Source organism: Leucopleurus acutus (genome assembly GCF_964270905.1).
Source record: "Leucopleurus acutus genome assembly, chromosome: 8".
In the NCBI taxonomy this organism is placed as follows: Eukaryota; Metazoa; Chordata; class Mammalia; order Artiodactyla; family Delphinidae; genus Leucopleurus; species Leucopleurus acutus.
The window spans coordinates 45,797,052-46,373,767 of NC_139151.1; the positions used below are offsets into that span (position 1 = coordinate 45,797,052).

The following is a 576,716-nucleotide window of genomic DNA, read 5'->3' on the forward strand; positions in this document are numbered from 1 at the left end:
TTGAAATGGTAACCTTTCAGAGCTCATTCCAGAAACCACCTCTTCCATGAAGCCTGCCCAGATTTACCTCGTGTTGGTCTTTACCTATCAAAACATCCTCACTCTGGTGTCCTAAAGCATGACTTTCGGGGTAATTTAACCCAGCTCATGACCTCTGTGAAATGAATAGATCTTTGTGATTCACCTCCCTGAGCTAAGAGCTCTGGACTTGAAGCCTGAGAAACCTGTGTGAGAACCCTAGGTCTGCTGAATACTTGTGTAAGTTACAGCGTCTCTCTGGGCCTTCGTTTGTGCACCTGTAAAATGGAAACAATACAGGTGGTAGAGAGGATTCAATGGTCTAACATATGTGAAAGTTCATCACCTCATGACTGGCATGGGGTTCAAACCACTGTTCAAACCACTCCTTACAGCCGTGATGTGTGGGATTAAAACAGCTGTCTGATCATCACATGGAGAGGACATCTGATAATCACATTTGATTCTCCTTCGACCAGATTCCTCACCCAGTGGTTCTCAACCAGGCTCTGCATGCAAATCAATGAGCAAACGGTTTTGCAGAATACAAACTGTGGGCGCTGCTGAATCAGAATCTCAAGGTCTGAGCTGTCAAACGCAGACAAATATTAATGGCTCATTTGTTCCATTGATACTGATAAGAAGCCAGTATTGAGAACTTGCAAACAACCCAAAACAGAAGCACCTCTTCCTCTGGACAGATGACCAGACAGGAGGAGGCTTCATAACCACAAGTTCCCAGCCCACAGTCATGGAGAAGTGAGCAATTAGGGAAGTAATTGGTTCAAGAGGAGGAAACTCCCCAAACGGCAGGCAGCTGGTGAATCAGCTCATCCAGGTGCGGTGGAAAAAAAGAAGGAACGCTCTTGCCTTTCTGACCGAAAGCAATTACTTCAGCTGGGGCATGATCAAAAAGACAGGTGTGTTTGGTGCACACACCCAAGAGCGGGCTCTAGTCCAAGCTCACAGCATCTGGTTGGAAAGGGGGCATCTGAGGTATGGCAGTAAGGCTGGCAGGTCCTTGCTTGCTTCCAGTGTAGAGTCCTAATACTTGCCAATTCTCTTAAACTACCATCTCTCTGAATCTTCTCAACAGCCCTGTCACATAAGCATTGTTGGCCCCATTTTACAGAGGAGGAAACTGAGGCACAGAAAGGTTATGTGACTTTGCTAGTATGCAGCAAGGCTGGACTCCAAACTCTGTCCTTAAGAGTTTGGGGATTGTAAGTCGTTATTTCAATTCTATGAGCCTCCCTTTCTTCACCTCAGATAATGGAAATTTTACTATTGTGAAGAGTGAGGTAAGGGATTAAGAAGGACACACGGCTATCAGGAAGTGGCAGCCAGTGTTGCTGTTCAGTGTTGCTAAAGGATCCCTCTGAGATCTACCACATGAGGGAATGTGGCCTGAGGAGTAGGTGCTAGACATTTGCAAAGGAGATTTGGAAGCCAGATTTAACTCTGTAAGATGATGGCCTGGTTAAGATTGGTTACTTACTGACAACACACTTTATTGTACTCTTCTTTGTCTTTTTTAGTTACTCTTGGAAAGTGATTTAAAATGTGTTCCTAAGTGGAAAAGACCCCCAAATTAGAGAGGAATCAGTATTTAAGGTTGAAAAGGCAGATACTGTTGTGATGTGATGATACACACATTAAAAGCAAAAACAAAAAACACAGTCTCCCAACTGAAACGCAATTCCAGGCATCTGCTCATACTGCAGCCCGCGCACCTTCCAGGGTCCTCAATCATGGAGTGCCCTGGAGAACAGAAGGCACCCTTGCCCAGGGTGCCTTCTGCTAAATGCCTGGGCAGCTACCCTGGGCCTCCCTGCTTCCCTTCTCCTTTTGTTCTTCTTGCTTTGCCCAGCTAGTCCTTCAAGAAGGCAAACAGTCCATTTGGTTTACTTCACGTCACACGATTTTCCAGTATCCCCAACTTTGGTTTTGCTGTTTAACCGTTTCAAGCCCACTTCTGTGTCTAAAACAGCAAGCAACACCCTGAAGTGAGTTAGCGCTCTAAGTCCTGTGTGTGTGTTTGTAAACTGTGAACAGCTGAACAAATGTTGGTCACGTCATGCATGGGTACCCTGTGTCTTGTGCTTCTCTGCATCACCAATGAATGCACGACAGCAACCGCCTGGTAGGTTTTAAATAAATGCTTATTCAATGAATAAATCAGAAACAATAGAATCTATTGAGGTAAATAAAGGCCTAGGAGAATAAAGGCTCAAATGCAGTCCCTAAGAATTGCCGAAAGCTCTCGTTTACTGAGGACTTCACTGTTCGCTAGCAACTGTGCTAAGGATATTATGCAGGTCACGGAGGCCCCTTGGTGTGAGTGTCATTATTATCAACTTCATTCTCCAGATGAGGAAATGAAAACAAATAGAGGTTAAGAGATTACCCCAGGCAGAGTTGAGATTGGAATCAAGATGCTCCAGCTCTGGAGCCCACCGCCTTCATCACCATGCCTTGCCGTTCTCTGACGAAAGAGCTCAGCAAACAAATTTCAGATTTGGAAGAAAATGTTAACATTTATAGAATCGAACACACATATTTTACTGATGGTGAATATGAAACATAAGGCAATTCCAAACTACATCTACAACCCTGAGTGGTGGAACAAGCTTGGGCTTTTATCGTCAGACCATAATGGGTTGGAATTCCAACTGTCACCTGAGAGCTGTGTGGCTTTGAGCTTATCACTGGGCCTCTCTGAGCAACAATTTGTTGTCTCAGTGGATGTTCCCTTTGGAATCCTGGGAAAGGGGTCCATCACTGTAAGTCTGTTGCCAGACTTAGAGATGTTGTACGTAAGCACCCACAAGAGCATCACAAAATATGTGCTCAAAAATGGTAAATTCGTTATTTTTAATATTTTGTTTCATACTTCTGTCTCTATATACTTTTTCCTATTACTTCATGTGCCTGACACATTCCTACTCATCTAAGACACCAGCTCTAGCCCAAGCCCTCTGGGAACTCTTTCCTGGCCCTCTCTCCAGCTCTCTTTCCTTAGAGGTTCTCATTCCTTCCTTGAAGCCATGAAGGTATCTGGAAGTAGCAGCAAGGCTCAATCAGAGACAGGGGCCATGGCTCTGGGGCCAGGCCAGGAGATTGTAGAACAAATTCAATAGTTATTGAGTTTCTGCCATGTGCCAGGCATGGTTCCAGGTGCTGAGAAAAGAGTGTTGAATTCTGTATGGTCTCTGTCTTGGTGCAATTAAATGCTAACATGGAGGAAAAAGACAAAGGAACTCACCCATTAACGTTCAGGCTGATAAGGGTGAAATCACTGTGTGGATCAGAGAAGTCCGAGGCAGAACTCTCGGACTGCACTTTGGAAGACCGGCAAGAGTTTGCCCTGAAAAGGAAGGCAGGAGGGGCAGCTGAAATTGCAGATCAATCGGAGTGGCTCCCACAAAGTGTGGGTATGGAAAACCAAGCCCCTTTATCCTAAAAGATGTGAGTGTCCCCGAAGGAATAGAAGCAGAAGGGTAACGGGTGAAATTTACTTTCTAGATAAGTGCCAAATCCCTCCTTCCATCGGGGATCATTCTATATCTTCCTACACGTTCCTTAAGACAACATTCCTCTCAACATCCGCTTTGAGGTTTCTGTTACTTTCAGCCTCTCAGATGTCGATGAGGACTCAGCCTTGCCTTACAGAGCAGAGATTAATGTAGTCCAACCCCCGTCTTCCATTACATGAAGAAATGTGATAAAGTGGTGACAAAAGCTGTGAACTTTTTTCGGGGGGAGGGACGAAGAGAAATACCAAGACCCTGGGCAGAACGCATTTTATCATCCTGTGTTATAATCAGAGAGAGACAGCCTGGCTCCCTGCCCTCTAGGCCTTTTCTACCACTGTCTCAGTGAGTAGTTTGCAATCAATCAAGGAGATGGTGCTTGAATTCTAGATGGCATGTCTCCGTCTGTCTCCTCGCAACACGAGTAAGAAAGACTCTTTGCATGACAGGGCCATTTATTAAGAGGAAGGTTTCAGTACTCCTTTCTGTGATAAAGCAGCCCGAGTCAGCTTTGGGCCTCTTCTGGGATCAAGATATCCTACCTCTTCAAAGCTCAGCCCAATGGCTTATATGAACAAAGCTATTGATCTAAGAGAAGAGGAATTCTCCCAAAAGTCCCTCATCTGGATATCATTTTTTAACACCTGCTTTCTTCTTTACCTCCTCGACTTGGTATTTGTCTTCCTAGTTCACAGACGTTGTTATTTCTGCAGCTAACACTGAATTCATTTGCTGGAATTGAGTAGTATTTCAATCATAATGTCTTATCATTACATACCTCCTTACTATTTACAAAACCCTTTTCACTTGCATTACCTGGTACCCAAACCAAATGGCCTCTCAGTTATTATATTTCTTGATTTTATTTTTTTACTATATTTGACCATCCTAGTAACCTTGAAAATCTCTCCTTTCTTGAAATGTTTTCTAATTCCTGATCTTGGGTCCCAAGTCTATGTCCGACCCACCTATTGGCCAGCCTAGTGTATCAGTCAGGTTTCACAAGGTAATACTGTGGTAACAATCCTTCTATCTCAGTGACTGATAATAAAAGTTAATTTGTCAGTCACATGTCAGCTGCAGGTTGGCTGTAGCTCTACTCCATATGTCCTCTTCTTTCTTGGACCTAGCCTGAAGGAGAAAACCTATTTTGGACATGCCGTTTTTGTGCAGTGGGGAAAGGAGCAGTGACAGTGATGTTTCTTAATGCATCTGCTCATTACAAGTGACTTCTACTCACATTTTATTGGCCAAAGTAACTCACAAAGCTCAGCCTAATATCCATGGGACACGGAAGTATAATCTTCTTATAGGAAAGGCAGCAAGTAAGCGTAAACAGTATTATAACCTACTATACTTGGAATGCCTTGCTGATATTCACTGCTGAGGAGTCCATGGTGCTCTCCAGAGACAATGTCCCATTTTCCTTCCTATATGAGTTCTCAACACTCCAAACTGTGTCCTTCTCCATAGGTGCCCCAACTCGGAAGCCCACCCAGTGCTGTGTCTTGGTCTCTTCCTTCCACTGTAGAATCTGGGAGTGATGATCTAAAAATGGAATTAATGATCACCAGCACCTGCAAAGCTAATCATGGCAGAAAGTACCTTACTTATTTTATGAAGAGTTATTGGGTTGGAAGAGCAGGATACATTTTTTTTTAATTTTATAAATTGAGGGATTTTTTTTTTTTTTTTTTTTGCGGTACGCGGGCCTCTCACTGTTGTGGCCTCTCCCGTTGTGGAGCACAGGCTCCGGACGCGCAGGCTCAGCGGCCACGGCTCACGGGCCCAGCCGCTCTGCGGCATGTGGGATCTTCCCGAACCGGGGCACGAACCCGTGTCCCCTGCATCGGCAGGCGGACTCCCAACCACTGCGCCACCAGGGAAGCCCACAGATTTCGTTTTTAATCAAGGCTCTTTCCACCACCCAAAGACATGTAACCTGCTTCAGACAAACTTCAGCAAGGGCTTTGCTTTCCTCTTTCATAATACACTGTGAGGAAGATTAAAAACATGATTCAGAAGTCTGTACATTCAAGTGAAATTGTACTATGTTGAAAGAGAGTACTCAAAGAGTTCTGATGAATGCATCCATACCATCTTAAAGGAGATCTCTAGGAGTATACTATAGGGATATTCTCTAGGTCTTATCCTAGCCAACATTTTTATTAATTACTGTGTCAAGAACATAGAGATCACGCTGTGATAGTCATTGGCACTGTTCATTAACTATCTCTAAGCACTTGATAGAATTGCAATTTCTGACCTCCATGCGGTTGATGAGGTCATGAAACTAATTCCAGCTAATGAGAAAAAGTAATGAGTATTACTTCCAGGCTGGGGCATCTAATTTCTGATGTGAAATCTTCAGTCTTTTTCCTTCGCCACGTTAACCAGCAGCATTTGAGGTGGAGGTTTCTCTCAGCCTCGCTTCTGGATTGAGAAGACATGGAGCAGAGTCTCAGCCAATTCATCATGGACTATAACATAAGCAAAATACAAGATTTGGGATTTTATTGGCTACTGGGGATTTAGGACTTGTTTATCCTTCAATATAACTGAGCATATTCTGATTGACTCTCATATTAGCAAAGTCTATTAATATAAAACAAATCTGAGAGAGATAGCCAATATAACAATTGGCTAATTCAGGGTGGAAAAGCATTGCAGTAGGTTGGGATTAAGGGCTAAATGTATCTAACAAGATAAATTTTAAGAGTACTAATGTAATTTCCTGCACTTAAGTTTTAGAAATCAATAGAGCTTCATAAAAGGAAAGGTTTGTAACCTATAAGCTCATTAGGAACCAATATTATACTTGGCTGCCGAACTCATTGGTTGTTTCTATTTATAAAAAATATAGTGTCAAGAGATCAAGGAAATTAATAGTCCTATATGCCAAAGAGAACACATCAAATGCACCAGGCTTCGATGAATAAAAAGTGTAGCCAATGGAGAATGACTAAGATGCTGAAGGGACTTGAAACTATGCCAGATAAGGAGTTGTTAAAGGATCTGAGACGTGTAACCCAGAGGAGTCTTATTAGGAGACACATGATCTCTTTCTTTGAAAATCTGGAGAGCTGTATGGAGTGAGAAAGTCGTATTCTGTTTTGTATCAAGGCCCGAAACAGGGAATAACAGGGGAAAGCTGTTAAGAAAGAAGAAGGAGCTGCAGGGATGTCTCCTCTGACCTTCACAGAAAAGTCTGTCAGCAACTCCCTTAGACCCATAGATAAGCTTGACCTTTGTTGAGACAATGATCACACTGAATTTGTCTATATAAAGATGTCTGAAAATTGTGAGATTCTTCAGGGAAAAGAGAGTACATTAGCTATCTATATTCTAATGTTCAGGCCCCATTCCATATTTATAGGATGGAATTTAATCAGAAGGAATGTTCTAACAAGCAGAATCTCCCAGCAGGGAACAAATGCCCACTTTTGGGGAAATTCATCCAGTAACGTAAGGGCTAGAAGAGAAGACCCTTTAATATTTGTTCCAACTCTGCTTCCACCCTTCTGCAATTCAGTTAAGTCTTCCCTGGGGTCTGGCATAGATTCGTACTTAAAGCCCACCACCAGCTCCCGTGTTTATGGATAATCTGTGCTGCCTTGTTAAGAAAGAAAAAGAGAAGCCTGGTGTTCACAATGGTAGACCATATTGGATGCTTAGTCCCTTTGACTATATTCCAACGTCTAAATTTCATTAGATGAATTTGTAAGTAAATTAGTGCTATCCTTCCTCTCAGACACACATTTGACTTTCAAAGCAGCTTGTGTGTGTGTGTGTGTGTGTGCGTGTGCGTGTGTGCGTGTGTGTGTGTGTGTGTGTGTTTAACTTAAATATAAGATCTTGAGGAATTATGCAGCATGTCTGGTATAGAGACCAATATGAAATCTAAATGAGAAAATAAAAGTGCATTCACTTAGTCAAGAAACAGGTATTAAGTATCTACTGGGTACCTCACACTGTACCAGGCTCTGATCATATAACGATTAGATAGGTCAAGCCCCACTTAAAAGGAACATACAGTGTAGGAGGAATATAGGCAATGATAGCACAATATATGAGAAAATGTGCACAAAACTCTGTGTGGAATGAGGTTGATTGTAGTGCATTTGATTGCAATAAAAAATAAGAGAAAAAGCATAAATATCCAGCAATTGTGGACTGTTTTAATATTACATATATTCAAAAGAATGCTACATTTTTTATAATTGACTTCTCTGGTAAATAGGTAAAAAGAAGGATTTTTTTAAGTTAATAGACTTTATTTCTTAGAACAAACAAGTTCACAGCAAAATCAAAAAGAAAGTACAGAGTTCCCAGATACACCCTCCCTATATACATGGATGGCCTCTCCCACTATCAACATTCTGAACCAGTGTTACATTTGTTACAATAGATGAACCCACACTGACATGCTACTATCACCCAAAGTCCATAGTTTACAGTAGGATTCACACTTAGTGTTGTACATTCTATGGGTTTTGACAAATGAATAATGACATGTATCCATCATTATAGTTTCGTACAGAATAGTTTCTCTGCCTTAAAAATCCTCTGTGCTCTGCCTAGTAATCCCTCCCTTCCCCCAACTCCTGGCAACCACTGATTCTTTTTTTATTGTCTCCATAGTTTTGACTTTCCCAGAATGTCATATAGTTGGAATATATGTAACCTTTTTCAGATTGGCTTCTTTCACTTTGTAATATGAATATAAGATCTATGTCTTTTCATGGCCTGATAGGTCATTTCTTTTCTTCACTGAAAATACGCCATTGTTTGGACATATCACAGTGTATTTATCCATTCACCTACTGAAGGACATCTTGGTTGCTTCCATGTTTTGGCAATTATGAGTAAAGCTGCTATAAACATCTATGTGCAGCGATTTTTGTATGGACGTGAGTTTTCAACTCATCTGGAAGTACCAAGGAGTATGATTTCTGGGTTGTATGGTAGAACTATGTTTAGTTTTGTTAGAAACTGGCAAACTATCTTCCAAAGTAACTATACCGTTTTTCATTTCCACCACCAATGAATAAGAAGAAGTCCCATTGTTCCACATCCTTGCTAGCATTGGTGGTGTCAGTGTTTTGGATTTTAGCCTTTCTAAAAGGTGTGTAATAGTATCTCGTTGTTGTTTTAATTTGCAATTCCCCTATCATATGATGTTGAACATCTTTTAATACTCTTATTTGCCATCTGTATATTTTCTTTGGTCAGGTGTCTGTCTATTCAGATATCCTGCCGATTTTTTAATTAGGTTGTTTGTTTCCTTATTGTTGAGTGTTAAAAAGTTGGTTGTATATTTTGGATACAAGTCCATTATCAGTTATGTGTTTTGCAAGTATTTTTCCCAGTATATGGCTTATATTTCATTATGTTAAAGTCATTTGCAAAGCAGAATTTTTTAAATTTTAATAAAGTCCAACTTGTCAATTTTTTCTTTAATGATTGTGCTTTGGTGTTCTATCTTAAACCTCATTATCAAACCCAAGGCCACCTAGATTTTCTCCTTTACTACCTTTTAGGAGTTCTATAGTTTCATTGTTTTCTGTCTATCATCCATTATGAGTAAATTTCTTTAAAGTTGTATGGGCTGTGTCTAGACTCATTGTTTTCCTGTTTGTTTGCTTTTTCTTTTTATGAGGATGGGCATGACTTCCAAGTTCTTTCACATGTCAGAACTGAAGCCAGAAGTCATATTTTTTAAGGAATAAATGCTTCAAAGTCATACAAAAAATTTGGTCTAAAAGAATAATGACGTTTCATATAATGTCAAATTTAAAAAAAGCAATATTACAAAAGAGTATGTCCAGAAAGAGATGAATTTTGTTTTCTTTTTAAAAAAAACTCTATTTATAGACATACATGAGAAAAAATTGGTTATCTCAGAGTCGTACGTTAAGTGTTTTTGGGTTTTGCGTGTGATTTTTTTGCATTTTTTTCAAATATGTTACAATGAATGTCTATGAATTTTATAATTCGAGTAGAGCAATGAATGCTGTTTGAGGAAAGTAAAAGGTAATTTTCAAAGGTGGAAAGTGTCAAATACTGCAATAAAAGATGTGCCAGATGCTCTGGCGTCACAAGGAGCCACTGCTCTGTGCCGAGGGATGAGTGGTCTCAGGACCACTCTAGTTCAGCCCCAAGATACATCCATCTCATATGCTGCCTCAGGTAATGGCACCAAGCACGGAGGACACAGCCTCTTCGAACTTCATCTCCGTGGTTTGGGAAGCACACTAACATCCCAGTTTCCCTTGGGAACGGAGCATGCGTAAGGGTCCCTAAACCAGGCATCTTTTTTCAGTTAAAAGCCTGAAGGTAAACTACTGCCTGGGTCACTGCCTGTTGCATAGAGTAGTCGTTTCTTTTATTTTTCCTTATATTGCCTCTTTTATGATGCGAGGGCTGTCTCTTCATTTTCTTTCCAAACTCATATTTGGTGTGCAGTCACTTACTGTAATGGGACTTCCTAAGTCATCTGTGATGGGCCACAGGATTAAAACAAACAGCAGGAGCAAAGGAGGCAACAGTATGCAGGCCAATGCGGAGCTGGCCCATCTCAAAAGATGTTTGCGGGTCAAAGAAGATTTCAATTCACAGTGGACTGGAGTAGCAACAGACTCCTAGAATCAAAAAAATATGCTTGGATCAGCCAGATTTTAGCACCTCGAATTGAACCAGCTGGAACTCTATTTCCAATTCAAGATTTGCCTTTTAATGGGAAATCTGCAGAGAGAGAGAGAGAAATATCGAGGAAATAGTTCTATTTTAGCATCATGATTTTAGATTGTAGTGAAGTGACACATCGTAGAAAATAACTCAGGCATGACAGAATAAAATCACTTTAATAAAAAGTCCATCTGGGTTTCTGGTTTAAAATGATGGATTGAAGCCATATGTTGATCATTGTTCTCTCCCTCTGTACCCTTCTAAAATGATATTATGGGAATTGAAAAAGTATAAACTACAAGGGCAATGAATGGGAGAGAGACAGGTGTCAACAAATTTTTGGAAAATGGAAAGGGGAAGAAGGCATTAGTGGACCTGAGAAAGCTGAATGCCCGGTACTGTAGGAAAGGACGTTGGTAAGACATGGCCCATTCATGCTGCACAGCTCCAGAGAGGCTGGGTGCGTGGGGGTGCCAGCTCCCACCATAGGGGAGTGTAAAGAAAGGGGGTTAGGGAAAGTCTCCTTAACCAGCAGAATCCCAGGTCCCCACCCTCATTTTTTGAAGCCAGAAAACTCTCTCTCCCACTCAGGCAGGAAACTGGGGGATTATTATGTGAGAAACTGACATGAAGCAATTCCTAATTTGGGGTTAGCAGGCATAGCAGAAGAGGGCTATACTGAAAACAGGGGAATGAAGTGGGAGTCTACATGTTGAAATATGGGATTTCCCATTCTGCTAGTACAACCTGACTCCTGGAGTGATGTTAGTCATGTGTGTTCTTCCCAGGCAAGAGACTAGTTTCCCAGAAAAATCAAATGGCTCACTGGAAAGGTCTGTAGACCTATAGGTGTTTGGGAATCTCCCAACAGAAAGACCTGGTCCCCACCAAATCAGCCCACAGTGAAATTGATACGCCAGCTGTCAAACCCCTCCAGAGATAGTTAGGATTTCAGATCACCTGTTACAGTGTCACTTTTAACTGTGAATGAACTAAGGGTCCCAGGTATTTGTGTAAAGTCTTTGATATGAAAGACGGAAACCACAATAAACACTTTTAAAGTAACTCGACTCAGTGGAAACAGAGAAAAATACAGGGAAGAAATTTACAAGAAATTGTAACAGAAACGTTATAGAAAATGAAACTTGCAAATTAAAAGCATAATAGGAGAAATACAAATTCAATAGAATGACTGAAAGAGAAAATAGAGGATAGCTCTGGGAAAGTAGACCAAGTGGTGGATTATATGGAAAAAAGTATTAAAATAAAATAAAATGGAGACCAGGTTTGATGATCCTCTGATCAGACAAACCCACTTAAGCCACACATGCAAACATAATCTAGTTTATTTCATTTATGTAAGTGAAACTTATTTCTTGTAAATACTTCTAATAATCATAATCAAAACATATCCTCCTAAAATGATGTAAGATAATCATTTTTTACCCATCCCCTCTGTCCCCACTGTAATAACCAATCAACGTAAAGGTCAAACAGCGTCCTCATTCTGGCTTTAGAAGTCATCCTATAATGTTATGCCACTGAGCTTCATACCAGTCCCATGTTTGAAGTCTCCCAGTTCACACTTTGTTTCTCGATCTACAAAATTTTCACATCAAGTGAAGCTTTCTAAATTTTCTTTTGGCAAAAGGTAAGGCAATTAGAGGATCAGTGTAGGAGGTCCAACATGTAGTATTTCAGAATCAGGAAAGAAGAAAGGGATAGAAGGAGATTATATAAGAAACAATACTAGGAATTTTTCCCAAACAGAAGGATATGAGTTTCTGAATTGAGTGTTCCCACTCACTGCTTGGAAAAGTTTGATAGAAAAAGGCATATATTGTTGTCAAATTTCAGAACTTGGGAGACAAAGACCCTAAGACCTACAGAGAAAAAAAAAAAAACAAACAGAAGTGATCTTCTAAAGACTAGGAATTGGTATTTTATTATTTACAGCAACACTGGAAGCCACAAATCAATGCAGCAAAGCCTTCCCAATTCTGAGGTTTCTAACCCAGTGTCATAACCAGAAATACTCTCATTAAAGTGTGAGTATGGAAAAAAGATGCATTTTCCTATATACAACTTTTCAAAAAAAAGAAACTTTCCTTAATCTCTTTTCTGGGAGCTACTAGTTGATGGTCTCCATCAGAGTGAGGAAATAAATCAAAAACTTAAAAAAAAAGAAAGAAAGAAAGAAAAAGATCCAGGACACAGGATCCACATAATTTATAAATTAGCAAACTGAAGCTCTGAAATGTTGAGACTTGCCCAGATTCAAGAGAAGATCAAAACCAAATCTTAAAAATTTAAAAAGCTCTCTCCACATTTCTTCCCCGCCCCATCACATTTTCAAAGGATCTTTTTGTTTAAAGGAATGTGTTCTTTTCCTTGTTTAGATAGAGGAGAAAAATATTTGGGGTGGAAATAAATCTCATGTAAGGAATATATTCATCCATGAGCTAGTCAGTGATGAATTTGTGGGTCCCAGGGAATCACTCCAGTCTGGCCATGGGAAGATACCAATCCTGCACTTGGCAGGAAAAAAAGGATGATGATGGCAGATAAAGGCCCAAGAGCCTTTATGACAAAATGAAGATTTTGTCATTGCCTTCTGTGAAACAATATCTGCAAAGATTAATGGAAACTTTTTGTACAGTGATACTTAATCTCTGAGTTTGGGGAGTTAAATTTAAACATTCAAACTGTGGACAAAATTTCTCATCAAAAATGAGATCTCAGGTCACAGATCCTGGTTCACAGAGAATGTGCCGATGGGAGAAATTTGGACAGCACAACAAGGTATTTGGACAACCACACCTCAGCTTACCCAACCACTGATTCTGGAAGGGCTTTCTCTCAGGAAGGATGGGCCAGTTTAAACGCCCTGTGCAATATTCTCACCCTGGAAGATGATGCAACCATGGACTGAATGGCTCCAATCTGGGGTTTTGAGTTAGGTGGGAACAATGTTTTCTTCTGCTGGGAAAGGGATACTTTCAGGTGTCATCACAACTTTGCTCATTTTCGTACAAAAGAAATGTAACACTGCTTGGGAACTGTAAGTCTATCAGAAAGTATGGGAGACTCAAAACTCCCATCAAGTTAGAAACAAAGAGCCTTTAAGCATTGGGGGCCCTGCCTCTTTCAAAGTGTCAGCAAACTTACGTTAGAGATGCTGTGCACCCTCTACCTTCACAGTAGAAGTTCACCAAGACTTGCAGGCTGGTCCCTGAGACCTTCCTCAGCTCTTCCCTCCTCCAAACTCAGCATCGATCAAACAGTATATTGCATCAGTATATTGGTTCCCTTCTCTTCATTCTCAAGGCTATAGCCCAGGTTTTTACTTCAGGCTTTTTTGGTGGGGGGAGGGTTACCAACCTCCTGAATAGTTTTCCTCCTTTTAGGTTTTTCTCTTTCTGTTTCTCCTCCCTCTTACCTGAGTCATCCTTCTTTTTGTTTGTCTGTTCGTTGTTTGTTTTGAGGGGTTTTTCCTAATTTATTTTTTTACTGAAGTATAGTTGCTGTACTGAGTCATCCTTCTAAAGCAGAGGCGACCAAGTTGCTTCTCTGCCTCAAATCCATCAAAAGCCTGGAGCCTGAAGCTGAATCTGGCCTTTGTACCCCAACACTGAATTAAATCTCAGACACAGAGTTTTGGGTGAGGTAGAAAAGAATAGCTGTATAATGCTTTGCGAGGCAAAGGGGGCCACAGTGGGGTAATGCCCTCAAAAATGTATGTCCTGACCTGGAGCGGGTAGTAAGGAGTTTTATAGAAATGGTTCAAAGAAGTCATGACATTCTTCTGGTTGCTTGGTGGTGGGGTAAGTGGGCGTCAGCATCATCAACCTTCTGGTTCCAACCCGTCTGGGGTCTATGTGCCTGTGGGCAGCATACAGTTAACTTCTCCCACCTGGTGGGGTTTCAGTATCCTCAAAACAGCTCAAAGATATTATTGTGTGTGTGTCCCTTGACGGGGAACCAGGACCCTGCCCCAAGGCTGCACTATTTTTTCCTGACTGCTCCTCGCTTGCCTTGCATCCCCTCCCTTCCCTGATTAGCAACTGTTTGGATCTTCCCGTTGGAACTCAGGGAAGGTCATGGAGGCTGAATGAAGACTATTGCCTGTAATCAAGAGATGAGGGCCACAGAAAGGCTTGTGTACCCAGGAGCCCCACAGGATCCAGCTAGGTTTCAAGCCCTCTGTTATGAAGAGAGAGAGAGAGAGAGAATCCCAAATTGCTTGCCTGCCTTTCACATCCTTCATAATCTGAGCCCAGCCTGCCTGGGTAACCTTCCCCTCCCCCTGCCCTCCTGCACCCTCTCCTCCAAACACGCCCAGGGCCCCCCAGGCCCTGTTGTCCATTCACCATCCCTCCTGTCCACATCACCCTTGTCCACGCCCCAGATCTTTATTCCTGATGCTCTTTTTGCCAGTTCTACCTTTTCATTCTCTCCACTCCAGCCCCACGTATCAAAGTCCTCTTCATTTTGATGCTGAAATCTCAGCCTCTGTCTACTGGTGCTGAATCGAATTTCAGAGACAGAGTTTTGGGTGAAGAAGAAAAGAATAGCTTTATTGCTTTGCCAGGCAAACAGGGGCACAGTGGGCTCCTGCCACAAAATGTTATGTGTCCCAACCCAGGGGAGTCTGGTGAGGAGTTTTATGGCAACGGTTCAAGGTTGAGGTTGCTGATAAGATTAGGGTGTTTGTAGGGCCTGCCCTCCTTTAATCTCGTCTCAGATAATCTTCTTGATGAGCTTCTCTCTGGTGGAAAGAGATAAGAAGGACCTTCCTGACAGAACAAAACATAAAGACCCAGACTATGAGAGAGGGTGGTGCATGATGGAACCTGCAACTACCGTAGAAGCTCTTTTACAGACCTTTGTTTAACCAAATAGTTGGTTTAGCTGGTGCTCTCCATTTCCTGTAAAATATGACTGATGCCCATAGTATGCAGAAGCCTACAGCTAGTAGGCTGCTCTCAGTATATCTGCTCACTCTTCATCCTTCAGTTGAGTTGTGTAATACCAAGAATCAGTTTGTCCACACCTACATCTGTTCATCCCGGTTGTATTTATTATTGTAATTAAATCACTTCATTAAATCCTGTTTAAAATTATGAACTTCCAGTATGAAAAGGAAGAGCGTTGTTGTTTCTATGGAAACTAAGTTAAACACTTAGGGAAAACTTGAAAAAGGTGTGGGAGAGACAGCTGTAAAAGATGCAGCAAGAAATCATAAAAATCCAGAAGGATGATAAGCGTTGATTGATTTTCAAGTGTCCTTAGGCTCTTACTCTACTTTAAAGGAATCAGTACGGGAAATTGTAGACAATGCTGTATAGCTGTGGCTTCTGCCAGAAAGATAACATGTAACTTCAGTCTTGTAGGGCAGAGTTCATCATCCCCACTTTGCAGGTGAGGAAACTGAAGCTCAGACCAGATGATTTTGACACATCTTTCCAGCTGTAATTGTTCTCTGTAAATGAGCAGTGTGTTCAAGGTGCATCGCTCATCCTTAAAGAACTTTCAAAACTGTCAGCCTATTACAACGCTAGGCACAAAATGGGATTAATAAATAATCATTATTATTATAAAAATTGCTAACATTTCTTGAGCGCTTGTTGGGTGCCAAAGTGAGTGCTAACATCTGCATTACTTTACTGAATCTCACAATAATCTTCTGAGGAATGTGTTATAACCCCCAATTTATAGATCAGAAAGCTGAGGCTTAGAGAGGTTAATAACCCAGGTGGATCTGTGTCCAAACCCAGGCTCCCCAGCCTCAGGTAATACTGCTCCTTCCCTGACTCCTCCCAATGTCTGCCCGAGGATGCCTCTCTTAATTTACGTGGTGATCATTCTCTGTTCTTTGTTTCTTGCGTCTCCAAAACTCACTCCATACTGGAGTGTCCTGGTGGGTTATAATTAGGCCCTGCAGCTTGCCAACTGGGCCAAAAGTGACTTTCATCCTCCCCCACTGACCTCCAGCATCAAGGGCTTCACCGTCTGCCACACTGCCAGGGAGCCTGAGATCACTCTTGCTTGAGGCGTGAGCCTACAGGAGCCCGCCACAAAGAAACAATGCTCAGAGAAGATTCAGGCCACATCATTGGCCTCAACAACCCCCGGTCCCTTGGCATCTACCTGCCAGCCTCTGGAAGCTTCATTTACCTCCAAGAAGACAATGAAACATGATCTTCAAGACTCCAGCTCACCAAGTGAGGGCAAAGCATCCAGTGTTGAGGGTGTGGAGAGCCCAGTATCCATCCAGGCTGAGAGTCACCAAAAAACTCCTGGCAGAGATGCTTCCTCAGCCAGGATGATCGTGCCAGGGAGATGCAGAGCAGCAAAATCATGACCTCCATTATGTTCTCCCCGGGACCCAAACCTGTTACTGGGATGACAGAGTTTAAGACCAGAGGTGGAAATCATGAAATAAAGTCAGAGGCTACGGGATATGGGAGGGAACTTGATCATTATCAAGTCCAAGCCCATTGTCTGCAGATGGGCTAGCTCTCACTTCCTGTTACCTGCTGGACCCATATCCAATGTCTAGATCTCAGATTAGATGTTGTCAACTTCCTTCAAGAAGCCTTCCCTGACTCTGCACATTAGCATAGGCTCTCCTGATTTGCATGCCCATAGTCCCTACACTCTCCCTAACACTGTTTTTTATCTTTTTGTCTACATGCTGACCTCTCCTTAGACTTGAAATTAGACCTGCTCACGAGCTGCAGCCTAGCATCTAGGACAGTGCCAATAAATACTTGTCAAATAATCAGGAAGCAACCTGCTCAGTTCGCCCAGGGGACCTGGGACTTGGGACTCGGTTGGTGAAATTGAGTCACAGCTTCCATCTTCCATCCAACCTCAAGGCTTCTGACTCTTCTCCCAGCACAGCCAAAGTCCTTTCAGGACCCTCTGTCTTCCCAGAGACCCAAGGTGTCCTACACTGGCAGACCTTTCCTGGGGTGACAGTCACTTCCCCAGGTCCCTCTCCCTACCCACGTCCTCCCAGAATGCCCTCAGTCCATATCTCACATCATCATGGAGAGTAGTCCAAAAGAGGAATCCTCAGAGGGTTCAAATAACTGATGACAAGAAAAATGCTGCCCTCCAGGAGTGTTTCCAATGGAAACGGAAAAGTTGTGGAAATATATGATGCTTTCATGAATCTCTATGCTCCGTTCTCCAGTCTACTGTCTTTCATGACCTTGACAGTTTGAAAGTTATTTTGCAGAATGTCCTTCATTTCAGGTTTGCCTCTTGTTTCCTCATGACTGTGTTTAGAACGTACCTTTATTGCCAGAAATACCACAGAAGTGATGTTTCTCCTTCTCAGCGGATCATTGCAAGAGACATGCAATGTTGGCAATTTTGTAACTTTTTGTACTTATCTTGGTGGACGTGTTTTCACCAGGGTAGGATAGGTGTCACCTGGTGGGGCAGCTCCAGCACAGCGTGGTGACTGCTCAGAGCAGATCAATGAGAAGGACTGTGGGCTTTGTCGGTACTGGGTGGGGAAAGAGGTCATGATGGCCAGTACTGTCCAGCTTGAGTGCAACTCACTAGAAAGATGTACCAGCATCATGAATACACTTTCCCTGCTTGAGTTCAGTTGGTCTTTTTTTATTATTATTTTTATTTTATATGGGAGTACAGTTGATAATAATTTTGTCTTAGTTTCAGGTATACAGCAAAGTGATTCAGTTATACATACACACATATCTATTCTTTTTCAAATTCTTTTCCCATTTAGCTTATTACAGAATACTGAGCAGAGTTCCCTGTGCTATGCAGTAGGCCTTTGTTGGTTATCTATTATAAATATAGCAGTGTGTACATGTCAATCCCAAACTCCCAATCTATCCTTCCCCCTCCCCATTCCCCCTGGTAACCATAAGTTCATTCTCTAAGTCTGTGAGTCTGTTTCTGTTTTGTAAATAAGTTCACTTGTATAATTTTTTTAAATATTTATTTATTCATTTATTTATCTTTGGCTGCATAGGGTCTTCGTTGCTATGCACAGGCTTTCTCTAGTTGTGGTGAGCAAGGGCTACTCTTCGTGGCAGTGCGCGGGCTTTTCATTGCAGTGACTTGTTGCGGAGCACGGGCTCTAGGCACGCAGACTTCAGTAGTTGTGGCACACAGGCTCAGTAGCTGTGGCTTGCAGGCTGTAGAGCACAGGCTCAGTAGTTGTGGCACACAGGCTTAGTTGCTCCACAACATGTGGGATCTTCCCAGACCAGGCCTCGAACCCGTGTCGCCTGCATTGGCAGGCGGATTCTTAACCACTGCACCACCAGGGAAGCCCCTATCATTTTTTTTTTTTAGATTCTGCATATAAGCCATATCATATTTGTCTTATTCTGACTTACTTCATTTAATATGATAATCTCCAGGTCCACCCATGTTGCTGCAAATGGCATTATGTCATTCTTTTTAAAACCGAGGTGTAGGCAGGTCAGGAATCTGTATCTACTCTTCACACACTTTACCTGAGGAAGCAAAAGGCAGAGACCCATACTGGGTTGACTGTAGGTGAGCAGAAAGCAGTGACAGATTTATGCCCTTAACAAAGAGGGTACCCTTGTGTGGGGGAATGTTTTTGAACTTCACATTCACCAAAGCCTTTTTTCAAGAGGTGAATTTCATCAACGAGGATAAATAACCTTCCATATCGCTGCTTTGAAAAGGCTTTTAAGGAAATGCATGATTTCAATTAAAATGAGAAAATTTGGGTGAGTTGCTAAGAAACAAGACCCTATCTGTGGCCATAGGAGATTGTGCCAATAACTTCTGGTTATAGATGGGTTTCCTTGGAAGCAATTCCTAGAAATTCTTAAGTATTAACACTGATCAAAAATAAAGTCATCATAATAGATGAAGATGAGGGCAGTAAAAAAGAACTGCTAGTTGAGCAAATTGGCCACCTGTAAAGGTAATATGTGCCTGTGAAACATGATACGCAAATACAATAACCTTAATATGTTCTCTGTTCTGTTTTATTCTGTTGTTGTGTTTTTCCTCAGATAAAAGTAATACACGTTCACGGAAAAATAATTCTAACGATAAGGAAGAAAATGATGTGAAAAGTAGAGCTGTCCTCCCCCCCCCCCCACTCTGAGGCTTTTTCCCCTTTTGCCCTGGGGCTCTTCCTCAGGATTAGCCACTAGCTTCTAAGGTGTCCTTTGAGATATTTTCTATGTAGGCACCGGCATGGATATCTATGTCTTTATTTCATACAAATGAAAATTGTATATCTCATTCACAGACTTGTGATTTTTTTTCTCTCATAAGATGTCTCAGAGATCTTTTCATGTCAGGACACAGAGATCTGCTTCCATCTCCTTGACACCTGCGCTCCAGTCTGGACAACACTGAAAGAAAATGTACTTAACCCATTCTTTAATATTGAGTTACAGTGTTTTATTGTTTGGCTGTCACAAACAATGTTGCAATAAACATATCTGCAGACTCAGGAACATTTAGCTTTAGGGTAAATTCCTAAAATAAAATAGTTAAGTCAAATTTCATATGCATATTTTTAATACTATTGCCAAAATTACCCTCCAAATATATGACACTAATTTATTCTCCCACCGACAGCACAAAAGGATTCTTGTTTCTGGCCCCACTCCTGTCGGTAAGCAGCACTGGGTATTATGCAACCTGAAGATCAATGTCAGTCCAACAGGAGAAAATGATATCTCACTTTTTATATTTGGCATTTCCTTTATTTTGAATGATATTATTCATCTTTTCAAATGTTTATTGTCCATTGACATTTCCCTGTATATAGATTGTCTGTTTGTGGCCTTTTCCTCACTTTTCTATTTAATTATCTTTTTCTTATTGATACCTAAGACCCTTTGCTTTCTGAGAAAATTAACCCTTTGTGCTTCCAAATACTTATTTGCCTTCTTTTCTTTGAACAAAAATATCAGTTCTTCCAGCCTCAGGGAGTTGTTCTAAGCCTCAGTTAAGATGATATATATGAAAGTGTTTTCCACAATGCAAGGTCTTAACTAAAGTATATTGGTTTTCTTGATTTTGTTCGTATTATCAAAGCAGGAGAGTCTAATAGAAAAGGCACACACTCTGAAGAATCCAGCTCAAACCCTAGCTTTGCTGAGGTAGACTGAGTGATCAATGGCCCTAATAGCCTTATGACCTTCAGTCCCCTCCCACTCTGACTCTGGCCTTGGCAGCGTGACTTGCACTGTCAATGCAGCAGTAGCAAATGAAGCAAAGACTTGAAAAAGTGCCCGCACATTTTTTGCTTCCTCTATGGCTTCTCTGCTATTGCTGTGAGATCATGCTCAGTTTAAGAAGAAAGACATGTGGAATAGAGCTGAGTTATTCTCACCCAAGTCTTCAGACGTGTGAGAGAGCCCAGCCAAGATCAGCAGAGTCATTCAGCTACCCATAAACTCATGAGCAGTAGTAAGCCACTGATGGGGCGGCGGGTGGAATTTTGTTATGCAGCAAGAGCTAACTGATATACTGTGTAATTAAACTTTGAATCTCAGTCTTCAAATTTATAAATTGGGGATCCTTATCAACTTCATAGGGATATTGTGGGAAAAAAATCTCTTTTATTCTAATAATAATGACAGCCCAGTTCTTACTAGTGGGGAAGAAACTCAACCACAGGTAGTGTTTGGGGAAGAGCTGCAAGGGCCCTTTCAGCAGTTGTTTGTGCAGCCCTATGTTATAAAGCAATTGTTACTTATACATTTACCTTTAAGATCTGCTAAAATTTCCATGTCTACCAAAGTTGCTTAAAAATACATCCTTGGGCTTCCCTGGTGGCGCAGTGGTTGAGAGTCCACCTGCCGATGCAGGGGACACGGGTTCGTGCCCCGGTCTGGGAAGATCCCACATGCCGCGGAGCAGCTAGGCCCGTGAGCCATGGCCACTGAGCCTGCGAGTCTGGAGCTGGTGCTCCACAACAGGAGAGGCCACAACAGTGAGAGGCCCGCGTGCTGCAAAAAAAAAAAAAAAAAAAAAAATCCTTAAGCAGGTGGCTTAACCTGTCTGGGTTTCCCACAGTCTCCTCCAGCTCCCCACAGCTTTCCTACCTGGCACACTCTCTCAGCTCTTGGCCATATTATGGGTTTGAAAAGGTTTGTCTTTATCTCTTTGTTCAGAGACCTGAGTTCTCCCTGCTCCCCCAACCCACCTTCTCCTTTTATCCCTCAAACTTATATCAGAGTAATAATTCTAAACTGCAGGCCTACTTTTGCAGTTGACCACTTAGCCCTCAGAGGCTTGCCCTAGCCTTAAGGAAGACATCCACTCTGCAGTGTGAGGAATCCAAGTCCCACTTATCCTGTCTGGCCTCTTCCCTCACTGCCTGTGCCAGCTTGCATGTTGTCACACAGCTCCCAAGACATGCCTCTCTGGACTTCAGACACACTGTTTCCTGTGCTCTGCATTACCCCGTCCATCACCAACTCCCCCGCTTGGGTGCCTTATCAATTTCAACCTCTTGAAGCTTTCCCTGACCCAGAATTTCTGAAGCTCAGCACTGTTGACACTTAGGGCCAGATAAGTCTTTGCTATGGGGTGCTTTTCTGCATTTCAGGATGTTTAGGAGCATTCTTCTCTGGCACCCATCCACTAAATTCCAGCATCACCCCCTCCCAACTTCTGACAACAAAAATGTCTCCAGACATTACCAAATATCTCTTGGGGACAAAATCACCCCTAGATGAAAACCAGTCTTCTAACCCCACTCTTACCCCCACCCCCCAAAGAAGATTTAATGCTCTCAGCCTTCCTGGACCTAATTCTACTCAAGCAATTATATCACTATGTGGTAAATGTTTGTTACCAGTCTGTCTTTCCCATTAAACTGTGGAATACCTGAGAACAAAAACTGCATCTTTGATCCCTTTATCCCTAAGTCTTTGATCAGTTTCTGGAACAGGGAAAGTGCTCAGTGAACATCTGTTAAAGATATAAGATAGAGGGCTTCCCTGGTAGCGCAGTGGTTAAGAATCTGCCTGCCAATGCAGGGGACAGGGGTTCGAGCCCTGGTCCGGGAAGATCCCACATGCCATGGAGCAACTAAGCCCGTGCACCACAACTACTGAGCCTGCGCTCTAGAGCCCACAAGCCACGACTACTGAGCTGGCGTGCCACATTTATTGAAGCCTGCGTGCCTGGAGCCCGTGCTCCGCAACAAGAGAAGCCACCACAATGAGGAGCCTGCGCACCACAACGAAGAGTAGCCCCTGCTCGACCGCAACTAGAGAAAGCCCATGCGCAGCAACGAAGACCCAACACAGCCAAAAGTAAAAATAAATAAAATAAATAAATTTATTTTTTTTAAAAAAGATATAAGATAGAATAGCAATGTAGAAATGAAGAATTGAGTTTCTCAAGCCTGGTTGCACATTACAGTCACCTGAGGATATTTTAAAAATACAAATTCCTAGATATAAGCCCAGACTCCTGAATCAGTATCTCAGGGAATAAAAACCCAGGAATATTTACTGTTTAAACTCTAAGGTGATTCTAATGCAGGTGGTCTACAGGAAGAGATGATCTAGAAGACAAATGGCAGTGACCAAACTTTAATATCTCTCCAGACCACCTGACAATGCTCACCTCCATCACTGAAAAAAGGTAGAGTATTCCTCTGTAGAAATCCTTCTTCCTGAAATGGTAAATGGTTGTTTTATGAGTAAAGAAGTTTTCAAAGAAGAACAGAGCTGGAGGTATAATGCTCCCTGATTTCAAACTATACTACAAACCTACAGTCATCAAAACAGTATGGTACTGGCACAAAAACAGACACATAGATCCATGGAACAGAGTAGAGAGCCCAGAAACGAACCCACACTTATATGGGCAATTAATCTACAACAAAGGAGGCAAGATTATACAATGGGGAAAAGACAGCCTCTTCAATAATTGGCATTGGGAAAACTGGACAGCTACATGCAAAAAAATCAAACTGGACTAGTCTCTCACACCATGCACAAAAATAAATTCAAAATTAATTAAAGACTTAAACATAAGACCTGAAACCATAAAACTTCTAGAAGAAAACATAGGCAGTATGCTCTTTGACAATGGCCTTAGTAATATTTTGGGGGAGATATATCTCCTCAGGCAAGGGAAGCAAAAGCAAAAATAAACAAATGGGGCTACATCAAACTAAAAAGCTTTTGCACAGTGAAGGAATCAAAAAAACCAAAAAGCTACCTACTGAATGGGAGAAGATATTTGCAAATATCACGTGATAAGGGGTTAATATGTAAAATATACAAAGAACTCATACAACTCAACATCAAAAAAACAACCTGGTTTAAAAAATGGGCAGAAGATCTGAATAGACATTTTTCCAAGGATGACATAGAGATAGCCAACAGGTACAGGAGAAGATGCTCAAAATCATTAATCATCAAGGAAATGCAAATGAAAACCACAATAAGATATCCACCTCACACCTGTCAGAATGGCTATTATCAAAAAGACAACAAATAACAAGTGTTGGCAAGAATGTGGAGAAAGGGGAACTTTTGTGCACTGTTGGTAGGAATGTAAATTGGTCCAGCCACTACGGAAAACAGTATGGAGATTCCTCGAAAAATTAAAAATAGAACTACCATACGATCCTGCAATTCCACTCCTGGATATTTATCCAAAGTAAACAAAACACCAATTAGAAAGGATTTATTCACCCTATGTTCACTGCAGCATTCTTTACAATAGCCAAGATATGGAAGTAACCTAAGTGTCCATCAATAGATGAATGGATAAAGAAGACGTGAGCTATATATATGGAATATTACTCAGCCATAAAAAAAAGAATGAAATCGTCGTTTTTGGCAACAAGATGGACTTAGAGGGTATTGTGCTAAGTGAAATAAGTCAGACAGAGAAAGAAAAATACTGTATGAATTCACTTACATGTGGAATCTAAAAAAAAGAACAAACATAACAAAACAGAAGCAGAATTATAGATACAGAGAACAAACAGCTGGTTGCCAGAGGAGAGGGATGTGGGGGCGGGAGGAAAGAAATAGGTGAGATTAAGAGGTACAAACTTCCAGTTGCAAAATAAATGAATCATGGGTATGAAATATACAGTGTGGGGAATATAGTCAATAACTATGTAATATCTTTGCATGTTGACATATTGTTCCTAGACTTACTGGGTGGTGATCATTTTGAAATGTATAAAAATATCTAATCACTATGTTGTATAACAGGAACTACCATAGTGTTGTTGTAAGTCAATCATACTTCAAAAACAAACAAACTCACAGAAAAAGAGATCAGACTTGTGGTTCCCAGAGGTGTGGGTGGGGAGAGGGGGAGTTGGATGAAGGTGGTCAAAACGTACAAACTTCCAGTTATAAGATAAATAAGTACTAGGGAAGTAATGTACAACATGATAAAGATAATAACTGCTGTATGTTATACATGAAAAATGTTAGGAAAGTAAATCCTAAGAGATCTCATCACAAGAAAAAGAATTTTTAAAAATTCTTTAATTTATATCTATATGAGATGAGGGATGTTCACTAAATTTGTGGTAATCATTTCATGATGTATATAAGTCAAATCATAATGTTGTACACCTTAAACTTATACAGTGCTGGATGTCAATTATATCTTGATAAAACTGGAAGAAAAAAATTTTTTTTTGTTTCCAGGAAGCTTCCAGAAAAGGCTTGGAAGGACTCTACATGTAGTCAGGGGGACCCTTCAGCCAGAATGGCATGTAGAATTTATAAAAATATTCCCTTCCGAGGCAGAACATTTAGTCAGCCTTGGTTTCCTATTCCCACGGCCCACCTGTGACCAGTGGAGCCCTGCCCCTCAAACCCCATGGACCACAGGTGGCTCCTTCTCAGTAGCCTTTCCTTCCAGCAGAGCTCAGAAGCATTTTGTGGTGGAGGATAGAGCATCAGCTCCCTCCTGCAGAAGTAGATGAGGGCTGGGGGTTAAAATGGTGCCGTTTGTTTAGAAAGGTATGCACCATACAAAGCAATGCTTAAAATACATTTAAGACGAAGAGAGTTGTGGCTGATGAAAAATCTCTTTGTAAGAGGGCGATGGAGGTCGGGCCTGAAAGAATGACTGATGGCCAGAAATTCATCAGGAGGCAGGGCAGTGGGGGTGGAACTAGATTAGGAGGTTGACAGGCTTGAAGAGAACATCGTCGTTCACTCTGCCCTGACAGGCCATGAGCAAATGTTAACGGAGTGGGGCGCTGTCAGCAACCTGAGCAGGCATGAGGTCCCCCCCTCTCTGCCACAGTGGGAACCAGCCATCTCTGGCACCTTTAATGGTGTTGTTACATTCTGAAAGCTAGGGCTCCGTCAGAACGCTTTTTAGTCCAGGATGTCTGTATTAGTTAGCTGGGGCTGCCGTTACAAAGTACCACAGACTGTATGTTTTCAACAACAGAAATGCGTTGTCTCACAGTTCTGGAGGCTGGAAGTCTGAGATCAACGTGTCCGCAGGGTTTGTTCCTTCTGACGGCTGTTTTCTTCTTGGTTGTAGATGGGCCACCTTCTCCCTACGGCTCTTTACATCGTTTTCCTCTGTATGGGTCTGTCTCCAAATTTCTCCTTTTTTATAAGTGAGGCATCCTAATGACCTTATTTTAATTTGATTACCTCTGAAAAGACCCTATATCAAAATAAAGTCACACTGTGAGGCACTGGGAATTAGAATTGCAACATAAGAATTTCAGGAAGGGGGACGTATAGTCAACCCATAACAATTATGTCTCCCTCTATCGACTTATCCTCACTTCTCACCTCCTGAGTGTTCCTGATTGCCCTTCTTTTTCTCCCCTCCAGACCCCTCAACTCTATCTGTGTGGTGCCTTGAGGAAGCTGGGGAATCCGCCTCATTTCAGCAGAATAACTTATTGTGGTAAATTTAGGAAGATCATGTGCTCTTGGAGAAAACAGACCTGGGTTTAAATCTTGGTTCTAAGCTGTAAGAGCTGTATGCCTAGGACAAGTTACTTAACCTCTCTGAGCCCCAGTTTCCTCATTTTATGGTAAAGAGGTACCTGGTGAGCCACATCTTTACACCATTGCCAGTTATTTCTGCATCTGGACGTGAAAACCAGGAGTCACTATGGAGCACATTTTGTTCTTGAGGAAACAATCATTAAAACAGCCTTCGTGGGTTTGCAAATGAAAAGTAGTTAACATCTACTTCCCTGGGAAGAGTGTATGGGACCTTTTGTGGCCAAAATCAGGTCCTTCACCTTACCTCAGGGTGTGGTCTCTGAGAAAAAGTGAGCATATTTTCATAGCTCCAGGAAGGATCCTCGGCATAAAAGACTAGAAACTCCATCCCTCCTTTTCAAGTATAAAGCAGGACTTCTCAAACTACCAGCAGTAAACGACTTTTTCTTTTTAGTTTCCAATCCACCACAGGTGTGTGGTTTTGCAAAACACAATCAAAATGTCTTGTTAAAATATTAAATAAAAAAGACAAAATGCAAGCCACCATTTTTTAGTATTAGATTCGACAGACATAAAACTAACTCTGTAAAGTTGCTGTACAATGTTTCTAGATGCTTACTGTCAATTTCTAAACCTATGTTTTTCAGCCAGTAACAAAAAGTCATGGACAGGTCCCTAGCAAAAGACCATACTTTGACTAATACCAGTTTAAGGTATTAAAGGGGAGTCTTCAGCCTTCATGATGGACAACCCAAGGCAACCATCCATGGGGGGCGGGGGGTGATTAGGGTTATAATATTACGAATGCAATACATAGCTTCAGACATTCAAAATAAGTGGGCTTCCCTGGTGGCGCAGTGGTTGGGGGTCCGCCTGCCGACGCGGGGGGCGCGGGTTCGGGCCCCGGTCCGGGAGGATCCCGCGTGCCGCGGAGCGGCTGGGCCCGTGAGCCATGGCCGCTGAGCCTGCGCGTCCGGAGCCTGTGCTCCGCAGCGGGAGGGGCCGCAGCAGTGAGAGGCCCGCGTACCGCAAAAAAAAAAAAAACTTTCTCATCCAGAGCAAGAAAATAGACTTGAAAGTCAAACTTCGTCAAGCGAAGAATAGAGTAGCTTAAAATTGTCTCTTTCCACCTTTAAAATATCAAGATACAGGCATGGAATATGAGATCCGTTTTGCTTTATGCCCGGTGTAAGGAGAAGGTAGTCCACCTCTCAGGTAGGTATGGACATTATTATTAATATTTAAAATCGGAGTAATAACTCATTAAAAAGTTAATAACACCTTTCATATGTTTAATGATTAACAACTCATAAAGGACTTTCACATCTGATGCACATTTATGTCTCACTTTCCCTAAAGTCATATTTTTATTCTTATTTTACAGATAAGGAAACTGAGGCAAGAACAGAATCATCTTTCCCAGACATGGAGGGAAGGTGAGGTATATTCCAAAGAGTCACAACAGGAGGACTCTTGTCCAGTTTACACCTGGGGACAGAGTAAAGGAGTAAATGGTGTAAGGGAGACCTCCCATCTTAGTCAGAAGTCATTGTTGGTTGTCACCACCTTCACCATCATCATTAATCATCATTGGCCCTATTATGTACCAGACAAATGGGACAGCAGGAAATAATGCAAGGTTCCTGCCCTCAAGAACCTTACAACCTGTATGTGATTTTAGGCAAGTAGCTGAGACTCTTTTCTTGACTACAAATTGGGATAATAAAATTGCCTACCTCTGAGTATTTCTGCAGATTTAATGATAAAATGCACATTAAGTATTTAGCACAGTGCAAGGCACATAGTAAGTGTCCCTTAACTATTTTGTACTTAGTCTTATATGAATTAGCCAAATATACACCTGTTTGCTAATTAGAATGACTAACAAGTCATTGTCTATACACATGTCTTCATGTCTTTGAAATGCTTATATTTTCATGCATATTAGAAAACATCACTAAATAAAGTAAGAATTCTATCTACTGAAAGAAAGAATAACCAGACATCGACCCAAAAGGAGGACTCTAGAGAAACAGCAAGAACATATCCCTGGAACATCTTAATAGTATGTCTTTCCACCACTTTCAGCAAGTTTAGCGCAAGCTCTGTTTTCCACTCTGTGTTTGCAGTGACAAGTTTTGCTGGAAGGAAGAGATAGCTGCTCCCTACTTGTTCCCACCGTGGATCCTGGGACAGGCTGTGGGGGAGGAATTGCTAGGGGATGATGAGAGAATTTGTGTTTCAGGGAGGAGCCAATGCAAAAGCCAAGCAGACAGACACCTCGGCTGAGATGGAAATACGCATGTGTAGCAGAAAAGCAGAAATTGTGGGAAGTTGAAGTTAGAGGAGCCACACGGACTTTCCAGGAGCCTGGACACCATGCCAGGAAGCCAGGAGGCCACTGAAGACAGCGCTGCTGGGACAGCTCCACTGGCAGCAGAGCAGAACAGGCTCTCCTGGCCAGAGCCCTTGGTCAGGAGTCCCTGTGTGAATTTTCTCCCAGCCCCTAGCCCAGGCTCCTCTCACGTTACACAGGTCCCCTTCCTTCCATTGTAGCAATCTTCGCAGCCAGGGGCATGACAACTTCCTGTAAGTAGCTAAGCCCCTCAGGTGATTCTAATGCTTTCCAGGCTTCCCACCGCTGCCCTTACAAAGAATCATTTGTAACATCTCCTTGGTATGAACTGTCAAATTGTCCTTCACGGAGGGGACAGACAACGGATCTTGGCTCTGAGCAGTCAGGGGGAAGGATGCAGCTGCTGGGTGTGTACAGAGGAGAAGAGTCTTCTCCAGTGGGCTTGATCCCATCCCTACTTCCATTCTTAAGGCAGAGAAAGTGTGACTCCCCTTGGACACATCCTCAAGTATCCCCCCTTGTTGTTTTGTTCTCCAAGGTTGCCTTGGTTTCATGGTAACATAATCCCACCTATTGAAGTCGGTTTGTCCTGCCATCAGGAGATGAAGAATTATGGAGAGCAAAGACTTCTTTCTGAGCATCAGAAAACCTGGATTCAAGGTCTGGCTCTGGGGCTAATTTGCTGTGTGTCTTTCAGCTGGTCCTATTCACTCTCTGGGCTCAAGGAGGGTTGAATAGGGGGATTCTATGGTCATCTAGTCTGGCCCTGCCACAGAATTAGACTTGGGGTGTGTGTGTGTGTGTGTGTGTGTGTGTGTGTGTGTGTGTGTGCGCGCACGCTATTGTAGTAAGAACATTTAACAAATGTTTAAGTGTACAATACTATAGGCACAATATTTGTGGTTTTGACAGTCAGCCCATCCATTCTACCTTAGAGACCAGTGGTCCTGTCAGAGCAGGGGCTAACACACATGCTGCTGCAGGTGCCCACTGGTGCCCGGCTGGAGTCCTCACAGAATCCCAACCCGCCTGGAAACAGGTCAGTGATGAGCTGCACGTGGAGCCTGAATCCGGGTGGTCCTTCTTGCACCACTAGGTGTCACTGTCCTGCCTTAAACACCCCTCCTTAAAGTCTCAGCCTGATTTATTGGAAACTCTCCCACCGTTTTTTGGTTCTTGGCATTTGGATCCAGTTTGCATCTATCTTTCTGGACACTTCCCCCCAAAGACTCAACACAACTATTTACAGGTATCTGCACACCTTACCTCCCTGCCTGCCAGATTTTTGGACTTGACCAGTGAGTGACATGGAATATGAGGGGCACATCTGCCCAAGCTAATGGGTCCAGCCCCTTTATTCATTCAATCATGAATTTAATGAGCACATGCTATGTGCCAGGTCCTGTGATGGGAGCTGAAGACTCAGAGAAGAAAGGCACCTCCTCCTCCAGAGCTCACAGTAGACATGGCAGTGTTACTATAACCTGATGAGACAATGTTGACATGAAGGACCCCATGCCATGAGCACAGGGCAGAAGGAGCCCTCAGGCCCGCCTTGCTTAGGTAGGGAAGCTTCATAAGGTTTGTCACAGCATTTAGGCTGACACTTGAAATCGGCACAGGTCTTGTGCAAACCGTTGGGATAGACTATGCCAGGCTGATGGAATGGCATCGGCAAACAGGCCAGTTCCATTAAGATGAAAGAAAGCTTTTCCTATAAGGACTAAACCATATTGAAATCAATTTGGACCCAATTACCTTGCATGGGAGGAAGACCAGGCTCCTGCCCCATTCTTTGTTTACGTACAGTCCCAACAGTCTGAATTACCCTTGAGAGCAGGGATGTGGCCTTTCATTTTTCTGACCACAGTGGAGGTGAACAGTAAATCTTAATGGATGAATGAATGAACGATTCGCTTTACCAGCTAAGTTAAGCTACTACAAAGGCCGTTAGATTTTGAAGAGTCCTTTTTCCTGCATTAGCTCATCCTCTTTCTCTGGGTGAGCGATTCTGCAGGCTGACCAGGCTCAGACCACTGGCTGTACTTTTTTACATCAAGAGTCTCTCTACTCCTTCAGGAACATTCCCTGGGGCAGGTGGCCTAAGGAACTAATAATACAATGAAAGCTTGGAAGCATGTGTGCTCACCCAAGTTGGGTCAAAAAGCAGAGAGTGACGTGTATCTGTTAATCCCATACGAACTAACACATAAACACCACTATCTATAAAATAGACAAACAACAAGGACCTCCATAGATTACAGGGAACTATATTCAATATCTTGTAATAACCTATAATGGAAAAAAATCTGAAACGAACACAATATTGTAAATCAGCTATAGTTAAATTTTTTTCGAAAAAGAGAGTGAGGTCCTCTCTGTGCTAATCTCACAATCTAGACCCCTTGGCCTTTAGCAAAAGAAGTGAAACAGCTCAACAACCCACTCTCTGTGGTGGTTTTTCACTCCCAGAACTCCCAAGTGTTTGTTTCTGCCAAAACTCATTAGGAGCTTTGACACCTGGAAGAGTTCACACTAGATGGAAGGTGGGGAATGGAATGAACAAGATATGGAAGGAGAAAGGGGCACAGGAACGATCCTGGCTCTGACCGGGCCGCTGTGAAGGTAGGCGGTGCAGAGCATGGTTGAGGGTTTGGGAGGGAAGAGGGCCAAAGTAAGCAGAAATAAACTCTGAGTCTGTTTCTGCCAAAATCCTTCCACAGAGAGCCCTATTTCCACACTCCTTGGCCCAGTATTCATGGCCACCACGGCCTGGCCCTGACCTCCATTTCCAAACTTTGCTCCTTTCCATTCCTCACCCACACACCAGCAGAATGGGCCACCCACCCTCACCAGAAGGGCCCACTGGTAGCCAGCTGTCCCTCAAGCTCAGCTCCTGGGGTCTCCCCATAGATACACTTCATCCCACATCTACCCCTCTGGATAGACCATGCTCTCTCTTACCATATTATTTTCCCCCTTTGGCAAGTTTTTGTTTAACCTAGTTAACCTTCAACGTCACTCCTCTTGGAAAGTCTTCCCTGATCACCCCCTGGTTGAACTTTGGGACCCTCGTCTTGCACACCTGGTACCTGCTGTTATCATAGCTCTTTTTACCCTGCTAAGAAATTATTAGTCTGTGTGTCTCTGAATTCTTGAGCATCTTAATGACAGGTGTCATGTCTCTCATTGCTACAGCACCAGCTCCAGCATAAAGCTTAACACATAACAGGTATTTAATTAACATCTAACCATAAAGTACTCAAAGGCAGAGACTAGATGCTATTCACCCTTGTATCTCTAATCTCTAGACCATTGCTGGGCATGGAGAAAGACTCCAACACGTGTTTGTTGAACTAATGCAGCTGCAAGCTGGGACGGTTGGACATCCACATTAAAAGAGTTATTATGGTTGGGTGACCAACTCATCCCAAGGCAAATACTGAAAGTCCCAAATCCCAGGAAATTCTTCAGTCCTGGGCGAAGACCAAGATAGCTGGTTACCCTACACTATAGCCACAACCCACTGCCAGGAGGGACCAGTAGAAGCTCAGTACATAAATTCATGATATTTAATCATATTCATTTATTTGTCCAATCAACCAATATTTCCTGTATATATACATAGATAACTAGATCCTGAAAAAGTAGTAATTTGCAAACATTTGGATACATGTTCTTGCTTTGCTCAGTTCATTACTTGGAGAGGCAAAGCTAACAAAAGCCAGAGTCTGTGCTTCAGAGGGTCACCAGTGGAAGTGAGAGACCCACGGGAAGGTCAGCCTTAGCTGAATGAATAAAACTATCCCTCTAACTTGGCAGAAGATGATAAAGGATTTCATTGAAAGGACCAATCATGGTTTGTGTTGGAGGCCAGGGACCTGGTCCTAGTCCAAACAGTGGTGCCCTGAGCCGTTGGTGTATCTATAAAAGAGGGGCTCATAATGGTACTGGTGCCTCTCTGTAGAGTTTTTGTGGAAAGCAAAAGAAACCAAGGCTTTGCAAGTTGAAAAGTAAGCAGCACATATTAGCATCGTCAGCTTCACCAGCCTGTCAGTTAACCATAAAGTTGGTAACTTTATTACAAATTCCTGACAGTGGGTAAGTTCTGCTGCCAGTTGGATTACAGGAAGTCAACGTTTTCCAAAATCCTACTTCCCAAATATTTGTGGGGAATTCCAAGAAATGATACTCTAATCTCAGAACCAGTGAGTTTGGTCACTCCCTGCAGCAGCCAGCACTGCCCCAGGTCCTAACAGTGCCACAGAGGATCTGTGCCAGCTCTGAATCTGTGTCCCAAATGCCACTGCTGATATGGGACAAGCCACTGCCCCCTGAAGCCAGGAGGAAATAGCTCTTTTTGTGTTTTGTGCAGATGGCAGGGAGGGTTCCCACAGCAAGAATGCTTGAGACCAAAACGTTATAATCACTAGGGACCCCATGCTTGCCTTTGGGGATTTATACAAGTCAACAGAGTGGATGGAATAAGTGCTGACATTAGCTACCTCCATGCATTCTTCTTTCTGGCATTTCTTGGGATCTGTTCACTACGTCATTTCTTCTCTTACGGTAGTTGTTCTCAAATGGGGGCAATTTTACACCCCCTCCCCAGGGTACAGGCCATGTCTAGAGATATTTTTGGTTCTCAAACTAGGAATGAGGGCTGCTAATGGAGTTAAGTGGGTAGAGGCAAGGGGTGCTGCAAAGCGTCCTATGATGCATAGACAAAGCCCTCCACATCAAAGAATTATCCACCCAAAATGTCAGTAGTACTGATGTTGAGAAACTCTGTCTTTGGGTGATTTTTTTCTCAGGAATCCTGTTACTCTCCCTTCTGATGTGGCCTCCATGGAATCTATTGTTTCTCAGGCATGTTTCTTTATGTCTAAAGTCTAAGGTGGATAGGACTTAAATCTTAGTCCGGGTCCCTGGTACTCCTGTAAATTAGCAGTGAAACATAATTGCGTATCTAGGCTTTCTCAGAACTATTCAGCTCGTGGCATATAAGCTCTAACCCCTGCCCACTTATATTATTATATTGAAAGTAAGTTGAAGATCCTTCCATTCAATAAATATTTGATGAGCACCTACTATGTACTAGGCATGGTATCAGACACTAGATAGGCAACCATTAATCAACCAGACATCGCCCCTGCCTTCATGGAGAATACGGCATGGCTGAATTACAAATTTTAACACATACCACGAGGAAAAGCGGAGGGTACTATAAGGGCATAGGATGGGAAGGACAGCTTTTAGGTCGGCGAGGGGGAGAACATCTCCCTAAAGAAGTAATGTTTGGATCGAGACCTGAGGGAGGCAAAGAAGTGAGTCCAGTGAACAGCGGGGGCGGGGTGGTGGTGGAAAGAATAAGCACAGAGGGCTCTAGAGTGGGGGAGAGATGAAGCCCTCAAGGAACAGAACAAAGACTGTGTGGCCGAGTGTGCTGTGATCTAATCTGTACCTTTTCAAGGTTGCTCCAGCTGCCATGTGGGTGATGGGTTGAGGGTCACCAGTGGAAGTGAGAGACCCACGGGAAGGCAAATGCCGTGGTCTGGGAGGTGGATGGGGGTGGCCTGAGCCACAGGATGACAGTGAGGACAGAGCCAGACGTCTGAGGCCGTGGGAGTCTATATCCAGGGATGGGCAGTGTCTGGGCACACGGGAGACCCGCTATCACTGCGTGAACAGCTTCAGAGAGTGGCGACTCATCGGAAATCAGCCCTCCCCTGTCCTGCTCAGCATTTCTACTGGGAACGAGCCACACACATCAGGGGCTGGTATCTTTTCCTACATTGCACTTGGCTTTTTGCTGTTTCTTCAATTGGTTGAAATATTGAGTGGTTTTTATTTATTTATTTGTGGCTGTGGGGATGGAGGGAGGGTGATAATAAATGGCTTGTCATAAAACCTAATTTCCTACGCTTTCAAGAGCCATTCGTCCTCCTCTCGGCTTGATGCCATTTCTCTCTGGAGTCAGGCTGACCAAGAGCAGCCCATAGCCAGGGGCTTGGGAACTTCTCCCGGGAAAACCTTACTGTTGGCCTGGGCAAGGCGTCCTGAGAGTTAGACTTCCTTAACCTCAAGTCAAACCCCAGCGTGACAACTAGTTGGGCAACAGACGAGATCACTCCTTCCAGGGAGATCCTGGCAGGCGGGCCCACTCTAAGAGGGTAGCTGGCACCAAAGTGCCCGAACTCAGCTCCTCTGCCTTCGTTGCCATGGGCAGTGACCATCATCTCTGCAGAGGACTCTGTCCAACGTGTCAGGACCACTGCCATCCAGACCAGAAGGTGTCAGCAGGCCTGGGCCTTGATTTGGGAGACTGGAGAGATTGTGCCTACAGCAGGGATGACCTGCTTGGGAATAGCTGAGCCCCTAGGGCAGAGTGCAGAGGACACCAACAACACAGCTGTTTTCAGGTAAGTGCCAGGAGCCCACTCTAGGGGAAGTCCAGGTGGGAGGTTTTACTGAGAACCTACCGGTAGTAAGGCCTGAAACATGATAAAAACCATAGTTCCTGCCCTCAGGGAGCTAGCACTTGGTTCAGGAAGCACACAAATAGGTTAATAATACTAACAGGATGAGTCTTACGATGGAAGTGAACACATAGCATTATGGGGGTGGGAGGAGAGAAAGGAAGAAGCTCCTAACTCTGCCAGGGGAATCAAGGGAGACTTTCAGGAGGAGGTGATAATTCTCTGGTGGTTCCAGACAGCCCACTGGAACCACCAGGGTTTAATTAACTGAACTCAGAAAAACAAACAGAAACACCACCACACATTTTTAAGGGTATACCTCATCCATTATTCATTTAAAAAGAACCACCAAGTGAAATTAATTTCCCTCATGGATTATTTTTCCCCTATAAAATTACTCTGAAGGGTGAGTTTTCAAATAGAAAAATTCTCCTTTAAAAGTAGATTGCTTTTACACTTGGCATTTAAATCCAAGCGCCAGAAGTATCTATGCTGTACAGGAAACCCATTGTCCTTCAGGTGTACTTGACAAGACTTCCAGGAACTGGACCTTTGCTGGGGGGAGATAACAGATAAAATGTGGGGTGAGCCACACGTGCCCAGCCCTGGTCTTCTACCGGGGATACACTTCCAGGATGAATGAATGGGGGTGGGGGTGGGTGATGGGGAGGCACTAGAAACCTCCATTTGATGCTTATGGCCCAGGCTGCAGAAACAGGATAAACTTCTGAAGCCCTGATCAAAGACTCCTTTTTAGAAAGAAGAAAATTCTGAGATTATTTTTTCTAAAAGCTAACTTTCAAGGAACATTTGTATCACACTTCATCCTGTTTGTCCTAGAGAGAAACCATGATGCAAGTTGACAGTGACAAATAAGAATTAATACTCCACTTCCATCCTCTTCCCTCCTCCCAGTTTTTAGAAAGGGAACCACCAAGTCAGCTTATAGGTCTTCACTGGGCACTCACTGTGTGAGGCCCTGAAACTCCACAAGGCCAGGGGGTGTGAGGGCCAAGTGGTGGCGGGAGTTGGGGAAGAGGAGAGAAATATATTAATGTATAAGAACATAACATTTTGCCATTCACAAAGCCTCTTCACTTATATCACCTGATGTAAATCTCTCCAATAACTCGCTGAGGTTGTAGGATCAGAGCAGATCACCGATTTACTAAAGAACTGAGAGGAGATTCAAATAAATTCATATCTGAGCTATGAAATCAACAAATTGTTGTGACATTGAAATGCTCTTGTAATAAAAAAGAAAATTCAGATAAAAAACAAATGTAGTTAATCTTGAAAGAGAAGAGATAAATTCCAAATAGAAGCAATAAATAGGTTCTTGCATTATTTGATAATCCAGTTAATGAAGAGGAGGGAATCATATAAATGCATTGAAACATTTTTGCTGGTTGACACATTGACAAGGACAAACTGATTAAAGAACAGTCTCATTTCACAGAGTTTAATATAAGTACTATACAAGAACACTTAAATACAACTTACATACAATATCTTTTTAAACTTGATAGGATTTCTCCCAAATTGACAACTCTAAAAATTTATACAATATAGGTGGAACTAAAGAAAACTCTTAGTACTCTTAGCAATGAAATAAAAATTTTGATCAACATGCCAAAGGAAAGAATACAGTATCTTTCTATCCTCTCTATAGACAAAGATATTAGAAAATCATTGTTCTATAGAAAGGTATTCAGACAGTAATTAGCCAACAAGGTAAGCAAAAAGAGTATTATTGAAGTATGCCATGTAGTTAAATAGTAATAAGTATTAGTTTTCTAAATTATATAATGTTTACGGTATTTTTTACTTTTTTTAAAAATAAATTTATTTATTTTAATTAATTTATTTTTGGCTGTGTTGGGTCTTCATTGCTGAGCACAGGCTTTAGAGCGGGGCTACGCTTCACTGCGGTGCGCGGGCTTCTCATTGTGGTGGCTTCTCTTGTTGCGGAGCACGGGCTCTAGGCACACGGGCTTCAGTAGTTGTGGCATGCGGGCTCAGTAGTTGTGGCTTGCAAGCTCTAGAGAGCAGGCTCAGTGGTTGTGGTGCACAGGCTTAGCTGCTCCACAGAAGCCCTTTACTTTTTATGGTTTATGGTGATTTCTTTCCTCATAGTGGATATAAGTTTTATAACTAATTTTGTATTCACAGTTTTGTGTTCTTTTTCTTAAACATGGCCCCCAAACTGTATAAGTTTTAGCCTCCACAAAACCTGGACCTTCCCCTGATTTATGCCCATTTTGCAGGTGAGAAAACAAACTCAGGCAAAGTCTTACCCTTACCCAGGGTCACGCTGTTAGAAAGTGACAGAGCCAGACATAAAGCCAGCTCTTTTCCTTCACGATGTTGTCTCTGCCCTCAAAGAGCCTGAATGCATTATATAAATCCCCACACATTTCCTTTGCAGAGGCAGAAAGAAAGTAAGGTAGAACATTTAAGAAACCCAGACGACTCACTCAAGTTTCTAAAGAGAGGTTCAGTGTGGCCTATAGTGCACATCGCATCTCCCTTCAGGACCGGAGTCTGGACAGAAGAATTCAATTTACAGTCAGCACCAGCATCACTATTCTAGGCTCAAAGCAAGCCCAGAATCAAGTATGCCCATGGGAAGCAAAGACAGGTCACATCAAATGCATTCAGGGACTTCAGGCTAACTAATTCTTCCTGAGCCCCTACTGTTTGCCAGGCACTCACACCTGCATTTGTCTTAATCTACATGAACAATTTTTTTAAGGATGAGAGAATAGAAACTCAGAGTAACATGCCCAATATCACAGATCTAGTAAAAAACCAGACACAAGCTGCAAAGCCAGATCTGTCCCAAAGCCCATCTCCAGTTCTCCAGGGGGTTGTGGAATTCAGAAAAATAATCACCTACTTATGCCTGAAGGCCAAACCAGAGAATCATTAGTGTAAAGCAGAGAGATGGGTAAGTAGTAAACATCCTTCCCATTCTCTCTGGTTCTCATTTAAAGTCTGGGGCAAACCTGACAGCAGCCATGGCATTCAAAGGGTTCCAGGAGCCAAACAGACTATGAGAGGTCTTAACCAGGAACCATCCCATGCCCAGAACCCAGTGGGATAATCTGAGTTGTAGCTAAGGTTAAGACAAGCATCAGTATTTGAAAGGGAGTACTAAGGATTAAATCCACACACAGAGCAAGAGAGCTTGTGCTAACATGAGAAATAGGTTGAAAGCAGGTTGGAAAGAAATATCAAAAGTTTCAGAAAACAGATTGTGAAACAGTCACAGCCAATAGATTTCTGTTGATTTTTTTTGTAATCAACATATTAAATATCATGCTTCCGTAAATAATGGGAAGGGAAAAAAATGCTTTGCTTTACAATAAATATTGGCTATCCATCGTCCTCAGGCTGATCACGTGGGGCATCAGTGAGAGTGTTCTACGTGGGCTTTAGCTGAGTAGGATCCAGTAAACATATACACAGGGAGGGTCAACTGCAGACAAGGTCATGGAATCCCTTATCTCTAGAGAATGCCAAGGCAAGAATCATGGAATTTTATGCTCAGTTCATAATAAAAATTGACTGAAAGTTCATGGTTGTTTTTATTTTGTTTTGTCTAGTTCTTAGCCACGTTTCTGTGGTCTTATGAATAATGAAAATCCCAATGGACCTTGTGGTCATAACAACCATGGCCTGGATTGAACCTAACGCAAGAGTTAGAGGTGGTAGGGAGACAACTGACTGTGACTTCCAAGTGCTTTCATTGACATGTGGCCCCTGGAATTCAGACAAGCAGGCCTACAGGGAGGCTTTGTTCTGTAGGGGAACTGGAGAGAGGCCTGGAGCCTTTGCAAGCCTGGAGGAACTTGGCTGGATCCAGAGGAGCATGAAAGGCCCAGCCCCAAGGCAGCCTGGGGACCTTGGAAGCCAAGGCCAGGAAAGGAACGGCTTGTCCCCCTGACAAAGATAAGTAGGGCCTGGGGGGCTGTTTCATTTACATGGTGTTTTCCAACCTTTACGCACAAATTCAGAGTGAACTCTGCTTCTCACCATCAGCAGCCTTGTTGGGCAAAAGTCCTGATCCTTGGCCTGATAGCCCCAAACCCTCCTGGAGGAAAGAAAAAACTACCAGGTATCCTGGAGGTATCTGAGGTTGAAAAGAAAGAGCACTGCCTATAGAATCCAAACTCCTGGCTATGTACAATAACACAATAATTTAACCCACTGCACACTCAAATCTTATGCCTTTGCCTTTTGCATATTCCTCGCTTTACGTCAAGAAAACAATACAAATTTTCGGTACCTGTTTTTTCCAATTCATGATAAGTATTACTGATAGAATTACCACAAAACAGCAAAGAAACTGACAACCATGAAAACTCTACAGGCTACAATCTGTTATAGGCAAAAACTAACTGAAGAATCATGTACTATTGGGCATGCTATAAAATGCAAGAAGAAAACAAATGACCTGAGGGGGGAAAAAATCCGTTCTGAAGAAATAATCAACAACAACAAAAAATAAAACTGTCAAAAGGTAAAACTGCACTCAGTAAAACTAGCAAAAGGATCCAATCTTCTTGCTAATTTCACATCTAAAAAATTTTATCTGGGAAAATTGAATTTAATAACTATAAGGGCCAAAGAGGGAAAAAAGTGGAAGCAACAATAATGAATAAATTTTTTCAAGAGCAAAACAAATGACAATAACAAAAACTAACAGCTACTTCAAAGTTTATTATAAAATATACACAGGAAGAATTAATCCAGATCAACATCAATAAAATAAAAGTAAAACTGGGGGATTCCCTGGTGGCGCAGTGGTTGAGAGTCCGCCTGCCGATGCAGGGGACACGTGTTCGTGCCCCGGTCCGGGAAGATCCCACATGCCGCGGAGAGGCTGGGCCCGTGAGCCGTGGCCGCTGAGCCTGCGCGTCCGGAGCCTGTGCTCCGCAACGGGAGAAGCCACAACAGTGAGAGGCCATATACTGCAAAAAAAAAAAAAAAAAAAACCTTCTCAAGTACTGCATCTTTGGCTTCTTGCCTGGTGTCAGCCCAGGGAGACTTCTTTTTTTTTTTTTTTTTTACTTTTATTTAGTTAGTTATTTTGGCTGCACCGGGTCTTAGTTGTGGCACGAGGGATCCTCGTTGCAGCATGTAGACTCTTGGTTGCGGCATACATGCAGGATCTAGTTCCCCGACCAGAGATGGAACCCAGGCCCCCTGCATTGGGAGTGCAGAGTCTTATCCACTGGACCACCAGGGAAGTCGCCCAGGGAGACTTTTTAAGGCCAACCTACCTGATGCATACTCTATCTCCAGACTCAGCCCTGAATAATTCCATGAGTAGCTCTTGACATCACTAACTTTATTGCTCATTTTCCTACACAATGCACACCTGCTCATTGCCTCCTTCAGTTTGACACAATCAGCTACTCTTGCCAGCTTGACCTTGCCTCCTCTCAAGGCCAAGTTCATTTCTCTACCTAGGTTGAGCTCCTCAAGACAGCCCTTCCAATACCTAAGGCATAGGTAGCCCTGCCACCAGTTTCATCATGTCATCCAACAACAAAGCTCATATACTTTCAAAATGCCTTCTTCCTGTCTGTCTTTTACCCCTGGCCATCTACTATCCAGCCTAGCTAGTATCAGGACTTTTAAGTCATCCCTCTGGTGTCTCACCCCCTTTCAGCTGACAGTTTGCTTCCATTTTGCAATATATTTGCCTAGACTTTACAAAAATCAATGAGTTCAGGATAACAAGTACAATAGCCTCAGGTGGCCTCCCAAAGATTGATACCATGTTTTTGTTGACCTAGTTATTGTATTTCACTGTTACCAGAAATCAACTGATTAGGCAATTTTGAAAGTATTTTGCATCTATTTATTTCATTTTCACTAAGTAGAATGACCCTGTGTCAAATAAATAAATAAACTAAACAAATAAAACTCAATTGTTTATTTCCAAAAGTAGGCTTAATGCCTGGCAATCTTAATACTTACATAATTTGCAAGAATGCTGGATCCACATTCTCTTTGAAGTCAATAATGCAAGCCTCCAGTTTTCCACCACTACCATTCCAATTGGGCCAAAAGATTTAGAATAATTTAGCATCCAAACAGGATATATATTCAGCATGGAAAGAACAAAGAGATTATCATTAAGTCTTTGATTAAATCACATCTTCTATTCTAGGCCTCAGTTCAGTTTCATCACCAGTAAGAAGAGCATTTCTTTTAACTTTTATCTATCCTCTAAAAGTCCGAGAGTCCTTTGGGTTAGGGATTGTATTTCATTTTTCTCTGCATCCCCAATGCAAAACACAGTTCTGTCAAATAAAAACATTAGATTAATCTTGAAAGAATGAATATCCGTGATCTATGAAATTGTAACTTCCACGGAAATATCCAAAACCCCTGGCATCATTAACAGTTCTGTAGGGCAGTAACAGTCAACCATTTACGATGAAAAAGAGCCCCAGGCACATTAAAAGCCTGTCCCAAGTTATGATATTCAGTTCTAGGCCAGGATCCTAGAGGGACAAAATGGAAAGTATGTCAGACTCTGCTTTAATTCAATGCAGCACTTGAATCTGTGCCCTCTTGGGCAAACCACTGGACATGAAGAAACCACAAATCTGAAGATCAGAGAGACCTGAATGTGAATTGGATTCCATCAGTCCCTTTAAAAGGTTTTGGTTTTAAGAAACAGAACTTCCCTGAACAACGCTAAGCAAAAGGTGAGTTTTTTGGAGGAAGAGATATATCAACATGAATTCACAGGCAGGAAGTGCTGACAGGTCCCGGGAAGACTTGGTTCCAGGAACTGGACCCACAGCCTCCAAACCAGGCCACAGACCCACCCATCATTGAGACCCCTCTCTTTGGGGCCATTCCCTCTTCCCTCTGCACATCTCCCTACAGAGCAATTTTCCTCTTCCACTCAAAAACAGGCTAAACGTGGCTGCCCAGATTCTGTTTTCTGCTGTGTGCCCATCACCACACACTTCTTCTCTGAGTGAGGATAAAGGAAGATGGATTACCTTTTTTTTTTTTTGAATCAACATACAGTTTATTATTTTTTTATGGTAACAGATTTTTTTTCAAATTGAGCTTTTAAAAAGTACATTTAACTACAAAAGTAAGATTAAATAGGTACTAATAAAATATATTTGCCCTGAAATGGTTAAGAAGATACAATGTTGATGCCCACATCAACAGTACATTATACATTACACGCATTACTTAAAGGTCATTTTCTTTTCAGTAATAATGTCGATAAAACCACAATATTTATTGCTTATATCAAGTGCAGGTTAAAATCCAGATAGCCTCCCAAAACAAATCCTTGTGATAAAGGACTTCTCAGTCTGGTCAGGTGAAATTTTACACTTAACATGTATGAATACAGCTGAAAATGTACCAGATCTTAAGAAGTTTTCAAATCTTGATTTTAGGGAGTGGGTACAGTGTGAGCAGCGCCCTGGGGTGCTGGGGGTACTGGACACCCCACTTCTCTGTGGGTGTGTAGTCAACCACACCTTCTGGGGTCTGAGGAATTTGCTAAAAAGCCCGTGATTCACCCAACACTGTCAGCTACCAGTGCCAAAACTTGCAGGGCAAAATTAGTTATTTACAGGGTGTTTTGCTGAGAAAACAGTGTCCAGCCAACAAAAGCACCAACCAAAATGACTGACACAAACCCCATCTTAGTGAGAATAGGTTGCCAATAAAACCGTCTTTTCCTTTTTTCATTCGGTCTCGTTCAGCCTCTGCTTCATCTGCTACACCTTCTGAGCTGTGCTCTTTCCTGTCCCCCAGAAGGCGCTTGCGCAGGGCTCTCTCACTGTTTTCCTCCGGAGTATCTTGCATTTTTAGGACAGTCCTGTATATCTGTCACCTGTCAGTTTTTCTTCTAGGCCTATCCTGTTGCCATTGTATTTTTCACTCATTATTTTGGATGGTGACTGATCAAAAACAGGACATAACGTCTTCGTTAGAAAGTCCTTTCCACCATTTCTGTACACTTGAATCTCCCTTTAGAAACTTTGCTCCTTCATTAGAGTCATGTATGAAAATCTGAGTTGATCTGGTGTCTGAGTCAGCCCCAGTCAGCATTTTCTCATACTCAGTAACAGTTGTTTAATGTTAATATTGTCTCCTTTTTCCATCAGAACAAGACAAGTGTCCACCAGAGAAAAGGTGCCTGACCGCCCGATGCTGGCACTACGGCAGATCACCGCAGGCCCGTGTTCAGGATTCAAGGAGCCAGATTCTCGCACTTTAAATAAGAAATTGAGAAAAGAAACTGGTGATTCAGGCACTCCGAAATCTGGCCAGGTAGTATAATGAAAGTGAGATACTGTTCTGTAATTTATTATTATTTTTTTAATCTTTTTTTTATACAGCAAGTTCTTATTAGTCATCAATTTTATACACATCAGTGTATACATGTCAATCCCAATTGCCCAATTCATCACACCACCACCACCACTGCGCCGCCACTTTTCCCCCTTGGTGTCCATATGTTTGTTCTCTACATCTGTGTCTCAATTTCTGTCCTGCAAACCGGTTCATCTGTACCATTTTTCTAGGGTCCACATATATGCGCTAATATACGATATTTGTTTTTCTCTTTCTGACTTACCTCACTCTGTATGACTGTCTCTAGATCCATCCATGTCTCAACAAATGACCCAATTTCATTCCTTTTTATGGCTGAGTAATATTCCATTGTATATATGTACCACATCTTCTTTATCCATTCGTCTATCGATGGACATTTAGGTTGCTTCCATGACATGGCTATTGTAAATAGTGCTGCAATGAACATTGGGGTGCATGTGTCTTTTTGAATTATGGTTTTCTCTGGGTATATGCCCAGTAGAGGGATTACTGTGTCATATGTTAATTCTTAGTTTTTAAGTTTAGTTTTTAAATTTTAGTTTTTTAAGGAACCTCCATACTGTTCTCCATAGTGGCTATATCAATTTACATTTCCACGAACAGTGTAAGAGGGTTCCCTTTTCTCCACGCCCTCTTCAGCATTTGTTGCTTGTAGATTTTCTGATGATGCCCATTCGAACTGGGGTGAGGTGATATCTCATTGTAGTTTTGATTTGCATTTCTCTAATAATTAATGATGCTGAGCAGCTTTTCATGTGCTTCTTGGCCATCTGTATGTTTTCTTTGGAGATATGTCTATTCAGGTCTTCTGCCCATTTTTGGATTGCGTTGTTTGTTTTTTTAATATTGAAATGAATGAGCTGTTTATATATTTTGGAGGTTAATCCTTTGTCCATTGATTTGTTTGCAAATATTTACTCCCATTCTGAGGGTTGTCTTTTTGTCTTGTTTATGGTTTCCTTTGCTGCGCAAAAACTTTGAAGTTTCACTAGGTCCCATTTGTTTATTTTTGTTTTTATTTCCATTACTCTAGAAGGTGGATCAAAAAAGATCTTGCTGTGGTTTATGTCAAAGGGTGTTCTTCCTATGTTTTCCTCTAAGAGTTTTACAGTGTCCGGTCTTACATTTAGGTCTCTAATCCATTTTGAGCTTATTTTTGTGTATGGTGTTAGGGAGTGTTCTAATTTCATTCTTCTACATGTAGCTGTCCAGTTTTCCCAGCACCACTTATTGAAGAGATTGTCTTTTCTCCATTGTATATCCTTGCCTCCTTTGTCATAGATTAGTTGACCATAGATGCATGGGTTTATCTCTGGGCTTTCTATGTTGTTCCATTGATCTATATTTCTGTTTTTGTGCAAGTACCATATTGTCCTGATTACTGTAGCTTTGCAGTATACTCTGAAGTCACAGAGTCTGATTCCTCCAGCTCCGTTTTTTTCCCTCAAGACTGCTTTCGCTATTTGGGGTCTTTTGTGTCTCCATACAAATTTTAAGATGTTTTGCTCTAGTTCCTTAAAAAATGCCATTGGTAATTTGATAAGGATTACATTGAATCTGTAGATTGCATTGGGTAGTATAGTCATTTTCACAATATTGATTCTTTAAATCCAAGAACATGGTATATCTCTCCATCTGTTGGTATCATCTTTAATTTCTTTCATCAGTGTCTTATAGTTTTCTGCATAAAGGTCTTTTGTCTCCCTAGGTAGGTTTATTCCTAGGTATTTTATTCTTTTTGTTGCAATGCTAAATGACAGTGTTTCCTTAATTTCTCTTTCAGAGTTTTCATCATTAGTGTATAGGAATTCAAGAGATTTCTGTGCACTAATTTTGTATCCTGCACTTTTACGAAATTCATTGATTAGCTCTAGTAGTTTTCTGGTGGCATCTTTAGGATTCTCTATGTATAGTCTCATGTCATCTGCAAACAGTGACAGTTTTACTTCTTCTTTTCCAATTTGTATTCCTTTTATTTCTTTTTCTTCTCTGATTATTGTGGCTAAGACTTCCAAAACTATGTTGAATAATAGTGGTGAGAGTGGACATCCGTGTCTTGCTCCTGATCTCAGAGGAAATGTTTTCAGTCTTTCACCATTGAGAATGATGTTTGCTGTGGGTTGTCGTATATGGCCTTTATTATGTTGACATAGGTTCCCTCTATACCCACTTTCTGGAGAGTTTTTATCATAAATCGGTTTTGAATTTTGTCATAAGTTTTTCTGCATCTATTGAGATGATCGTATGGTTTTTATTCTTCAGTTTGTTAATATGGTGTATCACATTGATTGATGTGCATATATTGAAGAATCCTTGCATCCCTGGTATAAATCCCACTTGATCGTGGTGTATGATCCTTTTAATATGTTGTTGAATTCTGTTTGCTAGTATTTTGTTGAGGATTTTTGCATCTATATTCATCAGTGATATTGGTCTGTAACTTTCTTTGCTTGTAGTATCTTTGTCTGGTTTTGGTATCAGGGTGATGGTGGCCTCATAGAATGAGTTTGGGAGTGTTTCTTCCTTTGCAATTTTTTGGAAGAGTTTGAGAAGGATGGTGTTAGCTCTTCTCTAAATGTTTGATAGAATTCACCTGTGAAGCCATCTGGTCCTGGACTTTTGTTTGTTGGAAGATTTTTAATCACAGTTTCCATTTCATTACTTGTGATCAGTCTATTCATATTTTCTATTTCTTCCTGGTTCAGTCTTGGAAGGTTTTACCTTTCTAAGAATTTGTCCATTTCTTCCAGGTTGTCCATTTTATTGGCATAGAGTTGCTTGTAGTAGTCTCTTAGGATGCTTTGTATTTCTGTGGTGTCTGTTGTAACTTCTCCTTTTTCATTTCTAATTTTATTGATTTGAGTCATCTCCCTCTTTTTCTTGATGAGTCTGGCTAACGGTTTATCAATTTTGTTTATCTTCTCAAAGAACCAGCTTTTAGTTTTATTGATCTTTGCTATTGTTTTCTTTGTTTCTATTTCATTTATTTCTGCTCTGATCTTTATGATTTCTTTCCTTATGCTAATTTTGGGATTTGTTTGTTCTTCTTTCTCTAGTACCTTTAGGTGTAAGGTTAGATTGTTTGAGATTTTTCTTGTTTCCTGAGGTAGGCTTGTATAGCTATAAACTTCCCTCTTAGAACTGCTTTTGCTGCATCCCATAGGTTTTGGATCGTCGTGTTTTCATTGTCAGTTGTCTCTAGGTATTTTTTTATTTCCTCTTTGATTTCTTCAGTGATCTCTTGGTTATTTAGTAATGTATTTTTTAGCCTCCATGTGTTTGTGTTTTTCACAGTTTTTCCCCTGTAATTCAATTCTAATCTTATAGAGTTGTGGTCAGAAAAGATGCTTGATATGATTTCAATTTTCTTAAATTTACTGAGGCTTGATTTGTGACCCAAGATGTGATCTATCCTGGAGAATGTTCCGTGCGCACTTGAGAAGAAAGTGTAATCTGCTGTTTTGGGATGGAATGTCTTATAAATATTAATTAAACCTTTCTGGTCTATTGTGTCATTTAAAGCTTCTGTTTCCTTATTTATTTTCATTTTGGATGATCTGTCCATTGGTGTAAGTGAGGTGTTAAAGTCCCCCACTATTTTTGTGTTACTGTCGATTTCCTCTTTTAGAGCTGTTAACAGTTGCCTTATGTATTGAGGTGCTGCTATGTTGGGTTCATATATATTTATAATTGTTATATCTTCCTCTTGGATTGATCCCTTGATCATTATGTAGTGTCCTTCCTTGTCTCTTGTAATATTCTTTATTTTAAAGTCTATTTTGGGGAGGGGGAAGTGTAAGCTGTGACAAAGCGAGAGAGAGGCATGGACATATATACACTACCAAACGTAAGGTAGATAGCTAGTTGGAAGCAGCTGCATAGCACAGGGAGATCAGCTTGGTGCTTTGTGACCGCCTGGAGGGGTGGGATAGGGAGGGTGGGAGGGAGGGAGATGCAAGAGGGAAGAGATATGGGAACATATATATATATATGTATAACTGATTCAGTTTGTTATAAAGCAGAAACTAACACACCATTGTAAAGCAATTATACTCCAATAAAGATGTTAAAAAAAAAAAAGAAAAGTCTATTTTATCTGATATGAGTATTGCTACTCCAGCTTTCTTTTGATTTCCATTTGCATGGAATATCTTTTTCCATCCCCTCACTTTCAGTTTGAATGTGTCCCTAGGTCTGAAGTGGGTCTCTTGTAGACAGCATATATATGGGTCTTGTTTTTGTATCCATTCAGCAAGCCTGTGTCTTTTGTTTGGAGCATTTAATCCATTTACATTTAAGGTAATTATCGATATGTATGTTCCTATGACCATTTTCTTAATTGTTTTGGGTTTGTTTCTGTGGGTCCTTTTCTTCTCTTGTGTTTCCCACTTAGAGAAGTTCCTTTAGCATTTGTTGTAGAGCTGGTTTGGTTTTGCTGAATTCTCTTAGTTTTTCCTTGTCTGTAAAGCTTTTGATTTCTCCATTGAATCTGAATGAGATCCTTGCCGGGTAGAGTAATCTTGGCTGTAGGTCCTTCCCTTTCATCACTTTAAGTATATCATGTCACTCCTTTCTGGCTTGTAGTGTTTCTGCTGAGAAATCAGCTGTTAACCTTAGGGAGTTCCCTTGTATGTTATTTGTAATTTTTCCCTTGCTTCTTTCAATAATTTTTCTTTGTCTTTAATTTTTGCCAATTTGATTACTATGTGTCTCGTTGTTTTTCTCCTTGGGTTTATCTTCTATGGGGCTCTCTGCACTTCCTGGACTTGGGTGGCTTTCCCATGTTAGGGAAATTTTCAACTATAATCTCTTTCCCTTTCCCATGTTAGGGAAATTTTCAACTATAATCTCTTCAAATATCTCCTCAGGTCCTTTTTCTCTCTCTTCTCCTTCTGAGACCCCTATGATGCGAATGTTGTTGCATTTAATGTTGTCCCAGAGGTCTCTTAGGCTGTCTTCATTTATTTTCATTCTTTTCTCTTTACTCTGTTCCACAGCAGTGAATTCCACCATCTGTCTTCCAGGTCACTTATCCGTTCTTCTGCCTCAGTTATTCTGCTATTGATTCCTTCTAGTGTAGTTTTCATTTCAGTTATTGTATTGTTCATCTCTGTTTGTTTGTTCTCTAATTCTTCTAGGTCTTTGTTAATCATTTCTTGCATCTTCTCGATCTTTTCCTCCATTCTTTTTCCTAGGTCCTGGATCATCTTCACTATCATTATTCTGAATTCTTTTTCTGGAAGGTTGCCTATCTCCACTTCATTTAGCTGTTTTTCTGGGGTTTTAACTTGTTCCTTCATCTGCTACATAGCCGTCTGCCTTTTCATTTTGTCTGTCTTTTTGTGAATATGGTTTTTGTTCCACAGCCTGCAGGATTGCAGTTCTTCTTGCTTCTGAGATACTGTTCTGGCTTCATCACTATTGGTAGTTCCTAACTACAACAGATGGACTGTGTAATAGGACTTCACGTCTTCTGACAGGAACTTCACACTGAATCCCGTTTCCTTAAGTAGCATCTCTCCTTCGCGTTTTGTTGGCCAGTACTGTGCACACTTAACCTATTATTTCTCCACAATTCGGTTTAGTGTGACAACTGCTTTGGTCTTTTGCTGCCAAACCATGAGCCAGAAATGACAACCTGAATTAGGAAGTGGACACTCTCTTAAGATGTAACTCCTCTGCTCCTCTTCTATGTCAACTAAGCTGGCATTAATAAATCATTTTCAGCATTTTGCAGTTTAACATGACTGTCATCATATGGGCTTACGTCTCTGTATATGTGTTGATTTCTGTTTTCTGGAAACTTGGCCACTCTGAGGCTAGTCATGTGACTCACTGTGAATTTCCGAGCTCCTTCCAAGAAGCTCTGAGGGGATGCTCAGGATGCCATGCTCTGGCCACCCCGCCACGGCCCAGCCACCCTCCCCAGAAGCTGGATCCCTATTTCAGCCTTTGCATCAACAGGGGAACACCATGGCCTTGGAATTAAAGGAGCCATTGGCTTTACATAATTGTGCAGGGGAAAGAGGATAGACTTGTCTTAAGTAAATTAAAACATGTTCAGAGAGGAACTGAGCCTACATGAGCTGCAAATAAATAAGGAAGAAAATAAAATGGCATTCCTTAAAATTCACAGTGGGGTGAAGAAAAAACTTTGACTCATAAGCTTTAGATTTACAGCTTTAGGATTGGATGATGTGCCCAAGCACACTTCTTATTTTGTCTCAAGCCAGACTGCGATGAGGTAGAGAGAATGAGAGGTGAAGAAGTAGAGAAAGTGAGACAACCTGCTCTCTCAAGAACTTGAAACTAGGTATAAGGACTATGAGATGGAAGCTTAAAGCAGAGTGGGGTGAAGTTGGTGTGTGTGTGTGTTTGTGTGTGTTTGTAAGAAAGATAAGAATTGCACCTCTCTGTGAGCTGAAAGATAAGATACCAAAGAAAGGGAGAACTCAGAAGCAAGATGCTGGAGAAGGGAGTGGTGCCAGGAGCACAGATGAGGGAAGACACTTCTCCCCCCCAGATGATGGAGCTCCTACCAGCTTTTCCAGCTCCTCTCCCAACACGGCTCCAACATGTCCTGTTTTCTAGGCCCTCTCTCACTCTGTCTATGATCATGTCACACTATCTCATGCCTTCATGGTCTTGTACACATTGTTCCCTCCACCTGGAGTGCTGGTCACCCAATTGTCTCCTATTGAACTCTGACTCGCCCTCTCAGACATGACTCACAGATCACTTTCTCTGGGGAACTTTCCTGATTCTTCCATACAAGCAAAGTAAATGCTTCCCCTTTGGTGTTCAAAGACTTGTAAGAGACACATTTATTGGTGTTTTTATTCCTTCTAACCCCCCACCAGAGTGGAAGTACCTCGAGGGGGAACGCCTATGCCCAATTCATATCGATTGAACATTCAAGAGATTTTGAATGAATGAATGAATGAATGAGGAAAGGAAAATCACTGTGTGCTTTAAGAGCTTTGAGATGGAGAAGAAAAGTACAGCCTCTTGCTCGGCTGAGAAGGATGGGACAAGGTGAAGCTTGAGGAGAAAACAGAACTGTTGGGACAGTCTCTGATGGGAATTCGCTGGAAAGTCAGAGATGATGGAAGGATTTGGAAGCAGAGTGATAGCCTAGCCAAATTTGCATGCCAGTGGCATCAACTAATAAATCCACAAAATTGAAGTTGGTGACCTTCCTGTAAAGGAAAAAGCAACTCTCCCACACCCAATAGCTTTATCTGAGAAATAAGAGTGATCAAATCAGATTTGTGAGACCACAGGGACAGAGAGGCTCAGACAGCTGGGGCTTTCTAAAAGGCATAAAAATACCAACATTCTGTCAAGGCCCATGATCAAAGCCTTGTCAGACTCAACTCATGAAGAAGAAAATCCACCTAATAGTATTAAGAAAATCTTTGATTTCTAATCTGTTGCTGTGCAAAAATTTGAATTTTGCTCACCAAGTAGAATTAAGTGTCAATTAGAATGTTTTTTTAAAATCTGTATGGTAAACATGATTTAGCAGTAGTAACTGAGTTGTGTGGCTAGTAAGAAATCATCAGATATAAATCTAATAGAAACTTGAGTGCACTTGCCTCATCCCTTTCCCGTTACTGGAACTCTGCAATACCAGAACATCATGGAATGTTAGACCTCGGAGGAACCTTGAAGAACATCTAAGCCAATAACCTCATTTTCTCAGAGGCCAGGGAGGAAAAGTGACTCTTCAGGCCTCTCATCTCATTAGTGGTGGAACTCAGCTGGAAACACAACTTTTCTCATCTTTCCATCAAATGGTCTTCCCTCTGCACCATGTCATGAAAATAAAGTTAAATTATGTTCAATTAAAGAATTATTCAGTATGGTTTGCTGTCCAAAAGAATTAGCTTAAATAATGTTTTCATGCCAAAAATGGTAACCCCTCAGATAGCCAGAAAATACTATTGTTTTCTGGAACCCTTCGTTTGCTTGGAGCTTCAGAAAGTCTTGGTTTTACTGGACGAACACTACATGCTCTAAGAGTTTGGAAAAGGAAAGATTGTGACTGATGCAGGCAATGGTAGGTAGAGGATGGGAAAGAGAAGACTTGACCAGAAAGGCTGGAAGAATGAACTGAATCCACGGAGTCATGAGAAAGAATCGCATCCCTGACCAAGATAAAAGAAAATATCACAATGAAAGATTCAAGGGAAACTGATTGCCAAGTTTGGATTGGAATTAATTTGTTTAGAACAGTGTTTCTCAGAGCGAATTCTACAGAACACTCGTTCCATAATATGCTCTATAAAAACATAGTAATAGGGGCTTCCCTGGTGGCTCAGTGGTTGAGAGTCCGCCTGCCGATGCAGGGGACACAGGTTCGTGCCCCGGTCCGGGAGGATCCCACATGCCGCGGAGCCTGGCTGGGCCCGTGAGCCATGGCCGCTGAGCCTGCGCGTCCAGAGCCTGTGCTCCGCAGCGAGAGAGGCCACAACAGTGAGAGGCCCGCGTACCGCAAAAACAAACAAACAAACAAAAAAAAACCATAGTAATCATAGAGGAGAAATTCCGTGTTCTCATGATTGAGAGATGCTATTCACCCTCTTGAAGAGCCCTGGTACACATTAGGTTATTAAAGGTGCCAAGTGTTCCTACAGTCAAGTTTATTTTTTTTTGTACCATACTTTAAAAATTCAAAAGCCATTCTTAGCTCAAGGGCCGTACAGAAAGATGCCACCACTCGATTTTTAGCTCTTTGCAGATGCCTGCCATTGAGGCCTCTTTCGTGCTTTTTTTTACATAATGCTTGTTAATATCTTATGACCCCTAGTTCTGTTGGAGACATTTGAGAAAATACAGTTTAGAGAAATGACTCTCGAATATTGAACATAATGATCCACTGGGGAGCATGTTTCGTGCAGCTCCCTGGGCCTGGAATCTGCATTTTCATCAAGCCCTCTAGGTTGATTCGGCTACGGGTGGTCCAAGAATCACACATTGAAGGGAACGCTGACAGTAAAGGAAAAACTAGGGTGATGATGACCTTGGGGTTGAAGGTCAAGAGGTGGCCACAGACAATGAGGGAAAACTGAGCTAGAGCTCAGTTATCCCAGAGAACATTTCAAAGCTTCTTTAGGGGAAAAATGCCATCTCCCTGAAATAAGCAATGGAAGATTTTCCTGAGAGGAGGAAGAGCTATAGCCCTACTACCCAAGGTTCCCTGTGCCCTTGGGGATGTCTCACTAAGCATCTTCTGCCGCCACCACTGGAGACTGGTGGAGTGGGTGAGAGGGGCTTCCCCCCTTTCCTAAATTTTTTGTGGTACAGCTGAGCAAGGAGAGGCGTTCATTCAGGCCTTCAGTAAATCTTCTGGAAAACAAAAGAAGAAAGAGAGCAATATGTATGTGAATAAACTAGCTCTCAAGCCTTCACTCAGCTCAGTACTAGGCTTTCTTCTCCGGAGCTTGTAGGCTTCACCCTGTAGAAGCTTCTAGCTTGTTTCGATCGTGTGGGTGACTTCAGAGGTGTGCCTTAGTCGGCTCAGCTGTGCGTATCTCTTCCCACCTCCCTGTTCAGTGAGCGCCTTCGTGTTGGTAGCTTGAAATCAGCCATGGTGGGAGTATTTACACCACAGAAATCAGCAAAAAGCAGGGCATTGTTTATTTATCTATTTTTCAGAGCTAGTTGTTAAACAGTTATCAACACATCACTGCTTCAAACTCACCATCCAGAATACATCATAGCTCCATGGGTAAAAGTGTAAGCTGTATGTTCACACAGACCTTGTATTGAATCCCAAGACCATCTCCTTTACTAGTAATAAAACTCTTACTCTCTCAGAGTCTCAGTCTCCCTTTCTGTAAAACTGGAGGTAATCACTCCTTCCATTGTAGGGCTGGGATTCCTATATAAAGAAATTTAGCCCAATACCTGACACAGGGTAAGTTACCACAGGTGAGTCTAGACATCTTAAGGCCTTAAAAGTAGAACCAAAGGAGGCCCTGAGAAAACCAGGAGTTCTCCATCCTTCCCACCTAATGCTTTCCAAGGTTCACTTTCCTGTCTGAGAACCCTGCCTCTTCCACTGGTGATCGACCGTGAGAATATTTTCAGAGAGGTCTCACTTGACATGCAGGATTTTTTTTCTATAGATTAAATTGACTACTTTTATCAGGATACAACCCAATAAAGCCCCGCTACCACAAGAGATGCACCTATACAGTAGCAGGTGGCATATGTTTTATTACAGCACCTCCAAACCAATAATTATGCCTTGTCTAGAGCACTGGCTACTTTCTTCCCCACACGCAGACCTCAAGGACAGACACTGTGTCTGGGTCCCCTTTTATATAAACTGAACACAGATTTCTTGAATGACTGAGACAGCAATTCGCAAGAGGAAATGTAAAATTTTTATGAATCTTAATGTAGATTTTACTTTCCTGCCTGAGTAAGTAAGAGCAGTCTGAAAGCAGTCAAGCCATCCCCAGGTGTCTGAGATGCTATGAGGCCTCCAGACCCTCATTACCAACATCAATTCTCCCCACCTGGTACTATAGCTGGAGAAGAAAGCTGCCCTAAAGCCATATTAGCCACGGGGCAGCTCAGAGATGCTGATTGCTTAGACTAAATCCCTAAGATCCTGTTGTTTTCTTGTTATTTGCCTCTCCTGAGGACTGAGACGATTCACAGTGAGGTACATTTCCACAATCCAGGTTGATTAAGGTCTCAAAACCCAGATCTCACTCGTCTGGTGAAAGCAAAGCTACGGGACCTGAAAGTTCCCTCCCTTCTGCCCCTTCCAATCTCTCTTCAAGAGCCCAGCTGTCTTCCGCAATTCTCCAAACATTTCTCTTACTTCTGTTCTAAAGGACAGTCCTTTTTTTCCAAAGGACTTTAATTGATTTAGACCAGAAATTAGTATGCAACACACAGACCCAGATACGTGAGCAGGGAGAAAGATCAACGTGTCACATATTTCATTCGCTGTAATTTAATTACAAGCAGAAATTCGTTGCAGTTGTGTGTTCCCCGTAGCCGTTGATGTTCGGAGTGTAAGGACAACTTCATTTGAAAGAGGTTTCCAAGAAGAGCGTCTGCAAAAGTCGGGCTGTCTGCAGGAAATAGCTTCCAAGGTAAGAACAACTCACTCCTTAACATCCTTTATTCAGGAAATATCTGTCACAGGTCTACTACGTACATATTGCACGGCATCAGGTACTGGAGTCCGGGACAGGAAGACCCTGCCCCACGAGGGAGCTTATATACCAGTGAGGGATCAACACTGAAATGCTGCCTACATTAAATAAAGAATTGATGATACGTGATGATAAATATCACAAAAGGGAAGAACTACGAGAGGAGATGGTAGAGCTCTGCAGGTGTTAGGGGTGGTTCTCTGAGGAACAGACACTAAAGACAAGATTTAAAAGATAAGAGGTGGTCCTGGCATAGCATAGAGAATATTTTAAACTAAAAGACTACGAAGAGCAAAACATCCCAAGGTGGAAAAGAGCAAACCAAGAAACCGAAACATCAAGGTGGCTGAACTGTAGTGAGGGAGACAGGCCCTCCCGTGGGATGGTCAAGGCAAGGATTTTGGCTATTTTCTTAAGAGCAATGGGAAACCATGAAAGCATTTCCAGGGAGTGAGTGGCATCCTCAGCTCTGTATTTTTTTTTTTATAAATTTATTTATTTTATTTATTTATTTTTGGCTGCGTTGGGTCTTCGTTGCTGCGCACGGGCTTTCTCTAGTTGCGTCGAATGGGGGCTACTCTTCGTTGCGGTGAGGAGGGCTTCTCATTGCAGTGGCTTCTCTTGTTGTGGAGCACAGGCTCTAGGCGGGCGGGCTTCAGTAGTTGCAGCACACGGGCTCAGTAGTTGTGACTCGCGGGCTCTAGAGCGCAGGCTCAGTAGTTGTGGCGCACGGGCTTAGTTGCTCCGCGGCATGTGGGATCTTCCTGGACCAGGGCTCGAACCCATGTCCCCTGCATTGGCAGGCGGATTCTTAACCACTGCACCAATAGGAAGCCCTGTATTTTTTTTTTAATGATTATTCTGGCTATTGCGCACTGAGTGGACTGGAGGGAGGCGAGAGAGGTTCTGGGAGCCTGGTTAGGAGTCACTGCTGGGATCCAGGAGAGTAACCTAAATGGTCTTCCTCCCAAACACCAGGATGTTGGAGATACAGCCACAGAGGAAACGTCTGTTCCACTAGAGCTCCTAGAGCTACTCAGGGAGAAGGAGTGTCCTGTCCCTCAGAGCAGAACCACAGGGCTTATCCACAGAGATTTACAGCTTGCAAGATTCCGAGTCCACAGAGCCCCCCTGGCAGGGCCTGGTGACCAGCTGCATGCTGTCCCACATCATTCAAATATTCATTAAGCTGCACTGCCCAGCCACCTGAACGCAGCTATTGCCTTTGCCTGAGTGAAGACACCAGGCAGAGGAAGAAGAGGCACAGACAGAGACCTAGTCCTGAGTCAGACACGATGAGGGCAAGCCGGTTAGTAGCCCTGTGACCTTGCACAGCTGCTTTGCTTTCCCTCTGTGCCACAGTTTCAATATCTTACTGCAAAATGGGGCCAATCCAGCTGTCTCCTGGGGTTTCCTGAGGGTTCCTAGGAAGTAAATGGGTTCATCCTTGTAAAGATTCTTTAGCACAGAAGCTGCCCCTGAGAAGCCCTCGATTTACACCCAAGTTTGAATCGCACCTCGGCCACGTAGCCTCTGTGACTCGGGCAGGTTAACAAAGTTCTCTGGGTCTCAGCTTCCTCAGCTGTGAAAATGGGGATGTAAAACCTACCTGGAAAGGTGGTGGTGGAGATTAAACGAGCGAGGGCTACTCAGTTTTATTTCTGCCTCTGTGTCCGCACAGGGAGGGGCACCAAGAGTGGGCCCCTCTCAGAGCTGGGAAGGCGGGAGGTGGAGGGAATAGAAATGAGACAACTTTGAGCGCAGACCCAGGACTTCAGACGCAGCCAGGTAACGCCCACATTCCATACCCACCTCTCTGCCTAAAGAGCATGAAAATTAGAGTGAAGTGGAATCTGCCAGATAGCCCTGGGGAGAGACTCTAACTCGCATTTAAAGGGATGCTGGAAACGGATATGCTGGTGAGGTAAAACCCTTCACCTTGGACCTGCTCAGCCCTAAAAACGTGCATCCTCTGCTCCAACAAGGGAAACAGAGGAAACCTCCCCAAGTTGCTTTCCTGCTTTGCAGTTGAGGAGGGTGGTTTGCGTTTATTCTGCCAGCTCCAGGTCGTCAGCGTAAAGTCAGCTTGCTCGGAGCAGTGCGCTATTTTTTTAATAAATTTACTTATTTATTTGTATTTATTTTTGGCTGCACTGGGTCTTCAATGCTGCGCGCAGGGTTTCTCTAGTTGGGGTGAGCGGGGGCTACTCTTTGTTGCGGTGTGCGGGCTTCTCATTGCGGTGGCTTCTCTTGTTGCAGAACACAGGCTCTAGGCATGCAAGCTTCGGTAGTTGCAGCACACAGGCTCAGTAGTCGTGGCTCGCGGGCTTAGTTGCTCCACGGCATGTGGGATCTTCCCAGACTAGGGCTCGAACCCGTGTCCCCTGCATTGGCAGGTGGATTCTTAACCACTGTGCCACCAGGGAAGCCCCAGGGGTGGTGCGCTTTTATTCCCTTATTCCACACAGTCACGAACAGCCACTTGGTGCCAGGCACCTTGCCACAGAGCAGTGAGCCTTGATGTGTGCCACGAGGACCTCACAGTCCGTGCGGGCAAGGGCAGTAGCATCAAACGCCACGATAAGGGCTACCATGGGGGCCAGGACACGGAGCTGCGGCGGCCCAGTTAGAGAGACTTCATCAAGGAAGGGGGTATCTGAGCTGTGTTTTGTACTGAGTAGAATAAACGAAAACAAAGCGGGCACCCTGAGCTGGGCACTGCTCAAGCATCATCTCTGAGTTGGGAAGAAAGGCAATACAGGTGGAGGAAAGAAACCGTGTGGGCAAAGGCAGGGAGGTGGGGGAGGGGATCTCAACCCCTGAACTGAGCCACCAAATACCCCCAAGAAAAGGCCTGACCAATAAGAATGGAAGGAGAGTTGCCAGAGAATTCTTCATACCAAGGCAGTTCAGAGATGGATAAATCTAAAGAGCAGCAGAGCTAGTGAAGTCCATAGACTAACTGGTCATGCTCTCAAATGAGAGGAAACTGGGGGATCAGAGAGGTGAGGACACAAGCCCAGTGTCACACAGCAGTGAACTCACAGCCAGGACTGGAAGCCAGGTTTCCTCTTTGCCACCCAGGCGTGGATTCCTTTCTCTGCACTAAAGCAAGGGTCCCTGGGGGCCAGCGATGTTCATTCTGGACAACAAACTGGGAGTTCTACTAACACAGTGTACTAAGAGCCCTGGGCCAAGAACTCCTTCCCGGCTTCTTGGTCATATATTAAGGGCTGGGAGAGGGAGGAAGGAGAGGATGCAAACCCAGACTCACCAGGACCCAACCTACCAATCAAAGGAAAACTAAGGCTTACACAATGCCTGGTATTGGAAACGATCTAAACTTCTGACATTAGGAGAGTGATTAAACAATAATGAATTTACTCAATTGACTGTTCCTCAGCTATTAAAATTTTACAAATATAGTAATATTAAAATACCTTAATACTAAGAAAAAAGATATAAAGTAATAATATAGTAATACTATCTAAAAGAAAAAAGCAGAAAACAATAACTGAGAAGGCAAACTAAAAATGTTGGCAAATGATTATTTTGGTAAGTAAGGATTTTGCTAAATTAAAATGAGCTCAAAGTAATTTAAAAAGTTTTAATTATGTAGTTTTTTCAAATTGTCTTTAATCAGCATGTTATGCCTTTAAAATACTAAGGTATACATAACATATATCTGTAAATATCTATCTATCTATATAGACATATGTAAAAGACATTTCTCACTTCTGTTGGAAATTCCAGGCTAGCCATGTTTTTTTTTTTTTAACATCTTTATTGGAGTATAATTGCTTTACAATGGTGTGTTAGTTTCTGCTTTATAACAAAATGAATCAGTTATATATATATACATATGTTCTCATATCTCTTCCCTCTTGCGTCTCCCTCCCTCCCACCCTCCCTATCCCACCCCTCCAGGCAGTCACAAAGCACCAAGCTGATTTCCCTGTGCTATGCGGCTGCTTCCCACTAGCTATCTACCTTACGTTTGGTAGTGTATATATGTCCATGCCTCTCTCTCGCTTTGTCACAGCTTACCCTTCTCCCTCCCCATATCCTCAAGTTCATTCTCTAGTAGGTCTGTGTCTTTATTCCTGTTTTACCCCTAGGTTCTTCATGACATTTTTTTTCCTTAAATTCCATATATATGTGTTAGCGTACGGTATTTGTCTCTCTCTTTCTGACTTACTTCACTCTGTATGACAGACTCTAGGTCTATCCACCTCATTACAAATAGCTCAATTTCGTTTCTTTTTATGGCTGAGTAATATTCCATTGTATATATGTGCCACATCTTCTTCATCCATTCATCCGATGATGGACACTTAGGTTGTTTCCATCTCTGAGCTATTGTAAATAGAGCTGCAATGAACATTTTGGTACATGACTCTTTTTGAATTATGGTTTTCTCAGGGTATATGCCCAGTAGTGGGATTGCTGGGTCATATGGTAGTTCTATTTGTAGTTTTTTAAGGAACCTCCATACTGTTCTCCACAGTGGCTGTATCAATTTACATTCCCACCAACAGTGCAAGAGTGTTCCCTTTTCTCCACACCCTCTCCAGCATTTACTGTTTCTAGATTTTTTGATGATGGCCATTCTGACTGGTGTGAGATGATATCTCATTGTAGTTTTGATTTGCATTTCTCTAATGATTAATGATGTTGAGCATTCTTTCATGTGTTTGTTGGCAATCTGTATATCTTCTTTAGAGAAATGTCTGTTTAGGTCTTCTGCCCACTTTTGGATTGGGTTGTTTGTTTTTTTTGTTATTAAGCTGGATGAGCTGCTTATAAATTTTGGAGATTAATCCTTTGTCAGTTGCTTCATTTGCAAATATTTTCTCCCATTCTGAGGGTTGTCTTTTGGTCTTGTTTATGGTTTCCTTTGCTGTGCAAAAGCTTTGAAGATTCATTAGGTCCCATTTGTTTATTTTTGTTTTTATTTCCATTTCTCTAGGAGGTGGGTCAAAAAAGGATCTTGCTGGGATTTATGTCATAGAGTATCCTGCCTATGTTTTCCTCTAAGAGTTTGATAGTTTCTGGCCTTACATTTAGGTCTTTAATCCATTTTGAGCTTATTTTTGTGTATGGTGTTAGGGAGTGATCTAATCTCATACTTTTACATGTACCTGTCCAGTTTTCCCAGCACCACTTATTGAAGAGGCTGTCCTTTCTCCACTGTACATTCCTGCCTCCTTTATCAAAGATAAGGTGACCATATGTGCGTGGGTTTATCTCTGGGCTTTCTATCCTGTTCCATTGATCTATCTTTCTGTTTTTGTGCCAGTACCGTACTGTCTTGATTACTGTAGCTTTGTAGGATAGTCTGAAGTCAGGGAGCCTGATTCCTCCAGCTCCGTTTTTCGTTCTCAAGATTGCTTTGGCTATTCGGGGTCTTTTGTGTTTCCATGCAAATTGTGAAATTTTTTGTTCTAGTTCTGTGAAAAATGCCAGTGGTAGTTTGACAGGGATTGCATTGAATCTGTAGATTGCTTTGGGTAGTAGAGTCATTTTCACAATGTTGATTCTTCCAATCCAAGAACATGGTATATCTCTCCACCTACTTGTAGCATGTTTAATTTCTTTCATCAGTGTCTTATAATTTTCCGCCTACAGGTCTTTTGTCTCCTTAGGTAGGTTTATTCCTAGATATTTTATTCTTTTTGTTGCAATGGTAAATGGGAGTGTTTTCTTGATTTCACTTTCAGATTTTTCATCATCAGTGTATAGGAATGTGAGAGATTTCTGTGCGTTCATTTTGTATCCTGCTACTTTACCAAATTCATTGATTAGCTCTAGTAGTTTTCTGGTAGCATCTTTAGGATTCTCTATGTATAGTATCATGTCATCTGCAAATAGTGACAGCTTTACTTCTTCTTTTCCGATTTGGATTCCTTTTATTTCCTTTTCTTCTCTGATTGCTGTGGCTAAAACTTCCAAAACTATGTTGAATAAGAGTGGTGAGAGTGGGCATCCTTGTCTTGTTCCTGATCTTAGAGGAAATGCTTTCAGTTTTTCACCACTGAGGACTATGCTGGCTGTGGGTTTGTCATATATGGCCTTTATTATGTTGAGGAAAGTTTCCCTCTATGCCTACTTTCTGCAGGGTTTTTAACATAAACCGATGTTTAATTTTGTCAAAAGCTTTCTCTGTATCTATTGAGATGATCATATGGTTTTTCTCCTTCAATTTGTTAATATGGTGTATCACATTGATAGATTTGCGTATATTGAAGAATCCTTGCATTCCTGGAATAAACCCCACTTGCTCATGGTGTATGATCCATTTAATGTGCTGTTGGATTCTGTTTGCTATTATCTTGTTGAGGATTTTTGCATCTATGTTCATCAGTGATATTGGCCTGTAGTTTTCTTTCTTTGTGACATCCTTGTCTGGTTTTGGTATCAGGGTGATGGTGGCCTTACAGAATGAGTTTGGGAGTGTTCCTCCCTCTGCTATATTTTGGAAGAGTTTGAGAAGGATAGGTGTTAGCTCTTCTCTAAATGTTTGATAGAATTCGTCTGTGAAGCCATCTGGTCCTGGGCTTTTGTTTGTTGGAAGATTTTTAATCACAGTTTCAATTTCAGTGCTTGTGATTGGTCTATTCATATTTTCTATTTCTTCCTGATTCAGTCTTGGCAGGTTGTGCCTTTCTAAGAATTTGTCCATTTCTTCCAGGTTGTCCATTTTATTGGCATAGAGTTGCTTGTAGTAATCTCTCATGATCTTTTGTATTTCTGCAGTGTCAGTTGTTACCTCTCCTTTTTCATTTCTAATTCTATTGATTTGAGTCTTCTCCCTTTTTTTCTTGATGAGTCTGGCTAATGGTTTATCAATTTTGTTTATCTTCTCAAAAAACCAGCTTTTAGTTTTATTGATCTTTGCTATCGTTTCCTTCATTCTTTTTCATTTATTTCTGATCTGATTTTTATGATTTCTATCCTTCTGCTAACTTTGGGGGTTTTTTGTTCTTCTTTCTCTAATTGCTTTAGGTGCAAGGTTAGATTGTTTATTCAGGATGTTTCCTGTTTCTTAAGGTAGGATTGTATATCTATAAACTTCCCTCTTAGAACTGCTTTTGCTGCATCCCATAGATTTTGGGTCATCGTGGCTCCACTGTCATTTGTTTCTAGGTATTTTTTAATTTCCTCTTTGATTTCTTCAGTGATCACTTTGTTATTAAGTACCGTATTGTTTAGCCTCATGTGTGTGTATTTTTTACAGATCTTTTCCTGTAATTGATATCTAGTCTCATAGCATTGTGGTCGGAAAAGATACTTTATACAATTTCAATTTTCTTAAATTTACCAAGGCTTGATTTGTGACCCAAGATATCCTGGAGAATATTCCATGAGCACTTGAGAAAAATGTGTATTCTGTTGTTTTTGGATGGAATGTCCTATAAATAACAATTAAGTCCATCTTGTTTAATGTATCATTTAAAGCTTGTGTTTCCTTATTTATTTTCATTTTGGATGATCTGTCCATTGGTGAATGTGGGGTGTTAAAGTCCCCTACTATGAATGTGTTACTGTCACTTTCCCCTTTTATGGCTGTTAGTATTTGCCTTATGTATTGAGGTGCTCCTATGTTGGGTGCATAAATATTTACAATTGTTATATCTTCTTCTTGGATTGATCCCTTGATCATTATGTAGTGTCCTTCTTTTTCTCTTCTAATAGTCTTTATTTTAAAGTGTATTTTGTCTGATATGAGAATTGCTACTCCAGCTTTCTTTTGATTTCCATTTGCATGAAATATCTTTTTCCATCCCCTTACTTTCAGTCTGTATGTGTCTCTAGGTCTGAAGCAGGTCTCTTGTAGACAGCAAATATATGGGTCTTGTTTTTGTATCCATTCAGCCAATCTGTGTCTTTTGGTGGGAGCATTTAGTCCATTTACATTTAAGGTAATTATCAATATGTATGTTCCCATTCCCATTTTCTTAATTGTTTTGGGTTCATTATTGTAGGTCTTTTCCTTCTCTTGTGTTTCTTGCCTAGAGAAGTTCCTTTAGCAGTTGTTGTAAAGCTGGTTTGGTGGTGCTGAACTCTCTCAGCTTTTGCTTGTCTGTAAAGGTTTTCATTTCTCCATCAAGTCTGAATGAGATCCTTGCTGGGTAGAGTAATCTTGGTTGCAGGTTTTTCTCCTTCATCACTTTAAATATGTCCTGCCAGTCCCTTCTGGCTTGCAGAGTTTCTTCTGAAGGATCAGCTGTTAACTCCTGGGGATTCCCTTGTGTGTTATTTGTTGTTTTTCCCTTGCTGCTTTTAATATGTTTTCTTTGTATTTAATTTTTGACAGTTTGATTAATATGTGTAATGGCCTATTTTTCCTTGGATTTATCCTGTATGGGACTCTCTGTGCTTCCTGGACTTGACTAACTATTTCCTTTCCCATATTAGGGAAGTTTTCAACTATAATCTCTTCAAATATTTTCTCAGTCCCTTTCTTTCTCTCTTTTTGTTCTGGAACCCCTATAATTCGAATGTTGTTGCGTTTGATGTTGTCGCAGAGGTCTCTGAGACTGTCCTCAGTTCTTTTCACTCTTTTTTCTTTATTCTGCTCTGCAGTAGTTATTTCCATTATTTTATCTTCCAGGTTACTTATCTGTTCTTCTTCCTCAGTTATTCTGCTATTGATCCCTTCTAGAGTATTTTTAATTTCATTTATTGTGTTGTTCATCATTGTTTGTTTCATCTTTAGTTCTTCTAGGTCCTTGTTAAATGTTTCTTGCATTTTGTCTATTCTATTTCCAAGATCTTGCATCATCTTTACTATCATTATTCTGAATTCTTTTTCAGGTAGACTGCCTATTTCCTCTTCATTTGTTAGGTCTGGTGGGTTTTTATCTTGTTCCTTCATCTGCTGTGTGTTTTTCTGTCCTCTCATTTTGCTTATCTTACTGTGTTTGGGGTCTCCTTTTTGCAGGCTGCAGGTTCGTAGTTCCTGTTGTTTTTGGTGTCTGTTCTCAGTGGCTAAGGTTGGTTCAGTGGCTTCTGTAGGCTTCCTGGTGGAGGGGACTAGTGCCTGTGTTGTGGTGGATGAGGCTGGATCTTGTCTTTCTAGTGGGCAGGTCCACGTCTGGTGGTGTGTTTTGGGGTGTCTGTGGACTTATTATGATTTTGGTAAGCCTCTCCAGTGTGGGTGGGGTTGTGTTCCTGTCTTGCTAGTTGTTTGGCATAGGATGTCCAGCACTGTAGCTTGCTGGTCATTGAGTGAAGCTGGGTGCTGGTGTTGAGATGGAGATCTCTGGGAGATTTTCGCCATTTGATATTATGTGGAGCTGGGAGGTCTCTTGTGGACCAGTGTCCTGAGGTTGGCTCTCCCACCTCAGAGGCACAGCACTGACTCCTGGGTGGAGCACCAAGAGCCTTTCATCCACACGGCTCCTTAATTTGGGATGATTCCTTGTCTATTCATGTATTCCAAAGATGCAGGTACATCAAGTTGATTGTGGAGCTTTAATCCGCTGCTTCTGAGGCTGCTGGGAGAGATTTCCCTTTCTCTTGTTTTTTCTCACAGCTCCCGGGGCTCAGCTTGGATTTGGCCCCGCCTCTGCTTGTAGGTCACCGGAGGGCGTCTGTTCTTCGCTCAGACAGGACGGGGTTAAAGGAGCCGCTGATTCGGGGGCTCTGGCTCACTCAGGCCGTGGGGAGGGAGGGGCAGGGAGTGCGGGGCGAGACTGCGGCAGCAGAAGCCAGCGTGACGTTGCACCAGCCTGAGGCGCACAGTGCATTTCCCGGGGGAGTTGTTCCTGGATCACGGGACCCTGGCAGTGACGGGCTGCACAGGCTCCCGGGAGGGGAGGTGTGGATAGTGACCTGTGCTTGCACACAGGTTCCTTGGTGGCGGCAGCAGCAGCCTTAGCGTCTCATGCCCGTCTCTGGGGTCCGCGCTTTTAGCCGCGGCTCGCGCCCGTCTCTGGAGCTCCTTTAAGCAGCGCTCTTAATCCCCTCTCCTCGCGCACCAGGAAACAAAGAGGGAAGACAAAGTCTCTTGCCTCTTCGGCAGGTGCAGACTTTTCCCCGGACTCCCTCCCGGCCAGCCGTGGCGCACTAACCCCCTGCAGGCTGTGTTCACGCCGCCAACCCCAGTCCTCTCCCGGCGCTCAGACCGAAGCCCAAGCCTCAACTCCCAGCCCCGCCCGCCCCGGTGGGTGAGCAGACAAGCCTCTCGGACGGGTGAGTGCCGGTCGGCCCTGATCCTCTGTGCGGGAACCTCCCCGCTTTGCTCTCTGCACCCCTGTTGCTGTGCTCTCTGCCGCGGCTCCGAAGCTTTCCCCGTCCGCCACCCGCAGTCTCTGCCCGCGAAGGGGCTTCTAGTGTGTGGAAACGTTTCTTCCTTCACAGCTCCCTCCCACAGGTGCAGGTCACGTCCCTATCCTTTTGTCTCTGTTTATTCTTTTTTCTTTTGCCCTACCCAGGTACGTGGGGAGTTTCTTGCCTTTGGGGAGGTCTGAGGTCTTCTGCCAGCGTTCAGTAGGTGTTCTGTAGGAGTTGTTCCACGTGTAGATGTATTTCTGGTGTATCTGTGGGGAGGAAGGTGATCTCCGCGTCTTACTCTTCCGCCATCTTCCCGGAAGTCCAGGCTAGCCATGTTTAAGGTCAGTTAACAGGCAATTCATGTACATCTGCTTATGTGCCCAGAATTGTGCTACATTGTGGAAGATAGAAAAAAATTAGAAGATACAGACTTGTGCTCTAAGTCTTAGAGGAATTTGACTAGTACAAGTGCAGACTCTGGTGTATAGCAGGTCCTCATTAACTATTCATTGAATGAATGAGTGAGTGAGTATAAGTCCATGAGGACTATATGTAGAGAGAGAGAGAGAGTCTGTGATCAGCTCAGCTGCATCCTCACCCCATCCACTCAGGGGAAAATCCTGGAACTGCTTTTCCCAGAGTCCCTTTCAGTTGTTGGCTCTGGGTCCGTTCGGCCAAAGAGAGGCTCTTGAGGGGCTTTGGAAGAGTGAGGACGGGAAGTCATTATGTCCCGGGGGCAGCTGTTTGCAGGCACGTGGGTATTTGGCAGATGTTTGCGGGTATCACCCTGAGAACCACCCTTTTTGGTACAACAAGCTATTGAATCACCAACCACAGCTCCCAGCCCTTCTGGGCAGTGCCCTGGGAATTCCTCCCCTTGGGGTAGCAGCTGAGACCTCTGCACTTCAGGATTTCCTGAAAATGGAAATCTCCACATTCCAATGGCCGTGGAAATCTCTAATTCCCTGTATTCAACCTCTTTCTACTTGAAATACCTAGAGTGACTTCTGTTCCGCCCAAACCATGACGAATATGGGCGATGTAATGAAATAGTGCAGGACTGAGTGGGTCCCGGTGTTTTACGAGTTACACGAATACTGGCAAAGCTGAGTCATGGGATCCAGGCTAAGCTAGAAGAAACGACCAGACGTGTGAATTACATGTGTGTGGATGAATGACTCTCCTTCCTTCTTCATTCTGGCATCCCTTCAATCCTTCCCTCACTCATTCAGTTTCTTTCTCTAAAGCTTCTTTTACCATCAGGAGAGATGAGAAAAGCATGTCATCAGCTTTTTGCTAACAGCTGCTAATAAATATTGAGTTTTTTCCCAGGAGGATCTCATTTGGGTAATTAACAGTTTGGTTTCGTGGCAGTGGTGGCCAACCCCCACAAATAAGCCAAAGGTAGTCTTCAGGAAGTCACTGAGACATCGCAAGCCCAGGCCACTCATTTTCTGGGACTGCTTCTGGGTGAATTCAGGCCCTACCTCCTCAGGGGCCATGGAAGAGTGACGCAAAGCTCACTCCAGTCTGGCAGATGCACTCAATACCAAGGACAGGTTTGGCCATCTCATTCATGTTCATTATCCATCCACTCAGTACACATGTGCAGACACTGGTGGTGGATGATGGAGACACAATGGCAGCAAGACATGGTCCCCATCCTTGAGGAACTCAGATAATCCAGGACAGCAACCAATGCTAAAATTGCAATCATAGAAGGGTGCATCATTTAGAATCAAATAGTGTTTTCAAACTAAGTGCTGTCACTAAAATAAAAATGAAAACCAAGAGACTAAAGGTTGAGCGCTGAGTGGAAGTAATTTTATTCCCAGTCAGGGAACATCCATCCGGCAGACAGTTCAGGTTCTGGAGGATGAGGTTTGGAGAGGAGGAAATAGAGTTTGTCTTTTAAGTCCAAAAAGTGGCAACTCTCTCTTTTTCATTCAGGGAAATAAAGCCTCTGGATGCCAGACTGGCTGGTGACATCTAGGCTTAGCCCTTAGGTGCACATAAAGGCCACGATGGCTACAGAGGTCTCTGCTGTGGACAGGATGCGCCTGCCCTGGGAGTATGGCTTCCAGTTGCCTCTGCCCCTTACCTTGGATTGTCTAATTTGGGATTTTGGCTCCCAGCTGTCATTTTAGCAGAAGTCAGGTCTGCACCGCCGGCAGCAGATTGGATGGTGTGTCAGGGCTCATTAATAAGATGAGCATATGATTTATCATCTTAACAGGACGCTGTTTGGAGTGAAAGAGTGACTGCTTACAATTACAACAGGACAATACAACAGCCGTAACTGGGATGGCCCCAAGGAGGGTGGTCAGTACCTAAAGCAGAAGTACAGGGGAAAGACGGTGTATTGAGCCTGTGTGACACTCTACCAGCTGTTCATAAGCGCTCTCTTTCATTCATTTCAATCCTCACAATGACTTATGAAGTAGATGTTACTAATCCTCATTTTATAAATAAAGACCCAAGGCTCGTGGGCTTCCCTGGTGGCACAGTGGTTGAGAGTCCGCCTGCCGATGCAGGGGACACGGGTTCGTGCCCCGGTCTGGGAGGATCCCACATGCCGCGGAGCGGCTGGGCCCGTGAGCCATGGCCGCTGAGCGTGTGCGTCCGGAGCCTGTGCTCCGCAACGGGAGAGGCCACAACAGTGAGAGGCCCACGTAGCGCAAGGAAAAAAAAAAAAAAGACCCAAGGCTCAGATAATTAAGGAACTTGCCTAAGTTGAAGGGTTAGTAAGAGGTGGAGGCATAATCTGAACCCAGGTCTGTCTGACTCTAATATCCATTCTCATCACAGCCATTATACAAGCTTCAAAAATGGTGGCATTTGCCCTAGAAGGCCCTCAGTGTTTGGGCCAATGATACAGGTTTTCATTAACAATTGTGATGTGGGTCCCTTACTGCTGTGTGCCATTACTTTGTACACAAATTCAACCACTGATTCAATCCAGTTCGGTTGAACACAAATTTGAGCTGGACTTGGCACTGTGGATACACAGCTGAAGAGGTTATTCTGGCCCTGAAGGATCTCACAGAACCTGGGGAAGACAGACAAGAAAACCAGTAAGTACTGAACTGTCTAAGTGCCGCCAGGATGGAATATGTATAAGTGCCGGGATAACTGTATGACAGAGTTTCAAGGTCTCATAGAATCACCACAAGCATCTCATCTATCTCATCCAACAGAGACATACCAGAAGGCTTCCCAGAGGAGGTGTCAACCGAGAGTATAAAGGATGGGTAAGAATTGGCTAGAAAAAGAATCAGGACTAAAGCCTAGGGAATATCACATGCACAGGAACAGGGATGCGAAAGAGCCTTTAAGGACACAGAGAAACAACAAATGATTCTGTTTGGCTGGAGGGAAGAGGGCCTCGTCCTGCCCAGAGGATGCCACCCGGCACTCACCTGTGCCAGCCTTTGTATCCCAACCAAAGGAAATGGTCAGTAGCAGGCACGTGACCCAAGGAGGACCAACAGTAATCTCCTGGAGACTTTTCTTCCACATCTATTTTTTAATTTATTTTTATGTCATTTATTTATTTATTTTTGGCCCTGCTGCCCAGCTTGTGGGATTTTAGTTGCCAACCAGGGATTGAACCTGGGCCACAGCAGTGAAAGTGCAGATCCTAACCACTGGACTGCAAGGAAATTCCCCCACATCTATTTTTTTTTTTAATCTTCATTCATCTCAGGTTTGTGAGGGTGGAGGCTGCCAGGGCCATCTCGCCACTACGTGGAGAAGACTTTTCCGGGGCGAGAGCCAAGATGCAGCAGAGAGAGACAAAGAGAACCAGAGACAGAGGGGAGCACACAGAGGACCCAGTCTGAAACTGGCTCCAGCCACGCCCGAATGCAGGATTTTTATATCTTGTCCTTTTCAGTTATACGAAGCAATAATTTTGTTTTCTTGCTTAGATTCTATGGTTTTTTTTCTTTCTGTTTTCTTGGTTCTAATACAGTGGATCTGAGATACTTCTGGGCCATCCAGGTGGGGATGTCCAAAATGTGTCTACAGCTCAGGAGACAAGTCAGGAAGCATCAGTGAATTTGGAAATATCACCATGGGAGTTGAAACCTCGGGAGGGAACGTCATTGTCGATGGGGGTACACGAGTGAAAAGGCAGCTGACTTATGTCCGAGTCCTGGAGAGAACAGAGAGAGGAACCCAGCCAATAAGACTGAGAAGGAACCATCGGAGAGGGAGAGGGAAGTTGACACCAGAAGCTGAAGGAGGACAGCATAAAGGAGAGGGACTGCTCATAGGGCCAAATGTCACAGAAAAGCGAGAAGGATACCCCCTCATAGGAAAACTGGAAACACACACCCTGCCCCAGGCTGTGAGGGAGAGTAAGGTAATTGCCATAAGAGGGGTCAAAGTGTAATTGAAGGTCAAAGGGCAGATTCTACAACCATTTCCATTTTCATCTTATCTCACACATTGCCAGTCCCTCCCCTCTTCTCTTGGTTTCCGAGCTGACTTCTCTCGTTCCTCTCCCCTGGCTTCTTGTCCTACCTTCTCCGAGTTCCGAGTTCCGTGGTGATTCTTCATTCTCTAGGCAGCCTCTTAAATCTTAGTGTTTCTCAAGGATCTGGCACTCGCTTCTCTTCCTGCTACACTCTCTTCTCAGGCACACCATTCATTTACCAGCCCTGTGACAGCCCGTGACTATTAACCCCCTGGTACAATCCCAGCATCCCCAAACCCACATCTACAGCCCGGGAGCTGCTAAAGCTGTGCTGTCCAGGGGGACTTCATCCCTGAAGAGACCTCAGATATGTCCATGAAGGATTATGACTAGAGATCTCCCCTGAGAGGGGAGCCAGGCACCACCAGGGCCACCACCTGCAGATAAGCATGTTGAGCAGTGCACAGAGATGCCCAGTTGAAACCCAGCTGGGCTGAAATCCAGCCTGTGCTCCACTCTCCAAGCCACTGTCTCTGGGGCAGAGCTGTGTCTCCTGGCAGAAGGGCTGTCATTTCCTCATTAGCACAATGGTACTGTCTACTTGCCAAAGCCACACCCCAGCAAAGCTCCTACCGCCCAGACAGGTGCCTTTTCTAGTTAATACAAAGATGGATTTTAGACCAACTGAGGCTCAGGGGACCCAGGAAACAATGAGTAAGGGGGATCTTTCCAGATAGCAGAACAGGAGGCTGGCAGACGAGATAACCAAGGAATTTACTCCTTTGAGATGGTAGGGAGTCTTCAGAAGTCCTGTCCGGAGGACTGGTCATTGTGTCAGGCCAGGGACTGTGCCATGTTTCCATTCTCTCCTTTTCCAACAGTGTGTATAGTGGTTCTCCTGCCCCTACTCTGCCACTGCATACTGAGCATGTCAGGAGGGGCAGAGATGACTTGGCCCTGGAGCGTTTAGACCACTGGACAGTAAGGACATCCAAATGTGAAGGCACGCACTGCCCATCATTTAGAGAGCCCAGCTTTCAAGTTGGTCAAGACTTTGGGGTTGTCTCCCTCGAGAAGGGGGTGTATTCTTTGTAAAAGGGCAAGGGTATTTATGGTTGTCAAATGGTGTGCTGAGGCCAGGTGCAAGTTGCTAGCTAAAAGGTTACATTTCTCAGCCTCCCGTACTTACATGAGGGCATTTGATTAAATTTTAGCCAATAATGTGTAAATAGAAGTTGCTGGGTATGACGAGCTTAAAAAGAAGATAGACAGTTGCTGGTGTAGGCACTGTTTTTTTTTTTTTTTTAACCTTCCATTCTTTCTCCTTCTTCCTGCCTGGAATGCAAAGATGATGGCTGGTGCTCTAGCAGCCATATCTGACTATGAGGCAATTCCAAGATGGAAACTATACACTAAAATGGTGAAGCAGAAAGACAGAAGGGTTCCTTGGCCCCTAAAAGATACCATGGAACCAACACACCAGTTCTTAATGTTAAGTACAATCAACTATTATCTTGTTTAAGCCGCTGTTTTTTTTCTGGTTTTTGATTCTAGTAACTAAATGTAATTCCTAACAAATACTCTATAAATATGCAGAAATTCCCAAAGTTATTTCTCTATAGTTGAGATCTCTCCCATTAACTCCAAAGCTGGCCTCTAGCCGGATGTACCAGCTGTCTTGAACTCATCATTTTCAAAATCAGGGACTTCCCTGGTGGTCCAGTGGGTAAGGCTCCGCGTTCCCAATGCAGAGGGCCCGTGTTCGAATTCATTGTCACTATGTCTAAGCCCATCCCCTTTGAGTCCATTCTCCAACTTGGGGTGTGTGGGGATGAGTAACTGAAGAGCTGACAAGCAATGAGCACTGGGCCTCAGGAAGAGGGCCAGGTGCCAGGACCGCTGCCTGAGAGTTCAGAGAGGATGGCTCGCAGCCACACACCGGGACCCTTCCTGGGCTAAAACCCCACTGGGGAGTCACGGCAGGTCAACTTGCTCCAGACCAAGGATCTAAGGGAAGTAAATACCCGTTGTGGGCAGAGGAGACAGGAACGGCCTCTCAGGAGGCCCCAGGTGATTTTTATGAGAGTGGATAAAGTACAGGCCAGGTATTACTGTTGGAAATGTCTAGCAATATTTTATCAGGAATTGACTCTGGAGGAAACATTGGAAGAACCTCTTAATCATGTCACATAGGTGGCAGCCAGGAAACGGCATGTTCTCAGGTTTGTTGGGCCTGAGTGAGAGTGAGGGCATGTGTGTAGCGTGTGTGTGAATGTATGGTATGCTCTCTGTGCTCTGGATGTGTGAGGTTTGTGCAGTGTGCTCAGTGTAAACGTGTACACGCAGGTACCCGCTATGTGTGAAGGGTTAGGGTTTGGAGGGTGGTGGTGAGCAGAAGAGTGAGGGAGGCTGGTGTGCCTTCCCCTTAAGGGAACATCTAGGACTGTGAGAGTCTACCAGTTATCTCGCACCCTCCTGTCTACACACCCCTGTGGGCCCTACAGAAGCTTATTAGGTAAGGGTTAACATCGCTCCTGTTTTTCAAGTGAGGAGACTTAGGCGCAGAGAGGCAGAATACCCCCAAAAAGAATTTCTTTCTCGAAGCTGTCAATAAGCCAGGCTTTCCACCTGAGACCTGTGTGGACGCAGAAGCTCAGAGGGAGAGGAGACGATACCTGTTATTAAAGTGTTAGCGTCCACTTGTCCATCAGAGGCTCTTGCATCCCAGTTACGCACTTCTCCATTCATTTATTCGTTTGTTCTCTGTTTGCTCAGTCTCAAACTCAAATTCAGGCCCTCCTGCACATCAGGCCCACTCACCTGGCCGCGTGTGGGAGAGACAAGGTGAGAGGCCTGGGAGCCCAGAAGTGGCATGAAAAGGACAAAATGGCACTAGTGGGAAGTGAGTGGAGGAAAGGGGATTGAGGAAGAGAGAGTGGGCAGAACAGAATTAAATTCTGAATACCTTTTAAGCTTTCTTTTCTTTACATTCAGACTCTACCTGATTGAATTCCAGGACCCTGGAGTTTATGTTCAAAATGTCTTCTAAAATTAGCACGCACAGCCCTGCCCCTATGCAGCATCCTCTGAAGTTACCAAGGGCCCCACCCCTGCCCTTCTCAGCTGCCTGCTTCCTGAGGTTCTCCCAGCCGGGAGGAAGCGGGAGTTACCAAGCCGGGTTCTGACCTCAGCTCTGTTGAGAGAGAGCTGGGTGGCTCTGGACAAGTGACTCGCTCTCTGGGTCTCCATTTATCCCAAGTGAAGCTAGCAGGAAAGTGAAGCTGGGCTTTGGTGGGAAAGCGCGAGTACTCATGTGACAGAGTGTCAAGTTCCGTACAGAGGACATTGTTGGTGCCAGGGCAGGGCCTGTGAGCTTCTGACCCCATAACCACTGTTCCTTGTCCTTTTGACTTTTCAAGTGCTTTGTCGTCTAGTTTGTTAGATCCTTAGGTCTTCTCTTCAAGACCATCCTGTTCTGAGCAAAGTGAAGTTTTGGAGAGGTTTTTAGGTTTGCCAGAGGCCTCAGAATAAGTCAGTCTAGAAACTAGAAATCAGACCCCGGATCCCCAGCCAGGGATCCAATCATTTCTTCCTTCCTTCTTTCCATACGTATTGTGTACCTTCTGGGTACCAGGTGCACAGCAATAAACTGGAGCCGGTGCCTGCCGGCAGGGAGGTGCAGTGCAGTGGGGAAGAGAGGCAGGTCCACGCAGTGTCAGTGACAGTGATAAGGTGGGCCAACCAGCCAGCTGCAGGGATGCAGAAGAGGGTCCCTCCACCTCGGCCTGCCGGGACGCTGGGAGTCACTCTGTGCTTGCCCGAGTGTGCATCGCAGTGGGAGGAGCGAGGCTTGGCACTCAGCCCTGCCAAGATGCTGGCCCCAGGGGGTCCATCCCATCCATCCCAGCCGGCCTCACTCTGGCCTCCCCAGCTCCAGCTTCCCCATTGCCCCCAGACGTCCAGGGAAGCCCCAACCTCCATTCCCTCCAGGAACCTTTGCTTGCAGGCCCAGCGGGCCTCGCCACACCCCTAGGCCCTGCGGGGATCAGGGTCAGGTGTTAGGTTGAGAAGGTGCACACTTGCTTCCCTTTTAGTCTCAGCTACTGGAAAGGGCCACTTGGATTTCTGGGAGAATTTTATCCCCTTCCCTCCATGTCATTCATGAGTTTTCTTTATCATTTCATTTTAACAAAATTTGTAGGTTACTCAAATCTGCTCCCAACGTCAAAGCTCTCAAAACATTCTTTGGATTCTGTTGTGGTGAAAACGTCCTCTCGACAGCTGGCCCCAGAGTTCCTCTTTGAGAGGGAACTACTTTTGTTTTGAGAAAATACTTTAAGCACCTCGGGGTAGAGGGTGAGACTGAAAGGAGCTCAGCCACAAAGCCACTGGGTGAAGTGGCCTCTGAGAAAAAGAGGCCTGCTCTGGAGAGGGAGGCGGATGACACAGAGGGAAAGAGACCGGAAGGAGGGAAGCAGGGGAGAGAATTCAGAGTAAAGCCCAGGGTGGACATGGAAGCAGTCAGCAGAGGTTGATAAAAAAAACTTTCAGTTATAAGATGAATAAGGTGTGAGTATTTAATGTATAACATGGTGACTAAAACTGGTAACACTATTGTATAAGTGAAATTTGCTAGGAAAGTAGAACCTAAAGGAGGTGAATATGTGAGGTGATGTATGTGTTAATTAACTCGACGGGGGAGAAATCCTTTCACAGTGTAGACATGTAGTAAATCATCCTGTTGTACTCTTGAAATATCTTACAATTTTATTTGTCAACTATACCTCAATAAAGCTGAAAAAAATTTTAATTAAAAAAAATTTTAAAAAGAGTGAACCCAGGTGTATAGACCATAAAGTTCCCCCAGAACAGGGTAGAGTCCAGACCCTGACCCCAGAGATCGTTTCCTGCCAGGAAATTGTTAAGAACAGGGATGCCCAATGCAGAACTTGAAAGCATTCATTGCTGTGCTGTAAACCCATCCGTCTCCTCCCAAAACTTCAGCAAATTCTATCACATTCATGAACACTTTTTTTTTTTTAACATCTTTATTGGGGTATAATTGCTTTACAATGGTGTGTTAGTTTCTGCTTTATAACAAAATGAATCAGTTATACATATACACATGTTCCCATATCTCTTCCCTCTTGCGTCTCCCTCCCTCCCACCCTCCCTATCCCACCCCTCCAGGTGGTCACAAAGCACCGAGCTGATATCCCTGTGCTATGCGGCTGCTTCCCACTAGCTATCTACCTTACGTTTGGTAGTGTATATATGTCCATGCCTCTCTCTCACCCTGTCACAGCTCACCCTTCCCCCTCCCCATATCCTCAAGTCTGTTCTCCAGTAGGTCTGTGTCTTTATTCCTGTCTTACCCCTAGGTTCTTCATGACATTTTTTTTTCTTAAATTCCATATATATGTGTTAGCATACGGTATTTGTCTTTCTCTTTCTGACTTACTTCACTCTGTATGACAGACTCTAGGTCTATCTACCTCATTACAAATAGCTCAATTTCGTTTCTTTTCATGGCTGAGTAATATTCCATTGTATATATGTGCCACATCTTCTCTATCCATTCATCCGATGATGGGCACTTAGGTTGTTTCCATCTCCGGGCTATTGTAAATAGAGCTGCAATGAACATTTTGGTACATGACTCTTTTTGAATTTTGGTTTTCTCAGGGTATATGCCCAGTAGTGGGATTGCTGGGTCATATGGTAGTTCTATTTGTAGTTTGTTAAGGACCCTCCATACTGTTCTTCATAGTGGCTGAACCAATTTACATTCCCATCAACAGTGCAAGAGGGTTCCCTTTTCTCCACACCCTCTCCAGCATTTATTGTTTCTAGATTTTTTGATGATGGCCATTCTGACTGGTGTGGGATGATATCTCATTGTAGTTTTGATTTGCATTTCTCTAATGATTAATGATGTTGAGCATTCTTTCATGTGTTTGTTGGCAGTCTGTATATCTTCTTTAGAGAAATGTCTGTTTAGATCTTCTGCCCACTTTTGGATTGGGTTGTTTGTTTTTTTGTTATTGAGCTGCATGAGCTGCTTGTAAATTTTGGAGATTAATCCTTTGTCAGTTGCTTCATTTGCAAATATTTTCTCCCATTCTGAGGGTTGTCTTTTGGTCTTGTTTATGGTTTCCTTTGCTGTGCAAAAGCTTTGAAGATTCATTAGGTCCCATTTGTTTATTTTTGTTTTTATTTCCATTTTTCTAGGAGGTGGGTCAAAAAGGATCTTACTGTGATTTATGTCATAGAGTGTTCTTCCTATGTTTTCCTCTAAGAGTTTGATAGTTTCTGGCCTTACAGTTAGGTCTTTAATCCATTTTGAGCTTATTTTTGTGTATGGTGTTAGGGGGTGATCTAATCTCATACTTTTACGTGTACCTGTCCAGTTTTCCCAGCACCACTTATTGAAGAGGCTATCCTTTCTCCACTGTACATTCCTGCCTCTTTTATCAAAGATAAGGTGACCATATGTGCGTGGGTTTATCTCTGGGCTTTCTATCCTGTTCCATTGATCTATCTTTCTGTTTTTGTGCCAGTACCATACTGTCTTCATTACTGTAGCTTTGTAGTATAGTCTGAAGTCAGGGAGCCTGATTCCTCCAGCTCCTTTTTTTGTTCTCAAGATTGCTTTGGCTATTCGGGGTCTTTTGTGTTTCCATACAAATTGTATCACATTCATGAACACTTTAAATGAGAGTTTTAAAACTTGAAATATACTGGACATACAATATTATGTTAGTGTCAGGTGTACTACATAGTGATTTGACATTTGCATACATTATGAAATGATCACCATGATAAGTCTGGTAACCATCTGTCTCCATACAGAGTTATTACAATATTATTGACCAAAGTCCTTATGCTGTATTTTACATCCCTGTGAATTATTTTATAACTGGAGGTTTTTACCTCTTAGTCCACTTCTCCTATTTCACCCCCCAAACCCCCTCCCCTCTGGCAACCACTCGTTTGTTCTCTGTATCTGTGAGTCTGTTTTCACTTTGTTTTGTTTTTTAGATTCCACTTATAAGTGGAATCATATGGTATTTGTCTTTCTCTGTCTGACTTATTTCACTTAGCGTAATACCCTTCTACCATCCAGGTCCATCCATGTTGTTGCAAATGGCAAGATTTCATTCTTTTTTATGGCTGAGTAATATTCCATTTTGTGTGTGTGTGTGTGTGTGTGTGTGTGTGTGTGTGTGTGTGTGTGTGTGTATGTGTGTGTGTATGTTCATATCTTTTTTATCCATTCATCTATAGATGGACACTTAGGTTATTTCAATGTCTAGGCTGTTATAAATAATGCTGCTATGAAAATAGGGGTGCATATGTCTTTTTGAATTTGTGGGGGTTTTTCTTAAGGTGAATACCCAGAGGTGGGATTGCTGGATCACATGGTAATTCTAATTTTTTGAGGAACCTCCATACTGTTTTCCATAGTGGCGGCACCAATTTACAATCCTACCAGTGGTGCACAAGGGTTCCGTTTCTCCACATGGATTTTAAGAGCCTGAAGAAGGGGCGGAGTTGCTTTTCCGGATCAGTGTCATGGAGACAGAAGTATTCGTGAGAAGGTGAGCTGCCCTCACGCCCTGGGAACTTGCAACATTCTTCGGGACAACTTTGGACTTCTGCAAAAGAATTGTAGTTTGAAGAGGCCCAAGTTGACGTGTGAATTCAAATAAACACTAAGCAATTAATTCAACAAACGACTGAGGGTGTTGGACCAAGAATCTAACTTGATATAACCACGCGTGTGAGAAGCAGCAATTCTCTGTGCTTCCCAAGGTGCCTTTTGTCAAGCTTGTCTCACTCCTCTCACAACACCTCTGGAAGGCACTTTAGGCAGAGAGGCTGGTGCTCCTTTTATGGGTGCAGAAGAGATGCCCCCTTGCCAGGCCCTTTCAGCCTGCAGCCCTCAGCCTGGCAGGAGACAATGACCCTCCCGCAAGGCTCACCGGGATTAGGAACCAGACAGCTTGCTGGGCTCTGGAACTTAAGAAACCTGGAACATGAGCATTATGAGAGGGCATGGGGGAGGGACGATTTGTTTGAAGTTCTAAAAACTGCTTTGCTCTGCTTGGAGTTTGGAAAGAAACCACGTGTCTGGCACTTTTGCGGTTTCCCAGCATGCATTTTGGCGGAGAGTTCACGGGCTCAAACATCTCCAATGAACAGTGGGCGCTGATGTCGCCTCCCAGCTCTCCCCTGGGCTGCTGAGAGCCCCCACGCTCCTGGCGCAAGACAAAACTCGGGGGCTCCGCCTCTTCCCACGTCTCAGGAGGCCCCAGGTTCTGCTCCGGCTCTCCTCTCGCCAGGCTTCCCTGCCCGCCTTGTTCAAGGGCCAGAACCTGTGAGCTGACGCGGCTATTTTCATGCTCTAAGCCTTGGGGTCCTCTCTCAGATTTTCTCTGACCTGTGAGTTCTCTTTAGTGGGGAAGAAGGTATCTTAAGCTCTTGGGGGAGGAGTAACTTCCTAGCTGTGATCCAGGCACCAAACGGCTCCCTATACCCCACTTCTCTCCAGGGCCTTGCTACCTCCACACCCGAAACCAAGGGCAGAAGCCTTCCTGGCTCGGCTCCCTCTGTGAGACACATCCCCCCAGAGCTGGAGGAGCGGGGAGGGAGGGCTGAAGCGCCTACGTCCTGTGTCTTACCGGCCACATAAACACCTCAAAAGCATCCTCTCTTCTAGAAACTTGCACAGATGAGGTTGATATAATACGTCTAATAAATACACGGATGTGAGGCTTCTAACCGTCGCCTCTTTGTGCTTCAAGATCAAACAGGCAAACTGAACCCCGCTATCTCCATGAGCTCATGTGCGCTTAGGGTAAGAAATGAGAGCTAATAGCACCCAGCAGCCTCTGACTGGGAGTGCACAGTCCAGACAGTGTGTGCCTGGAGCGTGGTCCCCGCTGACAGTTGAGGGGCAAGACCTGGGTGCCCACAGAGCCCAGGATGGGTGGAGCCCCTGCGGGGAGATGACCCTGAGAGACGCTGCAGAAGCCAGAGGACACTCGTGGCCTTGCTGGCCCCAGAGGCCCCCAGGTCACCTGCCTGAGCACATCAGGGAGTCCTCTGTGCAAGGGGCTTCCCCCAACTCTCCCCCCAACGTACTGTGACACCCATTTCTTGCAAGTCATCTGTTACTCGGGGGAAAATCCAGTCAGTGGCTGGTCACAGATACCGGAGCCAGGCAGATGTGCGGCGTTTCTGAGGGTGGGGTTGGGGGTAGGGGGGCACGACAGTGGGAGGCTGCTGGACGACGCATTTTCCCAAGCCTGGGCCTCTCCGTCTTTACCGCCGAAGGGCCGACTCCATGGCAGGGAGAGGACAGTTCATCGTGTCCACCAGGCTGAGACTCGACCTCGCCTAGCGCTTCCTGCCAGCCCTCCTGACAGCCAGACAGGCTGCTGGGAGAGGGACCTCACCCGAAGTAAACACAAAGAAAGGCTTTTGTGGAGGGGAGTGTGGAGCCCAACTCGGTGGAGACTCGCGGAGGCCCCGTGGGAACGGATGTCGACTTGTGGCTCGGAGACCCGGGGTCTGGGTTTGTGCCCCATGGATTCCGCCCGCGGGCTTCCCGAGGCCGGCCGCGGGTCACCGAGGGGAGCCGGAGCCCTTGCTCAGCACTGAGACCATCACTCGTGGAGCGCGGGTGCCACCTGGTGGCCAGATCTGGCGTGACCGGTGTGGCCAGCGACCAGAGAACCCGGGAACCACTCTGAGACAGGAATCACCAAGGTCACCACTACAGTGACTGTAATAATGGCAACACCTTATCCACACCCCACATCTTTTCTGCCATCCTGTGCTCCGTCCCCTCTGGGTTTTGGGGAGATCGGTCCTTCCGTCGTCACAACTGTATTAATTACAAAAGGGGTAACCTCTACATCAAAGTAACAAGAATCTCCACCATAGACGCACACTTTCTGCCATGCACTGAGCTAGACACAAGGGGTTAAAAATTACCAAGCTGTGGTCCTTTCCTTCAAGGGACTTAGATGCTCAGCTATTTACAATTAACCAAAATACAAGACAAAGGGTGACAAAAATATTCAGCTGTGGGAGCGGAGATGAGGTGACAACTTGCTGAACATCAAAATTGAGCTTAAAATGGAGGCATTATTGAGGCTGTGAAATATGGATAAGAATTCAGCAGGTGACAAAGGGAAGGACATTCCAAGCAGAGGGACTGGCCAGGCAAAGGCAAAGACCAGTGAAAACACACAGTAGGTCCAGGAAACAGCAACTGTAGAATTTTGTGAGAGGGGGCAATGCAGGAAAAGATAAAACTTAAAAGACAACATGGGGATGAGTCAAGGTGTGCCTTGTAAGCTGGGTGCTGGGTTTGAACTTTTCTCCTGGGGGCTAAAACAAACCACTGAAGGGTCTGAAGCAAGGAAATAACTAGGTTGATTTTTTAAAGATCTATTTAAGAGACAAGTATGCAGGGAGGCTGATTAGGGAAAATGGTTGCAGCACCAGTGACAAGACAATTCATTCAACAGCCAATAGACATTGACAGGCCTGGATGTGCCAGGCGCTGTTCATACAAAAAAGCCCTTCCATCTTGGAGCTTAGGTTCTGGAGCACAATGAGGGAGGGGTAGGAGGGATGCAGAGAAGGAGACAGACGCAAGGTATTGCAGAATTTGAATCTCCAGGACTTGATGATCAGTGGGTTAGGAAGAGGGAGAACTTAGAGATTGAGCCTAGGTGACAGGGGGAAGGGTGAGGCCCCTCAAGGCTGCGACAGAGGAGTCAAGGGCAGGTCTGAGGGGGAAGGAAATGAGTCTGCTTTTGGATGTGATCAGTAAACAGAACAAGTAGCTATGAAGCAAAAACTCCACAGAATCAACATTACTTTACATTACATTACATTACATTGCAATGACCCACCTCCCCAGTCCCATGAGAAGTCAGACTAGGTTTCCTAGGAAATTCTCCTGCCATCAGAGGTTAAAATTGTATTGAATATTGGGACTTCCCTGGCAGTCCAGTGGTTAAAACTCTGTGCTTCCGATGCAGGGGGCACTTGTTCCATCCCTGGTCGGACAGATCCCACATGCCGTGTAGCACGGCCAAAAGAAAAAAAAGAAAAAGAAGTAAAATAAATAAACAAAATAAAATTGTATTCAATATTGATTGTCAAGATACAAATCTCCACAGATTCATTAAATGTTTGCTGAACCAGCCTATGGAAAGTACTTGCTAATGCTTTTTAAGTGTTTCATGGGAAAGAAGCATCATTCCCAGTGCTTTTCCTCCAGTTACCTTCTTTAACCCTCGCAACTCTCTGTGGGCTCTGCACTGGGCTCAGGTCACACAGTTAGCAAGGGCAGGGCCAGCCAGTATCTGCAGGAAGGTCACAAAGCCCTTGAGGGGAGTCCTCTACCTTCTCCCCAGGTGAGGGCTGCACGCAATGGACACAAGCTGGCCTGGAGTCACATCTGGCCACTTTCCCATGTGGTCCGTCTGTTTGAAGCTTAATGAGAAGAGGCTTCAGGCCCTTCCTGTTTGGTGCCAGTTTAGGGAGGTAAGATACCAAAAATCTAGGAAAAGCAGATGTAGGAGAAATAAAGAGACAGCCCTCCGGTAGCATTCCAGGGAAAAGAGGGGTACTATTGTTCTTCCTCTTTGGGGATGATGAAAAAAATGTGGATTTCAGTGGTGGTGTGAAGGCATGAAGCTCTGACTTCTAGAGGATCAGGCTCTCACGTGTGCCCGCCAGCGGCACTGGCAGCACCGGGTCGTGGGGAATTACCTGCACAGTTCTCCAACTAGAAGGCAGCCAGTAGAGTAAAGAAGCCCGTGCATGCAAGGTTCTGGTTCTGGGCTTGTACCATTGTCCAGGATCAATGATTCCGCAATCCTATTTTAGACACGGGGGAATTCAATTTCTTGTTTTTGGCAGTTCTAACTTCCCACTATTCTTATTCCTGCTGTCATGTTGAAAAGATTGTTTAATCACTATAAAAGCATTCAAAACAATACTGAAAAAAAAATCTGAGTGAAACCTTTATGATAATAGTAATACTAATATATCCCTAAAATAGTCCCCAGAAAATTTAAAACCATTTGCAATTGATAGGGATTACTTCACCAGTATGGGGAATAAATATGGTCATATTACCTATGTTGTTTCTTTTTCTTTAATTTTTATTTTATTTTTTGAATGGGTAAAGAAGATGTGGTACAGATATACAATGGAATATTATTACTCAGCCATAAAAAAGAATGAAATAATGCCATCTGCGGCAACATGGTTGGACCTAGAAATTGTCATACTGAGTGAAGTCAGTCAGAAGGAGAAAGACAAATATCATATGCTATCATTTACATGTGGAATCTTAAAAAATAGTACAAATGAACTTACTTACAAAACAGAAATAGAGTCACAGATGTAGAAAACAATCTTATGGTTATCACAGGGGTAAGGGGAGGAGGAATAAATCGGCAGATTAGTACTGCCTATGTTTTTTCAATTGATTTCTCTCCTGCTATGTTTCAGAAACTCTTACGCACTAGAGATACATCAGTGGATGAAACAAAGATTTCCATCCTGTGGGGCTTACTCTCTGACAGGGGAAGATAGCGAAGCAATAGATTTACTAAATAAGTAAGTAATTTAACATGTTGAATGATGTTAGTGTTAAGGATATTTTTTTTTAAAGTAGAGGTGGGGAGTTCCGGGAAGATGGCGGAAGAGTAAGACGCGGAGATCACCTTCCTCTCCACAGATACACCAGAAATACATCTACGCGTGGAACAACTCCTACGGAGCACCTACTGAACGCTGGCAGAAGACCTCAGACCTCCCAAAAGGCAAGGAACCCCCCACGTACCTGGTTAGGGCAAAAGAAAAAACTAAACAGAGACAAAAGAATAGGGACGGGTCCTGCACCAGCGGGAGAGAGCTGTGAAGGAGGAAAAGTGTCCACACACTAGGAGCCCCTTCGCGGGTGGAGACTTCGGGAGGCGGAGTGGGGGAGCTTGGGAGCCGCGGAGGAGAGCACAGCAACAGGGGTGCGGAGGGCAAAGCGGACAGATTCCAGCGCAGAGGATCGGGCCGACGGGCACTCACCAGCCGAGAGGCTTGTCTGCTCGCCTGCCAGGGCGGGCGGGACTGGGAGCTGAGGCTCCGGCTTTTGTCGGAGCGCCGGGAGAGGACTGAGGTTGGCGGCGTGAACACAGCCTGCAGGGCGTTGGTGCGCCGCGGCTGGCCGGGAGAGAGTCTGGGGAGGGGTCTGGACCTGCCGAAGAGGCAAGAGACTTTTACGTCCCTCTTTGTTTCCTGGTGCACGAGGAGGGGGGATTGGGAACGCTGCTTGGGAGAGCTCCGGAGACAGGCGCGAGCCGCGGCTAAGAGTGCGGAGCCCAGAGACGGACATGGGACGCTAAGGCCGCTGCTGCCGCCGCCAGGAGGCCTGTGTGCGAGCGCAGGTCACTAGCCACACGCCCTTCCGGGGAGCCTGTGCAGCCCGCCGCTGCCGGGGTCCCGGGATCCGGGGGACGACTCCCCCGGGAGAGCGCACGGCGCGCCTCAGGCTGCAGCGTCACGCCGGCCTCTGCCGCTGCAGGCCCGCCCTGCACTCCGTGACCCTCCCTACCCCCCGGCCTGGGTGAGCCAGAGCCTCCGAATCAGCGGCTCCTTTAACCCCGTCCTGTCTGAGCAAAGAACAGACGCCCTCCGGCGACCTACACGCACAGGCGGGGCCAAATCCAAAGCTGAGCCCCTGGGAACTGTGAGAACAAAGAAGAGAAAGGGAAATCTCTTCCAGCAGCCTCAGAAGCAGCGGGTTAAAGCTCCACAATCAACTTGATATACCCTGCATCTGTGGAATACCTGAATAGACAACGAATCATCCCAAATTAAGGAGCCCTGTGGATGAAAGGCTCTTGGTGCTGCAGCCAGGACTCAGTGCTGTGCCTCTGAGGTGGGAGAGCCAACTTCAGGACACTGGTCCACAAGAGGCCTCCCAGCTGCACATAATATCAAACAGCAAAAATCTCCGAGAGATCTCCATCTCAATGCCAGCACCCAGCTTCACTCAACGACCAGCAAGCTACAGTGCTGGACATCCTATGCCAAACAACTAGCAAGACAGGAACACAACCCCACCCATTAGCAGAGAGGCTGCCCAAAATCATAATAAGTCTACAGACACCCCAAAACACACCACCAGACGTGGACCTGCCCACCAGAAAGACAAGATCCAGCCTCATACACCAGAACACAGGCACTAGTACCCTCCACCAGGAAGCCTACACAACCCACTGAACCAACCTTAGCCACTGGGGACAGACACAAAAAACAACAGGAACTACGAACCTTCAGCCTGCAAAAAAAAAAAAAGGAGACCCCAAACACAGTAAGATAAGCAAAATGAAAAGACAGAAAAACACACAGCAGATGAAGGAACAAGATAAAAACCCACCAGACCTAACAAATGAAGAGGAAATAGGCAGTCTACCTGAAAAAGAATTCAGAATAATGATAGTAAGGTTGATCCGAAATCTTGGAGATAGAATGGACAATAGAATGGACAAATTGCAAGAGTCAGTTAACAAGGACCTAGAAGAACTAAAGATGAAACAAGCAACGATGAACAACACAATAAATGAAATTAAAAGTACTCTAGATGGGATCAATAGCAGAATAACTGAGGCAGAAGAACGGATAAGTGACCTGGAAGATAAAATAGTGGAAATAACTACTGCAGAGCAGAATAAAGAAAAAAGAATGAAAAGAACTGAGGACAGTCTCAGAGACCTCTGGGACAACATTAAACGCACCAACATTCGAATTATAGGGGTTCCAGAAGAAGAAGAGAAAAAGAAAGGGACTGAGAAAATATTTGAAGAGATTATAGTTGAAAACTTCCCTAATATGGGAAAGGAAATAGTTAATCAAGTCCAGGAAGCACAGAGAGTCCCATACAGGATAAATCCAAGGAGAAATACGCCAAGACACATATTAATCAAACTGTCAAAAAATAAATACAAAGAAAACATATTAAAAGCAGCAAGGGAAAAACAACAAATAACACACAAGGGAATCCCCATAAGGTTAACAGCTGATCTTTCAGCAGAAACTCTGCAAGCCAGAAGGGAGTGGCAGGACATATTGAAAGTGTTGAAGGAGAAAAACCTGCAACCAAGATTACTCTACCCAGCAAGGATCTCATTCAGATTTGATGGAGAAATTAAAACCTTTACAGACAAGCAAAAGCTGAGAGAGTTCAGCACCACCAAACCAGCTCTACAACAACTGCTAAAGGAACTTCTCTAGGCAAGAAACACAAAAGAAGGAAAGGACCTACAATAACAAACCCAAAACAATGAAGAAAATGGGAATAGGAACACACATATCGATAATTACCTTAAATGTAAATGGACTAAATGCTCCCACCAAAAGACACAGATTGGCTGAATGGATACAAAAACAAGACCCATATATTTGCTGTCTACAAGAGACCCACTTCAGACCTAGAGACATATACAGACTGAAAGTAAGGGGATGGAAAAAGGTATTTCATGCAAGTGGAAACCAAAAGAAAGCTGGAGTAGCAATTCTCATATCAGACAAAATAGACTTTAAAACAAAGACTATTAGAAGAGACAAAAAAGGACACTACATAATGATCAAGGGATCAATCCAAGAGGAAGATATAACAATTGTAAATATTTATGCACCCAACATAGGTGCACCTCAATACATAAGGCAAATACTGACAACCATAAAAGGGGAAATCGACAGTAACACATTCATAGTAGGGGACTTTAACACCCCACTTTCACCAATGGACAGATCATCCAAAATGAAAATAAATAAGGAAACACAAGCTTTAAATGATACATTAAACGAGATGGAGTTAATTGATATTTATAGGACATTCCATCCAAAAACAACAGAATACACATTTTTCTCAAGTGCTCATGGAACATTCTCCAGGATAGATCATATCTTGGGTCACAAATCAAGCCTTGGTAAATTTAAGAAAATTGAAATTGTATCAAGTATCTTTTCTGACCACAACGCCATGAGACTAGATATCAATTACAGGAAAAGATCTGTAAAAAATACAAACACATGGAGGCTAAACAATACACTACTTAATAATGAAGTGATCACTGAAGAAATCAAAGAGGAAATCAAAAAATACCTAGAAACAAATGACAATGGAGACACAACGACCCAAAACCTGTGGGATGCAGCAAAAGCAGTTCTAAGGGGGAAGTTTATAGCAATACAAGCCCACCTTAAGAAGCAGGAAGCATCTCGAATAAACAACCTAACCTTGCACCTCAAGCAATTAGAGAAAGAAGAACAAAAAAACCCCAAAGCTAGCAGAAGGAAAGAAATCATAAAAATCAGATCAGAAATAAATGAAAAAGAAATGAAGGAAACAATAGCAAAGATCAATAAAACTAAAAGCTGGTTCTTTGAGAAGATAAACAAAATAGATAAACCACTAGCCAGACTCATCAAGAAAAAAAGGGAGAAGACCCAAATCAATAGAATTAGAAATGAAAAAGGAGAGGTAACAACTGACACTGCAGAAATAAAAGAGATCATGAGAGATTACTACAAGCAACTCTATGCCAATAAAATGGACAATCTGGAAGAAATGGACAAATTCTTAGAAAGGCACAACCTGCCAAGACTGAATCAGGAAGAAATAGAAAATATGAACAGACCAATCACAAGCACTGAAATTGAAACTGTGATTAAAAATCTTCCAACAAAGAAAAGCCCAGGACCAGATGGCTTCACAGGCGAATTCTATCAAACATTTAGAGAAGAGCTAACACCTATCCTTCTCAAACTCTTCCAAAATATAGCAGAGGGAGGAACACTCCCAAACTCCTTCTACGAGGCCACCATCACCTTGATACCAAAACCAGACAAGGATGTCACAAAGAAAGAAAACTACAGGCCAATATCACTGATGAACATAGATGCAAAAATCCTCAACAAAATACTAGCAAACAGAATCCAACAGCACATTAAAAAGATCATACACCATGATCAAGTGGGGTTTATTCCAGGAATGCAAGGATTCTTCAATATACGCAAATCTATCAATGTGATAAACCATATTAACAAACTGAAGGAGAAAAACCATATGATCATCTCAATAGATGCAGAGAAAGCTTTTGACAAAATTCAACACCCATTTATGATAAAAACCCTGCAGAAAGTAGGCATAGAGGGAACTTTCCTCAACATAATAAAGGCCATATATGACAAGCCCACAGCAAACATCATCCTCAATGGTGAAAAACTGAAAGCATTTCCACTAAGATCAGGAACAAGACAAGGTTGCCCACTCTCACCACTCTTATTCAACATAGTTTTGGAAGTTTTAGCCACAGCAATCAGAGAAGAAAAGGAAATAAAAGGAATCCAAATTGGAAAAGAAGAAGTAAAGCTGTCACTGTTTGCAGATGACATGATCCTATACATAGAGAACCCTAAAGATGCTACCAGAAAACTACTAGAGCTAATCAATGAATTTGGTAAAGTGGCAGGATACAAAATTAATGCACAGAAATCTCTGGCATTCCTATATACTAATGATGAAAAATCTGAAAGTGAAATCAAGAAAACACTCCCATTTACCATTGCAACAAAAAGAATAAAATATCTAGGAATAAACCTACCTAAGGAGACAAAAGATCTGTATGCAGAAAATTATAAGACACTGATGAAAGAAATTAAAGATGATACAAATAGATGGAGAGATATACCATGTTCTTGGATTGGAAGAATCAACATTGTGAAAATGACTCTACTACCCAAAGCAATCTATAGATTCAATGCAATCCCTATCAAACTACCACTGGCATTTTTCACAGAACTAGAACAAAAAATTTTGCAATTTATATGGAAACACAAAAGACCCCGAATAGCCAAAGCAATCTTGAGAACGAAAGAAGGAACTGGAGGAATCAGGCTCCCAGACTTCAGACTATACTACAAAGCTACAGTTATCAAGACGGTATGGTACTGGCACAAAAACAGAAAGATAGATCAATGGAACAGGATAGAAAGCCCAGAGATAAACCCACGCACATATGGTCACCTTATCTTTGACAAAGGAGGCAGAAATGTACAGTGGAGAAAGGACAGCCTATTCAATAAGTGGTGCTGGGAAAACTGGACAGCTACATGTAAAAGTATGAAATTAGATCACTCCCTAACACCGTACACAAAAATAAGCTCAAAATGGATTAAAGACCTAAATGTAAGGCCAGAAACTATCAAACTCTTAGAGGAAAACATAGGCAGAACACTCTATGACATAAATCACAGCAAGGTCCTTTTTGACCCACCTCCTAGAGAAATGGAAATAAAAACAAGAGTAAACAAATGGGACCTAATGAAACTTAAAAGCTTTTGCGCAGCAAAGGAAACCATAAAGAAGACCAAAAGACAACCCTCAGAATGGGAGAAAATATTTGCAAATGAAGCAACTGACAAAGGATTGATCTCCAAAATTTATAAGCAGCTCATACAGCTTAATAACAAAAAAACAAACAACCCAATCCAAAAATGGGCAGAAGACCTAAATAGACATTTCTCCAAAGAAGATATACAGAGTGCCAACAAACACATGAAAGAATGCTCAACATCACTAATCATGAGAGAAATGCAAATCAAAACTACAATGAGATATCATCTCACACCAGTCAGAATGGCCATCATCAAAAAATCTAGAAACAATAAATGCTGGAGAGGGTGTGGAGAAAAGGGAACCCTCTTACACTGTTGGTGGGAATGTGAATTGATACAGCCACTGTGGAGAACAGTATGGAGGTTCCTTAAAAAGCTACAAATAGAACTACCATATGACCCAGCAATCCCACTACTGGGCATATACCCTGAGAAAACCATAATTCAAAAAGAGTCATGTACCAAAATGTTCATTGCAGCTCTATTTACAATAGCCCAGAGATGGAAACAACCTAAGTGTCCATCATCGGATGAATGGATAAAGAAGATGTGGCACATATATACAATGGAATATTACTCAGCCATAAAAAGAGACGAAATTGAGCTATTTGTAATGAGGTGGATAGACCTAGAGTCTGTCATACAGAGTGAAGTAAGTCAGAAAGAGAGAGACAAATACCGTATGCTAACACATATATATGGAATTTAAAAAAAAAAAAAGGTCATGAAAAACCTAGGGGTGAAACAGGAATAAAGACACAGACTTACTAGAGAATGGACTTGAGGCTATGGGGAGGGGGAAGGGTAAGCTGTGACAAAGCGATAAAGAGGCATGGACATATATACACTACCAAACGTAAGGTAGATAGCTAGTGGGAAGCAGCCGCATAGCACAGGGAGATCAGCTTGGTGCTTTGTGACCGCCTGGAGGGGTGGGATAGGGAGGGTGGGAGGGAGGGAGACACAAGCGGGAAGAGATATGGGAATATATGTATATATATAACTGATTCATTTTGTTGTGAAGCTGAAACTAACATACCATTGTAAAGCAATTATACTCCAATAAAGATGTTAAAAAAAAAAAAGGTAAAAAAAATAAAAAATAAAAAAAAATAAAGTAGAGGTGGGTCTTCCCTGGTGGTGCAGTGGTTGAGAGTCCACCTGCCGATGTAGGAGACACGGGTTCGTGCCCCGGTCCGGGAAGATCCCACATGCCGCCAAACAGCTGGGCCCGTGAGCCATGGCTGCTGAGCCTGCGCGTCCAGAGCCTGTGCTCCGTAACGGGAGAGGCTGCAACAGTGAGAGGCCCGTGTACCAAAAAAAAAAAAGTAGAGGTGGTTATATGGGTCTGAGATGCTAAGGTGGGGTAGGCCTCATGGAGAACATGACATTTAAGCAAAGCCTTGAAGAAGGTGACTCTGGCCTTCACAAAGCCACAGAAGTCCTAGAACATCTTCCAGGACAACAGGTGTCCAATACCTTACATTTACACCACTTAGATGGTCTTCTCCAGTGGTGCTTCTTAGAACAAATTTTTACTCCAAAATGACCTGCTGAGTACTTACACCAAAAAGGAGCAGTATAAATGTTACTATAAATGTTAAATTCAGCTCCCAGAACTTCTACAGCTAGGGTTATAGTCCGAGTAACAGCTTCATAGAATACCAAGGCTGGTGGTACATCTGTGGGTCTCAGATCACTTGGAGACGTGACCTTAGTGTTTATAAGATTTATCTATGTGAAGTTCCCAGGAGGACACATGGCACCCAGAAAAGGCTTAGCAAGTTTTAACAAACGTTACTCCTTATTTTCCTGTATCTTACACAACCACTCCTTTGGGTTCAGGCACATGGCTTTAAGAAATCTCATATGGCCCCAAGAAAAGCCTACATTTAGGACCACTGAGATGACCATAGGCCTGCAGTCCCCAGTAACTATAAAAATTACTCTTTCAAGATTGAGAAAAATCCCTTAGCACCCAGTATTGTGTATAGACAGTAGGCACACAATAAATGTTTCCATAAATAATACATGTTCTGCTTCCAGTAATGGTGGAATAGATAATTCTTTCTTCCTGTTCTTTGGCTTGCATAATCTCTATTGATCTATCTTGAAGTTCAGTAATTCTTTCTTCTGCCTATTGTTTTCTCCAGTGACTTTTTAATATATAGGTTATTGTTCTTTTCAACTCTACAATTCCCATTTGGTTCTTTTTAAAAAGTCTATCTCTTTATGATATTCTCTATTTGATGCAACATTGTCATCATACCTTCCTTTTTAAAAAATTTTTTTGGCTGCGTTGGGTCTTCGCTGCTGCGCGCAGGCTTCTCATTGCGGTGGCTTCTCTTGTTGTGGCTCAAGGGCTCTAGGCGCACAGGCTCAGTAGTTGTGGTGTACAGGCTTAGCTGCTCCACGGCATGTGGGATCTTTCCAGACCAGGGATCGAACCCGTGTCCCCTGCATTGGCCAAATAAAACCACTGTGCCACCAGGGAAGTCCCCTTTATTTCTTTTAAGCAAGCTTTCCTTTACTGTGAAAATATTTATAATGGCTACTTTGAAGTATTTTCCTCCTAAATCTGACATCTGATCACTATCACAGTTTCTGTTGCCTGTTTTTGCTTTTGTCCTTCCAGTATATGGGTCATACTTAACCGTGGGGTTTTTTTGTTTTTGTTTTTGTTTTTCGCCTAATTAATTTTGATTCCAAACTGGACATTTTAGATAATATACCATAGCCATTCTGGGTCACTGACCCCTCCCCTTCTCCAGGGCTTGTTGTTCTTATTTGCTTAGCGACTGGCTGAATTATTTTAGTGAAATCTATTCCTCCCCCACAGTATTAAGCCTCTGATGTCGTTTCTCAGGGAGGTGTAGCTTTGAGTACGCCCCCTGACCCTGGGATGACAGTGGTACTGATAGATCTCCCTTCCATCTTTCCCTGACTCTGGCGCTGGAGTGGGGGCAATGGCAAGCTTCTTTTGGAACACCACTTTCACTCTAGGAGGTAAGTGCTCAGTGGGGGTGGGGAGTAGCAGTAACCTGAGGTCCTCTTGGCTTGCCTTTCATAGCATGGGGAAAAGGCAGTCAGGGCCCCAGTGTTCTCAGCATGCTGCGCCCAAGGTAGACCCTCCTTCCATGAGTGGGGGCTGGATAAAAGGGAACTCCCACCTCTAAACTGCATTTGCCTGGGATTTCGCCTTGGCAACAGGTAGCAGGGGCAGGATGAGAACTGATGAAGTCCTGATACTCCTGGAAGAAAGCCTTCTGGCTGGGAGCTGGGGAGAAAGAGAGCTCTGTGTTCCTGGCTTCAGCGATCCAGAGTGGAGTCTCCAAACTTGCTGGGCTGGGAGGGGAGAGGGTAGGAGCAGTCTTGGTTCAAATACCGTAGACTTCCTTACTGAAAGATTCACCTTCTTTACTCCAAGTAAAACTCACCTTTTTGGTTGACATTTCATAGCTTTTCTTTAAGAAATATTTCTTAATTTGCTGTTTTTCCTTAGGGCGATTTCCAGGGATTTTAAATGCTTGAGCTTTTAAAAATCATTTTCATATTTCATGGGAAAGCAGGTCAGCAAAGGTGCTAATACTCTCATGCCAGAAATCAATCTCCCTAGTTTCAAGAGTTCTTTATATATTGTAGATAAAGCCCTTTATCGGATATGTAGTTTGCAAATATTTTTCTACCAGTATGTGGGTTACCTTTTCATTCTCTTAAACGTGTCTTTTGAAAGGCCAAAGTTTCATATTTTTAAAAATATTTATTTTATTTGGCTGCTTTGGGTCTTAGTTCAGGCATGCACAGGATCTTTCATTGCGGCTTATGGGCTCTTCGTTGCAGTGTGCGGGCTTCAGCGTGCGCAGGCTCTGTTGCCCTGCGGCATGTGGGATCTTAATTCCCCGACCAGGGATCAAACCCGTGTCCCCTGCATTGGAAGGCAGATCCTTAACCACTGGATCACCAGAGAAGTCCCAGTTTCATATTTTGATGAACTCCAATTTATCAAATTTGTTTTTTAAATTTATTTATTTAGGCTGTATTGGGTCTTCATTTCTGTGTGAGGGCTTTCTCTAGTTGCGGCGAGTGGGGGCCACTCTTCATCGCGGTGCGTGGGCCTCTCATTGTCGCGGCCTCTCGTGTTGCGGAACACAAGCTCCAGACGCGCAGGCTCAGTAGCTGTGGCTCACGGGCGCAGTTGCTCCACGGCATGTGGGATCTTCCCAGACCAGGGCTAGAACCCGTGTCCCCTGCATTGGCAGGCAGATTCTCAACCACTGCGCCACCAGGGAAGCCCCAAATTTGTTTTTTATGGACTGTACCTTCGGTGTCTTGTCTAAGAAATATTTGCCTAACCTAAGGTCACAAAGATTTTCTACTTTTCCTTCTAGAAGTTTTATAGCTTTAGGTTTCATATTTAGGTCTAGGATACATTTTGACTTAAAATTTTATATAGTTGACCCCTGAACAACACTGGTTTGAACTGCACAGGTCCACTTATACGTGGATTTTTTCAGTAAATACATTCTATAGTACTACATGATCGGTGGCTGGTTGACTCTGTAAATGCAGAACCATGACTCTGGAGGGCTGACTATAAAATTACACACAGATTTTCAACAGCATAGAGGGTCAGCACACCTAACCCCTGCATTGTTCAAGGGTCAACTGTGTATGGTCTGACTTAATTTTTGTAATAAGGGTCAAAGATAGTTTTGGGGTTTTATGGGGTTTTTTGTTTGTTTTTTGCATATGACTACTCAATTGTTCCAGCACATTTGTTGAAAAGATTATCCTTTCTCTACTGAATTCCCATGGCACCTTCGCCAAAAATCAGTTAACCAAATATGTCTAGACTAATTTCTGAACTCTGTATTATGTTTGATTGATCTAATGGCCTATCTTCATAACAATACTAGAATATCTTGCTTATGGTAGCTTTATAATGTTTTAAAATTAGATAGTGTAAGCCCCCTAATTTTGTTGATTCAAAATAGTTTTGGCCATTTTGTATCTTTTGCATTTTAATATACATTTTAGAATTGGCTCGCAAAATTCTAATGCTTTATTTTATTTTTTTTTTTGAGACTTCATTGGATTTTCTAGGCAGATAAGGATGCTATCTGCCATAAAAGGCAGCATTACTTATTGTTTTCCAATTTAGGTGGTTTTCTTTCTTTTTCATGTCTTGTTGCAATGGCTAGAAGCTCCTGTACAATGCTGAATAGAAGTGGTAAGAGCAGACATTCATGCCTTGTTAATATTAGAGGGGAAATGTTGAGTCATTCACAATTAAGTATGATGCTAGCTGTGTTATAGATGTTCTTTATTAGAAAATTCCCTTCTACTCCTAGTTTGGAGAAATTCCCTCCTATTCCCAGTTTGCTGAGAGTAATGAAAAATGGATGGTTAGCTATTGTCAAATGCTTTTCCTGGTTCAATTGAGGTGACCATATCTTTTTTCTTTTTTAGTGAGTTAATATGATGAATTACATTGATTGATTTTCCATTGTTAAACCAACCTTGAATTCCTGGGATAAACCCCACTTGGTCATGATGTATCATCCTTTTTTATGTATTATGTTCACTTTGCTAATATTTTGTTTAAAATTTTTTGTCTCTATGTTCAGGAGGCATGTTGGACTTTAGTTTTCTTTTCTTGTAATTTCTTTGCCTGATTCCGGTATCAGGAAAATACTGACCTGATACAATTAGATGAGAAGTTTCCCCTCCTCTTTAACTTTCTGAAAGTGTGTACAGAATTGGTGTTATGTCTTCTTTAGATGTTTGGTGGATCTCACCAGTGAACCCAGCTGGTCCTAGAGTTTTGTTTGTGGGAAGGCTTTTAACTAAAAATTCCATTTCTTTAATAAATACAGTGCTACTCAGATTATCTAGTCCTTCTTGCACGAGCTTTGTTAATTTGTATCTTTTGAAGAATTTGTCCATTTCATCTAAATTGTCAAAGTTTTTGGAATAAAGTTGTTTATAATAGTCAGTGATTACACTTTTCATTTCTGAAGTATCTATGGCGATGATCTCTCTCTTATTCCTGATAGTCCTGTGTTGCTTTTTTTTTTTTTCCATTCTGTTTGGCTAGAGGTTTATCAATTTTATTGATTTTTCTCAAAGAACCAGCTTTTGGTTTTATTTTCTCTTGTTTTAAATTTTTATTTCATTGATTTCTGACATTATCCTTATTACTTCCTCTTTTCCTGCTTACTTTGGGTTTAATTTGCTTTTTTCTGGTTTCTTAAGGTGGAAGGTAAAATCATTGATTTGAGAATTTTCTTCTATTTTAATATAGGCAACTATTGTTATAAATTTTCCTCTAGGATTGTCTAATCTGTATCTAATAAATTTTAATGTATTGTGTTTTCATTTTCATTCAGGCCAATATATTTCTAATTTATTATTACTTTTTTTAATTAGAAGAATGTTGTTTAGTTTCCAGATACTTGGGGATTTTCCAGATATGTTATTGATTTCTAATTTTCTTCTTCTTTTGCCAGAGAACATACTTTTGTATGGTTTGAACCCTTTATTTATTATGACTTGCTTTACATCCCAGAATATGGTCTCCATTGGAAATGCTCTGAATGCACATGAAAACAATGTGTGTAGTGCTGTTATTGGGTGGAGTGCTCTATCAAGGTCAATTAAGTCAAGATGGTTGATAGTGTTTTTCAAGTCTTCTAAATACTTACTGATTTTCTGTCTACATGTTTTAACAATTATTGAAGGTGTTGAAAATCCAACTGTATTTGTGAGTTGGTTATTTCCCACTGTAGTTCTATCAGCCTTTTCTTCACATATTTAGAAGTTGTTATGCATATATTTAGGATTGTAATTTCCTCTTGTTGAACTGACCTCTTTATCATTATAGACAACCATCTTAATCCTTAATCTTGGTAATATTCTCAAGCTCTCAAGCAAAATCTGCTTTATTTACTACTACTATAGTACACCTGCTCTCTTTAACTTATTGTTATTGTATCTTTCTCTATACTTTAAGCCTAGTGTCTTTATACCTAAAGTGGGTTTTGAGAAAATAGCATACAGTTGGGCCTTGCCTTCTTTTATTCAATGTGACAATCTCTGCCTTTTTATTGGGTGTTTAGACCATTTACAATCAATGTGATTATTGATATGGTTGAGCTTACATCTATTATCTTGCTATTTGTCTTCTTCTTTGTTCCCTTGTCCTTCCTTTTTCTTCCTCCTTTTGGATAAACTGAATACTTACTGATGATTCCACTGTATTTTGTTGTTGCATTATTAGCTAGAACACTTTTGGGGGGTGAGGAGAATTACCTTAGGGCTTATACACCTTTAACTTATCACAGTTTTCCTTCAAGTGATAATATACCACTTCATGTATAGCATGAAAATATTACCATACTATACTTCCATTTTCCCCTTCCTAAACTTTGTGTAATTGTTGTATGTTTTATTTTTAAATGTGTTATAAACTCCACAATAAATGGGTACTATTACTGTCTTCAGCAATTATCTTTTCAATAGATTTAATAACAAAAAGAGAGCTTTAGTATTTAGCCACATATTTACCATATTTTCACACAGTATTATTTTATATGTTTGAAAGACTTTTAAAAACATTTCTTGTAATGCAGGTCTACTGGTAATGTATTTATTCAGCTTTTGGATGTTTGAAAAAGTCTTTATTTTGCCTTTGCTGTTTGAAAAGCTAATTTCACTGCATATAGAATTCTAGGTTGACAGGTTTTAGTCTATCTTGTTCCTTTTACTATATTAAAGATGTTGCTCCACTGTCTTCTGGTTCCCATGGTTTTCAATGAGAAGTTTCCTGTCATTTTTATTTGAGCTCCTTTGTATGTGACATGTCCTTTTCCCCTATCTGGATGTGCTAAGATATTTTTTTTTAAATCACTGGCTTAAAGCAATTTGATTTAAGATGTGCCTTGGTGTGATCCTTTTCATGTTTCTTGTCCTTGGAGTTCATTGAACTTCTTGGACCTGTGGGTTTGTAATTTTCATCAAATTTGAAGAACTGTTGGCCCCTGTCTCCAAATGACCTGAAGAAATATGAAAATACAAAATATTTTTTTCTTTTCCCCTTCCACCCTCACACCCATCTCTTCTCCCTTGAGGACTCCAACTGTACATACATCAGACTGCTTGAAGTTTATTCATAGCTCACTAAAGCTCTGTCCACTTTTTTCCCAGTCATATTTCACTCTAAATAATTTGAGATAGTTTCTCCTGCTATGTTTTCAAGTTTTAAAATCTTTTCTTTTGCTGTCTAATCTACTGTTAATCTCACCCAGTGTGGGGTTTTGTTTTTTAAAATCTCAGACATTGCATATTTTCCTCTCTTATATTTTCTGGTCCTTTTTATATCTTCTATAGCTCTAATTAACGTGCTCAATCTTGCCTCTACTTCCGGACCACTACCTTCTTGATACATGGCATATCGTTACAATGTCCTTTTGTACAAATAATATTTCTATAATTTGTGTCATTTCTGGATCTCTTTTTTCTCCTTCACTTATGGGTTTTGTAAGTTCTGGCTTTTTGCATGCCTGCCAATTCTTTTTTATTGGATGCCAAACATTTTGAGTCTTTACCTTGTTGCATATGCAAAATATTTGTATCCCTATATTCTTGTACTTTGTTCTAGGAGACAGTTACACAGAAACTGTTTTAGAAACCAGAAACTTTGGAGCTTTTAGTCCAGGGTTAATGTTGCTCTCCTACTGAAGTAATACTTTTCTGACTTTCCTATCTAGTGCCCTTTGAGAATTACAAAGTTTTCCACTCTGGCAAGCAAGAACACAAACTATTAACCGCTTTGTGTGAACGTCAGTGATTATTCCCTCTGCTCCTTTCAGGTGGTTCTTCCTCCAGCCTCAGTAGCTTCGTCCCACGCAAACAGAAGTACTCAGCTGAAGTCTCAAGGGGACCCTCTCTATATCTTTATGCCTTCTTTCTGTGCAGCTCGCTCCTCTCTCGTACTCTACCCTAGGAGCTTCAACCACTTTGGCCTCTTTGGGCTCCCAGGTCTGTTTCCTCAGCTCAGGGAGACCTCTGGGCTCTGCTGTGGTGCTCCCTTCCTGAGCTGCAATCTGGAATCTCTCTCCAAGCATCAGCTAGGGCCATCACAGGACTCAATTCATTTGTTTTCCTTCTCTCGGGGATCACTGCCCTGCACTGCTTGATGGCCAGTGTCTGAAAACTGCTGTTTTATATACATTATCAGGTCTTTTAGTTTTTTTGAGTGAGATAATATTTCCAGTTTCTGTTCTGAAAGTAAATGTCAAAACCATTTTTGGAGGCAAGATCTTTATTACGATGTTATATGATTACTTTTAACAGAGGGGAGTGAAGATACCACCTCTTGGGAGGTACGGTTATGTTCTAAGAAAAACAAAACAAAACTTAAACTTTCAACTCTGGAAGATCTGAGCTCAAATTCCAGAACTGCCACTTTGGGCAAATTACCAGTTCTTTCACTGGTAAAACAGAACTAATAATATCTATTATTAGGTGGTGAGGTTTGCATGAGATGTAAACAATCTGCTATATATCAGAGGCACCTCATACATTTTAGTTGCCTTATTTTCCCCCTAAAAACATGAGTATCAGAGAAGCTATCTGTTAGGGCCCTGCTTGTACTGATAAGAGTGATTTCAAGCTTTTCCCTCTCAAATATCCTCTCTGTGATAGGGAAAAAGTAATCGTAATAGGCTATTGAAAAGCCAGACGCAAAGTGTAATTCTAGGAAACTGCCTGTGAATTTTTACCCTGTAAAATTAGTGGGAAGGAAGAGCCTTGAGTCCTGCCCTGTCTAACTCTGGTTCGGATTTGGCGTTTTCAAGTGTGGAACAATCCAGAATTCCAGCTCTGTCAGGAAAAAGCAGACAAATGAAACAGATGACAAATCATTTCTCTAAGACCTGAAGCCAAACTGGCTCCAATAGCTGCTGGAATGGTAATAGAAGACAATTTCCTGGAGTATTTACAAAATCATTCGTAAGGGTAATATTTTCCAGACTTTTACAGGAGGACTAAGGGTAGCTTTTTAGTCTGCAGACTCCACAGAGGTAGCATATATTCAACAGGCAGCTGCTGGGACCGCCACCTCCCACTCTAACTCCTCCCTATAACCCCCATATAGAGGCCTGATTTAGGCACCGAGATGGGGATAAGCCGTGGGTTCTGCCCTTCAAATATACGCCAGAATATAAAGGAGCGACAGGTGAGTACACAGCTAATCGAAAATGGAATGTGCTCTATGTGCAGTGTTAGCAAAGTGCTTCAGAGAGACGGGGATAAAAGATCAGCCCAACTTTCAAAGACGAGGAGACTGAATATTTCAGAACACAGGCAGAAGTGGAGTAGGGGAGGAAAAGGGAACATTCTAAGTCAAGGGAGGGAGGCATACCCTGGGAAATGAATCTGAGGCCTGATCTATATAGGATTGGAATGTGTCAATTAGAAGTGTTTTCAACTGCAAAGTAACAGAATCCTTGCCTAGTACAGCCTTAAGAGATGGAGGTCTGTTTGCTCAAAATGCTCAGAGGTATGTGGTTACTGGCATCGATTCGGTGGCTCGAATGGCATCTGGGAGGCAGGTTCTTTCCATTTTTCAGCGGTGACACCTTTAACGTGGTGGGTTTTCATCTTTTTACTTTTTACCTCATGTTTGCAAGACCGCTGCCACAGATCCAGATGCCATTAACTAGTGTTACGTATGAGAAAACAAAAGGAGTTGAAAAGCGCTTTCCTTTAATCAGGCAAGAAAAAAATTTCCTGAGAGTTTCCCAGATTTTCCACTACATCTTATTGGCCCAAACTGGGTCATATGACCATCTTCAGAGGAAAGGTGGGAAAAGTATCTGGATAAGAAGGAGTAACATGAAAGGCCTAGAAAAATCATGATCCATCCCCTGGGGCTGGGCATATTGCCGCCTTAAACAAAGTAAGTGTTCTCGGCAAGGAAGAAGGGTTAAACTCGGCAAGGAAGAAGGATTAAACTCGGCAAGGAAGAAGGATTAAACAGTCATTAGATGAGCAATTAACAATAACTGCAATCCCATTTCTGAACTTGAATCCAAGTTCTAGTGAAACAAGAGTTCTAATGGAGGAAAAAAAAAAAGCCCGGATGATTCAAGTATACCTCTAGTTTTATAGATTTATTCTGCCCTCTTTGGTCTTAGGAGAACCTTACTGCTTTTCCCGAGAATGACAGCCTTCCCCAAACTGCAGACTCAGATTTAGATGCAACTGAATTCCTTCCTGTGGTTTTGCAGGTTCGACTATATTACAAATTAAATTTCAAAAGGAGGAAGTTACGATTTTTATTCATATAAAACCTCCCTTAATACTTTTAACACATTTCCCACTTAACTGCTGCCTTTCTTAAGCATCACAAGGCCATTCATTCATTCACGCCACAAACACCGAATACTTTGATGCAGCAAAGTACCTCGCTAGTTAACAGCTAGTTGGACCACTGGCCTCCAGCCAGGTTTATATTCATAATAACGCTGCAGACCTGGCACCTACTTTAATAATTCTGAGAAAAAAACTCTTTCCTCCCCCTTCACACACTGCCTCCTCACCACGCCAAGTCTTGTAGGGTACAACGGTCACACAGGTCACTGGGACACGGCTCTAAACACTCCCACTTTGAATGAATCCCTCTGGCTCCCTTCTGAGGGGAGAGGAGTGGAGAAGCTACCTCGTTTCCTTACAGACTCCACAACGTTCCTTTAGACTCTTACCAGTCTCAACTTTCCCTAAAACAAACAGGAAAATAAGGACTTCATTTTTTCCCTGGAGAACTCGAACTGAAGAAATAAATGGCAAAGATGTGGTAGGAAAGCCCAGGCTTTCCTGGTGGTAAAGAAACAAATAGGAGGGAAGAGGTAAGACGTGAAATGTGTACTTACACTCTTCTCACGCACCCCTTGCGGCACCCCATCCTATAATGACCAACAACAGGATTACTTCGTGCTTTAAACCTTTTTAGACCTTGGGTACCAATCTCTCTCCACAGCCACAGGGTCCTCTTGTGGGACCAAAATCACCCAAAAAAGAAAATTCATTTAAGGGGTTACTTGGTAACTACAATAGTTTAGTAGATACTGAGGAAACAGCCCTCAGAAATTGCCTGGTCCAAATTAAACGACAGAGGAAAGTAACATTCCTGGGGGACTGCAGTCAATATAGGTCCCCAGGTCCACCTGTAGAAGCCTGAAGGGATGCTGAGACCGCTATGCCGTGTGCTAGGACCAGGGAACATCCTATTACCTGCAGTCTGGGGTTTTCTGACAGGGTCAGAATGCTTTGGCAGGGGTGGAGGCAGAGGATGGGCGGGGGCGGTGGGAGTACCTCAAACTGAACACAAGACCGAACAGGCAAGCTGCAGCGGCTTGTGATCTGGAGAAGAAGTACAAATTACGCCTCGCCTGAGACGTCTGCTGTGGACCAGATGGTGCGTGCGTGTGTGCGTGTGCGTGTGTGTGTGATTACTGGGATGTTCAGGCCTGCAGAGGCTAAGGTTAAAGCCCAATGTATTACTTCACTTAGGGCACATTTGGATGAGGTAAAGGTGGAAAGAAAACAGAGAAAGCAACAGGAAATGAGTTCTTCCTCCTGTGTAGCCACAGCAAAAGTCAGGTGATGTTATGCTGTTGTTGAGAAAAGACTGACTGTCCTGGATTTAAAGGTCCCACATTACAGAGGTCCATCTCCTCCCGCATCTCTGCAGTTAACCTTCATTCCTTCCTGCCTAACAAGTGCAGAGCCATATCACAAGTCACCATCCTCAGAAAGTTCTACTCCATTTTCACGATCCTTCTAGGGGCCCCACCTGACCAGCTGTCACCCGAGGGAGCGATGGAGCACGCACATTCAAGGAGCATAGTTGGAACATAACACCAACCAGCAGAAGAAAGCCAAGAGGCACAGGGACGAGGAGTGCAGAGAGGTAACATGAGGCCAGACATGAAGATTCCAAGGCTGGGAAAGAGGAGAAAGGTGACAGCTGGGACTGAAGCATGAAAAGGGAGGGAGAGGCCACATCAAAGAGCAAGAAATCAGTTACCAGATATTAATTCTTTCCTCCAATTAAAAGTCACTCACTTTTCTCTCAATATAAAACAGCACATATTCTTATTCACCACAGCTGTAAGCTTCAGGCTATGCACGGTCCTGCTGCAGTCCTAGGACACGTGCTACATCACGGTCAAGCTCCTGACCCAGAAATCACACATCAATGTCAGTCTCATTTCTTTGTAGTTACCCTCTCCCTAACTATGGAAGTTTTACAAAGTCACCTGAGGCTACAGCTTGAAACAGAAAACACAGCCTTAATCTTGAAGTTAAGGGAAGAGGGAAGTCCCTGGCTAGAGGGAAGTCCACACAGCCCCCCGGGCCCCGGGGCACAGCTGACCTCACAGACACCTCGGTGCCTACACGCGTTTCCTTGCCAACTCCACAGGAAGGAATTGCAGAGCCAGCTAACGCACCAGCAGGAAAGGGCTATGAAGAGGAGGCACAGAGTTACGGCGACTGTAACAGTCTCCTGAGCTAGCCTTAGCCCAGCCCCACAGAAAACAGTTATTTCTGATTGTTTTTCTTAGGTCTTCTTCTTGGTCACTCGTTTTCAGCTACCTAAATCGTCTATCTGAAAATGAATACTGAAGAGATAAGCGGCGACAGGTCAAGGTGTTAGGGGAGATAAAGTGTATCAGATATGTTAGCAAGATCACAGTTCAGACATGAACACTTTTCTCTTTGTGGAGCCAAAAGCATCCGTGCAAGAAGATTCTGTCGCTCTGACAAATTACTTTCTACTTATACTAGTAAAAATAAATCACAGGGAGAACTCAAGGGCTCTAAGGGCTTGGTGACTTCTGATTCAAAGGCAGCAAAAACACCAGGCCACTGCTCCCAGTGGGCACGCCCCTCTGGCCCTGCTGTGAGGCCACTTGACCCCCACTGCTAGGAGGATGTGCCAGAGCAAGTGGACGAAGCTCCTTGAAGGTAAAGAAAACTGATTCTCCTTAACTAGACATTATCAGAGGACTTAGAAACGCAGGAATGTGATAACGTACAAGCAGAAACAATTTTGTCAGCATTAACAACTAAATCAATTGTTAGCCTAGACAAAATCTACAAGAAGATGAATACGCAAGCTCAACAAGAACACACTGTGTGACAACTGACCGATTTGGGTTTCGTTATGAACGACATGTTTGTTTGAGACGAAAGTAAATTCTAAAATCTAATAAGAGCAACGAGTAAGAAGATAAAATTCTAAGCTAAATAACCACTGACTAAAGAAGAAATGAAAGCAAAAATATAGTAGGCATCAACTGAGAAACTACAATGTTTACAGATCAAGAAAAGTTACAGAAGAAATCATAGAATTTATTAAAAAAAAAAAAAAGACAACCGAATCAAAAGGTTTTATTTCAGAAACGGGTAATAAAATGGACTAAACTATCTGATGAAAAATGGGTAAGAATCTAACAGAATTGAGACAATTTGTTATCATGCAACTTGTTTCTTCACTTGGTTGGTACTAACTGTAGGATTTTACTAATACAGGAAATAGTTAATCAATACAGGAAACAACCATAATCCTATTAAGCACCTCAATGCACTGTTTTTCAGTCTATATAAAGATGTAGGAAATACTAAGAGGGCATAATTAAGTGTTTAATATAATCAGGTCTAGTGGAAGGAAACTTAACATAGACAGGATTTCTTCGGAGTATAAATGGACTAAAAAACATGTTTTGGAATGGACACATCTATTTGACTTTATTTATGATGCCAAGTTGCCAATCCATACCTGGTTAGTTAGAGGTAGAAACACATTCATTTTGATTGAATTCAGGAATACAAACACAGTTTCTTTGTGTTTGCTCGATACTTTGCAATCTGTCCCAATGAAATCAAATTGTCCTTTTCTATTCACCACTGCAAACTAGTTAACTGTTCGTTCCAGCTATACATTCATTGTATGACTCTGCTTCATGATGGTTATTTCATTTCATACTTTCTATAAAATAAAAGATGGCTATACCTTGTGTTAAAAAAAATAAATCATAGGAATGCACCTTTTGACCAGTAAAATTTCACTAAACAATCTCATCGTACCTCAGTAGAATTTGTCTTTCAATTTCATAGTCTTTTAATCTGAATGAAAACAATAACTTATGGATTAAAAAGTTTTCTGTTTAACTGACGGAAAAATATTATAAACATGATTTCTGAATAGAGAAAATGAGATGCAAGCAGCAGTGCTTTCTTCACTGCTATAATACTTCATTTTTAAAAGTAAACACAGTACTAATCATCATTTTGATTCCAGTGAATAAAAACTTAAAACTGAATTTATTAATCAATTTGGAAGTCTGAAGCCAAAAGGATCCTTTAACAGTATCGCCTAATAGACAAGTCGACCCTAAAAAGCTAATCACACTGCAAAATTTTGGCCTAATTAAACTGGCTCTCGCTGATACTCTTTTTTTGTTTGGTTTCAATCTGCCATAACAACCAAGGTTAGAATTCCATGTAAACAGAAGTATACAAGGCTTGATGAAATTGAATATGGAGGATTAAGCATTTAAAAAGTCTGGGTTATAATTCTTATTGCTACACAGGTTCTACTGCATAATTAATTTACAGCAGCCTAAAACTTTTCAGCAACAAAATTATATTAAAAAAATATACCATTATCCCTATATGTTACATTAATTGTAATGTAACATGTCACAACCACTTAAGCCTTGCATTAACTTAGAAAAGAATAACTTGTCCCTGAAAAACTCTAAAGAGTGATCATATTTCAATCAAAGCTGTCCTGAACTAACTCATAATCAGCAGTGACTACATTTTGTCACTTCTTTGCTCTAACATGAGTAAAAGTGACGATAATGATTTTTTGGAAAGAGGCTAGAGAACCTGCATCCAATTATGAAGTGGACTTTTAAACCTCCACTGGATTTTTAGAATGTTTTTAGTTGTCAAACATCCGTATAGGTGAACCAGCTGAGGGAACAAACTGCCAAACTTGCCCAAACGACTTTTGTTCCATAGAATTTGATCCCTTCTAAATGGACAACAGCGTACAAACTTAGCTATGAAGAATTCAGCCCTTATAAATGAAGACAAACATAATAAACCTACAGGAGGTTTAAAAGTAACTTCATTTGTTTTTGAATATTCAAGTGTAATGCTTCTGTAAAAGATTAAAACATACGTTTCAACTTTATCACATACGTCAATTTCCATTTGCTCCTAACCTGTCACTAATACATAGGTTCACTGGCTGCCGAAGAACCCAACTAATCATGGAGAGAGATGAAGGTATCAGTGGAAAAAGAGCACGGATACCACGGCATTTATCCCAACAGTATGATACCCGTCTTTGCATCCCTGAAGTTAAGAATGGCCACTTTCTCCAATTAATTTGCTCTCTACTAAATAAAGCAGCACTGTCTGTGAAGAGTTACTCCATACCCATAACATTTCACTACTATAGTTACCAATTCAGAAGTTAAAAAAAAAAAAAAAATACAGACCAAATCCATGTACCCGTGATCCTTTGTATCCTAAAATGTAGAAATATTCTTAGTTTTAACCAAGAATTAGATCGGAATGAAGTAAAACATCTTTTAAAGTAATTTTAAGTATACTCTTATTTGTTACTACATTTCTACATAATTATTTAATATTGCTTGTGGATATAATTTAATCGATAATAATATATCATAATGTCAACCATTACAGTGATCCAGAATGAGATTCTGGCTATAGAGGGAGCTTAATTATTAAGCAACACTTTCCTGAAAAGCTTCTGTATTTCTGATTGGTAAGAAAAACAAAAAAAAAGAGCGTCTCTCATTGAAATAACACTGACGTTCAAGCTCAGGCCCCCTTCTTTGTGTTCAACATAATTAACTCTCTAGGACAAAATAATGAAACATTAAGTCACATTAATAAGTTACGGTCATCTTCAAGAAAACTCGACGGGCAACTCTGGTGTTACAACTGTGTATCTTGGATCCAACTTAGGGATGAAATCCTGAAAGTGTTTAGATGCACCAGTACCAAAAACATCAAGGACTTTTCGGTTCATAACGGCAAATCTGTAAAACAGAGGACACAGGGAACAAGTACTTAATGAAGTTTATAAAAGAAGATGATTCACTCCATGTGACTTATCTTTCATGGGATGGGAAGACCGAAAAGGCTGACATGGCAAAAGACTCAATGGCAGATTCAAAAGTCACTTTGATGCTCTTCCTCGAGATTCACTGTCTCGTATATTCTTTAAAAAGATGATAATCCCCCAAACTGAAACCCCAGAGATTACCATCATTATTTCAAACCCTTCCAGAATCCTTTCCACTAGATTGTGTCAAATAGAAAAATAGGTTCATTGTGATTTTTCTGATGAATAAAATCACAAGAAGCTAAATGTATAATGAATGTGCTAACATTTACTGACAAGCAAAGGTGTTAAACGTGATTCCTCTCATAATTGAAATTTTAACGTCTCACAGTCAACAGAAAATACATCCAAATGTGACTGAAGGGCAAACAGCATATAGGTTTTCAAATTTCTAACAGACACAACATAGTAAAAACACAGCCCTCATTTTATCCATCACCTAACCTAAGAGATATAAAATTTTTAAAAGACATATATTTTAGCTAATGTGCAGGATGGACCTTCTGTGTCTCTGTGCCTGGTCATAAGCCTTTCTTTTCTGGGGAAGATACCCAGGTGAAATTAGTTTTGAGTTATTGGCCAGTATCATTATTCCAAGAGCCAATAAATGTGATTTTCAGATCCTTCCCAAAGTATGTTCCCTTCCGAAATAATCAACTGGTTAAACTCATTGATGTGCAAAGAAACCTGAATGACAAAGAAAGAAATGATTAAATACTAATAATATAGAGGATACACAGTGTCATGGCTAAGAGGAAGAACTCTGCAGTCGGACCGCCTGGCTCATATCCTAGCTCCGTCCTTTCCTAGCTCTGTGATTCTGGCAGGCGCTTAACCTCTGCGTGCACCTCAGTTTCCTCACATTGCGAAAGCAAGATATTAATAGTACCTATCTCACAGAGCTACTTTAAGGATTAAACACATATGTATGTATATGTATGTTGTATGTGTGTATGTGTGTATCTTAAAACCAGTTCTCGGACACAGTAAGCACGATACAACTGTTCGCTATTACTAATATTAATGAGAGCTGCTATTTACTGAATGCCTACTAGGTGCCTAAAGGCTGCCACAAACATCTCGATTTTCCCACAATGTATTATTGTTTCATTGAAGAGAGAAAGAAACTTGAGGCTCATGATGGTAAAGAATGTTCCCAACCGGTGACACAGCTAAGGGTATCAGAACTGCAGTCAAACCTAGGTCTGTTCAATTCCCAAGCTCATGGTCTTTCTATCAGGTCAGCCTGCCTCCCAAAGAATTAGATTATAATCAGGAAATGCTAACGACAACAACAACAATAAAGAATATGATCGTAAAGGCAAAGAAAAGTGTGCTTACAAAGTCAGGCAAAAGAATATGATTATTTTTCCAAAGTGAAAATCAGTCAATTGTTCAGGCATGATTTCTAATGAATCTGTGTAATGTTTTTAATCAAAAAGAAGAGATTAAAGATTTTAAAAGTGAGACTTAAGAATGTTATATAGTAACCTATCAGCAGTTTGCAAGTCAACATATTAATCTACAACACTTAAAATATCTAAAATAATATAGGGAAAAAAATAGTCAAAATAATGTTCACTAAAAGAATGCCCCATGTTATTCTTATTAAATTTTAGGTCATATTTGATTTATAGCTAGATACCTACTTTACCACTGAAAGAATATTCCCTCAAGTAAACGAAAAGATTCAAAATCTTTTTTATGGAAATTGCTTTTTTTCTATGACCAGTTAAAACATCTCAGTCACTTACCTGCCCTTGGTGAGCCTTAAAAGGAACTTCCAGTAAGATGGTCGTAAGGTCTGAACTTCCATGACAGCCTAAGATTAGAATATTCAATTTGAGACTTCTTTTAGTAAACAGCAAATATTATCAGCAGTCTTAGGCAACAGAACATATTGGTCTCTATTTTTATTGCTCACTCTATTTAACGACAGTGATGACAGTAGTAACAAAAACATGTATTAATGTTTAAGTTGATAACTCTCAAGAATCTTTGTAAATATGCCTTCAAATAGGAATATTGCTCATGGAATAATAATTGAGTTAATAGTTATTATCATTGGGAAGCGTTTACTAGGTGCCCATTAGATAGCCGGCGCTTTGCTAGTTATAGTAAGTTTACCAACTTGGCAGCATGACTGTGAGAAACTGCAAGTAAAAGCTGTCCCCCAAACTTTGCAAAAGCCCTAAGACCATTAACATCAATAACGGTGATTGCAGAATTTAAAGAGATTGAACGATGCTTCTATTAAGCTAGATTCTACCCCTATCCTCACTGCCTGAGTAACACTGGGGAAAAGCAATTATTCATATTTATGCCCATGGTATCTTTTCTTTGAAGTAAAATTAAGTTAGGGTATTCTAGCCAAGGTACTAGAGTGATAATTCTCCTACAAAAATTGCACTCTACTTAAACCTAAAAATTGTTGTGTTCATAAAACACGACCTAGCCCACTAAGGTAACATGTTTAATGATTTGAAACTTGCAAGCTATCTTGCTAACAAAACAAAAAAAAAGCATAAAATGTAAAAACTGGAAATGTTCCCAGGCCTTTATTTTTCCCCCATTTGGTTTAATATATACACTAGAAACAGAAATAATTCTACTTCTCATTTGAAAAAGTTATACTTACTGCCTGGAAGCAAATTGCTGTAGAGATGGAATAGATGATAGTGTCTGCATGGGGAAAATAGGGAACCTTTCCTGCTTCAATACCTTTGAAATACATTGTCTGCAAAACAAGCACATAGCGCAAGATTTATAAAGAAAACAACTTTAAATAGCATTACCAATAAGGTGGAGTGATACGTTCCCTATCTACAACTATTTTTTCTACCTTTCAAAATCCTAACAATCCTTTCAGAGCTCAAATCATAGGTACTTCCCTGACATGTTAAGTGTCAGCCCTTCCCTTTCCCTCATTCACTCACCCCAAACCCCAGATGCCAGTAATAATACTTTTCTGTGAAATTCAACAGCACTTTATTTCTACCTCTTTCATGCTATTTATTCTTCACTGCTGTTTGTACAATGCCCAAGTCTTCCCTTCTCTGTTAGATCTATTCATTCATTCATTAAACATGTACTGGTGTAAACCCAATTAGCGCATAAGAAATAACTAACACACTCTAATAAGGTTACAAGATATCTATATTGATTAGATGTGTAGATCATCACATGTGTATGTATGTATATCTATGTTTATCTCACATATATATATATATATATATATATATAGGCTCCCCAGAGGAGGGAGCAACTACTCTGTCTATGACAAAGGACCAAGGAGAATTTCAGAAATGACTACATTGAGTAGTGGGCATCTCAAACCATCTGCAGTGAAGAACCACTTTTTAAAAAACAAAATTTCCAACTATCATGGCCTGATGCTTTTATAATACAATAAAAATGAATTACTAGAATTGAACCAAATTTTCACTATTACATTCAAAAAACAAATTACTCCATCGAGTTGCTATAAGGTTTCCAAATGCTTCCTCTCAGTTTCTATCCTTTCCTTGTCATGAACTGGTACGGTAATGAACAGTTCATAGACCAGCGCTAGTCTGCTGACCCCACTTTTAATACTGCTGCTTTCTAAGAGGCCTAACGTCAACAACTAGATAAGAGAGGAAAAGCAGGGGTAACAAACAGGGTGAAAATACATGACATGTATGGGGAATTTCCAGCAAATTTATATGGATGGAACAAAGGATAATTCATGGAAATGGGTTTTCTGGAACGTAGGGATGCTAAAGTGAAACAAGTAAGAAAAGTGGAAAGCTGACCAAGACAGAATGGTGTTTCAATAGGTTGGAGGGAGCTTTAAGAAGACATGAGTAGACCATGAAATAAAGAACATAAAATAATTTTTTTCCAAGAAAAAAGTTGTTTATACAGCTGATTTTTAATTAATATTATGTATTAATATAGCATTTTAATATAAAATTAACTTCAATCCGTAAGATATGTACAAAGAGATTTATAATCTACTTCAGTAACAAGATAAACATGGGCCATTATTTTGAAAGTTATATGATAATATATTACAAGGTACAGATATACTGTAGTGTATTCCTGTTAACAAAAATGAAATTCAGATGTGGTAGAATGGCATCATAGAAATGTTATGTGAAACAGGTATCTCTTGATATATGGGATCATTATGTTCCTAATTATTTCCTACAATAAAACTTATCTGTTGACCTAGAGTCTAAGTTAATGAAGAGTTGGGACTGTATCCTATACTTCTATATGCTTACCAGCACCACCACAGTAATGGGAACATAATCGATACTCAATAAATATGTCTTGGAAATAATTTTTTCCAAGAAAAAAGTTGCCTATACAGGTGATGTTTACTTAAGACGCATTATATAGTAATATATCATTTTAATATAAAATTAACTTCAATCATAGGAAAATGATTGCCTATTATACCATAGTCATTAATTCCACAAAGGACATAGTAAGCTTATACTTCTAATTTCCTGCATTTAAAAAAAAGTTCTCATCAGCACACTTATCAGATACGATCTGTTGATATAAGAAACAGCGATACCACTGCTTGGCTTTAAAACCTCTAGCCATTTAGAGAAACATTTTACAAACTAGATCTCAATGTTGGATGGCCCCTATGTCAAAGAATATATTTTTTGCCAGCTAGGGCAAAAAAATATATTCTCTCACTCCCCTTTTCCTCTCTATTAGCAAGTCCTGCCAACTCTATCTCCTAACCATACACCAAATCTGTGTACTTTTCTCCATCTCTACTGCTACCATCCTGACACAAGCCACCATTTTCTGCCTGAGACTAACGGTTTTCTCCCAGATTCCAGTCTTGCCTCTAATCCATTCTCTATATAATAGCCAGAATATTCTTCTTAAAATGTGAATTAAATCACGTCATTTCCATGCTTAAAGCTCTCCAATGGCTTCCAAAGGCACTGAGAAAAAATAAATGCCTCCTCCCCTGCCTCCTTCTCTCTCTCTCTCTGTCTCTCATTTGGATAAAACAAATATGTAATTCTCTTAATGTCATTAGGGACACAGATTTTTAGTGAGATAAAACTTTTTAAAATTCAAACAAGTTAAATAAAATCTATAACCTGAACTTTGAATTGAAAACATCAGTGTGCTCCTAATTATTTTCTCTTTCTCTGAAAAGAAAGGGAAAAAAAATAGGATGCTCTAACTCTGTTCACTGGAAAGGCCAAGAAACAATGACTAGCCTAGGAGCAAAAAACCTTTAGCACCCAAACTAAAGTTTTCTAAATACCATTTCTCACCAGAAGAAACTAGGTGCCATTGGAGAAGGCTGATTCTATGTCTGGAGCAGGAAACCACCCAGGTGAGCCTGGAATATCTTGTTTTATCACAAAGCAAGAAAACTATCAAAGATACCGGCATTACGTGAAAAAAGAAACAGGAGTCAAATTGAAGAGGCTCTCATGGCCAAAGATGGGGCAATTTGAGCATAATGACTGCAATAGGTTGAAACAAATCAAATACCTTAAACTCCATAAAGACACCTGACAACAAAGACTTACAGGTCAACTTTGCAGGATGCTAGGGACTAACTCATTCCAAACATTAGCAAATAAAGGGAAGTAATCAAGCACTTTATTATGACTTTGTGAACAGACGATCTCACAGTAACCAAACAGCTGAAAGGGAAAGTTCTTTATGAAGAATTCCCACTAATAAATGCAGAAGAAACAATAATATTAGATTATGATGATTTTGCAACCCTCAGTGAAATAATAAACCCTGGTCATTAATGGCTGCTAGAAAAGTAGGGTAAAAGATGGGGAACCTTATGTTGGCTCTATCAACACTGAGCCCACTGATCCATCTTAGCATCCCTGGTGGCGCAGTGGTTGAGAGAGAGACAGGGGCTTTCCTGGTGGCGCAGTGGTTGAGAGTCTGCCTGCCGATGCAGGGGACACGGGTTCTTGCCTCGGTCCGGGAAGATCCCACATGCCGTGGAGTGGCTGGGCCCGTGAGCCATGGCCACTGACCCTGCGTGTCCGGAGCCTGTGCTCCGCAACGGGAGAGGCCACAACAGTGAGAGGCCCGTGTACCACAAAAAAAAAAAAAAAAAGAGAGAGACAACCCGACATTTTTGTGTTTCCTAATGTGATGTAATAGGAATTCACACACACAGTAAATGTGAAGTTTTTCTGCCACTACCATCCGCCTAAAAGAAACTGAACCTGAACTTGCTTAAGGCTCTAGATCTAATTTACAGTTTACAGACAATACATGAGTTAAAGGAACATGTTATAACACCACCAGTGAGGATGCAATCAGCAAAATCCAGAATGTGGGAAATTCCAAAGAATTAATAACCTAGATTATCAACAAATAAATGGCAAGGAAAAAAAGAAAGGGGGAAGAAAAGAAGAAAGGGTGAGGGATAACTATTATAAACTAAAAAGAGACTTTGGATCTCAACTAAAACAAAGGGATTGCAAAAGACATTTGTGAGGTAATATTGAAAATGCAAGCTCTAATTGGATAACGATAATAATAAAGAATTACCAGGTTTTTAAAATTAATGACATGTATTTTGATTATACCCTGATGGCATTCATGATTTGTTTGTTTTTAAGGAGTCCTTATTCTTTAGTTTTATTTTTTAAGGACTCTTTCTCCTCAGTTGTTTACGGATGAAGTGATTTGATCTCTGGGATTTGTTTTAAAATAACTTGGTACTTGGGGGTTTGGAGCAGTATAGGTGAAAGGAGATTGGCCAAATGCTGTTAACTGTTGAAGCTGTATGATGGGGTACATGAGGGTTATCACATTATTCCTCCTATGCTTGTGTATATTTGAAAATAACACAAAGAAAAAAGAAGAAATAGGAGAACTGACTTTGTAAGTACTTTTATAGGATTAGAATTTGCTTTTGAAACTTCTACTACTAAAGCAGCTAAAAAGCTCTGTATCCTTTGGTTGTATGTGCTTAAAAATGTTTGCTTACCTCTACCAATTTGGAAGCTAAATACATGGAAATTGTTGTGCTTTTATAAAACATCATTGATATTCCCGCCAAAAATCCTGAAACAACAAATAAGGCAAAACTGATCAGAACTCAAAGTATTTCTTTGTTATTAAGTCACTCAGAAATGCTGATTCACTTAAATAGGAAAGAACTGATTTGTAGCACTGCCTTTTGTCACAACAAAATCAAGGACAGTAATATAAGTGATGACATTAAAATGGGGTGAATTCTTATTTATTATCACATATTTTTAAACTTAAACATTGACCTTTAGAGTTAGGAACGACAGTTCTGATACACATATCACAAGAAACTACATTCCAAATTTAACTTTTAAAAACAGCAGTGGTCTTGCCAAATACAATGATCTTTTAAAATAATTTTTTAAAGGTTACTGGTACCATTTCTGATTTTAAGTGGAAATAGTCATTATCTATTCTCCTAACAGCTCAAATTATGTTTAGTGCTGTCATCACACTTCCCTCCATTGCTTTCATTCTATAAATGGAAAACCAAGGTGGTAGGAGGCCTGGAATACTAATAGTAGGGCTATTACTAGTACATATCTGAAAAATTGTCTATTTAACTTAAGTAATACATATACTGAACTCACAGAAAATGTTTAGTTTTTATTTTTATAAAATTACTTGAGTTCCTAAAACAATTATTATTAAAAAATACATCACTTGCCAGTGGTAAAATCAGAATATTTTAAGAAATCTAACTTCACTTCCACTAGTCACTTATATAATATTTTAAGTCTTTATGTTCTTTTGTGACACATTTTCCCTAGAATTTCTGGCCTGTAGCAGGACAGATACCCGAGTCATTATACTGCCAACCCAAAACATCAGATGGCAAGAGAGCCTTGATATGTTAAACTTCACAAATACAAAATGTTTGTACTAGTGCCTTAATGGGGATTCTATTACAGAGAAAGGAAGATACAAAGAAATCAGATGAATTTGAAAACCATGTCTGCTTCATTCCTACTACTGATTGATGCAACAGTAATATATGTATTTTATCATTGCTTTACCAGCTATAATGGCATGCAGTTCATCATCCAGATTTCTGACCCAGCGCAGGAAGCAACTAGTACCCTGTATCAAGAAGAAAATACAATGACTTCAGTTGTTTCAGTTCTAGGAAAAAAATGCATGTAACATCTGTAATGGGTGAGTCATTAGCTGACCTTGGAGGCAAATTGGTGATATTATTTAAATCAAACTGAATATATGATTGGGAAAATTATGAACAGTAACCTGTTATAACGTTACTGTTTGGATAGACCCTATTAAGAAATTATACATAAAATTTTCATTGTAATGATTTTTCAAAATGAATTCAAAAATTCTACTTTTGCTTAGATGTAGAATGCCGGGAAAAGTATCACTCCCATTCTAACAAGGAGAAAAAGCTGGATAAGCTACAACTCTGTCAAGTCAGAATCCTATAGTTAGAGAAAACATTTTTCAATATGAAGGTGAAATAAAGATTCTCTCAGAAATTTCGCACCAAGCTGGCGGGTAATCCCCATATCGGTGTGACGTGCTAGCTCGGAAGTGTTTTCTGCTGCTGTCATGGTTCGTCCGCTAAACTGCATCGTTGCTGGGTCCCAGAACATAGAACATCGGCAAGATCGGGGACGAGCCATCGTCAAGAACGGGGACCTGCCCTGGCCCCTGCTCAGGAATGAATACAGGTATTTCCAAAGAATGACCACAACTTCTTCAGTAGAAGGTAAACAGAATTTGGTGATTATGGGTAGGAAGACCTGTTTCTCCATTCCAGAGACGAATCGACCTTTAAAGGACAGAATTAATATAGTTTTCAGTAGAGAACTCAAGGAACCTCCACAGGGAGCTCATTTTCTTGCCAAAAGTCTGGATGATGCCTTAAAACTTATTGAGCAACCAGAATTAACAAATAAAGTGGACATGGTTTGGATAGTGGGACACAGTTCAGTTTACAAGGAAGCCATGAACAGGCCAGGCCATCTTCAACTATTTGTGACAAGGATCACGCAGGAATTTGAAAGTGACACATTTTTTCCAGAAACTGATTTGGAAAAATATAAACTTCTCCCAGAATATCCAGGTGTTCCTTCTGATGTCCAGGAAGAGAAAGGCATATTTGAAGAATATGAAAAGAACAGTTAATATGAAAGTGTTTTCTGATCTATTTCTGATCTATTTCAAGACTCCTCCTCCCCGCCCCCCCCAAAAAAAATTATGTAGTTTTTGTTGTAAAGACTTTTGTTGACTTTAGATCTATGGATAATTATTTCTAAGCAAAGTACCTTTATTACCCATTAATCTTAACTAGACTGTATCAGATACCATTCGTGAAACATTTCTTGCGGTAACTGCCTGAATGACCATCAAGGGTCAAGAATAGGTTACCAGCACTGGCCTAGGGTAGAATATCTACCAAGACAGCCCAAAGTGGGAGAGTCCCCTGGTAGCATAAGTTGAAACCAGAGCCTATAGAGCTAGGAGTTAGGCAGATGGGTCCAAAGGTCAGAAATAGATTATAAATAGAAGAGCTAGCACTCAGTTATTAAAATTAGATCAAAAGAGGGACTGTGAATTACTCTATATCACACTTGTGAAAAATATTCTGTTCACTCAGACCAGGAGTCAATAAGTTGAGAACGCCAGGATATTCCACACGGATGGTAAAGAGGCAGGTATGACACTACCTTTTCGGTGGTTAAAAGGGAAGGTCTGAGACCTTAAAAGACTTTGTTTCTGATCTTCAGTGAGATTCCATGAGATGTTACAATGATAAAACAAGAAGTGGCTGCTCTTTACAAAAAAGAATAATCTAATATCAAGCATAATGGCTAAAATTAAAAATTCAAGGAGGTAATAAATTGAGAATGAATATTGCTAGAAACCAAAATTAGTAAGTTAGAAACTAAACTTCACAGAATTAAAAAATGAAAATTAAAACATGTTTTACCCATCAAAGATTTAGATTAAGTATCCAAAAAAAAAAAAGAGCATTTTCTGCCTTATAAATTGGGACAACCTTTTTAGAGTGTAAGTTAGCAATATCAATTAATATTCAAAATATTCTGAGTTTGGACCCAGAACTTGCACTTCTAGAAATTAATCCTGAACAAAGAAATGGAGCCAAGAGTATTTGTTGCAACATTTTTTTTCAAAGTTGGAAAGAGCCCAAATGTTGATAAATAAGAAATAACTAACCAATATGTCTATAAAATGTAACATCTGCAGCAGTTAAAAAGGACAAAGTACTGACAGAAAAACGCCAAAAATTGCTAAGCAAAAGAAGCAAATTGTGTATAATACTCAAAATGTTTAATAAATGTTAATGTGTGGGGGGGAAAAAACAAAAAAAAAGACTCTCTCAGACAGAGAGAAGCTGAGAAAATGCACCACCTGCAGACCTGCATTACCAGAAATGTTAAAGGTCATTCTGCAGGCAGAAGGAACAAGATACCAGATAAGAATTTAGGTATAAAAAAAGAGATGAAGAGCTCTGGAAATGGTAAAATGAAGGTAAATTTAGAAGACATGTTTTTCTTACCTTTAGTTGTTATAAAAATGAATCAGCTGTCTAAAGCAGTGGTCAGAAAACTATGGCCCACTAGGCAAATCTAGCCTGCCACCTGTTTTTACATGGCTCATAAGCTAGAATATTTTTACACCTCTCAATGGATAAAAATAAAAAACAATAATATTTTGTGACATGTGAAAATTATATGAAATTCTAATACAGTGTGCTAAATTTTTATTGGAATACAGCCATGCTCATTCATTTATATATTGTCTATGGCTGCTTTCACACTATAACATCAGAGCTGAATAGTTATGAGTGAGACCATATGTTCCACAAAGCTTAAAATATCTACTCTTTGGCCCTTTACAGAAAAAGTTTTCTGACTCCTGGTCCAAAACAAAAATAGCAACAGCATATTGTGGGGTTTATAACATATGAAAAGATAAATGAATTGCACAAAGGATGGGAAGGAGGAATTACAAGTATGATGTGGTAAGATCCTTACACTATACTGAAGTGGTATAATATTATTTGAAAATATTGACCAATAAATTAAAAATGTTTATTATAAATGTTAAGACAGTCACTAAATTTTAAAAAGACATATAAATAATAAGTCAATAGTGATGACAGAATATAAAAAATACAAAAAAATTAATATAAATTTAAAATACATTAAAAAATACCCCCAAAATCAAGGAGACAAAAAAAAAGAGGAGCAAAGAAAAAATGGAACAAATATGAAACAACTAATAAGAAAGTAGATACAAACAGATATAAACTCAACCATATCAATAACTATATTAAATGTAAAGAGTCTAAATACACCAATTAAAAGACAGTGATTACCAAACTGGATACAAAAGTAAGAACCAACTGTATGTGGTCTAAAAGAAACCAACCTTTAAACTGAGGTCACAGAAAGATTAAAGAAGGAAAATATACCATCAAATATAATCAAAAGTAGCTATATTAATAGTAGACATAGTAGACTTCAGAACAAGGAATATTACCAGGATAAAGAGGAACATTACAAAATGGAAAAAGGGTCAGTTCACCAAGAAGACACAGAAGAAATAAGGTTTGTTTGCCTGACCTTCTCTTAATTACATTCTTAGGAAGATGCAAAAAATTGATAAATTTTTCAGAAATCACATATGGCTTTGGAACATGCTGTATGAATATTTCTTATAATAGATTTTCTGACCCAGTTGCATTTTCCTTAGTTTAATTACCATTAGTTTATATTACCTAAGCAAATAAGTAGCAAAAATGTAAACAAACAAAAAAGCCTAGGCTCTCAGATATGCTGGATGGTGGCGAATAACCAACCTGGGCTAAAAATGTTGGAGATAATCCACATATAAATATTTAAGGGTTTATCTTAAGAGTAAATACAAACTCTATGACACAAGAAATGAAAAAGAATGTGAATATAAACATATTATCACCAATATTCTGCCCTATTAACTCTTGTATATATTCAAAGATATAAGTAATGCTTCCTAGTCAAACCATATTGAAAATGTTTTCAGTGTTAGTAATATTTCATAACAAGTGATTAACTATAGTTTATAGTTTGCCACTCTTTCCTTTCCATTTCAAAATACTTTCTCCACATCTACCTTTTATAGGTAAACTTTATCATAAAATGAAACAGAACCATCTTATCCAAGATAATTCCAGAATTCAGTTTTTCCCAGCATTTTCTTTTAACAACTGTGTGTGTGCACATGCACACATGCACGCACATGCATACAGGTCGACCTTAGTTAACACATTTTACCTTTAAATTTTGAATATCAATTTTAGATGTTTAATAAAATATGTCAGTAATATGATTTACATATTAGTGATTCCCATTAAACAAAAGGCCATTACTTCAAATCGCAGAGTGTTATGTCACAGATGATCCCTATATATGTGTTTAGGTAGGTGCTTATTATATATGTGTGGGTACATTTATAGGAACATGCAGAAAGAGGTGGAAGAATGTTAACTTTGTTTATTTGAGAGAGTACAGTAGAAAGAGTGAGTGAGTGGGAGATGGAAAATAAGTCATTGCTTATATCAGTTACAAGAGAAAATCCTTACTCTTTCTAGCAAAGGTTGATATCAGCTAGGAGGGTCTGAAAATGTTTAAATTAATAATCAGGTAGTAAAATTATTCAGAAAAAACAAATAGATACATCACTTTTGATGTTAGAAATATCAGGAAGTTCATATTTTCTCTGTGACTACATTGTTGAAGAAAAGAAAATGAGTTTTTGAAAATCTTTAATATTATGTATAAATGCAAATATATCTACACTTTCAAGCTTTAAGTGAAGAAATATCTCCAGCCTCTATTCCCAACATAATGTGCATATTTGGTGATGAGATATTTACGAATACTACAGAAAGAAGTATTAAAAAAAATGACAGGGCTTCCCTGGTGGCGCAGTGGTTGAGAGTCCGCCTGCCGATGCAGGGGACACGGGTTCGTGCCCCGGTCTGGGAAAGTTCCCACATGCCGCGGCGCGGCTGGGCCCGTGAGCCATGACCGCTGAGCCTGCGCGTCTGAAGCCTGTGCTCCGCAACGGGAGAGGCCGCAACAGTGAGAGGCCCGCGTACGGCAAAAAAAAAAAACAAAAAACAGATGAGCTAAGGCCGTATCTCATTTTAACAATAGCCATGTTATTTATTTCCCACTTTTCTTTCCTCTTCTGAAAGCCTTACCTTGTATATACTAACAAAAGAGCCCAGAAAAGCTCCGAGCTGGAAGTTTTCTTTATTGTAGAAGAGAGAAAATAGCCGGGATGGCTGTGTAAACAGATGCCTAAATGCAGAGGGAATCCGGAGGCAGCACTGGATCAAGTATCCCACGCTAAACATTCTGATAAAACCCTAGAGAAAATTGGGAGGAAATTCTGATTTACAACCAAATTTTGAAGACAGATAGATATAAATTTTATTGTTGCAGAATCAAAACGGAACTAAAAATATTAAGACAAGTTTATATCGCAGCCATTTTCAAAATTAAGTCCTAAACCTCAAACAATTTTAAAACAATTGCCTTAAAAATAAGCGTGAAATCTTGCAGCAAACATACTTTCTATGATTTACAAAGTCTTAAAAAGTCTCCCGAGCACTGGCCAAGTCTATCTATGTACCAAACTTCTACTTCTTGACATTTTGTTGACATAACTGGGATTTATAATCCCTAAACCACAAATAGTTTTAGAAACAAAAGCACTGCAATTCCAAAAAAAAAATAGTTAACAAAACCAAATGCTTTGGGAAATTTTAACAGAAAATGTCTCTTAATCATTAGTTTGAACAGAGATTCTTTTGACAGAAAATAATTGTATTATCTGTTTAGACCTTTGGTGTCAACTATTTAAACAATCAAGTTTAAAGAATTTTCCAGGAAAAGAAATAATTCTATCTAGGCTTTTACTTCTGTGCTCAATGTGTCAAGCTGAAACATCTCTAGGGAATGGCAGCTTTAAGGTAAACTAAAGAAAACCCGAGAAAGCAAATTTGCCACAAATCCACATTTGCTGTCAACATTTCTCCATATTACCTGCAACTATCTACAGTGTAAAAGGGAGGAAAGGATGACTAATGTTGGTCAATTTCATTTCACTCTTTAGTAAAATGAAGTTTGATGTCACTTAATGGTGAGAGACTGAAAAATTCCAGTCATCTCGAAACAAAATGTTATCAAAAAGAATAGTATTTTATACATGATTCAGCCAATACACTGTAATACTGATCTCCCATCGTCCCCCTCTTTCACCCCCACTGGAATGGAAAAACGTCTACATTCTTAGCAGTGTTTGCTGCTAAGTTTCAAAGGTCAGGTTTGTATCTTCGGTATGGCTGCCTTCTGTTTTTTTTTAAAAAAATTGAGTTACTATGAAGAAACATTCATTAATTTACCTGAAACTACCTAATACCTGGTTAAAACATGAAAATTAAATTGTCCAAACAATTAGCATGAATTATCATGCATTTGCTTAACTGAAACTGCCTAGTGTTTGTTTAATGCATGAGGTGGTCACACCTGTATCTTGTCACTGATAATATCATAATATTAACCTAAGGGTTCAAAGATCACACACATGTTCAATCATTTCACACTATTTTCAAGAGATCTATTCATCCTTCCATCAATTCACCCTTTCATGTATTCAGGAAAGATTCAGTGAATGCCTCTCATGTGCTGATCATCACACTAGATGCTGGGGACAGAGTACTGAGGACACAAAGCTCTTGCCTTCATGGAGCTTCCATGCTCATCAGAGGAAGAGAAAATCAGTAAACAAATAAACATAAAGTAATTACAGATTACAATAAGTGTTGAGAAGGAAGTAATCAGGGCACTGGGAAAGAAATTAACAGGGCATCCTATACTAGACTGAGTGGTAAGGGAAGGCTACTGAGGATGTGACGTTTAAATAGACACAAAAGAGAAGGAGCTGGCGTGAGAAAAACATTTCGGGTAGCTTGGACAAAAAGCACAAAGCCAAAAAAGAGATTGGCAGGTATCAACAAAAAGTTCATGTGAATGGAGTATAGTGAGTTGGGGGGAATGTTAATTCACCTGAATATTCACTCAGGGGTATGATTTAACATGAGGTGTAACTGAGTCCATGGAATAATGAGGTGCACTGTCAAAATATTTTGCTATACTTGTGATATAAATTCCTCACCCACAAATCTCCAAATAATTCTACATTCATGGACATAATATTACAATGTATACATAAATTAGCAAGTTTATAGTACTGGTACACGCTTGAAAGAATGACTACATTTTTTCATAGCTCAGTAATTCTCACTAACTTTCTCATATACTTTTTTTAAAATATCACCTCTCCTCTCCCCAAATTTCTCAAATACCTCTAATTTAGTCAAAATGCTTTTCTTAGTTCCCCTCCTGCAGTCTCCCCCTGAACTAGAATTATGTCCAGTTGGAGGGAATAATAACCCTCTCTGGGAGCTTGTAGACTTTGAGGCAGCCAGCAACATTCTTTTTTTTTTTTTTCTTTTTTGCCACTTTAAAAATGGGGCAGGAAATCAGATTTGGAAAGAATGTGTCAGAAACTACTTCACAACTGAAAAAGTACTCTACTGCTTTTACCCCTGGTTCTGTCTTTGAGTACTTTAAAGGTAAGTGTTGGCCTGGGTGCGCCACCAACAACACTCGGCCACAGGCATTCACATTCATAGGCACTAATGTGATACAGTCCCTCCCTTTCTAGAGGGACGGTCAGGAGGCTGTCTTTTGGGGTGCTGTACAACTCTGTTCTTCTCATCATCAATAAAGTGGGGATCAGATGTTGTAAGAAAGAACATAAATTTCTAAAGCATCAGGATTGTTAGAGCACCATCCAAAACTAAAGAACTTGTAGCAGATGGTGCCACCTGTGACAGACTAACTGCAATGAAAATTAACTTCCTTCTCAGAGTTGGTGGGATGGGGGATGGGGGGCAGTGGCAGGCATGGGATGGGGGATGGGGAGAGAGCACGGCCCTGGTACACTAATATATTAGGGAGTGGGGAATTTATGTCAGTGGGCATAACTAACTTTCTTAATGTAGAACAACTGTGGACATGCTCCAGTTACCGTCATGCCTTAAAAAATGTAACAGCTTTACAAGTCCAAAACCAAATGCCACTGTCCCAGATTGTGCAGTGTATGTGAGTGACTGCTGATCCCCCAGCACACAGCACAGTCCAGGGGCCTTGTTCTAAGATGTATTCTAATGAGGATACATTGCAAAGTACAAATTTTAATTTTAATGTGACTTTTTCTCTTTTTTGTTGTTGTTGCTTCACCTTCTACTTTGCAAGTTTTACATTTATTAAGTAAGCTAATGTAAAAATTATTTAACAAAGGATCTGGTAAGTGAATACTAAAAGCTAAATTGTTATCTATTTCTCACAAGTGTCTTATTCTTCAAGTCAAATGCGAAGAATGATAGCAATGATTGTCAACTTACTTTGAAATTATGTTTTAATAAATAAGTTTTTTCTATACATATTCCCTGTGGTTATTAAAGTAGATTTTATATACTTACTTTAACGCAATAAGAGATGCAATTATCCTCATAGTGTTTGCAACATCTATGCCTTGGTCCATGCTTACATCTGAAATTAAACCAAAAAAACTAATATAATTAAAATGTGTGTGTATGCGTGCGTGTGCGTGTGTGTGTGTGTGTGTGTGTGTGTGTTAATCTGCTTAAAACTCTCTAACCAAAAAAGGAGAAAACATTATCAACTCATTTCTAAATGTGTGCATCTTTTGATTTCTTAGGACATACAGAAGCAAAGCTAACAGATTTTTTTTCCCTTTGCTGCTCACCATTTGACACACTGTATAAAATACGTGACTGCAGTCAAAATACTTGAATGTGGAACAGAAAAGCCATATTGGTAAATATTTGTGACTAAATATGAAAAATATGTATATGTTATCTCTATACTCTGCCAAATCTTTTGGAAGCTTTAAATTGTTTATTGTAGCGTATAATGGTCATAAATCATCCATGACGTCAGTACTTGAGCAAAAATCATAATGAGAATGTGCTCAGGTTACAGGAATTTATACTTAATTATATTTGAGAGAAAACATCTGGGAAAGAAACATGATATGGTATTAGAATTTAAAATTCAGTTTTTAAAATAAATATAGAAATAGAACATGCAGGAATTCAAAAGTAGGTTGTGATTTAACCGTAAACAACTTAGTCTTCCAGTGTTTAATAAACATTTCTGCTGGGAGGACTACTATTCAAGACACACTTATTTTAGTTATTTGGTATGTCTACTCCAGGACTGTTTATTCACTCCAGGCGTAAAAAAGTAAGTAGAATATCTAATATGGGTTTAACTCTCCCCCTTTCTCTTTGAAGAGTTCAGTTCCAAAATAAGCAGTCTTTATAACTCTTTCAGAATACAATTAATTAATTATCTTCATGGTTGGAACACATTAACTCTTTCTTGTTTATGATAATAACTTGCAGAGTGATATCCTAGCTCTCTAATTCCATTTGCAAATTGATTATAAAGACCTCCGAAATTCGATGCTGCACTGCAGCTGGAGTATACGGGCAGCCTTTCCTAGTCAAGGGTGACAGCAATAGTTCATTCCTTATGTCGTTAGAATGATATGACATATCTGGTCATGCGAAGTTGTTGAGTGATTAAAGCTAGGGGCCTGAAAAGGGGTGAATCAGAGAAGGACTGCCTTATGTAAACCATCACTCTTCATACTTCTAAGTGTCCTCTTCAAAGACATCTCTCAGCCATGGCTACCAGAACTAACACAGAAATTATTAAACTCTCTTTGCCAGTGAAGTTAAATTCTGTTATCAACTACACTGTCATTTAATCTTTCCTAGTCTTTCATTAAAATGGCTTCCCAAGTGCTGGACTGCCAGTCTCCTATGTCATCTGCTCTGCTTCTATATTATCCTGCACCTGCTTTCACACCAATGGACCCACTGAGGCTACTCTGACAAGTTCTGCCATGGCCAGATCAGCTCTGATACCCAAGGCTTCATTCACCCCCGTCACACATTCTCTGCATTCCCCTATGATTCTTGTTGACATGATTCCCATTAACGGGATCCCCTACATCACACATTCTCTGCATTCCCCTATGATTCTTGTTGACATGATTCCCATTAACGGGATCCCCTACCACAATTATTACCGCCGTCTACCACCCCTTTCTTTCCTTTTACCTTCTTCTGTGGTGTACAGAAGAAGAGACAAAGTCTTTAAATTCAGTAAAAGTTTTGAGTACCTACTCTGTGCTCGTGTAAGTGAAGCAAACTCCTATGTTATTTCATTTAATGCACGCAACACTCCTTAATAAAGTTAACTGATGAGGACTTTGGGATGTACAGTGGTTAAATCACTTGTTCAAAGTCCCAAAGCCAGGAGGGGCAAAATGAGTCAAACACAGGTCTTCAGATTTCTTAAAGGGCGTCAGCTTCCTGTAGTTGATCCCCTAACTTTCTATACTGCCTCCTCATTCTACACTCTCTAAAATAGCACAACAAGATTATTTTTATTGGCTGGTATTCTAATTTTAAAACTTTAAATTTATTTTCTTAAATATCTTAAATATTTGAAATGCAAATGAAGACTTATCTGTATGAAATAGACTTCTTTGTATAACATACAAATAAAGATTTCTTATTTTATTTCCAAAGCCCTAAAAATTTCCACTCTTGCAAAATATCCTTCACTTAAACTTTGCTCCTTATTGTATCTATATCTTCTTAAATCTCTCTTGGAATTTTTCTTTCTCCTTTCCACACTTGAAACATTCGATTAGCACATAGTAATCTGTTTCCTGAAGTTCCCTATTCTAGCCCCCTGCAACTCTGCTTAGTTTGAAACAGAAAAGTATTTCGATTTCATGTAAAACTATTTTAAAGGCAGATAATGGTCTATAGTCCTGCTAGAAATAATAAACAACATTCACTTGCCATCGTGTGCCTTTTTATAAAACGCTATGCAGTTTCTGGTAAAAAAAAAAAAAAAAAATTATTACCTGAAAAGAAAACAAAAATACCTTGGCATGGTACAAATGCTATATAAAATGGTGACAAAATGTGCTAAAGTATCAAGATAAAGAACTCACACTGAATCCACAAGCTTCCTGGCGAGAGCAATTATATTCGTTCCTCCCGGTTCTTCCTCCTGTTTCTCAGTCTTTTGTTCCACTTTTGCATATGCCGCCTCTGGTGAATAAGAATGTGTGGGAATTTCTTCCTTCCCAACAATGAACCTAAAGAAAAGAGCACAATGAGAGGCATTTTTCCCCTTAAAAAAAGAAAATCAGTGAGAAAATAAACTGATTTTGTTTATATACAAATACACTGTGGACAGTACCTTATCATTTGAAATAATATTTTCCACAATTTATATAAAACTAGTCATCCTTTAAAAAATAGGCTTTTGAAATCTGAATACTCGGAAAATGTTAATAGCTGTTTATTTAACAGTGCAGGTATCTTAAAATCAAATACAGCATAGCTCTTTGATGAAACACCCTTTTAACTTAGGTCACCGCTTTTTTAAGGTATTACACAAAAGTTTTTTCAAACAAAAAGGCAGATGAACTATTAACTTGGATCTACTAGTTAATGACAAAATTGCTATTATTTTCTCTAAAATGTACTAACAGTTACAATTGAATGCATTTCTCATTTTTTTACTCTAAATTTATATCTAACGTCACTTTGAGTCATAAAACAGCTGCAGTACAGTAGGTGGTCATCTATATGCACATGAGAAATAGAGGGAACTAAAGAATGAGAATCAGAAAGTGGTTAAGAGTCTGTGTGTCTTCCCCACATTATTAGAAGATCTTAAATTTGATGTTATTCTAATCTACTTACTTCTCTTTGGAAAAATCTAATATCCAGGAGAAGACACCATTCCTCTATCGTCAAAACTGGACTATATTTTTCCAAAGACAATACAAAGAAAACATTACCAACCATTAGATATCACTCAATCAGTATCCGTTATCAGAGTTTTCATTTTTGCTGTTTTCACCTTCACTATAAGAGTCACTGCTCTTATAAAGAATAACTAAGCTTTCCTTAGCCAATTCTGCCTGCTGAACCTTCAGAAAATATCACAAAACGTAGATAAAACAGGAGACCAATAACACTACACTAAAATTCTAGAACATGGGAACTCTGGCAAATTTAAATACTCGTAAAAGAGAGAAAAATTGTTACTATCAACAAGTGCAACCCATCTCATTAGGACAAACTTGATAAAACATCTAGTTTACCAAATTGTAAGGGGCGTGCAATGAGATTGTTTGTCACCAGATGGCAGCTGTGCCTCCTTGGTAACTGCTGGTCCAAAAGAATTTGGTTCCTAATCGTGGGTGTGAATGGTGCTCTTTATAAACAAGGTAAAACTATGCTAGAACAGATACAATATCTCTCATACCTTTCCTAACACTGAAAGGAAAGTGTTGCTATTTTGGCCAGGACCTACCATTCGGATTAGAGCTCACTTCCTTGGAGAAGCTGCCCCTGCCCCAAGCTGGAGTGAGTGAGCCATCCTTCCTTTGTGCTCTCACAGCCCAGTAATCCCCCAGTACTGGAAGCACCTTTTTAGTAGTTTCCCTGCCCCACTAAACTGTGGGATCTGTGAGACTATAGATACCTTCTTTGTTATTATATCCCAGTGCCTGGCACATAATAAATATTTAGTTATTTATTATGCCGGGCACATAATAAATATTTAATTAATACCTAGCAAAGGAATATCGTAATAGTGAGCATTTTCTGAGCATTTACTACATGACAGGCACAGCACTGAGCCTTGGACAAAGATTAAATCATTTAACCCTCATAGCAAAACACTATGAAGTAGGTACCATACTTTCCATGACAGTTAACATGAAAAGGCATCTTGTCCACAGTCAAAAATATCAGCAATTATTTGAACCCAGAACTGTTTAACTCTAAGGCCTGGGGTCTTAGTCACCAAACTTTGTACATTATTAACTATGTTTTAAACTACGATGAATCAGCCTTAGTCTACCTTCAGATTCCTGCACTGGCTCTTCTCCCGTGGTTCTCTCCTTGACTCTTTCTATTCCCCTAACTTCCACTATTATCTTACAGAACTAGCAAGAGTGAATAACTATTTTTCCAGAATATTTTCCTGTAACACAGAGAAAATGTTAAGTGCAAAGAGTCCAAGTCAGCTCTTCATTATAAGTGGATTTGAAGAAAACATATGCAAATATCTGACACATTCTGAGTTTTGGCAAGGATTCTGGGAGTCTAAGGAAAGATGCAGGAACAATGGCAGAGTTTTTCTCTTTAGGAAAACCAACTTTTGATTTTGTCACCAACTTTCAGTTTAAGTTGAAACTTAATTTCAGTGAAACTTAATTCACTTAATTTAATTAATTAAACTTTAATTAATTTAATTAAGTTTAATTAATTAAACTTGATTTAAGTGAAACTTAATTCACTTAATCTGTGAATGCAACAACAACAAAAAGCTATTTTCTAATAAGTTTCATGATCTTTTAATGAAAAATATGACATGAAGAAATTACTGCTGTGTGTTATGATTTAGTTATCGTTACCAAAGAATTTCCACAACCAAAAATACTCTATTCAATAATAGAGAAAGTTTAATTTCCTAATGTATGTGAAAATGTTTGGTGAAATATAAAATTCAACACTAATGCTAACCAACATCTCTACAGTATCGACCACGTGCCAATTACTGTGATAAGAGATGGGCTACGAGGTGAAAAGAAGACTCCAGTGACTCTAGCGAAGCCTGTAATACAAAATGTGTTTGATAATGCACGAGTCCTGCCCTAACAAAGCCCGTAATCTGGTACCACACAATTAAGGGCTTCATTTTCCAGTAATTGTTCATGTGTAGCTTTGTCTTTCCAAGCTCCATAAACAGAGAGTTCTTGTAATCTTCTTTAATACCCCATACTGTAAGGCACATCACAGGCCCCCCAAATAGTGGCTGACTGACTGATTTTTAGGGGGGAAATTAACAAATTACTCTGTTAATGAAAAGTCCACAAAGCCACTTTTGTGACTTTTAAAATTGCTTGCAACTTAAATAGTGGAGTCAATGAATATTTATTACAATTATGTACGATGATATTACTTTTTAAAAAAAACTTGTAAATTCTCTTAACATAAAGATAAATAAAATATGCAACTTACCTAAGTGCAGAGAATGTAAATCCTTTCAAACCATCTTTGCACCTAAAACAATAGAAATTTACAATGATAAAATAACTTGTTTTGAGATACAAAGTAGTAGTATTAAATAGCTGTTAAATTTTTTCCTGAAAATGATTTTCTTTTAAAGGTGAAACTCTTTTAGGACGATGATCTGAGCAGTACAAATGGTCAAACAAACAACAAACAATGAACAAGCCATCTTACACAAAATGATTAAAATGATAATGCCTTCCCATGTCGTATTAACATAATTTAAGGCTCAATTCTCAGATTTGCAGGTTGAAGAGAGATTTAAAGTAAATCTTCTAAGGGATCCATGTGGACTTAAAATGAAGGCTGGGAGCGGAGTATTCTTCATTCTAGCCAATCCCTGGGGGAGCAATTTGTTGCGAAGAAAAAGACCACATACACCTGCTGGGTATTATGTACAGGTCAATTCAAGGTCCTGACTTCTCCCTATTTATTAATTCAGTGGATGCAGAGCAATGTAGAGTTGGCAGGCACAAAAAGGCTTCAAGTTTAGTTAACAATTTTAACTTCTGAGTAAACCCAATCAGAACAGATAATGTAGCAAGAGGAATAGGGGGTGGAGGAGGAGAGCACAGAGAGAAGATTCCAAATATTATTGAGTGCTTACTATTGCTGGGCATTGTTTTGGGCCCTTTATATGTGTCGTCTCATTCAATTATACCACAACTCTTATGAATAGGTGTTTCTCTACTCCACAGCTGTGCAGAGGCCCCCCAGATGTGGTAACTTCCCTGAGGTCACAAAATAAATAGTAGTCAGAATTCAGGAAAAACAAAAAAATGACTTCATCTGACTTAAAAGTTATGGTTTTCTCTTATACCTCCTCCTAAAACAGTGTATTCCTTTTAACTGGGGAAGACTCAAACTACATGGCAACTGGGGTAGGGGGGGATTCTCACATCTGCAAAAAGTATTTAAACAAGATTTTAAAATGGGGGCGTTACTATCCTGGTCTTAATGGTCTGCTCTATAGGTATGATCAAGTTACTAGAGAACCTTTGGGTATCCAGTGTCAAAATTCCTTGGAGAAATTATAAAGATTGGTGATATAATGATGCTCTAACATATGTTAATATTAGACACTGGATATTCTCGGACAAAAAGTATAGCCTTAAATCTAACTGGACAATTCTTTCTGTATGCCTTTTATATGAAAGGTCACAAAGGAAATGAACAAAAATATAAGAAATCTATCTAAAAATTTTTAAATATATATTTTTATTGGAGGACATATAGAATCTCAGGGAAAAACTTAATCCATGTGCACTGAGATGTTTTAAAGCACTTAAGAATTCAATTAAGCAACATAATCTACTTTGTGGTCATGTTAACAGTGAGAATGTAACCAGAGAATTTAGCTAACATACTATATAATTATCTACTCTGTATAGAATGAGGACAAAGGCAAAATAATTCATATGTTAAACTTAAAGCGTGCATGGGAAAATTATAGCATTAAAATTCTTAAAGTTATCTGTTTCCAGCTGAAGAAAGTGTTTCTCAGTAATTTAAAACCCATAACTGAGTAATTTCTAGATAGGTGGGGTGGTGAGGGGTTAGGCTGGGAGTCTATTGACTAGAAAACAGAAAGCAGATTGATTAAAAGATTATGTACAACTGGGAACAAATTTTGGCTCTGGTATGTTATTGTTAAAAGATAGCCATTTGTCTTTGTGCAATGCTGAATAGATAAAGGATTCTGACAACTTGGTCTGGTCATGATTGCATATTTGTGACCTTAAACAATAAACCTAACTGCAGACCAAACATCAAAAAGTAGCTTTCAAATATAAAAGGGCATCTACAAATGAATCTGCAATTTCATTATGATGGAAGTTTGGTTCTTTCAGCAGAACCCTGTGGGAAGCACTTCATATTGATAAAGTCTTAGCATGGATTCAAAAGGGGCTATTCTTCTTTCCATTCATGTGTATAAGGTCTGTTAATGTAATTGAGGGTCAGATGTCTATGTCAAAAGGACAAAAAAGTAATTATTCCCAGAAAAAGAAACTTTAAAATAGTAATACTGCCCTGCATTTTGACACCGAAAGTATTGTCTGAGCCCTAATCTAACTATGAAACACTATTGTAATCTGTGTTAAACGTAAAAAGTATGATATAAACATAAAGATTTATACAAAACAGAGCCCATTAAAAGGTGCCTCACTATTTGATGGATTCCGTTATTATAATGTAAATCAAATCACATTCTCCATTCATGTATTAAGGCTCGCTGATTTATTCAACAAATATTGACGGAGTGCCTACTATGTGCAAGCACTGGTTTAGGTTCTAAGGATGTAACAGTGGACAATATAGAATCTCTGCTTGATACCACTGACATTCTAGAAGGGGGAGAGATAGGATTAAAAAAAAAGTAAGTATGTCATGTGGTGATAACTGCTATGGAAAAAAGCAAAGCAGGACGAGGGGAGAAACAGTGATCAGGTTGGGCCTTTTGTTTGTTTGTTTTTAACATAGTGTAGTCAGGAAGGGCCTCTCTGAGAAGGTGGAATTTGGTAATTTGAACAGAAACCTTACTGAATTGAGGGAAGGGCATTTCAGTCTGAAGGAAGAGCAAGCACAAAGCCCTTGATAAGGAATCTGCATGGCATGTAAGGAGAACAGCAAGTGCATTACTGCAGCTGGAGGGAAGCAGTGGTAGGAAATGAGGTCACAGTAATAGCTGTGGAGGGAGCCAGTGGTCTACAATTCCTGTAGGCCCTGTAGGCATGATAAGGACTTGGGAAGGTTCTCAGCAGAGAAGTGACAAGATCTGTCTTAAATTTTAAGATAATCACTTTGCTGGTTTGAAAACAGACTACAGGAGGGCAAGGTTAGAAGCAAAGAGGCTTATTAGGAGGAGAAATGACTGTGCCTGGACTAGATCACAGTGGCAGAGGTGGAGGGGAGTGGTAAGACTCTGAACGTATTTCAAAAGCAGAACTGGTGGAATTTCTTGATAGTTTGAATGTGGGGTACAAGAGAGAATTTACAGATTATTAAAATATTTTGGGTTTGAGCAAATGGAGGGATACAATATCCATTTATTGAAGTGAGAAAGACTACAAAAGAAACAGGTTTGAGGAGAAAAATCAAAGTTTTGTTTTAGATGTGTTAAGCTTGAGATGCATGTGAGCTATAAATGGAAATATTAAGGAAGGAAGCAGCTGGCTATATAGATGTGGGTTCAAGGGAGAGGTCTGATTCGTTTATAAGTAGTACTTAAATCCACGGGACTAGATACAATCATCTAGGAATTAAGTGTTAATAAAGAAAATAGTCAAGGACTGAGTATTTTTTATTCCATCATAACCTGTAATACAGAAAATCTTTTCTATAAAAGAAAAATATAATTTCTCCTAATAAATCCATTCTCTAATATAAAGTCTCATTTTAATTTTTGAGTGTACATAAAAATAATGCATTTAACTCATGTAGACATAAACTTTCCTATTAAAGTCAGTCTATGCAAATGACATAAATAACTAGTATGATTCAATCCACAGTTACTGAATCTCTACATTTGCAATGTTCTGTGCTATGTATGATATAAAACAAAGCCAGGAGAGACAAAGAGGAAAAACAATTTGCAGCATTATATCAAACAACTTAGCTGATAAGCAACTAATCATAGAGTCAGGTTGGAATTACATATTATATACAAGAAAGTATAAAGAAGTTTAACATTATTATTAGAATAATACTCTTGGTCAGTGCCAGTGGGAGAGAACCCAATAAGATAATTTTTTTTCAATTAGAAATATAAATGATAGTAAAATGAACAATTTTGCCCCAAAAGATTCTTTATCTCATTCTTAATTTCCATGAGATACTTCCACCTTTATCACAACATTGTACCAGCAGATGTCACTAGTAAGCCATTTTTGGAAAAATTTCTGGCTCTTTGATGTGGTTTCTATATCAAACATTTTGTTGCACATTTTCGTTTAAAAACAAATTCATAGGCATTCAAAATATGAATTTTGAATAAATTTTAGTTAAACTGCATTAAATTCCCCGAAGTAAATATCATAAATATGAGACTTTTAACGATAGGTGACATTCCTGTTCCTATTATTGCATATAGTTATAAAATCTCTAAGAACACCCTACCATTTGGCACCAACATAGAATCTGATGATGTAAATGTGCTGCTTTCTAGTAACCTGAAAACTCTGAGAACTATTTTGACTCCTAAAATGTTTTTGTTTAGTCAGTTTTCATTTATTTGGTAAATATAATAGATATAAAAAATGTACTTTTATAAATCTCCTTTTACATATTTCTAAGGCAGTCCATGATGCTATGGAAAGACTCTTGATATGAACAATGAAACAGATACTAGTCATAACTTCCCTATCAACCTAGAGCAAATCACTTAATTTAAGGGCTTAATCTCACAGCCTCCTAAAAAAGAGCCTGGAAGTAAATGACCTCCATAATTGGCTCATTAAATGATTTCTAATTCTGAAATTTCATCACTTACTATAATTGTATTTAATGATACTATTATTATTTGAAATAATAATGGAAAATAAATGAATTATTCTAAAATCACTCATAGATAATGATCTCACTGATGTCAAGAATTTTTTTAAAAAATAGTAACATACAAACAAAACCCCGAATTTGTTTTGAGATTACTGGCTGCTACTAATATTATTTCATTTGCTTATTGCTTTATAAAACTTAGACATGGAACTTATTCCTGGCAAAGGTTCAAAGACAACCTTTTTCTTTTTTTTTTTTTTTGAAATTAAAGCCTTTCCACTTTTATTGGCATTGATAAATAATATCAATCAATTCACTGACAATACAAGTCTTTGAAATACCTTTTGCTGGGCAGGGGGATAGGACTTATTCATCTAATTAGGCACGTATCTCCATTTTAGAAATAAAATATTTTGCATATATTTTTCTTTGTAATTAAATCTAAAAAAACTGTAGAATTGGGGAAAATAGCCTTTATAACCCTTTAGAAAAAAATAACCTTTTCTTTTTTAACTTTAAGATTACAAAACGAACTACTGAGATGATATATACACTACAGAAATGCTGTTAAGTATTGATACAACAAGCAATTCTATAGATATAATCTCAATAATGATAAAAGATTACATTATTGCTATACGAAGCATCAATGCTAAAATATTATTATTAATGATAAAATATAAAATGCTGTTTATTATATAGTATAGAAAGATAGAGAAAGTGGTCAAAAGGATATACCCCAAACAGTTTTAGCAGGCTACCTATTGAAGTAGGATGGGTTAAAAGACATGAAGGAAGAATAGAACTTTTTACTCTCTATATTCATATATCATTTAAAATTTTTTACAAGTATACATTTAAATATTATTTGTGTAGTTTGTTTAATTAAAAACATCAATATCTGAACATTTAGGAACAGATTAAACAGTGTAAAAGTTATTCATCTCTATTTCACCAATACTATGTCAGAGAACATAAGACTCGGTCAACTTTACTAAAAATACTACTGTAAAAGTTTTGCTAGAAGGCATAAAGTTACTAACTGAAACAAATGATATAGATAGAATTTTCTGAAACTATGATCCCAATGAACATGGATAACTATGTGACTACAATGACAAAAAAAGAAACACTCGTTAAGTATCAATGTCAGAGTTCTTTTGTCCTTTTTTTACTCATTGAATTGGTTAGAAGGAAACTCACATATTGGTTAAATATTACAGCATCTATCTTTATTCACTCTACAATCATTTATCAGGCACCTAACATACAGAAGACACTGTGCTGCAGATCATTTAAGTAATGCAAAGATAAATTATATACCATCTCTGATCATTAAAAAAGATATCTGCATAGTTATATATATGTTTGTCAAATAAATGAAAATAATCTTGGCTAAAAGTTCTGGCACACAATTTCCTGTATCAGTAGTGCTTTCTAAGAGCTTAATTACTTTATTTGTACTTTATGGGTTCAGCTTCAAGTTTCTTTAGTCCTGCATTTTACATCATCTATCTCCTTAAAGTATTTGATTTGAGAAAAGTAGTATGGATCTTCTTCCACTTATGATGGAGATTATGTCCTAATAAATCCATCCCAAGTTGAAAATATCATTAAGTCGAAAATGCAGGGCTTCCCTGGTGGCTCAGTGGTTAAGAATCCGCCTGCCAATGCAGGGGACACGGGTTCGAGCCCTGGTCCAGGAAGATCCCACATGCCCTGAGCAACTAAGCCCATGCGCCACAACTACTGAGCCTGAGCTCTAGAGCCCGCAAGCCACAACGACTAAGCCGCATGCTGCAGCTACTGAAGCCCGTATGCCTAGAGCCCATGCTCCAAAACAAAGAGAATCCACTGCAGTGAGAAGCCCACACACCACAATGAAGAGTAGCCCCCGCTCGCCGCAACTAAAGAAAGCCCGCGTGAAGCAATGAAGACCCAATGCAGCCATAAATAGATAGATAGATAGATAGATAGATAGATAGATAGATAGATAGATAGATAGATAGGTAAATAAATTTAAAAAAAAGAAAATGTATTTAATACACTTAACAAACCAAACATCATAGCTGAGCTTAGCCTAGCCTACCTTAAACGTACTCAGAACACTTATATAGCCTACAGTTGGGGAAAATCATCTAACACAAAGCCCATTTTATAATAAAGTTTTGAATATCTCACACAATTTATTGAATATCATATGGAAAGTGAAATCCAAATGGTTGTATGGGTACAGAATGGTAGTAAGTGTTGGTCATTTACCCTTTTGATTTGTGTGGCTGACTGGGAGCTGCTGTCCAACATCACTAGGGAGGATCATAACGAACACTGCTAGCTTAGGAAAAGATCAAAATTCAAAGTATGGTTTCTACCAAATACGCAATGCTTTGACACCATCGTAAAGTTGAAATATCCTAAGTTGAACTGTTGTAACTCAGTGACCACCTGCATATGCAAAAGCACAACTGAAGATGCTAAAAAAAAACTGGCAAAATCAAAGACAAATTGGATTTAAAACAGTCGTGCACACTGATGATTCTTAAAATATTCTATTCTATTGATTATATCACAATCACCTAAGTCATTCAGTATCAAAAATAAAAGTTACATTATTATAATACGTGAACAAAATTATTTAAAACAGAAAATGCTTAGGGACTTCCCTGGTGGTGCAGTGGTTAAGACTCTGCACTCCCAATGCAGGGGGCCCAGGTTCGATCCCTGGTCAGGAACTAGATCCCACATGCATGCTGCAACTAAGAGTTCACATGTCACAACTAAGGAGGCTGCCTGACACAACTAAGGAGCCTATGTGCCACAACTAAGGAGCCTGTGAGCCGCATCTAAGGAGCCCACATGCTGCAACTAAGACCCAGCACAACGAAATAAATAAATTTTTTTAAAAAAGAAAATGCTTAAACTTCAAGCATATTGAAGGTATGAAAAGAATGATATAAGAACTTAATTATAAATAACAGTTACAGACAATAGCTGGATCTTCAATATTTTGATTTGTCTAATTATGTAATTATCATTGGTACTAAAAACAAATACATTTGGAGTGCATACAACAGAAAAGTTTAATTTAAAAAAAAAAGAATGCCTATCTAAATGCCTTGAATTTGTGTTTCACAGTTGTCTTCATTATAAAGAAAACACATACCATTTTATATAGTTTTTTTGTTTTTTTGGTTTTTTTGTGGTACGCGGGCCTCTCACTGTTGTGGCCTCTCCCGTTGCAGAGCACAGGCTCAGTGGCCATGGCTCACGGGCCCAGCCGCTCTGCGGCATGTGGGATCTTCCCGGACCGGGGCATGAACCCATGTCCCCTGCATCAGCAGGCGGACTCTCAACCACTGCGCCACCAGGGAAGACCCTATATAGTTTTTTTAAGTAAAATTTTTCTTATTTTGTTTTTAAAATCCCACATGAAAGAATAAACCACTTTTTCTAATCAATTTACCTAACCTGTTTTCAGGTGTAGAAGCTTACCTTAGTACTCAGCTATAATTTAGTAACTGAAACTTGATCAACAACTATAGATTTTTTTTTTTGGAATTTTCTGTTTATTTCTTAGATTATAAACATTTATAGTATGGTGATCTCTTTTTTTTTTTTAACATCTTTATTGGGGTATAATTGCTTTACAATGGTGTGTTAGTTTCTGCTTTATAACAAAGTGAATCAGTTAACAACTATAGATTTTGATTGACACCTATTTATCATAAGAATATCAGAAAAATTGACATGGAATTAATTTAAAGATTTTATTTTAGCTTTTTTTATTTAAATCTTCAGTGTCCTAATCACATATGTACACTCCAACAAGTTAAATCAATCATTTCAATTTACTACTCAGAAGCTGTGATGTGCAATTAAAATACACTACATTGCTTACATACACACAACAGGTTTTTCCTCTTAAGTCTACTATTGTTTGAAGAATAAAACAGACTCAGAGAATTCAGTTTCAACCCACATATGGCACTTAATATGAGAAAACAAAATAACTAATATTATGTTCCTACTTTAAGAAAGCTCATCTCATATACAAAAATCTGAAATTGGAACAGCAACAGATGAAGAAATTTGTGGAAGATTATTTTGTTTGCTTCGTGAACACATCATATATCTTCCAAATAATTTTCAACTGGATTCCTTTAAATAGTGAATTTTCCCAGTATGTTAAAAATATTATTTTTGATTCTGGTAAATATTTTACAGCACATTTATTTCATGCAGAATGGAACACTGGTGCTTTGTTCTCAATAACCTAAGGAAAGCTGCTGAAGCAAGGCAGCAGTTACGGGTAATCAAGTGTGATTGTAAGTCCCCAGATGATTATTGTGTACTTTTTTCCAGTGTGTTCTAAATACAAATTGGAAACATTTGGATTCAAACTTACAGTAACAACTCCAATAGAATCAGATTTCTCCTTAAACTTGGAGAGGCTGGAACTGCTTTTGCTTTAAAATCCAAACTAAGGAAGGTCATGCTCCAAGCTGTCTTCAATTGCTAAGAAACCAAGAATCACCTTCAGACTGTTTCTAAAAGAAATGTTAATTCGGATGAATTTCCCTCTCAGAATGAACTGGTAATAGCAATGCTAGTCCAACTTTAAAATACTTGTAAAAAGAGCAGATTTTATCTCCACTGGATCTAAACTCTTTGTAGTTCCAAAGGAACTGGCACATGTTTACACTTGACAAATTAACAATAGGCAAAAACCAAATTTAAGATCAAAATGGTGTTTTATATAAATTCAAGGAAAAACTTAGCAATTTTCTTAAAATCATGGCATTGCTATGGACAAAAATTATTTACATTAAACAAAATTATAACCACAATACTGAACCAATCTATTTTTTAAAGACCTCAAGATTGGCAAGTATTTTCATTTTTTCCCCTCCTATAATGGTTGGGAAAAGGATGAAAACAAATGTTTTCAATTATATAGAATCTTTGAATCAACATTAATTTATTTTCAAATGCACACTGGTATCTGTCATTAAAATAATATGGCAATTGGTTTTCATATTGAACAAAATGAGCAGCTATTTAGGCTATACTTTTTCATAAAGTTATGCTTATTTAATATCAAAGTTCAGATCTAAAATAAATAAAACATGCATCTCCGGATAATGGAGCAAAAACAGTACTTTGGATGCTTTTGGAAAGCTATAATTTTTTGATTAACTGAGGACTATAGAGTATCCTAACTTTAAAATAAAAACCTTCGGCCTTCCCTGGTGGCGCAGTGGTTGAGAGTCCACCTGCCGATGCAGAGGACACGGGTTCGTGCCCTGGTCCGGGAAGATCCCACATGCCACGGAGCAGCTAGGCCCATGAGCCATGGCCGCTGAGCCTGCGCGTCCGGAGCCTGTGCTCCGCAACGGGAGAGGCTGCAACATTGAGAGGCCCGCGTACCGCAAAAATAAATAAATAAATAAAAATTTTCATTTAAAAACTACAGTTTACTTCATTCATCTCAAAGATTATGAACTTAATTTGTGTTACGTATGACTGAAATTGGGCAACTTAACATATTGGAATCTTCCTGCACTATCAATGGTACTAGAGAAATGAAATATTGGAGCTAAAGTAACCTGAGAGAATTATATTTTACAGATTAAGAAACCAAGGCCCAGGGAGATTAAGTGATTTGCCCCCAAACAGAGTTTGGTCCAAGACATCCTCACACAACAATAAAATCATTTTACACCCCAATCAACTAAGTCTCTGTGCCTGCTGGGGTCTCACTGTGGAGAAGAAATACTACAGGGAAGAAGAGGGGTCTTGGGGTGTAGGAGAGAAATCACAAATCACCTGAATGAAGGGAGAGAGCAAAATCCTTCCAACTGACATTATGCAAAGACTTTACAAAGGACGGAAGAGCATGGATAGTTTTAAAGGAACCAATTTCCTGTTCCTCTTTTCCGCATGTCCTCCCGTCGAAACATGTGGCCTGACTTTGGTCAGGACTCCATGCTGGCTTCTCTCACGCACCTCCCTCTTCACAACAGTTATTTTTTACATCAGTCTCTCCAAAATTTCCTGGACAATCATAAGGCCAACGCTTGGTATTAATGTGCCACTTTTAGCAATTTAAATTCCAAAAGCACCTCAATCCCAGACATGAGTACAAAAAACAGGACTGAAACGAAGCTTTATTGTGTTTTCTATTATACACTACATAAGAAATTGGACTTCTGAAAGAAATTCATGAGGTCACTTCTTCCTTATCTGTCTCTCAGTAGCAAACTGTATTAGTAGTTACTTTCAGACACATTTCACACTTTCTCATCTCCCTCATTTTGGTCACCCTGGTCCTTCCATATGCAATCCCCTCCTTAACCACCCTCTCTTTTCAAAGAATTCCTACCAAGTCCATCAGGGATGGCAATTTCTCCCACAATTAGAGGGGTCTGTTTCTTTCTCAAACTTCCTTTGCTCTTTGTATATTTTTGGCAGTTTTTAATTGGCTCTGGCTAATGTGATAGTAATATCCATAGTTATCTAATCCACTCTTCCAAATATAGGGTTTCTTATGGCATTTTGTGTGTCCGTGTCCCAGAAATCAAAGGCAGTTTTATAGAGTTTACTTCTTCTAACAACGAGGCTGGGAAATATTCTGCATCTTGTTATCAGAGCATTGACTGTGTAATTAAGGTATCTAGAAATATAAACTAACAGACCGGATTAGTCAGGAAAGGATAGGTCAGTGTTTCTCAAAGTGTGGACCACTTGGAACACCATCAGCATCAGATGATAATAACTTGTTAGAAATAAAAATATTGGTTGCCATCCCAGGTCTACTGAATTCAGAAACTCCAAGAGTGCGGCCCAACCTGTACAATCTGCGTTTTAACAAAATCTCCATGTGATTCCAACAAAATTTCAATGGTTTCAACAATAAAAGTTTATTTCTTGCTCATGCTGACTGTCAAACAAGGGTTCGCTATGGCTCAACTACATGTCTTCTTTATTTCGGACCTTAGCGTGATGGAGAAGTGTCTATTCAGATCTGCTGATTGTCAAAGCAGGGAAAAAAAGAGAATACAGGACACTGTGTTCTGGCTCCAAAGCTTCTGCTCAAAAGTAAGCATAAGCCATTTCCACTCATATTTCATTAGCCAAAGCAAATTGAAGGCCAGGCATGATGTTAATAGGGCAGGGAATATAACGCTTCCCCAGGGAGAGGCAGCAAAGGCTTTTGAACAATAACATAGCCTACTATAACACGCCAAGCATATTTTTGTTGAAGATCAATTGTATGTGTTTATAATATTTAAGGAAATTCAAGGCATAATTCCCCTTTTCCTCCCAAATCCTACAATCATTTAGTCTTTTACACAATAACTTCAATATCTGACTTTAAGTATGATAATTCTTAAAATCTGTAACTGATTTTAGAAATAAGCTTGTCTACAACATATTAATTAGTATTTTATATACATGCATAAACGTGTGTGTGTGTACTCTGAGCTCCATTTTTTTTTCTCATTACTAAAGCATTCAGGAATTTCACATTGTTCAGCTATGTATTCCAAGTGCCTATATCAGTGCATAGCATATAGGTCACTCACTAAATATGTTGAAAGAAAGAAATTTTTATCTGTGTAGTAACTGAAAACACTGTATTTTTGAGTAATTATATTTCCAGTTGGGTACCATGTTTCTTGGATTCATTTTTTTTAACAGCAATTCTAATAAGCTTTTTAAAAATATTTAGTTTGTAAAAAATGTGTTTATTTTAAACTCAGCTACCCATTACTTATTAACTCCCAGTGCTCATCCTTAATATAAACTTGTATTAGTTTTTTCCCTGATAATTTGGTATGAATTTACACTCAGACATAAATGTGCATAAATAGGAATCTAAAAAGGAGTCTAATCTTTCTGAATGAGGAGCTATTTTTTAACACCCCAAATGAAATATAACAGTGACTGTAATATAAAACTATCAAGTCCAAAAGGCAGGAATGGGAATGCAGCTATAGGCATGTTTACACTGAACTAGGAGTTGTAACTGAATAAAAGAGGTGAGACCATAAAGTTTGTAGGTTGGGGCATTATTCACATCCATTCACGCAGTTAAATATTTCACAAATATATACTATGAGTCTACTATGTACCAGACAGTTTGCCAAGGACTGGGGATAGCCAGCGTCCGTGTTCTCCAAGAGTTCACAATCCAGCGGCGTATACGTGTAAGTGAAAAGTGCATCTACATTACAGGAAATACCTTAATATAAAGCACACAGTGCTAAAGGAGCACAAAGGAGAGGTGTCTAACCCTGGCTTGGTCATGGAAGGCTACCCAGGAAAAAAAAGAGATATTTAAGGTGGTACATAAAGGAAGAAGTGGAGGAAGAACGCAGAGAAGGACAATATATATAAAACTTAAAAAAGAGAGCACATTGGGTATTCTGGGAACTGAAGAGGTTTAATGTGAGTGGCACATGGAAAGGAGGAAACAGTGTAGAGAAAGACTGGCATAGGCCAAACCATGTCAAAAATGAGTTTAAACTTTCGCTATAAGGCAAAAGGCCCCACGCCCCAGAAGAATGACATGACCAGATCTGTGTTAAACAAAGATATTCCAAGTGTAGCTTTCATGACCTAGTACTGAATTCCACCTCATTGTTTATTTTTAAACTATCATCTCACTTAGCAGTATTTGTTTAAACCTTTTAAACATCAACTTACAAACTGAATTCTGTTGAAAGCAACCAATATTAAAGCCATCTAAAAACTTACATCGCTCTTTATTTTGTTTTAATAAATTAAACTATACATCAACTTTAAGACATTTTAGTATATTCTGATAGATCAAAAAATTGGTTTAAAAATAATTTTTCAAAACTATGACTAAATGAAGACATAAAGTATTTAACTTTAAGACGCTATAAAATTCAGGTAATTAATACTAGCTGTTGTAATTAAAAAAGCCCCCCAAAATCCCTCTATTTCTCACTTTGCAATCAGGAATTCATCTAGACTATCTCTGCCACAGAGAATAACCTCATTTTCAGCAACCATAATGTAGTTCTAGATATTGCTCTGTGTGTGTACAATTAATAAAGTCACATAATTTATTTACTGTGGGAACAGAGAAGGATGGTAGAAACCAAGACTGCCAACAAGGCACTTTGGATGGAATAGTTATATACCTTTGTGTAATTAACACCATATCCAATTCTCTCGTTATTGTGCTAATTCCTTCCCATCCCATTGCTGACGTTGAACCAATGGAAAGCTGCAGACAGTCTGAGTTTTTCTGCCATCATCTGTAGTCTCTTCAAACTTCTCTCCCAGGTTCCAGGAAAACTGTGTTGTTTTCAAAGTGCTCTCAGTTTTTATGGCGAGGTCCCTTCATAGAGGTCCCTTCTATGAGGATCTCATGGGAAATCTTAAGTTTGATGACCCTTATCAACCTTGTCACTCCACTTTTGAGGATCTTTTTTTGGAAGAGTTGGGCAGGGGAGGGAAGATTAGGGGACTGGTTACAGGAATAACCTGATATTTTTTGAGAAACTTTAGAAAGGTATTCTACTTTCCCTCAAGCTTTATTAGAAGTGAAATTCTACCAGGGTAGAAAATGAGAATAAAAAGGTTTTAATTCATCAAACTATTTGGAAAAATGAAGTCTTTTGAACATACACATAAAATGTGACAACGGATTTACATGCAAACAGTCATGCTTATCTTAAAGACAAAAACAAAATCCTATCTGACCAGCCTACATGAGGAATAGGGAGGAATGAAAGGTCATCCAAAACTATAAGGTCCATATTCTTTCAAGGACATCCATTGCAAAATAGAATCAGTAAACAAAAAAACAAAGCCATCTGGAAGGTATTTCTTCGATATCGATCATGTGGCATTGATAATTTCAAAATGCAAGAGAAAGAAAACACAGCTCCTCCTACTTGAGCAATGTTTCATTTACTGTATCAGAGCCAACAATGTTAATGACTTAGAACAGTCTTAAGGTTATCATGAATTTCAACAGAGATGATCTATCATCCACAAATAGGTCATATATATAGATATATAGATATATATGGCCTGATATACTGAGAGGTTAATTCTTTTCCTTCTAGTTAGTGTTCTCCCATTTTAGACTCCACAATTGATCACGGTAAGACAGTCTGAGAATCTAATTTTTAATTCTGGCTCTTTCACTAAATAGTTACAAGACCTTAAAAAGAAACTTACGTTTCTGATCCTTAGTTTCTTCAAATATAAAGTGAAAAGATGGAACTGAATGATCCTTAGGATTCCTCACAACTTAAAAATTCTGATACAAAATAATCTATAAATTTTTATGATTTACTCAAACTTGAGACAGTCACAATCTGCTTCTAGGTGTCAAATTTAAATAAATTGAATCAATACTAAATTTATATGAGATGGATTGAAACTTTGAATTCTAGGGATCACTGAAGATATAGCTTTGTATGTTCTGAGTAGAAAAATAATTATATAATTAACGTTCTACCCAAAGTAAAATAACTTCTAATACAAGTGAACAAACTAAATACTCAAATGTTCAAAATTATATTTTTACCTCCAGGTGGTTTATCTACTTCTAAATTTGCCTGTAACATCTATATGTGAAAATCATCTGAGTTCTGTTGAATTAAGTACAGCAAATAACAGTTCTGTTGAATTAAGAATATATTGTTTATATACATCTATATTTGTTACAAGCTGACTTTCTGCAACATGCTCTTGCTTTACCTGTTTTGAAAGGTGGAACATACTCGTGTAATACTTCATAGGAAAATATCTTAGAATATTTAATGTATATATGACCTAATATTTAACAAGAAAATATCTTAGAACATTTAATGAGCCTACATTAGAAATGTTTAAAAATATATTAAGGATAGTAGCAAGGGCTTCCCTGGTGGCGCAGTGGTTGAGAGTCCGTCTGCCGATGCAGGGGACACGGGTTCGTGCCCTGGTCTGGGAAGATCCCACATGCCGCAGAGCGGCTGGGCCCGTGAGCCATAGCCGCTGAGCCTGCGCGTCCGGAGCCTGTGCTCCGCAACGGGAGAGGCCACAACAGTGAGAGGCCTACGTACCACAAAAAAAAAAAAAAGATAGTAGCAAGATCACATACACACATATTTAGGATTGTATATGTTATTTTTCAAAGATGAACAAAACTGGTATACGGTCACATCTAAGTAGTTCTAATTACACATCAATTCTCTCCTTAAATACCAGCCTGGCTAATGTCCATCTCTTGTAATTTTATATTTTCCTTTGCATATGTAAACTGAAATGCTGCTGAGTCAAAAGCAATAATATTATTTAAAAATGAAGAAAATAATCTTCATTTCAGTGCTACATAATTAGGGGCCCTGTGGAGGCTGGCAGTAGAGAAAAGTGGGAGGAAAACTTTAAAATCCAAACTATCTTGGTTTTTCTCACTGAGACTCTAACTTGATGAAAAATGTATTCTGTCTTCCAACAAGTTTGTACGTGTGGGTTATATTTTAGGTTTTCAGTATCCTGCCAGACAAACTCTTAATATACAGAGTGATTGTTCTGGCAGCAATGTATCAAAACTCAACATTCTTAGAGTTAGTCCAGTGCCCTTTCCTAGAACATATGGTCACCTAACAGCCAAGTGGTTGATAGGCACCACTCACTATAAGCATCAGGTTGACAGCCTATAACGGTTGCTAGCACTTAAATACAGGAATTTACTTTTGACTTCAAGCCATGCCTTGTTCTGCATCTCATTTTTTCAGAAAAAAGGAAGGGGATTCAAGCTTCAGAGGCAAAATTCCAAAAGGCTAAAGAGGAGGGAGAGTCAAGTGAAAACACAAAAGACAATCATACAGCAGGACAGAAGAAAATAACAGTCTTGTATTTAGTTTGAAATAAAATTACCCAATGTAATAGTAACACTTCACATACTTTTTTTATAGCAGAAAAATTGTAGGGGCCTGAACATGGAGACAAGGCCTTCTCAAATATCCATTCATTTAAATAAAACAAAAAATGAAGGAGAGGTTAAAGATGATTTTCTCTAGAAATACAACAGATGCTTCTTAGAATTCCTTAAGGGAAAAAAAGATTTCTTTAGAAACCAGTGCACTTACAAATCATATTTTATGGAAGTCTTGTCTAGCCTTCTCTAATATGAGGACATAGAGTTGAAAATATGGTATTTCTTTCTCAAGAGTTCATTCACTCCTGCTACTAATTCTACGCTTGAGTCAGTACAGAATATCTGCCGCAAGACAAGATACTTGGGCCTTTCTGAAAAAGTAAGTCAGAATGTCAGAAGGTAGGAAGGTACTGGTGGAACCTGAGAAAGACATGTACGGGGTAGAGCATTAGGGAGCTAATAAGTGGAGAAGTGTAGACAGGGAGGAAAGCTTTGAGGGAAGTGAGCAGAGATTGTTAAAAGTCACATTTGTGAAGAAATTTCAAATAAGGCTGGATTTAGCGCTGAAGGCTGCAGCATTGACTCACAAATTCACAATTACCATTTTCGCTTTGCCTACCAGGAAAGGGAGTAGCTGGCAGAATAGTGGGAGTTGAGCCCTGAGGGAATGTGGGAAAGAAACAGACATTGAGAAGGGTTTCATTTTTAGTGTTCAGCAGCTTTCAGACTTGCAAGTTCTGTTGACATTTCTAGCTTGGGAGGGGAAGGCTTCCTGAATTACTGCCACACCCATTCCACCCACTCTAAAGACTGGTCTAGAGACCTATATTCCCCCAAACAGTACAAAATACATTTCATAAATCTCATATCTGGTATCCTTGTTTAAAAATACTCAAGTTTCATTTACTTTGGCTAGTACACTTGAGACCAACTCTATCTACATCATTAGCACAGAACTTGAATGCCCAAAGTAAAACAACACTTACCAAACAAAGTCTGGGGGGAAAACACAGATAAACAATAAGGAGGGACCTGAATAAACTAAAAGCAAGTTAGCTAATATGCCTGATCCTCAGTTTCTTCCTCTGTAAGACAGGGGGGAAAATAATTAAAATGAGGCAACATACAATCATCTATCAAGAGCAATGCCTGGAACAAACAGGTATTCAGTACATGCTAAGTTCCTTTCTCCCCTTCCCTTGGGTCTTGTTTTCTACAGTTTATGGTTTTCTCCTTCCTTCCCCCTTGGTGTTGGAACTTTTTTCTGAATCTACAGTCTCAGCCTTTAAAAATCTATGTGCAGATTCCAAGTGATGATTTCCACTTTGGGAACAATATCATATATTTGTTCTATTTTTCTTTATAACCATAGTCCGTTAGAAGAACTGAAGACTGGTAGAACCACAAATATCAATGGACGAGCAAATGAGAAGATCTAAAATGACAATAAAAATAAACAGCAAGGAATAAAGGGTACTAGGAGAGGATGGTAGCCCTGAAGTCAACTACTGTCAAAAAGATTAAAAAGACCTCTAAGAACGTGGGTAGGTAATAACAACATTTGTATGGTGTTTTATTTGGTCCCCACAACATCCATTTTACAGATAAAAAGACTGAGGTTTAGGAAGAAAAGTGTCTTGTCCAGGATTGTTCAGCTAATAAATTATTAGAGAAGGAACCAGAATTAGAATCTAAGACTTCTGACTCTAAATCCTATATTCTTTCTACTATAGACTTAGTGAAGAAGAACTCAGACTGTAAGAAGCCAAAAGCTTTGGATGGAATAAATGGAATCATGGAGATAAAATTAATAAATTTGAGGTTTTTAATAATAAAAGGATGAAGAAAAGCAGGGTAATAGCCGTACCAACTAGAAAGGTCCAACTTCAGAAATGAGACGATCTAGGGCTAATGAAAAGTTTAAGGGCTTAAATTCTTTGAAAGCAAAGGTAGTTTTTGGTTCATGCCCTGAGAAATAAAAAGGACTTTCCAAGAGTTCTACATTCCAAAATAGCACACTGTAAAATCCTAAAAAGAGACCTCAACATCATAACAATCGGAAATAAAATGATGGTTCCAGAACCAATCAGACCAGTCAGAATCATCACAGTGCTCGGACCAGATCTACAGAGATCATCTCCAGTCTTGTATTTGGTACAGCAACACTGTCCAACAGAAATATAATCCAAGCTGTGTATATAAAATGTTAAATTTGCTAGTAGCCATATTTTAAAAGGTAAAAACATGTGATTAATTTTAATAATATATTTCACTTAACCCAATATATCCAAGGTATTATCATGTCAACAAATAATCAACATAAAAGAATTATTAATAAGATATTTACATCTTTTCCCATACTAAGTCTTCAAAATCTGGGTGTGCTTTATACTTACAGCACCTTAAATTGGGAGTAGCCACATTTCATGTGCTCAATAGCTGTGTTTGGCTGAGGGCTAATATACTGAACAACGCAGTTCAACATAATCACGAAAGCAACTGCAGCCTGCATATAAGTGACTTTCTAAAGATTAAAATTAATAGGGTGGTAATAGATGTGTGGTACAACTTTCTTCTCTTCATTGATATTAGAACCATGAAAACCTGACAAAAATCCACAGTAAGTTAATGTGACCATACTGGAGCTCTAGGGAGTTGATATTGATTAACTGAACCCAATAAGACTGTGATTACAGACATATTTTTTTTAGTGCTGATGTATAATTTTCAAGGGGGCTTTTCTTCTAAGGATTATAGTCAAGAAGGAAGCAATCATAAATGACCTTTCTAAAAGTAAACTGATAGGTAACCTGATACAAGAAAAGCATTTTATAACTGAGAATTCACATAAGAGAAAGCGTATTGAGATTTTTACAGATGTTCCTTCTGGTACATATGACTTGAATCTGAAAAAAACTTAATTTCTCTTAAAAACAAAACAAAACAAAACCAGTGAGAACATCTACAGAAATCTGTAGTCTAAGAGTAATGATGGCTGATACTTTCCCAGAAAATGCTATTTCACAGAACATTTTAAATTTGTGGCATTGTGAAGAAGGCTATGAAACTTAATTTTAATAATAAACAGAAGAGTTTGACAAGTCATGTAAGCCAGAACTAGATGTGAAACTGCTTACGTTTTGGTGAATAAAATAAAAATGCAAAAATTAATGGAAAGATTTAGGATACGACAAATCGTATGGTGAGTATGAACAGGAGTCTGTCTCTTCACATTCAGAGGCTGTAACTTCTGAATTAGAAGCACTAAAGGGAAAGTTCTTTTGTTATATGCTGTAGGACTTTACTTAGAGACAGCTTACTGAAATCTACTGATTTGGCTAGTCAAAATGAGAAAAGTATGAGTAATTTTTTAAACAATATAATTCTTCCTTAAAACTAGCCATTTTTAAAAGCAAATTATGGAAACTATAATCCTATCAATATAAAAATTTAAGCATAAATAGTGATTTTTAACATAAAAATCTAAGTAAAATTCTTAGAAACTTAGAAAAACAAAGAATTTAAACTGCTTAAGAAAGACTAGGATAGGCATCTTAACCAGAACTGTCTTTTCAATCTAGATGCTATCTGAAATCTAGACATCCAAGAGAAAAACCTCAAGCAGCTGGAATCCAGCTTAGATACACAAAATAAATCACTTCTGACTGCAATCCACTCTGAAAAGCTCTAATCAGGTTTCCACAAGCAACAAATCAAACAAAACAAAAACATTAACACTAGTAAACTGGGTTTACTAATTGTTCAGCAAGAGAAAAAATACAAAAGCAACGATGAGATAGACTAGAACACTGTTAAATCCATGACCATCCATTCAATATCTTTGACCGTTAAGGTCAGAATTTTGTTCCTAATATACTTGTGAAATAAAGATATAGAAGGTTTTCTTGTTCTAGTTCAAATTCTTAAATCATTTATTGGAAACTTAAGTTATTTAAAAAGGTTATAGTTGATAGTGTGTAATGAACATGTAAATATTCATATTCAGACCATCTTTAAAAAAGAGTAGTTACTCTCCCCTGAAAGTAAACAAGACTTTACTTAGCTATCCTGTATTCCAGAGCACACTCACAGGAAAATAAGAGTATTGGTCCTGACACTTAGTTTCATGCATTATTCTTTGAAATGTATAATGTATAATGAAATGTATAATGAAATGTATACATGCACAAAATTTTCTACTTTCATGAAAAGTTTTTATGTATCACCACCAAAAACAATCATGAAGGCACTTCCCTGGTGGCACAGTGGTTAAGAATCCACCTGCCAGTGCAGAGGACACGGGTTTGAACCCTGGTCCGTGAAGATCCCACATGCCACAGAGCAACTAAGCCCGTACGCCATAACTACAGAGCCTGCACTCTAGAGCCTGCGAGCCACAACTACTGAGCCCACGGGCCACAACTACTGAAGTCCGTGCCCCTAGAGCCTGTGCTCCGCAACAAGAGAAGCCACTGCAATGAGAAGCCCCCACTTGCCGCAACTAGAAGAAAGCCCGCGTGCAGCAACGAGGACCCAACACAGCCAAAAAATAAATAAATCGTTTTTTTAAAAAAATCATGAAATCTAAGCTATGAATAAAGTAAGAAATAAGCTTAGGTAACCGTTTGCAGCTTACTATTATCTTCAGTGGGAAGAAATACCTTTCCAATGAAAGATTTTTCCTCTAAAATACTATTTTTTCTTTTCTTTTTCTGTTTTTTTTTTGATATAATAAAACTCCCATAACCATGTGAAATAAAATATAGCATGTCTACCATTCTTTAAAAGAGGATGATGGACAAGAGTACATATCTCCTGTGAGTGAGGGAGAATTAGGAAGGAATTTCTTCCTGATCATTTAGGACTTTCTCAGTTCAATAATCATCTTTTCTCACATACCTAAATAAATGAAACAAACAGGTGAGAATTTTTTCATCCACCCCCTCCCCATAAAGGAACTGGAAATCCAATTTAAAAACGCTGCTTTTCATTAACCTGTTAATAATATAACATATATTTTAGGTGAATGTATAATTAGACTTCACTTATCATTTTATGGAAGAATTTCCCTGTAGTAATTGAAAACTACAGCAATTATGACTTATGCCCTCTCCAATTTGTTTTTTGCACTAACCTCACTATATGCCATGAGTGTCCCCAAATCCCATTCTACTGCTTCTTAATCCTTGTCTTCACCGGTCTGTGTCAGTTATTTAAACTTCAGTTCAAAATGTACTTATAAAATCAGTATTAAAAAATCAGTCTGGGGCTTCCCTGATGGCGCAGTGGTTGAGAGTCCGCCTGCCGATGCAGGGGACGCGGGTTCGTGCCCCGGTCCGGGAAGATCCCACATGCCGCAGAGCGGCTGGGCCCGTGAGCCATGTCCGCTGAGCCTGCGCATCCGGAGCCTGTGCTCCGCAACGGGAGAGGCCACAACAGTGAGAGGCCCGCGTACCGCAAAAAAAAAAAATCAGTCTGAAAAGATGTGGATCCAAGGATGGTGACTGCTAGATACTTACCTAATACCATTCCCCCTTTCTACTTTAGTAACAGAATCCCATTATCTAGTTAGGCATGCTACTCTCCAGAATAAAAGACCACAATTCCCAGCTTGTATGGCCATGCAACTGAATTCTGAGCAATGAGAGGAGAGCAGAAGTGTTGTGTGGAGCCGGCTTTGTCTGAAGAAAGTTGATTTCAATAGGAGCGTCTCTTTTTCTTTTTTTGCCATTCATCTTCCTCCTAGCCTATAAGACAGATACAAAGGCTGGAGTCCTCGCAGCCATCTTAGTATAGGAAGTGATCTTAAAAATGAAGTTTATTCAGAAGCGTGGTGCAACAGTGAGTTAGGACACAATGACTCTGGAGTTACCGTATCAGCTCTGGACCCCCCGCCTGGGGTCCTCTTTTATGTAAGAAGTAAATTTACCTCATGTTTAAGCCACTGTATTTTAGGTTTTTCCGTCTTAAGCACTGAACCCAATTCTAAGTAGTCCATACGACTGAGAAAATAAGAAACAGAATGCAGGAAAGAAAAAGTTTTACTTTTTACAGGTCATATTCTTCCTGGCATCACATTAAACCAGTTTAGCATAATGGTTAAAAGCATCTGGGTCCAGATCCTGGCTCTGCCACTTATAATAGCAACTTAATTAACCCTCTCTATAAGTTTGCCCACTTATAAAGATACGGTGATAATAATGGCACCTATCCTCAGAGGGTTGTTTTGAGAATTAATTAACATTTGTAAAGTACTTAAGCAGTGCCTGGCACAATATAAGTGTTATAGATATGCTAGCTCTCATGATTACTACTGATCTAATAAATAGCCTTCATTATATATTTATATTTCAATACTAAGTGGACTTGAGGAAATTGCTCAACACAAGATTTTCTCAAATATATACAGGGTCCAACACTGGAATATGGGCACAGCTAAATATATCTGTTTAATAAAGGTAATTTACCGTACTAGGAAATTCTGGAAAAATATTTCCAAGAAAGTATAATGACATCATTCAATAAGAAAATAATTTTTATTTAGTTTTACCACTTAACAGGTTAAATAAATCATTAAAGAGAAAGCAATTTTCATATTATCTTAGTAATTTATTAATGTGATCATATGATCATTAACTCAATATAAAGCTTTGAGACATTTTCTTTAAGCAGCGTCAGACATTTAGGGAAACTTAATTTCAACATGTACATAATCAATCTACCACATTTACAAGTAGAATTCTATAGTCCTTAGACAGTAAATGTCTCATTTGACTTATATATTTTGCACTGATTTCACTCATAGTTCTGATTGTTTCTCTTACCCATCCTGGTACTCCTGACCTCATCCCATTGATGCTGAGATTATTAAATTCCATCTGTAATATGTATACTCTGTTCTAAATACCAATACACATACAAACCAAAAGGGATGTGGACATAATATTAATATGTTTCAATCTTAATGTTTCAATCTTAATGCTTCAATCAATTAATGTTTCAATTGTTCAATAAATAAATCACCTTTACTGAGTACTGAGTACACCTTTACCTGTTTTACCTTGTCGTATAATCTTAACCCCACCTGGAAAAAAATTTTTTTTTCTCTTTTGCCTCTTTGCCTCCAGTAAAAACAAGGTGTCTTACAGACACATATGCCCTGCAGCCATCTTAAAAGAAGGCTGCTTCTTTACTTACCACTTTCTTCCCTGCTCACTATTTCTAGCTTTTATCCCCAATTTCTAGCATTATCCCCAATTCATTAGCATAGATCTTGATCATTTAAGACTCATTCCTTTCAGTCATACCAGCCCTTGTGCCCCATCACTGTTGTATCTGCCAACCTCTCTGTCATTCTCTCTTATTTATCAAAGGCCTTAGAACTTAACCCGAAGTCTTTCTCTCAACTTCAAATCCTTCCATCATTCTGCGTGACTTCAACAATCACATGTGTGATCCATGCAGTACTCTGGCCTTCTCAATTCCAGTTGAGTAACTCCACCTCACTTCAGCTATCTACTTCCATAGTTACCAGCGTCATCTTGTCATCCTAACTGCTCTGGAATCATTTACTCAAGCAGTTCACCTTGTAACCACCTTCTCCTTTACTTCTAATTCTCTTGAGGAACCACTCCCACCATGACAGGTCTTTGGCCTCTTAAGAGAATTCCAATTCAATAGCTTCATATTTCTTTCCACCTATCAAAACTTTCTTTCTTCACCATCTTCCTTATCCAGCTGAAATTCCATGACATCAGGAAACACTCTACTACCCTAAACTCCTTTGCCATTCAGTCCTTGCATCACCCCCACTGGCAAAACTGCAATCACACATAAAACTACCTCCTTTCTCCATAACTATAAAGAAGCAAGTGTGCACTGCTAGAGAAAGCTACACTACAAAATATGATCAGCATGCCCAGATGGATCCTGAACACAGCCCAGCAATCCTACCCTTTTACTCTGATCTACACAAAACAAATATTGCAAAGATTCTGAATTTTATCCAGGCCTTTGGCTCTTTATCCTTAGTTTCACCAAAGATCCTACCCTCTACTTTACTGAGAAACGTAATAGCTAACAGACATGATTTTCCAATAGGAGATTCATGTCTGACAGCTTCTGCTTTGCACCATTTTCTTCTTCTTCCCTCCTATTACATTAGATGGTAGTTAAAGCTATGAACATGGGGTAAGTTGTTTACAATGAGAATACAGAGACAAGAAGAGAGCTTAAAACCAATCTTTGAAGAATTCTAAAATCTGATGGCTGAGTAGAGGAGAATGAAGCTTCAAATCAAACCACAAATTCTGCACTAAAAACAAGTCAGCTACGTTTTGTGTCTGTGTATATATATTCACACATTTCACACATTTAAGCTATATTTTGTGTGCATATATACATTCACAAATATACACACACATATATACATATATTTACACAAGAAATTGGTTTTGAGGGCAAATATAACTCTAGGGTTTTCCAACAATATTAAACGTTAGTCCTTTGATAGATGAAGTTCAGCAATGTTATTATTACTGAGGTCCAAAGAAATCCTCTCCCCTGTGGAAATGAAGTAATCTACTTAACGGAATTTAACTATCCAAGAGTGGGGGAGAAACATGAAATTATTACCTTTTGTAGACATAAAACTTTCTACTTGGAACAAAGATAGCTCTTGCTCATCAAGAACATATGTAGATTTAAGATCTTTAACTATAAACAGTAGGCTTCAGGCCTGGGTGGTCTGTGTTATGTCCAATAATATATAAATTGGCCTATCCTCAAAATAAATATTTCCTTTTTCATTACTCTGAGTCATGTAAAAGATTCAATCTTTGTGCAAAAACAGAAAGGTTTTCAATAAAAATTTTTGAGCTTTAAGTCTATATATTCAATAGATAGTTCAGGATACTACTCCTCATTAAATGCATATAAAAAGATCTTAAATGATTTTCTCTGTATCTCAAGGAACACTCTGAGTAAACTGGGAAGATGCTTAATGAGAAATAAATCCTCTTTATGCATACAGTGATTACTGATACTTTTCGTATGGTGTTTCATAAAGAGCTATGACCCAGGGGATGAAATGAACTATGTATTACCCTATGCTCCTGTTTTATCTCAGAGATAATGTATTAGTGACTATTTGGCATACTGTACAAGCCACCTAAAAACTGGTTTAAAGCTCAACATGTCTTACATTTTCTTTATATATTATATCAAAATGCTAGCTGATTAGGTGAAATGTGTCTCAAAGAATACATGAATATTTTATAAATGACACATACCAATAATTTTCAAGAAGTCCCCAGATCCTTATCAAAATTTGGTATAAGTATGAGAAAAAGTAGCATTCAAATGAAAGGAAGCATTTTCTTTTTTTGGAAGAAGAGGAGGAGAAGAGAAAATACTGAAGGGTAATATACTCCGTTTATGTATAATATGGCAAAATGGCTCCATGAAACCATCCAAAGAATTGTTTTTCTCTTTTAGGATGAAAAGGGTACAGTATTCTTCATGCATGATAGGAACTTGGTCTGACTCTCGATTTGTTTCCATACCTGCTTAATGAGTTGGTCAGAAAATATTCACAAGTCATAACAAAGACATATCATCAGAGTATCAAGATTCCAATATCACCATGACCAGATGTGTAAAAGTAAAAACCTTGGCTTCTGGCTGGGTTTCTCACTATCGGTCTATAAAATGAGCATTAAATATTATTTGTTCTAGCTCTAAATGTCCTCCTTCTAAAAGAGCTGATCTAAGTGTGAAACACTTTCTCTATGGAAAGTTAATGAACACTATGAAGAAACGTTTTAGCTGCAACTGGCTGTTCTCCAGATAGTACATATGGACTCAGATGTCCAGTCACCTCCCATATAACTGGATTCTCAAGAACTGCAGTTGTTGAATACCAAAATACTTCTTTCCCTATACAATTAATATGCTACTTTTTTATAGTATTATCTAAGTGATAGAAAATTTTACGTTAGTAATACTTAAGTAACACTATAGTTTTTCTAATAACTGAGAATTTGTGACAAACACCATAGCCATCTTGTAACTGCAAAAATCTTTACTGTTTTGGGATAAAATGGAGAAAAAAGCTACACATCATTAATATTAGGGAAGGTAAGATTCAGCTTGAGTTTGAATCCAAACATTATGCTACTATTACTGAATACATTAAATTAAGTTTAAATAAATAGAAATCTAATACGTTAGAGGGAAAAAAATACACATTTAAAAAAAAACTATATACTTTAAAAATGAGAGAATAATGGAAAATAAAGAACACATGCTATCTTTAAATTATTCTAGTTAAAAATATAAAAACAGAGCATTTTCTTTTCTCCCCTTATTGTAAGACATTAACAGAAAAGCCATGAGCGTGTGATACAAGAAATCTTTCATGTCCTTGCAGTAAACTTTAAAGTTATTGTTTAAATGTTAGTGACTGCTTCATAAAACAAGTATCTATCTCATCAACCCTTAGATTTGTCCATTTGGGAAGAACATACGTTTTCCATTACAAATGTCTTAAAAAATGGCATCTTCAATACTTATGTTACTCATACTCCTTACTCTGCTATTATACAAAATCCTAGGTTTATCATGTCATTAAAGCAATGACTTGATAATTAGTATTTGATTATAATGTTATTTCAAATGGATCAAAATTCTGGATAATGTACTCTTATTTTATATGCTAATCAGGATAGCATTAATTACTTAAGAACTCAATGCTCTGATTATGACACAGTCTCACTCATTCACAGTATGAAATCCAATTCTTATATGGCATGCAATTCATGAAAAATATTATAAGGCTATTCCAACATAAAGACTATTTCTAAGACTAAACCAGAGTTTGTTTTTAACACTTTTTTACATTGATATTTGTCACCAAAGATATTTCAACTATGTATTACTAAATCTATAAATTTTGTCCCTTCTACAAAATCAATAATGTATATACAAAGTCTCCTTACACAGATTAGGATAAATATGCAATTGTGGGATTTTTTCACCTCTGCTCCAATTTCAGCTGAATATTCTCTCACGTGGCAAAAATATTCAGGGAGCCCTAAACAAGGAACCAAGAATTTTTCAAATCTAAGACAATGAACAAAATAGGATTTGATAAATTTGCTTCCTCAACAACTTTCTATTATCAGATGAGCATGAGACAAACAGCATTTTTACAATTTAATTTATTAGAAGATTTCTAGTCTAATACCTATTCATACAGGTAAGTCACTATGTGCAAGAAATATAATATTAAAGATGCAGAGTTTATATATAAAATATGAACATGATAATTATACTACTGGATAATTAAAGAAGAAATTCAATCTAATCTAATCTACTATATATTGAGGGCCTACACTATAGAAGGAAATGAGGACCCATTTTGATAGGGTACTTCGGTAGGTCTTTGGAATAAAGAGCTCATGCCGTTCAAGAAACTCATAGTGTAAGTGAGTTTTATGTGATATTAAGGAAAATAAAGGGATTTTATAAAAGGATACTATTCACAAGAAAAGGAATAGTTATTACTTTCTAAAATTATTTAGAAAAAGGAAGGTCTTGGTAATGCATGAGCATCACCTTTCTCAACAAATGCAACATACACAGCCTACTATATATAAAATAGATAACCAACAAGGACATATTTATTGTATAGCACAGGGAACTCTAGTCAGTATTTTGTAATAACCTATAAGGGAAAAGAATCTGAAAAAAAAAGATATATATGTATGTATAACTGAATCACTTTGCTGTACACCTGAAACTAACACAACATTGTAAGTCAACTATATATCAATTTTTAAAAATGCAGTTAGCAAGACGGGATAGGAAGTCCAATATTTTTTGCACCTTCTAGGTTGTAGTCATCGAGCAAAGCATTTAATATATTATTCTACATACATTATCTCATATCCTTACATCATCAGTAGGTATTATCCTGCCCACTTTATGGGTAAGAAAACAAAACCAAAAGGATTAAAGAACTCGCTCAAGAATAAGCAGCTAGCAGCAAGCAGTGCATACTTTCACAACTGTAGGCAAACTGTGCCCATCAGCTGATCTGCTTTCTCTCCCAACCCCCATGGCATGCAAAGGAAATGCTCAGACAAGCAACCATAAGCCATAGTAGCAATGTAAGTGGCAACAACTAGACACGTATTATGAGATACCATTAATCTACGGTTTCTAACCTTCTTTTACCTTTCTCTCAGGATCTGTGGGTGCTCATGGTGTTAAACAGCTTTTATAGCTATTACCAGGCCTGGGGTGCTCTACACTCAATGAAACCCAGAAGCTTTACTGCCTAACAATGCCTCTCCCCCTCCCCGACGTTACTCCATAAGCACACTCATTAAGAATTTAATTACTAGATTCCAACATGCCTTTTTAGTACCATGTTCTTATAAAATATATCCTATTTTCAAAGGCCAAGTGCTCAAGATTAATTTTGAGTTAAAAAAAACTATTATAAGTAATTTGTGTTTTCTAAAGGTCAAATCTTCACTTACAATAGGTAAAGATTTGGCTTTATTCACATAAAAATTGCAAACAATTTTTGAGTAGTTCTGTGTCATTCAGAATACGGTTTTGCAACAGTTAAGGAACAGTCCCCAAATCTCAGTGGCACGATGCAATAAAAATTTATTTGTACTCCACACTGCAAGATCAGCAAGAAGACTACGCTCATTCTAGCCACTCAGGAAACCAGGCTGGCAGATGCTCCATCTTGACATATTTCCTCAATCAGTGAGACAGAAATAAGGGCTATGGCAACTGACACACGGCCTCTTAAAGCTTCTGTCTGGAAGTCACATATACCACACTCATTCACATTCCTTTGACCAAAGATAGTTAAAGGTAGCTTCGAGGGTCAGTGAAGCATACCCCTAGCATGTGACCCAAGGTGGGGGGCAGGGGGAGGGTGGGTTTGATAGCAATCTGAAAATATTTGGCAATTAGCACAATGACTACCAAAATCTAACAGATAATTTTTTGCAACCGAGATAAAATATCTTCCTTAACAGAATTGGCACAATCTCCACAATTTACTTCGTATTTACCATGTGTCAGGCACACACAGGGGCCTTACCAGCATTGTCTCCAATCCTCAACGCAATCAGCAGAAGAGAAACTATTGGTATTGAATGAAGTAATGGGCTCCAAGAGATTAAATAAATTACTCAAGGTTGCACAAGTAGTAAGTGGTGAAAGTGTAATGTGAATCCAGATTAATGTAATTCTAAAGTTTGAGCTCATTCCACTACAAAATTGCTAACTTTATGGTGCAATTAAAAAAAAAAAAAGAAAGAAAAGACTTTAAGGTTACATTTTTCCCCACTTGTAATTCAAACTAAAGTGGCAGCATGGAGGTTCAGAAATTGCTGATGCAGATATAAATAATGGAAAAGAGACTTCTTCATTTACAAGCTATTACTGGAGGTAAGGGGGTGGGGTGGGGCACATGGGGAAGCAGTCCCCTGAATACAACTACATTAACTAATACAAATTAATATTTCCAAGAAAAATCAAAGTAAAAGGCTTCCTTTTATCTGGTATTAGTGAAAAGCAGTGAGTCATATTCCCTTTATAAGAGTTCAATTAACTTGTGAATTGTATTGTCTACATCTTGACAGTTTCAAACATAGTTTATATCCTCTTTATCAAAGAAATAAGAAGGACAAAAGATTATACATTCCAAAAACTGAAAATTTTTCATAGTTTTGGCCTGCTAGAGCAAGTTATTTTAAAAAAAAAGCATCAAGGTTACCTTTTAAAAAATTTTTAAAAGAAAGAACAAAAAGTAAACCGCGCAATAGGTATGCATGATACAAAATTAAATTTGAGATGAATGGCAATTAATTGGTAGATAATCTTTTCCAATGAAGTGAAAGAAAAAAGGTATTATCACATAGGTGGTAAACAAAGCCAATCTGTCCTCACAAGAGAATCTAGCCTGTTTGATGTTCGAAAATATAGTATTTGATGTAACACCATTTCAAGTCTGTCACAAATAAAATAAAAACCCAATATGAACATCCTAAATCCTCAAACAAAAGTTCTATTCCAAATACTCTACTGTCAATGAAATGTACTAAGCCTACAGAGTCAGATTAAATCAAGCCTGAACAGAACTTATAAATTGTCAATAGGATACTAGTTCTTTTACTACATTTGCAATATTACAAAGAGCCAACAAAGAGGTAGACATAATTAACACAAGCTCCTATAAACATAATTCAGAATGTCTCACTTAAAAAGTCTGCGGTAATACAACTGTAAAAATTTTTTTTTGCAATTGAACATTGCCTATTATATATTCCCCGAATTGTTCATGTTACAAAAGGCTGATGCTTGGTATTATTTTTCTTTCTGTACACTGATATTATAATTTACTTGCAGAATACACTTTCTGCATGAGAAAATCTGGATAAATATACCATATTTTATATACATTTAAAATAACACTAAATTGTTTTTAAATACCATTAGACAGAAAAACAGACTCTGTGTGTGTGTGTGTGTGTGTGTGTGTGTGTGTGTGTGTGTATTACCTCAGAAGACTTGTGACAAATACAGAAAAACATTTTAAAGCATGAATAATTGGAGAACTTCTTTGTCATCTATCTGGATTTGAATTTTAGCTCTACATTTGATAGGGCTGTCTAATCTTTTAAGCCTCAGTTTCCTCATCGGTAAGATAGGGCTACAAATAATATCTCTTAAAGCTCTTTTGAGGAAAATAATGCACGTAAAGTGCTTAACACAGTGCTGGGCACATAGTAAGGTCTCAATAAATATTAGCTGCTGCAGCTGCTACTACCTTGATTATCCTTTTAAAGGACAGATCAAATTTTCATAAAATATCTTTTTCCTTTTTTGAATTACTATGGTGTTCAATCGTCTACTCTCTCATTTGGTACCAAGCGTATATAAACCATTTAGTTTTTGCTAGTATGTGTCTATAAGGAACACTGATTACCACATGCTCCCCACATATGCTGAAGTCACAGAAATTCTTGTGCTCTAACCAGAGAATGATGATAAGTGATGTCATAAGATTGAATTTTAAAAAATAATATATTTGGGTAAGGTAACAATTACAATAATAAGAGTTAACATTTATTCTCTAATTACTGTCTACCAAGTCGTTCAAACCTAGCAATAATCCTAGGTCTTATTATCAATCCATTTTAACACAAGCAAAGAACAGAGGCAAAGGGAAGATACTTGTCCAAGATCACACAGTTAGTAAGTGGTATTCAAATCTAAGAAATAGACTCCAATTCCTTCATTCCTAGTCCCCTAAATGGACCTTTATAAAGATCTTATAAATTATCTGAAAGAGTTCAGAACTCTACTCTGAGGGCAAGACATTCATTGAATGGCTTTGAACTGGAAGCATAGGATTGGGATGCTCTCTGGTTATAGTTGGGAAACAAACTGTACAGGAGAGACAGTAGATGTGTGGAGACCTATGAGAAGGCAGTTGTGGTTACCAGGGCAACAGAGGCCTCGATTATGGAGCACAGCACCAGTAGTGGGCACCGAGAGAGTCTCAGGGATTCAAGATATATTAAGGAGGTAAAACAGATAATTCTCTGTGATTGAATACTCAAGGAGAAGTTTGAAATGCTGGCCAAATTTCCACCTAGAGGCAAATGAGTACGTGGCATTTCCGTTCACACTTGAAGAAAAATAGAGTTCGGTGGAGAAGGGGTTTGGGAAAAGGGTTGAAGCAGAGGCAGTAAGTTCAATTTTGAAAAATTTATTTTGAGGGACAGTGAAACAATTAAGGAAGCAGTTTAATATTTGGACCTGAAGTTCAGGAGGAATCTGAGATATAGATCTAGATTAGGGGGTCATCCGTATACAAATGCTCATTGAAGCCATACAAATACGTAAGATTACTCACAGAGAATATAAAAAGTAAGAAAAGCTGAAGTCCTAGAGAAGAATATTGAATATATAAATACTTAAGGGAATATACAGTTTTAAAAGAGAAGAGTGAAAAGGAGACGAAGGAGTGACTAGACAGTAGAAAAAGTATCAAGGGAACATGACTTCATGGAAACTAAGGAAAAGAGCATTTTAAGAGATAGAAAGTGGGCAACAATTTCATAAGTAGGTGAGAGATCTTGTAAGATAAGAATATAAAGTGTCCATTAGGTTTAGTTACAGGGTGTCTTTGATGATCTCAGGGAAATCAATTTCAGAGGAAAATAAGATTACAGTGGCACATAACAAGGCCAAACAGCAAATGTGGATAATTTATTTGAGAAATTTGCCTGGAAAGAGGAACAAAGAAATAAGGTATCAAAGGGAAGGGTTCTTTTTCCCTCTCCTTCCCTTTCTCCCCCTCTCCCTTCCTTTCTTTCTAACATGAAAAACTAGTTATAAGCGTTCCAACTTCTAAGATTTTGCTGATGCTATCAACTATATTTGCATTATTGTCCTCATCACCAACCTCCTCTTGTGTTTAAATTTTATTAATCTTTCAACGCTTTGATAAGATGTTACTTGTTAGAGAAACATTCGCTACACTTCCTAGTTAAAACTAATCACAGGGGCTTCCCTGGTGGCGCAGTGGTTGAGAGTCCGCCTGCCGATGCAGGGGACACGGGTTCGTGCCCCGGTCCGGGAAGATCCCACATGCCATGGAGCGGCTGGGCCCTTGAGCCATGGCCGCTGAGCCTGCGCGTCTGGACAGCGGGAGAGGCCACAGCAGTGAGAGGCCCGCGTACCGCAAAAAACAAACAAAAAAAACTAATCACAGTACCCTTCCTGTTTGTTGCACTTTGTTCATGCCATTATGTTATGACACTTCACATGCCATATTAAAGTAATTTATGTATAATGTCTTAGTCCGTTCAAGGTACTTTAACAAAATGTCATAGATTAGGTAACTTATAAACAACAGAAATTTATTTCTCAAAAGTTCTGAAGGCTGAAAAGTCCAAGATCAAGGCGTCAGCAGATTGGGCGTCTGGTGAGGGCTTGCTTCCTGTTCATAGATGGTGCCCTCTTGCTGGGTCTTCACAAGGCAGAAGGAACAAAGGATTGCTCTTGGGCCTCTTTTATAAGGACACTAATCCCATTCATGAGGGCTCTGCCCTTATAACCTAATCAGTTCCCAAAGCCCCCAGTGCCTAATACCATCACCTAGGAGGTTAGGATTCTAACATATGAATTTGGTTGGCAGGGGGCGGGGGATACAAACGTCCAGACTATAGCAAGAAATATTTCCTCTGGCAGACTGTGAATCTTTTTAATTACCAAACACACAGCACCGCACACAGTAAATACTCAATAATAAATATTTCCTGAGTGAAAAAAATCCAACCATCAACTATGTTATTATTACAGCAGATAGAAAAATAAAAGAGAAAGAGGAACTTCACAGAACTGTTCAAACACACCACCAATGCAAGCTCCCACTACCGGGCCTGTGATGACAGGGAGCTGGAGGCACTGTGATCTCGGGGAAAAGGTCACTTACCTCTCACCCTCGCTTCCCAGTGAGGCGCCAGAGTGCAGAACAGAGCTTCCCAGGAGGTGTACCTGCAGCAAACGGCTGAACGACATGACTAAGTCCTAATCCCCTCCTTACTTTGACTTTACATCATGGGGGTGCAGGGGAGACCTCTGGGGCGCCCAGGACCTGGGGCTGTAGGCAGCCTCAGCCGTTTTCCCCATTATGCTGTAAAGACACACACTAACATTTTCTATGTATGGCATGACGTCAAAAAGATTGGGAACTACTGGACAAGTCAGGTGGACTGAGAAACGAAGAGAATAGACTCTGAGGTTAGAAAGACCCCAATTCAAATCCAAGCTGTTTACTTCTAGTTATACAATCATTGTCAAGTTACTTAACCTCTCAAAGTCTCAGTTTCCTCACATGTAAAAGGGAGAAAATATCAGTACCTACCCTAGTGGGTAGTGGGTAGTGGTGAGGATTAACCCAAAACTGTTTATAAAGCAGTTAGTGCAGTGCCTGGTACACAGTTAGCACTCGGTAAATATTAGCTAGCCATAATTATTTAATTTTTCATCAAAGCCCCACCATCCACAGATCTTTTCAACTACAAGATAGGGGCAAACTGGCTCTGAAGCTATGAGAGACACAGACTAGTATGGTGCAATTTTTTTTTGGGGGGGGGGGGGGCACGTCATGGGGCTTGCAGGATCTTAGTTCCCCAACCAGGGATGGAACCTGGGTCCCTGACAGTGAGAGTCCTAACCACTGGACTCTCAGCTAATTCCCCAGTGTGGTGGATTTTTTAAGTCATACGAGCTTATGCGACTTACATGTAAAATTCTTAATAAATGACTCCTTCAAAGCTGATAAAATCTAGATAAATATCTCTTCCTCAGATTCATCATATTCCTTTCTCTCACTACTGTGTTGTTAGCTCTTCCCATAAGAATTTTAAACTTTTCCTAATTATGCTACGTACCCAGAAATCTGACTTTCCGCACTATATTTCCTACAGAAAAGTATTACAAATATGTGAGAATATAGACAGGTTCAACTTGGGGTACATTAGCATTTTTTCATTACTTTATGCTCCAAATAAAATTGGGTGCTGAAAGCAAGTGTGATGTGCCCAAAATGTGGTCTGTCTAATCACTCTCACTTTGTAGCTGACCCCTTACAGAGAAGACATACCTGACAGGTGAACAAAGTGGGAAGAAGATGCTGGAAAGAAGAGATACGCTGAATCTAAACAAAAGGTTCAACAGCCAAGAATAGGGAACACACCTTTATAGGGTTAGAAATAGGGCAAGAGGTCAAGATCTGGAGCAGATCTGGATATTATTAACCAGTAAAAACAGTTAAGTCCAAAGGAATTATGATTTGGAAAGAACACTTTTAGACAAAACAGAACCTATACAAGGTACATATGATCACCCTAATATCTATCTAATTCATGTATGGAACAAGAAGAAATAATATTTGACTGCTGGAATGAGATTAAGCAGAGCAGAATTAGAACTCATATTCAGCAAGCTAAAAAAGGAGACTTGTGGGAAGATAATGTTTTAGACACACAGTAAAATTCTAGTCGATCTCTTTTATGACAACAGCTGTTCGTAACATTCCAATTTCTGCTTTATGTCACAGTTTCATATTTCAATTGTAGCTTCTTATTACTGTGGCCAATTTGATTTGAAAAATAAGAATGTCAAACCTATATTCTATAACATAGTTTCAGACTCATGAAATTTCAAGTACTTCACAGCTTTAAAAAATAACAACCCCCTTTTATAAATCTCTTTGGAAACCTAGCCTATTTTTTCCCAAAAAATGAACTTCAATACTAGAAATAAAACAACATTCCCAAGCACAGAATAAAATTTAAGATGTTTCTGATTTCCTATATGAAATTAATATACCTTAAATTTAGAAGATTGAATTTAAATGACAGTTGACTATATCCAGTGAGCTTAAGCCTGGAAATACACTACAGAAATTAAAATAACTGAAATCCTTAAAATGTACAAACAGCTGTTCAAATAAAGCTTTAATACATATCTGTTTACGTTTCATAAAGGAAGCAGTGTTCAATTCACGATAAAAGATCAGAGATGATTATAAATATATGCTAATGTAGAGTTTCTTCCTCTTAAGAAATTATTAATAATGTATTAGGAAGTAGTAACATAAGTTTAATTCTGTTCTAAAATACTAGTCATACACACATTTGTCACACTTAATATGATGAATACTTAACGTTAAGTGCCTTAGTGCAACGCTAGTTATTTCCTTGACATTCTGTATTAAAACAAAAAAAGCAGAAAACAAAACAAAACCAAAAAGATAAGAAAAGAAACAGGGTGGAGAAGAGGGAGGGAGGAGAGGAAGAGAGGGAGAGAGAAAGAGATTGAAACACAGAGACAGAGAGCATAGCCATGTGACTACAAAGTAGCTTTTATCCTCCTTTCTGGTTTAAAATCTAGTCACAAGAAGGGAATTCCAAAGATCCCTAATAACAGCAATCAGAAATATTTATAATTTTAAATAGAAAGATGAATAATCCCATGAGATGGTATTTCTCATATAGTTAAAACTATTTCATACATAAAACCCAAAATATCCATTAACAAAATTTTGAACAAACTTCTATCTTCCTCAATTTCTAGGTCTTTCTGTTTTATTTAATTTCTCTCTCAAAAAGGCTTTCCATCACACTGTAGTATTTAAGAGTACAAAGCAAACAAACAAACAAAAGAAAAACCTGAATCTTTGTATTTCAGAGTACAAAAATAACTGAATCTTTTGCTATGCTCTTCACATAAATTTCAAAATATTCGACTGTTTTGAAATAATTTACGGTATTTAAAGTAAATTATTCAAAATTCTACTTCTACCTCAGTTTCTAACCACTGAATAAGCTAAGACAAACCACAAAAATCCTCAGAGATTTCATTTCTTCACCAGAAAAGTGACAATGTTGTTATACATAATCTCTAATTTGCTCCCCACTCTAAAAATCTATGAACTTCTGAAACATTAAGTCTTGGTATTATTCACTTGAAAGGAAAATACTTTTATGAAACTTTGCAACATATCAAACTCACTGAAAATAACACTGAATCAGCATATACGCCATGAATTCTTGAGCCTCAGTTATTTTTAGGCTAGAATAAATAAGCATCAAGATGCATGTAAAATATATAAACTGGTTCCTATCATAAAAGTATGACTCTGAAGTTTGGCTCTACTAGGATAAATAAAATGCAAAAAACCCCAATTTTTTTAAAAGTAGAAACCAAATTTTGAGGACTTTAAGGCATTGAAAAAAAATCCTCAAAGAATGGAAAAGAGGACAGTTGATGATGGTACTGCAGAGACAAAAGATGTTAGTAAATATATACATATATTTTTTTTTGCGGTACGCGGGCCTCTCACTGTTGTGGCCTCTCCCGTTGCGGAGCACAGGCTCTGTACGTGCAGGCTCAGCGGCCACGGCTCACGGGCCCAGCCACTCCGTGGCATGTGGGATCCTCCCAGACCGGGGCACGAACCCGTGTCCCCTGCATCGGCAGGTGGACTCTCAACCACTGTGCCACCAGGGAAGACCAGTAAATATTTTTTAAATGTGCTCTTTACAGTAAAAATTCTCTTATGCAATCGTCATTTAAGAGATTACATTTAATAAGATAAATTATCTTAGATTCTCTATTTTCTCTGTAAAATGTTCTAACATTCACATTGACTGCTGGAAGATAAAACACCACTACTAAATATGACCACATACGTCAGTTCACACTAGTTGAGTTACATGCTTGCCAAGAATCAGCTGTGCTTATCCCCAAACGTGTTTATGTCATTTGTATTTGTTAATGTAATTATGTAAATGACCTACATATTACATAAACCAAAAAGGAAAAAAAGTTTTTTTCCATGGAAACTGAGTTTACTGTTTTGGAAAGACAATACCTTATAAGTATGATTTATACAACAAAAACAACTCAGAACCCTAGCTGGGGAACTCCAACTCAAACAAAATGCCTTGGTAAATGAGCAGATATTTGTCTGTGCTAGGGTGAAATGAAGTACTTAAAGTATACATGTATGAGTATCTTGGAGATGCTGTTAGTAAAAAACAAATCTCATGCCATTGCCATGAGGACAGCTTACCCTAAATAGCTTTTGTTTCCTCAGCGTGGACATCAGTATGAATACACGCAAAGCAGAACTGCCCTAACTGACTCACAGACCTGCAATGGGGCACAGAGCTGACCCAGCCAACTTGTTATATGCCACTACAATTTTACGGTTGTTGCTTACATAACTGCTGACTGATACAACACTAAACAGGAAAAAATAAATATTAATAGCATATAAATTGATAGGAGCATATAGCTCCTATAAATCAGTGCAAAAAGTTAAAAAATAAATAATGGGTAGAGGGCATGAAATCAAAAAACGACTAATAAACCAATGAAAAGACATTCCACATCACTAGTCATCAGGGAAATGCAAAGTAAGGCAAAAATGAGGCATTACCTTCTAGATTATTTGATTGACAAGGTAAAAATCACTGACAAGAACTAAGATTGGGAGTCAACAAGCACTCTCGGAAGGAAAGTAGATTGGTAGTGCCTTTTATGGAGGACTATCTGGCAGTATTTATCAAAATTAAATATGTCCAGTATATTTGACCCAGAGAATCCATTTGTAGGTAACTATCCAGCCTACGGAAACAATGGAACATGCACACAAAGATATTTTTAAAAGAATGTTCACAGTTGTACAGTTTGTAATAGTGAAAAACTGCAAACAGTATAAACGTTAATAGGGCTTCAAGTATTACTTATAGATTTATAATTTTTTGCAGCACCTAAAAACAATGAGGTAGATTCATATATAGTGACATATAGACAGAACCCTAAGATACATTATTAAATAGAGAAGTACTACAGAAAATACATAATACGTGATCCTATTGTAAAAAATAAATATAGACATAGGTACATAGATATGTATAGAAAGAATTCTGGAGGGATATATGCCAAAATGTCAAGATAGTTTTGAATGAAAAAAGAAGCAGGAAGAGGGATTTGGATAAAGGGGGAAAGAACTTTCATTTTTTACTATATACACTGATGTTATTTGAATTTTTTGAAAGAACTTAGCAGTGTATTACTTGTACAATTAACAAATTATTTAAAAAAAGAGGAGACTTGCTAACTTTTAGATCAGAAAAGTCTCTCATCCATTCACCTATTGAATAACAGACTCATCATTTTTACCCTACATAGATAACGCGCAGTTAAAACTGGGGTAAAAAAAGTAAACTACATCTTAAAATTCTGAAAGAAGTTGATGCTGAGAAGAAAGTTAAGAGGGAGAAAAGGAGACCTAATAATCTTTAAGCATCTAAAGTGATTATATGAATAGCTGTTTTCTATTTCAACTGAGAAAAGGCCCTTAGGGTGAGCCCATTCCCTTTTATTAGAGATTTGGGATAGTCGGGAAATATGTCCTGACTCTTCATGCTGTGAACTACCAGAACTGGTTAGCAAGAGAGGCAGAGGGATTAAATTCTCTGGATTTTTAGTTTTTTTAGTTGCAGGTTTTAAGGAAAATTTTATCATTTATTTCTTGATGTGACTCACAGCTTTGCTACTCAGAGTGTGACCCCAGGTCCAGCAGCCCTGGCATCACCGGGGAACCGAGAAATGCAGAAGCTAACACCCTGCCCAGACCTACTGAACCATAATCTGCATTTTTAATAAGATTCTCCAAATGATCTGCATGCACACTAAAGTTTGAGAACTCCTTTAGAGCCCTTACATCGGACATTTACATTTGTAACAGTCCATATGTCTTGAACATTAACAAGTGCATACTTCGGAATCGGTAAAAAGAAATATTTCATTTGATAACAAAACCTTTCTTTTTCATCCTTATAGATACTATTTCTGCTTTTCCAAATAATGAAAAAAGTAATACAATTTCTTAAGGCCTATATTCTTTCAAGGTGAAAGCCACATCAGTCCACATCACCTTCATTCACACAGTTCTTCTAATCATTAAAATAGAATAAAAGACTATGAGAGATGTAAGCTAAAATCCAAAAGAAATAGATAATAACTTCAATAAAGTGATCAAAAACTTTAATGATCTTTAAATTCTCAGAACTCAAGTAATTTCAATTCAGTTGGCCTGCAGTAATAAATCTCCCTACATGTTTCCTACCAGTAGAAGTTGCTGCTGATTTTACAAGATGAGGTGAGGAGAGTCTCATCTTTCATTAAGAATCCCTGAAAATATCCTATAATGACACCCTGCGAGGAAGGTTTGTCCAAAATATCAGGATTGGGAATTATCCAATTCCAAAAGCATTTTTTAACACTCAAGCAAGAAAAAGAAGTCAGGATAGCAACTGTGCTAATATTAGAGCTTGATGTTTTTGGGATAGAAGAAATCAACGTGATGAGCTCAACTGCTCTCCATCATCTAATTCTGAATATCATTATTCTTCTGAACATGCCCAACGAGCTCAAAACCGTAAGAATTACATACTCCATTTCAGTGAACAAATCTCTTCAGAAGCATTCCAGGGCAGCTTGGATTCAGAGGTCCTGGGCTGCCGCAAGCATCTTATTCTCTAAGGCCTGAGAACCCAAAGCTATGTTCTTCTTTTATTTTAGGATGACAGGAACATGACAAACAGCCAGCACTCAGTCACCATCAAGGCCCCACCAGTACAAAGAGGCTTTGTGACTGACAAGAGAATATAAAAAAGGGAAGAGACACTTTTTCCTTCCTCTAGGGAAGACTCCAGCTGAAATTATAGAACTTAAAAGCGTCTCCCATTTAGACTAGTTCACCTTGCAGGTAAACACTTCCTGGTTCAGTGACTCAGTCACACACGAGAAACAGAATCTGCGCTGAAAATTGATAATGGTGGAAAAATATTGTTTTACTGTGAATTTCAGCTCAGGGCAGCTGTGATATACTTCCTCTTCTAGTAAGCTGTCACTGAACCAGTACAGCATGAAAAGTAGGCTTCATACATGGATATTTTATTTGACGTTTTAAGGATACAGACTGGAATCAATCCAAATATTTCCCATTTTTGCTATCTGTGATTTCTTGAAAAAAAATCTAGATTCGATCATGAAAAAGGAAAAATATGATGTATTAATTGGATATTAATATTTCCTTCTATGTCCTTCGATTCATTTCAATAAATTTCCATGAGAAGGACAGTGATTTTGAAACACCTCCCCCAAAATAAACAGAAAATACAGCAAAATTCTTCTTCAAAATATAATCAATATCACTATATAATCAAATACAATCTACGAAATACGTACTCAAAATATAGTAATCAGGTTGTGAACTGATAATGTATATTTCCAAAGACTGTCAATTTAATTTCCATTCAAACCCAATTGGAATGTATTAGCAGTGGACTTCATAGGTATTTAAAGGGCATTCTGATGATCAGCAGTAATGCATTAGACTGAGACGTGAGAATATATTCACTAAAAGCCTAAACATTTCAGATAAATAAATGTATCTCCATTTTTCAATCTTGTCTTTCTCCACCTAATAAGGACATTTGATATTATACCATGTCTGCAGATATTTCTGAAATTAGTCTTCGTTGGCAGTCCTATAAAACTTTTTTTTTTTAACATCTTCATTGGGCTATAACTGCTTTACAATGGTGTGTTAGTTTCTGCTTTATAACAAACTGAATCAGTTATACATATACATATGTTCCCATATCTCTTCCCTCTTGCGTCTCCCTCCCTGCCACCCTCCCTATCCCACCCCTCCAGGTGGTCACAAAGCACCGAGCTGATCTCCCTGTGCTATGCGGCTGCTTCCCACTAGCTATCTACCTTACGTTTGGTAGTGTATATATGTCCATGCCTCTCTCTTGCTTTGTCACAGCTCACCCTTCCCCCTCCCCATATCCTCAAGTCCGTTCTCCAGTAGGTCTGTGTCTTTATTCCTGTCTTACCTCTAGGTTCTTCATGACATTTTTTTTCCTTAAATTCCATATATATATGTTAGCATACGGTATTTGTCTTTCTCTTTCTGACTTACTTCACTCTGTATGACAGACTCTAGGTCTATCCACCTCATTACAAATAGCTCAATTTCGTTTCTTTTTATGGCTGAGTAATATTCCATTGTATATATGTGCCACATCTTCTTTATCCATTCATCCGATGATGGGCACTTAGGTTGTTTCCATCTCCGGGCTATAAACTTTTTTTAAACTGTACTTTTCAAATATTATTACCAAGTAAAAAACACCCTAACTCATAAGTATCAAAGACAAATTTCCATCTTATTAGGACAATGTTGTAATAACAATCTCATATAAACTTGTGGCATCTACTGTAAGCTTCCTCATTACTTCCCTTCTAATTCTAAAGTGTAGTGTCTCAGAACTAAGAGTATGCATATTTTAAACTGCAGTTCTGACAATTCTGGAAAGAAGGCTGGCAAGCTTTGTGGTGCACTTGTCCGTCATTCTCCATGGGAACACTCCTCCTTCAAATACACTTGAGAAGAAGTTAAGTTTCCTGGGGTTCTCTCTCAAGAAATGCCTATGTACCCACAAAAACACAGTAGCATCCCTGAGATGTGGCAACCAGAGGAATGTTAAATGGTGATAACACAGAAACACCACGCCGCTGTGCAATAAAGATCTATTTCCAGATCAGAGTTTTATAACAGCTTAATAGATATAATTCACATATAACTCACTATTTAAAGTGTATCATTCAATGACTTTTTATATATTCACAGGCCTGTGTAGCCATCGTCATAATTACTTTTTGAACATTTTCATCACCGTTTATAAAAAAATACCAATTAGTAGTCATTCCCCATTCCCCAAAAGTCTCCTAGCCACAGGCGACACAAATCTACTTTCTATCTCTGCGGATTTGCCTATTCTGGACATTTCATATAAATGGAATCAAACAATATGTGACCCTTACAGCTCAGAGTTAAATAATAAAAACAACTAATTTTATTGAGAGTTTACAATGTGGCAGTCATTTAATACTCACAGTAATCCCATGAGGTGAGTACTGTTATTATCCCCACTTTAAGATGAGAAACCTGAGGCACAGAGAGGCTGAGCACCTGACCCAATATCACAAAGAAGTTAGATGGAGAGGGTTTGAACCGACACAGTCTGGCTCAAGAGTGCATGCTTTTAACCAACTCTGCTACCTTAGACTGCCCCTTGATTAGCTCTAGGAAAACTCCAACAGTAGAAAATAATGGAAACAAAGAGTCAGGTGTGAAGAAAACAGTGAATTATAGCATTCCTCATAACTGGTAAAACAAGGAAGTAAACTTAACTGCTTTCAATCTGAGCGTTTTTATTAGCAAAAGTCCAGTCTAAGAGCTTTCTATGATCAGTAATAAATGTCATTGTTATTCATGAAAATAAAACTGCAACAAGTTTTTGAAAGGCAGCTGACCACTTCTGACATGATTGTGTCCCATTAAGTTCTTACTTTAGTAGTTGCATTTTAAGTGCATACCATTTCTCCATACAATATTTCCCTTTGCCTTCTACTAAAAGCAATAAACATTTATATATGTTAAAAATTTCAGAGCCATTTCTTTATCATAGCCCAAGTACCTCAAAGGCTAGCAGGCAAAAAGTGAAAACAGACTTGCCACAACTTTCATCCATAGATGGAGAACATTCACCCAACGGGCAGAATAATGTTCTCCCCTCAAAAAGAAACTCACATTACAGTCATGTGACCTGGTAATAAGCCTTGCATTCTTGGAGGAAGTGATTCACAACATTTATGAACCTATGTTATCTCACCTTTTCCATTTGCTTTGAAGAAAGCAACAGTCCTAACATTCTCTTAATTTCTCTTTTCATAGGACAGATTTTGCATTTTTTAGTAAGCTGACTGGTTTTGGGTGCCAACTACATTAGTACCTTGTTCCACCTGCATATATTTTCTGAGGAATATTGCTTTCACAAGCCCATGTCGACTCATTAAAAACTCACCTTTTAAGAATGACAATGAACTTAGGAAGCCAAAAGGCATTAGATTTTTCTACTTCCTACCTTTTCTATATATCAGTCCTCTTTCACTTAAACTGTGTGTCCAAGGCTTTCAAACAAAGCTTCAATTTCCTCTTAATCATTTATCATGATCTCTTCCAGATAAGTAGGTTTAACAATCTAGCCATGCATGTAGACATTTTGGACTGAATCTTAGACCATTTCTCTTTTCTTTCCCATTCCCCAATTTGTCAGTCTCTCTTGCTTGTGCAACCTTCTCTTAACCACTTAGTCTCTCTTGTCTAAATAAGTAAATAGACAAAGAAAAGAAGGAATACAAAAGGAAAACCCTTAATCCTATTACAACTTGCCCTATCTTTCTCCTCTCAAACTTTTTGAGTTTATTATACTCATTCTACTTCCACATCTCACATTTTTTTACATTTTCTTTTATTTATTTAAAAAAATTTTCCCAAGTTTATTAAGAAATAATTGACAAATATAATTGTATTTTAAAGTATACAACATGTCACATTTATTTCTCAATCTACTATCCCAACTCAACTACAGAAGTTTCTCTAGCAGGTTACCACTGATCACCAGGTTGCTAGAGCAAAGAAACAGCTCTTAACCCTTACCTTACTGCATATGTCTACATCATTAACACTAAATATAATTTCATTCCTCAAGTTCTCTATTTTAATTAACTTTCTTTCCTAGTTTAAAAGCAACAATCACTACTCACAGCTCTATTTTTTTTGCTAAGATAACAATCACTGTGCTAGGTGCTCACATGTATTAGTCCAGTAGTTTTTCACATGGCTGGTTGTTACCCATTAGTGGATTTTTTAATTTTAATACAATTTTTTTTTTTTAATTTGGCTGCGGTGGGTCTTCGCTGCTGTGCGCGGGCTTTCTCTAGTTGCGGCGAGCGGGGGCTACTCTTCGTTGAGGTGTGCAGGCTTCTCATTGCGGTGGCTTCTCCTGTTGTGGAGCACGGGCTCTAGGCGGGCGGACTTCAGTAGTTATGGCATATGGGCTCAGTAGTGGTGGCTCGCGGGTTCTAGAGCACGGGCTCAGCAGTTGTGGCGCACAGGCTTAGTTGCTCCGTGGCATGTGGGATCTTCCCGGACCAGGGCTCAAACCCGTGTCCCCTGCACTGGCAGGCGGACTCTTAACCACTGCACCACCAGGGAAGCCCGAAACAGCTTTTTAAATAAATGAAATAAATTAGAATAGAAAATATCCAAATGTATTACACGTAGCAAGGTTACATACTATTCTGGGAAATTTATGGGTCTGTATGAATAGTCACAATATAAAAGGTAGTTCTGGGACTTCCCTGGCGGTCCAGTGGTTAAGACTCCACACTTCCAGTGCAGGTGGCGCGGGTTTGATCCCTGGTCAGAGAACTAAGAGCCTGCACGCCGCACGGCGTGGTCACAAAAAATAAAGGTAGTTCTTATTTTGGGTGACATCCAAAAAAGTTGGAAAGATGTTGCTTCTTATGTTATTCTCACAATCCTACCTATGAGGTCCATATAGCAATTTACACTTTTTAATAATGAAGAAGCTGAGGTATAGAGAAGTTGTATAATTTGTCCAACATCAAACTGCTAGTGTGACAATCAAGAATAGCCTCTATTGGGCTTCCCTGGTGGCACAGTGGTTGAGAGTCCGCCTGCCGATGCAGGGGACACGGGTTCGTGCCCCGGTCCGGGAAGATCCCTCATGCCGCGGAGCAGCTGGGCCCGTAAGCCATGGCCCCTGAGCCTGCGCTCCGCAAGGGGAGAGGCCACAATAGTGAGAGGCCCGCATACCGCAAAAAAAAAAAAAAAAAAAAAAAAAGAATAGCCTCTATTTATCTCCTGAACTCCAAATATACAAATGATATCTGTATTTCTCTATGTGAACGTCCTAAAAGCAACTCAATCTCAGTCTTTGCTAAACCTGTATGTAATTTCCACACATTTTCTAATTTGCTCACCTTCTAGTGTTTTGCTCTTCCTCATCCAAGCAGCAATCCTCCTGTCTTAGAAAAATCAACTCTTCATCATGTCATTACCATAACCCTCAGTCATAACCCTCACCATTTCTCTCCTGAACAACTGCAGCAGTGTCCTCCCATTACCTGTTATTATGCCCCCTCCAAACGCCTAATTCATTCTCTGCATTGAGGGAAGTAATCTCCTTGAACTAAAAATCTAATTATTTAGGGCACACTCTCCCAAACCTGAAGAAAACTTTTAAACTCTAAATGCCATATATAATTTTCTAGACTGGACTTTTGTGTAGTTTTAGGCAATACTTTAAAAAATAGACCTAACTGATATTTATAAAGGATTTTTTAAAAATGAGTAAATGGTTGAAAGACCCAGATCAAAAGTTCTTTATTTTTTGTTAGTTCAAAGATACAGTTCATAAAAAAAAAAAAAAAAAAAAGATACAGTTCATGTAAACAGATTCAAGGACAATCATAAATGTCTTTCACTCAAGAACTATAGGTTGTCCAGCCAATAAATAGTGTCGTTTTCGTAAATTAAAAAACAACAACAACAATACTACATCCATATGTTGAGACTAATGAAATAGTTTATTATTTTTGTCTTCACAGAATAGCACAAATTCATGGAATAGCAGTCATCAATACTGTTTCTAAATATGTATTAAAAAATATATATGTATAAAACACAACTACAATAAACTAATTTGCACTGGTTTCTAACTAAAAATCCAATGCTTTCCAATGTTTATGGCAGATTAAGGTAGGTCTATTGTGAATCAGTCATATATAGTCTGTAGATTATCTACTATGACAAGTCTGAGCCTTTCAATCTACATGTTTAAACAAACTGCTTGCTGCCTTTGCACAGGCAGGTGGAAAGAATTTCTAGCTAGGCACTCACTAAGATGGGATCAAAGTTGTCGTAATACACTTTATGATACTATTTTAAATTAAAGAAAAATGAAGCTCAATTATTTCATTTTTCTAAAATATTAGTGTTCTTCATACAGAGATCACTAATGCTGAAAACAAAACCAATAAAATAATGTTTAAAAGGGTTGCATGTTTCATTGTTTTTTTGTGAGCAGGATTAAGTGTAACAGTTTTGTTGTAGTGTCTGTGTTATTGCTGATTCTCTCCTTTGCTTCTCAATTAAAACAAAAAAGAGCTGGTGGTTCAAAAGAAACTCATTTCTTTTCTCCACACGACTGTTGGGAAGATCCTAAGCAAGCCTGAAGCAATAATTATGATGAAGCCTTTTACTTAAAAAAAAAAAAATTAGGTTGCTTTACCCATAAATACACACTTGGAAATAAAGAAATGTTTTAAAGAGATGCATTAGGCAAACTATTCTATCAACTTTTCAACTATGACTCCTGCTTGGCCTGAACTGATAGTGACAGACATGCCCTGAGGCAAAGCTGTGACAATAACATAAAAAATAATAAAATGCTTAAACAAAGGAGGCAGAACTATTATGAAGAGTGCCCCCTGGGGTTGAACGGAGAGCCTTTTTCGTTCAAAACACTCTTCAAAATACTGTACCCCAATTTATATCAATAGACAGCTGGATGGCTGGGTGGCCAGATGGCCAGCTGGCTAAGAACTGGAACAAAAAACTGAAAAACACTTTCTCTTCACATATTACCTTTCCTCCACCCAAGCCTCTGAAGTGTTCCCAGGATTCCATTTGAATATAAGTTATATTTTTGGCATACAGATTAAAAATCAAGATCACCATGTATGAGATAATGTATGTGAAAAGAACTATACCTATAAAATAACTATTAAGAGCTATGCAAAAGTAAGACATTTTCATTACACATTTTAATAACCATGGTTTCAATACTCTGAACATTGTGTTGCTTTTTAACTAAATTCATACTATAACCATCACATCCTATGTCACTTTTAGAAAATACTTATGGAACTACTTCCTCAAGTTCTTTCTTTAAAAAAAATAAAATTGGCACATTTTTCTCTCTATTGAAAGGGGGTTCTCATTTCCCTTTTTCCCATTTATGGGTTAGGATAAAAACACAAGTTGGGGTTTCCCTGGTGGCACAGTGGTTGAGAGTCCGCCTGCCGATGCAGGGGACACGGGTTCGTGTCCCGGTCCGGGAAGATCCCACATGCCGCGGAGTGGCTAGGCCCGTGAGCCATGGCCACTGAGCCTGCGCGTCTGGAGCCTGTGCTCCGCAACGGGAGAGGCCACAACAGTGAGAGGCCCGCGTACCGCAAAAAAAAAACCCCAAAAAAACACAAGTTGACATTTCTAACATAAAATGTTTCCCTTATCCTCTTCTTAAAAAAGTTTACTACAAATGGAGTCATAGGGACAATATCATTTGATATTTACTGATCTAATTTCATGCAACTAGAATTAAAATAATTGTTAATAAATGGAATAAATGTGTCCTCAAATATCTACAATATATTTAAAATAAAGTTTGAATTTTAAAAATAAAATATTCTAATGAATTAGACTTGCTAACTGCTATTGTTCATTCTAAACACTTGCTAGAGTTCAGACAAACATATAACATTGTTTTCTTCGGTTGCAGTACTTTATAAATGGTTTTATTTTACCATTTACCAAACCTCTTTTGTTGAGTTATTCAAACTAACTTCTGCCAAGAACACTAGGAATTTGGTGATAGTGCTTCTTTTTGGAGAAAAACAACCCCTTTCCTCAGAAAATTGAAAATGTTTATCTTGGCACTAAAACCTTGTATTGAGTCTTCTGGAAAGTATTTTAAATTGTTGTTTTTAACCTAGACTCTGTGACTGAAACAGGAAAAGGTTCCGTAGCTCTGCACCAAAATACATATTTATAGGGTTGATTTTCTTTCTACACCAAAAATACTAGTTTGATGGCAGCAGTTTTCAAAGTATAATATCCTAGGACCATGCCTAACATTGGGCATTATCACTATATTCAAGACAATTTGTTTTTTAAACCTCAAAAACTTCTGATTTCTAAGAAATGCTAAATGTTGTTCAAATATGCTATAAGTGCTATATTGGGAAGGACTGTTTCACTTAACTACCTGGTCTGTTAGGAATTTTCACACACAAAATAAATTTTATTTGATACTATAATTTCCTCCTGTGCATGCCAACAAAAGATATGTTTCTAAGTCTTTATCTTTTTTTTTACATTTCTCCCACTAGGTATGCTTTAGCTTCAGATTAGACAGCATAAAGATAAATCCTTGAACTTTTTGCATTACTGTCCTAATAATGTGTCTGAATACAATTAAGAAATCTTTGGCAATTGATGAAATGAAAGAGTCATTGTTCTTAACTCCCCTACCAAACCCCTAAATTGCTAGAATATACGAAAGAGACTACAGGAGTTGTAAGGTGTATATGAAAGTATATTAAAAATGGTAGGTCATACAATTTCACAAAGACCCCCAGATAGCTGCAACGATTTTTCAGTCACTAATAACTGACATAGAATACTATGCACTCCATCATGAATACGTCCTTCCCACCTTAAAAACTTCATCCATTTTTTACCTTCTAACAGCTTGTCTGTCCTTTACAAGAAAAATTACAGCACCATCATCATTTTATATTTGCATATAACATTTTTTTACAGTTAAAGGAAGTTCAAATTATATCATTGTGCTTATCAAGCATTTATTAGAATGTTCTGACAGGAAATTAGTTGTTTAAACATTCTGCTATGGTTGAATTGCCTTATTTAGGTTAAACAAAAAAAGATAAAGATATCTACTAAATATATCTTACTAAAATCCATAACTGTTTTTGTCAATCAAGTGCAATTTTTTTTTTTTTTTCCGGTACGCGGGCCTCTCACTGTTGTGGCTTCTCCCGTTGCGGAGGCACAGGCTCCGGACGCGCAGGCTCAGCGGCCATGGCTCACGGGCCCAGCCGCTCCGTGGCATGTGGGATCTTCCCGGACCGGGACACGAACCCACGTCCCCTGCATCGGCAGGCGGACTCTCAACTACTGCGCCACCAGGGAAGCCCTCAAGTGCAAATTTTAATTTTAAAAGCCTAGAACTTCCTGCTGTGATTGAATTCTGCCTATATCCAGAAAAATCAAGAAAGAGTCTATTCAAATGAGTTTAATAAGAGTGAAACAAATAGGAATTACTGGTATTACAGAAAATGACGATAATGAAGGAGTGGGCTCTTCCTAATCAAAAATCCAACTCCCATACTGTTGTGTTTTTATGACAATGACAGGTACCATTTTTACTGGCATTAAAATTCTGAGCCATCCTAACACTCCCCCACATTCCTCAGAGTCTCAGTATCAATGAAAAATGCAACTCTGACATAATGGACTAACTTGATATTTTACAGACAGTGATTAGTATGCTAGGTTACGTTCGTAAAAGACTTAGATTAAGCCCTACCATCACTTTTTTCTCATTTAAATTTAAAATGTTGATTGTTTTATAAGGTGAGCGAAGAATATCTAAAATCAGGTCCATAATAAACAGAAATTCACCTTTCAAGATCTGAGGACTATTAATTCACATATTCAGTTTTCCAAGATGAACTTATAAGCATAATGTGAAAAATCACATCTTCCTTCCCTCTCTTTCTCTATTCACTAAGGAGCAGTGACTTATCTCTAACCACTCTAGAAAATAAAACAAAGCAAACAAAAATTCATGTCATTTGTGGGGCATAATAATTTAGAAAACACTTTAGTTACACGGTTGATTTAAAAATTACAAAGGAAGAGTATTTTTTCTATTAAAATAAATAGGTATAACAGAACATACCTGAAAAAGAACATGTACATGGCAGCTGTGATGCAGAATAAAAGGACCTATAACAAGGAGAAAATACGTTACTTACAAAAGAACACTGACATCATCATTTGTGTGTCTTAGAAAGCAAAATACCCACTATTAAATCTTGTACCTGAAACAATTAAAAGATGTACGAAGCTAGTCATACACATATCACATTCTCTACCTTTCAAATAAGTCATATCAAGGCAATAATAAGTCTGTATATTTACACACACATATAAATAAATAAAATTATAAACATTATACAATATGTATATGTGTATATATATAACACTATATGTGTGTGTGTGTATGTGTGTGTGTGTGTGTGTGTATAGGCTGGGTAGAGGGTAACAGGGTTCAAAAAGGAATAGCCGGGCTTCCCTGGTGGCGCAGTGGTTGAGAGTCCGCCTGCCGATGCAGGGGACACGGGTTCGTGCCCCAGTCCGGGAAGATCCCACATGCCGCGGAGCGGCTGGGCCCGTGAGCCATGGCCGCTGAGCCTGTGCGTCCGGAGCCTGTGCTCCGCAACAGGAGAGGCCACAACAGCGAGAGGCCCGCGTACAGCAAAAAAAAAAAGGAATAGCCTATTTAAAAAATTATATCTAAGAATTCCTCAAGAAGCAAGTAACCTAAGAACAGAGACAATGGCTTTTAAATAGTGAAGTCAGTAGAAATATCATAAAGCTTATTAACTATTATACCAAGATGACCAGACTTTTAAAATATAAAACACAGTCCAGTTGTCAACCAATTGTAATCAATAAGAAAAGCTCCTAAAAATATAATCATCCTGTATGGGATATAGACTCCCTATAAAAAAATAAATTCCTCTAAAAGCAAGCATCAGAACACACAATAAATCTGGATTAAAGAAGCTTCCCTAGAACACGTCATATGAAACACAAAGTATATTACTAAGATGTATATGGAAAGAATCCAAACCCAAGTCCTTACCAAAAGCTTAGTTATGCCAACAAAGTGGATCTCCATAAAATTGTTTTAAATCAGTAAAACGGAAGTTGTAAATTGTGTTCTTATGTTAACAATAAGAGTGTAAATTAAACACAAGGATTGTCAATGGCCTCACATCATAGACAAATGAACAATCTTCAACTATTAAAAACTGACCACAAGGAACCATGAAAACAAAAATGGTACAAAATAATGTTTAGCTATTTCCAACACAATTTCTAGTTGACTTAAGGAAAGTATAATAGTTTTGCTATTATAAATTGAGCTTGATAGGTTTGCCACCTTGGCTTAAGATAAGCATTATAAATACAATCTGAATGACTTAGAAATATATAAACCTACCAACCCAAAAGAGGATGGGCATCACACTCCCTGGCTTCAAACTGCATTTCAAAGCTGTAGTAATCAAAACAGTATGGTATTGGCATATAAACAGAATAGAGAATGATACAGAATAAAAGAGCCCAGAAATAAACCCATGCATACACGGTCAATTGATTTATGATAAAGGAGCCATGAATATACAATGGGGATAGAACAGTCTCTTCAAAAAATGGTACTGGGAAAATAGGATGGCCACATGCAGAAGAATGAAATTGGACTACTATCTTACAGCACACACAAAAATTAACTCAAAATGGATTAAAGACTTGAATGTAAGGCCTGAAACCATAAAACTCCTAGAAGAAAACACAGTTGGTAAGCATAGGTCGCGGTGATTTTTTAAAATCTTACACCAAAAGCAAAAGGAACAAAAGCAAAAATAATGTGCGATATCAAATTAAAAAACTCTACACAGCAAAGGAAACCATCAACAAGATGAAAAGGCAACCTACTGAATGGGAGAAAATAATTACAAATGACATATTGGATAAGGGGCTAATAAACAAAATATATAAAGAACTCAACAGCAAAAGAACAAACATTCTGATTTAAAAATGGGCAAAAGATCTAAATTCTTCTGAAGAAGACATATGATGGCCAACAGGTTCATGAAAAGATGCTCAGAATCAGGGAAATGCAAATTAAAACCGCAATGAAATATCACCTCACACTTGTTAGAATGGCTATTACCAAAGAGACTAGAAATAACAAGTGTTGGTGAGGATATGGAGAAAAGGGAACCCTTGTGCACTGTTGGTGGGAATGTAACTTGGTGCAGCCACTATGGAAAACAGTATGGAGGCTCCTCAAAAAAGTAAAAATAGAACTACCATATGATCCAGCAATTCCACTTCTGAGTATTTATCCAAAGAATTCAATGAAAACACTAACTCAAAAAGATACGTGAAGCATTATTTACAGTAGCCAAGATATGGACACAACCTAAGTGTCCATCAATGGATGAATGAATAAATAAATTGTGGTGCACACACACACACACGGGGTGGGGGGGGAATATTATTCAGCCATAAAAAGGAGTGAAATCTTGCCATTTGCAACAACATGGATGAACCTCGAGGGTACTAAACTGACTTATTTTATTCAGTCAGAGAAAGACAAATACCATACAATATCTCTGATATGTGGAAGGTGAAGAAGGAGGAAGAAGAGAGAAGGGATAAGGAAGAAAGAAGGAAGGAGAAAAAGAAACCAAACTCACAGATACAGAGAACAGAGTAGTGGTTGCAGGCAGCAGGGGAGTGATGGATAGGAGAAATGGGGGAGCTGCATGTTTTTTTAGTTTAAATAAACTGAATTTTTAAAAAAAGGATGGGTATCAATTACTATAAAAGAAATATTACTTTTATTAATTTCTTATATAAAATATATAAAATCTTTCTTAATATACAAAGTATATAAAATCTAATAGGGACTTCCCTCATGGAGCAGTGGTTAAGAATCCACCAGCCAATGCAGGGGACATGGGTTCAATCCCTGGTCCAGGAAGACCCCAAGTGCTGAAGAGCAGCTAAGCCCATGAGCCACAACTACTGAGCCTGTGCTCTAGAGCCCGTGAGCCACAACTACGGAAACCCGAGTGCCACAACTACTGAAGCCCACATGCCTAGAGCCCATGCTCCCAACAAGAGAAGCCACCGCAATGAGAAGCCCACGCACTGCAATGAAGAGTAGCCCCTGCTCGCCACAACCAGAGAAAGCCCGCGTGCAGCAACAAAGACCCAACGCAACCATAAATAAATAAATAAATTTATTTTTTAAAATCTAATAAACATGCACACACTCTCCTCCTCTCCTCTCTCCTTCTTTTCCTCTCCCATTCTCTCGCGCCTTCAAAAATACCCTATCCATGATGCATAAGGTTCATATCACTATTTTGAAAATGTAACTTAAAGCATGAGGAATAATTTTCATTTATTGACTAATCAATTATAAAGTCCAAGTGAGTTTGTTTACTGGCTATAATTTGCCAGCCAATGCTCCAGATCACAAAACTCAATTTTTATTTTCCTCTCCTTGTATCCCCTTTGGGCAATGCCAACCTTCCCAATTTTTCAATGTTTCATTCTTTCTCTGCACTAGTCATTATTCCCCTCGCAGACTCCACTCACAAACCTCTCTAGAAGTGTCCCAAAAATCTTTCCCACACTCTCTACTTTCTCCAAAGAAAACTCCAAAGTCCCTTTCCCTCAAAATGTTGCTATGCTCTATCCTCATATGCTAAACCTATCTGTGCTCATATTAAACTAATGATTATCTTTACAAATAATACCTTTGAAACTGGGAAAGAGCATAATGTTTAAAAACTCAAGCTCTAGAATAAGGCAAATACAGGTTTGAATCTAATTTTATGTGACTTCTGATGCTTTATATAATTTCCCTAAGCCTTAGATCCCTTATCACTAAAGTGAGTATATTACCTCACTTTGAATTGTTGGGAAGATTAAATGAGACGATGCTGCAAAGTGTCAGGCATTCGGCAGATTGTTTTTATTTTGTTTTGTTATTCATGGAAGTGATCTAGATATAAAAACCTCATCCAGAGATAGAAGCTTGGAAAAAAGTTTGTTTTTAAACAGGTAGACCTTTTGAAATCTCTCAAATTACCAATATTTGGAGCTCACCTCTTTCATAGAGCGGAGATTTAAGATATGAAAATCTGTGCAAGCAGGGGGAAAGATGTAAGGAATATTAAAGTACAATTGATCAACTCATTCAAGAAATATTTACTGAACACATACTATGTGCCAGACACTATTCTAAAACTTACAACAGTATACAGAATGGACAAAGTCCTTGCCCTCCTGGAACTTATCTTCTAGTGAGGTAAGAGAAGATATTGAAATAGTATGTCAGACAGTGATGAGTTTTGGAGCAAAACAAAGCAGGATAAGGAAATAAAATGCAGGCGAGTAGGCGTGGTTGTTTTATACAAAGTGATCAAGGAAGCACAGACTTGTTAGTAGAGACACTGAGGAGATAAGGGATAAACGAGAGGACCATATCAACAGAACCAATGGAAAATTTTTGAATTTTATTCAGAAAGATGGTCAGTATTATGTCAAAGATGCTAAAGAAAGGATTTCATTTTTAGTAACATACAGTTTTCAAAGTTTTTTAAATTAATTATGCTAATTTCTTAAACATTGTAACTTCAACAGAGTGTTTTTCTAAATAAATGTAAATCTGCAATTAAATAATGAAGAAGATTTTCTCTGTGTTTCAAATTATAGAATTTTAGAGCTAAAAGGACCTTCAGGTAATATATTTTTTCATATTAGGAAACTTAGATCCTTAGAAGGTAAGTGATATATCCATGTTCTACCCTGTTAGTTGTATCTTGCATTTCCTCTATTAAACAAATATTGGTCAAATGTTTACTCTGTACCTGCTCCATAAAGAAGATATTTAAATACAATTCTAACCCTTAAGGAACTTACAGAATACTGCTCCACGGTCTAATTCTGTAGCTACTCTTTATATGTGTGGCTACTTAAAATTTTTTATAGCTTTATTGAGGTATAATTAACATATTTAATGTATACAATTTTGTTAGTTTTGACATAGGTATAGATCTTTAAAATCATCAACATAATCAAGATAATGAACATATCATTATCAATAACATATAGCATTTCCGTATTATTATTTTAATACTTGTAGAATCTGTAGTGATGTCACCTCTCTCATTCCCACTACTGGCCGTTTGTATCCTATTTTCTTGATTAGTCTGAGTATAGACTTATTAACTGTATTGATTTTATCAAAGAATGAGCTTTTGTTTAATTGATTTTCTCTATTTTTCTGTTTTCTACCTCATTGATTTCAATTTAATCTTTACTAATTCCTTTTTTCTGTTTGCTTTGGGTTTTTTTCCCTAGTTTCTTAAAGGTAGGAATTTAGGCCATTGGTTTAAGATTTTTTTCTTTTTCGATATAGATGTACAATGTTATAAATTTCCCCCTAGATCTGCTGTGTGTCCTAATTTTAATAAGTTGGGAATTCATTTTTGTTCCATTCAAAATACTTTCTAATTTCTGATTTTGCTCCCTTCTATGATCCATGACTTAATTAGAAGTGTGTTATTTGGCTTCCAAATACTTGGGGATTTTCAGCTATCTTTCTGTTGTTACTGACTTATTTATTCTATTATGGTCAGAAAATACTTTATATGTATGACTTGATTATTTCCAGATTTATCAAAACTTACTTTATGTCCCAGAATATGTTCCATATGTTTGCTAAATAGCCCATGTACATTTTTTTTTTAAATGTGAATTCAACTGTTGCTGGGCAGAGGGTCAAGCTGCTTGACAATGTTGTTCCAATCTTCTAAATCTTTATTGATTTGTCTACTTGTTCAATCAATTATTGAGAGAAGCTATCAAAATATCCTGCTGTATTTATGGAGGTATCTCCACAATCTCTCCTCACAGTTCTATCAGTTTCTCCTTGGCGTATTTTGAAGCTCTGCTACTAGGGGCATAAACATTTAGAATTACATCTTCCTTACCATGATGAAATTACCTTCTTTATCTCTGATGATAGTCTTTAATCTGAAATCTATTTCATCTGACAGTAACTTCTGATTACTGTTAGTTTTCCATTCTTTTACTTTTAACTGATTTGGTATTTATATTTGAAGTTCACTGCCTCTAGGCATCATATTGCTGTTTCTTGCTTTTGTATCATATCTGAAAATCTCCACCTCTTCATTTGGCATATTTAGATTGTTTACATTTAATGTGATTATTGGTAAGTTCAGAATTAAATCTATCATCTTGCTATTTATTTTTCTATAGTTTCTTGGTTTTTTTTTTCTTCCTTTCTGCCTTTTTTGAATCAACTCAGTTTTTTTAATGATTCCATCTTCTCTCCATTGTTGGCTTCTTTGTTTAAAGGGTTTATAGTAAACATCTTTAAATTGATACAGTCTCCACTCAAGTGATATTATACCACTAAACATACAATATGGACTGTTACAATAGTATACTTCCATTTCTCCCCCACCCCAACTTCTGTGCTATTGTTGTCACCTAGTATACTTTTATCTATATTATGAAACCACTATATTTTAAACATTTTTTCTTAAAAATGTATGTCTAAAATAGTTTTGACCTTTGTTTTGAAAGCTATTTTTGCTGGGTATCAATTTCTAGGTTGATGGATCATTTTATTTCAGTATTTGGCTCAATGAGTACCACTTCAAATGTCTTCTTACAATTTGATTATGAGGTGCCTTGGAGTACTCTTCTTCATGTTTCTTTTAAAAGGGTTTCATTAAGTTTCTTGGATCTGTGGGTTTATAATTTCCATCAAATTTGAAATTTTTTCAACCATAATTACATCAAATATATTTTCTTCTCTTTCCCCTTCCCCTTTGGGAACTCCAATTAATATATAGTAGGTCACCTGAAGTTGTCCCACAACTCACTAACACTCTCTTTATTTTGTAAAAAAAATATTCTCTTTATTCTGTGCTTCATTTTGGATCATTTCTATTATTAGGTCTTCAAGTTCACTAATATTTTCTTCTGTAATATATATGTCATTAATGCCACCCAGTACATTTTCCATCGTACACACTCTAATTATCATCATTAGAAGTTTGATTTGGATTTTTTCCCCGTTTTCCATGTCTCTAACTCTTCTGAAACTATGGAATTCACTTGTAACAACGCTTTTTTAATGTCTTTGCCTGCTAATTCTAACAGCTTTGTCAGTTTTGATTTGGTTTTAACTGACTGATTATCTCCTCATTATGGGCCAAATTTTCTTATTTCTTATTGCATGCCTGGTAATTTTTATTGGATATCAGACATTCTGAATTTTACCTTGGTGGATGCTGGATATTTTTGTATGCCCATAAATCTTGAGTTTTGTTCTGGGTCACAGTTCTTTAGAAACAGTCTGATCCTTTAAGGACTTGCTTTTAAGATATTTTAGGAGGGAGTGAAGTAGTGCTCAACTTAGGGCTAATTATTCCCCACTGCTGAGATAAGACCCTTATGTGTACTCTCCCCAATGCCACATGAATCTTGAGATTTTCCAGTCTGGCTGAGAGGAACAGACACTATTCCTGCTGCTGCTTGAGTGCCAGCACTCAATTAAGCACCTCTAATCCTTTCAGGTCATTCTTTCTTTGACCTGGGGTATCTTCCTCATGTGCATGCCCTAATCAGTAAACAGCTGAATGCTTTCCTCTCTAGTCTTCGGTGGACTCCATCCAGCATGGCTCCCCTCTCACTCTCCACTCTTGTTTCTTCAACTCAGAAAGTCCTCTAGACTTCGCATGAATGTCTCCTCTTTGATCCAAGCCTGGAAATTTTCTCAAGGCAGTAAGCTAGCATAATCATAGACTCATTTCATTTGTTTCCCATTCTCAGGGATCTCTGCCCTTCAGTGCCTAATTCCAGGACTGTAAAACCATTGTTTTATAAGTTTTGCCCACATTTTGGCTGTTTCAGTTGGAAAGGTAAGGATTACCTTTATGATGTCATAGCCAGAAGCAGAATGTGATTATTTAAATTTAAATTAATTTTAAAAACTAATATTAAATTCAGTTCCTCATCCACACTAGCCATATTTCATGTAATCAACAGCCATATGTGGTAGTGGATACAATAATGGACAAGCAGATATAGAACATCTCCATAATTGCAAAAGGTTCTATTAGACCTGTCTGGCCAGTAAATGACATTTTCACTGTGCATTGTGGTAATGTTATTACACTTATATTCTAACTTTAGCTGTAAATTATACATCTGAACACATCTATTTTTATACTTTACATTTTTATGTCTAAAGCAACACATAAAATAATCATACCACAGTTTACTCATTTGTGGAAACAATACAATGTTATCTATTACATATATTGAAAGCATTAAATGAGATAACATACATAAAGTCTAATAGAGTGACTAGTACATCACAGATGCTCAAGAAATGGTAACTACTGACAAAAAATAATTTCTCTGTAATTCCCTCCCATTTCACAACCATTGCGCAATACACTTAAACAGGATAAGTAATTTTGAAATTGCTATTTTCACTTTGATTTTTATTTTTAATTCAAAAAGTAATGAAGGGCATGCTACAACATGAATGAACTTCAGAAGCACTAAGTGAAGGAAGCTAGTTACAAAAGACCACATGTTGTATGATACCATTTATCTGAAATTCTAGAATAGACAAATCTCCTTACAGAAAGTAGAATGGTGGATGTCTAGAGCTAGAGGAGTGAGGGGTAATAGGGAGTTTGCTCATGGTATAAGGTTTCTTCAGGGGACAATGAAAATGTTCCAAAATTAGACTGCATGGATATGTGCACAATTCTGTAAATATACTAAAAACCCATGGAACTGACATTTTGAACTGGTAAATTTTAGAGCATGTAAATTACTTCTCAAAAACACTTAAAACTGGCTTTTTACAAATTAATACATGTACATGATAGAAACAAAAATTCAAAGAAACAAAAATTCAAAGGAAAGTTCCCTTCTATCCAGATCTCTGGTATTCTGTATAAAATTCTGTACGTGTGTGCATACATTTGTACAAAGATACATGTCAAATAAAGACATTGTTTTATACTTTTCTTTTAAATTTTACACACACACACACACGTTTATTTCAAACAGTCTATGAATAGAGTGGATGCTACATATATTGAATACCAAAGTATACTTTGTAAACTTGCATACCTATATCTCTGGAGGTAAATTCTTAAAACTGAATTCTCTGTATCAAGGGATAGGTACATTTTTAATTTTGATACACTCCCATCAATAGTATATCAAAGTAGCCATATCCTTACATGAGCTGTTTCCCTATGCCCACAAAAACTGTGTTTTATCAAACTGTTTTATCCTTGCCAATGTGGTGGATGAAAGAAATGATATATTATAGCTGCATTCTTCTTATGAGTGAAATTGAGCCCCACAGGTTTATAAACCTTTTTGTTTGTTTTTTGGTCAGTTGGTTTAACCACTTTTTCATATCCTTTGTCTATTTTTGGTTTGTGAATCTTTTAGAAACCATTTTTATTTTTTGAAACTGAGTATACTTATGTGAAAACATAGAATTAATTTCATTATTATCTATTTGCACCAAGAATATGGGTGGTTAAATAAAAGTAATCATGTAATGGAAATCTCATAATGTACTAAACCAAAAGAACATTTTAAGCCAAGTGTACAGAAAGTATAACAAATAATGAGAAAGTAAAGTTCATTCAGCTGAAAAATACTGTTTTCTCTGGAATAACTTTTCAGGAAGTGATAGATTTACAATACATGGATTCCTGTTAGAGAGCTTACAAAACTTTCAGGGAAAAACTGTACTATGGTTGTCAGCACTATGTCATGCAGAATTATATGAAAACTATCCCTGTCAACGCTCTAACAAAGAAACAATATCACCATATATGAATACTTTAAAAACCTAAAAATAACCAGAAATATAAAAAATGTGACTACCACCTGGTAAAGAAGGCTGTTTTTACCATCTAAGCCTCAAAATGGTTAAAACACATATCCTGAAGTCATTTTAAAGTCTACTAGAGACCTAAACAGATGGTGCATTTAACTACTTCCTACAACCGAAATCTTCTGCTTTTCTTTAACATACTCAATTAAATGTTCTTTAACCCTGCCCAGTGCCTTTGACCACTCCTGCTTGAATGTGTCCAAAGACAATGATGCTCTTTGCTGCCTGGCCTTCATTACTCATCAAGTCTGTTTCCTCCTCATATTCACTGAGCCCCCTTCCTTCCATTATGCAAATAAATACTGAAATCTTGTCTCTGTTTTCTGGAAAAGAAGCAATAGATTTCTCCTTGCTCCATGTGTACTTCATTCATATTTTAGCCATCTATCCGTCCACCCGTTCATAAAAAGTTATCTGGTATCTATGTGTTACTAACACTTTGTGCCTGAGCAAAGTCAAAAGGAAAAAGATACAGAGGTAAATAAGCTCCAGACTATCAAGAGACCACGTGATCTTCAAGCAAAACAGAACAAACAAGGAACCACAAGTTCTTACCTTTGTTTATAAATTTATTTCAGTACTTGTTATATTGCCAGTGTGCTAGGGTAACAAAACTAGATAATATTGATTCTTGTTGCCCTTATGAGGTCTAGCAGAAATGCAGGCATATTAACAAATCATCCCAATACAACATGCTAGGACAGAATATTTACACCTCACCCTACAAGAGGTAGTCACCGAAACATCTAATTATATTATTATTTTAATTACTCAGTATATATTTAGACAAAGCTTTTTTGGTTGTCTGTATACCTTTATGTCTCCACCAGAAGTTACTTAGAACACAAAGTTCCCAAAAGCAATCTCTATTTCATCTAATTCCATATGTGGAGAGATTCTTGATATACTATATAAGGTTTTTGATAATAATGTTAATTTCTATTTATAGCAACCATCTTTCAAAAAACTAAGTTGTACTCCCATTCGTATACTTTGTAAAGGCTGAACTTTAGACTCTATAAGCATTTTCAACTTTTCTGAAAACACAGACCATTACGTAGCCTCTTGGGGAAGTCACTCTCACTGGACCAATAAGTGTTACACAATTTGCAATGTATATATTTTGCTTTGAACACAAAACAGATCATTATCATAATATTAATTTGTTTTTAAAAATGCATCGTTTTTGAGCAGTGGGATTCTTAAGTTAAATAACTATGCATTGTTTTATAATTTTTAAAAATCCTTATACAATTCTAATCTCACATAATATACAGTACATCTTTATAATCTGTCCCTTTGTTTTGGATTAGCAGTTTTGCTTACTGAGTTTTTTTTTTTTAAGTTTCCCTTCCTTGACAAAACAAATACGGGAAAAGTACAAAACACCTTATGGGGAATTTAGGGCCACAAACACCAGGCTATTAGTAAGGAAGAAGTCTGAGGTCTCCAGATTAAGACTATAAACTTGATCAAGTCACTTCCATTCTTTGAGCCTTAAGCTTTTTATCTTTAAGAGAAGTTAGATCAATCTCTAGGATCCTTCAGAACTCTAAAATTCTGCAATTCCATGAGTCAAACTTTTTCAGTATACAACAAAATTATTTCAAAGCAAACTGTCACTAATATATAATGAGACAAATCTCAAGAGTATATGTATATACTCTCATATGTATAAGCAAATGAGAGCATTTTCTCTGACTGAATTGAATGTGGGGAATTATATTAAATACATCAACAACTTGGTCCTAGTCTCTTCCTTGCACTGCTCATTGTTCTTGATTTATACCTTCAAGGTCAGCAAACAAAGTCTGGCAATATATTAACCTTGAAATTTTCCAGTTGTAGAAACAGCTATGTTAGATAGTGGCTGGGAAGTACAGTTTATATGATGTCCTGTCCTTTTATGGTTCGTAGGTAAGCTGTATTTTGTCTTCCATAAAAGTGAAAGGATTTAAAGTATATAACTATAGAAAATTACAGTATGTAGTAATATAACCTGTAAATTACATTCCTTATTACAACACAATTCTAATTCCGCTGGCAAATTAAAAAAAAAAAATCACAGCTTTAAATTACAACTCACTATTTAAAGGATTACAGATAAGGGTTTACACATGAAAAGAAATCAGTCTTTATTAAAAATTTAAAAGAAAATTTAATGGTCAAGTGAAAATCACCATGTGAATTCATTCATGGAACAAAATACTCACTGAAGTATGTTCTCTGAACTGGAACTATAAAAACCAACTAGACATTATCACCAAACACACACAGCACTTTATTTACATCTCTCTTATTATCATGTAAAGGAAATGCAGTTATTGGAAGTAAAGGTTGTCCAATGACTTATATTTAAAAGTTATCGAGATATTCAGCTGCTTCTTTTCTTTCCCATAGCCATCTCTCTATTTTATGGTCAATTAGTTGGTCATTAACAGTCATTAAAAACGCAAATCAAAACAAACAAGAAAGGAAATAAACATGTAAAGGAAGAGCAAGGAGCCAAAAAGAAACCATAGGAGAGTTTAAAGTCAAAGGTAAATCAAAAAAATAAAAAGGGCCAGAGAACATAGAGAAAGAGGAAAGTAGAGGATTAAACTAGATAATGAACTACTATTGACTAACACTGCCAGGCACTGTATATTTTTAAAAATATTACCACTAATTGTATAATAGCTCTTCAATGTAGGTTTTTAATCACTTCCATTTTAAAGATGAGGCAATTGGACTCAGAAGGTAAGTTACTCGCTTAAAATCACAAAATATTTAAGTGGCTGAACTAAGACTCAGAGCTAGGACTACCTGATTTCAAATTCAAGGCTTTCAATTATATCCCTCTGCCTCTAGAAAATTTTTACTGATGTTGATTTAGTAGCTACTGTGTTTCCAAGGTAGGGATAATCCCCATAATGCTTCCTATACATATATATGTATATTTTTAGTAAGTGTCATTTTAAAAAAAGAAAGGAGTGAGGCAAAATCTTTCAGAGTTCAGTATAATAATTAAAATAATAGTGTAACAGTAATATCAACTGCTGCTGTTACTGAATGCTCACTATATGTCACATGCTGTATTCAGTGCTTGACATACATCACTTTACATGATCCTCAAAATAGTCTTGTAATGTAGGGGTTATTATCCCCACTTCAGAGAAGAGGTTTAGAGAGACACAGACAATAATGGGATTGAGCCAGGTTTGGCAACCAGCTGTGATTCCAAAGCCCATGAGCTGTCATGGATTTCTCTCAAAGATTTCTTTAAAAACTCCCATTAAGGAATTACAGCTTTAACAAATTTCATTCAACTTAATCATGATAAAATAGTAGATAAAATAGTGGGTTAAGATACAGTCTCTGAAATGCAAATCAAAACTACAATGAGGTATCACCTCACATTGGTCAGAATGTCCCTCATTTAAAAGTCTACAAATAATAAATGCTGGAGAAGGTGTGGAGAAAAAGGAACCCTCCTACACTGTTAGCGGGAATGTAAATTGGTACGGCCACTATGGAAAACAGTATGGGGGTTCCTTAAAGAACTAAAAATAGAGTTGCCATATGATCCAGCAATCCCACTCCTGGGCATATATCCAGAGAACACTATAATTTGAAAAGATACATGCACCCCGATGTTCACTGCAGCACTATTTACAATAGCCAAGACATGGAAGCAACCTAAATGTCCATTGACAGATGAATGGATAAAAAAGATGTGAGATACACACACACACACACACACACACACACACACACACACACAAAGGAATACTACTCAGCCATAAAAAAGAATGAAATAATGCCACTGCAGCAACATGGATGGACCTAGAGATTATCATACTAAGTGAAGTAAGTCAGAAGGAGAAAGACAAATATCATATGATATCACCTATATGTGGAATCTAAAATATGATACAAATGAAGTTATTTACAAAACAAAAAGAGACTCACAGACATAGAAAACAAAACTTACGGTTACCAAAGGGGAAAGGAGGTAGGGGAGGGATAAATTAGAAGTTTGGGATTAGTAGATTAAAACTACTATATATAAAATAGATAAACAACAAAGTCTTACTGTATAGGACAGGGAACTATATTCAATATCCTGTAATAAATCATAATGGAAAAGAATATTATATATATATAAACATGTATATGTATAACTGAATCACTTTGCTGTATGCCAGAAACTAACACAATATTGTAAATCAGCTATACATCAATAAAAAATTAAAAAATAAAAAAAGATATAGTCTCTGTGTTAAAGAGCTCACTATGTACATAATGAATCAGATTTAAGAAAAGCAGAGATGAAAAAATTCCATAATCCTCAAAACTTCTATAAAATATTTATTCTAATAAAGAAAAACAGATCTAAGAAACACATTTTTTAAATTTTGAAAATAAGCCACCTACATATTGCAATCAAAAACTTAAAAAACCTTACATGTTTACATATTAAGTGAGGAGAGAAAAAAGTTACACGAGCCAGTTTTCTAATATGTTTACATTAACTATGTAAGGGACCATTCTTTACCCTAATGCTGCCAAACATCTTACTTTCGCAATTCAGAAAACAAAACAAAAATACCTCCCATGTCATTCAGCACACGGAGGACAGAGAAAGGTTTTATATGGACTCAGAGCAAAGTTAAAGCTGAAAAAACATTGTGCTTTCAGCAGGGCAAAGTAGACGGGTCGCCTAAGTGAAACCTCATTATTATAAGTAGACAACTTGTAGTACGTTAGTTATTTTCATACAAAGGGTGGTATTCCCATTAACCTCAAATAAGAACCAGGCTTAGGGTGACATTATGTTTTTCCCTCAGAGACACTACAAAAATAAATAAGAGCTTCCAGATTACTTCAGAGAGGTCACAGCAGGGCCACATACAAACAGCACATGGCAGCGCTGCGATTCAGATTTTTGTCATTTGATGAAGGTAAGAAAGACCGTTAGCGTGAGGGTTATTGTAATTCTAACTAAGGTGGCCAGTAAGAGAGCACTCACTGCTTCACCAAACCACACTGTGCCGTAGGCAAAAGGCAAACAGCTGCCCTCCAGCTGAGTTCCACATGTTCGAGGTGTCCACTGAGAACTAACTCAATCCCAATACATAATCCACAACAAAACAGTCATTGACAGTAAGTAGTCGGATATATATATTCTCTTTACGGTTGTTTTAAACACAGCATATGTATCGATATCTATTCACTCATGTACTGTAAAACGGAATGGTAGTTTTCCCAAATGGTGTGCCGTGTGCCCACACTCAAGTCATCTGCCGGTTCTTTGGGCACATGCTCATTCTGGAATTCATTTGAGAAAATACCTCCGTGATTAGGCATGGCTTTGCTCATATCTGCCTTGGTTCTCACTATTTCTATCCAGCTGCAGATTCCTCTCTGCATACTCAGTTCCCACTGACTACCATTTCTTCAGGCAGGAAAGGTTCAGAACTAAACTTTTTTTCTAACGAGCATTTTAAAAAGGCTTAAAGCACAATGAAAGTGGGCATTACAAAAAAAAAAAAAAAAGGAGGGCGGGAGGAGTGCATGAATTCTAAATCAGATGAACTGTGGAAGACTTTTCAATCACCTGCTCCAAACTTATTCCACACAAAAGATTTTTTCCTTTTGCGCTTCCCCAGCTTATTACATCAAAGCAACACAACAGATCAAGGTCTCTCAGCTGTGCTGGGTAACCTTAAGAAATCTTCTGTGCTTTTTTTTCCTCCCCAGTCAGCAAGATAGATTCAGTATCCAGTGTATCATTAACAAACATAATGATATTGAGATACACAGTTTTTCAAAATACCTTCAGAAGTTATTTTAACAGTATATAGATAAGAGAATGATAAAAGAATTAAAAATCACTACTGATTTTTTTAAAATCCAAAGTCATCTTTGTTCAACAGCTAATGGGTCTAGGGCAATGAGAAGAAACTTAAGCGCTTATCAAATCTTGTTCCAACAATAAAAATGAATTAAAAATAAACACAGATAAAAAACCTAGGGGACTTCCCTGGTGGCACAGTGCTTAAGAATCCACCTGCCAATGCAGGGGACATGGGTTTGATCACTGGTCCGGCAAGATCCCACATGCTGCGAAACAACTAAGCCCATGCGCCACAACTACTGAGCCTGCACTCTAGAGCCCGTGAGCCACAACTACTAAGCCCGTGTGCCACAACTGCTGAAGCCTGCGTGCCTAGAGCCCATGCTCTGCAACAAGAGAAGCCACCGCAATGAGAAGCCTGTGCACCGCAACAAAGAGTAGCCCCCACTTGCCGCAACTAGAGAAAGCCCACACGCAGCAACGAAGACCCAACGCAGCCAAAAAAAATAAAAATAAAATAAAAAAATCTACTGCAACTGTAAAATCAAGTTTATATCAAGTATTAGCTATTAGTTACAGATTCCAAAATGATTAAAGAGAAGAGATTTATAGACTGGAGGTTATATCTATCATGGAAAACTCTCTTCTGCTTTCTAGTTGCATGTGGTCAAGAGCTTGTAGGAAATCTGTGTACAGCCAGTTTTAAGGATGCATCCGGACCATATGACTTAAAATGCAGGCAGGCAGGCAGTCTATCTAAAAGTCAAAACCAGAATTTTAGGCACTGATATCTAGAAATGTTTGTACAAACTCTTCATCGCTTAAAAGCACATTATTCTTACATTGCTAATGTGAAAAGTTTGTTTGGATGGATGGATGGATGGAGAGAGAGATTTTGGTTTATACGTACAACTCCTCTTCAGAATCCTCCTACCAAAGGATAGTATTCCATGAACCTCCTAAATAAACTCAAAATAATGTACCTGCAAATCTGAGTACAGTTTGTACTTGTAGAAACCTCCACCTTGTTTTTTATTTCTCTCCAACTTATTCACTTTTTCGTAACGCCTGCATCTAAGAGAACTAGGAAGCTTCAGAATGAAGAATGTGATCCTCACATGTACTTTAGTTTCTCAATTATGTTCACAAGCTGATAATCATCTACTCTTATAGAAATTGTCATGAAAGAAAATATAAGTTTTGTTTTTTCTTCTCAATTTTTTTTTCTCCAAAAGATGTCATTAAAAGGCATGGGAAGAAATGAACAAAGGTTTTCTTAAGCTTTCTCATACTAGCATTCTTAATGTTCCCACAGTCTTTGCTAGTAGCAATCAGCCCAGCTGCAGAGTTTTAGCTTACTTCTCCAGTATTACTTTATGAATATATCATATATATTCATTTTTATTTACGAATACCAACAACATAAATGTATACTTACTCTAGGTTATATTCCAAAGCGGTATCTTGAAAATGCAGGTTATTGGACATACAGACATATGGGACATAGATCTCAAGGTTAAGAAAAAAAGAAACATTCATTTTATTCATTCATTTAAATCATAGCCTTAAGTTTTTCTTTCATCTGACTCTCAGGTTTTTCAAGTGGCTTTTTTTTGTTGTTGTTTTTTTTGCGGTACGCGGGCCTCTCACCATTGTGGCCTCTCCCGTTGCAGAGCACAGGCTCCGGACGCGCAGGCCCAGCGGCCATGGCTCACGGGCCCAGACGCTCCGCGGCATGTGGGATCTTCCCGAACCGGAGCACGAACCCGCGTCTCCTGCATCAGCAGGCGGACCCTCAACCACTGCGTCAAGTGGCTATTTTTAAAGGTATCCTACAGTTTAGAAAGTTAGAGACTTCTCCGAACAAAATTCTATCAATCACAGCATATACAAAACTCTCCCTGGCATATTTCTAAAACACCATGTCTAAATAGCATTGTTGTCTCCGCCCACAAAGTTAGAATGAGATGAATAAACAGTGTATCAGCAGAGTAAAGCAACTCAATATTGTCATGCTGGGAAGATGATTAGGAGGGAAACAGAGTAGTATCCTCAAAAATAAGTCCTCACAACACCCAAAGCACTTTGAAACTGATATGACTTGGCCATCTCAGTCTTCAAAATTTAATTAGTGACAATAAACCGCACCAGTTGGGAGTAGAAGCTGAAAAGCTATGAAGAGCATTTCCAAACGTAATTTTCTTAGTGTATTAAATACAGGGCATGGCAAAAATGAGGCATGTGTGTATGTTAGCCAAATTTCCCACATGGAAATCCTGTCTATAACAACAAACAGTCTGATTAATACTTTAATAGGAAAGCCCCCTAAGGAAAGCAGGTGGCTCCTGGAATACACAGTCTCAGTGTCTGAATTATTCTAAGTACACATTCCTTCATCTTAATCAAGCGAGGAGCCAAAGTACAGACTGGCATTTGTGGAAGTATGATTTCATCTTTGTAAAGGAAAGAGGGTAAAATGACCAGTTTTTAGTGAAAAGTAAATATTAAAATATTGGTAATTACTCTGCTTCAAAAATTTCATTAGAACTAGACTTTTACATACAGTGAGACTCACCTGAACAATAAATTTTGCAATTAAATATACTTTATAGTATATTATATAATACATAATATTATATAATAGTACTTTATAGTATAGTATGAATGACTAGAAGAAAACTTTTCCCCTTTATCTATAATAATAGGGTGACATGTGAATTTATTTTGGATTGTTATGCCACCAAACTAGAAATCAGAGCAGTTTATTTTTTTTCAACTAAATTTAATACAAAACTATTGCCTATTTCATTTCTGCATACATAAGCAAATAAAACGGATGGTTAATCTTCAAAAGTTAAGTGATCTCTACCCAAGTAACTGTTGACCATTCTTAGTTATTAATAATTTCCAGTACTCAAGCTGGTGCCATTGACATTTTAATCTACCTCCAAGTTGTAGCTCTAATGAGACTCGTATCAATGCATTTAAATATTTCTAATGTCTTATTTGAACTGTTATTTAAATAATTTTGAATATATATTAGACAAGAATCCCACACATACAAGTGTTTCAGAGTCTGATCTACATAGTAATGTGTTTTCCTTAAAGAAAACTCCTTCACTTGATAATCTATAGCATAGTCTACAAAGAAATGACTTCCCAATACAGGTCTTCTGAGAATAAGACTTTAGCATACCTACCACCAATCCTACTATAAGTACACAGAAGTTTGAGAAAAGGTTGGTTTTCACTGGCAAGGTACCTGGAGAAGATCACCCGGTAGCCCCACATGTCCCTAGCAGGACTGCATTACATTGAGGATTCACCACAGTCTAGGACAGAGGGTCTCTACCTTTTAGTGCTCTCAGAGCACTTTGGAAATTAAGACTCAGAACAACACTAAAGTCAGCAAGGGTTACAATTCCTACTACAACAGAGCGACGTCTCACAGCTCCCGTAAAAGGATTCATTCTTAGTCTCACTTTAGGTACTTAAAACTATTTTCCTACATCCCATCACTATGGAATGTTATGGGAAGGAAAGACTGAAGTCATAGTTCACTTATGCAGACTTTCTGCTGCAACTGAACAGCTATAAGATCTTTTTCAGTCGTCATTTAGAATAAGACAATAGATGTGTTATCAGCCAAAGTATGTATATTTGTTAGGTCATTAAAGACTGTGTTCTACCAAAAATACAGAGAAAGAAGAGGGTGGGAAAAAAACTTTTGGAGGTGATAACTTTATGGCATCGATTGTAGTGATGGTTTCACAGGTGTATACTTATCTCCAAACTCATCAAACTGTATGCCTTAAATATGCACAGCTAGTTTTATGTCAATCACACCCCAATAAAGTGTTTTTTTAAATGAAGTGTGTTTTATGTTTTATATGTCCACAACTGACCTCCTATTCAACACTGATTGCATATTCATCCTCCTCACTCATTCTACGAAAACTTACCGAACGTGTCTCAATAACTACCATGCTGGGGTGTAGTACAGAACAACAGATACAGTACGTACAAGTTTGGAAGCTTGAAATTTGCTCTTTTGTAGTCTCTGAGAATAACTGGATACTCGTCTAACTGTATACTGTCATTTAGTCTCAAGGCAAGTTTCTCAAATGGTCCAGAAATCTTTCTTTGGTGCTGGCTTCTCACTACATCCTTAGGTATCCCAGGTTATGTCACTTTGCGTGACTCATTCAGCTCAATGTTCTGCCATCTGCTGCCGTAGCAGAATTGTATAGTTGTAGCAACAAAATTCTGTATTTATTAAAATTTGATAGCAAACCTTCCATGGGAGACTATCAGAGAAGAACCAGCTTGGCCCTTGGCAGGCAAAGAAATCTGACCTCTTAGCATGGAAAGAGACCCATTTTACAAAGAGTTACTGACATCAATAAAGCTATCAGAGACAGCTCTAGCCAAAATGTAATTTACAAAATTTAACTGCCAAAGGGACTATACACTCTGAGACTCTTATCAATGAATACTCTCCCTGAATGTAAGCTCCATAAGAAGTCAGATTATAATCAGAAGATTCATTGGTGAACATAGGATCAGAGCAAGATTAGTTAATTAAGGTTTGTATGTATACTGATGTCAAGCTAAAAAACAAAACAAAACAAAACAGAACTCACTATTTCTATTAAATTAGTAGCTATACACCTATTGCAGACAGGACGTTTATATTCTTGGGCCATGGCACTCTCTGGACTGTACTGGCCCTGCTAACCTTAAATTTACCACTCCTGGTTCTCCCTTTCTTGAATGACCAACACCCTCTGTAATATACAAAGTTCTCCTTTGGAATTATTGATATATTCAACTGTATTTCAGTCAAATTTTGTTCTTATCTAGGAACAATTCTGAACCTTTAGAGTAATTACATAGCTCTGCTTTAATCCATTCTATGACTCTCACAATTGGGGCAAGAGGTATTCATAGTTACCACCATTTATTGGCAAGAAAAACATGTAGAAGAGTTCATCTGGGTAGTGTTAAAGTAATTAAACAAGCAAGCCTTTAGACTGAGGTGGCTCTAATGCCTTGGCGGCCTACATAAGCAAACCAAAACCTAAGTCAGTAAAATTCCTGTAAATGTCTCAAGGTTCACAAATCCAAACCAACCTAAGAACAGTCAATCACAAGTCAACTAGGCTTTCCCAAATAAGGCAATAACTTAAGCTACAGCCAATCAAATAATTTCTGCAGAGGAAAGTTTGGCACTGCCCAATTAGAATGGATGTCTGCTCATGTGAACCCTTGTAAAATTTAATATGTTTCAGTTTATCTTTTAACAGTTCAAAACCAAAAAAAGTCTACAATTTTATTCAAAATCAATGGTTTTTATGCAGGTTAATTGAACTAGTGATTAATATTCACCACCAGCTATTGGATGTTGGCTCTGTATCAAGCCTATACATGGAGAGACAGATGTACAATATCTGATTTCATCCCCTTAATAATCACATGAGTAGCTATCACTATGCCCATTTTACCTTAATAAACATGCCCAAGATCTCACAGCTATGAAGTCAAAGAGCCCTTTCTTTACCACGACTATCCTGCTCTACTATCTCAAGAGAATTTCAATGCTTTATACCTCGCAATCTTTACAAACAAGGGTTCAATAGGAAAGAGTGGTTAAAAACCATATCTTTTTAATTGTTCCCTCTCTTCTCAACCTTCATCTCCCAATCAACTAGCTGATCTTTAAAAGGAATAGACAAAAAGGAAGGCAAGGCACAGCAACTCCAGAAAGTGAATGGGTCAAAGTTACCAAATTCTATAATGGTTCTTGTGGCCTCCTCAGTGCTACAGGATCTCCTTACTTTCTATGTTCTTTTCCTAATTCTCTTCATTATACTTTTCACTCTGTGGATCTCACTAAGTCCATGACAATAGGATGCCTAGAAATATAAGATCAAGGATACAGAACTTAGCAACAGCTATAACAGCTCTGCTTTGAAAACAGTCAATGAACTATGCATATATGAAAAGTACGTAGTTACATAATGGTAATAAACAATATGTTTATATGAAATACCAAAATTCAACTTCATTAAAAATTTCGTATTCTAAGAGGCAGTGTTTTATTCTGGGAAGGACTAATGCTTTGAAGTCCTTACTGTGTGTGACCTTGGGCAAATGAGAAAGCCTCTCTGAGCCTCAGTTTTATATTTATAAAATGGGGCTAAGAAAGCATATCTTTAGAGCTGTTTTGAGGACTTAATGAAACAATAAATATATGTAAAGCATTTAGCACATTCCTTGGCACCATGATGAGGTTCAATAAACGGTGGTGGTTGTTACTACTATATAGCTTGGGAAATTTATGCTCTCAAATACACTAGGTTACCTGATGACAAACCATTAAACCAGAAACATGTGGTCCTTGAATCCCAAAGAGAGATCTAAGGGACACCTGAAAAGTCTACTAAAACTATTTTAGGTACAGCAAAGATCACAGGGATCAGAGAACAAGAGCCATAAGGTAAGAGGATCACAACAGAACTTCTAAGGACAATACAAAAGCAGAATTATTCATTTCACCAACCCTAGGTAAAAGGCTATAAGCAAAGTTTACCCTTGGTGCTGCTTTCAGAGTCCATCCCAGGAACCCAATGTCCCAAAGCAAATAACCCAAGGCTCCAAACTAAAATATATCTGAGCTAGAAGTTCTAAAATGTTTCCTACCTCCCTTCTCTCATCCTTCGTTCCATGACCCTAGCACTCTGTTCCAAACTAATCATCGATAAATTTAATTAGAAAAATCACTGCTAAGGGTGGGAGCTAGCTACTAGTTTGGTAAGTATTCTGTCTCCCCACGCGTTGCCTAGATAAAAGGCATGTCTTCATGATTTTTTCGGCATCACAGCAAGCTAGGGAGAATTTTTATTTACCTTACCCTTGGAGGTGGGCTATTCTGACCAACACAGTTTCTACCATACACACTAAAATAAAAATACATATTAAAAGAAAGAATCCAGGCATGAGATAATTTTAAGTTTAAACAGTAATCTATTGCAATTACAATGTATACCCTAGACTTTTAGTAAAAATGAAAATAAAGTGTCCCAAATAATTGTTCCTGCTATAATAGTTTTTAAACTATTGGTATCCTGCCAAAATACCTTTAAATATTAAACTTGAGTAGACTAAATTTTCTATTCTGGTGAACTATACTAAATGTATCTCAAACATTAAAGGTGAATATTCCTAACAGATGTTTCTGATTAGCTTCTGAGCAACACTACCACAGGTTGTATTATGGAAACTTCAGAGAAATTTGCCTTCACTGTGAGATGTGTTTTTACACTGTTTCATTTAATAAATCTTCATCTCTGAATAATTACAGAAGTAATCTGTACCAAGAAATGGGAATAAAAGAGCATAACATTTAAAAATTCCTGAATGAGTTAAACGTACGATCATTTGCCTTTCTATAATCTTTGAGTAATTTGAAATTAATTATAACACATTTTCACAATTCTCAATTTTTATCCACTATATACAGACATGTATTACTAACATTACGGAACACTAAATCAGAGCGTTTCACAAATTACTACATATTACTCTCAGATGCAATTTCTGAAGTTTTGCCAACAATCTGGAACAGAACATGGTCTTTTCAAACCAGATGCACATTATTTCCTCACTTTATGAAATGTTACTACAAAGTTGTGTTTCAATAAATGTATTACAAAATGAATCACATTTTCAATGACTAGAACAATAGTTCACAACCACCTGTGCAAACATAAGTGACCAGCTAGACCTAGTGATAAAAAGAAAATGAAGATTTATTACAATCAGTAAGAAAGAGAATCCCATGTCCAACCCACCAAGCCTATCTGCCAAAGAGGTTATCTCTGTGACCTTGGGGAGGACAAAGAATCACGAAAGCACTCAATTTCTCCTAACTGCCCAATTCCCTATACTTTGACCAGCAGCATGCAGTGTGGGACAGAGAATATGATATGGACTCAGGACAAGGAAAAGGATACAGAGCAAGAACACAATCTAACTGAATTTACTATGTTTAGCCAACTTTTATCTTAAGTTTGAAAAATAGGAGATTGTCTTATTCATCTGTATATCTCTACAGCCTATGATACTAGCATCACAGATGTTAAGTAATTGATATATTTTAAAAATCTGGCTATAACATAGCTTGCTGTATCAAACTTTGAAAGAATCTCAAAGTTTTACATAAACTGTGGTGTTTAATTATGTCTCTCTATAGAAACAGCAATGCCCCTCATCCTATTCCAGCCTCAGATCCCTCCCAAATATTAGTTTTGACACTAGAGTATCTATGCTATCCACAATATATCCATCAATAATAACTAATCGTCAACAATAAACATCTCCTAGCTGGTGTCTTAGTATTTAATCCTCCTAATCCATAGTAAGGTGACAGACATGACTTCCTAATGCATCACTTTCATCATACCACTCTTACTTAAATATCTACAGTAGGTCCTTATTGCCTATTGAAAATCCACAGCTGCAACTCCATCAAACAATTCTATATTTATTCCATCTCATCCCACATTACTGCTTAAAACAACCCTATGTTTCCACCACGTTCCCCTAGCTTTGCACAACTATCTCCACACCTCCATTTTTTTCCATCCATGTAACTTCTCATTTCTTCTTCTGAAGTTCACAGCCACCAGCAGCAGTAGATATTCAAAGATGGCATAGTCTCTGACTTTTGCCAGAGACGAAACTAGCAAAAATGACTTTAATTCAAGAATAATTAGCATTAAACAATAAATACTGATGAAAAACACAGTAAGAGCTCACAGAATGCACATTCAGCATTGTCCGAGAGGGTTTCATGGAAAAAGTAGACCAGAAAAGGTAGAATTCAGAAAAGAGCTACAAAGGGCATTTCAGAAAGAAGAAACAATATGAAAAAAGAATAGCTATAGAAACAAGTATTATATTGTATTCTGTACAGAAGCAGTAAGAAGAAAAGTTGAACAGACAAGAAAGGAACAAATTATAGATGGCCTTAAATAGTGGGCCAAAGAACCTGGATTTGACAGATAATTTGTATGAATATTCAATCCATTCATTCATTGGAGAAAGGTTGGGCAAGTAAACCTATTATAGGTTCATAAAGAATTTTCAAAAAGAGGCATTTTAACCAAAAACAAGATGAAAGAGAGAGAGAGAACAAAAAGAGCAAGGGAAAAGACCTCCCAGATTATCTGTAGTAACTGAGTCACAAAAAAACAAGAGTCCAGAAATGGGTAATGGCAGTGAAGCTGCAAAGAAAGGGATAATTCTAAAACTTATCTGAATGACTGAGAAGAACCTAGAGAAGACTACATACAGCAGAAAAGGAAAAGAAAGAAAGAATAAGGGCAAAAATACTTTACTTGGGGAGCCAGTATAACAAAGAGTACTTAAGATAGTCACTCTGGATTCATTCTACCAACATATGATTAGGGGGAAAAATTCTGCAGAGGTCTTTCATATTTCTACATATTTTATAAGAGAAGCACTCACCCTGTGTTCTAGACTATCTTTCAAGTATGTCTGTATACAATGAACAACTTTGGAAGATACAGTTTTTTGCTCGAGCAAAAAGGCATGCTTACTGCCCATTATAAAAGATTTTGGTTCCCCAGGCTCAGAGTTCTTCTCCTATCATGCAATATACTATGTTTGCACGTGTCACCTGGCCCTCTTCATTTCACCCTAGGAGAAATGGGGCTCAAGGAACTATCACAAAACAATGATGACATTCTGTCTACTGCTGTCGCTGTTGAGTAATAGGCTTTTGTCTCTGACCAGAAATCTCATGTCTTCTGCCAGCATCCATGACACCATGGGTAGTTTCATAAACAAGTTGGTCTGCAAGTAGACACTCAGTTTATAATTCTTGACAATATTCCATTTATCAGGAGTATGCTCATGTGGCATTTAATTAATTTCAAGCCACAGTTTACTATAAAATGAAAATAACAATAGCATCTACTTCATAGGTTATCATGTTATATACTTCACAGGTTATCATGTTATGTAAGAAAATCCATATAAATAAATTTGCATAATGCTTGACAACAAATATCAATCATTATCATATTCATGCAATGTTATAAACACACATCTGCATAATATAAAAGTATAGCTTATATACATACACATATGGTTTGCCACTTGCTCAACAGCTATACAGATTAATAAAAAATGCAAACTACTAAAGTGGCAATGGTAGAAATACTTTTACAGAATTTTCTTTAAAATAAAAACTAGAAGTGTGTGTGCATGCATATGTGTAACTGTGTTTTAAAATCTCCTATGTCTAAGAAAATGTAATCATATGACAGATTCCATTGCAGTACTATGCACGTGTAATACCTCTTTAATGGTCATTAAAATAAAGTTCCTGGATGGCTTAATATATAAATCTAGTATTAACATATATTATTAAACTAAGTTAAAATTTTCAGTGTACTAATAGTATATGTAATTTTTTCAAGTATTAATTTTCTGAAAATATGAAAGAAAAAGGGGACATTAAACATGAATCTAAATCACTTCTTACATTTCCCAAAGTAAGAGCCTTCATAAGATACAGCTAACGCATCCAAGTAGCAGACGTCTTAACAATGATATTAATTACCATGTTATATTCATTGACTGCATTAGGAAAGACATAATTCACAAGACTACAGAAGGATAAAGCCAAGGAATACTTTGTGATGCATGAAATCTTAAAGTTGGTGAAATATAAACTGCACCTACTAAGACTAGTTAAAACCTCAGCAAAATGGCAATATACACTATACAGACTCATTACGTTTTCTTTTCAAAAAGCAGTTTATCTTCCATACAAAAAATGTCAATGGAACATGAAAGATGTAAAAAGACAGTATTTTTAATAAAAATTAAGTTACACTTAAAATGACAACATGTAAGATTTTACATATATTACATATTCCTTCTCCAAGATAAGAAGTTGTAGCAGGAACAAGGTCTTCCAGGATGCAATTCTCAGATTTGAATTATTCCTTTCAACTAAAGAATTTCTCTGTACTTTAGTTTTCTCATGTGCAAATATGAATAATTGTACTCTACCTAACAAGAATAAAAATGGAAAGGAAAAAAATTTTTAAATAACAGGACTAACATGTAAGTTTCTTTCCCTTCCTAAAAGCTAAAAGAATACAGTGGAATATTATTCAGCACTAAAAAGAAATGAGCTATCAAGCTAGACACAGTAAGATAGGGTGGAACCTTAAATGCATATTACTAAGTGAAAGAAACCAATCTGAAAAGGCTACACACTGTATAATTCCAACTATATGACATTCTAGAAATGCAAAGAGACTGTAAAAACATCAGTGGTTGCCAAAGATTTGTGGGGAGGAAGGGACAGATAGGTAGAACACAGGGGATTTTTAGGGCAATGAAACTACTTTGTATGATACTATGATGATGGACACATATCATTATAGATTTGTCAAAAGCCATAGAAAGAACAACACCAACAGTAAACCCTAAGTAAACTATGGACTTTGGCTGACAATGATGTGTGAATGTAGGTTCTTCAATTGTAACAAATTCACCACTCCAGTGGAGGATGTTGGTAATGGGGAAGACTTGGCGGGGCAGTGGGGGGAAGGAGTAGGGAGGGTAATACTGGACCTCTCCACACCTTCTGGTCAACTTTGCTGTGAACCTAAAACTGGTCTAAAAGCTAAAGTCTATTAATGTAAACAACAAACAAACAAAAAACACTAAAATAAATAATAATTTATACACTGTAAAGATACATATTATATAACTTTGGAAATCCTGAATTCCTAAGATTAACAAAAAAATAACAAGATAATTCAAATGTACAATTAGTTTACTTTCCAAATAATAAGGTTTTTGTATATATGTAGACAAAGCCTAAAGCCCTGTAAACGCCCATATATATTATAAATGTTTAGGTGGATAAGCTATTTCCTATTGAAAATAAAAACAAACTGTTATCTCATAATTTAAAAACATCATTTCACTCCTGTAAGATAATTATTAAGTCAAGAATTATTACTAATTACATATTTTAATGAGGGATTTTTAACAACTATTAAGAAGACTTGGGGAAGGAAACAAGTTATAGTATGGATTAAAGTGAAATTCCATTATAAATAAACAAACTCAAGAAAAAGATGCAAAGATTAATAATGGCAAGTTTTCGTCATGGCGTCACAAAACCCAGTTCTTTTTCCCCTCTTCTCATTTACTCAGGCCTACTCTAGTTCCTCAAATGTCTCAACTAGAAATCTGTAAGGGTCCATCTTGTACCCTACAAGCTCAGTGATTATTAAATACTACTACTACTGTATGCTCAATTGAGTAAATTATTGTTCATTCAAGTTCATAGTCAGTAGTTCCAAAGTGAATGCTTGTACATAAAACAGAGTCCTGAGTAGAGGTCACAGCTTTCTATGTTTATAGCTTCTCCACACAATTAATCTTGCAGCTGCACTTGATTAGTTTTTGACATGAATGCACTGTCTCAGAAAGGTCAATACAAGGAGGTTTCCATCCTCTTGACATTCCCTCTAAAATCCGCTATTCAGAAACATTAAACCACTTGTAATAGCATTGCCCAAGGAGTTCCCAGTGTCTGGGCTCTAAGAAAGTTCTCTATTGGGAGTGTTGCATGCTTTAGACTGCAAAAGGTATCTGAACGTGTCCCTTTCTTCATGAATAGCTTTTTGAAAAAACAAAAGTTCACTATCAAGCAACAGCCCAAATATCCAATGATGATGTCATACCATTTCAGCAAAAACAGAACTAAGATTTGAGGTTAAATTCTTCTCCCCAAAATATAAATTAGTAATTTGTCTTCATTAAAACAGAAATCATGATAAAGGATCAAGCATACCAACAATTATGTTAATATACCAAAGACATGGATGAATGTAAGAAATGTGATACATGAATATGAAGTCATTCAAAGTACTGAATTATGATTTAATTTTCCTGAAAGGTGGCTCCTATAGTATTTCACTTTTTTCCAAATATAGGAAAAAAGAAAACATACAGTTCAAGCAATGTGCATGTATGTGTGTGTATATATATGTGTGTGTGTGTGTGTGTGTGTGTGTATATAAAATACACTGTAGCTTGTATAACTTGATGTTCTTATCAAGACAAAAATGGTGGCAGAAAAGTGTCACACTACAGGGTAACAGTTAAAATGGGGGGAAATGTTTTTTTAAATTATATATATATATATGTGTGTGTGTGTGTGTGTGTGTGTATACACACACACAAATACACATACAGAGGCAATTATAGAGGGAAAACATACACCTTGCAAGTATATTCCTCTCAAAAAATTAGCCTGTTTGTAAAGAGGTATAACTGCACACTGGTATGTAAGATATACCTAATTGTAGAGAAAAGCTTATTTCTATGATTAAGGATTGATAGCTTGAAAATACTTCTATGGTTAAAAAATAAGTTAATAAAAAATTATAACTTCATTTTTACAAAGTAAATAAAAACAATTTCATGCCCAAGTCACCATCTTTGTTGTCAAATATGGCATAACTTTATGTGATCCTCATCAATTTATAATGTCCTTGCTTAGTGCCGTTAGTTCAGTATCTATAAAAATTGCCATATGCCTTCCATTTCATTGGTGTTAGCTTTTAGTGGAAACTTAACCAACTAGGAGAGGAACACTACCATAGACTTGACAAATTATAACAACTGATAATTAACACTCTTGGACTAACAAGATGATGTAGTTATAAGGACTTCTAACACTGTTATTAACTTGTAATTGACTTTTGGGACATGGGGCTGTAGGTAAGAATAATTACTCCCGTAAAAGAATTTATTCAGAAGATACATACAGGTACTATTCAAAATCCAGCCAATAAAATAAAATGCTTTGAAAATGCCAAAACAATTACTGGGAATCTCAAGAAAAACATTTACTTGAAAACTTCTTGGACAATTTTAGTTTGCAATCAATAAGAAGAATCTAATTTAAGCTCACAAGAGACATACTGATCTAAAGTCATATAGAAAACATCAAGTTTAACTCAGGTTGAATTCTAGTGCCTTTCATGACTATTTTAATTCTATAGTTACTATAGCATCAAGCAAAACATTCATATAAGTTAAAACTAGAAATTATAATTCACTAGGCCATCCTAAGAGTTAATTATTTTTCTTCTATCCTGTATATGAAGCCACTTCTAATTTATTACAAAATGACCAAAAAGCTTAGCTTATCAAAACCTTTCTTCTAACATATTATGTCTCCACTTAAATCTTTTATATTTCCTATCCTCAAGTACTGTAAATTCCATTTATAAAGATGGCTTAAGACAGATTATATACACTTAATAAAAGATGGAATTTCTGAAAAAGAACACAACTTCACTATCTCCCCCAAAATGGAAGTTAAAATTCTTCATTTGAATTTCCTTCCCAAATTGTGAATCTTTGATTAAGGAAAATGGGAATAACAGCTAAAGAAAGATAAAAGTTGGGAAAGTAAAATATCTCAAAGATGTCACTCTGTGGTTAAATAATCATCGTGACTTAAATTGAATGCAAATCTTAGTGCTTATCTAGGATTTATTTCTATTTCCCTTCCCAATAATTTATCTTTAGTTGAAGAGCTTCCCTGTTTTCTCAGTATTGGCTATTCACTTGATTCTCTTACAATTGATCCTAGAGGGAACTGTGTTTAAAAATGAGTAGTAGCAAAGATTTTAATGCTGATGTTAACTTCCTTTACATTCAACACCTGTATCTACCCAAGGTCTTTGAAATGACAATGCTTGGACATGGCAATGAAAAGCAGAATCTCCAGATGTGTATTTGTAAATCTACAAGAAATTACTAATAAATATTTAAGCTTGTATATTCTAGGGCAATTTGAGACCTTTCCAAATTCTAATCTCAACCTTTAAAAGTTTGTTTTTAAGTTGATTTGGGGGGAAATATCAATACCACTATATGTCATAATCAAATATAAACTTTTGAGAACAAGCCTTAGAATCTAAAGACCTTAAAAATATTTTTTATAGGATAAAAGTATTGTGGCAAGAAGATGATGAACTGAGGGCCACACATAAAATAACAAAGGGACCGGGTAAGAAATGAATGTGAGAGCAGCTCCTAGAAAGCTTATGCTCTGAGCACAGCTATAAGCCATCCTTTGATATATACCAAAAATGAACATGCACTTCATGCATTTTCTGAATGAAACACATCTTTCCCTATCCCTAGCCCACAACTGTGGTGACTACTTACTCCCCAGAATATTTATAGAAGAAAACTCAGTAACAGTAGAGAATGTTTTTCCCACTGCCAACCATCCGTAACTCTAAAGATTCTGGGATAGCATTAACGCTGGTTCTGGAAAAAATGTAGGCTTGAAATTCATAAATTCTGATTTTAACTAAATAAATGTTAATAACATATGAAGTGTCTGAGCTAGGCTTCTAAATCAGAGCATAAAAAATCTTTTTCGAAGGCTTAGATGCTCCCTTCTCTTTACCCATGGTACTTTGTATGTACCCCCATTATAGTACCAAATATATTTAAATTATGAACCTCTTGTAAAGAAAGAATATCTCCAGTGCCTAGCAAAGTAAAAAGAAACATTCAAATTTTTTAGAATGAATTTATAAAACATCAGTCAGATGTTCTTAATTTTTTTTTTTTTTTTTTTTTTTTTTTTTTTTTTGCGGTACGCGGGCCTCTCACTGTTGTGGCCTCTCCCGCTGCAGAGCACAGGCTCCGGACGCGCAGGCTCAGCGGCCATGGCTCACGGGCCCAGCCACTCCGCGGCATGTGGGATCTTCCCAGACCGGGGCATGAACCCGTGTCCCCTGCATCGGCAGGCGGCAGGCGGACTCTCAACCACTGCGCCACCAGGGAAGCCCAGATGTTCTTAATTTTTAAGCATCTGTTTAAAGTTGTTTCCATTACTTTTACTTGTCCCCATCACGTGGTAAAGTGCCTGAACATGGTAGGTGTTCAATCATCATTTACTCATTCACTGAAGAACAAAAAGAAAGGAAGAGAAAGAGAGGGGGAGGGCAGAAAAACTAGAAAAAAGGAAGAAAGGAAGGAAGGGAGGGAGGGAGGCAGGGAGGGATGGAGCAAAGAAGGAAAAGAAGGAATGAAGGAAGGGAGAGAATAAAAGGAAAGAGCAAACTAACCAAACCCAGGCGTTAGCTGTTTTAAACTAGGAAAGTAACTTGCTTTGTTGTTTTTGTTTTGTTCTGTTCTGTTTTTCTCTAGAACACTCTAATGCATTTCAAGGGTTTCCAGGGTTTCTGCTGTAGTATGCCTTCTTCTAAATAAATTTAGATTGAAAAGATGTATCCTAATAAACATGTATTAGGACAAAATAAAAATGGATTCTGAGATGGAATCAATTTATGCTTTGTCAACTTTCTTCTAACATACAAATTTTAAGAACCACTTTTTAAAAGAATAACTTTTTCATTCTAATAAGCATTGTATTCATATGACACCCTTGATAAAAGGATTTGCAAGAAATGCTTCAAATAACTAAATATGAAAATAAAATTTAAGCTTAGACTCATGCCAGCCTAAGTGACAGTTTTTTTACTAAGCCACACATAAAACCACACTGGCCACAAATAAACCATGAAAATAATGAAAAACTACTAATTTGAACAGAACTGTTAAGTACCATGATAAAGGAATATTTCTCATCAATAGCAGAAATTTAGCAAATTTCACTTGCTAATTCAGAAAAAGATCTGTATCTAATGTCAAATTACAGGTTACCATCTCCTTTCGTGATTCTGATATAAGAATAAAGTGTTTATTATTTTATGTGACAACACAAAGGAATTTAGTGTATTTTTCCTTTTATACTACTTAACAACTCTGTATAAGAGTTGGGTATGTTTTATCGTTTATGCTGAATTGGAATTTCTTGCATTAAATTAAAAGAATACATAACCATGCAGCTATTGCACTTTCTTTTTATATCAGGAATTTCTAAAAAGAGGAAAACGATCTAATTTTGCTTGCCTGAAGATAAAAAGAGCCTAAACCTGAAAAATACTTTATTTCCTTTTTTTTGGCTGCCATATATAAGGCTCATGTTTTTAACTTAGAGAAATATAACCATGCTCTATCAATATCTCCTCAATGCTCCAAATCTTTAATTTATGAACACCAATATTTAATATTAGATAATATGTGTTCCAAATATATATATCTATTCACAAAGTAGTTTTAATTCCTTTTTGGGAAGCAATTTTTTAAAACTTCTGAGTGTTTTATAAAGCCCACTAAAAGTATATACTATATTATCCCACTTGTGGGATTATGCATTAAAGTCTAAAAGTTCAGGTTTCACTGAAAATTTCACTCAATCTGGGCTTTGTCTTATCAGAAAGTCAGGAAATACTGAGTAAGTGGCCAGATTGTGCACAATTATATTTGGAATCTACTTCCTGACAACTCTGAAAAGATCTTCCTGTAAAACTAAGCCTCAATTTCAGGTTCCCCAACCAAACTCCATAAAAATAATGGTCCCAACTATGCACAAAAGAAAAAGAAAACATTCTAATAGCCAGGCATTTAAATCTGATATAGTCAAATTACAACAACTTTTTGGATAGAAAGACTAGCATATCCTAAAATAATCAAACGTATAGTGGATTTTAGTGACTTTATCATTCTTATAAATTTTATTTCCTCAGCATTTATGCCTAATTAACCAAGTTAACTATAGTGAAAAAAAGTCTATTAAATGACAGCTAATACAACCTTCATTTTTAAGTATACCAAAAGTTAGAATATGAATGTATTTATCTGTAATATTTTATCAAATATTTAACTTAATTTTTTAATATTTCACCATTGCAAAGGTTGATAAAAGTTATATATCACTTTTGAGTGCAAAATCCCAAAGTATTTCCCAACAAAACTCACAAATATTATTTTTACATGATTTTTATTTTCCCAACTAAAATTATGAAGGAAGACTTTAAAAACTGGTTTGTTCTCTTTAATATGTTAGCCAACAGAGTGGTATCATTCCATACATTATAACAGCTGTAAAACAGTCTTCCCCGGATACTTAAAATTGTTTTAAAATGCTACCATAATAAAATCAAGCAAATGCATGTTTTTTAAATGTCCCAAATTTTACTCATTGTTATTAACATGGAACATCAACAATAGGAGGCAGAGCCCAAGAAGCTGCAGGCTGAAAATAACAGCCACACAAAATCATTTTCACGGGTATGCAGTGAGGAAATGACCTTTTCAATCAAACTGATTGAAACTGATTGATATTTACCATTCTTTGCAGCATCATATTCCACAAAACAAGAGAAGGAAGACAGGGGAGAAGGAGAGAAAGAAAGACATTTCACAGTAAATAAATTGCCTAAATGTGGCTAGTGGGATTTGCATTTGATATCTTGCAAAGAAAACTCATGTTTCTGAGGTAAAACATTCTAAGTTAAAAAAAAATACAGACTTTAATACACTGCCTTCAAATAACACACAACTAAGACTTAATTAAAAGGCATACTTTGTTTCTAAAAAATAAAATGTATACTGCTTATATGGTTTTAAAAGGTAGAAAAATAGAATCCAACATTCGTTAAATGGCATATGCATGCACCACTTTAGTAAGATGATGTAATTCATCTATTTATGTTATACAAAAGCTAAAAGTATCACAGAGCATCAGGAAATAAGCAAGATCACGTGTGACTTGTTATATATTGTAGATCCTTCAAGGCTGAAAGAGGGATACATTTGTTCACAGTTAACTGTCATCGACTTCAAGGAGAGCTCTATGTACAGCAGGTTAGGTTTTCCTTTCTTTACTTCCATACTTACAGCAACCAGTGACTTCAAAGAGAATTCTGGAAGACTGACAGAGGATGTGAAGGACAACAGGAACCTTGCTGAATGTAGTAGATTACAAATACAAGGCAATCATTTTCAGTAGAGTTTTATGGTTGCTTTAATTTGTATATTTTATGATAATCAAATTTTCTATTATATATAAATATACTGATATTATTATTGGTATTGGTATTACTATTTATTATTGGTATTGGTATTACTATTCTTTCAGAAAGTAGAACTACGAGATATTGACAATAATAACATAATGGAAAAGAATCTGAAAAAAGAAAAAAAAAAGTATCTGAAAAATAACTGAATCCCTTTGTTGTACACCAGAAACTAACACAAAACGGTAAGCCAACTATACTTCAATTAAAAAAAAAAGAACTATAAAATGTAAAGGAAACTAAAGTAGAAAGTAAATAGTTCCAAAGACGACTTGGTATACTGTAATAGGAGAAAAATTTTAAAGTCTTTGTCTACTAAAAGATTTGAGAGATTCTTTTTTTAAATTTGCAGAATGATAGGTAGCTGGACTACAGTATTGCAGACTTCAGCATAGTAGATAGTGCTTTATAAGTCCAACCACAGCTGCTAGTTGTCCTATGGCAGTATTTTGTTGATTTTAAGAATATGTGCAAGAAACAGTAGCTTTCCCAACATGTCACTCAATGAAGAGCTACATCTTTTTTTTTTAACTTGAGCAGAGAAAATGTTGCCTTTTGTGTGAAGCCAAAAAAGCTTCCTTTTTCATTAAATCCAATGGAAGTAAAAATCATTAAAAGGCTTAAAATTTGCAATTCTTTTAAATGAGTTTAGATGATTCAAAACAGACATTTTATAAAGATTTTAGAGAATAAGCATGAATATCATAATTTGAACATTACTGCATTAACCTTCCCTGCCCATAAGTGAAAAAAGCAAAATTAACAAGACTACGTCTTACCACAAAAATATTTTATTTTCCACAGCAATGCTTCAATACATGTAAACTGAACAGAAATTTATTGGGTATCTACTATACCCTAGGATGATCCTAGGCCCAGTAAAAATTCGAAACACATGTAATATATAATCTCCTCACCAGTGAACACTAAGACATGTATGTGAACCAGCTAAAGAAAAATGAGAAAACTGAGTTCTTAATTCTTTTTTTGATTATACATGAAAAGAAAATTCACTCTTAATGTTATAACCACAAAATTAAAAGCTTAACATTTATTCCCTGGGTACTTAGTGTGACAATTAACTAACAGTTATTTCCACACCTTCCCCCCAAAAAGGGTTCACTTCCAATTCTTAGTACCAAACTAAAATAATTTTGGTATCTGGAATCTCATTAACATTTAGCTCTATGGAAAAATAAATGGGAAAATAAAATGAAAATAACTTAAAAAAATAGATAAATTACAAGGCAAATGGATAAAAATTAATAGAGTCTAACCTATTGATATTTAATGATACATAGCTTAATCTCAGAAAAACTACAGGCAAAGTGATCTTATAAATTTCTCTTACAATTTTCAGATACCTAAATGCTTCTCAAATCAGATCTCACTACTACTGTCCTGGTTTAGGATCACCTAGACATAAGCTCCTCAGGAGCAGGTACCATGTTATTATCTCCATGGTTATATATCACCCAATCCTAACTTAATAATAGACTATGATATTTGGTGCCTCTTTCATTCCTTTGTATCAGTAAACAAAGTATGAAAACCTGACAACCAAGATAATTATTAAAAGCAATATCACATGGCTTACTCACACCTATAATTACATTCTTACCAATATGTCAACTGATCTTTATAAAGCAATAAACTGAAACAAGACAGTTTAAATGAGAATAGATCATAAAATAAATTCACATCACTGTATCAAATTACATGGGATAAAACTTATCTCTGTCATTAGTAATATGATGACTAATGCCTTAAAATAGCACACACACTACAAAAAAAAAAAAAAATACATGGTTTCTTGAAAACTCTTATATTCACTCATATTTACCTAATTAGCAATGCCTTCATCTACAGGTTAAAAAACTAATATGTGTAAGAAAGGTATACTTTTCTTTAAAGAAATGATATATTTCTGATGTTTGCCTATATACAAAATATGTAAGTATATAATTTCAGTTATATTCCCATTGGCTTATAGTACAAAGACAAAAGATATGGTCTTCTGAGTATAAATTTGCTTTCAAAATTTATCTTAAAAGATACTGGAACTGGTACCAGAGATGGCTTTAATAGAGACGGAAAGTATACATAAATCAAATATTATGAAAGGAATAGAAAAAAGTGGTTATGCAGCACCCAAGAAAAAGCTCCAGGCCCAGATGGTTTCTCAGGAGAATTCTAGGGTGCTTTTTTTTTTTAATAGATCTTTATTAGAGTATAATTGTTTCACAATACCATGTTAGTTTCTGTTGCACAACAAAGCGAATCAGCCATATGCATACACGTGTCTCCATATCCTCTCCCTCTTGAGACTCCCTCCCATCCTCCCTATCCCACCCCTCTAGATCATCGCAAAGCACCAAGCTGATCTCCCTATGCTATGCTGCTGCTTTCTACCAGCCAACTATTTTACATTCAGTAGTATATATATATGTCGATGCTACTCTCACTTCGCCCCAGCTTCGCCCTCCCACCCCATGTCATCAAGTCCATTCTCTACGTCTACCTCTTTATTCCCACAACTAGGTTCATCAGTACCATCTTTTTTTTTTAGATTCCATATATATATGCATTAGCCTACAGTATTTGTTTTCCTCTTTCTGACTAACTTCACTCTGTATGACAGACTCTAGAGTAACAGAAATAAAAACAAAAATAAACAAATGGGACTTAATTAAACTTAAAAGCTTTTGCACAGCAAAGAAAACCATAAACAAGACAAAAAGACAACCCTCAGAATGGGAGAAAATATTTGCAAATGAAACAACAGACAAAGGATTAATCTAGTGTACTTTAAAAACTGTAAACACCCAATGATACTTGAAACTACTCCAAAAACATAAGGAAAATTTCCAAGTTATTTCTGTAAAGTGAGTATAACACTGATTGGAAGACCTAAAAACAACTTCAAAAACAAATTACAGACCATCTCATTTATTAACGTTGCTGCAAAAATCACAAATAATAGACTCTCACAGCAATTTTAAAAATCATATATCATGACTGTAGTGGATTTTAAATAGATTACACAAAGTCTGTGCACTCCTCCCTTCCGAAGGTAGAGCCTAATTCCCCTCCCAAGTGTTGGCAGTACCTAGTGACCCACTTCTAACAAGTAGAATATGGCAGCAGTAATGCTATGTGGCTTATAAAATTAGGACATAAAAGACACTGTGGCTTCCTCCTTGCTTTCTCTCAGAACATTCAAGGGTTAAGGTACCCTTTTTTGTAAATCTTTGAAATTCCAAAAGATTTCTAAGTATTGGGATGTGATGGTCTAAGTGTCAGTTTCAAGTTTTCCAATTACTAAAATACCATCAAAAAAGAAAAAAAACTAAGAAAAAATTTGCTTGATTCTTGTTCAAAAAACACATTTCCCCAACCCCACCCCACTCTCTCTCTCACCTAATACCACCACTGCCACTAGTTCTCTTTTAACCAGATGTTTTTCTATTTTCCATGGCATTATCTATAACAATCCTCAAAGACAGCAGTCAAAGATAAACCGGAATTAGGCAGTGACAGTACTTCTCAAAGACGGTGATTATGTTTATCAGAAGCTGGAAGAGCTTTGAAGTTTAGAGAATATCTGTAAACAAACAAGAAAGAATTTGAGGGGTAAATCAATTTGGACCCTATCTGACAAGTTTACAAAATAAAGTAAATGAGATTTTTGTAACACAGCTCTCTTAGGAATCAGTAGATTCAAAAGTATTAAAATAGCAGTTCCTTGTTCGACATGATTGAATTAAAAAGAAAATCTGGATCTGCTGCTCTGTCTTTGGCCTTTCAAAATGACTTTTTAAATCTTATTTTAATAGCAGTTTCAGAATGCATACTTCCCAGTCCTATAAATATTTTTATCAAACAAACTTTATCAGAGGGATGCTGCCCACTGAGATATTCTATCTACCATCCCCATCACTACCCAAACTCTGAATGTGTTTATAATGATTACTATGTGGCTGGGAATGCTTGGGATTCCTAGAAGGGAAGCATGAGAAAGGTCATGAGTACAGCTGGTATATGATAGGTAATAATCCTGTGCATGGGACTGGTTAAGCCTTTAAAAAGTAGGGCACCATCTAATAAGACTTTTTTAAAAATAACATTTTTCTACTTTATGCAATCATGGAAAGAATATATTGCACTGGAAAAATATACATTTTTATATAATTCAAAGAATGACAAAGATAGTTTGTGACCTCTGAGAACTTATGAAGCTAATGAGATAATATACAGAAAAAATTTAAAAGCAATACCAAATTAAGGAAAAGAGACTAGCATGGAATAGAATACGTAGGGGAAAATGTATACAAAAAAGTTAAACTCAAGCAAGAAGGCATATAAAATACATGTGTGTATAATTTTAACTGTAGAGTTTGCATTTGCATTAGAATTTATTTTAGGTTGTAGTAGCTTCTGCAGCAAATTTATATTCATAATATAGTCTTCATAGGATGCTCATAAGATTAGTTTGAATCTCCTGGGCAAACTACAGGAGCCATCAGAAAACAGTACTGAAGAAAAATATTTTAAAAGATGGGGGAATAGCAGAGGGTTGCAGTTAACCGAGACTCAAAACTGGCCATAAAAATATTTTGCAAAATTAATAATTTGCCTTCTCAGGCAGCTGACCATGGTTGGGAAAAAAATACCATTAAGTAAGACTTGACTTCTTTGAATATGAATGTTTGAAACTTTTTCAATAAAGATATTCCCGTCATGAATTTACAGGGTAAATCAGCGTCCAATGTCAAATAATGGATTGTAAGTCAATCTAAAAAACAGTAAATCCTTACTACAGGACATCAAGATTCTGTGGAGGCCAAACACGGAAGTAGAAGATACAATCTTGCCCTGGAGAATTTACTGTCCCCTAGTTTAAAAAACCAAATAAGACTAGAAATTTTCAAAAGAAAAGATAAAAAGAATCTATTAAGTTTCATTAACTTAGTAGTTTTGGAAGTGTGCTATCATACTATCTCATTTTTCACCATTCATCTTCTAAAGCTTCAAGCTTAGTATAAATTATAGAAATATAAATATTAACAAAAGTGATTTGATCCTCCAGCATGAACATAACAAGCTTGATTCACATTTGAACAGTAAAAATAAATATTAAGGTTACAGAGAGAAGTTTTCTAAGATGCCAAGAAACTACCATTGTTACCATTTCTCATTTCTTCAGTGAAATCTCTGACTATAGCCTGTATTCTTTGTAAACTGTCAATAAAAGTTACAAATCAGAGGAACAATTCAAGAAACCTAACAAGCAGTTTAATGTTAAAGAGAAGGGTGAAAACAGTGACTTTTTAAAAATTTGTTTAAAAAAGCCAAAGATTAAGTGCCATTGTTGGCAAAGGTGTGAGACAAGGAACATTCCCATAATGTGTGCTGGTGTATAGACTAGTCCTAACCCTTGACCCAGCAATTCTTCCTCCAGAAATCTATCCAACATAAGAATAAGCAAAAGTGCCTAAGAGTATGTGCTCAAGGATGCTCATTTTACCATTAAAATATTTTAACAAAAATTAAATATTGAAAACAAACCAAATGTTCAACTATAAGAGAATGAGTAAATAAATGATGGTGAATCTGTACTACACAATAATTATACAACAGTTATCGTAAGTTTGATTAGCATATGTATCAATTGGAAGGATATTCATGATCTACTTACATGTGAAAAAGGTAATATGCAGAATGTGTATGATCCTATTTTATTGTTCAAACAGATACGTAAGTCTTTTTCCGTGTTCATATAGATATATGCTTATACATGATGATGAATACCAAACAGTCAAGAAGACTACAACATCAGACAGTTAATAGTGGTTACTCCAGAGGGTGAGAATGAAAAAGCGTGAAAAAAGGGGACATTTTTCCCTTTATACATTTCTACATGCCTTGAAAAGGTCAAATAGCATATATTACTTTCAAAATCCAATGGAAACATTAAAGAGTGATTTAAAAAACACAGAATGCTAGACTATAACTTATTTTTTCAGTTTTGACTTCAAATCAGCTCAATTCAATTAACCTAGAAAAATTCCATGACCTTTTTTTTTTCCTTTTATAAAAGCCCCTGTATGAGATTAGGGGTGGGGGATGAACAAAAAGATGACTGTAAACTGCACGGGCTCCCTTTCTACAACACTCTAAAGAAACAGGCATCCCAACACCACTTAGTTATCCGCTAAATTTCATCATCACAACAAAGAGGAGTCTGTGATGATACTCCCCCTCATTGTTTAACTCGGAACTTGTAGCAGGGAATTCTGAATAAACAACCTTATTTAGCAAAATATCCTATAACATAAATACAAAGCATTCTTTCTAAACAAAGTCGGATATAGACATTAACTGAGTCTCAAAGTATAACACAGCTTAAGAAGGTTTAACTTCTAAAGACTGGCAAATAAACAGCCTCTAGCCAGGCATAAGTAATATTTTGTGCTAGATGAATGAATGGTAAAGGAATCTGACTTTGTTTATTTTACCGCAAACAATAAGAAGTTGTTGAAACAGCATGGTGACTAGATATTTCCTTTAGTTTTAGTTTGGCTGAAAAATGCTCCAATCTTTGAAACCTAAAGTTGTAAAATACCACCAAAAGATTCTCAATAGTCAAAGTACTATAAGCATAAAGCAAATCAAATGGAATTACATGCACACACGAGTGCACACAGAAACACACATATACACAGCATGTTTCAGGTCATCTTACTGCAGTCATTACAACAGACCACATTCTGATTAGGCTCAAAGAAAGGGTGGTTTGAGGCTCCATGGCAGTTAAGGTCAAGATATGAAAAATCTGCAAAGCCCATGGGAGGGTTACATTGAGTTCAACAGGATCTCTTAGATTTGGCAGTTCCAACCCAACCACAATACTTTATGTCAGACAGTAACTATTTCCCCATTCCCTGTTTTCATTTCACGTGAACACATCAATCAGAATCTGGCCACAGGTACTCCACTCAGTCGATTTGGTATATACACGCTTTCCCTACCTGGCCCCTCTAATGTAGTGTCTTTACCTCAGAGACTTTCTATGAAGTATTTCTATGTAACCTCTAACATATAAATTCAAGCCAAATCTCTGTGGGAAATAAATTATAAGAGTTTTATTAATGAACTCTTAGTTGGTTTGACATATCTCCCTTTGAGACACAAACCAAGCATTAACATTTTTAAACATTTAAAATCTCAAAGTCCGAAAAAGTTTGAGAACCCAACAGGATAAAATATTCTTAACTAATCGTATAAGCATTTGGTCAAACTATTATTTTGGCTAAGACTCATTTAATTATACACCAGGAAAACAAAGTATCCATAATACTAACCATACAATAATAACCACATTTTCCAGTACATCATCTTTAAACACTGGGTTTTTATCCTTAATTTTTTTCCCTCTCTTGTTTTATAAAATAATTTTCTATTCACTCCTACACCAATTTTAAACCTAAAAGTAACATATCACTGAGTGAAAAATATTGGTCCATAAATTGAGTGACTCAAATTACTGAGTTTCACAATGTTTCACAAAGAAAACAAAATCGTAATTTTATAAATCTTTGTTTTCCTACTTACAAAGTAGAAATACTTGTTTATAAATATATGTATAAAGTTAAATGAGCATTCTGAGGCTAACCATTCAAATTCTTATCAGAAAAATCCTTTCATAATGTAATAAATGGCACTCTAAACTTTTTATTTAGCAAAGAGGATGTCTGCCTACTGAGTTTTCATAAAGAGTGGTAAACCAATGTGTATTAATACTTTTCTCCTGGGTATTTTAAAATCTTATAAATTAATGTTCCCTCATGAGAGTGTTTAACAACCACCTTTTATTAAAAGCATATACCACATTCCAGCCACTGGGCCAGAAGCAACAGGTATTCAACACAGGAAGCAATACATACAGAATAAAAATAATTTCATTATAGGTAAAGCTCCTGATATAACACAAGAATATTTAAGGGAAAAAAAAAGAGAGAGAGAATCTAATGCTAAAAATATACTTAAACACAATACAATTTGTCATGTGTACAGTTTCTGAAACATACTTTTTTTAATTTTAATTTTATTGGAGTATGGTTGATTTATAATGTGTTAGTTTCAGGTATATAGCAAAGTGATTCAGTTATATATACACATATAGTCTTTCTTTTTCAGATTCTTTTCTCATATAGGTTATCACAGAATACTGAGTAGAGTTCCCTGTGCTATACAGTAGGTCCTTGTTGGTTATCTTATATATAGTAGTGAGCGTATGTTTATCCCAAGCTCCTGATTTATCCCTCCCCCCCGCAACCTTTCCCCTTTCCCTTAAGTTTGTTTTTGATGTCTGTAAAGTCTGTTTCTGTTTTGTAAATATGTTCATTTGTATCATTTTTAAGTTAGACTCCACATAAGAGTGATTATCATATGATTATTTATCTTTCTCTGACTTGCTTCACCTAGTATGATAATCTCTAGGTCCATCTATGTTACTGCAAATGGCATTATTTCATTTTTTATGGCTGAGTAATATTCCATTGTATATATGTACCACATCTTCTTTATCCATTCCCCCATCGATGGACATTTAGGTGGCTTCCATGACCTGGCGATTGTAAATAGTGCTGCAGTGAACATTGGGGTGCATGTGTCTTTTTGAATTATGGTTTTCTCAGGGTATATACCCAGGAGTGGGATTGCTGGATCATATGGTACTTCTATTTTTAGTTTTTTAAGGAACCTCTATACTGTTCTCCATAGTGGTCCTATGTGGGAGGTCCCCTCCCACATAGTGTGGGAGGGTCCCCTTTTCTCCACACCCTGTCCAGCATTTATTGTTTATAGACTTTTTGATGATGGCCATTCTGATTGGTGTGAGGTGATACCTCATTGTAGTTTTGATTTGCATTTCTCTGGTAATCAGTGATGTTGAACAACTTTTCATGTGTTTTTTTGCCATCTGTATGTTGAAACATACTTTTAGCATTAGAAACTCCTTCATTTACTAAGTGGACTAAACAGTAATTTCCTAAAAATCATTCTGTATCACTGCTGTTTTTAAAGACCTAAAGTAATCAGATACTTCTATGAAATTCTTACCTAAAAGCCATCTGTCAGGCAAAACTACAGATTAATTCCTCACTGTGCAGTTTTCAAAAAGCAACCATTAAAGGCATCCTCTACTACTACTGAAGGTTAAAAACTTTGTTGAATTAAAAAATAAATAGTTAACCCAATTATGGAGGTAATACCAAACAGAAAGTTTATCTGAAATTAAATTGTTTTTATAGAACATATATGATATTCATGTAACTGTTCTTTTTTTCCCAGCTTCACAGTAATGGCTTAAGAAATTGGCATCTTCAGGTGTTCTCAGTACTCCTGGGGTGAAAACATTAATGGCTGTCAGTCATTATCAACCTCAGTGAAGGGCACACGCATTTGAGTTTATACCGTGTCCTGGTGACTTAGCCTAGTGCTAAGCACACAGTAGGGAGGAAAATAATAATAAGCACTGACTTTGTATGCCAGGTACCTGGATCTTAATCCCATATCCATATTTTGAGCACGACACTTAACTCGTCAGAACCTCAGTTTCTTCTTCCATCAAATGGGAATATGAATAAAACCTGTTCTGTCCATGCCAAGCGTGCTTGTGATGACCAAAAGAGATAGGAAAGCGCCTCCTATGCTATGTAGAGCTATGTCGATGAAGGTAGTTAATGTTATTATACTTAATAATAAATTGATAGTTACTAATGACTTGTGATTTGAGTGATATAAAGCAACTGGCCTCCCCTCCCAGGCAGGTACGGCTGAGTTGAGCATGGGGCAGGGGGGTCAAAGAGTCCGAGTCTTGGGTGAAAGCAGCCGAGAAGCAAGGGACTGTTTGAAATACCACTGTTCTGGAGTGAAGCGTCTGCAAAGAAAGACAGTCAGAACTCAACTGGGTCTAGGAGACAGAATCCAAGGAGAGTCCAGAGTTCGTAGAGGCATCATGGGGATGGTACCTTTTATAGGTTGCCTGTGACCCTGGCAAGAAGGGAGTTGTTAAGGTTCTCAGATCAACTGGGGCTGAGGGCTTTTATGCAGGAGCAGAGACCTTCCCTCCTGGCATAATCTATAGGCTTCTGGAAGGCTCCTCCCCACACTTCCTTCCTCATTCGCTCTTAATGATGCCTAAAAGTGCATGCAAAATGCATTCCTTGAGCTTTTTTTTTTTTTTTAATCTTCATCCTTTTTTTTTTTTTTGCGGTACACGGGCCTCTCACTGTTGTGGCCTCTCCCCTTGCGGAGCACAGGCTCCGGATGCGCAGGCTCAGCGGCCATGGCTCACGGGCCCAGCCGCTCACGCGGCACGTGGGATCTTCCCAGACCGGGGCACGAACCTGTGTCCCCTGCATCAGCAGGCGGACTCTCAGCCACTGCGCCACCAGGGAAGCCCCTATCTTCATCCTTTTTAACAGCACTACTTCCAGTGTATTTTTTCCTTCCAGTTTTATTGAGGTATAGTTGATTGAGATAGAATTCTCTTAAGTAATTTTCCAAAAGAACAGATGAAATAACTGTGACACAAAGTACTTTTTGAGTTTAAAAGATTCTAAAATATTTGAAAGATACATTGTAAATTTTTTTCTATTTAGAGAATGTTCACTAAATTTGCTTTTAGAACAAAACAGATTAAGATTAATCAAGCTCTTTTGGGATTTTTAAACAATAGTGTTAATACAGAAATAGCATACAGAAAATAATGTGATTTGCAAGTTTCAGTGTCACTGCATACACTTCAGTTATCCTAAGAAATCCACCTATAGAAAAGTTTACTTTTTATGAGCTGATTTAACTATAATGCCCTTTTTTAAAAAAGTACTCTGAAATTAAAAACATTAAGAACTAAATTTTACTTGCCTTTAACTTTACTATGGACTATAGCGGTGACAAATTTTAATGACTGAACCATGCCAACTGAAAAGAAACATCAGTCATTTAGACAGCTACAATTCAGACACAATAGAGCTTTTAGCTTCAAGCAATAGCAGTTTTCCCTTGCCCTTCCCTAAAACTCTATACAACTATGTTCTATTAGGATTAGAAGTAATTAAACCTTAGTAGATCATGTGCATATGATAGAGAAAATTTCCATCAAATACCACAGTAAAACCAAATATTAATTTTACTTACATTCCATATGAAAGTAAACTATTTAACAAAAAACCACATTTATAACATTTAACACTAAGTATTCAAGAGAAAAATTAAAAGAAACCCAAATGAACCTATACTTTAAAAAGTGAGATCCGTGAAAGCATGGGTTATGTCATTTATCATTACATTCCCTGTGTCTAGAACACAGTCTAAAAACATAATTTTCTAAAGAAAAAATATTTCCTAAAGCAAATCTAATTTTCATTAAGTAAAATAATCAATAAGCAGCAAGTGATGCAAAGTACCTTCAGGCACTCCCATCACATTAACATTAAAATCAATTGTTTTAATAATCAAACATAGTAAAAATACAAAAGCAAATAGAAATTATATGTGCCGCGGGCCTAGGTGTTGAAGATTTAAGGAGACTCAAACTCCTGCCCACAGACAATATCTCTCATCACTTACAATTCACAGAACCCTGATTATGGTGCTACCATTTTAATCATTATATCATAACAGGTAGATGTGATTATTAAGACTATATTGAACAGCCTTCCACCTAATATCACAAATCCATGCAGTGAACAAGAAACTGAAACCTAACCAAACGTACCTACAAGAGAGGACTTTCATTTTTAGTTTTCTCCTCTTAATTTATTGTCAATTTGTCTTTATTAACTCATTGAACATAAACTGGAATTATGTACCTAGTGTCATCCAGAATACAAAGGAAAATTAGACACAAAAACCGTCCTTAAGGAACTTAATATCTAGCCAGAAACATAAGGCAAGTAACTAAACAACAAACGTACATGCAGGAAATACTGAAGGCTTTTAGAGAGTATAAATACTGTGCCGTGATATTGCAGAAAAAGGAAAAATGACTTCCAGCTGGGGAAAGCAAAGCATGCTTCACAGAGGAGGTAGCAATTGAGATAGGTCTCACTTGAGGAATGAGTAGGATCCGAACATGAAAAGTGGAAGAAACGGGAAGGGGCACAGAGTTTGTTTGCAACAAATATTTACTTGCTACTGAATCTTTCATTACCTTTTGGCATGGTACAAATAGCTATTACCATCTGCTTTTTAGCATTCTGCGAGGTAAGCTAACATCTTTTTTTCTTTGGCAATGGTGGTGATAAGAAGGGGTTGTCATATTTTCTGCAAAGTCTGGGTGTTTCCTTTCCCATAGCGTTGCACGCCCCAGGTAGCACCAGAAAAGGAAAACACCTTCATATGCTTTTACCGTAATTCTTTGAGAACAACTGGTCTTACCACGTTTGTTAGTCTGTATTTGTGCCTTAGTAATAAACCACGTTTAAGAAAACTACAGAAAAGACTATACCTAGTATATAACTTGATTTTCTTTTCAAGGGTTTTCTTCTACTTAACATTTAGGTGAAAATATAACACAATGGTTTTTAAAAAATACTAAATATAACTGCCAAAATAGTCTCGACAAAACCCACGCAAACTAAAGCTAAACACAGCTCTTAAGGCAGCAGAATCAATATATTTGAAATGCAAGATCAACAATGCTTTAATACAGCTGTCAGAGCTAAAAGATCTGGAGCTAAAAGCTCACTAACTGGGAATTCTTGAGTCTGTAGTCCTCCACATAATCCACCTGGTTTTCAACTTCACATGTACAACCTCTACCCAGTATCACAAATCTGTGATAATGAACAATCTGTGAACAATGAACAATCTGTGAACAATCTGTGAACAATCTGTGAACAATCTGTGAACAATCTGTGAACAATGAACAAGAAACCGTAACTTAAACACACATACAAGAAAGCACTTTTATTTTCCTCCACCTAGTTTGAATATAGAATTAAAAAAAAATACCTTGTGGGTCACAAAATGCACATTGTATATACCTACTATTAATAGGAAATACAAAACATACACATATATTTCATTTTAACATGTAAATTTGCAAAGTGTGCATCAAAAGAAGACTTTAATACTATTAAGTATCATTACATATTCAAAATTCTGTTCTGAATTTTTATTTTTGACAAATGCTTTTCAACTTCTTTCTTGGGCTTTACAAAGGATATTAAAGCTTATTACTCCCATTTCAAAGACACTCCATGTTACCAATCTTCTCTTTAAAATAAAAATTGGAAACTTAGTTGAAAAGGAATTGAATACTTCAATATCATGTAGAAATGAATCTGGGGGACTTACAGTTCCACGTGTGAGGAACTTGGAAGTTACCACCCCCAACCTAACAATTAAAAAGCTGAACAAACCGAAAATCCAACAACTCTTCTTAGAGCCAGGGCAAACCACTTCCCCCAAGACTGGAGAAACAGACTAACAAATAGAAGAGAGTCACAGCTTACCTCAGTAGAGACTCAGAGTAGAAACCATGGCGACCGTTGCCAGAGTAGGAAAACCTGAACTGTAACTGACTGAACTGCAGGAGGCTCAGTGTGGACAAATTTGAGTTAAAAACACGGGTCATAAGGGGACCCTCACACTTTTGTGAGTTTTACCTCCAGGAGCTTAAGTAGGTTCTCCCAGTAAATATCAGAGAAAAATCTCCTGTGCTTCCAAGCAGGGAGAAGGGAAAAGGAACCATTTTCAAATAAGCCAGAGCACTCTGTTCTTAATAAGACCTGCCCTCAGGGGAAACTAGTTAACTAGAGCCTAACCTGCTGGGGTATTATGAGAGCCTAATTGGTCTGGAATAACCCAACTCCAGCCTACTTTAGCCATCCTGCCCCACCTACGTGAGTTGAAAACAACTGAGAAACACCTGCAAAGTTCACAGTGCAGAGACATAGGCTCAGTAGAAGACTGAGACCAAACCATAGGACTATAAACTGCTTCCCTTCCTGCAATACCTCATCATCATGCCACTAAAGTCCTATTTACAGCAGTTCCCTTTTATCCAGTACACCATGTCCAACTATCAAAAAAAAAATTATAAAACATAACACAACATTGTTAAGCAACTATACTCCAATAAAAATTAATTTTAAAAAAATTACAGGGCTTCCCTGGTGGCGCAGTGGTTGAGAGTCCGCCTGCTGATGCAGGGGACACGGGTTCGTGCCCCGGTCCGGGAAGATCCCACATGCCGTGGAGCGGCTAGGCCCGTGAGCCATGGCCGCTGAGCCTGCGCGTCCGGAGCCTGTGCTCCGCAAGGGGAGAGGCCACAACAGTGAGAGGCCCGCGTACCACAAAAAAAAAAAAAAAAAAAAAAATTACAAAACGTACTAAAAGGCAAAAAGCACAGTTTGAAGAAACAAAGCAAGCATCAGAAACAAACACATGTTGGAATTATCAAACCAGGAATTCAAAACAACTATGATTAATATGCTAAGGGCTCTAATGGACAAAGTAGACAGCAGGTAAAAACAGATGCGCAATGTAAGCAGAGAGATGGAAATCCTAAGAAAGAACCAACAAGAAATGCTAGAGATTTAAAAAACAAACACACACTGTAACAGAAATGAAGAATGCCTTTGATAGGCTTATTAGTAGATAGGACATGGCTGAGGAAAGAATCTCTGAGCTTGAGGATGTATCAGTAGAAAACTCCAAAAACTGAAAAGCAAAGAGAAGACTGAAAAAAAACAACCAGAACAAAATATCCAAGGACTGTGGACAACCACAGAAGGCATAACATACACATAATGGGGATACCAGAAGAAGAAGAAAAAAGGAACAGAGGAAATACCTGCAACAACGACTGAGAACTTCCCCAAATTAATGTCAGACACCAAATAATAAATTCAGCAAGCTCAGAGAAAATTAGGCAGGATAAATGCCAAAAAAACTACACCTAGGCATATCATTTTCAAACTAGAGAAAATCAAAGATAAGGAAAAAATCCTGAAAGAAGCCAAAGGAGAAAAACAATTTGTCGAACTAGCCTCCTTAATTATTTATGCTCCTTAATCTTCAACAGTAATGGTACTGTCTTCCAATACACATTTTTTTTGTTGTTTTAAGCATTACTTTTTCAATCTTTTACTTCACATACAGTGAAATTTAGTTTAAAGGGTTCTGAAAACTGCACAGAGTCGTGTACTACCACCCAGTATCATGATACAGAATAGTTCCATCACCAAAAATATTATTTTGTTTTGTCCTTCTGTAATCAACTCTTCCACCTTCAATCTCAGGCAACCAGTGATCTGTTCTCCCATCCCCTACAGTTTGGGCTTTTGCAGAATGTCATATAAATGGAATCATACAATGTTTAGACTCGTACGGGTTCACTAAGCTTTATGAATGTGTAAATGTATGTCCACCAAATTTGGAAGTTGGCAGCCATTATTTCTTCAAATATTTTTTTTCACCAATCCCTTTGTCTTCTCCTCTAGGACACTTATGACACAAATGTTAGACCTTTGCTATTGTCCTTCAGGTCCTTAAGCTCTGTTCATTTTCTTCAGTCTTTCCTTATTGTTCAGATTGTACCATTACTATCGAGCTTACTTCAACTTTTCTTTCCTCTATCTTCACTCTGCTATTGAAATCATCTCATGAATATTTAGTTATTTTAACATTTAATATTAATATTTGAGTTATTTTAATTTTCTGTCCCCAAATTTCAATTTGGTTCTTTTTACAGTTTCTTTTTCTTGTCTGGGAACTTCAATCTTTCCATTCATTTCAGAAGTGCTTACACACTTTTACACAGGGTTACACAGTGTTTTACAGTGTTTACACAGGGTTATAATAGCTGCTCTGAGAACTTTTTATTGTAATTCCAACATCGAAGTAATTGCAGAATTGGTACCTGTTGATCGCTGTTTTCCCGACAATTGGTTATGATCTCCCTAGTTCTTGGTATGTCAAATACTTTTGGAGACTTGAGACTTGTATTTTGATACTCTTAATCATGTTAAAGACTCTTGGTCCTCGGTAGAACTGATTTGTTGTTGTTTTTATTGCTGTTTTGTCATTGTTGTAGGCAATCAACCCTGTTATGTTCCAACCACAAGTCCCAACCCACCGTCTGTGGGCTGTGGTTTCAATACCATTTTCAGTTTCCCAAGTCTTTTCCGTGCTATTCAGTCTCTCCCCATACGTGCCACCAAAGGGCAGTGGTCTATGCTATAGTTTAGTTCTCAAAGCCTTAATGCTTCCTCAAATAAGTTCCACACATGCTTAGCTCAGGAGTGAATTTCAGACTTCATACACAGATTTAGGTCATCTTTTTCTCTACCTCCTGCCTCTCCATGGTTTTCCCCGCAGTCTGTCTCCCATGTCCCTTTTCTCAATCCTCTGTCTACATTGGGTTTTTTCGTTCCCCATTCCGTCACATGTCTCCTGCAATTACAACTACCTCAGGGGTAAAGTGGCAAGGAAAAAAAGGAAGTGAAAAATAACAAATATTGTCTCCACACTCGTTGGACTATAGGAGTCCCTTTTTCCAGTTTCTCTGGTCAAAGAGGAAGATTACCTTTCAGTTATAAATGGCTGCATAGCGGCACTGCCCCTACTGCCACCACCACTGGAGGACAGCCTCATGATTGGGGCCTGCGCTGCTGTCCCACCAGGAAAATAAAACCAAAATATAAAACAGAAAGAAAATGGTGATTTTCTGCACAGTCTCCTTTATGCAGGGGTCCTCCTTTCCAGTTCTCTGACCATACACAGAGGAAGAGGGGTTTTCTCTTAGAGCTTTTTCTGCCTGGATCCATTGTGGGGATCAAGAATAGGGAAGTCCCTAGAGTCCAAGCCAGGAGATAAAGGATGGTAGGTGGAAGGGAAAAGGAAACTCACTGCTATCAGTCACATGTCCAGTTTTGACCTCCTTCCCCAAACCTCCTGTGATTATTTACTCTATATAGAGATCTCAGATGTTGCTTTATGTATTCTTTTCAAAGTTTTTAGTTGTAATCAGTAGGAGAGATAGGCTGTGTTTCCTCCATCTTAGCAGAACCAGAACCACAAAATTTCCAGAAATAAAACCCTAACATTTATAGTCAACTGATTTGTGACAAAGGTGTCAAAGCAATTCAACAGGCAAAAAAGAGTTCTTTCAACAAATACTGCTGGGACAATTGGATATCCATATGCAAAATAAATAGATGAAACTCTGCCTCACACTGTATGCAAAAGCCAACTCAAAACGGATCACAGATCTAAATGTAAAACCAAAGATTATAAAACTTTTAGAAGAAAACACAGGAGAAAATCTTTGTGACCCTGGGTTAGGTTAGAAAAGATTTCTTGGATATGATACAAAAAAAAAAAAAAGAATGAACTGAACTTCATCAAAATTTAGAACTTTTCAAAGAGCACTACTTAGAAAGACAGGCCACAGACTGAGAAAAAGTATTTTCAGATCATATATTTAATGAGAGACTTGTATCCAGATTTTTTTTTTTTTAAATCACCTCCTACAACTCAACAGTGAGAAACAAACAATATAAAACTGGGCAAAAGATTTTAACAGACATTTCATCAACGATATACAAATGACTAATAAGCACATGAAAAGATACCCAACATCATTAGTCAATAGGGAACTACAATGAGATACTGCAACATAATTCTAGAATGACTATAATCAAAAAGACTGACAATACCCAATGTTGGCAAAGATGCTGACAAACTGGCCTCCTGTCCATTGCCACTGGGAATGTAAAATGATACAGCCACTTTTTCTTTAAAAGTTACTCATACGACCTAGCAATTCCACTCTTAGGTATCAACCCAAGAGACATTAAAACATATGTCAACACAAAGAGTTCTATGCAAATGCTCACAGAAGTATTATTCATAATAGCCCCAAACTGGAAACTATCCAAATGTTCGTTAACTGGTTAACAGATCAACAAAATATTATTCATACAAGAGAATACTATTCAGTCATGAAAAGGGGAAAAAAACTGATATGGAGGAAACTAAAAACATGCTAAGTGAAAGAAGTCAGAAATGAAAGAGTATATACTGTATAATTCCATACATATGAAAATTTCAGAAAAAGCAAATCTATAGATTGTGCTATAATAAAGAATATATCTGCACTTTGTTCCCAGTTCCTGATACACAGCTTGAAACACCTTTGGAACTTCCTGAGTGACAGGAGTGTCTGTTATGCTAATGAAGTGATTCATAGTGTTAGGATCAGGGCTGACCACCAGAAAGACCAACCACATCATTTAACACAAATCCTCTCTTTTCTGATCTGCCACATCCCTACTGAACCACCACAAACAATACTTGTCTCTACATAGCAAACTCATCTATGGAGAACACAGCCAAGAGTCAACAAAGAAAGGAAAAAACGATGTACAAACAAAATGGTAAAAATTATATTTGGACACACGTATGTGTAAAAAATTGAATTTCTTTGGAAATTCAAAATGTTTAAATTACTTGCTGCTGAACTCACCCCAATACTACACACAAAATTCCTGTGGTATGCTTTGTACAAAAAAACATTTTCTGTATGTCTAAAGACTTTATTTTTAAAAGAGGGCCTGCATTTTTAATGCTCTCAACCACATTTAGCTATATAACCAAAGTAGGCAAGTTTCAGTTCAGTGGGGAGGTAGTTGGAACTGGCCTTACCCATGTGGAAATAATTGCTTTCCTGGCCTAAAGCTCTTCCTATTAGGATCAAAACAAACTGATGTTATCTTAAGAACCCTTCCAATTTTTGAAAAATAAAACCTAAGTGTTCCATAGTTCCAGATATTATCCAGATATTGTTTGTTTTGTTTAAGGACAAAATTATAGCACATTTATTTTTGTATTTAAATCAAAAGCAGAGTTATTATTATGAAGAAAGTCAGGGCATTTTGAAAGATAATTATCTCAGTATAGAAAGGCACATACAGAATTGGTATAGACAAGGCCACCAAGCTTAAACACTGTGATCTGATGTTTTTAAAACCTTACTTTGGCCCTTGGCCTTCTTTGCACCAGAATTTTCCAAATAAACTGTTCACCAAGAATATGAAATAATGCCACAGCACATAACATGATGAGCCATTTAAAGTAGATTTAGTAACAAAGACAAAATATTCCAGGAAGAATAAAATATAAATTCTGAAGCCCAATGTTTTACAATGCCACTGGCATGGATTCTAAATTTTCTAAGCACCTGCCAAAATATAACATGTTGTTTTGTTTCATGGAATTGGAAAACTGAAAAAAAAAAAATGAAGATGTTACTTAGACCAGTCTTCTGCCTCTGGCACTACCTATACCATCCAGATTGATGGCTAATAAGAAATACAACTTTTATAAAATGAGCAAGATGGCAGACCTACAACCTCTTTGAAGTCTCTTAATGTTGCGCCACCTTGAAATCATGACCAGTGGCTCCAGTTATCTCAACTTTCTGTCCTGCAAGCAAAACTCATTTCTTCCCACCTCATCAGAGATAGGTTTGGGACTTCTTTGTATATACCTTGCTTATTATAAATACTCCCTAGGCCTTAACCTTTCTCTAGATCCTTTTCCATAATTATTTCGTTTCTCCTTCTCAGGATGTTATCCATTTTCCCCATATGTGTTTTTTTGTTTTTTTTTTTAAAGCTATATTCTACTTGAAAGGAAAAACATCATAATAACTTTTCTAGGCTAAATTCTAATAGATTACAGTCATCTGTCAATATCCTTGGGGGATTGGTTCCAGAACCACCACGGATACCAAAATCCACAGATGCTCAAGTTCCTTAAATAAAATGGCCCTAGTACAGTCAGCCCTACATATATGCGGATGCAGAAACCATGGATACTGAGGTCCAACTGTATTGGTATGGTTTATCAACATGTTTAGAATGAGGAAATCACTCCCAGAAGAACAAAACAATAAACTCGCAGACATTATTTGTGAACACTCTAAAGTGGTCAGAATTCTTTTTTTTTTTTTCCCTTAGTGCTATGGGGATATGAGAGGAAACTAGTCAAGTTAACAAAGAGTATATTTCAATGGCAATAGACATGTGTAAAGTATCTTAATATTTTCTTCCTGATAAAATACAATACATAAATCAGAGGTCTTATCACAGAAGAGATAATCCAATTTTCCTTAACAGGGTCAACTGAGCCTTGGTCTGCATTTCTGGGAGGTCAGTGTCTAGTCATTCTCAATGGGAATTTTGCCCAACTAAGACTTAGAATTATCTTGGAATTATCTAAGTTTTCACTACATAATGACTTTACTCTGTTTTTTTAATAGGATTCTTATGTCTATTTGTATATGTCAGTTTTTCTACCATTGCACTTCCCCTTGCTATATTTATTCTACATATAGAAACAAAATCATGATCAACAGAATTGGATTGAGTAGTGCACTTAAAGTCTGTAACTAAACATATACTGTGTATTACTGAGCTACTGGCACTAGACAGCAGAGGGCACTGGTAATATATGCTGACCCAAATATCTTGAGTCCCATATGATCATTTAAAAGTACCAGTAACATTGCTATTAGCATAGCTATGGACCCAAAATATCTGTCTTTCATTACCAACTGTTAGTTCACACTCTGTTATAAATAACCACAATCCAGAGATGCCCATATACTCACTCCAATATAGAAAATACTTCATCATATTTAATTAAATAACAAATAGCTATCATTTAATACAGGCTAAATCCTAACAGGCTTATTTTGTGTTATTATGCTAGCTGCTTTATAAATTTATTTCTCACAGAGTAATATATGAAGTAGATGCTTTTATTCCTAATTAAAGAAGCCGATGCTGTATGGCAAGGTCCTAAGTGGCAGGTTTATGGACTCAGCCACTGCTGAGAGCTTAAACCATATTAGCCTTATTTATAGTTAAAACCCAGCACTTAGCATAGTCCCTGGCACTCAATTAATATTTAGGGAAGAAAGAGTGGGGAAGGGACTCTAGATCTGATAACAGTGCCACGTGTCACATCTGCCTTTAAGATGCTCTTAATAAGTATTTGCTCATTTGATTAGATTTTACAAGCCACTAGTTACTGGCATAGTACTAGGCACTAGGCCTCAGAGACTTCACTATAAGAAGTACTAATACTTTGCTTATTAAAGACATATATTTCCTCAGGTGGTATTAAAAGATAAATAGTGTAAAAAATTTAATTGAGAAAAAAACAGATACAATTTTAAAAATATAAATAAAAGTTTACTTCTAGGTTTCCTTATATAAAGAGTTTGCATTCAAAAAAAGAAAATACTTGGTTTAAGTATCGTATTAAACTGAATATAATTTTTTTCTTTTTTTTTTTTTTTTTTGCGGTACGCAGGCCTCTCACTGTTGTGGCCTCTCCCATTGCGGAGCACAGGCTCCAGACGCGCAGGCTCAGCGGCCATGGCTCACGGGCCCAGCTGCTCCGCGGCATGTGGGATCTTCCCAGACCGGGGCACGAACCCATATCCCCTGCATCGGCAGGCGGACTCTCAACCACTGCGTCACCAGGGAAGCCCTGAATATAATTTTTAACATAATTTCAACAGCGTTAGAGATATATCTTAATATCTTAATAGTGAATTAACTTTGTGACTAAGAGTAAATATTATATATGTAAATTTCATAGACTCTTCAAGTATTCCTTAATTCATGAAAAAAGTTGTTAAAAATTATATCATTGTATTATGAACTTCATGATTTGGGGATAATATAGCCCTAGTATTTATATATACAAAGATATTTATGATTATACTTATCTTAAACTGAGGGCCTCACTGCAGCAATCACAAAAATGAAATATTCTTTATGACTTATTTAAAAAGTATGCTCCAGAAAGGCAAAAAAAGGTTTCCATTCTAATAAAACATACAGAATACCTAATACCATGCAGTAACATAAAACAAAAGTAAATACTGTGTCTAATCCCACATCCATCTTTCCAAAACATCAACAAACCATGCTACCGTGTTCTACTTTATATATAAAAATCTTTAAATACACCTCAGATTTCTTTGTTATTTCTTTATCTGTTTTGTCTAACTCAAATTGTACATTCCCTGAGTTCACAGAAGACATAAGATTGAAAAATACTTCTCTAAAACAGTAATTTACAATAGTGGGTAAGCATTAAAATCAGTAGATGCTTTAATAAATACAGATACTGGAGCCCTAGGCTAGACCTAATGGACAAAGTCTTTGGGGATGGAGCCCACGCACCTATAGTTTACAGAGCTCCACAGGCAATTCTCATGCACAGTCAAGGCTGAGAACCACAAAAAAGAAAGGCTATACAAAGCTGCGTAGAAGCAGAAAATGTTAAAGCTGAATAGGGCTTCCCTGGTGGCGCAGTGGTTGAGAATCTGCCTGTCAATGCAGGGGACACGGCTTCGAGCCCTGGTCTGGGAAGATCCCACATGCCACGGAGCAACTAGGCCCGTGAGCCACAACTACTGAGCCTGCGCGTCTGGATCTTGTGCTCTGCAATAAGAGAGGCCGCGACAGTGAGAGGCCCGCGCACTGCGATGAGGAGTGGCCCCCGCTCGCCGCAACTGTAGAAAGCCTTTGCACAGAAACGAAGACCCAACACAGCCAAAAATAAATAAATAAAATTTTAAAAAAAGAAAAAAAAAGCTGAATAGGACCTTAAAGATCATTTAATCAACTCATTTTCCAAAGTATGAATTTGAAATCGTGAGATGGTAAGTAAATTGTCCAAGATCACATAGCTAGCTATTAACGCCAGGAAGAGAACCAGGTCTACTGGCAGGCAGCCTAGTGCTCTTTACATCACACAAGGCTGCCTTCTCCACTTGCGAAGAAGAAATAGTATTCATTCTTGATTATACCACAAGATTAAACAGCATCATAGCATTCATATAGCAAATTCTCAGGGAAATGTGATTTAAAAAAAAAAATACTATCTCCTTTGGAAAAAATGGTGATAAAAGGATCTAAACTGGAAAGCTGTTTTGATGTATAAAAGAGCTGAGTAATTATAAGGTGCCTGGAAAAGGCACTCAACAAATGTTACTCCCTTTCAACACCACAACCTCCTCCCCCTTCCTTTTTGATTCTACATCAAGACATCTCTCCCAGCTCTCAACTATGTCCCTTTTTATATTGTTTCTCCTAATTGGCAATGCCCTTTGACCTCTTCTTCAATGATGCTCATAAATTTCTCCAAGGCCCAGTTTAAGATGTACCTTCTAAGAAATCTTCTGAACTAACTTACCCTATTCTAATTATTGTTTCGTCCTTCATTATCTAAATTGCTTATACTTTTAAATCATATACTTGCTTATACCTTCTTTCGAAGCTTTGTAATTGTAATTACTTCCTAGTTGCTTTATACGTTTTTATTTTCTTCCATAATTAGAATATAAGCTATCAGTGGACTAGAATATAAGCTCCCCAAAGACAAGGATATTGGTCTGTTTTGTTTACTGATAGATCGCAGGCACCTAAAAGAACATCAGGAACATAGAAGGTGCTCAATAAATACTTGTGGTGACAGAACAAACAGGCAAAGATTATTTTTTCTTCTATTCATGAATCTCTCCAACATAAAGACACAGATATGAAACATTAAACATTCTGAAAAAAATGAAGATAGATATGCTTGTACTTTAGAAAATTCACAGAATTTTTTTAAATTAATAAAGCTATAATAGATGAATCAACTCACTGGCTACAAGAAATCGTTTAGCTTCTTCATTACATACTCTCAGTGATTCAATGGATATACAGTGGCAGCTGATACACAGAAGGTAAAGGCTTTAATTAAGACCTAGAGTTTGAAATCCCCTGCCTATGGTAAAGAACTGCTTAACTTTGTTCTCTTTTAAAACTCTGAATTAAGAAGACTCTAACAAAAAAACACTAATTTCTGGATTATTCAGGTTTCAAGTTATATAAAATAACAGTACATAATTTTTCTAATACATAAATTTAAGAGAGCAACTTTATCTTTTTAACAAACAACTTGTTTCACCCTATATATACATAAGTACCTGGAAGGCTGAAAACAGGATTGTACCTTTCTTGAAAATATTTTAAAAGTACAATTTTTGAGCCAAGCACATTCAATAACTATTTTTGATAGTGATAATTTTACAAGTTAGCCTTCCCAAATAAGGAAACACATTAACTCTGCCCAATATTACATTAACAACCTAAATGGGAAAAGAATTTGAAAAAGAACAGATACCTGTATATGTATAACTGAATCACTTTGCTGTACACCTGAAACTAACACATCGTTAATCAACTATACTCCAATGTAAAATAAAAAGTTAAAAAATAAAAAAATTTTAATTTAAATTTTTAAAATTCTGCCACCCCAAAATTACCTGCTTTTTAGCTTATGTAATTTAATCAAAATTTTAAAAATCCAGCTACCCTATATATAGGACTGTACAAAGAATACATCAACATGGTTAGGCATTCAGTGACAAAACAGAATTGTGAAGGGTCAATATTTTTTTCTATTCATTTTAAGCCATATACCTGTACACATATGAAAAGATAACAGTGATAATCAGAATGCATTAAAAAACATGGCTGATTACATAATCTCAGAGGTCTTAGCTACTATGCTGTTGCTATTTTTCAACTGTCCAACTATAGGACAATTGAATGATTAGAAAACTCTAGTCTAAGTAAGTGAATTACATTGAGGGAGATTCTATTGTATAGTGGAATGAATGGGCTTTGGAGTCAGATTGGGGTTCATATCCCAAATCTTTCATCTCCTACCTCTTTGATCACAGGCAAAATGTTTAACTTCTCTGAAACTCAGTTTATCTACAAAATGGGCATAATAATTTCTCCCTTGCAGAGTTATGATGAAGATTTAAAAAGACAGTGTATCATTCCTTTGCTTAAATCCTCCAATGATTCATTATAACTTATAAAATAAATTTCAAACTCCTTCAAAAACTACGTTCTTCCTTTCAGATAAAGGAACCATGTTTTCTGATCTCAACATCTCTTAAAATATGCAAGCAGAAGTGTCCAATAGGTAGACAAAATATAGGCTTAAAGCAGGAACACAAAGAAGGGAAGACAACAGACAAGCAAAGTTCAGCATCATGAAGCACCCAGATCATCACAAATTTACTCAGACTGCTATCTTTGTAATTTGGATATACCAGTCTTTATTCCTCCTACCTAATATCACTGTCATGGGGTTACTTATTAATCCCTGCTTAACGGATATTTTCGCAGTAATGAGCTAAAATAATTTTTCAAATAACCCTAGGACAAGTAAACTCCCTACCACTCTCCTCCCTTAGCATATCACAAGTTTTCTAACATTACAAATATGGTGATTTCAGCTTCTGTTTTAAGTAGTCCATTAAAATGTTAACCTTTGCGTTTATCTCCTACTTCTAAAGTAATTCTTTATTATTGGCCGGACACTAAAATTTAGGATGTTCCAAGTGTAAGCTGGACTCTAGTTACTTACTTCCAGACTCAACCTTAACTCTCTTTCAGGTTTTTCTCCCACGTATTGATGCCACTGTTTCCTCCACCAGAGAGTAAGCTCCTCTAAAGGTGGAAACCATATTACATCATCTATTCCCATAGCACTTAGCCTACCATCTCCAAAAAATCTATGCCACTTGCATTTACACATATTCAATAATTTCTTTGTTTTGTTTTGTCTTAATTCTCTATTTCCTAAAAGTCAAATAACTAAAACTAATTTGTGGTCTATCCTAGCTACCATTTACTGAATATTTCACTATGTATCCCTCTGTATTTTTTTAATCTACAAAATATCATCATATTTTATCAACTCTAAAATATCATAGACTTAATTTTAGAGGTGTTAAAATGTGAAAAATAGTAAATGGTGACTATGAAGCGCCACTGATTAGAAGACATATTCCATTTTCAGAGATCTTAAAACACAAGGAAAAAGTGTACAAGAGAGTGCTTATAAACTCTGTCCTACATTAATACCTGTTAAACAGGTTAGTTACCTGTTGCAATCCCCAGTAATTGGGGGAGAAATGGATCCAAAGCCAGCTGCTTTAACTACTTCCTCTCCATTAAGTAAAATATGTACATATGCAATATGTGTTGATATGCTCAGAAGATTACCTGCAAAACTGTCCTGCATACATTTACTTCCCCCAACTTTTTATAAAAGAAGATAAAGTTCAAAAGTTCACTGACCACCTCCATGAAAAATTTCATAGTAATAACTAAAATCTAAAATTCATTTAGACACATTTTAGGCAAATAAATATGTCTGACTTTATTAATGGGAATGTTTTCTTCTCTCAAAATGGCACCACATACTGTAGTTTGTTGAGAATACAAAGAGATGAGTTAAGTATTTTTTCATAGACAAAATATATATTACAAATTAATACCAAAGAAATTTGCCAATATATGTACAATTAAACATTTAAAGGCATATAATTTCCAAATGACTGTGCATTTTCACCTAACAAGCAGATATATTGACTGATAAATTTTATAATCACACAATAATACAGTTTCAAGTGTTTAGGGTATTGAATTATATATATATTACATTAAATAACACAGAACTTGATTCTAGAATAAAAAGCACTGTATTTTATCCATAAATATTTGCTAGTAGGATAGAAAAGGGAACATGGCAATGTGACATTATATTCAACCTCAACCTAAGGATATCTTAGTAAGAGAGTGAATAAAGAAAAAGCAGACAGAGTGGTAATTAGGCCAGTAATAATTTGGTAATGAAAATTTATTTCAGGTAGATTTTTTTTTTTTAAGAATTGGTAGGAATATTTAGAAAAGTCTAAACTTAGACTCGATTCTAATTGAGCCTCAACTATAAGAAAGAACAGATTAAATTCCATTTCTCTCCCTCCCTTCGCCCTTCCTTCTGTGATAAATATCAACATTTCAAATTATTTTATGCTAGGAAAGAAGTATCACATCTGTAGAACATAAAATAGGAAGAAAGAAAGAAGTATGGGATTATGTTCAATAAATATATATATTTTTGCAGAAGTTATTATTAAATGTCATTTTCTTTTAAGAGTGAAAACAATTGGTAACCAAAGATTAAAAGGCTCAGAAATTTATATTCAACACAAGATCTAGTTCTAACATGACTTAACTGAAACAGATTTGTAGATGAGATTTACTCAATACTTTGTACATCAGGTATTCTCAATTTGTTAAAAAGTATACTATGAATTAAGAATTAATAATTGTATCAAAATTCTCATCTTACTTCTCCATTTCTTAACGTTGTGATGGTTCCTCTTGCTACACCCATTCTAAATAGTGTTTCTGTGGCCTGTGAATGTAAAAAAAGCAAAAATATATCATCTATAATCTGTATTCAACTGTACATCCCAACCCCAAAATGCAAAACATTCAACACTATTACATTTTTTAGGAACTTCTAGAGAAGCATCAATAAGGCACAATAAGCTCTACATTATACTCCAGAAATATCATTTTCAGAACATTTTAATGCTATAAAGAGCCCAAACTGAAATATTTCAAAAGTTATTTAGATCTGCTATTATCACTCAATGCCTATAGTTTCAAATTAGCACACTTAAATAAGTTTAAAACTTAGTTTGGTTAACAAAGATTAAATAAAACATTAGTACTGGAATTCAATTCAGAAATTATCATTTATTCTGATTTTTAGTTTCCATCTGATTTCAGTCCAAATCACTTGACTGGTACTGAAATACTGACAGAAGATGAAGTAATTCAGTGATGTCACATATTAAATAACACCTGAAAAGACTTAATGCTTTCTATACACTAACAACGAACAATTCTAAAAGGAACTTAAGAATTTTGTTTATAATAGCACCAAATATATATATATATATATAAAATAAAAGACAGGAGTAAATTTAACCAAAGAAGCAAAAGGCTTGTTCATTGAAAACTATAAAACACTGCTGAAAGAGATCTAAAAACATATAAATAAATGGAAAGACATCCTGTGTTCATGAAGTGGAAGATGTAATATTGCTAAGGTGTCAATACTATTCAAAATGATCTATAGAGTCAATGCTATTCCTACCAAAATCTCAATGACTTCTTTATAGAAATACAAAAATCCATCCTAAAATTCATATGGAACCCAAAAGACCCCAAATAGCCAAAATAACTTTGAAAAAGAGGAACAAAGTTGGAGGACTCACACCTTCTGATTTCAAAACTTACTTTAAAGCTACAGTAATCATAAAGATAACTCATAAAGACAGACATATAGGCCAATGAAATAGGAGAGAGCCTGAAACAAACCCTTGTATATGGTCTAATGATATTCTATAAAGGTACCGAGACCATTCTGTGGAGAAAGGACAGTCTTCTTAACAAATGATGCTGGGAAAATACCTGCAAAAGTATGAAGCTGAACCCTTACCTTATACCATACACAAAAATTAACTCAAAAGAGATCAAAGACTAAATGTAAGAGTTAAAACTATAAAACTCTTAGAAGAAACACATTGTTTTCCATTCATGATTCGGTGTCTGATGAGGACCTGCTTCCTGGTTACTATAGATGATTTTACATGACTATCTTGTTTGTATCCTGACATGGCAGAGAACAAAGAGAAGCAAGCTCTCTCTGCACTCTTACAAGGGAACTAATCCCATTCATAAGGGCTCCTCGTCTAATCCTAATTACCTCCCAAAGGCCCCACCTCGTAATACCATAACACTGGGGGGAGAGGGTTTTGACATGAATTTTGGGGAACACAAATATTCAGTCCATAACAGGAGTATTCCAGTCAGAATGGGCAGTAAGTACAAAGACCAGTAGGTAGGATCATGTTTGGTATGTTCAAGGACAAGTAAGATGGCACATGAGGCTGAAAGAAAAAGATTACATGAGAGTCTGATTGAGAAAAGAGAAGATGCAAGTTCCTCTGTTCAACATGTCTTTTATTTTTCAGTCTGGTATAAGAGGAATGCATTTCCAACCTTTATTAATCGAAAATATAATTCAAAGCATGCACTACTAAACAAATTTTTAAGAATTAGTATATGAACAACAAAAAAAGAGAATTTAAATGTAAAAAGTGAATGCACATCTAAAGAAATGCAGAGTGAAGAAGGGATAAGAAACTAGAGGAAGCTGTAAGGAAACTGATGTATGTGTACAAAATCAGTGTGATCAGTGTAACATAAATAGCAGTGTAAACATATTAATTTAGTTATAAGGAAGCAAATAACAGAAGAAGTAAGCAAAAAGTTACAAGTAGCTGCCTCTGGGTTGTGGGACTCAGTCAGTGGAACAAGTAAATAAGAGTACTACTCTTTTTCTACTAGTTTGCAGCATACTATTTGATGGTTTAAACTACTTGTAAATCCTTGATCAAAACTTTTTTTTTAACTTTTAAAGGAACAAGTAATCCCTAGTATCCAGTTCTGCAAAGAGGTCAAATACTTTACAATTTTAATAGAGTGGTATATGTAAGAACATAGTTGAGGACTGAATAAGAGGATATAAAGTCAGTGTTAAGAGTCAACTCTTTCAAAAAGTTTCACAATAAAAGTGAGGAATGATACTGAGTTGTTGCCAGGAAGAGCAGAGTTGAGAGAAAATTGACAACAGGATATTTTGAGGATAAAAGACTTAGACAAGTTTTTAATGGCTTAGTAGAAGTAGTCAGTAAGATGGAAGAAGTTACAGACACAGGAAGGATAATGGATCCTGACTGAAGAGCATTCCTGCAGAAGACGGTTAAGAGCACACAGAGCAATCTGTTAGCTATGTTACATGGGAGATGGTCCAGATATAGGCAAATGCTTTCCTTCCCTCTCCCTTTCCCTTTCTGAATTAGGAGACAGGATTAGAAGAAGGAGGGGCGTGGGGTTGGTGTTTGATATCTACATGCTGTTAGAAAATAAAACTTTTAGGACAAACACCGCTAAATTTGTGATTGCAGCACAACATGAATATGATTCCAATGCATAATTCACAGAGAGCTAAAATAGGCCACCAATGGGGAGGAAGAAAGGTTATTCACATATGCAAACAAAAAACAAGTGATAAATGAATGACTTTGCTATGACAGAATTTTACTAAAGCATATACAGCTAGATGTTGAAACAATTATTTACAGAAATCTTTATTAAAGGAAAAGAATTTCTCACCACTGATACACCGCATTTTTTTCTATTCTTAATGATAGGTACATTAAATTACATCTTCCATCTTCCTGTTTCTTTTTAAACCTTATTTAATCTAGTGATGTGATTAAGAGTCCTCAGCTAGGTCAGGTTAGTTACTGTATATATTTGAGGACCAAAAGGGGAAAGGCAGAGGCAACAAGCACTTGGGATGAAATACACAACTTCTCCTCTAAACCACATCAAACTACTTACTCTTTTGTATCTCAAAAACCTGAGGCAGTTTGAAGATCTAAATCTTCTTCTGCACTTTCTCCAGTAGGAAAAGAATACCAAATTCAATCTTTTGTTTCCAACTAAATTGATTTATTTCATGAGCTCTTCCCAGCAACATGTTTAAGGACTGTCTCATTCTAACAGCACTCTGTCAGTTCAGCTCAGCTTCCTTTGATTCTATAGGAAAGCACTGGAGTGAACAACATTCTTTTGACCTCTACTAAAGAGATTGCTTTTAATTTACTTGTTACCCAAACAACGACTAACAAGTACCCAAAACAATGAGATACAGGGCTAATGCTCAGCATTTGTAAATTTACCACCAGCAAACTCTTCATTGAAATTTGCCTCTCCTTGAGTTTTGATAACAACTAAAATGATTAATACTAAAAACATTCATTAAACATCTGTCACTGGCAGGGAAAAAACCATATGTAGGTCCTCAGTTAAAAACAGGTTATCAAGAGAGACTGCTTTTAAGTAGAGTGTTAGATAAAAGTGACTTAGGAGACATGAAATCTAGATGTAAGAAATGCAAAGTTCTGGACTGGATCCTTGTGTTTGTGTGTGCAAATCAAAAAAGAGCCAGAAGGATATACAATGAATTGATAACAGTACTAATCTCTGAGTGGTTTTATTTATTTTCTAATGTTCCATCATGCATATATACTGTTTGGTAACAATAAAAAGAAAAGTAACAATTTCTGTACACTAAAAGATAAAACAGAATTTTGGAACAACATAAAATGTTATAATACAAGCAATACAACATTGAGTAGCTCCCAAAGTGAAAATAATCAAAAGTCAATAGAGACTCATGTTATTACAGTTTAATGCTTTTTAATGCATTAAATCAACACAAAATAAGTAAAATTAACAAGAAATATATATTTAATAGACTTTATCTTGAAAAGCAGTATGATTATAAAAACTTTAAAGCATCATATTAAAGAAAGACTTCATTGGGTAATTTAACATGCAGTTTACAGATATAAATACAAAAGTTGTATTTAGCATATGTTTATTTCCTATTAGTCAAGCAACTAGAATTCTGCTTATCTTATTTCCACTATTTACTATCTGGGCAACCTTAGGCAGGTCATTTAAACTCTCTAAGCTCTGACCTCCTCTGTAAAAAGGTGAAAGCTAATATCAACCTGTTTTCCTGTGGTGGTCAATGCAGGTGTTAACGTATGTGAAAAGCTCTGTAAAGAGCTAGATAAATGTAAAATACTGAATCCAAGGTCTAGTTTAGGACTTCCTGAGATGAAAAGATGTTTCAGAAATACTAATTTTTATGTATTCCCAGTGTCTTGCAAAAAATATAACAACATAGCATAAAGATTAAGAATGCAGGTTTTAGAGACAGACTGTTTAGTTCAAACTCTAGCTTTGCCATTTGTAAGATGTGTGATCCAAACAAGCAACTTACTTCTTTGAGCTCATTAACAGAATAAGGATAACAATGGTATGGAACTCAAGGAAAAGTGTAAGTGCTCAATAAATGATAATTTTATTACTATTAATATCTCAAAGGAAATGCAGAATTCCATTTCTACCTTAAAAAGTGGTCATCAGATTGCAATTAAAAATTACATCAGATGGCAATGAAAAAGGTACTATATAAAACAGTCAACCACAATTAGCACATTATGCCATATGGCTATTTATTTATGCTGAAATTCTTGACAAGACAACCAGAGAAGAAGAAAACTTACATTATTTCAAGAAGATTAATTTAGCAAAAGTCTTCAGAAATCATATGCAATAGTCATTCCCCAGCTGTTTATCCTGGCCATAGAAGAAAAGAGATTTAAATACTAAGGCTTTTCAGCACCAGCTGCTTCCCTCTCTATGATGATAAAAATACAAAGTAAAAAATAGAAAAACTGAGCATTAGCTATCTGCTTCTCACTAAAGAAGCACTGCATGTTACAAATCTAGTCATATACTTTCAAAATACACAAACGCATTAGCATAGCAACCAACACCTTTGTGAGGTCCGCAAACCATTCTCACTCTTTCCTCCAGGCAGCTGCCTACAGGCCACCCGTTCCAGCTCATTAATTACAATTCATAACTTCAGGGCCCATGCACTGCAGCAGCTACAGCACAGGGAGCAAAAGCTGAGAGAAACTCTTTCTAGTCAGAAAACAGGGAAGAGGGGTCCAAGTGAACCAGAGAATGTGTAGGGAATTAATCCCTGGTTCAGGGGAGGGGTTCTGTCTTTTTTTTTCTCTTGACTCTGCCCCAAGGACAGGCCCCAATTATAAGATGAAGCAGCACCAGTGCAGGTAGTTAAAACTGGAAAATAAAGTCTGTTTTTCTGGGCAAAAGCATATGGAAAAGGGGACCTCTGGAGTCCAAAGAAGAAAGGAAGAATGCCCATTATTTTTTTCACTCTTTTCTCTATTCACTTTGTCCCAACGGCAGACCCTGAAGAGTGTGTGCAGCTGGGATAGCAGAGAAGGCAGCTACAACTCTGAGAGAAATCCTGTCTTTCTGGACAGAGGACCAGAAAGAGGAGACCCAATGAAGCAGAGAATAAAGAGGCAATCCCTGAAAGGAAGAGCTGGAAAAGGAAATCTCTTGACTAAATCTGTGTTTGAACTAGCACAAATACAGAGCTCACCCCTCACCAGCATACGCATGGAACAGACCCAAGTAGCAAAGCGAAGGCTTTCAGGGCAAAACTACAATTAAAACTACCACCCAAGTCCCAGCATGGCCCATGAGTGGCACACAGTCAGGACAGACGCAAAGCAGCATAGGAAAGGCAACTGACATTGGAGCTACTATCCACTGAAGACGAGACAGAACTTGCAGTCTGAATCTAATAGGGGACTGCTTACTACTAAAGAAAAAAAATAATGATAAATAAATAAATAATAATAAATGTTTAAAAGATCAACACTCTCCAGAGGAGTTTAACAGGATCCAGAGTCTCACAATCTGACATTCAAAATGTCAAGGACCGATCCAAAATTACTCAACCTGAAAAGAACAAAAAATCGTTACCACAGCTCAAAGAAAAGACAATCAGATGTTGGAATTACCAGACAGAGCCTGTAAAGGAGCTATTATAATTCCATGAGGTAAGGTTAAACACACTTGCAATGGACGGAAAGAGAAGTTCTCAGCAGAGAAACAGAAACTTTAAGAAGTGGAACTTCTGGAACTGAAAAATACAGTAAGAGAAATAAAAAATTCAGTAGACGGGGGCTCAACAGCAGAATGAAGAGAAAAGAAAAGAATCAGTGAACTTGATAAATAAATAAAGATTATCCAGTCTACAGGAGAGGAAAAAAGATTGAAAACAGAAACTGAGCAGAACCCCACAGACTTGAAGGAGAATAGCAAAAGACCTAGCATTTGTATTATCAGAAACCTAGAAAGAGGAAAAACAGATTGATATATGTTTCTCTATATATTGATATAGAGAAAATATATGAAGAATAGCTAAAAACTTCTGAAATTTGGTGAGACAAACATTTACAGATTTAAGCTCAGTGAACCTCAAGTAAGATATGCACAAAGAAAACCATACCTAGACATACCATAAACAAAAATGCTGAAATCCAAATATAAAGAAAGGTTTTTGAAAGTAGCCAAAATATATATATATATGTATATATTATATAGTGGAACAACTATTAAAATGATTATGGATTTGCCATCAGAAACCATCAGAAACCATGGAAGCAAGAGGAGAAAATATCTTTTAAGGTTTTGAACTATAAACCCAGAATTCTATATCCAGCAAAAATATCCTTCAGGAATGAAGGCAAAATAAAGACATTCTCATGTAAAAGAGACTAAGAATCTGTCACCAGCAGAAATGCTTTAAGGAAATGCTGAAGAAGTTTACAGAGGCTGAAAAGAAATAATCCTAGAAACAGATCCACACTGTATGTTCAATTGATTTTCTACAGAAGTATCAAGGTACATGGGAGAAGACTAGTTTTTTCAACCAATGGAGCTTTAACAATTGAATTTCTCCACCGAAATATATGAACTTCGACCCACACCTTACTCCGTACACAAAAACTAACTTAAAATGGAACACAGACTTAAATGCTGGTGCTCAAACCATAAAACTTATGCAAAAAAACACTGGAAAGAAACACTTTATAATTTGATTTAGGCAAATATATGATACACCGGGGGTAAAAAAGAATAAAACATTGAAGAAGAAATTCATTATGACAGTTACTATCCAAAGATGGCCACACTAATTTATATCCTATCCCACATGTACTTCTTAAAATGTGACACTGACTCTCCTCCATATGTCATATATTCCCTGCCCTTGAACCTGGGACCTTTGAAACTACTTTGGTAACTGTAACTTAAACGTAATGAGGCAGAAATGATGCTGATTTTTAAGGCTAAATCATAATGGGCAAAATGCATTCTGCCTGGTGTTCTCACTTTGTCTGAACATGCGCCTTTGGAGCCCTGAGCTACCAAGTAAGAAGTCCAACTACCTTTAAAAGGTAATTTTTACATAGTTTTTCACCATGCTAGAAAAACTATGTAAAAAGAGAGAGAGATGCCCCGGTTATTCCAACACACAGCTATTCAACTACTCCGAGCCAAGGTGCCATTCATGTGAGTGAGTCTTCAGATGATTCCAGTCTTTAGCTTTCAAGATGTACCAGCCAATGTCAAGCAGAACAGTCATAGGCTATTCCAGGCAAGCCCTTCCCAAACTGCAGATTCATGCAAAGTAAATGCTATTGTTATTTTTAGCCACTAAACTTTGAGTAGTTTGTTACACAGCATCAGATAACTATACAATGATAAAAATGTGTCTTTAATAAAAATTAAAGGCCTTTTGCTCTTGCCTCAACTGAGAAAATGAAAAAGCAAACCACAGACTCACAGAAACTATCTGCAAAAACATATCTGACAAAGCACTTGCATCCAGAGTATATAAATAATTCTTACAACTCAAAAATAAGACATATAACCAAACAAATTAAAATGAGCAAAATATGTCAACAGACCCTTCATCCAAAGAAAAAAGATATGTACACACACACATATAGTATATTCATATGTAATATGTATGCATGCACATGTGTGTATATTGTGTATGTACATATACACTCATAAACACACAACATACATATACAGCGAATGGGCAAAAAGTCAACAGAAAGATGTTCAACATCATTAACTTTTACGGAAATGCAAATTAAAACCACAATTAGATACTACTATACATGCACAAGAATGGCTAAAAATACTAGAAGGAATAACAACAGCAAGCGATAGTGGGAATATGGAGCTACTAGAACTCTCATACGTTGCTGGTGGGAACACAAAATGGTACAGTCGCTTTGGAAAACAGCTGGTCAGTTTTCTAGGAAGTTAAACATAAACTTACCATAAGACCCAGCAATTCTATCCCTAGGTATCTACCAAAGAGAAATGAAAACATATGTCCATTTGTATGAATTGTAGAAAACCCAAAATTACAGTGACAGAGAGCATATCAGTGACTGCTTGGGACCCGAGAGATATGGGGGGAGGGAACTGACTGCAAAGGAAAAAGTGAGACTTTTTTAGGGAAGAAATTCTGTTTGATTATGGTTGTAGTCACATAACTATAAACATCTGTCAAAACTCATCAAACTGTACACTTAAAACAGGTGATAATCATTAAATATAAAGCTGTTTAAAAAAAAAAAAATGCACACCTGTCCCTCTCCCCAGAGCAGTTCCCAACTAACTGGTAACTTAATCATCACCAACCATTAGGGAAAACGTGGGTACTACTCTAATGACAAATTTTATAGGAAGAATACATACATGCTTTAGATACAGATTTCATCTTAAATTCATATAAACTGAGGGCACAGGTAGAGGTTGACCAAAGCAGAAGAAAATTAGCAATAACCCTAAAGCCAACAATAAATGCAAGAGATGAATAATCTAGGAAAGATACAGTCTGTATGTCACACTCAGAGGAACACCTAGGGATCCAAGAAGAGTAAATTGTTATGAAAACTCCACATTCCATACAAAATTCTACATTATCACCATTTAGGAACCACTGCCTTATTATACACTTAACTTGATAATTACAGAAAATAAGTGCTATATATAAAACTGAGCAACTGACACACAAAAATCACCAATCTCACCTTCACTTACAGATGAATGTTCTTGTACCTGTGTTTTCCATCCACTATTTGCCCAAGCAGAAACTTGAGTCATCCATGAATCTTTCTTTTCTCTCAACAACCTATAATACTTGTTATAAGTAATATTTATTATAGCATTTTACTTATAATACTTATTAGAGTATAATACTTATTAGAGTAACTACCTATTCATCTAAAATCCTCACTAGACTATAGGCTATATTTCACTCATCATTATACCCCTAGCACCTAATGCCTCAGAAACACTTAATTGTTGAATGAATGCAAGAATTAAGAGCTAATGAATAAGTAGTTATTTCGACTATGTCAAGTAAGCACTTATTTATTGATAGTTTGGGGGTATGTGCTTTACCAAGGTGTGAACAAATATGTCCCAAACTATATTATAACAATTTCAGATGCTGAATGTATAACTCATTAACCTTTCATGTTAATGAAATCAACTTGATCTTTTTAGACAACACAAATGTCATAATCTGTTTTCATTCACTACACAGGAAATATGCATTACATATGGAGACAATGGACGTTAGCAATGGTTTTAAGGTTACAAAGAATGTTACTTCTGTTTATAGATGTGGGTTGGTTTAAGTTATCCAGAAATTTAAACAATAAGCAGATGGTTTGTTTCTAAATTGATAGCAGTCATCCGGCTCTAAAGAAGAGTGTACTTTTGTAAATACATGTTCTGTCATGTTCTATCCAATGTGACATGATGAAATAATGTACTATGTTATGTTCTGCTTTTCCTCTTTGAACATAATAAAACTTAAGAAACGTATGGATATTTTCCCCCCACAATGTTATCTTCTTAGACTTAGAGTCAAAACAAACTAAGAAAGGATAACAACAAACAAAAATAAACCCACAAATGCTGAGATTTAGAGGTAGATATCAATTCTGTTTCAAAACAAAATAAGAGTTGAGTCACTCAAGAGTTTTCTCAATCATTAAATGGTGATAATATTAAATATAATAATTGAGAGTGTTTAACTTAAAATTTGAGAGTGGGGAATAAAGAATTATATCTAAATTTGATTTTTTCATTTCATTAGCATATAAAATATTTTTAAGTAGGCAAGATTAGCATATGTAATAATCATTAGATGATTATACAACATCCCTCCCCCTTCCTTCAATTCCCTCCTCTATTCTAACAAGATGCTGATTTTGTTTAGGTAATCTACCTTCTTTTACAAGGCTATTAACTAAATCAGTAATGTCAATCCCATTCCTCTTGCCAGTGATTTTTTTTAGATACAGGCATATGATATCAGAGATAAAGAAGGCAATTTCATAATAATAAAGAGGTTAATTCACCAAGAGGACATAATAAACTTAAATGTTTATGGATCTAAAAGCAGATATTCAAAGCATATGAGTCAAAAATTGATACAACCGGGACTTCCCTGGTGGCATAGTGGTTACGCATCCGCCTGCTAATGCAGGGGACATGGGTTCGACCCCTGGTCCGGGAAGACCCCACATGCCACGGAGCAACTAAGCCCGTGCACCACAACTACTAAGCCTGTGCTCTACAGCCCGCGAGCCACAACTACTGAGCCCACGCACCACAACTACTGAAGCCCACGCACCTAGAGCCCATGCTCCATAACAAGAGAAGCCACCACAATGAGAAGCCTGCACACCACAACGAAGAGTAGGCCCTGCTTGCTGCAATTAGAGAAAGCCTGAGTGCAGCAACGAAGACCCAACGCAGTCAAAAAGTAAGTTAGTTAATTTTTTTTTAAATCAAGCAATGTAATTCACCATACTAAACTAAAAAAGAAAACTACACGATCATCTCTAGAGATATGGAAAAAACATCTGATATAAACATCTATTCCTGATAATAAAAACTAGGAATAGAAAGGGACGAGCTCAAATGAAAAAGGGCATCTACAAAAAATCTATAGCTAACATATTTAAGGGTGAAAAGATTGAATACATTCCCCCTAAGATCAGGAATAAAGCAAGATGTCAGCTCGATTTCTATTCAATATTATAGTGGAAGTCCTAGCCAGTGCAATAACACAAGGAAAAGAAATAAAAGGGATCCAGATTAGAAAGGAAGAAGTAAAATTTTCTTTATTTTTCCACATGACATTCTAATAATAGCTAAAAACCCAATAAACAACATTTCCATTTTAGAAAAGGCAAAACTATAAAGACAGTGAAAAGATCAGTGGTTGCAAGGGACTAATGAATAGGTAATTCACAGGGGATTTTCAGGGCAGTGAACCTATTCTACATGATACTGTAATCATAGATATATGACATTATGCATTTGTCAAAACCCATAGAACTGTACAACAGAAAGAGTGTACCCTAGGGTAAACTATGGGTTCTAGTTAAAAATAATGTATCAATATAGGCTCATCAACTGTAACAAATGTGCCACACTAATGAGATGTTAATAATAGGGGAAAAGGGAAGGGGAGAATGTGGGAACTATCTGTACGCTCTGTTCAATTTTTCTATAAACCTAAAACTGCTCTGAAAATTAAGTCTAGTTTTAAAAAGTATACAGGTACAAACTAAAAAGAAAATGAAAGATCATATATCAAGGTAAAAAATAAAAGAAAAAACTCTTTAACAAAACTAAATTAGAAATAGCACCTTTTTTACAACCAAATTAATTTAATAAAAAACCAAAATATGAGTGAAGTTAAATGACAATGTGAATTTAAACTCACTTAAAACATCTAACAGTTACTCATTCCATACTAGAGTATTAAGAGTCGTTAACAACGACTATAATAGCCACATATGCAGTCCAATCTTTACAGACCATGAAAAGGACAGTAAGGAAAGAAGGGGCAGAAACAGAAGGAGGAACTGCAAATATGGAAGCCCATTCCCTTTCCATGATGTCAGGATTTCAGTCAGATGATTTCCAAAATATCAGTAGAACATTAAAGAGTTATGTCCTAACATCCAATCTGTTCATCTAAGTCTTCCCAGAAAAAATTAGAAATAGAAACTGTATGTCCTTTACCACTATCACTACCATCATTATCATGAAATTTATTGACAAACATAAAAGCAAAAGGTCAATGAACCAAAAATCGTAGAGTAGTAGGATTTAAATAGCCTGAGTTCTTGATGACATCACTGAATCCTGGAACTGCTACTCTCGAGACTCCATGTAATTTATTTTAAAAATAAATGTACTTATACTTTAAGTCACTTGCAGTTGGGTATCCAGCTAATTGCATCCAAATAAATCTATAAGCCTAGTGAAGAACTTGCCTCAGAATTTGTTAAAATGAAATCTTTATCTCGGAGTGAAACTCTGGATTTATTTATCAATCCTTAAATATTCTGAGTTCTAGATGTCTGGAAAATTATAAAATAAGTTCCTAAATACTTATATTTTATAAATTTGGGGCTTATTTTTATCAAAGAAAAAATGTAAACAGTTTTATATTACTTGTGACAGAAAGAATAAGGAACATGTATAACAAAAACTAAACTGCTGATAATACAAATCTTGCTGTTCCTTTCATCTATAGCTATACCACTAATAAGTTTTTTTAAAAGGAAAGTAGAGGTTACAAATCATAAAATCAGAAAGTGAGAAGATACGAAAACCCCAAATACTCAGTGTTAAGCCAGAACTCTAAGAAGAATAAACCTAAAGCTACTTAATTTCCAAACAGGAAACTGCATGGGCATTTGGAAGAAATAATTCACTGAAGTTTCTTAGAACCAACCTGAAGCTCCCATGCCACACAGTATTCCAGTATATGAATACTATACAATTTAACTGCCGGTGGATCCTTGAGTTGAACTGAGTTTTTATCATTATGAACATGCTGCTCAAATTATTCTTGTTGGTTTCTCCTGTTCCACATGAGAAAAAAATTTCTCTAGTACATACTTAAAGAATGGATTGACGAGGTGTAGGATGTGTGTATATTCAAATTTATTAAAAAGTACCAAATTGTTTTCTAAACTGACTGTACTAATTCGCACTCCTACCAGCAACATATAACAGTTATTATTTCTAGCAATATTTTTCTCAAGGTTAACAAAAGAAAGTTCATCAAGTATCCTGTAAGAATCTAATGAAACTTTGGAATGAAATTATTCATTTCTTTATGTACTGACTACCTATATAATGGTACCATACATGTCGTAGGAACTCAGTAATCAAAAGCATTTCCTTAGCCTTCTCCTAGTAGCAAAATCATAGACATTTGCTCTGCTAAAGATTCTCTTATTACAAGTAATAGAAACCTACAAAAAAAAAGTACGTATTAAGTTGAAACAGCTGGAGCAAAGATCTAGCGTCAGAGGAGTAGAAGGTTTGAAGGAAATATGTGTACACACATATACACACACACACATGCACAAATAAGACTACGGAATAAAGGTGCTGTCAAAGTGTATAGGGGCTATACTTTTGTTTCCAGCTCTAATGTTCTTAACAGGAAATTATAACAGGTTAGAAGACAGGAGTTTTACTATACTCTACAACTGTATCTCCAGCAATTTCTCTATTAACTATGTAACCGACTCAAAGAATAACTGGGACTAGACACAATAAAGCCAAAGTAAGACTCTAGAACCAGTATGATCAGATAGTCAGAGAACTTACTTATCTGCCTATTTGGATTTAAGAGATGTTGAAAGTCCCTCTCACCCCCAAAAAGATCATTTCCTCTCACAGTGCCTGAAACCACATTTGCATTATTGAATTTTGTTGGATATTCAGGGTTTTTCATTAATTAACAAATATTTGCATTGAGCTGCAAATATCTCTGGACACAGGAAACTTATGAAAAATTAGCTGACAAGGACAGGCACCTGAAGAAAAACAGAAATAGGAACAGAGATGCTGAAAAAGAAGGTGGGAGAGTACCAAACAAAAATTTTGCCTACTTTTGCCGTTTTACTGATATCTGGCCCCCAAATTACAGCTGTCTTTAATTGACTGGAAATTTCATCTACTGAAGACCAACATCCTAAATTGGCATAAACTTTTGTTTGGGTTTATTTACTGTTATAACTTTCCAGTATGTTCTACCAAATTACACTTATTTCTAACTACATTAAGAGTACAATCAGGGGCTTCCCTGGTGGCGCAGTGGTTAAGAATCCGCCTGACAATGCAGCAGACGTGGGTTCGAGCCCTGGTCTGGGAGATCCCACATGCTGCAGAGAAACGAAGCCCGTGCACCACAACTACTGAGCCTGTGCTCTAGAGCCCGTGAGCCACAACTACTGAGCCCGTGCACCACAACTACTGAAGCCCACACACCTAGAGCCCATGCTCCAAACAAGAGAAGCCACCGCAATGAGAAGCCTGCTCACCACAACGAGGAGTAGCCCCTGCTCACTGCAACTAGAGATAGCCCGTGAGCAGCAATGAAGACCCAACAAAGCCAAAAATAAATAAATATAAATAAATAAACGTCGGTGTTTACATTAAAAAAAAGAGTACAATCATACAAGCTTGATTCCACACCTAACTTAAAATGAGAGAAAGAATTAGGGATAAAAACGGAGAAGGTCATAAAAAGAAAAAGTGACGTTTCAGATTCTGAAATGCTAGCACTGCAGAACCTGAAGGCCATGAGTCTTGATTAGTCCCCAGAAAAGCCTGCTGATGGAGACTGTGTAGCTGGCACCCATGGAGCAAGTAACTTGGCATGAAAGGAACCCTTAGTATTTTGTATTAATTGAAGTAAGACATTTAAGAATCTGGTACTTCAATTGGTCAGTTCACACCAATTGAACACAATGCTAAACATTATCCTTAGACACCAAATATTTAATGACCTATAAACAGTACCTCAATATTGAATTCTTTGTCTTATTTGAGTCGAAAGGAACCAGATTACATTGTTATGGTTTTAACAAAGTAAACAGGAGTTGCACTGTTAAAAAATATATCATAAATAAACTTAGCCCTTTTTATCTACACTTATATATGTGTTTTTAAAGAATGTAATAGATCCCAATTCTTAATCATTCCCCCTAAATCCACAATTTCTCATTATTTCCTGTACTAGTTTGCCTCTGCTGTTGACTTTTATTTCCATCACAGATTACTCTAATAGGAATTCAGATTCCAAACATAAATTTTGTAAACACATACAGTATATAAGCCTACTTAATAATCAAAACCAGCCTTCTTTAAATGTAATGTTTCCTTTCTAGTACTTCCAAATATGCATATACTTCATAAGGTCTTTATTTTATTAGCAATTTTTAACACCAAAAATGGAAACTGTGTCTTTTTAAAAACATCAGATTCATAATGGTACAATCAGTAAGTCCCTTTCTCCCACAAGTGTTTATATATACAAATAGCGTGCTATATGAATAAAAAAAATAGTACTTGTAAATTTATATACTGTTAGCAAGGACTAAATTTCCTTCTCAAAAAAATTAAAAAAAAAAAAAGCAGACGAATACAGTATACTAAATTTTTTGCTAGAAAGTTAAACAATGTAATTGCTTTAATTATGGTCATTTAAACTATCATTTTCAATGAAAAGAACCTACTAATAAAGATGTGAATTATAATTATTTTTCAAAATAATTAATAAAGATTTATATTGATCCTGGGAATTAAAATGCTCTATATGTGCACACCACTTTAACAAATCACTTGCATAAATATGTTCTAATCTAAGATAATTTCTAACTCTAATTTAAAAAATGATAAATAAATTAATTAATTAAATGGTTACCTTTCATCCGGACAAGGGATTTTAACCTGTTTTGTATCATGACCCCTAAGATGTTTAACTTAACATTCTCATGGGTGTTCCCAAGATTATGGGTAATTAATGTTATGCTAGCTTAATTCATCCCTTTGTTTCACTCAAAAAACTGTATCAGAATGCAATTCAGGGAAAGTTATGCTACTAAAAAGAGAATTATAATATTTTCACTAGTACAAGTAAAAATTTACTGGAGCATGCCTCATAGCAGATTTTACTACAATATTTTTCTTCATACAATTGCTGAAAGCAACTGATATAAGAGAAGGGGGGGTGGCGATGAGAGAGAAGGTATGCTGATTACAAATTTTGCTTTGGTAAAAGAATAAAACAAATTAGTATAAATTTTAGCGGCTAACCAAAATTTGTCTATCTACACGACATTTTAATTTTCTAGAGCTCTTATAATCCTCTACAATAGCCTGAGAACTGGCCCCAAGGCTTCCAATACTGCTGCCCATCTCCCCTACAATTATTTCTTCCCAAATCAGCTAGAGTAACTATTTAAAAAGGGAGATCATATCCTATCACTCTTTTGTTTAAAACTCTCCAATGGTTTTCTTAACATATACACACTATAATATATAAAATAAGAAAACAAGGGCCTACTATATAGCACAGGGAATTATACTCAGTACCTTGTAATAACCTATAACGGAAAAGAATCTGAAAAAGAATATACATACATATGTATGTATAACTGAATCACTTTGCTATATACTTGAAACTAACACAACATTGTAAATTAACTACACTTCAATAAAAAATGCATAAAAAAGAATTTTTTAAAAGTCTCCAATGATTTTCTATTAAATGTAAAATAAAATCTAAACTCCTTACTATGGCGACAATGTCCTAAATATGAACTGTCTTCTGCCTATTTTTCCAACCTCATTTTATACCATTCTGTCCACCTATAACAGTCTTCTTGGCTGTTGCCAAACCAAATGACCAAGCTTGCTCCCAACTAGGGGTCTAATTTACTCACTGTCCACTCTCCCTGAACACTCTTCCCCAAGATCTTCTCAAGCTCTGGCTCATTAGAATACAGCTACGACTAAAATAAAATCTCTGCTCTGAAAGAGCTTATCAGTGTAATGCCAGAAAAATGCAAGAGAAGGGAGAAAGGAGAAAAGAAGCAAGTGGTGGAAGGGAGGGACACCATACTACAGAGTCACAAACTAAGTGCCATGGGACAACAGAGGAGAATATAACCTACTCTGGAGGAAATATTTCTAAATTCAGATTTGTCACTGTCTTAGGTATATGACCAGGAAATAACAATGACACACACCAAGTATTAAGTGGGGACTATTCCATTTGACCCTCTGCACCACACAGAAGCCCCATGAATGTGTATGATACAACAGATGTCATTGACAAAATTCAGGATGCTACTTAATTCATGAAAAATACTCCAGAGGTTACATTTGGGTTATGCCCCCCTTCTTCACTGTCCCCCAACCCTTCTATGGTTGTTTGATCTGGGATCAGATACACTACACCCGAAGTAGGTCAATCAGATTAGGGTAAAGGCAAAGGAGAAGAGAGTGGGGTGGAGATATTAGAGCCGAGTCACTTTAATGATAGCATCATATTTTTAAAAAGGTGCTACTGCTGGGTTCCCCACAGCTGCCCTGGTTCCAGTCTTTCCTGAGACTTGATGGTTTAGTATGTTCTTCAATTCTGTGAGCCATCTCAATGTCCTTCCCTTAATCCCAATTTTTGTCTTAAGCTCACCAAATTGGTTTATTTTATATAAAACCCAAGCAACTGTGAAACATTTGGAATATGCAATCATCCTAGTGAAAAGCTAAAACAGATTAAAGGTTATGGCTCTATTCCAAGTAGTGTGTAGTTACTACATATCTAAAGAACTACAGTGATATAGTAGGAAGAGAAAAACATTAGTGCCACTCACTTTCAGCTGCAGATTCAAGTCTAGATTCACTGTTTGCTACCTACGGGATGTGAGCTTGAATGCGTAATTTAATGTTCTCTGTCTCCTAAATTACTGATGGCAACCCTCATAGGGCTGTTTGAAGATTAAGCAAAATAACACACGTCAAGACACTCAGCAAAATGTCTGGAAGACAGTAGGGGCTCAATAAATGTTAATTCTCACCTTGTTTCCCAATAAGGATAAGATGTTTAATCAGAGAGTAAATGAAAAGCCAACTCTGGCTAGGACAGGGGTTAGCAAATACAGCCATGGGTCAAATCCACCCTACCACCTGTTTTGGATGGCCCACAAGCTAAGAATGGATTTTACATTTTTAAATAGAGTTGTACATTGAACACTGTGTGTGGCCCCAAAGCCCCCACAAAACAATATGTTGAAATCACAACCGCTGGTACCTGTGACTATGACCTTATTTTGAGATAGGGCCTTTGCAGATGCAATGAAGGTGAAGTCATATCGGATTAGGGTGAGCCCTAAACCCAATGACTGGTATGACTGGCCTAAGAAGCCCATGTGGCGATGGAGGCAGAGATTGGAATAATGCAGCTAAAAGCCAAGGAATGTCAAGGATTACCAGGAGCCACCTGAAACTGGAAGAGGTAAGGAAGGATTCTTCCCTAGAGACTTCACAGGGAGCATGGCTCTGCCGACACCTTAATTTCAGGTTTTTCTAGTCTCCAGAACTGTGTGAAAATATATTTCTGTTGTCTTAAGCCACCCAGTTTGTGGTAATTTGTTATGGCAGCCCTAGGAAACTAATACAAATAGGTTTTCTTTTTAATCAAAAGAATAGCATTTCCCAACATGTGAAAATTGTATAAAATTTGAATTTCATACACAGCCACACTCATTTACTGTGCACAGCCATGCTCATTTGTTTACATCTTTTCTATGTCTGTCCTACAATGGCAAAGTTGAATAGTTACCACAGAGACCATATCGCCCTCAAAACTGGAAATAGTTACTATCTGGCTCTATATAGAAAAAGTTTGACTATCCCTGGCCTTAAGCATTAGTGCCGAAGACATGAATAGGAGAGTTCTAAAATGGACCTGTGCCAGTAAGAGATGACCAAGTACTAGCGGAGAGGTTAGAAATCTAAAGGAACAAACAAACACAAGACCTAGGAATTTTTATCATGGGAAAATGGTTTAAAGTTTTAAAATAAATCAGGATTTGGAAAAAAAAAAAGAACTAGCAAATCAAAAACACGCTAGTCAAGAATAGTCTGACATGTCTTATTCTGTGAAATAAGTTAGATGACGTTAGTCATTGTTATGGAGAAGCTGGGCACAGTAGAAGGACGTGGAATGACTACTAATTTGCATTACTGTGTATCATTTAAGACAGGCACAAAACATCTAGTAGAGGTCTCCTGAAAACGGTACCAAATGGAAGTGAACAAATGATTTAAAAAAAAATCAGGCAGATGGACACATCCTAGTCTTCTCTTCCCAGTCTAAATGCCAATTCTAAGCAATTAAAACTGTCTATTGACTAAACATTATAAAAATCTCCCAACTGGCCACATTATAAATCTATCCCTACTATAATCCATCCTTAAGAGTACTTTCATTATCATTGTCCTAAAATGCAAATTTTGATCATGCTATGGAACAACTGTAGTTAATTTTTTAATAAGATATTATTTAAATTCCTACACTCAGTATATAACATCCTTCACAATAAGACCCAAACCCCCATCCAGTCCCATTTCATACCACTCCTCAATATTCCAGAAGCTTCTCCTATATTTAACTTTGTTATATACACCTATAACACCCTAGGTTTCCCTCTTTGTAACACCCATTATGATTTTAATTACTTGCTTATTCTGCCACACTAAACTGAGTTTTATGATAGAAGCATGTCTGTCAGGTTCAGAATGATATGATATGACGTGATATGATATGATATACACAGCACTCAACACAAGCACATAGGTGCACAATAAGTATAAGTTGAATAAAGAATGAATAAATCAACAAGGATGACTAACTATGCCAGGACTCAGGACTCCATATTTTTGCACATAATGCTCCCTCTCTGCCTTGTTTACCTATCTGGAGAATTACCTTTGCCTTGTTTACCTATCTGGAAAAGTCTGTACTTATCCTTCACATGCAGCCTCCTCAGTAAGACCTTCCCTTCCATTTCCCTGCAAGCTGTTCTTTCCTCCACATCGCTAAAATAATATGTACCATATCATATTGTAATATATCTGTTTACTGGTACTTAGGCTTCATTAAACCTTGAGTTTCTCAAGGACAAGAACCATGTTTTATTCAGTATTGTTTTCTCCAGCACTTAGCTCAATGTATGGAGCATGTGAAGAAGAAAAATGTATTTGCTGACTACATAAATTAAAATCATTTCATAAATTTAAGGCAACAAATAAAGTTCTAAATCATAGAACAGTGTACATTTAAGTACTTTCTTCATTACAAATTAATTTGTTTTAATAATTTATTGAACAGTGCTTTAAACAATTGTGATTGCATATTTTAGTTTAAATAAAATGTGTAAATTAATGAAATTTCATCTCCTGTTATAAATTATTATAGCAATAATACAACCCACTATAAGACTCAAAATATTTAGAATAAAACCTAAAATTCTTTTTTCACCAACATTTCCGTTTAGAGATATTAACAATAATTAAGCCATCAAGCATTTTCAAATAATCCTTTCTCTACACATTTATGTATGTACATATGAATATATATGCTATGTTTGAACACATGATATAAATGTTAACAGATACCAATTATACCAATCCTATTGAGATAGTTCAACTTAAACGCATCCAAAATAAATGTCACAACTTAATTGCAGTTTTCTAATATCTAGAATCAGTTAAGTTCAGGAAAGTTTGTAGAAGGCCACCCAGTAATAAACACAAAATAAATTGTGTCTGCTGTCCTGTGAGTGATAATTTTTTATTGCTAACTCAGTTTCAGATGTCAGAGTAATGACTTCCATACTCTGATTAAAATGCAAATTGAAGCCATATGTTAGAAAAGCATAGGCTTTCAATGTCACTGTTTTCTGACTTTAAGCACAATAAAAGTATGTTTATAAAGGCTAACAATTACCCAGATGAATTCTGTTGATTCTAGATGTAGAAAATATGGAATTTTACATTGCAAACTATGTCAATACACGAAGCTGTAGCACACCAATTAACAGCTACGGTCATATATATACACACATATATACGTATGTATGTATGTATATGTAATTGGTGGAGGGGTGAAAATTATAAAACAATATGAAACTTGACTAATCTTAAAACAGAATGAATCTTAATTGGTCTGATTTTCTTCAAAAGTGAAAACTGAAAAGTGATTTTATAAACCTGTTTTTAATCTTCAGATTTGCTAAAGTAACTAAAGTTAACCTATATTCTTAGAAAAATGAAAAGTAAACAATAGACTGATATTTTTGTTTTATTTTGCCAATGCATTAAATAAACCAAATTCTACATAAATCAATTTAATGTTTAATGGATTTCTAAGACTATGCTACAAGTTTCCCAAAGATCTTCTTAGACTGAGATTCAAAAATAACTAGCCCAATAATTAATTTAAATATTACAGGCTTTGCTCTTTTTCATTTTCATTTGTGACACTAAACTAAAATTGCTGTGTGCATAAAACTTTCTTTTGTTTTGAAAGGAAAATTTTGAAGTTATAAGAAAACTTCTCTTATAAACAGCACTCCCAAAAAGGCTGCATCATCTATTTAAGAGTGAATATTTCTGGGAGTTTGCTGGCAGTCCAGTGGTTAGAACTCTACTGCTTTCACTGCCATGGCCCGGTTTCAATCCCTCGTCAGAGAACTAAGATCCTGCAAGCCACGCAGCGTGGCAAAAAGAGTGAATATTTCTAAATTTAAAGTATTTCTACCTAATATCAGCTGGATGTAAAAAATTAATAGAAAAGTCAATGCCAGCTAAGCTTACACAATTTACAGACATCAAAGGTAGTAAACTCAATGTAAATATAGTTCCATTGCATAAGGAAAAAAGTGAAGGTGACTATAAAAGTGTTTACCAAAAAAAAGGAAGACTGACAAGAGGCAAGGTAGGGATAAACCATAGCTCTCAAGATGAATAAAATCACTTTATTTTACCTTAAAAAATATTCAACTTGAAATATGGAGACAGAAATCTTTAAAGTCATTAAAGACATTTCCAATGTAGAGAAAAACATCTATAAACTAAAATAATCTCGAATATAGGTTAATAAGTAACTTATTAATAAATAAGATGGTACTAAAATGTCACAGACCTTGAGCATTATTAATGAATTTTTTAAACAAAATAATGGGCAGTATAGAAAGATCTGGCTTATAAAAATCTCTTTTAAAAAGCAAATAAGTTTCTTTAATACATTTTTAAAGCTATGATACAATTTATATCATTAAGTGCCTAATCAGTCACCATTTTTTATAAATTAATTTCCAGGGCTTCTCTTATCAAGCCCACCCTTCAGTGTTCCTCCAAACTTCTTCTTCTGTCTGAGTTCAAGGATAACGAATAAAAGTGACTATGCATGAATATACTGGACTATGGTCAGTGGTCTATTCTAGACTTCCATTTTTCTAGCTATTTGTACGACTAACTCATCTGCCAAAGCCTCTGTTGTAAAAGTAATGTGCCATTACAAGTACTGCATCCTTGGTTGACTAATCTGTACAATTACTTCCATATACTGTATGGATATGTCCCTCAGTTTGCAATCAGCATCAGTATTGTTTCTTTTGCTCTTCTTATTCACAGTTGTCTGTAACACATTTTAAAACAGCTTAAGTGTTACATTGTAGTCCATGATTCAAACATAAACAGCTCAGTGAATAGCTTAGAGAAAGCCCTACATTCCCACCAATAAAATTTTACCTTGTCAGTACAAACTACAACTCACTGACACTTGGAGGAAACTTTAAAAAGCAATCTCAGCCCTGTGGACTAACATACTGACTGGCAGAAGAATGTTGATTTTATTTTCTATACTTGGGCTCGTAAGCCACATTCTAAGTAGTTTTTTTTTTCCCTTAATTAAATAAGAATTTTTAAAAGGACTTCAGAAGGTCCACATTATCTAAGAATAATTAAAACCAAAAAAAAAAAAAACCCACAAAGAGAATTCTGGTTGACTTAAAACAAGGACTAAACTTTCAGAGTAAATAGTGAGGAAATGGTTTAACTTGAAAATAAAGCTAAATTTCAAAATGTTTCTTCAGCTGTTAACTGCCAGGTCCACAATTCCCAGTGATTTAATTTTTTCATAAATACTAACTTGTAGGGGCTTCATGAAATGCTGTATCTTCTACAAGACCTGCAATTTCATTCCCCAATGATCTGTATTGAACTTGCACTGAATTGTCAAATGTCAACAACAGACTGACAAGGACGATGACAATGCTAACCTAAAAACTGGTTTGAGTAAGGACTAGTGAATATTTTGTGTTATACTAATTCTGGCTATTCTATATATCCCAACAGCAGTGATCTTTTTTTTTTTTCCTAACATCTTTATTGGAGTATAATTGCTTTACAATGGTGTGTTAGTTTCTGCTTTATAACAAAGTGAATCAGTTATACATATACATATGTGCCCATATCTCTTCCCTCTTGCATCTCCCTCCCTCCCACCCTCCCTATCCTACCCCTCTAGGTGGTCACAAAGCACTGAGCTGATCTCCCTGAACAGCAGTGATCTTGATAATTAGAACTCCAACCCGTAACACATCTGGGTAAAATAATAATAATAAATAAAATTCAAAAAAAATAGTAATAGTAGTAAAGAAAAGGAAGAGAAAAACAAAGTCAGACGATATAAAATAAAAGTGAATATTTCAAGTCCAAGTTCAACTGGCCACCCATAACTTTAACTATTTATGATTTTAGTTATTCAGCTGAGTTATCACCAGAAATCTATATAATATGCTTGTATATTTTTTGTCCAGCTTTATTGCTATCTAATTGAAATATACTTGAAACTTGTGTAAGTTTAAGGCATACAATGTGATGATTTCATATACATATATAATGCAAAATGATTACCACAATAAGGTTAGTTAACACCTCCATCACCTAACGTAATTACCTTTATTATTTTTTTTTATATATACAATGGAATATTACCTTTATTTTTATGGTGAGAACATTTAATATCTACTATCTTATCAACTTTAAAGTATATAATACAATATTGTTAACTATAGTCACAATGCTATAAATTAAATCCTCAGAACTTATTCATCTTATAACTGGAAGTTTGTATCCACTGACCAGCATCTCCCCATTTCCCCCACCCTCCCAGCCCATGGCAACCACCATTCTACTCTGTTTCTATAAACGTTTGCTTTTTCACATATAAGTGAGTTCAAACAGTATTTACCTTTCTCTCACTTATTTCACTTAGCATAATGCCTTCAATATCCAACCTAGTTGTTCCAAATAGCATATTTCCTTCTCTTTTATGGCTGAATAATACATACATACATACATACATACACACACACACACACACACACACCACATTTTCTTTATCCATTCACTCATCAAGAGACACATAGGTTCTTTAAATATCTTGCTATGCTATTGCCAATAACGCTACAATGAACATGGAAATGCAGGTTATCTCTTTAAGATAGTGATTTCATTTCCTTCAGCTCTATACCCAGAATTACAATTGCTAGATCACATGGCAGTTCTATTTTTAATTTTTGAGGAACATCCATACTGTTTTTCATAGTTGCTACCAATTTTCATTCTCACCAGCAGTGACAAGGGTTCCCTTTTCTCCACATCATTGTCAACATTTGTTATCTCTGGTCTTTTTGATAATGGCAATTCTAAAAGGTGTGAGGTGACTAACTGTGGTTTTGACTTGCAGTTCCCTGATGATTAGACAGACTGAGCATCATTTCATGTACCTGTTGGTCATCTGTATATCTTCCTTGGAAAAGTGTCCAAGGTTTGTTTTGTGACCTAACATATGGTCTATCCCAGGGAATGTTCCATGTGCTCTTGAGAAGAATATCTTTTCTGCTGCTGTTGGATGGAATGTTCTGAAAATATCTGTCAAACACATTTTGTCTATAGTGTTGTGTCCATTTCATCTATAGTTCAACGTTTCCTTACTGATTTGCTGCCTGGTATATCCATTGTTGAAGTGGCATACTTACGTCCCCTGTCATTGTTGTACTGTTGTCTATTTCTCCCTTCAGTCTGCTGGTTTCTTCTTAACATATTATGTGCTCCAATGATGGGTGCATATGTATTTACTCTCTTGATGAACTGACTCCTTTATCATTACAGAAGAACCTTCTTTGTCTCCTCTTACAGCTTTTGACTAACATCCATTTTGTCTGATTTAAGTATAGCTACTCATACTCTTTTGGCTACCATTTGCACAGGACATCTTTTCCATCCCTTCACTTTGAGCCTATATGTGTCCTTAAAGCTAGAGTCTCTTGTAAGCAGCATATAGTTGAGTCTTGATTTTTTACCCATGTCTTTTGATTAGAGAACTTATTACAGTTACACTTAAACTAATTATTGATAAGTAAGGACTTACTAATGCCATCTTATTATTTTCTGGCTGTTTTATAGTTCCCTGTTCCTCTGTTCTTCTCTTGTTGTATTCCTTTCTGAATTCATGATTTTTTGTACTGTTTTGCCTTGATTCCCTTCTCTTTATCTTCTGTGTGTCAAGTGTAGGTTTTTGCTTTGTGGTTACCATGAGGCTTACATAAAATATTTTATAGATATAACAGTCTGTTGTACACTGTACACTTGTTAACAACTTAACTTCAATCACATACAAAAAAAACTACCATTTTAGTCCCCACGTATTTTATGGTTTTTGATAACAAAATTTACATCTTTTTATATTGTGCATACATTAACAAATTTTTGTAGCTATAGCTATTTTTAATACTTTTGTCCTTTAACCTTTATAACAAAGTTAGATTGTTAACACAACACCATATTACAGTACTAGTATTTGACTGTATACTTACCTTTACCGTTTGGTTATATATTTTCATATGTTCTCATGTTACTAATTAGTGTCCTTTCTTCTCAGCTTGAAGAAGTCCTGCCCTCAATTCTTGTAAGACAGGTCTAGTGGTGATTAACTCTCAAGTTTTGTATTTTGGGGGGGGGGGGTTCGTTTCTTTTTTTTTTTTTTAATTTTATTTTTGGCCGTGTTGGGTCTTAGTTGCGGCATGCAGGATCTTTGTTGCTGCATGCAGGATTTTTCATTGCAGTGTGTGGGCTTCTCTCTAGTTGTGGCGCATGGGCTCTCTAGTTGTGGCACGTGGGCTCCAGAGTGTGTGGGCTCTGTAGTTCTGGCATGCGGGCTCCAGAGCGCGTGGGCTCTGTATTTTGTGGCATGTGGGTTGTCTAGTTGAGGCACACGGGCTCAGTAGTTGTGGCATGCAGGCTTAGTTGTCCTGTGGCACGTGGGATCTTAGTTCCCCGACCAGGGATAGAACCCATGACCCTGGCACTGGAAGGCAGATTCTTAACCACTGGACAACAAGGGAAGTCCCAAGTTTTGTGTGTTTTGGAAATTCTTCATCTCACTTTCATTTCTGAAGGACAAGTGCCAGGGAAAGTATTCTTGGTTGGCAGGGTTTTTTTGTTTTTTTCTTTCAGCACTTGGAATATATCATCCCACTCTCTCCTGGCTTGCAAGGTTTTTGCTAAGAAATTTGTTGACGGCCTTATGGGGTTTCCTTTGCACGTAGGAATTTTTTTTTTCTCTTGTTGCTTTTAACATTTTCTTTGTATCTTTGATTTTCAACAACTGTATCATAATGCGTCTCAGAGAAGATCTCCTTAAGTTAAATTTGTTTGGGGACCTATTAGCTTCATGAAGTTGGATTTCTAAATCTCTCCCCATATTTGGGAAGTTCTCATCCATTATTTCTCCAAATAAGCTTTCTGCTGCTCTCTCTTTCTTTTCTCCTTCTGGCACTCCAATAATGCATAGATTGTCTCTTTTAATGGTATCCCATTTTTCACATAGACTTTCTTTACTCTTTTTCATTTGTTTTTCTTTGCTCTCCTCTGACTTGATTTCAAAGGTCCTTTCTTCCATTTCACAGATTCTTCCTTCTGCTTAATCCAATCCAGTGCTGATGAGCTCTACTGCAATTTTCATTGCATTCCCTGACTCTTCAACTCCAGAATTTCTGTTTGGATCTTTTTTATAATTTCTATCTCTCTGTTAAGCTTCTCATTTTGGCCATATATGGTTTTCCTGATTTCACAGAACTGTCTTTCTGTGCTTCCTTAGAGCTCACTGAACTTCCTTAAAACACTTATTTTGAATTTTTTGTCTGGCAAATTGCAGGTCTTCACTTTGAGGGGTTCGTTAGTGGCAAATGGTTCCTTTGGTGGTGTCACGTTTCCTTGATTTTTCATGTTCCTTGAAGTTTGCTTTACTGTCCTCACATTTGAAAAAGCAGTCACCTCCTCCATTCTTTACTGACTTGCTTCAGGAGAGAACTACCTTCTGTCAGCCCTATTAGGGATTCGGAGGCTTTCACAAACCTCTTCTATGGATGTGACTGCTCTACTCTTCTCGTTCCTTCTTATGAAAGAATTCTTAAGCTTGAATGCCTTCTCTCATTCCTGCAAAGCCAACCTCCTTACGTTTTCCCTAAGGTTGGGCTGAATGTTTACGTTTGTGGTTTCTCCCAGACCCACAGAGTCAGGCTGGCCTTCTCTGCACGCTTAGCAGCCATCTGCAAAGGTTCATTCTCACCACCATCAGGTACAGGCATAAGGAGCCAACTACAGTGTGGGGGCATGTGTGGGTGAGGGGCACAGAACGCTAAGGATGCCCATGGGTCAACTGGGAAATCCGCACGCAAGGCATTCCAGCAGCTTCTAAGCAGGCTTCCTGGTAGAGTCCGACACATGGTCAGTAAGATCTATGTTCCTTTAATGCTCTTGGAGAGACCTACCTGCCACTCTCCCATCTTATTTTCTCTTTCTAGAACAGCCCACCACATCTCTCAATTTATCTTTGAGTGTTTTCCATCTATAGCTTTTGCTCTATTTTCTACACAAGAACCTATTTCATCTTTCAGCCTTTCATTTTTATGAGTTTTTAAATCAATCACATGTTGTACTTCTGAGAATAACTTATTTCTCTAACTGCTTCTTATACAAAGAAATCTATTCTTATTTTGCGACTGCTATATTTTCTCAAAATTCTCTGAAGACATTTTTTTTTCAGGTTTGCTCCCACTGCTAAATTCTGTTTTCTCCCAAATTGAATGCTTGTTCGGTATGATCTATTTTGTGCTGTTCATTTTCTCGAAATGCCTGGTGAAACTTGTTGTATACTCATGTTTATGAATGAAAAACTAGGAGGATGCACACACACCAGAAATGTCCACTGCAGCAGCAGTTCTGGGGTTGTTTGCCCAACACTGTCCTTCTCTGAACGGGAAGCCAACTGTCACATTATATACATAAACTAGGAATACTGACTGGCAGACTTCATTTGAACAGAGTAAATATTGAGCAAATAAACTAGCCAAGAATGAGAGCTTCCCAAATGCTCAAAATCCTTTAATAAATTTTACTCCTGGATAAAGTTACCGTGAATCAAGCCCTCTATTTTGGGGAAATGACTCCACTGTTCCAGATACACTCCTGCTGATTCCTGTACATTTTCAAGCTCCCAGTTTGCAGTCTCTCCAGACTTCTACAGTGAAGAATGTTTCCAACCTCTCCTGTAGCATTCACCTGTGAGTGCCAGACTGTAGTTTATTCCTCCTTGGACTTTTAGTTATTAGGATTAGAATTCCAGTTTCCAGAAATTCATTAAAATCTCTAAGTCTATTGCAACATTTTTTAAGACTTCTTCCTTTTTGCAAATGTTTACTACCATTCATTAAAATTTGAGAGAAAGGAGGGAAGGGCACAAGTAGTAAATGACTGTGCCCAGTCCACCACCTAGGACACAATTGAGTGTTTTCTTTCTCTTTCTAATAGATAACTTGTTATCAGGTGACACTGTCTCTGTATTGCAACCTATATTTCAGATGCAGACTAACCGAATAATCAATGTCTCTGATCAGTCTATAATCTGACTTCAGTGTCGCACAGTGACATCGAAAACAAATTCAGTGACAAGGCAAACAAGTTCACGTTTTCTTTGTTTTCTTGCACACAAGCAGATACTCTATCTTATTTACCTGATAATTTCAGGACAAATTAAGATTTTTTTTTTGTAATGTCCATAGCATAAAAGAAACATTTCCCCAGGGAGCAGAAATATTTTAGCACTTCCAAATCCCTCAGATAAGACAAATATTCTCAACTCTTATACCTTCCATGTTTCACCTCAGTAAAAGAGAGATAATTAAAAGTGCCTATAAAATGTTTAGTTACATTTCTAAAATGTTTTGAGCACCCTGGAGGAAAGACAGTACGTATAATTTATCATACAGTATTATCAATGACTATATTTTCTAATTCAAAACTACTAAAACAACATAAAAACAGAACATCAACTCTTCTTTATCTAATCATTACTTTATAGACCCTGGGGGAAACAAGAGTTAAATGAATTCTTTTTAGATACCTAAATTTAGTTGAATTCTCTACCAGGATGCTACAAGACCAGATCAAACTATAAATATTTTGTTCTAAACTTAAGGAAACTTGCTGCCTTCATAGTATACAAGTTTTCCAACTTGTATACTTTCAGATATACAAACACAGATAACATTTTTCCATGGAAACAGATAACATTTTTCCTGGAAACACAGATAACATTTTTCCATACTGTGAAGACTTCACAAACATGATCAAAGTCACAGTCACAACAACAATGACAAAAACAATAATAAAAGCAAACATTATCGAGATCTTCCTACTCACTAGTAAGTCTTTTATACGTATTATCTTATTTAATTTTCACATTATTACTCTGTGAGGTAGTAGCTATTATGATCCCAATTTCACAGCTGAGAAAATGGAGGTAGAAGTAAAATGGTTTGACCAAGATCATCATACAACCAGTAAGTAAGGAGCAGTGGCTGGAAAGTCTTTCTTAATGACAAAAGCAAAGTATTGAAGTAATCCTGAAAAGATCTCAGGGTTCCCAGATTAATAATCAGGGGCCACAGATTCAAATGGCATGAACACTAACTGGTGAAACCACTGATCCCAGGGTTTAAGTCTCCAGATTCCATACCAGTTTGCTTTCTACTCTTCCATGTTTTCTGTCTCTTAACCTGTACCAGGTTGCTGCCATAGTTCCAGGGACAGAAAGTCAACTTAACACTAACAGCTACAATAAACCAGATCCTGTCACAAGTGCTGATTTTATGGAATAGAGCTAAATCTTTTAAATATCTTTATTAAACTTCTATTCGTATTAACCACCTAACAACAACAACAAAATAACTGCAGAGGTAAAATAATAAATGCCAGACCTGAAAAATTCAGGTCCGTGTGGTCAAAGTACATTTTAGAATAAATGCCTTTTTCTTTCCTTTTCACTTTTTTCCTTTTTCATTTCTATTTTTCCTTAAATACTTCACAAATACAAGATCAAGTTTTAGTAAAAGTAGCCCTTACCTGCCTCCTGTAACTTTTTCAGCAAAATGAAAATAACAAAGTTCACTGTCTTTCACCAAATGGCATTTACAAGTTGGGCCAAGACTTTTCATCCTCTGCTTTGCTAATTGTTATTAGAGGTGTGAAGGGCATGCCTTAGAGACATATTCCAAATGAGGCACTTTTCTCCTACACATTAAACCCATCTATATATCTTAAATTTCTTCATTGTACTGCTCAATTTATTGAACCAATTACAGTGTATCTTATGCCAGAGTGCAAAAAATTCCAGAATACATACATTGTAGGATACATCTAAATGTAATTTCTCAAACAATGTATCATTTCTGACAAGCAATACAATTAACTGTTAGTTTAATAAGCTCATGTTATGTTTATGAAAGTTGCTAAGAAGTACCACTAAATGGTACAAGATTTACTGGTAGAAAAAACAATCATAGACCCCTTTTATCACATGCCATTCAGTCATATATTTTCACAAATGATGCAAAATCTACACCTTTTCTTCCAAAAAATTTAACATATAATCCATTATTTTAAAATTAAGGTATTTAAACCCTTAATTAGTAAATGCGTTTTTACCCCTTACATTTACATTTTCTTTAAGAATGACTTAAGCATTTTAATAATTTTATATAGATGATTAAAAGATGATATTTAGCCTTCTAATTAAATTTGTATCTCACAATAGGTACATGCATGATAAATGCCACACTATAAAAGTCATAGTTCTGGGCTTCCCTGGTGGCACAGTGGTTGAGAATCCACCTGCCGATGCAGGGGACACGGGTTCATGCCCCGGTCCGGGAAGATCCCACAGGCCGCGGAGGAGCTGGGCCCGTGAGCCATGGCCGCTGAGCCTGCGAGTCCGGAGCCTGTGCTCCGCAACGGGAGAGGCCACAACAGTGAGAGGCCCGCGTACCGCAAAAAAAAAAAAAAAAGTCATAGTTCTTTGCTTCTGTTTTTAAAAACTACCAAATATTACATTAGATCATACTTTTGGATATGAAAATGCAAAAAACATATGAAAATCATAAAAACCCAGTGGAATACTGTTAGATGACCAAGGAGCTACAAAATTTAGTAAAGCAGTAAAAGGATTTTTTTTCAGGACTTAAATTGTTGGCTAAATGAATATAAACTAAATCAGGGGTGCCCAATCCCCGGGTCACGGACGCAGGATGTGAGCGGCGGGTGAGAGAGCAAAGCTTCATCTACCGCTCCCCATCGCTCCCCATCACTTGCATTACCGCCTGAGCCAGCACCCCCTTCTGTGGAAAAATTGTCTTCCGTGAAACCAGTCCGTGGGGCCAAAATGGTTGGAGACCACTGAACTAAGTAATTTATTTTTCCTTTGATTTTAAAATGCAACACACTTGAATAATTTAATTCCTAGAAATACAATTAATGCTCACCTCTTGACAAAGTGACATAAAATGATTTAACACAGAAGTGTATTGAGTTAATGTCCCATGCTACTGTCTAAAGCTGTCACAGCAGTGCTAAATTTTTTTAAATACTGCCATTACACTCCAGACCTCCAGATTTAACCTTAATTAAAAGACCATAAATGAAAACAATCATGCTCTGTACTGCAACTGTTGCCACATTTAAGGATTGTTTTTAATACCCATTTTAAAAGTCTAGGTTCTTAAATGTCACCAACCAACAACATTTAGGTAGGATACAGTAGTCTAGAAAAAGCACTAAACCCAGCTAAAACCTGAGTTTTCAATATTACCTTATCATATATCATCAATATGAGATCAGAAGTCACGTATCCTTCCAAACTCTGTTTTCATAATATATAAATGGTATAATAAAAGCTATCATGCCTATTTAACAGGGTGGTTTCAGTATGTTAAATGCCAAAAGTATGGGAAAAGCATTTATTAAAGCAATAAACATGACACTATGCAGGTATTATTCATTAAATACAAAGCATTCTGGTTATTCCTGAAGGAAATTATAAAGACAGACATAGAAGACAAAATCCCAGACTCTGAAGAGCTTCTTTAAGAAAAAAAAAGAAATACTGTAAACCCATATATGAAATATCTGAAAGGTTTAAAAAAATTACACTGCATTCATTATTTCCTTTTAAATTCATGACCAAAAAATATATATACCCTCAACAAATATTTCTTGGCTTATCTAAGGAGAACAGAGAGAAGGGAAAAAATAAATTCAGCATTTCTTCTTTCTTCTTCCTTGCTGGGAGTGCCACTTCCCAGCGCTGATCTGCATACACTCAAGAGCCATGTTAAGGACAGCTATGGTTCCAGACTTCATTAACAATGATTTGCATAGTATAGATTTAGTAAAAGAATACAGAACTAGCAAAGTGAATACCTAGATTCAAGTAAATAAGGCATCTATGGCAGGTCCAGGTCCCAGAACCTATCTTCACATCAGCTTTCAGGCAAGCATTTTGGGAAACTAATCACACATTATGAAAATGACTATGCAGGGAAAATGACTTCCCTGGTGGCGCAATGGTTAAGAATCCGCTGCCAGTGCAGGGCACACGGGTTCGAGCCCTGGTCCAGGAAGATCTCACATGCCGCGGAGCAACTAAGCCCATGTGACACAACTACTGAGCCCATGTGCCACAACTCCTGAAGCCTGCGCGCCTAGAGCCTGTGCTCCGTAACAAGAGAAGCCACCACAATGAGAAGCCCACGCACCCCAATGAAGAGTAGCCCCCACCTGCCACAACTAGAGAAAGCCCGCACACAGCAATGAAAACCCAACACAGCCAAAAATAAAATATAATAAAAAATAAATAAATAAATAAAATAAAAATCAAACAAACAAAAAAAGACTATTCAATGCTAATAACCCAGATATTATTTCCTTTTTGGAACAATGTCTGTAATTTTAAAATGTATCTGTAATTAGTTGCCCATTTTATCATAACATACACACACACACACACACACACACACACACATCTTAAAAAGCAGTCCAAAATAGAGCTCTATGTGCAATCAAATATTTCTTTAAGTTACTTATTTATTAGAATGATTATCACAGTAAAGAAATATTAGGTTTAAGGGCTTCTTATTCCTCTTGGACCACATTAATTAATCTTCATAATAATCACCAAAAAAATAATATACTAATTATTTCATTTGACAGATGAGGAAACTGAAACAGAAGGTAGTAAGTAGTAAACCAGGATTCAAACTGATGAGCGCCAGTAGTACTCACCCAGTCATGAGAATCAAGAATATCTCCATACATTGCCAATATCAATCACTCCTGGGGTACAAAATCACTCCTCCTGACTGAAAACCACTGATCTAGTTTTACGAGAATTTTAATGAGAAATGAATATTGAATTTTATCAAAAGTTTATTCTGACTCTATTGAGATGATTTTGTTTTTAATCTGTTAATAAGTCAATTACATTAATTGACTTCTGAATGTTAAGCTAAACTTGAATTCCTCGGCTAAACCTCACTAGGTCATGATATTATTCTTTTAATATAATATTGGACTGATCTGCTAAAATTTTGTTAAGAATATTATATCTAGGGCTTCCCTGGTGGCGCAGTGGTTGAGAGTCCGCCTGCCGATGCAGGGGACACAGGTTCGTGCCCCAGTCTGGGAAGATCCCATATGCTGCGGAGCAGCTAGGCCCGTGAGCCGTGGCCGCTGAGCCTGCGCGTCCGGAGCCTGTGCTCCGCAACGGGAGAGGCCACAACAGTGAGAGGCCCACATACAGAAATAAAAAAAAAAAGAAGACTATTACATCTAAATTCATGAAGGATTCTGAGTTTGTAGTTTCCTTTTCTTATAATGTCTTTGTCTTGTTTTGGTATCAAAATTCTGCTGGCCTCAGAGAATGCATATGGAAGTGATCACTTCTCTTTAACTTTCTGATACAGTTTGAGTGGAATAAGTAGAACTAGAATTACTTCTTCTTTAAATATTTATTAAAACTCACCAGTGAAGCTACCAAGGCATGGAATTTTCTTTAGGAAAAGGTTTTTAATTATGAATCCAATTTCTTTAGTAAATACAGGGCTGATCAGGTTACATATTTCTTCTTGAGTGAGTTTTGGTGGTTTGTATCTTTTAAAAAATATAACCATTTCACCTAAGTTGGCAAATATATGGACATAAACTTGTTTGAAATACCACATTACCGTACTTTTACTACCTGTATAATCTATAATGATATCACCTCTCTCATTCCTGATATTGGTAATTTGTATCTTTTTTCTTCCTCATCTGTCTGGCTTAGAGGTTTATTAATTTTATTCATTTTCTCAAAGAACTAGCTTAGGGTATGTTGATTTTTTTCTTTGGTTTTAATATTTTTTTCACCTATTTCCACTCCAATATTTATTATTTCTTTACTTCCTCTTACTTTGGGTTTAACTGCTTTTCTTTTTCTAGTTTCTTAATTGGAAGCTGAAGTCATTGACTTAAGACCTTTCTTTATTTTTCTAAACAGGTATTTCATGCTATAAATGTCCTTCTAAGTAGGCAGTAAATATATCTCACAAATTTTGATATGTTATGTTTGCTTTTTCATTCAGTTCAAAACACTTTCTAGCTTCACTTTTGATATCTTCTGAAGTACATGAGTTTTCAAATATTGGGGGATTTTCAGATACCTTTTGGTTCTAATTTAATTCCACTGAAGCCAAACAATAAATTGTATGATATGACCTGAATCCTTTGAGACTTGTTTTGTAGCCCAGAATATGGTAAATTTTGATGACACTTGAAAATAATTTTCACTCCATACTGTTGTGTAGAATACTCTGTAAAGGTCAATGATGTCAAGTTAGTTAATAGTGTTATTCAAGGCTTCTGTATCCTTAATGATCTTTTTACATTCTATATCAAGTATCGAGAGAAGGATGCTGTAATCTCCAAGTGTAATTGTGAATTTGTATATTTCTCATTGCAGTTCTGTCAGTTTTTGCTTTATTTATTTTGAAGCTCTGTTATTAGATGCATAAACATTTAGAAATATTATGTCCTCTTAATTCATTTACCCCTTTACTGTTATGAAATTACCCTCTTTTTCTCTGGTAATATGCTCTGCTCTGAAATCTACTATGTCCAATGTTAATATAACCACTCCAGCTTACTTCTAATTAGAGTGAGCATAATATACCTTTTGTCAAACCTTTTACTTTTAACCTGTTTTACTTTAAATTTATCCCTTTACTTTTAAAGGGGCTTCTTGTAGATTACATATAGTTGAGTTGATCTGAGGTTTACAATACACATCTTAAAATTATCAGTCTACCTTCAAGTGATTTACACAATGTCCCATAAAGTATAAAAATCTGACATTACACTTCCATTTCTTCCCTCTTGAACCCTGTATTATTGTTGTTAAACACTTTACTTTTACATATGTTATAACCCTCACAAACTACATTGCTATTATTTTTACAGTCAATTACACTTTTTTCATTTGTTTGCTTTTTGTTTTGTTTTGTTTTGTTTTTGCGGTACACGGGCCTCTCACTGTTGTGGCCTCTTCCGTCGCGGAGCACAGGCTCCGGACGCGCAGGCTCAGCGGCCATGGCTCACGGGCCCAGCCGCTCTGCGGCATGTGGGATCCTCCCGGACCGGGTCACGAACCCGTGTCCCCTGCATCGGCAGGCGGACTCTCAACCACTGCACCACCAGGGAAGCCCAGTCAATTACACTTTTACAGGGGGATATATAAGAAAAGTATCTTTTATATCTATGCAGATAGTTACCATTTCCAGTGCTCTTCATTTCTTTGCGTAGACCTAGATTTCCAACTACTATTATTTCCCTGAAAACTTCTTGACAAACTTTAACATTTCCTCTAGTACAGGTCTGCTGGTGATGAATTCTTTTAGTTTTTGTATATCTGAAAAAGTCTTTACTTTGCTTTTGTTTCCTAAAGATATTTTGCCGGGTATACAATTCTACATTGACAGTTTTTTTTTTTCAGTACTTTAAAGATGCTGCTTATCTGTCTTCTGATATGTATTGTTCCCAATGATAAATTTGCTGTCATCATTAATCTCTAATCATATGTATGAAATGTTTCTCTTTTCTCTCGCTGCTTTTAAGATTTTCTCTTTCTCATTGGTTTAATTGACTATTATATGATTAATTTCCATCATGTTCCTTGTGCTTGAGGTTTGTTTATGTTCTTGGATGACAGTGTTTAGAGCTTTCATCAAGTTTGGGACATTTTGAGCCATTATTTCTCCAGATGCTTTTCCTGACCCTCCCTCTCGCTCTCTCTCACTTTTAGACTCCAATTGTATGCATATTGGGCCAATTCAAGTTGTCCTATTAGATCACCAATATTCTCTTCATATTTTTTATTTTCCCTTGATGTTTCATTGATAGTTTCTATTACTATGCCTTTGGGTTCACTAATCTTTTCTTCTGCAAGGCCTGACATGCCATCAATCCTATCCTGTGTATTTTTCACTCATATTTTATAGCTTTCATCTCTAAAAGTTAACTTTGGGTGTTTTAAAATATCTTCCATATCTCTATTAAACATGTTCAATATTTCCCCTAGCTTCCTGAATATATGAAATACCATAAATATTATTGTTTTGATGTCCCTGTCTACTAATTCTATCACAGGTATCACTTCTGCGTTGATTTCAAATGACTGGTTTTTCTCATCATTATGGGTCATATTTCCTGACCCTTTTCATGCCTAGTAATATTTTATTGTATGACAGACATTATAAATTTTACCTTGTTGGGTGCTGTATATTTTTGTACTCCCATAAATTTTATTTAGATTAGGTTTGTTTTGGGACTCAGATCCTTTCAGGCCTTGCTTTTTTTTTTTTTTTTTTTCCCCAATTTGGGGCCAGAGCAGTGTTTAGTGTAGGACTAACTTGTGCCCCACATTGAGGTAAAATCCTTCTAAGCAGTCTTCCCAATGCCCTGTGAATTATGAAATTTTCTACTCTAAGTGGTAGGAACAGCAACTATTCCTAGTCCTGCATGAGCTCAGAGGATTCTTCCCTCTAGTGGGTTTTTCTGGTTCTTTCCCCAGCCTCAGGTAGTTTCTTCTCATGCATTCACTTATCAAAACTGAGTTGAGTACTCATTGGGACCCTCTGTATCCCTCTGGAATTCTCTACCTTTCTCCTCCACTACATGCAAACTCTGGTCTCCTTGGACTCCTAGCTATGCCTTGTCAACTCTGGGATATAGCCAGGCTCTGCCTCAGTTCAACAACCCTGCTCCATGGCCCAGAAATGCTCTCCAGGTAGTAAGCCAAGCAATCACAGGACTCATCTCACTAGCTTCTAATCTTTCACGGATCACAGTCCTTCATTGATTAACGTACAATGTCTTGAAAACTGTTGTTTCATTTATTTTGTCTGGATTTTTGTTGTTTTGGGCAGAAGAGTAAATCTGTTCCCTGTTATTCTAATTTGGCCTGAATCAGAAGTTGTCAATTACATTAAACATTTAAACACACTTGTTTTTACACTTCCAGATAATTCCAACACACGAAGTCTCTGTAGGTCTGCTTCTGTTGTTTATTGTTTCTGTCAGATCTTGATCTTGGTGCTTTGTTCCCTTGTGTACTTGATTATTTCTGACTAATATACAAAAATTATATGTGAAGGACTTCCACTTCTGTGAAGATCAGGTATACATATTTTCCCTATTCCTCCCATTAATTACAAAAACCCTGGACACTATATATATAAAACAAATATTTAAAGACTGAAAGGTGGAAAGAAGGCAGCAGACCATCTAGAGACCTTGTGATCCAAAGAATGACATGGTGGTAAGTACCTAGATTTTCTCTCTGCCTTGAATATCCCAGTCTTAGAGTTAACAAAACCGGCAAGCCAGAAATGCTACTAGGCACAAATAAAAACCTTCTCTGTCTTCCTAAAGGACCAGGCAAAGGGCAGCCTATGAAAACAGACAATAATCATTCGACTCCAGCCAAACACCTCAGAAAAAACTGTGGCCCAACCCCCGTCACAATGGCCAAGTGGACAGCCTAGACTTCCACCCTCACAAGGCTGTAACAAGGCACCCGAATACCCCCAATGGGGAGGAGTCAGGGAAGACCAAGGAGAGAGCTGGGACCTTCATCCCCACCAGCTGAAAATAGGCCTGGGCTCCCCTACCCCCCCCCCCAGGGGTGTTAGTACAGACCACGTGCACCCAGCAGTAGAGGAGCCCCATCACCCTTCAGGTGTCAACAAAAGCCAAATGTTTATTATATGATTTGTTTTTTATTTTGCATTCTCTTCTCTTACACACTGCCTTCCTTTGTCTCTTTTATTTATATTCCTTTGTAAAATTCTGCTTCCTCACATCTGCTTTTTGTTAATGGTTTACATTTGCCTCTTTCAATTTTTTGACATATTTTTATATTATCTTCACAAGGTAAATAGAAAATAAAGCTGTATAAAGAGTAGTTATGATAAAAACTCATGCCTAAAGAAAATTTGCACCCTTTTTTCCTTTAGCCTAATTGACCCTGTAGTGGTCCTTCAAGCCACTTAGTACCTACGAGCTTCAAAGTCAGCCTCCAACCCTAAAATCCTTAGGATGAGTAATCAAATCACTGAAAGAGAAACACAGGACAAAGAAGCACAAGACAAAATTATTTCCTAAAGTACCAGTAAATCTACCTCCAAATGAACTACTAGAATAATGATATTTTCTCAAGTTCTGAGCCATTCTGTCCTTTTGCCAGAAAGTATCGGATCTAAAACTCCATCTTCTTAGCCTTTATTCATGCACATCCAGAGAAATTCACAGAATAGTCATGTATAAAGATGACTATCACCATATTGATTGTGATATTGAGGAGCTGGAAGCAATCTGGAAATCCATCACTGGAAGAATGAACAAGTAAAATGTAGTAGATGAACTAGATGGTGGTAATGGTTGCACAACTCTGTGAATGTACTAAAAACCACTGGAATGTAAATTCCAAAGGGGTAAATTTTATTGTATGTGATTTATATCTCAATAAACCTATTATAAGGTATATATAGGGGACGGATATTCTGGCACACTATGCAGCAGTCAGAGCAATGCAGTGGAAGGATATAAAGCAACACACATAGGTCTCGAAAACATGCTGTCAAGTTCAAAGTAAATACAATATGGACAGATCTTCAAAACGCAGTATTAAATTTTCCAGTAAAAGAAAATAAGAGGGAGTCTCTAATAATTCCCCTTTTCATGCTCTGTGTCTACCTTTGTGATCAAGTGGGCCATGACAACTTTCAAGAATCTATTCACCTTGGATAACAAAGTATCTCAGCTTCTACCAAATGAAGATAAGAGCTCAACATTGCCCAATGTTATATTGGGTACGAGAAGCACATTCCTCAATGTGACTCAAAGAAACAGAGTAAGAACAGAGAGAGGAATAGCATCCCTAATTCTGGTTTAAAAAAAAAAGCATCCAACAAACGAATCTACTAGCTCAGGAACTCAGCTGAGGAAAGATCCACCTTTTGTTTTGTTTACCTTCCTTTGGGAAAACAAGGTCATTTGGTTGGCTTAAAGAACTTGGGTCTCAAGGCTAATGGAAGGGGGTGGGGAAAGAAGAAGCACAGGTATGTTCACCAACTTAGAAGAGAAGGGTCATTCTCTCTCATCTTTCCCATTTTCTAGAGTACTTGCTTTCAATCTCCATTCATTCAAAAATTATTCATTGAGCATATGATTCTAAACACTGTTTGTAGGTACTAGGGATGTCAGTGAATAAGCAAGAATTCTTGCCCTTAAGCAGCTTATATACAGTGAGGGAAGAATGACAACAAATAAGAAAATTTAATTTTAAAATTTAATTTACTTATATGTGCCATGAAAAAGATTACGAGTTAGAGAGGTGAGGTGAAGCTGCTTTAACTACGATAGGAAAGGAAGGCCTCTCTCAGGATGTAACAATGGGTTAAGAACCGTATAAGGAGAAGATACTAGCCAAGAAAAACCTAGGGAAAAAGATTTCCAAGCAAAAAAACAAACAAACAAAAAGCAAGTGGTAAGGCTGTAAAGGACTAATAAGCTTCAAGTAGTCTACAGACAAAAAGAAATCCAGTGTAAAGAATGAGAAGAAAGTAGATGAAGTCAGAGAGGTAGCAGCCTTGTGAGGCATTTAATTGTATCCAGGGTGCAGTGAGAAGTGGGATGGGACGGTTTTTCTGAACTTTAAGCAGAAGATCAATAAGCTCTAATTTGTATTCCCAATGACTCTGACTGCTATGTGGAAAACAGACTACATAAGACGACAGGAGTGGGAGGATGTAAACCATTCAGGCTATTCAGACAGCTCAGGCAAGAGGTGTTAGGGCTCAGATTCTGGTTATAACTGTGTAGGTAAATGAGTCACTGTAAGATCCAGAGTATACTTTTGAAGTAGAATAAGATTTTACAATGGATTGGACCGAGTATAAGGTGAAGAAAAGAGTTAAAACTCCTAAGTTTCTGGCCTGAGCAACTGGATGGATGGTTGATGTCATTTGCTGCAAAAGGAAGGCTTAGGGGAGCAATTTAAGAGACAGTATTTATAATCGTTTTTTGAATTTAATACTTTCAGTTTATTATTTTTCGAGTTCATCTATCAAATTTCTCCAACTAGCTTACAATCCGTATTGTATTTCTTTTGTATCTTCATGTGCCTAGCATAGCTGATGTATAATCAATACCTGCTGGATCTAATTAAATTGAAGTGGTCTTACAAGAAAACTTATGAATCAACATTTTCAAACCTTATGTTTGAAAAATCAAATACAGATGTTTTAATCAAAGACACTGCATGTCCAAAATTAAAAAACAAATGCTAGAGACAAGCCTGTAGGTATATGTTTACAATTTGAAAATGCATGCATTGTTGAATGCTTGGTGGCATAAAGCAAACTGCAGAGAGAAGTTTTCAAAGGGAGTTAACATAGAAAGATTTTTTAATGTCATAAGTTATAATTAAATGAAACAGAAATGAACTAGAACTTGACAGCACATCCTAAATAACTGTTAGCAGCAAATGATAAATTTTGAAAAACGGGAATCCTCAGTCATTGTTACAACCAACGAAATAAAGGGAAATCATGTAAATGCAAACTTTTATTTATTCTCCTTTAAATCATACTGTGGCAAAGTTGAATGCTAGCAGCTTATGTTCTTGTGGGTAATTGGCTCTGGCATATTAGCCCCAGGAAAACACTTCCATCATCTTCTAGCCATATCTTGGGCAAATGCTAGAGAAAATATTTAATTCTTTATTTCATACCTTTTCTGTGTACCTTTTATACATTTTGCCCTTTAATAACTAATTATCTAACAATGCTAAAAATCTTAAAAAATTACACAATTTTTAAAATTGTACACTTTTCTTTCTAAAATTTGCTAACATAGAACAAGAAATCAATGACATTTTCACATGGATATTAATTAAATTATATTAAATTGTAAGACTTTGTAGTCTTTAAAACTGCTAGTTTAATTATAATTTATGACATTTATAGCTAAGGCTATAAATTACTTAAGTCTAATAACTGAGACTTACCAGGGCTTCCTGATATACATCATGAGTAATAAGAGTAGCCCAAGGGAAGATCTTATAATAACAAAAGCATTAATAGAGATGTCCCTTATTTAGAGTATGTAGCTCTCTACCTGCCCCCTACAACACTAACATAAACAGAGCATATATTCACAACTACATAGTATAAACACTGTCCTGTTTTCTGTTTTGAGACAACTATCAATGCTAAAAAAACAGAGATAAGGCTTACATCTCTCTCTCCCTCAGTAAAATATAGGGTCCTCGGAAGCAGGGACTATACCTTGTTTATTTTGGTAACCCCCATTTCACCAACAGTGCCTAACAGAGTAGATACTCAGCAAATGTTGCTTATTCTTTTTTTTTGTTCCTAAACCTTGGCCTCAACTTGGCAATCCTTGGAAAGGCAACAATTTTGTCCTGTGATCACCAGTGACACATCTCTAAGATGGAGCTACCTCCAATTCCTCTCCTTTCTTCAAGGTTCAGGTCCCACGTAATTCACAAAATCTTCTCTGATTTCCCCAGCCCAAAGATAACTCCCTTTTCTACAGTTCTAAAGACTGTACTGTCTAATCATATATTGGACATGAATATACTATCTTGGACTATTTATTACCTATTCATTTTAAATCCAAATCTAGATATACCTTATTCCCTCAACTAAATTAATTTCAAGGACAGAATAATGGCTATATTTGTGTCCAAATACATAACAAAGTGCTCTGCACTCAATAAGTGTTCACTGATAAAAATAAAGACAAAGATGATAAAGGTAATACGAAACCAGTTTTGCATATTTTTCTATCAGGTATTCACTCAAAGGCATAGCAATGCCTTTGAAATTTCCTGACCAAAATAAGGAGTGGGTAACTGTCACAGCCAAAACTAACAAAATGATATTATTACTAACTAAAGAGTATTTTACTGTCACCCAACATTTTGAGTAGGACTGTATATATGTGTATATGTATAAAATCAACCCAATATAATGAAAATATAACCAAGAAGTATGTGAAAAGGTAGGATTACACCCTCAAAAAATGATTATTTAATATCATAAGCAATCAAAACTATACGGCATAGTAACAAAAGTCACAAAACAGTATGCTCCCAATTTTTTTTTAACAGGTATATAATGTGTAATGTGAATGTGCATCTATGTTTGTGTATTTATATAGGTACACTGGAGGAAAGGGAAGGGAATAAAGAAATAAACACTAAAATGTTAGTAATTACTACACAGTAAAGCTACAGATGATTTTTACTTTCTTCTTCATGTTTTTCTCTACTTTCCAAATCAGAAACACATACCTAAATACAATGTATAATTTTCTTAAAATAAAACCTCCCAACATTTAGAAATTTTGTCGTTGATGTTAAAATAATCCAACAAGCTCAACTTAGTCTAGTGAGCAACATAATAGAGTTACAGAACAAAGTTATTTCTTAAGGTTAAACTCAGTCTCTGAAAGTATTTCTTACCTATTCTGCACTAACCACCCTCTTAGTTAAGTAATAGTTATACAGCAATAGTATAAATAAAAGGCTCTATTCAGAGGAAGGGACGATGAAGATACTAAGACTATCATTAGTATCCAGAATGTATCATGTACAAATTCATTTCCTTTGGACATAGTCAAAAATCCATGTGTAAAAGCCTTTGACCTCATTAAATTTTTAAATTACAGACCCTGGCTGACAAAAGATAAAAGACCAATTCGTATTTTGCACTTTCTGAAAAACTTGCCTAATACTGACATTTATTAATCTGGACATAAAAAGTACAAATCTACTTAACAGACAAATGTTAATGTTAAGTTAACACAAAAAGTTTCCCATTTAGAAAGATCGAGAGATTCAAAGGTTTATTCTAAATTGGGAACACTATCAAAGCAACATAGTACAGCCACTCTGGAAAACAGTTTATCAGTTTCTTTAAAAACTAAACATTCAACTACCATACAACCTGGCACCTACACTTCTGGGCATTTATCCCAGAGAAATAAAAACTCATGTTCACACAAAAACCTGCACATGAACATCTATAGCGGCTTTATTTGTAACAGCCAAAAACTGGAAACAAGCCAGATGTTCTTCAATGGGTGAATAGTTAAATAAATTAGTACAGCCATACCATGATATACTACTCAGCAATAAAAAGGAATGAGCTACTGATATACCGAACAACTTGAATCTCCAGAGAATTACGTTGAGTGAAAACAGCTAATGACAAATAGTATGTACTATATAATTCTATTTATACATCATTCTTGAAATGATTATAGAATTTAAAAAATTACAGAAATAAAGAATAAATTAATGGTTGCCAGAGGTTGAGGAATGGGAGGTAAGGGTCAGAGGGAAGTAAATGTAGCTACAAAAGGGCAGCATGAAGGATCCCTGTGAAGGAAATGTTCTCTATCTTGACTACAGTAAATATCAATGTAAATATCCTAATTTTGATACTACTACAGTTTTGTAAAATAATACTATTAAGGGAAACTGGGTAGAGAGTAACATGAGATCTATTATTTCTTACAACTGCATATGAACCTATGATTATTTCAAAATAAAAAGTTTAACCTTAAAATATACAGTATTTTTAGGGCATTTTCCAACATTGATTATATTAATCAAAATCAAATATCTTCTCTCCAGGAATTTCCAATCTAAACAAGGCAACACAAAAAAAGTTTGTCGAAATTTACTTAGAATTTAAGATAAATGTGTAAATACATATAGTATTTCAGTATTAAAGTATCACCATGTGGTAGTATAGAAAAGCATGTGTATGACTAAAAGAAAAAAAATGCATTAAAACTCATATCTATTCTAGCATGCAGATGTAATATTTTTAAGTTTTTTACAAAATCAGAAAGGAAAGCAGCACCTAGCATAGTTTGGTGCTACTATTATGGTTTCCACAGCACCCTATAATTCATCTTCCAGTCCTTTTCAAACATTATTTCTATTGTGACTTTTCCACTAGACAGCAAACTCTGTAAGTACAAGGACTGTCTTCATCTTGCCTTCCAGCATATAGCACAGTAACTGACACATGATAAGAACAGAGCAAAAATTAAACATTTTGAAACTGAAATAAGTTGCTGAATACAACCCTGAACTACATTCCCTTGTTACAAAATTCAAAAACCTATCCTTAGGTAAACACATAATTAATTCATCTTTCCATAGTTGAATTTTTCAATGTCGCCTATCAATTCCATTAAACAACTTTAAAATGTTTTAATACAAATATGTTTTTAAAATATGAACTTGACAATGAAAAGCATATAACCTTGATTATATATTTACAGTAAATATCAGACTAGACAACATTAATTTCAATTCTGAAAACTTAGAAATTTAGAAGCCTAGCTAATTATAGTATTAAATATATTCAGTATTTAGATAGAATGAATGCTATTCTGATTCCAAGAAAACTGTGCATCATAAAAGCTCATCCTTAAATCTTTTTTGCCACAAGAAGTTAGCAATAGAAGCAGAGTATGAAATGAAGTTAAAGATATATAGCGAGACATATACAGATATAGATATATACCCTATCAAAGATGAAGATCTAATCTTTAAGGAAAAAAGAGTCATGAAGGACACAGGGCCGTGAATCATCTTCCTCCTGAAGTAAGTGCAATTCAGTCATATATGACAGGAATAAACCAGAGAGCATCAAAGCTATTTTAAAAATTTAAGTCTATCCTTTAAAACAGAGACAGAAAATATTCTCAAATTTAAGTAGGTTTTCTTTCTTTCTTTTTTTTTAAGGGAACTTGATTCAAAAGAACAAACAAAAAAAGGTTAAAAAGTACATGGAAAAACCTTGAAAGCAAAAAAAAAAGAATTACTCACCAAGTTGGCCATATAAATTGTGAGCAGCCCTCTCCTGCAAATAATTTTAAGAAGAGACAGCGTGAGACTAACCATCAATTTGACTTAATAATCACTTTATCATTTTTTTAGAAATCTACCAAAACAATTACCAGAAGTTGTGGAAAAGGGATAGATTATGCTGATCTAAGTTTTCAGTACCCTAATAGTTGGCTGTAAATAGATTCTACAAGTCATTCTAATCTGCAGTCATTAAACATTCTGTTTAATACTCGTTAATTAAAATTCTTTAAAATTACTATTGCGTAGTAATTGTTAACTAGACTTACTGTGATAATCATTTTGCAATATACACCAATATCTAATTATTATATTGTTCACCTGAAACTAATATAATGTTATATGTCAATTACATCTCAATTTTTAAAACTACTAATATCTTATTATTTTTTAATAGGAAGAGAGGTACAATTTGCTATTATTCTATGTTTATGCTAGAGAATTCTAAATTTAAGGAAGAATCCTAACAAATTCATCTTGCCAAAAATGTCAAGGCCATATCAATTTTAACTAAATGCATATTTATTTTTTAACAAACAGATCTTCTATTTGTTTCACACACAATGCAACTGTTCATTAGATGCCATTACAAATCATACAAATCACCTTGTTTTAATTTCATTGTTAAGTGAAAAGTCAGGCAGTAAGTTAATTCTCTAATGCCAAAGGACAAACAAAAGCTCTACAAACACTCACTTTACAGAAAAACTGCATATTTACTAAATACATATTTACTCTTACTTAATGAGAATTCATCTAGAAACTCAAAGATAAGAACAATTTTATGCCCTTAATCACTTTATTTAACTTATCTGCACATGAGGCCATAAATGAACCATATCCTATCCTCTACGAAAGAGGTCTTTAATGTTTTAAGAGTTCAAGGGCAGAGTTCAAATAATAAACTCTGAAAATTAGAAAAACTTATTTGAGTTTCAATGATGAACATTTTTTTAGAACTCAAAGAAACTACTACTTTATATATAAAAGAAGCAAAAATATCAAATCACTTTCACTTAAATATCATGCCAGGTCTTGATATTAACATCATCAATCAAATCTTCTTGATGTCAGATCCAGTCATACAAAGTCTTGACTGCTCATCATTTAACTTGGCTTAATAGGATTTTTAATTTACTAAAGCCACATGGAGGCAGTACGATATAAGTGAACAATGCTGAAGTGAAGTTCTGAAATCAGGGTTCCAGTTAACTTTAATTCTCTGGTACCCTGTAATTTTGTCATAAAAATAAGGGAACAAAACTAGTTATCTAACTTACATTTTCAAACATAAAAACTACTTAAAGAAAAAAACTTACATTTATCAGCAATATATAAAACATATCATTGGGCCACCCTGGTTGAAAGGAGGAGGCGGTCTAGGCATACCCACTGGGCCACACCCCCCCCCAGCAATGTCCCTCTTCAGCAGGTCCTAATGCACCTCAGCAGAAAAAGACAAGTCTACTGACCTTCTAAAAAAGTGTTTCAGAATCAGTGATAAGATGATCTGTAAGGTCCCTTTCAGCTCTTCTTTTCTATGACTGTACATACGAATTGAAATTGTTCTCACTAAACCTTACCAAGCTTATTAGTTCCTACCAAATTCTAAATCAAAGATGTTCTAATAGTACTTATTTTAAATAAATTATATCAAGAAAAGTTAGGGTAACATCATCATCCAAGAGTCACACATACACAGAAAAGTTCAATCCTTCTCAAGTGATACCTATTCTTACCAACAGCTGGTTACGTACGAAGAAAAAAATAATATTCTTCATTACAAAAACCAAAATAAAAATATTTCTGTAATTTCAGTGGTAGTCCCTGAAAATACTTTTCATTATGAAATGAACTAATGTATGATGCTATCTTTAAAAACATTTGTTCCAGTAATCTCATTCTGCCTCTAATATTAACAGTAATCCAGCTCCAGAATCATCACTAGCTTCCATCTATAACTGTTTACCTTTACTGAGCAAAGATTATCTTGTTAACCTTTACATTTTCACAGACCTGCAATAATAGTACCTGGCATCTATAGACACTAAGCAAATGGTAGAATTACTAAGCAAGGTGTTTCTAGGAACCCAGTTTTATAAAAAGGAACACATTATAAACATGTATTATAGAAATATAATCACAAAAGATAGCCACCAGACAGAGCGAGGGCCAATTAATGATACTAATTTATTAGCAAGCAAAGACGTGATCTGTTTGTCATACATTTGTATAAAATTTAATAATTTACAAGGTATAATTAATATTTTGAAATCAGATTTTATCCTCTCACTAGTTCTATGAAGTGTAACACAGATACTACTGCCCTCACTCTATTGAAAACCAAGAATCAAAGAAGTGGTTTCCTTAAAAATACAAAAGCAGCAAAAAGCAAGTTCGTCTGACTCCAGTTTCACGTTCTTTCCAATGCACTGCTTCTACAGCAGAAAATCTTTACATTACTAAGTTACCTTTCCTTTTTTTTTAATTTATTTATTTTTAGCTACACTGGGTCTTTGTTGCTGCACGCGGGCTTTTCTCTAGTTGAGGCGAGCGGGGGCTACTCTTCGTTTTGGTGCACGGGCTTCTCATTGCGAAGCACGGGCTCTAGGTGCGCGGGCTTCCGTAGTTGTGGCACATGGGCTCAGTAGTTGTGGCTTGCGGGCTCTAGAGCACAGGCTCAGTAGTTGTGGTGCATGGGCTTAGTTGCTCCGCGGCATGTGGGATCTTCCCCGACCAGGGCTCGAAACCGTGTGCCCTGCATTGGCAGGCGGATTCTTAACCACTGCGCCACGAGGGAAGTCCTAAGTTACCTTTCAATTCTAAAATTCACTGACTTGTTTAATATGCTGTCCTAGCAGGCTTCTGTGTGATGAGGATGAACAAAGCCTTGACGCATTCTTACTACTGGGAAAAACTGAGGATGCATCATTATTAGATTATGTCCTATTCTGGTCTCAAGTTTCAATTTATCCTTCCCAAACAATGAGGAAGATCACCTCCTTCCCAGCTTTATCTGAATTCCAACCCAAAGCTAATAGCCTCAAGAATGAGAGGGCAATGCCTGTGATGGGCATGATATGTTGGATTTCATAGCCAGACTCTTTTTGGTGCCTTTACCTGGTACGTCTTTAACCTCCGTTCCAATGTCAACTTGGTAGGTTAGAATATGAGAACAGTGATTTATTTTAACACTTCTCCGGAGATGTTCGGTATCATAGGAAATAGATAAGCTAATTAAATACCAATTTTATTTAACACTTGACTGTATCTAGCCTATGTCTGAAGACAAACAAGTCACTCCCTTCCTAGTGCATAAATTCCCTCTGGAAACCAAGTTATATATTATAAAACACTGCTTACAACAGTGATGGGGAAGGGGGAGGTGCCAATTAGAACAAAAGGTGGCCTAGAGGAAGGGCTGCGGCAAGGAGAACAATAACTTTTTAAACTTCACAGGAGACTCTGATACACAAATACTCCCATTCTGCTGAGAATCACTAGATTAGAAGACTGGTGAAGCTCAGTGAATAAGCAGTCTAAAGTTAGTCGAGTATTTCTTTAAACTACAGATAAGCTTCTTTTTTTTTCTTTTCTTTTTTTTTGATGGGGAAAGGGGGTGAATCTTTTAAACTTGCATGAAAAATGTAAGTGGGTGTGCACATCAAAGGGTACTATCTAAAAAAGTATTAAGAACCACTGCTGTAAGAACTAACTCTTTGTAATCAGAGTATCACTACTCCTGTGGGAAAATATTAAAATAATTAAATTTTCTTAACATCTCAGTAGATTAAAAGGTATCCTCACATTCTACTGAAATTCCAAGGATTATCTTCTAATGACATTATTCTGTCTCATCAGATGAACAATAATGCTTTTTTTCTGGAAACTTTAGTGTAAATATTCTTTAGCTAACTTTCTCAAACTTCTGAATGATACTGTATATAACACATTTCATAACTAAGGTCACTACAGAATACAGAAAGAATGGTGTAACCTCTAAATTCTAAATATTTATATCTTCTATGTATATATATATATAATATGTGTGTTCTGTGTTCTATGGATAAGGAGAAATTAGAGATTAAAGAAAAACAAAGTGATTGTTCTTAAACATTGTAATGGTTACCAAGAGATGCTATTTAATCATTTCAGAAAGTCTTTCAAAATATAATAGATTTCATCTGTCAGAATGTTTTAGAAGAGTATAAAATACTTCTTTAAGGTATAAGAATGGATAAGGTAAACTCGCAGTCTAGAGCAAGCGTCTATAATCACATTCTATTATATATAGTGGATAATACAAAGTAAGCTTTTCAGAAGACTGCAAGGTAATTTAATTTTCTTCCTGTGAACATGAAACTTGAAGATCCCAAGAATTTATAGGCCAGTTTATAAGTATTCTTTTATTCACATATTATATAGTTGATTCATTTTGGTCATATCTGCTTGGGAGTTTCATAACTATAACAGTGTAATTTAACAACTCAAGCCATGAATATGCTTAGAATAAATATGCAATTTTTGATACTTTAATCCACGTCCATGTTTGAGCACCCTGCAGTTTCAACTTACCTAAACTAATACTAAATATCAAAGCAAATCCATCAGAAACAAAATCCATCAGAACAACTTCTTTCTGAACCACAAACAAAGCACTTCCTAGAAAAAGAAAGAGAAGACTAGTTCTTAACAGCCCACCTAGGGATAAACTAGATGTTACCAATGCTTCCTGCTGAGTTACTACCATCACAGTTCTTTGTGGCACAAATTTTTTAAGCAACCCTGGAAACAACTTCAAAGCTTTCACAGAACCCCACAGTGATGCGATTAAGATTTAAGTAAGCTGCCCTCTTACAAGGTGTTAGGAACTAGCTGGCAAAGCATGCTTAATTCTGTAGAGGGAAGGAGACTGGGAAAGATGGATGGATGGATGGAGGAATGGATGAATAAATGGATGGATGAGTTGGAAAGTTGGGAGGAAATAAGTTTAAACCAATGTAGATGAAGACATTAATACAGATAGATCTTCACTTATACATCTATATATACATCCATCATACATATGTGTGTATATATAACCATGTTGTATGCTTGTACCTCATTAAATGCTTTTTGAAAAACTTATTATACAAAATGTATAACTTCAGTAAAGATTTTATTAAATACAGCTTTAGAGATTTAAAAATTAGGATTACCACTATTTGCTAATTTGGAAAAAACTGCTTCCACATTCTGTTTCTTCTACTCTTTCTAATATATTACTGATATTTATTTTTAAAAGGATGAACTGACAACTGATCAATTGATAAAAGATCAATTGAAATCTGATTCCTTAAATGTTGCTGTTTCCCAACTTATAACCTCAGACCTCTTCTTATTCTGAGCTTTGAGACTCTGATCTTCTCCCACAGCTTCAATGATAACCTACAAGAAGGAAACTTCCAATTTTATTTACATAACTACTGTGCTTCTTCTGAATCTAGACTCATATTTCAAGCTGCCTACTGGCTATCTCCATCATTGACTTTCTTTGTGAATTAAAGGCATGATTACAAATTCCTTTTCCTTAAAGTAAAAACTATAATATTAATATTCTTCATTTTGGGCTAGATGTAATAATTTTGAAATACACATAACTTCAACCTTTGTAAATTACTTACAGTCTATTCAGGGATCTTGATGTTTAATGAAATCAATAAAAATTTGTTTTAAGTAAAAAATACTTTTTCAAAGCAAGTAAGACCACTGAGTTAACTTTTGCGCAATTCCAGATAAACATAGACCATACTTTCTTAAAATAAGACACACTATAAAGCAACTTGTAAAGAAATAAAACAAAAAGATTTGCTTTTCTATCTTTTAAGGTTAAGGCCAAAAAAAACACTTTTAAACCTGCTTTTTAAACAGTAAGTCACCAGCTTCTGAACAATACTATAAAATTAGATTTTAAAGTTTTTAATTAGACCCCCAAACCAGTATTTGTGGCTGATGTACATATACATACACAATTCTAAAAAAAACCCAAGGGCTTCCCTGATGGTGCAGTGATTGAGAGTCCGCCTGCCGATGCAGGGGACATGGGTTCGTGCCCCGGTCCGGGAGGATCCCACATGCCACGGAGCGGCTGGTCCCGTGAGCCATCGACGCTGAGCCTGCGCGTCTGGAGCCTCTGCTCCACAGCGGGAGAGGCCACAACGGTGAGAGGCTCGCGTACCGCAAAAATAAATAAATTAAATTAAATTTAATTTAATTTAAAAACACCCAAGAACTCAAAAGCTATTTCCAGGTATTAACTGCATCACCTAATAAACAACAGAATCAATACATATCACAAAAAGTTCGACTACTAAACAATCACATCAAGATAAGGATCAATTTTTCTTCAGCAACCATGGGATAATACTTATAAAGAAGCCAAACTTAAAATTCTGATCAGGTCTTCAAAACAGTAAATCCACTCCAGTTAATATTTAGAACAGGCCATAATCTAGAACCAATTTTCTATGAATACCTACCGTCTATGAATAAAACACCAGTGCAATAGCTCACTTAAAAAAATAAAATCAGAAAACTTAAAAAAAAAAAATAGTGTACTACCAAATGTAAACGGAGAATAGGAAATAAACTAGTAACCAAAATCCAAGTTATCACCTCACTTCTAGGAAACCTCTTTATGCCTTAAGAAGTTATAGCTTTTAATATCAATAACACAATTTTATTTTAGAATTATTATGGTATTTAAACAAATGTTGGTCTTCAAAGAAAAATCTGACTTTTTTGAAACTAAAATTGTAAAGATAAGACCTAGACTAATATATCAACAGAAAAAAATTCAGAAATCAACAAAACACACATATATATGAAAAATTGGTATATGACAAGGAGCATTCCAAATCAGTGGAGAAAGAATGGACTATTGAACTCCTGGTGCCAGAGTAACTGACTATTGGCTAGCAAAAAAAGAAAGAAAGAAGGGGGGCAGGGGGGTGGGGGGGAAAAGAGAGAAAAAGAAAAAAGAAAGGAAAGGGGAAAAAAAAATCCTATAATAAATAACCTCTAAGATGGACCTAAACATATTTCTACATTTTGGGAGGTGATAATATTAACACTAAGAAGCTATAAAGTTAAAAATATATAATGTAGACTGTAGAGCAAGCACACACACGAAAGAAAAATATTTCATAAAGAAATACATAGAAATGTTATTCTAAAATAACAAAATCATTCTTCCAGTTTCCAGTTTCCATGTAGGGAGCTTGGAAGTGATCACTTAGTCCTAACACCAAGGAAAAAGCTCAACAAACTGAAAAGTTAACATCCACAAGAAAAGTAAGGTCACACTGCAAAATGCTGCCTGCAAAATTGGAGAGACTGCAGGCAGATACAGAGAATTACAACTTAACAGAGCACAGACTCACAAGCTGAAACCTCGGAGGGAATGAGAGCCAGGAGAGGAAAGGCTGCACTGTAATTGATAAAGAGCAGGAGGCTCAGTGTGGAAGTTAAGAATTACAGAGGTATCAGTCTTAAGGGGGCCCCACACTTTTTTGAGTTTTACCTCCAGGAGCTTGACTAGGTTCTCACAGTAAATAGCAGAGAAAAATCCCCTTGTACTTCCAAGTAGAGGGAGGGGAAAAGGAACCATTTTGAAATAAGCCAGAGCACTGGTTGCCCTCAGGGGAAACTAGTTAAGCAGAGCCTAACCTGCTGGGGTATTATGAGAGCCTTACTCACCTGGGGAAGGAAAACACCCAACTCCACGTGGCTCTAGAATTCCACATGGAGGAAGGGGAAAAACCCAACTCCAGCACACTCTAACCATCCTGCCCCACCAAGGGGGAGGGGGAAAATTGAGAAACACTTGTTAAGTTCACAGTCCACAGGCATAGGCTCATTGGAAGGCTGAAACCGAGTCAAAGGACTATAGAACACTTCCCTTCCCCACACAACTCACCACTACATTACAAAAGGCCTATTTACAGCAATTCCATTTACCTGGTACATCATGTCCGGCTAACAAGAAAAAATTACAAGACATACCAAGAGGCAAAAGACACAAATTGGGGCTTCCCTGGTGGCGCAGTAGTTGAGGGGGACACGGGTTCGAGCCCTGGTCTGGGAAGACCCCACCTGCCGCGGAGCAACTGGGCCCGTGAGCCACAACTACTGAGCCTGCGTGTCTGGAGCCTGTGCTCCACAACAAGAGAGGCCGCGACAGTGAGAGGCCCGCACACTGCGATGAACAGTGGCCCTCGCTCGTCACAACTAGAGAAAGCCCTCACACAGAAACAAAGACCTAACACAGCCAAAAATAAATTAATTAATTAAAAAAAAAAAAGAATGCCTTTGATGGGATTATTAGTGGACTGAACACAGCTGAGGAAAAAAAATCTCTTAGCTATAGGATCTATCAGTAGAATCCTCAGAAACTGAAAAGCAAAGAGAACAAAGACTGAAAAAAAAACAGAAGAGAATATCCAAGGATTGTGGGATAATTACAAAAGGTATAACATATGTGTAGTGAGTATAGCAGGAGAAGAAAAAGAGAAAGGAACAGAAGAAATATTTGAAACAATGATGACTCAAAAATTTCCCAAATTAATGTCAGACACTGAACCATAGATCCAGGAAGCTCAGAGAACATCAAGCAGGAAAAATGCCAAAACAAAACTACACCCAGGCATATCTTATTCAAACTACAGAAAATCATAGATAAATAAAAATCCTTAAAGAAAAACACAACTTACCTATAGAGGAACAAAGCTAAGAATTACATCTGGGGCTTCCCTGGTGGCGCAGTGGTTGAGAGTCCACCTGCCAATGCAGGGGACACAGGTTCATGCCCCGGTCTGGGAAGACCCCACATGCCGCAGCGCAGCTAGGCCCATGAGCCATGGCCACTGAGCCTGCGTGTCCAGAGCCTGTGCTCCGCAATGGGAGAGCCCACAACAGTGAGAGGCCCGCGTACCGCAAAAAAAAAAAAAAAAGAATTACATCCGACTTCTCCTCAGAAACCATGCAAACAGGAGAGTGGAGTGAAATACTGAAAGCATTGAGAGAAAAAAAACACCAACCTAGAATTCTGCACCCTGTAAAATTATCCTTCAAAAGTAAAGGACAAATAAAGATTTTACTAGACAAACAAAATTGAATCTGTTGCCAGTAGACCTGCTCTGCAAGAAACGTTAAATGTTCTCTAGAGAGAAGAAAAGTATGAGTCAGAAACTCATGTACATAAAGAAAGGTAGAGCATCAAATAAGATATGAGTGAAGGTAAATTTTTTAATTTTATTTTTCTTATTTTTAATTGTTCAAACAGATAACAATTATTCAAAATAATAGCAACAATGTATTTGATTATGTATGTATATATCGAGTGTGTGGTGTGTGTGTGTGTGTGGTAATTATGCTTATAAGTGAAGTGAATGACAACAATGATACAAAGGACAGGAGGAAGGAATTTGGGCTATTTTGTTATTATAAGATACTCTCATTACCTATGAATGAGTACAGTATTATTTGAAAGTGGACTTGGAATAGTTGTAAAGATACACTGTAAAAACTAAGGCAACCACTAAAAAAAGTAAAAAAAAAAGTATAGGGCTTCCCTGGTGGCGCAGTGGTTGGGAGTCCGCCTGCCGGTGCAGGGGACGCGGGTTCGTGTCCCGGTCCGGGAGGATCCCACGTGCCGCGGAGCGGCTGGGCCCGTGGGCCATGGCCGCTGAGCCTGTGCATCGGGAGCCTGTGCTCCGCAATGGGAGAGGCCGCGGCAGTGAGAGGCCCGCGTACCGCCAAAAAAAAAAAAAAAAAAAAACAAAAAAGAAAAGTATAACTGATATGTTAAGAAAGAAGAGAAAATGGAACCACATATAACATTCAGTTAAAACCACAAAAGGCAGAATAAGAGTGGAAGACAAAAAAAGAACAAAGAGAAAACAGTAATGAATATGGTAGAAATTAATCCAACTATATCAATAATCACTTTGAATGTCAATGGTCTAAATACAACAATTAAAAGACTGTCAGAGTTGATCTCAAAACATAACCCAACTATATGTCATCTACAAGAAACCCACTTTAAACATATAGACACACAGAGATTAAAATAAGTAAGCATATGAAAAAATGCTCCACAAAATACATATATCATCGAGGAAATACAAACTAAAACAACAATGAGATACCACCACACATGTATTAAAATGGCCAAAATTCAGAACACTGATAACACTAAATGCTGGTGAAGATGTAGAGCAACAGGAATTCTCATTCATTTCTAGTGGGGTTACAAAATGACCCAGACACTTTGGAAGACAGTTGGCAGTTTCTTACAAAATTAAATATACTCTTACCAGATGATCATACCCAATCATACCCCTTAGTAATTATCTAAAGGAGTTGAAAATTTATGCCTACACAAAAACCCACAAACGGAGGTTTATAGCAGCTTTATCCATAATTACCAAAACTTGGAAGCAACCAAGATGTCTGTCAGTAGGTCAATGGATAAATAAACTGTGGTACGTCCAGACCATGGAATATTATTCAGTTCTAAAAAGAAACAACCTATCAAGCCATGAAAAGACATGGAAGAAGCTTAAATGCATATTACTAAGTAAAAGAGGCCAATCTGAAAAGCCAACATACTGTATGACTCCAACTATATGACATTCTAGAAAAGATAAAACTATGGAGGGCTTCCCTGGTGGCGCAGTGGTTGAGAGTCCACCTGCCGATGCAGGGGACGCGGGTTTGTGCTCCGGTCCGGGAAGATCCCACATGCCGCGGAGCAGCTAGGCCCGTGAGCCATGGCCGCTGAGCCTGCGCGTCCAGAGCCTATGCTCCGCAATGGGAGAGGCCACAACAGTGAGAGGCCCGCGTACCGCAAAAAAAAAAAAAAAAAGCATTTTAGGACAATATGGACAAGATGGTAATCAGGAATGACTGCTAATTTTCTTATGTGTGATAATAGTGTTGTAATTATGTAGGAAAGTACTCTTATTTTAGAATATGCATTCTAAAGTATTTAGGAGTAAAATGTCATGACGTCTACAATGTACTTCTATATGGTTCGTACACACACACAATACCACACATACATAGACATAAAATCACATACAAATAAAGTAAAAATGGTAAAATGTTAACAACTGTTGACTCTAGGTGATCGTTACACAGGTGTTCATTTCAACATATTCTGCTGAAAAGTAGGCAAATAACTTCAAAAATGCCACCTTATTAAAGTGCTAAAAAATAAATTGAAGCAAACTTCATTTAAAGCATCTTTAAAGTTTCATATATGAGTACATACTTTGAAATCACATTTCCAAAACCAATATTTAGATTTTTAAATTGATCAGAAAGTTACAATCACCAGAACAACGCTCTCATTACTTACGGGCAAAAAACCAATAAAAATACTTAACACACTTACCATGTGTCAGGCACTCTTCTAAGCACACTTACATAAGTAACTCACTTAATTCTCTGAATAACCATGTGAGTAGATTATCACTACCTCCATTTTTCAGGTAAGGAATAAGCCATAGACGTCACACAATAAGTGGCGGAGCCAGTCTCCCAAGCCAGATTTTATAGCTCCAGAATCCACACTTTTAACAACTATTCTGTACTGTTCTCTCAGGTGGGGAACCTATGTTTCTAGCAATACTGACTTGATTTTCCTGGGGTTATAACATCCTTTCATTTTAGTAATTTTAATAATCTAAAAGTATCATCGAACAGAGAATCACAAAAATTTAGATACTATTACATTTACAAAAATGCATTAAAATGGCTTCAGGTGGTTTAAGTAAATATTTAGTCACCTAACAACATCTATCTATAGTCTTACTAGGGGATTGATGATTATAACAAACATCTTCATAAACTGAAAGATGATCCCATCTTGATTAATATACCTGACCGTATCTTTATTCTCCGGGATAAAGATGGAATCAAAGCAGTTCTCAACAATAAAAATAATTATTCCTGAAATGGCAAATATTCTTTTATGCAAAATGTTTAACTTCAACAGTTTACCTGACTGAAAAACTTACATAACAGTTTGTAGCATTTTGTAGAAATCTTATTATTCCACGTGGAACATTTTCAAGTTGATAAAAATGAAAATTTTTTTAAATGAGAAGATATCAAAAAAAAAATAATTGATTTAATAGAGGTTAATGAGCCCGAAGTAAATTACAGATTTAAATGATAAAAGAAAACTTTTTTTTTTCTAGGTGTGATAATGGTATTGCAGTTATGGAAAAGATCTTTAATTAGAATTTATGCAAGCCATGTTTTAGTTTGACACATCAGAGAACCCTTCAATTTTTTTAGTAAACAAAGACTAATGGGCATTTTTACTATATAATGTCAATCTTTATTTTTTATAGGCTTAAAAACCTAAATAATATAAGTATAAAGTTAAATTGTCCATCAAATATTGGGTTGGCCAAAAAGTTCGTTCAGTTTTAAGTAAAAATAAAAGACACAGTTTTCATTTTCACCAAGAACTGTATTGAACAACATATTCCCTAACCAAACAAACTTTTTGGCCAGCCCAATATTTGCAAGACTGAAAAATATATGTAGAAATATTTCTCCTCCCTGGACCATGATAAACAGTAAGCAAAAAAAAAAAAAAAACAACAACACTCTGTGACGGTGGACAGTAAATCAGTTGTATTAAATATGTAGGTATGTAAAAGTTTACCTGCTTTTTCTCTCAATTAGAATGGCCACATAAGAAGCTGGCAAAGCGGCACCAAAGCCAGGACTCCATGAGTAGAATTTTCCAAGTATTTTCCTGAAATTGAAATTTGGAATGATTATATGAAATTTCTAGTTGGTCATTTCAGTTATTACACATAGAAGTTCCCCTTCTCAGTTCACCCTCTATCTAAATGTCCCACAGCACCTCAAATTCAGCATGTCCAAAACCAAACTCATTATCTTAGTCCCTTATCTCCATGAACCTGTTCTTTCTCCTCTCTTTTCCTAGGTTAATGATATCAACAACCACTTATCCACCTACGTGTGACACTTTGAGACATCCTTGGCTTCACCTTCTTCCGTGTCCCATACATGAAATCATCCCCTTAAATACTTCCATGTACAATTTATCTCTCAAATTCCTCTCCAACCTACTGCCCTTGCCTCATTTATGTCCCTCACCATCTCTTCTTCAGGCTACTACAATAGCAAACTAATAGGTATCTCTCCTTCCAATAATTTAACCTGTTATATTCATTCAGACAGTCCCTGGATCCAACATTGTTCACTCTGCAAACCTTCTATGTTCTCAATTTCCTATCTACCAAACAGGAATAAATGTATTACCTATCTCATAGAGTTGTTATGATGGCTACGTGAGATATTTCCCAGCACCATCCATGACACATAGGAAGTACTCAGAAAATGTTAGCTATTATTACTATTGTTATCACTACTACTATTCTTTCATTATGGCTCTTTTTTTATGGAAGTATAGCTGATTTACAATGTGTTAGTTTCAGGTATATAGCAAAGAGATTCAGTTATATATATATATTTTTTCTTTTCAGATTCTTTTCCCTTATAGGCTATTACAAAATATTGAGTATAGTTCGCTGTGCTGCACAGTAGGTCCTTGTTTGTTATCCATTTTATATATAGTAGTGTGTGTATGTTAATCCAAACTCCTAATTTACCCCCCGCCCTTCCCCTTTGGTAACCATAAATTTGTTTTCTATGTCTGTGGGTCTATTTCTGTTTTGTATATAGGTTCACTTGTATCATTTTTTTTCAACTATTACTATTTTTTAACACATGATGCATATTCAAAAAATGTCTCTCCTTCTTTCCTTCTAAAACCCTGGGTAAGTTTTTTCTTACATCGCTTACTAAAGTATTTTACATTTTTTACTTATATGTGTATATAAAATTTTTCATTTACTAGAATATATCCTTTGGGAGAAAGAATCTGCATAGTATCTCACAAATTATAAACGCCATTGGGTTGGGTTTTTAAAGAGAAAAAAAAAGAAATCTGGAGATATTAGGAAGACTCTTTTTCCTTTCGAAGACAACTTGTTCCTAAGAAAGGGAGAAACAAAAAATTATAAGAAATTATCTGAACAAAGTTGGTCAACTGCTAAATGATGTATTACAGGAAAAAACATATGCTATGTACATACAGATAAGGATAAAATATCAGATGAAATTTTCTTTCTAGCTGAAGCTTAGCTTTAAAAAAATTAGAAAACCTACATATAACATGGGTATTTCTGCAATGGACATCAGAAACTTTCTGCCTAAGAAAACTGGAGGTGATTCTCCCTCCAACATAAAATACACAAAGGACTTAACAAGTTACTGAATATAAACAAAAAAGGAAAATAAATGAGTGAGTCAGTTATAGGAGGAACACAGATGTTACCTTATTATAAGTATTTTATGTCTCCAAAACTTAACCAAAAGCTTCATAGAACATATATATGCTGCAAGACCAATTTATTATTATTGCAATTTTTAAAACCTAATTATCATATAACTCTATTTTTAGAATTTTAACAAGTATTAGAAACTTTCCAGAGACTACGTGGTAAAGAGTTTCTTACACAGATTTTTCAGGTCAATTTAAAGGCATGACTTATTCAAGAGTATAAACTTTATAAATTACTAAAAGTTTATAAATATTAATGTTCTTAAGGCAAAAATCTATAGAAGACATTTGGAAATTATATTTCTTTTTTTTTAAAGGATAAAATTATTTTTCAATTTATTATTCCCTATATACAAAAAACTAGTTTGGTAAAACATTAAAAGCTTTCACTTTTAGACTGAGAATGATTCATAGCTCCCCATAATTCCCACTTCTAGTTAACACTGTACTGGAGATCTTAGCAAGTACAATAATGCAAGAAAAATAAATACAAGGTATAAGAATTCAGAAAGGAAGAAATATTGTTCTTATTATGAGCAATTTTTTTTTCATTATTAGTAATCAGTTTAATACACATCGGTGAATACATGTCAATCCCAATCTCCCAATTCATCACACCACCACCCCCACTACCCCTGACGCTTTCCCCCTTTGCTGTCCATACGTTTGTTCTCTACATCTGTGTCTCAATTTCTGCCCTGCAAACCGGTTCATCTGTACCATTTTTCTAGGTTCCACACATATGCGTTAATATACGATATTTGTTTTTCTTTTTCTGACTTACTTCACTCTGTATGACAGTCTCTAGATCCATCCATGTCTCAACAAATGACCCAATTTCGTTCCTTTTTATGGCTGAGTAATATTCCATTGTATATATGTACCATATTTCCTTACCCATTCATCTATGGATGGGCATTTAGGTTGCTTCCATGACCTGGCTATTGTAAATAGTGCTGCAATGAACATTGGCATGCATGTGTCTTTTGGAATTATGGTTTGCTCTGAGTATATGCCCAGTAGTGGGATTGCTGGGTCATATGGTAATTCTATTTTTAGTTTTTTAAGGAACCTCCATACTGTTCTCCATGGTGGCTGCATCAATTTACATTCCCACCAACAGTGCAAGAGGGCTCCCTTTTCTCCACACCCTCTCCAGCACTGGTTGTTTGTAGATTTTCTGATGATGCCCATTTGAACTGGGGTGAGATGATACCTCATTGTAATTTTGATTTGCATTTCTCCAATAATTAGTGATGTTGAGCAGCTTTTCATGTGCTTCTTGGCCATCTGTATGCCTATTTTGGAGAAATGTCTACTTAGATCTTCTGCCTATTTTTGGATTGGGTTGATTTTTTTTAATATTGAGCTGCATGAGCTGTTTATATGTTTTGGAGATTAATCCTTTCTCCGTTGATTCGTTTGCAAGTATTTTCTCCCATTCTGAGGGTTGTCTTTTTGTCTTGTTTATGGTTTCCTTTGCTGGGCAACAGCTTTGAAGTTTCATTAGGTCCCATTCGTTTATTTTTGTTTTTATTTCCATGACTCTAGGAGGCTGATCAAAAAAGATCTTGCTGTGATTTACATCAAAGAGTGTTCTTCCTATGTTTTCCTCTAAGACTTTTACAGTGTCCGGTCTTACATTTAGGTCTCGAATCCATTTTGAGTTTATTTTGGTGTATGGTGTTAGGGAGTGCTCTAATTTCATTCTTTTACATGTAGCTGTCCAGTTTTCCCAACACCACTTTTTGAAGAGACTGTCTTTTCTCCATTGTATATCCTTGCCTCCTTTGTCATAGATTAGTTGACCATAGGTGCATGTGTTTATCTCTGGGCTTTCTATCTTGTTCCATTGATCTACATTTCTGTTTTTCTGCCAGTACCATATTGTCTTGATTACTGTAGCTTTGTAGTATAGTCTGAAGTCAGGGAGTCTGATTCCTCCAGCTCCATTTTTTTCCCTCAGACTGCTTTGGCTATTCAGGGTCTTTGATGTCTGCATACAAAATTTTTTTTTTCCCCATACAAATTTTAAGATTTTTTGTTCTAATTCTGTAAAAAAATGCCATTGGTAATTTGATACGGATTGCACTGAATCTGTAGATTGCCTTGGGTAGTATAGTCATTTTCACAATATTGATTCTTTAAATCCAAGAACATGGTATATCTCTCCATCTGTTGGTATCATCTTTAATTTCTTTCATCAGTGTCTTATAGTTTTCTGCAAACAAGCCTTTGTCTATTTTGTCTCCCTAGGTAGGTTCCTTCCTAGGTATTTTACTCTTTTTGTTGCAATGGTAAATGGGAGTGTTCTCTTAATTTCTCTTTCAGATTTTTCATCATTAGTGTATAGGAATGCAAGAGATTTCTGTGCATTAATTTTGTATCCTGCAATTTTACCAAATTCATTGATTAGCTCTCGTAGTTTTCTGGTGGCATCTTTAGGATTCTCTGTGTATGGTATCATGTCATCTGCAAGCAGTGACAGTTTTACTTCTTCTTTTCCAATTTGTATTCCTTGTATTTCTTTTTCTTCTCTGATTGCCGTGGCTAGGACTTCCAAAACTATGTTGAATAATAGTGGTGAGAGTGGACACCCTTGTCTTGTTCCTGATCTTAGAGGACATGCTTTCAGTTTTTCACCATTGAGAATGGTGTTTGCCGTGGGTTTGTCACATATGGCCTTTATTATGTTGAGGTACGTTCCCTCTATGCCCACTTTCTGGAGAGTTTTTATCATAAATGGGTATTGAATTTTGTCAAAAGCTTTTCCTGCATCTATTGAGATGATCATATGGTTTTTATTCTTCAATTTGTTAATATGGTGTGTCACATTGATTGATTTGCGTATATTGAAGAATCCTTGCATCCCTGGGATAAATCCCACTTGATCATGGTGTATGATCCTTTTAATGTGTTGTTGGATTCTGTTTGCTAGTATTTTGTTGAGGATATTTGCATCTATATTCATCAGTGATATTGGGCTGTAATTTTCTTTTTGGTAATATCTTTGTCTGGTTTTGGTATCAGGGTGATGGTGACCTCATAGAATGAGTTTGGGAGTGTTCCTTCCTCTGCAATTTTTTGGAAGAGTTTGAGAAGGATGGGTGTTAGCTCTTCTCTAAATGTTTGATAAAATTCACCTGTGAAGCAATCTGGTCCTGGACTTTTGTTTGTTGGAAGATTTTTAATCACAGTTTCAATTTCATTACTTGTGATTGGTCTGTTCATATTTTCCATTTCTTCCTGGTTCAGTCTTGGAAGGTTTCTAAGAATTTGTCCATTTCTTCCAGGTTGTCCATTATATCGACATGCAGTTGCTTGTAGTAGTCTCTTAGGATGCTTTGTATTTCTGCAGTGTGTGTTGTAACTTCTCCTTTTCCATTTCCAATTTTATTGATTTGAGTCCTCTCCCTCTTTTTCTTGATGAGTCTGGCTAATGGTTTATTAATTTTGTTTATCTTCTCAAAGAACCAGCTTTTAGTTTTATTGATCTTTGCTATTGTTTTCTTTGTTTCTATTTCATTTATTTCTGCTCTGATCTTTATGATTTCTTTCCTTCTGCTAACGTTGCGTTTTGTTTGTTCTTCTTTCTCTAGTTCCTTTAGGTGTAAGGTTAGATTCTTTATTTGAGATTTTTCTTGTTTCTTCAGGTAGGCTTGTGTAGCTATAAACTTCCCTCTTAGAACTGCTTTTGTTGCATCTCATAGGTTTTGGATCATCGTGTTTTCATTGTCATTTGTCTCTAGGTATTTTCTGATTTCCTCTTTGATTTCTTCAGTGATCTCTTGGTTATTTAGTAACGTATTGTTTAGCCTCCACATGTTTGTGTTTTTGCATTTTTTTCTTGTAATTCATTTCTAATCTCATGGTGTTGTGGTCAGAAAAGATGCTTGCTATGATTTCAATTTTCATAAATTTACTGAGGCTGGATTTGTGACCCAAGATGTGATCTATCCTGGAAAATATTCCGTGTGCACTTGAGAAGAAAGTGTAATCTGCTGTTTCTGGATGGAATGTCCTATAGATATCAATTAAACCTTTCTGGTCTATTGTGCCATTTAAAGCTTCTATTTCCTTATTTATTTTCATTTTGGATGATCTGTCCATTGGTGTAAGTGAGGTGTTAAAGTCCTCCACTATTATTGTGTTACTGTCGATTTCCTCTTTTAGAGCTGTTAGTAGTTGCCTTATGTATTGAGGTGCTCTTATGTTGGGTGCATATTTATTTATAATTGTTGTATCTTCTTCTTGGATTGATCCCTTGACCATTATGTAGTGTCCTTCCTTGTTTCTTGTAACATTCTTTATTTTAAAGTCTATTTTATCTGATATGAGTATTGCTATTCTAGCTTTCTTTTGATTTCCATTTGCATGGAATATCCTTTTCCATCCCCTCACTTTCAGTCTGTATGTGTCCCTAGGTCTGATGTGGGTCTCTTGTAGACAGCATATATATGGGTCTTCTTTTTGTATCTATTCAGTTAGCCTGTGTATTTTGGTTGGAGCATTTAATCAATTCATGTTTAAGGTAATTATCGGTATGTATGTTCCTATTACCATTTTCTTAATTGTTTTGCATTTGTTTTTGTAGGTCCTTTTCTTCTCTTGTGTTTCCCACTTAGAGAAGTTCCTTTAGCATTTGTTGTAGAGCTGTTTTGGTGGTGCTGAGTTCTCTTAGCTATTGCTTTTCTGTAAAGCTTTTGATTTCTCCATCGAATCTGAATGAGATCCTTGCTGGGTAGAGTAATATTGGTTGTAGGTTCTTCCCTTTCATCACTTAATCATGCCACTCCCTTCTGGCTTATAGAGTTTCTGCTAAGAAAACAGCTGTTAACCTTATGGGAGTTCCCTTGTATGTTATATGTCTTTTTTCCCTTGCTACTTTCAATAATTTTTCTTTGTCTTTAATTTTTGTCAGTTTGATTACTATGTGTCTCGGCATGTATGGGACTCTGCACTTCGTGGACTTGGGTGGCTATTTCCTTTCCCATGTTATGGAAGTTTTCGATTATAATCTCTTCAAATATTTTCTCTGGTCCTTTCTCTCTCTCTTCTCCTTCTGGGACCCCTATAATGCGAATGTTGTTGCATTTAATGTTTTCCCAGAGGTCTCTTAGGCGGTCTTCATTTCTTTTCATTCTTTTTTCTTTATTCTGTTCCACAGCAGTGAATTCCACCTTTCTGTCTTCCAGGTCACTTATCCGTTCTTCTGCCTCAGTTATTCTGCTATTGATTCCTTCTAGTGTAGTTTTCATTTCAGTTATTGTATTGTTCATCTCTGTTTATTTGTTCTTTAATTCTTCTAAGTCTTTGTTAAACATTTCTTGCATCTTCTCAATCTTTACCTCCATTCTTTTTCCAAGGTCCTGGATCATCTTCACTATCATTATTCTGAATTCTTTTTCTGGAAGGTTGCCTATCTCCACTCCATTTAGTTGTTTTTCTGGGGTTTTATCTTGTTTCTTCATCTGGTTCATAGTCCTCTGCCTTTTCATTTTGTCTATCTTTCTGTGAATGTGGTTTTTGTTCCACAGGCTGCAGGATTGTAGTTCTTCTTGCTTCTTCTGCCTGCCGTCTGGTGGATGAGGCTATTTAAGAGGCTTGTGCCAGTTTCCTGATGGGAGGGACTGGTGGTGGGTAGAGCTGACCTTTGCTCTGGTGGGCAGAGCTCAGTAAAACTTTAATCCATTTGACTGCTGATGGGTGGGGCTGGGTACCCTCCATGTTGGTTGTTTGGCCTGAGGCAACCGAACACTGGAGCCTACCTGGGCTCTTTGGTGGGGCTAATGGCAGACTCTGGGAGGGCTCACACCAAGGAGTACTTCCCAGAACTTCCGCTGCCAGTGTCCTTGTCCCCACCGTGAGACACAGCCACTGCCTGCCTCTGCCAGAGACCCTCCAACACTAGCAGGTAGGTCTGATTCAGTCTCCTATGGGGTCACTGCTCCTTCCCCTGGGTCCCAATGAGCACACTACTTTGTGTGTGCCCTCCAAGAGTGGAGTCTGTTTCCCCCAGTCCTTTCGAAGTCCTGCAATCAAATCCCACTAGCCTTCAAAGTTTGATTCTCTAGGAATTCCTCCTCCTGTTGCCAGACTCCGAGGTTGGAAAGGCTGACATGGGGCTCAGAACCTTCACTCCAGTGGGTGGACTTCTGTGGTATAAGCGTTCTCCAGTCTGTGAGTCACCCACCCAGCAGTTACGGGATTTGATTTTACTGTGACTGCGCCCCTCCTACCGTCTCATTGTGGCTTCTCCTTTGTCTTTGGATGTGGGGTATCTTTTTTGGTGAGTTCCAGTGTCTTCCTGTCAATGATTGTCCTGCAGCTAGTTGTGATTCTGGTGTTCTCGCAAGCAGAAATTATATTTCTAATTGCAGTTAAAATATACCTGCAGAATTATTTTGGGTAATACTAACTGGGTAACATTAATAGTAATATAATGTGAAGTTAGTATTTTAACTTGACAAATTAAATAAACTAGTTTGGGTTTCAACAATGTGTGGGGGAGAAGATAAAAAGTAAATATCTAATAAACATGCTAAGTATATCATAACACTAAAAACTGAATTCTAACTGCATGTATATTGTATGAAGCATGTGACACAGATAATGCACTGCATCAGGACCAAAAGTTTCATCAGTAGGATATGCCAGAAATTTTACAGATAAACACGAGCATTTTATAGTCCTTTTGAAGTCCATTCACTGCATACAGACCTAAGCAATATCATGGACAGTTGCTTTGAATTCCTAATCTATGAAACTGAAAAGTTAAGAAATTCTCATTAACAAGTCAGTAAATATAGTGGGCCTCAGAAAATGTATGATACATTAAAGCACTTTTGCTATATAATCACAGCAATAATTTGAAGTTTATATTACATTTTTAGGCCAAGAGGCCCACAACTCCTGGTTTTACAAGCATTCTTTGAGATAAATAAATGTCATTTCACACAGAGAAAAAAATACACAAGCAGTGACCTGCACAACATTTATATAAACATCTGTTTGTTTCAGTTTCAACAAAGGAATTTGTATTAACCACCAGTTGTGATTATGTGTACCAACCTTAAAATGCAAAAGAAAGCCATAAACAAGGCCCCATTAGCAGTCAGAAATGAAGCAGATTGTAGGATCTCAGGGAGCAGTTTGTGTAAATAATAATCTAATTTTCGTTTCCGGAGAATTGCTGCAATCTGGAAAAAAAGAATTAAAAAAGGCTCTTTTGTTTAATATAACCAACTTTTCCCACTTAAGTTAGTTCTTATGTGGAAGATATTGAAATAACAGCATGTATTTAAAAATTAAAGTAAAAACTCTAGTATTTTACTGGCTCCTCTATGAAAATTCAATTTCTGGGACAGAAGACACTTTAATTTATTGAAAGTGTAATGGGTAAAATAAACACCTAGAAATTACAACATGGATCATATGATAAATAACCTCCAAACATTGAGATAAATATTTATAACGCCTTAAAAAGTTTTAAACTGGGGCTTCCCTGGTGGCACAGTGGTTAAGAATCTGCCTGCCAATGCAGGGTACACGGGTTCGAGCCCTGGTCCGGGAAGATCCCACATGCCGCGGAGCAACTAAGCCCGTGCACCACAACTACTGAGCCTGCACTCTAGAGCCCGTGAGCCACAACTACTGAGCCCATGTGCCACAACTACTGAAGCCCATGTGCCACAACTACTGAGGCCCACGTGCCTGGAGCCCATGCTCCCCAACAAGAGAAGCCACCACAGTGCGAAGCCCGCACATGGCAAGGAAGAGTAGCCCCCACGCGCAGCAACAAAGATGCAACGCAGCCAAAAATAAATAAATAAAAATTTTTTTTAAAGTTTTATACTGAAAAATAAAATGTATGTTTAAATGGAAAAACTAAAGTCCAATCAAATAGAAATTGAATGCTAAAATAAAACTACATTACAGATACTATCAGCCTGGATATTAGAAAATTTCAATGATAAAAACCAGAGAAATTCATTCATTCAGTTTCACTGAGAAGGGGATATGAGCTAGATTAGGAAGAATAGTATAATTCTCACAGGTGACCAGGAAGAAATGCTCTTCTATCATGATGAAACAATATATCAAAGGAACAAAAGTTAAGGGGGCAGAATTAGGGAATGAGGGAGGGAATGTAAGAAATGGCAAGATTGACTTGAGAAAAGGAAGACCAGAGAACTCTGCATTCACTTTTCACCATTCTAGACATAACAGCTTCCCTATGGTCAGGGATCAACAAATCTAATGGCCTCTTCTCAGTTCTTTTCTTACTCTACCACTTAGAAGCCTCTGATAATTTCCTACTTCATTCAATTAAACAAGCTGTTATTAAGAACTATGCCATACACAGGAAAAACAACAATGAATAAGATCTAATCCTTGCCTTCAAGGAACATAAAAACTTGATAGGGAAATAGATATATAAACAATAAACTACAATAAGGCAGTGTGGTAAATGCTATACTAGAAGAAGGAGAAACTGCTACAGAAATACATATTAGGGAATAACCAAAAAGGAGATGGGACTGGACAGGTAATAATGCCCAGAAGATGGATCTTGACAAATAGGTAAAACTTTGACAAAAGAGAAGTTTCTATGGTTTCTGTGACTTCATTGTTTTCATTCTCCCATGATATCTTTAAGTGCTATTCCTTTGTTAGCATTTCTTCCTCAGATCTCTACTCATTCTATATACAACCTCTCCCACAGCATCATCTATCATGTCAAAGTAGGAATTCCAATATAACCCCTTCTATTTTTTTTTTTTCATATTTGGCTGCATTGGGTCTTCGTTGCTGCGCACAGGCTTTCGCTAGTTGCAGCGAGCGGGGGCTACTCTTTGTGTGGTACGCAGGCTTCTCATTGTGGTGACTTCTCGTTGCGGAGCACAGGCTCTACGTGCACAGCCTTCAGGAGTTGCAGCACGTGGGCTCAGCAGTGGCGGCACGTGGGCCCTAGAGTACACAGGCTTCACTAGTTGTGGGCTCAGTAGTTGTTGCTCACGGGCTCTAGAGCACAGGCTCAGTAGCTGTGGCACACAGGCTTAGCTGCTCCAGGCATGTGGCATCTTCCCAGGCCAGGGATCAAACCCATGTCCCCTGGATTGGCAGGCAGATTCTTAACCACTGCACCACCAGGGAAGTCCCTCCCCTAAATTCTTAATGCATACTTCAAATGTCTATTGGACATGTCAATAAAGACATAGCACAGACATCAAAAAAAAAAGAATGTCCAAAGTAGAACTTATTATACTTCCCCAAAATGCTTTTATTTCTGATTTTCTAACCTCAAGTAATAGTACCACATCCACCCAATTACTTAGAAACAAAATGTTGGTGTCATTTTCAATTACTCCCTGGATCCTCAATCATCTCCTCAGTTCTAATGGTCTCCTAGTATCTTCAGGTTTTAGAATGTAATGTCTCTTTCATTTTAGACTCAACAATGGGCAGAATATGGTACTCTGTTATATATTCAAGTAGTTACAGAAAAAAAATCTCCTCTGTTCCTGGAAAGGAAAAAACAAAACTGTCCCTATTTGCAGATAACCTGATTGTCTACACAGAAATTCCCAAGCAAGTTACATATAGACACACACACACCTCCTAGAACTCATAATGCAGTTTAGCAAAGGCAAAGGATATAAGATAAACATACAAAAGTTATTTGTATTTCTATATTAAAAAAATGAATACATAGACACCAAAATTAAAAATACAATAGAATTTATAACTCCTCAAAAAACGAAATATTTAGGGAAAAATCTACAACACTTGTATATGACTTGTATACTGAAAGACACACAATGCTGATGGAAGAAATCAAAGAACAGATTAATAAATGTTCATAGATAGGAAGACTCAATATGGTAAAGATGTCAATTTTCCCCCAAAGCAAAATACAGGTTTAACACAATTTCTATTACGATTCCAGAAAAGGTTTTGTAGATGTAGACAAGATTATACTGAAATTTATATAGAAAAGCAAAGGAACTATAAGAGCTAAAACAACTTTGAAAAAGTGAAAAAAATGGGAGGAATGAGTCTACCCAATTTCAAGACTTATTATATAGCTACAGCAATCAGGTTTTGTGATATTGGCAAAAGGATAGACAAATAGATTAATGAAATAGAATAGAGAACCTAGATATAGATCCATACAAATATATCCAACTGATTTTTGACAAGGTACAATGGCAATTCCATAGAGGAAAAATAGCTATTTCAACAAATGGTGCTGGAGCAAATACACATCCACAGGCAAAAAAAAAAATTAACCTCAGCCAAAGTCTCACAGTTTACACACACTTTATACAAAAATTAATTCAAAATGTATCAGAGACATAAATCTAAAACATAAAACTACAAAACTTTTACGGGAAAAAAAATCAGGGAAAATCTTAGGGATCTAAGGCTAGCCAAAGCGCAATTCATAAAAGGAAAAATTATAAATTACACTTCAGAATTAAAACTTTTTCTCTGTGAAAGATCTGTTAGGAATAAAAATCCTAGCTACAGAATGGGAGAAAATACTTGTAAACTACACAGCCAGCAAACGACTAGTATCTAGAATGAAGGAAATCTCAAAACTCAACAGTAAAAAAATGAACAATCCAATTAGAAAATACAAATGATATGAACAGATATTTCACCGAAGAGAATGTGCAAATGGAAGATAAGCATATTAGCCATTAAGGAAAAGCAAATTAAAACCACAATGAGCTATCACCATAGAACTGTCAGAATGATTAAATTTAAAAATACTGGAAACACCAAATGCTGACAAGGATACAGAGAAACTGGATCTCTCATGCATTTGTTGGGGGAAATGTGAAATGGCAAAAGCATTCTGAAAAAGTTTGACAGTTTCTATAAAAACTAAACAAGCAACTATCATATGACCCAGCAATTGCAGTCCCGAATGTTTATCCTAGAAAAATGAAAACGTACGTTCACCCAAAATTTGTGCACAAATGTTTATAGCAGCTTTGTTTGTAATAGTCAATAAATGGAAACAATTCCTATGTCCTTTAAGAGATGAATGGTTTAAAAAACCAAGGTGTATCCATACCATGGAGTACCATTTAGCAATAAACAGGAAGAAGCTAGTGATACATGATACAATACTGATGAATTTCCAGAGAATTATGCTGAATGGAAAAAGCCAATCCCAAAAGACTACATACTATACTATTCCATTTACATAACACATAAAATGACAAATTTATAGAAATAAAGAATAAATTAATGGTGACCAGGGGTTAAGAGGAGGTGGGTAGGTGGGAGGGGTGGTATTGCTATAAAAGGGCACAAGGGATCCTTGTGTTGATGGAAATGTCCTGTATATTGACTATATCAATGGCAATTATTTTGGTTGTGATATTTTACTATCATTTAGCAGGATGATACCACTGGGAGAAACCAGATAAAGAGCACAGGGAATCTATTATTTCTTACAACTGCATAAGATCTACAATTATCTCAAAATTAAAAGTTCAATAAAAAAAAAAGCAGTCATCAACATAACCAATGGGCATATGAAATATGCTTAGCATACTAGTATTCAGAAAACTGCGTAATAAAATATCACTCACACACAAACCAGAATGTCTAAAACAAGGAGAAATGACAATGCAAAGCACTGTCAGGAATGAAGTAACTAGAACTTCACACATTGCTGGTGGGAATGTAAAACTGCATACTTACTTCAGAAAACTGTTATTATCTAATGAAACTAAATGTACACTTATCCTATGATCCAGCAGTTTCACTCCTAGGTATATATCCAAGAGAAATAACTGCTTATTTCCATCAAAAGTCATATTCATAACACTATCTGTAATTACAAATACTGCAAAACACCTAAATGTCCATTAGCAGTAAGGTAGATAAATTGTACATATTTGCAATATTGGTAAATCATACTGTACAGTCTACTGTAAGAAACAGGGAAAATCTGACGCAACACATGGGAAGTAACCTAAGACCTTATTAACACTGTGCTGTAACCCAGAGCTTCCAACCAGGGTTTACAAGTGGCCAAAAGATTGATCCTCTCAACAGTCTGGGTAGCCAGGCCAGGACTAGGGTAACAGAGCAAGGTGATAATCATCTCTGTTTTCCCTAGAGTGCCACACAATTATTATCATTTTCTATGTACATCACAGCATGCTATAGTGTGAAAAAAGATTAGAAGCACTGATCTAACCAAATAACATAAAAGTAACTGTACTAGCCATGTAGGAATTGTAAGGGCACATGAACACATGTATAAAATCATTACCAGACATCATCCAACAACTTCACAAACATCATATTGTATAGCAAAAAATGTTGCAGTGTTCATATGCTTTTTCCATGTCAATAAATTCCGTATGAATTTTCCAAATATGCATACATTTAGCTCAACAACAAAGTATATAATAATACTATGATAAAAATATATATTTGTATTTTTTTATTTATATTCATATAGCTTTTGAAGACAATATAATGACCAGGAAAAAAATGAATCAAAATACTTAAAGTGATAAGACAGACTACAAAACAATATTTTCTAATGAACATATGGAACAAACACTAGAACATTATGAACTGGTTATCTTGGTAATAGATTATTTTAATCTTCTTTTTGCTTTTGGGTATTTTCTAGACATTCTGCAACAAACATGTTACATTTATAAAACTGGTAGAAGGGGAATAAGTATGAGAAAGTGTGGATTAATTATTATAGAAAAAGATCTGAATAGAGAATAGAAATAATCAGCATGATAAAGTATAAAATAATCAGGAGATATGATTTTTACTCTTAGTTCTACAACAATTTATATGAATGCTACTTATTTCAATGCTGTTTAGATTTCATCTTCCTCATTTATTAGATAAAGAGGTTGACTTAAATGACACAGGTGACATCAGTAGGATGGCAGAATAGCAGTTTCCAGCACTCATCCCCTTGCAGAAACATCAATTTGATCAAATACTCATGTGCAAAAATACCTTCACAAGAGCTAAGGATTCCAGGTGAGAGATTAAAGCACCCAGGTGGAATGGAGAAATAAGAAAAGATGCATTGAAGAGGGTATGAAAAATAATCACATATTACCCACATCACCCAACCTCCAACCCCAGGCAACTCAGCATGCAGAGAGACACCCACCCAAAGAAGGAAGAAGAGTGAAGTGAGTGCCCAACTTCACCACAAACCCCAGCTCCAGGCCTGCCAAGTAAAATCAGGCATCAGGCCAGGCCACACAGATCCAGGATTCAGAAGTAGCCCCATGGACTCAGACTCCAGGCCTATCCCACTGCCATGCCAAACCCCAAGAAACCAGGCTCCAGGCTTACCCCATGGATCCGTTTCAAGCCCCAAACTGAAGCCCCAAACACCAGGCCTGCCCAGGTAGACCCAAGTATAAGGTGCACACCAGTGAACTCAGGCTTCAGGTCCACCCCCAGGGACCAGAGTAGCCCACCTGAAAACTCCAGCAGCAAACCCATCCACAGACTCCACCAAATGGCTTTCATTGGCTTTCACTGCAGAAGCCCAAGTGTAAAGACTGGAAGAGGTGCCTACTTCTTCAAATGAACAAGCACCAAAACAAGGCCACAGAAATACAAATGTTCAGGAAAACATGACACCAACAAAGGAACAAAATAAAACACGAGTAACCAACCCTAAAGAAATGGAGATCAATGAACTGCCAGACAAAGAATTCAAAATAGTTGTCTTCAAGAACTGCAGTGAGCTGTAAGAGAACACAGATAGACAACTAAAACAAAATCAGGAAAACAGGGGCTTCCCTGGTGGTGCAGTGGTTGAGAGTCCGCCTGCCGATGCAGGAGACGCGGGTTCGTGCCCCGGTCCGGGAAGATCCCACATGCCGTGGAGTGGCTGGGCCCGTGAGCCATGGCCGCTGAGCCTGAGCGTCCAGAGCCTGTGCTCCGCAACGGGAGAGGCCACAACAGTGAGAGGCCCGCGTACCACAAAAAAAAAAAAAAAAAAAAAATCAGGAAAACAATACATGACCAAAATGAGAAGTTAAACAAAGAGATAGAAGGAAGGAAGAAAGGAAGGGAGGAAGGGAGGAAGGAAGGAAGGGAGGGAGGGATGCATGAATTCTGGAGCTAAAGAGCACAGTGACTAGACTTGATCAAGCCAAAGAAAAAAAATCAGTGCGCTCAAGACGGGTCATTTGAAATTACCCAGGCAAAAGAACAAAAAGAAAAAATATTGAAAGAAAATGAAGAAAGCCTATGGAAATTATGGGATACCATCAAAAGAAATAACATACGCATTGAGGGAGTCCCAGAACAAGTAAAGAAAAAGGAGCAGAAAGATTATTTAAAGAAATAATGACTGAAAACTTCTTGTATCTGGAGAGGAAAATGGACATCCAGATCCATGAAGCCCAAAGAATCCCAAACAAATTAATTACAAAGAGATCTATTTCTTCTTTTTCTATTTCTTCTTTTTCTATTTCATTAATTTTGAGAGGATGAATGTTCACTAATCCCATTGTGATAATCATTTCATGATGTATGTAAGTCAATCCATTATGCTATACATATTAAATTTACACAGTGCTGGATGTCAATTATTATCTCAATAAAACAGAAAGAAAAAAGAGAGATCTTCACCTAGACACATTATAATCAAATTCTCAAAAATCAAAGACAAAAAGAGCATTTTGAAAGCAGTAAGAGGAAAGAAAACTTGTCACATACAAAAGAACCCTCATGGTGGGGGCGATAAATTGGGAGATTGGGATTGACATATATACACTATTGATACTATGTATAAAATATATAACTAATGAGAACCTACTTTATAGCACAGGGAACCCTACTCAGTGCTCTGTAGTGACCTAAATGGGAATGAAATCCAAAAAAGAGGGGATATATGTATACATATAGCTGATTCACTTTGCTGTACAGTAGAAACGAACACAACATTGTAAAGCAACTATACTCCAATAAAAATTTTTTAAGAAAAGAAAATACTAGTAAATAGAATTTAGCAACACATAAGGAGAATTATATACCATGGCCAAGTGGGCTTTATTCCAGGGATGCAAGGCTGGTTCAATTTATAAAAATCAATGTAATTCACTATATTACCAGGCTAAAAAGAAAAATCACATGGTTATATAAATCAATATAAAAGCATCTGACCAAATTCAACACCCATTTATGACAAAAACTTCCACAAAAATAGGAACAGAAGGCAAATTCGTCAAGTTGATAACTACAGCTAATTTCTACTTAATGATGAAAAGACTGAATGCTCTCTTCCTAACTCTTATCAAAATATCAGCAAGGTTCTTTGTAGATATAGAGAAGATTATTCTAAAGTTTAAATGAAAAGGCAGAGGAACTAGAAGATCTACAACAATTTACAATAGGAAGAATAACGTAGGCAGAATCAGTCTGCCCAATTTCAAGATTTATTATATAGTTACAGTAATCAAGACCAATAATAGGAAAAACTGAAAAATCAGACTTTATCAAAATTTAAAACTTCCTTTACAAAGGAAGAAAAGAAGCAGTATCCATATAAAGAGGATGAAAAGACAAGCTACAGACTGGAGAAAATATTTTCAAACCACATATGCACAAAAGGACTAGGAACTAGAATCTATAAAGAACTCTCAATATTCAACAGTAAAAAAAAATAATCGGGGCTTCCCAGGTGGCGCAGTGGTTAAGAATCCACCTGCCAATGCAGGGGACACGGGTTCGAGCCCTGGTAGGGGAAGATCCCACATGCCATGGAGCAACTAAGCCCGTGCGCCACAACTACTGAGCCTGCACTCTAGATCCTGCGAGCCACAACTACTGAGTCCACGTGCCACAACTACTGAAGCCCATGTGCCTAGAGCCCATGGTGCACAACAAGAGAAGCCACCACAGTGAGAAGCCTGCACACTTCAACGAAGAATAGCCCCCGCTCACTGCAACTAGAGATAGCCCGTGAGCAGCAACAAAGACCCAACGCAGCCAAAAATAAATATAAATAAGTAAACAAATTTATTTTTAAAAAAACAAAGGTGGGCTTCCCTGGTGGCACAGTGGTTGAGAGTCCACCTGCCGATGCAGGGGACACGGGTTCGTACCCTGGTCCGGGAAGATCCCACATGTCGCGGAGCGGCTAGGCCCGTGAGCCATGACCGCTGAGCCTGCACGTCCAGAGCCTGTGCTCCACAACGGGAGAGGCCACAACAGTGAGAGGCCCGCATACCGCAAAAAAAAAACAAAAAAAACGAAGGTGATACAATACATTACCAAGTGAAGGATAAAAATCATGATCATCTGAGTAGATAGAGATAAAGCATTTGACAAAATTCAATACCCTTTCAAGATAAAAAGATCAATAAACCTCATCATAATAAAAGGTCATATATATGAAAAGCCCACAGCTAACATCAAACTCAACAGTAAAAAAATGAAAGCTTTTCCTTTAAGACCAGAAACAAGACAAAGGTGCCCACTCTCACCACTTTTACTCAACTTAGTATAGGAAGTCTTAACCAGAGTAACCAGGGAAGAAAAAGAAATAAAAGGTATCCATATCAGAAAGGCAGAAGTAAAATTGTCTCTGTTTGCAGAATACTCTGAAACCTCTACCAAAAAAAATTAAAACTAATAAATGAATTCAGTAAAGTTGTGAGATACAAAATCAATATACAAAAATCAGCTGCATTTCTACACAGTCACACCAAACAATCTAAAAACGATACTAAGAAAACAATCCTATTTACAATTATATTAGCAATAAAATACTTAGGAATAAATTAAACCAAGGAGGTGAAAGATCTGTACACTGATAACTTTAAAACATTAATGAAAGAAATTGAATAAGATGTAAATAAGTGGAAAGACAGTCCATGTTCATGGATTGGAAGAATTAATACTGTTAAAATGTCCATACTACTCAATGCCATCTACAGATTCAATGCAATCCCTATCAAAATTCCAAATGCATTTTTCACAGAAATGGAAAAAAACAATCCTAAAACTCATATGGAATCACAAAAAAATGTGACTAGCCAAAGCAATCTTGAGAAAGAAGAACAATGCTGGAGGCAACACACTATACCTGACTTCAAAATATACTACAAAGCTATTGTAATAAAAACAGCAGAGTACCAGCATAAAAACAGACATGCAGACCAAAGGAACAGAATAGAGAGCCTAGAAATAAATTCATGCATTTTATGGTCAAAGGATCTTCAACAAAGGTGCCAAGAACACACAACAGGGAAAGGACGGTCTCTTCGATAAATGGTGCTGGGAAAATTGGTTATCCACATGCTGAAGAATGAAACTGGACCCTTATCTTACTCCATATACACAGAACAATTCAGAATCATTAAAGACTTCAATGTAAGACCTGAAACTATAAAACTACTAGAAGAAAACATAGAGAAAAGGCTTCTTGACATTGGTTTGAACAATACTTTTTTGGATATAATTCCACAAGCACAGCAACAAATGCAAAAACAGACAGATGAGATTACATCAAACTAAAAAGCTCCTGCACAGCAAAAAAAAAAAAAAAAAAGCTATCAACAGAGTGAAGAAACAACCTACAAAATGGAAGAAAATATTTGCAAACCACTTGCAAAATTTGATGAGAATAATATCCAAAATACAGAAGAAACTCAAACAACTCAATAACAAAAAACAATAACCATTTAAAAAATGAGTAAAGGACCTGAACACACATTTCTCAAAAGAAGACATACAAATGGCCAACAGGTACACGAAAAGATATTCAATGTCACTAATCATCAGAGAAATGCAAATCAAAACAACGAGCTATCACCACACACCTGTTATAATGGCTATGATCAAAATACAAAAGGTGGTCAGTGTTGGTGAGGGTATGGAGAAAAGGAAATCCTTGTGATACACACACACACACACACACACACACACACACACACACACAATGGATTACTCAGCCTTAAAAAAGAAGGAAATACTGTCATTTGGGACAACTTGGATAAAACTGGAGGAAATAATGCTAAGTAAAATAAACCAGGCACAGAAAGACAAATAGTTCATGAACTCACTTATATGTGGAATCTAAAAACCCACAGAAGCAGAGCAGAATGATGGTTGCCAGTGGCTGAGGGGGTGGGGGAAAATAAAGAAATGTTGATCAAAGGATACAAAGGTGTAGTTATAGTTATGTAGTTATATAGGATGAATACATCTAACAGATCTAATATACAGCACAATGACTATAGTTAGTAACATTGTACTGAATACTGAAAATACGCTAAGAAGGTAGATTTCAGGTACAACTGAAACATTCACTTTGTTGCCACATTCATTTTATTGTGGCAGTTTTATTGTGTGGCTGTTTTATTGTGAAACTGAACCTGCAGTATCTCTGAGGTATGCATGTATATCAAATCATCATGTTTAAAAATAAAAGGTCAACACTAAAAATATGACATAGAGTTCTTTTTTCCCTACTTCTAAAATTGTATCCCTTTTTTTTTTTTTAATAAATGGTACTAAATGAACTGGATACCTGTGTAGAACAAAAAAATTAACTTTGACCCCCTCCTCACACTATAGACAAAAGTTAATTTGAGATGGATCACAGACTTAAATTTGCAAAATATAAACAATAAAGTATCTAGAAGAAAACATAGACAAATATCTTTATGAACATTCCAGGCATAAGTCAAAAGTCAGAGACGGCATTAAGCATAGTTCATGAGGGCAAGTATGGAGACTGACCTGACTAATACAAAGGCTACAGACTGAAGACTGATGCAAAATTATAATGACAGGCCCCCAATTTAGGAGTTTCCCTTTACAAAAATATCACTATTAAACATCTATCAGGCCTATGTACATTTCATCTAATTCCTTTATTCTCCCTTATCTCTTTCCCCCTGTGATTAATGCTGCACATTTGCTACACAAAATGGTTGACTGGTATGAGGATTGCATGGCTATGGAACAGAACACAGCTAATTGGCCCTCAAAGGGGCTGACCCCATGATCTTAGCCTTAGTACCAAACTTTAATCTAGCAGTCTTTGTTAGCCCCAGAGCTCGATCGTTAACTCTCCTAGAAGACTATTTCTAGAGGGTCTAACAAATCTAGATTTTTGGAAAATAAAAGTTTCCAATAAGAAAGAGTTGATTTTATGTTTTATTTATTTAATCACCAGCAAATAATGATTTCTTTAAAGCAGGTTCTCTCAACCTCGACACTACCTACATTTTGAGCCAGATAATTTGCTGCTGTGGAGGGCTATCCTATGCATTACAGGATGTTTAGCAGCATCCCTGGCTTCTATTCCATAATGCCAGTACCATACCCTGAGCTGTGACAACCAAAAATGTCTCCAGGGAGTACCAAGTGTCTCCTAGAAGGCAAAACTACCTTATTGAGAACAACTGCTTTAAAGAAAACAGCATAATGAATTTACATTTTTAAAATATTAACAGAATATTTATTTAACAAACACTTGTAACACTTACTATGTGCCAGGCACTGTTCTAAACACTATACAAATGTTAACTCAATCCTCATTAACAATCTATGAGATGGACATGATCGATATTCCCACTTGAGAGATTAGAAAACATGGGCACAAAGACATATGTTGCCCAAAGTCACACAATGAATAAGTAGGAAAGCAGGGACTGAACACAGGTAAGTGGATCCAGAGTCCATGCTCTTAACCATGATACCTGATGCTAAAGTCTGACATTCTAAATGAAGGGACATATCATTTATCCATTGTGCATGTTACAGAAAAAAAACTTGTGACTTACTAGCCCCTATAGGAATTCAGGCTGCCCATTCTGAAAGAAAAAATACTAAAATATAGGGAAAACAGAACTGAGATATATATATATTTTAAAACCTAATGAAATATTCATAAATTTGGTATATACATATACCAGTTATGTAGCCTGGGGGAAGACTAATAACTAAGGCACCATGATGACTCCAGGGCTGGAAATTACATTCCCAGTCTACAAGAGCTAAAAATGAAAGAGGACGGAAACACAATGTTCACAACACTAAGTCAGCAAATAAAAAGAACTAATCTCAACAGAAGAAAGTGGAACCAACCAGCTGTGCATCTAACTTTACTCTGATTTCCTTCTCCTTCCAAGATCTCAGTACTTTTTAAATAAATGAGATAAAAGATATAAGTACTCAGCAGAATCAGCACATACAAGGCCTTTAAAATATGTTTCCTTCTCTCTGCACAATGGCTCCCTGCTCTAATTCCAGTTCCTTTTTGTGCTGTGCAGGTTTGTTCTATTAGAGTGTTTTGAAGACATTTCTGTCTCTAGTAAATCAAGATGTTCGAAAAAATTAATTGAAATTAAAATAAGTATAGAAGAAGTTAAGTGGTCCTCGTGAGACTCAAAACTAAACCACGTTTTTATAGCACCGACTGATTCAAAATAAAAACAGAACTTCAATAAACAGAACTAAAGTAGAATATTCATCTCTGGTCAGAAGACTTCCTCTATTTTCTCTCTAACAAATTTCAAAAGCTTTTAAAAGAATAAGACCTCATTTTTAAAAAGTATTTAGCATAATAAGGGAGGTTGAATTACTTTGTTGTCACATACAAATTTATATTGCATGTGCTGGTTAATTTTGTGTCAACTTGACTGACATTTTGTGTCAACTTGCCAAACATTCTGGGTGTGACTGTGAAGGTATTTCTGGAAGAAATTAACATTTTCAGTATACTGGGTAAAGTAGACTACCCTCCCTAATGTGGGTGGGCTTCATCCAATGAACTGAAGATCTAAATAGAACAAAACAGCTGAGTAAGAGGGAACTCCTCCTGCCTGCATGCCCTCAAGCTGGGACACTGTAGTCTTTTCCCACCTCAGACTCTGAGCAAAACATCCACTAGGCTTGTGTGAAAGCCTACTGGCTTTTGGACTGGAGCTTAGGCTACTGGCTTTCCTTGTTCTCAGGCCTTAGGATACGGACTATAAGGAACTACAGCTTGCCAACTGTAGATCTTGGAATCTCTCAGCCTCTGTAACTGTGTGAGCCAATTCCTTAAAAGAGGTCAGTCTGTCTGTCTGTCTCTCTCTCTCAATATATATTGTATGTGTGTGTGTGACACACACCACACACTCTCTCACATACAACACACACCACACACTCACATACAACACACACACACATTCTCACACACACATACACACACACGCACACACCCTTCAGGTTCTGTGTCTCTGGAGAACCCTAACAAACATACTGCATTTAAATTGCTGCCAACACTTTTATTTTTAAGGTTAAAATTATTTTTAAGCTACAAAAGCCAAATTTAAATTCTAAAACAAAAAGACAAGGAACCAAGTATCACAGACCAATATTTACATATCTTTCTGCAGTTTTCAAAGCTTTCACGTATGTACTATCTCATATGACTACCACAGCCTATCATGAAGTAGTTAAGACAGGACTATCATCTACTTATACATGAGGAAACTGGGAGTCAAACTATAAGTTGCAGAACAATACAAAGACTCAGATCCAGTGCTCTACACCATGCTGACTCATCACATACAGACAACAAGCTTACTAAAAACGAGAAGTTTTCACTGGAAACAAACAAGACTGGCAGAAACACTCTCCTACAACCAAGGCTATAAAGAGTCACACAGAGTCAGGGAAGAAGAGAGGCAAGGTGATCAGGTCGGTACCCACACACTTAGGATGGGACACAGAAGAGGAGAGAGATATTATGGGCTGGGAGATCCTCCATGAGTCATGAGGGATTCAAACCACATATGTGACACCCTAGCCCTGAGGTCCAACATCAGGAAGACAAGTCCCCTTAGCTGGTTTGAAAACCAGTAATATTTACAAGAGAGCTCTAAGAAATTGAGACTCCGCTCATGAAGAACACGTGCACATACTTATTGACTCCGGGGAACAAGGCGGAGGAAGCAAACTGAGACTGCCTGGAGCTCTGGCCAGTTTCTCACAAGGGCCCCAGCATGCCTGGGGCCACACCTAGTGCCTGCTCCAACCTCTCTTCCTCTAGCACTGCTCCCCTCTGGGATGAAGCTGCCTTTGCCAGGAGGGGGAGAATGCACACTTAGAGAGAACAGAACCAGCTCAGACCCAGCCCTTAGGGCTTCTACTCCAGCACCATGGCACCCAACCACATCCCAAAGAGGGCAGTAATGACCACCAGAGAAAAAAATCTGCCTCACACTTGGCCCTGGATCTAGTCCATCAATCTCCAGCCCCACCTCCCACCAAGATGATAGCTGCCAGCATACCCTGGGTGAAGACAGGACCTCCGCTCACTTCAGATCAACCTCTTCCACCAAAGCCTGGGCACATGCAGGCTGCATACAGATGTTCCCACATAAGGACATGGCTTCAAGATTGGGACAGGTAACTATTCCACCTGATTTCATAGAGACAGAGAAAGTTAAAATGAGCAGAAAGAGGAATTTGTTTCAAATGAAAGAACAAGAAAAAAAACTGAAAAAACTGATGAAACAAATAAATAATTTACCAGATAAAGAGTTCAAAGCAATAGTAATAAGAATTTTTACAGAACATGGCAAAAGAATAGATAAACACAGTGAGAATTTTAACAAGGAACTAGAAAACAAGCAAAAGAACAAGTCAGAGCTAAGAATACAATATGTGAAATGAAAAACACACTGGACAGTATTAACAGCAGACTAGGTGATACGGAAAAACACAAAAGTGATCTGGAAGATAGAATAATGAATACCATCCAATCAGAAGAGCAAAAAGAAAAACAAATGTTAATAAAGGGGACACTGGACTTCCCTGGTGGTCCAGTAGTTAAGAATCCACCTGCCAACGCAGGGGACACAGGTTCAATCCCTGGTCCGGGAAGATTCCACATGCCGCGGGGCAACTAAGCCTGTGCACCACAACTACTGAGCCCGCGAGCTGCAACTACTGAAGCCCACACACTCTGGTGCCCACGTGCTGCAACTACTTAAGCCCGCGTGCCTATAGCCCGTACTCTGAAACAAGGGAAGCCACTGCAATGAGAAGCCCACACACTGCAACAAAGAGTAGCCCCCACTCACCACAACTTGAGAAAGCCCGCGCATAGCGATGAAGACTCAGCGCAGCCAAAAATAAATAGATTAATTTTTTAAAAAAGAATATGTTTAAACTTAAATGACTATGAAATGGGGCTTCCCTGGTGGCGCAGTGGTTGAGAATCTGCCTGCCGATGCAGGGGACACGGGTTCGAGCCCTGGTCCGGGAAGATCCCACATGCCGCAGAGCAACTAGGCCCGTGAGCCACAATTACTGAGCCTGCGCGTTTGGAGCCTGTGCTCTGCAACAAGAGAGGTCGCGATAGTGAGAGGCCCGTGCACCACAATGAAGAGTGGACCCCACTTGCCGCAACTAGAGAAAGCCCTCACACACAAACGAAGACCCAACACAGCCATAAATAAATAAATAAATGAAATTTTTTTTTAAATTTTTTAAAAAATGACTATGAAATGGAAAAACACAAACACGTGGAAAATAAACAGGCTATTAAAAATACAAAGGGTCAATGAAGAAATCAAAAAGGAAATCAGAAAATACCTCAAGACAGAACTTTCCAAAATTTATGGGACACAGCAAAAGCAGTTCTAAGTGGGAAATTTATAGCAATACAGGCCTACCTCAAGAAATAAGAAAAATTTCAAATAAACAACCTAATCCACCACCTAAAGGCATTAGAAAAAGAAGAACAAAGCCCAAAGTCAGCAGAAGGAAGGAAATGATAAAAGATCAGAGAGGAAATAAATAAAGTGGAGAGAAAAAAATTGTTAAACCAACAGAAAGGATCAATGAAACTAAGAACTGGGTTTTTTTTAAAGATAAACAAAATTCGTAAGTTTTTAGCCAGACTCAAAAGAAAAATAGAGAGGATTCAAATAAACAAAATAAGAAGCAAAAGAGGAGAAATAACAACCAATATCACAGAGATACAAAAAACACATGAGAAAATACTACTAACAGTTATATGCCAACAAATTGGACAACCTAGAAGAAATGAATGTATTTCTAGAAACATACAATCTTCCAAGACTGAATCAGGAAGAAATAGACAATCTGAACAGAACGATCACTAGTAATGAAATTGAAATGGTAATAAAAAAACAAAACAAAACAAAAAAACTTCCTAGCAAACAAAAGTCCAGGACCAGATGGCTTCACAGAGGACTCCCACCAAACATATAAAGAGGAGCTAATATCTATCCTTCTCAAACTATTCCAAAAAATTAAAGAAAAGGGAACACTGCCAAAATTTATTCTATGAGGCCACCACTACCCTGATACCAAAACCACTATAAAAAAATTACAGGCAAATATCACTGATGAACACAGATGCAAAACTCCTCAACAAAATATGAGCAAACTTAATTCAACAATATATAAAAAGGATCTTACTCCATGATCACTGGGACTTATTCCAGGGATGCGAGGATGGTTCAATATCCATAAATCATGCCATGTGATACACCACATTAACAAAAGGATAAAAATCACATGATCATCTCAATAGGTATAGAAAAAGCATCTGGCAAAACTGAACATCCATTCATGATAAAACAACTCTCATCAAAGTTGGTATAGAGAAAATATATCTCAACATAATAAAGGCCATCTATAACAAATGCACAGCTAACATCATACTCAGTGATGAAAAGCTGAAAGCTTTTCCTCTAAAATCAGGGACATTCTATCTAACTCTTACCACTTCTATCTCACACAGTATTGGAAGTTCTAGCCACAGCCATAAGACAAGAAAAAGAAATAAAAGACATCCAAACTGGAAAGGAAAATGTAAATGGTCACTATTTGCAGATGACATGAGACTGTATATAGAAAACCCTAAAGTCTCCAACAAAAAACTATTAGAACTAATAAATGAATTCAGTAAACCTGCAGGATAAAAGATTAATATACAGAAATCTGTTGCTTTCCTATACACTAATAATGAACTATCAGAAAGAGAAATCAAGAAAACAATTCCATTTAAAATGGAAAGATATACCACGTTCTTGGATTAAAAGAATCAGTATTGTCAAAATGACTAGACTACCCAAGGCAATCTACAGATTCATGCAATCCCTATCAAATTACCAATGGCATTTTTCACAGAACTAGAACAAAAAAAAAATTTTTCATTTGTATGGAAACACAAAAGACCCCAAATAGCCAAAGCAATCCTGAGAAAGAAAAAAGGTACTGAAGGAAGTAGTCTCCTTGACTTCAGACTACAAAGCTACAATCATCAAAACAGTATGGTACTGGCACAACAACAGAAATATAGATCAATGGAACAGGATAGAAAGTCGAGAAATAAACCCACGTACCTATGGTCAACTGATCTACAACAAAGGAGGCAAGAATACACAATAGAGAAAAGACACTCTTCAATAAGTAGCACTGGGAAAACTGGACAGCTACATGTAAAGAATGAAATTAGAACATTCTCTAACACCATGCACAAAAATAAACTCAAAATGGATTAAAGACCTAAATGTAAGACAAGATACTATAAAACTCCTAGAGAAAAACATAGGCAGAACACTTTGACGTAAACTGCAGCAATATTTTTTTGGATCCTTCTCCTAGAGTAATGGAAACAAAAACAAAAATACACAAATAGGACCGAATTAAATTTAAAAGGAAAGGAAATCATAAACAAAATAAAAAGACAGCCTATGAACTGGAAGGAAGTATTTGCAAACAATGCTACCAACAAGGGATTAATTTCCAAAATATATAAACAACTCATACAGTTCAATATCATAAAAACAGACAACCCAGTCAAAAAATGGGTAGAAGATCTAAACAGACATTTCTCCAAAGAAGCATACAGATGGCCAAGAAGTACATAAAAAGCTGCTCAACATCACTAATTATTAGAGAAATGCAAATCAAAACTACAGCGAGGTATCCTCACCCTGGTCAGAATGGCCATCATCAAAAAGTCTACAAACAGTAAATGCTGGAGAGGGTGTGGAGAAAAAGGAATCCTCCTACACTGTTGGTGGGAATGTAAATTGGTACAACCACTATGGAGATCAGTATGGAGGTTCCTTAAAAAACTAAAAATAGAACTACCATATGACTCAGCAATCCCACTACTGGGCATATACCCAGAGAAAACCATAATTCAAAAAGACACATGCACCCCAATGGTCATTGCAGCACTATTTACAATAGCCAGGTCATGGAAGCAACCTAAATGCCCACTGACAGACGAATGGATAAAGAAGATGTGGTACATATATACAATGGAATATTACTCAGCAATAAAAAAGGATGAAATAATGCCATTTGCAGTGACATGGATGGAACCAGAGATTATCACACTAAGTGAAGCAAGTCAGACAGAGAAAGACAAATATCATATGATGTCACTTATATGTGGAATCTAAAAAAATGATGCAAATGAACTTATTTACAAAACAGAAATAGATTCACAGACTGCGAAAACAAACTTATGGTTACCAAAGTGAAAGGTTGGCGGAAGGAATAAATTAGGAGTTTGGGATTAATATATACACACTACTATAAATAAAACAGATAATCAACAAGTACCTACTGTATAGCACAGGGAACTCTACTCTATATATATATGTATCTTTTAAATAAATTTACTTATTTATTTATTTTTATTGGCTGCGTTGGGTATTTGTTGCTGTGCACAGGCTTTCTCTAGTTGTGGCGAGCAGGGGCTACTCTTTGTTGCAGTGCACGGGCTTCTCATTGCAGTGGCTTCTCTTGTTGCAGAGCATGGGCTTTAGGCGCATGGACTTCAGTAGTCGGGGCACGCAGGCTCTCTAGTTGTGGCTTGCAGGTTCTAGAACACAGGCTCAGTATTTGTGGCACACAGACTTAGTTGCTCCGCAGCATGTGGGATCTTCCCAGACCAGGGCTCAAACCCGTGTCCCCTGCATTGGCAGGCGGATTCTTAACCACTGTGCCACCAGGGAAGTCCTCTACTCAGTATTATGTAATAACCTATATGGGAAAAGAATCTGAAAAAGAATGAATATATGTATATATATATATAACTGAATCACTTTGCCATATACCTGAAACTAAGACAATGTTGTAAATCAACTATACTCCAATATAAAATAAAAATTAAATTTAAAAACTGCAGCAAAAAGAACAAAATATCTAGAAATAAACTTAACCATGGAGGTGAAAGACCTATACTCTGAAAACTGTAAAACACTGACAAAGGAAACTGAAGATGATACAGAAATGGAAAGCAATCCCATGTTCAAGGATTGGAAGAATTAATATTATTAAAATGACCATACTACCCAAAGCAATCTACAGATTTATCAAAATATCCATGACATTTTTTCACAGAACTAGAATAATCCTAAAATGTATATGCAACCACAAAAGACCCTGAATAGCCAAGCAATCTTGAGAAAGAACAAAGCTGAAGGGATCACCTCCCTAACTTCAAACTACAGTACAGAGCTACAGTAATCAAAACGGTATGGTACTGGCAAAAAACAGACAAATACATCAATGGAACAGAATAAATAGCCCAGAAATAAATCCACACATTTGTGGTCAATTAATCTATGACAAAGGAGGCAAGATTATACAATGGGGAAATGACAGTCTCTTCAATTAGTGGTTCTGGGAAAACTGGATAGCTGCGTGTAAATGAATGAAATTGAAATGTTTTCTCATACCACATACAAAAATAACCTCAAAGTGGATTAAAGACCTAAATGTAAGACCAGAAACCTTAAAACTCCTAGGAGAAAACACAGGCAGAACACTCTTTGACATAAATCATAGCAATTTTTTTTTTGATCTGTCTCCTAAGGCAAAAGAAACAAAGGCAAAAATAAAATAGGACCTAATAAACTTAAAAGTTTTTGCACCGCAAAGGAAACCATTGACAAAACGAAGACAGTCTACTGAATGGGAGAAAATACTTGCAAATAATATGACCACAAAGGGGTTAATATCCAAATACATAAACGGCACATACAACTCAATACCAAAAAAACAAACAATCCAATTTAAAAAATGGGCAGAAGGGACTTCCCCAGTGATCCAGTGGTTAAGACTCCACACTTCCACTGCAGGAGGCACAGGTTTGATCCATGGTCGGGGAACTAAGATCCCAAATGCCACGCAGAGCAAGCAAAAAATAAAAATATATTTTTTAATTTTTTTTAAAAATGGGCAGAAGACCTATATATAAATTTTTCCAGAGAAGACATATAGGTGGCCAACAGGCACATAAAAAGATGCTCAACATCGCTAATCCATCAGAGAAATGCAAATCAAAACCACAATGGTATCACCTCACATCTGTCAGAATGGCTATCAACAAAAAGACAAAAATAACAAATGTGGGTGAGGATGTAGAGAAAAGGTAACCCTAGTACGCTGTTGGTGGGTATGTAAACTGGTGTAGCCACTATGGAAAACAGTATGAAGGTCCCTCAAAAAACTAAAAATAGGGCTTCCCTGGTGGCACAGTGTTGAGAGTCCACCTGCCGATGAAGGGGACACGGGTTCGTGCCCCAGTCCGGAAGGATCCCACATGCCGCAGAGCGGCTGGGCCCATGAGCCATGGCCGCTGAGCCTGCACATCCGGAGCCTGTGCTCCATAACGGGAGAGGCCACAACAGTGAGAGGCCCACATACCTCAAAAAAAAAAAAAAAATCCTAAAAATAGAACTACCATACGACCCAGCAATTCCACTCCTGGGTATACAGCTGAAGAAAAGAAAAACACTAATTCAAAAAGATAAATGCACCCCAATGTTCACTGCAACATTATTTACAATAGCAAAGATATGGAAGCAACCTAAGTGTCCATCAACAGATCAATGAGTAAAGAACTCAGTCATAAAAAAGAATGAAATTATGCCATTTGCAATAACATGGGTGGACCTAGAAGGCATTATGCTTAGTGAAATAAGTCAGACAGAGAAAGACAAATACTGTATGTTATCACTTATATATGGAATCTAAAAAAAACAAAGGAATGAATATAGCAGAAATAGACTCACAGGTATAGAGAACAAAATAGTGGTTACCACTGAGAAGAAGGAAAGGGGTAGAGGCAAGACATGAGTAAGGGATTAAGAGGTACAAACTACTACATATAACATAAATAAGCTGGGACTTCCCTGGTGGTCCAGCAGTTAAGACTGCACACTCCCAATGCAGGGGGCCCGGGTTCAATCCCTGGTCGGGGAACTGGATCCCGTATGCCGCAACTAAAGATCCCGCATGCTGCAATGAAGATCCCGCGTGCCACAACTATGACTCGGCTCAGCCAAATAAATGTTTTTTTAAATAAAATAAAATAAATAAGTTACAGGGATATATTATACATCACAGGGAATATAACCAATATTTTAAAATAACTTTAAATGGAGTATAACCTATAAAAAGTTTGATTCACTGTGTTGTACACCTGAAACTAATGTAAATCAACTATACTTCAAAAAAATATTAATTTTTTAAATAATAATAAAATTTTTTAAAAACTAGGGCAACTTTGTTACTAATATATGCCAGAGAATACAAATCTTCAAAAGTTTCCTTATCTACTTACTCTTAAACCTCCCTGTAATGAAAATCATACCATTAAGTTTCAGTGATGACCATTAAGTTTATAATCATCTACTCTCAATAAAACAGCCACTTTCAAATTTATAAGAATGTTGACATAGGCTCTAAAGATAAACTGAAAATATACTTTAGATATAATATTGAGACAAAATATGATCAAGAACAAAATTCAGATTGACTCCTGTGTATATTACAGCCATGTTCTAAACTGAGTAATATTAATATTTTTGGTAATGTAGGGGATAGTCTTGAAAACACACACCTGTTACTTCAACTTATTGCTATAACTCCCCATGCAATACTATAATCTTAAACCAAAACATTTTTCATAACCTGCCATCTTCTGCATACTTAAGTACAAATATCCTGGGCTCTAATGTGAAATACCTTAATTAGTGAAGAAAAATTCAAATAATACACTTCCTACTGAAGAACTATATTCAGATGAAAAACAGAAGGTATGTACATACATTCCAGTCTCTCCAATGAGAATATCGCGTGTATTGAATTGAATCCTTAAAATAGAACTCTAGCAAACTAAGAGTTCAAGTCAAAGAAGTAGGGACAATTTGAGCAAGAGAAGAAAGCACAGATATCAGGGGACTATGCTGCTAAAAAAAACAAAACTGCCTCACCATCTGTTGTTATATGAAATTTTTTTAACAGAAGACAAAGCGATTCTCAAAAGGTTTAAACTGTACTTGTACTCACACATTTGCTAAAACTCACCCACAATGAAGTCTAACAATTAGCCCGTCAACTATTTAACAAATATAAAATCCCTTACTATTTTCTGATGGGGATAACCCTGACCACCTATTTAAACCAGAAAATAAATTTAACCATAAATTTAACCACGTGAAAAAGAGAAAAGAACACAGAAAAGGAATGCTTTAAAAAGACGCTTAACTTCCCAGACCTTTAGACAATTTTGTCTAAAACAACCTTGATTTACCTTTAAATCAGTGAAGACAAATAGAGATTAAAATAGTTTTTCTAACATTTGTAACTGAAAATTTCTGACTACCTTAACTTAAAATACAGATTTTTATTAGAAGGAGGTTCAATTTCAGAGAATCTGTTAATCAAGGTATTTGTATGATCTAAGCTGTTTCATTACTGCCTTTGGCTTCAAGTTTAAGTAAAGACCAATGTCAAAAGGAAAGAAACCAAATTCTTGCCCAGGATACTGGTTTTAAGAAATCCTTAAATAATCTCTCTGTAAAGTAACTGCTTCTTATTTCTCTGAATTATCTCACACTAAAATTTGGGTTATGTGCCATAAATGTTAAGCCTAATACATATTCACTTAATATATGTATATATTCATATACTCACTAGGTTACTTCGTTGGGAAAGCCTTCCCAAACCCACCTCATGTAACACTCTCTAGCAACGTCCTGTACTTCTTATTAGCACTTACCACAGTTGAAATAACTTTTTGTATATTTCTTTTATCTTCTTATCTTCCCCCTTAACTGTAATGTCCACATACATCTTGTTCCCCCTACCCCTGTATTTCTGACACATTATAGGCAATCTGTAATATTTGAAGAGTAAAATGAGGATAGGAAAGACAGAGAAAATGAAGATTCATAGTAAATACAGTTACAGTAACACTCCCTGGGCTCCAAATGGAACTATGAGCACACTCTGAAATTCAGTCTGATCCTGATTAATTCAGTGTCTCCTGGGCTTGAGAGTTTCTAAGAAATAGGTCTGAAAAAGATGGCCCCGTGTCTACTTTTTTCAGGGTTTAGAAATCAAAAATGATCAGAATAAGTCTCCTTCCATCATTGCCAGTAGATACTGAATCCTTCAGGACAACTCCCAAACTGGACTAGTGACAATCCAAACTCCAAGGATCTAGTTAGAATCAAGAAATCAAAGCAACCTGACACATGTAGTGAGTCAAAAGACTATACAAAGTAAATGATAATAAGCTGAAAACACTGTAAATTCAGCATTCTTATAAAAGGAACCTGCTCAAAACTGATGATACTTGAGCCAGCATTCGTCCCTCTTTTCATACTCTTTTTTCACACATACTTTCATTTCAATTAATATTTTTCAATGCTGCTGAAAGCAAAATTGCTTAAAATCTGCATTCATTCACTTCAGTTGATTCTCCTCAAGCATATCTGAAGAAGGAGAGAGCCTCATATACAATTTGTAACATCAATTTACAGGACCAATTTGATTCACTAATAAACCAGGCTCATTAACAAATACTTATTAACTACACTCCTAGCTTCCTCAGATGAAGCAGATACATCTCACACTAAACATGAAGGAAAAAATACACCCAAAAAATCACCACACTCTTTTAGAGGAGATCAATTAGTAGAAAGAAAGCTAAGATAGTGATAAATCAAAAGACAATTTAAAAGTTTGACCTCAGATCAACAGAGATTAAAATAAATCTTTAATAAAATACCACTGTTATGATAAAATAGTTTAACACCCTTAATCATCAAAGCACCAACTAATATACGTTACTATGTGCCCAGTATAGTCCTTGGGGATATAAATATATATCACATTCACTATATTATATAAGTAATGAAAAACTGTACCAATACATTTTTAATTAAATTTTTTTATTGGAGTATAGTTGATTTACAATGTTGTGTTAGTTTCTGCTGTACAGCTCTACAGCAAAGTGAATCAGCCACACATAAACATATATCCACTCCCTTCTAGACTCCATTCCCATAAAGGTCATTACAGAGCAATGAATATAGTTCCCTGTGCTATACAGTATGTTCTTATTAGTTATCTTTTATATACAGTAGTGTGTATATGTCAATCCCAATCTCCCAATTTATCCCCCCCTTTCCTCTTTGGTAACCATAAGTTTGTTTTCTACATCTGTGACTCAGTTTCTGTTTTGTAAATAGGTTCATTTGTACCATTTATTTTAGATTCTACATACAAGCAATATCATATGATATTTGTCTTTCTTTGTCTGACTTACTTCACTCAGTATGATAATTTCTAGGTCCCTCCATGTTGCTGCAAATGGCATTATTTGTTCTTTTTTATGGCTGAGTAATATTCCATGGTATATATGTATCACATCTTCTTTATCCATTCCTCTGTCAGTGGACATTTAGGTTGCTTCCATGTTCTGGCTATTGTAAATAGTGCTACAGTGAACACTGGGGTGCATGTATCCTTTTGAATTATGGTTTTCTCCAGATATATGCCCAAGAGTGGGATTGCTTGTACCAATACATTTTGTATAAATTTATTTATTTTTGGCTGCATTGGGTCTTCATTCCTGTGCGCAGGCTTCTCTAGTTGTGGCAAGCAGGGGCTACTCTTTGTTGCAGTGCGCGGGCTTCTCATTACGGTGGCTTCTCTTGTTGTGGAGCATGGGCTCTGGGCACGTGGGCTTCAGTAGTTGTGACACACAAGCTCAGTAGTTGTGGCTCGTGGGCTCTAGAGCGCAGGCTCAGTACTTGCGGCACACAGGCTTAGCTGCTCCACGGCATGTGGGATCTTCCTGCAGCAGGGCTTGAACCTTTGCCCCCTGCATTGGCAGGTGGATTCTTAACCACTGCGCCACCAGGGAAGTCCCTACCAATACATTTTGAAAAGACTTTCCAGGGGCTTCCCTGGTGGCGCAGTGGTTGAGAGTCCGACTGCCGATGCAGGGGACACGGGTTCGTGCCCCGGAGCGGCTAGGCCCGTGAGCCATGGCTGCTGAGCCTGCGCATCCGTAGCCTGTGCTCCACAACGGGAGAGGCCACAACAGTGAGAGGCCCGCGTGCCGCAAAAAAAAAAAAAAAAAAAAGACTTTCCAAAACTTTATTTAGCTCTTTATTAAGCAGTCACTTCAATTAACTCCCCTTCTCAAATTATCACCTAGCACACAGGCCTGGTACATATTCAATAAATACTTAATGAATAAATTATAAATCTATTATTAAAGTCTTATACATTTTTTATCACTATCAAACCTTATACAGGTAGATCTATGGAACATAAGTTTGTGTTCCAGCCTTTCGATCCAGGTTGTCTTGTCATAATCAATAAAACTAACTACTTACATGTATATTGCTTACGCACAAATTTGAGGCAAGGTTTTTTTTCTCAAGTCATAACTCATGAAAAGAAGAAGCCATACTACATTCATTTACTCCACAGACATGTTCATTTTTTGACAATCTGTTGTCCAATTTATTCCTCAGAAATCAAGAGCTCTCCATCCTAAATAACAAAACTTAGATTCAAAATTATAAAATAAATCATGTAAATTATATCTGGACAGAGGTGAATAAGCAAAGAGAAAAATAGTATGAAACGCAATCAAGCAACAGCCATGGCAAAGATTTCACATTTTCTGAGATGGAAAGCCACTGGAGTGTTCTGATTCATATTTTTAAAAGACATGAGATAGGTATTTGACCCCCATTTTACAGATGAGAACACCGTGGTTCACATATGTTAAGAGACTTGCTCAAGGTCACAAAGCTAGTAAGTGGCAGGACTGAGATTCAAGCCCATGCTCTTCCCACCTCTTAACAATACTTCCCAAAACTCCCTGCTCGACACTTCTCTGCAACACTCTTTCTTCTCCATCTCTTCATACCTCTCTGACTGCTTCTTTTTCTTTTTCCTCCACTCCAAAAATGAGCATTTAAGTTGTCTTCTCTTTCTAAACCCTTGCTGACCTAAAGACTTCTCTTCCTTGTTGACTTACCAGGGCTTCAACTTTCATCTCTATCTTACGACATAAAGAATATGTCATAAGAATAGAGATGAAACCTAAATCTCTAACCCCACCTTTTCTCTAGAACAGCAACTCTCCATTTCTCAATGCCTCTTGGTCATTTTCCACCCAGATATCGTACTAGTAGCTAAAACTCAATATGCCCCAATGCAATCCAGCATATTTCACTGAAGATATTTTTTCCAAAGCACTACCTTGCACATATTCCAATAAACGAGGCTTAAAATCTTACAGCTTCATTGCTTTCCTCCCCCTGCTTTACATCTGAGTCACTGAATCCAAGATTTCTATAAACCACTGCCAGATTAAGCTTTATGAAATAACTTCAGGCATACTACCCCTGTTGGCCACCTTAGCGATCGCCTACTACAACAAATAACGTCCAAATTCCACCTGCCATTCCCCAAAGCACACCATATCCTATTCTACCTGAATGTCTTTGTTCAAGCCATTCCTCTCCCTTATCCCCCACCTATTTCTACCTTTCCAAATCCTGTTTTCCCTTCAAGGCCACTAAAATGCCATCTCTCTCATTAAGTTTCCCCTTATCTCCCCAGCCAAATATGACCTTCCACCTCCATCTCTCAAATCACTTTAATATGTACCTTATGGCATTTATCTCAATGAATTTTATTACAGGATAATACATGCCTAGTCTCCCCTCCTTCTTACAATATAAGAAGTATGTCCCATTCATTTTTTTTATTTTCCACCATACCACATAGCACACAGCTGCTATACACAGCAGCCTGCACATAGCAGACTCAATAAATACCTGGTAAATGAATAGGGGACAAATATTCCAATACTAACCATCAAGGTTCAGATATATAATATTACTAAACCTAATCATCAAGTCGTCTCCCCTCAATGTGTGTATATTTTTTATCAATGTTTATCAGCAAATAATCATAAAAATCTTTTAATGAGTCAAAAGTTCATGAAAAATATAATTTTCTAAATAGTAAATAAGAGGTCTGGTTATTCAAAATAATCTGTACCACAGTAAATCAACTAGAGAGTTGGCTATGAAGGCGATCCAATGGAAAAATCTGTCACCACGGGGATGACCAGAGTGGATTTGGATCCCTAACTTCTCCAGGTGTGCTTCTCTCTCTACCAAAATGAATGATTCTATTGAAGAGGATAAACTTTCCCAGATAGAGGATCACTCCATTTGATTTGAAAAGAATTTTCTAGTGACGAGGCAAAAGGAACTAATGCCGACATTGAAAAATACCTATTAAGGATTTGTTGAAGGCTTTAAAATTTTTTTAAATCAACCAAATATCCATTTTAATAAGAATCTACTGACTCAGAAACATGAATAGCAATAATTTTTATCCCCGATTTAGGATAACTAAAGGGGCAAACAATAGTAAAGAAGATTTGGCCACAGAAAAAGGTGAGTTATGAAAGTGTTTAGTACAATATGTCTTCAACTTTCAACTAGAAGTAACGTGCTGGAAGTGTACTTTGTAATCAACAGAGATCAGCCAAAGAATACCAAGAAGTCACATAGAAAAACAAGTTCAACACACTCACAATCTCTTGTTGACGAATAGGAAAACTCATCATTTAATTGCTCAGTTGAAAGACAAAACTTACACGTCCAAAGGGATAATAACAAATCTTGTAAAAGAATCATCATTTACTTATTGACTAGAAAAATAAAATGAGCCCCCTCACCTCCACCCCTAAAGTAGGACTCAGGGAAAAATCAAAGGGGAATTAATCCATCATATTTACAAATTCCATGATCTCCAAATGTCAAACAATTCAAATATTCTCAGCAGTTTGTATTCCTTAATGACTTTGGTCTCTCTCTTTTTTTAAGTAAAAAACAAAAACAAATGGCCTATTACCAAAAATTTCAAAAAGCCTCATTGCTGGACTCATTTTCTCTACCTGCTAAAACACTGCCTTTAAAAACTCAGTGCACACTACATGCCAGAAGCACTTCATATATTATGCCACATTTAATCCTCACCAGGGCCTCCAGAGTTAAAATTTACCGAAACTGAGGCTTAGAGTAGTTAGGTAATTTGTCTGAGGTCACCCAGCTAGTAAGTAGTGAGCTAGAATTCTAACATAGGCAATTTGATCCCAGAATCTAGGATCCTGCCTCCTAAGTCATACTGAAATACAGAAATCTGAACACCATCTTGTAAGTGGAGTTAAGCTTGAGAAGTTTTGTAGAATGACCATTTTTTCCATAAAATAAAACTGTGTGAGAACATTAAAAAAAAAAAAAACTCCACCACTGAAATTTTAGTCAGTGGTTTTCAAGCCTTTTGCAACTAAAGACTGTCCATAAGTTGTTGTTGGTTTTTTTAATTCCTAAGAAATCCAACTCCTGCTTAAGTGTTTATGAACTTACACTCTAACAAGTCTGTTAAGATTATAAAATTCAAGGGGAGTAAATATTAAGTAAACATTTTTATACTCTGAAGAAGGGTGTAAACATCTGAAGGTCGTTGAAGAAGCAGGTTTTTAAATCATTCCTTCCCAAAAGTGTGAAAGGCTCTACTCTGAAGTCAGCTAATGATAAATGCCAGTACCCTAATCTGGAGGTCCTGTGGAAAGACACCAGGAAAAACAAGATCTTAGAACCACCTGAGACAACTGAACAAGCTTTCCTTTTAGAAAAGGCACCTAAGAATTTGAACAGCACAGAATCCATCCTCCTAAATGGGCAACTGTGTATTCTAAATTTGCCACAAAGTACCAAGGGCACTATGCTTTCATTAATTTTAGTGGTAGTCAAGGGTTTAAACAGTTTAACAACTGTTTCATGTGAATGTGTGTAGTGATGGGTACCACTTATTGTGAATGCGTGGCAATAACTATATTCAAAATATAGCTTCCTCAGCCGCATAGCACAGGGAGATCAGCTCGGTGCTTTGTGACCACCTGGAGGGATGGGATAGGGAGGGTGGAAAGGAGGGAGATGCAAGAGGGAAGAGATATGGGAACATATGTATATGTATAACTGATTCACTTTGTTATAAAGCTGAAACCAACACACCATTGTAAAGCAATTATACTCCAATAAAGATGTAAAAAAAAAAAAAAGACAAAAAATATATATATATAGCTTCCTGAAATACATTTTTGGTACATACTTAAATTATTAGCATATATTACAACATATGTAGGATTCTTTTTTTAAAAAAAAAACTACATCAAGTAAATTGATGATGATGTTTTTTACAAATCGTGAAAACACAAAGATTCACTGTGAAAAGGAATAGTCCATCTACATTTCAACATGGTTTAAGCATTAGAAGGTGAATACCAAGAATAGCTGTAGATACCAAGATGAGAAAAGCATGAGAGCAGATGTATAGAACAAGAGAGTAAATCTGGGGACTTCCCTGGTGGTCCAGTAGCTAAGACCCCATGCTCCCAATGCAGGGGGCCCAGGTTCAATCCCTGGTCAGGAAACCAGATCCCACGTGCTGCAACTAAGAGTTCGCATGCCGCAACTAAAGATCCCGCATGCCGCAACTAAAAGATCCCGTGTGGGACTTCCCTGGTGGCCCAGTGGTTAAGACTTTGCCTTCCAATGCAGGGGGTGCAGGTTCAATCTCTGGTCAGGGAGCTAAGATCCCAAGTGCCTAGCAGCCAAAACAAAACATTAAAAAAAAAAGAAGCAATATTGTAACAAATTCAATAAAGACTTTAAAAATGGTCCACATAAAAAAAAAAAGATCCCACACACCACAATGAAGATCCCGCATGCCACAACTAAGACCAGGCGCAGCCAAATAACTAAATTTTTTTAAAAAAATTTTTTTTAAAAAGAGTAAACCTGAAAGGAACAAAACGAATCAGTTTAGTACAACACACATGGTAATATTTCAAATGAAAAGCAGATATACAAGCAGATATATATATAGGCTCCAGAAAACACTCTTAACTAAAATTTTCCCCCAACCCAGCTTCCCTTAAACTTCTCCTTTTCTATCAATGATGGCAACAGCATCAGACTTGAAATCCTGGAAGCATAAACAAGCCCTCACACTGCCCTAATATTCTCAGTCTCTAAGTCTGTTCGTTCTTCCTATGAAATGCCTCTCCTGTGAAATGCCTCTAAAACTGCCCTTCCATTCTCTCTGGCACTACCTTAGACCTGCCAAATACTATCTCCTCACTCCTGAATTATTCATGAATTCATTCATTCATACCTGCACTCATTCAGACACTTCCTGAAGCACCTACTGAAGTACCGTGCTAGTTCTGAATACAAACCACCATTCTAACTAGAGGTGGAGATACAGATCATGACGAATGCACTATTTTAATAACAGCAACGCTTGATTAGGGCCCCACTACATGATAGCTGCATTCCAACACACTATTATCCATTTAAATCCTCATGACAACCCTAAGAGATGGGTATAGTTATCTTCTGTAAAGCAAGGAGACTAAGGCTCAAAGAAGTGAGATAATTTTCCTAAGATCACACTGCTAATAAGCTGCAAAGTAAGATCCCATGAGAACTGATTCTTTCTACCACTTGAGTGAATCTACTGCATCAACTCCTAAACAGTCTTTCCAATCCAGTCTACCCAATTCGACCAGATTCATCATCTGAAAGCACCATTCTGTACTTGTAACCCCTTTGTTCAAAAAAAAATCTCAATGGCACCTTTAGCCTGGCCTTCAGTCTTTGAGTCAAAAAAAAAAACAAAAAACAAAAACAAAAAAACACCTTTCCTTTCCCTTACTAGCTCTGAATCTTGGAAACTGCTTAATGTCTCTAATCTTCAGTTTTCCTACCTATGAAATGGAGATAAGACAGAGTTGTGTAAGGATTAAATAAGAGAAAATACGTGAAGGTTTAAGCATATGAGTGTTCAATAAATAAGAGTTGTTATTACTCATACAGCTATACACAAAACTTCTGTTTCAGCCAATCAATACATGTACTACTTCTTTTACGAAACCACTTAGATTTCTGCCTCAATTCACACTATTCTCCCTCCGCTCCATTAAGAATAGGTATCCTATAAATATCTAATACATGAATCAATACATGAATCAATGTCTGTACCTCCTTATCTTCAAGGCCCAAGTCAAATGCTACTTCTTCCAAGGAGCCCTCCCTAGCCGCCCTCAATGAACTTCACACCTAACTTAAGTGCCACTGAGAGAATGAGGAAGAAAAAAATGCCGAATTATTCAAGACCTATTATGAACTAGAAAACATGATACATCTTCAGTGCATTATTTCACTTAATTCTCACAGAGAAAGACAAAGTAACTTGCACAAAGTCAAAGAGCTAGTAACTAATGAAGCTGAGATTCAAAATCAGAAGTGGCTGATCCCTTTTAAAAGCCCACTTCTTCCCACCACCTTGTATCTTGGTACCCTGGATTACACATTTAATCAACAACTACCTAACACTGACAATGAGCAAAGTGTTGGTATATGCTCTAAGAGCCCCAGCAACCCATACAAATACAACAAACAAAACTGTCATGAAATAATGCTTATCCATACCACCTGCAGTGGACTCTAATTTCTTTCTATTCTCTTCTATTTCACTTAAAATAAAATACTGGTCAGTTCCCACTAATTTTACTTCACAACCACTCTTGAATAGCGACCCAGCTATCTTGAATACAGATATTACAAGGCCAAATAAGATCGAGAATCTGTCCTCAAGAAGTATTTAATCTAGCTGGAGACATAATGGTAAAACACAAACTTTTCTTGACCCCCCTTGACCCCAGCCCACCTACTGGAATAGAAGGCGGGCTTCCATTGCTCATGTTCCTGTTGTCCCCCGAAATACCCTATCAGGAAACATAACCAATAAAGTATCTAGGCTGTAAATATGAAAAACATCAGGCCCTCAACAAACAATTGTTGAATGAATGGATGAATGAATATGTGAGGTACAATAAAAGTGCTATGGATTTTCAGAGGGAGAAATTACATACCATAAACTCTCTCCCCACAAACCTCATAATCCTCTAAGGGAAGGAACAATCTCTGTATTACTGAATACATCAAGAGCGCAATCATGTTTGTAGATATTCTATTTAAAAAAAAAAAATTGAGCTACGGACTGGCCACAATTCATGTGGAAAAGCAGATAAACATGGATCTTGGCCAAAGAAAATCAAGGAAGACATTTACAGCTCCAATGATAAGTTTATTATCAGCCTTTACTCTAGAGCCTAACTATTCAAACTGTGGCTCTTGGTCCAGAAGTATTAATATTACCTGGGAGTTTGTTAGAAATGCAGAATCTCAGGCCCCACCCAGATCGACTGAATCAGAACCCCCATTTTAACATTCTCCCCCAGTGGATTCCTAACACACATTAAAGTTTGAAAAGCATAAGTATATATGACACAAATGAACTGGCTTCCGCTAGCTCAGAGAAAGTTACCATCTTCTCCTGTTATCTCTGTAATAAATAACCCGACTTTTCAAGAAGTACTACAGATATGGTCATGACACACCTTCAGGAATATTAGGGTATAAATCTAAATCATTACTCAATGAGAAGTAAGAATTGACCATCCACTGAACATTGGATGGAACTTTTAGAAAACATACCAAAAATAAATATACCTTTGCCTTCTTAGGACACAGGCTCTATTGGGCAAGAAAATAAGAGAATGAACTTCAATAGCCAAAGCAATAAATCTTTAATACCAAGGATGAGATTATTGAAAAAAAAAGAGATGCTGGTGAGAACATTTAAGAACAAACTTCTTTAACAATTCTCCATGATACAAACACGTATTTACAAATATTCTCTATTTAAAACTCCAAACTTAGATTGCCCTACAGGTAAAGCTGTGTAATGAAGGACCTACCTGACATTAAGTCAGATCTCCTAAACATTTTTCACTGACTCAAAGACTGGAACCACCCTTTAAAACACCAAGCAAAATCTCAACCAGGAGACCACTTTGTGAACTTGCAAAAACACTTGCAAAACCCTCAAGCTACGATCCTCTCATCCCAAACTGAGACAAGATCTGAGGCCACAGGGACTTGATGCCCAATATGCCCTCAAAAAAAAAAAAAAAAAAAATTGGGGAGGAGGCCGCCCAAACAGGGGGAATTAGATGAGGAATGATTGCAGGCCATTTCTCATCGCCTCGCTGACCTACAACACCTCTCCACAGGGCAGGAGGGAGGGAAAATAACGCAGGCCTCTGAACTCACAATTTTAAGGGCCCCAAACTTAATCCTGAAGTTGGGAACCCATCTTCTCCCCAACAGGCATTCAGATGACAGCTCAACTTCTAATTCCCCTCCCCCTTCTCCCGCCCCCCGTAGGATCTGGGATATCCGCCCCTCGCGATCTCCCCCCATCCCACCCACCGCCGCCAAAAATACCCTGACCCCTCCCAATGAGAAATCGACACAGGGCGAGTGCCCCGGGCCCCTCCGGAGCACGACTGCACGCCCTGGCCCATTCTCCACACTAAACTCGCCCTGGGGGAGGAGCTGATGGGTCTCACCAAGTACAGGGGAGCATAGATCTTCAGGGACTCCTCCAGGGCGCCCCTGGTGATCTGCACGAAGGAGACCCCGCAGGAAGGGTGCCAAGTGTGGCCGATCTCGTAGCAGTTATGAGGGATGGACTTGCTGAGGGCCGCCATGACGAGGTGCCGCGCGCAGGGGCCGGGAGGGGGTGAGCCGAAGCTCGGCAGGGAGGAAGAGGGGCGGGCAGCGAGCGCCCAACCGCCGCGGGCTCTCAGGGCGTGCCGGGGGTAGGCGCGGAATAGAGGGGAAAGCTCAAGCGAGCGGGGTTACTCTGGGCCAAAGTCCTCCGAGGTTGAGCGCTCAGAGCACGGCAGCTCGAGGGGGCGGGGCGCGCATCAGGAAGGCGGGGAGAGGCGGAGCGTGCGCGCTCCCTCAAGCGGCCTCGGCCCGGGGCGCGCGCCCGCCTCTCGGAGCCCGGCTCAGCGCGGGGGCCAGAAGGTGAGAGAGCGCAGCTCGGGGACGCGCCCGCCACCCCCTCCTTTAGCTCCGCGCCGGCGCGAGCGCGCCGAGAAAGATGTACAAAGATAGGCGACTTGCGTAATATTGGACTCTAGTCTCTGTCCTCTAAAAGCCCAACCAAGTAGAACTGAGAGCAGTGGAAGAAAGGGATTAAATGTCTTTGTTGGGAGCTGGTGGAGGAAGACGATTGCCAGAGGAGAGCCTGGACAACCATCCTCCTCAGAACTGCCAGCTCTTCTACCCTAGAGTGCCAGGTAATAAATAGCTAAGGCTGCCTGCTGGTTGGGACGAAACTGCGCCCAATTACTGGGCTTTCTAAGCTCTGCAGTGCCTGAGAATGCTTGAAAAATCTGTTAGCTGTGTTCTTGCACTTCCTGTATGGGGAAAGGACAGTAGTAGGTCGTCCTCTCCAAACCCTGGGCCACTGAGCAGTCCTGTCTGCAACATACATCACAGGTGCTCGTCAGCCAAATATGTAACCCAGCAAGGACTCACATGCCCCAGGCTCAGGAAGCCAGACTCTGACAGGAGGTGTTTGCAGCAAAGTAAAGGTTTATTGCAGGGCGCCAAGCAAGGGGGTGGGAGACAAGCCTCAGATACACTCCCACTTGGCCTTTGAGTTAGGGGTTTCGTAAAAAGGAAAAACAAAGAGGCTAGGATTAATCATCATCTCGTGACATTTCTTTTTTTTCTTTTTCTTTTTTTTTTTTTGCGGAACGCGGGCCTCTCACTGTTGTGGCCTCTCCTGTTGCGGAGCACAGGCTCCAGACGCGCAGGCTCAGCGGCTATGGCTCACGGGCCCAGCCGCTTCGCGGCATGTGGGATCTTCCCGGACCGGGGCACAAACCCACGTCCCCTGCATCTGCAGGCGGACTCTCAACCACTGCGCCACCAGGGAAGCCCTCGTGACATTTCTTAATCGTAGTTTCAGGAGTCAGGATGTCTCGAATTCTCAGGCCAGGTGGTCCATGGCTTCGGGGTCTGTAAGCTCATCTTGCCCTGGAGAAACAACCTGAGTTTGTACACTAATAATGATATCTATAATAGCAGTTTTAGAACATTAATGATGTTATCACAACAGCAGTTTTAGTCATCTGACTAGTTGATTAGTGTTCAGTTACCACAGGATTGAGGTCGGGGGGAAAAGAAAGGAAATTAAATTTTAGATAGATTAATCATAAACTCAGTGGGGGAACTCAGTTTTAGGGGGACTTGGCTTCAAATAGTACACATAGTAGAGGCAGCAGTGGTCTTAGAACTCATACCTGGCTAGAGAGATTGGCCAACAATTGGCATGACAAGGAACCTGTGCGGCCTATGAGTCTTATAACCCCACTAAATATCAGTTTCCTCACCTATAAATATCTTTCTAGTTTCCTTGGAATTACAAATTCTCAAGTTTCTTAAAGCAGGAACTTGCCATTAGACTGTTTAATATTACTTTTATGTACAACCTTTAGAGGAATCCCATTCATTCATTCTACAAATATTTACTGAGCACATACTATTTTCAGGCACTGTTCTAAGCTCTGTAGATTCAGATGTGAACAAGAGAGACAAGGTTTCCACCCATCTCTCCTCTCCTCCTCCTCCTAGTGCCACAGAGCTGGAGCCAGAGCTGCCAATGCAGCCCCAGGCACTATGGCTTCTGGAGTTACAGTGAATGATGAAGTCATCAAAGTTTTTAATAATAGGAAAATAAGGAAATCTTCTACAAAGAAGATTAAAAGGAAAGAAAGAAAGGAAGGAGGGAAGAAAAAAGGTCTCTTCTGTTTAAATGATGAGAAAGGACAAATAATTGTAGAGAAAGCAAAGCAGATCTTGGCAAATGACACTGGTGATACCACAGAGGATCCCTACACATCTTTTGTGAAGTTGCTACCTCTGAATGATTGCCAGTTTGCTCTGTATGATGCCACATACAAAACAAGAGTCTAAGAAAGAAGACCTAGTATTGATATTTATATTCTGGGCTTCTAAGAGTGCACCTTTAAAAAGCAAGATGATTTATGCTAGCTCCAAAGATGCCGTTAAAAAGAAATTTACATATATTAAACACAAGTGGCGTGTAAATGGCATGGATGAGATTAAGGAGCATTCATCACTTGAAGAGAAATTGGGAGACAATGTAATAGTCTCACTTGATGGAAAACCCGTGCTTATAAAATGACAGTCAAATGCCATCTGGGTGTTAAGGCGCTTCCACTTCTGCAGCTCAGTCAATTGGAATAGTGTTGGATTTTGTTTTGGTTTTTCCCCTTCCCTAATGGGCCCTTTCTAAACAATGAATGAAGGAAATATCATTCATTTAAGCAGCCTATCAGTGATTGCCATTAGACTGTTTAATACTATTTTATGTACAACCCAAGGAATGTTTTCCCATCATATTTTAGACAAAACAACTAGTTATATGAAAACTTAGTTATAAGTTATAAGAAAACTAAACAAGAGAATATGAGATAGGTGTAATAATAATATAACAGGATAAACTAAATAAGATAATAAAAGAGGAGTACTCAGATTGAAAGCCCAGAATAACAGTGGTAAAAAGATAAAAGTTTAACTGTCTGGGGACTTCCCTGGTGGCACAGTGGTTGAGAATCTGCCTGTCAATTCAGGGGAAATGGGTTCAACCCCTGGTCTGGGAGGATACCACATGCCGCAGAGCAACTAAGCCTGTGTGCCACAACTACTGAGCCTGAGCTCTAGAGCCCACGAGCCACAACTACTGAGACCATGTGCCACAACTACTGAAGCCCACGCACCTAGAGCCCGTGCTCTGCAACAAGAGAAGCCACTGCAATGAGAAGCCCATGCATCGCAATGAAGAGCAGCCCCTGCTCGCCAAAACTAGGGAAAAGCCCACGCGCAACAACAAAGACCCAACACAGACATAAATAAATAAATAAATGTATTAAAAAAAATAGTTTGTCTCTCTCTCTCTCTCTCTGATAAATATAGACAGTCTTAAGAGGGAAGAGATATGGGAACATATGTATATGTATAACTGATTCACTTTGTTATAAAGCAGAAACTAACACACCATTGTAAAGCAATTATACCCCAATAAAGATGTTAAAAAAATAAATAAAAAATATAGACAGTCTTAGTCTAAGATGGTGGCTTCATACCCATCAAGGATCCCTTACTTCTGACAGGTTGCTCTGCAGACTATTACCTGTGATTTCCATCCTAACTTATAAGTTGGCTGCTTCACCTTGAACCACGACATCCATGTGCTAGCCAGGAAGACCAGCCAAAGAGGAAGAGAGGACATAACGTCCTCTCTTTAAGAAAACTTCCCAGGAAACCTATGCAAGCCACTTTTCCTTACAACTCACTGCCCAAATCTTAGTCACATGGCCACACTTAGTTGCAAGAGAGGCTGGGAAATGTAATCTTTTTTTATTGGTTGAACAAATGCCCGGATAATATTTCAGGTTTTATTACCAAGCAAAATGAAAAGAACACATACTGGGGGCACCCAGAAGTGTCTGCCGTAGTCCTATGCCCCTGGCTGCCCAAACATCTGGACACATCCTTTTTCCCCAGATAAACATACCCTCTCCTTCTCAAGGGGAAGAACCTAAATTTCCATCCATTTACTCCATCTTGTTCAACATCCAGCATCTTCTGTAGGATCAAATACAGCTCTCATGTTCAAGTTATCTCCCTCTTTAACATACCCAATATACAATGGTAGAATAGGAACAAGATAATCACAATTTTAAAAAAAAATCTCCAATTCAAAATACGAGAGGATCAGAAACACAGCATAAACTTGTCCACAGAAATTACAGGAATAGTAATGCGTGCATAATGATAAGCATAATGTTTACCATGTGGCACAGCGAATACATACCAAGAAATAAAGAAAATTTTAAATTAAAATTAAAAGCATGCCATTTCTTTTAATTAACTGTTAAATGGAGACTTGAAGCTTGAAGATATTTGAGAAGAACACAGTTATTGTTGTCACAGGTGCCAAAAATGACAGTGCTAAAGAGTTGGATGGTGAAGGGGCAATTTCAGGCAAACTCTCGGATTCAAACAAATGGAAAGGGTACCCTCTATCTTGACTGGTGCTGCTATAAAGACTCCAGAACAGGGAGGCATTAATAAATTCTCAGGGATGATGATGTGTGCTTTAGGATTAAAACAAAAAAAATGCAAAAGGAGCAGTTTGCAATAAATCAGTAGTTTACATTTGTAAATCCCTTTATATGGTATTATAAGATATATAAGGCTGTTATTCAGAAGAAAGTTTTCTTATAATGTTGCCAATAATTTTAAGGGTAAAGTTACACATTGTACCTACATGGGCCATTTATTCCTTTTTTTTAATAAATTTATTTATTTTTGTTTATTTTTGGCTGTGTTGGATCTTTGTTGCTGCACGCGTGCTTTCTCTAGTTGCAGCGAGTGGGGGCTACTCTTCGTTGCAGTGCACAGGCTTCTCATTGTGGTGGCTTCTCTTGTTGCGGAGCATGGGCTCTAGGTATGCGGGCTTCAGTAGCTGCGGCACGAGGGCTCAGTAGTTGTGGCTCACGGGCTCTAGAGCACAGGCTTAGTAGTTGTGGCGCACAGACTTTTTTGCTCCGTGGCATGTGGGATCTTCCCAGATCAGGGCTCGAACCCATGTCCCCTGCACTGGCAGGCAGATTCCCAACCACTGCGCCACCAGGGAAGCCATGGGCCATTTATTCTTTTAGGTTGTATATGACCAGTAGCTTGACTGGATACTCTCTTGGGCCTTCATTGTTGCTTCTTTTCCATTAAAAAAAAAAAAAAAAGGCTTTAGGCTTGTTCATCAACAAGGTGAACCGGACTTTCTTCAAAGAAGATACACAGTGAATGAAGGAAACTAATATGGCAATCTGTGGCTGAATTCAAGGGCTTTGAATACATGCCAAGCTGAAAATTGTTGCTCTTGCAAGATTCTGGCTTTCAAGATGTCTTTGAAAAAGAATGGAAGAGCTCTTTAGAGCTCATGCAGAGGATTTAACCACACTAAGTTGTTCAGCTTTACATGGAGTCATTGTAGAAATGCATATCAAGGATAGTGTAATGACAAAGCATGGCTCAAACTAAGTATGATAACCGTGGTACCTCCTAATTCCAGCAACATTCAGATACACATTCTCTTTGTTGATACTAGGCCGGCTTTTCAAAATAGCTACATATGATTCTGACTTTCTACCAATTTTGGTTGCAAAACCTCACATTTTTCTTCACATTGTTTTATTTAAAATATTATATTCAGTTTTTAAGATGCAAATATAAATTTTTGCCCATATAAATGTTGAAAGCTGCTATATTGAGAGATACTTAGGCTCTTTCAGTCCAAGCAGGTATTGCTTCTGCCAATACAGTTTTTTAAAAAAATTTGGGGAATTCTCATATATCAAACTCTAACCACTCCATTTTTTAAAAGCCATGCTCACTTTCTTTGAGAGTGTCAATCTTTTTGAGACAGACACTTTCCATCTTGAGCTGAGAGTCAGGAAGCTATTGGAAAATGCCCTTAAAATATTTAGAAGCCTTCTTATCAAGCTGAGAAGATCTAGAAAGAACATTCTTAAATCTTTCTACAGTCTTAAAAAAAGTCTTACAGCTGCACCCTTGCTTTAACCTTTGCCTTAAAGCAATTCCTAACCTTTTACCATCTGGACAGGCTAGGAATAAACAACAGCTTGATTTTTTAACCCGAAGAGCCGAGGTTCTTTATATTTCCTCTAAATTCTGCCTAAAAAGTGAATAGTTATTTCATCTGATCTCTCTGTGTGTTATCACACCTAGTTTAAAAAAGAAAAAATTAGTTGGTACTTTCAACGTTCTGCCTGGAAATTTCCTTAACCAAATGTATCAATTTGTTGGAGATATGTTCTATATTCCACAGTTCAGCAGGCAACAGTGTTGCCAAACTTTCCTCCACTACATAACAGCTACATAACAGGGATCCCTTTTTCTCTAGGCTCTGATACCTATTTCCTCACTGTCCTTCAGGCCTTAAGGAATTCCACAAAATGGCTCTCAAGTCACCTTATGAAATATTCAGATACACTGCATAGAATTCCCAGTGTCTATATCAATTTGATGATGTTATCAGTACTTGGAGACCAGGGTTAGGACACCATTCTCCCCACCTCAAACTTCCACCACTCCCATCACAGAATTTGAAAGTAGAAGATTTATGATTGTTCTTTGAGAGGAAAAATACATAAACTACATATAATAGATAGGAGTAGATATATAAAAAGGAAGGCTTCAGAGGCCAGACCAATCTATCTAAAAAATTAGAATGCAGTAATATGCCTAAACAGTAAAGTTAATAGGATTATAAGAAGGAGAAAAAGGAGAGCCACTGAGGCAACTCAGGTATATGCCAAGGGGAGTGGAAACTACAGTCCAGGGACCTCAGGTATTCCCCAGGGACCCACGGACAAAATATCTTTCCTGTGAAATGGATTCACAAGCTCTGTTGGAAGGATAGCATTAAACATTTGATCCATCTAATTGATGCTGTTTTTCTGAGAACACGTGCACCAGACAAATTTTTATTATGGTTTGACTTTCCATGCAGGTCTGTCTTGAAAGAATGGGCTTGATCATGGTAACACAGATATCCTAGTTTGAATGAGAGGGCTTTTTCCCCCCCTCCCTTTCACTAAATGAATGGGCATTTTAATTTTTATAAGTTTGTTTTGGGTCACTTAGCCTATGAAACACAGAGCCTCCACTGGTCAGCTGACAAAACCAGGTTTCTGACCTTGGTAGTTTATGGGTGGTGAATACTGTAGTAGCCAAAAAAGGTTAGGCTATGCTGTGATACCAAATACACCCCTAAATCTTAGGGACTTAGACTAAGAAAGGTTTATTTTATGCTCACACAAAGTCCAAAGCAGGTTGGCCAGCACTTCAGGGCAACTTCCCTCCAAGTAGTGATTCAAGGTTAAAGTTTCCTCTATCTTTTAAAAAAAAAAAAAAGTTCCTCTATCTTTACTGGGCTTTCAGTGGTCACTTTTTGTCTGTTTGTTTTTGCTTATTTGATTTTTTTGTGCATAATTTTTAGTTGTTGTATATAGTAATGTGCAAAAATACTTAAGTGTACAGCTTGATGAATTTTTACATTTGCCTTCACTCCTAAGACAACTATCCTAAAAAAAGAGTATTTCCATCATGCCAGAAGCCTCTTTTGTGCCCCTTCGCAGTTAATACACCTGCAAAGAGAGGTAATCACAATTCTGACTTCTATCACCATAGTTTTTTTTCTGCCTTTTCCTGAATTTTACATTAATGAAAGCATACATTAATATTTTTTGACATCTGGCTTCTTTCACTCAAGATTTTCTGCATGTTGCTGTGTGTAGCTATATTTCATTATTTTTTTTATCACTGTATAATATTCTATTATATGAACACAGCACAATTTTTCCATCCCAGGACATTTGGGTTGTTGTAAGTCTGGGGCTATTATGACTAAACCTGCTATGAACATTCTTTCACTTGTCTTTCTGTAGCATATGCTTTGTTTCTCTTGGGACTATACCTAGGTGTGGAATTGCTAGGTCATGGGGAAGTTGTATGTTTAGCTTTAGTAGATACTCGTTTTTATTTTTAAGGGCCAGGGCTCAAAGTGGTTTATGCCGCTTCTGCTTGCATACCATTTCCAGAACCTAGTTACCTGCCCCCAACCCAACTTCAAGGGAGAATGGGAAATGTAGTCTTCCTGTGGGACCAGAAAAGGAAGATTGAAACAAGATTTGTTAAGTATCTACCCCTGTCTCTGCCAAAACACACAAACGCCTGTGAGACAACAGGCTAAACTTCTCAGTTGATTCTCCTTCACCCTTGTAGTCTGCACGACCCTCCTTCTCAAATGAATATGTGTGCAACTCTACAGCTTGTTTTAAATGAACCAAAGCAAGCTGGTCATCCTCACTGACTGCAAGGGGCTGAATGTTTGTGTTCCCCCAAACTTATATGTTGAAATCCTAACTCCCAATGTGACGGTAGTTGGAGGTGGAGGCCTCTGGAGGTGATTAGACCATGATGTGGCGCCCTCACTATAAGGGATTAGTCCCTTATAAAAGAGCCTCCAGAGAGCTCTCTCTCCTTTGGCCTTGTGAGAACATAGCCAGAAGGTGCCAGCTATGAACCAGGAAGCAGGTCTTCAACAGACACGGAATCACCTGGTGTCCTCATCTCGGACTTCCCAGCCTCCAGAACTGGGAGAAATAAATGTTTGTTATTTAAGCCACCCAGTCTATGGTATTTAGTTATAGCAGCCCAAACAGACTAGGACACTTACATTTAAATTTTTAATAAAACTCCCCCTCATTGTAAACTCCTTGAAGGTAAGATCTTCTGATTCTTCTTTATTGTTTTCTGTACCATTTAGCACAGTGCCTTGCACATAGAACATATTTAATAAAATATTGAATGAATAAATAAAGATGTGGTGGGAGAGAAATTGTAAAGCACTGTATGTTCTCCTTAAAGAAGAAAGCAAGACAAAAATATTTACAATTTATTTTTTATTAATTTGTTTGTTTGTTTTTGGTTTACCTCCTTAACTCCCTTGTTAAACTCTCCATTCCTTGGAGGCAGAATCTATGCCCTAATTGTCATCTTTATGACACCCTCAGAACCTAGCATACTAGTCTGGAACTGTATATTATGAGGGAACAAATAACTGATTCCCCTATAGAATTTTTGGTTGGTTTATCACCCCAGTCTATATAGTTTCTAGAAGGGGCATTTTACACTTTTTAAAATATTGGGACAATATTAGCCTGACCTTAAGCTTCTGGTCCTCTCAAACTATCCATAAGCTTCATAATTTTGCAATATTTACAAGTTAATATAGTTCCATGATATGAAATTTACTTAAGCCTATACACTTGAATTCATGGAAAATAGCTAAATTCATATTGTCCTCTCATGCACCTTGGGCTTCAATGATCCTTAATTTTATTCTTTCTAATAAATGATAATTTTTTTTTTTGGCTGCTTTGGGTCTTTGTTGCTGCATGTGGGCTTTCTCTAGTTGTGCCGAGCGGGGGCTACTCATTGCGGTGGCTTCTCTTTGTTGTGGGGCACGGGCTCTAGGCGTGCGGGCTTCAGTAGTTGCAGTGTGCAGCCTCAGTAGTTGTGGCTGGCGGGCTCTAGCGCGCAGGCTCAGTAGTTGTGGCGCACGGGCTTAGTTGCTCCACGGCATGTGGGATCTTCCCGGACCAGGGCTCGAACCCGTGTCCCCTGCATTGGCAGGCGGATTCTTAACCACTGAGCCACCAGGGAAGTCCCCAATGATAATTATTATTGATAGAAAGTGTAAAGCAAAAGAGGAGTTAATCACGTTGTATTCTGCTTATCATCCACTTAGATTACAGTATTTGCCCCCAAGCACAGAGCCTACTCCTTCCCCTATGAGGCCAAACAGAGCTACAATGTCCTATTTGTTGACCATAATGAGACTCAAACAATTGTTCATTCTGGGATTTAGCTACATCCTCAGAGCTCTTACTGCTACTTGTGTGTGTCCTTCCTTAATAAAGTGCATCTTTTTCTAACTTTTCACAAGTTCTTTGAAAATCTATGCATGACACCAGCGTTTTATTTCTCTTTGTGAAGATTCTACTGCTGTTCTTTAAACAATATTTTTTGAATCTCTGGTACTTAAAAACATGCACGTGCTTTGAAGGCAGGAATCATTTCTTGTTATTTCTTTGTGTGTCAGATGTGCTCATAGCAGGTTGTCAGTATAATCTTTGAAAATAAATGCTTACCTCTCTGCAACTGATATTATTGTTTGTCTCGCCACAATTGCTATTACCCATTTACAAAATGGAGCTATGTTTTTGCTTAAAGTAATTTAGAGAATTAATACATATCAAATGCATTAAGTTCTTCAAAACGGCAATATCCGCCAAAACAGATATAGTGTCTTTAGTGTTTAACCCAATATTTAGCACATAGGCACACTCAAGTATTTGCTGTAAAACACAATTTAAAATATACCTTTATAGCTAAACTTCTATAGTTAGCACTCTGTAGTTATACTCTCATTTGATTTCTAAACTTTTCAATGTCTGTTTTACTAAAAGACTTAAGTGCATGTCTAAACCTACCCAATAATTATATTTTTACATATTACAAATATTACAAATTCTAAGATGACCTGCAGATACTTCTTATCAAGGATCTTATCACTGCCACTGCACAAATCAGTGCTCCATGATGGTTAGAATTAAGTCCAAAGGCAGAGGTTTTCCTCATTAAAATTACCTTAAGAAAGATAAAATTTTCTGCAAGAATTTATTTAATACTCTGCTCTTGATAGAATAAGACCTAACTGAATAGTTGAGTTCCTTTCTCACTAAATCTCTTTGGATTAGTTTGTGATCAATTTTTTCTTGATATATTGATTTTTATTTTTTATTAAGATATAACTGACATATGGTATTTTTTTAGTTTTAGGTGTACAACAGAATAATTTGATATATGCACATACTGTGAAATGATCACCACAGTAAGTCTAGCTCACATCCATCACCACATAGAATTACAAGTTTGTTTTCTTGTGATGAGAACTTACATGATCTACTCTTAGCAACTGTCAAATATACAATACAGCATTGTTAACTATAGTCACCATGCTGTACATTACATCCCAGAACTTATTTGTCTTATAACTGGAAGTCTGTAGTTTTTGACCACCTTCACCCATTTTGCCCTCCTCCCCACCCCACCTCCCACCTCTGACAATGGCACTGATCAATTTTTGAAAAGTATTTTCCAAGTGGTCCGAAGGACAAAGCCATCTGTCACAGGCACTCAAAGTCATCCTTATTTTCTGTCTTTTTGTTTAAAAATTCACAACAACTTCTCTCCATTTGGTGTCTATTCTCATGTTTCAAGATTCCCTCCCTTAAAATACTGCATCTCATGTACTTGTAGTCTGAGTATAAATTAGCAATATTTTCAGAAGTAATTTCAGCAGGATCTATGAAACATTTTAAATACACATATTCTTTGGCCCAAGATTCTAACTCTAGGGCTCTATTCTATAGAAATACTGACAAAAAATTCTCCAAGCATTATTTATAAGAGCAAAAATCTTAAAACTATCTAAATGTCCATATCCAGGACATGTTAAATGAACATTGATACATCTATACTGTGGAATGTGGATAGTATAATGAGTAAGGTAGATCTGCCTGTACCAATATTCATGGATGTGCATGATATTCCATTGAATGGGGGAAAAAAACCACCAACTTTTTTTTTTTTTTTTTTTTTTTTTTTTTTGCGGTACACGGGCCTCTCACTGCTGTGGCCTCTCCCGTTGCGGGGCACAGGCTCCGGACGCACAGGCTCAGCGGCCATGGCTCACGGGCCCAGCCACTCCGCGGCATGTGGGATCTCCCCGGACCGAGGCACGAACCCGTGTCCCCTGCATCAGCAGGTGGACTCTCAACCACTGCGCCACCAGGGAAGCCCCCCACCAACTATTTTATATAGCGTGAGCTCATTGTTTAAAGAATAAAAAGTATCTTGTACATTTATATTTGTGTACCTGTTTCTATTGGCATTGAAAAAGGTATAGGAGAATACATAACAAATAAAGGGATCAGGACAGAGCTCTTTCACTTTTTATGTTTTATACTACTATATTATTTAATTTCTTCCCACTTAGTGTATATTATACTTGCATTCCAACACTTCCTTCTGGATTATTTTTTTTTCTTGATACAGTTTATTTTAGGTCATGAGTGCTAATTGTTCTAAATCTTTACATGTCCAAACAAGGCTTTATTTTATTTTCACTCTATTCAAACTACTGATAAGCTGGTTCTAAATAAAACTGTAGATTCACAGTAAATTTTCCCTCAGTATTTAAAAAATATTTCTCCATTGTTTGCTTGCATAGAATTTTGCTAATCAGATATCCAGGGTTATTTGAATCTTCTTCCTTTGTAGTTCAGCTTTCTACTCTGGTAGTTTATAGGGTTTTCTCCTTATTGCTGACATTTTACCGTATGTTTCAGTCATGTTTATTTCATTTATTGTATTATTCTGCTAGAATTTAGTGAACTCTATTAATCTGAAGTATCATGTCTTTCTTTTCCAGGTCTAGAAAACTAAAGAATCACATTTCCTCTGTTCTTGGGAAATCTCCTGGAAATTCTATGAGACCAGAGTTTTTTAACCTGAGGTCTGTGGATAGAATTCAGGGGAGTCCATGAAACTGGATGAAAAAACTATTACATTTTAATTCTCACTAGCCTCTAACTGAAATATATTACTTTCCACAATTGGCATATTGGCAAAACACCACAGTAGTATTGGCAGTATCTGTGACATTATCACCAACAGAAATCACAGATATTTTCATGTTATATTACAATTCTGGCAGATATGTCAAAAATGATAATAAGCTGGCTGTAACATCTCGTTATTCAATTTGTTAATATGTTAACACATGACAAAATTTTAACATTTTGATAACCGCATTTCAATATAATTGATTTCTTATATAATTTTATATATTTTATTTTATGTATTTGAAGGTTATTAATCTGAGAAGGTACTATGGTCTGAATGTTTGTGTCCCCCCAAAATTCATATGTTGAAATTCTAATGCCCAATATGATGGTATTAGGAGGTGGGGACTTTGAGAGATGCTTAGGTCATGAGGGTGGAGTCTTCATAAATGGAATTAGTGCCCTTATAATAGAGACCCTAGAGAGCTCTCTCAGCCCTTCCACCATGTGAGGGCATAACAAGAATACTGGCTATGGACCAGGAAGATGACCCTCACCAGAACCTGACCATGGCAGCACCTTGATCGTGGACTGCTCAGCCTCCAGAACTGTGAGAAATAAATTTCTGTTGTTATAAGCTACCCAGTCTGTGGTATTTTGCTATAGCAGCCCAATTGGGCTTAAGTCAGAAGGGTTTCCATAGTCTTCACTAAGCTTGCTGAAGAGAGATCCATGGCACAGAACATTTTAAAAACACCTACATTAGATTGATGATAAAATCTCTGTAACCTCAGTACCTCTTATCTTTCCTCTCAGTTTCAATTTTTTTCTATCTCTTCATCTCTTCAGTTAGATTAGAGAGAACCAGAAGGCCCCCAGTCAGGGCAGTATGTGACAAAGAGTAAGAGCTTTGAGGTGGCGGGAGCCTCAGCTCACCGCTCTGGTTTCCCACGTGATTACGGCTTCTAATCCTAAGAAAGTTCCTTCTTTGTTTTTGAATGTTTATTAACCTATTTTTTATCAGTCCTGCAATTATGGTGATGGAGGGTGAGATGACCAATATGTGCTCCATCTGCATCTTAAAGCTGGGATGCATGTATTAATTTTGCATTTAGAAAGAGAAGGAAAAGATGCAGTGCTACATTCTTTCCCCTTCTATTAATCGTTTTTGTTCTTTACAATATATAATATTGTAATAATAAACCCTTACAAGGCTATTTTACAAGTGAGAAAACTGAAGCTGATACAGGATAATCATTGATTCAAAGTCAGGTAACCCATTAATAACAGGGCTGAGTCTAAAACTCAGGTTGTGGTTTCCTCTCCAGCGCTTACTCTTTTGAGCTTTCTTGGGAGAGTGCTTCCTTTGCAGCAGCTAATGGTGCTGATATTATAAACCACAATCTAGAAAAATCACTGTGTTTTTTATTTGTTATTGTACATGTGGTTCTCTCTGCCAAAGATATTTTTAGTCAATCGGGTCAACTAATATTTTAGAACATTTGATGTGTGCCAGGTGCTGAGCTGGGCGCCAGGCATACAATGAACAAGATTAATCCCAACCACACAGAATTTATAGTCAGTGTATTAAGAAGGCTAGACATCAAACAGACATTGACTTCTTCTCCCCTTCTTTGGTGACCTTCTACTCATCTTTCAGGAACAGATTCAAATGCATCTTCTCTGTGAAGCTTTCTGGGCAGTTAGTTGTCATTCTCTGCGCTTCTACAATGCATAATTCACCCCTGTGTTATCAACTGAGAACAGGCTTTTTATTGTAACACTTTAGTTAACAATGTTTCCTGCCACTTCACCCATCTCTATCCCCCAGCTGGGTGGTAAAGAACTCAAGGGCAAGCTTCCTCATTTATCTTGATAGCAACTCCAGGACCTAGCACAGTGCCTGCCACATAGGCGATAAATACTTGAATGAATGGAACTGACACCAAGAGGAAAGAACGGGAAGTTCTGTAATGACTCCTTTCTATATACTGTATGTCCACTTGCGGTTTTGAAATTAAAAATGGCATTCCTATTGATGATTTTTAGCTTTATGATTGGCAAAAATCCATTTTTCTTGTTTGGACTAGTGGTCAATACAAATGGAAATAGACGTAAGCTCTTGCCAGCTGTTGTTAATTATACTTTAAGCCTATTCAGAAATATTGAGAAAATCCACCTTTTGCTTCAATTTATCTGAGTTGACAATCTCCACAACCTAAATCCACTAAAATCCACACCTCCAAATTCATTTAATTCTGCATGACCTATGACTATAGAAATTGAATCCCTAGAGTCTCAATTTCACCATTTGGCTAACTCTAATTCTTTAACCTTTATAAAATTCTTTTTGAATGACTGTTGACAAGCCTGGTGTCTGAGGTTCAAGAAAAAGAAATCAAAATTAGTTCCATACTCATGTGGCAAGGAAAGGGCTGTGGCCCATGGAAGGAGGAAGCAATTTCTCTTCTACCCTTACCTTAGAGATTGACTCTAAGCTTGACTACCTTAGAGTGAGACACTTGGGAAAAGCCACAATCTCTAGGGGTAGACAGGCACACGATGCTTGTAACCAGAGCCCTGTCAAAAATGGCCTGAGAGTTTTGAAGGCTGGGGTGGGGAGAGTGGCTTGAACGTTGTAATTTCAGATCTTCAAGCAGTCTTTGTTTTCTTTTTAAAATTTATTTATTTATTATTGGCTGTGTTGGGTCTTCATTGCTGCACGCGGGCTCTCTCTAGTTGCGGTGAGCGGGGGCTACTCTTCGTTGCAGTGTGCAGGCTTCTCACTGTGGTGGCTTCTCTTGTTGCAGAGCACAGGCTCTAGGTGCGCAGGCTTCAGTAGTTGTGGCTCGCGGGCTTCTAGAGCGCAGGCTCGGTAGTTGTGGCACACGGGCTTAGTTGCTCTGCGGCATGTGGGATCTTCCTGGACCAGGGCTCGAACCTGTGTCCCCTGCATTGGCAGACAGATTCTTAACCACTGCGCCACCAGGGAAGTCCCGTCTTCAAGCAGTTTTTCAAGGGTAGTTTTGGTTTAGGGAAAATGATCTAACTGGACAAGATTAGATACACTAATACTAAACCAGACCATTTTCTGGAATGGAAGTTTGACAGCTCCAACTCCAGAGACCTAAACTTTTCTGCATCATCATGTCAAAAGTTGCCTTTATTATGGGTGGAGCGACATCTCTGGAGTTTAAGATGCCTTTGGAGAAATATTTCCTTTACGGTGTGGGTATAGACACCCTTAGCCGGTATGGGATTGTTTATTTTCGTAGAGATGCTTTTGCTTCCTGTTTAAACAGCTTCTCACAGGAGATGGGGAGTGAGCACTTTAGGACCACAGGGAAGCTACAGTTCTGGGTTTTTACTTCATGTGGATAAAATGCCACAAAAAGAAGCTGGACTGGTCCAGGCTTAGTACAAAAAGACAGGCCTGTGATTACCTCACAGGCGGTAATACTCAAACACAGACGTGGGGAATGTCGTCTATCGGACATTTTGCTTTTATGTGATGATCTCACAGAGGCCATAGGAGCAGACCTGACCCCGTGAGTTGGGGAGGGCTGAAGTTTCCTCAGAGGAAGTGGACAGGAAATGGGGGTAGGAGGGGCAAACTTGAGGCTAGAAAGGCTGCAGGGAGAAATGTGGTCTTCTTCTGGGGCCTCTGGAGATTGGGGCCTGAACTTTCAGTAGGGTGAACTCACTTGAGGTCACTCCCAAAGGGAGAAGATAAGCAGCCCCTGCCAGAGAACCCAAGCCTGGGAACTAGGCAACAGGGCACCTCCACAGCCCTAAGACAGCCTGTGCTTTGCTTGTGGACTCTGAGAGCGTTCAGAACTCACAGCCATTTAACAATTTGTCGGTTTTATCATTCCTTTCTCTTATCCTTAAACGTTTAATCAAATTTTACTAAATGTTGCAGACTAGTCCTGGTCAGGCTATGGGACATTAAAGGAAGGGTCTATGTCCACCTCTGGGAACATTTAGTAAAGGGAGGAAAAGCCTTCTCTTGAGGCCAGCATGGCTGTGGTGGCTTCAATCGTGGGGTTGCAGGAGGTGAGAGGTGACAGTGGGGGAGCTGTGATGAACAATCTGGCGCCACATGGGTGGCCAGGGCAGTATGGATTTGTGGAACACATGAGCCACTGGCAAGTGCAAAGACCTCTGTGTGGAGAGGAGCTGCATAAAAGATGAGACTGCCTGTCATCAGATATGATGAAAGTTTGAGTCACAGTAATTTGGCCATTACAAGGTAAACTTGACCTCATTTTTTTAAACAATTTTTTATTTAATTTAATTTATTTTTGGCTGTGTTGGGTCTTCATTGCTGCTTGTGGGCTTTCTCCAGTTGCGGCAAGCAGGGGCTACTCTTTGTTGCGGTACGCAGGCTTCTCATTGTGGTGGCTTCTCTTGTTGCAGAGCACGGGCTCTAGGCATGCGGGCTTCAGTAGCTGTGGCTCACGGGCTCTAGAGTGCGGGCTCTGTAGTTGTGGCACACAGGCTTAGTTGCTCCATGGCATGTGGGATCTTCCCGGACCAGGGATCGAACTTGTGTCCCCTGCATTGGCGGGTGGATTCTTAACCACTGCACCACCAGGGAAGTCCCAGAACTAACATTCTTGATCACTGCTCTCTCCTTGAGATTCTTTAATCCATTTCTTCCATTATTTTTCTTTTTATATTGTCTTTCCATCTATACGATTCTTCCTTTCTGTATTCTTCTCTGGATCCTCTTCCTTTGTCCACCCCTTAGATTTGTGGTTTTCTGAGAGTCTTTGTCCTTGTATCTGATTATAATCATGAGTGTTCATTATCTTTTTTTGTTTGTTTTTTTGTTTTTTTGTTTTTGGTTTTTTGGTTTTGCGTACACGGGCCTCTCACTGTTGTGGCCCCTCCCGTTGCGGAGCACAGGCTCCGGATGCGCAGGCTCAGAGGCCATGGCTCACGGGCCCAGCTACTCTGCAGCATGTGGGATCTTCCCGGACTGCGGCACGAACCCGTGTCCCCTGCATTGGCAGGCGGACTCTCAACCACTGCGCCACGAGGGAAGCCCCCTGTTCGTTATCTTTTGAATAGGCTTTCTATAGTAGGGGAATTCCCATATTTATATAGTAAATTTTACAATGTAGTAGTCAGTCTCCTTGCAACAAGGATGCAGGCACACAATTTTGGTACCATCAATCAGCTCATACCACATGAGACTTAACTAGAAACCCAGTATCCTTTAGTTATCACCCTCCAGGTTCCCCATCTTCTCAAACTCTAAGCAACAACTAATCTACCTTCTATCTCTATAGATTTACCTATTCTGTACATTTCATATGAATGGAATCATAAAATATGTGATCTTTGGCAACTGGCTTCTTATACTTAGCATGTTTTCAAGGTTCATCCATGTTGTAGCATATATCATACTTCATTCCTTTTTATGATCAAATAATATTCCATTGTGTGGATACATCATGTTTTATTTATTCATTCATCAGTTGATGGACATTTGGGTTGTGGCAGCTTCTATTATTACAAATTCTACTTTATTTTAGAGATGAAGAATCTGAATCTCGGGGAAGTAACTTGACCAAGGTGAGACAGCTAGAAAGTGACATAACTGAGATGAACACAAACCCTGGTGTATCTGATGCTTTCATTCTTGTCTTAACCACTACACCATTGTCTCTTACCATGCTATACAGCCTTGTGAGCTTACACAAATGAGGATGGGACAAGACCAATAAAAATTCCCATTGTAAATCTTTTTCAGAGCATGACTGAAATTTCATCCTGAAAATCAAGTAGGTGAAATTATCCAAGAAATTTTTGAGAAATATGATTTTTTTTTTTTTTTTTTTTTTTTTTTTTGCCGTGATGTGTGGCTTGTGGGACCTTAGTTCCCTGACTAGGGATCAAACCCATGCCACCTGCAGTGGAAATGCGGAGTCCTAACTACTGGATCACCAAGGAATTCCCAAGAAATTTTTTAAAATAGCAAAATATAACTTAACTTTATCAGATTTTAAATCAATATAAATCTATGATAATTAAATATTAATAACCAACACTTACATAGCACTTACTGTTAAGCGTCTAAGAACAGTTCTAACTGCTTTACATATATTAACTGATTTAATCGTCACAGCAACTATTTGTGTGTATTAGTGTCTACACTTTGCAGATGAGAAAATAAAGATGCTGGGAATTTAAGTAACTTGCCCCACATTATAGAGCTGGTGGGTGGTAGAGATGGTATTTGAATTCAGGCAGTCTGACTCTGGATTTGTGGTTCTTAATCACTATACTCATAAGCCAGACAAACAAACATAACAAACTAACTAATATAATCAAAGAAAACAAAGAAAAGTGATTATCAAGTATGTATGGGGTAAACTATTTAAGTTTAAAAGTAACAGAAGATAACACAATGTTAAAAAGCAACACATTGAAGTACAAAAAATAATTTCTCTGTACCCCAGACAAACCAAAACCAAATGGAAAACAACAAATAGGAAGAAAGTATTCCCAGTGTATATGGAAGATAAGAATTAATTCACATGAAAATTAACAAGAAAAATAGTACAGAACCAAATAGAGAGGTAGAAAAAGGACATAAATATATATGTCCAAAAAAAAAAAAAAGAAAAAACTTGAGAAACATGTTTAACCTCATTAAATGAAAGAAATGCAAGTTAAACCCATGTTGATTATTTTTTTCCTATAAAATAAGAAAAATAAACAATATTGAAGGAGAACATTTAGTCTTGGCAATGGTGCAATAAACTGGTGTTCTCATACATTGGTGGTAGAAGTGTATATTAGTAGAGCCCTTCTGTCAAATCATCTTGCAAGATAAACCAAGAACCTTAAAAATTCATATTATTTGATTCTTCTTCTGGCAATCCAGGCTAAGGAAGTAAATGTAAATTTAGAAAAGGCTTTATGTTCATTGACAATCATAACAATTCAGATAAAAAATATTGGAAACCATCTAAATACCTAACTATGAGGAAATGAGTTAAATAAATTATTCAATGTATACATGTTAAGTGGCCATTAAAACTTTATTCACCTAATTATGTAAAACATTGGGGGAATATTCCTGTTATACTTTTACATGCCAAAAAAAAAAGGCAGAATACAAATTTATATTGATTACAAAATGTATATGATGGAAGACGGCAGAGTAGAAGGACATGGGCTCACTCCCTCTTGCGAGAGCACCTAACTAACTGCTGAACAATCATTGACAGGAAGACACTGGAACTCATCAAAAAATATACAGCACAACCAAAGACAAAGGAGAAGCTGCAGTGAGATGGTAGGAGGGGCGCAATCACAATACAATCAAATCCCATAATCACCAGATGGGTGACTCACAAACTGGACAACCCTCATACCACAGAAGCCCACTCACTGGAGTGAAGGTTCTGAGCCCCACATCAGGCTTCCAAACCTGGGGGTCCGGCAACAAGAGGAAGAATTCCCAGAGAATCAGACTCTGAAAGCCAGTGGGATTTGATTGCAGGACTCCAACAGAACTGGGGGAAACAGAGACTCTACTCTTGGAGGGCACACACAAAGTAGTGTGTGCATTGGGACCCAGGGGGAAGGAGACTGAACCACACCTACTACTAGTGTTGGAGGGTCTCCTGTGGGGGTGGGGGATGGGGTGAGTGTGGCTCACCACAGGGACAAGGACACTGGCAGCAGAAGTTCTGGGAAGTACTCCTTGGCATGAGACCTTCCAGAGTCTGACATTAGCCCCACCAAAGAGCCTGTAGCCTCCAGTGCTCGGTTGCCTCAGGCCAAACAACCAACAAGGAAAGAACTCAGCCCCACCCATCAGCAGACAAGCTGATTAAAGTTTTACAGAGCTCTGCCCACCAGAGTAACACCCAGCTCTACCCAACACAAGTCCCTCCCATCAGGAAGCTTGCACAAGCTTCTTAGCCTCATCCACAAGAGGACAGACAGCAGAAGCAAGAACTACAATCCTGCACCCTGTAGCACAAAAAACACATTCACAGAAAGATAGACAAAATGAAAAGGCAGACAACTATGTACCAAATGAAGGAACAATATAAAACCAGGGGAAAACAACTAAATGAAGTGGAGATAGGCAACCTTCCAGAAAAAAAATCAGAATAATGATAGTGAAGATAATCCAGAACCTCGGAAAAAGAATGGAGGCAAAGATTGAGAAGATGCAAGAAATGTTTAACAAAGACCTAGAAGAATTAAAGAAAAAATACTTAGGAGAACTAAACAACAAATAAACAGAGATGAACAATACAATAACTGAAATGAAAAAATACGCTAGAAGGAATCAGTAGCAGAATAACTGAGTCAGAAGAATGGATAAGTGACCTGGAAGACAGAATGGTGGAATTCACTGCCATAGAACCGAATAAAGAAAAAAGAATGAAAAGAAGTGAAGACAGCCTAAGAGACCTCTGGGACAACATTAAATGCAACAACGTTCCCATTATAGGGGTCCCAGAAGGAGAAAAGAGAGAGAAAGTCCCGAAAAAATATTTGAGGAGATTATAGTCAAAAACTTCCCTAACATGGGAAAGAGCCAGCCAAGTCCAGGAAGCACAGAGAGTACCAGGCAGGATAAACCCAAGGAGAAACACACTGAGACACATAGTAATCAAATTAACAAAAACTAAAAACAAAGAAAAATTATTAAAAGCAACAAGAGAAAAACGACAAATAACATATAAGGGAACTCCCATAAGTTTAACAGCTGATTTCTCAGCAGAAACACTAAAGACAGAAGGGAGTGACATGATATATTTAAAGTGATGAAAGGGAAGAACCTACAACCAAGGTTACCCGGCAAGGATCTCATTCAAATTTGAGGGAGAAGTCAAAACTTTAAAGACAAGCAAAAGCTAAGAGAATTCAGCACCACCAAACCAGCTGTACAACAAATGCTAAAGGAACTTCTCTAAGTGGGAAACACAAGAGAAGAAAAGGACCTACAAAAGCAAACCCAAAACAACTAAGAAAATGGTAATAGGAACATACATATTGATAACTACCTTAAATGTGAATGGATTAAATGCTCCAACCAAAAGGCACAGGCTCGCTGAATGGATACGAAAAGAAGACCCATATATATGCTGTCTACAAGAGACCCACATCAGACCTAGGGACACATACAGACTGAAAGTGAGGGGACGGAAAAAGATATTCCATACAAATGGAAATAAAAAGAAAGCAGGAGTAGCAATACTCTTATCAGATAAAATAGACTTTAAAATAAAGAATGTTACAAGAGACAAGGAAGGACACTACTATAATGATCAAGGGATCAATCCAAGAAGAAGACATAACAATTATAAACATATATGCACCCAACATAGGCACACCTCAATACATAAGGCAAATGCTAACAGTTATAAAAGACGAAATAGACAGTAACACAATAATAGTGGGGGAATTTAACACCTCACTTACACCAATGGACAGATCATCCAGACAAAAAATTAATAAGGAAACACAAGCTTTAAATGACACCATAGACCAGATAGATTTAACTGATATTTATAGGACATTCCATCCAAAAACAGCAGATTACACTTCTCTCTCAAGTGCACGTGGAACATTCGCCAGGATAGATCACATCTTGGGTCACAAATCAAGCCTCAGTAAATTTAACAAAATTGAAATCATATGAAGCATCTTTTCCAACCACAATGCTATGATATTAGAAATAACTTACAGGGGAAAAACTGTTAAAAAAAAACAAACAGATGGAGGCTACACAATATGTTACTAAATAACCAAGAGATCACTGAAGAAATCAAAGAGGAAATCAAAAAATACCTAGAGACAATGACAATGAAAACATGATGATCCAAAACCTACAGGATGCAACAAAAGCAGTTCTAAGAGGGAAGTTTATAGAAATACAATCCTACCTCAAGAAGCAAGAAAAATCTCAAAAAAACAATTTAACCTTACATCTAAAGGAACTAGAGAAAGAAGAACAAACAAAACCCAAGGTTAGTAGAAGGGAAGAAATCATAAATATCAGAGCAGAAATAAATGAAATAGAAACAAAGAAAACAATAGCAAAGATCAATAAAACTGAAAGCTGGTTCTTTGAGAAGATAACCAAAATTGATAAACCTTTAGCCAGACTTATCAAGAAAAAGAGGGAGAGGACTCAAATCAATAAAATTAGAAATGAAAAAGGAGAAGTTACAATGGACACCACAGAAATACAAAGCATTCTAAGAGACTACTATAAGTAACTCTATGTCAATAAGATGGACAACCTGGAAGAAATGGACAAATTCTTAGAAAGGTATAACCTTCCAAGACTGAACCAGGAAGAAATAGAAAATATGAACAGACCAGTCATAAGTAATGAAATTGAAACTGTGACTAAAAATCTTCCAACAAACAAAAGTCCAGGACCAGATGGCTTCACAGGTGAATTCTATCAAACAATTCAATAAGAGCTAACACCCATCCTTCTCAAACTCTTTCAAAAAATTGCAGAAGAAGAAACACTCCCAAACTCATTCTATGAGGCCACCATCACCCTGATACTGAAAAACCAGACAAAGATACTACAAAAAAAGAAAATTACAGCTCAATATCACTGATGAATATAGATGCAAAAATCCTCAACAAAATACTAGCAAACAGAATCCAACAACACATTAAAAGGATCATACACCATGATCAGGTGGGACTTATCCCGGGGATGCAAAGATTCTTCAATATAGACAAATCAATCAATGTGATACACCATATTAACAAATTGAAGAAGAAAAACAGTATGATCATCTCAATAGATACAGAAAAAGCTTTTGACAAAATTCAATATCCAATTTTAATAAAAACTCTCCAGAAAGTGGGCATAGTGGTAACCTACCTCAATATAATAAAGGCCATATACAACAAACCCATAGCAAACATCATTCTCAATGGTGAAAAACTGAAAGCATGTCCTCTAAGACCAGGAACAAGACAAGGATGTCTACTCTCACCACTATTATTCAACATAGTCTTGGAAGTCCTAGCCAGAGTAATCAGAGAAGAAAAAGAAATAAAAAGAATACAGATTGGAAAAGAAGAAGTAAAATTGTCACTGTTTGCAGATGACATGATACTATACATAGAGAATCCTAAAGATGCCACCAGAAAATTAGAGCTAATCAATGAATTTGGTAAAGTTACAGGATACAAAATTAATGCACGGAAATCTCTGGCATTCCTATACACTAACAACAAAAGATCAGAAAGAGAAATTAAGGAAACAATCCCATTCACCATTGCCACAAAAAGAGTAAAATACCTAGGAATAAACCTACCTAGGGAGACAAAAGACCTGTAAGCAGAAAACTCTAGGACACTGATGAAAGAAATTAAAGATGATACCAACAGATGGAGAGATATACCATGTTCTTGGATGAGCAGAATCAATATTGTGAAAATGACTATAGTACCCAAAGCAATCTACAGATTCACATGAAATTCCTGTCAAATTACCAATGGCATTTTTTATAGAACTAGAACTAAAAATCTTAAAATCTGCAAGGATACAAAAAAGACCCCGAATAGCCAAAGCAATCTTGAGGGAAAAAAACAGAGATGACTTCAGACTATACTACAAAGGTACAGTAATCAAGATAGTATGGTACTGGCACAAAAACAGAAATATAGATCAATGGAACAGGATAGAAAGCCCAGCAATAAACCCACGGGCCTATGGTCAACTAATCTATGACAAAGGAGGCAAGGATATACAATGGAGAAAAGACAGTCTCTTCAATAAATGGTGCTGGGAAAACTGGACAGCTACATGTAAAAGAATGAAATTAGAACACTCCCTAACACCATACACAAAAATAAACTCAAAATTGATTAAAGACCTATGTAAGACCAGACATTATAATACTCTTAGAGGAAAACATAGGAAGAACACTCTTCGACATAAATCACAACAAGGTCTTTTTGACCCACCTTGTAGAGTAATGGAAATAAAAATAAAAATAAACAAATGGGACCAAATGAAACTTAAAAGCTTTTGCACAGTAAAGGAAACTATAAATAAGATGAAAAGACAACACTAAGAATGGGAGAAAATATTTGCAAACGAATCAACAGACAAAGGATTAATCTCCAAAATATATAAGCAGCCCATGCAGCTCAATATTAAAAAAACTAACAACCCCATCAAAAAATGGGCAGAAGACCTAAATAGACATTTCTCCAAAGAAGACATACAGATTGCCAAGAGGCACATGAAAAGCTGCCCAACATCACTAATTATTAGAGAAATGCAAATCAAAACTACAATGAGGTATCCTCTCACACCAGTTAGAATGGGCATCATCAGAAAATCTACAAACAACAAATGCTGGAGAGGATGTGGAGAAAAAGGGACTCTCTTGCACTGTTGGTGGGAATGTAAACTGATGCAGCCACCATGGAGAACAGTATGGAGGTTCCTTAAAAATCTAAAAATAGAATTACCATATGACCCACCAATCCCACTACTGGACATATACTCAGAGAAAACCATAATTCAAAAAGACACATGCACCCCAATGTTCATTGCATCACTATTTACAATAGCCAGGTCGTGGAAGCAACCTAAATGCCCATCGACAGACAAATGAATAAAGAAGATGTGGTACATATATACAATGGAATATTACTCAGCCATAAAAAGGAATGAAATTGGGTCATTTGTAGAGACGTGGATGGACCTAGAGATTGTCATACAGAGTGAAGTAAGTCAGAAAGAAAAACAAATATCGTATATTAACATATATATGCAGAATCTGGTAAAATGGTAAAGATGAACCGGTTTGCAGGGCAGAAATAGAGATGCAGAGAACAAACGTATGGACACCAAGGGGGGAAAGCGGTGGGGGGGAGGTGGTGCTGGGATGAATTGGGAGATTAGGATTGACAGGTATACACTGATGTGTATAAAATGGATAACTAATAAGAACCTGCTGTATAAAAAATAAATAAATTCAAAAAACAAAAATAATTAAAAATAGAACTGTGAAGTTTTTTTAAAAAAGTATATGACAACTATTAAAGAAATAACCTACTGAAAGGCTAAAGAGAAAAATATCAAATATACTAAACTGTTAAAGAATTTTTTTCTTTGCACATTTTGTTATTTGCCAAATTTTCTTTGAGCACTGATTACTTTTACGATGGTAAAAACAACAACAAAAAAACACCTTTGCTTTTAAAAAACAGTTAATGGCTTGTGTTACATGTGTTAAGTTGACTGATCCCAATTACTCCCGTCTCTCACTGGCACAGCTATCTGACCCAGGGGAATGGTGTGCATATATCTCTTTGAAGAGTCAGCTCTGGAGATAAGCCTCCATTGACTTGTGGGCCTGCTGATTTCTAGCAATGCCAGATAAGGAATTTTAAACACTGAAGGAAACTTCAGAGCCACTGGCTGGTTCTCATCAGGAGAGCCCAATCAGTACAGCTTTTGTTTCCTCTGGTCAGTGGCCCTGAGAGAAAGCGAGATTACACTGTAGCTTTTGCACTCTGTCCAGGGCGCCAGGCTTCGCCACTTACAGAGCTGAGGTGGGCTGCAGAGGAACGCCTGGCTGGAGTGACAGAGGAAAACGACACCCGGTGGTGAAGGACGAAGATAAGATCTCCAAACAAAGAAGCTCGTTCTGGTTAACAGTTTCCAAAGTCTGCGGAACAAACAGAAACCTCTAGGGAAGCGGAAACCAAATGTGGCTAGGAATTCCCTGGCCTGACCCATGAGAAGGGTTAGGGGCCTTTGGAATTCTTACTCCTGTTCTCATTCTTACACTGACCAGTAATTAATTGAGCACATAGGATAAGCTGGATGTGCCTCCTCATAGGTTTTACTTACAGACCCAGACAAGAGATAAACTGGGAGACAGGCAATTAGGCCTGGTGTATAGGATGCTATGGCTGTGATATCAGGGGCATCTTCAAATACTGAGGAAGGCTTTTTGGAGGAAAGTTGACTCTAAAGTAAAACCTTAGGAGTTAGCCTGATGAAGGTGAATGGGGATGAGGAAGAAGGATCTTGCGGGCTAGGGAAATGGCTAAGACTTGCAGGCAAGAGAGATAGAGAGCATTTGAAGAAGCTTAAGACATCTGGAATGGAAGATGGGAAGAGGGGAAGTGGTTTCTTCCTGTTCCCCTTAGACTGAGTTATGGAGAAAGGTGAGAGGAAAAAGAAAAATAGATTTGCGAAAGCTTTCCTCTCAAAACTTTGCCCTTTTTATTAGTCCCAGATTATGCTGCTATTAGCTCTCTTAACCCTTGTGCTGTTGTTTCAAGGTTGCAGAGGAAATGAAGGGATGGAGGCAGCCCGAGGTTGAAGTCTGAGATCCATACAGAAGCTGCTGCCATCACACAGAAATGAGACTGAGCAGCCAGGACAAAGGTGCTCCACGTTGCCCTTAAACACGACAACTGCAGTCATTTTCAGTTCCAAGAGGCCAGTGGTGGGGTGGAGATGTCATTCAGTCATTCTGCATATGTGGAGTGCACAGTGGGTATCCACTGATGTAATTCACAGACTCATTGGAGAGGTAATACATGCAAACATGAATGATTTGTATATTTACTTGTATGAGACAATAGTGGAGTGGGGAGAACAACAAACTTTTATTGAGTCTTTATTATGTGTTAGGCACTATATGAAGTGCTAGGGAGTAAAAATGAAAAAACAAAACAAAACAAAAAACCTCTCCTAAAGTAGATCAGGGTCTACTAGCCCATGAATATACATAGTGGAAAGAGAACAAGGTGGGAAATGAGCCTTGAAATGCACTTTAAAAGTAAATGTTTCATTATCTTGTGAGCCTGTTGAGATAGATCCACTGGCTCTCTGTCCTTTTGTACAACTCATTTAAGGGCTGAGTTGAATAACAGGTGAATATCTCACAGCTCCTTCACAGATGGGAAAACTCACAAAAATATGATAGGGTCAAAAGGACATGAAGTGGGACTTCCCTGGTGGTCCAGTGGTTAAGAATACGCATTCCAATGCAGGGGACATGGGTTCGATCCCTGGTCAGGAAACTAAGATCCCACATGCCGTGGAGCAACTAAGCCCATGCACCGCAACTAGTGAACCTGCGAGCTCTGGAGCCTGTGCGCCACAACTAGAGAGACTGTATGCTGCAACAAAGGCTCCCACATGTCACAACTAAGACCCAATGCAGCCAAATAGATAAATAAATATTTTTTTAAAAAAGGACTTGAAGTTAGAGAGCCCTGAGCTTGACCTTGAGGCTGCACTCATTCAACCTATGTCCTTGCCAGGTTACTTAAACTTTCGGAGCCTCAGTCTCACCATCAAAAACAGGTAGTGAGTGACAGATAATGCTGGTAGCCTACCCAGTGACAGTGTCCCTTCATTTTGCTATCAGAAGCTCTCACAGTTTTGTTTGGGGGAGTAAAGTAACTAAACTAGTTGATGGCTCGTGAGTGGTCTAAGGCAAAGGTTGGCAAACTTTTCTGTAAATGTGAGATAGCAAAATTTTAGACTTTGCAGACCTTTGAGTCTTTGTCACAACTCTGCCATGGTAGCATGAAAACAACCATAGACAATACATAAATGAACGAATGTGGATATGTTGCAACAAAACTATTTACAGAAACATTTGCAAAATTTATTTACAAATTCCCTGGTGGTCCAGTGCTTTCATTGCGGGGACCCTGGTCAAGGAACTAAGATCCTGCAAGCCATGCGGTGTGGCCAAAAAAACCCCCAAAAACCAAAAAACTAAAGAAAAACCAAAAGCGGACAGTGGCCCAGATTTGGTTGTTGTTTGCCTATCCCTAGTCTAAGACCACCCTGAAAATCCTATTTCCCACTTTGTCCACTCCTTTTGAAACTAAAGGTATCCATCTGGTCTAGTTCTGGCCAATGATATCTAACTAGAAGTCTTATGAAGGGGGTTTGGGAAAAGTTTTTGCATTCCTGATAAAATGGGGACTCATATGGCAGGCCCTACATTTCCCTCTGAGTTCTACCTTGAATGTGGATATGATATCTGGAGTTGATGCAGCCATTTGCAATCATGAGATGATAAGCATTAGGCTAACGGCCAACTTCCTAAGGAGAGTGATGCAGAAAAAGAGACTATTCCTTGATGTCAATCACTTAGATGCTGAATCGATGCCAGCACCAGCTACTGGACTACTAAACCCCTAATTTTTTAAACCACTCAGGTTAGATTTTCTGCGTTTTGCAGCTAAATCTATCCTTAAGTAATTTCACAGGCTTATTGTGAATATGAGATTAATATGCAAATCATTTAATAGATGCTCAATAAATGATGCTTCTCTTCACATTTCATTTCACAGAAAATTGATACCATTCCTTTTGTGATCAGCAAACATTTGCAAACAAAATGCTAACATTTTGCACAAGCTCCTTTCAAGAATATATCATCTAGAATGGAATATTTTTCAGCACCATCTTTAGTTTCACTCTAATGTTAAGTTTCCAAGGCCTCAGAAAGAGTAGGAAAGGGAAGGACTGAGAAGAATATCTAGTTTAGCAGGAGCCTGAGTATGAAAATATCCCAGGGAATTGTCAAATAAACTGGAGCAACAAACCCTCGCTGGTAACAATTAATGAAAGTATCCTTTTTCATTCCCTTCCTCTGCTGCTTGCCAAGGTTCCTCATACCTGCCTGCCTCTGACTTCAGATGTGAAGATAAGAAGCACGTAGGGTGCTCTGCACAATGAGACCCTCAGTAGATGCTATTCTATTTTCCCTTCCCCTCTTTTCCCTGCCTTGCACTCTCACGGTCTGGGCTTATTAAAGAATCGGATCCCTTGGGGCAAGGGAGCCCCAAGAAGAAGGCATTCTAAGCCTGAAGGAGGAGAAGACAGAGAATGATTAGTCCAGGGATTGGGAGCAAAAAGGAACAAAGGTTTAGAAATATTAAGAGTCAGGCAGTTCAGAAGCAAATTTCTGAGAAGCAGGTTTCTGGGAATCTCTCTCTCTCTCTTAAAATAGTGCCGTGTGTGTGTGTGTGTGTGGGTGTGGGTGTGGGTGTGGGTGTGGGTATGTGTGTGAGCTTAAGGTACCCATGCAGAGACAGACAGTATCCAATAAATGTTTTTGAAAGTATGGATCAGTGGGTGGATGGATAGATAGATGAATCATTAGAGAAAGGAACGGATATTGTGAACATTGAGCTGCAGTGGTCTGGATGTCTCTTGGTTTGGCAAGCTCTGTGAGAACTTTTCAAATTCCCTGTTGCAACTAAATTCCATTATAAGGTGAAAGCAGCCACAGAAAATATGTAAAGGACCTCAGAAGGATGTTTCCCAGTAAAACCTTACTTACAGAATCAGGTGGTGATTCAGATTTGACCCACGGATCATAGTTTGCCCATCCTTGCTCTGGACTATGTCCACATCTGGGAATGCCTCCTAGACCTGCAGCAGCCATTCTGCTACCTGCCTGAGGGTGGAGATGGACAAGTGCAGATAAAGAACCTTGGTTATTTGGCAAAGCCTCTATCCTGATGCACCTGAAACCCATCCTCACTCTGTGCTTCTTATCTTGTGAGGCAGGTGGTTTTTGTTTTTATTATGTTCATTTGAGTGGACTTTTCTCTTACTTGTAGCCAAGAGCATCCTAACTGCCCTATTTCCCTAAGAGGAAAACTCCCCCTTGTCTTTTCCCTCACTAGGTTGTAGTGAAATAGTAAATGTACTCAAGGCTGGTAGTGGTAGGAGAAAGAAGGGAAAAAGGAAGAAGGAGGAGGAGGGGGAGGGGGAGGGGGAGGAGGAGGGGAGGGGGAGGGGAGGAGGAGGGGGAGGGGAGGGGGAGGGGGAGGGGAGGGGGAGGGGAGGGGGAGGGGGAGGGGGAGGGGAGGGGGAGGGGAGGGGGAGGGGAGGGGGAGGGGAGGGGGAGGGGGAGGAGGAGGAGGGGGGGAGGGGAAGGGGGAGGAGGAGGAGGAGGAGGAGGAGAAGAAGAAGAAGGAGGAGGAGGAGAAGAAGAAATGTCTCCTTACTGAAGACTTCCCAGAGCAAGAATTCACTTCAATTTAGTCGATTTTATAATCCTTTAGGAATTACTATACTGCTAAATACCCTGAACTGTCACTGATCTGTTAGACCCTTGTTTAGAGAGATGTGAAGATGATTGGAATATAGCTCCTGCTCTTGTTTAGTGGGCTGACTTCACTGAACCACTCATTTTTACTGTCCTTCATTTGTCTCTTATTGTTTCATATGTGTAAATTTTATTTCTATCAATTTATAGAGAAGTTCTTTTATGGCAGGAAATGTTTTATAAACCTCACAGATTTGGGCACTTAACAGGTATACAGTATATGCATTATTAACTCAATTTTTAAGGGGTATTTTCATGAACATATTACAGAGTAAGAACAATTTGGGGTTATTTTAAGTGGCTCTAGTCTGATTTAAACTACCTATTGCAAAACCCGAAAATTGTAATGAGTCTATCTGGGAAATTTTTTTTTAATTGAAGTATAGTTAATTTACAATGTTGTGTTAGTTTCTGGTATACAGCAAAGTGATTCAGTTACACATATATACATATATATTCTTTATCAGGTTCTTTTCCATTATAGTTTGTTACAAGATATTTAATATAGTTCCCTGTGCTATCCAGTAGGACCTTATTGTTTATCTATTTTATATATAGTAGTTTGTATCTGCTAATCCCAAACTAGTTTATCCCTCCTCCCCTTTCTCCTTCAGTAACCATAAGTTTGTTTTCTATGTCTGTGAGTCTGTTTCTGTTTTGTAAATAAGTCCCTTTGTATCATTTTTTAGATTCCAAATAAAAGTGATAGCATATGATATTTGTCTTTGTCTGACTTACTTTACTAAGTATGATAATGTCTAGGTCCAACCATGTTGCTGCAAATGGCATTATTTTATATTCTTACAGCTGAGTGATGGAAATGTTTTTTAAAGTCAGTTAATTTTGAACTATTTATTCATTGTTTCTCGAAGGGGAATATTTCCCCTACAGTGAAACTTGTATGGTATGAACTTGTACCACGGGAGCCCACTTGTCCAGCATGTGGTTGTTACAATTAACATATCCCATTATGCACAGGTTTACCATTCTTTTTCTGAAATTCACAAGACATTTATTGTTATGTACAAATATCGGAGGTTGGCCTGTAACTTTGGGGCAGTTTTCAAATACAGTTGGGTAAAATACATAAGAATAGTAAGGAGTTGAAACTAGGTTATTATGGGAAGCAAAGAAAAAAGAGAAAAGATCAGTCTAGTTTAGACTTGCCTTAATTACAGCCTATATGCACTGAAATGTGGTAATTTGATCCTAGTTGATTAATGGGATAATCCCTTTTTTGTACTAGTAAATAGCCCCAAATTGCCTTTTGTATGAATTATGTTACAAGAAATGTGTAATTCTATAAGAGAAATTGGTTAAACAAAAGAGGTAGAATTTTAAAGGTGGTGTTAACAAAACACCATGGGTTTTTTGTTTTGTTTTTTTTCTGAGATTCCTACAAACTCTAAGCACCTTTTACAAAATTACAGATTTATTTTCTTGGCTGTGCAAATAATATGCGCACACTGTAGAAGGTACAAAGAAGGAACTAAAAATTATGCATAAGCAAAGATAACCAGTTCTTTCTCTCTCTCTCTCTAGATATGTGTTTTTTACAAGCCATCCAGGCAATTCTGATGCTCACTAAAGTTTGAGAACCACTGTCCTATGGGATCAACAATCTGCAGAACATCCTTTGGGAAACAATTTGCAAAATTGCCTTTCTGATGAGTTTCTATATTTCCTGAAAGGAAGACGCAAATTGCTGGCTGCCTCTGTTCCCTCAAGGGCAAAACAGGGATATTAGCTGCCTCCCGGGTTAAGATTAAATATAATAATTAGTAAAAGTGTTTTGTAAACTATTAAGTGGTGAAGTGATACATAGATATTATTCTTATGGTGACCTTGAGTTTAAGCTGAAAGATTTATATTACTTAGCTCTGGGGAAACCCAAATGGAATGTGGACACAGATGGTTCTTAACTTTCACATATTCAACTTTTCTTTCTAGTAAAGTTATTTATTTTATTTATTTATTTTTGGCTGCGTTGGGTCTTTGTTGCTGCGTTTGGGCTTTCTCTAGTTGCAGCGAGCAGGGGCTACTCTTTGTTGTGGTGCCTGGGCTTCTCATTATGGTGGCTTCTCTTATTGCAGAGCACGGGCTCTAGGCGTGTGGGCTTCAGTAGTTGTGGCACACAGGCTCAGTAGTTGTGGCTCGCGGCCTCTAGAGCACAGGCTCAGTAGTTGTGGTGCATGGGCTTAGTTGCTCCGCGGCATGTGGGATCTTCCTGGACCAGGGATCGAACCCGTGTCCCCTGCATTGGCAGGCAGATTCTTAACCACTGTGCCACAAGGAAAGTCCCACATATTCAACTTTTATACAACCCAATTTTCACACATGACACATGCCACCCTTAAAATGCCTTTCCCACACCAAATCTGGAATTTCCTACACTTGCAGTTTAATGAGCAATTTGACGTATCCCATGGCTGCACCACCTGCCAACCCAAAGCTCTGTTTTGGCAAGCTCACATCTTTTTATATTTTGCAGTTTTTGTGCCTATTTTATTGCATCTAGCCATTATCATTTACAAAGAAAACAAGGGAGAAACAGTAAGAGACACAGTTCTCAGCCATGTTTAGTTTCTATTACATTTCTTTGGCAGTCTTAGGCTGTGATTGTACGTATTTTTGTTTTATGCATGTGATAGCCTCTCAAATGTTCCTAGCTTCCCAAGTTCATATTTTTTCAAGTCCTCCTCTGCTCACTGAATTAGCTTTGCTTCCTCTGGTCAGTTTGTTCTCTTTGCTCCTTCTTTGTCTTGATGCTGGTGATCCCCAGATACCTGGTCATTCCTAGTTGTCTGTTCATATTTATATGACTTTTAGGTGCCTGGTATGGGCTGCCTCTGCAGCTACTCATGTTCATTTTCCCCAACAGACTTCTCCCCTAAGAGGGAGAGTGGCTGTGATCCTCGTATAAGTGGGCAGGGCTTTGACCAAGAGATTCCGCTTTACGGACTTAGCTGTCAGGCAGACAGACAGGCTAAAACCCCTTGCTCTCTCCACTCCCACCTCCCCCGTCATTGCCAGACGAGAAGGGCTTTACTTTGGCATTGCAGGATGTCAATGAATTTTTCTCCTAAGCAAAGATGACTTAAGCTTTTTAATTCCTTCTGAGTCCATTTTGGAATTTTCAATTTACCGCTCTCAGCCCTCTCCCCCGACACATCCTATCCCTCCCCAGATAGGAAGTTAACATTATTTGCAGGAATATTCTACTGGGACTTTAACTCAAGGTCTAAGGCTGCTGCTGTAGCTGGCTACTCAGTGGTGGCGGGGATGGGTGGTGGTGGGGTCAGGGACATGACTTTGCTGCTTTGGATGCAGGTCTGTAATTAGTTATCTGGATAATTAATTATGCAAATTATCTTGTAATTAATTATTCAGATAATTATCACAGAGCCCCTACTGCTCTTGACTTATAGTCACCCTTACTCTGAGCTGGGAGTTTCTTTCAATCTTATCTTTCTTTCTGAGCCAATCTATTTTTTACAGATTTCTCTACAATAGTAGTTCTCCGAGTATAGTACCTGAACCTGAGAACTTGTCAGAAACGCGAATTGTTTATCTATAATACTGCTGATGAGAATTTGGTTGTTTCTAGATTTTTGACTATTATAAATAAAGCTGCTGTGAAATTCTTGTACAGGTGTTTCTGTGGACATATCTTTTCATTTCTATTGGGCAAATACCTAGAAGTAGAATTGTAAGACAAATCCAGTCTGATGTAATCCCAAAATTCTTCCTAACTATGATCTACTAACAGTACAGTGTTATGGATTTATTCTTTTTATGGTTGCCAGATAAAATACAGTAAGTCCAAAATATTACATTTGGGACATATTTATACTAAAAAATTATTCACTGTTTATCTGAAATATAAATTTAACCGGGTGTTCTGTGTTTTTGCTAAATGTGCCAACCCTAATTCCTTTTTATTATCATTTATGTTATTTTAAGGGCTTCCGAGGGTGGGAGAAACAAGATTAACTTGTACAATTATTCCACCATCTTAATCCAAGACAAAAATTCGGCGGAAACTAAATAGCCTCCTAATCCACTTGCCAGTTGCCTCATTCCTTTGCAAAATAAACTTCCCAAAAGCCAGTGAAAAATTACCATCAGACAGTCTTCCTTCCTAACCCTAAACCAATATCTTATGTCTACAAAATATCATTTCAAATAGGCTCAGAGCAGAATTTGAGATAAGCAATTACTTTAAATAAGAAATTTTATTTCTGTAATTAATGTTTAATTTGTGTTTTGACCATTTTAAATAATCATACATACATATACATATATATGTTTATATATATATATATATATTTATAGCCTAACACTTAGATTGCTCCGTCCGGAGCAACGGGAAAGGCCACAACAGTGAGAGGCCCGCATACTGAAAAAACAAAACAAAACAAAAAAACACTTATAATATATACTAGGAACTCTATAATTTTTTTTTTTGCGGTACGCGGGCCTCTCACTGTTGTGGCCTCTCCCGTTGCGGAGCACAGGCTCCGGACACACAGGCTCAGCGGCCATGGCTCACGGGCCCAGCCGCTCCGCGGCGTGTGGGATCTTCGCGGACCGGGGCACAAACCCGTGTCCCCTGCATCGGCAGGCGGACTCTCAACCACTGCGCCACCAGGGAAGCCCGGAACTCTATATTTTTTTCGTTCTTAGGGATAAAATTCCTCACATAGCATGTAAGTCTATTGCTTGATTTTTATATATTAAACTTTTCATATAAGTTTTCAGAAACTCGTTAAACACAAAAATGGAACTGACTCCAAAAAGATGTAATGGGCAGAAAAAAGTTTTAGGTGTAATCATGAGACCCTTCGGCTAGAAAAATAAATATCTAGGTGTCCTATTAGCTTTCGGGCAAGCTTAACCAATTTTGTGACCCAACGGTAAGTTTTTACTAAAGAGTCCTAGCGTAGTAAGTTCTCTCTTAGCAGTTGTGGATGTCATGAGATTATTATACATTCTGCATATGAATATTTTGGACTTGCATTTCTTTGTCCTATAATTTTTTAAATGTGGCTCCTTTTACCCCACTGTTTTGGTACAATCTCTTGTGGTGAGTTGGTGGCAGGACACCACCCTGGCTTGAGGCTTCTGGCAGAACATCATTCTTGTAGGGCTGTGGTTGCTACTAAGTTATTGCTGAGGAATCCTGTCCGAGGCCTGTCCCCAGTTTCGGTTTTGCCTATGCATTGAACACTGTTAGTGGTTTCAGTCCCTCCATTGTCCCTATTTGAATCAAATGAAAACTCCTGTGAAACAGGATTTCTGGTGGTAGGAAAAGACCCAGGTCCAATAATGCCCAGGTTGCTCTGCACAGATTGGATTTACTTCTGTTTAATTCAGCCATTCTCTAGAGAGGCAAGAAAAATTCTACTTCTAAATTTTTTTTTCATATCTGTAGAAACATTAATGATAATAATAATAATAATCAACATTTACCATATATCAGCTTAAGTACTAGTCTACGAACTTAATATGTGTTTCTTGATTGATAAGAGTCAATCATAAACAGTATAATTTAGCAAACCTTGTCTATAAGGTGGGTGATTTACCTACATTATTCAATCTTCACAACTTTTTGAGAGAGGTATTCAGAAACAAGGAAGTTGAGGCACTAACAAGTTAAGAAGCACGTCCAAGATTAGACAGGTGGTAAATCATAGAATTGGGATTTAAACCCAGACCTTCAAGCCTTCTTCATGTAATGCAGTTGAATCAATTTTTATTCCTTAAAAAAAAAATTTATTTATTTATTTTTGCCTGCGTTGGGTCTTTGTCGCTGCACACAGGCTTTCTCTAGTTGCAGTGAGCGGGGGCTACTCTTCGTTGCAGTGTGCAGACTTCTCATTGCGGTGGCTTTTCTTGTTGTGGAGCACAGGCTTTAGGTGTGTGGGCTTCAGTAGTTGTGGCTCACGGGCTCTAGAGCACAGGCTCAGTAGTTGTGGCGCATGGGCTTAGTTGCTCTGCGGCATGTGGGATCTTCACGGACCACGGCTCGAACCCATGTCCCCTGCATTGGCAGGCGGATTCTTAACCACTGTGCCACCAGGCAAGTCCCTAATTTTTATTCTTAAGAGTATGGTCACTTATCTTATTTAACTTTGACCAGAACTCCTGTGGAAAGAAAAGAAAATACTATTATCTCCATGATGTTAAAGGAAAATGAGATATAAGAAGTTAAATAGCTTGCCCCACTTCCCATATTAATGGTAGAGTTAGCCTAGAGTGCCCACTTTCTGGCCATTTAAGGCAATGCCTTTTCTACTATCCACCTACCCTATGACTGGGTGAGGTTACGTTAAGAAAATATATGTTTAAGTCCTTCCACTCAAAGCAAACCTTAGAGGGTCATCATCCTTGAATTCTTAGTTCCCACCTAGTCATTGTTTATACCTAGCCTAAACCTGTTAAATATCTAAGAATCCAGAGAGCCTTAGTTTGTGCCAACAAACATTGATTTTTCAAAGGTAGAGTCCTCTACAGTTTTACTCTCCAAACCACACTCCCCAATAAAATGATCTTCCACAAGTTCCAAAGTAAGCGGCAGCCCTGAATCCCAGGCCATGAGTTCTATGGGAGGGCGTCATCTACAGCCCACCGGAAATTTGGCAGGTTGTTTAGACAACCCGTCTCCGTCAAGCTGCCTTCGATGGCAAAGCGAGATGAGCTTCTTTGCACCAGCTGACCCTCTCTACTCATCTCTGCAGGGCTCTCCTCTTCTTTTACCCTAACTCTCCAGGTCAGATCTCCCTGCACAAACGCTCCTCCTTACCAAGAAGATACGTTGGCTCAAATGATCCGATAAATATGCTGGTCATTTTTCCGGGCAAATCAATGCTGTGTCACTTCAGGTCTCTACAAAATGCCCTCCAACTGCTTGACAGCCCTATCCACTTACAATCAGAGTTCTTAAAACCTAGATGCAGGTTGAGCCCAGATTCTAATTTCAAATCTCCGTTGGCTCTCACTTGGGGTATGTCCTGTCTTCCATCTCCAGCTGGCCCACTATCAGGCCCTTTCCTCTGGAACGAAGACTTCCCCACATTCATCTCCACATTTCTCATACTTAGAAGAGTGGAATTTATAGCTTGCTAACTCAGCCTCGTCTCAAAGAGCAAGCAAAAGGGGACTGGGTTCAGGGTTTGCCTGCTAGGCAGGAAGTAGTCAAAGCTCCAGTTTTTGAACTTTTTGCCCATTTTTTCCTCCTTTCCCTTTTGAAAGACTTGCCTTCTAGAGGTCTCTGCTTAACTTTTTAAGCACCCAGCACTTGATCACTGCCTGGTTAAGGTTCAGCAAAAAAAAAAAAAAAAAGCCTAATGAAAGTTTTTCAATCAGATTCTTTCCCTGCTTCAAGCTACTCCCCAGCAGTCCAGTGGGAAGTCTTTTTTTTAAATTTAATTTTATTTATTTTTTTATACAGCAGGTTCTTATTAGTCATCAATTTTATACACACCAGTGTATACATGTCAATCCCAATCTCTCAATTCATCCCGCCACTGCCCCACCCCCCCCGCCACTTTCCCCCCTTGGTGTCCATACCTTTGTTATACTGGAGTACAGTTGATTAACAGTGTGTTAGTTTCAGGTGTACAGCAAAGTAATTCAGTTATCCATACACATGTATCTATTCTTTTTCAAATTCTTTTCCCAGTGGAAAGTATTTTTGAAAGATGCATTAACTCTTTTAGACCACTAGGGTGTCATTAGGTAAATCACTGCCTATAAAATGACCTGCGAAATTATGTAAACTTCCAGTCCATTGCATTAAATTGTAGTGTGGATGCCCCTGAGCGTTCTCATGATTTTTAAGAGTTCCTGAAAGTGACATATACAAAGAGAGGACCTCATCAAGTCAGTGTCCCCTCAGCCATTTCTTGTTTTACAGAAAGCAGACACCTGGACTCATTTTCTCATTCATTCAACAGATAATCTTTGTGTCCCTGCTCAGAGCCAAGTATGAGTTAGGTGTGGAGGGTACACCAAGTAAACACAAAATAACAAAAATCCCTGCCTTCAAAGAGTCCCAGAGCCTGAGGAGGGACTCAAGCCTCAAGTTGCATTTCTATTTCTGGTGGCTTGACCCATCCTGAGAACTCCTGGAGGCTGTGAAAGTATTGCCCCTCTCTTCTCATTTAATCTCTCACCCCTACCACAGTGAGGTGGAAATAGAGACAGATCAGGTGCAAATTCCCCTTCCCTCCTAGAATTCGTCATATCTTAACCTCTGGTCATCTCAGCTACCTTGTTCATAAAATAGTCGGTAATATTTAATGTCTCCTTTGCAGAGTTGTTGAAATTATTAAGAATAATATAAGTAAAGTACCTGGCAGACAGCGATTGTTTGATAAACAATGGTAGCTATTTTAATAAGAAATGGAAGGTGATACAGTAGTTGCCCAATAAGTAACTGTAGCTATCACTATGGTAGTTCTTTGTCTTTAAGCCAAAACTCAAAGAGCTGATATATCAAGGTGAGGGTTAATGGATGTGGAGGATTATTTTCCCTGGCACCTGTCTCATCCTGTATCATGCAAACCTTGTTTGTGGAAACCTTTCTGTTCTGTCCTAAGGAGCTCAGGGTGTGTCTATGCCTCATGCTGGCCAAGTTCTACCTGCTGAAGCTTCCTGTGCAGCCAGGGGTCAAGCAGTTGGCAAAGGCAGGCCAGCCAGCTGCTGTGAAGTGATACTTCTGAAGGAAATCCTGGATCGGTCCTGCAAGGGAGTTGCAAACTGCCCGGGTTAATCCAGGGTGTTCACCAGTGCCTCAGCTGCTCGTCCACTCTCTGCCGGGCAGCTGGGCAAGAACTCCAGAACGGCCACTCCCCACCGCCCAGGATGGCCAGAGAGAACAGTGGGGATTCCTGATCAGTACATGCTCTCTTTCCCAGAAAAGGGATTAAGCGTGCCCTGACAAAGTTTACTCTTCCATTAGTCTTTCTTGGGGAGTGAAGTGGGAGAGAAAAGGGACCTGAGAAGTCCGTTCCCCCAATCCCCTAAAGATCCCTGCAAGGTGCTCCATTCTGCCATCAAACACGATCTGAGCAAGCAATCTACTGGCATCAAATGTGTCTGTTCTTGATAAAATGAGGAAAATAATGCCAACCTTAGCGGGTTGTTATAAGTACTAAATGAGAGATCACACGTGAAAGCAATTTACCCAACTACCTGGCACATGGTAAGTACATAATCCATGCTAGTTTTCCCTTTTCTTAATAATTTCGTAAGGAGGTATTGCATGGTGTGAGGAAAAAACCCCATAAGTCTCTATCAGAACCCTCTCATTGTAGGTGATCAAAACCTGACGCAAACGAGATTAGGAAAAAAAAAAAAAAAGGAATCCATTGGCTCATGGAACTAATAGGCATGGCTAAGTTAGAGGCTCAAATGAAGTTTTCAGGGCTCTGTTTGTCTTTCTCCATACTTAGCTGGCTCTGCTTGGCCTGCTTCTTTGCGCTGTTGGTCTCATACTCTCACAGGATCTCTCCGTGTGGAAAGCAAGACAGCCATGGGAATCAGGATACAAAAGCACAAGGCACACACTCTCTCCCGGTGTCCACATATTAAATCTCATGACAGGACTTTGGCCATTTGTGGGTCACATGCCCATGTCTTAGACCAGGAGTCAACAAACTATGGGCCATGAGCCAAATCCAGGCTGTCTCCTGCTTTTGGACAGTAGGCAAGCTAAGAATAGTTTTGTCATTTAAAAGAAATATTTATTTAATTAATTAATTTATTTTTATTTTTGGCTGCTTTGCGTTTTCATTGCGGCATGCAAGATCGTCGTTGGGGCATGCGGGCTTCTCTCTAGTTGTGGCCTGCGGGTTTTCTCTCTCTAGTTGAGACGCATGGGCTCCAGAGTGTGTGGGCTCTGTAGCTGTGGTGTGGTGCATGGGCTTAGTTGCCCCGTGGCATGTGGGATCTTATTTCCCCGACCAGGGATCGAACCCACACCTCCTGCATTGGAAGGTGGATTCTTTACCACTGGACCACCAGGGAAGTCCCAGGTTTATCATTTTTAAATGGTTGGAAAAAAAAGAGGATAGTATTTTTACACCTGAAAATTATATGAAATTCAAATTTCAGTCTCCATAAATTTCAGTTTTATTGGACACACCACATCCATTCATTTATGAATTGTGTTTTCTGCTATCACAGTAGAATTGAGTAGTGGTGACAGAGACCTTATATCTCACAAAGCCTAAAATATTTCTATCTGTTCTTTATAGAAAAATTTTGCTGACCCTGCCCTAGACCAATCATGGTAAACATGAACATGAGACACTCTGATTGACCAGATCTGAGTCATGTGTCCATCCCAGTAGCTTGGAGACAGGTAGGGTATGGGTCCGCTCTACCAAAACAATGGTGGGTAGGATGGTTTGCTCGGGAAGGAAGGGTGCTCGGGAAAAGAAACAACAGGTATCCATAAAAGTGTCAGATTAATATAAGTTTGGAAATCTTTTACTTAACTTCTTAGGACTTTAGTTTTTTTAATCTAGAGTGAAGTAGATAAGCTTTGCCCTTTGGGAGTGTAGTAATGATGTTGACGAATATTCATTGAGCATTTACTCTGGGCTAATACTAAGTACTTTATGTATGTTGTCTCATGGAGGAAACCAAAGCTTAGAGAGGTTACACAGATTGCCCAGAGTTACATGGTGAAGCAGGGCCAGGGCTTTGATGAGAAGCCATGTCTGTCCACCTAGAGGGCCCAGGCACATAACCACTATACCGCACTGCCTCCTATTCAAGAGGATGAAGGGAGATGAGATATCATATAGGCTGAGCAGAGAGCCTGATATACTGTGGACACTCAGTTGAGATTAATTTCTTTTCTCCCTCTTCCCTGACTTTTCCCATTCACATTACGGAGATATAAATGAGCAAGGAATCCTTATGTACCATTCAAGCATCCTGTTGCCTCTATCTTTTAAGTTAAAAAAAAAAAAAAAAACCCTCCCCCACAAAAAAAAACCCCTTTAATCAGTCTTACTGTCAAAAAGGCAGAGTAAAAATAGTAAAAGTTCAGAGAAGGGCAGTGAAAATAATTTGCGGCATGCATGGCAGAAGAGCATGGCATAAGAAGAGGAATTCCAAACCCTGGGATCATTTCATTTGAAAAGGAAAGCTCCCAGAGGCACAATGTTTACAGTATAATAAGCTGACGACAGGTATAGGAAAGACTAATCAGGACCTGTTATTTACTTTTCCCCCCAAATACAAGAACCAGACTGTTTCACGCATTGTATAATAGCCGTGTCACCTTCCACTTTGGAACACTATCAAAGCGAGCTTTACCCTCCCTTCCTACGGACTGTGGAGCCAAACCACACCTCCAGTCCCAATCAGTACACAAGACACTGCACTCTACACGTACTATTCCGAATCTGGAGGTCTCTAGCTGGAAGGTGTGTTGGGGCCATGTTATAGAGAAAGCTGAAGCACAGTTAGGTGAAATAGTTTGTCCAAACTTGCACGGTGAGCTCATGGCACATCTGGATTTAACTTGGCCTTGAGGTCAGAGGAACTGGATTGAGATCCTGGCTAGACCTAAATGACCTTTCTGAGACTCAGTATCCCCATTTTTAACCATTTTTCACATAGTTGAAGAATCAAATAATACAAGTGGCCTAATTCTCGGTTCAGTGTATTAGGTATTGTGGTTTAATTCTCAGTTTAGTGCTTTTTTCCCTAAGTCATTCTGCTCCTTGGATCGCCCAACATAGGGAAAAAGTGCAATGCTGGATTGTTGGAAAAAAAAAATTGGAAGATGCCGCACCACCCCCTCTTTACTTCCCCTTACCAACAATAAAGTACAAACTTCAAAAGAAACAAACTTGAAAATGGTGAATGCTGGACTCAGAGACCTTTCCTGGAGTGGAACCCTGTGGTCAGATATTGGCCAGGGCAATCCTTGAGCAACTTGGTTGCCATCCAAGTCTGTTTTCAGTGGGGAATAAAGTTCATGTTTTGGAGGCAGTATCCTTGACTTTTTTATCCTGTTATTCAAATATTTCCTAATAATCTTCAGCATTTACACACTCAAGAGACCTTGAAGGAAAAGGATGCAGGACTCCAATCTTTTTTCCTTCCTTTTGCTAATGAATAGCTGTTTTCTTTCTGAATTCACTTGCCCTATCACCCTTTTTTTTTTTTTTTATTCATTTAAGTAACCTTACAAGACAGAGGTCAAATAGCAAATGGAAAACTGTAAGTTACGAATTTCTGGTTTGGGCTTAATGCTATGTGTGCCTTTTCAAGGTGAAAAATCGACGTAGAGAGGAATTGACGTTTTAGCAAATATATACATAATGCATAAATTAGTTGGAACAAGTGTGGGTGTTTCTGGTGCCACCTGTTGGTCACACTGTGAGATTGAACGATACACAGTATTGTTGGTCATGGAAATGAATAGAAAATGGAATTCATGCTGTAGCTGTCACAGTTATGTATTTCAGCAGGCTGGCTGAATGTTGAAATAGGGTGACTGTTGCTTGAACATTATCTTTACTCACAGCTACTTGGAAGTACAGGACTGTTTTGCTGTTGGTTTATTCACCGATTAAATGTGTAGAGAGGAATATATAATGAAGCATAATCTCTGGGAACTCTGAGATTAATAAACCAATACTCAGATTCAAGTGATTTTTGTGTCTTGTGGTTCAGAACTGGTGTTGGTGCCCTGCCCAGATCCCTTTTACCAGCCAGCGCACCCAGGCAGTTTCCCTGAGCTACTGGGAGACTTGGCTAATACAATTCACAGCTACTCCCTTCTCTGGAGAAGTGCCCTTGGCTAAGAGTGAGCCACCTTGACCAGGAAGCTACGTACACAGGCACACAGACGTGTGGCCTCCACGGCCAGTGGCCAAAAAATGACTGTCATGGGGGTGCAAAGGGCCAGCCCTCCTAACTTTAAGGCGAGATGAACCCTCGGGTGCAACTTGTGTTCCAGAGCTCCCCATGGGATCAAGCCAAAGCTAGACTCCAGCTGAAGCCAAATTCTTGTTTAGCCCTTTTCCCCTGTCATAACTGTTTCTCTCCTTCTCCTTGAAAACACGCAATAAATCACTTGAAACCAACACATCTCAGGCTCTGCTTCTAAGGAACCTGACCTAAAGCAAGAACTATCCCATGGAAAAATGTATGTGTGTAATGATAAAATTCATGAGAGCAAAATAGGCCTTTGGGTCTGTGAATGTGGTTTTCCCAACATGTTTGGGAAGAAACACCGAACAAAACAGCCCTTCTCCATAGGCAGCAAAGCCCAGATGGAAGGACAGCAGCAGTGATACTGCACTATGGGACAAAAGACCTGGGTGATGATATAAAATACATCCTTGCAATGGCACTATGCCTGAGTTTTCTCAGAAATGCGTTTAGTTTCAAAATAGTACGTCCATGCTGGCATTAGACCTAGTGCTCCCAGGGGCAATGAAAAATAACCCGGAATCGGAGGACTTGAGGCTTTGCACATTTCTATATCTGCTGGAGGAACCAGGCCTTTTTGGCTTGTGCCAAAGGAGGACTTTGGGGAAAGGAAAAAACTCTGCCAGAGGACAATTTTGGAAATCTCAGAAGAATTGTTGGCTGATTTAATTGGGTTTTAGTTGTAGACGTTCCAGCTGGTTCTCCAGAAGTGGCAATGCCAAGTAAGAAGTGGGGAGCTTTGGGGCTAGTCAGGCCTGGGTTTGAATTCTCCTCAACTTATTAACTCAGTTTCCTCATCTACAAAATGGGGATCATAATATTTATCTCCCCAAATTGTGGAGAGGTTAGATATAGTGTCAATTCAGCACCTGGTATATAATGGTCAGTGAATAAAGGGTAAGTGTTTTCTTGTACTCAAGCTGTAGCACCTACTGAGCAGTGTAACCTCTGTCACTAATAAACGCAATATTTTTAGTTTATTTATTCAACGTGTTTCCAACCCAGTGGGAAAAAAGATGCTGTTTATTTAGGGCCTTATTAGGGATCCCCTAAAAAGCTATTTTAATTTTTAAAAATTAACCCTCAGGTGACTGAGATCATCACTTGGAGAAAGCCAAGGGAAGGGTCTCATATAACGAAAGGCCATCCTGTATGGTTGAGAAGATTGTATACAGTGGACAAAGGCACCCCACTGTGCGCAAGTGGGGCTACAATCTAGCTGTCCTTCTCTCACCAAGCCATGAACCCCTTGGGCAGTGTCCACCTAGAGGGGATAATTTACTAATTCTCACAGAAAACGGGCTGGAAGCAGCCCTGACGTTGTTCATGCCCTTTGTCAGGGTTAAGGTCCCTCTTGTGAGTGGAAGGGACCGTGAGAACTTCCTGAAGACAGTACCGAAGCATCATACTCTCTAGACTCAACCTCTTCCCACCTACATGCCCTGTGCTCAAAGGTAAAGACTAACAGTGACATCCGGGCCACAGTGATTAGCTGGCAGGGGTTACCTCAAAATAGGGTGCCTAGTTCAGACGTTTCTCTATCAGTAATCCTCAAGGTAAGGTCTGAAAAATTACTGAAACCATCACTTGGGGTTCTTGACAGAAGATATTATTTCCTGAGCCATACACCTGACCTTCTAGATTCTAGACTCGCTAGACGTTAAATTAGGGAACAGCTGTTGAAATAATATTAGTAATTTCTTCACAGGCTAACTGACCATAAAGAAGGCTTTCTTGGTCAAGGATTCCCTTCATTCACAAAGTCTACATAGGAGTCATGGTAAAGAGTTGAACGTTCCTTGGAGAGGCTCTTCCTCTTGGAAGAAGCCCAGAGATACTGACAGCCATAGACTTCCTTTCCCTTGATAACCCTCTTCCACTCCACATTCCATTCCCCCAGCATGTACACAAAATTATCTCTCGTGAGAATCCTCTTTCTCTCTCCCTTTCTCATTTATGGTCTATGATGTGTAGAAAAACACATCTTCCAGCAGGCAGAGGCAGCCAGGTGATGGTTATCTGTCCTTAAAATTCTTGTTTTTCCTTTAGAATCGCATTTATCATTTTATAATGCTCTTCCTAGAGCCCTGGGTTACCCAAGTCCTTCCAAGCAACTTAAGTCTGCCCTCGGTGGAAATCCTGACAGTCAGGGAATGTTCACATTATGGGTTATAAAGTTAATGATGTCTTCAATATAAGGCCTTAGATAATAGCAGTTAATACTTAAACACCTTAACATAAGGTTTGCCAATCAAAGAACCAAATTGAAGTGTCCTATAACCAACAATTATACCATGGGGTATACATCTAGAGTTGTGTCAATTCACTTTACCCAGTTCCTAGGTAATTACTTCCAAGTGGGCATCAATGTCACTGAAGAACAAATCCATGAAAAGATATAATCTAAGAAAGATTCAACACCTGTGCTAGGAGCTAGGGATAAAGATAAAGTAAACATGGTCTCAATATTCAAGAAATTCACAATCTAGGGAATTCCCTGGAGGTCCAGTGGTTACAACTCGGTGCTTTCACTGCTGTGGCCCTGGGTTCAATCCCCATTCAGGGAACTAAGATCCCACAAGCCACATGGTGCAGCCAAAAATAATTAATAATAATAATTATAATAATAATAGAAATTCACAATCTAGTAGAATAATGACTATGGAAGCACACTGTGACAAAAAGACTATACCAATTAAGGGATTATCATTATTAAGAAGAGAGTCTTGCACTATAATTTAGATGCTGAGAGGAAAATTAATATTTACTAACCACCATTTAATTTTCACAACAATCCTACTGGTTTGATTGCTGGATCAGTTATAGTGCCTTCATGTGCAAGAAATAAGAAAGAAACCCAACTAAAAGTGGCTTCCACAAGAAGAAAAATGTATTATCTCACTTAACTATAAGTTCAGCCATAAGGACTACTGGGGTTGATTAATTCAGTAGCTCAATCATATCTGTAAGAACCCAGGTTCTTTTCATCTTTCTGCACTGTCACTGTATTAGGGCTATTCAGAAAAATAGAACCAACAGAATATGTATACATATATCAAATTGGGTATGGAACCTGACTAGTCCCAAGATCTGCAGGGTGAGTTGGCAAGCTAGAGACCCAGGAGAGCTAGCTGTTGGTGTAATTACAATCTGAAGTCTAGCAGGCTCAAGACCCAGGAAGAGCCAATAGTTCCATTCTAGTCTGAAAGGAGGAAGAAAACTGATCTCCCAGATCAAAGGCAGTAAGGCAGGAGGAATTTTCTCATTTCAGGGGAGGGTCAGCCTTCTTATTCTATTTAGACCTACAACTGATTGGATGAGGTCCACCCACATTAGGGAGGGCAATCTGCTTTACTCAGTCTATTGATTTAAATGTTAAATTCATTCAAAAATATCCTCACAGAAACACCCAGAATAATGTTTAACCAAATACCTGGGCACCCTGTGGTCCAGTCAAGTTGACACATAAAATTAACCACATATTCATCGTCAGCATTTGGTCTGCACTCTTTTGGGTAGCAAAATGGCAGCAACAGTTCCAGCCAGCACATCCTCACTCGACATCCAAAAGCTGGAGTAAGAAGAGGCAGATGTTTTTGCTATACCCTTTCTAAAAGTTAGGAAAAACATCCCCAAAGATGAGCCCTCCGTACCTACCCCTCATTTGTACTTCCATCTCATTGGCTAGAATTATGTCATATGCCCATTCCTAAGCCAATCACTTGCAAGGGGAGAGATTTACTCCCATGCCCTAGGACCAGGAAAGAGCTCATCTTCCTCTGAAGCACTTGACAGTCTAATACACTGTTGTTAGAAAGGAAAAAAAGGTTTGGATGGGGCAAGTAGGGGTTGGGGGAAGCTACTGGCTAAACAACTAACAGTGTCTGCCATAATTTCTATTATGCCTTTTTAAAGATATGAACACTGAGGCTCAGAAAGGTTGAATTGATCAGCACCACCCAGCTAGAACTATCAAGTTAAAATTTCCAATCAGATTTCTCTGGCTCTAATTTGCTTGCTCTATTTATAGGTCTATCTGTAGAGAGACCTAACACTGCCCCATACTGTAAACTTGAGCAAGTGCCTTAATCCCTCCAAATCTTCTGTCACTGATAGACACAACAGTAGTCCTGACCTTTTAGAGTATCCTATTAACTTAGATCATGTATGTAAAGCACTTTAGCTATTATCTATTGCCACTGCATCGTAAAAAGAACACACACTGTACAACTCCAGGAGGCACTATTCACCTAGAATATAAGACAAATTATGCCCCTGGAATTTCACCATCGCATCACCCTTACTAAAAGGCATAGAAAACTTACCTCTAGAATGAGGAGTGGAGAATTCTTGGATTTAAGTACGACAACACAGGCAAGTTTTAACTCAGTGCCACAACAAACAGGTGAAGGAAAGCCAAGAGAATTTTCCGAGCCTAATGGTAAAAACCTTTATATATGTATGCCTTATATTCTCACAAAAGCCCTAGGATGATAAAGAAATTTTGTTATTGCTTTTGTTTTTCCTGTAGAGAGTTACTATGGTAGGGCTTAATTCTAAAAAGGAAACAGAATTTCCTGATTTCCTTGCTGGAAGATATCGTCAGTCAGTCAACACCCTTTCCAGGGGGCTCATTGTGTCCCTCGTATTCTAAGTGCCAGGGCTTCAGCATGATGCAGGAGGTACTGAGCTGCAAAGTCAGAAGGTCTGGGTTCTAGCTTTGCTCTATGTCCAGCTAGCAATATCAAAGTGAACAGTCAATGATCATGTACTTTTCTCTCTGTATCCACATTTACCCGTAAATAGGGTGACAAGGTAGACTCATTGGTCTCTAAGGTATCTTCCAGTTCTGACATTCTCTGAGCCACTCCCACCGCTCTGGCCTCATGGGGATGCTGCAATTCAGACTTCATTAGCAGGGATATCTCAGCTAGCTCCTCACGAGAGACTTAAACAGTCACAGAAGCAGAAATGAGGAAGCCATTCAACACAGCTCTTCTGAAACACAGTGTATGGACAAGGAGGAAGGAGAGATGGGTTGGCTGAGGTAGAGGAGTGATTGGCTGCTCTGAAGGGCAGGCAGGTGAGGCAAGTCTAGTCATCCTTAGTGCATGAGTGGTCATGTGTGGCAGTGCTACTGAGAACGAGAAAGGGCCTGGTTAACAGAACAATCTATGACATAGCTCCCCGTATATGCAGTCTGAAGCCTCGGGTCTGAGTAATGGGTCTGCTGCTGTTTACCCATAACCTGGTTTCCACAGCGATCCTGGTTTCTCCAGTAAGGAGGTGGAAGGAAGACGGTGCAATGTGATGGGAGGAGTCCTGGAAGCAGGGTAAAGGATTATCTACTTTTAGCCCCATCTTGGATAAGCCATCTGCACCCATTGGGTCTCAGATGCTTTATCTGTTGAGTCCTGCAGCAGATGATCTGGAAGGTTCCTTCCAGGTCTCTGGCGATCTAACAGATGTTATCAACTGCTACTGTTTCTTTGCACGTATCTGAAAATTGTTTTCTTAAAATGTGTCTCTTCTTATTTTATCTTTATTTTTATTATTTATTATTATTATTTTTGGCTGCGCCCTGCGGCATGCGGGATCTTAGTTCAATGACTAGGGATCGAACCAGTGCCTGCTGCAGTGGAAGTGCAGAGTCTGAACCACTGAACCACCAGGGAAATCCCCTGTCTCAAATGATATAGTTTCTTGAAGGCAAAAGAGACAATGAAGAAAAACTGGGGCAGGGAGGTCGAAAATTCAGTCACATTCTTGAAACTGAAAAAGTGAGGGCTACTGAAGGAAAATCAGATAAAAATGTAGGCATCTGTAAATTCCCAGGATGTGATAAATGAGGGATCATTAATGTCTGTCTAATTTGGGGGAGCAATTCCAATTACCTTATCAGTGCCCACAGGAAGGACTCATAAATGGTTAATTGATTAACTTTAGTATCAATATAATGACTAGGCAAGGAGGTAGGTGATTATAAAAGTTTCCTTGCAGTTCTAATATCTGGATATATTTTGCACCCAGAGGACACTTGTGGAGGCAACAAAGCCTCGAAAGTAGGATGCATAATGGTCAGGTAAACCTGTGTTGGAATAATATCAACTAAGCTATTTACTGCGGGACCCCAGGCAAGTTTTTAATCTCGCAGGCACTGTGTTTCCTCATCTGTAAAATGGAGAGAATAACAGTAGGTACCATACAGGTTTGTTCACTTAACAAATATTTACTGAGCACCTACTAGGCACCAGGGATATATTAGTGAATAACACTGTCCTCAGGGAGATTCTTTCTAGTTAGCAGAGAGACAAAGTTGATAAATAAGCAAGTAAATAACCAAGACAGTGATAGGCATCAATAAGTGCTGTGAAGGAAATAAAACAGAGGAAGGAGTGAGTGACTGAAGGGAAGGGTGAGACATGAGTGTTCAGGGCAGACCTTGCAGAGGAAATGACATTTTTCAGGAAGCAGCAGCCATGGGAAGCTGGGGGAGAGTGGCCTTATAGGCTGAGGAGACAGCAAAGCCTCTATGGCAGGAACTAGCCGGGTATGTTTTAGGAATAGAAGGAAGGTCACTGTAGCTGGAGTGCGGTGAGCAAGGCAGAGGGTGTGACTGAAGCGGAGGGGAGATGGGGCCAGATCTTACCGGACTTTGTAGGCCTGATACATTTTAACCCAACAGCAATGGGAAACCACGGACAGGCTTTCAGCAGGAGAGGAAGATGATGGTGGAAGCTGATGTGTAAAGATGGCCCTGTTTGCTGTAGAGAGAAGAGACTGCCGATGAGCAGGCCTGTTAGGACTCAGCTGTGAATGATAAGGGCTGGGCAGTTGGTGGTGGTGGAGACGGAGAGAAGCATTGATAATTCAGTACTTTAGGATACACGCTGGAGGGCAAGTGGATTAAATGGGGTCATCTATGTAGAACACCAAGCACAGTGCCTGATATGAAGGGGCTCAATCAAGGGCTTGGATGGATAATAGGATCTGGTGTAGCAGGCCTGTTGCAATTTCAGAAGTCAAACAGGAATTTGGCAAATACTTAGGTCACAGAGCAGGTTAGCAAGCTGTTTCAACCACTCATTTATTATGTGCCACTTGGGCAAGTCACATTTGGGACCTCAGTTTCCCCATTCAGAAATGAGGAGTGGACCAGGTGAGCTCTAAGGCAGCTGTCAGGGCTTACATCCTATGAGTCTTTTTTTATAGGATGTATCAGTCAGGGTTTGATGGAAGAAGCAGAGTCACTCTGAGTAAGGTGGAATCAAGAGTTTATAAAAAGCATCAGACCTTACAAAACTGTGGGAGCCAGTGCAGTACTCTGCAAGGGTACTGGGCCTGAGGTCAGTACAGATCAACCAGGCCTGCAGTCAAGAAGGAAAGCTGGGCAAGAAGTTTGGGAAGTTGAGGGCACACTGGAACCACAGGGACAAACTGGATCCTGTGTCTGTCTCTAACCACTTCTAATCTTGAGGATGCAGGTGACCTGCAAAAGCTCGAGCCCTTGGCCACAGAATTACTCAGGCACCTGGCCCAGGACTCAGAGAAGCTGAAGGACATAGTGCAGGTCCAGATCCTGCCAGCAAGTGAGCCAGCAGTTAGGGACAACATCCGTGAACCGCCACCGTGGCTGGCACCCAACACTGACTTTCAGAGCATAAAGTGCTGCTTCACTTCCACCTCCCCAGTCTCGGGCTAATTTCTCTTGTGGCCAATCCCAATCTAGAATCATGCAAGAAAGGGAATTCTGGAAAATGTAGTTCTACTGTAGCTAAATGGACACAGTACAAAGCTACCAGAGTCACTCTCTGTCAACTTGGCAGTCACACACCCTTCTTTTAAGATGATTTTTTTTTTTTTTTTTGGCGGGCCTCTCACTGTTGCAGCCTCTCCCGTTGCAGAGCACAGGCTCCGGACGCGCAGGCTCAGCAGCCATGGCCCACTGGCCCAGCCGTTCTGCGGCATGTGGTATCCTCCCGGACCGGGGCACAAGCCCACGTCCCCTGCATCAGCAGGCGGACCCTCAACCACTGCGCCACCAGGGAAGCCCACACACCCTTCTTTTAACCATGCTTAACTTCTTATTTATTTATTTATTTGGTTGCACCTGGTCTTAGTTGCCACACGTGGGCTCCTTAGTTGCAGCATGCGAACTCTTAGTTGCGGCATGCATGTGGGATCTAGTTCCCTGACCAGGGATTGAACCTGGGGCCCCTGCATTGGGAGCACAGAGTCTTATCCACTGCGCCCCCAGGGAAGGCCCCATAGTTAACTTCTTCTTTTTAAAAATATTTATTTATTTTTGGTTGTGTTGGGTCTTTGTTGCTGCGTGCAGGCTTTCTCTAGTTGCGGCAAGCGGGGGCTACTCTTCGTTGCAATGTGCGGGCTTCTCATTGCAGTGGCTTCTCTTGTTGCAGAGCATGGGCTCTAGGTGCACCGGCTTCAGTAGTTGTGGCTTGTGGGCTCTAGAGCACAGGCTCAGTAGCTGTGGTGCACAGGCTTAGTTGCTCCAAGGCACGTGGGATCTAGTTCCCTGACCAGTGCTCAAACCCGTGTCCCCTGCATTGGTGGGTGGATTCTTAACCACTGCTCCACCAGGGAAGCCCTTTAACTTCTAAATAAAAACAGCAAAATCATGCTTCCTCTTAACATGACCCAACTGTCCCCCAAGCAACTGAAAACATAACCCCATCTAAAGTCCCTTTATTCATCTTTGGGTAGTCATTCTTTCTCTAGCAGAGTCACACTCTCTTTTGATTATCTTCTTACTAACTTCTGTTGTGGTTATATGTTGCTGAATAACAAACCAACCTAAACCTATAGGCATTGCAACAGACTGAATGTTTGTGTCCCCCCAAAATTCATATGTTGAAATCCCAATCCCCAATGTGTTCGTATTGGAAATGGGGATTTGGGGAGGTGATTAGGTCACGAGGACAGGCACGAATGGGATTAATGCCCTTATAAAAGAGACCCCAGAGAGCTCCCTTGTCCCTTTTGCTATGTGAGGACACAGCGAAAAGGCATCCATCCATGAACCAGGAGGTGGACCCTTACCACTGAATCTACTGGCACATTGATCTTAGACTCAGTATCCAGAGCTGGGAGAAATAAATATCTGTTTATAAGACACCCAGTCTGTGGTATTTTGTTACAGCGGCTCAAATGAACTAAGATAGGCATAAAACGACAACCATGGATTTAGTGTGTCAGGAATTTGGAAAGGCACAGCAAGGATGGTTCTTCTATGCCCCACAATGTCTGGGCCGGGATGACTCAAACAGCTGAGGGTGAGAACAGCTGGGACCAGAGAATCCATTTCCAAGACGGTTTCTTCATTCACATTGCTGGCACTTGGCCTGGGATGGCTGAAGGACAGGCTTATCTGGGACTATCAACTGGAAAGCCTATATGTGGCCTCTCCTGCATGGTGGTATCAAGGTAGTTGGACATTACAAGGCTGCTCAGAGCTCTAAAATGAATTTCCCAGTAAATAAGGTAGGAACGGCAAGGCCTTTTATGACGTAGCTTTGGAAGTCACCTAGTGTCACTTACTCTGTACTCTGTTGGTTGAAGGAATCACAGCCCCTTCCAGATTCAAGGAAAGGGGACGTATACTTTGCCCTTTAATGGGAAGAATGTCGAAGAAATTGAGACTGTTTTAAAACCACCACCTGCAACGCTGTCTAGTCTAGTTCTTGCTTATCCATAGCAGGTGGCTGGTTCACCCTTTGGTAATTATTTAACACCGTTTTTATTCCTGTTGATATCTCACCTGTATCAAATGATGAGAGAGATGCCTGTGAGAATATCATTACAGGTGCCTTCTTTTCTATGCTTCCCAAGGTCTCTTGGAAATTTACACATGCCTCATAGCTAAGCTCACATTCTAATTTTTCTACAAATGTATCATTTACAGGAGATCCCGTGACTTATAATTCCTTGGCTTGAGATCCCTGCTTACAGCCTGTGTTGTAGCATGTATGATTCCTAATGGCTTTAGCTGACAATAACGAAATGAGTGGTCAACTAGCCAATGAACAATGATAAGAAAATGTCTTGAGCTGATTTATGAAGTAGAGAAACAGGCTTCTGAATCAAACAACAATTTGGTCAAGACACTTTTCTACCTTAAAAGACTTAGGAATTGGCACAATAAAATAAAAAATGAAGATAAATGATCGGCAAAACAACCAAGTTCAGAAGAAAGCTGAAAGCTGTTTTGCAGGACCAGCTTATAGAATAGACTTGACCATCATTCTGGGACCAGTTAGGTTGTATTTTGGTTGTCACCTATACCCAGCACATAAAAAGGCTCTCATTTTTCTGAAGAACTAGAGCACTTAGAACCTGATCCATTCATTTATTTTATTTTTTTAAATAAATTTATTTAGTTAGTTAGTTTTGGCTGCATCGGGTCTTTGTTGCTGCGCGTGGGCCTTCTCTAGTTACGGTGAGCAGGGAATACTCTTCCTTGCAGTGCACGGGCTTCTCACTGCGGTGGCTTCTCCTGTTGCAGAGCATAGGCTCTAGGTGCGTGGGCTTCAAGAGTTGCGGCACGCAGGCTCAGTAGTTGTGGCTCACAGGGCTCTAGAGCGCCGGCTCCGTAGTTGTCATGCATGGGCTTAGGTGCTCTGCAGCATGTGGGATCTTCACGGACCAGGGCTTGAACCCGTGTCCCCTGCACTGGCAGGCAGATTCTTAACCACTGTGCCACCAGGGAAGTCCCCCATTCATTTATTTATTCAACAAATATCTATTGAGAGCCTTCATTGGGTCAGGTAGTGTTTTTCTTTGCTGCTCAGCACAGCCTGTAACCTCAGAGGATTGTGAAGGAGACTGAAAGAAACAAAACAAAAAACAGAAACAAAGAAACCAAACATATAATACAGTAAGAGAGCTCAAGAAAAAGCTCTTAACTATAAACAAGCTTGTTTCACTCTTGGTCTCATGTCTTAATCTCCTCCAATGTGACTATAAGCTCCTTGAAGGCAGGGACGTCCTTTTATGTCTGCATACCACTCAGTACTCAGCTCAGTGACATGTCCACAATGGTTATTTGGACTAAACATCATTGAACATTTGCTAATGGCTTGACTGATAAATACTGAAATGAAACGAGGTTGTGGAGGCATAAAATGTTTGCATTACTTTTTGTCTCCTGCAAAGGTTATTGGTTGACCATCTGTGCATTAAACCATCACCACCAACAAGTAAGACTGTCCTCTGTACCATTTTACGCTTGGAAAGAGGAACAACAGGGCTTTGATTCCTTGATACCCAAGAGTTCGGTGACTTGATTCTTCTCTGCTAGCTAATGGTGCAACCATTATAAGAAGGGGATTTGCCTCTGCCATTACTTAACCACTTGGGGCCTCTGATTCCTCAACTTTGAGCAAGATTAGTGTTCCCTTCTGCTTTATTCAGTACACATGTTCTTGTTTTATAACTAGTTCACGTGCAGGGTAAGATGCAGCACCTAGACTGTCCATAAACCCATGGGATGGGGCATGGCTTCTCCCTATGCTTCTGTTGTCCCACAGTAAATTCCCAATCCCTATGAGGTTTTAGTCGCAGTGAATTTTCCCCTCAAAAACCAAACAGGATAATAATGAACCACTTTCTTGCATTTTCTATCAAGACAGCTCTTTGTGAGTTTTAAATGTTCTGTTCAGATTCAAAGAAGCTGGTTTCTTCATGAGTGGCTGGAATAAGACTTTTCTTGGAAGCTACTGAATATGGATTAGTTGGGTTGTTTCGCAGGAAATAAAAAGCAGGCTCTAGGGTGACTACTTCAGCACTTAATTGGGTTAGCAAAGAACTGCAAATGAGAGGTTTCCCTTAGGAGGGAAAGGATGTTTATAGGCCCCCCCACCCCCCTAGGTGGTGGATTTTAACCTAAACGTTAGTCTTCAAATGCAGCCTTTAATTTAGGAACCATTACAAGAATCTATGAGAGCAGAAAATGTCAGGTTGAAAAATTAACACATCACAGGAGTTAATTAGAACCCAGCCTCTCATTAGATGCAAATGGAGAGCCCTCCAACTGCCCAACAGCCCGCTGAAGTCATGTTTGTTGCCGCTCCAAAGTGGTTGCATCCTTATTACTCAGGGAGTGGACTAAGAAGCTGCCCAGGCACTCAGGCCAGAGCCACTAGGGACCCACGGCCTGTCCTTTAGGTTAACAGAAGGTCTATTCCCAAGTCCCTACCTTCTACTCCTCTCCTAAACGCTCTGCGTGTCACAGGGTGGATAGCCTTCTGCCTGGAACTCCCTTGGGGAAGTGTTTTCTGCAACAAAGACAAACATGCCATGCCTGTCACCAGGCGCAGATTGTCGACTGTGTAAACCACTCTGTGAGAGGGAGGCTGAGGCGCTCCAGGCCATTCAGACTTAGTTCTAAGTCGTGGTCTTTGTTTTCTTCCCACATTCAGACTGAAATGTGATTCCCCTGGCTTTCTTTTTTGGAAAATACCTGCGATGAGTTCCATGCCGGGAAAGAAAAGCTGTTGACAGGAAAAGCTTCTGACGGGCAAGGGGCTTTCTCAAGTGTTCTCAAAGGAGACAGTCGCTTCAAGCAGGCTGAGGCAGGGATGCCCGGGCTCTAGGAATGAGAGGTCCAGATCACAAAAGTATCATCTTTAACTACGGATTAGGCCAAGTGTCAAGCAGCTTCCTCTGTAAGAGCAGTGCCATGCACACAGACCTCTGGGCCAGGCAGATATGCATCTGAGTCCTTCTCTGTCACTTACTCTGTGTTCTTGGGCAAAGTGCTTAACCTCTCGGAACATCAGTCTTCTCAGGCTGTTGTGTGAAATAAATGACATAATGCATGTACAGTGTGTAAAACAGTATCTGGCACAAAGTAAATGTTCTATATGAGTTATTTGCTATTGACTTAATAGTATTCCTTCACCCAACACCAGTGGGTTCCCTCTGTGTGCCAGGCCCTGTGCGAGGGACAGCTCCTGCTTCTTTACCTCATGGACTCCATTGTTTAATAAACCATGTACACATATCTTTAGCACAAAGCAAGCTCCCCTCCCCTCCCCGCAAGTGCCGTAGGAGAAGTGCCAATCGCACATAGCTCTGCTTTGTCCAGTAGCTCAGAATTCTGCTGACCATCCCCCTTTGGGCAGCCCTCCAAACTCAGCTACCTCTACCTTCAATTTACCCACAACTCTCTCTGTGTGCACTTACACATCGAGTTACAGTTGTCTTTTTATTCTTTGTCTCCTCCTGTGAGTTCCTACAGGGTGAGAATCATCTATTCATTTGATTCATTCATCTAATCATTTATTCAACTCTGTAGGCCAATGGTCTCATGCATTACTCTGCAGAGATGAATGAGCACCACATGAGTGGTACAGAGGTCCTTCCAACTTGCATCCAGCCTCTGCCATATGCCAGACTTAGCTGAAATGGGAGGTTATAAACACACATTCAAACTTGGTCCCTGCCATCAAGTCCCTGGAAAACAGTGGTGTAAGTGTTGGGCCAAAATACCTCAGGAAGAGGGTAGAAAGCTCTTAACCCAGATCCTCAGACCTGGGCTGCAGAAGATGTCCCACAACAAGAACAATAACCAAGTTATTCGGCGCTTACGATGTGTCAGTGCGCTCAACGATTTACACGCATTATCTCATTTAACTCAGAACAACTGTGTGGGGGGAGATATGAACTTCCTTATTTTACAGATGGCCAGTCTGAGGCTCCGAGAGGCACACTGGCTTGACCACAGTCCTGCAACGAGTAAACGGCTTAGGAATCCACCTGCTGAGGGTTTCCCTGGCCCGACTGGAAAGTGGAGAGTGTGGGCTAGCACAAAGCTCCGTCCAAGGAGGGGCGGGTGGGGAGAAGGGCTGGTAGCGAGAGGGAAAAGTTGGATCGAAACACGGCTGGCATGAGCCCCAGGACTCCCGCAGAAGCAGAATAAGTCAGAAAGAGATGCAGGCTGCAGGGGAGGGATGCCCGGGAGGCTGGGGAAGGGGAGCCCCGGCGGTTGTGCGCCTTCTCAGCCCCCCATGCACAGGTCAAGCTTCTCCCCTCCTGCCCTCTCACCCTCCCAACCTTATTTAGAAACCGTGTCCCCGAGACAGGAAGGGCGGCGGGCCGAGAAGCACGGAGCGTCCCGGTCTCATTTCCTTTCGAATCCCCCTGTGGAATTTCATTTCATACGGTGAGGAAATCGGAGCGCGAGACCGTTGGCTGGTCTGCTGCTCCGGGGCGCCTCCCCCATTCGCGGCTGGAGACAGACAGCTCCCGGGTGCAGGTCAGGCCGAGGCTGGGGGCGGGGAGAGGGGGGGGGCGGGCTCCAACCCAAGCAAGCTCGGAGTGAAAATAGCTGCGAGCTCACGCTGTACCAGGCACGGTGCTAAGCATTTTACACGTTATCTCTAATCCTCCCAAGTCTCTTTACGGATGAGGAAACTGACGCCTAGAGGCTGAGCAATTTGCTCAAGGTCACACAGCCGGATTTAAAGGCACAATCTTTGTAAAGCCAAATCCCATGTTCTTTGTATACGTTTCTCTGCTTGATGGGTAAGTGGCCACGGGCTGAGGTGACAGCTGGAAGTAAAAAAGGAAAAGGGAGCCGACTCCTCTGGGAGCGCTTCTCACCTGGGAGAGAAGGGGGAGGCTGGCCCGGCTGGAGCGTCTCGGCTCCATCCCCGCCTGGCCCCCGAGCGCCGCGAACCGGGTGGGAGGAAAGTGAGAGCCGGGAAGCGGGGCGGAGCGCTACGGGACGGGAGGGAGGGGCGGAGGAGGGGGGCGGGCGGGCGGGAGCCAGACCCTGCCCAGGGCAGAGCGGCCCCGCCCCTCGCTGGCCACGGCGCCCGGCCATTGGAGAGGCGCGCTGTCCGTCCCGTCCCGCCACCGCCCAGCAAAACTCCAGCGCCTCGGAGGGTTCGGGTGGTGAGAGCGGTGCGGAGCTGCGTGCTGGCGGGCTTCGCGGAGACGCTGAGCGGCCGCGGCCGGCGCCGGGTTGGAGGCTCGCCGCCTGTAGCCATGACCCTCGCAGTCTGTCCTTCGGCCCCGGCCGGGGGCGTCTAATACCCCACACAGTCGCGCGCAGCTGCGGGAGAGCCCGGCCGCTGCCCCCTCGTCGCCCTTGGCGCCTTATCACACTTCCTTTCCCGGAGCTGGGAGCAGCGCGGGCAGCCGGCTCCCCCGTGCAAACTGGGGGTGTCTGCTGGAGCAGCCCTCGCCACCGCCGCCTCTGCCCCCCGGCTCTGGCCATGGCCTGGCGGGGCGCAGGGCCGCGCGTCCTGGGGGCCCCCGGGGGCGTCGGTCTCAGCCTGCGGCTGCTGCTGCTTTTGCTGCTGCTCCTGAGGCCGGCGCGGGGTTTCGGGGACGAGGAGGAGCGGCGCTGCGACCCCATCCGCATCTCTATGTGCCAGAACCTGGGCTACAACGTGACCAAGATGCCCAACCTGGTGGGGCACGAGCTGCAGACGGACGCCGAGCTGCAGCTGACAACTTTCACGCCGCTCATCCAGTACGGCTGCTCCAGCCAGCTGCAGGTGGGCGCACCTACCCCGGGCGGGACCCCTTGGGCAGGGACGCCCCAAACTAACTCCGTGGAGCCCTTGCCAAGTCGAGCCCCCTGCCCCCTTCCTAAGTCTGAAGGGTATTAACTATCCTGGAGAAGTGATTTCCATTCCCACCCCCACTTTTCTGTCCCTTCTCAGGGACTGGAAGCCAAAACATTGTGTAAGTCATCTGGCCTGCGAAAGGACCCACTCTTACACCCCGCCCTTCCGTTTTTCTCCCCTGCCCACCCGTGTCTGGCCAAGCCCCTAACCCCAGTGGAGCTGAGAGTTATCTTTGCCAAGGATTCTGGCCGCCGCTGCTCGGTGGGCGAGTCCCAGGCAGGGCAGCCAGCTGCAGCTAAGACTTGGAAGGAGAGATAAGGAGACGGGAACTTCTCCTCCCTCACCGACCTCCTCCTCCCCCCGTATTTTTTGGGTGTGTTATTAAATGAAACACCCCTGCCCCGTTTCTGCAGAATGGCCCCTCGCGCCGTCCTGCATGATTTTAGAGGTCACGAAGTAAGGAATGGCTGCGATGGCTTGAGTTCCTTCTTAGCCTCAGGGTTAAGGGCAGGTTTAGTACTTGGCGGGGGAGAAGCTATCACTTGGGAAAAAGGCGTTAGTTTGGTCAAGCTCCAGAAGGTAGTTTGTGTATTGGAAGTTTTGTGGGGGTTTTTTGTTTGTTTTTGCAGTCATTAAAAATATTAAAGCTTATGTAATAATATAGAAAATGTTCATCCTATCATAAAAAGTGAAGAATTTGCATATACAGGGTGATTATAATCTTATAACAACAACCAGTTCATTTATTTATTTTTTATTTTTTTTTGCGGTAGGCGGGCCTCTTAACTGTTGTGGCCTCTCACTGTTGTGGCCTCTCCCGTTGCGGAGCACAGGCTCCGGAGGCGCAGGCTCAGCGGCCATGGCTCACGGGCCCAGCCGCACCGCGGCATGTGGGATCCTCCCGGACCAGGGCACGAACCCGCGTCCCCTGCATTGGCAGGCGGACTCTCAGCCACTGCGCCACCAGGGAAGCCCCAACCAGTTCATTATAAAAAAAAGAAAAAAAAAAAAAAAGAACCTAAAGGAAATTTTTAAAAATGTTAACACTGGTTGTGTTTTGACTGGTGAGGCTACGAGTGATTTTTAGAAATTTAGAAAAGAGAGAAGTTGGGGGAAATAGGGGATAGTTATCCAGGCTAAAAGCTTTAGAAATCTGTGGTTCTGGTTGTAACTTTTGAGAGATAAGAAACAGGCAGGTAGCTGACTTACTAGGTGCATGTTTTTACATAGGTCATTTGAAAAGTTGGATTGTGGTTTCAGAAAGATAGTTGGGATTAGACCTGTTCCTGGTAAAATGTCCCTTTGGAAGTTTCAGGACTTTAGAACTAGGTTATAAAAACTTAAGAAAATGATTCTCTAGCTCTCAGTTTGGAAACAGCACATATCCTGACATCAGTGACAATTTTGCTGGCGAAACAGCTTTTGCAGGGATATATATTTTTAATTACATGTATCCTGGGGAGGCAGCCAAGCTGTTTTGAAGGACAGGACTGGATCCCTTTACATGCTGGAAAATAGTTACTTGTAACTCTAGACTTCATAGACAACATCTGTAAGGAGCCAAGCAGACTGTTTATCAATGCTGGAGGAATTGAGGACAGCAACTGGACTCTCCCCTGCTGGTGTTGCAGTTTCAGGGACTGAACATTTATATTTTCCTATTGTGCTTCATTATTATTCTTTGAGGAAACCTGGCCAAACAAACCCCTGGTATCCAGAGGCTTCAACCTGCATCCCATCCTTGGATTTAACAGTATCTCAGTGAGGACATTTTCTCTTTCAATATGAGACTGGTTAAAAAAATAATTTTAGGGGATAAAAGAGAGAAAGGAGAGAATATTAACATGAGAAAAGCCGTATCTACTTTTTTTTTTTAACATTTATTTGTACGGTGATAAAGAAATGGGGGTAAAAATAAATCACCCCATCACCCAAAGGACTGAGTCATTTGGTTAGTCTGTCCAGCTCTTTCAAATAGTAGCTGAAAGGGGAGGGAGACTCAAAGTCAGCTTTTTAAGGTTTATTTCCCTAAGTGTTGTGCAAAAAGAGATTATGTAATTCTTCGTGTCCCTTTTATATATTTATTTATCTGTGTTCTCCTGGAAAGGATTACTAGACCCAAAAGAAAAAAAGTGTGCAAGTGATGGATTATTAGGTACATTTGTTTGAGGTCAGAGTCAACAGACACCCTGTAGACTGATTTAAAAGTAGATGCGTACTTTGCCCAGAAGCATTCAAGTCAGTTTTGTGCAAGCCTTTGGTCAAACTTCCAAGTCATTGTTTTCTTTGCTCATTTCATGACTTTTCCAGTTCTTCCTTTGTTCCGTGTATGTGCCCATGTGCACAGAGAAGGTCAATATCCCCATCGGCCCCTGCGGCGGGATGTGTCTTTCGGTCAAGAGACGTTGCGAGCCTGTCCTGAAGGAATTTGGATTTGCCTGGCCAGATAGCCTGAACTGCAGCAAATTCCCACCACAGAATGACCACAACCACATGTGCATGGAAGGGCCAGGTGATGAGGAGGTGCCCTTACCTCACAAAACCCCCATCCAGCCTGGGGAAGAGTGCCATTCCGTGGGAACCAACTCTGATCAGTACATCTGGGTGAAGAGGAGCCTGAACTGCGTTCTCAAGTGTGGCTATGATGCTGGCTTATACAGCCGCTCGGCCAAGGAGTTCACCGATATCTGGATGGCCGTGTGGGCCAGCCTGTGCTTCATCTCCACTGCCTTCACTGTGCTGACCTTCCTGATCGATTCTGCCAGGTTTTCCTACCCGGAGCGCCCCATCATATTTCTCAGTATGTGCTATAATATTTATAGCATTGCTTATATTGTCAGGCTGACTGTAGGCCGGGAGAGGATATCCTGCGATTTTGAAGAGGCAGCAGAACCTGTTCTCATCCAAGAAGGACTTAAGAACACAGGATGTGCAATCATTTTCTTGCTGATGTACTTTTTTGGAATGGCCAGTTCCATCTGGTGGGTTATTCTGACACTCACTTGGTTTTTGGCAGCGGGACTCAAATGGGGTCATGAAGCCATTGAAATGCACAGCTCTTATTTCCACATTGCAGCCTGGGCTATCCCTGCAGTGAAAACCATTGTCATCTTGATTATGAGACTGGTGGATGCAGATGAACTGACTGGCCTGTGCTACGTGGGGAACCAAAACCTTGATGCCCTCACGGGCTTTGTGGTGGCTCCTCTCTTCACTTACTTGGTGATTGGAACTTTGTTCATTGCTGCAGGCTTGGTGGCCTTGTTCAAAATTCGGTCGAATCTTCAAAAGGATGGGACAAAGACAGACAAGTTGGAAAGGCTGATGGTCAAGATTGGGGTCTTCTCAGTCCTGTACACGGTGCCTGCAACCTGTGTGATTGCCTGTTATTTCTATGAAATCTCCAACTGGGCGCTGTTCCGGTATTCCGCAGATGACTCCAATATGGCGGTTGAGATGTTGAAAATTTTTATGTCTTTGTTGGTAGGCATCACTTCAGGCATGTGGATTTGGTCTGCCAAAACTCTTCACACGTGGCAGAAGTGTTCCAACAGATTGGTGAATTCTGGGAAGGTAAAGAGAGAAAAAAGAGGGAATGGTTGGGTGAAGCCTGGGAGAGGCAATGAAACTGTGGTATAAGGCTAGCCAGCCTCCATGCTTTCCAGATTTTGAAGGGGGCATGCCAGCATTGCGGTGCAAATGCTACTAAAAGCTTCATGCAGTGAATCTCAGTTTGAACAAGCTAGCAACACTTAAGTGACCCCCATAACCCTTCACCACTCTCCCCCGTCTCCCCCCAGCATCATAAAACTAATGATTTTTGCTGCGGACTTTGGAATGATCCAAAATGGAAAAGCCAGTTAGAGGCTTTCAAAGCTGTGAAAAATCAAAACATTGATCACTTTAGCAGGTCGCAGCTTGGAGCGTGGAGGTCCTGCCTAGATTCCAGGAGGTCCAGGGCGATGCTGCTTTTCCCTGCAGGGTGGGATTTGAGCTGTGAGTAGGCAACTTGCAGGGAGAAAGATTAACTTTTTTAACCCTTTAAAAATTTTAAATACTAACTGGGTCTTTCAGATAGCAAAGCAATCTATAAACACTGGAAACGCTGGGTTCAGAGAAGTGTTACAAGAGTTTTAGAGTTTGGCTGGTCTAACATAAACATTTTCTGTGGTGTACTGTCTGCTGTTTAGAACTTTGTGGATTGCTCTCCCAAGAGGTGGTGTCAGAATCTTTCAGTGCCTTTGTCATAAAACAGAATTGTTTGAACAAACAAAAGTACTGTACAAACACACATGAGGTATCCAGTGGATTTTTCTTCTCTCTCTTCCTCTTAAATTTCAACAGCTCTGTCCCAGACTGCTGCTGTTTTCTCCATTTTACGTTAATGACTCAAAAACAGGTATTTTTTATAGGAATGTTTGCACTGCAGCATGCCTAATGAGGGGGAAAGGAAGGGTGATTCACTTTCTCGACAATCACTTAATTCAGAGGAAAATGATATTTACCAAGTCGACTTACCTTACCCACCCCAGAGACCGACTGCATTGAGCAATGGGGACTTAATATATTTTACTTGTGTGATTGCATCTATGCAGACGCCAGTCTGGAAGAGCTAAAATGTTACGTTTCTTGGCAACTTTGCATTCACACAGATTAGCTATGTAACTTGTGTGTGTCAATTACAATTAAAAGCACATTCTTGGACCATGACATAACAGTTACTCAGCTGACTTTAAAGCTATGGTCAGCTTGCATTCTCAGAATGATAGTGCCTTTTTTTTTTTTTTCCTTTAGCATAAGAATGTTATCAGAGTCTGGTGTGCTTACCACAATGGAGACTTTTTCAATTTTGTAAAGGGAGCTAAGGACAGCTAATCCAACTACTTGGTGCATAATTATTTCCTAGTAATTGGCAAGGGCTCCGCGTAAGATTTCCTTGGAGGCAGTGTGGCCTGGAGTATTTATATGGTGCTTAATGAATCTCCAGAATGCCAGGAGCTTGATTGGTTCGTAGGGAATAAAGTGTAGACCGTATGAAGTGAACTGCAAACTCTAACGGCACAGGTCTTAATTGCCTTTTGCAGAGGTATCGAGAGCTTTTAAAATTTATGCTTTATGTTCCTTGCAAGGGGGTACCCCCTAGCAGACTCTCAAAAGCTGCAATTCTTTTACAATTGTAACTGGCCTTTCCCCTAACCCGCCTCAGGCGTTCTAGTCACCAGATCTCTGGGACAAATTATCGACGATGTCACAGGTTGCTGTCCTTGAGGTTCATACCTGTCTTTGCTTCAGCAACTACCTTGCGATGACTCATTTATTTATTTATTCATGCTCCTCCCCCCTTTAAAACAGGTAGGAAAGCTCTTCTATCACATTTCTTTGTGGAAAAATATTTCCAGGGACTCAAATTTCCAAAGAGGAGTTCAAATTCTGGAAATAAGCATGTCTTTTTTGGTTTGAGCTTTATGCCCCCTGGTTTGACATTTTCCTTTCTTCTTTCTCTGTCGTGGTGCGGTTCTTGACCTGTCTGAGATGAAGATACACGTAAGGTCTGTTGCATGTTTTGGAAGGCAAAGGCTTGGGGCTTTGGACACAGATGCTGAGTGGGCACCGGTGTCCCCTGCTGTGTGTGCTGAGCCTGAGTACCTTGGCTGGACTCTGGGTCAGGGCTCCAGGAGCATGAGAAATGATCCCCAGAAGGACCAGTTGAACTCCATCTGAGACTGCATCGCCTATGAAATGTAAAATGTGAACGCCCTGTGCTGCTTGCAGATGGTTCCCATAGCTGGCCGGGGCCCTGGAGCATGCACCCAGGGGCAGAGCCTGCCCTTACTCACGCTCCGCTCCAGTGTCTTGGGAGTTGTGCGGAGACTCTGGCCCAGGAAAGGAAAGAAGGACCAGGCAGGGGATTGTAATGCAGTTCTCTTTGTAATGTTTCAGTGATCGTGTGACCGACGCAGCACCTAGCAGAGGGCCCGGCATGGAAAGGGTGCTCAATATTTACGAATAGTAACAAATAAGGAACAATAAGAGTACTTGGGTGAACCTGGACCCCCAAGTTTTGGAGCTTTCTGGGTTGTAACGTGTCTCTTTCATAAATCTCTTGCCTTCACAGGAGAAATATATATTTGATCAGAAGTCGTCATCGGTGCAGAATAGATGAGTAGCCTTGGCAGTATCACAGGCTTATAGGCCGTTCCTTTCACATTCCAGACCACGGAGAGTGTTTATGGTTTTAAGAAAGGAGCTTTGTGGCCAAGAGTTAGATATCAGTTACCTTGAAACGAATCCATCACCTGTTAAGTTGGTATTGGTTTTAAAAAAGGTTAATTATCAGCACACTTATTGAGTGCTAACTGTGTGTAAAGCCCTGTGTTAGGCACCTTAGGGGATGTCAGGGAGGATCAGCTCTGTTCTTCTAATCGACCTGGACTGGGATGCCCCTGGGTCTGCTGAACCTGGCCATTGGTTTCAGGAAGTCGCAGGGGCTACTGAATTGCCATCTGTTCCACGGTCACCATCCCATAAACCTCCTCCTGGGTCTTTCTCCCTTTAACCCATCACTTATCCCTTCCCAGGATTCCTTGCAAATCGATTCACAGGGGTTTTGCCAGAAAGCATCAGCTCTGTTTCATGACAGTCTCCGTGGAAATCTCCTAGGAAGATCACAAACACTGGCTACAAGGACATGAACTCCCACATCTAATATGGCTTCGGGAGCAGGCAGTTTAGGGCTTGGGGTGTTCTGGTGACTCGTACAGGTGAATTTGAGGACAGCATCTTGCTAGGGAAAAGGTTAGCGTTCTTTTTCTTTCTCAGAAATCTAGGATAGGTAGGTATAATTATAGCTTCCTACAAAATCCCTTGGCCTCAACAGGGACCAAGGGCACCTCTGTCCAGCCTCCTCTCTGGCAAACTCCTTTCTCCTCCTTCATAAAGGCCACACCTCAGGGCAGAGGAACATGGGAAGAGTGGAACTGGCCGGGACCGCCTGATGGAGGTGCTTGGTTGATTCATATCCTTTTTCCTCTATGGAGACCTGTCTCCTGATCTCTGAGACTGCTTCTGGTCTGGCAGCTCACCCAGGGACCTGCAACAGGAGAAGCGGTGACACTTTTTATTTCCCTGAGATGCTCTCTGACCTTGCTTTCCCCTGGCCCTCCCTCCCCTGCATCCTCCAAACCTGGAACCTGGGAAACTTCTGTATCTAGGTTCTGAATTGTGATGTTACCAGCACCCCCAGCCCTGTCCTCTCTGGCCCCCCTCAGCCCCCTGGTCACGGAATTCAGTGTTGGGAACCAAGCCGAGGCCCGAGGGTGTAAAGAGAAACTCGACAGCCTCAGCCCTGGAAGGCAGACTCAACTTAAGATTTCACCAGGATGGTGCAAGCCTCGGCTTCTGGCGAGGTGGCCACAACGGCAGTTAGGGGAGAGGGCTGTGGAGCCCAGACTCTGGAAGGAGCCCCCGGAATCGATCTGTTATACATCCTGCATTTCATTCTATGATGGAGGAGATTGGAGAGAGTTGCTATTCCAGCCAGAGATGTCGAGTCATTGGACTCTGATGGTTCTTTTTGTTCCTTTATTATACTTGGGTTCAGAGTCCCCGTCTGGGTTTGTATTATGTCTGGCAAAGGACCCGGGTTCTCATTTTTCTTCTGGGCCTAGGCTGTAGATCTTGGAAACTCCTAGGAGAGCATTTTGCTCCTACCAAGGATCAGATACCAGAGCCTTAAATAATGGATTTTGTTTCGCTGCGGCCTGGTTTGAGCTGTCTGCCGCTGCCTCTTGCCACGCACATGTGCAGTGATGGCCCACTGGGTGTTACCTGGAGGGAAGTGAACGCTGGATCTCCCCAATAGGCCTCTTCTCCTTGGTACACCCAGTTGCCTGTTCCTGGTTTGCCTTATTTCCCTTCTTCTTTGCATCAGCAAATTCCCAGTATTCACCCAGGCAGCTTGTAGAGGGCCTGCTTGGGGTCCTATGAGCCGTGTCCTCCAAGCTTTTGTAGCTCCCTGATCGCCTACAATATTCAGTACATGACCACTGTCATCCCAGAAGGCTTCCGGGGAGGGGGCGAGAGCCCCTGCCCCCTGGAGGCTGGGTCCATCTGCTCTCCCAGGTGTGCACCTTCCCCCATCCTGCTGAGGGCTCGGGCTGGTATGGCTGAGGGTTTGGGGAGGGGAGGCTGCTTTCCAGGTGTCTCCCCGTGGGGCATCTAGGTGGTCCTGAATTTTTTCCTACCTCACAGGGATGTTGTGAGACTTTAGAAGGAAGGAGGACAAAGGCCCCTCGAGCTCTTTGTAGGAAAGGCAGAATAAGTATCAGGTGTGATCTATGCAGAGCTGAATTTCGGCCTGCTGGTGAGGCAGACACACTCGTGCTCTGTGGCTGTTCTCGGGCCCCCGTGCCACCCGAGCGCCGGCCACCTCGAGGCCTACCTGAGGGACTTTTAGATGTTCGACACAGAGGTACCAGGCAAACCCTCCTACATGCCCTGAACGAGTTGCTGAACGTCAGAGGAAATGGACCCTGCTTTTGAGGATGTACAAACGTATGTCTGCATTGATGTCTGTACTGTAAATTTCTAATTTATCACTGTACAAAAATAAATAAATAAATAAACTTTGCTATTTAATTTTTGTATCAAAGGAAAATAAAGTTTTGTTTAGTAGCTGGTGTGTGATTTGGCCTATTCCTGCAGGTGTCTGAAAGCCCCTGGGAAGCATGCTTACCCAGCAGTGAGAAATAGAGAATTGGGTTTGCAGGGCAGAGGGAGAGCCTCGTCTTTTTTTTTTTTTTTTTTTTGGTGGTGCTCTTTTCCCCCCCTGGGATTTCTCTTGGGTCAGCAAACCCCCGAGATGCAAAGTCAACAGACTTTATCACTACTGTGGTCATCGGTAACACTCAAGTGGTCACTTGATACTTCGGATGTGACTATAGTTCTCAAGCTGTCACCCCATGACACCCCTTTTTGGCATTCCCAATACATGTAACCATTTTTACACACCTTCCCAGTCCCTGGCAGCCTGAAACATGTTTCCCTGTCGCTGCTAGAGCTTCAGGCCTCTTGAAAAGGGGAAAGAGAGCTTTTTTTTAACTTCAGATTTTCACTAAAAGTTTTTTTATTTTTCTGGTTACAAAATGGTTCTGTTTCGTGTAACAGACATGGGAGTATGTTGTATCAGTCAGCCAGGAAAATGACTTTAGCTAAATTTATAAGTATCCAGAAAAGTCATCAGACAAAGCAAATTCAAGGCCATTAGCAGGACACTGTCATGGGAGCAGGTATCATGGACCACACAGACAGAGGGTAGGGAAGTCACTGCCATTGGAGACGGATGCTTGTGTCGCAGAGGAGAACATCCGCCCTCTTGGTTTGCCTTTCAATTGCTTTCCACCCCTTGGTCTCACCTGAATACCACCCTGTTGTAGTGTGCGTGAAAAGCCCAGGGAGCAAGAATCTGCAATGCTCTTCTCCTTCGCTGCAGATCGCTACTGTATTTTATCTCAAACCATACCTGAAAGGAGGCATGTAATTTAAATTCTCTTCCCTGTAAGACCGGCTGTGTTTCTCATTTCATTACCTACTCATTATGTAGTTATGACGTTAAGGAAAATTCAACACAAGCTGGAATGAATTCATAATCCATTGCACTTGTAGAAACACTTTCCATATAGAAAATATTTTTATTTACACGATTTCATTTTTTTTGCTCATAGCACCTCTCAGGTAAGCAGCGCAGGCACTACTTTTCTTTCGAGACGAGAACTGAAACTTTTGCCGGGAGTACCTCCGTGGGTGAGTAGCCTGTGGGCTAGCCTTGTTCTCTCATGCCTAGCCCAGGGTTTTGTTTTCGTTCTACACTCAGGTGTGGGTTGAATCATGTCTGCCCCAAAGACACGCTAAAGTCCTAACCCCCTTTACCTGTGAATGTGAATTTATTTGGAAGTAGGGTCTTTGCGGACATAATCAAGATGAGCTCCTACTAGACGAGTGTAGGGCTAATCCAATAACTGGTGTCCTTATAACAAGAGGGGAATTTGAACACAGACACAGGAGAACGCCATGGGAAGGCAGAGACGGAGATTAGAGTGATACAGCTACAGGGCAAGAAATACCAAGGATTGCCAACCAGCACCTGAAGCCAGGAGAGGCATGGAAGATTCTTCCTCAGAGCCTCCCTAGGAGCCAACCTTGCCAAAACCTGGGTTTGGACTTCTGTCCTCCAGAACTGTGTGAGAATAAATTCCTGTGCCTTAAGCCACCCAGTTTGTTTCAGTAGCCCTAGGAAACTAACACGCTCTATCCCTGTGATTTTTTTTTTTACTGCAAATAGTTTGCTGAGAGTGGGTAAATGTTTTGGCAGGCAACTCAATAACGAGACCTGGCCATGAGCTTCTGTTGTTTAAGGATTATGTAGCATAATCACTCTTGTAAGTTTCTTTATCTGTAAGCTGGACACCTCTAGAATAAACCCCAGGACCCTGGACACTCAGCTGATCTGAAATGGTCTTAGCTGCTCTCCCGTCCAGGAGCTCCATACACGGGGCTGGGACCTTGACTGGAATGTGGCCTAAGGGTTTTTTAGCATTTCTGTCCTGAGAACTGATTTTTTCTCTTTCCCATTTTAGCTTTCACATGCAATCATAATTTTAAAGTTGAGCAGACTCTTGACTAAAGAGGTCAGCCTTGGCCTCCTGTCTTCAGAGTTTCTGTGAACAGAAATAAACCACACTCGGAGAAGGGCGTTGTCCTCTGCTCAGTTTTCCTTCACCATGCAGCTGGGGTGTAGGACTGGGAACATCTCGCTAAATGTTTTGAAAGTGTTGGACCTGCAAAGGTTTAGTCCATTAAGTTTTCAGAATGGACCTTGGTCCCACCTGAAATTCCCAGAATCACCCTGTCCTTTTCCTTAGGCAGGGAAACCACAGATTCATCTGTTCTCACAGCAAAGGATTCCAACTTCTCAAACCCCCAGGGAGAGAGAATAAAAAGTAAGATTTATTACATTTCACATCAACCGCCTGATTTTCATCAGCCTCCCACATGATTTCCTATAAGTACCTGATCCGGTGTTCACCCAAGAACGTGCTTAATCTCATAGATAGCCCACATTATCAGTGCCTTTCTCTTTAAGAGATTGAATGATTGGCTGTCTAAATTTTCCAAGATGCTGAAGGATTGCATCATTTCACTTGATATGAGGTGAATGTAGAGTATAAAGCACTGAGATGGGATTGATAAGTCACAGAGAGAAATCTGTCCTAGTTCCATCATTTTCCTTACTCTCCCTTGCCTTTCCGCATGTGTTTCCCTTTGCCTGCAATGCTCCTTCCGTCTTTCTTCAACTAGGCTGTTTCTATTCTTTAACATTGAAATCTTAGGTCATGTCTCCTGGGAAGATGCCCCTGACCCTCCTACTTGCCACTTCCTGCCTCTCTTTTCTTCTTACCATAGGTAAATTTTAGCCTCTGTGCTATCAATTCTGGGAGCCTTCATTGAGCTGTTGGTAATAGACTATTCATGTGTCTGTATCCCTACTAGACTGAGCACCCTGACAGTGACTCTGAGCACCCGAAGGTGCCCATCTGTGGGTCCTCAAGGCCTGGCATGAGTTTCTGAAATATCTATGGAGAGAATAGGTAAGGGAGGTTAGAAGGACAGGAGGGTTTTAGCTTGTTAGGCGGGGAAACTGTGGAGCTTTGGTGACAAATGTGGCCAGCATAGGAAAGAAACCAAAGGTCCAACAAGAGGCCTCGCCTGGGCAGGACTTTCTGGAAAGATGCTTGGGCAGTAGCCGCAGAAAATACTGTAGTCTCAAGATGGTTTTGAGACCATCTTGAGACTACCTACCCACCGTGTTGCTTATTGTTAAGCTGTCTCTCTTCTCCCTTTTTTCTCCTCTCTCCCCAACAAATATTTGCTGACCACCTACTATATGTAGAATACTGGAGTGGGCTGTGGAAGGGAGAGAGGGAGTGATTGTAGAAAAGCACAAAGACAAGGTCCAACTCAGAGTCCGAAAGTGCAGATGATGAAACAGAGAAAGAATTCATCTGTTATTAACAAGCTTAAATCTCCAAACCTGGAAAAACAAATCCTCTATTGCTTAGTAAATATTTGTGGAATAGCTGAATGAGGGTCCAGCATGTGTCAGCCTGGGAGGGTACACCAAGATAAATAAGGCACAACCTTTTCCCGCCAGAAGTTCATGGCAACAAACTACGTGCCTCAGTACCTGGTAAAGGATCTGTACCTACTAAGAGATCAGTGCTACTATTCCTATCACACTTATTAGGTAATTTCTTCCTAGTCTGAGTCCCAGTCCTAGTCTGAGTCCCAGGGCCTTCCTAGTCTGAGTCCCAGATCAGTGCTACTATTCCTATCACACTTATTAGGTAATTTCTTCCTAGTCTGAGTCCCAAGGCCCTGAGTCCCAGGGCCTTCTTCCTAGTCTGAGTCCCAGTCTACCCAAATTAATTTGGGTAGAACAGCTTCTGAGTACTGAGTGCAATGGGAAAACGTTTTCTAAACCATTCTCATCCCATTTGATCCCCGGAAGGACACGTCTGCCTCAACAAGTAAATGTGTAGGGAGGGCGCAGGAATAGGAAAAAGGAAGGGGCAGATCCCAGCAAGCATGACTTTTCTAAAACTTTGTCTGCTACTCAAAACCACGCTCTGTTCAAAATGTCAAAAATAAAAATTAGGGACTTCCCTGGCAGTCCAGTGGTTAAGACTCTGTGCTTCCACTGCAGGGAGTGCTGGTTCGATCCCTGGTGGGGGAGCTAAGATCATGCATGCTGTGCCCCATGGCCAAAATAAAATAATAAAAATTACAACTGACTCGTGGGGTGCCATTGGAGGCATTTAGTCATGAGATCGGCTGCCTCCATCTGACTACCTTTGCTGGCGCACGTGGTTTATGATACTTGTATCCAGTAGGTGGTGTGTGTAGGTGTGTCTGCCCTGTGTCCTCTGAGACCTGCTCTCTTGCTTCTCTCATGTCATAATTCTATAAATCCAAAGAGACTACTCTATAGAAATCAAGAGAAGTGCACAGTCCACCCTCATCTCCTCATTTGCCCAGAGTGGAAGGGAGAAATGTGTGAATAAACTTGGCTGAGAGGGACTTTCCTGGTGGCGCATTGGTTAAGAATCCGCCTGCCAATGCAGGGGACACGGGTTCGAGCCCTGGTCCGGGAATATCCCACATGCCGCAGAGCAACTGAGCCCGTGCGCCACAACTACTGAGCCTGTGTGCCACAACTGCTGGACCCCACGCGCCTAGAGCCCGCACACCGCAACAAAGAGTAGGCCCTGCTCGCCGCAACTAGAGAAAGCCCCATGCACAGCAACGAAGACCCAACACAGCCAAAAAAAAAAAAAACACCTGGCTGAGAGATCCCTGTGGGGCAGTGCAGGTGGTGAGTTGTTCAGTGTAACTGGAGCCTGAGATTCTTGGAGTGGGAGTGTGGGTGGGCTGAGGCCGAGTTACGAAAGGCCCTGGAGCTTGTCCTGTCTCCTGCGCTGGGCACAGGGGAGGTGGCAAGGGTTTGAGGGCAAGGGAGGCTCACACGCGCTTTGGTGTTTTACAAAGCTCGCCCTGGCTGCCGCAGGGGCCTGGGCTGGAGACAGGGCGTGGCTGGGGAGGGCAGGCAGACCAGTTTCAGAGACCATGAAGGCCTGAATGAAGGGGGTAGCAGAGAGCTGCTGGAAAGGAGGGGGCGATTTTCAGAGAAACCACAACAAGCTGCGTCCTCCTTCGCACAGTTCAATGAGCCGAATCTGTGCTTTCTAAACGGTCTGTGTTTCAGAGGCCTGGAGCTTTCTGTTTGCTCTGCACACCTGCTATAGCACACTCCCTGCGTTGCAAGTTCCAGATAAATAACGACCTCCTCACTGAAGGGCTGTGGCAGATTGCACCCCGGGGAGCTGCGTTTCCCGGATGAGACTGTCTCCCTCGAAGTCTGCATGTCAGCATGACACCATTTGTTGGTGGCTGGAAGGGACAGGGTCCTGGGGAGGAGAGCAGAGTGCTTAGTTGTTTGTGTAGTGCTAAGGGGTCCCACCACCTCTTTTGGACCAGAGTTTCCTATCAAGACATACCTCCTAGAATAGCTGATACAAATTCCATAGTAAGCGCTTCATTTCGTACAAACTTAATCCCACTCACGTCTCCCATCTAATAGATTTTATTTCTTTTTTTCTCTTTCTTTCTTTCTTTTTTTTTTTTTTTTGTGGTACACGGGCCTCTCACTGTTGTGGCCTCTCCCGTTGCGGAGCACAGGCTCCGGACGCGCAGGCTCAGCGGCCATGATTCACGGGCCCAGCCGCTCCGCGGCATGTGGGATCTTCCCGGACCGGGGCACAAACCCGTGTCCCCTGCATTGGCAGGCGGACTCTCAACCACTGCGCCACCAGGGAAGCCCCTAGATTTTATTTCTTGACACAGTTTTCTCTGTGGGTGACTGTGATCAGTAAAAGTCTGGACTGCCCAGCCAGACCCACGGCAAAAGATACCACGAGCACACACATTTTTCCCTAGTCCTCTTCCTTTTAAATCAGAAATTCTGTATAACATTTTCCATAAGTGAAAGAGAGAACCACTTCCTAGCTTTTTTTTGTTCCTTTTTTTTTTTTTTTTAAACAACAGACCTTCCTTTTGGATTTACATCAGCATTTAGCTAACTTCCTGAACACTTCACCCATTTCCTGAACTTATTCTGAGGAAGGAAAAACATCCTCCTTCAGAAATAAATGCAAATAATCGCAGAGATTATTTTTATTAAATAAATAGTGTAAATGCAATGGAATTTCCTGTACGATGAACGTTTACCGTGGATATTTCAACAAAAATCTATTTGTTGTGATCCTGTAGGGACTATCTTATTTGCAGGTAGCCTGAGGAATTACAACCATTATGTAGCTACTCAAGAGATAAATTCTGAACATTTGCAATTTTTGCTGTTGTTAAGAATATTTTTTTCTTTTTTACTCAAATATCTGAACACTAGGGGGAATGGTTTTCTTTAGGTCAGCAATTTTGAAGATTTGTCTTTTCAAAAACAGAGTTCTCGTGACATCTAGTGGTAAATAAGGGAAGGACAGCTTCAGAGCAGAGATTAACTCCATAGAGTGTCTCAGTGATCAGGATTTTTTGTCTATGCATTAGTTTGGGAGAAAACACACCTGTTCCAAGGACTTCTTTTTTTTTTAAATATTTATTTATTTGGCTGTGCCGGGTCTTAGTTGCAGCATGCGGGATCTAATTCCCCCACCAGGGATCGAACCCGTGCCCCCTGCTGTGGAAGCTCGGAGTCTTAACCACTGGACCGCCAGGACCCTCTTCTCTTGATTAATATTTCTTCAGAGCCAGCCCACCACCTAGGACTAAACTGGTTTAATTTACAAATAAATGAAAAATGTGAGACTTTGCAGAGAGAAACACATCAATATATCAAGCTGGAGTCAGGTTCCCTTTAATTTTTTTTTTTTTTTTTTTTTTTTAATGAGAGCAATTTCTCTGCATTTGTAAGAAGGCCGATTTGGTCATCTTTTTGTGGAGAAGAATGGTACTTTTCTGGTGAGTAAATCTCACTGACACCTTAGCGATGTGTTTTAGGCTAACTGTCCCCGTCTTTTATGAAGGCTTTTTAGGGCCATTCCTTTGTTCTCCAGTGTTGGGCAGCGGCTGATTTTTAGAGACAGAGGTGACTGGGATCTGAGAAAAGCTTTTCACCCCGCATCTTGACCTCCACCCCATCCGGCAGAAGGCCGTCCGGGACAGATGGATATCTGGCTTCTTGCACCATTCCCAGGAAGAGACTCCTTCATCCATCACCCAGGCTGACATTCTTCCGTAGGTCCAACCCCTTAGTGTGATATCCAAGGCCTCCAGAATTGGACCCCTTCCCCTCTCCTCCAGTCTCACTTCCTGCCTCCTCTTCAGACACAACAATGTATGTTCTAGCCGATTCCAACCCCCTGTGTATCTCACGCTGTCTGAGTCTTTTCTGCCTTTGCATATGTGGGTCCCCTCAGCCAGGAGATTCTGTCCCTCCATGGCTCTGGGCTCACTCCTCAAGACCCTGTGTAAGTGTTTTCTCTCCTGGGAGCCTCGAATGATCCAACCTGGCAGACACAGTGCACCCGGTATGTCACCTCTCAAACACCTATAGTTGCCTGTGTTATCTTACATTTTTTGTCTGTATGTGTCTCTCCCCTAGACGTCTGTGATCTTCTCAAGGACAAGAGCTGTCCTGGTGCCCACGTCCCTGGCTTGTCCAGGCACTCTGCAAACGTTCACTGATGTCCTCACATCAGCCGTCTGTGGGGTTAGACTGTCCCACTGGGCTGCAGTGTTTTGATAGGAGCAAATTGGGGGGCTGGGGTGTGCAGCTAGTTCAAGGGTAGAGTTGGCAATCAGTGGAGTAGGTCTTTGAAAATGTACAGAATCATTTATTATCCCAAATGACCTCAACCTTCACCCCCTGAGAAATATGATGGTTTCACAAAAATGATCTCTAAGTTTCTGTCTGGGCCCAACATTGTAGGTTTCTATAACTGAGGGATCTGTGATCTAAAATGCCTGGGTTTTTAAAAAATCTGGGGTCAATGAAGGAAGTCTATAATTGCATGCAAACTGTTTTATGTACACATGTGTCTTTTGGGAGGGAAATGGTCCAAACTTTCATAGATGGGTCTATGATCACAAAAGATTAAACGTCACTGATTAAGAATTGTTCACCAAAAGGATGTTCATAATCTCTGTTGGCTCAGTAGGAGTTGATACCTCCTTGCGTGCTTCAGGAGAAAGGCTTATAAACCAGCAGTCCTGTTGCTTTTTGTCCACTGACCTTCATTAGGGCACCTACAGGTCTGGTCTGCAATTTAAAAAGAGAGGCTAAGGGGCTTTTGGCCGTGTTTCATTTTGTGTTGTATTAATGTCCCCCCTCCTTAGGTTCTAAAGGTAGGTGAGGGTGTAGTCAGAACCCTTGTCAGCCCAAGATTATGTACCTTTCCCCACATAAAAAATTCTTCCTGCTCTGGGAAAGCTATCACACAGCGCCCACAAATTCTGCCCACATGGTCCACGCTGAATCCTCTGGGTAATGTCAGGTAACCTGCACGTGACGCATGATTATAAAACATTCTGCCACTGTGGTCTGGGCCTGCAACTTGCTATGATGCTTTTGCTCCTGGATGGAAGATGCCATCTGTAAAGTGAATTGTGGCTGGCGGGGCAGGCTTCGTGGGTGTGTGACCTGGGCAGTCTTTCAGGGCCCCATGCTTTGTTGAATGCTCTACTGTTGCTGTCTTGAAGTTCTTAATAATTTTTGAACAAAAACCTCCGTACTTTTACTTTTCACTTGGTCCTGCAAATTATGTTGCTTGGTCCTGAATGGCTGTACCTACTTGAAGGAGCAGCATGCAGTGGAAAGGGCATGAGCTTTGGAGTTGGCAGTTGGGGTTCAAATCCCAGTTCTGTAATTTCCCAGCTGTGTGAGTATGAGTAGGTCACTTAACCTCTCTGAGCTTCAGTGTTCTTATATCTAAAATGGTGACCATAATATCTGACTTTTATAATTGTTGAGGCCATTAAACAGTATGTGTGATATAGTGATTGGCAGTGGTTGATAATGATGACAATGATTTGAAGTTAACTAGTTAAGGAAGAATAAAATACATTAATGTGAAAAGGAGATCAAAACAAATCAAACAAATAAAGCCACACACACAGACTCTGAGAGGTGGGAAGAATCCTAAAGATGAGCTCCTAGGTTGAGTTGTTTTGACCTTTGTCCCTCCATAGCACTTTGTACATAATGTCATTAGAGCACTTAAAAATATTATGTTATTATTATTTTCCTTTATTATACATATTTTCCCCATTAAACTTTGAGACCCCCCCCACCCCCACCCCGAGACCAGGGACTGTGTCTACCCTTTAAAAAAAACTTTTCACTAGGCCTGTCACAAAGTAGATGTTTAATAAATATTTGTCAAAAGAATAAACTAGTTCGTTATTTTATTTTACGGTTGAGAAGCTGAGGCCCAGAGAAGTTAAGTGAGCTACTCAGGCTCACAAAGCTTGTCCTTGGCAAAGCCAGAACTGGAATCCCTTCTGTTTGTTTTGAAAGGATTGCCTGGGGGCCCCATGTGGACCCAGGCTTCTGAGCTACTAGACACTGTCTTTATTGCTTGCTGAGTTGCAATGATCGGATTACCTGGGAAATGTTTGAGCCTTTTGTGTAAGTGTACATTTATTTATTTGGAGTCAAAAATCAGAGGGGAAGACCAGCCACTGGAGCTGGAATATCCTTGTGTCTATCCCAGAGAACTTCTGGAGAAAGCAATCCATCAGATCACCTTTACTGTGCTCACAATCCCGGGACAGCTCAGGTTCCCCTCTCTCCTTCCCCAGATCCTCCCATTCATGAGATTATCTTCTGTGATGCGATGTCCTGGATGTGATTGATTACCCACCACTATCTTGGGGACCCGAGAGTGACCTTCTGGGCGCATTTGTAAGGAACCAGCTTGGAAAAAACAAAAACAAAAACTTGAAGGCATCCTCCGGTTGGCCTGAGATAAGGGGACCTAAGAGTCATCTTTCATTAGCCTGGCAAAACAATCTAAACAATAAAAAAATCCATAAGAAAATATTCTCCTTCCAGGGACTTGAAGGATACTCCTCATTTCACCCACCCTGTCAACATGATACCACCCCTATGTAAGAAAAACAAATGTGTGTGTGACAGGAGGAGAGGAAGGGAGGAAAGAAGAGAAGGAAAGGTTAAAAGAGAAAAGGAGGAGGTGGGAGGGGGAGGGTGGAGATGAGGGATGCCAGGAAAAAGATGAAGAAATAAAGACAGAGGGAGAGACTGAACATATTTGGAAAGAGATGTGGGACTAATATTTACCGGAATAATCCCAGGAGATTAAATCAAGCCATCGGGATGAATCAATCCAAGTCACCCTGTTAAGCTCACTTGGTGTAATGATAGTTCTTGGGCTGGGGAGGAAGCAGTGGGATACTGCGGAAAGATCTGGGTTTGAGTTCTGGCTCGGATGATAATTTGTTGTGTGAACAGGGACACGTCATTTCAAGTCCTGGACCTCAGTTTTCTCATCCAGAAGTGGGGGCAACAGATGAAGTGAGACATACGAAAGTAATTTGAAAAAGTAGAGTGTGACACAAGCAAACACGGTCCTGAATTTACACTCAAGCTGGATCCATTCCACGTAAATCAAAACAGGCTTGGACGCGCCCCCAGCTCTGCTCTTCATGGGCTTGAGAAAGTTTTATACCTCGTGCTTCTTAAAAAATAAATACATGATCCATCATTATGGATAATATGGATAAAAAATAAATACATGTTCCATCATTATGCTCAGGTGAACTCATTCCAAATCATGGGTACAATTCTGAAATCATAATAAAAAGAGAAAAAAGACACATGGCTTACCCATCAGCTTTCAACACATTTATTACAGTGGAATGGGCACATCTTGTGAGGAATGAGATCTGATGCAAGTTCTGCCACTCAAGCGCTGTGTGGCCACCCACAAATTTCTCAGTCTCATCCAACTTCACTCTTTCCACTTCTGATGCGGAAACACCTCCCTCCCAGTGTTGTCAGCACAAGGACAACTCTTAGCACAGCTCCTGGCATCTGTCAGCGCCTCTGCCTGTATTGACCATCACTGTACCGTCAGTTCTAGCACAGACTAGATGGGAAATACGTGGTACTTTTCCTTCTCCCTTTCTCTTTTTCAGTCCTCTTACCTCATCCCCACTCCCACTTACTCAGGTGTATTTCCATGGCCCCCAAAGTAAAGTCTTGGATCTGAGTATCTGAGATACTGCTAGACAGCATCTCTGCGAAGGCTTCAGACAGGAAATGAAACCACTATTTTATGATTGTGTATCTGTCTTCGGTGTCAGCAATGAAAACAGATTCTAGATAACTTAGTTGGAAGGGAATTTATTGGGGGGTTATTGGAGGATGGAGAGAATTAGGCTTAGAAACTGGTGGAAATTAGGGGAGAGTCTTGTGCTGTGAAGAAAGTAGTTGGGGAGAGTGAAAAGGTCTAAATATGAGTTTTGGCTTGGTTGATAATTTGTTGTGTGAACATGGACACGTCATTTCACATCCTAGGCCTCAGTTTTCCCATCCAGAAGTGGAGAGTCAGAGGGTGAGGCCAAAGGTATCACAGCAGTGGTGCCCTGGCAGGAGTGGTTTGGTCAGCATGACGGTTCTGCTACTTCCCGAACAATGACTTCCAGCTGTCTCCACGGACAGCAACCAACCACATCCATGTTCTTGTATTGCTTCCCTGAGACTCCCAGTTCAAGGGAAGACCACCAGTGGGGCTGAGCCCAAGTCAGTTGCCCATCCTCAGATTTTGCCAGGGCCAGTGTGTGTGTGTGTGTGTGTGTGTGTGTGTGTGTGTGTGTGTGTGTGTGTGTGTGTGTGTGTGTGTGTGTATGTGTGAGATCCTGCCTACTTTTTTTTTTTTTTTTGCGGTACGCGGGCCTCTCACTGTTGTGGCCTCTCCCCTTGCGGAGCACAGGCTCCGGATGCGCAGGTTCAGCGGCCATGGCTCACGGGCCCAGCCGCTCCGCGGCATGTGGGACCTTCCTGGACCGGGGCATGAACCTGTGTCCCCTGCATCGGCAGGCGGACTCCCAACCACTGTGCCACCAGGGAAGCCCCCCTGCCTACTTTTGATGTGGGAGATGGGTCCTATCTCCCACCAAGAGAAACCACAACAAAGATTAATCCTTAGAAAGAGAGAGGGACTGCCTGACAGATACTAGATAATAAAAATACGACACATGTCCACTGCAGCTCGGAAGAGGATCTTCAGTCATCTTCCAGAGGTCATGGAATCTAAGGCCCCGCCTCATGCAGGGACAAAGGGCCCAAGTAGAGCACTGGGGTGTTTAGCATCCATTGGTGTGAATAGGGAGGGCCCAGCTGTGTCTGGTCATTCAAAGTGGTTTTGAAAAAAAAAAAAAAAATTAAATGACAATGAATAATTAGGGATTTATTAACATTGAATTAAAAGCACATATAAAATGTTGAATTCAGTTACATGGTGAGAGACCAGCTATTCAGATGGCTTTTGACTGATTTCTGCACAGCTGTTTCTCCAAACCTGTCTACATGCAGAGGCAGATGCTTCAAGCAGGCACGTGTGTTTCCCACACACTCTCAGCTTTCAACAAGCTCTCCGGAGTGCTGGGTGGCCGTGTCACTGATTGTTATGGTCCCTGCCTCAGGAACTGACTGCTTCCTTCTTTCTGTAGCGTTCAAACCCTAATTATTCAAAAAAATAAAGACTCAAGCCCAGCAGCGGAATGCATTTTTTGTTTGGGAAAGCCCAGTTTTCAGTAGAAAACTACCCCCAGCAAAAGCAGTTCCCCCCCCCACCTTTTTTTTTTTTTGCCCCAAGAACAAGTATTCTGACGAATCTCAGTAGCCATTGGATCCATCTCCTACCAAAAGGTGACAGACCAACAAGAAAATAATGATTAATCTCTCCCCCAGCCCTTCATTGCAGATAAACAGGACTACCTTGGGCAATTCAGATGGTCAACAATCACCCCCAAAATTTGGTGTGGATTTAGACTAAATCCTTACTTTTGAACAGGGCTTCACAGTTTATATAGAGCTTTATGGCTTGCGTGGAGCTTGGTGGTTTGCCCTCTTAAACACATTATTTTATTTGATCCCTGTGCTAGGCCACTGGGCAAGCATCACCTTTCTCCTTGATTATTGTAAACACCTCTTCACTTTCTCAATGTCCACTCTTCCCTTTTACTTTTAAATTGAGGTATACTTAATGTATTATAAAAAGCACAAGTCTCAGTTGTTCACTTTGACAAGTTTTGACAGTTTTACACTGTGTAACTGCCAAGTACTAAAAGATATAAAACATTTCCAGCGCCCCAGAACATTTCCTGATTTTTCTTTCCAGTCAATTTCCCTCTCCCCGCAGCAACTACTTTCTGATTTCTATCACTATACTTCTTTTGTACATGGATTTCATTTCATGTCGATGGAATCATACAGTATATGCATTTCTGTGTCTGCTTTTTTGCATGGATTTAAAAATGATCCATGTAGTGTGTATCAGGAGTCCCTTTCTTTGTATTGCCAAGTAGTATTCCATTGTATAAATGTATCACACTTTGCTTACGAAATCATCTTTTGACAGAAATTTGTGGAGTTTGAGGGGCACAATTTTTGCTTTTATAAATAACGGCTGCTATAAAAATTCTTGTACAGATACTTTTGTGAACATGTTTTCATTTAACTTGGATAAATACCTAAGAATGAAATTGCCAGGTCATAGGGTAGATGTATGTTTAACTTTATAAAAAAAGCACCAAGTAGTTCTCCAAAGCAGTTTGTCAGATATACGAGTTGTCAACATCCACTCGGCTTCCTCTGGTCATTTGTCCTCATAGACTCCAGAGCAATCTATTCAAAACATAACCTTGATCCCAGCACTTTCCTGCTGAAACCGTTTCAATGGCTTTCCACTGCCCTTCGGATAGAGTCCAAATTTTTAAACAGAGCCTGCATAACTTGGCCCCTAACTTTGCATCAGCTACTGCTTCCCCAGTATCCCTGCCCTGTTGTATCTGCATTCCAGTCTGCTGAATATGTTTCCACTCCTCGCCTGTGAGGCTCTTGCTGTCCCCAGGGGTTTGTACGTGGGGTCCCTTTTCCTGGATGGCCCTTGTTCATCCATGGGCCCCTCTGCCTATTTATCCTTCAAGTTTCAACTTACGACTTACTTCCTCAGGGACTTCCTCAGCAGGCTAGGTCAGGTCACACGTTACCTGCTTCTGTAACACCCTGGCCTTCACCTTCTTAACGTTCATGGTAGTGTTGTTATTTTTAAATTATACATATTTATTTCAATTTCTGAATAGGTTATACATTCATGTGGCTCAAAAATTCTCAAAAGATATTAGGTGAAAGGTTTTATTCCTACCCGTGTTCCCTTTTGCCTGATTTCCCACCTACCTTAAAAAAAAAAAAAAATAACCCCTTACATTGGTTTTAAAATCCTTTCCAGAAATTTAAAAAAATGCCTCTACAAAATTTTACATACATATACACTATACTAATTATTAGTATTACTCTTACTAATATTATATAATTTTATTATATTAGTTTGTAACTAACACTATTTGTACAACTATACTATCATTGGTATTACATTAGTACACTCTATATACCATCCTGCACTTTGCTTTTTCCACTTAGCAATATGTCTTGGCAATTTTCCTTGTCAGAACTTAGAAAGCTTCCTCAGTCTTTGTCACTTATGCCCAGTGTTTCCCTCTATGGCTGATCTAGGCCTATACTGGTGGCCATTTCAGTTATTTTTAATCTTTTGCTATTACCAACAATGCTGCAGTGATAACAATCACATACATATGTTACTTTTTGTGAAAGTGAGAATATCCAAAGGATAATTTCTTAGGAACAGATTGCCGGTACAAAGGGCATACGAGTTTGTATTTGAACAAATTTTGGCAAATTGCCTTCCATGAGGTGGTACCACTTTATACTCCCACCCACAGTGTATCAGAAAACTTGTTTCCCCTTGACCTCATATGTGTTGCAGAACATTTGGAGATTTGGCAATCTGAGAATAGAAAAATATTATCTTGGCATAGTTCCTTTTAGTTTGCATTTCTTACTTGGAAAACTAAGCATCTGGTAGGATTTGTTGTGCTTTTAATGACATAGCACAGTGACGGGCATGTGGTAGATATCCAATAAGGCTATTGATACAATAAAAAACATATGTATTATATATTAATACATATACGATGTATTGTATGCCAACTATACATGCCTTATTTATTAATATATATTTAGCATATGTATTATACACAGATATATATAATGGTTAAATGGATGAAAAACGGAATGATAATCAAAGAGCTTAAGATAAAGTGATTTAGGACACACAGCTCAAAAGTGGAGATTTTCTGGCATCAAGTACACTATGATTTCTATCAGCCTGTGCAGCCCCACATTTCTAGGGTGGTCCAGAAGGAGAAAGGAAAAGGAGAGGACACTACAGGGCAGAAGGTAAAATCTTAGTTCTGCCTTACTCTCAGTATTACCGTTGAAATCATTTACATGATGCCAAGTGTACCACTTAATGCCAACTGGAGAACACCCAGCTCAGGGCCAGCTTCCGGGCTCTCATCACTCTGTGTTTGGGTAAGAGCATGGTGGTGAGGGTCTATCAGACCTGGGCATGAATCTCAGCTCTGAGAGCAGCTTCTCCTAAGGTGCGACTTTCTGCTGGTGAAGAGGCGATGACAACAGAAACCTTGAGGCTTCTGCTCGTCCCCAGTCCTCTTCCTCCAACAACTTTCCTCCCTGTCGGTACCCTGTGACTCCTCCAGGGCCCTGGCAGAGCTGATTGGACCCAGGGTGGACTGGCCCAAGTTAGGTCCTTCAGAATCTCAAGAGAATTTGGGCATAGAGGCCAGAGGCTCTGTTAATTCTTGCTCTGGGAAGGGGGGTGAGGCCATGACGGGGTGGCCCTCTTTTTTTTTTTTTTTTTTGGTGGTATGCGGGCCTCTCACTGTTGTGGCCCCTCCCGCTGCGGAGCACAGGCTCCGGACGCGCAGGCTCAGCGGCCATGGTTCACGGGCCCAGCCGCTCCACGGACCGGGGCACGAACCCGTGTACCCTGCATCGGCAGGCAGACTCTCAACCACTGCGCCGCCAGGGAAGCCCTTTTTTTTTTTTTTTTATAAATTTATTTATTTATTTTTGGCCTGTGTTGGGTTTTCGTTGCTGCACGCAGGCTTTCTCTAGTTGCGGAGAGCAGGGGCTACTCTTCGTTGCGGTGCGCAGGCTTCTCATTGCAGTGGCTTCTCTTGTGGCAGAGCATGGACTTCAGTAGATGCGGCATGAGGGCTCAGCAGTTGTGGCACACGGGCTTAGTTGCTCTGCGGCATGTGGGATCTTCCCAGACCAGGGCTCGAACCCATGTCGCCTGCACTGGCAGGTGAATTCTTAACCACTGCGCCACCAGGGAAGTCCAAAGGGTGGCCCTCTTTGACTGTATGTAGGAATTTGAGGGGGCCCAGGCAGTGGCCTCCCCTTCCTTTGCCCCACTTCAGAGCCAGGTAAGGGATGGGCCAGGTTATGGCAGAGGAAGTGTTACACATCTGCCTTTTGTAGATGAACTTGCCTCAGTGTGGCAGTGCGGAACCCCATAGTGAGATAGACCTTGTAGGCAGCCCTGAGCGGTCGGAGACCACCCCATGTAGATGCAGGAGGGGAGGTTGGGAGCTTTCTGAGGGCATCCAAAGAAAAAAAGGGGAGGGGAAAGGGCTGATCGATGAATTCCTGGTCCTTTCCCCAAATTCATCAATCAAAGCCTGGAGTCTAACCCTAATGGGGGCCCTTGTGCTTAGGCACACGGTGGGTCACCCTAACATGGAGGTGCAGGGCTGAGAGAAGTTGCTCATTGGAGAGGCAGCCTCGACTGTCTGGGCTCTGACTGCCCAGCTTCTGCTTCTCATCTCTTCTGAAGCCCAGTCACACTTCTTGGTCTTAAGTTCTCTCAGACGCATGATGTTCTTTATAATGATGTGTCCCCCTTTATTCAAATTCTTTCATGTGGGACCTGTTACTGGTGCCCAACACCCTTTAATAAGGCTCTAAGTCACACAATTGTTGTGAGGTTTAAATAGAGAAATGACTATAGGGCATCTAACATGGTGGACTCAAAATATATATATTTTTTGATGGGGGAGGGGATGGGGCAAAGCTCTGAGCCTGTCAGTCAACTCGTTTCCAGTTTGAACATGACACCAAATGAACCCCAAAGTCTTCAAATTTCTACTTGAAGGTCAAAGAGCCCCCCAAAGTTGTATATTTGCTGTGAAACATTGTTGAAGTCATGTCTGTCACAGGCTGGGGAGACAGTGTAGGGTAGTAGCTGGAGCCAGACATACTTGGGTAGCAATTCAAGCTCCAACACCTATTATCTGGGAGGCTTACAAAAGTCATCACCTCTCTGAGTCTGAATTTTCTCAACCCTAGAAGACAAACCTAATTTGCGCGGTTGCTATAAGCACTAAATATGCCCCTGTACACAATGAGTGCTCAGTGAATGGTAGATATGTATTATTGCAATATTCTCAGTACTCCCAAGAAGAGTCAGGGGGACCCTTCTTTCTGATGATAAGAGCTACCTGCCTGATTATGCTTCCCTTTTAACCTAGAGTCCAGAAACAAATTTACAACTTAGTTATGGCAGCCCTGTTACCATTAAGGTTGTGATATGATAACCTTTTTCCTAGCTCTTGATTTTCTACTTCTGAAGTTTATCAACCAATGAGAAGAACTTATCAACCCGACCAGACCAGGGCATGTGTATATATGTGTGTACACACACATGCACAAGCTTCGAACAGCTATTTTTCAAGGCAATTCCCACTTGGGTAGTTCCCTTAAAGAGAAAATGTAAATCACTTTTCAGTCCAGCATCCAGGGGCTCTGCAAATCAGTCCAAGATAAATTTAATCTGGGTCTACATAACAGAAACCGGGCAGCCAGCCAGCTAACTCTTGTTTTGTGTTTTAAGACGTATTAAGAGAAATGCAACGTGCTCTTTGTCAAATGATGTCTATGGTGATCAAGCACGGCCCCACTGGGCTAAGGTGTAGCCCTGGCGAAGGAGCGGGGTAGCTTGGTGGGTTGGGCTAAGAGAGGACCTTTGAGGGGTCAACACCCCTGGGTAACTTAAAGGCTGCAGAAACCTCTAAGGAGAGAAAAAGCAAGAACCTCAACATTCAGGATGTTGCTTCTAAAAGTGTCACAGATCAGAAACTCCTAAGGGTGGAGTGGGGAGGTGAGGGTGAGAGGGAAGCAGGGAGATGAGGTGCGGCCAGTTCACAAAAGGGAGTTTGAACCTTCCCCTGGCGGCTGTGGGAGCCCTTGGACCAATTTAAACAATGATACTGTCTTGCCCACTCTTCAACTCAGCACTATTGAACTGGGAGTCAGGAGATTTCTCATTATCATGTAATTACTGTAACAATACTTGGAGGTAGACTTTATTACTTTTCTTTTCCAGTTGAGTAAACTGAGACTCTGAAAGTAACTAAATTGCCTAGGATCACAGGCTACGTGGAGCCAACACTTGAAGTCCAAGAGCCTTCAGCACCACGCGTTGGATTTTCCAGTTTGGCTCCAAGGCAAGGACAATATCTTAATTATGCATCTTTGTTTTCCCTACCCCTCCCCGCTTGGTCGCAGCTCTCCAAAATTTAGTCGACTTTGGGAGGTTGAAAAGTCAAACAGGACCTCGCCTTTTTTTTTTTTTCCCCCTCCAGCAGGCCCTGGGAATGGCTGTAGGAGCTGGCAAAATAAGTGCACTTTGAGGCCAGAGACCCTCTTCTCCCCTTCGGAGCACATTCCCTTTTCCTGTTCCGTCTCCGAGAGAGGAATTTTGCCCGTGGGAGCTGTCTCAGGTGCCAAATGCTCCCCCTGACCTTTCCGTGCCTCCCTAACACATTCCTGCATTTAAATCAGAGCTGGTCAATGTTTCATTCCCTGCTACCCCCCCCCCCCCGCCCCCAGCCGTGTCTTCTGAAGCTGGTGAACGATTAACCTCCAACAGCCCTTGATCTTCCTCCTGAGAAGCCTCCGAACACTTTACTACTCGGTGTCAATGATCTACCAAAACTCTCCAGTCTCCGAGGAACCCCTTGCATGCATTTTTATAATGATTCTGATGATATACGATTCTTCCAAACAAGTAAATACAAAGCACACACATCAAATCTTTTTTTTTTTTTTTTTTTTTTTGCGGTACGCGGGCCTCTCACTGTTGTGGCCTCTCCCGCTGCGGAGCACAGGCTCCGGACGCGCAGGCTCAGTGGCCACGGCTCATGGGCCCAGCCGCTCCGCGGCATGTGGGATCTTCCCGGACCGGGGCACGAACCCGTGTCCCCTGCACCGGCAGGCGGACTCTCAACCACTGTGCCACCAGGGAAGCCCCACATCAACTCTTGAATCACATTTTCTTGAAATTTCTTGAAAATTATTACAAAGAACCAGAGAAGACGGGCGAAGATTCTAGCTTAGCTCTGCCACTTATGTCCTTAGCCAAATCTCTTTACTTATGCAGGTTTTCTCTTCTTCACTTATCGAATGAGGAGAACCATTCTTTTCTCTTACATTTAGTATACAGATTAAACATCAATGTAAAACGGTTTGGCTCCTAGTGGAAATATAATGAGTATTCTTACTTAAGAAGAAACTGTAGCCTAAAGTTTGTAAAGGCATAGACTTCTGGAGCTGGAAAGCACCTGATAGAGCTTGTGTATCTTCTACACGTGAGGGAGCTGGAAGGGAGAAGTCAGAACTGTATTCATCAATCCCTCAGTCAGTCAGTGGTCTATAGTCTAGTTCATCTCTGTCTACTAGAAATACAATATATAAGCCATACATGTAATTTTAAAAGTTTTAGTAATCACATTTAAAAAGTAGAAGGAATTGAGACTTCCCTGGTGGTCCAGTGGTTAAGACTCTGCGCTTCCACTGCATGGGGCACGGGTTCATTCCCTGGTCAGGGAGCTAAGATCCTGCATGCCGTGAGGCGTGGCCAAAAAAAAAAAAAAAAAAAAAAAAAAGTAGAAGGAATTGACACAACATTGTAAATCAACTATAGTTCAATTTAAAAAAATTTTTTAAAGTAGAAGGAAACAGGTGAAATTAATAACGTATTTTATTTAACCCAATATATTTTTCATGTAGTCAACATAAACGTTATAAACAAATTATTTCATATTTGTTGTACTAAATCTTCACAATCTGGTGTCTATTTTACACTTAGAGCACTGTGAAACGGACTAGCCACACTTCAAGTGCTCAAGTGGTTAGTGGCTACCATATTGGACAGCACAGCACATATCTAGTTCAATATGTCAGCAAACATTTCACGCGCCTGTTATGTTCCAGGCACTCTACTGATGCAGGGATATGAGGGTAAACAAACGCAGGAGAGGACCAGGTGGACAGCCTTGGAAACCACAAACCATAACCCAAGGCTGGGAGCCCTTCCCCAACTAGGCTGCTGGATTATGCATGTGTACATTTGGTTGAACAAGTCGAGAAGAAAATTCTCCAGGGACCATATCTGTATCTTGAGGGCAATTTCCTCTACTTGGGTATCAGGGATAGCAACGTTTTTGTACCAAGTTGCTATTATGTCCTAGGCATTGTGCTCTGTACTCAACAGGTATTGTCTGATTTACTCCTCTGAGTGACTGTGTGGGGATATTATTTTGCCCATTTTAAAGAAGAGGAAGTAAAGGCTCAGAGAAGCTGAGTAATTTGTCCAAGGGTCACACAGCTTATCAGAGGCAGAGCTGTGACTCATTCTCAGAAAGGAGGCATGTTTAACTTGGTCAGTGTCACCCACAGAGAAGAGGGCAAGATGACTGTTCCTTGGCCATTACTATTTTGGACTATTTAGAAACGTTCCTAAAGTTTCCTGAATAAAGTGACTGGGGGTTTATTTTAATAACAACTTTCCATCCCTGGTGACCAAAGTTCCCGCTGTTTGAAGGCTGTTTTCAACTCCTGCTCACACAGGAATTGTATGAGCTAGTAAAAAGTACCCAGAACGTGAATACCCACCAAGCTGGAACATGGGCTGCTGCAGCTCCAGTATTTCCTGAAAGAGTATCCACTGCCATAAGGGCCACAGATGAATAAGTTTATGAACCTGGAATAATCAAGGAGAATGAAATGTTCTGCTCAAGATCATCAGTGTGATTTCATGGGGACATCTCCCCCTAGAGGAGAATAGACAGTGTGTATGTGTTGGCGGGAAATTAGTTCCTAGAAAATGGTGATACTTTGCATTAAGAAACAATTCAAAATTAGATCACATCCTGAAACACAGAACATATGACACCCCGTGAGACTCACCTAGCTGAACTTGAACTGGATTGACTACAGGATTAGGAAGAAAAAAAATCAAAACCACAAGTTTATTCTGTTATTTGAAATGATTTTGTTTACTTATATTTTATTCACTTAGCAGATACTTTCTGAGTACCCACTAGGTGCTGGATCTGCATATATGGCAGGGAGGGTGGGAGGCAGACATAAGAAAAATGCCAAGGGAGGCCACTTGACCCTCAGGTAGCCTTTAAGCTGAGCTGAGAAGTCTAGATTTCAGAGCTCAGGTTTGGGTTTACAAATCTAAGAGCTGATACATGATGCTTAAAACCATGGGAATAGGGCTTCCCTGGTGGCGCAGTTGAGAATCTGCCTGCCAATGCAAGGGACACGGGTTCGAGCCCTGGTCTGGGAAGATCCCACATGCCGCGGAGCAACTAGGCCCGTAAGCCACAACTACTGAGCCTGCGCGTCTGGAGCCTGTGCTCCGCAATGAGAGAGGCCGCGACAGTGAGAGGCCCATGCACTGTGCTGAAGAGTGGCCCCCGTTCGCCACAACTAGAGAAAACCCACACACAGAAACGAAGACCCAACACAGCCAAAAATAAATAAATAAATAAATAAATAAAACCCATGGGCATAAATGAGATCCCCTAGATAGAAAAAAGAATAGAAGGTCCAGGACTGAGCACAAAGAAATAGTGACATTTCACGTTGGATGGAATAGGAGCTGAGAAGGGAGGCTGGGAAAGGAGCAGACTGTGAACTTGGAGCATAACTAGGAGTGTGGGTCTCACAGAAGCCAAGAGAGTGCTTCAGGAAGGAGAGGGTGCACTACTGTGCCACGTGCAGCTCGGAGGGAAATAAGGTGACCACAACAGCAGCAGTAAAAAGGGTCATTTGGTTGAGGTGTCATGGCGACATTGGTTAGTCGCTGAGGGGTGGTGCTGAGACCGGGTGGGGTGAAGGGTGACTAGGAAATGCAGATGTGAGGACAGAGCATGAAATTTGCTCTTTTGGAACACTGAAAATATGAAGCTGAGAAATTGAGTGATATGTGGAAGGGGAAGTGGTTGGATCAAGAAGGTACTGGTTTTGATTTGCAGATAGAGCCTGCCCATAGTCACCCTGTTCTTTGTTCTGGAGTTCCTCTGCAGGCAGAACTCTACTCATTCTGTAAGATGCAGATTTAAGTGTCCCGTCCTCTGTCAAACATTCATTCCGGGGCCAGTTAGATGTCTGTCCTAGGTCCCGAGGCCACGCTGTGTATACTCTGTCTGCCTTAAGGCTTATTTCAGAAATTAGGAGGAGCCCTGGAAAACCATTAAATCTCAGCTCCTGCCCTGCTAGATGTTCCCAGGTCCCCCTCTAGAGCTGCACTGCCAGCCCCACAAGACACCTGGGGGTGAAACCCTCACATTCACATCAAGTTTCACACTTCACCACAGAAGCACAGGTCTTCACCCGTGGGTGGGTGGACCAGGGAGGGGGTTCTTGGCTCTCTGTGGATGAAACGCCCTAGGCTGTAGGCTTAGAAAACTGAACCGAAACCAGGGGGTACCACAAGGTGTCACTGTTGATCCTCAGTTAAACAAAAACTGATTAGGGCAGGGACTTGGAAAAACACTTCAAAAACACTTATTCTGCAGATGAAGAAACTGAGGCACGGAGAGGTGACACGATTTAACAAAGATCATGTAGCCAGTTAGTGGCAGAGCAATTATGAGAATCCAAGTCCCTTAACTTTTGGACCATCTTGACCACCTTCTCCCGCTGCTGTTCGGCAGCACCTAGAGAGGAGGACCAAGCTGTTTCTACAATCATTCACTCAAGACCATAGCTCTAGATTGGAAATAGAATAGAGAAAAATGGAAGGGGAAAAAAAGAACGGAAAAAGCAAACCTTTAGCATTCACTTTCCCCATGTGCCTTATGCAAAGTGTTCAGCTTAGATGCCGCGGCCCACAATGAGAGTGTGGCACGCAGGGCCCCCATCTGTGACATGGTTTGAATAGCTGAATAGAAAAGTATCAGGTAATGGGTTTCATCCTTTTTATGGCTTCGACTTAAAAAGAGTCTGGTTCCCAAGGAAAACAAGAAGCCAAGTTGCTTCAGCAAAGAATTGGCTGAAACCTAAGTAGGAACCAGATAAAAACATTTGGCGGATAGAAGAATGAGGATAAATTTCTGGGCCCTTTGTTCGGGGAACGGGGCGCTATGGGGCAGGAGATCCTTTGTGAGCCAGTGACCTATAGACCAGGCATTTATCCCGGTGTCTGAAAAGAACAAGGTAGCAGAGGAGTCTTGGGAGAGGGACTTTATCCTCACCCACCAGGTGTCTCATGAGGTCTCCCCTGTTCCTTGGCCTGACTTCCATCAGCCCTTTCTTCTCCCCTTGTGGTTTCTACTGGAGTCTCCTTTTATTGCCTCCCAGTCAACTTTTTTAAAAAGTTAAGGTAATAAAATTAACATGAGCTCATTTCAAAAATTCAGATACCAAGTAGCAGAAAGAAGGAAATAAAAAGATTTGTAATCCCTCCATTCAGAAATTATTGCTCTTAACCTATTGCCTGTAAGTCAGGCAGTTGGCTTGTGGAGCACCTGCCGTGTGTCCAAGGCGCTGGGTTTAGAGCCGGGAAACAACACACACCAATCCCGGCTCTGCCAGAGTCTCCATTATAGTTCAGAAGGCAGACAATCAACTTTTAAAAGAAGTAAAATACTTAGTGTCAGAGTCTGGTAAGTGCTATGGGGACGGAGAAACGAGAGAAGGGGATGGGGATTTTACTGGTGGTGAGGTGGCGACTTAAAATGGGATATTCCGGGGCTTCCCTGGTGGCGCAGTGGTTGAGAGTCCGCCTGCCGATGCAGGGGACGCGGGTTCGTGCCCCGGTCCGGGAAGATCCCACATGCCGCGGAGCGGCTGGGCCCATGAGCCATGGCCGCTGAGCCTGCGCGTCTGGAGCCTGTGCTCCGCAACAGGAGAGGCCACAACAGTGAGAGGCCCGCATACCGCAAAAAAAAAAAAAAAAAAAAAAAAAAAAAAAAGGATATTCTGAAAGTGCCATCTGAACAAGGCCCTGAAGCAGATGAGGGAGCAAACCATGTGGACACCTGGGGAAAGACTCCTTCCTTCCCATCCATTTCCTATGCATACGTAATAATGCAATTATAGCATAAGTAATATCTGACTACCACCTTGATGCTAAAAACATAAACAATATGGAAACATATAGATGACGAGAGAACCACTTTCTCACCACCCATCACCTCCTCCTCCCTCCAATAAACACATTGACCATGGTGTGATCCCTACTGAACTTGGTCTCTGCATTTGTATTCATTTCTGTGTATCCCACCCATGCACTTTGCTTCATTTTATTTACTCCATAAGTGAGATTATCCTTTGCGAAGGTGATGCCTTTTTATTTTCCACAGACAGTCTCTTCTAAATGTTTTCTATACTTCAGAAATATAGGAGAGCTCTGGGCTTCATATAAAAATGAAAGAGGTACATTTCATTGCTAAGTGTGGTTGGATGTTTCTCTTCCTCCCATGGGCTATTAATCTAGGATTCATTGCATTATATTATAATAATTTGTTTCTGCCTCTGTCTCTTCTATTGGACAGTGAGTTATTTGTGGTCAGGGATTGGGTCTTCTCCCTGAACTTCCAGTGCCTGGTACAATGCCTAGCACATGGTGGGTATTCTGTAAATGAATGGGCGGTTAATTACACTTTCCTACGTGACCATATAAGCCTTCCAACATTGGATGGGATATGCGCTGAGATCAATGTTATGGTCTTTCCTATTGGGAATTATTTATTCTCCATTGAAAAATCTGTGTCACTATTGGATATAGCCATTATTGGATGGCAGCCAGGATGCCTGGGGTCAAGTCCTTCAAATCAAATAGTCCAGCGTTAGCTATGAGAGCTACCTTTCACTACCCTTGCTGAAAGGAAATGAACATTTAATGAGTGCACAAATGTGCTAAGCACTTGACAAAACACTGCTCATTCAAGGCACAAAAGAACTCAATAAAGTAGATACTATTTTGGAGATGTGAGGAAAGCAAGAATCAAAGAGATTAATATGGATATTACGTGGGTCCCTTCATGTACCACCATGCAGATTTATCTTACCATTTCCCGACATTTATTTTAGGTTTTTTTCCCAGAAATAAACCATTATGTATAAATATACCCTGGAGGACCATGTTCACAAATTTAATTGCCAAGCCTGGATGGAACATTTTAAAAGCCACTTATGCAACTTTGTCACTTAGCAGACTTTAACTGACCTTAGGCACTGGGCTAGGCCCTATGGATACAGAAAGGAATGAAGCATGGTCCCAGCCCCGAAAGAAACTCCCTTTCCAGAGGGAGTGGCATGGCAGATACAAAAGCTTTTACAGCTGAGGAACTGAGGCTTAGGGAGGGCTGGTGACTCTACCAAGGGGCAAAGCCAGGTTTAGAGCCCAGGGGTCAAATGAAATTGACCTCTTAGAGCCCTGGGAGACCCCTACAGCACATTCCACTTGCAGCAGGGCAGCCCCTGAGTGGAGGGGTCTCCTCTCGGAGGGATGCCAGCCACACAAGAGAACTGGTCTGACACAACCAAGCAGGATCCATGAGAAACACTCATGGCTGTTTTTTTCTGTCTCCACTAACCAACTTTTTGCTGCAAAGAATAAAATTCTTGTCTGGTGACACACACTTCCTGTCAGGATGAGGCACACCCAGCCAGTGGAAACCACCCAAATCAAACGAAGAAAAATCCTTTTAATTCCTCTAGGTGCACATTTTTGGGTTCCACTGGATTGTTGCCATTTTCCCAGGGGCTATGCCAGTGGTGGGTTTGAGGAACAGCAAATTAGAACAATACACTAATAAGGGTAACAACCACAGTGACATTAAATCATCCACCATTTAATATCTCCAATTAAATTCCCATGTTCTATAAAAGCAATTCATTCTCATAGAAAACTCAGAAACTGACAAAAATCTGTGTGCTTTTTTGATTAAAAACAAACCCAAATCTATATTTTTTCAGTTCAAACAACCACTGTTAACATTTTGATGTGTATAGTTCTTTTTCAAAAATAATATTTATATACATTTTACATCCTGCTCTGTTCACATAACTTTATATGGTAAATATGTCCCCATTAATTATGTTCTTTAACACGTACTTATAAATGATACATAACATTCTGCTATGCAGTTGCCATGTGATTTAGGTGGTTAATCTATTTTTGGACATTCACATCCCCACGTAATTTTTGGTTATTATATTATTACAACTCTAAGCAGATTCTTGCCTCATTAAGAGACACCACAGGACTTCCCTGGTGGCGCAGTGGTTAAGAATCCCCCTGCCAATGCAGGCGACGAGGGTTCGAGCCCTGGTCCAGGAAGATCCCACATGCCGTGCGCGGAGCAACTAAGCCCGTGCACCACAACTACCGAGCCCACACACCTAGAGCCCATGCTCTGCAACATGAGAAGCCATCGCAACAAAGAGTAGCCCCCATTTCTACTAAGATCAGGAACAAGACAAGGTTGCACACTCTCACCACTATTATTCAACATAGTTTTGGAAGTTTAAGCCACAGCAATCAGAGAAGAAAAAGAAATTAAAGGAACCCAAATTGGAAAAGAAGAAGTAAAGCTGTCACTGTTTGCAGATGACATGATACTATACATAGAGAATCCTAAAGATGCTATCAGAAAACTACTAGAGCTAATCAATGAATTTGGTAAAGTAGCAGGATACAAAATTAATGCACAGAAATCTCTTGCATTCCTATACACTAATGATGAAAAATCTGAAAGTGAAATTAAGAAAACACTCCCATTTACCATTGCAACAAAAAGAATAAAATATCTAGGAATAAACCTACCTAAGGAGACAAAAGACCTGTATGCAGAAAACTATAAGACACTGATGAAAGAAATTAAAGATGATACAAATAGATGGAGAGATATACCATGTTCTTGGATTGGAAGAAGCAACATTGTGAAAATGACTCTACTACCCAAAGCAATGTACAGATTCAGTGCAATCCCTATCAAACTACCACTGGCATTTTTCACAGAACTAGAACAAAAAATTTCACCATTTGTATAGAAACACAAAAGACCCCAAATAGCCAAAGCAATCTTGAGAAAGTAAAACGGAACTGGAGGAATCAGACTCCCTGACTTCAGACTATACTACAAAGCAAAGCTACAGTAATCAAGACAGTATGGTAGTGGCACAAAAACAGAAATATAGATCAATGGAACAGGATAGAAAGCCCAGAGATAAACCCACGCACATATGGTCACCTTATCTTTGATAAAAGAGGCACGAATATACAGTGGAGAAAAGACAGCCTCTTCAGGAAGTGGTGCTGGGAAAACTGGACAGCTACATGTAAAAGAATGAAATTAGAACACTCCCTAACGCCATACACAAAAATAAACTCAAAATGGATCAAAGACCTAAATGTAAGGCCAGACACTATCAAACTCTTAGAGGAAAACATAGGCAGAACACTCTGACATAAATCACAGCAAGATCTTTTTTGACCCACCTCTTAGAGAAATGGAAATAAAAACAAAAATAAACAAATGGGACCTAATGAAACTTAAAAGCTTTTGCACTGCAAAGGAAACCATAAACAAGACGAAAAGACAACCCTCAGAATGGGGGAAAATATTGCAAATGAAGCAACTGACAAAGGATTAATCTCCAACATTTACAAGCAGCTCATGCAGCTTAATATCAAAAAAACAAACAACCCAATCCAAAAATGGGCAGAAGACCTAAATAGACATTTCTCCAAAGAAGATATACAGATTGCCAGCAAACACATGAAAAGATGCTCAACATCATTAATCATTAGAGAAATACAAATCAAAACTACATTGAGATATCATCTCACACCGGTCAGAATGGCCATCATCAAAAAATCTGCAAACAATAATTGCTGGAGAGGGTGTGGAGAAAAGGGAACCCTCTTGCATTGTTGGTGGGAATGTAAATTGATACAGTCACTACGGAGAACAGTATGGAGGGTCCTTAAAAAACTAAGAATAGAACTACCATATGACCCAGCAATCCCACTACTGGCATATACTCTGAGAAAACCATAATTCAAAAAGAGTCATGTACCACACTGTTCATTGCAGCTCTATCTGCAATAGCCAGGACATGGAAGCAACCAAAGTGTCCATCGACAGATGAATGGATAAAGAAGATGTGGCATATATATACAATGGAATATTACTCAGCCATAAAAAACCAAAATTGAGTTATTTGTAGTGAGGTGGATGGACCTAGAGTCTGTCATACAGAGTGAAGTAAGTCAGAAAGAGAAAAACAAGTACCGTATGCTAACACATATATATGGAATCTAAGAAAAAAAAAATGGTCATGAAGAACCTAGGGGCAGGACGGGAATAAAGACGCAGACCTACTAGAGAATGGACTTGAGGACATGGGGACGGGGAAGGGTAAGCTGGGACAAAGTGAGAGAGTTGCATGGACATATATACACTACCAAATGTAAAATAGATAGCTAGTGGGAAGCAGCCGCATAGCACAGGGAGATCAGCTCTGCTTTGTGACCACCTAGAGGGTGGGATATGGAGGGTGGGACAGAGGGAGAGGCAAGAGGGAAGAGATATGGGGATATATGTATATGTATAACTGATTCACTTTGTTATAAAGCAGAAACTAACACACTATTGTAAAGCAATTACACTCCAATAAAGATGTTAAAAAAAAAAAGTAGCCCCCACTCGCTGCAACTAGAGAAAGCCCGGGCGCAGCAATGAAGACCCAATGCAGCCAAAAACAAACAAATAAATTTATTTTTTTTTAAAAAAGAGGCACCACTGGTCTCTTTTCTTACATTATCTCATTTCCTCATCTTAGGCCTCCAGGGTAGGCATCACATTGTTTTAGAAATGAAGGGACTGGGATTCAAAGAGGGTAAAGAACTGTCCTGAGGTCAGAGCCAGGTTTGGAACCGAGGTCCCTCTAACTCCTGAGCCAGTCTACCCATTATCACACCTTGGGTGTGCTGGGATCTGTCTTTGCCATATTGTTTTCTGTCTTCACAGAGCATCAATGCCTGGGATGGGAGAGTGTTCTTGTACTCTCCTCTGCCCAAATTCTTAATCCTGGTCTCCTTTCATATTCCCGTGGATACCCTGGTCCCTTAGTATGACTGAAGCCTTTCCAATGAAACACTCTCCATTCGAAAGTTCCCAGGCAGCTGGACTGCTGCGACTGATGGTTCCCAACTGCTGCGCCATATGTTCTTGCCCTCCTCGCTCTCAGCTGTTCTCAGATAGGCCGGCTGCGAGGTTAATCACATCTCACATTGTAAAACTGAATCCTGATACACTCAAGAAAGCCCTCATGGTTATTTGTGCCGCATTCCCATTCCCATTTATATTCGCAACGATTTCCAAGATCTGAGGTGACCTCAACAACTCAGCACATTTTAAACAGAACACTAAACTTAAAAGAAGATACGTGGAGCTCAAACCTCTCTTTTCATTCCAGAGTTGTATATCCGACAGTCTAATCGACACCGTTTCTCAGGTGTTTTGAAACTTACTCTATTCAAATCAGAATTCTTGATGTTTTCCTCTCAGACCTGTCTCTGGTAGGCGTGTGGGCTGTCTGGCCAGTAACCATTCGCTGCCTCCTTCTACTTCACAGAACCTTGATTTTGTTCAGGGACAATGTGCCCAGACCAAGGGTTGAACCTACATGGGTCTAAGCCCATCATAGCAATCTCAGCCCTATCGCTGGGTATTCCTGCTCTTGGCCTCCAGCAAGGGTGAGCAGTGGGATCGAAAGGAAGTCTAGAGAATTTCTAGGTGCACATTTTCACTGAGATAAAAGAGAGGTTGCATTAGACATGTCTCATGTAGCACTTCAAGTCATCTTGGATCACTGCTTACTTACTCTAGCCATCTCTGTGGAGATCAATTACTTGCAAAATTCTACCAGCTTCCCACTGGTGCAACTTGGGCCTACAGCTGAGTGTCTCTTGCTTTCTTCCCTGGGGCTCCCCATCTATGCAACCACCACCCCAATCGAAGATGCCAATCAACTCTCCCTTGAACTACTTCAACAGCTTCCTAATTGATCTCCCCTCTCCAACTCCTGCCCCCTCCCCAAAATAATTCTCCACATCACAGCCAGAGTGAGCTTTTAAAAATACAATCGGAATCATGCTAGTTCCCTGCTTCAAAACTTTCAAGGAATCTGCATTATATTCTGAGTAAAATCCAAACTCCTTACCATGGCCTTCAAGACTTTGCATGATCTGGCCATCTTTCCATGTTGCCAGACTTTGCTTATCTCAATTTGCCCTTGTCCAAATTGTCCCCTAGGTCTTACATGTTTGGAGTCTTCATAATGCAGATCCTTCTGCCTGGTATACTCTTCCCCTATTGCTCCCCATGGCTGGATCCTTTCTGTCAGCCAGTTGTCAGTTTTAATGTCTACCTTCTAAGAGGACTTCCTTACCACCCAGGGTTAAGAAATTCCCCATTATTCTTTTTTTAAAATTAATTAATTATTTGGCTGCGTTGGGCTCATGCAACATCTTAGTTGCGGCACGCGGGCTCTTCGATGCAGCGCGAGGGCTTCTCTCTAGTTGTGACGTGGGCTCCAGAGCGCTAGGACTCAGTAGTTGCGACATGTGGGCCTAGTTGCCCTGCAGCATGTGGGATCTTAGTTCTCTGACCAGGGATTGAACCCGCGTCCCCTGCATTGCAAGGCGGATTCTTAACCACTGGAAAACCAGGGAAGTCCCTCCCCATTATTCTTTGTACCACGTCTTGTTTGTTTTCTGCATAGCAAGGCACAAAAGCTAATGCCTTATGCATTAAGCTTATAGTTAAGTTGTTATTACATATTTATTTATTTATTTTCACCCTTTAATTGCTTATCTCCCTGATCAGATTAGAATCTTTTCTAGCAAAGGCCAAGATTTTACTCTCCACTATATACTCAGGTCCTTGTACATTGCCTGCCTTAGAATATGTGCTCAGTAAATGTATATTGAGTAAATGAATAAACTGTAATAACAACAGTATCAGTTGCCATTGAATGAGGTCCTTGCTTGCATGTTCAAATCTTGGTTCTGTCACTTATTAGCTCTGTGAGCTTAGGCAAGTGTTTTAACCTCTCTGTACCACAGCTTTCTCATCTTAAGTGGGGATAATAATAGTACCTAGTTGAGTTGTCAGAATAATTAAATTATTTGTTATTGTTACACATGTGAAAACTTAGAATAGTGCCTGGCAAGTAGTTATCATTATGTAAATGCTTAGCTGGTCTTGTTGTTGTTATTATTATTATCTCTGCCAAGAAATCGAGGCTCAGGAAGACTAGAGTCATATAGCTAGTAATTGGCAGCCTGAGATCCCAACCAACTAGAGGTGCGAATTAACAAAGACACCTCCACATAGTGCAGCATTGGTTGTACAGTGGTGAGCATAGCTGCCTTCCAAAGATACCTCCACTTTAGTAGGTGAAGTTATGAAATCTTTTGAGGGGAAAGTTATTGATGGACATTACTGGAAGTGTCTGCCACTATTCCACTATTGCAATCTCTTTGCCAATTGTTTGCTTCTAAATGCTTTTTTTTTTTTTTTTTTGCGGTACGCAGGCCTCTCACTGTTGTGGACTCTCCCATTGCGGAGAACAGGCTCCGGACGCGCAGGCCCAGCGGGCATGGCTCACGGGCCCAGCCGCTCCGTGGCATGTGGGATCTTCCCGGACCGGGGCACGAACCCGTGTCCCCTGCATCGGCAGGCGGACTCTCAACCACTGCGCCACCAGGGAAGCCCCCTAAATGCTTTTGAAAGCGTAACCAGATGGCAATTTTTTCAAGGATATTCACATAAAAAAGGGAACCAAAAATGGCTTCATATAATTACACTTAAAAAAAAATTAGGTGGTGCATGATTGTAAAATTTGTGTGTAGACAAAGATCACAGGAGAACAAGTGGAATTGCTTCAAAGGCATCTATAGATGCAGAACAATCTGTGCTTCTTCACTTCCGGTTCACTTTTTAACTCTCTCCAATCTGGCTTCTCCAACCTCCACTGAAACTGCCCCACAAACGTCACTGGTGACTTTCCAACTACCAAGTCCAATGGGAGCTTTCTGGACCTCAGCTTACTGGATTAATTTGAGTTAATCGATGTTATTAACCAACAACAACTCTCAGCTCTCAGTATCACCACTACCACTTTCCTGATTCTCCAACATCTCCTACTCTTCTTAGCCACTTTGCTGCCCATCACTCTCTGCATCTTCCCCAGGGTTCAACTTCTGGTCCCTTTCCCTTCTCGAACTTCCCACTCTCTCCTGAGAAAATACCACCCAAGATCATCGCATCAACTCTCACCACAAAATGCATTCCCTAACCAGAAACTCTTGACCTTTTAGTTCAGACTCCAAAGCTGGCCATTTTCCTGAAGAGTTGGGATTTTAGAGTCTGGAACTCTCAAATACAAACTTTCCTTTTCACCTAAATGCTGCTGCTATGAACTCTCATCCCCTTTCCCTGGGCATCTTATCACAGCATCCTGACTTATCTCCCTATCCCTAGTCTCACCTCCAATCCATTCCCAACACTCCTGTAGAGTGCTTTCTAAAACGTGGAAATCTGAGGTTCCACTTCTGATAATGGCAGAGTTGCTCCTGTAAATACTTCCCATAAGTAACAAGTATAAGCTATAGAAAAAAATATAAAAACCAATCACAGGGAGGCAATTAAAGAGGAACCAAAGCTGACATGGTGGACAAGAGTCACGCTTGGAAGAAAGAAATGTCATGTGTGAGTTTTGCATTTTTGATGAATTTTTACCTGAGGGAAGACTCCAGTCAGTACTCAGCAGGACAGCTAAAACTCAGATAGAAGCATGCAGTCTTACTAGTTAGAGGAACCAGAGGAAAGCATTCAGTAACCCTAGCCGCTGTAAATTGGCGGGTGTGGAGGTAGGGTGGGAGGGATGGGGGGATGAGTGGAGATCTAAGAAAGGAGAAAGCAACTTCAGAACTCACCATATAGTGATCCATATTGGTCACTCTTGGATCCTGTTACTTCTAAAACAACATTATTTTTATTTCTTATTACAAAATAATGCATAGGACATTTAGAAGATATAGGAGAGCAAAGGTAAAAATAATTCATTATTCAGTAATTACTCACTGAGCACCAATTATGTGCCAAGGATCATCCTTGGTACTGGGAACACAGCCTTAAAAAAAAAAAAAATCTTTGCACTCACTCTAGTAGGTGAGACACACAAGATGAAAATGAACAAATAGATGTGTAATCTAATACCCAAGGTGGGAATTAAAAACAAAGTCAGTGTTTCTGGACAAAACAGAACAAGAGAGAGAGAATATTTAGAATGTTAAAAGTGGGTACTTACAGGAAATCTTTTTTTTTTTATTGAAAAAATTTTAGCTCATTCTGGATACTTTAGAAATGACCTTCAAGTAGCAAAGTTGAAATATATAAATATTTTTCTGGGCTTCCCTGGTGGCGCAGTGGTTAAGAATCCTCCTGCCAATGCAGGGGACACAGGTTCGAGCCCTGATCCGGGAAGATTCCACATGCCTCAGAGCAACTAAGCCCGCGAGCCACAACTACTGAGCCCATGTGCCACAACTACTGAAGCCCGCACACCTAGAGCCCATGCTCCGCAACAAGAGAAGACACCGCAATGAGAAGCCCACACACTGCAACGAAGAGTAGCCCCCGCTCGTCACAACTAGAGAAAGCCCATGCGCAGCAACAAAGACCCAACCCAGCCAAAAATAGATAAATTAAATAAATAAATAAAAAATATATAAATATCTTTCATTTAGACACTTTATTTATAGTTAAATATGTCTTATTTTTTACCAGTAAAATGCTAAAATATATCCTATGTAGGTTCAATCTATGGCTGGATCTCTCTATGGAGCGAAACAATTTTTGATTAATTTTTTAAAACCCTGAATTGACTCACTGTTTTGGTGTTATTTAGATACAGTATGAATTTACGTCTCTGTCATGTGGAGACGGCACAAGGTATTATTACAATCAGAGAAGAGCTGTCATGAGAAGTGGTCTTCCATCATCTGTCATCTCCCTTTAGCCTAATGAGATACTGCCATTATCTCCTGATGAAATATTGTTCTGCAAAACCTTGTCCTGTCATGCAATTCCTGCAGATCTTACAGGGGCAGTCTGAGCTCAAGTGATATTAATTCCTATTCCATCACTCCATTTATCTCTCAGTAATCATGTATTTTAATGATCTTCTCTATTTCCTGTGGGTTGTATAGAAGTTATCTTGGAGACTAATACAAAACAGTCAAATTTGTTTACCCATTTACCCAGGGGTCTGGAAATAAGTTTTGTTTGTTTGTTTGTTTTTTGTTTTTTTGCGGTACGCGGGCCTCTCACTGTTGTGGCCTCTCCCGTTGCGGAGCACAGGCTCCGGACGCGCAGGCTCAGTGGCCACGGCTCATGGGCCCAGCCGCTCCGCGGCATGTGGGATCTTCCCGGACCGGGGCACGAACCCGTGTCCCCTGCACCGGCAGGCGGACTCTCAACCACTGCGCCACCAGGGAAGCCCTGGAAATAAGTACTTTAATTGTTCTAAAAATATTTTTAAAAATTATGCATGAAAAATTACAGTAATTGAGTAACCACTTGGTACGGTAGTGGTGCATGTGGCTGACATGTAAATGACTGGTAGGCATGTCTGAGGAGCTCAGTCCACACAACATAGATGGCATGAATCAGGACAGGTGATGGCAGTTACCTTGTAAGACAAGAAGCTGGGATTCTTGTTTGCTTATATTTTGGTGGATAGCACATCTTTTACATTTTTTAACTGTAATTGTGCAAACTGACATTAGACATTCATCCCTTAATCCATATAATAGATAAGAACAGAGAAAGAGTGAGAGAGAGAGAACAGGAGGAGGAGGGGGAGGCAGAGGAGGAAATATATCTAAAAGATTCTGGAGCTGGATCAAACGGTAGCGAGAAAAGCTTTTTTTTTTTTTTTTTTTTTTTTTTTTTTTTGCGGTACGCGGGCCTCTAACAGCTGCGGCCTCTCCCGTTGCGGAGCACAGGCTCCGGACGCGCAGGCTCAGCGGCCATAGCTCACGGGCGCAGCCGCTCCGCGGCATGTGGGATCTTCCCGGACCGGGGCACGATCCTGTGTCCCCTGCATCGGCAGGCGGACTCTCAACCACTGCGCCACCAGGGAAGCCCAAGAAAAGCTATTTTGAAGATGAGGTATCTATACTTTGGAAATATTGTTCATTCATCGAGGCAGGTGAGTCTCAGACAGCTCAGTGAGTAATCTTCCTCTGTGCTGTTGTTCTCCGTATCTTGGCAATAAGGAGACCGAGGCTTGAAACGGTTACATAGCTTGCTCACTCTACTCAGAGGTAGAACCAGAATCTCCATACTGCTTTCCCAGAATCCACAGTCCAAGCTCTTAACAACTATTATATACATCTTTTATCCTTGGAGTAAAGGGAAGAAATTTCCAACTCAAGCCTGAAAGCATAAGGGGGTTGAGAGAAACAGTTTGGAATTAGTTAAGATCAGAAAAAATAAGCGCCAATCTGTGCTTTGATGTTACTCTGTTTTGGGTAGTTTTCTTTACTGTCTTTGTAGAAAAAACATAGGTAGTGGCATCATGTGCACTAATCTTTTTCTCCTTGGTCATTCATATCTGGAGGTAGTTTAATAGCTGGGCCTATGACACCAGGCCTGTTACCTGCCATCTGGTGGCAGCTAGCCAATTTATCCAATTTCTTTAAAATTTCACAGAGGGAGTGGGCTGAGGGGAGGTAAGTGAACCTGAACTGGCTGAAGATTGGATGAAGCCTCTTATCCAAGTAGCCAAAGATGGGAATGAGATAGCCTGAGTTACAGTAGTTAGGGAGTGGAAAATTGAGTACAAATGCCTTGTGTTAAGGGAGAGAAGACTCCAGCTGAGAGATATTGTCAAAGGTCAGGACACAGACTGAGCGTAAACAGAGCAGGAGAAGCTGGGAGTAAAGAAGGGGATTCTGGGGATTGTAGAGTATGTCTCCACAAGGTCTGAGCACAGGTGGGTCAGGTTAAAGGTACAGCATCTTCTTAAATGGCTACTGGGAGGGGCAGCTTCATCTCAGTGAAACAAAACTCCACAAACCGCATAGACACACTCTCATCCATCTGTTATTCAAGTAGACATGAACCGATGATCTGCTCTGTGCTCAGCACTGTTCTGGGCTCCAGGTAAACAAAGACCAGGAGCATCCCGTTTCTGGCCTGGAAGGAGCCCCCAGTCCTGGCTCAGTAGAGGGAGACAGACATGCGTCGTGAGCTTCTCTCTTTATCTGCTTTTCCCAGGAAGTGTCCTGGTTTTCATAAATGACCATGGCTTGACATGCTATGCCTTTATAATAATATTTTACAATTAGTGGAAAACCAGAGGAATGCCTGGAAATTGCCTTTAGTTATGGGAACAGCTGGGCTTCTCGGGATAACACGGGCAAACACTGCACCACGTGGGCAAGGATCTGCGGGACCCAGTTTTCTCTGGAGGTGCAGCTGCTTCTCTTTCAAATATCAGCTTCACATTCTGACATTTTGGCTTTTATATGAGTGACTGTGTGACCTGAGTGACCAGTTCTCCAGGAGACTTTTGATTAAGGGCTTCCTGGTTTTAGAAAATGGCCCTTATTTTTCTCAAAGTTCTTTATAAGTTTTCAAACCAGTAACCTCCCTTGACCACAGTGCCTTGGCTGGAAGGAGAAGACAGTCTGCCAACCTACCATTTTGCCTTCAATTCAATTTGGTGACAAGCGCTTTTAATAATTGGATATTATGTTGTGAGCTGATTTTGGTCAGAAGCCACATGTACCCTTTCTGCGCCAGCTGCAGGAGCAGATAACCTGGTAGTTCTCACCAAGGCAGCCATTCACTGATTCTCCAAATGTTTGTCACACAGCACTCTGAGCCAGGAGCTGTCCTATATTCATGACATACAATACCCATAAAATAGTTGTGGACAATACCCCCATCTATGAGGGGTGCGGTGACAGACATTAAACAAATAACTCCACAAATTTTAATAAGTGCCAATAAGGAAGAGACTGGCCTACTGTGAGTGTAAAAAGGGGCTGAACTAATTGGATTAAGAGACAGGGAAGGCCTCTTTAAGAAAGAGACAATAATGCTGAGATTTGAAGGAGTGGGCACTAGTCAGCCAAAGAGGCCGGGGAAGAGATTCCAGGCAGAGGGAACAGCACGTGCGCAGACTATAAGCTGGAAAGAAGAGGGTGTCACTTACAAACGGGTAAGCTGGAAAATGCAGCTGTGGCATAGTCGTGGTGGGAAAGAGAGACACAAAATGAGCACCTCCAGGTGGCTCAGAACCAGACCCTGCAGGGCCTCGTAGCCTCTGGTGAAGAGCGTGAATTTCATTCTGGTGACCTGGGAAGTTACAGAAGGGTCGTAAGCAGGGAAGGAGGGTGATCTGTTTACATTAAAAAATACCTGTGAAGTCTGTGTGTAGAATGGATCAGATATACATTTAAGAAAAACATGTGACGCAGCCTGAGTCATTGTGTGCCTGGTTTACCTGCATGGTGTCCTGGGCCAGTTGCTTTTCCAAGCTCTATGGCCAGGTGGGCACGGGAAGCTGGGCATCACCTGGACACATACAGATCACCTTCTCCACCTGCCTGCCCTACCAAGGGTCCTGCCTGGGAGGCAGAATGTGGCTTCCAGACCCTGAGACAAAGTACAAAGTGTCTGTGTAGCAGCAGAGGAAGGCTTTGAGGGGGAAACAATAAATCAAGTTTTAAAGCTCTCACCAACTTAAGATCAAGATTCCAGTCTTAGGTTGATTTTCAGTGAAATGAATACATTTGGCTATAAGTGTCTCAGGAAACATGTCCTTAGGGCCCACTGATTTAGAAACATCTCTATTTTCAAAGTGGTGTTTAGTCAGTCCCTTCCCTTTTCTAGCTCAATTTCCTTGTTTTCTCCCTCACAGACCATGCATTCTTTGGTTATCTGATTTTCCTTTGTAATTTTTGTTTAAAGACAAGTAAAAACATCTTGATAAATCGGGTCTTTTTAGTGTTACTTGTCATTAGTTTCCCCTCCCAATTTACTTCATGGCTGATGCCTCCCTTGGGGTAATATTTTTTCTTGACTTGCTCGTTCTCCCTCAACTCCCCATCAGTGGGGACTGCGGTTGGGGTGGGAGTCAGCAGGGCCAGGGTTTGTTGAAGTAGGTGGGAGTTGAAGGGTGAGGGACAAATGCCTCCCAACTTCACACGGAAACCTGGTGACTGCTCAGCTGGGACTTAGGTGTGTACTTTGTCTACCGGGTGTGCCTGGAAGTGGAGTGATGCCCCGGAATATGTGTGATGTAGTGGTCAGGATACCTGGGTTTGATTTCTTATCACTTCCTAGTTAATAACTCTGGGCCACAAAGAAGTTAATGGATGCATGCCTGTTACCCCCAGACAATGTCCATAAATGTTCCCAGACACTCAGAGAGGTGGGCACTGTTTTCTCCATTCAGAGGTAAGGAGGTGAGGGTTCAGAGAAGATAAGTAAAACACCCGAAGACACACAGCTGGTAAGCTTCAATTTTTCAATCTGTTAAAGGAGGATAACATTGGATGATAAAGCCTAGGGGAGCAATTTACACACTGTGAAACTTCCATGAAGACATGCGGCCTTACGTGGCCGATGAAAGCCTCCATGAATACATTTGAGGGGTCTCTAGAATGGGCCTTGGATCTCACCCGTTTCTAGGAAGTTGTCTTGTTAAACACGAAATTGTGCTCTCCTTTGAGACAGCTGCCCCTGGCCCATTCCTCCCAGTCTCAGTCACCCCACTCCCCACCCAAATTCTGCATTCCCCTCCAGACCTACCCTTAGGAGCCCCAGTCCCTCCCCACAAGCAGGTCTCTCTGCCTGGTAAGTCTCTGCCTGCCCCATGTCCCTCTGCTGAGGAACTCAGAGTCTTTCTGCTGATGTCAGCATATAATGTCACGTCCTCAGTATGACATATCTATCTCCCACACAAGACTTGGGCCCCTAGGACAGGGACCCATGAGGGAACGACGGCAGAGGGATGTAGATCTGAAAGGTGCTCAGCTCCATTTGCCTTTTCTCTAGATAACATGGAAAAGGGGCCCATAGCTACCGGCAGGATGGAATTCCCAAAGGGACTCTTTCCTCATGATTACATTCAATGGAAAACGGAGTCTGTGGGACTCTGATCTCCAATAAAATCTCTCTCTATATACCTCTCTATATCTTTACATATAGATATCTATGTACATACATAGATATTAATATTTGGTACACTTACCATATCAGATTGGTCTTAATGAGTCATGGCCGCTTCCTCAATTTTTTTTATGTTATACTTCATGAAGGAAATTAAAAAGAATAAGTCAGTTCCTCCATCTGGTTCTAGGGGACTTCTTCATTATTATCTTTTTTAACATCCATGGAAACAGAGGTGAAAACCCTTCTCTTCCTCCCCATTGAACTATTGACATTATAAACATTGACCTAAATTATAACCATTAGGTTCCCATTGAAATGAAAATTCTGCCCTGCGGTTTAAATTCCTAAGTTACTTTGTAAGATGAGCCCCCATTCAAGTCTTCTAATAAGAAAAACAGAGATTTGGTGTTAAAACATCTTCAAATAAACTGTGGGGAGCTTTACTTATAATTTTATAGCACTTATCACAGTCTGATCTGAGCAGAGTGGAGGTCTATCTGTCTCCCTCTACTAAGGAGAGAGCTCCTTGAGAACAAGGAATTTACCTGATTCGTGTTGACATTTGACACGTAATTGAGAGCCCATAAGAGGCCCTCAATAAATGCTGGTTGAACAGAAAGGAAAAAGACGTGCTGAGAGCAAAAGAGTAAGGTAAAGCCGTTCTGGTCTTTCTCTACTTTGATGATGATGATGATGGTGGTGATGACTATGGTGATGGTGATGATAGCAAGAGTTATCTTTGACTGAGTTGTTTCCTATGTGCCAGTGACAGTGTCAGGCATCTTACATGCAATGTACACGTACAATTTAAACTCTATAATCCTGCGAGGTACCCATTTTTCCCACTAAGGAGTTGAGGGCCCAGGGTCATTAACTAAAGCAACCAAGGTTACCTGCCTTAGAGGTGACATTTCTTAGATCTCACTTCAAGTCTTTCTTCATGCTTTTAACCACTGTGCTGTCTTTCCAAACGAGCCAACGTTTCTTGTCTTTTCATGCAAACAGTTGGGTCAAGTATTAGAAAACATTTCATACGTTCTTATTTCAGTTAGTTTGCAAAGCAACACCACTGGGGCTTGAATAGGGTAAAAGATGGGCTGAAGTTAAAGATACACACATGTATAGGATGTATAGGATAATGTGTGCTAACCCCGAAGGGTTGAAGGGAATTAAAAGTTTTCAGCGTACCAATTTGAGGCAGAAACGGGTTAGCATGTTATGAGGAATTTCCCTTCCTCTGAGCCATTGGGTTTATGCCAAGGCTGTAGGGTAGATGCTTCATTAGTAGAAGATGAATTTGATCTAGTAAGACATCTTCTCAATCCCTGTGTAAGATTAGTCTGAGTAGGAATCACTTGGTAACAATTTGGAATGGAGTGTTAGAAGAACATAGCTTTGTCTGGGTTGAGCCTAGAAATGGGTGACAGATGTTGATGAGCGACTGAACAGATGTTTGGGGGAGAATTACAGAAAGCGTTTCTATCACACAGGATCTAAACCTTAACCTTCCTGGCTGATGCTGAAAGGAGAGCTTGTTTATGAAACATGCTCTTGCAAAACTGTTTGGCAGATTGTGACAAAGATGAATGACCGGATCCTGTAATTTAAATTTGAAAATAAGGTAAATGGGGGTCCTTGTTTGTGTGCGTGTGTATATGTGTTTTCTTTGACAAGGGTCAATGCCTTATTAAAGAATAGGAGGGCCAAGTAAGTAATTTCCTTCTGCCTTCTCCATTCTTCTACCCCCACTGGAAGGAATGAGCAGAACTTGATACTATACCTTAAGGCGCAACAAAATTTTTAAAATACCATCACTTATATCCATTCTGAAATATTTGCCATATAACTACATTTGGAAAAAATATTTTCTGTACCAACTTAATTGATAGTTTTAACTGGGGTCTCTGAGACTTACTAGAAGTTGTTGTTTTTTTTCTTTTTTAAACAAGGACAGCTGTTTTTATTTTATTTTACTTTTTAAATTTTTGGCTGTGTTGGGTCTTCGTTGCTGCTGTCTCTAGTTGTTTCAAGCAGGAGCTACTCTTCGTTCAGTGCGCGGGCTTCTCACTGCGGTGGCTTCTCGTTGCAGAGCACAGACTCTAGGCGCGGGGGCTTCAGTAGTTGCAGCACACGGGCTCAATAGTTGTGGCTCGCAGGCTCTAGAGCGCAGGCTCAGTAGTTGTGGCACACCGGCTTAGTTGCTCTGCAGCATGTGAGATCTTCCCCGACCAGGGATCGAACCTGTGTCCCCTGCATTGACAGGCGGATTCTTTTTTCTTTTTTCTTTTTTTTGGTGGTACGCAGGCCTCTCACTGTTGTGGCCTCTCCCGTTGCGGAGCACAGTCTCGGGACGTGCAGGCCCAGCGGTCATGGCTCACGGGCCTAGCCGCTCTGCGGCATGTGGGATCTTCCCGGACCGGGTCACGAACCTGTGTCCCCTGCATCGGCAGGCGGACTCTCAACCACTGCGCCACCAGGGAAGCCCCAGGAGGATTCTTAACCACTGCGCCACCAGGGAAGTCATTGACGTTTTAAAGAGTCTAAAAAGATCCTTCACCCAAAGTAAATAAGAAACAAAGGTAGAGTTTAAAAGCTATAGAGCTATTACCATGAACCATTCCCCACCTCCCCACCTTACCCACTTCACAGAAAGATAAACTGTTAGTTGTGTTATACAAATTATTGTGATACTTCCTGATAATTTGCCTGAAATGATTGATGGACGAAACAGAGGCATTTATTAATTCATCTTTGTATATAGCCTATTACTGACATAAATATGACTTTTCTTCTGCTAACTGTAGCTACGTCTATATAATAATATCATAAATTTGGTTGAAAAAGATGAATGTAGTCAAAAATCCAAATACTCTCAGTTTAGTGTTAAAAAATAATAAATGCATCGAATTTATGATAGACACTGGACATACAATAGCCTTATGTGTCACAATAACCATGCGAGGTAAATTTATTATCCCCATTTAATGGATAAGAAAGTAGACGCCCAGATAAGTTAACTGACTTGCCCAAGGTCATATATGCTAGGAAGTAGCAGGACCAGGATTTGTACCTTTGTCTGTGGTATTCAAAATACTTTCCAATATGCTAGACTCTCCTGGGTAGAACAGACACTTAACTCTTTAATGGAATCTTGCGTGTTACTGTATATCAAAACAGAATCTGATTTAAAGCCATGATTTTCAAACTCAGGATCTGAAGTCTCACTTTTTTAAAAGTCATAACCAGTTTTATGAATTTGCACACATTTATCAATTCTAGTACCTACCCAACAAATTATTAACACACAGAAACATGCAACATGAGAAGCAAGAAATATCACCCATGCTTTCTGTATATTAGCAACTTGTCACTTCTGAGCAGTGGTGCTCCCATCCCTGAGGTCTGTAACCAGTCATTTTCTGCATTCATCCTGAGTGCAAGATGGAAAGAGTACTGTTCAAAGAGCACTGTTAACTCTCTGCCCTGTTGAGAGAGGAAGGGAAACACTAGACTCTTGCTCATGCTAAAGAGAGAACAATAGGGAGGAAGTTGATAAATGAGAAGCATGTCAGCTTTGGGCAAGGCAGTATACTAGAAGTGCTGAGAGTTAGAAAGATAAATGAGATGCTTAGAGCCTGTAGGAGAGATGAGACACATGTACAAATAGTCGGTGATGAGGAAAAAGAGCATACGTCAAGGGTTATGGGAGCTAAGGGGAGAATGAGATTTTTTTTTTTTTTTTTTTTTTTTTTTTGCGGCACGCGGGCCTCTCACTGTTGTGGCCTCTCCCGTTGCGGAGCACAGGCTCCGGACGCGCAGGCTCAGCGGCCGTGGCCCACGGGCACAGCCGCTCCGCGGCATGTGGGATCTTCCCGGACCGGGGCACGAACCCGCGTCCCCGGCATCGGCAGGCGAACTCTCAACCACTGCGCCACCAGGGAAGCCCAGAGAGTGAGATTTTTAACCCTGAGGATTAGGCAAGGCTGCATGGAGGGATTTGCTGCATTGTGAGCTTTCTGGCTCAGAAAGACCAGTGAAGGTTAGTCCTTCCTTCCTTCCTTCAGCCTGACTTTCCCTTCCTGTTCCTAGTCTACTTCTTCCTTTCATTGCCAAAGTTCTCAAAAGAGTAATCAAGATGTTCTGTCTTCATTTCATTATTATTTACTAGTCCTTAAACCCATGATCCAGGCCACGTGGAATAAAGCCTACTTTGGCCAGCCTCCCTTGTAGCAAGGAATGGGCATATGAGTAAGATCTGGCCAACAGAATATGATTGGAAGTGATGGGTGCAACTTCTAGGTTATACCCTTAAAGGAAAGGGGTATAATTTCCCCCTTCCCCCCTTCCTGTTGATGGGAGTGTGGTTGTGACCTTGGTGAGCTGTCTTGGTCCATGCAGATGAAAGTGTCACCCTAGGGATGGAGGAAAAATAAGCCAGATAGAAGGAGCAGGTCCCCTGGCACTAGGAACTGCCACAGTAGTTCTAGAATACTTATTCTCACGTTATTATGTAAGAGAGTATTAGGAAAACTGTGAAAGGTTTTGAAGTGAGCAATGAAAAGATTTGTGGGTGTCCTGAGGAGCTTACCCAGCCAGGTTATCTCTACCATTCATTGTCTTTGAACTGTTTTATAACTTTGTAACTTGTGCATAACTGACAGCAATGCAAATGATTATTTCTGTTCCATAGGCAAACAATTTCTGTCTAGTGGAGGTACAATGGGTTCCCCTCTTTCTTGCTCCCCCTCTCCTGCCCCATGGAAAAAGCCAGTTTTACATCTATTTGTAAATTCATTCCAGCATTCGTGATTGACCTACATAAGTGTGATACTTTGAATTCTCTTTTGAACTGGTAGTAACGTCTTCCTGTTTCCTTCCTTACTTAATGAGTTAAAATCTTTGACATGTATTCATTTTATATTGGCATGAGAGTTGAAATTTTGTCTTTTATTTTAAGAAATTATTCTTTAACAAGAGGAATAAACCTCTATTTTGTTTAAGCCACTGCTACATTGGGTCTTTGTTATAATGATCAAACCTCTATCCCAACTAACAGCTCCCACAATCTTATTTATTTCCTTGCAAGTTAGCATTGATGTTTTTCCCTCTTTTCATTTGTATTTATTTAATGAGGATCCAGCATTGACTCTTAATCACTAAATCAAATATCTTTTCTCAGTCAACATTCATCCTCAATGAGAGAAAAAGTAGAACAGTGTTTTTTTCCAGCTGTAGGTGACAACCCATCAATGGGTCAGAGAAGCAATTTAGTGGGTCACAATCAGCATTAACAGAAAATAATCTATTATTATTTTACATCTGTAAAATATTATCTGCACATCACACATGGTACAGATATTTTGTGAAGCTCTGGATTCAGATACATATAAGTACGTGTATGATGTTCCTGCTGCTATAACAAAGGACCACAAACCAGGTGGCTTAAAACAGAAATGTATTCTCTCACAGTTCTGGAGGCTAGAAGTCTGAAATCAAGGTGTCCAGGGCCATGCTCTCTCAGAAAGCTCTAAGCGAGAATCCTTTCTAGACTCTTCAGCTTCTGGAGACTCTTGATGTCCTTAGTTTGTAGTAGCATCACTTCAATCTCTGGGTCCATCTTCACATCGCCTCCTCTGTGTGTCCTTTTCTATCTCTTATAAGGACACATTCATTGGATTTAGGGTCCATTGTAATCCAGGATGATCTCATCTTGATGCTTACCTACATTACATCTGCAAAGACCCTATCTCCAAATAAATGGGAGACACTATTCAACCCACTATATATATATATAATATATATATATTATATATATAATATATATATTATATATATATTATATATATAATATATATATTATATATATATTATATATATAATATATATATAATATATATATTATATATATAATATATATATATTATATATATATAATATTGAATGAATATTCTTGATCGCTTTATAAAATGTTTTTCTTATCATGGGAAGGGGTTTAAAAAGTTTAAAGGATAGGACTAGAAGACCCCCACTACCTCTTCCACTTTGACTCCAGAGAAGCATTTATCATCATTAGCCAGCCCTTCCTATGTGCAGTAATAATAGTAATAATTAATTAGCATAAAATTTATCTAGGTAGTTTTATATGCAACAAATCATTTCAATCTCATAACACCCTAGGAAGTGAATTTTAATAACATCACTGTTTTAAATATTAACATGTAGCCAGAAAGTGAAGGAGCCAGGATTCAATTCCGAACCCATCCTTTTCCACCACTTATTTCTTTGGAAACTCACTTCTCCCTTGGCTTCCACATTGGCATCGATGGCTTCCAGAGGCATCCATCTGTCTCTGACCTGACTCCATTTTTCTGGCTTCTATTTTCCTTTTCCCATCTCCTCATATTGTCACTCTATCAACTTCTGGCTATCGCCTGCTTCCTCCCAGTCTCCCTGGCTTCCTTGCTTTCTGCTTACAGGGATGGAGAAGCTTAATGCTATCTGTAGGCAGAATGGAAGGAGCCAGTAGAGAGCAAAGCTTGAAGAGAGATGAAGGAGAGAGAATGACTGATGAAACGAGGCTCCAGAAAGATGACCAAGTGCCAGGAGGAGGAATTCTTTGTTGGAAATAGAATGGACACCTCTTCCTCTGAGACATTTGGTCATCGTAACAGGGTAGTGACAGCAGTAGAAGCAGGGGGTCCCTGTCCCTTTAACTGGAATAAGTTCTCCAGTTTCTGGCCATGAGCCTTGAAGTGAAAGGTGAGGCCTTGCCACGTGGATGAGGTGCTCCATTTTACAGATCAGGCCAAACCCCACCTGGGAAAATAAGGAAGTAGTGCAGACTTTTTGGTGACCTTGTTTAAGAAAGAAATGAGGGAAAGCAGAAACACCCGACGCCCAGAAGCCTTGCTCTTTGTCACCTCGCTAGCTGAGGTGACTCCCAGAGACTTGGAGAACAGGTCGGGAATCCAGGTTGGCTGTGTTCCTTGACTAGGAGGAGCAGTCAACAGCCACAGGAGCCTGAACCAGCTGCCATCTTCCGCAGATGATTAATGAGGAATCCTGCGGCAAATAAGGGCGATGCAAGCTTCCACCGCTTATTTCTTCAAATCAGGACCTTTTCAATAAGAATGCATTGTTGCGGGAGCAATAAAACCATCAGAATGCGGCTCTGGCTTCCTTCCATCTTATTAGGCTCGAGGTAATGATCCAGGTAATTCAGGAAAAGTAAACGTCATTGCCTGAATTACTCAGATAATTACCTCAATGTTCCAATTCGGTCCAGCGGTGTAAATGTCTCATGGGCCTCAAATAGTCCGCTAACTGAAAACAGACTTGGTAATTTCGGAGCCAGGGTGAAACAGTGAAAGGGGTTGAGCTCAGATAATTAGAAACGCTGGGTGTTTTCGACCAAGCTCTGCAGCAATGACCTGCTTATTCCCGGCTCATTTACCTCACTGAGCCTAAGGCCATTTTAAGGATGGTAAACTAGAAATTGCTAGCCCATACACTTTAAGCAATTATTATTAATAATATTTTTTGTTGCTGGTGTTATCAACTGACGTAAACTTTTTTTCTGGCATAAAACTGGATAAAAAAACTTATGCTTTATGCAGAAGTATGAGATTCCAGGGCAATGCTTTTCAACATTAGCTGCCCGTGGGCTTCATCCGAGGAGCTTTTAAAAAACAGAGGATTTCCTAGACCCCAGCCCAGACCAATTAATCTGAATCTCTGGAGTGGGGGACCTTGACACTGGTTTTTTTTTTTTGTTTTTTTTTTTGCGGTACGCGGGCTCTCTCACTGTTGTGGCCCCTCCCGTTGAGGAGCACAGGCTCCGGACGCGCAGGCTCAGTGGCCATGGCTCACGGGCCCAGCCGCTCCGCGGCATGGGATCTTCCTGAACCGGGGCACGAACCCGTGTCCCCTGCATCGGCAGGCGGACTCTCAACCACTGCGCCACCAGGGAAGCCCGACACTGGTTATTTTTTAAAAGCTCTCCGGATGATTCTAAGGGGCGGAACCACTGCGTGACAGAGAAAGATTCAAAGAGGGGAGGCAGATTTCTGTTACTGGAGGGTCGTATCCGGGGTTTAAGGTGTCTGACGAATAAGCCTCAGAGTAACAGGTGAAGCTGTCTGGCTGTTCAGCCAGTTCCCCAGAGTTCCAGGTGGAAAGGGCCCCAAATGCCCTCATCCCTGGGTGTCCAAGTGTCCTGGTCTGAACAGCAAGGGAGGAGCTCACTGCACCTGCGAGCTGTCATCCGCCGCTCCTGAACAAAAGCAGGAGGGGCCAGCGGTGTCCACTCTCCACACCAGAGCTTGTTTGAGTAACTGAAGGACTTGTCAAAGCCACGAAAGCACAGCTAGTTATTAATGGAGTTGGACAGAAAGCATCATTTCCACCTCTTTTGAATTCTTTAAAACTTTGCTTCCCAAGGATTAGGACCAGACACAGTCCCCTCCATGAGTTACCAGGTCTTTCTAAGGTACAACAGTGCATCACACCAATGGTCATTAAAAACAACGAGACCGTGGGCTTCCCTGGGGAAGCAGGGGACACGGGTTCGTGCCCTGGTCCGGGAAGATCCCACATGCCGCGGAGCGGCTGGGCTCGTGAGCCATGGCCACTGAGCCTGCGCGTCCGGAGCCTGTGCTCCGCAACGGGAGAGGCCACAGCAGTGAGAGGGCTGCATACCGCAAAAAAAAATAATAATAATAATAAAAAATAACGAGACCGTAACTGCTAAAAGACGTTACTTCATCCTGGTGGCAAATGTTTCCCAAGTGCAAACCTGCCATCTGTTAGGCAGTACTGGGAACTAGAAAACTCTTCCTTCTGAAGCAATGCAGTTGGATCTTCTGGCTAAAAGCATCTGTTTGGTAACTCTGCTGTCAGCGTGAAGCCACCTTCTCGGTTTGGTTTCAAATGGCAAGGTGTCAGAGCCTGAGGAGAGAATTCCTGTGGTCTAGACACAAATGCTACCAGGGCTTACAGATGGGGCTCTCCTTTACATCTTAGGGGGAACACAGCTCAGAAGTGACGGCGCCATCTCTCAGCAATCTCTCAGGAATGGTCAACAATCTCTCTGAACACAGCAAAACATCTTTTTCCTCCACGTAGCTCCACTGAACCTAAGCTGCCTTCCCCACACACATGCTGCTCCTGCAGGATTTTATGACATGTGAATTCAAAAGACCATTTCTTTTGCACCATGACAAGCTTTTCAAAGGGTGAAGTGCTTGGGTTTACAGTAATTCCCCCAGTTGTTGAAATATGGAAAACAACAAGTGCCCCTGATTTATTACAGGACAATGCAGTGATTATTCCTCAAGGAGTGCTCTCCACACCTTGGAGGAAAGCAAGTAAAAGCATGTGTCTTTTCTTCCCCTTAGAAAATAGTCTAGTCTCTCAAAATTCTCCGTGACTACAGAGAGCTCCGTTACCCTTCAAGGCCCTGTTCAAATGTCACCTCCTCTGTGAAGCCTTCCAGGTTATTCCCGGGCAGAATTAACCACACCTTATGTGGCAGCTCAGTTTTTCTAGTAACCGGACACTCAGCTGCTTTTTATAACAGTTAGTTGTTTAGTATGTGTGCTGCGTCCTTTCCACTCCCACCTCCATTCCCAGTAGGACAGATTGTGAGCTCCTCGAAGATACGGATCATGTAGGGAGGTGCCCAGTAAATACTATGACGGGAATTCAATTTGATTCCTGATTCAGGATCTTCTGTTGTTATTGTTTATTTGTTTTGTTTTTACAGTGGGTGTCAGGGCTATTTGACTTTTTCAGGCGCCTCCGTAAAGTTGTGTTCCAAGTCCTCTGTAGGGAGTATTTCTTGAACATTTTTATCTGCTCCTTCATATTTGCCTCTGGTGCTATGAAATCTTCCTTCTAGAACAGCCCTGGGTTTTCTAGCAGAACTTTCCTGTTTCTGGTTTTTTTCCCTGATTGTTTTTTGTCCCCTTCTGGTTGTTTCCCATTGGCTGTTTCCCATCTTGGACAGAGCTGCCACTTACTTGTAGTTCACTACCAATCCAGCCTGGTCTTGCACTTTGCTTGAACAAACCCAATCTCCATCTGCCATGTGCCTTCCTCCAGATAATTGCATTTGGATAAAATCTCTAGAAAGATTACTCAAAAGAAGATAGGATAGCCTAATAAGGATGAGCAGAGTTTTTTTTTTTTTAGGAAAAATAATAATGTTTTATTTATCTTTGCTAGATTCCATAAATTATCCCCAACTTCACACCACAAAATTAATTTCTGTCCTTGGATTAGAACTTGGGAGTTTTAAACGAGGAGATTTTTTTCATGAAAAATAAAAAGCACAACTGTTTTTATGTCATCTAGCATTTTTAATAACTGACTTAAAAAATTATTTTAGAACAGCACCCATAAGAACACAAACACGGGCATTATAATTAATCTACAGCTGGGCCAAGAAATAAACAACCATACAGGGAACTGATTGTGCAAATAAGTACATTCTATTAAGAGGCCAGATAGTAACATGTGGGTTTAACTACCAAGGCACTGTAGGAAAAGCACATTGTCAGTAATAACCAGAAAAAAAGTCGTAAAAATTTGTAACTACTGAAAACAACTCAGTTTGATGAACATAAATTGAATGAAGGACCAAGCATCCTAAAAGGACACTATGTAAGGATTTGTTAAGAGAAATGGGACTTAGTCACTCACGGGCCAGACTTATCTCCGAGGCAGGCAGAGCTGCGCTCTACCCTCTAGCAGCTGTGTGACTGACCTCACACTGGATTAATCACTCTGAGACTCTATTTTTTCAAAAATATTTATTTATTTATTTGTTTAGCTGCATCAGGTCTTAGTTGCAGCATGTGGGATCTTCGTTGGGGCATGCGAGGTCTTTCACTGCGGCGTGTGGGCTTCTCTCTACTTGTGGTGCATGGGCTCTAGAGCGCACAGGCTCAGTAGTTGTGGCACACGGGCTCTAGGGCACGCAGGCTTAGTTGCCCTGCGGCATGTGGGATCTTAGTTCCCCGACCAGGGGTCGAACCTGCGTCCCTGCATTGGAAGGTGGCTTCTTAACCAGTGGACCACCAGGGAAGTCCCTCTGAGACTCTATTGACTTGTGTGGAAAACGGGAAAAATAATAAAGCTTGGATGAGCACAGTTTTGTAGTCAGTCATACCTGGATTCGAATCCATCTTTAATTTTTCTTTTTTTTTTTTTTTGCGGTACGCGGGCCTCTCACTGTTGTGGCCTCTCCCGTTGCAGAGCACAGGCTCCGGACGCGCAGGCTCAGCGGCCATGGCTCACGGGCCCAGCTGCTCCGCGGCATGTGGGATCCTCCCGGACCGGGGCACGAACTGTGTCCGCTGCATCGGCAGGCGGACTCTCAACCACTGCGCCACCAGGGAAGCCCCATCTTTAATTTTAATATGGAGTAATCTTGGGTGAGTTATTTAACCTCTCTGACGTTTGATGTCTTCATCTGTAAAGTGGGGGTAACAATAGTACCTATTTTTTTTGGTGGTTAATAATAATCTCATTGTTTGACTACTTGTTCTCTGTCAGGCCTCCGGCAAAGCACTTTATATGGACTCTTTCATTTAATCCCCACAGCAGAATTGTTGCAGGTTAGGTTCTTTGAGAAGGAGATTCTGAGATGGAGATTAGCTGCAGGAAGTTTATTAGGGAATAATTTAGGGATTAACACCTGTGGAGAGGAGGGACACGTGCAGGATTGGGAAAAGGGAAAAGCTGAGCTGCAATATAGTCTTTTTTAAAAAGTTTATTTTATTTATTTATTTTTGGCCACGTTGGTTCTTCGTTGTTGCGCGCGGGCTTTCTCTAGTTGCGGCGAGCGGGGGCTACTCTTTGATGCGGTGTGCGGGCTTCTCATTGTGGTGGCTTCTCTTGTTCCAGAGCACGGGCTCTAGGCACGCAGACTTCAGTAGTTGTGGCATGCGGGCTCAGTAGTTGTGGCGGACAAGCTTAGTTGCTCCGCGGCATGTGGGATCTTCCCCGACCAGGGCTCGAACCCGTGTCCCCTGCATTGGCAGGCGGATTCTTAACCTCTGCACCAGCAGAGAAGCCCTGCAATATTGTCTTAAAGGCTTCAGCCAATCTTATAGGACAGCTTGAAGCTGGGTTGGCCCTTCAGAATTGTCTTGAAATATAGGAAGGGAGCTGGGGTTTCCTGAATTGACCTGTTATTGGAAGAAGGTTATCCCCCTCTCCCAAGGGAATGTGACCTGGGATGACCCAGCTCTTTCCAGCTGAGGGTAATTTTTGGAAAATTGTCACTGTGAAGTGACACTGTCAAAAATATCTATTACACAGATTGATAACACTTAGCACAATGCCTGTCAAAGAGGAAGCACTCAATAAATTTGAGCTGCTATCATCATCATCATCATTCACCACCAGATATCCCATAACCACCATCTTGCCAGGAAAAATATAATAAATTGCTCTGCTTACAGAGAGGAACCAATGGGCCCATTTTCTGAATTCTTCCCTTAAAATAACCTATGACCTCTCAGAAGCATGATAGAGCTAATGCATATGTCAATGGAAAAGATTCTTTTTTTTTTAATTGAAATATAGTTCATTTACAATATTGTGTTAGTTTCAGGTGTATAACAAAGTGATTCAGTTACATATACATGCATTTTTTTCAGATTCTTTCCCATTATAGGTTATTACAAGATATTGAATATAGTTCCCTGTGCTATAGAGTAGATCCTTGTTGCTTATCTATTTTATATATAGTAGCGTGTATCTGTTAATCCCATACTCCTAATTTATCCCTCTCCCCCTTCCCTTTTCCCTTTGGTAACCATAAGCTTGTTTTCTATGTCTGTGAGTCTTTCTGTTTTGTAAATAAGTTCATTTGTATTATTTTTTAGATTCCACATATAAATGATTTGTCTTTCTCTGACTTATTTCACTTAGTATGATATTCTCTAGGTCCACCCATGTTGCCGCAAATGGCAATATTTTATTTTTTATGGTTGAGTAATATTCCATTGTATATATATATCACATCTTCTTTATCCATTCATCTGTTGATGGACACTTATGTTACTTCCATGTCTTGGCTGTTGTAAATAGTGCTGCTATGAATATTGGGATGCATGTATCTTTTCAAATTAGAGTTTTTGTCTTTTCCAGGTATACGCCCAGGAGTGGGATTGCTGGATCATATGGTAGCTCCATTTTAGTTTTTTAAAGGAAACTCCATACTGTATTCCATATTGGTAGAAAAGATTCTTTTGTATTAGTCAGGGTTCTCCAGATAAACAGACATCAGTTTATATATCTGTTTATACATATATAACAGATATATAAACATATAACATATGTTATATATAACATATATAAACATAAAACATATAATATGTTATATATAACACATGTATCTGTTTATACATATATCTCCAGATAAACAGACATCTGTTTATACATATATACACATATATCTGTTTTTATATATATATATATATATATATATATATATGTATGTATGTATGTATACAGAGAGAAATTTATTTTAAGGAATTATGGAGACTGACAAGTCCAAAATCTGCATGGTAGACCAGCAGATTGAAGACCCAGGGTAGAGTCACTGTCATAGTTCAAGTCCAAATGCTGTCTGCTGGCAACATTCCTTGCTCAGGAGAGGTCAGTGTTGTTCTATTAAGGCCTTCAACTGATTGGACTAGGCCTGTCCACACTATGGAGGGCAATCTACTTTACTCAAAGCCCACTGATTTAAATATCAATCACATCCAAAAAACACTCACACAGAAACATCCAAAAGATGTTGACCAAATATCTTGGTACCGTGGCCCAGCCAAATTGACACATAAAATTAACCTCACAGGAAGTGGGTAGCAGATTTCACCCCTAATTTATAGAATCAAAATTAGACAAAGAGGGTTTTATGGTGTGTATAACATTATTCAGTGACAGTGCCAGAATAGGTTTCAGGTCTCTGTGCTTTGCTTTTGTTAATTTTGCCTGTAAAGTACTTGGGATGTAGTAGTTAAGTAAGTAACATTCTTGAGTCACTGGTGGTGAAAGAAATTTATTGCTGTTATATAGTATGTGGCAGTGTACTGAACAATGGGAGATTCAATCACTGAACACCTGGTTTGGGCCAAGATGTACCCTAGCACTGGAAATACAGAGCTAAATTAAATACGTGCTCTGCCTTCAAGAAACTGTTTTCTAATTGGAACACAAACATCGCAATGAGCACAATACTATAAAATAATTATTTTACTGGAGATGTAGATACAGTACATTTTGAGCATAGGAGAAGCACCTAAGTTGTTCTAGGGGAACAGGGGATGCTCTCCAGAAGAGGCAGATTTGAGCTGAGACTTGAAAGATGCCAGTTGGTAGAATGCCAAGTAGGGAGGAGATCTCTGGGGAAGAAGGTAACAGTATTCACGGTCATGGAAGCGTGACAGATACAACACATGTTCAATAATTTATACCTGTTCTGGATGGATAGAGGAAGATGTGATGGTTTAGTGGGAGATGAAGCTGGTTAGGGAGGCAGGGGCCATATCTTGAAACCTGTATGTCATACAAAGTAATGTAGAGATTATTCTACTGGTAATGAGGTTTTGAGCAGGGAACTGATATGATTAAATTTGAGTGTAAGGATATTTTGTTGGCAATGTGGAGGGTGAGTGAAAAGTGTTGAAGACTAGAGGTTAAGAGATGATAGTTAAATAGTCAAGGAGTGAGAAGATGAAAGAACCTAGTCTAGAATAACATTGGTGTAGATGAAAACAGAGAAAATGATATATGCCAAAATTTGGTGGTGGTGAGGGATTGAGAAGCAATGAGAGTAGATGATTTATTTATTGGCTATAGTCATAAGAGAGAGGTGAATGACTCCAGGGTTTGTCTCATCTACAACAAGAAAATTAAGGAATGTAGGATGAGGAGGAAGGTGAGGTAGAAAAGGAAAACAAAAAAGAAGTTAGTTTAATTTTGATTGCTAAATTTGAGGTACTTGGGGAGCATCTAGATGTTTAAAATTCATAAATATGTGGAAAGTAAACAACACACTTCTAAATAACCAATAGATAGAAGAAGAAACTCACACTCAAACTGACATTTGTGTCCGTTTCTTTTAAAACTGACACAAATGTTTGTAACAGGTTTATTTCCAATAGTCACAACCTAGAAATAACCTAAAGACCCATAAAGAGACGGATAAGTAAATCAACAGTGGCATATCCAAAGATAAGAATATTACTCAGAAAAAAAAAAGAGATGAGCTACCCATATCTCAAAGTCATAACAGAACATGAAGGAAATCAGAAAAATATAAACAGTTTATTATTCCAATCATATAAATACAAAAAGATGCAAAGGTTATCTATTGTAAGGGAAAGTAAACCAATGGTTACCTGGAGAAGTGGGAAAGGTAAGAAGAAGAGACATGAAGTAAATGACAGATGTGGTCATTATCAGGACTAGGGTGATGTGTTCAGAGGTTCATACCTATGTCAAAACTTATCAGACTGTACACTTTGAGGAAGTCTACCCTCCCTCTACTCAAACTGTACGCTCTAAGGGAAATTAGAAAACACTCTGAGATAAATGAAAATGAAAACACAACATACCAAAACTTATGGAACGCACTAAAGCAATGCTCAGAAGGAAATTTATAGCTGTAAACACCTATATTAAAAAAAAGGAAAATCTCAAATCAATAATGGAAACCTCCATTTTAAGAATAAATTTAACAAAATGTGCAAACGCACAAAGTTACAAATCATGGTTGAAAGAAAATTTTAAAGTCCTAAATAAATGGAAAGACATTTTTTGTTCATAAATTGGAAATTTTAATATTGACAATACTCCACAAAATGATCTACAGATTCAATGCAATAACTATCAAAATCCCAACGTCTTTTTTTTGTTGTTGTAGAAATGGACAAGGTGATCCAAAATTTCACATAGAATTGCAAGGAATCTCACCTAGCCAATACAATTTTTTTCTTTTCTTGAAAAAATAAAATTGGAGAAAGCACACTTCCCAGTTTTAAAATAGTACAAGGCTACAGTAATCAAGACAGTAAGGTATTGGCACAGGGTTAGACATATAGATCAATGGAATAGAATTGAGAGTCCAGAGATAAACCTTTACTTTTATGGTAAATTGATTTTTGACAATGATGCCAAGGTAATTCAACAGGAGAAAAATTAGTCTTTCCAACAAATGGTGCTGGGACAACTAGATATTCACATGAAAATAATGAAGTTGAACACTTCCCCTGCCTCACGCTATGTACAGAAATTAATTCAGGGCTTACCTGGTGGCGCAGTGGTTAAGAATCCGCCTGCCGACGCAGGGAACGAGGGTTCGAGTCCTGGTCTGGGAAGATCCCACATGCTGCGGAGCAACTAAACCCGCATGCCACAACTACTGAAGCCCGTGCACCTAGAGCCTGTGCTCTGCAACAAGAAAAGCCACTGCAATGAAGAGTAGCCCCACTCGCCGCAACTAGAGAAAGCCTGTGCACAGCAATGAAGACCCAATGCAGCCAAAATTAAATGAATAAATTTATTTAAAATATTAATTCAAAAGGGATCATAGATCTAAATGTAAGAATTGTGTGCTATAAAAATCTTAGAAAAAAGCATAGGCTTAAGTCTTCATGTTCTTGGATTAGGCAATGGATTTTTAAGTATGACACCAAAACAAAAGCAAAAAAGAAAAAGAAGAAAGGTAAAGTGGACTTCATTCATACTAAAAAACTTTTGTGCTTCAAAGGATAGTATCAAGAAAGTGAGAAGGCAACCAATAGAATGGAAGAAAAGATTTGTAAATCATATATAATATATAAATCCATACCCCAAATCCAGAATATATGAAGAGCTCTTACAACTCAACACTATAAAGGCAAATAACCTACCTTAAAAATGGCTGAAGGATTCGAGTAGACATTTGTCCAAAGATATACATATGACAAGCACATGAAGCGTTGCTCAGTATCATTAATCATTAGCGGTGTTAGCAGGTCTTTTGTAGCGCCTCGTCCAAGAAACATCACCTTTCCCTTTACACTCCTCCAATTTTCCAGCAGTTTTGTAGTCTCAAACTGTATATTTAGACTCTTGTGGAAATAGAGTGTATTTTTTCTTAACTGAACACTGAAAAAACATGATTAAGGATAGAGAAGCCTCAGTAGTCATATGTTCATAAAATATTTGAGTTTAAAATGAATCCAAAGCCTTTGCACAGGTAAAGAATTAGAACTTTTTGAGATGAAGGGGATCGGAAGAACTGGAACTGTGTAAGGAGAAGGGAAGGGTGCGCACACTGGGTCCCACCAGAATGGGGACCTTTCCTTTCATTTAGCCTCCCGCTAAGGCTTCCTCTGGCACTGTGAGGAGAGCTGGGGATTAGAGAATAGACAGATGTTGTCCTTGACCTCAAGGAGCTTACAGTGCTGTGGAGGAGACAAACTTGAAGACAGATAGTAGAGTAAAATGGATAAGGTTGTGACTGGGGAGTAAAGGAATTACTGGGAAAGCTAGACAACCGTACTGCACACTGTCCTGAACCAACACACGGGCTGCGATTGGTTGATTGCCATCGGCATGGGTGAGCCCAGTGCACTGAGGTGTCCTGATCACTGACGTGGCAAAAACGATTGTTTGGCCAAGGCTCAGATATGCAGGCATGGAAGAGAGGTTATACAATTCCTTTTTTCAGATGGAGCCTCTTCAGTTTGGACTTTGGGTGATAAGACAAGCATGTGTTCAATATCCCATGCCCCTGGGAATTCTTCCATATCTAACCCTGTTTGTTTTCTTCTTTTAACTGATAGCCTTAGAAATTAGGCTTTTAGTTTTTACTAGATCCTTTTGCACGTTGCCCATAGGTTGCTTTGCAATGGATCTTAAACTGCCTTGTTTTTATTTCATCAAAATGTATACTCTGGGCTTCCCTGGTGGCGCAGTGTTGAGAGTCTGCCAGCCGATGCAGGGGACACGGATTTGTGCCCCTGTCTGGGAGGATCCTACATGCTACGGAGCGGCTGGGCCCGTGAGCCATGGCTGCTGAGCCTGCGCGTCCGGAGCCTGTGCTCCGCAACGAGAGAGGCCACAACAGTGAGAGACCCGCGTACCGCAAAAAAAAAAACCCCCCCAAAACCCCAAACAAATGTATACCCTTACAGACCACTGCCTTTCAATCACTAACATGCATAGGAGTCACCTGGGGGTCTTGTTAACTGTAAATTCTAATTAAGTAGGTCTGGGATGAGGCCTGAGAGTCTGCTCTTCTAACAAGCTCCCAGGTGATGCTGGTTCCTACTGTCCGTGGGCCACACATTGCTTGTGAGCCAAGACCAATCTTTAATATTTTAACATTTGCAAAGCACTTTAATACCTACCATCTTAAACAATATTTAAAATAACCCTGTGAGGTAGGGAGGGGATGGTTATTATTATTCCCATTGTATCGATAACAGATGTAAAGTGAGCACATGCTGGCTAGCCAGAGGAATCTAGAAAGCACCCTACCTGGAACTCAGCCTCGGACTGTCTGATTCCTTCATAGCAGATACGGTACCCCCTTAATCAGCTATGATCGCTGGTGACAAGAACTGTGCCTTGATCATCACCGTGTCCTCTGAAGTTTCTAATGGGATGTTTGGTAGACGGCGAGCATTCGATGATGGTTTATTCCACAGTTCATTTTAATCTGCCAGTAGCGACTATGCAACGTTCCGGCTGCTTTGTTTCATATGTATCATCATAATCCTCACACTAACTCTCTCAGAGTTATGATCTGCACTGTACAGTGGAGAAACTGAGGCTCAGAAGCAGAGTGACTTGCCCAAGACAGAAGTGGGGAAAAACAGGAGTTTAAATCCATGTGTGCCTTCTAGAGGGGCCCATGGTGTTTCATTTTCTTTTTAGTTATGAAGTTGTGCATGTATCATACAGTGAAGAAATGCTTCTCCATCAACTCTTTATTACTGATATCCAGGTTGTCAAAAATCTTTAGAAACTTGATCATGAGAATGAGAGTTGATCTGCCCAAGACCTTTGAAGATGAGAAGAGCTGTTCTCATTTTCCTGCTGCGTATCCTCACAGCTGTTGCAACCTCTATCCGCAGCTTTACACCAAATGACGGAGAATAATTGATGGAGTGGGAGGTCTCTGTCTATAGAGGAAATACGCTTGTTCTGATGTCCTTTGCTATGTTACGCATTTGTTTACATTTTTAACCAAAGATTTAGTCAAGAAATAATGCAGAGTCCTGTTAGTGCTTCTGAAGAAAGTCTGAATAGATATTTGGAAAAGAATTTTATGCCATGGACTCAGTAAGTATTTGACTTTTTTTACTTTGTGAATGAGCCAAAGTTCCTTACAGAGGGGGGTCTGAAGATGAGGTTTTTTAAAAAAAATTTAATTTAATTAATTAATTTAGCTGCGTTGGATCTTCATTGCTGTGCACGGGCTTTCTCTAGTTGTGGCGAGCGGGGTCTACTCTTCGTTGCAGTGCGTGGGCTTCTCATTGCGGTGGCTTCTCTTGTTGCAGAGCACGAGATCCAGGCATGCAGGCTTCAGTAGTTGTGGCACGTGGGCTCTGTAGTTGTGGCTAGTGGGCCCTAGAGCGCCGGCTCTGTAGTTGTGGTGCATGGGCTTAGTTGCTCCGCGGCATGTGGGATCTTTCTGGAGCAGGGCTCGAACCCATGTCCTCTGCATTGGCAGGCGGATTCTTAACCACTGTACCACCAGGGAAGTCCCTGAAGATGAGTTTTTAAAAATGACATTCTCATCCTGGTTGACTCATTAGTGTGGCCTGTTGAAAGCATGACTGTAAATTCTTTCACATAAAAAGGTGAGGTCTAGGTCCCCTGTCCTTGAATCTGGGTGACTTGTGACTGCTTTGACCAGTAGAAAACAGCAGAAGTGAGGCTGTATGACTTCTGAGGCTAAGTCATAAAAGGCCATGCAGTTTCTGCCTTATTTACCTGATCAGTCCTGCTTGGAGCCCAAGTCACCAGGTAAGAAGTCCAACTACCCTGAGGCAGCCATGTTGTGAGGAACTCAAGCCATGTAAAGACGTGTATAGGCATTCTGGTTGACAGTCCCAGCTGGGTCCAGCCTTCAAGTCATCCCAGCCTGGGTACCAGACACATGAGTGAAGAAGCCTCCGGATGACTCAGTTCTCCAGCCACATGTGCATCCTTTGCTATTTGCATCCCAGATGAGGCCTCAGGCATTGTGGAGCAGAGATAAGCTATCCTCCCTATACTATGTCCTAAATCCTGACCCATGGAACTCACAAGCATAATAAAATGGTTTTTGTATTATACCCCAGAGTTGGGGGTGGTTTGTTATACATCAGAAGATAACTACAGCAATCCGTCGGAACTCTTCGGGTTGCAAGTGATAAAAGCACAACTCAAATTAGCTTAGGAAAAAGAGAATCTGCTGGAAGGGTACTAGAGTATGGTGGTAGGCATGAGCCTGTGCCTTGCAGATCACCTGTGGGAGGAGCGTGATTGCCCCGTGGTCCCAGCGGCTGCACGCTGAGATCCATCACTGTGTTCACACTGAGTCCAAGCTCCGCACAAGCTTAGGGGTGCCAGATTTAGCAGATAAAAATATGGGACGCCCATTCAAGATTTGGACATATGTATACTAAAAATAACTCTTTGTATCTGAAATTCAAGCTTAACTGGGTGTCCCGTATGAACTGGGCAACCCTACGCAAGCTGTGTAGTGACTGGATGTGGTGGGATTCTGTGGTGGGCTGTTCTTGGGAGACACAGGAACCCTCTGATTGGTGACTTTGGCTCAAGGATTCTCCATCAGACTTGCTGAACTTCTTAGAGCTATACTGCAGTCCAAGACTATCCCCGTGTTTTTCTCTTCACAAAGTTTAGACTTGCATCTTGGTCTGATGAGGAGGCCTCCCAGTATCCTCTGTCTCCCTCCACGTTCTCCCTCACAGGCATCTTCCCTAATCAATGCCTTGCACTTCTAATTTCATTTCAGAACTTACTTCTCATAGGACCCGAAATAACACAGGAGACTTGCATGAATGAAAGAAGTTTGAGTAACCAAATCACAGGCAGAGCCGTGAAGCAGCTGAGCGCCAGGAACCTGAAAGCCTCCATTTCCCTTTCTAGTGCTTTCTTCTGCTTCTCTCTGTCCATCCATTCATTCTTTCACTTCACAGACTGGCTTCCTTCATGGAAACTCCCAAGTTCCACATCCGATAACTTTCACCGTCAGAGGGATGTTTACTCTCTTCCTTGCTTTTAGTTCGAAAAACTGAGGGAAGGGCTCTGATTGGCCTGGCTTGGGTTAGGTGCCCACCTCTGGATCTATCAACGATGGCCAGGGGTGGAGTCTGTAAGAACAGAGATTCCTGTGCAAATCACATGGTTGTAATTGGGGGAATAACTATTCCCCCAAAGAGAGGATTGGATAGACAATATCATAGGTGAGTGTCCACTTTACCCCCGATCTACTGCGTAATGTCAGCCAAACTTACTGGGATACATAAAACTCCAGAGTTAAACTAATGGTTGATTGAATCGATTAAATGTTGGGAACTGAATTTCCACAATGTACCATGGAGAATGTGTGGTAGAGGTTTTAGGTATATTATTTCTTTATAATCTTTGTAACAGACTCAGGAGGTAGAGTTATTATTCCTTTCTTACAGATAATATTCTGAAGCTCAGACTATTAAGTAACTTACTCAAGGTCATTCACTTAGTAAACAGCCAGGAGCTAGGATTTAAAACCAGATCTTGATCTCCCCAGGTCTTTCCACTACTCTTAGCTGGTTGTTCAGTATTAATTGGAGCCAGTAAAGGGGTAATTGTATTTTCACCTTTACAAAACATTGCTTTGGTGTGGTATGAGCATAACTTCAATTTTTATTTTCTTGTGTGAAAAATTACCTTTTTTATTCCATTTTAAAAATTTAAGAATATTTGAATGAACTTACTATGTGCTCTGCCACTGTCTGTAAGAAAGACAAATAGGAATAAAACTGGTCTCTGGGCTCAAAGGCGCTTAACAGTCTAAGATGAGGGTAGACAAAGGGCATGGTGTATAGACATGTTTATAAATAAAACAATGAGAGGGACTTCATTGGTGGCATAGTGGTTGGGAATCCGCCTGCCAACGCAGGGGACACAGGTCTGAGCCCTGGTCCGGGAAGATCCCACATGCCGTGGAGCAACTAAGCCCGTGCACCACAACTACTGAGCCCATGAGCCACAACTACTGAAGCCTGCGCACCTAGAGCCCGTGCTCCGCAACAAGAGAAGCCACTGCAATGAGAAGCCTATGCACCACAATGAAGAGTAGTCCCCGCTCGTGCCTCAACTAGAGGAAGCCCACACACAGCAACGAAGACCCAATGCAGCCAAAAATAAATAAATAAATTTATTTTTTTAAAAAAGAGAGGATGTTAGGGTCAGGAGCATGCTAAGTGTGGGATGGACATCAAACTCTCCATTGTTCCTGTTGAACCACTTGGCTTTCCAGAACTTTAAACAACTCAGAAAAATGATATTTATATTTGGAAAATATTTTCTGGTTTTTACACATGGCCCAGGATACTATCCATTATGTTCCATTCTCTGCACACTACTTAAACATTTGCAAAAGAATGGATAATAATAACACACCATATAGGATTTACTCTATTACTTTGCTTGATGCTTTACATATTTATCACATTATCGCATTTAATCCCTATAGGGGTCCGGCTGGGTAGAGGAAGCCCAAACAGGAAACAGAAGTCTTGCCAAGTAGAGGAAACAGATATTGGTGTTTGGGCTTCTGAGGTGGCTGGAATGTATGGGGCAGGGTCCTGGAGAGGAGGACACTGCAGAAAAGGAGCTTTAGAAATATGCATAGAGAATATCTTGGGTCTTTGCCTGAATACCAGTTTGCTTTTGTGCAGGATAAGACCCCAGAAGGCCTGGCAGAGAAAAATACCTGAGGGGCAGAGAGCTGAACAGAGACTCCAGAGGTCACACAGTGCTTGTGTGACCGCTGGACATGTTGGACTTTCAACCATTCTGAGAGAAGTGATGTCATGAAAACTCAGGGAATTTAGTTGAGACATCAAGAGGCCATGTTTTAGGAACAAGGATTGTGTCCTGTAGTTAGGGCAACTCCAGACGGATTCTAACAACATGCAAAACCAAGTCTCAGCAGGATCAAGACGATCTGCTAGTAACTTAACCACCTGCTGACACAAAACTCCACACTCTTCAAAGGAAAATACAGTAAGTCCCTTACATATGAGTGAGTTCCGAGAGTGCGTTTGTAAGTCCAATTTGTCCGTAAGTTCAACAAAGTTAGCCTAGGTACCCAACTAACACAGTTGGATATATAGTACTGTACTGTAATAGGTTTATAATACTTTTCACACATATAATACATGACAAACAAACAAACAAAAAATAAAGAAAACATTTTTAATCTTACAGTACATGGGAATGTAAATTGATACAGCCACTATGGAAAACAATATGGAGTTTCCTTAAAAAACTAAAAATAGAATTACCATATGACCCAGCAATCACACTACTAGGCATGTACCCAGAGAAAACCATAATTCAAAAAAAACACGTGCACCCCAGTGTTCATAGCAGCACTGTTTACGATAGCCAGGACATGGAAGCAACCGAAATGCCCATCGACAGAGGAATGGATAAAGAAGATGTGGTACATATATACAATGGAATATTACTCAGCCATAAAAAGGAATGAAACTGGGTCATTTGTAGAGACGTGGATGGACCTAGGGAGTGTCGTACAGAGTGAAGTAAGTCAGAAAGAGAAAAGCAAATACCCTATAAAAACACATACATATGTAATCTAGAAAAATGGTATAGATGAACTTATTTGCAAAGCAGAAATAGAGACATAGACTTAGAGAACAAATGTATGGATACCAAGGGGGAAAGGGGTGGGGAGGGAGGAATTGGGAGACTGGAATTGACACATATACATTATTGATACTATGTACTAAAATAGATAACTGATGGGAACACACTGTATAGCACAGGGAACTCTGCTTAATGCACTGTGGTAACCTAAATGGGAGGGGAGTCCAAAAGGGAGGGGATATCTGTATGTGTATGGCTGATTCATTTTGTTGTGCAGTGGAGGCTAACACAACATTGTAAAGCAACTGTACTCCAGTACTAATTAATAAAAAAAAATCTCACAGTACAGTACCTTGAAAAGTACAGTAGTGCAGTACAACAGCTGGCCTACAGGGGCTGACATCGAGTGAACAGGCAAGAAGAGTTACTGACTGGAGGATGGAGAGGAGGTGGGAGATGGTAGAGCTGAAGGATCGTCAGCAATAGGAGACGGAGGCCAGGCTGCAATTTCACTCACGCCTGACATTGATGGCACAGGTTCTGGTTCCTTGCTGGATTCAATTCTATCTGCTCCCCTGGAAAAACGATCCAGTGATGTCTGGGTAGTAGCTCTTTTTTTCTCTTTATAGATGACACGGTAGCACTGGATTGCATTCTGAACAGCTGCTGCAACCTTCGTGTACCGTCCTACACTTGAGACCTGTGCTTCAAAAACTAACAGTGCCTCCTCAAATAAAGCAAATCCCTTTGCCATTTCCTGCATTGTGATGCTCTTTGGTTCTTCAGTTACTTCTTCTTCCTCTTGTCTCTCTTCGTCCTTTCTCTGGGCTTCCAATTCCATCAGGTCTTCATTAGTAAGCTCCATGTTCACATCTTTGAAAGTTTGCAACCTGAAGGTTCGTATGTAGGGGACTTACTGTAATATAATCTGGACTGTGTACAATTTAGCAGCTAGGTGAATGTCCACCGTAGCCCGTGATCTACTGTGCAATGTCAGCCGAACTTTTCTAGTCCTCAGTCAAATGACAATTTTTCAGGTCCCTCCGGTTCCAATTTCTAAAATTAAAAATATAGCCACAGCTTTCTTTCCTTACGACCAGCTAGTTAACCATGCCACTGCTTAGGCTTCAGGCTTCAGAATCTGTACACAGAAAAAGGAACTTGATTCCTGTAAACACTTCCTTCCGTTATTCCCCTATTAAAGAGCAACTTTATTATTGACGACTGTCCAAGAAACGGGACAGGTGAAATTGACACAGGTGGGATAATTTGGGAAAGACGTTTAGCTCTGGTGTTTTTTACCCTTCTTTGTAAAAAATCCGTCATCTCTGCAGAGCCAAGGCACGGGTGAAGACTTGTCAGCAGGACTTGGATGCTCTGGCCATCCGAGCCCGCCCTCTGCTGGTTAGATGAAGCCATATCATGCTGGGTGGAAACAACTAGGGTGGGGAGCAGGGAATCATTTGAATTTTGCCCTTTTCATATTTTTAAATCCCTTGATACTCCTCCCCTGGGGCTCCTATAGTCTTTCTTAGGACCTCACCATATGTATATATATATGTATATGCATATGCACATGTATATGCATATATATATGCATATGCATACATATGTATATAGAGAGAGAAACGGGGGAGGGAGGGGAAAGGAGGGAGAGGATGGGAGAGATAGGAAGAGAGGGGGAAATAGAGAGAGAGGGAGAAAATAAGGAGGGAGGGAAGGAAAAAATAAGGGGAGGCAGAGAGGTGGAGGGGAGGGAGAGAGAGAAGGAGGGGGAAGAGAGTAAGAGGAAGAGAATTAAAGAGAAAGCAAAGGAAGTGAGTTTTATAGAGAATGGGTATACGCTTCTCTTTTTTGATAAGCTCTAGTGGATGGAAACGAGGGACTCCAGGGCTAGGCAGGTCATTCACCTTTTGGTGGCCGAGTTTTTTCTTTCAGTGTTGGAGGCGAAAGCCCAGGGCCAGAGTCAGAGAGCTTGGATTCTGTCCCTGCCCTGCTGCTTACTGGCCAAGTGACCTTAAACAAGTCAATTGACCTCTCTGAGCACCGTTCACTCATTAATTCAGCATTCAATATTGAAGACTTACTATGTTCCAAACCCTGAGTTAGGCTCTGGGGGAATATAAAGATGAAAGAGATGTGGCCCTTGTCTTCAAAGGGCCCACAGTCCGGTGGGGGAACCAGGGCTTATTTCACAGTGGCCAGTCAGGCAGGTGCTGAGCAAACATCCAGGAGACTCTTGGGCCCCAGTCCTGGAGACAAAAGCAGTTCATGGTAGTGAGCACTGTGATAGTATGAGCCTGTTGAGGCAGCTAAACCTCCTCTTCCCAGAGGGGATGCAAAAATTAGTCCAGTTGTGTGACCTTGGGCAAGTCATTTAACTTCTCTGAGCCTCTCTCTTTCTCCCACTTCACAGAATAGTCAAGCCCTGTCTTTTGATGCCCTCAGGGACAATGCCGGCTCTTCCATTAGCACTCACCATGGTAGATTTCAGTGCCTGTCTGCCTCTCGCACTGGGCTCTGAGCAACGTGAAGGCAGGGCCGTGTCGGTCCTATTCGTAGCTGTATCCCCTGCTGCTAATGCAGTGTGTAGCACTTAGTAGGTGCTCAGTTAATGTTTGATGAAGAATTGAATATATGGCTGAGATGGGAAGCCGGAAATGGCTTCACTGGATGCCATGTGTTACGTCTGCTGCTCTCAGATCAGCAGGAATCTGAGGTCCCATCACGGCACTCGAATTTCCTTCACGGTAATACCTGCCATTTATTGAATGTCTCTCACGTTCCAGGCAATGTTCTGTCAAATCTGATACGTGTGTTCATCTACTTTTCTCCTCATAATAATCATCTGCAGCAGCTGACATTATGGCTGTTTTACATTCCAGATGAATTTCAGAGCAATTTAAAAAACTTGTCCAAAGTCATACAGTTGAGAAATGACAGCAAGATTCCAACCCAGGTGTCCTGACTCCAAAGCGTTTTGCTTCCCTCTGTACAAGCTGTGTCCAGGGCTCTCAGAGCTCGCTGGATCCAGGGAGTACAGATGTGGCAGCTGCAAGGAACTCCAGGGCATGGCACACAAGGACCTGTAGCCAGAGGGCGCTCAAGGGCGCTCGCTTGGCTGCCCTGGAGTCAGTGGGGACTGAGAAGCAGTCTTGGCAGTGTCTGGGCCCATGATGATACTAATGAGCTGGTGGGTGCCAGCGCCTGGTGTGGCTGGATGCTCACTTTTCCCGTTGGCATCAGTCAAGCCTCCTTATGTGGATGACATTGCTGTGGCCTCTCCCGCTGCGGAGCACAGGCTCCGGACGCGCAGGCTCAGCGGCCATGGCTCACGGGCCCAGCCGCTCCGCGGCATGTGGGATCTTCCCGGATCGGGGCACGAACCCGTGTCCCCTGCATCGGCAGGCGGACTCTCAACCACTGCGTCACCAGGGAAGCCCCCATCCCTTACTTTTTCAACCACATCTACAACCCCCCCTCTACGTCCTTAACCACTGAGGGCTGATCAGTGCACTGCACCATCTAGATGCTATCAGTGCATCCCATGTGGAATGGAAACCAGAAGGATGAGAAGCACAGTTTTCTTTCTTCTCATTCAAGGAACCCACCCAGATCCCACGCCAGCTAGGGAATCGGCAGGGCCTCTTCTACTCTGCTCAGCCCGCAGGGTGGCCGAGATTTGTGCCCCCCATTCACGATTCCATGAGAGTCTCTGGGGCGCCTCTTTTTTCACATCCCCTCCCACAGCCTCCTGTGATCTCAGACTTCTCTGCTCAGCCTCCCACTCTCCTCTCCTCACCCCACCAGGCCTCACTTCTTTTCCTCTTTGCTCTTTAGCTCAAGTTGTCATTCATTCCACTCTGTGGAGCTGTAGGAGGGTCCCTAGGGTCAAGGAGGTGCTGAGATGAATAGTTTCCTAGCATAACTCCTCAGAGCTGTGCTGAACTGGCCTCTGCTTTTCCATACCTCACACTGCATTGTAAAAACCTCCCTGTGTTTCCATAGCTGGGTGTGAAGGGCCTCAGAAGGAAGATGGTTATGTTCTATGACCCCAGGAGAGAGCTGGGGGAAAAATAAACATCCTGCCATCCATTTATCAAACCCCTCCTCTGTATATACACTCTAGAAAGACGATAAAGGCAAGGCCCTCTCCTTATGGTACTCTCTGCGCCTAAGACACTGGGGACCTGATCTAGGAGACAGTGGTAAACCCCGGTTCCCATGGAAGTCAACCTTGATAGAGCCTAAATGTCAGGTGCAAGGTATTGTGAGAGCACAGAGGAAGAGAGAATAGTTCTGAGGGCAGCTTGGAGAGGCTTTAAGGAGAGGCTTTGTGCCAGGCCTTCAAGGATGAAGGTGATTTTATCACAGAGACGTTGTGGGGAAGGGGGTGTGAATGAAGTAAACAGAGGCGTAGAAACTTGCGAGTGCACGTGGAAACATTTCTGCTCTGGCAACAAGGGCAAGTTAGATACCCTGGCTCTGTATCTGCCACACCATTGATGTACTGGCTCTCCTTCTCTAGGGCACCAATGACCATGAGTGTCTTGCTCATTCCTAAAAGACCAGAACTCAATTTTAGTTTGTGGTAGCAGTAGTTCTAAAAATAGAACTACCACATGACTCAGCAATTCCACTCCTGGGTATATATCTGAAAAAAAACCCCAACAACAGCACTTATTTGAAAAGATATATGCACCCCAATATTCGTAGCAGCATTATTTACAATTGCCAAGATATGGAAGTAACCTAAGCGTTCATCAACAGATGAATGGATAAAGAAGATGTGGTAAATATATACAATGGAATATTACTCAGCCATAGAAAACAATGAAAATTTGCCATTTGCAGCAACGTGGATGGACCATTAGGGCATTATGCTCAGTGAAATAAGTCAGACAGAGAACGAAAAATACTATGTGATATCACTTATATGTGGAATCTAAAAAATACAACAAACTAGTGAATATAACAAAAGAGAAACAGACACAGATATAGAGAACAAATCAGTGGTTACCAGTGGGGAGAGGGGAGGAGGGAGGGGCAACATAGGGGTAGTGGATTAAGAGGTATAAACTATTAGGTATAAAATGAGCTACAAGGATATATTGTACAACATGGGGAATATAGCCACTATTTTATAATAACTATAAATGGAGGATAACTTTAAAAATTGTGAATCACTGTATTATACACCTGTAACTTACATAATATTGTACAGCAACTATACTGCAATTAAAAACAAAAAGACCAGAACTCAATGCAGTGTCTGCCATATAGAAGGTACTTAATAAATATGAGTTGAAGGGCTTATTAATGAATGGATGGATGGATTTTAAACAAATGAATTTAGTTGTAGGGCAATATTGCTTAAATGTGCAGGGAATTCATTATGCAATTGTAACAGCCCAGTCTCTCCTAATCTCATCCCATATCTGCATGCACTAACCCTGACTCCGTTCTTCCCAGTGACCACAGCTCCCATTCCTGTACTGAGAGCACTGTGACCACTTTGTTCACATTTCCTTGGTCATATGCTTCTCTGGACAATTTGCTACTTTGAGAGGCTGGATCCCACCCCTCTGGGGCTCTGTTTTTAAATGCAAGAGAAAGGCATAGAAAAACATCAGACTGGTCCTCAACCTTTGGAATATTCCTGCTCAGTTTAGATCTAGGAAGCCATGCAAGAGGTGAGGAGAAAAGGCTTCTCTTCTCTTCCAACAGCGTGGAACGTGACTCCCAGACATCCTCGTCTGTAAAACGGAAGAAGTGATGCTTGTTGACCAAGTTCCCAGCCATGACTATGGTTATTCAACACCATGTGGATTTCTGTAGGAAATCTGTGACTTCAATTCAAAGGACTGTTGTAATCCATTGACTTTTTCCATTTGTCCCATGCATGGAAAATGAATTTGCAATGAGCAGTCTTCTCAGCCTGACACTACTTTTTTCACTGAACGTGAGACCACCTTGGCATCATTTGGTGGGTGGGAGGAGGTACCTGAGCTGCCAGCACTATTCATGGAGTCCTTCTGAGGCAGGAGATAGATGGGGCCCAGGGTGAACAGTTTCTCACCTGTGGACAGAAACTCCGTAATAGTAGAAACTCCATAATAGTAGAAACTCCATAAAAGCAGGATGATGGAGGAGGCTGGGCCCTGCCCAGATAAGAGATAAAAGACCACATATTCCTCATTCTCGAAATCAAGGAGACCTCCCCTACTACATATGCGCGGAAAGGCTCCTTGGAGGTCAAAAACAGAGGGGACGCCACCCCATAGTAAGTGATGTCAACTCCCCATAGGCCTCTTCGCTAGAATCCTTCTTGGCTAAGAGATGCGCACACACACAGGGGAGGACCCTGAGACATACCAAATACAGACTCAGAACCAGGCAAAGCAAGATGATTGGTCAAAGGAAACCGGGAAGAAATGCCCCATAACAGTGATTCAAACTACCACGAGGGCGCGACTCTCTCTCTGAGACCGCGCATATATCTATTGACACATACCGTACTCTTTTCTTCCTAATAAACACATTATGTGATTCACTACTTTCCGTCTCTATGTGGAAATTCATTTCTACACAACTAATGGACCAAGGCCTTGTCACTGTGACCCCACCTCAATCTCTGGCTGGGAACCAAAACCAGCCTTCAAGCCGCTTCAGGCCAAGGCCACCTGAGATCACTTCGTGGGACCCAAACCAGGGTCCCTAGTCCATTACCTAAGTAGAAACTGCCAACAAGTGGATGAGTGGAGACTTGCTAATTGATGGCCAGAGGGAGTCTGACTATACCCTGAGCTTTGTAAAACAGCCCACCGCCTCCCTCCTGCTGCTCTGTCTGCCTGTCTTCTGGTAAAGAAAGGCTATAATGGCATATGGATGGAGGTCCAGGCAGGGAGACATCCTGCCTCAAAGCATTTGGAGTTAGCATTTCCATCACTACACTCACAGAACTTGCTTAAACATCAGAATGACAATGACCCCTTATTTATTAAGTTATGCACTTTGCATGCATTATCTGCAAGCCACACCATAACTCTAGGAGGTAAGCGATGTAGTCATTCCTGCAAGAGGACACTGACACTCAGAGAAGATAAGTAACTTGCCTAAGACCACAATAAAGAGTGAAGCTGGAAATCGAATCTCACATCTGTCTGGCTTCAAAGCCTCTGGCCTCCTCACTGCACCATGATGCCTCCTTAGAGCAGGAGGGTCAGGTCCAAGATAAAAAATCTCCACTGAGCCCCTGCTACTTCCCTTGTGTGGGAGACAGACTAAATGCTCTGTCCGCTTCCACCACCACTAAAGATGGTCACGTCCTGATCCCTGGAACCCATGGATATCCTACCTTACATGGAAAAAGGGAATTTACAAATGTGATTATGTTAAGGACCTTGAGATGGGAAGATTATCCTGGCTTATCTGGGTGAGCCCAATGTAATCACAAGAGTTCTTATAAGAGGGAGGCAGGAGGGTCCAGTGTGAAAGAAGGCAATATGATAATGGAAACAGATCAGAGAGACTGGAAGATGCTAGGCTGCTGGCTTTGAAGATGAAAAGCAGGGCCATTAGCCAAAGAATGAGACCAGACTCTAGAAGCTGGAAAAGGTAAGGGAATGGATTCTCCCCTAGAGCCTCTAGAAATAACACAGCATTACTGACACCTGGATTTAGTCTATAATACCCATTTTTGGACTTCTGATCTCCAGAACTGTAAGAAGAGAAATTTGTGTTGTATAAGTCACTAAGTTTGTGATAATTTGTTATAGCAGCAATACGAAACTAATACACCCTGGGAGATGTTACAAATTGTCAGATGACCCCTTTAGGGTCACTGCTGGGCAGGAGCCACCATGAGAGCTGGTGATTATGAAAGGCAGCCCTGGACACAACGATGACATTGACCAGCATTTGTGGCGCCACCTGCCATGCTTCTCAGGCATAGCTGCATGACATTTCCTCTGGGTTATGGCTTCAGCCCCTCCGCTGCTCAGCTTTCAGGAACGCCCAGTGTTAGGCTTGGCTCCCTCCGGTGACCTTGCTGCTCCATCAGGGAGTGAGCCTGTTGCAGCTGCCTGATTTCCAGCCTTAGCTCTGCCACTCACTCTGTTTCCACCTTCGCCAGGCCCCGTGTCAGACCAGCCACACCAGGCATTGGAGAAAAAAAATCCAGCTAAAATAATTACCGTTACAGGCTGTGTAGTATGTGTAATGGCTACAGTCACAGACTCAAGGCCAGACTCTTAATGTCTTAACCTTGCTGATCTCATCTGTAAAATGAGGATAGGAACACATACCTCATGGAGCTGTTGTGGGGGAAATTCAGGTGACTTATGCAAAATACACAGCACAGTGTGAGGCACTGAGTCAATTCCCCCTCAATGACAGCTGTATTGTTATGATTATACATTTTAAACATGAGTCATGGACATGAGCTCCAAAGAGACCTCGGGTTTAACGTCCAGGCAGGTATTTGGAAAGCACGTGATCCCTTGGTGTCAGGCACTGCAGTATGAATTACAATGCAAGCTTTATTCCATAATTCAGAACTGAACTTGGCTTTTAATCCTTCTGCCCACAGCTGGTGGCTTTATCTTTCTTCCTTTTGTGTTAATCATTAGGAAGTCAAATTTTAAAAATATTTGGGAGGGATTGCTGAAGTATTTGAAGTCTATGAGGGGATTTTGTAGAAGAGAAAACAGGTGTAAGAAAATCTGGTAAGTGGAAAATCAAGAGAGAAAGGACTCAGTGTTGTAGGCATTTGAGCTGCTCTGGGAGACTCTAAATTCTGAAAGTTAGGATTCTGCCATACGAGAAATGTTCCTGTGACCTTCAATATTCAAAGCTCCCCAGGGGTCCCCTTTGTGAGGCAGCATGCATGGTGGGCTGAGTTACCCCAATCTTTTCTATTTCCTGGCTTCCCATTCTGACTCCAGGCTAACGTATCAGGAAGCCTCCCATTGGGTTCTATGAGCACCTGGTGCATTTCCTGTATCCTGCTGGGTACTATGAGAGTACCAGGATGTTTGAAGCTAAAATTCTCTCCTCTAGAAGCTCCTGATCTAGGGAAGAAAAGATTATAGGAAGGGAGGAGGGTTTAAAAGCATCGAAAGAGACATCACAAGGCATGCTCTTAACAACATTTGTTGGGCGCTTACTATAGGGACTAGCATTTATTGAACATCCACTATGGCCCAGGCATGTTACCCCCATGACCTATGTTTTTAACTTATTACTTTTTAAATTGAAGTATAGTTGATTTACAATGTTGTGTTAGTTTCTGCTGTACAGCAAAGTGATTCAGTTATACATATATATAAATATTCTTTTTCATATTCTTTTCCATTACAGTTTATTATAGCATATTGAATATAAGTCCCTCTGCTATACAGTAGGAACTTGTTGTTTATCTATTTTATTTATAGTAGTGTGTATCTGCTAATCCCAAACTCCTAATTTATCCCTCCCCCACTCCCTTTCCCCTTTGGTAACCATAAGTTTGTTTTCTATGTCTGTGAATCTGTTTCTGTTTCATAAATAAGTTCACTTGTGTCATAATTTAGATTCCACATATAAGTCATATCGTATGGTATTTGTCTTTCTCTGACTTCACTTAGTATGATAATCTCTAAGTCCATCCTTGTTGCTTTATCTATTTTTTTAAAATGGTATTTGTGTAGTTTTTGTTTTTATTTATTTAATTTTTTTGACTGCGTTGGGTCTTTGTTGCTGCATGTGGGCTTTCTCTAGTTGTAGTGAGCGGGGGTTACTCTTCGTTGTGGTGCGTGGGCTTCTCACTGCAGTGGCTTCTCTTATTGCGGAGCACGGGCTCTAGGCGTGCGGACCTCAGTAATTATGGCACGCAGGTTCAGTAGTTGTGGTGTACGGGCTTAGCTGCTCTGTGGCATGTGGGATCTTCCCAGACCAGGGATGGAACCCGTGTCCCCTGCATTGGCAGGTGGATTCTTAACCACTGCACCACCAGGGAAGTCCCCTTGTTGCTTTAAATGGCATTATTTCATTCTTTTTTATAACTAATATTCCATCATGTACATATACCACATCTTCTATATCCATTCATCTGTCAATGGACACTTTGGTTGCTTCCATGTCTTGGCTATTGAAAAGAGTGCTGCTATGAACATTCCCCCATGACCTATTTATCTCACATATTTGCTCTCTGCCCATGTCCCATAACGAGTAAGTGATGGAACCAGAATCTGGAACCTGGTTGTCTGATTTCAGATTCTGTGCTAACACCACATGCCAGCCACTAGTATTAAGTATGAATACATGGAACAGAGAGTGTATGCTCTTGGAATTCAGAGGGAGAGACAGACAGTTGTGATCTGAAGAGGTCAGTGAAGACTTCACGGAGCTCATGGTTTTAGTTGAGCCTGGAAGGATGGCTAGAATTTAGATAGATGGAGAGGAGGGCGATGAGGAAAGGCATGAATAACAGATATTCACCAGATTTAACAGAGTACCTGCTATATTCTAGGTGCTGGTCTAGGTGCTTGAATAGAGCCATGAGCAAAACAGACCCATATCTTTGCCATTGTGGGGTTTATATCCCAGTGGGACGAGAAAGGTAAGAAAGTAAAAGCATAGCAAGTAAATGTTATAGCATAATATATGGTGATAAGTGCAATGGAAAAAGGAAGAGGGAGGGAAGTGTGTGTTTCCTATGGTTGCTGTAACAAAGTATCACAAAACTGGTCTCTTAAAATAACATACATGTGATCTCCTGTAGTTTTAGAGGTCAGAAGTCAGATATCAATCAAATTTCACTGGGCTATAAAGTCAAGGTGTTAGGAAATCTGGTTCCCTTTGGAGGCTCTGAGAGGAGAATCTGTTTCCTTGCTTTTTACAGCTTCTAATGGCTGCCTGTATTCCTTGGCTTGTGGCCCCTTCCTCCATCTTCAAAGTGCGTGACTCCCATCTCTGCGTCTATCATCACATTGCCTTCTTCTGCCTCCCTCTTTATAAGGACTCTTTATAAGGACTCCTGTCATTACATCAGGCCCACAGAGATAGTCCAGGATAATATCCCCACCTAGAAACCCTTAACTTAATCACATTTGCAAAGCCCCTTTTGCCATATGAGCTAACATTTACAGCTTTCAGGAATTAAGATGTGGACATATTGGGGGGTCATTATTCAGCACAGGAGTAAGGGGAATTAAGCATGAAGAAGAAGTCAGATGTTCGGAATAGGTTTTTAGGATAGAATCCTTAGAAACAGAGTCTGAGACAGGAATTTAGGCACACATGATGTATTTCAGGAGAATCCTATAAAGTGGGGAGTGAAGCGGGACAGGAAGAAGACAGCCAAGCAAGGATGGGGTCACATGATCTCGTCTTGGCTTGACCCACAGGGAGTGGCCTCTGGAGCATACACTGCACTGTAGACCACAGATCTGTCCTCTCTTGAGGCAAGAGGCCTGCCCCTATTATTTTTAACTTTTTATTTTGTGATTATTTCAAATTTGCAGAAAACTTGCAAGAAGAGTACAGAGAGCTCCCACATATCCTTTCATCAGATTCATCAATTTAATTTTTTTCTACATTTTAATATTTTCTTTCTTTCTCTGTCTCTAAACACACACACACACACACACACACACACACATGCACACACTTAATTTTTTCCAAACCATTTGAAAGCAGTTCTTGCATATGCTGCCCTCAACATTGTTCCTAAGAACAATGATATTCTCTTACATAACCACAGTGCAATTATCAGATTCAGCAAACAACATTTATACAACACTCTCTACAGTTTATATTCCATTTATATAAGCGAATCTATAGTTCATACTCCAACAGTGTCAATTGTCCCAATAGTATCATTTATAGCATTTTTTCCCTCCAGCCCAGGATCTAGTATTGCATTTACTTGTCTCTTTAGTGTCTTTTAATATAAGAAAATTCTTCAGGGACTTCCCTGGTGGCACGGTGGTTAAGACTCTGTGCTCCCAATGCAGGGGTTCCAGGTTTGATCCCTGGTCAGGGAACTATATCCCACATGCACACCGCAACTAAGGAGCCCACGAGCCGCAACTAAGACCCGGTGCAACCAAATAAATAAATAAAATAAATATTTAAAAAAAAATTCCTCAGCCTCTCTTTGTCTGTCTTGATATTGACTTATTTTTTTATTTTTTTTTTTTGCGGTACACGGGCCTCTCACTGCTGTGGCCTCTCCTGTTGCAGAGCACAGGCTCCGGACGTGCAGGCTCAGCAGCTATGGCTCATGGGCCTAGCCACTCCGCGGCATGTGGGACCCTCCCGGACCGGGGCACGAACCCACGTCTCCTGCATTGTCAGGCGGACTCTCAACCACTGTGCCACCAGGGAAACCCTCGATATTGACATTTTTAAAGAATACAGTCCAGTTATTTTACAGAAGTGTTTTCAGTTAGAGTTTGTCTAGTGATTTCTTAGGCTTAGGTTCAGATTATGAATCCCCTGCTGGCTTTCCTAGGTCATGTGCTCCTCCTGGGTGTCCCACCTGGAGGCACACACTCCCTGGCTGTCCCACACTGTGAGGTTCATGTTGGGGGCCTGGTCACAACGTTGTGCAGCATCTCCACTGTATGATTACTATTTTTTTTCTCTTGCAACTAATAAGCAACCTGTGGGGAGCCATTTTGTAACCAGACAAATATTTTGTGTGTCATGAAACTTTTACTTATAGATTTAGAATCTATTGATGATCTTGCTTGAAATATACTATGATGTTGTAAAATGGTGATTTATTTTTCCTACTTCACCCCACCTTCCGCGTTTAACAATTGGCACTCAGCTTATGCTACAAGAAAGCACTCTTTTCTCCCATGTTTACGAATTGATTTGCTTGCTTATTATCTATTTATTATCAGCATGAGCTCATAGATTCCCGTTTTTAGTCAGTGAATTATAATAAGCCTTTACTGTCTTTAGTTCTTATGCTACTCAAAGTGTCCCAGATTCGGTGGTTTGAGCATCATAATAAATGAGTAAAGGCTATGATTCCTGTGCCTTTTTGGTCTGCTTCTATTACTATTTTGAACACAGTCTTACTTTCTGGCCTCACAAGATATTCCAGGCTATCTTGTACTTTCCCTACCTTTGGAGTTTCTCCTTACACATGCATGGCTTAGAGTTCAGTAACAGATTCAAGGCAATCTTGTACAGATTTGTGGTGCCTTTTTCCTGAGATCTTTGGTTTTTTTGGAAAAAAAAACCAAACAAACCCAGATACACATATGCTTTATTTTCCCTTATTACTTACACCAAAAGTAGTATACTACATATACTCGTGTGCCTTTTGCTCTTTTCACTTTAAAATATATCATGGAAATGATGCCGTATCAGCTTATAGAAAACTTCAGTGGGTCTTCTTCTACACTTCATCCAATGTTCTGGTACTTTGTCCCATAATTCCAGCCACTTCAGCTTCCATGATCTCTGTCTCGTCAATTCAGCATGACGGCCCTGCTTTACTTAGGCTTCCCATCAGCACGATGGTCTGAAAGAGGCAGGGCTCATCTCATCTGTTTCCCTTTTTTAGGGGTCACATGCCTTGTACCTATTACCCAATGTCCTAAAACAGTTGATTCATACACTGTGTTCAAGTTTCTGGTTGTTTATGGTGGGAGTTCAAGTCCATCCCCAGGTAACTCAGCACGGGGAACGTGCCCAGGAAGAAATTTTGCACATACAACAGATTTTGCTCAACCGAATGAGGGTTCCTTCTTCCAAACGAGCGCTTTTTTGGACATATCCAGAATGCTGGGGAAAATATTTCTAAAAACTTTCACATATTCTCTAACAACTTTAATATTATCCATTGCGTTAAGACCAGTCTTAGCTCAGATTCCTAACCTCTACTTGCCTTGTCCTTCCCAATCTGAATTTAACTGCCTAGCGTTTGTGGCCCTTATCCCCATTTCCTGATGCCTGTCCTATTTCACCGGTCCTGATTTCTCTTTTAGCTCTGGTCTCTGCCCTGCTTAGCTTTTGAGGTTTCCTGTTCAGATCAGGGTTTCTCTATACTGTAGCACTTTTAGACTATCTTGCACTTATTAACTCACTTCAACCTTCTAATAAGCTCATGGGGCAGACATTGCTGTCTCCCTCGCTTTACAGGTGAGGGGACTGAGGTACGGGGAGTTTGGTAAGTTGCCTATGATCACACAACCTGCAAGTGGCAGAGCTGGCCTCCAAACCCAGGTGGTTCTCCTCCAGAATTCATGCTCTCGACCGTGAATTAGATGGTCGAGAGCATGAATTCTTTACATCATCTCTCAGGCCCATAGGCATAGTGCTAGGCCCTGGGCTTTGGAGTGAAATGGACCTGCTTTAAATTTTAGTTTTGTTATTTAGCAGTTATGTAACTTTGGACAAATATCTTAGGCTCACTCAGCAAGCTTTAAGTTCCACATTCATAAATCAGAGAAGATAACAGCTTCTAACATAGAGTATTGTAGACAGGTTTAAATTATATATTTTATAATGATATATAGTGATGTATATATATGTAATTATACAGTGATCTATAACTATCATTAGTAAAATGCTTGACAACAGTGTGCTCTTAATAAAATGCAGCTCTCATTACCTCAGAGTCACAGATTAAATCTGATTCTTACTTCGTGGTTCTGTAATTACTACCCTCCACCCCTAAACATACACAAAGGCCCAGTTTAGGTATTGCTACGCTTCATGCCCACACCTATCTCATTGTCTGGCACCAACTGGGCACCCCGTAAACACTTGGTGAACGTATTAATGAAGAGACAGATGAGTGAGTTAGTGCTGGCCATGCAGTCAGATGACGAGAGCTTTCTCATGGTTGACATCCGTGGCCATCCGGCTGGGTGTCAGCAGATGGGTGAACCTGGTCCTCTCAGGGGACGAGCAGGCAGGAGAGTGAGACCTCGTGCTATTGACAATGCACTCACTGTCTTTCACGGTAAAAGGACTTACCCAAGCTCTTGTTTACTCTGTTGGGTTGGATGTCCTCCAAGCAGTGATCACACAGGCATCTCAGCCAGTGTTTGGGGTTTGTTTTCTCCCCAATGAGACACAATCGCTGTGGACTCAGTTTGCTAGCTTCGGTGTTAGACAGTCTTCAAAGTCGTAAGGGAAATCCCAGCTCCATTTTTCTTCCAAGGACTTTCTGGGCCCCTGCCATGGTACTTGAAGGCCGTTTCTCAAATATTCATTTGGCCGCTTCTTGCTTTTCACCGCACATAAAATCACTAGAAGTATGAGTTCACATAGCTGGGTTAGAACACTATTCTGCTACCCACAGGCTGTGTGAACTTGGGTGAGTTCCTGAAGTGCTCTGCGCCTCTGTTCCCTCATCTGTGAGATAGAGGTTGTAAAGATCAAGCGATATACACACGCAGTGTTTAGCACAATACCTGGCTGTATTAGTCAGGGTTCTCCAGAGAAGTAAAGCCAATAGGATATGTACATTATATAGAAAGAGACTTGTTATGAGGGATTGGCTCACGTGATACGAAGGCTGAGAAGTCCCTCGGTCTGCTCTCTGCAAGCTGGAGGTCCAGGGAAGCTGCTGGTGTCATGCCAGTCCTAACCCAAGTCCTAAAAACGGATGTCCAGCTCAAGCAGAGATCACATTCATCCTTCCTCTGACTGTTTGGTCTATTGGGTTGGGTTGGTAACATCTTATGGAAAAACCCAAATGTACTTTTTGGCCAACCCAATATTTAGGATTTGATTTAGGATCAAAGGATTAGATGACGCGCACCTGCACTGGTGAGGGAGACCTTCTTTACTCAGTCTACCCATTCAAATGCTAATCTCTTCTAGAAATAGACACATCTAGAAATAATGTTATACCAGCTATCTGGGCATCCCTTAGCCCAATCAAGTTGGCATATAAAATTAACCATCACATTGGCCATAAGTGATATTGAAGGTTAGAGTCCTTATGTCCCACTTTTTTAAGTGGGATGAGTTAGCAAGGATTTTTCCATTTAAATACTGAGGGCTCTGAGATTTTTATCTCCTTACAGAGGGTGCTGCTTAAGATGGCCTGTCCTGCCCTCCACTCCTAGAAAAGTCCCTGGCATTGACAGTCCTGCCTTGTTAGGGCCAAATGACCTACTTTTACTGTCCTGAATGTCTGAATTTTTAGCCACAACTCCTCAAATTCTGAAACATCCCCACTCACTCTCATCATCAAGTTATATCATGAGAAGCATTAGGACTTGCTGAGTCTTTGCTCTCTTGCAATTGTGGATATGGAAGCCTCTGGGGGAGAATTCTTGGACACAAAGAGAAGTATTCACCATGTCCCCAGCCTCCAGCAAGAGGGTGTCCACTTTCTTACAAGAACCATTATTATCGTTATTATTGTTATTATCACTTATAGTAACAAACAGGTCCAATTCCCCCCTAAATACTTCAGAGCACTTTTTATAGGAACAAGGATATTCTCTATCAACGTAAGTAAACTAACTTTGCTACAATGCTATAAATTATAGTCATTCAAATTTCATCAATTGCCCTGATAATGTCCATCATGACTATCCTCCTCCCCCCACCATTGTGAGACCCCAATCCAAGGTTATGCATGGCCTTTAGCTGTCACTTCTTTAGCCTCCTTTAATCTGGAGGTTACACAGAGCCAATGATCCATCCCTTTGCTCTTTCCACTACAGCCCTCCTTCCTTGCTCTCAGTCATGGAGAAAGAACTCAGAGAAATAAATCCTCCTGTGCAGCACCCTTTTGGGTATTGCAGTGGGGCTGCTACTTAGGTGCTGGGTTAATGCCAGTGCCTATGAGGTGTGTGAATGACCAGGGCACTGGGTACTAGAGCTAAGAAAAGTAAGTTATGGATTTGCCATACCTATTTGAGAACAAACCCATATCTTAGCAGCTCATTTCTTTTGACTTGGCAGAAGGTATAGATTGCCACCGCCAGCGGCAGCCACGCCAAAGCCAGGTTTTAAAAATCTCTCTCTCTCTCAACTTCTTCCCCTCCCTCGTCCCTCCCTTCCTTTTTCAAAAAGTGATCTGAGCTCAAAAATCATCTTATAAATATTTTAACTGAATAACAAAACCAAGTGATTCTCTGAAATGAGCTCATAGTTGGGCTGGTTCCACCAGTCAGGGCCTGTTTTCAGCAACTGCCGAACCCAGGCTTCCTCATTTTTGGTAGCTGGTATCAAGCATATTAAAATGCACATACAAACATGTAGGTTTTAAAAACTTTATTTGATTATTTACTTCCATCCTCCAGTTCCTCTCCTTGTTTAAAGAATTGAGGTAACATTAGTTTATAACATTATATAAGTTTCATATGTATATTTTAACTTCTATATACACTACTGCATGTTCACCACCAAAAGTTGATTTTCCATCTGTCACCATAGAGTTGACCCAGCTGACCCCCTTTAACCATTTCTCTATCCCCCCACCTCTTATCCTTTCTGATAATCACTATCCTGTTCTCTGTATCTTTGTGTTTGTTTTGTTTGGTTATTTATTTATTTATTTATTGCACATATGAATGAAAGCATGCAATGTTTGTCTTCTCCGTCCAACTTATTTCACTGAGCATAACACCCTCAAGGTCCATGTTGTTATAAAAGGCAAGATTTCATGTGTTTTATGTCTGAGTAGTGTTCCATCGTATATATATTCCACATCTTCTTTATCCACTCGTCTGTCGATAGGCACTGAGATTGTTTCCATATCTTGGCTATTGTAAATGATGTGGTGATGAAAGTAGGGGTGCATCATATATCTGTTTTAATTAGTGTTTTTGTATTCTTCAGATAAATACCCAGAAGTGGAGTAGCTGGATCATATGGTACTTCTACTTAATTTTTTGAGGATCTCCATACTGTTTTCCATAGTGGCTGCATCAATTTACAATCTCACCAACAATGCACAAGGATTCTCTTTTCTCCAAATCCATAACATTTGTTATCTCTTGCTTTTTTGTTAATAGCTATTTTAGTGGGGATGAAGTGATAGCTCACTGTGGTTTTCACTTTCATTTCCTTAATAATTAGTGCTATTGAACAACTTTTCATGTGCCTGTTGGTCATCTACATGTCTTCTTTGGAAAAATGTCTATCCAGATCCTCTGCCCATTTTTATTTTTTTAATTTTTATTTTATTTTATTTTTTTTGCAGTACACGGGCCCCTCACTGTTGTGGCCTCTCCTGTTGCGGAGCACAGGCTCCAGACGCGCAGGCTCAGAGGCCATGGCGCACAGGCCCAGCCACTCCGCAGAATGTGGGATCTTCCCGGACCGGGGCACGAACCCGTGTCCCCTGCATCGGCAGGCGGACTCTCAACCACTGCGCCACCAGGGAAGCCCCTCTGCCCATTTTTAAATCATGTTGTTCATTTTTTGCTGTTGTTTAGTTGTATGAGTTCTTTATATATTTTAGATCTTAACCTTTCATTGAATATATGATTTGCAAATATCTTCTCTCATTTAGTAGGTTGTCTTTCCATTTTGTTGATGTTTTCCTTTGCTGTGCAGAGGCTTTTCAGCTTGATGTAGTCCCACTTGTTTATTTTTGCTTTTGTTTCTCTTGCCAGAGGACACATATCCATTGATCTTAGTATGGCCATTTTATCTTTTGTTTTCTGGTTGCTCTATATCTCTATTGTTTCTTTTTTTTTAATAGATAAATAAAATTATTTATTTATGGCTGCGTTTTGTCTTTGTTGTTGCGCACAGGCTTTCTCTAGTTGTGGTGAGCAGGGGCTACTCTTCATTGCAGTGTGTGGGTTTCTCATTGCAGTGGCTTCTCTTATTGGGGAGCACAGGCTCTAGGTGCATAGGCTTCACTGGTTGTGGCACGCAGACTCAGTAGTTATGGCTCACGGGCTTTAGAGCGCAGGCTCAGTAGTTGTGGTGCACGGGCTTGGTTGCTCTGCGGCACATGGGATCTTCCTGGACCAGGGCTCGAACCCGTGTCCCCTGCATTGGCAGGCAGATTCTTAACCACTGTGCCACCAGGGAAGTCCCCTCCATTGTTTCTTTTTCCTGTGTTTCTGTTTGCCATTTTTCTTTGGTATTTTTCTATGATGTTTTTCTCAGTTTCCCCTTTTTTATGTTTCATGTCTGTGCCCTAGTTTTATGTTTTGTGGTTACCATGAGGTTTGTATAAAATGCCTCGTAGATAAATAGTCCTTTTTCTGCTGATAACATCTTATCTTCATTTGTCTATATGGGTTCCATCCTTTTCCTCTTCTTTTTTTATGTTTTTGTTGTCTCAAATTATCCCTTTTTATGTTGTGAGTTTGTTAGCAAATTGAAGTAGCTATAGCTATTTTTACTGCTTTTCCGCTTTTAACCTTTATGTTATAATTTAGTGCTTAATAACTATTCTTACATGGAGTTGCAATTTTCTGATTCTGTGTATCACATTACTCAAAGTTTTGTGTACCTTTGCCTTTTTGTTTCAAGTAGAAGAGCTCCTTTCAACATTTCTTATAAGGCAGGTCTAGTGGTGAACTCTCTCAACTTTCACGTGTTAGGGAGATCTTTTATTTCTCCTTCATATGTGAAGGATAACTTTGCTGGATAGAGTATTCTTGGCTGGCATTGTTTATCTTTCAATATTCTGAGCATGTCATTCCACTCCTTCCTGGCCTGTAGAGTTTCTACTGAGAAATCTGCTGATAGCCTAATGGGGGTTCCTGGGTTACCATGTTTATCTTTTTCCCCCCTGGTCACCTTTAAAATTCTTTCTTTGTCATTGACTTTTGACAGTTTTAATATAATGTGTCTTACATTGAGGTAATTAGGTGTTCTCTTAACTTCATGGGCTTGTATATCCAGTTCCTACCTTGAGTTTGGGAAATTCTCAGCTATTATTCCTTTCTTTCTTGGCCAAGCCACGCAGCTTGCATGATCTCAGTTCCCCGACCAGGGATTGAACCTGGGTCACGGTAGTGAAAGTGCTGAATCCTAACCACTATTACTTCTTTAAATAAACTTTCTGCTCCCTTCTCCCTCTCTTCTTCTGCTGGGATACCCATTTTCCTTATCTTGTCCTCCCTAATGGAGTCAGATACTTCTCTTAGAATTTCTTCTTCTTCTTCTTCTTTTTTTTTTAGATCTTAGTTCTTTCTTCTCTTCTACCTGTATCATATCTTTGAGCTTGCTAATTCTTTCTTCCATACTGTCTGCTCTATTTGCAATGCTTTCTAATGCATTCTTCATCTAATTTATTGAATTCTTCTGCTGCAGAATTTCTGTTTGATTCGTTTTTAGAATTTCAGTCTCTTTGGTAAACTATTCCTTCTGTAAACTATTCCTTCTGTTCATTAATTTTATTCCTGAGTTCACTGAACTGCCTTTCTGAGTTTTCTTGTAGCTTGCTGAGTTTCTTCATGACAGCTCTTTTGAATTCTTTATCAGTTAAATCGAAACATTCCACGACTTTAAATTTGGTTTCTAGAGAACTGTCATTTTCTTTCTGTGACATCACATCACTGTTGATCTTCATGGTGCTTGAGGAGTTGCTCCTTTGCTAGCACATCTGAAGTAATGAACACCTGTCTTCTTTAGGTAAAGCTTTTTAACTCGATTCTAACAATTCAACAGTTAGTAATTAGAGGTCTTTCTTTTGTGTTCCAGTGGTGCTATAGCACAAGTTTTTGGTTTCTTTTACATGAGTTGCCTCTGGCTAGATTTGAAAATGGGCACTTTCCTCCCTCCACCGCCTCTGTCAGAGTGGTCAGCCTCATTGTCGCTGCTTGTTTCTGGAATTGCTGCTGCCTCGCTGCTGCCGCGGTTGCTGCCATCCCAGTCTGGGTACCTCCATCATGTCCAGGGTTGCGTGGTTCCTGCCCTCCACCGCCGTTGGGGGCGCGGTGGAGAGCAGCAGGGGTTGTAGGTTGCTGTGTTCACCAGCACCACTGCTGTGGGTGATGGCGGCTGGAGTTGTGTGTGCCACCTCCCCTGGTACTGCATGTAAGTTTTTTGAAAGTCTTTTTATAATTATGCTTTTGAAATTCCTTATTTACTTTAGGATTGCTTGTAATATCTTGGAAATCTTTGTGCCGTCTCTGGAAGTCTTGTGATGTGAGAAATTCTAACCTTAAATTGTTTTCAAACTGTAATGAAAATTTCAACAAATAATAAAAACAAAAATGAATCAAGTTGGTTTCAAGTTGGTTTAACAAAGTCAATACATTGCATCTTACAGATATTTAAAATTTTTTTCTTTTTTGTTTTGCATACTCCCTGCAGTATTTTAGAATCACTGCATTCTTCTTGTTTCACAGGATTCAAATGTCTTTATAGTTTCCTAAAAGGCTTGGGGGCCTCAGGCACTGTACCTATGGGCCTAAGGGTTCAACCTGAACCCTGGCCTAGAATAAAGTTAACATTTAACATTATAACACTCATCAGACATAACTAAAACTGCGTGTGGGAAGTCTGTCTCTCCACTTGCCTGTGAACGATGTGCAGCAGGGCACCTGCCTGTTTTGCTCAGTGTTGACCCAGAACGGGGCCAGCACCACATCCATCCATCCACCCACCCACCAATTCATCCATCCATCCATCCAACAAAATGTTTATTGGGTACCTACTGCTGAATAATGACTAATGATGCTAATCCACTTTGGAAATCTGGCGGGCGTAGTGGTAATTTGCACCATAAAATGTTTATTTAGCATCCAAATATGTGACTGTCTTTTAATATAGACATTTTGCCTTATAAATCACACAATTCACTTGTTTACATTTTTAAGGGATTGACATCTACACACTACTATGTATAAAATAGATAACTAATAAGAACCTACTGTATAGCACAGGGAACTCTACTCAATACTCTGTAATAACCTATATGGGAAAAGAATCTAAAAAAAGAGTGGAGAAATGTATAACTGCTTCACTTTGCTGTACAGCAGAAACTAACACAACATCGTAAATCAACTGTACTCCAATAAAAATTAATTTAAAAAAAAGTCTTATGAAGGAAAAATCTAAGTCTTGAATAAAGTCTGTCACAGCCCAAGTGTGGGACCTTGTTGATGTAGGGTGGAGTCTAAATTAAGTTAAGCAGTGAGACGGTTGGGTTCCATTCCTAACTCAACCATTGAGCTTAGCAGCCTGGAGCAAACGATTTAACTTCTTCAGCTGGTAGTTTTTTCACCTGTAAAATGTGTATAATAGCAACTGCTTTACCGGCCTCCTGGGGCTTCTGGGGGGGGGTTCATGAGATCATGAATATGTGTTTTATGAACCGTGAAGAGCAATATATAGTTGTAAGAAAATATAATTATGAAAGTGATGACCAGGGCTGTTATGAGAAGGGAGGAAAAGAGGTGTTAAATTGTAAAGGATTCTATAAAATCCAGATATTAAATTATGAAAATTAATGAATAGACTCAAAGAAAGGGAAGGCTTTATTTTAAGGAATAAACAGTGATAGAGACATAACCCTTTCCCCCATTTCAATAAATGTAAAGAATGACCTGTATGTGGGAGTACAAAATCAGGACATGGTTTATGACTTAACAGCCTTCCTATAATCTCCTAAAGCAAATATTTAGATTCCAGATTCGATGATGCCATGGAGCTGTTACTCCTAGAAGAATTTGCACCACAATTCACAGAGACTGGAGATGCTCGCACTTTCTCCTGTTTTGGAAACTCAGTGATGCCGATCTGTTTGCAGAGTTGTTCTGTTCATGTAGACATTTAGGTGGAATCTCAGCCCCATTTGCTCATGCCCTCAGAGGGAAGTGATGGTTTCCCACTACCTTGCTCGGCAGAGAGGCTCCTTTCTGGGTTTACTGGCTGAGTGGTACTTTGATCACAAACAGGGTCGAGCCACATATAGTCAGATCAGCATCCTGACAGGACTGGCACCCAAGTCTCTGCCTCAGTTCATTGCTCATACTGAGCACCCACTAGCTCAATGTAGGAGTTGGGAGGGGAGATGCGGTAGAAGAAGGTGAGATTAAATCACAATGAAGTAAATAATCCAAGCACCTCTAAAATAGGGTCACATGGCCACACATGGTCCTTTGCCATTGCTCAGGGCTTCTTGTGGGCTCAAGCACTCCAGAGAAGAGAGTGGGTTCCTTCATAGTTTCAGAGCTAATATTTCCCCCACCCCGGCCCACTGTTCTCAATTTCCCCTCTTTTCTCTTGGACAAGGGTCCTCTTTAGCTTCACCCTCCCTTCCCCAAAGCCCCCTGCTCTGAATTCTCAGCGTAGCTTTGTGAGTGAGCTTTGCTCCATTAAAATGAATCGGAGTGTGGTTTTTTCTTCAAAATCTTTAAAAACCACTTAACTTTAAAACATTCATTGGTACTCTGACTTATTGAATCCAACCAATTATTGGCTTTTTACTTATTCACGAAGGTTGTTTGAAGTAATGATGTGTGTGCACTGAGTTTCCTGGTTCTGGACTAATTGGCCAGGACCCAGCGTTCTGCAGAGGGTCAGGTCCATGACACGGGCCGGGCCTCACCCTTCTCATGCTATTTGGATGGTGGTCAAGTGGCTGAGCCAGCGAGTCACAGCCCCGGTTGCCCAGCAGGAGTCAAGAAGTCTGGGACTGACTGAGGCCCCTAGGGCCGGCTTGTTTATGTGGGTGAGAGGAGGGGCCTCCCACCCAGCAGCATTCAGCGGGCTTCATTGGCATTTTCAAGGCACAGCATTGCCTGTAAGTCATTGTCATATCCTTAGGCTACCTGGCACCACTCCACTGGGATGTTGGCAAAGGGAAGAGAGTGAGGGGTGGACAAGTAAAAACATGGTACCATGGTACAAAGAGGAAAAGCAAGAGTACAAACTTGAAGGCAGGATTTCACCACCATCAGCGTCAGTAGTGTCTTGATCACCACTGAGTGCTTGGGACACTTTGCACATTGTACACTTTTCATTTCAAGATTCTGTCTTTGGAGGTTTCTCTGGGCAAGAGCAAAAAATGTGGAAGGGACAAAATGAAAAACAAATACACAAAGCGGCCTATTAGTATCTGAGAAATAGTCGTAAGTTGAATACACCACTAGGGGGCGACCCAAGAATGAGCAAACAGCCCAGTTGGCCAGGGAAAGTTCACTTGGGGAGAGAGGATTTTTTTTAGTATGTTTTTCAAAGCTTGAAGAAATCTGAGATCGTTTAGTATGAATCTGCAGACCAAGGTTGTATTTCAAACTGTCATTTATTTTGGGAGGTTCTTTTTTGAGCTAGAGAGAAAGGTCTTCCTAAATGGTCAGAAACATTTATTAAATAAGAGTGGTTCAGAATCATGTTATCGGGGATATATGTACATGTATAGCTGATTCACTTTGTTATACAGCAGAAACTAACACACCATTGTAAAGCAATTATACTCCAATAAAGATGCTAAAAAAAAGGAAAGAATCATGTTATCATCACAAACAACAGAATTAGAATCACAGTGTATCTTAAAAACTTGAATCTCTTCTCTGAGGCATTTCAGAAACTTCTGAATGTTGGAATACTTCATTCGCATATAAATACTTATTCACATATAGAATACTTCATTCGCATATAAAATGAATGGAATCATGCATGATTTGTATTACACTTTTACTGATGTTACACGTTCTTAGGTATGTAATGCAGCTTTGCAGATACATGCACTTATCCTTTTTCTAGTGCATCTTCTTTCCAGATAACTCAGTATATGCTAACCAGTTGCTCACGGGGACTAAATTGATGCTTCATCAAAGATCAAACATCTTTTGCTCTGTGCTGCATTCCCTGAAGCCCCCTCCCCCAACCAGGGAGGTATGCTAAGTTGATACATTCCCAGTAGTTCCATGACACCTTGCTATAAGTAGAACAAGAGCGTGAGCTCTGGAGGCAGACTGCTAGGATATGAATCCCAATTTTAAATGTTTTTTTTTTGTCAAGTTAACTTCTCTGTGCCTGGATTTTCCCATCTCTGAAATGGAGATAAAATCAATGCCTCTTTCATAGGTTTGTAGTGGGAAGTAAATGAATTAATCTATGTAAAACACTTAGAAAAGTGTCTACACATAGGAGGTATTCAATAAATGCTTGTTGATTTCATGAATGAATGGCCTGATACTTGCCTCCATCCAATATAAATTCTTTATAACAGCAAATTCATGGGGAAATTGTAAGATCCTTGGATGGGTTTTCACTGGCTATAAAAAGTCAACAAGCCGATGGCAAACAGGAGAGTTGAATGGTGAATACCCTCTACAAAAGAAACTCTAATTGATGTTCAGGTCTACCACATAAGCCTCTTTGTCTCACCTCTACAACACGGTGACAATCAGTGAGCCAGAAATATAGGGCACTTTAATAAAAGTATAGAGTTTGTTTTAAAAACGCTGGCCAGCCACTAAGAAAAGTTTGATCTGCAATCACAGGATTTCTTACTTTGTTTTTTTATCTTTTCAATTGTAACCATCTAAAGAGCTTAAAATTTGCCAAAGCACCAGCTTGACTCTCTAGGCAGACTGATAACATTTCAAAAGATAAGGTTTTTAAAATGGCATCTAAAACAAACACTATGTAAAAGGGTTATGGAGCTCCAGAGTCAAGAAAAACATAATTAAATACACTATAAATTAAAAAGAAAATGTCTAGGGAAACAGAGCTCACAGTAAGAAAGTCATAAAAAAAAATCAAATCAAAGGCTCTTTCTTACTCCGAAGAGCTGTATTTTCAACAAAAATGAGCCATTTGAAAAAATATGGACTGAAAAGAAATCTGATTACAATGTTCATGTCTGGATGTATAGACTCAAGTGTAATCATAATTATGTTTTATCCTTTCCCACAGTGAGTATTATAAATAACTGGATTTCAAGTCAAATTATTTTTTATGAGTGATTCTCCATAACATTTTACCATTTTAAGTCCTCAGATGAATGCAAATGAAGAGAATGTGGGACATTAAACAACTTGAAGAACTTAATGAGGTGTAAAGAAGCTGATCAAAAAAAGGGGGGAACTGAATGAATTCTTCCTGATATTATGTTAGAGTCAATCAACAAACACATTTTCCCCATGAGGATAGAAAAAAAATGGTGACATTTCTGGGGGATCCTCTAAATCTGGTCTAGCAAACATCCTGGAGTGATTAAATGTGTCAATGCTAAAGGACAATGTCCTTATGTCCAAGCGAGGCTTATCCATGGAAGATATTAGTCATGCCTGAGTTATACTGGTTTACCAAACATGGCATTTTCCATCAGGAAACTGGATGCAGAGCAGTATTAAAAAATCCCAGAAAAGAAAGGCACTAACCAGGCAGGACGATCTAACTAAAAGATTTATTAAAATGTGAGAGGAACATTCAATTAGTTCAATTTACAAAGTGGCAATTCCATTTCTCTGACACCAAGATATTCTTGTAGACAGGGTAGTGACTGAGCCTTACCTCTCTGGGGAGTAGAGCAAGAGTCAGGACTACAGTGACCTCAAAAGGAGAAGACACAGGAACACCTTGAGCACAGGGATGTGTCTCATCTGTCTCTGCAACTCCAGTGTCAGCACAGTGAATGGCACCAAGAAGGGCTTCTTGCTGAATGAATAATTGAATGGCTGAATAATTGAAGAGATGGGGGAAGGGCCAGCCACTGGTCTAAGTGTGGGGATACAACAGATAAAAATCCCTGTCTTCACAAAATTATATTCTAGTAGTGGGGGACAAACAAGAGAAATTAATATAGAGTATGTGAGATATTGATTAGTGCTAAGCAGAGACGTTAAAGCAGGGAAGGGAAGTCAGACCTGTCTGAGGCGGGGGCTGCGGAGAGTTGACCTTTCAGAGAAGATGGTCAGGGGAGGCCTTCCTGAGAAGACAGATCAGTTGACGGCAAGGCTGAGCTGCGGTTCCCAAGGCTGCTACTCCGGTTCCACTCACGCGCTCTGTTTATTTCATTTTCCGAGATTCTCCTCATTCTCTCCAATGCAAACACCTCAGTCTTGCTTCACTGGATTGGAACTCGACCTTCTCAGACCTGTCCTCACCCTTTATGAAAGAGCGTGTCTTAGTCCTTTTAAAGTCTGAAGATGAGAGACAGTGATAAATCAAGACTAAGAGAGCACTTGGTATTTTTACACACTTGATACACACACACACACCCCCCACACCGAAGAGTCACGCTGCGCTTTCTATCCTCGGAGAACATCAGGCTGGGCAGAAGGGGATGGCCGTGGGCCTCCCTGAGCCCCTGTTTTTGTTGCCCTTGGACTCCCCCAGGGAGCGTGTGGCCCTGGATCCTTGCACTTCCTGAGGGCTCCACTGAGGATTCGGTTAGTCAGTCATCACAGGCAACGAGGAAGCAGAGCCTGTGCTCACGCAGTGGGGAGCACAGAACTGCACGAGGCGAGGTTCTGCTTGGAGGACCAGGTGGCTCCTTACTGGGCCCCTGCCTACCACCTCTTGCCTTGCCCACCAGCCAGAAGGACATTTCTGGGTACAACCTCTTCTTGTCCTGCCCCTTTGCCCTCCTCCCTCCCCCACTTGGCTTTGAACTTTTTTTCTCTTGGCTTCTGGGAGGCCACACTTTCCTGATTTTCCTCTGCCCTCATTGGCGGCCTCTTCTCAGCCTCTTGGCTGCCTCTTCCTCCTCCTTTTCCTCTATGAGCCCCATCTCTAAATGATGGTGGACCAGCATCCCATCCTCGGCCCTCTCCTCAAGCCTCATTCCGCTCCTTCTCTCCCCAGGTGATACTCTCTCACTCTGTGGCTTTACGTGCCATCTACATGCCAATTCAAGATCTTTCTACTGAGCTTCACTGTCAGAGATCCTTACTTAACAATTCAAGCGCTCACTTGACATCGCCACTTGGGTGTCCATTAGATATTTCAAACACAACATGACCAACACAAAATTCTTTTTTTTTTTTACATCTTTATTGGAGTATATTGCTTTACAATGGTGTGTTAGTTTCTTTTTTTTAACATCTTTATTGGGGTATAATTGCTTTACAATGGTGTGTTAGTTTCTGCTTTATAACAAAGTGAATTAGTTATACATATACATATGTTCCCATATCTCCTCCCTCTTGTGTCTCCCTCCCTCCCACCCTCCCTATCCCACCCCTCCAGGCGGTCACAAAGCACCGAGCTGATCTCCCTGTGCTATGCGGCTGCTTCCCACTAGCTATCTATTTTATGTTTGGTAGTGTATATATGTCCATGCCTCTCTCTCGCTTTGTCACAGCTTATCCTTCTCCCTCCCCATATCCTCAAGTCCATTCTCTAGTAGGTCTGTGTCTTTATTCCTGTCTTACCCTAGGTTCTTCATGACATTGTCTTTTTCTTAAATTCCATATATATGTGTTAGCATACGGTATTTGTCTCTCTCTTTCTGACTTACTTCACTCTGTATGACAGACTCTAGGTCTATCCACCTCATTACAAATAGCTCAATTTCGTTTCTTTTTATGGCTGAGTAATATTCCATTGTTTATATGTGCCACATCTTCTTTATCCATTTATCTGATGATGGACACTTAGGTTGTTTCCATCTCCGGGCTATTGTAAATAGAGCTGCAATGAACATTGTGGTACATGACTCTTTTGAATTATGCTTTTCTCAGGGTATATGCCCAGCAGTGGGGTTGCCGGGTCATATAGTAGTTCTATTTGTAGTTCTTTAAGGAACCTCCATACTGTTCTCCATGGTGGCTGTACCAATTCACATTCCCGCCAGCAGAACACAAAATTCTTGATCCCAAACCTGATCCTCTTTCCCATCTCAGCAAATGGCACCTGGAATCTACCTGGATGCTCAGCCCCCAAACCTAAGTGTCATTCTTTTTCTTAAAAAAATTCACATATAATTGACATATAACATTAGTTTCAGATGTAAAATATAATGATTGACTATTTCTATATATTGTGAAATGATCATCACCATAAGTCTAGTTAATATCCGTCACATACATAGTTACAAAAATATCTTCCTGTGATAAAAATTTTTAAGATCTACTCTTGGAAACTTTCAAATATATAATATAGTATTATTAACTATAGTCACCATATTCCTCATAACATCCATATGACTTATTTATTTTAGAGTGAAAGTTTATACTTTTTAACCCTTTCACCCATTTCACCTCCTGAACGGACCAAATTTGATCCTGCCAGGGGCCCTTGCACTCCAGCTCCCTCAGCCTAGAATATTTCCTCCCCAGATCTTCAATGGGCAGCTAGCTCACAGTTGGGTATAGCAAGCCTGTGAGTTTCTCATGGGTAATGCCAGCCTGGAAGAGTATGGCTGGACTTGGGATATTTTGCTGGTTAACCACTTGAGAGGCCTGTCTTCCAGGTAAGAGTGTGCCGGCAGCAGGAGGCAGAGGGTTACATCACCAGAGGGAAGAGCTAAGGAGGATGAAAGAGCTGGTATTATCGAAGAAGCAGCAACCACTGAGGAGCGGACCCAGATGTTTGCCTTTTTCCTCTTCTTCTGTTCTACCCCAGCCCCCTGGAGGAGTAGCAGCCCAGAGAGAGAGGATATTTAAATCAGAGAGGAGGGTTTTAAGTTTTAAATTGAGGGCTTCCCTGGTGGCGCAGTGGTTGGGAGTCCGCCTGCCGATGCAGGGGACACGGGTTCATGCCCCGGTCCGGGAAGATCCCACGTGCCGCGGAGTGGCTGGGCCCGTGAGCCATGGCCGCTGAGCCTGTGCGTCCGGAGCCTGTGCTCCACAATGGGAGAGGCCGCAACAGTGAGAGGCCCGCATACCGCAAAAAAAACCACAATAAATTGAAGTGCATTGAGATTTATTCACCAAAAGGAAGCAGGCAACTATGGAATCAGTCGGCCGAACTCCAAGGCCGTCGTCCCCCTCAACACCAGTCTGTTGCCCTAGCTCTCAGTCTTATTTACTCTTGTTCTGGAAGCTGGTTTATTCCCTTCTCTGGGGAAACAGAAGACTAAAAACAGATGGGTTGTTCATCTGCTAGAAATGGTTTGCGTTTACCACCTAGGGACTCCAGACCCCATCCCACTGGAAGGATTTTTAAATGCCCTTCCCCTATCAGAGGCCCTCAGAATGCTGATCTAGGCAAAGAAGGCGTGCAGCCCCACTGTGTTCCTAGGTTCACGAAGATGCTGTCGGTCCGCATTCTATACAGTGCTTTGCAGGGCTTACCAGTTTAGGTGACCAGACATGCTGGATTTCCCAGTACCTACCGGTGGTGTGCCTGCTGCCCTAGCCTCATTATTAATAGAATTCCCTTTCAGTCAGTCTCAAAAAAGTATGATAAATTGAATGGCCACTCTACCAAATATTCATAAAAATCAGTTGAGGGAGGCAATTTCAAGGCACCCTTGAGCTGATTCAAAGAAAAAGGACAGACATGAGCAGTAAAACTCAGAGAAAGCAGGAGGGAAAGCCAGGCTAGTGCAGGGACAGTCCACTAGCCTCCTTGGCCGCGAGCTCTGACCAGCCGTGAGAGAAGAAATGCTCAGGACTGCTGTCCAAATTGTTTCGGACACTGGATGACTGCCACTTACCCTCCAGCTAGCACAGGGCGGAAAGACCGGAGTCTTTATCCCAGTGTAGGCTTGTCATCCTTCACTAGTTCGAAACTAAAGACCCCCGGAGGTGTTAGAGAGACATCATTAAACATTGACCCAGGTGTCATCGCGGGCTTGCCCTCCCACTGAGCAGGTAGAATGAGTGAAGAGCATGATCTTGGGGTTCCGCTTTACTTAACAGGTTTTTTTAACAAATCCATTTTCTGGTCCAAAAAGGGTAAAGAGAGAACACAGGTACAACTCTGCCACTGGCCAGTTCATATTTCTGTATCTCTTTTAGCCCTATTTCCCCTCCCCCCGCTTTTTTTGGGACTGGCTCCTTTCTGAAATTCAAAACTTTGTATAGTCTATGGAAAATATGTGTCCCCAGTTCTGCCACAACCTTCTGATTCTCAACAACAAATGATGTTTCAAGTTTACTGTCTCCTGTTTCACCTTCTGAACATTTCCAAATCTGGATGCGGGGTTCCGGTGAACCCAAAAGGCACTGGTACCTGACACCACTCGGGACTCATACTTTTTGCAGCGCCACCTAGACCAGAAGGCTGTTACAGCAATCCCCAAAATGTATTCATTAGAACACTAAATCACTCGTAGGTATTATATGAGAAAACAAGGTTTCCGTGATCAAAGGTGCTTATTGAAATGCAGATTTTAAAACATGTCTCTTTATTACAGGACTTCTTAGAGCTTTTAATGTGCAAACATGCAAGTGAATCCCCAATAAAGAGAGGGAATATTGTGAGGCAACCCCCTCTGCCTTGATGAAGGTGCCATTTTTATTTTTGGTAGAAAATCTGGAAGGATAAGCGTTGAAGGCACACACTTCGGGAAACGTTGTTCTACTAGCCTTACTAGGAGTATGTCCTTACAATGTACAACTAATATATGTAAAGCACTAATTATATTAATAATATTGCAAGAGGCTTTATTTCAACTTCCATGATATTTCAATACGATGCTTCTTTCTATTACCACTGAAAAGGTGGACACGTTGAAGTATTATATAGTCTTCTTTTACAATTCTATGAATTATGCTGTATATAGACTGTGGGTAATATTCTTAGTAAATTACATCTACTTGTGAACTAAATATTGTACTATTTCGACTTTGTGCCATTGCCCACCCTTGTTGAGTTTCAACATTGCAAAAAATCAAAATCAAGAAATCAATGTGCTTCATAAAAGGAGCATCTATCTATCTATCTATATATTTTTTTTGCAGTACGCGGGCCTCTCACTGTTGTGGCCTCTCTCGTTGCGGAGCACAGGCTCCGGACGCACAGGCTCAGCGGCCATGGCTCACGGGCCCAGCCGCTCCGCGGCATGTGGGATCTTCCCGGACCGGGGCACGAACCCAAGTCCCCTGCATCGGCAGGCGGACTCTCAACCACTGCGCCACCAGGGAAGCCCTATCTATATTTTTTTAAAAAATCAGTTCTGGTCTAGGTGTCCAGCAAACTTCCTTTAGCACCAAGCAAGAGCAAAAACAAACAAAACTCCCAAATACCAGACATAGAGATGGAGACCTCTCTTCTTCCTCAGGCTAGATTCCTGTTAGATTCCAAAGCATACCGTAGTGCAAATCCAAAGATTCCTGGTGGCCTTGCATCTCTGCTATGCACAGCATTTCTTACGCGATTTGAGGAGCGCACTATGGTTGTAGTTTCTCGAGTGCTTTATCAGGATTATTCTTCTGAAAAGCTCGAGGAACATAAGCCAAAAGTCACCCGGAGAAGGTTTAAGCATCAGTGCTGTAGTTCAATGTCCTCACAAATAAATAGTCACAATGCAGGCTGCAAATGTCAGGGGTGCACGCACACCACATATCTGCCTTGTAATTCATTTGCTTTTTTGTCTCTACTGATACATTTAGAAAGAAGTGCTCGGGCTGAGAGGCATAGAATGAAAACATAAAATGAGTCTAAATCTTTTCCTTATATACTGTGATGATCATATTGATAAAACATTCATAAAGACATTGATTGAAGTGGTGATTCTGATCCCTTCTGCATTCCCAATTTTCATTTTTTTACTCTTGTACTTGACTATGGGTGTCTGTAGCCTGGAGAATTCTAGTAAAAGAGGCCCTTTTAACTAGTAAAAAAAAAAAAAAAAGCCATATTGGTTTTTCTTAAAGCATTTTCCAAATATTTTTACTATAAAATAAGTAAGAGAGAAAAGTTTCCAAATTGCACAAGTCCACAGCTCCCTGAAAGCGCACTGAAAACTATGCAGAATAATTTTGATTAGGCTGGATGACTGTGCCAGGCTCCAAACAAGTGGTTATTCTGTTGTGACATCTGCCAAGCAATGTGTCCATTGTGCTCTGGAATTTAATTCATTTTAAATGACTCCATCCAAATGATAAAACATGAGATGTGCTACACTCCAGGGGTAAAATACAATGATTGTTTTTAGTGTGACCACAACTGTTAGCTGGGAAGCAATACAGCCTGTTCTAATTAGGCCCTGATTATTGTCTCCTGGAAAACAGCTAGTTCAAGAAATGTGAGTGAAATCCTGTTAAGTGGAAGGATTGGCATAAACAATCTTGCTTACTCTGGTGTGACTACAAACGCTGGCAGAGCCACATGCCAAGGCTTCCCAGAAAGTACAGCAAGAGTCTTCAGAAGAGAAACTATTTCAAAACTGAAAGATGCTTGGGATACTTACTGTAGGATACAGTTTAATACGTGCACCAGTGTAATCAGTAAATTATCTTACTGATCTAGGACTTCTGTGCAAATGCCCCCAAATCCAAAATATTATAACTGCCTGTCTAAAAAGTACTGTGAAAGTTCCTAAGAGTTGTATGTGGTGGGGAACACTGCCTGGAAACATGAATGATTAGGCACTAAAAGAAACAAAACAAAGCAAGTTGAACCTCAGGAGAAAATACACACACGTAAGAATTTATGTCTCCCATATGCCACGTATTTAATATAAGCTTTGGAAACAAGTTCAGATGAAATAAAAATCAAAGTTCTCAAAAGGTGAAAGATTAACTTAATCACTAAGTCTTCCCTATTGACCCAAACATCAGTATGTTTTTTATTTCTATGCAAAAGTAGGCCTTCAAACTGCTTAAATGATATATGATACACAAACCAGTTTTCAAATAATACAGCCAGTCATCTTGCAATTTAAAAAAATTAGGTAAAAGATATTATAACACATTTCTCACACACACACACACACACACACACACACACACACACACACACACACACACACACACACACACACACCCCAATGACAAAATTTGGCCTCTCCTAAAATAGAAGACCATTAAGAACGGCCAGAAAGGAACACCGTGTCACCCCTCCCTACAATCCAGGTAGTTTCCTTTAATCCAATAGCAAATCTGGGCATATTTGAGAGGGGTGATTCTAACAGCCACGTTGAAATCCTGTGGAGAACCGTTCATGTCTACCCACTGGTGCCCGGAAAAGATGCCAATAATTTTTCGCTCCCACTTCTGCTGCTGTCTCTTCCACATCCTCACGTAGACCCCGGACCCGCTGGCCCCGGGCTGGGCGTCACACTGCTGGTACAGCAGGTCATAGGTCTCATCTTTGACATCACAGAAGCGGTATACCAAGTTGCCCGGTCGGTCATTGTCATAACCGGAGAAGTGGATTCTGCCCCCTGGCAGTTGCTTGGCGGGAGGGCTTACCCCGATCTTCATGAACTTTCTTTTGTGGGGTTTTTTGAGTTCCAGGAGGGCATAGTCATAATCCATGCCAATGTCATTGGCATTGCCCTTGATCCAACCCTTGGGCACATGGGTGCGCTTCACCCGGATCCACTGAAATTTCATCTTCTCGGGCACGGCTGAGCTCGAGTCGTTGGCCCTTCGACCACCATCTTTAAACTTGGGCTTCAGGAAGCCCACTCGCAGTTTCTGGGTTCCTTTCACGTAGGTTTTCCCATCGTGTATGCAGTGGGCAGCCGTGAGGACGTGCTTCTCCGCCACCAGGGTGCCGGTACAGCCTGTTGATAACTTCACCGATGTTGAGAACGGGTAGTTGAGCAGGAAGTCCTTCCCAAAAATGCTGAATCTGCTGTCGTAGCCATAAATCTGCCGCTTCCTTCGAGACTTTCCCGAAGACTCACCCTCACCACTTCTGAGGACATAGATGCCCACCTGTGTCTCGGTGCGGCTGCCGTTGGCATAGAGGGTTTCATAGGACAGGTACTGCTTGGCCTCTTCATAAGTGGGCAGTGGACTTCCCTTATGACACTGGGGGCCACACGAGGAGGACACTTCCAATTTGGCTTCGGCCCCAAAGTGTGGCTTGGCCAAGTTTAAGGTGGACTGGGGTAAGACCACGGGGAGGCGGTAGGCAGGCCAGGTGGGTTTCCAGTGGGCGCCGTAGGGGCTCACCTGCCCAACAGCACAGAGGAGGACGGAGAGGAGGAGAAGCCCTGGGGTCCCCGCCATGCTGAGCACCACCCTGCAGGAACAAAGACAGGCAGGTCAGGAGGGCAAGGGGCTGAGCTCTCCTTTGCTGGGGAGGCAGCCTGGGGGCATGCCTGTCATTGTTTTAACACTGTGAACCCTGCTCATTAATCGGGGATGTGGAGAGGAATCCCTAGGTAATGGTCTCACTCACAACCCAAGGGCTTGACCTTGTTTGTTCCTGTGGCTGGGTGCCCAAAATGAAATTGGGTATTCATTCCCCTCGATGTTTAAGGTGTCCCTAAGGACGGCCTGCTGCAGGGCAGGTGCATGGAGTCATTAATTCACAGATGACTTGCTTGACCAGCCCTGATATCCATACAATTTTGAGCCTTCTTTGTGCTTGATTCTATACTTTCATCCTCTCCTACCTTCCTGGTCCCCCTGCCTTTCTTTCCTTCCTTCCTCTCAATCTCATTATAGGATGTACTTCGAAAATGTTCAGAGTAACTTGCTCATCTCGAGGGTAAATTTAAATTACACAGTTTATTGAATGACTAAGGCGTCAGGGAGGGATGGGTCCACAGTGTCACACTTACTGGGAGTCTGATTGCTTTTAAATGGTGAGTGATTGAGAAGAGGGAATGAGACTTTTTTTATTTGTTTTGCTTTGCTTTGAATTTAGAACAACTTTAACTATTATAAGTTTAGTTTCAGAGTAACCAGGTCTCTGACAAACCCAATATTCCTTCATCCTTTGGATTTTGTTGTATACTACCAGGGTCTTGTCAAAGATCTAAAGCTCTAATAGTGCATCAAGTATCACACTGTGACTATTTCTGTTCCTATTTCAAGTAACTATTGGTTACTTTTTCAGGTCTGTGCATCTGTGTTCCCAGCTAGTCTAAATGCCTTGAACTTGGGCCTATGCTAGCAACTCAACAAAGATTTATTGAATGGATAGTTTGTATTTATGAAGAGTGAATGAATGAATGATTAGTGTGGCTCAAAAAATATATATTTTTTAAATTGGGGTATAGTTGCTTTACAATGTGGTGTTAGTTTCTACCGTACAGCAAAGTGAATCAGTTATACATATACACATATCCCCTCTTTTTTGGATTTCTTTCCCATTTAGGTCACTGCAGAGCATTGAGTAGAGTTCCCTGTGCTATACAGTAAGCTCTCATTAGTTATCTATTTTATACATAGTATCAATAGTGTATATATGTCAATCCCAATCTCCCAATTCATCCCACCCCCCCTCCCCCTTGGTATCCATACGTTTGTTCTCTACATCTGTGAAAAAATATTTTGAATGATGCACGCTGAGTGCTAATGACAGAGATGCGCACGGATGATGTGGTAGCTCAGAGAAAGGGCGTGGAATCCAGTGGTGGGGAGAAGAACACGGGAGGCATCCTGGGGGAGGTGATGCCTGAGATGGGTGTTAAAGCTGAACAGAAATTAGCTAAGACAGAGTGAAGGGGACACTTAGAAAGAGGGAAAAACCGTCTATGCAAGGGCAAGGAGACAGGCAACAGTACAAGTCACTTCAGTAACACATTAAGCTCAGCAAGGGTGGAACAGAGGACATGGTGGAAGCAGCAGGCGAGAGCCACGTTACGCAGGGCTGTGTATACTAGATGAAGGAGTTTGGATTTTATCCTGAAAGGTATGTTTAAAGACCCAGAACGATCATCCCACTACAGGAACAACAACAAAGATGGCTGGAAGTACTCTTATAAATATTGAAGCATCAGTTGGCTCAGACTGGCTCCGAACCTTCTGTTCAAGAGAAGCTGAATAGCAGGTAGGTTAATTCATTCACAATCAAGGACCCCAAAACAAGGACAAGGAGGGGTTAGGTCTTAAGAAGCTAGTGGGACATAGTGGGAGTGGGAGTCAGGAAGAAACTGTTTCACTCTTCTCACGCTTCCTCTTTGAGAATACAGAGCTGCTAGCAACTTCTGGGTGCCTTTTGCTTTCTTTTACATAAAACTGGAAAATCCCATTGATCTGATCTCGTCCAGCTGAGCACGCCAAGCCCCACTCCCAATATGCACGCATCATGTTTTCCAGTATGTGCTTGCCCCACCTGCCTCTGGGGTCTGTTTGGCTTGACTCTTTCTGATTCCACTTCTGTCAAGTGCGTGGCTAGAAAAGAAAGAAATGCAGTCCTGGAAAAGCCAATTCCTTGGGACTTCCTGATTCCTTGAAACTGTTTCTCTCCATTTTTCCAAATAGGAAGGGTCCCTGGGCCCTTTGGCATGGAGGAAATATATCTAATTATTTCTCTGAATCCTTGAAATCATGGGGGGCATGTGTATGTGCACACAAGTGTTTGTGCTGGTTGAGGGTACTGCCAGGACTAAAGGTTCTAAATGGATGACGGAGGGGATGCTAACGCAGGTAGAGCTCTCTTCCCTAAGGGGGACTTTGGGGGTGGGTTAGGTGTGGTGAGGACAACACTTCAGGAGACTTCAGGGGATGGTTCTCTCTGATTATTCCCATCTCCTAGCCGAGGACCCAGACCTTGGACATACCTAGGGCTTGTATAAGTTGCTGTGTAGGTGACGAAATGCCCCCCCTACCAGAATCCCTGCCAAGTGTGATATGTACTAGGAGGAATCATGTATTTCCCACAGGGCTTCATCTTGGACCCCTACCTACCACGCCCTCCTCACTTTGACTATAACATGGAGAACATTAATGCCTATTAACACTGAGCAACAGATGTGTTAAGCCAAGTTTACTTCAGCTTCTCTTTTTTTTCCTTATAAATTTATTTATTTATTTCTGGCTGCGTTGGGCCTTCGTTGCTGCCCGCGGGCTTTCTCTAGTCGCGGCGATCGGGGGGCTACTCTTTGTTATGGTGCACGGGCTTCTCATTGCAGTGGCTTCTCTTGCTGCAGAGCACGGGCTCTAGAACGTAGGCTCAGTAGTTGTGGTGCATGGGCTTAGTTGCTCCGCAGCACGTGGGATCTTCCCAGACCAGGGCTCGAACCCATGTCCCCTGCATTGGCAGGCAGATTCTTAACCACTGCGCCACCAGGGAAGCCCCCTAGATGGATTTTTAAAAGTGTATTTGAACTAGTTTCAGACTCGTTCCTACCGTTCTCTTCCCTGACACCCCAGCCAATAGACAATGTCAACGGTTGGACGAATGGATAAAGCTAAAGACACGTGCCATTGGCACCGTCCTACAGAGTGTGAATTCTTTACTGCCGTAAATACTTTGCACTCTGTACTCCTAGGATCCAATTAACATACAAATTTCAGATTTAGGATTTCAAAAGGCATGTTCTAGTTGATAATATGAGCATATTTTAACTGTCATGTTCTTCCTGCCCCTTGAAAATATCTACAACTTATGATAATATATAAGATCATACTATCTCATCTCCTCCTCTCTCTCTCCCAAGAATAATATTTTGAAAACAGGAATACTTGGCAGCTTGGACCTCTGGATTCTGTGTGTTCTTTCTTAAGATAAGCTGAAGTAGGGACTTCCCTGGTGGTGCAGTGGTTAAGAATCCGTCTGCCAATGCAGGGGACGCGGGTTCGAGCCCTGGTCTGGGAAGATCCAACATGCGGCAGAGCAGCTAAGCCCGTGCGCCACAAGTACTGAGCCTGCGCTCTAGAGCCCGTGTGCCACAAGTACGGAGCCCGCGCGCCTAGAGCCTGTGCCCCGCAACAAGAGAAGCCACTGCAGTGAGAAGCCTGCGCACTGTAACGAAGGGTAGCCCCCGCTCCCTGCAACTAGAGAGAGCCCCTGTGCAGCAACGGAGACCCAACGCAACCAAAAATAAATAAATAAATAAATAAATAACATTGTTAATGTACTAAAATTGCAAAAAAAACCCACATCCATCTAGGAACCTTGTCTTAATGAATTAACTAACCCCCTCTCAGGCAAAATTGATTCTAATTTCACCTTTCCCAGTGTTTGCCCTGTATAGTAAAGCCCTGTTTAAAAAATACTTTCCAAGGCCTTGAAGCATGCCTCATTTCACATGTGTCACCATGGCATACCTTTTTGAAAAATGTCTGCCTTTCAAAAAGTAAACACTGTTTTTAGAAACCACTTAGTGGGTGTGGAGACACAGGAACAAGTCTTTTTCTGGGGTATGCGTGTTGGCTCTCACTGGCCCCAGCTTCACTCCAGCCTCTCAACACACAGAATCGAATTTGTTCTTCAGCAAAATGAGGGCTGACTCTGCCAAGGGCCTCCCGGACCACTTACAGATCACAGGATGCTGTTAGAGGGCACTAAAGAGCCTACTGCAGACTATGGCTAAAATATTAAGACTCTAGACGAATAGCATCTAATCTAATCCAGAGACTTCACAACAGAAATTCTGGGCAGTCAACCAGTTTAGGAGAAGTCAGCCATCTATAAGTAAAACTGCTAAACCAACAGGGCAGGGTAAAGCTCTAATCCCTTAAAAATAAACGTTTCAGATACGTCAAAAACGCTAATTCTCTTAGTTTGAAGCATCGCTTACAAGTTCCCTATATTATTATTTCAACTCTATTCATTATTTTGTGTGGTAAGACCTTATTCTGAGAACATTTTATATCTTCATTAAAGTTTCTAGGGTTTCCCTGGTGGCGCAGTAGTTAAGAATTTGCCTGTCAATGCGGGGGGTGCGGGTTCGAGCCGTGGTCCGGGAAGATTCCACATGCCGTGGAGTAGCTAAGCCCGTGCACCACAACTACTGAAGTCCGCGCACCTGCAGTCCATGATCCACAACAAGAGAAGCCACCACAATGAGAAGCCCGCACACCTCAAAGAAGAGTAGCCCCCGCTCGCTGCAACTAGAGAAAGCCCACGCGTAGCAGCAAAGACCTAACACCGCCAAAAAGAAATAAATAAGTTAAATAAATTTAAAATAAATAAAGTTTCTATCTAACTCTGAAAGCTACAAAACTGTATTTAAAAAAAAAACTTTAATTCAGATTTAGAAATTAATGCAGGTCAAATTATTCCAAATTGATTTGGTTTTTTAAATACCTGATCAGAAATTGGAAGAGAAAGTTGTATGTTCTCAGGTCCCCACCTGGGTTTAAACTGACAACTGTATTAAAGTTACAAGCTTCATCAGTTACTCACTCCTTTACCGATTGTGTGTTTAGGGTGATTTAGAAATTGTTATGAACAATGATCTCTTAGTCTTCTAGCTCTGGTCTTTCCAGGTCCAGGATTCTCTCATTTTATAATTTTCCAGGGACACAAAAGGCCAGGTCAGGCATTATGTTGTTTATAGACAGCGTCTGCACTGTCATTTACTGCTCAGTAGCTTTTACTCAAAGATTTGTGGAAGGCGGAGGCACAAGGGGAAAGGAAAAGGAAAATTTATCATGCTAATCTCTTGCCTGTCTGGACGGCAAGGTTTCCCTTATCTGTTTGCAAAGGAAACAAAGGCCTCCAGCAGAGGGCAGCTTTCAAGAATGGAGTGGAGGATGGCTAGGTGAGAAAGCTCTTAGCAAAGTCTTGGGGTAGAGGTGGGGGGGGGACACACCCTACTTCAACTCAGGGCCTTTCCTAAGGCATTCACACCTTGCCCTGACCCCTTCCCCATTAATAAAACACCTTAAAATTAGGTTGGTGGCTTTGCATTAATTTCCCAATTCACCTGATACTAGGATAATTCCCCAGGAGACAATTATTGTTTCCATTTTTATACTCTTGGTAAGCCTTAGCTATGCCCATATAAGTTTATTTAAACATAAACACTCTAGGATGAAAACAGTCATAATCTCACTACTGGAAAAGTAACTAATGGGTCACATAATTTTTAATTCTCTCCTGCCTTTAAATGAATCATTTTATCCTTTTAGAACTGTCTGGAAAACTCACACCTTAAAAAAGGAATGAACATTTCCAAATCTTATCCTTATTATTAACCAACAAGGACCTACTGTATAGCACAGGGAACTCTGCTCAATATTATGTAACAACCTAAATGGGAAAAGAATTTGAAAAAGAATGGATACATGCATATGTATAACTGAATCACTTTGCTGTACACCTGAAACTGTCACAACATTGTTAATCGACTATACTCCAATATCAAATAAAAAGTTAAAAAATAAATGAATTAATTTTAAAAAATCTGGACAAAGTAATTCAGGTCTACAACATTTCATTTCTAGGAATAAGCCTTTACTGGATAAGGAGTCCTTAGATACATAATTATCTTTTAAAGTTCCCAACTAAGTATTTTCATGCATCACTTCACCTAAATGACAAAGAATGGAAAATGAAGGTAAGCAAATATTTTCTCGCCATGCTTAGTAATATGGAAACAGTATTCCTTTTCCAGCTCTGTATATCTGACTCACAAGAGGGTTACACTTTCCATGTCCCAACACTCAACGTGAGCCGCTGTCCCTCTGTCCACTGTCTGAAAATATTTATACCTTATGAAGATGCTGCCACTTCATAAGCCCACTAATAACCTGACAGTGAAGGGACATTGCATATTAGCAGATGTGCAGACAACAATCACTGCTTGGAGACCGTGGCACTGAGATGGCTCTCTGCCAGTTCTACACCTTGAAAACTGCAACAACACAGGTCTCCTCAAGAGGGCAAGTGTTTGGGATAATGGTTTAACTCCTATAGCAAAGAAGTGCTGGCAGGGAAAATCTAATCCTCAGGATATAAGTTCTCTGTTGTACAACATCTGAATTCCTGTGACCACTATAAACGGTAATGACAGGAAGAAACAGCAGGGAAGTTTGTGAGGATAAAAGTTTTGGACACCATCTGGAAGGATGGCCAAGGGTTTTTCCATGGACTCTCTGCCCAGAGATACTGAACAGTGAAACCATGCTAATTCCTAAAGCAAATAGCTAAAAATGAACAAAGCTCTGGGAATACTCTGCAGCCAGGCATGCTCTCATTTTCCTGAGGCACAGAACCTGTTAAAGGGAAACAAACCTAATCACATAATGGTTTAAGAATTACAGTCTTGTACAGGAAAGAAATGCAGGGTATTTACAAGCCCAGCTACCCTAAACATAATCTTGTGGTCAAACGAAGTTTAACTTCTTCTCTATCAGATTTTAGGCAAAATGAACTACCCTAGTGAGCCTGGGACAAACCTGGCAGCAGAACAAGAGCAGAGTATAAAACTGTCAATGGTGAGACCATGAGAAACGAATTCCCTGGAGTTGGGGGCGGGGGAGGGGAGTTAGGCATGAATAATGGCTGGTGGATTAAATCCTAAGGGATCTATGAGAAAAGATGTGCAGGAGAACCTGAGACTCTTAAACACTGCAGACAGGGGCCAGAAGTGTTCTCAGACCCACTAATGGGCACTTTGGCACTTATACTACAGACAGAAAAATGCACCCACATTCACCATCTACCTGAATAAATTGTCACTGTTACAAAAATGAGATCCATATTAGTTACCTTGGAAAAATGCTTCCTTTCCAGTTCAGGCAATGGAAAGGATGACGAGTTATCTCTTGACTTTAAGTGGCAAAAATACAAGTGAAACAATCTATTCAAATGCAGACGGTGTACATATGATCACAAACACTTTCACAAGTACAGATAGTGGCTTTCGTGGCAGTTCCTAAGTTCCTTTTGCCCACTCCACCTCCAATCCACTCCTGTCTGACAGACTTCTTAAGAGATGCAGTTATAAGGTCTATTGTAAATGCCTCTTATGCACAGGTATGATTCTGAAACAAGTGCAATAAATAGCCTGATATTAATTTGGAATTCAGCTTTTGGCCACAGCTGACTTCAAACCATAAATTCAACTCCTTACCACAGGGCCTCGTCAAAACGATTCTGGCATTGGCCTACCTGCTCCTAAGGATGGCAGAGGGACCCCTCAAGTTCAGTTTCGGAAGCTAAGAGAAGGCAACCCTGAGCCAACACTGATCCTGAACAACCAGGAGCTTTCCATCAGCCAGGGGCTGTTTCTGAAGTCTCATGGATGTCACCCAAAAGGGAATTAAACAAACAGGCTTTTTATCAGCCGCTTTCTCATGAGATGTTCGAAAGCAAACCTAATTTGTATTCCAGAGGGGAGTGGTAGTTTTCCTTCATCTAAATAATTTTTCTCCCTCCTCTTTTAAAACATTTTTGAAACTTTTTTCAAAGTGTTTTTTTAAACGTTAACTAGTGATGAATGTCCACAGGCTCAGGAAGAAATATTTGCTTCCAGCAACTGTTGATAGTTCACGGACAGTAGTTTCTAGGGATGCGCAGGGTTATCAATCAAGGCACCAGAGAAAAGAGCCGCTTTGCTGCAGTCTCCTTGCTTGCTAAGGTTTGTTCACAATCACATGCCCAGGATTTAAAAATTAATGTTCAGATCTTGTTGGAATACGTATGTGCAAAACTCAAGGGAAAAAGTGAGGGTATGCGTGTGTGTGTGTCTGTGTGTGCACGTAAGAGGCGCCGGTGTTGTCATCTTCCAGCCGGAGGACAGCGTGCCCAGAGCGGGCTCTTTCTTTACTCCCACCCAGCATCCGAGATGGTAGTTGCAAAACTTTCCTTCCCTACCCGATCCACGGGTGACACTGCGTGATCCAAATGCCCTGCAGCTCCTGAGTCTCCGCGGAGCTCCCGCAGGCCGCCGGTCGCACCCCTCGAGCCCCGAGGGTAGCCGAGGCGAGGTCTCCGGTGCCGTCCCCCCAGCCACGCAGCCCGCGGTCCCCCCGCCTCGCGCCCACCGGCCCTTTGTTCCACGGCCCCCGCCGGGCCGGCGCCCTCACTCACCCGCGCCGGGTCGCCCGCCCGGACCCCGGCTCGCCGCGCCGCTCAGACAGGTGTGGGGGCCGGGAGGGCGCGCGCAGCTCCCATGCCGGCTTGGCGGCGCGACTGAGTGCTAGCGGGCGGGCGGGCAAGCAGTGCCGGCGGCTGCCGGGTCCGCCCCCCGCGCCTCCGGAGCCCGCCCGCCCCGCCTCCGCTCTCGGGGAAGCCGCTCGGCCGCCACCCGCCCGCCCCCCCGCCCACCCCCCGCCCGCTGCCCGCGGCCCGCGGCCCGCGCCCCGGCCCCTCGCCGCCCGCAACCGGTCCGAGCCGGGCGCGCAGCCGGGAGGACGCGCGGCCTTGCGGCCCCGCGCAGGTGGCCCGGCGCAGCTCGCCTGTCCCGGCCTCTCCGTGCCAGCCCGCGTCGGCTCTCGGGGAAGGGCCCGCCCTGGCCGGGGACCCGCGCAACCCTTCCTGAGCGAGCCTGGGGCCTTCGCTGCCTGCGGTCCGCCGCCTGCTCGCAAAGACCAGGGGCCCCTAAAGTCGACAGCCGAGATCTGGGGCCGCGGGCCACACCTGGTGCGCGAAAAGCCCCTCCGCAAGTTTGAAGAGTTGGAGAGAAACCTGTGCGCTTCCCACCCCACATGCGCTTTGAGAGTTTTCAAAGTTTTGAGGTGATGTCCGAGTTCCTTCCCCCTTCACCCAGTCTCTCGGGGGCCTCAAAGGGGCGGAAACCCGCGATCCGGTGGCAGGACCGCCAATGCTTTGCATCCCCTGCAGTAGCGCCCAGTGCGGTGCTTGGGGCCCGGAGCAGGGCAGGGGCTTGGCAGCTTCCAGTAACCGGCTGGGTAGGGAGCCCACAGGCCTCAGCTCTCTCTATCCGGGCACCAGCGGGTGGAGCCACCTCCTCACCCAGTGGGCAAGCGGCCCACAGAACGGGCAAAGAAGGTACAGATTACCCCTCTTTGACAGGTAAGGCAGGGGAGGAGGTTTTTCAGGGCTTAATGACTTGCCCCAATGCACTGAGGCCGCATTTTTTTTCTGTGAAGCCCTTTAGCCTGCCTGTCTCCCACCAAAGTCTGCTCTCAAAAAGAGAGGACTTAACAGGCTGTTTCACACCAACGTGTTAATGACAGACCAAGGTGCTTGTGTTTGCCACCGATTTTAAATAGGAAAGCCCCAACACGTGTCACTCTGTGGTGATTCTCAAATACGAGGGCACTATTTTAAGGGCAAAATTTTCTTAAAGCAACCCACTTCTGGCTTAAATTATTTTCTTTTAAAACGTTGCATTACTATTAACATAAAATGAGATATAAACTTGTGTCATAGCTTTTGAACAACTCTGGAATAAAACCCAAACAAATTTATAAGTTAAATATAAAATTCTCCTCCCAGAGCTGTGAAATTTAAATTACTAATGTTTACTCAACTACTACTAGCAACTTGTGGTACTGACTGCCCAGGTGTGAGTACATTTGAGCTCTGCGTGGCTCTGCAACTCTTATGGTGTGGGAAGGGCCCTGTATTGACTCGATTTTCTCATCTCTTTCCTCCCTTCCAGGTACCACACCCCCTCTGCTCAGACTCTATATTATTGTAATAGTTGGCTTTCATTTGACTCTGATACATAATTAGAGATTAAATTTGTGCTGTTCCTTTCTTATTAGCATAACGAGTAGAGTGGTAAGTGTTGTTGGCAAGGCATAGCTCACACAGGCACTGAGATCACAAGGCAGTACTTGGTATCAGATGGTTATCCCAATGATCCAGAATGTGTTCATATTCATTTTTTTAATCATAACTATGAAAAAAATAAATTTTGGCTCTCCAGCTTCCATTTGGAGAAACACCATTGAAAATCAAATACCTAACTTAATAGAGAAGGCGGGGTTGGAATTAGGAGGGGAAGAAGGGAGAGACTTCCCAAAGCACCTATGCACACATGCAAAGCATTGTGTTAGGCACCAAAATAAAGAGATGGCCACAGGAAGACAGTCCAGCAACATAGTTAAAAGTATGCCAGTGGCATTCAACTATGTGAGTACTATTCCAGGCTCTGCCTCTTATTAGTTGTGTAGCTTTTGGCTTGACCTTTCTGTGCCTCAGTTTTCTCCTCAGTAAAATGGCGACTACTTCATAGCAATGTTTGAAGAATTGAATGAATTAATACACATAAAACGCTTAGCACATGGCCCGACACACAGCAGGCCCTTAATAAATATTAGCTGTTGTTACATCTGTTATGTAAAAAGAACGTGCCTTCTCTCTGCTTTGGAGCACCATCCTTCAGGAGCACCTCAACCTACTTGGACATTCATTGCTCATTTGTCCTGGTGGTTTCTGAAATTAGTGTCACCAATTTAGGGAAGTAGAATCTTGGAGAACAAGATGATTTCATTCCCATCATTCAGAGAGAGCAACTGAAGCACAGAAGGACCCACTGTGCCCTCTCCTAGCTCCACTCGCAGAGCCAGCCTCAGGCCTATTGCCCCCTACCCACACAGGAGCTACAACTACAGATGACCTGTGGAACTGTGGGTTTGAACAAGCTCCACCCACTTCTCTTGTTTCCTGGAGCTGTCAGTAGTAAAACGAGAGGGTGCTACCTGGCTCAAAGGTTGTCCCTGCGATTGCCATAAGGACAGCAACAACAACGGATCTGTAGAGAACTTTGACGCCAAAGAGAAATGCCCTGTGTAGCAGGAGTCCTCATGCTGAGCCTAGATATTTGCTATTTTTTTTGTATTTGCCCCACTCCGCTACCTGAAAAAAACCCAAAACAACCACCAGATAAACCAGAACCCTCACTGCTTAAGAACTCAATTCAACTCTATAATCGTAATTCTCAAATACTTTTCATGAGTATGGCACCTGAGGTGTTAAAAACGCATTCAGGGCAAGGCCCACGCATTTAGCGAGTGCTCACTCTGTATAAGGTACAGGGGCTGTGAGAAAGAAAGCAAATATCCCTCATCTCAAGGAATTTATGCTTTGGATAGAAACGAAACAATCAAATACAGGAGAAAGTGAGATGTAGGCTGGATCAGGCTACAGCTAGAGAGCATGGAAGGGGGAATTATTAATTCCCACTCCGGCAGGTGCTAAAGTCTCCCATGAGGTGGTAGAATTTGAGCTGCAACTCAGAGGATGAAGACTTGAGCAAAGCTTCAACAAACATCTCATTGGGTTCCTCCACTGTGTAAATGAGGGCAATCTGGGGCTGAATGAAGAGGGCAGAACTAGGATGGGATTGTAATAATTATAGCTATGTTTGTTGAATGCATATTATGTGCCAGGTAGTGTGGAATATACTTTATTACATGTGAGACTGAGGTTCAAAGTGGTTAAATGGGTTACCCAGTGCTGTACCACTAAGAAACGTGGCTGTGAGTTCTGCCCAGTCTGTCCTACTCTTTCAGCAGGCTCCGCTGTGTTATATTGCTTCCCAGACCTGCCTTTTCTTGTGCTAATAATCAGGAGGTTGAATCAGTGGCCGCTGTCGCTTGAGCTCCAAATATCCTTTTGATTGTATCTTGCTTTTGTTCCAGTTATGCAATCACTTAGTAATGACCTGTTACATGGCCTCAGTGCAGGAGACAAGGTGGGACTGAAAGATAATTAGAAACCTAGGGTGTGGCAGGGAGGGGGAAGACCCAACGCCAACTCTATAAACTGCTAAACTCAATGTTAGTGCTGATTTTCTTTTAATTGAAGTATAGTTGATTTACAACGTTGTGTTAGTTTCAGGTGTTCAGCGCAGTGTTCAGTAATACATATATATCTATACTTCTTCAGTTTCTTTTCCATTATAGGTTATTACAGGATACTGAGTATAGTTTCCTGTGCTACACAGTAGGACCTTGTTGTTTATCTATTTTATATATTAAATATAGTAGTGTGTATATGTTAATCCCAAACTCCTAATTTATCCCTCCCCTTAGTGCTTACGTTTCACGAGGCCGAGATCCGCGTGCAGCTTCAACAATTTGCCAGTTTGAAAGGTATCAATGAGGATTATTTCTAAGGAGATAAATTTACATATTTAAAAGTCCTTTCCATCTGGTTTCTTATTTCTGTGGTGATAATATGGCTCTAGGAGTTCACTCAGTAAGTGGAGGTTTCTAGCTCCGTGTAGTGAGTGAAAAGAGAAATGGAGTGAGAGACAACACAGGGTCGGGAGAGAGGCATTCTCAACCTGTCTGGGCGACTTTGGATAAATCACCTCACTTAACCTGGATTTCTCATCTGTAAAAAGAGAGCCTAGATGACCTGCTCTTACAGTCTTTGAGTCTACAACATTGTAATTCTTACGGAAGGATGATCCACATATATTTTGATCTTTGGGCACCCAGCATGTGGTCCTAGGGTAGCAAAGCATGTGGAACTCTGGAGTCTGACTGGCTTGGACTCAATTTAGAATTCATTTAGTTGCTGGGTGATCCTGGGCAAGTTATGTGACTTTCTGCGCCTCACTTTTCTCTTCTGTACAATGGAGCTTATTTCAGGCTGTTGTAAGGACTCAGTGAGATAATCAGTACAAAGCACATAGTACAGGGCCAGCACAAAATAAATTCTGAATTGGTATTACCTATTGTTATTATTATTATTACTACTGTTCCTCTAAGTGCTTAATAAATGTTTTTAAATTTGTTGAATGAGTGAATGAATCAATCAAATCGTTATAGTATCAATGCTAAAAAGTTTAATCCAGGCTTTCCAAGAAAAAAACTATCTTAAGACTTTTGTTCAACCCCAAGTCTTTTGTCATAGGTTTGGTTTGTAGGCAACAAAGAGTTTCCTAGTCTAGTCATCCCTTGGTATCCATGGAGGATTGGTTCCAGGACCGATGCCAGATACCAAAGTCCAAGGATGCTCAGTTTCCTTATGGCATAGTATTTGCATATAACCTACAAACATCCTCCATATACTTTAAATCACCTCTAGGTTACTTATAATACCTAGTATAGTATAAATGCTATGTAAATAGTTGCTGGTGTGGCAAATTCAAGTTTTGCTTTTTGGAACTTTATGGATTTTTTTTTTTCAAATAGTTTTTGATCCGTGGTTAGGTGAATCTTTGGAGCACATGGATACAGAGGGCTGCCTGTACTGAATTTAGGAAGAGTTACAGATTCAAATGGGAGCCAGGGTTAGATTTTTGTCTCCTCTTCCAATCTCCCTATGGCATCATCAGTTCATTTATTCAACAAACATCTACTGAACGCTAACAATGTCCGGTCTATATATTTGTCAGTGTTTTAAGGGCAAAACCAGATTTTCGTCTCATGATGGTGGGATTTAAAACCTTGCATGGTAAAAAATAAAACCACAACAAACTCCTATAATTTAAAAAAAAAGAAAAAGCTAACAAAAAGAGCCACTAAAAATCATCTTTATAGCACTTAATAAAACAAAATAAATGTATTTGTATTGCACTTAAAACTTTAAAAAAAATTCCTGTTTTTGTTACGTATAGATTACTCATTTTTAAGTATTTGGAAATATAAGTAATCCGTACACTATGAATATAAATATGTAAAGTTATATAAAACCTTAAAATATAAAGTAGTTGTAGAGTTAAATTGTCACATTGGTACATATGGTAACCTAAAAAGAAAAAACACAAAAAAAAAGCTGTTCAAAAAAACAAAAACAAAAAAAAGGCAAAGGAAAGCTTTACTCTAATCCTACATATAGCAATCTAAAATTATTAGGAAGAAAAACAGGCTTTGGCAATTTCCTGTATACCGTGGGCAGTGTTCTAGACTGAAAAATTAGAAACATTTTGAAATAACTGTGTGTTTCTCATTTTTCACCAGAGGCCAGTGCTGGACTTCTCTGATGTACTGTAACTTGCATACTGGATCTCATGATCAAGAACAAAAGAGAAAAAAGATTTTTTTTTTCTTCCTTTAACTCAAGGAGAAGCATCAGAGCTGCTGGCCTTGAAATAGACTTTAAAAACCTTTTGATATTCTCTTTACATTTACGTTATTAAAATTTCTTCCAAATCTCTATAACTTTAAAAGGCATTTTTGGAAAATCCTTTCGTTTTTAATTTATGTTCATATTTATCCATATATATTGGATTCTTTCTTTTCTGTCTTATAAGGAGTAATCTTTTATGCAGTTAAGTATGGGGTCTGGATATTCAAATTCAGTGTCTTTTCATGAGGTTTCTCCTTTTTCCTGGCAAATTCTACTCATCCTTTAAGCTTAAACATCAGCTCTTTTCTGAAGGCTTCCAAACCCTTCATTGCTAGATAAGGAGTTCATTCTCTGTTTTCAGAGAATTGTATTGAAATTATAGCTTACATTGTAACTATATATTTTCATTTCATGTTCAACCTCAAGCAGTCCAGAGCTTTTTTTTTCTTAAAAATCGTTATACAGTCTTTCTTTCCTCCCTTTCTCCCTCCTTCCCCCCTCCCTCCCTCCCTTTCTCCTTCCCCCCTCCTTCCTTCCGTCTCTCCCTCCCTTCCTTCCTTCCTTCCTTCCGGCTCTGTGGGCTCTTCATTGCTGTGCGCAGGCTTCTCTACTTGTGGCCTGCGCGCTTAGTTGCGGTATCTGGGAACTTAGTTCCCCGACCAGGGATTGAACCCGGGCCCCCTGTATTGGGAGCATGGAGTCTTAACCATTGGACCACCAGGGAAGTCCCGGTCCAGATTTTCTGATGAGTGGGAACTCTGTCTTGTTCTTCTAGTCCCTATGGTTTCCCTCTGTAGTCTAACAGAGCCTGGCTCAGCTTAAAGGCTCCATTAATTTTTACTTAATAAATGATTGAATGATGAATGAGTAAAAGTCTTTTGCTTTTTAAATTTATTTAATTAATTTATTTTTGGCTGTGTTGGGTCTTCGTTGCTGCACACGGGCTTTCTCTACTTTTGTTGAGCGGGGGCTACTCTTCGTTGCAGTGTGTGGGCTTCTCATTGCGGTGGCTTCTCTTGTTGCGGAGCATGGGCTCTAGAGCGCAGGCTTCAGTAGTTGTGGCTCGCAGGCTCAGTAGTTGTGGCTTGAGGGCTCTAGAGCGCAGGCTCAGTAGCCGTGGTGAACGGGCTTAGTTGCTCCATGGCATGTGGGATCTTCCCGGACCAGGGCTTGAACCCATGTCCCCTGCATTGGCGGGTGGCTTCTTAACCACTGCGCCACCAGGGAAGCCCCTTTTTTTCAATATGGTAGTAACATGTCATAGAACAGTGGAGTTCTGTAGGATACAGTTTGTGAAAAACCATCCATAAGCTTAGCCCCACTTCCAGGAGTAAACCACCTCTGCTCCCAACACGTGGTTTGTACTTTTTTGCCTCATTTCCTTTGCTTGTATTTGAAACTGTTTCCTTCATATCCACTTGTCTCAATTCTACTTTTTAAAAAAATTGAAGTATAGTCGATTTACAATATTGTGTTAGTTTTAGGTGTACAGCATAGTGATTTGGTATTTTTACAGATTATACTCCATTATAGGTTATACAAGATAATGGGTATAATTCCATGTGCTATGTAGTAAATCCTCGTTGCTTATCTGTTTTATGTATAATAGATTGTACCTGTTAATCCCATACCCCTAATTTGTCCCTCCTCCCTTCCCTCTCCCCTTTGGTAACCACTAGTTTGTTTTCTAAATCTACTTCTATACATTTTTAAAAGGCCTAACACTGTGTCACATCCTCTACAAAGTTTTTTTTTTTTTTGCGGTACGCGGGCCACTCACTGTTGTGGCCTCTCCCGTTGCGGAGCACAGGCTCCGGATGCGCAGGCTCCGGATGTGCAGGCTCAGCGGCCATGGCTCACGGGCCCAGCCGCTCCGCGGCTTGTAGGATCTTCCCGGACTGGGGCACGAACATGTGTCCCCTGCATCGGCAGGCGGACTCTCAACCACTGCGCCACCAGGGAAGCCCTACAAAGTATTTTTTTAATTGGCCTTTGATTTCCCATAACACTGTCTACAACGTTCTCACGGCTCTAATAATTTTCTTTCTTTTATTATCAGTTTACCTCTCTTCTCCCTTACCACTGAATACTGTGGGTTTGAATCTCTGGTCTGCATCTCTTTTGCTGGATGTATCAGTCGGGATCTTGACAGAAACCCAATTTGCCTTTGATTGGTTCAGAGGAGGAGATTTTATTGAAGTGGCTACTTGTGGAGGTGAGGACAGGGTGGAGGGAACAAGCAAGGACAGAGCACCCAGTGTCTAGCAACAGGCGGAAGCCATCACTGCTCTTGGGATGGGAAGTAGAGGGAGGGAAGGCTGTAGCCTCACTGGGGGAGTGAGCGCCCAGGTCCAGGGCCTGCTGCCAGGAGCCGTGTGTCTATGGAGCAATGCAGCCGCTGCAGGAAAAAGGGGATGAGTGGGAAAGAAACACCCTGACCTCTTCTCCCACCCTCTGATCTCTGGAGCCTGCCAAAGTCAGCTCACAAGGGAGCTGGGCTGTGCTGTCCGTAAGGCTCAGCCTCCTGGGCACAGGGCAGGGCAGTGAAGGGTGGAGAATTGCTGGGAGGCAGACAGAGAATAACTGGCACACTGGGAGAGGCTCCGTTTTCCTCATCTGTAAGATAGGGTAGTGACAGTACCCTTCTCCCAGGGTTATAGTGAGGATTAAATTAGGACATGCATCAAAATACTTCTCAACATATGTGGTGCCTGATTCTACTCATTAGCTACTTATTATTTACAAAAACAACTCTTTGGATACTCCTAGTGTAAAAGCTAATTGGGGAAGGTATCATGCGTTGGTTATTTTGTAGCCCTTACACATCCAGCCCAAAACACTGCTGTAGCATGGCCCAAAATAGATGGCATTTTGTAGGTGATGGGGGAGGCCTTTTCTTTTTTTTAATTTTTAAATTTTATTTTATTTATTTTTTTATACAGCACATTCTTATTAGTTATCCATTTTATACATATTAGTGTATATATGTCAATCCCAGTCTCCCAGTTGGGGAGGCCTTTTGGACGGGGTAACAGGGAAGATTGTTTGGCTGTTCGGACTGACATCATCAGCCAATCTGACCTTGAAAACAGACAACAGTGAGATAAATTTGAGACTTATTTTTAGTTTTCAGCAGACTTTTTGGGCACTTCGTAGACCTAGTCCGAGGCCTCTAGTCTTTCTTTACCTCAGCAGAGGGGAGAGTTACTGAAAAACAAGCCTGCTCACCAGGACTGGCATTCCATAGCTATCCCTGGGAATGGTAGTGATTCCTCATACTTTGAAAGCAAAGTAAGGATGACCAGCCCAGGGTTTAATGCAGGCAGGTTTGTATCTATGGAAGCCATTTGCTTCCTGCTCTTTCAGACCAGTAACCTGGTTTATTTCAAACACAGGATCAACTGGCTTCTGCTCCCCTTGGTACACAGATTAGGGAAACCACAAGAATAGTCATCCGTGTTCTTTTCACTTCAGAGCCTGCAGAACGCCTTGGAAAGCCAACTGACTCCACCTGAGACCAGAAAGGCCGCTTCAAGAGAAAGTCCTTTCACAGGAGCTGGGGGTGGGGTGAGGTGTGAGGTGGGGACTCACCCACATGGAGGCAGGTGGGTGTCGGAGCTGGTGACTGCAGCTTGTGCTCTTGGGGGAAGGGCGAGTTCGCAGGGTGACAGAGCAATGAAGGTCACGCTGGGAGGAGATTCCCGTACTGACACCAGCAGCTGCAGGTGGGGACTCCCTTCAAGGAGGAGTGACTTTATCCGGGTTTCCAGCAGACTAAAATTAGTGAGGACACTTAGCTCCCAGATCTTGTGGGATCTGTAAGTAGTTGGTCACATTATTGTCCCTGTCCCTGAAAAATCAAGACCCAAGCCAGAACTGTTAAGAAATGGCTCTGAAGCTTCTCCACCCGCCAGCCTCACGCTGCCCTCGTGGCCCAAGCGTGGGTCCTCTGGCTTTTCCTAGAGCACACGAGCGTTTCATCTCTTTACTCAAGGCTGGCCGAGGGCCTGTTTGGACAACTGTGTGCAGCCAGAGCGAGGCCTTACTTGCCACATAAGCAGTAGGTTCACTCCATTAAACAGAGGAGTAATAGGTAACAGAGTAGTTTGGGGATTATGCCGTCAATAAAAATTAGCTCCTCCTTTAAAACTCTGACACCCTCCAATCTGCTTCTGACCCTCATCTTTAGGTGATTATTATTATTATTTTTTTTTTTACGGTATGCGGGCCTCTTACTGTTGTGGCCTCTCCCGTTGCAGAGCACAGGCTCCGGACGCGCAGGCTCAGCGGCCATGGCTCACGGGCTCAGCTGCTCCGTGGCATGTGGGATCTTCCCGGACCGGGGCACGAACCCGTGTCGCCTGCATCGGAAGACGGACTCTCAACCACTGCGCCACCAGGTAAGCCCTTTTAGGTGATTATTGTCTTCTATAAAAATTTGAAGAGAGACTTCCCTTGCAGTCCAGTGGTTAAGACTTCGTCTTCCAATGTAGGGGGTGCAGGTTCGATCCCTGGTCAGGGAGTTAAGATCCCACAGGCCTTGTGGCCAAAAAAGCCAAAACATAAAACAGAAGCAATATTGTAACAAATTCAATAAAGACTTAAAAAAATTTTTTTAAAATAGACATTTTAAGAAAGGTACAGTGTTTCCAAATTGCTACAATTAACAGTACAGTTTCCATTAAGAAGATCTTAGAAATAAAATAGTCATATAATAAATCTCAAGAAACAGATTTGAAAGTTGACCTATATAATATAGTCTTTGTAATTGTGGCCAAAACAAAATAAAGCAAAATAAAAACAAGCAAAAAATTAGCTCTTCTTAGCAATGTGACACCATACCAAGATGATATTTTTTGTTTTAACGTTGAAATGAAAAAGGCACTTGGCTTCAATCCAGGAAGACCCAGAAGGCCCAGCCCTGTGCTAAACCATTATGACCTCATGGTTGTGTAAATTGCATATTGGTAAAGTGAGGTTATCCAAACTATCTTCTCCTTCAGAACAAGAGATGGCAATGTCTCTCTTTTTTTTTTTTTAAACAATGCAATAAAATCAAACTATTTAATGCTTAAAACCCTTTCTGCAGGAAAATTAAGAACAAATAAGTGACAAGTCTTTGATTTGTTAGACCACTCTGAAAAGTTGATTGCTGACTTCAAGGCAAATTCCAGTCCTGGTGGCAGCCCTCCAATCTCAGCTCCAATCATAATTTTATTATCAACACTTTCATCCCTGCCCCATGATCCCAAATCTTCAGGGAATTGAAGTTCACTCAGAGTTTGAGTATTCTTGATCTGAGCTTGTTAGGAATCAACCTTTGTATTTACTCTAAGACCTGCCTGACTAGAGTAGAAAGCATGAGTGAACCAATAAAATTGTTTTGTGTAAATTTAGAGTTTAAAAAGTTTTTTTGGTACAAGTATTTATAGCATTAGTATAAAGTTCATTTTCACAATAATGGCTATTTATTATCTACCAGGTACCAGACACTTCCCACTGCTTATTGTATTGGACCAAATAGCTCTGAGCAGTAGGAACACATATTCTTCCTTTTGCTGGTAAGAACGCAAGGCTCTAAATTGTTAAGTAAAATTCCCAGTTTGAAATGTTGGAGAGGGGATTCAAACCCAGGACTCTCTACCCCAAATCCATGTATCATAAAGTTTCCCATATTGTTCCTGTTAGAATGGTTTCAGATACAAGTAATGGAAACCCCTGACTTATGCTGGTTTAAATGACAATAAGGAAGTTGATTATCACACATGTCAAGAAGTTCAAGGGTAGGGTGATTTCAGGTAAGGGGAACTCAGGGCTCCAGCTCTGCTTCTCTTGGCTCTGCAATTACCATATCCAATTACATCCAGAGGAAAAAAAAGAGGAGCTTCTCTTCCTATGTCTCTCAGGAGCAAGACAGTAATACCACTTCCCAAACCTCTCTTCATATCACTGAGGTGGGGATTCAATGGTCATTAAGTCCTTTGCTAAATCAGTCACAGGCAAGGGAAGAAGTTGTCTGTTAGCCTAAGGTAAGTAGCACAGAATAATTGGAAGAGCTCTGGACTAGGGCTCAGAAACCTTGGGTTTTAGTCCTAATTCTGTCATCTACTTGGTTGTGGAAACTTGCTAGTTGCTTAGCCTCTCTTAGACCTTACCTTTTCCTTATTGGTAGAACAGGGCTGATAATTCCTGTCCTACTGACCTCACAGGGTTGTAAAACAGGAATGAAGTAATTAACGTCTGTAGAAGTATTTTGTAAACTGTGCCACATGATATAAAACCATGTTATGGCTTCTGTTAATATGGTTCAGAGAGAACTTCTGGTCGTGAGATACTTTTTCAGTTACACTCGTGGTTCTTGATCATCATCAAGATGATAATTTAGAATTTTTAAAGTTTTGCCAAAGATTATCTGAATTTTACTTTTGTGTTAGAAAATTAACAGTGCAAAAATAGGGGGAAAGTGTGAAATTTAGTACTTAAGAGAGCCAATTCCAAGCATCCTCGTAACTCCAATAGTATCTGTTTATATATGGATAGGTTGTTTATAAGTTATGTTTTATACTCATAAAAAGCAAGTTTCCTAAGAATCTATTAAACAACCTTTCTCATTCCTTCCTTTATATCAATTCAGTAAACATATATGGGGGGAGGGGGTGGGATGTACACATCAGAGAATCCGAAACAGACTCTGTCTGAAGGAGAGTAACTACCTACAAGGGAAGAAGTCTAGAGAGCAGACTAGAGAGAACATATCCACAAGTAGCTATAACAAAATATAGAAGGATAAGAGGAAGTGATAGGTGAAGTCCCAAGGTGTGAAGAGATAAAGGGCTGTAAGAATTCAGAAGGTTCCCAGCTGTGGGGGTAGGGAAGGCATTAGGACAAGGCTTCATTTGACCTGGGAGTTGGAAGATTTGGACATGGGAAGAGCTAGTTCACCTTGGCGCTACATCAAACTCGCTCTGAACTTGAATGCTCAACCAGAATGCAATAGTCCTCGAGTATAAATTATATGAGAGATATAGCAGAAAATAGTAATTGGAAAGGTAGAGATTGCAGCTAGATTATAGAGGGGTTGGAATACCAGTCTAAGGAATTTGAACTTTATTCAGTAGGTGTGAGATAATAGAAAAGATGTATATGTTGGTCTCTGCCCCTGGTTCCTGGCACTGAGCTTCTAAAACCCGTGTAATTTCCTAAGTGATAAGAGCGCTAGGAGCATCTAGTTCTAATATTTGGTCTTTGATCCCGGTTCCTGACACAGGGCTTCTGAACTCTTATAATTTCCTGAGTGTTAGGAGTGTCTTCTGTTCTAATGAGGTGGCTTTGGTTGGGGTCCTGGATGACTTGTGGATGGGGGCTGGTCACCAGAGAGAACAAGCCAGGACTAGAAGCTTGGAGTTTTCAGCCCTGCCCCCATTCTCTGAAGGGAGAAAGGCTGGAAATGGAGTTAATAATTGTTCATTGTCTACATGAGGAAGCCTCCAAAAAATTGCAAAAGTGTGGGGCTCATAGAGCTTCCAGATTGGTGAACACATCCATGTACTGGGAGGTTGACACACCTCACCTCCAGGAGAACAGACACTCCTGTGCTCAGGACGCTCCCAGGCCTCACCCTATGTATCTCTTCATCTGGCTGTTCATGTGTGTCCTTTACCGTATCCGTTAATAAACTGGTAAACATAAGTAAGTGCTCCCCTGAGTTCTGTGAGCCACTCTAGCAAATTAATTGAACCCAAGGAGAGGGTCATGGGACCCTCCAATTTGTAGCTAAATTGGACAGAAGTTGTGGGTAACCTGAGGAACTACTGCTTGCAATTGGCATCTGAAGTGGGAGGGGGGCAGTCTTGTGGGACTGACACGTGTGGGATCTGACACTATTTCCAGGTAGATAGTGTCAGAACTGAATTAAACTGTAGGACACCCAGCTGGTATTATGGAAAATTCCTTGGTGTGGGGAAAACCCCTCCACATATTTGGTGACCAGAAGTGAGGTATTCTTTGTGAGTAGTAAAGGAGACACACAAGAGGGAAAGACTGTAGGTTTTTTAATTCAGGGGGCAATGGGGGTCAGTGAAAGTTTTGGAGCAGTAGAGTGAGTGCCTTCATGATATCTGTGCTTTATGAGGACTAAGTGGGCAGCTTCTGGGAAGCTAGACAGGAGGGGAGAAAGTGGAGGCTGAGAGACAAAACTCAGAGTTTGCATGTTCAAGGTAGAGGTCATGAGAATTTGAACTAGATTATGGGCATTGGCCTGGAGATAAGCCAACAGATATGAGATACTTTGGATGGAGAAACCATAGGTCTTGGTAATTGATATAAAGACCAGTTGGGAAAGGGGGAGTCAGGAGTCTTTTATTTGAAGATGACAAAATGTCAGTGCAAACTTGTCTAAATAAAGAAGTGAATTTGGGATTGACATGTACACACTGTTATATTTTAAAGAGATAACCAACAAGGACCTACTGTATAGCACAAGGAACTCTGCTCAATATTATGTCAAATTTTTATGGAAAAGAATTTGGAAAAGATTAGATACATGTATATGTATAACTGGATCACTTTGCTGTACACCAGAAACTAACACAACATTGTTAATCAACTATACTCCAATATAAAATAAAAAGTTTAAAAAAAAAGTAAATTTACCTGTTCACTTAACTGAAAAGTCCTGAAAACAGGTGTAGCCTCAGGAGCTGTTGGATCCCAGGTCTCAAATGATATCATCAAGACTTGGGCTTCTCTACCACTTAGTTTTTCTTCTGTGCTGGTTGATAAGGCAACCCCCAGAAGCTACTAATTTATATTTTTTGGAGGATTAAATCCAGTAGAAGAGAGAGCTTGTCTTCCCATCCGTTCCAACAAACATCCCAGATCTGGTTTCCATTGCACATTTCTGAAGCAGTCCCTCTGGCTGCAAGAGATGATTGCTGACCGGCTTAGACCTATATGTGGTCTTTTATTTTCTATTGTAATTTTGATAATTTGTCCACGAAGACAACCTAACTCTAAGCCACTATGAGACATTTCCCTGTGACCAAATGAGATCTCACTCTGAGGAATTCTTGCTAACTGAAAGACACTGCTTCAGAAGAGTGATGGCTGCTTCTCATTCAGTTACATCAACTGCAATAATTTTTTGAGGCAAGTTTCTTGAGGACCTGGCACCTATCTGAACTCATAAAATGAATAAAACCTAGACCATTTCTAGGGCAGTCTTCAAATTGGGCAGTGCAAATGCTACATAGGTGCCAGAAAGATTTCACCTCTGGGGAAAAGGTGAGCATTGTCTGAGAGGGCTCGACAAAGGAGTAACTATTGATCTAAGTCTTGTAGCAAGTATAAGCTTTGCTTCAGTGCCATCTAGGCAGGGCACTGAATGCCAAGGAGATGTTGACAAGTCCTTTGGATTCCATTTGAAATGGGGTAATGGCTCTAGAAATAGCATGAGGCCATCTGCCTGATCTGAGCAGTCTACTCTTTACACAGCATGTGTGATGTCTAAACCGTGTTTTTAAATTAGAATTTTACAAAGTGTTTAAGTACCCTAGGAAAGCTAACTCCTTTCAGAGAACCGTATGGAGATTCCTTTGGTGAAGAAAAGAATCATTCTGTGAAGTGAATCCCTCAATCTGAAAGTGCCTCTCTTTCCCCTTGATTTGATGGGTATACATCCATTTTCACGTACTGGATTTGCTTTAAAACCAGGTACATGCACGTCAACTGCATTAAGGAAAACTCTTAAATTCCATTAGAAGACTTTTAAATTGGGGGTCTGTTTCTATGAAGGAGAAAGCATCAATTTGAAAAGTGTCAAAGGCTCAGATGCAGCCTGAATCAAGTCGTTACTGACAATCACACTGCTGGTGACACATTTTCAGACATATGGCTGAGCTGCTCTTTCAGCTTTCCAGAATGATCGTCGTCCCACGGATGCAGATTGCCGTAACATGTAGTTTGGAATGAGATCAAAAGTTTGAAAATTAGGAAAGACAATCTGGGTGGAACACTTGATTTCTGATTTCGCAAAGCAGACCAGAGCACTGGTCTAGCCTGAGCTGGTTGTCTGGCAGGAGATCAACAGATCCTGCCATCAGCAGGCCCTCCGAGGCTGAGGGCTTGCTGCAATATGGCAGCTGGACTTGCAAAGCCCAGGGATCCTCTTGGCCCTTATTAGGCTCTTAAGAGCCATCCTGAAACAAGCATAGGTGTTAACGACAACACTGAGAGGAGACCCAGGTGGGGAGAGAATCACTTTTACCTAAATTATGCAGCTTTCTAACTGGGGATTGGGAAGCCTGGAGGCAGCTAGAGGAAAAAGAAGATGATTTAGGAGACCTGTATTCCCCGCTTTTATTTGAGTGCTTCCCCACCGTCCCCCCGACCAAGGAATAAAAGGAGGGGCCAGAGAAGGGAGCTTGCATTTGGTGATCTGTACTTCGCAAATTCCTGGCATATAGTATACACTCAATAATGACAATCTGTTGAAAAAATGAGTGGATGAATGAGTGATTGGATGAATTAATAGTAGACTATGAAAAGTTCCCTCTTTGTGACTTTTCTGGGAATGGGCTACACTTGAGCTTTCCTTAGGACCAGGATGGAGACTGTCCTTTTGGTTATTGATTGGCTGGGAGACAAGGAGTTATGCAGAAAACGAACTCATCTTAAATCTTTACAGGATCCGGGCAACTCCTTTCCAAACTTATTTGGAAATGTTTCAAACTCTATTTCCCACAGAAAATAAATTCTGGGAAAAGAATTCAGAAACCAAATACAGTAAACAAACAAACAAAAAAAGCCCAACCCTCTGTTGAACGTACAACACTCGAAAAACATTTAAAGTTAGGGAAAATGTTAGTGACTTAACAATGGAAAACTAGAGAAACTGTCTGATGCCAAAATGACTTCCCTTCTCTGCACAAGACGGCCCCCCGCCCAACCGCCCCCATCTATGTCTATACCTATTAAAAGGCGAGGCTTTGGAGGATGTTAAATGCTGGAGGAAAACTCGAGATACAGCTTGGAATACTCAGGCTGATTTCAGACCTCCCGAATCTGCTGGTGGGTAATCAAGAGGTAACCAGGATAACGCCTTCTCTTCTTTTCCCATCGCCAAATGTCTTCATTGTTATGGAGGTTCAGGTTCATAACTTCTAGTCCGAACATCAGGAATCAAAAAATGTTGAAGAAAGGAAAAATAGGGGGAAAAAGACAGAGAATGAGCCTGACCCATAGTGAAAGACCTTAATTGGAAGCATGGGGGAGAACATTACAAAGCAAGCCTTGGTTGGGAGTGTGTGTGTGTGTAAAAGAGATCGAAGTTGAAATTGAATTTCTGAAGGCCTCATCCATTCTGGTTCAGATAGAACTTGTAGGAGGGACTCTCATCCTTTTGGAAATGGGTGACTCAATGATTACTGTCCATGAGGCCCCTCTGTCTTTGCTCTGAAAGCTTGTTTGCTTTAGTGGCTTAATAACCTGAAGGCCTGAACCTGGCATCCATGGACTTCTCTCCCGTTGAGTCATCAGGGCTTCTCACCAGGTGCTGGGAGTTTATGAGCTGTGCTTCTCTTATATCCAGAAAGCCGGTTGGTGACTCAGTGGGCCTTCTCCACTTCCCAACTCCAGGAGCAGTGCCACCCGCTGTGTCCCTAGGGGTTCTGGTGACCAACGAACAACGCTTCCCAGTTCTCTTGTCCTTATTATCCTCAAAGATGCACACATGGGCTGTTTCCATTTTAAGAGTTTTAGCGCTAATCACTCCTACAGTGTTTCTTGCTGTTCAGGGGAACTGCATGAGAATTATCAGGATTATATGTTTAAAGCTCCCCAAACTGTTCTAATAATATTCTTTTTCTTGACCTCGGTGCAGGGTGCATAGATACATTCAGTTTGTGAAAATTCAGCAAGCTGTACACTCATGTACACTTTTCTGGTTGTACATTACATTCCGGTAGAAATGTTTTTAAAAACCACCTGAACCAAATGAATCAGAATCTCAGGTTCGAGGCCTGAGAATATGCATTCTTACCAAACTCCTCAGGTGACTCAAGTTTCAGGGCCTTTGCACTAAGCAGAAATAAACAAAAGATTCCAAATATTGAAAACCATTGTACCAGCGCTCGTTGTGGTGTTTGCGGGCCTACTTCGTTACTCATTCATGAGTATCTATTCCATAACGCATTGTGTCAGGCCCAGGATCACAACAGTTCAGTGATGGACAATGTTCCTGCCCTCATGCTGCTGAGGAACTGCTGAGCTCACCTAGACATCATCCCTGGCGGAACTCCCAGCCTCCTAGAGGAGATAATGGGCCAATAGTTAGGATGCAGGCTGGTTAGTGCTAGAGAGAGGGAAAGCACAGGGTGATCTGGGAGCCCTCAGAGCCATCAAGCATATCCCACTAGTTGGCAACTGTACCCAGACAGTCCTAGAAGGATGCTCCCTGATATCCTCCCCTCCCATAGGGGAGGCTTACTTTCCCTGTCCTGGGGAATGGATCCACCTCCCAGCACTTGGGACTACAGGCCAGGCAGGGAGAAATAATAGGTGCCAGGAGAGGCCTTATAGAGTATTAGTATGGTTTAGAGCATGGGGTGTAGAGCCAGAGTCCCTTGGTTCAGATCCCAGCCCAGGTGTTTACTAGTTGTGGGAGTGATTACTATAGTATCTAACTAGTTCTATCATCTACTTCTAGGTGTGGTTATTGTGGAGAGTAAATAAATTCATATCTGTGTAGTTCTCAGATCAGTGCCTGGTATACAGTTAGTGCCGTATAAATGTTGTTCTATGATCCTTGTTGTTATTATTTCATCTACCATCAAATCTCAAGTAGATAAATTACATTCCTGAGAACCTGCAGACAGGGTGACACCCATCTCAGTGGGATCAGGCTGCCTTCTGGCATGATCCCCTTGAGGCAGTCCCTCCCAGCCTGGAGAGCAAATAAGCAAAATAGGAAGATACTCAATTCAAACAAAACAAAAGCACAATGATGACTGAACATGAGGAGGAAAGGAAAAATACTGGCCACAGCCATGTAAGGGGCCTTCCCACAGGCTGCATCACCACGCCGGAGTGGAGGCCGCTTTCTTGCACCCCTGTCTATGCACCTGTTAACGTTACTCAGGGAAATATTTACAACAACAAGATCATGCAGTGTATTTGCTCCAAGACCTTCACTGGACTCCCATAAGTACTGTTTCCTTCTCTCCCTCACCACCTGAAGGAAGTTCCTAGGAGTACTTTCTGTTACTGTGCATATTTCATTGATGGGAAAACTGAGGCACATCCAGAGTCATTAAGCTACTGGCTCCAGATCACAAAGGTAGTGAAGAGTAAAGCCAGGCTTTGCATCTTGGCTCTCAACTCCAAGTCAGGTGTGTACCACAAGAGAACCAGACAAGCAATCCCTGGCCATGTATGAAGCCAGGCATGAAGAGGTTCAGGAAGAGGACAGAGCTAAGGACCTGGAAGCAACATGGCAATATAGTTCAGCAATTAAGAGTATGAGCTTTGGAATTGGACAAGTCTGGGTTTGAATCCTGGCTTTGTCAGTTTTATGGACTGAACGTTTGTATCCCTCCCCCCTCCAAGTTCATATGTTGATGCCCCAACCTCCAGTATGGTTTTATTTGGAGATGGGGCCTCTAAGGAAGTAATTAAGATTAAACGAAGTCATAAAGATGGGGCCCTGATCTAATAGGATTAGTGTCTTTAGAATAGACACCAGAGAGCTCATTCCCTCTCTCCATGCACATATAGGAGAAGGGCCATGCGAGGACATAATAAGAAGGCAGCTGTCTGCAAGCCAGGAAGAGATGCCTCACTAGAAACCGAATCAGCTGGAATAAATTTCCGTTGAGTGTTCAGCCACCCAGTCTATGATATTTTGTTATGGCAGCCCAAGCTGACTCATACAGCTGCTACTAGCTATGTGACTGAGCAAATAACTCTCCCAAACCTCCTTTTCCTCATCTGTCAGATGAAAATAATAGTAATCCTACCTCATAAGATTGTTATGGTGATTAAATGAGATAACGCATTCGAAGAACATAGCCAAAGGACCAGCACATGAATGTTAAAAACTCATTCATTCACCCTGTTTATTTAACAGATGTTGATTGAGTGCATGCTTTCTGCCAAGCATTGTCCTAGGTGCTGGAAGTCCAGGAATGACCAAGAGAAATAAGGTCCCTGCACTCATGAAGCTCACACTCTAGTTGGGGAGACAGGTGATAAATGAGGAAACAATTAAGATAATTGTGGGTTGTAATAAATGTCATGAAGGAAATAATCAGGGAATAAGATAGAAAGCAATCTGAGGAGACCACCTAAGATATGGATGTCAGGGAAGTTCTCTCTGAATAAGATGTTTGAGTTGAGACCAAAAGAATGAGAATGTGCCAATCATCTGAGGAGCTGGTGGACAAGCATTCCAGGCAATGAAAACAAGTGCAAAAGCCAGGGGGAGGAAAGGGCAGAATGCTGCAAAGAAAGGAAGGCAAAGTGGCTGTGCTCTGTGAATAAAATGCCCTGGGATTGTGGAGACAGGCAGGGGCCAGAGTTTGCAACACCTCGTGTTTTTTTCTATGAGTAATGAATTGCTATGAACTGATTCATTTGGGGGAATGACATGTTCTGATACGGGTTTTTTGGAGACATAACTCTGGCTGGTGTGTAGAGAATGGATTACAAGGGTTATGAGCAGAAGCAGTGAAGCTTGTTGGGTGACTGTTAAACCAGTTCAGGGTAGAGATGATAGTGACTTAGATTAGAGATGGAGAGGAGAGTTCAGATGCCAGATTACGATGGTAGAATTGGCAAGTATTCATGATAGGCTTGAAGCAGGGTGGGGAAAAGGGAGGAACAAAGGATTACTAGTAGGTTTTTGCTTGGTGCTGTTAGCTGGTGGGTAGGTGGGAGGAAGACTGGGGAAAGACCAGGTTTGGAGTCTCAGCGATTCGCCAGAGGTTGGCAGATTACACTTTGAGAACTGCTGATGTAGGGGACAACAGGAGTGCAGTCCTTCAGAGGACCAGAGGGAATGCGGGGTTGAACATTGACAGGAAAGTGACAGTTCTTCCATTTTCATAAGTGAGGAGGCAAGAAGATTGGTATACATTTTTTTAAAATTTTTTAAATTGAGGTATAGTTGATTTATAGTGCTGTGCCTATTTCTGCTATGCAGCAGAGGGACTTAGTTATATGCATATATATATTCTTTTTTATATTCTTTTCCATTATGCTTTATCCCAGGATATTGAATATAGTTCCCTGTGCTATACAGTAGGACCTTGTTGTTTATCCATTCTGTATATAATAGTTTGCATCTACTAACCCCACGCTCTGTGGTTACCAAGGTTCTCCCTTGGTAACCACAAGTCTGTTCTCTATGTCTGTGAGTCTGTTTCTGTTTTGTAGATAGGTTCATTTGTGTCATATTTTAGATTCCACATATAAGTGATATCATATGGTATTTGTCTTTCTCTTTCTGACTTACTTAGTATGATAATCTCTAGTTGCATCCATATTGCTGCAAATGGCATTATTTCATTCTTTTTTATTGTATATCCATAAATGTACATTATGAATATAATGTATATATCCATTCATCTCTTTATCCATTCTTTATCCATTCATCTCTCAATGGACATTTAAGTTGCTTCCCTGTCTTAGCAATTGTGAATAGTGCTGCTATGAACATAGGGGTGCATGTATATTTTAAAATTATAGTTTTGTCCAGATATATGCCTAGGAGTGGGATTGCTGGATCATATGGTAATTCTACTTTTAGTTTTCTAAGGAACCTCCATACTGTTTTCCATAGTGGCTGCACCAACTTACATTCCCATCAGCAGTGTAGGAGGGTTCCCTTTTCTCCATGCTTTCTCCAGCATTTGTTATTTGTAGACTTTTTAGTGATGGCCATTCTGACCAGTGTGAGGTGGTACCTCATTGTAGTTTTTCTTTTTTTTTTAATTTACTTATTTTTGGCTGCATTGGGTCTTCGTTGTGGTGCGCGGGCTTCTTATCGCCGTGGCTTCTCTTTGTTGTGGAGCATGGGCCCTAGGGCGCGCAGGCTTCAGTAGTTGTGGCTCACGGGCTTAGTTGCTTTGCGGCATGTGGGATCTTCCCGGACCAGGGCTCGAACCCATGTCCCCTGCATTGGCAGGCGGATTCTTAACCACTGCGCCACCAGGGAAGTCCCCTCATTGTAGTTTTGATTTGCATTTCTCTAATAATTTGCCATGTTGAGCATCTTTTCATGTGCCTGTTGGCCATCTGTATGTCTTCTTTGGAGAAACATCTATTTAGGCCTTCTGCCTGTTTTTCGATTGGGTTGTTTGTATTTTTGTTGTTGAGTTGTATGAGCTGTTTGTATATTTTGGAAATTAAGCCCTTCTCAGTCGCATCATTTGCAAACATTTTCTCCCATTGTGTAGGTTGTCTTTTCTTTCTTTCTTTTTTTTTTTTTAATGGTTTTGGTATGCATTTTATTAGAAGTGATTTGAGGCAGTTCCTCTCTGATAACATGTATTTTCTCAGTGAAGTATAAATCAAGGTCTTCAGCTGAGAGGGAAGAGTGGTAAGAATGGATATGGGAAGTTTAAGGAGAATGAAAAAGGCGTGAGCTAGTTGACTTGGAGAGTGGGAAGTGGATTTGCTGGAGAAGCACAGTAAGTTTTCCAGACAGTGCTCATTTGAGGTTTGTGAGCATGAATTTAAAAAGAAACAGATTGGGGTTTCCCTGGTGGCGCAGTGGTTGAGAGTCCGCCTGCCGATGCAGGGGACACGGGTTCGTGCCCCGGTCCGGGAGGATCCCACGTGCTGCGGAGTGGCTGGGCCCGTGAATCATGGCCTCTGGGCCTCCGCGTCCGGAGCCTGTGCTCCACAATGGGAGAGGCCACAGCAGTGAGAGGCCCGCGTACTGAAAAAAAAAAAAAAAAAAAAAAAAGAGATTGGCTTTGTTTTGGGCTTTTTTCTCCGGGAATATTCACCTGTTTGGGTGCAGGCACAGAATAGCTGAGAACTTGGTTCACTGACTGCTGAGGTTTATAGGTGAGTATGATGGAGAGAGAGAGAGGCGGAGAGAGGAGTAGACTTGAGCAAAGGAGTTGAGGGTGACTGTTGCCAGGGAGTGGCTGTTTAAACTGGGTAAGAAGAATGTGATGGAGAGAAGGATAGAAAGAAAGTGATGGGGTCAGTAGACTGCAAGTTTTGATAAAGTGTTGTCAGGGAGTGGGCTATTTGAAATCAGGGTGGAGCTACCACCGATGGCAAGGTCTAGGGTGTGACCGTGGGAGTGGATGTTTGTGGTTGAGAAGGTGAGAAAAGCAAGGAACAGAGAGGCCAGGGATTTGGCTAGTCCATTTATAGGCATGTTGAGAGCATCCAGAAGATGACAGAGGTAGAATAAGACCTAGAACCCATAACCAAAGCCTTCAGTTAAAGAAGGGGGGTGAGTGACTGGTGACTGCAGGGGCAGACAGTTGACAACTACAAGGCATTTGTGTGAGCTGAAAGCAGGAACTTTAAAGGAGCTGCAGTTTCTGAGAGGAAGCGGAAGAAATGGTCCCAACTGGAGCATGTGCAAAGAGGATGCTCACCCCACCTCCGAGCACTGAGATGCAGTTGGTGTGAGGGAGAACAGGGCCTTGAGAGGCTGTAGGGGAAGCAGTGTCTGGGGGAAAAGGCAGGTTTCAAGGCCAGGAGATGAGAGAGTGGTCAGAGTGAAACCGTGCAACCCAGATGGGGACTTTTAGTTGAGATCACACACTTGGTCTCAGGACTTACTGAAGCTCAGGTTCTTGATGTCTCCTCACAGAATGAATTCAGTGAGAGACAAAGTGATAGGTAAGAAGTGGATTTATTTAGAGAGAAACACACTCTACAGTCAGAGTGTGGGCCATCTCAGTAGGCGAGAGGCCCTGAAATATGGGGTGGTTAGTTTTTATGGACTGGGTAATTTTATAGGCTAATGAGTGGGAAAATTATTCCAACTATTTGGGGGAAGGTGCGGAGATTTCCAGGAATTGGGCCACCGCCTACTTTTTGATCTTTGATGGTCAGCCTTGGAACTGTCATGGTGCTGGTGGGTGTGTCACTTAGCATGCTAATGTATTACAATGAGCATATAATGAGGCTCAGGGTCCACTAGAAGTCAAATTTTCTGTCATCTTGGACCTAGTTGATTCTAACCAGTTTTTATCATGTCCTATGGCTATGTCATTTCTTTAAAGGTTGTGTCCTGCCCCCTTTCCTTCTGTTCCAAGAGCAATGAGGACACAAGGAAGTTTGTTGATCACAGGTGTCTTTCCAGAGGGCTCTAGAAAAGGGTTTGGGAGGAAACTGAGGGGTGAAGGATTGGATTGGATGATGAAAAATATGCAGCAGGAGTCTTGAACGTCTGTGAGCTCCTGAGATGACCTGAAGACACTTCTCCCTGTGCACCGCAATGGGGCAGCAAGAGAGAGACATGAAGGCGACCCTCTTTTAGGTCAACCTGGTATTATTAGGTACAGTTATCATCACCCGGTTCATCTCCCTGCCTCTGGGCATAGCTAAATATAGACTGTCCTACTTTTTAAAATGCCCCAGGAGAAAGTAATTTTATAATTTCTCTCAGTAATTCATGCCTTGGTTTAATGCTCAATAGCTATATACTACCTGACACATAGTAGGTTCCCAATAAATATTGTTTGAATTAATTGAATGAATTCACAGTATCAAGATTTTCCTTTTACGCCTTTTAATTTACTCACACTGTAGTGCTAGCCCATTGCACTACTTTGACACAATGGATCCACAATTAATGTCCCCATTTTATAATTTCCATTGTCACAGATAAACTGTTCTATATCATCTGTTACTCAGATGTTGATTCTATTCAATACTATTTAGTTGTGTCGTATCTGTATCCCGGATCTCCTCAGCTAGGTTTAAATTCCCTCAGTATATATGGACCAGTTTGCTAATTCTCTTCTCCATAGTATCTACTCTAGTGGAGGCAGAGAGTCAATATTTAGTAGGTGCTTTTTGAAAAAATGAATACATTCTCTAATTCTTGAAATAATAAATACTTATTTGAAAATTCGTGCATCTTCCTAGACAGCCACTGACATGTCCTGTGAACTAACACCTAACATAACATCCAGCTTGCCTGGGTACCAATTGTAGCTGGGTCCCTTACTAGCTGTGTAACCCTGGACAAAATACTTAATATTTCTGTACCTCAGTGTCCTTGTCTGTAAAATGAAGACTGTTAACTTATCACATATTTGTTTTGATGAGTAAGTTAATATGTGTAAAATGCTTAGAGTAATGCCTGGTACGTAAGCACTCAGAAAATGTTGTTGTTGGGCTTCCCTGGTGGCACAGAGGTTAAGAATCCACCTGCCAATGCAGGGGACATGGGTTCAAGCCCTGGTCCGGGAAGATCACACATGCCACGGAGCAACTAAGCCCGTGCGCCACAGCTACTGAGCCTGCACTCTGGAGCCCACGAGCCACAACTACTGAGCTGCGTGCCTAGAGCCCATGCTCCGCAACAAGAGAAGACACCGCAGTGAGAGGCCTGCGCACTGCTACGAAGAGTAGCCCCCGCTCGCCGCAACCAGAGAAAGCCCGTGAGCAGCAACGAAGACCCAATGCAGCCAATAATTAATTAATTAATCAATTTTAAAAAAGAAAATGTTGTTGTTATTATTACTAGGCATGTAGTTCATATACATGGAATACTTTAATAAATGATAAATAACTCAGGCTGGATCACCAATAAATATCAAATGGTCTATTTAATAAACTCCATTGTGGCTAAACACATAGGCATACCCTCTACAAATAAAATCTGATTAAATGCTTCACTTTTCAGGTAATTAAAACAGGACCATATGAGTGAAATTAGCATAAAAAAACAATGCTGTCACTTTATGAAAAGGAGAAATGTGAAAAAAACCTAGTAACCTAAGTTGAAGCATCCTGAAATAAGGTCAGGGATTGCTGAAAACTGAGGGAGTCCGTAGCATGAGGCTGAGGGCTTTGAGAAAATGTTTGTTATATAGAATTATGGAAACAGAAAATGCTGCATTAAGTCAAATTCTATAGATGAAGAAATAACCAAAATAATGGAAAGCACCATTACACAGATTATTATTTGCTTCCGTTCACAAGGAGCCCAGAGCCAAGGAGAATTAGGAGGTAATAAAAACACTGTTATAACTTTTGATGGAAAGCAGGCTGGGAGCCCTTAGCAAACAGGAACTCCGCAGAATCTGCAGAGCTAGATGCATGTTCCCAGGGGTATTAGAAGTGGGTATTTGCATTAATGTGTGTAAAGAAAAACTAAGATAGTTCTAGAGGTCAGAATCAGAAAGGTGATTTATATTCAAGGTGGAATGTAGCTCCTCTTTCATCAAGTAGTAAAATTAATGAAACAACTATGAAATTTAGAAGGTAAACCCAGAGACCTTAAGGAAAAAACATAATAATCAACAAAATTCAATAAAGTTTCTTTTGCTTTTTTGAAAGAAAGTGTATCACACCAAAGAACTTGCTTTTAAAATACTATGTTCCTAAATAAGCAAAGGAAGACATTATTTCATGTATCTGTTTTTACAGTATTAGGTATAGAATCCATAAGCTACCTTTAGGAGCATTTCAATATAAAAGTCCTTTGGTTTTCTGGGTGATGGGATTAAATGTGATGTTCAATTTCTTTAACAGTTATTGTGTTATTTTTGAGACAAAAAAGTAAATAAAAATTCACTTATAAAAAGTCATGCTGGACTTCCCTGGTTGCGCAGTGGTTAAGAATCTGCCAGCTAATGCAGGGGACACAGGTTCGAGCCCTGGTCCAGGAAGATCCCACATGCCACGGAGCAACTAAGCCCGTGTGCCACACAACTACTGAGCCTGCGCTCTAGAGCCCGCAAGTCACAACTACTGAGCCCACGTGCCACAACTACTGAAGCCTGTGTGCCTAGAGCCCATGTTCTGCAACAAGAGAAACCTCCGCAATGAGAAGCCCGCACACCACAATGAAGAGTAGCCCCTGCTCGCCGCAACTAGAGAAAGCCTGCATGCAGCAATGAAGGCCCAACGCAGCCAAAAATAAATAAATAAAAAATAAATAAATAAAAAAGTCATGCTGACTAAAAATTGACCAAAAGACCTTAAACAAAAGGGAGCGTGAGCCAGTTTGCCTGTGCTGGGAGAGAAGGTGGGACCCAGAGACTTCAGGGGCCGGCGTCAGAATCTGTTTCACTCCTCATCTGTGTGTGTGTTCTGGAGAAGTCAGAGTGACACAGATGTAATTTGCAGCTGACTCAGCACTGGGAGGTGTGGCACGTATAATCAAGACAGAGAAGCAACCGAAATCTGACTCAGAGGTGCTAGAAATACTGCCTTGCGGTAATTTTAGAAAAGAGAGAGAAAGCCTGAGACTACACAGCATTGAATTCGTCAGCATTGACTGGAACTAGCTGTGGTGTGGTGGAAAGAACACTTGAAGTGTTTCTGCAGTCAGGGATCCTGAGCTTAAATCTAACTGTGTCTCTCAGGGACTGTGTGCACTCAAGCATTTCAGCTCCCTGGGCTTTAATTTTCTCATCTTTACAATGAGGATAATAAAACCTGCCTCAAAGTGTGGCTGTGAGCATTAGCTGCTTTTACAGGGCTGTAGGGATATCCGCTGTGATGACGCAAAAGTGGTATTTATGCAAAACATCATAAGACAGTGGAAAGCGACATAAATTGAAAATCAGGCAGACCTGAATTCACCGAAAGTCAAATCATAGCTTTCCTTCTTTGCAGCTGTTGGACTTTGGGCAAGTTTGTTTCACTGAGACACCTATAGAAAGGTATACATCTGTCTACCCCATCGTGTTCTTAGAAGAATTAAATTCAATAATTAATGTGCATAGGGCCTGACATGAAAAAGCTCCGATCCAATCTCCGATTTCTCCTGCTGCCTCTCTTCTGCCTCTAGCCAGAGAAAGGCCTCTGCTTTTGAAGCCTCATGAAATTAAATTTGGTCCACCCCGATAATTCAGGATAATCTCCCCATTTCCTTCTCAGGCGCCAGGCATTAGGATGTGGACAGTTTTGGTGTGGGCATTCTCCCTAAAGCTATACTTTCATGGGCCAGGTACTTCGCTAACTGCTTTCCATGTATTATCTCATTGAATTACCTCAATAACTCTATGCAGTTTATTTCTGTCAGTCACTCTATAAGGAAACTGAGACTCACAGATGCTAATCAGCTTGCCCAAAGTCACACAGTTAGGAAATATAAGAGGCGGAATTTGAATGTAGGTCCTCTGAGTTCAGCGCTTACTCCTGTAGAGGACAAATGCCTTGAGGTGCATGGGCCTTTTTTGTGTGCAGCAATGCTCCACGTAATCACGTGAGGAGAAAATATGTAAAATATAAAATCTCTGTGGAAGATCAAGTGGTATTTGGAAAGCCTGGCTTACGAATACTTATGGGTAACAGGAGGCAGATTAAAATTTTAATGGGACATTGACTTGGTCTCAAGAAATTGTGTTCTTGGAAGGAATCCAATGTGTTCTGTCAAGGCACAGTATGGAACTATGACCATGGACTACATAAAAACACAAACAGTTATTAGGCTGGATTCTGGGAGGTCTCCAAAGGATGCGATGAAGCCTGAGGGTCAATCTTAGTTCACTTAATATCTACACTAGTGATCCTGGAACATGGGCTCTTCATCCTTTTTTAATGAAATTCACCGAAGATAACAAAATGGCTGGAGTTACAGTCACCAGAAAGGACAGAAGAAAAGTTGACAGGAAACATTTCCCATTAAACGTGGATGGGGGGCGTGGGCAGAGGAAGAAAGGAATGCAAAACATAGATAGTCACTAAGATAAGGAGGTCTGGATGGAGCCCCCATGATTTAAGAGGCCTACAATAGACAGAAAGGGGAGACAGGAAATTATATTGAAAGTGAAATATGGTAGCCGTCTTGAAAACTGTTTTCCAAACATGCAAAATTCCAAATGTCACAAACTTCTGTGCTTTGGGGGCACAGCTGGAGGGAGGCCCCTGGTCATGCACTGAGCTGGCTTCCTGGGTGCCAGAGAGCTAGGAGTAGTTTGGGAGAAGCAGAGGCAGAGCAGGCTGGGAGAGGGTTGGGAGAACAGGTTAGAAAAGGGATGAATATGTGTCACAAAGAGCAGCTGCACTTCCTCTTAACTTGCCTGCCCACCCTCCCCTTCAGTTAAGTTATTCTGGGCTGGCCCAAAGGGCAGTGTTAAGTGGCCTCTGTGTTTCTCCCTGAAGAATCTCTCAGGGCCTCCCATAACTTCATGAAGTCATTGCATGTGTTAGGTTGGATGGTAATTACTGGGTTACTTGATTCTCCTTCTCCAAACCTTGAGTGCCATAAGGTCACTTGAGGAAAACACAGGATAGGAAACCATCCCAGAGATGGCTGTTAATCTCTTTTGGGAGTCTTAAAATTTGATAAAAGCTATGGTTTTTTATTCCTAGAAAAATGCGCAATCAGACAAACATTTGCATACAACTCCAGGGGCTTTATGAAGCCCCTGGGTCACTTTGGAACCCCCAGGGAATCTCCTGATCTGTATTCTCCAGGTTAAGAACCTCTGGTTATAGCAATGGCAAATGCTTGACGCCTGCTACAGTCTTTACCACCTCCCACTTCAGCCCCCGGCCCTCCCCCCCAGTGCCTTAGTGAATTGGTAAACATCGCTAATTGATCACACATGCTCCTGCAGATCCTGGCTGTGGTTAGCTAAACATATTGTGGTAACCATTTCATGTGGTAATAAATGTGAATTAAACCATCATGCTGTATGCCTTAATCTCATACAGTGATGTATGTCAATTATTTCTCAATAAAATGGGAAAGAAGAAAGCACTCTTAGAAATAAATGTATATTTATTCAATAGTTACAAGAAGTCAAGTGATTTTCCTAAAAGATGCTTCCACTTATTTTTATATTATTTTCCATTATATGTGAAATACATCACCTCTTCCTGACCAAAACAAACAAACTAACAAACCCCACCTCAACCTAGTTCTCCCAATTTTTCACCAATTTTTCTGAATTGGCATCCGAGTTCAATCCTGGAAATGAGAAAAGAAGCTAAGGAGAAAGGCTCATTGAAGTCTAAGAGGATTTTCCAGGTGGAAGGAGTGAGTAAAGGCTGAATAGGATGAGGATGGAGAAAAGGATTATTGGAATAGGCAATTAAATGTTTGGTGACCTAGGAGAGGGCAGTTTAAGGAGAGCTGTGGGGTTGTAGCCAGATCACAGCTGGTTAAGTTGATGGGTTTCTTTGACGGTATTCTAAAGAATACATTCAAATGTATTCTAACTGTATTTCCTTGAAAGTTTTCTAAATAATCAGTCATATGCATAGGGATAGATGTACAAGGATGTTAACTATGGTCTTATTAAAATAGTACTAGTACAAATTGGAAACTATCTAAAGGCCAAATATTAATGAATTTGGTTAATTTGATTTTAATGCATCTATATGGTGGAATAATATTATATTAGTGAGGATTCTTTATTTTAAGTAACAGAAACCTGAATCAGACTAGTTCAAAGTTCATGCAAAGAAAGGTAAGAGGAATTTATTGGCTCATGCAATTGAAGAGTCCAGAAATTGCCTGGCCCTAGGCAGGTCTGGAACGAAATGCTCAGATGATGTCCTCTGATTTTAAGATCTCTCTCTCTCTCCACTCCATGCCCCACAACACCATGTTTCTCTCCCTTCCTCTGGAATGGCTTCATTTTTACACAGGATCTCCATGATGAGAAGGATGGCCTCCTGCGGTTCCAGCATTTCTAGAGCTCACCGTCTCCACGAGAGAGAAAATTTCCTGGTCTCCTCATCCAGGCCAGGCCCCTCCCCCAAGAATCTTACCAACGCCATTTGCATCGCTTGCCCATCCTTCAGCTGCTGTGCGCAGAGGCGTGGAGTACTGTGATTGGTCAGCCCGGAGTACATGTACCTTCCTTGACAAACCCACCAGAATCACTTGCTGTGGGGGAAAGGTGTCTTCCAAAAGGAAGGAAGATGGAATTGACCAGAAAAGAGGTACCATTATAATTGTGAACTTGTTTTTTTAAAAAAGACTGTGTAGATCTACCTTTATGGGCATGGAGGCTTCGGGTGATGGGGAAAGACTGAGGTTTCATCAGAGCTCTGCTGTTCCCTGTGCCGGGAATCCCCCCACCTATCACTCCAACCCTTCCCATGTCTCTGGGCTACTGACTACTTGGGGTGGGTAGAATAGTGCCTCCCTCCCCCAAAGAAGTCCAAGCACTAATCCCTGGAGCCTGCGAATATGTTACCTTATATGGCAAAAAGGATTTAGCAGGTGTAATTAAGTTAAGAATCTTGAGATGGGAGATGATCCTGGATTATCTGGGCGAGCTCAGTGAAAAGGCGCTCCAAGTACACTGTGAAATAAGAGAAGCAAGTTACAGAACACAACATAGAATATGATTTTATCTTTAAAATCTGTTTAACTTTACTTACGTAGGTGCAGAGAAAAAAGTTTGGAAGATGTACTCCAGATAATAATAGAGTTATTTCCGAGGTGTTGTGATAGTAGATTTTTTTTTTTTTCCTTTTTGCTTACATACAGTTTCTAACTATTCTGCCATGAACATGGATTACTTATGTAATTCAAAGCCATAAGAGGTGAAGGAGAGAAAGCAGCCATTAAAGAGAAAGGTGGGAAGGTGTTTTGAATGAAGCACATAGAAAAAAAAAGTTGCTCGTTTATCCATTTATGTATGTATTTGTGTGGGGAGCACTGGAGCCTCTTTTTAAGCTGAGGTGATGGGCCTGGGGGAGCTGAAGAAGAAGATGCGGGAACCAGGAGAAGATCTTGGGGAGTCGGATCTCTAGGACTGGTAGGGGGAGGAGTACCTCCTCAAGCCCAGGGCGCGGGTGTCCCTGAGAGGCCGGGAGGGGGGAGGAGAGGCCGGGAAGAAACATGGAGGTTTTTAATGGGAGAAGAAGGAAGTCAAGGACCTCAGTCTTCCAAGCAAAGAAGGAGCCGTGGGCAAGGGGGCTGGAGTGGGGTGCGGGGGCTTAAGAAAAATGGAAGCAGTTGGAAGAGAATGTGGTCTGAGGAACGTGATGGGAGTCAGCCAGCATCAGTGAGGCTTTCTGAGTGGCCTCAGTGCCACAGAGTTTAGATAACGGGGCTTGTAGTCATGCTAGTCATAGCAGTGGCCTGACTTTTTCCTGTGACATGGAGCAACCTGGGAACAGAGAGCAAAGCCAGTAGAGAGAAAAGAGAGGGCTTGGCTGCATGGGACGCTTCAGATTATGGGGTCCAGGGTTCCCCATCGGACCTCAGGGACTCCAACTGAGCTTCCTAATTCAGTTAATTGATTAGGAATCCACTGCACTGCTCTGCCCTGTGCCCCTTGTGCCACCCTGTGGTTGTCATGGATCTCTCAGGCCTCACAGAGATGAATCCAGGAGCGCCACTGAGAGTATCTGAGGCCAAAACAAAAACAAAAACCATAAGAGTGTGACAAAGGACGTAGACATATGGTGCCATTGAGCTGTTGGGAGCAAAGGAGGGGGTGAGCTGAGGAGAGAAAGCCAGAGGGGACAGGCTAGTTTCCAAACCAGAGGTACAGTCTAGGTCACCTTTACAGGATGAGTAAGAGTGAGCCAGGCAAAGTAGGGGGAAGGGCATCCCAGAAAGGGGGAACTGCAGGAGCAGAGGCATGGAGGCCTGAGGCTATGTCGTATGTATAGACAGACACAGGCGAGTGAGTGTCTTTACAGGGTCAAGTAGAACAGAGGGCCTGGTGGGAGATGGGGCTGGAGAGGTGGGCCAGGACCTCACCCAGAGGAGAAGAGGCCTCTGAAGGAGCTTGAGAGAACAGGATCAGAGAAATAAAGAGCAAAAGGAGAGAGTACAGTCTCCTAAGTCAGGTTAGCCAGGAGGTTATTAGAAAAAAGAATGATTGACAGTGTTGGGTATCCTAAAGATGCCCAATGAGACAATTTTAAAAATCTCACCAACAGACTTGGCAATTAGGAGGTCCCATGTGACTTTTGCCAAATAAGTTTTTTTTTTTTTTTTTTAATGAATTTCTTTTTATTCAACAGGCTTTATCACAACTTTACGCGGGCCTCTCACTGTTGTGGCCTCTCCCGTTGTGGAGCACAGGCTCCGGACGCGCAGGCTCAGCGGCCATGGCTCACGGGCTCAGCCGCTCCGCGGCATGTGGGATCTTCCCGGACCGGGGCACGAACCCGTGTCCCCTGCATCGGCAGGCGGACTCTCAACCACTGCACCACCAGGGAAGCCCGCCAAATAAGTTTTGATGGGGCAGTGAGAACTGAAGACAGACAACAGAGGGCTGGAAGGTAAGGGAGAAAGTAAAGAGAATCTGAAAACTTTGGCTCAGTAGAAAAGAAAAAAAGATAAAAGCAAGAATGGATCAGAATTTCAAGAGAGACTATGTGTGTTTAAGGAAGGGAAAGATTCTAACATAGAGGCTGTCAGGCGAGGGACAGGTTTACATTTTAAGAAAGAAAAGATAAATTGCATAGAGCCCTCGAGATGGGAGGGGGTGGGTTTGGGTAGGAGGGGCAAGGAGAGCTGATCTTGTCTCATCGCCTCTATCGTCTTTATGAAGTATGCAGCATGGCGATCTGCTGAAAATGGGGAGTGAGGAAAATGGTGGAGATAGAAAAAGGAGGTCACATGGAAGGGGCGTTGGAGAGGAGCTCAGGACTTGTGTGGGCTGCAGAAAGTACATGAGGTCATGCGTGGACGATGCACTGCTCAGGGCCGGGCTAGTAAAGGCCCTAAACAAATGGTGAAAATTATCCATGTTCGAGGTGAATCTTGAGGAACATATTCAGGGCCTAACTAATGTCAAAGGGACAAAATCCAGGGTCGGGGCAGCAATGGGTCTCAAATACCTACAGTGCGGGGAGTGGGGGAAGGGGGGACTGGAAGGCAGATGTCTAAAGCAAAGAGTTTCTTAGTAGTTTGTATATTGCTCTCCAGCATCTGGGTGTTGAGATTTGGAAAGAAGATCTAGTTCTACAAAGAAAGGAAAAATCGAGAGTTCGGAGGCCATGTTATAATTCCAGAGGCAGAACTAACTCTGCTATCAGAGTCTGAGCCTTTTGCTGCAGTGACTGCAAGTTAAGAAATATTAAACTGATCAAGTGCAATCTGAGGTGATGTGGTTCAAAATAGGAAAAATGATTGCATGACTGGGATTGGTTGGTTCAATCTATTTGTTATCGTTTCCCCATTTCCCTAAATAAATGTTTACTCAGTGTCCTAGTGGGTTCTCAAAGTCAACAAAAACAAAGTTTGGCATAGATTTTATTGGCATGTCCCTGATTTTGTTGGTGTTGACAGGTGTGGGCAGCATGTGCAAGTATCGTTTTGCTTTGTTTGCTTGTGTTAACGTGGTTGAGGTTAAGAGTACCTGCTCTTCTGTTGCACTAATGGGGTTTGATCCCAGCTACCTCTGACTAAACACCGTCACATCACTCTCCAAGCCTCAGTTTTCTCATCTGTAAAATGTGGATAATATCAGTATCCATTTCCAAGGGTGATCAATAAATGTTTCTCCTTACTATTATTGTTAGCTTGACTTGCCTTAACTCCTTTTTAATGCCCTCTCACCTGCTAAGCTGCTCCATTGGCCCATGAGCCACAATCAGGTGTGGTCCCAGAAGATAAGGCAGCCATGTTGTTTTTACAATATGACAAGTTGCCTAGTTCTGTGGGATGACAAATAGAGCCATTCAGACACAATGCCTTTCGAAGGAAAGCAGCTGTGTGGGTCTCAGTTAGTAGCATCAGTGTCACAGGAGGAAAAAGCACAGCCCCTCCTGGGTTAGAGGTAAGGGAGGCCATGTGAAGCCAGATGAATCCAGCAAAAATCTCCCAAGTCCCAAGTCCAAACCAGGCTGCGGGATTACTGTCTCTACAGTGCTGGGAATCGGACTATTCTAGGCAAGGGCTGAGTAAGAATATGCCTCGTGATATGGACTGGTCTCTAGGAGCAGATAGAAATAACTAACGATTATTTATTCATTCATTTATTTACTCATTTATTTGTTTATTCAATCATTCACTTTTCAGCACTTACTGGGCATCCACTATGTGGCAGAAACCGCCTTCATGCTGAGGTACAGAGATAAATCTAATATTCTTGAGGCCAAGCACATAACAGTTCTAAAGGCTGCTGGCCATTTTGAAAAATGTCTGTGTTCGAGACATTATACTAAGGACTCAGCATATTTTATTTCAGTGCCCCTTGCCTCTTAGATCTTTACACATGCTGTTCCCTCCTCTCTTTCTGGACTAAATAGGTCTTCAGAACTCAGTTGAGCTGCCATTTTTTCCCCAAGAAATCTTCTTTGACTACCCCTACCCCCAAGTCAAGTTAGGTGTCCTTCTTAAGTGTTTCCCAAGCAACCTTGGATGCCTCCAGTGGGCTTACCGTGCTGTATAAATGAATCCTCTCTTTGTTGATCTTTATCTACCTCTAGATTGGAAGAGCCATGAGGGCAAAGGTCTCATTTGTCTGGTCTACCACTGTATTCCACCAGGCCACCCAGCACACAAATCTCTCAGTAAATGTATTTAGAGTAAATACATGCTGATACTCACAAATGAAGTAAGCGTTATTACCTTTGCTTTACAAATAAAGAAAGTGAAGTTTGTTGTCAAATAATTTTCCCAAACTTAAAGAGCACTGTATAGGTAGAGATTGGAACGGAACAAATCCATAGTGTTAAATTCCAGCTAGGTACCGCTAGAAGGTTCCGAGGCTGCAGTCTGCCCTCTTTGAATATTGGAGTCTTAGGAAAAGTAAGAGAAAAGTTAAAAACACATTATCCCCAAACTCAGACTTTTCCCCTAAAGAATCAGAAAATTTGTTTTAATTGAATGGCGACTAACTTTTTAAAAAGTATCAGTGTTATTTAATGCTATATCTTTAAGCCACTTAAAAATCATCTCACATACTACCCGTTGTGTATCTCGCATGCTGGTCTAAGGCAGTAGATTTTACTCCCTACTCAGGGAGCCCTGGGCTCTTCTGGGGTGGAGAGTGACTGTGTCAATATGGGGAAGTAGCTAAGCAGGTAGAGCTCTGAGGCTGCACACGTAAGTTAGAGCAGCTCTGCTCTTATTCAGGGCTGTGAACCATTTCATTTTTTAAAGGGTTACACTGCTAGGAAAGAGATATCTTGAAAACCACCAGCCTACTCACTAATAGTGTCCACTTACTTACTATACACCTACTATGGGCCAGTCCTTTACATCCTTTAAACCAGCGGTCCCCAACCTTTTTGGCACCAGGGACCGGTTTCGTGGAAGACAATTTTTCCATGGACGGGGGGTCTGGTTCAGGCGGTAATGCCAGCGATGGGGAGCCATGGGGAGCGATGGGGAGCGGCAGATGAAGCTTCACTTGCTCACCCGCCACTCACCTCCTGCTGTGCGGCCCCGTTCCTAACAGGGGGTTGGGGACCCCTGCTTTCAACTTCTCTCTACAAAGTAGGTGTTGTTAATGGATGAGGCAGTTGACACTCTGAGAGATTCAGGAACCTGTCCAAAGTCTTCTGGCTGTTAAGTGGCAGAACTGTCATTTCAACCTAGTCTATCTGCTCTTTTTCTGTTTTTGTATCCTGCTTTGGAATCCTTTCCATTCAACACATTGTTTATTGAGATTCTACTACTTTTTAAGCACTTGTTAGGTTCTGGGGTTAGAAGCTCACAGTCTATTGGAAGTGAAAATCATGTGAATAAATATCTACACAAAGCGTTTTGGACACTATTCTCCAATGAGACATGGAGTGAAGAGCAGTCAGTTCTACCTGGTGGAGTGAGAGAGTGGTCATTTAGGTTTCTTAAAGGTGGTAATGCTGCAGGGTCAGTGACAAGTAGGAGTGCTGGAGAGATGACATTGGAGAGTTGGGGAGGCCAGATTTTTTTGGGTTTTTTTTGCGGCACGTGGGCCTCTCACTGTTGTGACCTCTCCCCTTGCGAAGTGCAGGCTCTGGACGCGCAGGCTCAGCGGCCATGGCTTATGGGCCCAGCCGCTCCGCGGCATGTGGGATCTTCCCGGACCGGGGCACGAACCCATGTCCCCTGCATCAGCAGGCGGACTTCTCAACCACTGCGCCACCAGGGAAGCCCCTGGGGGAGGTCAGATTTTAATGGGCTTTGTGTATCATCCATACAAAGACTTAGAGCCCTGTGGTCTGAGACTTGCATCATTTAATTGATTTATAGTCCCCTAATACTTAGTTGTTTTGAAAATTCCAGTCTTAGCTAAAAATATCTCTGTGGAAGAGATTTGTTGCCATTTTAGAAGGAAAATGGAAAGATAGCTGAAGAAAGAGAGGTATTTGGAGGAGTAGCCCCTCTCCCACCAAGGAGTATGGACTTTAGATATTGGGGATCAGTGAAGGATTACAAGGCTAATTTATCACACTGTGGCTCTGAAGTCACCCAGGGCCTCCTTGACCTACAAGATCCAGCTAAACTCGCCTCACAACTCCAATTTCACAGCCTGTCTCTCCCAGCACTTGTTCCCCGAGGACTTATTCTCTCATGGCCCATTTGTCTCTAGATTTTGTGTTCCTCCAACCCTGTGTTGCACCAAGGATGACCCCAACCAGACACGCAAGTCAATATCCAAAAGAATTCACTCACACCAAAGCACAAATGAGCATTGTAGATTTTACTGAAGATTTCTAAGAGGAGTTAGAGGAAGAATTTACAGCAGTCACACCAAAGTCCACTTTTAGACATTCTTGTTCTCTCCAAATTCCTCCTTCATGCAGTCACCAGCCCAAGGCACCTTTCCTCATTTCCTGGATTACCTGTTGAAACTTCAAATTCTTCTATTACTGAAAAGTGCATCTGCTACCCCAGTCCAGGAACAGACCTGGACTCAGATCCAGGGATTAAGATAAATTTCAAGCCCCAAGTATTTATAAAAGCTTTTCCACCCCATATCCCACAACCTTCAGGCCAAAATACAATGTTCTTCATAAGAGAAATCCTGGTGCATAATTTTTCCTATCTGGTTATAAAAGGATTAAGATAACAGTAGACTCTTTGATCCAAAAGTGTAAAGCTATACCATTGTTTGTACTGGGCAATCTCCCTTGAAGAATGAATCATCCCGTCAATCCTGGGGGGGAAAAATATGTGTCAGAACCAAGCTTAGATAGGTAGGGGGAGAGAATCTCTTTTGATCTTGTCAATGGTAAGAGTCGAGATGTTTAAGAGAAGATCCTAGGTGGTGGCCATCAATACGGCATCACCCATGGGCAACAGGTGGGAGCTTTGAAGTGAGGACTTAGGCAAAGGCTCTGGGAAGTGATGTCAGCCCTTTGGATAACTAGCTCATTGCCATTCATGGAGCCTGTGTGAAATGGGAAGAGGTAAAATCCCTGAGACCTATCCAGTTCAAGTGGAATCAGAGCCTGTGCTTTGGAAGTTGCATCATTTAAATGATTTATACTCTCTGTTTACCCCTTTTACTCTTCCGTAACATTCAGTTTTTTTTGAAAGTTCCAGTCTTAGCTGAAGAATCTGTGAAAGTGACTCATTGCCATTTTAATGGGAAAATAGAAAGATGTTTGAAGAAAGATAGAAAGATGTTGGGAGAGCAGCACCTTTCCTGCCCAGGAAGGTGGGGTGCCATTGAAGAATGGAGGCAGTGGGCTTCCCTGGTGGTGCAGTGGTTAAGAATCCGCCTGCCAATGCAGGGGACACGGGTTCGAGCCCTGGTCCGGGAAGATCCCACGTGCCACAGAGCAACAAAGCCTGTGTGCCACAACTACTGAGCCTGTGCTCTAGAGCCCGTGAGCCACATCTACTGAGCCTGCGTGCTACAACTACTGAAGCCCCCGCGCCTAGAGCCCGTGCTCCGCAACAAGAGAAGCCATGATAATAAGCCGTGCACCGCAACGAAGAGTAGCCCTCGCTCGCCGCAACTAGAGAAAGCCCGCGCACAGCAACGAAGACCCAACACAGCCAAAAATAAAAACAAATAATTAAACAAACAAAAAAAAAGAATGGCGGCAGCAAGCAAACTGAGAAAATCCAAAGAGGAAGAGAATGCTCGGAACCCAGAGGGACAGAAGAAGAGTTTCTAGGTCCAACTCCCATCCTCCACCTGGAGATTCTCCTTCCAGGCTAAATTTTGGAGGATTTGAGTTTTATTTTATTGGGAGAACATAACAGTAAACTTCTTTATCAAAATATGGTTGCTACAGCTGGGCCAGGCTCCCTCCTATTTCTGACCCATAGTAAAGATAGGCCTTCATGTCAGTGAAGTTCTGGAAACTTGTGTGCCCAACACCCACCTTCAACCCCAGCCATATACCTGCTGCCTCAAGTTCTGCCTGAGGATGGGGATGGGAGAAGGATGTTGAGATGCATCCTCTAGCTCAGAGGTTTCAAAATAATTTTTTCTAGCATTGGAATTCTGTCCTGAGTAAAATTTTACTTTCAACCCCAAATTGGAAAACATAAAATTAGATTGCTCTGGTTGAATTGCAACAGGGGGTCGGGATGCCATCCCTTATGTTGCTGCCCCTTTCCCCAACTCATGCCAATACTCCAAGTTTCCTCCTGGGAACTCTAGAGATTGAAGGGGTTCAGTATGAAGGCCACCCTTCTAGATAGTCATCTTCAAAGCCCTTGCCTCATGAGTCTGGCAATTGCATGAGGATAAAAGTTCATCTCAGTCCATTTGAACATTCCCACTTTTCCCTGGAAACACTTGTATGTGCTATAGGGGAAGTACAGAGTGCATTTGATCCGTGAGGTTATGTACCTGTGCTGGCATCTGCTGAGGTGTCCAACAGCTCTTTGGGTTCTCAATCATCTATCCACACAGGTTGCCTTTGAATCTTTCTTCTTTCACACCTGAAAGCTTCTTTTGGGTCTGTGGCAGTCTTGGCCTCTCAGGAATGATTCTACAACTCCAGTGCCACAGAAGGACACAGGAAACTGAGTCTTTCTACGGGCTACACATAACAAGCAATCATTTCTTCTCAAACAAACACCTTTCAAGATTTCTGGGCACAAGTTTTCTTTATTCCTGAAGCCAACAAGCATCCTATTGGGATATTTGGGGCTTCAGAACAGAACACCCAACAGAGAATAACTTAAAACATAAGACTATATGTTACTTACCATAACAAGAAGTCCGGAAGTGACAGGGAGTAAAAGGATTGACTATTTCAGCAACGTAACAAAATAATCAAGGACCCAGGTACTTTCCACTTCTCCCTCTGTCATCCTCAGCATGTGGACGGCCATCCTCAGGCTTGTTCCATGGTTGGAGGTGGCTGTCACTGTCTCAGACATCACCTTCTCACACAACTGTTCCAAAGGCAGGGAAAAAGCCTCCTATATCTTTATTTATTTTTTAAATTGGAAAGCATAACAGACAAAACAGTTTGTCAAATAAGGAGATGATTCTATTCAAGCTATTGCAATAGGGAGAATGTTCATGAATGAGAAAGTTCTCTAAGAAAGGGAAGGGGGTCTGGGATTTTAATAAAGGCAGGTCAACAAGGGGGTAATCCACAGTCTTACAAGGGTCACGAAGAAGGATAGAGATGGGTCTTCTTTTAGTACATGGGAGAGCATTGCTGGTAGCTGTTTCTTGGAACACAAAAGAGAGGAGGGATTTCAGAGAACAAAGGTGTAGGGGAATTTCTTAGCCAGCTCTGCTTTCTGAGAGCGCAGGGCTCAGGTAAAGTTCATTTGTCAGTCTGCCCTTTTGTTCAAAATGAATGAACATCACTTGTCACTGAACAACTCAGAGGTAATTTATAAACCCCTGAATGGAGTGAAGCAGGGTCTGAGAAATAGTCTCTCGAGGACGTTTTGTTGCCTCTATTCCTGCAAAACCAGTTCAACCATCTGCAGAGAAGTGGTGGCAAAAGTTGGTTATTTTAGAGTCCTGGAGATCAGGCATCTTAAGAGAAGTATGCTTAAAATGAAAAAAGGGAAACAGTAACATAAAAGGTTACATTAAAGTAAAGAACCAGGAGTTGAACTCTAAGGGTAACCAGTCCAGTGGATTCCAACAGGCCAGTGGAGGAAAACATTCAGTTATGCAGCACAGCTCCTTGAGTTTCTTGAAGCTCTTGAGCTAGGATGTCAATGCTCTTGGTGGTGTTATTTTCCACAGTCAAGGTTACCCCTCATATAAGGGCATGCGTGACCCAAGTATTTCATCGGCCTTACTTAGTAATCCAGACAGTGGCTTGTCCAGAGAGAATTCGGGCTCATGCATGGTCTACTGCAATGGTGAGTCCTTCGAGCTTTATATCAAGCCATAGAGCTTCAGCTGCCAGGCCTTCTTCAGGTCCTGGGGAAAATGGCCAGCTGCAAGGCAACAGAGTCCCAGGAAGGATATGGACAGTCAGGCTATAGTTCTCAGTAATGCCACCAGGCAGAAGCCAGATAAATTGGAAAAGTTAGTTTGGAAGGTTGTAGCCAGATATTGAAGGAATCTGGAAGACTGAGAAATTGGGGAAAATTGACAGTTTGGGCAAGGAAACAGGATCTGGTTCAGTTTGCAGGTAAGGTACCAAAACTGGTTTCTCTAAGCAGAAGAAGGAAGTCAATTAATCTCTACCTGACAAGACAGAATTTGCATATTGATCATCTACAATTTATAGAGAGGTGTAAAATAGCTCAAAGACAATGAAAATCTCATAAATAAACCCAACAAATGTAGCCAGCTCTGACCGCAATTAAATCCCCTTTCAGGAACCTTCTATGATTTTCTATATCTGTTGCACCCCCTTTATCACAACTTCTCAAAGTGATAAAAACAGAAACACATTCATTAACAGACCCAAATATGTACATATACCCTCTCCATAGCATATAAAAATAGGAAGCAAAAGTATACAATCTTAAATTATACTTAGTGACACTTTTTCAGTATTGTATCTTCTTAGAAATGATCTTAGTATCTAATGAATATCTATTAATTAACTCAGTTTAGTATCAGTCCAAGGTTTTAAGTTACCTAAAGATCTTGGAAATTATCTTCAAGCTGATGTAATTTCAATTACTGTTGAAATAAAGTTTGTCAGAATAATGATCCGATATGGTTAAACAAAAATTTAAATTTTTTAAAATTCTATATATTTAGTGTATGTAAGTAATGCTAACCTGCTCTATCAGTAACTCTGGATAAGCTTAGGAAGAAGATATTTATGTAAAGTAAAAAATGTATGTATGTATCATGCTTAACTTTAACTCAGAGAAAACAGAGCTATTTTATTAAACTGAAATTACTGACCTAGTCTTGTTTGCCAAAGATTCACCTACATCTTGAGAACTTGAATTTTTAAAAAAATTCTGAGTTTTTTTCTATAAGAATACCTTTTCTTTTCCACATTGAAAGTATTTCAGGCTCACTTTCCTTTATTCCTGAGAATTTTAGGAATATTCAATTTATATATGAGCTTTTTTGTCTCTAAGCCAGTCAGAATACAATGAACTCCTTTAAGATATTTTATAATATAGTTTGGGAATACCACCCAGAGATGGGAAAGTACAACACAATCAGATAATGAGAGGTTTTCTGAGGCCTTTCTGAATTACAGACATATAAACATACAGAGAGAGAGAGAACCACTTACAACTTCAGTTCTAAATTTCAGCCATAGGTTAAACGTGGTCCTCCTTTTTATTCTCAGTCTTCTTTCCCATATTGCACTTTGAAATCCTCCCATTCTTCAAAGCTCATTCTAAATGCACCTCTCCCTTGAAGCCTTACCTTAACCCTCAGGAGGGTAGAATTTCTTCCACAGCCATTGCTCCTCTCTGATCACTTGAATCAATCAACCTGAAAATGCAGTTATTTATGTATATTCCTCATCTTCTCTTTAAATCCAAACTCAGGGATGGCAGAGACTAGATTATCTTTCTTTCAAGAAGTATTTATTTTACACCTACTGTGTTTCAGGCACTGTACTAGATACCTTTTAGACAACAAGTGACAAAAAGGTGGGATCCCTGCTTTCATGGGGCTTCCAGTTTGGAATTTGATATACTTTTGTATTCTCTTTTTGTATTCTTCACAGCATTTGCAGTGGTTTGTTGAATAAATTAATAAATGAATATCTTCAGGCTTAGATTCACCCTGATACTGAAAGGGAAGAAAAAAGAATGTTTTTCTGAGGACCTGTTGTGTACCCTGAGCTCTTAGGCACTTTGAACAAATTATCTACTTTAATCCTACTAATATCCAGAGTCTGAGCTGAGTGCTTTATATACATATTTCTAATCTTTACAGCAACCTTGTAAGGTAGATGATTTTACAAAGGAAAAAACTGAGGCTGAGTGAGGTTATCCCACTTGCCCTGAGTCATGATGCTAGTAGGTATCAGTATAGGGATTTGAACCCAGTCTATCTGACTCCAAAGCCCCGAGTCAGACTGCTGAGTATAGTTAAACTGCCTTGGAGAAAACTTAGGTCATATATCCCAGAGAACAAGTCACAGGTAAGTCTTGACTTAGGGAGCCTGTGCACCTCGGGCACTAAACGGCAGGCTGGCCCACACCAGTGGCTTGAAGGCCCTTTCAGCCCTCCAAGTGAGAGCCAAGGTCAGCAAGTGGTGGCATGCTTTGTGCAGGTGGGGCTGAGGTTCCCAGGGGCAGAGGGCTCTCTCACCTGGAATTGCACTCAGCCAGGTAGTCAGGAGTCAGGGGCTACCGGGGAACAAGAGCTGTTCATGCCAGAAACACACGCCTCCCGCTGAGGCCAAAAGTCACATTCCTTGTTTTAAGATCAGTACTTGGAGCTGGACCTTTCACAGAAGAGATGCTGTGTGTGAATGAGCTCAGTGATAACCAGTACCAAACGCATTTTAACCCCTCAGGTTTGCAACAAGTGACTACAGTCAGTCTAACCCGTGTAATGTTGGGAAAGAGGGGAATAAGGGCTGCTGCCTTAACCTGAGGGATGCAGCAGCTCCCTCACCTCCTGTAGAAAACCAGGAGCAGTAGCAAGAACAGAGAGCTTTTAGGACACGTTTTAGGCTTTACAGACATAATCACATTTATTTACCACAGTTGCCTCACGAGGTGGGCACGGTTATCATCCTTGTCAAGTTACCAGCGAGGAAACAGGCACAGAGAGATTTAAGTCTCTTGACCTATATCACAAGTCAGTGGAAGCAGCAGGATATGAAACCATATTGTTTGAGTCCAAAGACGGTGCCTTTAACCACTACATGATATGGCACCTCCAGGCAAAAATACCACAGAGGGTTATTATGGTAACGGCCACCCATGAATCATACTTCATGTGTCCACACCACTTTGCAACTTGTCATTGTTGCCTCTCTCATCAAGAGGTGGAATCTATTGCTCCACCTTTTTTTTAATTTTTCTTTTAAAATCTGGGCTAATCCTGTGACTTGCTTTGACCAATAATTATGGCTGAAGTGACACTGTGGGAGTTCCAGAGCCTAGACCTCAGGAGGCTTTGCAGCTTACACTCGTATCACTCTTACCCTCTTGGAATTTTGAGACCGCCATGTTAGGAGAAAGTGCAGGCTATCTTCCTGGAGCGTGAGAGGTCATGTGGAGCAGAACGAAGGCTCTCCAGCCCACAGCCAGCCCAGTTGGCAGTTGAGTAAACCCTTTTGGATGTTCCAGCTTCAGCTGGCTCCCCCTGCCTGCAGCTGCACCTGTGAGCCCAGGTGAAACCAGGAGGACCTCCCAGTCAATCCACCGAATCAGAAATAAGAAACCATTGTTGTAAGCCACTAGATTTTGAGGTGATTTATAATGTAGCAATATGTAACTGAAATAGGTAGGTTTTAAATTCAGTGTCTATCTTGGACTCCCTGCTTTTTGGCAATCTAGGGTTACATGATAGGGAATGATGGGAAATTTGAGCTAGAGGAATGGCAGACAGCATCTAATTAAACCCTTTTATTTATTTATTTTTTTATGTTATTATTTATAAATTACAAACAAGGCATATTGATCATCACTTGAATATGTTGTTTTTTGACATTTTATGTAATCTGTGAATGATATAGTCAGGCTTTGATAATGTCTGAAAAAACAGTGTTTCTTTAATTAAAGTTTTCGGACGAATTTTCTTGCATTTTGCTATGGCCTTGCTGCTTTTGTCCTGTGTCTTTTTGAAAAATTAATTAATTAAAGAGCTTCGTTGGAGTATAATTGCTTTACAGTGGTGGGCAAGTTTCTGCTCTATAACAAAGTGAATCAGCTATACATATATATATATCCCCATATCCCCTCCCTCTTGCATCTCCCTCCCACCCTCCCTATCCCACCTCTCTAGGTGGTCACAAAGCACTGAGCTGATCTCCCTGTGCTATGCAGCTGCTTCCCACTAGCTATCTGTTTTACATTTAGTAGTATATATAAGTCCATGCCACTCTCTCACTTCGTCCCAGCTTACCCTTCCCCCTCCCCGTGTCCTCAAGTCCAGTCTCTACTTCTGCATCTTTATTCCTGTCCTGCCCCTAGGTTCAACCCTTTTATTTTATAGAGGAAGACACTTGTCCCATAGAGGAGAAGTGACTTGTCCCAAATCACAGTTTTTACAGCCTGAGACAAGACTAAACCTGTCTTCAGAGCCCCACATCTAGAATTCTCTTTGCTACACGACATTGCCCAACTACACTGCAGTAAGAGAGTGTAAAAGCTATTTCTGACTAATTTCAAGGATAAACACTAAAACCTGTTTATAGTACATAGCCTTAAATTTATAGTCTTCAATTGTGTGACATCCATGCAAGGAGATTCATATGCCGAGTACCCATAAAATGCCAGGAAGGAAGCAATTACTGGAAACAAGACAGTGAATTATCATAATTGAGTATATATATTGTCTCTGGTGGATCTGTGCACTTACGGATGTGCCAGCTCCCTGGTAGACCAGTTGGTCTCACCTTGGCTGTACCTTGGAATCTTCTGAGGAGTTTTAAAGACCATCTGAGGTTGGCCCAGGCATCAAGAGTTTTAAAATTGGCCCAGGGTGAATCTAGTGAGCAGCTGGGGCTGAGAACCCCTGCTCTGGACCGTGAATTCCTGGAGGGGCAGAATTTTTATCTTTGCACCCCTCCAGAGTGCCATTCCAGAGAACAATTGTTGATTGAAACTGGGGACACATGGCTGAAAGTACTTACAGAGAGCAGCTATGGCAGAGTGGAAATTACATGGGCTTTGACGTCAAAAATATGTCTTTGCCTCTCAAGTTTGCTATTTAGTAGCTGTGTAACCTTGGATACAACAGGATGTCTGAGCCATCTATAAAATGGATATAAAGATGATACTGACTTCCCAGGGATGTTATGAAATTCAGCTGAGATTGTTTAGCTTTAAAAAACTCCTTGATAACAATAAAGACCTTGTTAAGTATTGTTATTTCTATTCAGAAAGGGAATAGACAAGCTTTTTTTTTTTAATGGTAAAAGCAATGAAAGATGATTATAAGAATTTAAGCAATATGGAGAGTTATTTTTAAAAATCAAGTACAAATTACCTATAATTCCTCCATAAGTACACTTAAGCATTTTGTTATTTCTCCTTCCACATGTTTTTCTTGCTGTCTCTATGTGTGCCTGCACACATTCAAACACATGCACAAAAACATGATTGAAAAAATACAGGACTGTATTGTGTCCATTTTCCTTGTTAGTACCTTGAGTTCTTCATATCCATGAATAGCAGTTGTGATGTTTTTCTAACCTAGGGATTTGAAAGCAATTGAAGGAGGTAATATGGTTATGATGAAATGGAAACAAGAGCAAAGCCAGCGCAGATTTGCAGAAAAAATTACACATTTGGGGTGCCTAATGATTGCTGAAAATTATTTGCAAGGTTCCACTGTGGCTTACCCATTTTCTCCCCTGAAAAGACTGACGTCTCCCACAAAAGCTTGGGAATTGACATAGATGGTCCTTACCCAAGAGCCTTAGTCACAGCCCCCAAATCCTTTTGGCCAGCAACCTTTATTTACACATGGCTTCAAAGGTAGTGAGGAAGGGAATGGAAGGAAGAACAAAAGTGCTTATTCAAGTAACTATTAATTTGAGGAAAGCAAGTTTCATACCCGAGCCAACCTAGAGTTGATTCAAAAGTCAACAGTTAAAAGAGCCAGAGCAAACAGGTCAAATCTCCGAGGGTGATACTGTCTGGCAAGGGATCCAGCTTTGGGAAGGACCTGAAGACGACTGAACTCTTTCTGGCTCAAGCCTCCTTTCTTTCTGGACATAATTCCTCATAGCATCAGAGCCTCCATGCCCCTGTTGGCTGGGGGTCTTGCACATAAGGAGGCTGTGTTTACAGAATCAATGAGGAACAGAGGAAGGGTGGCTGTAAATCTAAACAACAGGCCCCTTTTAAGGTTGCTCCCAGTACAAGCATGAGTGTGAGTGTGGCGTCATCAAAATAAGGGCTTTGCCAGAGCGATGTCTTGTTCTGCCCAGGAACCACTGCTCAGAACAGCCTTGGAATTTTTCTTTGCAAACTTTCTTTAGAGGCCCACAAGGAAAATCTATTTCATTTTTTATAGTACCTTCTGATTTTTTTTTTTTTGGCATGTGGACTTGTTTAGAATAAAAAGAACTAGATTTGGAGTTGGAGAAACCTGTGTTATGAATTCCAGTTAATCTACTTATTAGCTGTGTGTCCTTGCATAAGTCACACATCCTCTATATTTCTTGATTTCCTTATCCATAAAGTGGGAAGCATGATCCTTACCTATCTCCCATCATTCATCACATGGGAAATTACCATGATGCAGTGGTGGCCTCTAAGGTCACTACCAGGCAAACTGGTACACCCTACCAGAGGTCATGGAACAGAAAGGCTCACTAACCGAATTAGGATGTCGAATCACGTGGACTATAAAATCAATGTAAAACACATAGTGGAGGCAAGAGGAAAGAGATGAGCGCTCTGAGGTAGGGTGTGATCAGGGTGGAAGGACACACCGAATCCTGGGGTAGGCAGTGTTCATTTGCCCTGTCTCTTTCTCTGCCACATCAGCCTTCCCCGCTGGTGGTTTGGTTACAGGACCAGAGTTGAGATTTGAGCTAAGGGGCTCGCAAACGGAAGGTGCCCTGGCCAAGAAGACACACTTAAACTATTGGAGGGACAGGACAAGTACACCAGGCTAATAGCTGTAGCTTGCAGCTCACCTGCTAAGCAGCCATGAGTTTCAGCCATGAGCTTGCAGAGGACACATGAGCCAGAATGGGTGTCAATCAGTGTGTGGCTGAATTATGGCCTCATGAATATTGATTGCTCGTGTATATGTAGTACACCCAGAATATTAGCTCCTCATGGGACTCACGCATATTTATATATCACTTCTATGTAATATATAAGTGCCTCATGAATATTTAGTGCCTCATAAATACAAGGTATCTCTTGATCCTTCCATCCCTTTCTATGTTAAATATACACATGCCATATTTTCTAACATATTTTATGAATTTCACTTATCTAATTTTTTTCTTTTTCTCTGTTGCAGAATTGAGTATTTTCAAACCAAACAACAAATACACATTACAACATTCTGTCAGAAGGCTCAAGTGAGAAAACACCTTGTAAGATGTAAAGTCCTACATAATTTTAAGGGATTATTATTATTCCTGTTATTTTGATTATGGCCATTTATAAAAATCAAATCTATCTTCAAATTGTAAAGAGGAAGCAGTTTAACCCAATGACTAGGAGCTGTGAACTCTGCTAATAACTGTCTTTGCTCGTCTTTGGGAAATTGTATAACCTCCCTGAGACTGTTTTCTCATCTGTAAAATGGGAATAACAATAGCAACTTCATAAGGCTTTTGTGAAAATCAAATGAGATAATGTGTGGAAAACACTTAGGAAATTGCTTGACCCACAAGAATGATGATACCTAACTTTGATTGAATGCTGACTCTATGCCAAGCACTCACGGACTATATGATTATATAAGTATGATTATCATGCCCATTTTACAGATGAGGATTTTTTAAAATAAATTTATTTATTATTTATTTATTTATTATTGTCTGTGTTGGGTCTTCGTTGCTGCACAGGGCTTTCGCTAGTTGCGGAGAGCGGGGCCTACTCTTCGTTGCGGCACGCGGGCTTCTCATGGCGGTGGCTTTTCTTGTTGCGGAGCATGGGCTCTAGGCAGACGGGCTTCAGTAGTTGTGGCATGCGGGCTCAGTACACGTGGCTCATGGCTTTCGTTGCTCCACAGCATGTGGGATCTTCCCAGACCAGGGATTGAACCCGTGTCCCCTGCATTGGCAGGCAGATTCTTTTTTTTTTAATCAGAATTTTAAAGTATTGTGGGTTTTTTTGTCTTTTTTTTAACATCTTTATTGGAGTTTAATTGCTTTACAATGGTATGTTAGTTTCTGCTTTATAACAAAGTGAATCAGTTATACATATACATATGTTCCCATATCTCTTCCCTCTTGCGTCTCCCTCCCTCCCACCCTCCCTATCCCACCCCTCCAGGCGGTCACAAAGCACCGAGCTGATCTCCCTGTGCTATGCGGCTGCTTCCCACGAGCTATCTATTTTACGTTTGGTAGTGTATATAAGTCCATGCCTCTCTCTCGCTTTGTCACAGCTTACCCTTCCCCCTCCCCATATCCTCAAGTCCATTCTCTAGTAGGTCTGTGTCTTTATTCCTGTCTTACCCCTAGGTTTTTCATGACATTTTCTTTTTCTTAAATTCCATATATATGTGTTAGCATACGGTATTTGTCTTTCTCTTTCTGACTTACTTCACTCTGTATGACAGACTCTAGGTCTATCCACCTCATTACAAATAGCTCAATTTCGTTTCTTTTTATGGCTGAGTAATATTCCACTGCATATATGTGCCACATCTTCTTTATCCATTCATCCGATGATGGACACTTAGGTTGTTTCCATCTCCGGGCTATTGTAAATAGAGCTGCAATGAACATTTTGGTACATGACTCTTTTGGAATTATGGTTTTCTCAGGGTATATGCCCAGTAGTGGGATTGCTGGGTCATATGGTAGTTCTATTTGTAGTTTTTTAACGAACCTCCATACTGTTCTCCACAGTGGCTGTATCAATTTACATTCCCACTAACAGTGCAAGAGTGTTCCCTTTTCTCCACACCCTCTCCAGCATTTATTGTTTCTAGGTTTCTTGATGATGGCCATTGTGACTGGTGTGAGATTATATCTCATTGTAGTTTTGATTTGCATTTCTCTAATGATTAATGATGTTGAGCATTCTTTCATGTGTTTGTTGGCAGTCTGTATATCTTCTTTGGAGAAATGTCTAGTTAGGTCTTCTGCCCATTTTTGGATTGGGTTGTTTGTTTTTCTGTTATTGAGCTGCATGAGCTCCTTATAAATTTTGGAGATTAATCCTTTGTCAATTGCTTCATTTGCAAATATTTTCTCCCATTCTGAGGGTTGTCTTTTGGTCTTCTTTATGGTTTCCTCTGCTGCGCAAAAGCTTTTAAGTTTCATTAGGTCCCATTTGTTTACTCTTGTTTTTATTTCCATTTCTCTAGGAGGTGGGTCAAAAAGGATCTTGCTGTGATTTATATCATAGAGTGTTCTGCCTATGTTTTCCTCTAAGAGTTTGATAGTTTCTGGCCTTGCATTTAGGTCTTTAATCCATTTTGAGCTTATTTTTGTGTATTGTGTTAGGGAGTGATCTAATCTCATACTTTTACATGTACCTGTCCAGTTTTCCCAGCACCACTTATTGAAGAGGCTGTCCTTTCTCCACTGTACATTCCAGCCTCCTTTATCAAAGATAAGGTGACCATATGTGCGTGGGTTTATCTCTGGGCTTTCTAACCTGTTCCATTGATCTATCTTTCTGTTTTTGTGCCAGTACTGTACTGTCTTGATTACTGTTACTTTGTAGTATAGTCTGAAGTCAGGGAGCCTGATTCCTCCAGCTCCATTTTTCGTTCTCAAGATTGCTTTGGCTTTTTGGGGTCTTTTGTGTTTCCATGCAAATTGTGAAATTTTTTGTTCTAGTTCTGTGAAAAATGCCAGTGGTAGTTTGATAGGGATTGCATTGACTCTGTAGATTGCTTTGGGTAGTAGAGTCATTTTCACAATGTTGATTCTTCCAATCCAAGAACATGGTATATCTCTCCATCTATTTGTATCATCTTTAATTTCTTTCATCAGTGTCTTATAATTTTCTGCATACAGGTCTTCTTTCTCCTTAGGTAGGTTTATTCCTAGATATTTTATTCTTTTTGTTGCAGTGGTAAATGAGAGTGTTTTCTTGATTTCACTTTCAGATTTTTCATCATTAGTGTATAGGAATGCCAGAGATTTCTGTGCATTAATTTTGTATCCTGCTACTTTACCAAATTCATTGATTAGCTCTAGTAGTTTTCTGGTAGCATCTTTAGGATTCTCTATATATAGTATCATGTCATCTGCAAACAGTGACAGCTTTACTTCTTCTTTTCCGATTTGGATTCCTTTTATTTCCTTTTCCTCTCTGATTGCTGTGGCTAAAACTTCCAAAACTATGTTGAATAAGAGTGGTGAGAGTGGGCAACCTTGTCTTGTTCCTGATCTTAGTGGAAATGCTTTCAGCTTTTCACCATTGAGGATGATGTTGGCTGTGGGTTTGTCATATATGGCTGTTATTATGTTGAGGAAAGTTCCCTCTATGCCTACTTTCTGCAGGGTTTTTATCATAAATGGGTGTTGAATTTTGTCGAAAGCTTTCTCTGTATCTATTGAGATGATCATATGGTTTTTCTCCTTCAATTTGTTAATATGGTGTATCATGTTGACTGATTTGCATATATTGAAGAATCCTTGCATTCCTGGAATAACCCCCACTTGATCATGTTGTATGATCCTTTTAATGTGCTGTTGGATTCTGTTTGCTAGTATTTTGTTGAGGATTTTTGCATCTATGTTCATCAGTGATATTGGCCTGTAGTTTTCTTTCTTTGTGACATCCTTGTCTGGTTTTGGTGTCAGGGTGATGGTGGCCTCGTAGAATGCGTTTGGGAGTGTTCCTCCCTCTGCTATATTTTGGAAGAGTTTGAGAAGGATAGGTGTTAGCTCTTCTCTAAATGTTTGATAGACTTCGTCTGTGAAGCCATCTGGTCCTGGGCTTCTGTTTGTTGGAAGATTTTAAATCACAGTTTCAATTTCAGTGCTTGTGATTGGTCTGTTCATATTTTCTATTTCTTCCTGATTCAGTCTTGGCAAGTTGTGCATTTCTAAGAATTTGTCCTTTTTTTCCAGGTTTTCCATTTTATTGGCATAGAGTTGCTTGTAGTAATCTCTCATGATCTTTTGTATTTCTGCAGTGTCAGTTGTTACTTCTCCTTTTTCATTTCTAATTCTATTGGTTTGAGTCTTCTCCCTTTTTTTCTTGATGAGTCTGGCTAATGGTTTATCAATTTCGTTTATCTTCTCAAAGAACCAGCTTTTAGTTTTATTGATCTTTGCTATCGTTTCCTTCATTTCTTTTTCATTTATTTCTGCTCTGATCTTTATGATTTCTTTCCTTCTGCTAACTTTGGGGGTTTTTTGTTCTTCTTTCTCTAATTGCTTTAGGTGCAAGCTTATGTTGTTTATTCGAGATGTTTCCTATTTCTTAAGGTAGGCTTGTATTGCTATAAACTTCCCTCTTAGAACTGCTTTTGCTGCATCCCATAGATTTTGGGTCGTAATGTCTCCATTGTCATTTGTTTCTAGATATTTTTTGATTTCCTCTTTGATTTCTTCAGTGATCACTTCGTTATTAAGTAGTGTATTGTTTAGCCTCCATGTGTTTGTATTTTTTACAGATCTTTCCGTGTAATTGATATCTAGTCTCATAGCGTTGTGGTCAGAAAAGATACTTGATACAATTTCAGTTTTCTTAAATTTGCCAAGGCTTAATTTGTGACCGAAGATATGATCTATCCTGGAGAATGTTCCATGAGCACTTGAGAAAAATGTGTATTCTGTTGTTTTTGGATGGAATGTCCTTTAAATATCAATTAAGTCCATCTTGTTTAATGTGTCATTTAAAGCTTGTGTTTCCTTATTTATTTTCATTTTGGATGATCTGTCCATGGGTGAAAGTGGGGTGTTAAAGTCCCCTACTATGAATGTGTTCCTGTCGATTTCCCGTTTTATGGCTGTTAGTATTTGCCTTATGTATTGAGGTGCTCCTATGTTGGGTGCATAAATATTTACAATTGTTATATCTTCTTCTTAGGTTGATCCCTTGATCATTATGTAGTGTCCTTGTCTCTTCTAATAGTCTTTATTTTAAAGTCTATTTTGTCTGATATGAGAATTGCTACTCCAGCTTTCTTTTGTTTTCCATTTGCATGAAATATCTTTTTCCATCCCCTTACTTTCAGTCTGTATGTGTCTCTAGGTCTGAAGTGGGTCTCTTGTAGACAGCAAATATATGGTCTTGCTTTTGTATCCATTCAGCCAATCTGTGTCTTTTGGTGGGAGCATTTAGTCCATTTACATTTAAGGTAATTATCGATATGTATGTTCCTAGTCCAATTTTCTTAATTGTTTTAGGTTCGTTATTGTAGGTCTTTTCCTTCTCTTGTGTTTCTTGCCTAGAGAAGTTCCTTTAGTAGTTGTTGTAGAGCTGGTTTGGTGGTGCTGAACTCTCTCAGCTTTTGCTTGTCTGTAAAGGTTTTAATTTCTTCATCAAATCTGAGTGAGATCCTTGCTGGGTAGAGTAATCTTGGTTGCAGGTTTTTCTCCTTCATCACGTTACATATGTCCTGCCAGTCCCTTCTGGCTTGCAGAGTTTCTGCTGAACGATCAGCTTTTAACCTTATGGGGATTCCCTTGTGTGTTATTTGTTGTTTTTCCCTTGCTGCTTTTAATATGTTTTCTTTGTATTTAATTTTTGACAGCTTGATTAATATGTGTCTTGGTGTATTTCTCCTTGGATTTATCCTGTATGGGACTCTCTGTGCTTCCTGGACTTGATTAACTATTTCCTTTCCCATATTAGGGAAGTTTTCAACTATAATCTCTTCAAATATTTTCTCAGTCCCTTTCTTTTTCTCTTTTTCTTCTGGAACCCCTATAATTTTAATGTTGTTGCGTTTGATGTTGTCGCAGAGGTCTCTGAGACTGTCCTCAGTTCTTTTCATTCTTTTTTCTTTATTCTGCTCTGCAGTAGTTATTTCCACTATTTTATCTTCCAGGTCACTTATCCGTTCTTCTGCCTCAGTTATTGTGCTATTGATCCCATCTAGAGTATTTTTAATTTCATTTATTGTGTTGTTCATCATTGTTTGTTTCATCTTTAGTTCTTCTAGGTCCTTGTTAAATGTTTCTTGCATTTTGTCTATTCTATTTCCAAGATTTTGGATCATCTTTACTATCATTATTCTGAATTCTTTTTCAGGTAGACTGCCTATTTCCTCTTCATTTGTTAGGTCTGGTGGGCTTTTATCTTGCTCCTTCATCTGCTGTGTGTTTTTCTGTCTTCTCATTTTGCTTATCTTACTGTGTTTGAGGTCTCCTTTTGCAGGCTGCAGGTTCTTAATTCCCATGTTTTTGGTGTCTGCCCCCAGTGGCTAAGGTTGGTTCAGTGCGTTGTGTAGGTTTCCTGGTGGAGGGGACTAGTTCCGGTGTTCTGGTGGATGAGGCTGGATCTTGTCTTTCTGGTGGGAAGGTCCGCGTCTGGTGGTGTGTTTTAGGGTGTCTGTGGACTTATTATGATTTTAGGCAGCCTCTCTGCTAATGAGTGGGGTTGTGTTCCTGTCTTGCTAGTTGTTTGGCATAGGATGTCCAGCACTGTAGCTTGCTGGTCGTTGAGTGAAGCTGGATGCTGGTGTTGAGATGGAGATCTCTGGGAGATTTTTGCCGTTTGATATTATGTGGAGCTGGGAGGTCTCTTGTGGACCAGTGTCCTGAAGTTGGCTCTCCCACCTCAGAGGCACAGCACTGACTCCTGGATGCAACACCAACAGCCTTTCATCCACACGGCTCAGAATAAAAGGGAGAAAAAGTAGAAAGAAAGATTTAGTAGATAAAGAAAGAAAGAAAGAGAGAAAGAAAGGAGGGAGGGAGGGAGGGAGGAAGGAAGGAGGAAGGAAGGAAAAAAGAAAGAAATAAGATAAAGTAAAATAAAATAAAGTAAGATAAAATATAATAAAGTTATTATAATAAAAAATAATTATTAAGAGAGAAAGAAAAAAAAACCTGACGGATAGAACCCTAGGACAAATGGTGGAAGCAAAGCTATACAGACAAAATCTCACACAGAAGCATACACATACACACTCACAAAAAGAGGAAAAGGGGAAAAAAATCATAAATCTTGCTCTCAAAGTCCACCTCCTCAATTTGGGATGACTCGTTGTCTATTCATGTATTCCACAGATGCAGGTACATGAAGTTGATTGTGGAGCTTTAATCCGCTGCTTCTGAGGCTGCTGGGAGAGATTTCCCTTTCTCTTTGTTCTCACAGCTCCCAGGGGCTCAGCTTTGGATTTGGCCCCGCCTCTGCGTGTAGGTCGCTGGAGGGCGTCTTTCTTCACTCAGACGGAGTTAAAGGAGCCGCTGATTCGGGGGCTCTGGCTCACTCAGGCCAGGGGGAGGGAGGGGCACTGCGTGCGGGGCGAGCCTGCAGCGTCAGAGGCCGGCGTGACGTTGCACCAGCCTGAGGCACGCCGCGCGTTCTTCCGGGTGAGTTGTCCCTGGATCCCGGGACCCTGGCAGTGGCGGGCTGCACAGGCTCCCCGGAAGGGGGTGTGGATAGTGACCTGTGCTCGCACACAGGCTTCTTGGTGGCGGCAGCAGCGGCCTTAGCGTCTCATCCCCGTCTCTGGGGTCCGCGCTTTTAGCCGCGGCTCACGCCCGTCTCTGGAGCTCCTTTAAGCAGCGCACTTAATCCCGTCTCCTCGCGCACCAGGAAACAAAGAGGGAAGACAAAGTCTCTTGCCTTTTCGGCAGCTCCAGACTTTTCCCCGGACTCCCTCCCGGCCGGTGCTCCGACTGAAGCCCGAGCCTCAACTCCCAGCCCCGCCCGCCCCGGCGGGTGAGCCGACAAGCCTCTCGGTCTGGTGAGTGCCGGTCGGCCCTGATGCTCTGTGCGGGAATCTCTCCGCTTTGCTCTCCGCACCCCTGTTGCTGTGCTCTCCTCGGCGGCTCCGAAGCTTTCCCCCTCCAGCACCCGAAGTCTCCGCCCGCGAAGGGGCTTCCTAGTGTGTGGAAATCCTTCCTCCTTCACAGCTCCCTCCCACTGGTGCAGGTCCCATCCCTATTCTTTTGTCTCTGTTTTTTCTTTTGCCCTACCCAGGTATGTGGGGGGGTTTCTTGCCTTTTGGGAGATCTGAGGTCTTCTGCCAGTGTTCAGTAGGTGTTCTGTAGGAGTTGTTCCACGTGTAGATGTGTTTCTGGTGTATCTGTGGGGAGGAAGGTGATCTCCGCGTCTTACTCTACCACAGTCTTCCCCCAGGCAGATTCTTAAGCACTGTGCCACCAGGGAAGTCCCACAGATGAGGATTTTTAAGGCAAAACCAGAATTCAAATCCAGGCAACCTGACTACAAGCCCACACTCTTTACCATTTTGCAACACTAACTCTTAATACAGCAAGTATTGAATACATGTCTTGTCAACATATTAGTAACATTGTCCACTAGAGCAGATACTCAGTATCACATGCCACTGGTGATGATATTTTGAATTGACTCTCTCAATGGCAATTCTACCTTCCATCTAGTTAGAGAAGTTGAAAAACTATACATGACATTTTCTAGAATACTTTGCAGCTAGGGTTATAAGTGTAAACTGTGCTTTGCGATCAGATGCATTTGTGAATAACATGGAAGGCAGAAAGAAGTGAGGGGAAGCCACCCTCCTGCCGCTAAGGCTGCTGGCAAACAAGGTGTGGTGGACAGACTCTCAGGTGGCCCCGTGATCTCTCCTCCTGGCATTCACACCCTTGTGTAATCCTCTCCCCTGAAGTGTGGGTGGTGGGACCTGTAACTTGCTTCCAACCAATAGGATGTGGCAAGGTGATGGGATTACATGTACATGATTATGTTGTATGAGATTGTAGCATCCATCTTGCTAGGAGATGCTCTCTCTCTTACTAGCTTTGAAGAAGCTAATGGCCATGTGGTAAGGGGTTGAGGATGCCCTCTGCCTAATACTAATTGGTAAGAAACTGAGGCCCTGCAAAAAAATGAATGCCATCAACAATCATGTGAGCTTGGAAGCAGTTCCTTCCCCAGGCAGGACTCAGATGAGACTGTGGCCCCAGTTGATATCATGATGGTAGCTTCATGAGACACTGAGTCAGAGGATCCATGTAAGCTATGCCTGGGTTCCTGACCTACAGTAACTATGATATAATAAATACGTGTTGTTTTCAGCCCCTAGGTTTGTGGTAAAATTATCATGCAGCAATAGAAAGCTAATGCATGAGGTTACAAATCCTGGAGATGATTTGGCCATTGTGGCAGCACATATGATGGCAGCAGCCTCCTGACGTGAGCGTGGCAGCTATGGTGGATGGATGCCCTTGAACTCAGTAGTCCAGTGCTGGGTTCTTGACATCCACTCTTCCAGCCTTTTTGGCAATTTAATTTCCCTAATTCCTTGCATTAAATCACTTTCTTTTTGAATTAGTCAAAATGATTTCTATTTTCTGTACAGAATCTTAGTTCATATTATTACCCCACTTCAAAATCATGGCCTAACTATCCCAATATTTAATTCTTTCATCACCCAGAAAACATTTTAGGGGAGAACAGAATAGTTTCCTTTCAAAACGTCCAGGGAGAAAGGAAGTGATAATCATTGAGCAAGTGTAAGCTTTGAATAGCCACAGCAACCCTTAAAGGAAGATTATGTTAATCTCATTTTATGGAGGAGAAAACTGAAGTTCAGACCCTACATGACTACCTATTGTGGATAGCACACCTGGGATGTAATTCTTGGTCGAATGGACACCAGACTGCACATTCTTTCTGCTGAATCATGTTGTTAAGAATATCCTGGGTTCTTGTATGTCCTTTCACTCATTCATTCCTCAAATTTATATTGCATATCTATTGTGTATTGAGTGCTGTGATAAGCCTGAGGTGCGTACAGGGCCTTACCTGGTGGAGCTCACAGTCCACTGGGGCAGATCAGTGAGAAAATAGAGCATTACAAAGCAGTGCATCAAGTCCCATGATGGAGGCAGCTCAGAATGCTGAGGGGATAGTGAGGACGGCCATCAAATGACCTGACTTGGGTCAGAGCCCCAGGAGGAAGGGACAGTGGCCTGGAATAACCTTCCTTGCAGGCTTTCCATGGGTCACCGACACAGCTGTGGGAACCCCACAGCAGTGGTGCCAGGCAGGGACACTAGCAGAAGGGTTCATATGACTTGGTGAGACCTCAGGCAGCCTTGACCGGGCACAGAGCTGACCCTGGCGGTGCTCTGTGCACGTGACTGAGCCAATTGCGGTCCCTGGAGACCCCATCCTTGTTCTCCGAGACTGACTGGCTCTCAAGCTCCAGCCAGCCACAGGCTTGTTTCATTTCATTGTTTGCTTTTTGGAACAAATGTACGTCCCATTAATCGTGGTTTTCAAAAATTAAATTAAAAGCCTTTGATTGAGTTTAAAGATAGATCTGGCTTACTTTCATCAAAGCTTACCCAGCTCTCCTGTCAGGAGAGAGAACAAGGTTTGCGAGTTTAAATCTCAGACAGACCTTAGATTAGTTCGGATGCCCAAATATCTCAGCTGTAACAGCCCATGGGCAATTTTGTTGAACCCTTATGAGGCTCAATTTCCCCATCAGAAAAATAGGTTAACAGTGGTC

General features: G+C 39.9%; 5 protein-coding genes and 2 pseudogenes across 8 annotated transcripts; 3 read left to right on the forward strand and 4 right to left on the reverse strand.

Moving 5' to 3' along the window:
- Positions 1-42,650: 42,650 nt before the first annotated feature.
- LOC309964865 (tyrosine-protein phosphatase non-receptor type 2-like) lies at positions 42,651-57,197 on the reverse strand (annotated as a pseudogene). Its single transcript has 3 exons — positions 57,100-57,197; positions 48,863-49,363; positions 42,651-43,384 (listed from the first exon to the last, which is right to left on the reverse strand). The product of its transcript is annotated as a tyrosine-protein phosphatase non-receptor type 2-like (transcript).
- Positions 57,198-104,293: 47,096 nt separating this feature from the next.
- TMEM135 (transmembrane protein 135) lies at positions 104,294-342,802 on the reverse strand. The gene is made up of 15 exons (XM_082844923.1): positions 342,600-342,802; positions 307,772-307,899; positions 298,991-299,083; positions 286,231-286,264; positions 240,190-240,255; positions 178,096-178,142; positions 127,309-127,350; positions 124,218-124,364; positions 121,639-121,708; positions 118,288-118,455; positions 113,078-113,141; positions 112,018-112,094; positions 107,665-107,763; positions 106,781-106,848; positions 104,294-104,940 (listed from the first exon to the last, which is right to left on the reverse strand). Exons 1-15 carry the CDS (start codon positions 342,738-342,740, stop codon positions 104,808-104,810), a joined length of 1,377 nt encoding a protein of 458 aa, XP_082701049.1. The 5' UTR covers positions 342,741-342,802; the 3' UTR covers positions 104,294-104,807.
- On the forward strand, positions 113,156-114,368 carry LOC309965419 (dihydrofolate reductase-like). The gene has a single exon (XM_082844934.1). The coding sequence runs from the start codon at positions 113,622-113,624 to the stop codon at positions 114,198-114,200; it is 579 nt and encodes a 192-aa protein (XP_082701060.1). The 5' UTR covers positions 113,156-113,621; the 3' UTR covers positions 114,201-114,368.
- A 434-nt stretch (positions 342,803-343,236) lies between the features above and the next one.
- LOC309964686 (cofilin-2-like) lies at positions 343,237-345,956 on the forward strand (annotated as a pseudogene). Its single transcript, XR_014327199.1, has 2 exons — positions 343,237-343,337; positions 344,680-345,956. The product of XR_014327199.1 is annotated as a cofilin-2-like (transcript).
- A 50,887-nt stretch (positions 345,957-396,843) lies between these two features.
- On the reverse strand, positions 396,844-401,137 carry LOC309965063 (uncharacterized protein). 2 transcript variants are annotated; one of them, XM_082844346.1, is made up of 5 exons: positions 401,060-401,123; positions 400,511-400,597; positions 398,916-399,044; positions 398,652-398,730; positions 396,844-397,279 (listed from the first exon to the last, which is right to left on the reverse strand). In XM_082844346.1, exons 1-5 carry the CDS (start codon positions 401,105-401,107, stop codon positions 397,260-397,262), a joined length of 363 nt encoding a protein of 120 aa, XP_082700472.1. In that variant the 5' UTR covers positions 401,108-401,123; the 3' UTR covers positions 396,844-397,259. The 2 variants fall into 2 exon arrangements, 1 of the variants encoding a protein (XP_082700472.1); XR_014326369.1 differs by lacking the exon at positions 400,511-400,597 and having other exon boundaries at positions 401,060-401,137.
- A 226-nt stretch (positions 401,138-401,363) lies between these two features.
- FZD4 (frizzled class receptor 4) lies at positions 401,364-410,678 on the forward strand. The gene is made up of 2 exons (XM_082845319.1): positions 401,364-401,961; positions 404,344-410,678. The coding sequence occupies exons 1-2, from the start codon at positions 401,677-401,679 to the stop codon at positions 405,670-405,672; spliced, it is 1,614 nt and encodes a 537-aa protein (XP_082701445.1). The 5' UTR covers positions 401,364-401,676; the 3' UTR covers positions 405,673-410,678.
- A 97,416-nt stretch (positions 410,679-508,094) lies between these two features.
- PRSS23 (serine protease 23) lies at positions 508,095-518,005 on the reverse strand (the record flags this gene model as incomplete). The annotated part of the gene is made up of 2 exons (XM_082845766.1): positions 517,930-518,005; positions 508,095-509,235 (listed from the first exon to the last, which is right to left on the reverse strand). Exon 2 carries the CDS (start codon positions 509,220-509,222, stop codon positions 508,095-508,097), a length of 1,128 nt encoding a protein of 375 aa, XP_082701892.1. The 5' UTR covers positions 509,223-509,235; positions 517,930-518,005.
- Positions 518,006-576,716: the final 58,711 nt, after the last annotated feature.

Coding starts and splice junctions, on each gene's coding strand:
- LOC309965419 (XM_082844934.1), top strand. CDS start 113,622: ATGGTTCGTCCGCTAAACTGCATCGTTGCTGGGTCCCAGAACATAGAA.
- TMEM135 (XM_082844923.1), bottom strand. CDS start 342,740: ATGGCGGCCCTCAGCAAGTCCATCCCTCATAACTGCTACGAGATCGGC. Junction 299,084..307,771: donor GCTTTCTTTTGCATTTTAAG/GTTGGTACACAT, acceptor TTTCAATTTCAG/GAAAATACTTGGAAAATTCT. Junction 286,265..298,990: donor CTAATTGAGAGAAAAAGCAG/GTAAACTTTTAC, acceptor AATTATTTGCAG/GAGAGGGCTGCTCACAATTT.
- LOC309965063 (XM_082844346.1), bottom strand. CDS start 401,107: ATGGAGCCGAGACGCTCCAGCCGGGCCAGCCTCCCCCTTCTCTCCCAG. Junction 400,598..401,059: donor GCCTCCCCCTTCTCTCCCAG/GTGAGAAGCGCT, acceptor GAAATTCCACAG/GGGGATTCGAAAGGAAATGA. Junction 397,280..398,651: donor GTTTAGGAGAGGAGTAGAAG/GTAGGGACTTGG, acceptor TGTTTCTTTCAG/TCTCCTTCACAATCCTCTGA.
- FZD4 (XM_082845319.1), top strand. CDS start 401,677: ATGGCCTGGCGGGGCGCAGGGCCGCGCGTCCTGGGGGCCCCCGGGGGC. Junction 401,962..404,343: donor GCTGCTCCAGCCAGCTGCAG/GTGGGCGCACCT, acceptor TGACTTTTCCAG/TTCTTCCTTTGTTCCGTGTA.